We start from the raw sequence: 576,716 nt of genomic DNA on the forward strand, positions 1-576,716 counted from the left end.
AATTCAAAGCCAAAAGCATTTAATGAAACAATAACACTATTTTATCTAAGACTTTGATCAAATGTGATCAAATAAGGTCTAGGTCCTCTTAAAATCCTCAGGGAGATTTCAAGTCAACTTTCTGTCCTCTCTTTAAAAAAATATATTAGTATTTTATTTTCCCTTGTTACATGTAAAAACAATTTTAACATTACTTTTTAAAAATTAAGTTCAGCCATAGAGGTTGAAAGTAAATCAACACATTCTAAGTTCATTCTTCCCTTTTTTTTTCTGTTTTTTTTTTCTCTTGTGGGTTTTCCCTTTTGTTCTGATTTTTCTTTCCCAGCATGATTCAAAGGAAATGTACATGTAAAAAATTGAATGTACATGTATAACAAAAATAGTTTTTTACATATAAAACAAAAAAATATTATTTTTACATGCAACTGAGGAAAATAATTTTTTTAAGTTTGAATTCAAAATTCTCTCTCTTCTTCTATCCCCTCTGTCCTACTCCCCCATTGAGATTAAAAGAATGATATTTTTAAATGAAGAAACTAAAATACATTAGATTACAGAGGAAATCAATTGTATTGAAATAGCTATAGAAATATTTTTTAAAACAAATTTGTGATATATATATATATGTATATATATAATTAGCTGTAGATTTTAACAAGAACAGCAATTTTCCTCTGCTGAAGATTGAGTTTTTCTCTTCTTTTTTTTCTGATTTTCTTATGATATTTTTTCCCCTTTTTCTCAATTACATGTAAATAAAAATCTTTAACATTTGTTTTAAAAATTTTTAAGTGCCAAATTCTGTCCCTCCTCTACCCTCCCTGAGATGATAAACAATTTGATAAAAGTCATCCATGTGCAATCATGTAAAACATTTCCATATTAATAGTTGTGAGACATTTCCCCTTTTTACCCCCAAACCCAAGTAAGGCACCTCTCAGCCTCTTTATTCCATGATCCCTCCAGCTCTTTCCAGGAAGTGACTCTTAAAGGAAAGGAGATCTGATACTTGAGAGGGAGCTGAACTATTTCTTCAAGGTGTATGGAGACTATTGAGAATGCAAGGGCCTTGAACCAATCGTGTCAGGGGATGAAATAAACAAGGATCAGAAAAAGACAACCAGGAATATATTTAAAAGTCATCTGTCTTTAAAAGATAAGTCTTCCAGTATTGTGGATCAGAGAAACAGCTAGAATCGAGATCTCTCCCCTTTCCTAGGATGGTGTTGATTTGGAGAGGGCCCAGTTCCTAGGAGGTGCATCCTACCACATTAGTCAGAGACATGATAATGAAGCTATTATTCCAGTCTTCAGAAATGCTAGCTGTCTGAAGATGATATGGGAGGTGGAAAATCCAGAGATGTGACAACAGGCTTAATCTTTGCTTTCCTTCACAGGGAAGTGGGTGCCATATCTCTTTCCAACATCCCCACTGGGCTTATTTTTACTGGTAACTGTATTTGTCAAATTTTACTAATTAGTCTTCCCACGTCAGTATGATGATGTGGCAGAAAAGACCCATAGCTAAAGCCTCACGCCACTCACATGGGGGGTCCCCCGAGAAGGCAGAAGTAACTATCCTCAATTCAGGCTGAAATAAAGTGGCAGGCCATGGGGCTTAGATCCAACCTACTAAACCCAACCTCCCCTTATACTCTAATGGGGGAACTGGCCCCAATCATAATTTTTCTTTATGGAAACTAGTATACACAAGTTTCCATGGTTAAGAAGGGACAAAGGACAGTCCCTACCCAGGGCCTCTAGCTTATTTAACTAGGTTTGCAAAAGTCATTCTTCTATAAACTCCTTGAATGGAATCTGCCTACAGAAAGAATTTCTGAATTGGCTCCCTTTGGTTCATGCCCTCAGCAACCATTGTCCCAATGAATCATCTTGTTGCTGTTTATACTTCTGTTAAGTCCCAAGTTCCTTTGTGGGGAAAGCCTACCTAGCCTCCATTTCTCCTGCAGAGTAAATCATTCTCTGACTCTAGGGGGTAGTAATAGGAGAAGCTTCTTCAACAGAAGCTCTTAACTTTAATGGTTGTTCTCAATTCTCATCTTCATTCCTGCCCCCATTCTCATTCTTTATCCCAGCAGAATTAAGCATGTTTTTGTGCACAACTTAGGACAAAAACCATATTTCTCAAAAGCAGACTATCAGTTTTATTCCTTTTTATTTGTGCTTATTGCTAAATCTCTCAATTACCTTGTAGCCTTTGGTTATAGTCCTTAAAAATCAAGAGCTCAATATTTAGTTGATGAGTGCACTGGGTTAGTTTACTTTCATTTTCCTAGTTTAAGATCATTAACAGATACTACTGGGCTTATATCCCAAAGAGATCTTAAAGGAGGGAAAAGGACCCATATGTGCAAAAATGTTTGGGCTGAATGGATGCCCATCAGTTGGGGAAGGGCTGAATGGTATATGCATGTTATGGAATATTATTGTTTGATAAGACATGACCAGCAGGATGATTTCAGAGAGGCCTGTAGAGACTTATATGAACTGATGCTGAGTGAAATGAGCAGAACCAGGAGATCATTGTACACAGCAACAACAAGACTATACAATGATCAATTCTGATGGATGTGGCTCTCTTTAACAATGAGATGTTTCAAATCAGTTCCAAATGTTCAGTAATGAAGAGCCATCTACACCCAGAGAGAGGACTGTGGGAACTGAGTGTGGATCACAACATAGCATTTTCATTCTTTCTGTTGTTGTTTGCTTGCATTTTTGTTTTCCTTCTCAAGGTTTTTTTTCTTTCTAGATCTTATTTTTCTTGTGCAGCAAGATAACTGTATAAAATATATATATATATATACACACACATATATTGGATTTAACATATATTTTAACATGTATTGAACTACCTGCCATCTAGGGAAGGAGGTGGGAAGAAGGAGGTGAAAATTTGGAAGAGAAAGTTTTACAAGGGTCAATGTTGAAAAATTACCCATGCATATGTTTTGTAAATAAAAAGGTGTTGGAATCTTTACAAACTGCTAACTCATTAGAGTTGACATTTTGGGCCAGGACCTGAAATAAGGTACTAAGTAGAACTAATTGATACAATGCTTGTGTTTACACCTTTACTCGTTGGAATTCACAAGTATGGGAGATTCACAAAGTAAACTTTATAACTTTGTGAATTCACACCTCCCTTGAAGCTCTTAGGGCCAGAGAGCATGCTGGGAAATATCCCACAATTCCTCTCTCTCATATATAAGAAATAAACAGAGGCTCTGGATGGAGTTCAGCTGAATTAGATTGGAGAGGAGCACTCTGGGCCAGACACAGAGCACTCTGGGAGAGCCAGAAGCCCTCTCTCAGAGGCAAGAAAGATTCATTACTTTTACCTTGATGCTGGCTGGAGGCAGAGATAGAACCAAAGGACAAAGCTGCAAGAGCTCCTCGGAGGCAAGACAGATTCAACTTGGAGCTGAGTTGGAGGCTGAAGAAAACAGAGGCAGAAGCAAAGGACAAAGCTGCAAGAGCTGCAAGAGAGATCCATTCCATTTTCCACGTGGCTGGCTGGGCTGAAGGACAAACCTTTGCATTTGGAGACATTCGGAGGGAGCTCTTGGAACCAAGCAGAGAGATAGGCCTCTAAGCTAACCGGACTATATTGAAGGCAATAAAAGATCTGAACTTTTATCACGTGGCTGCATTTTGGGTGATTATTACTTTCAACTGAAACTAAAGCTGCCTCCAGAAAACCTCCCCCAAGAAACCTGCTCGCTCCTAGAGAGAACCATTATTATTATATTTTAAAAGAAGAAAATCACCACAAAAAGGTATAATGAAATAAAATTTTTTAAAAAAAGATCATTAACAAAAATCTTGGGATATTCTCATTTGCATTTTCTCTACCCTCCTATTAACTTTCTCTAGTATTAACTAAGCTAATCCTTCTGGGTCATGGAGGGGTTCTCTTTCTGTCTCAGTGAGAGGCCTTTCCTTAGGCCACCAAAAAGCAACACAGGTTACTATGCTGCTATGATATAGCTAGCCAACACCCATTCTCTATATCTATATCTCCCTTCCCTTATCTTAACCTTGCTTTGAGTCATGATGCCATTTTGATTCAATCCTCAATACAATTAGTACAATGTAACATGGGAATAAGAACATTTGATGAATTTAACATAGGTATAACAAAAGTTTTAATAGTCTCTCTCATATGACAAAGAATTGAACATTGAAAGGATGTCCATTAATTGGGGAAAAACTGAATAAATTGTTATGATTTGATAGAATATTATTGTGCTATAAAAAATGATCAGTGGCTAAGATGTCCACTTATCCCATAATCATAATCATTATGATTGTGATGACCGTGTATTTAAAATCAGCCGGAGTCAGGAATTCAGGTTAAGGGAAAAATCTTCAATCTTTATTCTTTTTGAGGTGAAGGGGGATTGCGATAGCGATATGGGCAGCTGCAACAGGCAGCCAGCCAGCAGAAGTGAAGGGGGATTGCAGGTGAAAGGGGGATTGGAGGTGAAGGGAGGGTCGCGATAGCAATGTGAGCAGCTGTGTCAAGAAGCCAGCCATCAGTCTCTCTGCTTCCCTTTCCGCCCCCCTGCCTCCACCCACCAAAATCATCATTTCCTATACAACACATCAGGACTTGCACAAAGAGTGGGCAGGGGCCATTCTTCAAGCTTATATATTAATAGAGTATGGTCCAATTACTATTTAGCCTCATGTGCTTGGAGCCTCAGTGCATCAACTCGAGCCTCAGCCCATTATATCTCCCTCTTTCTTTTGTTTTAGAACACAGGTGATCATGCCATCCCTGACTCCTCAGGGAGGTCAGAGCCCCCAAGGGGAGGTGATCACACCCTCCCTGACTTCTCAGGAAAGGAGGTGAAAGCACTGAAAAGGAGATAATCACACCCTCCCTGACATCTCAGGAAGGGAGATGAAAAGCACCAAAGGGAAGTGGGGGTTACTAGCGGGTCTCTGGGCTGAAGGGTCTTATTATGCACAAACCCATCAGCATGGGAGGTATTACACAAGCACATAGCAGTAACGCAGAGGCTATTAGTGATGACTCTCCCCACAGAGTGCAGGCTGGATGTGGTGCAACAAACATGAATTGTACTTGCAAGTAATGGTATAACAAACAATATAAATCAACATGGTGTTGTAAAAGATTGCCAGAAGTCCTAGAAGGAGAGTATGTAAACAGCAGTCACACATACACCTTCTTCAGCAGCCAAGAGATAGTTCAAAACCAATCTATTGTCCATTGCTTCACATATCAGGGAATCCAATGATTCCCCCAACTTTTTGAAGTCTTGCAAAAGTCTTTTTATGTGTTAGGGAATCCAATGATTCCAGCAGATTTTGAAGTCTGTAACAGTCTTATCATTTTTCAGAAAATCCAATGATTCCTGAGGGTTTTCAAGTCCGACAACAATCTTATCATGTCTCAGAGAATCCAATGATTCCTGAGGGTTTCCAAGTCCAACAACAACCTTATCATGTCTCAGAGAATCCAATGATTCCTGAGGGTTTTCAAGTCTGACAACAATCTTATCATGTCTCAGAGAATCCAATGATTCCTGAGGGTTTTCAAGTCCAACAACAATCTTATCATGTCTCAGAGAATCCAATGATTCCTGAGGGTTTCCAAGTCCGACAATAATCTTATCATGTCTCAGAGAATCCAATGATTCCTGAGGGTTTTCAAGTCCGACAACAATCTTATCATGTCTCAGAGAATCCAATGATTCCTGAGGGTTTTCAAGTCCGACAACAATCTTATCATGTCTCAGAGAATCCAATGATTCCTGAGGGTTTTGAAATCCAACAATTTTCTATGTTCATGAGTCAAATGCCATAACTGCCACGCTCTTTCAATGGTGAGCACAATCAGCAACACAACCACCCGATGTTTCTTGGGTCTTCTCCTTCATTTCAAGGGTCTGCTCCGTCTCTCTGCGATGGACAAGGCGAATACGGCTCATTGGCACCCATCTGATTCCTTCTCCTGTAAAAATACAAGCAAACCCTCTTCCCCAAGCAGTTAACTTATCTAATTTCCTTCTATTTACTACTTTCTGGATCTCTCCACATCACCTGGCAATTTTCTAAAGAGAATGGAGCTGTTTGCATTGGACACTGTCCTGTTGTGTTAAAAGGCCTGTAACCTCCCCAACTGTAATCCTGATTGCTTTTCTGTTGGTTGATGACATCAGAGTCTTGAATTTCTAAAGACTCTCTGGGTGTAACCTCAGTTGCTATTATGCCCCACCTATCTTTTGATTGATATCTTGGAGCTGGGCCCCGCCTCTCATTTCCCTGGATCAATCTACATTCAGAGGTCCAGTGAAAGCCTTGGTTACATTTTGGACATGGGGTTTTGGGTTTTATTCTCTCACCCTGTCTTCTCATTCTATCTCCATATCTACAATGAGCTCTCAAATGTCCAACTTTTCCACACTGGAAGTATCTATGAGTTTCTCTAGAATTCCTTTGCCAAGAAGGACCCTGTCTTTCCATATTCAACATAGTTTGGGTATAATAGGCATTTGTGCCCACTGTGGCACAGTGCCTTATGATCTCCTCTAAAGGAACGTCCTTGCGCAGTCCTAGTATAATTCTTCTGCAAACCTCATTAGCATTTTCCTTAGCAAGTTGCCTTATCAAAATGTCTGTTATTGCATTTTCCCCATTAATTCTTGTGATAGCTGTCTGCAAACATCCCACAAAGTCAGCAAAGGGTTCATTTGGCCCTTGTGTTATTTTTGTGAAGGCCCCACCCTTGTCATCTTTATTGTGGAGAGAAGCCCACACTTTGATAGCATTAGCAGCAATTTGCTCATATGCTGCTAAAGAATAATTACTCTGTACTGCGATGTCTGTTAGTAAATCGTAGGTGATTGCAGCATGAATTCCACTTTGACTATTTTGTTGGGCTTGTATCCTACAGAGCTCACTATATTCAGAAAGCCACAAATAGTTTTGTTCAGGTTCTAGGCATATTCTTGCTATCGATTTCCAGTCATTAGGGGTCAAGACTTCAAAAGCCAAATTCTATAATAACATCTTAACATAAGCTGATGTAGCCCCATAAAGAGTGCAAGCTTTTTTCAGGTCTTTGAGGATTTCTATATCAAAAGAAGCGTATTTTCTACTTCCTTGACCTGAAGAATTAAACTGTTGACTTACAGGAAAAATGTGATGTTGAAATTCCGATACATTTCTCCCTTCCACCTTGGCCTTAATTAGTCCCTTTTGCAATCTAGTCATAGGAGTGGCTGAATGCTGGGGGGGAGGTGCTGGTGCTGTCACTACTCCCCTCCCCCCACTATCCCGCCTCCATCCCGGAGGGTGGAGTTGATGGAGGAGAGTCAATTACCTGCTCCTTAGGTGGGGCTGAAGCTGCCTCAGATTCACCACATCCTTGAGCCTCACTTAAGTCTCCATGCCCTGTGGGGATATGGCCATTACTCTGTTGTCTTCCTCCTTTATCTCAGGCTTCCCCATTTGGCTATTCCTATTCTTTCTTCTATAACTTACACGACTTCTTAAGGCCAACTGTATTATATTGTATAAATAGAATACCTTTATGGAAATTGAATGAGGACCGTTTTCATTGTAATATGTGGAGAACGTTGACCAATCAATGCCCAGTTATCTGGAGAGATTTGCTCTTCCTCTAAGAACCAAGAGGAGGTGCGTTTTAATGTACCCAGAAGTCTAGCTGCCTGTTCCCAAGTTACAAGTAGCCCTTGATCTTCTATCAGCTTAAGCAGACTTTCTATAGCGGCACTCCTGGGTGGGGCTGGGGTGGGGGGTGGGGGATGGAGAATCTGTAGCTAGCATCTGTCCCATTTCAGCCAAAAAAGGGTTATTAATTTAGTCTTTAAGAAAATAAGTTCCCTGTTTGTCTATTACAATATTCGCCTAAGTTCCTGGTCACTAGAAACTTCTTCAGTGAAAGTAGGGTCCTTGGTTCCCAAGCCTGGGCGCCAAATGTGATGATGGCATATTTAAAATCAGCCGGAGTCAGGAATTCAGGTTAAGAGAAAAATCTTCAATCTTTATTCTTTTTGAGGTGAAGGGGGATTGCGATAGCGATATGGGTAGCTGTGACAGGAAGCCAGCTAGCAGAGGTGAAGGGGGATTGCAGGTGAAAGGGGGATCGGAGGTGAAGGGGGGTCACAATACCAATGCGAGCAGCTGTGTCAAGAAGCCAGCCAGCAGTCTCTCTTTCCATTTCCCTTTCCGCCCCCTTGCCTCCACCCACCAAAATTGCCACATCAGGACTTGCACAAAGAGTGGGTGGGGGCCATTCTTTCTCCAAGCATATATATTAATAGCGTATAGTCCAATTACTATTTAGCCTCATGTGCTTGGGACCTCAGTGCATCAACTCGAGCCTCAGCCCATTATTGAAGATAATGATAAATGTTGGAGGGGATGTGGGAAAACTGGGACTATAATGCATTGTTAGTGGAGTTGTGAAATGATTCAACCATTCTTGACAGCAATTTGGAACTGTGCCCAAAAGGCTATATAAATGTTCATACTCTTTGATACAGAGGTCTCACTAATGGGTCTATATCCCAAAGAGATCACAAAAAAGAGAAAAGGAGCCACATGTGCAAAAATGTAACAACTCTTTTTTTTAGTAGCAAGGAATTGGAAATTTAAATAGATGCCCATCAGTTATAGAATGGCTGAATAAGTTATGACATGAAGATAATGGAATATTATTGTTCTATAAGAAATGATAAGCAGGCTGATTTCAGAAAAGCCTGAAAAGACTTACATAAACTGATACCCAGTGAAGTAACAGAAAGAAAAAAGTAACTATATATAGTAACAACAAGACTATGTGATGATGGACTCCTTTCAATAATGAGGTGATTCAAGGTAATTCCAGTGTCTTGGGATGGAAAATGCCATCTGCATCCAGAGAGAGAACTATGAAGACTGAATGAATGTGGATTGAAGCATAACATTTTCACCTTTTTTATTTGCTTGTTTTTTCTTTCTCTTGCTTTTTTCCCTTTTAGTCTGTTTTTTCTTGCACAATCTGACAGATATAGAAATATGTTTAAAAAGACTGCACATATTTAACATGTCAGACTGATTTCTATCTTGAAGAGGAGAGGGGTAAGGGAGGGAGGGAGAAAATTTTGTAACACAAAGTCTTTCAAAAATAATATTGAAAATTATCTTTACATGTATTTGGAAAAATTGAGGGAAAAAATGATCAGGATGCTCTCAAAAAAAAATCTGGAAAGACTTACATATACAAAGTGAAACAAGCAGAACCAGAACATTGTACACAGAAACAGCAATATTGTATGATAACCAACTATAAATAACTTAGCTATTCTCAGCAAAATAATGACCTAAGACAGTATTGAAGAATTGATGATGAAAAAGGCTGTTCATCTCCAGAGAAAGAATTGATGAAGTATGAATGCAGATTGAAGCATATTTTTTCTTTACTCTTCTCATTTTTCTTGTTTTTTTGTGTGCATTTTCTTTCACATGACTTTACATAGAGATATCTTATTTATGACTGTACATGTATAACCTATATAAAATTACTTGCCTTCTCAATGGAGGATGTTGGGGAAAAGAAAGAGAATTTGGGACTCAAAATTAAAAAAAAAAAAGTTAAAATTGCTTTTACACCCAACTAAAAGAAAATAAAATATTAATAAAAAAAGTGGGGAAAAAAAGATGAAACTCCCACAGAGACTGTAGATAATAGGCAAAAGAGAGATACTGGTATTGAGTAGTATAAGTCTAGCAATGAATTCAGAAGACTCTAGAAATAAAATCATGAGCTGATTAGGAAAGCAAACTATGAAAGGACTATAGTGCAATCATTTTTCCTTTCATTTTTCAGTTTTGGAAGCATCCATTTGCTTCAATGGCCTTAAAAGTGAGCCATACCCTAAAAAGGTATGGGAAATGAGTTCCTTGGAAGGCAAAAGTCATTTTCCCAAAATAGGGTGGGCTGTCAAGTCACAGGAAGGGAAAGGGAAAAAGATATATGCTGGTTTCATTTTGATAGCTAATTTTACCTAGCTCCCCAATGCCACCTGCAGCCTATGCCTTGAATTTGCTATATTGCTATAGCTGGCATTTTCAGAATTATATCAAATAATAGCCTTATATATAATGGGATTACAAAAATTATCCTTCCTTTACCACAGATATAGTTACTGCCTCTATGTTTCCTCACTATAAACAGTGCTAAAATAATGCTAATTCTTGGTTTTAGATAAATATGATTAATTATATAAGAAAAGATCTGTTACTTCCTATGATTTTCAGGGTTTTTAAATGCTGTTGATAAGTTCATTTACTTTAGCAGTATACTTTCCAAGGATGTACATTAGATGATGAGATAGACAAATGCATTGCCAGAGCTAGCTCAGTGTTTGGGAAGTAATGAAGGAAAGTGTGGGAGAGGAGAGGTATTAGGCTGATCACCAAACTAAAAGTCTGCAGATCCACTGTGCTGATCTCACTGTTGTATACCTGGACAGTGTACCACCACCACGTCAAGAAATTGAATCGCTTTCATTTGAATTGTCTTAGGAAAATTCTGAAGATCGCCGGGCAGGATAAGGTACCATACACGGAGGGTCTTTCTCATGCATTCAAACTCTCCTCCAGAGCACAAATCTGAGAAGCTGGCTGTGTTTGAATGCCAAGTGTACATTTGCCTAAAAAGCTGTTTTGTAGAGAATTGACACAAGGCAAGCGCTCACAGGGAGATCAGAAGAAGAGATTCAAGGATGCTCTCAAAGTCTCTCTGAAGAACATTGTGAGACATGGGAAATAGTGGCACAGGACCACCCAACAGGGTGTGCCTGCATCAAAGAGGGAGCTTTGCTCTATGAGCAAAGCATAATTACAGTAGCCCAAAAGAAATGTGAGAGGCCCAAATTTAGAGGCATCTCCACTCTAAATGTTCATATGGACTATTTATGCCTGATCTGTGTTAGAGACTTCCAAGTTCATAGTAGTCTGATCAGCCACAGTTGGACAATATACCTTGACCCCAGCATTTGTCATTTTGATCCTCTTCACACATGAAAAAACAACCAACAACCAAAGGAGTGACTTGTTGAATGATTTTTGGTAACATCTTTTGATAAATTCTTATAATTTTTATGATTTTGTTATTATTAAAGTCTATTATTCCTATACATTTTCTAAGGTTGAGCGATCCCTTGATTTGTAGCATAAATCAAACCTGATTATAGTGAATAATCTTTTTAATGTGTTGTGAGTTGTTTTCACTAATATTTTATTGAATATTTTTGCCATAATATTCATTAGTTATGTTGTTTTCATTCTCTTTTTCTCTTTCCCTAATTTGGATATCAGGACCATATTTGTTTCATAGAAAGCATTTGATTAAATGTATTCTGTTTTTATTTTTGAAAATAATTTATATATAGGAACTAGGGCTGCTAGATAATACAGTGGATAGAGCATTGGGCCTGGAGTCAGGAAGACACACCTTCATGAGTTCAAATCTGCCTTCAGACAGTTATTAGCTGTATGACCCTAAGGAAGTTACTTAACTTCATTTGACTCAGTCCCCTCATCTGTAAAATGAGCTGGAAAAGGAAATGGCAAACCCGTTTAAAGTGTCTTTGCCAAGAAAACCTCAAATGGGGACATGGAGTATCAGAAATGAATGAAAAACAACTAAACAATGATGTTAAAACTGAGGCCCATAAACATTATGTGATTTATCCAATGTCACTCAGCTGGTAAATAGCAAAGCTGAGACTTTTGAATACTCTTTATTGTATCAATTTGTTTCTCTTAAAAAAAAAAAAAACTCCCATAATAGAAAAGACAGTTCATAAGACACTGGTTTCCCAAAAGAAGAAACCAACTCCAAATCTAAATCTATTTTTATTTGAAGTTTGTTTGAGTACAAGTCATCATCACTGTCATCATCATCTCATCATCATCAATATGCAGAATTATAAAAGAATTGTACCAGAGAAGTATAAAAATATGCAGTTTGCTTTAGGTAATGAACTTGTGAATCACCAAGCTTTAAAAATACACAAAAGATTTGCACAACATTGGCCTTTGACATTGATAATGGTTCTTATAAAAATATAAAGCTAAAACAGGAAGTTTTACTCCAGAGAAAGTACTGTAATAAACAATGAACACATAAAATTTCCTCAATTAACCGTCCATTTAGCAAATAAGACAGAGTGGCACAGAATGTAATTTTTTAAAACAAACAAACAAACAAATCACATAAGACTTCAAAATTTTACCTGACCAAGTAATCTGCCTTTCTATAAAAACAATTACGACTCATTCACTGCACCAAAAGACACAATAGCATTTTTTCCTTTTCCAGTTTAAAAACAGTTAGCAGTGTAACAGCACAAATTTGCCTATGGCCCTCACACTTTAACCAGTTACAGTTTCAGGGTAAAAATTAAATAAATACACATAAAATAAATAGATAATTGCAAAAGAATACCACACAAGTTCTATATCAGAACATGTTAATGCTTCTCAGGTATGAAGGGATTTTTTTTCAGTCACAGCTTTGAGGACATTGAACAGGAATACTGCAGAGAAATTCACTACAGAGCAGGCACCAAGCTTGAGCTGTCCCCAGGTTCCCTGCTATACAAAGCATGAAGTTTTATTGCTTATGTCAGGAAAAAAAATAAACCAACAAAAAAGTTTGCCATTAATTCTAAGGCCAGGCTTAAGAAGATCTATACCAAAAATGATCAGATAGGGCTATAGTTAACATGAGAATTTGCCCTGTTCTAATTAGAGTCCCCAAGATGCACTCCCTTCCTTCTTTCTGGAATTAGAATATCAGAATATAAAGGATTTTAGGGCTCATGTAGCCACATTCCCTAATTTGACAAAGGAGCTCAAATGCCTTCTTATGTTCTATTCTGGTAGGGGAAACATATCATTTCTTCTAAATAGCTTCCTTATACCTTGAGTTAAATTTTAAAGATTGAAACCAAGGTAGAAACCGTTCTGTACTTAGACCCAGAGACATTTTTTAAATTTATAAAACCAGTGGAGATTTCTGATTTCATCAGTTTCCCTCTTCTAGTGATCCTATCCCGAATCCCCAATATAAAGTCAATCAGTTCCTAACAGTGTGTTCTCAATTCTTAAACTCACTGCCTTTCAGAAACAATCTGGCCAATATTTAAAACAGGCACTTGGTAATGAGTTGTCTAGGATATGCTCAATGGACAAAGAATTTACTTGATGCTTCCTGTCTTCAAAGACACCATAAACCCTCCATTTCAATAACACTTGAATACTGGAGTCTCTTTCAATCCTCAAAGAATCTCAAAGTTAGAAGGAACCTTACAGATCATGTAATATGATCAGTACATGACCAGGAATTCCCTCTCTACCCATTCTATTTTCAGATAGTTCAAATTGTTGGGAAAATTTTTCCTTCCAGAGAGCAGAAATCTACTTCACTCTACCTTCTACTCACTGGTCCTAGTTCTGCCCTTGTCCCTCTCCAATTCCACTGTCTTGCAGGGAAGTCAGCCTAGTAGTACAAATTCAAACCTGGCTGGAAAAAGGAAGGAGATGCTGTTAACTCCTGTTGGATGACAGATTTTTAGATTCCTTACTACCTCAATCTCTTTTCTCCCTTCTTGGGACCTTCCAAAATTCTTATATATCAATCACAAACAGCAGATGAACAGGAACCCTGAAGTCCAAAAGGGGTTTCTCCAGTAGAAAAGATGAAGGCAGATATAGCCTCTTTCAAGTCTCATGACTCTTGCCCATTTTACACAGGGATCCCTGATGGACAAAGGGCCCCAGAAGCCTGGATCCTCTCAATTTCCCTTTGGTTATAAGAACTGCTTCTTCCACTTCAAAGGGTTCAGCATCCCCCTGTTCTGGCTGCAGAACAGGGCAGGCAGTCCAAGGCACTTAATATCAGAAGCACAGCTTCTCTCTCATGGCTCTCTGAGCCAAGGGGATGCCAAATGCTGGTTCACAGAGGCCATTCCTTAGTCCTCACATTGGCCCCTCTATTGCGAAAAGAGAGGACTTCCCTTTCTCAGAGACCATCATTTGTCACTGGGGAGTCCAGTTCTGTGGCCTCTTGGAAATAATAAGGCTGGAAGAGTCTTTCATGGCTACACAGTTCCATGGCTCGGTAAGTGTGGGAGAGGAGGTGGGGGAACCGTGATGTGAAATAACGGACAAAATCATCAGGGATAGAGCCCAATGTCTCCTGCACATCTTCGGGGAGTTCTCGGTAGTGGTGTTTCTGTAGAGAGAATATAGAAAAACAGAAAATTTGGCTTTGCCAATTGAGAATTCCCTTGAATTTGACCTGCCTAGCCAGAATTTTGTAATTGAAGCCCAGCTTTTTGTGAGATCAGAATCTTCTCCCCACAAAACTGAAATTATTTTAGAGGTCTTTAAAAGTTGTAACCATTAAACTTTTTACCAACTGCAAATCAGACTAGACCACTAAGTGCCTTTTATATATGAAGCACTGGAAATTAAAAAAAAATAGGCTCTATTCTCAAGAAATTTACATTTTACTGAGAGGAAACACCAGGAAAGGCAATTTTAAAATATCTCTATAATATATAGAAATATATGAAAATTAAAATAAGAAATACTTATGCACAAGTAAATATATATGTATATGTGTACTGTACACACATACACAAAGTAATATCAAGGAGGTGGAATGAAATCAGAAAAGAGAGAGTGATAGGAGGTAGAGCTTGAGCTGAGTCTTGGAAGAGAAAAAGAGATTTCAAAAGGTAGAAATGAAGATGGAGTCTCCCGGGGAAAAGGAAAAGCCTAAGCAAAGGTATAGAGGTAGAAGATGGGCTCTCTCATATGAGGAAACATCAACTAGACCAATTTAGTAGGAATATAGGGTACATGAAGTACCAACGACAAGTATCATTTGCTCTGAGGGACATTTGGAAAGGCTCTTTTTATTATATAGAGAGGAAATGTTAATGACCTTAAAAAAAATCTACCCCTTTTCTTAGATTCCTAGGCAGAAGAAAAAGAAAAAATAAGCAATTGATCCTTCTCCTGGCCTTGTTTGATTTCCCCAGGCCATTCCCAGAGGTTGTCTTGTATTGGACAAGCCAACTTTGGGGAAAACAGGAAGAGAAAGAATTGTGCTATCAATCCTCATTTAAGAATGGAGTAGAGGGCCTCAACAATCAAGACTCAACAGTATTCCAATTGACTCCAAGGTTCATCAAAAAAATAACCAAGGATGTGAAGATTACTGAGCTTTAGGAAAACATATACTTAACTAAGAAGTTTGTGTTTTCTATCTCTAGTAAGTCTTCAACATCATGGTTGCTCTTTATATATATATATATATATATATGTATATATACACATATATATATATATATATATATATATATATATATATATACTCTGAGAAAAGATCATGAACCCTTCAAGGGAAGATTTGCAACATATTGCCAAATGGACAACTGGCATCTCTGTACTTTCCCAGGAACTGTAACCTAAGCACCCAGAAACATTATTAAGTGCCCTGTCATCATAAGCATTTACTCAGCCAACTCTGTGAAGGTATTTGACCTTGGATTCAAATTTACATGTTATCAAATACATCTAGTTAGAAAAAGCCATAAAAATTTTGATAAAGGGATAGTTATTACTAAGTACACAAGCATAAGAAAAACCAACCCTATGATACCTTAGTTATGTGTTTCAGTTCTACAGGAGAAAATGCTAGTTTAGAGAAGGAAATAATTTCTCTCCTTGGCCAAGCAAATCGCAATCTGGGAAAATGAGGGACCTGTGTCTACTTTCTTCAATCTGGACATGTTTCCCCTTACAAATCCTTTACCTTATTTCTCATTGCACGAAGAAGATCTCTTACAGAACCCCCTTTATAGGTTCTGAATTTTCGAAGATCTAGAAAGAAAAAAGGACATAATGGTAAAAAAAAAAAAAGCTTACTATATAAAAAAGGATATCAAAAGCTAAGAGCTTACATAAATCTGTATTAAGGAGATATTATATTGAGGTAAAGCACTGTTCATTGTCATCACTCTTTATTATTTAATAAGACAAGAAAAAGAAACTAAAGAAATAAGCCCCAAAGAAGGGGCAAAAGTGTCTCTATTTGTAGATGTCACGATAGGTTTCTTAGAGAATATCAGAGATCAAGAGGAAAATTAATCAAAATAATTAGTCACTTCAGTAGAACAGTATAATATAAAATAAGCCTCCTCAAATGAACATTTCTGAATATTACCCACAAAAACCAACAGAAGAAAATAAAAGAAGTTTCATTCAAATTAATGATAACATGCACAAAACATCTAGGAGTCTGACTACCAAGACACTCTCAGGAATCATGACTACATTGACAAAATAACTTTACAGAAATAAAGGAAGACTTAAGTTAATGGAGGGATATTCAGTGCCATCCATGGTTGGGCTGTACCAACATAATAAAAATAATAATATTACATAATTTATTTATGTAGAATTAGTGCCACATCAATACCAAGGGCATATTTTATATTAGACAAAATAGTAAAAAAAAATAATAATAATTCATCTACAGAAACAAAAGTTTAAAAATTTAAAGGAATTTTAAAAAATTATTATTACAGCTTTTTATTTACAAAACATATGTATGGGTAATTTTTCAACATTGACCCTTGCAAAACCTTCTGTTCCAACTTTTCCTCTCCTTCCCCCATCCCGTCCTCTAGATGGCAGGTAGTCTAATACATGTTAAATATGTTAAAGTATATGTTAAATCTGATATATGTATACATATTTATATAGTTATCTTGCTGCACAAGAAAAATAGGATCTAAAAATAGGATCCCTGAATTCATTTTCATGTCATCTTTATTATATTTGCTCAATCAATCCAAGTGCACTTAATATTTTTCCAATTATTTAGATCTGACTTTATTTGTGTGGAAAGTGTTTTGTAGTTTTGCTCATATAATTCCTGACTTTCCCTTGGCAGATAGATTCCCAAATATTTTATACTATTGACAGTTATTTTAAATGGAATTTCTCTTTGTATCTCTTGCTATTGGATTTTGTTACTGATGTATAAAAATGATAATGATTTATGTGGATTTATTTTGTATCCTGTAACTTTGCTTAAAGTTGTGGATTATTTCTAATCGCTTTTTAGTTGATTATCTGAGATTCTCTAAGTATATCATCATATCATCTGCAAAGAGTGATAATTTGGTTTCCTCATTATCTATTCTAATTCCTTTAATTTCTTTTTCATCTCTTATTGCCAAAGCTAGCATTTCTAATACAATATTGAATAGTAATGGTGATAGTGGGCAACCTTGTTTCACTCCTGAGCTTATTGGGAATGGTTTCAGTTTATCCCCATTACATATGATGCTTAATGACGGTTTTAGATAGATGCTACTGACTATTTTAAGGAAGAGTTCATTGATTCCTATATTCTCTAGTGTTTTCAATAGGAATGGGTGTTACAAATGCTTTTTCTGCATCTGCTAAGATGATCATATGGTTTTTGTTAATTTGGTTATTGATATAGTCAATTATGCTAATAGTTTTCCTAATATTGAACCAGCCCTGCATTCCTGGTATAAATTCTATTTGGTCATGGTGTATTATCCTGGGGATGATTTTCTGTAATCTCTTTGTTAATATTTTATTTAAGATTTTTGCCTCAATATTCATTAGGGAAATTGGTCTATGATTTTCTCTGTTTTTGTCCTAGCTGGTTTAGGATCAGTACCATTCTGTGTCATAAAAAGAATTTGGTAGTCCTTCATTCCCTATTTTTTCAAATAGTTTATATAGTATTGGAGTCAATTGTTCGTTAAATGTTTGGTAGAATTCACATATAAATCCATCTGGTCCTGGGAATTTTTTCTTAGGGAGTTGATTAATAGCTTGTTCTATTTCTTTTTCTAAAATGGAACTATTTAAGTAATTTATTTTCTCCTCTGTTAATTTGGACAACCTATATTTTTGTAGGTATTCCTCTATTTTACTTACATTATCAAATTTATTGACATAAAGTTGGGCAAAGTAACTCCTTATAATTGCTCTAATTTCCTTTTCATTAGTGGAAAGTTCTCTCTTTTCATTTTTAAGACTAACAATTTGATTTTCCTCTTTCCTTTTTCTAATCAAATCTACCAAAGATTTATCTATTTTGTTGGTTTTTTCATAAAACCAACTCTTAGTTTTTATTAATTATTAATTCAATAGTTTTTTATTTTCAATTTTATTAATCTCTCCTTTTAATTTTTAGAATTTCAAGTTTAGTATTTGATTGGGGGTTTTTAGTTTGTTCTTTTTCTAGCTTTTTAGTTGCAAGTCCAATTCATTGATCTTCTCTTTCTCTATTTTATGCATGTAAACCTCTAGAGATATAAAATTTCCCCTTATTACCGCTTTGGTTGCATCCCACAAATTTTGGGATGTAGTCTCATTATTGTCATTCTCTTGGATGAAATTATTAATTGTGTCTATGATTTGCTTATTTTACCCATTTATTCTTTAGGATGAGATTATTTAGTTTCCAATTACTTTTTGGTTTATTTTCCCCTGGCTTTTTATTGAATGTAGTTTTTATTGTATCATGATCTGAAAGAATGCATTTACTATTTCTGCCTTTCTGCATTTGATTTTGAGGTCTTTATGTCCTAATATATGGTCAATTTTTGTATAGGTTCCATGAACTGCTGATAAGAAAGTATACTCCTGTCTCTATTCATTTTTCTCCAAAGATCTATTATACCTAACTTTTCTACTATTCTATTTACCTTTTTAATTTCTTTCTTGTTTATTTTGTGGTTTAATTTATCTAGTTTTGAGAGTGCAAGGTTGAGATCTCCCACTATTATAGTTTTGCTATCTATTCTTCTTGAAGCTCTCTTAATTTCTCCTTTAGGAATTTAGATGCTATCCCACTTGGTGCATATATGTTTAGTATTGATATTGCTTCATTATCTATGGCACCCTTTAGCAAGATATAGTTTCCTTCCTTTATCTCCTTTAATTAGATCAAAGTTTGCTTCTGTTTGATTTGAGATCAGGATGGCTACCCTTGCTTTTTTTACTTCATCTGAAGCATAATAGATTCCTCTCTGGCCATTTACCTTTACTCTGTATGTATCACCCTGCTTTAAATGTGCTTCCTGTAAACAACATATTATAGGATTCTGGCTTTTAATCTAGTCTGCTATCTGCCTCTGCTTTATGGGAGAGTTCGCCCTTTTCACATTTACAGTTAAAACTAGTAATTCTATATTTCCTACACATTAGTCACAATATTCCTTGGAGTTTTAATTTTGGGATCTCTTTCAGGAGGTGTTTGATAAATTCTCTCAATGGCTATGTCACTTTCTGATTCTATGACATCTGTGCAGTTCTCTTTGATGATTTCCTGAAAAATAGTGTCTAGGCTCTTTTTTTCCTCATGGTTTTCAGGGAGTCCAATAATCTCTAGATTATCTCTCCTAGATCTATTTTCCAGGTCTGCTGTTTTTGTAAGTAGGTATTTAACTTTTTTTCCCTATTTTTAATTTTTGTTTTGTTTTGTTTTGCTTGACTGATTCTTGATGTGTCATCAAGTCATTCATTTCCATTCATTCAGTTCTGATTTTTAATGAAATATTTTCTTCATTTACTTTTTTTTTTTTTTTTTTTTTTTTTTTTACTTCTTTTTGTATTTGTTCAATTGAGTTTTTAAGTGAGCTATTTTGTTCTATGGAATTTTTTTCCATTTCACAAAATTTTTTTTAAGGAGTTATTTTCTTTTTCCAATTCAAAAATCCTACTTTCCTGGGAGCTCTTTACTTTTTCTAAATCACACATTCTGTTTTCCTGGGAGTTCTTTACCTTTTCCAATTCATAAATTCTATTTTCCTGGGAGTTCTTTACCTTTTCCATTTCACATATTCTGTTTTTCAGGGAGTTGTTTTCTTTTTCCACTCTTACCTTTTAATGAGTTATATGACTTTTCCAAACCCTCTTGCAAAGTTTTCCTTTCCTTTCCCCATTTTAGCTCTCTTTTAAGATTCCTTTTAATTTCTTCTAGGAGAGCCCTGTGTGATGGGGATCAGATTATATTCCCCTTTGGGGCTTCATCTAGAAACAATCTTCTTTTAATCTCCTCAGGGTCTGAAATCTGTTCTTCTCTTTCACTATACTATAATTAAGATTCTCTTTGCCTTTTTACTCATTTTTTAAAAAAAAGTTGGGATCTACTTTTAGGGCAAGGAGATTCCAAGCTTCCTCTACAGACATCAGGAAGTGGCAGTGGCTACGCTGGGATCCCTCTGAGTCACTCCTGGTGCTGAGTGGGCATGGACAGGTTCCATGAGACTCTGGCACTTTGGGGTACACTTTTTACCTTTTGCATTTGTGTTGGATGTTTTATAATTTCTCTGCTGATCTACTGGCTTGTAACCAGATCAAAGTAGCTAACCTTGTGGTAGAATCCTCCCCGTAGATTTTCCACCCAAGGAGATCACCCCAACACACACCCCCGGTCTGCTCAGCAAGGGCTGGCCTCCATTCTCTGCCTCCCTGCCTGTACTTGGCCTCCTCCTGTACCTGTGTCTGATCAAAACAGACCTTTTTTGGTGATCTTTGAAATTATCTTCTGCTGGTAATTTCCCAATATTCGTGGATTCTGCCAGTCCAGCACTATTTCAGAGGCTGAATTTTGTAATTAGTGTGAGGGTAGTAGGAGAGCTCAGAAAGAAATGTGTGACCTTTCTGCCATCTTGGCTCTACTCTTCAGAAATAATTTTTTAAAAATAGCAGTGAAGGAGGCATACCATAAGTAAATATCAGACTATATGATATAGCAATTATCATTAAACTACTTGGTACTTGTTAAAAAAAGAAAAGTTAATCAATAGAACAGCCTAACTAAGCAAGAGCTAGAACCAATCAAATTTAAAGCTTAGTGTTCCGTAAACCCAAAGATTCTCTATTCAAAAAAAAGGGACACAGGAAACTGAAAAACCTGGAAATCAGTTTGGAAGAAATTAGGTCTAAACCACCATCTTATACCATATATACAATATAAGCCCTAAAACTGATTTATGGCCCTAAACATTCGATCATAAAAATTTAGAAAATGAGAGTTTGCATCATTATGATAAAATGTAAAATAGATGATTATAGAAGATAAAATGAACAGTTCTGATTATGTAATATTGAAAAGCTTTTACAAGAACAAAATGAATGGCAATAATTAAAAGAAAAACAGTTAAATGAGAAAAGCCTTTATAACAAATATCTCTCATAAAAGTTGAAATTCCAAGGTGTATTAGGAACTGATACAAATATATAAGAAGAATCATTCTCCAAGGGATTAAAGGATATAACTAACAGTCAGTTTTCAAATATTCACATGAAAGAATGTTCCAAATTACTATGCCCAAAAGATTAGAAAACTGTGCAGTACCACTAATAGGTCTATATGCTAGTAGGTCTATTTGCCAAAGAGATCATAAAAGAGGGAAAAGAACCCACATGTGTAAAAATGTTTGTAGCAGCTCTTTTTTAGTGACAAGAAATTGGAAATTGAGTTGATGCCTATCAGTTAGGAGTGGCTGAATAAGTTATGCTATATGAACACAATGGATAGAAAATTATTCTATAAGAACTGATTATCAGGCTGATTTTAGAAAAGCCTGGAAAGACTTACATGAACTGATTCTCAGTAAGTAGGAAGAAACAGAAGAACATTGTACATAGCAACAGCAAGATTATGTGATGATCAACTGTAATGGACTTAGCTCTTCTCAGTAATATAGTGATCCAGGACAATTCCAATAGACTTGTAATATAAAATGCTACCACATCCAGAGAGAACTATGGAGATTGAACGTAGATCGAAGCATACTATTTTTACCTTTTTTTTTTTTAATTTGTTTTTTCTTTCTCATGAATTTTCCCTTCTGTTATGATTTTTCTTTTACAGCATGACTAATATGAAAAAATATTTAAAATGATTGTACATGAATAACCTACATCAGATTGCTTGCTATGTTGAGCAGGAAGAAGATATTGGAGGGAGGGAAAATTGAAACTCAAAATCTTACAAAAATGAATGTTGAAAACTATCTATATGTTGAAAAAAAAGGGAAAAAGAAAAGAAAAGGTATGAGTATTAGAAACATATTAAAGCAATACAAACTTTAAAAAAGTTCCAGATTACCAATGTTTGAAGAAATCTTGTTTTTACCCACCCAGCTAATTTTAACCAATTTTTGTATGCATCTCCAGGCATATCAATGGGACAAACTAAGTAATAAAGCTGAGTTAATACAGATGGAAAGGGAGAAAGTAATCTATTTCTCTTTTTCTACTAATTAGGTTCCTACAGGTGTGTAAGTCCTAAGACTGTTCAAATGCTGCCACCTCCTGGACACCTTTCCCAGCTACTAGTGCCATCCCCTCCAAAGTTAACAATAAGGAAGGGCAGGACAGCTAAATGGCACAGTGGTCCGAGCGCCAACCCTGAAGTCAGGAGGACTCGAGTTCAAATCGGGTTTCGGACACTCAATGCTTCCTAGCCGTATGACCCTGGGCAAGTCACTTAACCCCAATTGCCTCAGCAAAAAACAATAAGGAAGGGTTTCATAGATACATAAAAATCTTGAGCAACATTTTTTTTTGTAATGTCAAAGAACTAGAAAGAAAATGGTTACTCAACCTTTGGGCAATAACTATTGGCATTTAGTCATTTTCAGTCCTGACTGACTATTTTTATCGGTTTATTATTGATGACACTAAATAGTAATTTATTTAGCCTTTTTCATTTGTGCCCTATTCCTCATGATCCCAATTGGGGTTTTGTTGGCAGAGATACTGGAGTGGTTTACCATTTTCTTTCTCTAACTCATTTTAAAGATGAGTAAACTAAGGCAAACAGGGCTAAATGACAAGTCACTTAACCATAGGGATAATAATAACCTAATAATACCTACCTCCTAGGATTGTGGTAAAGAGCAAATGAGAAAACATTTGTACAGCCTTACCTGTTTGGAGTGGAACAGTTATGTTTTCCCTCCAGTCCATTTTGACTACCATTCTCCCTCCTCTTTCTAGCTGTTTCACTATGGGACCATCTAAGGCCTCCTTCTCTATCCGGTCACTCACGTCCTGTAAGAGAATCAGAGAGACAAAACAATGAAGGGTGGGTTTTCTGATATGTGAGGCTGAAGATGGACACATTGAGTCACAAAACTGAGTGAATCAACTCTGCCCCATAATGATCCAGCACAACTCAGAAGAAGCACTGGAGTGAAGATCAGAGTTCAAATTTGTTCTGTCCATTGTTACTTGTGTAATGTTGGATAAATCAACATTTTTTGGATAAAAGTTTTTTGAATAAAAGTTTGGACTTCTGGGCCTTGATTTTCTCTACTGTAAAATAAGACTTAAACTTAATGATATCTAAGGTCTTTAGTCTATGATAGGAAGCAAAGTCTATGCATTTTGCACTGCTTTCTGCTGCTGGCTATATTCCTGCCAAGCTGTGACAAGAATATTCGAAGGTAGGAGGCTTGATGTAAATCTTGGCTTGGCTACTTACTAGTAGTCTTGGCTTCCTTATATTTAATAAGAGGGGGTTTATAACAGGAAAAGATAGGAAGAGGAATTCCAATCTAAATAATTACAGATAATTATATTAAATATTTGAGAGACTGTTTACTAAGACACCAAGGAACTATATGATTTCCTTTAAACTATGTGATACAGAGGTAGTTAGTTGGCACAGTTGATAGAGTGCCAGTCTTGGACTCAAAAGGCCCTGAGTACAAATTTGAGCTCAGACACTTAATACTTACTAGTTGCATGATGCTGGGCAAGTCACTTAACATTAATTGCCTTGCCAAAAAACAAACAAACAAACAAAAACTATCTGGTCTTGCTTAAAAAAATAAAAGAGACTGATCAACAGAAGCAAATAAACATTGTAGTATAGTATCTGATACCCCAAAGTCTCCAACTCTGGGTAAAATCTTGTTATTTGACAAAAAACCATTGGGAAAAACTGAAAGCAATGTGGCAGAAGTTAGATAAAATTCAGTATCTTATATCACATACCAAGACAAATTCTAAATGGATATATACTTTTGCTATAAAAGATGAGATCATAAACAAATTAGAGGCCCAAGGAAAAAAAAATATGTCAGATCTATGGATAGGGTAAAAAAAGGAAGGGAGAAAAAAGATTACAGAAGATAAAATGAACAATTTAAATTATATAAGATTTTAAAGTTTTTGCATACACAAAACTAATGCATTTAAAATTATAAGGGAAATAGTTGAATGAAGAAATAAAATCTTTGCATCTTTTTTTATTTTGGTTTTTTTGTTGTTGTTGTTTTTGGATAAAGGTCTCATCTACAGATTACATAAGAAGCTAATTCAAGTTTTTAAAACATAAGAGCCATTTCCCAAATTTGGTCAAAGGATATGAACAGGCAGTTTTAAAAGGGAGGAATCCAAACTATTGACAAGCAGATGAAAAATATTCAAAATCACTAATAATTAGAAAAATTCAAGTTAAAATAACTCTGTGGTTTTGAATGTTTTTATATGCTTGAAATTATTAATTGTTTCAAGTAGTTTTTGAGTTGATTCTCTAGGATTCTCTAAATATACCATCATATTTGCAAAGTAATAGTGAATTTATTATCTACTTGAAAAGAAAAGCAAGGCATATGTTATGTATAAATAACACAGATTCATTTTCACATAAAACCTACTCCTACTCTATTGTGTATATGAAAGTGCTTATTTTAGATGATATTTGTAAAACACAAAATAAAGAAAAATGAGAAAGAAAAAATAAACTTTAAAAGGACATAAAAAGTTAAAATAAAAATAAAATGAACTGGATTGGGCTAGGCAATCTATAAGATGTTTCTTCCAGATTGAAATCCTATGATTTTAAGAATTTTTTAATGTGTGCATATACCCCCAAGGAAATTATTCACATACACGTACATATAGTATGTAATTCATATTCACATACGTACATATAGTATGTAATTCATAATATAGGATTTACATAATATGTGTAAATCCTTATATGTACATATATGCATACATATACACAATATGCTATAATTGTCATATGATTATACTATAATAATATATTAATATACATTGAAAAATATACATGCATATATATGTACATGTATATATATACATACATACACACAAAAAATGATTTCACTCCTCCTATTCAATAAAGTGAATTCACTCCTACTCAATAACCCCAGTGCCTTCAGTTCTCCTGGTAGAAACATTCACAAAAGACTAGAGCTACACCATGATTCCCTTCTCTCACTGCAAAGGTTCCAAAATTTTAGTGACCTCCTATTGTCTCTGGGAGAAAATAGAAACTCATTTCCAAAATACCACCAATTATTTCATACTCCTAATCACCACCTATCCCTCTCCTGAACTTCCCTTTTTTTGCTTTGACATTAGTCCCCCTCCTCAATAAACTTCAGTGCTTTTGTGATAAAATATTATAATAACAATAATATTTATATAGTACTCTGAAGTTTACAAAGTGCTTTCCATATTTTATTTTATTTGATCCTCACGATATTCCGGTGAGATGAGTACTATTATTATTCTCATTTTGCAGATGAGCAAACTGAGGGTTAGAGAGGTCTACTGACTTGTACAGGATCATAAAACTAGAAGATGAGTTACTTGATGTCTTTGTACATGGCATGCCATCTCCAGTCTAGAATGTTCATCTTCCTCACGTCTGCCCCTTGGAAGCCCATAATTTCCTTCAAGATTCAGTTGAAGTACCATTGAGGCTTTCCTTCATCTCTCATGTTGTTTAGTGATTCCCCTCTCACCCATAAAATTATTTTTTATTTTTTCTGTCTATATCTGTATACAGGTTGCTGTCCCCTGTACAATGTAAGCTTCTTAAGGACAGGTTTCTTTGTATACAGAGGATGTACTTATCACAGATCCTAACAAAGAAAGCACTTAGTGAATTCGTGTTGAATTGAATTAAATTGTCAAATTAAGAGTTGAGGACACAAACAGAGAAAATCATTGTTCTGAGTGAAAGCTTTCAACCTTACGGTCAAAAAAGGTGTTCCAATGTTTTTAAATGGTTCAGTTTTCCTCTGGAAGATTGGAACATAATAAAAACACAGGTACAGGCACAGGTACAGGTATACAGACACACTCACAAACACCCCAACAACAACAATACCTGAAAGAATTGTAGCTGCTTTTCTAAGCCCCAGAAGAATGGGTGTTTCAGCACGTGTTTGGCTGAGGGTCGTTTCTGGGGATCCATAGCAATCATTTTTTCTATTAGTTCATGAGCAACGATGTCTTCTACATGAGAGGGAAAAAAAACCCCACAAATCAATTATCAAGTTGATTCCAGTGCCCACAGGTGCCACATGCTAAGCCAGGTAAAGACCACAATCCCAAGGCATGGGATTAAAAAAAAAAAAAAAAAACAAACTCAGCCATCAGAGAAAGGGTTACACAGTCACAAAGTTGGGACAATGTTCCCTACGTTCTGAACTAGACTGTGGACCACAATGCTCTCTTTCCTATAATTCTGCTAAGCTGCACTCAGCCCAGTGATTAACACATAATAAGTGTTTAATAAAGATTTGATGACTTGATAAGCACTGAGATGACACCAGGTTGTTAGAGTCTATTTAAGCTAGGGTCTTAAGCTGAAATTCATAGGCTTGATTTTTTTTTTTAATATTTTGATAATGATATTGCAATCTTCTTGGCTTCTTCTGTCATCCTATATATTTTGTTTTGTGCATATAATTTTTTTGGAGAAGGGGACTAAGGGCTTCAGCAGATTCCCAAAGGGGTGCAAGAAACAAAAATGGTTAAGAATCCTTGACTTAGACAATGTGGTCAAGAGCATGCAGCAAAAGATTAGTTGTTGTCCTTCATCCTTGGAGAGGATTAAAATGACATCTCTGTGTTGGGGTCAAGATACAGAGTGGCTGATAGTGGCTGATCAGAGCAATATGAACTTGAAGGCTCCTCCACAAGTCAGGCACGAATAGTCCATGTGATGAATATGTGGAGTGGAGATGGCTCTAAAAGTGCACATTTCACAACAGATGGGTCAAACGGTGACCAGAACAATTCTGAGCAGTATACCCACCCTGACTCCTTGTTGGACGGAGAGGGCATGCGGGCGGCTGAATAAACATATATTTATCCGGCTGTTCTCATAACTTACCGTACTTCTCTGGGTGCAAACAGTCAAGGCTGTAGGCACCAAGGAGAATATTGGCTTGCCGCTGCAGGGACTTGCCAAATGGGTGGTTGCCGTCAGATATCACATAGTAAAAAACACAGCCCGCAGAGAAAATGTCCACTGTATAAGTCTGAAAAAGGATAGAGAACTTATGAATTCTTCAGGTGGGACAGGGGCCTTACCAGGGCCATCTCTTCCAGAAATCCTTTCCCAAATTTCTTCATTTACAAAATTATTCTGCTTTCCACAGCCAAATGAGATAATGTATGTATATATTTATTAATTACAACCACATGTAGCATTTGTAACTTTCTGGTGCATTTATTATATGTTTATGAATTTTATATATATAATGTATATCATAATTATATGTATTGGCAGTTTAGCGCTCCAATCACTGAACCACCTCACTGCCACAATGACACTGAACCATTAAGAATTGTACTCTTGGAATCCAGATATTCAGGTCATAAATGGCAGACTGGCATCTGAACCCAGCTCTTTGGACTTCAACTCCCCAAATCATACAAGTAGAGTAACAGAGCCAGCACTCAAATCCAAGTCTTAAAACACCTAGTTCAGTGTTACATTGTATTTTCTTTAGGCTGGCAGCATATTTGAAGCAGCTAGGTGGTACTATAGTCTATACAGAACGCTGGACTTAGAGTCAGGAAGACCTGACTGTTTGTTTAATTTAGTTTCCTCAACTATAAAATAAGTATAATAATAATAGCACCTGTCTCCTAAGAATGTTGCAAAGATTAAATGAGATGATGATTGTAAAATGCATAGCACCAGTTTTTATAAATGTTAGCTACCGTTATTATATTCAAGAAATTTGCTACCTATTTAAGATACTCTAATCCAATTAGATGCCTCAAATAATAATACTCCTACTGCTAAAAGAATTTATATACTATAAAATTCAAGGCCAATTTATTTCACTAGAAACTCAGATGTAAGTCTTTATAAACATATACTTATTTGTCTTTTTGTTGCTCAGTTTTTCAATTATGTCTGACTCTCCATGACCTCATTTTAGGTTTTCTTGGCAAAAGATATTGGAATGGTTTGTCATTTTCTTTTCCAACTGATTTGACAGATGAGGAAACAGGGTGAAGTGACTTGTCTAGGATTACACAGCTAGTGTCTAAGATCAGATTTGAACTCAGGAAGGAGTCTTCTTGACTCCAGCTGGGCCCAGAGTTCTATCTACTGTACAATCCTATTTGTTTTTCAGGGGATCACAAAACTATAGAATGTCAGAGCACTTAAAAGATCATCTAATCCAACTGCCCCATTTTAAAAATGAGAAAACTAAAATCCAGAAAAGAAAGTGATTTATTCAAGATCATACATCTTGGTTGGTATTTGAATTTTGATCTTCTGATGCCAATTTAAATGTTTTTCATTAGCGACCCCAGGCTGAGCTTGATAGAGTGATTGAGAAAAGGAGGAATTCTAATTTTTGTTCCCTTCTATGACATGATTCATTAGGCCCCTATTTTATTACAATCAGTTTTAATCAGTTTCATAGGATTCCATAGGGGTAATGATTACAAGTCCTGTATCTTGGGCCCCAGAGCTGTGAATCACAGATTAAATTTACTTGCTTAATCATAGGAAGCTAACTAGAGGATCTCCACCCTTGTTTTTGCCTTGTTACAGTGACTAAGCCTAGTGTGAGGGAGTTGACTCAATGATATGGAAAGTATCCCAGATATTTTTGTTGCCCCTCCATCCCTCATCACCTCTTTATATTGCCCAATATGAGGAAGTGGCCATGAGCACTTGGCCAAAGCTATAACTTTGCCAGTGTGTGGTCTATCTATCAGCCCACTGACCTATGATCATTTTTACGTTGCCTCTTCTGTATCATCTGGATATCAAGCACTATAAAACTAAGGCCCTGGAAAAAGTGGGCATCTCCAGCTGTGAGGAAGATCTGAGCTTTAGTTCTTAATAAGGGGCTGTGGATCCTTTAATAAAGTGCTATTGGCTTGAAGTTCTTTTTCAGTTTCTTTTATTTTAAGTTGGACACTTTTGGATCCATTTCTTTCCTCTTTTACCTTTCAATATTATGAAAAAACTATGTGCAAAGCACCAAATCTACTTCCTCAAGTTATAAAAACTTCTTCCCCTTTAATTGTAAAGTACAGTGAAGCAATAATAGGCTCAAGAAATCAGTAAGTCAAATTTCTCTTAGAAGCAACCTGTTATAGGAAAAAACAATAACAGATTTTTCCAAGTCTGCCACAAGTTCCAGAGTAAGATAGTGCCCTGATCTTTTTATCCAAGCCATTGATGACATTGATCAATAGGCACACGACCAAGCAGAGATTTCTGGGACACTTCATTACACTTATGGATTAAAGTTCCTTCAATATTTACTCACATACTGTGACAAAAACAGTGCATATATGAAGAAAATATCAGAATACTGGGTCAGTTGCTTTCATGTTAACTATAAGAACCAAATATTTTAATTATATTGATATTCAAGGTATACATTATTTCCTTTGATACCTTAAATGTATTCAGTGGATTAAATGTGATTCTTGTAAAGCACCCTATAAATGTATTAAAACACTACTTAAATAATTGTCATTTCTCAAAAAACAAACAACAAAAACAAAGATCAGAAAAATCCTAATTCCACTCCCCCCCAAAAAACCTGAAAAATATATGTATGCCACAGATTGACTTATTAACTTATTGACTTATTAACAGCCAATCTGTCAACTAGTTGTAAACTCAGTTAAGTTTCTGTCTCCTATTTATCGTTCTTTTCCAAAATAATAGCATGAAACACTTTATCAAATGTTTTATTAATATTTGGGCAAAGGATAGTAGTAATAGTGTTAGTAGTAGTAATTATTATTAACTAATCAATATTATTTAGCACCTCCTAATGTGCTAGACACTATTCAAAGTACTAGATTATTATTATTTTAAACAGAATAATAATTATTATAATAGCTAGCATTTCAAGTTTCTAAAGTGCCTTACAAATATCCCTTTCTATTCTTATAACAATCTTGCAATGCAAGTACTATTATTATCCTCATTTTAAGTATGAGGAGAATGAGATAAACTGAGCTTAAGTGACTTACCTAGGGTCACACTGCCAATAAGTATCTAAAATTGATCTTGAAAGTGAGTGCAAGGGATAATGTTGTAAAAAATTACCCAGGCATATGTTCTGTTAATAAAAAGTTATTTTTTTTTAAAAAAGTGTTTTAATTACAAATAGATAAGAGTTAAATTAATATTAAAAGAAGAAAAAAAAAGATTGATCTTGAACTCAAGTCTTCCAGTTCCCTCCCTTTGAATCTAAGTCCAGCATCTATCCACCATACCAACCAGATGCAGAAAAAGAGTATGACTGGACTAAAGCTCTGTGGAGACAAAATCTGCTATTTTTACTAAATATTTTGAAGTTTCATTGGTCACTTGGAAAGCCCCAACTTCCTCAGGCAGCAGCCTCATAGAATCCAAGCTTCCTCCAAAGCCCAACTCAAGTTCCAGCTAGAAAGCCAGGTAGAAACCCGAGTTTCCAATATTTGAGAATTCTCGACTTTGTGCTTAAAGAATCTCTCCCACGGGGGGTGGGTATAGTCTAATGTAGGTCTTGCATATTTAGAAAAAGAAGATCTGCTACTCACTGGATTCTCTTTGCAATCTTCACTCAGCATCTCTGGAGCAATCCATCCCTCAGTGCCTGGTACTCCAGAGCGGCGACTGAAACTGTGCCTTCCTACTGCCAGCTTCTTGCAGAGACCAAAGTCAGAGATCATAGCTTTGATCTTGCCATGTGCATTGGGCATAGAAAGGAGGATGTTATGGGGTTTCAGGTCTCTGTGAACTAATGCAAAATTCTAGGTCAGCACAATTTTTATCAATCACAACATTTGGTACCATCCCACGGTAATATGTCATTAAATCCCCCTCTCCTGCTTTCTTCTTTGAGGAGTTATTTTAAAGTTGTTTAGAGAGAATGTCATGAGAGTTCAGAGAATTTGCTGCTCTTATTATTCCTCCATGTTAGTTCCATCCCCCTCACCAACTGTCACTTCTAGATGTCCTGGCTATTAATATTGTACGACTCTTTTGTGAGGAGTGATTCAGACTTAGGGTAAATGATTTCAAAATGAAGTTAAGAGCATAATTTATCTCCTCTTTCTGTCCCTTCTCCTAGCATCTTAAATTCTCCATGATGCTCTCCTTCTGGAATAAATTTTCACCAGTGATTTGGCAAAGAGGTCAAACTGAGTCAAACACTAGAATAACTCAGAATGGCTACCTTGACAACTGTGCCCCCAACAATATGGCATGGGGTCCATTTGGGAGGGAGTCTCACCAATGCTGAGGGAATGAAGGTAAGCAAGTCCCGATGTTGTCTGCTGCAACAAGGTGATGGGTTCTAAGCCAAGATGAGCAAAGTCCTTCTGTTCCACATACTGTAGTGATAACAATGATGATGATGATGGTGATGATAATTATTATTACAGTGTCTTGTTTGCATGATATCTTATGCATTCCACTGCAGGTTTTGATAAAGCCCATTGGGATTCAAATGGAGCTACCTGACTATACTTTTAAACCCAAATCACTGTTTCTCACTGACTGCACCAGCCCAAGACTCACTTGCTCAACTTTTGAGTTTTGATGGCTCAGAATGAGCAATTGTTTCTATTCTGCTCACAAACTTCCCTTCCCTTCCTGGACTGCTTCTTTTATGAAGGCAAATTATGAAGGCAAAATTTTTGCCTCACCTTTCACTTAGTCTTTAATTACAGAATGGGCATTGGTTCAGACAAAGACCTTAGCTTAAAAAGGTCAAGGTCTTCCACTGCATCCACGGCCATCACCAATGATCCTGACTTGACTCTGGAGGAGAAAGTGTGACTTTGCACAACTTCATCTCACTTTAATCCAACTCACTTGCAAGTCAAAACATCACCCTCCTGATGTCATTGCTCCTCTTCAAGAATAAAGGATGAACAACAATCTCAGATACAATATCCTCTTTGGTTCTCACGGCAACTTTGTGAGGTTAGGGATGACAAGAATAATAGCCCCCAAATCATTCATGAGGAAATTAAAACTAGGGATGCTTATGGGACTTTTGCTAAATGACAGAGCTTGGAGTCCAAATTAGGCCCTCTAACGCAAACCTTTTACTCCCTTTTATACAAAATACATATACTATTCCTGCTAGGAATAATGGAATGGCATCAGGACACAAGAGCTGGGCTGTTCTCCTTCCTGCTGACCTACTCAGGTTTCATTTGCCATTATGTGTACATCTGAACAGCCCTTAGGACAGAAAAAGAGTACTAAGCTCTTTTAAAAACAGTCAGTGGTTTCTATCCTGTTTCCAGCTCTCCCTCAGAAATTTGGCCATCACTTTGCCATATCCCAAGCCATGCTAAACTCTCCATTTACAAAACCAGGAAGAAGGATCTTGCTCCAGCCTTCTGTGGGCAGTAAGAGAGGAACAAGAAAAATGGCTGCTGAGGAAGAGGCCAATCAAAACAGGTGTTAACTGATGCAATACTGCAGTTCTAAGAGACTTGCCTAAAGGAGGAGAGCTTTGGGAATATGTCAGGAGAATGGTTTTGTTATTGTTTAATTTTGCTACTAAAAATTTCCATAGTAACATAACTTATAATGGAAAAGACTAGTTGAATAAATTATAGCACACTGATGGAATACTATAATACAATTAAGATTAGCAAATACTACTTAGTAGTGGTGTGATTTTGGGCAAGTTACTTAATCCTGGTTGTCTTAGTTTCCTCTTTTTGTAAAATAAGCTGCAGAAGGAAATGGCAAGCTACTCCAGTATTTCTGTCAAGAAAACCCCAACTGGGGTCACAAAGAGTAAGAAACAATTGAAAAAGACTGAACAAATTACTATTCGATGATGCCAATAATAAACCGATGAAAATGAAATTTTTTTTTTTTAAAAAATGAAAAAAAATTGGAGATACTTTTTTGTTTTTCCCATGTGGTAGGTGGAAGTGAAAATAAAGTTTTTATTCATTAAAAAAAAATTTTAAGAGATGGAAGGGGTGCTATGAATGTGAAATGTTGCATATACTTTCAGATAAGTTGTCTATATTGTTGGTTTTATTCGATTGTTTTACTTTGTCGATACAAGAGGTCCCTCATAGAACTAATGGTCAGTTAATCTGTGTTTGTAATATAAAAACAAAACTTACAACAATAAAGTTTAAAAAAAAGAAACAGCATCTGAGTGGATGGCAAAGCTGAAAATCTCCCTGGGGGAGCCTGAGTTACCTCTTGCAAAGTGGCTGCACACAGTTCAATGGCAATATATTGGAACTGGCGATCCCGTTCCGTACAGAAATAGCGAATCACATTGGGGTGCTCATCAGATTCCCGAAGCAGCTGCACCTCACGGTCTGCAAAACTGAAGCACTCTGGGAGTATCCTCTTCACTGCCACAGCTCGGTTGTCAAACATCCCCCTGGAGAGGGAAAAAAAGTACAAAGTTTTCCCCCTTGGAAAAATGGTGGGACGGTTAGGTGGATAGAGTGCTGGGCCTGAGTTCAAATGTGACCTTAGATACTAATTAGCCTTGTAATCCTATGCAAGTCACTTTATTGTTTCCCTCAGTTTCCTCATCTGTAAAATGAACTGAAGAAAGAAATGGTAAACCATTCCAGTATCTCTGTCAAGAAAACCACAACTGGAGTCACAAAGAGTAGGGCAAGACTGAATAACAAATGTGCTAGGTATTGTGCTAAACACTGGGGATTAAAATAAAAAAGGAATGCTAACTACTGGGGATTAAAAAAGAGAGAGAGAGAAAGCATTAAACACTGGAGATTTTTTAAAAAGAGAGAGTACTAAACACTGGGGATTAAAAAAGAGAGAGCGTGCTAAATACTGGGGATTGAAAAAGAGAGAGTGTGCTAAATACTGGGGATTGAAAAAGAGAGAGAGTGCTAAATACTGGGAGTTTAAAAAAGAGAGAGAGAGAGAGAGTGCTGAACACTGGGGATTAAAAAAAAGAGAGAATACTAAATACTGGGGATTAAAAAAAGAGTACTAAACACTGGGGATTAAAAAAGAGAGAGAAAGTGCTATACACTGGGAATTTAAAAAGAGAGAGAGTGTTAAGTACTGGGAATTTAAAAAGAGAGAGAGTGCTAAATACTGGAATTAAAAAGAGAGAGAGTGTTATACACTGGGGATTTAAAAAGAGAGAGAAAGTGCTATATACTGGGGATTAAAAGAAAAAAGAGATCAAGAGATAAAAGGCATTCCCTACCCTCAATAAGTTTATAATTTAATGGGAGAAATGACAAATAAACAAATAAGTACAAATAAGCTACATACAGGATAAATGTGAAATAATTAACAAAGGGACAGGGCCAGAATGAAGAAGTGTTAAGAAAGGTTTCTTGTAGAAAATGGGATTTTAGTTGAGACTTTAAAGAAACAGGAAAGTCAGTATGCAGGATTGAGGATAGAGAACGTTCTAAGTATGGGGAACAGTCAGAGAAAATGTCCAGAGCTGAGCGATCAAGTGTTTTGTTTGTGAAATAATAAGGAGGCCAATGTCACTGAATCAAAGAGTACACATAGCACAAAAAAGCATAAGAAAATCAGAAAGGTAGCCAGGTTTTGAAGGGCTTTCAAAGCCAAGCAGAAAATTTTTTATTTGATCCTGGAGGTAATTGAGAACCACTGGCATTTATTGAATAGGGGAGTGAAATGGCCAGATCTGCATTTTAGGGAGATCAATTTGACAACTGAGGGGAAGATGGCCTGGAATAGAAAGAGACCTGAGCAGGGAGATTCAGCAGAAGTCTGTTGTTAGTTCAGGCGTAACGTGACAAGGGTAGGTACCAGGAGAGTGATGGTGGTAGAGGAGAAAAGGGAGAACGTGCAAGAGATGCTACAATACTAAAATGCACAAACTTTTGGACATCCAATAGGAAGTTTTATACATCCAGTGTGAGACTGGAAGTATAGAGAGAGGCTGGATGAATAGAGAAGAGGATCACCTACAGAGAGAGAACTGAATCCATGGGAGTGGATAAGCTCACCAACTGAAATAAGATCGAGTCCCTTGGTACTCTGCCCTAGACCATGCCTGAAGTATTATGTTCATTTTGGAGTATCACAGTTTAAGAACAAGATAAGATGGTAAATGAAGAGTGTCCAGAGGAGAGCAAGTAGGATAAGTGAGAAGCTTCTGAGTCCATGTCATATGAGAACTGGCTAAAGAAATTAGGGTGTTTAGCCTAGAAAAGATCCCAGGTGGTGACAGATGAAAATCTAAAGCACTTTCAATCAGAATTGCACATGTTTAATCTATATTGGATTATCTGCTGTCCAGGGGGAAGGGAGAGAGAAAAATTTGGAACACAAGGTTTTGCAAGGGTGAAGGCTGAAAACCATCTTTGCATATATTTTTAAAAATAAAAAGCTATTATTATTTTTTTTTAAAAAAGAACTTTCAATCAAAACAGGGATTAAACTTATAGACTTACTCTGTTTGATCCCAGAAGGCAAAACCAGATACAACAGATGGAAATTATAAAGAGACCAATTTCAATTTAATATCAGGAAAACTTTTCCAGCAAATAGAGTTGTCTAAAAAATGAAATGGACTGCTTCAAGGCCCATCCTTGGAAAGACCTTCTAATAGATGCTAGATAGTCACTTGTCTAGTGGAGGATGTCTTTTCAGTGTGGATCAGACTAGGTGGACCACTGAGGTACCTTGAAATTCTTAGCTTCTGGGACTCTAATACTTGTCTTTGTGAACAGGTTTGGTTTTCTCCACATCACTTACCGATATACAATTGTGCCTTCAGCTCCATGTCCCAAGACATCCTTTGGGCAAAAGGAAATTTTCCCAACCATAACCATGCTGGTCTCTTCATCTGTGCCAAAATCATGACAAGAAAATATTATTTTAAACAAAACTAAAGAAAATCCCTCAGCTAAAATAATATTTATTCTTTAAAGGTCAAGTCTTTCTTCTAGAACAGTGCCTGGCACGAAGTACTTGTTTAACTTTTACCTCATTGCCATACTTTAAGCTATTAGCCAGTTCAGAAGTTACATGGGAAAAGAGGGACAAAAACAACTGGGTTTTCTAATTTGAGAATTAATACTTGGCACTGTGTTAATACAATTCAATAAACACTTATTAACTCTTTTACTCTATGAGACCAACTGCATAATAGTCATAATAATAAAAATCAACATCCATTCAACATGGATGAGATTGATTCTGTCTCTCACATCAACTGACTAACAATGAGATTTTGGATAAGTTAATTTTCTTCTTCTGGTCTCAATTTTCTCACATAAAATGGGAGGATTAGATTGATTAAAGATTTTTGATTGGAGGTCATGAACTCCCAAGGGAGCTATGGATATATTTCAGGGGAGTGGGGAGGAGGAGGAATCGATAAACTTGTATAAAAACATATATATCTTCATTTAAATATACCTAATTTCCATTGCTATTCTCTATGTTTTATTTTATGCATTTAAAACCATTATTCTAAGAAGAGGGTCCACAGGTTTCACCAGTTCATGACACAATAAAGGTTAAGGACTCATGAATTATGGCCCTAAATTGCTATTAGTACTTTTTTTTTTCACCAGATTTCTCATACTGTGCTCCAAGATAACCAGGTTCTAACTTCCAGCCTACTATGATTTCTAGTCCTTGGAGAACAAGATCACAGAAGATGCTAGTGCTGACTTGTTCTCAGGAAGACTCATGAACAAAACAATGGGAGAATGAATTCCCAATTTACAAAAATAAGACTGTCCTGAACAACCACTGGAGAATGACATTTTATAGTTTATTTATGTTTATGGTTTAATCTGTACTGACAGTTATAGGGGCGTTCTGTTCCCTTTTTTCCCCTAGCTGGTCCTGATCACAAAAGATGTAACTGAAAAAAGGAAACATGATTTTACCGTCCTCATCTTGTTCAGTGGTGATGCTGCCGCTGACCTTGGAAGCTGAATTGCTGGAATGTTGAGAGTGGTTGGAGCCCTTCGGGGACATGTTGGGGCTGCTGGGAGCTGAGCTCTCTGAGTGCAAACCAGCAGAAGTATCCAGGAAATCCGAGTCCTGAGCCAGGTCACCAGGAGTTTGGAAAGGAAGCTGTTGTTGTTGTAGCAGCTGGATCCTCTCTTCCAGCTGCCTCTGAAATTGCTGGTGCTGGAGCTGCTGTTGCTGGTGCATGCTCTGGGGAGAAATGAATGCACACCCCAGGGCTTAGGAAGACAGTATTATCCATTTATCTCCACCCCAGATCCTTGCCTAGAGAAATTGAGAAGGGCTACTGCATGAAAGAAGGAATAGGGATTCTCTGTGGCTATAGAAAGCACAGCTGGGGCTCATGAGCAGGAGTTAAATGGAGTCATATTCAATATAAAGGCAGGGGACGGGTAAAAGAGGCAATCCTGAAGCCAAGACTTGGGGTCAAGTCTTCCTTCTGACACATATTGGCTGAGGAGTCCTGGGTAAGACATATAATCTCTCAGAGGTCTGGGAAACTCTTTAAAATTAAGTTTTAGAGAAGGTGCCAACCTGTGTGGGTAAAGGAATTTTCCCCTCCTGGGAATTTCCTAAGCCAAGGAAATCCCAGGTCCAGGTTCTATCCCTACCCTACAAAGAAAAAAATAAACAAATAATTTGAGAAACTTCAAAATAAAACAGGTTAGCCCAGGGAGAAATGAACAACATGTCCCTGGAGATGTTCAGATGGAGGCAGGATGACTACCTCCACCAGGGATGTTGTAAGACAATAACACTGTAAAATGATCAACCATGAATAACAGTTATTTTCAGTAATATGATGATCCAAGACAATTCTAAAGGGCTGATGATGAAAAAATGTTATCCACCTACAGAGAAAGATCTAATAGAGTCTGAATGTAGATTGAAACTTTTTTAACTTGGTTTTTTGTTTGTTTCTTTTTTTTTTTTTTTTTTTTTTTTTGGTCTGTGTTTTCTTTTACAAGACTAAAATAGAAATATGTTTTGTATGACTGCCCTAGAAATAACCAATTTCAAATTGTTTGCCTTTTCAATAAGGGGAAGGGAAAAGAGGGAGAGAATTTAGAACTCAAAATTAAAAAAAAAATGTGAAAAGTTGTTTTATATGTAATTGGGGGGGAGAGGAAAATAAAACATTAAATAAATAATTTAAAAAATAAAAAATGAGAAAGATCACAAAGTTCTAAGGCAGACTCATTCATTCATTCATGAAGCAAGCAACAGTTACTGATCTGATGCTAATGGGGGCAAATCAACTGCCAGTTAGAAAAGCAGAGCAAACAGCAAGAATTGAACCCCCAAAGACAAGGCCTTACCATTGGGTACGTGATGACAAAGGCGACCCATCCAATAAGAAGGAAGGTACATAGGATGATTGTAGCCATGTCCTTCAAAATGGAGTCCACGGCCGCCTCTGTTTTTACTGGGATTCGAGCGAATTCAATATCTTGATGAGTAGCAGGAGTTGGTTCTTCTGTGTCCCGGTCAACTATTTTGATAACTTTCTATGGGAGAGAGGGTCTACTTCACTGCAAAAAATTCTTTTCCAGCACCAAAGCTTTGAGAGCTAACAACAACACACTGAGAGTTTCTGGATTTCTCTGAAACTTGACTATTTACTATCTTCACAGATTATAGAAACTTAAAACTTGCACATCACAAAATAAATGATTTCACCCCATGCTCTGGAATCTTACTAGCACTTGGGACTTTTCAGTCTCTTGGGAGGACTGAAAAGTCTCTTGGGGGAAACTAAACTTTACTACCACCCTTTATTTTTAAATTGCAAGAATTAGTTTTCCTAGCCATTGAGCAATTCCAATACTGGACTTATATGTTAGCCAACACAATGCTCACCGTCACCAGGCTCTGACCATAGCAAAATGCCCACTTCTAACTTTAATTGGCACTTTTCTGCATATAAGAATGGGCAAGACATCTTAAAATGACAAGTCTCCTGGGTAAAAATCAAATTAGCTTGGGTTCAATTCTCACCACCAATGCTTACTAGTTGTATTCCAAAGGCATATGAGTGCCTCAGTTTCTTCATATTTAAAGAATAATACCCATAGCATTTATCTCCAATATAGTGAAGAATAAATAAGATAATTTGTATAAAGTGCTTTCCAAGTCTTAAAGCACCACCTGAATATAACCTATTTAACAATGTTTTTCTGAAGCTATTTTTTCCCTGACAATGAAGAATAATTCCAGATTTTTTACTACATTACTTTAGTGGTCCAATTCTCCTTTTCAATGTATCCTGTATATAGCTATCAGGATCAGATTCCCCAAAACCTATTTTTATCACATCACTCCCCACTTCAAAAACTTTTAATGGCTTCCTATTTTCTCCTACTTCAAATCTAGTTTTTAGCAGTGAATAATCTTTCACTTATCCAACTTTATTTCTTATTATTCCACAATAAGCAGCTTTAGCTCTTTAAGAGAGCTTTAGCCAGGTGTATCTTTACACTTTTAGAAAAAGTTTAGAAACTTTTAGAAACACTTTTAGAACATACACATTCCCACCTGCATTTATTAATGTTGCTTCCCCTACTTCGAATGCTTCCTCTATCTCTTCTATGTAGCCATATCCAAGGCATCATTCAAGTCTCACCTCTTCCAGGAAGCCTTCCCTGCATGTCCCAACCTTCATCAATCTTCCTCTCCTCTGATCCTCCTTAAAGTCTGTGTATCTTTGATCTGATACCATCCATGTATGTTTTCGTGGGTCCAAAACTTGTCTCCCTCCCCAAACTCCCTCCCCTGGGGGCTCCAAGGCCAAAGGCTACATCTTAGCTTTTTTTTTTTTTTTTTTTTTTTTTGGCCTGTCTATATTTCACTACACCTCAAAGAGAAGTATATACATAATAGGTACACAGAAAATATGTGCTAACTGAATCTTTCCTTCACCAACCTCCTCAAAACTCTTCTCTGAATCAGCATGGATCACATTTTCACGATGTCTGGGCAATTTATTGGGGAATTTTTCCAAGACTGTGGTAGAAGCAGATAGTGGGATCTCATGATGTCCTAAAACATAAAACAAAAGTATTTTATAGGCAAATAATGTATTATTATAGTTTTACATGTTATTATAATTTTGACTGTTCAATCCCTCTGAGATTCTTGAACTGCACTTAGAGAACCACTGGACCAAAGAGTAGAGAATAAAGTACAAGATCCTCCTGTGTTTGTTTCTTACAAACAAATTAAGGAAGGAACAAATGAATGAATAGATAAAGCATTTGGAGAGCTGGGAAGATGTAAAGTAAGTCTGAAAACTTTCAGCTCTCTAAATTTCTTATACACATACACACACATATTGATTCCTTAGGATACATCCTCTGCTTTGGAATGTTTGATCTAGCTTGAAAGGTATAGAAGGTACTGCAGTTGTGATGATTCCCAGTGAGAAGAATGAAATTTGGGCATTTTTTATGGGACAAAGCAAGGCCTTCTCTAACATTTCAAAATGCACTTGGAAAAACGGGAAAAGAGCCATATTACCTCTATAACAATGAAGCCATGGCAACAGCCATATAATGTAATGTCTTAAGGGACTTTCGTGGCAAAGGCAAAGTTCAGAATCATTGCGGAATTTATTCATTCATTGCAAGAACATTTTGCATGTAAAACCAAAGGAAAGAAATGACCTAACCAGATATATTGAAATCAGTGTGAGAAATACAACTTCAGGTTTTGAAAATAATATCAGAAGTGGTGTCAAATATAATCTGTGCAGTTTCTTCACTTTGTTCTCTTTTAAAGTCATTCAATGCCACCGGTTTTATACAATGAAAAAAAGTGCTTTCCTATGCTATGTGACCCTGGATAAGTCACTTAACCCTATGTGCCTTAGTTTCCTCATCTGCAAGCCGGGAGAAGGAAATGGCAAGCCACTTCAGTGTCTTTGCTAAGAAAATCTCACATGGGGTAATGAAGGGTCAGACACAATTAAAAAATGACTGAACAGCAACAATGTCAAAGATAACTTTGTTTGACAATTCAATAAGTATAATTATCAAGAGGCACAAATAATATCTTTTTCTCTGATCTGAAGGCCCTTTATTCCAATTCTCTCTCCCCTCCCCCTTTTCTAATTGCCATTTGAGGAAGAAACTACAATTTAGTTCAAGTTCTGTATATTAGATCTGAAGGTGAGTGAAAGATCTTCTGTTAAGTTGGCTAGAGTTCAGCTTCTGATTAATCCTTTAATTTATGATATGTTTGTAAAAGACTAGAATCCCTAGTAAATCCCTATTGCTATAAATCACAAATGGGTGGGGTTGTTCTCTCCCAAAAGTAGGAGGAGTAAAACAATAAAAGGTTAATCCTAGAAGGGTACCTAGGTGGTGCGGTGACTAGAGCCAGGTGTATCTTTTAGAAAAAGTTTAGAAACTTTTAGAAACACTATCCATATAGCATCCAATAAATAGAAGTCAGAAAGACTGACTTCAAATCTGGCATCAAACACTCACTAGTTGTGAGACCTGGGCAAGTCATTTCACCCCATGTGCCTTAGTTGCCTCAGCTGTAAAATGAGCTAGAGAAGGAAATGGCAAACCACTATCTGTATGATCCTGGGCAAGTCCTTTTACCCTATTTGCCTCAGTTTCCCCATCTGTAAAATGAGATGGAGAAGCAAATGGCAAACCCATTCCAATATCTTTGCCAAGAAAACTCTAAATGGGATCATGAAGAGTCGGACATAAGCGATCACCAAAATTCTGGAAAGGGATCAAAGGCTTCACCAAACTGCCACAGAAAGAGATCCATGATCCTCAATTACCTACAGTTGAGGTCTGAATGGCCAGTAACCACTCTACAATTCTGCTTTTGTCCACCAGGGGTCAATATGTTACTACCTAAATAAAGCAGTGATCTTCAAAGTTGAAGGAAGGGGAAGACAGAAAATGGGAAAACAGATTTCATCTCACCTCCCTTCCCACAGTCAGTCATAGGGCCTCTCTCCCAAACAAGCCCATCTATCCTGCACTTTGATTACCCAATACTTCTCATTTATCATCCCAATATGTTCCCAACCTCGGACATTTATCACCCAAACAGCCGCACCAGGTGCCATTTGGAGATTCCTCTCCTCTCCCCCATCACCCTGTGCCAGGCACTCCCTGGGCAGGTAAGGGCAACGACCAATGAGTAAAAGCCCCCTTCCCATGTCCATTTTGGGTTGAGTTACACAAGATGAACAGGCACAGATGTGTTACAATCTACATGGCAGATCTCCTTACCATATTTTTGCTCCCCAAATCCATCCCCTTTCAAAACATCTCCCCATCCTTCCAGAATTCTGGCTCCATCCCAGTTTCCTCCCTTTAACTCTCCCTACATAGCTCAGCAGTTGCCATTTTTAAAAACCTCTCTCTTACTCACACAGCTACAAGCCTGGTTGCTTGGACTATTGCAATGCAATGGCTGTCCTCCCATGACTAGGAAACGCTTCCCTCTCTCATCTGCCTCTTGATTGCCCTACAATCCTTCAAGACAACTTTAACCTACCTTTGGCAGGAGGATTTCTCCATCTGTGCTCCTTTCTCCAATGCCTTTCCTCCAAGAGTCCCTTCCTTTTACACTATCTTGTTTGTAGTTTAGATTACTTAGATGTTGTCTCTCATACTATAATGTATGTTCTATAAGGTTGTTCCATAAGGCTGCGTTTTTACCTCTTTTTATTCCTTCTCTCCAGTTCAGTTGTTATTGTTGTTCAGCTGTGTCTCCCTCTTTGTGATCCTAGAACCGTACTACTACCCATGGGATTTTCTTAGCAAAAATATTCAAGTGGTTTGCCATTTTCTTCTTAAGGCTTTAAGGCAGAGATTAAATGATTTATGCAGGGTCACACAGCTAATAAATATTTGAAGCCACATTTGAACACATTTGAGTCTTCCTGACTCCAGGTCTGATGCTCTACCTACGGAGCCACCTAGCTGCTTCCAGTACCTAGCATACAATAAATTCTGAATATTAAATACTTGTTGACTTACTAATTAGCCCTTCTGCTCCAAGTCCCTTCCAACTTCAATCCATCTTCCATACACCTATCAAATTTTTCTTAAGTGTAGATTTAACCATGTCACATAATTTCTCTTGCCTACTCCCCTGAAATAAAATTCAGAGCTCCCTAATATTTTGGTATCAAATGGACCTTTCTCTATTCAACACTTAAAGCTCTTTGCCATCAGAAATCCAACATACTTTCCCAGTCTTTTTATATAGAGTATCCCCAAAACTCTTAGTGCAGTTTTTAGCTTATTAAAACTTAAACTACTCTAGGACTTTTGGGACACCTGTATTTTACTTCCTTTCCAGTATGTTCTATGACAAGGCCAACCTGACCTTCTGCTGATGCACAAATTCATAAAAAAACATAATTACATTTCCAGGCATCACCAGGGATTTAATATATAACATTTATTAAGCAGAATAATGTAAAGAGGAAGCAGTGGATTGATATTGAAAGATTTCTGAGTTGATGATGATTTTTGCTCTTTTTTTTTCTCCATTGTATATAGTAAATAGCTAACCACATGAAAAATGTGTTTTGGTGAAAAGCTGCTGTGTTTACTGACCTTTAGGATCAATCAGTTGGCATAAACTATTTGACTATTACATTGACCAATTGTATGATTATTATACTAGCTATCTTTCAATAAAAAATTGCCTTACAAAAAAGACATCTACCTATTTAGTTAATTACATTGATCAAATTAACTGAATAATCAGTTGCTGAAGAGAAATTATTATTTATAAGTCTGTTCTATTCTTCAACACAAATACTTTTTTCCAAAAACAGTGAAATGCATTCAAGAACAAAAAGATTTTTTGGGGCTGTTGATAAATGAAATTTTAAATAATTAAAAATATTTTTTCTAGGGGCAGCTAGGTGGATAGAGCAACAGTCCTGAAGTCAGAAGGACCTGAGTTCAAATCTGACTTCAGACACTTAATACTTACTAGCTGTGTGACCCTGGGCAAGTCACTAAACTACAATTGCCTCAGGAAAAAAAAAATTTCTAGAGTAAAATATTCTCATTTTAACATATGATTTATAATGTATCTGATGATTAATATATAAATTTATCTAAATATTTATAAATATGTATTTAGAGATAGATGGCTAGATATGTCTAGATGATAGACAAATAGATGTTGGAAAGATAGAGACTGATATAAATAGAGATGAAAGACAGACAATAGAAAAGCAAAAAGAAAAAAGATGTGAATAGATTTAGATAGCTAGATATTTATAGATGATAGGCAATAGATAAAAAGATATAAAAGGAAAAAAGTTGGAAAGATAGGTATAGATGTTAGAGACAGGTAGATATGAATAGAGATGGATGTAGATGGTAGACAATAGATAAAAAGATAAAGAAAAAAAGAAAGCTGGAAAGATAAATAGATGGATATATATAAATGATAGGCTATAGAGGCAGGTAGAGAGATAGGTATGAATAGAGATGGATATAGATGATAGACAATAAACAAAGAATAGATTGAAAAACAGACAAACAGATAGATATGGATGATAGATAACAGAGAAAAAGATAAATTATAAAAATTAAGTTGGATAGGTAGAGGGAGATGGATGGATATAAATGATGGATAGAAGGATAGATATAGACAAGTATATAAATATAGAATTGATACACAATAGATAGATAGATTGATAGATACAGATGAGAAACAAGGTAAAAAGGTAAAGAAAAACCAAGAAAGTTGGATAGATAGGCAATAGAAAGGGAGGTACGTAGATAGATACGGATAGAGATGTCTATAGATGACAAACAATAGAAAGATTAAGAGAGAGAATGAAAGATAGATAGCTAGAGATGCTAGACAGGCAGACAAACAGAAAGACAGACAGACTGAAAGATGGGGAAGTGCTCCATTGCTTTTGACTGATGAAATGTGCAATATAAACAATTCTGAAAACTACTGAACTAAGGTATCACTTCTACTTACCAATGAGAAGCCAATAATTGGTCCAATAATTGAGTTTGTTCTTTCCTTTGATTCCAAAATCAATGTTCAGGTCTACGCTGGGGGTAATCACACATTCTTCATTACTTTTGATCGTGACACCATCTGTCTGGGGGCCTTCCAGTTGGGGAAAGGCACTGCCTCGAGGCTGTGAAGAAGGGAGAGGAGCAGGAGGTGAGGCTAAGGGAACAACTGCACAGAACACACAAAGAGCCCACAAGGCATGGGAGTTAAGCATTGAACCCCCAGAAGTTCTGAGGGAAATGAAAAGGTCTACAGTGGTGGGCAAAGCACTTATCCCAGGCCTTGGTTTTCTCATCTGTACAGCATTTCCACTAACCATCTTCAAAGTCAATTGCTATTATTGCCTTTTTCAACATCTGCCATGTTTGGCATGTATAAAGTACAGAGTTTCAGAGACCTAGAACTGGAACAGACCTTAGTGGCCACCTTGTTCAATGCCTCCATTTTACAAATGGAGACACCAAGGCCCAGGGAACATAAATGCCTTCTCCAAGTTCACAAAGGCAATAAGCATCAGACATGATGCTTCTCTAACTCTACTCTCTCCCATTATGGCTTGTAAAACATCCAAGAGATCTCCTTTTTGTTTGCTCTTCACAACAACCCTAGGAAGTAATGTCTGTAGGTTTTATTATTCTCATTTTATAGATGGGGAATTAAGTCTCAGAGAGGTAAAGTGATTTTTGGCTTTTGATCACATAGCAAATAAGTGTCAAAGGTGGGATTCAAACCCAGGATTTTTCTGATGTTAGGTAGTAGAAACACTACCCCATTCATTTCCTTACATATAACACACTACATATTTGTTGTTGTAGTTGAGTTGCTTTAGTTATATCTAACTCTCTATGACCCCATTTGAGTTTTCTTGGCAGAGATACTAAAGTGGTTTGCCGTTTTCTTCTTGCAGCCCATTTTACAGAACAGGAAACTGAGGGAAATGGATTAAGTGACTTGCCCAGGGTTATGCAGCTAGTAAATATCTAAGACTGGATTTGAACTCAGGGAAATAAGTCTTTCTGGCTTCAGGCCCAGTGCATTACATAAACACATGTAAAGCAAGTACTCTATCAACATGCACTGACATGACTTAAACACTAAGGTCAAGAGCTCCAGGACTCAGGATGAAAAAACTCTTCCTTCAGTAGGGTGGTTTATTTGCACAAGAACAAGCATGCCAAATGAGATAATATTTATGAAGTGCTTAGCATAATGAATGGCATGTAGTAGGTGCTTAATAAATGCCTGCTTTCCCCAGCTCCTCTTCCCCCCACTCTTCATCAGGCAGAGAAAAGTAGGTCAGCCTAGATGTCAAACCTCTTGGGGGAAAAAAAATCCGGAAGTGGTGTCATACACACCGGCAATTAGGAAGTATATTTAATAGAGTAGTAGACTCATACTCAGGAAGACCTGAGTTCAAATCTTGCTTCAGCAACATATTAGCTGTATGACCCTGGGCCAGCCACTTAACTTGGCTTCAGTTTTCACATCTATAAAATGAGGGTGGGGAGTGGGATTTGGATTTGGAGACCTTCACAATCCCTTCTGGTTCTAAATCTATCATCCTATCCCTGCAGAAATAGTAACAGTAGTGGTAATGGCAGACTTTATACCATGTCTAATTGTGATTTTGCATACTTTATCTCATGTTTCAGGTGTGCATCCCCTAGCTAAACCGCACTGAACTTTTCCAACGTTCCACATCTTGCTAGTGAAAGTAGAAATTCATAAGGGACAGCTAGTGGCTCAGTGGTTAGAACAGCACTCTGGAGGCAGGAGAACATGAGTCCAAAAGAGACCTCAGATTCTTACTAGCTAAGTAATAATTATGACAATTTGATATCACTAAACTAAATGCGTTGAACTCCAGCCTAGTCGGTGATTTGGGGGCTCTGGTTAGCTGAAAGTTTTCAATCACTGATTATTAATCTTCAGAGAATTATAGTCCAATGAAACAGACAAGGCTAAAGCTACGCTGGATACATTTAATCTTTCACTGGCCACACACTACCCTAGTGGGATGACGCCCAGTTTCTGTCCTTGATGCTCCTGCCTGGCTCTGGGCTCTTGAGCAAATCACTGTCATTCTGGGCTTTGTTTCTTCCTCTAGAAAAAAAAAGATAGGCGATGTTCTAAAGATAAAATTCGTGCTTCTTCCTGGAGGTAGGCCAGATAATCTCTGAGATCAGTGAGTCTCTTCTCAATCTTCCTTCAAGCTTGGACATGATTCTCTTTTATTTACAAGGCACATCAGCATCCTGTATTGACCCAGAGCACCGCTGTTAGAAAATGATATATGCTGTGCAATGCTAATGATAAAGTGAAAGAATTGAGGCTGAACATATGACATACCCTGAGTTCATATCTTGCCTAAGACGCTTCCTAGCTGCATGATCTTGGGCAAGGCACTTAATGGCTTGCCTCAGTTTCTTTCTCTGTAAAATAAGCTGGAAAAGGAAATGGCAAAATGTTCTAGTTCTCTGCCAAGAAAATCCCAAGTAGGGTCACAACACTGCTGAAGCTGACTGAAGAATAAACCTCTAGGGCTGTTGTAAGGATCAAGTGAGGTAGTTGTGTACATTAACCACACTACGTAAATGTTGGCCATAATTATGATGCCTTTGAGTAGCTGCTATACTTTGAGCCTGCTGAGATAGGGAGACCCAGTCTCAAAAAAAAAAAAAAAAAAGAGTCAGTTTAGAGTTAAATGAGTTAGACTCACTCACCACAATGGCGACTCCTTCATGGACCATTGATGGAGAGGCGTACAGGCTGGTGGAATATCTCCCAACATAGAGGGTGGGCCTAGGAGAAAAGAAGGGGCAGAGGATAGAACATAGGAATACAAGGCAGATCTAAGTCACAGGCCTCCAGGCTCCCGGAAGCCCATGATACTTTTAAATGGGGCCTGACCCATATTAAAATTTAGAGTTCCTATTCCATAAATGTGTTGATGTGCTAATAAAAAAGGCAGCCAGGTGGTGCCGTGGTGCACAGAGTGTCAGACTTTTAGTCAGGGAAACTCACCTTCCCGTGTTCAATGGACTCAGACAATTCCTAGTTGTGAGACCCTGGACAAGTCACTTCACCCTATTTACCTCAGTTTCCTCATCTGTAAAATGAGCTGGAGAAGGAAATGGCAAACCACTCCGTATTTTTGCCAAGAAAACCCCAAAAGGGACCAGACATGACTGAAAAATGCCTAAACAATAACACTAATTTTAAAATAGATATGGGCAGCTAAGTGGTGCAGTGGAGAGAGCAACGGACCTGAAGTCAGGAGGATCTGTGTGGCCTAAGACACTTAACACTTCCTAGCTGTGTGACCCTGGCAAGTCAGCCCCAATTGTCTTCATACACACACACACACACACACACACACACACACACACACACACACGCATATATATACATATGCATATAATCACATATATTTGCATTTAAATATATAAACATGATTGGTACACACACATATATGCATTGCATATCTGCACATTCATATGTGTGCAATCCACACCTAGACACATGTATCTGTGCACACGTATATACATGCATTGCATGTGCATATAGATACAAACATGCATGTGTATTGCAGTACATATAGGTATATGCATGCATGTGTGTTGTGCAATGGAGATATATGCAAGCATGTGTATTGCAATGCATGCAGCTAAATGCATACATGTGTGTTGCAGTGCATAGAAATACAAACATGCATGTGTGTGTGCCATACATCGTATGTGTATATACAGACATATGCAGCTGTGTGCATGTGTGTGTACAGATGTGTGTGTGTGCATGCACATGCATAAACATGCAGTTTTGTAATCAATTCATGGCCTTCAGGAATCCTTTTGTACTTTGTTTCTCCTTTTCTATTTGAGTTTTGACACCAGCAATTTAAATGATTCATTTGCGAGTTAAAAAATGAAAGCTAAAAGCTTTGTTGGAAGAAAAATGTATTTAAAAATGTAATTTCCTCCAAAACACACAGCACAAACACAATCGGGTTTGATATTTATTACACTTTCTTAATTTGGGGAGGGAAGCCTTGCCCAGGATCACATAGCTAGTGAGTGTCTGAGGTTGGATTTGAACTCAGATCTTCCTGACTCCAAAGCCAATACTCTATCCACCGAGCCACCTAGCTGCCTTAAATGGTAGATATTATTATTAATAATAAACATAGTACAAACCTAATGGGATATAAGATAATAAAGCATTATAAAGTATTTTATATAGCACTTGATTAAGTGCTAAGGTCATCATTATCATCATCATCATCATCATCATCATCTTCTTCTTCTTCTTCTTCTTCATCATCATCATCATTTCCCAGCAGAGGAAATCTGAACCTAAACCCCACACCTCCTGCCCTGACTCACGTCAATTTGCTCTTGGTCTCGGTCTCCTTTGGGAAGGGGTACTTCCACTTGGTGATACGCCCCACCTCTCCAGACATGAAGGTCAGATAGCGCAGCGTCTCCACCCCGACGTTGGTGTGCATCACCTTCTGCAGGCCCTCCCGATGCCAGATGTAGAAGGCCACCACCGGCGAGGCGTAATTCTGAATCCACAGGACATCTCCAGATTCACTGTCCACGGTCACCACCAGCCCGTCCCCGTTGGACACAAAGTGGGACATCTCTGAAGCAAGTGGAAACACACACAAGCCGTGTGACCCTAGGAAAGTCTTTCAACAACTCTCAACCTCAGTTTCCTCAACTAAAAAGTAGAACTAGCAATAGCATCTACCCCATAGGTTTATTGTAAAGATCAAAGAGGATAATATTTACAAAGCCCTTAGCATTTAGTGCCTGGCAAAAAGTAGGAGATTTATAAATGCTTACTCCTACTGCCTCTGTGACTTTAGGTAAGCTGCTTAATTTCTTTGATTATCAGGTTTTTTTTCTCTCTATAATGGAAAAATTGGACTACTTGGTCAATAAGATCCCTTCTTTTCTAATCTATGAGGTACCATATTATAATGTTTAAATTTTTTTTTTAATCCACTCTAATGTGGACATTTTCCTATCTCTCCAGAAAATTGCTGATTGGCATGAGCCCCACCAAGTCATTTGGAAAGCTGCCTGGTTCTCAAGAAAAAAACACCAAATAAATAAAATTTGAGAAATGTCTACAAATATGGAACCGATGAGGTTCCTTCTCAAAAGCCAATTTTTCAGGCTAAGTTCTTAATTGTTTTATTCAACATGTAAAGGTAGATGTCAAGGAAGTAGGCAACAGGGATGGGGAAGTCTGATTGATCTTTGATTTTTGCAATCTTTTAAAATTTTCCAAGCAAACTGAAAGGCATATAGGACCCATGGTAAAACACTCTGCCTGCAAATAGTCCAGAAGGAGTAGCATTTAAACAAGTAGACATCCCAGGAAGGAGTGAAGGGAGGCAAGTCTTTCTTGGGCCAAAAAACAGAAACTTTAGGTTTTGTCCAAGTTATAAGCTAAGAAAACAATAGTGATTCTCATTTCTGATTCAACTTAGAAATATAAGTACTACTCTGCATAACAACCCTAAATCACTGCCTCCACCTTTCCCTTTTTTCCCCCCACAAAATTGCCTGGCACTTTTTTTAATCAAAGTACTTACAAGGTGGGTAGGAGGCACAAGACAATTGGGGTTAATTGATTTGCCCAGAGTCACACATCTAGTAAGTGTCAAATGTCTTGAGTTCACATTTGAATTCAGGTTTTCCTGACCAGTGCTCTATCCATTGCACTACCTAGCAATCCCTGAAAGCATCATCTTTTAAAATTAAGTGACAATGTAGCTCCCAGGGATCCTTATGTATGATTTAATGGCCACCATTTCTATTAGTTTAGCACTACTTCACTACACAAGATTTGGGAATTTGGGCAAGAAAGGGGCTGTGGAGGAAATCCCATTTTTCTGTATTTGGAAGCTATCTTTCTTTCCTGGATCAAAAAAGAAAACCCAATACCCTAAGTTCTACTTCTGGAATATCCTTACCCCATACTGCTTGGACTGCAGCTGTTATTCTCAGCTCTCCCTCCCCAATCCCTGCCCAAACCAGAGTATAGGAAAGCTAGACTCTGATAAGCAAGTTCTCATCTTATCTCACCTACAACCATCTCTCCCAGGCCATGTCTCAGCCAACTACACACCTTGATCCCCACCCTGGAAAACTAAGCTTGCTCATAACTAAGCCTCCAAGTCATTTTCCCAATCATTTTCATACCCCAATACTGCCAGCCACCCCAACCCAGTCCCAGATTCCAGTTTCCCTTTATGTGTTGTTTTTCCTTCCTCTTATACCCACTAGAAAGTAAGCTTCTTGAGGGCAGGGATTGTATTGTTTGCTAGTATGTATATGTACACTGCCTACCACATTAGTGCCTAGCACATCATAAGCAATTGATAAATTAATTTTATTTCTCTCCTTCCCTCCCTCTCCCTCCTTCCTCCTTCTCCCTCTTTTGTCTCCCCTTCTCTCTCTCTCTCTCTCTCTTTTTCTTTCTCTCTCTCTCTCTCTCCCTCTCCCTCTCTCTTTCCCCCCCTTTGTCTTTCTCCTCTTTTTCTCTCTCTCATAGGACCCTCCAACACTTACTGTACTCCATGTCTTCTTCTGGTACATTAGCTGCATAATCAAAATAGGTAGCATTCCACCGAAGCTCTCGGTTCTTCGTATCATACATGGTGATGGTGTACTCTGGGGAAATAAATATTCATCAGAACTGGAAGAACAATAAGCAAACTAGCTACAAAATTATAAATGAAAACAGTATTAAGAGGCATAAGAATCCAATAACGAAACTTGGTTGTAGAAGACCAAATGATGAACCATGTCCCCCTCCTCAAACTTGCTGTCAGCACAACTACTTTGTCACAACTACTGACTTATTTAACTATTCTTCCTAGTTAGAAGTTCAGGGATCAGGAGAAGGGAAGGAATGGATTACCAAGTGTCACTGCCATATTTGAAATAAAATATGTAAATAAAACTTTTTTTTAAATAAAAGAGACAGTCATAAGTCTTTATCCTACATTTAGAAAGCATCTCAGAAGAACTGTGATTCTTTTAATGTGAATATTCTTTCAATCATCAAAGATCAAAACCCCTCCCTCCATACACATTAGTCAGTATATTGAGATATGCCCAACTTTCTGGTGATATATGAATCTATCAGAACTTAGCTAGGTTAGTCCTTAAATCACAATTGAATAATCTAGTAGGTCTATACTTTCCAGCTTAATAAGACCTACTAAGGTTTATATTCCACCAGCATGACCTTGGAGAGCCCAGTTACTTCGATCCTACAAGAAAGCATTGGAGAAAAATCTAGTTGCTAATCACTCCCAACAATATTTTTTAAAATAATGTGTAATTTATATTTATTGAAAGAAACAAATCAGTTAGTGTTATTACAATTATTGTGATAATTAGATCATGTTATGCCTAAGAAAAATATGATGAGCTCTAAGATCCATGTAGTGTTCATCTATCTCAATGGTTTTAGGGAATGTAAATTGAATAAAAAGTTATATAAACAATTACAATTGCTCTGAGCTCTCAGTTAGGAAAATTCCTAACATTTCAGCTCTTTAATTTATATTTCTAATTATCTCCAGCCAACCCATGACCTATTTGTGGTGGCAATACTCAGGTTTCCAGAAATGTTAGGATAATTTAAAAAAAAATATGATAATGTAGTTTCATCACTTATACAGGCATTGAAAAGGGAAGTTGGATAAAGAGAGGACCTTTTTATTGGAAGTTTGCATAGCTGTCGAGTAAGTGGGTACAACTGGTGGAGTCAGTCTGAGTCTTGTGCTCTGAAGTACCAGAAGAGTCAATGGCCCCCTTCAAAATCTTCTCTGCTACAATTCAGTATTATCTTTCCTTTCTCCTTTGGATAGCTATCCCCGGGCTACTGGTCCTCCTTCTTCTTTTTTTTTTTCTTAATATTTTATTTTGTGACCAGCAGGATGAATACAGAGAGGCTTGGCGAGACTTACATGAACTGACGCTAAATGAAATGAGCAGAACTAGGAGATCATTATACACTTCAACAATAATACTATATGATGATCAATTCTGATGGACATGGCTCTCTTCAACAATGAAAGGATCCAAATCAGTTCCAATTGATCAGTAATGAACAGAACTAGCCACACCCAGAGAAAGAACATTGGGAAATGAGTATGGATCACAACATAGCATTTCCATTCTTTCTGTTATTGTTTGCTTGCATTTTTTTTTCTTCTCAGATTATTTTTACCTTCTTTCTAAATCCAATTTTTCTTGTGCAGCAAGATAACTGTATAAATATGTATAAATATATTGTATTTAACATATACTTTAAAATATTTAACATGTATGAGACTACCTGCCATCTAGGAGAGGGGGTGGAGGGAAGGAAGGGAAACATTGAACCAGAAATTTTTGCAAGGCTCAATGTTGAAAAATTACTCATGCATATATTTTGTATATAAAAAGTTATAATAAAAAAATAATAATAATATTTTAATTTTGTAAAAGGCTGGTGATTCTTCTGCTGAGCTTCTAAGCTGTCTTCAGCTGGAAAATGTTCTATTCTGTCTTTTTGCATGTTCTGACAGTCTAAAATTTGGTTAGTCAGTATTTAAAAGAATTTGTAGCAACTTGGGGGAGAAGTTGGGCAAATTCCTACTTTTACTCCACCATTTTGACTCCAACTCCCCCAAGGACTAATGATAATGATCTATATGATTCCTCTTCCTTCCTCCTCTTTTTATGCTCTGAATAGTTGAGAAAGGGACCTGTATATCAGTGAGCTCTTACTAAGCTCTCAGGGGCAACTGTGAACTCAATTAAATCCCTCCCGGCCCATAATTATTTTTTGTAGGAACCCTGAAGTAGGAATAGGCAAGTTCCTAGAAATGATTCCTAGGTGGATTAGATATGGAGATATACATTCTTTCCAGACCTTCCAAATCTTTATCTGATTACCTCCTTTTTATTATTATTATTATTAAAGCTTTTTTATTTTCAAAACATATGCATGGATAATTTTTCAACATTGACATAGCCTTGTGTTCCAAATTTTCCTCTCCTTCCTCCCCTAGATGGCAAGCAATCCTATATATGTTATATATATTAAAATATGTTAAATCAAATACATGTAAACCTATTTATACAATTATCTTACTGAACAAGAAAAATGAGATCAAAAAGGAAAGAAAATGAATAAGAAAACAAAATGCAAGCAAACAACAACAAAAAGAGTGAGAATGTTATGTTGTGATCCACATTCATTTCCTACAGTCCTCCCTCTGGACGTAGATGGCTGTCTTCATCACAAGATCATTGAAACTGGCCTCAATCATCTCATTGTTGGAAAAAGTCACATCCATCAGAATCAATTGTTGTATGATATTGTTGTTGCTGTGTATAATGATCTCCTTCTTCTGCTCATTTCACTTAGCATCAGTTCATGTAACTCTCTCCAGGCCTCTCTATATTCATCCTGCTGGTCGTTTCTTATAAAACAATAATATTCCATAACATTCATATACCATATTCACCCATTCCCAAACTGATGGGCAATAGAAACTTTCATTCTCCAACTGATAAATGGACAAAGGATATGAAGAATTTTCTGATGAAAAAATTAAAACCATTTCTAGTCATATGAAAAGTTGTTCTAAATCACTATTGATCAGAGAAATGCAAATTAAGACAATTCTGAGATACCACTACACACCTGTCAAATTGGCTAAGATGACAGGAAAAGATAATGATGAATGTTGGAAAGAATGTGGGAAGACTGGGACACTGACACATTGTCGGTGGAACTGTGAACAGAGCCAACCAATCTGGAGAGCAATTTGGAACTATGCTCATAAAGTTATCAAACTGTGCGTACCCTTTGATCCAGCAGTGTTACTTCTGGGCGTATACCCCAAAGAGATCTTAAAGAAGGGAAAGGGACCCACATGCACAAAAATGTGTATGGCAATCCTTTCTGTAGGAGCACCTCCTTTTTAATATAACCCACAGGAACTGACCAAGACTCTCTAATTATGGCTTCAATTGATTCTGAATGAGATACACAGATCCTGTTCATATTCAGTTCTAATAGACTGATTAAATCAAGGAGTATTCTTATATAACAAAATGGGGTGGGATAATCAATGGAACCCCACTCTTACAGTCTCATTTCACAGTTTTATCTATGGACAAAGATGTATATCTCTATGACTAATCCAGCTAGGGATCATTTCTAGGAACTTGCTTATTCCTACTCCAGGGTACCTCCAAAAATGATTATGGGCCAGGAGAGATTTAATTGAGTTCAGAATTGTCCCTGGGAGCTTAGTAAGAGCTCACTGATTGATATATAGCTCCCTTTCTCAACTATTCAGCGTACATGAAACTCTACTCCCAAGAGTCAAGGCATTGCCCCAGTAGGTTTAGCTAGAGAAATGTAGAGGAACAATGGAGAATGGGAATAAGAAGAATATAAATAGCTCTCCACAGAGAAAATAACAAAAGCCATGACTTAAGATCAACTTTTTTAGGGAAAAGGATGAGGTTGTAAGTGTGATTTTTATCAGTATGGGGTAAGGATGGAAGTACAGAGATGCAGACCATCAGCTTCCCTGGAATTTAAAGTCACTGAGAGTGGTGCAGGATGCTGAGAAGTTAAATGACTTTCACATATAGTACCTCAATCCAGATCTCTTCGGACTTCAAGCCTGGTCATCTTTCCTCTACATTCCACGACTGACTCTCAAGATCAATTACTGGCAAAGCAGTATTTATTATTATTATTACCTGTGCGTCCAAGATACAGAAGAGAGGTGGATGGACAGAGGCTTTCTGCAAATGCTGAAGACAAAGTCTGCTGCTTCTCTCCAGTCATAAGGTCAACAACGTACCAAATGTCCTGCTTCTTACCTGAAAAGACACAAAGCCTTCTTAATTTAAAAAGTGATCAGCTAGATAGCATAGTGGATAGAGCACTCTCTGACCTCAGACACTTAACACTTACTAGGCAAATCACTCAGCTCTAATTGCCTTGTAAAGAATAAATTTAAAAAATTAAAGTGATCAGAGATAGAGACCTGCAGTCCAAAGAAATCACCACCCTGTACCCTAGTCATACATCCCCGGTCAGAGGACATAAGTCTCCATAACACCCAGAAGCCATATTTCTTGTGGGAGACTCTCGGCTAATTCCCAATCATCACCACTTCACGATATGTGAACTAGTCACAAGAGGAGAGCTCAGTGGAGTAGGTAGACTTCTGAGGGGAGCTATCACTGTTTCCTCTTGGCTGCACTCCACTGAGCCCAACATCATGCCCCAGGAACCTCCTCATCCTCATATATCACTTTATTCTTAGACCTTTACTACCCTCCACTCAGGGTTCTTTCCTCTGAAAGCAGGATGGAGGATTCCTTCCAAAAACTCCATTTAAGGAGGCTTCCCAGGTCAGCAATCTCTTCATTCTCAACCTGGTCATAATTCTTCCCTACCATTCCACTCTTACCTCCCTGCCCCTGCCACATACCTTCCCTTTCCTCATTCTGCACCTTTTTGTACATAGTCTTCCCCATTAGAGAGTAACCTCCTTGAGGGCACGGATTATATCTAGTGTTTCTTTGGATTCTCAGTGCCTAACAGTGCCAGGCACACAGCAGGTGTTTAAAAATGTTTTGTGACTGGAAAATTTGAGTTTGACAACTTGGGTCTACAATGGGTGACTTTTTTCCGATCTAAGATACAAAAAAAAAAAAAAAAAGGAACATGTAGTACCCCAACTTTTCAATCATTCACCTTCCCACCATCCCAATGAATATTTAGTTATTACATAATGAAGGAGTAGCTAGAGAGTCAGTCATGGCTAGTGAGGTGAAGTCCCATCTTGTTTGACTGTAGGTTAGTCACAACCTCTCAGTGGCTTTATAGTATAAACTGTAGATGAGATATTGGTCTGTATTAGTGCAGAGGGCTTCTACACTGGGACCTTTTTATACTAGATATCTGCCTCCATCCCTTCCTCCCCAAGAGACAATATACTTTCTACAACCAGAACAGGTATTTATCTGATTACTACTATATGTGTATGTATGTAATATATATGTGAATATACATATATGTGGATACATATACTCATACATTTCTTCCTCCTTTTTTCACTCTAGTGTATATAGATATAGATATAGATACACATATATAGATATATATACATACATACTTATACATATATATTTGTAATCTTTATGTATATTATATATATTCTAACATATATTATGTATGGGTATGCATATGTATATGTATATAGGTGTATAGTATATATTTATACACACATGTGGATGAATATATACACCCATATCCATCTCTTTCTGTTTCTCCTCTCTCTTAGCACATATATATATATTCATACATACATACATTTGTACATATACACACACATACACACAAACTTTATATTCCAACATATACATACATATAGACAAATGGAACTGGTCTTTGTGGTAATTAATATGCACACAAGTATACATAAAAAATGGAAATGGTATCTGTGATAACTACTATACATACATGTTTCTCTATATATATATACACATGTATACTAACTGATGTATTTCTTATGACTACTCTCTCTCTCTCTCTCTCTCTCTCTATATATATATATATATATATACACATATATATTTATTTCTCTCTCCACATATACACATTACATACAACTGCTATCTATGAAGGCTACACACACACAATAATATTGTCACATAGATTGTGCAAGCTTTTCTCTTAGATCTTACTCCATGGAGACTGTACTAGCATTTCCTTAAAAAATAATAGACTCCTGGACATTTAATTGTCCCGGAGGACTCAGACTTGAACCACTGATGTAATTTCCTGGTGGTCTCCACACAGAAGCCAATGAACAAGATGCTGGGAGCTTTTCCACAGATATCATCACTAGCTCATACAGAAGTAAAGAAGCTGTCCCCAACTGAGTCACTAATAGCAGTAATAACAGACAGCATTTACATAGTGCCTTAAGGTTTTCAAAGAACTTTACAATTACCTGCCCCATTTTATCCTCACAATACATGTGGGAAGCAGGTGCTATTATTATTCCCAGTTTACAGATGAGGACACTGAGGCAGGCAGGGATTAAGTGAGGTTCCAGGTCACATAGCTGTGGCTGGACCTGAAATCAGATTTTTCTGATTTTTGGTTCAGCATTTTCCCCACCTAGCTGCCTCTAACAAATGCTGTATCCTTGTTGAGTATCCTTTCCCAGATATGGCTAAGTTAGCTTCCTTTGGTTAATTAGTAGATGGTTGATGGATATCTCTTTTTTCAGTCGTTTTTCAGTTGTGTCTAACTCTTCATGACCCCATTTGGGGTTTTCTTGGCACAGACAATGAAGTGGTTTGCCATTTCCTACTTCAGCTCATTTTACAAATGAGAAAACTGAGGTAAACCGGGCAAAGTGATTTCACACAGCTAGTAAGTTTTTGAGGCTGGATTTCATTGGAAAATGAGTCTTCCTGATTCCAAACCTATACTCTACTCTAAACCTGAACCCAGACCACTGGGCTAGCCTGAGTCAAGCTTCATCTACACAGCACAATATCTGTGATTGGATAAGCATGACTCATCACCATTCCTAGGAAAAACATCTTAGTTAAATAAATTAAATAAATTAATTCTGTAGAAAAGACTGCATAGATGCCCAATCCTTACTCCAGAGGATTAATTAAGTAGAAATTTCTCTCAGTAGAAAAGTGGTAGACCTCAGACTTGGAATGGCCTATATGTTTTTAACAACTGACCAATATGTTAGCTTATTTTCCTTATGCCATAAGGGAGGAGTCTGTGGGTAGAGAAGGAAAAGTTTGGCAAGTTTAACAAAAGCATCACTAAAAATTAAATTTAAAAGAGGAAAAACTCTTTGGATACTTGTTACATGTCTTAATCTTTCTGTTTATTTGCCTGATTCCCTCATCACAGAGCAAAGCAGAGCCTGTGTCACTTGCTTCCTGTGTAATTTAGCCAGTGTGTTGGTTATTTCATGAGGTTCTTGGAATTAGAACACCCAGATACACTGTGAGGATTTATAAGTGCATGAATCATTTGACCTATTAAAAAACATAGCTGGCTTTCATAAACATTCTGTACTTTTTGTTTAGTAGTTTTAGTGCTGTCCTTCGTAACCCCATCTGGGGTTTTCTTGGCAAAGATACTGGAGTAGTTTGCCATTTCCTTCTCTAGCTCATTTACAGATGAGGAAACTGAGGTAAACAAGGTGAAGTAACTTGCTCAGGATCACACATCTTGTGTCAGAGGCCAGATTTGAACTCAGATCTTACTGACTTCCTGCTCTATCCACTGTGCCCTATCCTATTTTTATTATGTTAATAATAAGCTTGACATCTCTCCATAGATCACATTTCTCTTTCTTGGAATTAAAATCTGAAGAGAAACAAAAAAGGAGGAGGAGGAGAAGGAAGACAAAAAAAAAAAAAAAAGGAAGAAGAAGAGGAAGAAAAGCAGGAGAAGGAAGAGGAGGAAAAAGGAGGAGGAGGAGGAGATCAGAAGAAGAAAGAGAGAGGAGAAAGGAGAGAGGAGAAGGAAGAGAAAGGTGAGAGAAGGAGAAAGAGGAGAAAGAAGAGAAAGGAGAGAGAGAAAGAGAAGGAGGAGGAAGAGAAAGGAAGAGGAGAAGAAGGTGGAGAAGAACAAGAAGAACAAGAACAAGAGGTAGGAAAACAACAACAATAAAGAGAATCTGCCAAATAACAGGAATTGTGGACTCTTTATACCTGATATCATTGTGATAGATCTAAAATGTTTCAGGTTTCCTAGACCTAGTCTTTTTCTGACATGAGATTTCTTCTCTAGAAATACCCCATTTTCTGACTGGTAGGTCTGGGGGCATATTTGGATGGTGCTGCAGAGAATAAAGTTCAAATTGGGCCCAGAGTTCAAATTAAATCTCAGACATTAGCTATGTGACCTTGGGCAAACCCTGTTTGCCTTAGTTTCTTTATAAGATAAGCTGGAGAAGGAAATGGCAGACCATTTCAATATCTCTGCCAAGAAAACCCCAAATAGAGTCACAAGAGTCAAACGCCCTGAAAAAGACTGAACAAAATGATCTCTTATAGGGAAACAGTCCAGGTGTCCCATACCAAAGACTGGAAAAGGTCAAGAATCTGATAAGACTTAGGAGCCAGGGAAGATAGAACTTCTCCCTTAGATCATCAGTCACCTTCCTTCTCCTGTCAGATCTGAAGGTCACTGCACCCAAGGCTGGGATCCTGTGTATCAACTACTCCAGGCTTTTACACTTGCTCTATCCCAGTGCCTGTAGATGCTTTCTCCTCACCTCTCTCTATCCTTCAGTTCCTCTGGCTTCTTTCAAGACTCAGCTCAACAGGCTGATTTCAGAAAAGTCTGGAGAGACTTACATGAACTAATGCTGAGTGAAGTGAGCAGAACCAGGAGAACATTGTACACAGTAACAACATTAAATGATGATCAACTATGATGGAGTTGGCTCTTCTCACAATGAGGTAGTTTAAGACAATTCCAATAGCCTTGGGATGGAAAATGCCATTATGCATCCAGGAAGAGAACTATGGGGACTGAATATGGATCAAAACATGGTATTTTCACTTTTTTTTTCCTCATGGTTTTTGCCCTTTTTAGTCTGATTTTTCTTGCACAACATGACTAATATGGAAATATGTTTAAAAGAATTGCACATATTTAGCTTCTATCAGATTACTTTGCTGTATTGAGGAGGGAAGAGGGAGAACACAAAGTCATATAAATATGAATACTGAAAACTATCTTTACACGTATTTGGAACAATAAAGCATTGAAAAAATTTTTTAAAGAAATCAAAACAATTTTTGATATGAAAAATGCTATAAATCATTATTGATTAGAGAAATGCCATATGACCCTGGGCAAGTCAACTATTTGATCCCAATTGTCTCAAAAAAAAACCCACTCCAAAATAAAAGAAAAAAACCTATGATTTCAGACCCAATCAGTCAGACCCTGCCTAACTCTGCTGATTCTGAGCATCACTGAGATAGAAGGGCTGGTGACATGGAATCATTATCTCCATTTCATCTTGACCAGGGAAATCAGATAGTCATTTCATAAAAAAAAAATTTCAATGAAAAAAAAAAGACCCCTCAAATTTCACCCTCTGTGAAATCCACTCCCCCATCTCCAGTCCCATCCCCTCTGAGTTTACTTTCCACCTACTATTTGTAACTGATTATTTACATCTTGTTTCTCCTGTTGGAGTGTGAGTTCCTTAAAGGCAGGGAATGTTTTGTACTTTCTTTGTATCTCCCACTTAGGACAATATCTAGCCCCTAGTAAATGTTTAATTAATGTTTATTGAACAACTGACGGTACTGTATCCCTCCAGAGATGTGTCTGCATCTTTGTCTTTGGAGTAATAATGATACTGATGCATTCTTAGCTTCTCACTCATCCATTCCACCTCCAGGGGCCTGGAGCTTAACCCCTTGCCAAGTTGCATCCATGCGTGATAAAAGCTTTTAGAGTTATCGGTTGGGTTGCTCTTCTGTGACAAGCTCCAGGTTCCCTCAAAGCCTTGGCAATGGACTGGGACAAAGGTCTTTGCCGTTGGCTGCTCCAAGGAAAGTTGCAATTATTTGTATTTCTTCAATAGATGAACCAGGCAACCATCAAACTCTCAAATAACCAATGAATGACCTAATTTAAGGAAGCACTTACACTAAAGAAAATGACAGGGAAGTATTCTAAGAGCCATGTGAGAAATGAATTGCTGAGACTTTAGTAATCTTGAGGGGTACTGTGGATAAAGCACTGACCTTAGAGTTAAGAGAGTTTGAGTTCAAATCTGCTATAGCTAGATGAACCTAGGCAAATCATTTGATGCCATTTGCCTCACAACACCAAAAGAAAAACAATCCTATGATCTCAGACCCAATCAGTCAGACCCTGCCTAAATCTGCTGATTCTGAGGATAACTGAGATAGAAGAATTGGTGACATGGAATCATTATCTCCACCCCCTCTAAAATTATGGAAATCAGATAGTAATTTCATCATAAAACTGTTTCTTTTCCATTAGGTCTGCATTTAACATCTGCAAACTCTTTTTACAAACACCTGTTCTTGTTTTATTTTTGGAATCCTCGGTATTCTTGAAACACAAACAAAATAGGTTTTTTCTGTCATAAAAGGGACGTACCAGTCTAGAAAGTCATTCCCAGAGATATGGAAGCAAGGGCAAGCAATGTTACCTACCACTGAAAGTCTTGACCACATCGTTCATCTCAGACACAGAACTAGATAATTCCAAAAGCACCATAATGAGGATAAAGTAAGGAATACTTTTGGTCACTCATCAACAACAAAAAATCCTAATTTTGCAAGAGTAGCAGGAATCATTTAACATTACTACCATTTCCAGCTAAATGCAGTTTTCCTCTATGTGACATAGTAAAGAAGACATTGGATTTGAAGTCAGGAAGACCTGAATTCAAATCTGCCTTAGATACTTACTAATGTACACTTACTGGACAAGTTACTTAACTACAGTTTCCTCAAGTGTAAAATGAAGATAATAGCAATCATCCCTCAGGATTGTTGTGAGGATAAAATGAGATAACATTTGAAAAGTGTTTTGAAAACTTAAAGTATTTCATAAATACTAACTATTGTTATTTTATTATTTTTTAAATTGTCATCTTAATAGCAAGATAAAAGAAGATGATCTGATGTTCTGAAAAAGCTAAATTTTCTAAGAACTGAAATTCAGGCAAGCTAAATGCTAGTGAAGTGTTAAGTGCTGTGTTGTTGTTTGCTATCTATTTATCTAATGTGTATATATTTATATGTGTATGCACACATATGTATGCATGTGTGTGTGTGTAGGGGGGGAGGTTTCTCCTCTCTGATAATAGGAAATACTAAGACAATCCTTTAACAAACAGAATCTAGTTTCCTTTTCTTGGCTCAGATTATTGTGCCCACTTTAAATTTCAGACAATTTCTTCCTAGAATGACATAATCTTTAAATCACTCCAGGAAGGCCAAGAGAGCAGCTAAAAGCTTTCTTTCACTGGAGAAATGGAGGGCTATTAAATACCATATATGCTGTCAGACACAATCATTATCTTCAAGTGGTTTTCTTGAATTGCATTTTTTTTAACCTTAAAAGAAAAGGCTTACTAGATACAAAAGGGGAGAACTAATACACATACATATATATATCATATATATGTGTATATATATGCATATATGTGTGTTTTTATTAATTATATAAAAATTAATTTTATAATAATTATATATGAAATTAATTTAGGAATAAATATATAGATTATGTATATATCAATTTATATAACACTTATATGCCAATTTCTGAATGTATGTAAACATTTATTTTAACCCTAATTATATTTAATCACATAAATTAAATTATGTATCTGAGCATATTGATAATATAAAGTATATATAATATACTCTGTAAATATATACTCATATATTTATATTAATTTCTAAGTATATGCATATTCATTTACAAATTAATATATACATGTAAATATTTATTCAGAAATTAATATTTATTGTGTGCAACCATGTTGATGGACAATATCTCCCATTTCTTTCCCTACCCCCCTCCTATATAAGGAACCTAGATTTCTCAACTGATCTCATCAATTTAGATCTAGAAAGAATCTTAGCAACCAGTTCTCTCATTTTACTGATGAGGAAACAGACTTAGGTTAAATGATTTGCTAGCAAACATATCAGGCAGGAGTTGAATTCTGACCGTGATTTTAAGTGCAGCATTCTATTTGCTAGTGCCACCTGGCTAATTTAACTGAGCCAATGGCTTCAACAGCATTGTCTCCCACAATTCAAGGCAAGAAAACCAGTTCCAAAAAAAGGAAAATGAAACACCTTTATTTTTGATAACTAATTATCTGTTTATTTAAGTTAATTTTTGATAGAAACTTCTTACCCATATAGAGAATCCCATCTGAACTTCGACATGGGGATGCCTGCACCAATTCTGGGATGGTAAAGGGAAGTTTCTAGAAAGATGAAGACATATATAAAGAAAAACAAGTTAACTTTAAAAGCTGAGAAATTTTCACAATCTTAATAGGCAGTCTGTTTCAGTTATGCAATTTTGCTAAAAAGAGAAAAGTTTTGTTGACTACTTCCTCAACTCAAATTGAAATCCTGAAATGAAAAATGGTTAGCAGCTGGAGGCAAAAAGAAGTAAGGTGGAGGGGTCCACCTCCATTCTCACTTCTGCTACACACATAAAGCAGTCACCAGGTGGCCTGTACCCTGTAAGAACCAGCTTCCTTTACCTAGGCAGGGGTTCTTTTTATTTTAAAATTGTTATTTTCAGTTCCAAATTCTTTCCTCCACCTTACTTCTGTTTGCCTCCAAGTTTTTGATTAAAAAAAAAAGAAGAAGCAGCAGCTAATGGTGGGAACCAAGAAAAGAAGCTCATAAAAAGTCAAAAGTTTCAAAACTATGTTTCAACATAAAACTGCTTTTTTTCCATTAAATCCACAGCTAACATCTGCATACTCCTTTTGCAAGCACCTGTTTCTCTTTTTATTTTTGGAATCCCCAGTATTCTTGAAACACAAACAAAACAGACTCTTTCTGTCAAGAATTGAAAAGTTCCCCTTAGTTCCAGATTTCAATGGATATTTTCACCACTGAAAGAGCTTTTTCTTTTAATGTTTTACTGATCATTCTTTTCTTCCTTAAAACAAACAAATACTCATTTCCCACAGACTAACCTCCCCCCTGCCACACACACACACACACACACACACACACACACACTAAATCCTAATGGAGTGACCCATTCTGATACATGTGTTCAGACTTTTTTCAGTTATGTCTGATTTTTCATGATTCCACTTGGGGTTTTATTGGCAAATATACTGGAGTAGTTTGCTATTTCCTTCTCAGACTCATTTTACAATGAAAAAACTGAGGCAAATAGGGTTAAGTGACTTGCCCAGGGTGTCACAGGTAGTAAATATCTGAGGCCAGATTTGAACTGGCCTCCGTCCTGTACCATCTAACTGCCATACTATGATAAATAAGTATAGTCAAATGAAGCAAATCAGTCCTTAGACCAGGTGTGAAAATGCAGGCTCTTACTGTAGTCCAATACTTCTTATACAGACAGGCAGGATAATTTTTTTGTTTACAGACTGGTTTTTAAATTTTATTTTGTAAAATTGTGAACTTAATCTTCAATAAACACAAACAATTCAAGTAAAAGAATAGGAAAGAGGATTTTATAAGAAATTGTAAACTTCTATTAGTTGTGTTTTGTTTTTTTTTTAAAGAAATAGATATTATTTAAGAAGGTAGTAAAATTTCTATATCCCTTTTCTGAGCTTTTTTTTTCTCAGCATATTAAAAAATATTTTATTGATGATCGTTTTGCCATGTCATATCACTGACCACTAATCTATCTTCCCTTCATGGCCCAAGTAGATCTTTTTTGCAGCAAATATATATAGTTAAACAAATTATGTCTATACATTGCCCATGTCTGAGAATGAATATGATCAGTTTGTAGCTATAGTCCATCACCAATTTTTTGATAGTTGTTACTATGGGCAGACTTCTGAGATCTTTCAGAATTATTTCTGCTAACATTATTATTGTAGTCACTAGGCAAATTGTTCTTTGAATATTTGGTACAATTCACTTGTAAATATATCTGGAGCTATGTTTTTTCTTCCTTTAAGAGTTTTTTCTAGCTTGTTCGATTTATTTTTCTGAGATTAAGTTATTTAATTTCTCTGAGGCTTATTTCATTTTACCTAAATATGTTTTTGTAATTATTATGTATTTCCTTTAAATGTCAGTTCTACTGCCTATAATGAAGCAAAATAGTTTTCTAACATTTTATCTGTTGGGATTTCATTCTTGTTGTTGGGGATTTTATTTTTTTTCTCCTTTTAAAAAAATCAAATTAAGCCAATGACAAAGACATTTTTTTTTTGACAAAGACATGGTTTGAAAAACCCAAAGTCTTCAGCTTCTGGGATAAGAATGCGATATTTGACAAAAATTGCTGGAAATATTGGAAAATAGGGTGGCAGAAAGTAGGCACTGACCAATATCTAACATCCTATACCAAATTAGGAGAACAGGGTTTAGCCTACCTCTCAAAACTGTGAAAAAGGAAGGAATTTATGGCCAGAGAACTAGAGAATATTATGCAATGCAAAATGGATAATATTGATTACATTAAATTAAAAGGATTTTGCACAAACAAAAATAATGCAGATAATATTAGAAAGGAAGCAGAAAGCTTAGGGGAAATTTTTACATTCAATATTTCTGATAAAGACTCATTCTAAAATATAGAGAGAATGTCTATTCATAGAAATACATTTTATTTACATTAAATCTTTACATCTAAAAATCTTTAAATCTTTTTCTGGATGTAGATTGCATTTTCTGTCCAAAGTCTACTAAGCTTGCTTAGGATCACTGAACTGGTAAGAAGAACTAAGCCTTTCATAGTTGATCATTGCATATTCTTGCAATTATTGTATACAATGTATTCCTGGTTCTGCTTGTTTCATTCAGCATCAGTTCATGTAAATCTTTCCAGGTCTTTCTATAATCCATTTGTTCATCATTTTTTATAGCATGATAATATTCAATTACCTTCATGTGTCACAGCTTGTTCAGCCATTTCCCAATTGATGGGCATTCACTCCTTTTCCAATTCTTTACTATCACAAAAAGAGCTGCTACAAACATTTTTGTACATGTGAGTCCTTTTCCCTCCTTTATGATTTCCTTGGGATACAGACCTAGTAATGGTGCTGCCGGGTCAAAGTCTTTAGGATATTATTTAAATCTTCATTTAAATATATATCCTTTTTTTCCTACCTACCCTTACTGATAATATTTGTATTGCATTTGGTTAGCAATGAATATGGTCTTATTTCAGCTTTTCTCTATTTCTTTATGCCCTAGAACATGGTTAATTTTTATGATGGTGCCAATCAAATTGACAAAATATGTAGACTCTATATTTCCTGTTCAGTAGTCACCAGAGGTCTATCACATCTAATTTTTCTAAAAATCTACTCAGATCTTCAACTTTTTTTTCTGGTTTCTTATGTTTTTGCTATGCATTGCTATCTGTAGTTCAATTATTTTTGCCTGCATACACACACACACACAAAATTGATCTCATTTCATTATTTAGGATGCTGTTAAATGCAATGGAACTTCCTTGTTTATTTCTCTTTAGTCATGTATATCTTTGCCATAGACTTTTCTTACATTATGATTGATACCCCTACTACTTTAAATTTATCTAAGGTATAAACAATTATACTCTAGTCCTTTGCTTTAACTCTGTTGAATCTTCATGTTTCATATATTTTTGAACCTTTCTTAAACCTTGGTTGGTTGTTGTCATTTATTCTTAAAGAGGACCAAAATGGCATCACTATGTTAAAGTCAAGTTGTATTGTAATTGACTGTGACTGATTGGACCAATATGAGTTCAGAATGCTCTGCCACAGGTCAGACACAAATAATCCATATAGACATTTGTGGTGGACTCTCTAACTTTGTGCATCTCACATTTCTTCTAAGCTACTTCAATCTGTTTTGCTCAGAGCACAGCACCTTTTCTGATGAGGGCACGCCATTCTGGATGGTTCAGTGCAATCAATTCTAAAGTTCTTAAGAGACCTTGAGGGTGTTCTTGTATTGCTTTTTCTGACCACAGAGTACTTGCCCTGTCTCATTTCTCCATAAAACAGTCTTTTTGGCAAGTGTACATTTGGCATTTGAACAATGTGACCAGCCCAACAGAATTGTGCTCTCCATAGCAGAGTTGGAATACTTGGCAGTTTAGTTTGAAAAAGGATCTTATTGTCCAGTATCTTATCCTGCCAGATGATCTTCAGAATCTTTCTAAGACAATTGTGTATTTCCCTCTATCATATGTTACTATGATATTATCTACCTTTGCTCTCACCCTATTAATTTTACAAAAGATAGGAAGGTGACAAAAGTGGATTCATCACTAATAATTAAAAATTATAATATTCTTATCCTATTCCCCTGCCCTTGCTGTTTTTATGCAGTCTGGACTTAAACTGTTAAGTCTTTAAGACTGCTATGTTAGAAGTCTTCTAACTTCTATCTTTATAATCTGTCCACCATAATTAAAATGCTTTCCTTCTAACTTCCCTCCCCAAATCTACTGTCTCTCTTGATCCTTCTTCCCTATTTCTCTATTGATTTTAATGTATTTCTACAATAATATGTATGTCTGTGTATTATGTCTATGTGTTCATACTTCATATTTCTTTCTTTCCATTCAGATAATTGTAAAGTTAATGAGATACCACATTTCCCCAACTCTACTATGTACAAGACATTGTACTAAGCACTGGGGACATAAAGGCAATATCCTTCATATCCTTCCCCCTCTAGCACTCACTGATGAACAATGCTATTCTAAGTACTGATGATACACTTTTATATTCAAAAGCAATCATTTTTGCAGAATTTCTGCAGGCAACAAGTGTGGGAAGTGAGCAAATCCAAGGGGGATGCCAGTTCCACAAGTGTGGCAGATCCTTGATTCTTTCATCATTTTCTGTCACTAGCATCCTGTCAACTGTAAAGCCACATGGAGATATCTGGCCAATCTGAAGGTCTGGAGATTCCAGGCATGAAGTCAACGACACTTACCGTCAGACCTTCATTGTTTTTACCACCAAGTGTATACAAGCTTCCATCATTGGGGTCTGGAAGGAATGCAGGCCTGGGAGGAGCGGGAGCAAAAAAACAAAATCATTGATAGCTGTGTACATACATACTGACAGTCATTTAAAGGTAAGGGCACATGCATGGTGATAGATGCTAAAATCAAGGAGCTCACAGAAAGCTAACTATGTACAATCAAAATATATACATGAAAAACTGAAGATAATCAGAGGCAATATAGCAGAATGAAGAGGGAAGCAGAAAGGTACAAATATGACTATATCTGTTTTAAAGAAGGAAACAATGTCTTTCCATTAAATTTATTTAAAACTGATATTGAAATCTGTCTCTAGTGTATGACTACATTTTTTTGAAACTTAAATAATATTTACTTTTATGAATTTGGATGCTAAGGCATTTAGGACATATATATTTATTATGATCTTGCTTTTGTCTATGGTTCCTTTCAGCATAATATAGTTTCCCTGTTTTTTGAATATTTGTTTTTGCTTTGTTTGATAGCATCATGGCAACTCCTGTGTTTTTGGATTTATTTGATGTATAAATTTTCCCCCATCCTCTTGGTTTTATTTTATGCACATCTTTTTTTAAAAATGTCTTTCTTATGGGCAGCAGATTGGAGGGTTTTGATTTTTTTTTTATCCAATCTGCTTCTCATTTTGTTTTATTACACTGGTTAACTGATTCACATTTAGAATTATAAGAATTAGGTTTATATTTCTTTTAAGGTTATAGTTTTTCCAAAATACACAGTATTCTATTCCTTTAGAAAAAATGATAAGGAAACAAGTTCATAATGGTTACGTAACCTGGCCAGTCACATAGCTAGTTAGTTTGGGATTTAGGACTTGAACTCAAAGACGGTTGAACCTAGAACCTTTGACAAAAAGCCCAGTGCTTTCCCCACCATTCAGTCAATAAATATTTACTTATTAAGTACCTATCATGTACAGGCACTAAGTGCTAGGGATATATAAAGGAGGTCCCAGCAATTGTAGACCCCTGCAAACCTTAAGAGTCTATGAATAAGGTCAAGGAAAAACCATTAAAAAGTTTCCAACTTGCCTTTCATATTCAACTTCCACATTATTTTTAAAAATCCAGTTATCCTACATACATACGTACATAAACTCAATAGATCACATCAGCCTTTTTTTCTCTGAGTGTTTTTCTTTTTCTTTTTTTAACTAATAGCAAGATCCTGAATGTGTAATGTTCAGATACTGAAACAGAAAGGAAGATGTGTGCCTAAGAAAAACAAAACAGATGGAAACGGATTGCCAAAGCAGGCATCTAGGGAATTCCTATGAGCTAATCAACAATTCTAAATAGCTTGTGGATCATATGGAAGTCATAGAGAATCCCCTTGTAGTGATTTTTTTTTTTCTTTTCAGTTTTCAAGTTCCCTTTTTACTTGAAGTGATAGTTTTCATCTAACTTGCAAAGATTTTACAGCTCATATAGGGATGAGGTAGGATGGCATACTGAATAGAGAGCTAGTCTTGATTTATTTGGCTTCAAGTCCTGACTATTACACATGTTGGTTGTGTAAATCATTGTAGGCTAATTTTGAACTCGGGTCTTTCTTAATTCCAAGCTCAGCCCTCTAACCACTATACCAACTATTTATCTTATTCAGTCTTTCACTGTTTTAGGCTTCAATGTAATAATTATAAGTTGCAGAAGAAATAACAACAGGAATTTCCTCATCCAATAATTTTCATTACTGAAGAAATCCCTGGTCCAATCTTTATCTCTAACCCTACATACTTGAAAAAGGTCATTTTCATCTCAGATCACAGTGACACACCCAATGTTGGCTGGGGAATTAGTCTTTTTGTAGGCTTGGGAGTTTCTCAATTCAAACTGTTTCCCTTTGTTAGTAGAAGGGGAGGAATATAAAAAGTGGGGGTAGGAGGCAACAAATTCAGACAAACCACACACACAAAAAAAGCTGAAGTGAATCAGGAAACTTACTCTTCAACGTGGGTAGGAACCTGTAGGACTGGATCTGTACAAAGAAAATAGGAAGTCATTAGGAGAGAGTGAGTAAAATACATCAGGATTCCTCAAAGGAGAATTAAGCAGCTCATTTCTATGCCACTTTAAATTTTATGAAATGCCTTTCTTACAGCCATCTGTGACTATATTACCTAAATCTCATTCCCCTAAGTAAAGAGGAAGAAAGAAAAACTTAAAGATGTGCCCAGGGTAAGCATCAAAGCTAGAATTCAAACTTAGTCTGGTATGCTTTCTACTAAACCACACTGCTCCCCATCAACAGCTACTACTGCTTCTAACTGAATAACCTGAAGGATCAAATAAGATCACAGATATAAAAGTACTTTTGGGAGAAAAAGATAAATATATCATCAAAATGAAAGGTCAAAATTAAGAGTTGGGATGGAGCAAAATGTCAGAAGCACTGTGCTAAGATCAAATAACTCATTACCAGTGAAAGTGAGAAACAATTTGGGGATGAAGATATTTACAAAAAGATCCAAAAAAGTGGCCACCCAGACCCTAAAGTGGACACAATCATTAATGGAAAAAGGTTATGCCCCAATGCATTTGAGCAGATGATGTGGGCTTTCAAAAACTAAATTCTAGTGATTTGTGACACATTTTTAGGGGAAATTAGAGAAATGCATGTTAAAACAATTCTGAAGTTTGATCTCACACCCATGAGACTGGCAAAGATGATGAAAAGGAAAATGACAAATGCTGGAGTGGCTGTGGGAAAACAGGTACATTAATGCAAAGTTAGTGTAACTAAGAACTAGTCTAGCCATTCTGGAAAACAATTTGGATTGATGCCCAGAAAGCTATTAAACTGTACATACCCTCTGACCCAGTGATATAGGAAATAGGATGCAAAGAAAGAGGAAAAGAGACTCATATGTACAGCAGTTTTCTCTGCAGTGGCAAAAAAAAAAAAAAAAAAAATTGGAAAACTGTGGGGAGGGGCACCTACCAAATAGTATATGAATGTAATAGAATATTATTGTGCTATAAAAATTGATAAAGGCAATAGTTTCCAAAAAATTTCAAGAAGACTCATATGGAATAATAACAGAATGAAGTAAGCACAACCAGGAGAACACTTTATATAATAACAATATTGTGGGTTTTCTTTTTTTTTTTTTATAAAGACAACTTTAAGAAACTTAAGAATTCTGATTAACACTATGATCAACCTTAATTCCAGAGGGCTTATGATGAAACAAGCTACCCACCTCCAAATGAAGAGATAACAGACTCAGAATATACAGTGAGACATAGGTAGACAGATTGATAGAAATAGGTAGATAAATAGATTGATAGAAATAAAGATATAGATAGATAGATACACACATATATACAGACATATATATTATATATGTGGGATATGGCCAACATATTTTCCTGAACTATACATGTTTATAACAGTAGTTTTGTTTTATTTACTTTATTAACTAGGGAGAAGTGGGAGAAATGTGAAAGGTAGAAAAAGTAGATTTTTATTGATTAAAAAAATTTTAATTTTAAAAATTATGATTATTAGGAGAGTAGGGACTAAACAATGGAATCCAAATGGTGCAGTGGACAAAGCTTTGAGCCTGGAATTAGGAGGACCTGAGTTCAAATCCAGTCTTTGACACTTCCTAATTGTGGAGCGATTTTGGGCAAGTTATCCTGTAAGCCTCAGTTTCCTCATGTGTAAAATGAACTGGAGAATGAAATAGCAAACCACTCTAGTATCTTTACCAAGAAAACCTCAAATGGGGTCATTGAAGAATCAGATATGACTAAAATAATTGAACAACAACGGGGACTGAAAATGTGATTTCTATGGCATAGGGAACTTCCAGGTGAGAAGATTTCCTCTACCAATATAGGCTGGGCACCTTCTTTATAATTTATAGTCTTAGAAAGTTGCTTAACATGTTTAACCTATATTGGATAACTTGCTGTTGAAGAGAAGGGAGAGAGAGAAAAATTTGGAACACAAGGTTTTACAAAGGTGAATATTGAAAACTATCTTTGCATGTATTTTGAAAAATAAAAAGCTATTATTAGTAAAGAAAAATGTGGAGATATATATAGAATTGCACTTGTTTGACATATATTGGATTGCTTTCTGTCTGGCGGAGGGAAGGAGAGGGAGAAAATTTTGGAACACAAGGTTTTCCAGGGGTAAATGTTGAAAACTATCTTTGCATGTATTTTAAAAATTAAAAAGCTATCATTTTTAAAAAATAAAATAAAATAGTTGCCTGAGCTTAAATGACTCGCCCAGGGTGACACAGCCAGCATGTGTCAGAGGCAGGATTGGAAGGTAAGTTTTCCTACCTTCGAGGTCAGGTCTCTGTCTTAAACACTGTACTCCCTCTCTCATTTATAAACCCAGAAATTCTCAAATGAGAAAGCAAAAACCTATGGATTTCTCCTTACTTGAATCCTTCTGAAAACTACTTATCAGTACAGGGGCATTATCAAGAAAGGGCTTGGTCATCACCCCTTTGGGTAGAGTCTAGGACAGATTCATGTTATTTATAATATCTAAAATCCTTTCTAGCTCTCACTTCTCAGCTACCAACTCCCAACCATGCTCTTCTCATGATCCTCATCCTCCAAGAGAAATCTGGATTCCTCCAGAAGGAAGGCCCCTCCAGTGGAGGCTCCCCCCCAGCTTAATAAATGCTTTGCTTGGTCTCTACACCCTGCGTCACTAGCTGCCCACAGCTTAATCAATGATTTTTTCTGGCTAATTACCTAAAAGCCTATGGCTTCATCAATGCGTGTTGGGGGGTGGGGGCAGCCGAAAGCCCATGGTGGTTGCTTTCACCCAGGATTCTCCTTCAGTGAAATCTCTATCCCTCCTTCTGGTACTGACTTTGCTTCCAGAAGCCCAGCTCCCATGGCACACAATCGTCACAACAACAGATGCCCACCACACCATCTGTACTTCCAACCAGGCCTCAGGCAGCAAAACAAACAATTCACTAAATGATGAAAGGCATGTTAAAAAAAAAAAAAAAACACCAGGCAATTATTAGCTCACGGTCTAAGTAATCTGTTTATCTTTTCCATCAATAACCTCTTGTACACTCACCAAGACTGACTGATGCAAGAGGAAGAAAACCCAGGCATACGCAGTCACCCTACTGAAGCTGGCCAGAGGGAAACAGCAGCTTTCAAGGCAGCCCCGAAACCCACAAGATCATAAAACTAATTAGCTTCTCTTTCAAAGGACACATGGCAATCAAAAGGGCATCTAAATGCATCACCAATAAACAGACGGAGTGCACACAAAGAAATTCAGTACGCCTATGAGCTCACCCGGAGCAAGGAGATGGAGTCACAGGCATTCTGGATGAATGACCACAAGTCTGCTCTGCAGGAGACTGGTGCTTATAGGGAAAGTCTCCCCCTTATCTAGAGATTATATACTGAGCATCTAAGATAGAAGCCCAAGATCTAAAACTATGTACTGCAGAAAGCCCTAACAGAGATATGACATGATAGTAATAATAACAACTACCACAACAAGAATACATTTCCATAGCACTTGAAGATTTTCAAAATATTTCATATACATTATCTCATTTAAACCTCAAAACAGCCCTGTGCAGAGGATAGTATGATCAATTAAAGAATTAAGAGATGGATGGACCTCAGTTTATCTAGTACAATTGCTCATTTACAACTAAAGAAGTTGAAAGTGAGAGGGGTTAAATACTTTGCCCCAAATGGCACAAAAATGAAGAGCAAAATTAAGAATGGACTCCCTCCACTCCTCAAAAGTCCTTGAATTGCACATTCTGAAGTCTTCATGATATCATTTTTGAAAACTGCTGCCATTATAGGAAGGAAGCAAGGAAGGAAGGAAAGAAGAAGGAAGGAAGAAAATTATTGGGTACCAAACTATGTGATTAAAAAAAAAAAAAAAAACCTGAGCGAGTCTTTATGGTAAACGAACTTATATGGGAAAGCTTCCTAGGGGAAGATGGTAGAATATCTAAAAGCTGAGAGCCAGAATGTAATTGGTTTAGTTTGGGAAGCCAAAAAGACCACAACTGGAACCATGGTGAAGTTGATTGATATGTCCTTTCTAGGAGCAATGGCAATATTGGTTTCATTATCATTCCAGCACTGGAAGAAGGTAAGGCGTGGGAAGGAGGGGAAGACATACTATGTATGATGGCAAAGTAGATGAAAAGATTTGCTGATACCAAAGGACAAAGAGAAAATACTGAATGGCAAGAAAATAACCACATATTCATGAACCAGGACAGTGCAGGTCCCAGACTAGGAGTTTCTAGTTAAATTCCTAATAAAGGGTTAAGCTCTCCAGGACAGCAGAGTGGCAAATTGCCAGGATAGAATATACTGGAGGAACTAACCATTCTAGGGATCATTGCTCCAATGTTTAAAAGCCATGATTTTCTGGCTTAAGAACTAGTCTATCCAGTCACCTAAGAATCTCTTTAACATAAGAGATGGGTGATCCAAAGAAAAGAATAGTGAATTTAGAGTCACAGGACTTAGGCTGAAATCTATTCTGTGCTATGATCCAAACCATGCTTCTTATATATCAAGTTCTTGGAGAGGTATCATTGCATAATAGATAGAACACTGAACTTGGAGGCAAGAAGACAGATTCAAGTCCCACTTCACACATTTATTAACTGTATGACCCTGAGCATGTTACTTACCCTATAGGTAACTCAATTTCTTAATAAATAAAAAGAGGAAGTTAGACTCTATGACCAACCAAAAGCCCCCTCCAGTTCTAAATGTATCATCCATCCACCATCCACTCTGTGTCTCTGCTGTTCTCCCTATCTTACTCAGAGCAGCACCTCGGGATTGGACCACCAGAAAAAAAGTATCCAGTCCTCCTTGGGAGAATTATGCACTCAGCTCTGGAGTGCAAAATTACTAGCCCACTATATCTAGTCCCAGATGAGGCAATTCTTTATATCCCATTGAGCTGCCTACCTTCACCATCTTGACATGTTTCCTGTTATTCCGTCTCTTCCCTTTCCGATTCTTGCCTTTAGACTCAGTAATAAAACCAACTATCACATGTATATGTACATATATATATATATATATATATATATATATATATACACACACATGAACATATGTGTGAGAGTTAACCATATATATGTCATGTATTATGTGCTTATATATGTAAATGTAAGGTTTTTTAAATTTTTTATTACTTGTGCCTGGCATATGCTATAAGTGCTAGGTGATTGGTTATGACCATTGTTCTTGAAAAGGGCATGAGAATCAACTACATAATGGATCCTCTCATTGTCTCTGAGACTCCTAAAACAATCCCTTCCTGACCATTAGTCCTATATTTGTGTTGTCTCCTCTCGTTAGGGGTACAAGCTTCCTGAAGTCAGGTCAACAGTTTAACTAGCCATTAAAAAAAAAATAATAATTTAACTTCATTGTAAGCAATTCTTCCAAACCTTTTTATCCCTCCACAAGCTTCCTATGGCTTGAGATTTATCTGAGGTTGATCAATGATAAATGAAATCATGGGACCTGGTAAGAGAACCTTGCTTCATATTTTATTGAAAACATTGACACTTCTCAAAGAGAGCTCCATCTTCTCTTACCTCATCTCACACCATGCAGAGGCATTCTGACACTATCTTCTCCACTCATTTCACATGAAGGTAATGGTCTTTCTCCTTAGTAAGGCAAATCATTTTACAAGGACAAGTGATCCCATTCTATTCTGTCTTCTCCATCATTCCTATTCTCTCACCAACATACACTCTCCCTGTCCACAAGTTGCTTCTCTGCTACCTACAAATATACTCATGTCTCCATCACCCCCCAAAAACCCTCACTTGATCTAACCATCCACGCTAACTATAATCCCATATCCCTTCTGTCCTTTGTACCTAAATTCTTTGAGAAGGCCGTCTACAATAGTTGCCTTCATTTCTCTTGTTATTCTCTTCTTAACTCAGACGTGGGGCTTCCACCAAAACTGCTCTCTCCAAAATTATCAATGATATCTTCATTGAATGAATTGAATCTTGACTATTCATTCATCCACTAGTAAAATGAGGAGGCTGAACTCTAATAGATTATCTTTAAGGCTCTTTCTAGCTTTAAATTCTATGATCTTCTATCCTCTCCATCTATAAATAAAGAGCCAGGGATGAAACAGATCAATGAAGATAAGGAATTCTAGGGACATTTGGAAAAATGTCTATCAACTAATTCAATTATTCACCTTAGAAATAACAGAATAATTTCACACATGTGCATTGTATACAATATGGATCTATATGTATGTGTGTGCAAGTATGTACATATTATATATGTATGCTGACAAATGTGCATGCATATGCATTGAGTATATATGATTGTATATGTGTGTTAAACATTTATGCTTATTTGTGTCTAATGTAAGTCATCTCTACGGAAGGGGGGAAGGAGGAGGAAAAAAAAGAAATTTACATGATAGCAGTTGCATGTCTTGCATACAATTTGCAGAAAAGTAAGTTGTACATGGCAGATCTGCATTTTTGTGGGCAATCATCTTTATTTTTTGTACTGTGTTATGGAAATGCTTTTGTTTTGTTCCCTAAATTGAAAATAAGATAATTTTAAAAATATAAATAAATGAATCGATTACAGGACTCAGAAAAAGGAGAACAATATGCACTATAACCACAAAACATAAAAGTGAACAATACTAAGAACACCACAATTCAGAATAATGCCATAACCCGCATGATTCCAGAATATTGATGATGATGAAACACACTTCTGTCTTCTTGATTGAGATGTAGTCTACGGCAAGCATGTGTGGAATGACATATTTTCCATCAGGTAGAATTGATCTTTGGTTTGTTTTACTTACATGTTTTTCATTGTGACAAGGGTGGGTTTTATGATGAGGGAGGGTTACTCAGAAATGACAGTGATGTTTTTATTTTTTGGTGAGGGAGGAGGAGAAGGAAACATAAATAAGATTTTTTTTAAAGCACTGGCCTTGCAGCCCTGTTTATAGTGGCTAGAAGCTGGAAAATGAATGGATGCCCATCAATTGGAGAATGGTTGAGTAAATTGTGGTATGTGAACGTTATGGAATATTATTGTTCTGTAAGAAATGACCAGCAGGATGAATACAGAGAGGCTTGGAGAGACCTACATGGACTGATGCTGAGTGAAATGAGCAGAACCAGGAGATCATTATATACTTCAACAACGATACTGTTTGAGGATGTATTCTGATGGAAGTGGATCTCTTCGTTAAAGAGAGCTAATTCAGTTTCAATTGATCAAGGATGGACAGAAGCAGCTACACCCAAAGAAAGAACACTGGGAAATGAATATAAACTGCTTGCATTTTTGTTTTTCTTCCGGGTTATTTATACCTTCTGAATCCAATTCTCCCTGTGCAACAAGAGAACTGTTCAGTTCTGCACACACATATTGTATCTAGGATATACTGTAACCTATTCAACATGTAAAGGACTGCTTGTCATCTGGGGGAGGGGGTGAAGGGAGGGAGGGGAAAAATCGGAACAGAAGTGAATGCAAGAGATAATGCTGTAAAAAATTACCCTGGCATGGGTTCTGTCAATAAAAAGTTATTTTAAAATATTTTAAAAAATAAAATAAAATAAATAAAGCACTGGCCTTGAAGAACTAGCCTTGGAATTGGAAGATGCAAGTTTAAATTCTAATTTAATCATACCCAATCCAGAGTTAGTAGCTTTACCTCTGAACCTAACTTTTCACATCTATAAAATGGGAATAATACCAAATACTATTGGCTTCCAGGATTATTAGGAGTACAGTGTATAAAGAGCTATTATAACATGAGATATTAATAATAACATAGTTAAGTCCTTCTTCAATGCCTCATTGTGTGGCACAGGTAACCCTAAAATCTCGAAAGCTAATTGAGAGAAGCACAAGGTATAAAGACGAATTTCCATCACAGATTGATGATGTGTGTCATCTGAGGACCAACTGAAGCAACTTCCAAGCGGAAGTTATTAGCAGGAAGGCTAGGTCATTCACAATGAAAGCTTACCAAATTATGAAAGGAATTACAATCTGCATTGATTGTGGGAGGACTCATCTTTGAATTACTGAAATCAATTTTATTAATGTGCAAGTAAAGAAGAGGTTCGAGGTTCCATTCATCCCTGTTCAGCAGTTCTTTGATAAGTAATAATTCATACTCCTAATAGCACTTTAAGATTTACAAAGCACTTCTCTGACAAGATATAACAGCAATATCTTAACTGATTTTATCTACACAATAAAAAGCAAGGCACTGCATTTTTCAAAACTTTGAGGCACAAAGGAAAAGGGGAATAAGCATTTTTATATAACACTATGTGCCAGATAGAACTAAGTGTTTTCTAAATATTTGATCCTTCCAACAACCCTGAGAGGTATTAATAATAATAGCTAACATTTATAGATTGTTTGTTATATGGCAGATATTGAACTAAGTGTTTTACAAATATTTGGTCCTCACAACAATCCCAGGAGATAGGAGCTATTATTTTCATTTTCATTCATTTAGATGAGAAAACTGAGGCAAACAGAGCTTAAATGATTTGCCCAGGATCACAAAGCTAGCCAGTTTAGGGCAGCTAAGTGGTACGGTAGATGGTAGAATCTGAAAGACCTGTATGCAAATTTGGCCTGAAATACTTACTAGCTTTGTGACCCTGGCCAAGTTACCCTAATTGCCTCAGTTTACTCATCTGTAAAATTACATGGAGAAGGAAATGGCAAACCACTTCAGTTCCTTTGCCAAGAAAACCCCAAAAGGGGTCACAAGGAGTTGGACATGCTTGGAAAAATGACTAAAACTAAAAAAGGCACATTTGAACTCAGGTCTTTCCAACTCTAAGCCCCATGCTCTATCGACTATCTCAAAGGAACTTAAGGTAAAACACACTACAATATGAATCCTTTTGCCTTCCATTATTACTAGCATCATCTGCCTTCTTAAAGACAGGTTTATCATAAGAGACAGAAAGAACAACAATAACATGAAATGACCAATCTGTCCTAGAAACAGATTAAACACACTTCCCTCTCCTTCCTAGGGAGTTAGTGGGCTATGGATATGGACTGTGGTAGAAGCTAGGCTCAAAGGAAATTGGGGGAGGAGAATGGGGAAGAATAGACTGAGAAATGACTTTTATAAAAAACAAATAAATCAATAACATTAAAAAAAAAAGACTTGCATGGTTGGAAAAGTATGATTTGTGAGAATTAATCAGCTAAAAATAGGAAAATATCTATGGAGAAACAGACTAAAATTTCAATATATCAATGCTTGAGCTTCTCCTTTTGAGTTGGCTTTGAGCAGATTCTGTTACATAGGAACAATGAAAATGCCTTTGATTACAGAAGCTGTAAGGACAGTGTGCTCATGGGGGTGGTCAAGGAACCTTATAAAATCACTGCCAGCCACAGTTGATCATGAGCATTTCCAGGACACACTGTTCCTGAAACAGTATCTCAATGAGCACTTTATTAAAAAAAAAAAAAACAAAAAAAACAAAAAAAAAAAAAACTCGATGCATTTTTATTGCCTTCTCTTGTTTTGTAAAAAACATGACCACATAACAGAACACCCTCAAATAAGCAATAAAGGCACTGAGGAACTATACTGCAACATATTTAACATATATAGGACTGCTTGCCATCTTGGGGGGGGGGGGTAGAGAGAGGGAGGGGAAAAAACGAAACATAAGCGAGTGCAAGGGATAATGTTGTAAAAAAATTATCCTGGCATGGATTCTGTCAATACAAAGTTATTATTAAATAAAATAAAATTTAAATTTAAAAAAAAAAAGAATAATCTCTATCATTCCCCTTCGCAATGTCCCATTCCAGATCTGATATCTCCCCCCTTCCCCACTATGCCCTATAGAAATCTTGTTCTATAATTAACATACTGTCATTTTAGACCTCTTCTTTTTATGCTTCTTCTAACTCCAGATTCTAAAAACGCATTCCAAGCCCTACTTTGTACCATCTTCTGACTCATTGGTCCCAGAAGGGGAGCTCAACTTTCAGACACTCCCTTACTGCTATCATTCAGCAGCTTCTCATTTACTGAGGCTCATTCCCCAATCATCTTAAGAGCTGCCTTGCCATCAGGACCCTTTCAATTCTGAAAGCCAGTTCTGAGTCCTACTCTCCAGTTTAGGGAATACTTCACCTGGCCATATCTAACCTGGCTCCAGTTATGCTTCATTTCTCCCTTAGCTATCTTCTTGTCTTGTCACTACACACATATACTCCTTTGGCCCCTGCCCCCTTAAGTTTTCCAGCTTGGGAACCATGATCAAAACACAATTGCCATGGCTACTAAAAAAGATGCATCAATCTAATCCCTTATTGTCCTTATCACTCTCTAAACTAAACCATACTGCTCTCCTATTTTTTCACCTCTATTAGAATATAAATTCCTTGAGTTCAGGAATTGATTTCGTTGTAATTGCTGCTATTGGAGATTTTATTTTATTTTATTTTTTGCTTTATTTTTGGATTTTTATTCCCAGTATTTGGTATTTATTTCCATTGGTCAGCATATTTTAGGTGCTTAATAAATGTTCATTCATTAATTCCAAATTTATCACCGGGTCCAGATCTTAGTGGCTGTTATCTACCAACCCCCAGATTTCTTTAACCTCTTTATCCAATGAATTTAGTGCTTGATTTATAGTATTACTCTCCATCAGTCATTGTTATCAGACCAGGGTACTTCAACATACATAGATATATCTTGCAGTTCCCTGAACATCTTAAGTCCTCAATCAAACTTTCCAAACTACATCTCACACACATACAATTGTTATCCTGGATTTTCATGACTAAGAATTCTTTGACAAAGACATGACATGACAAAGAAAATCCTTTGCTCAAAACCTCTTATAATTTCATTTTTCCCTTTCTCTTTTTCCTCCCAAATCTATTCTTTCTCCTCTGCTTGATTTGCAACTCAAATGAAGAGGTAGTCCCATCAAGATCAACCCTTTCACACCCACCCTTAATTTCATCCCCTTCTATCTCCTCCATCAAACTTCCCCTGTTATTATCTACTTTCTCTATTCTTCAATCTCTCCTTACCTACCAATTTCTAAGAAACAGATCCCAAATTTTCCAATCTTAAAAAAAAAAAATTCATACACTAAATACCACCACACCTGACAACACTTGTCCTAAATCTGACCTCCCCACCTAACTAAATTCTTAAAAAACAAAACAAAACAAAACAAAAAAACCTCCTCTGGATGAGGAGCCATTGAGAAATGGCTGAATAAATTGTGGCATGTAATTTTATGATGGAATATTATTGTTCTAAAAAAAAATGATGAGCAGAATGCTCTCAGAAAAATCCTCCATGAGCTCAAACAAAGTGAAATGTACTGTATACAAAGTAATGGCAATGTTTGGGATGACCAACTGTGAATAACTTTGGTATTTTCAACAATACAATGATCCAAGACTATTCTGAAGGATTTATGAAAAAATGCTATCCATACACAGAGAAAGAACTGATTGTATCTGAATATAAACTGAAGCATACTTTTTTAAACTTTTTTTTTCTTGTGGGTTTTTTTGGGAGGAGGTGGAGATCTATGTTTTCTTTCACAATATGACTTATGGAGATGTTTTGCATAACTTGTGTCTTCTCAGTGGGGGAGGGGGAGAAAAAAGAGAATCTAGAACTCAAAAATTTTAAAAACAAATGTAAAAAATCATTTTACATATAACTAGGGAAAATTATACATATATACACCCACATACACAGAGAGAGATTAAAGAAGCCTCCTCTACTTTATCTCCTCCCAATTCTCAATAAATTGGCTTCAGACCTTATCACTCAACTAAAGATGACTCTCTTCAAAGTTACCCATGCACACTTTCTCTCTCTCTCTCTCTCTCTCTCTCTTTTTTCCATTTTTTTCTAAGGAAAAGTAATCAAATCAGGTGACTTGTCCAGGATCATACAGTTAGTAAATATCTGAAACCGAATTTGAACTCAGATCTAAACTTCAGGCACAGTGTTCTATCCACTGCACCACGTAGCTATGCCATTGAATCCCCTACCCCATGATCTCTTAATTGTTTTACCCTTTCTAAATTCTCTGTAACAATTCAACTACTTCTGGATACTATTCCTCTTTCTGAGTTTTTATGATAACTTTTTCTTTCAATTTTCCTTCCATTTGTCTTATCATTCTTTCTCATTCTCCTTTGCATTTCCTCATCATCCAAATCATAGTATACTGCTAGGTAGCCCAGTAGAATGCTGGCATGAAACTGGGAAGACTCATCATGTACTAGTTTGGCCAAGCCACTTCAGCCTGCTTGCCACAATTTCCTCACCTGTAAAATGAGCCGGAAAAAGAAATGTCAGGTCATTTCAGTATCTTTGCTAAGAAAACCCTAGATGGAATCACAGGTTGGACACAACTGAAAAAACCAAACAATATCCAGGTCATGGCCACCAACTGTGCATATACTCCGAGACTCTTGTATTCTATCCCCTTGAGCTCACATATTGTCTCATCTACCTCCATAACTTTTCTCATGTAGACCCCTCCTCTTAACTCATACAACCACTGCCTTAGGTTTAAGCCCTTGTTACCTTTCACATGGATTACTTTAAGACCTATTTAGGCTCTCTGCTCCAAGTCTCTACCACCAATGCAATCCACTCTCTATACAGCTGTTAAAGTGATTTTTTTTTTAGCAAATGTATCTGATCATATCCACTACTTTCTTGGTAAACTCTGGTGGCTCTCTAATGATCCCTGGCTTCAGATAAATAATCTGTTTATCACTTATAGTTCTGCATAGGCTGGTCCATTCCTATGTTTCCAATCTTCTTACACATTAGTCCCTTACACAAATTCTGAGATCCAGCCATACTGGCCTTTCTATTCTTCATATCTTCTCCATCACCAGCCTTTACTTTTGCACTGGTTCTTCCTTAAGCTTGGAATGCAATTCCTCCTCATCTTTCCTCAAAGAATTCCTGATTTCCTTCAAGATTCAAGACAGGTGCCACCTTCTCCCTAAAGCCATTCTGGATCTGTGTCCTCCCCATCTCCAACTCCTCCTAAGCTTCTAAGGCACTTGGAAAGTCTCCCTGTATTCATTATGGATATATTATTTATATATTTACATGTAAGTGTGTTATTGCCTCAAATAAGAAAGGTGAGTTCTGAAGGACTGGATAGCAAGTGGTTGGGGGAATTGAGGAAACCACACAGACTCTTGTGACTTAGTTCTGGAGCTAGCTTAGTTCCCTTCCTATGCAATTATGGGCCTAGTCCAACTTCTGTCTTGTGAGAATATTTTATTCAATTCTGGGAATTGTGAGAAAACCTTATTGCATTGTTTAAACTTAGTCCTGCGTGGCTTGCAGGACTAACTTAACTAAAGAGACCCAGGTTGTGCTGACCAGAAACCCAATCAGGTCCAAAGATTGATGCAGAGTTCTCTTACAATTATGCATCTCAAACATCTCATACATCTTATCTGAAAACTAGCCTTGTATTATTCAGTCAGTGATTGTTTCCTTGTCCCTTTGATCAAACAAAGAAACTTGAGGGGAGTGGGACACCTCTTTTTCTGATTTCAAGGAATTGCACCTGTTCATTCACCTCTTTGCAACTTAGGAAGTCCTTACTTTTCCTCCAATTAGAAACCTGATTACTCAATTTTATATTCTGGTTGTTTTCTTTTAATTAAGTGGTCTTATTTGATTAATTGGGCAGCCAGGTATTGCAGTGGATCCATTAAACATACTAATCACAGAGTCATAAAGACTCATCTTCCTAAATTCACATCTGGTCTTGGACACAAGCTTGTTGCCCTGGGTAAGTCATTTTACCCTCTTTGCCTCAGTTTACCTATTTGTAAAATGAGCTGGAAAAGGAAACAGCAAACCACTCTAGCATCTATGCCAAGAAAACCCCACAATGAGTCACAAAGAGTGGTCATAACTGAAATGACTCCACAAAAACATTTGATTAATTGTTTCTAATGCATAAAAATCTATCTCTTCCTGTATTTGGAATCTAGTGCCAAAGGTGAGGGGACTGGAACTTATTTGTCACACAGTTGCCATGTAATGCTTAATAAATCCATATGCTCAGAAGCTCAAACCTTTGTTTCCTCAGTCAATTCATCTTTCACCTCCACAATTCCTTTAAGACAGGGAAAATATTGAGCATCTCAAATATTACTTCCTAGTCTTTCCTAATCATAATTCGCATACCCTCTTTAAAAAATACCTTTGCATGTGCTTTCTATTTTTTTATTTTTGCATATGGATTCTCCTTAGACCTCTCTACATTAGCTGCCAGGCTGTCTGGTCCTCATACCAAGCTATGAAGAATTTGGCATGAAAAGGTTATTCATGCCTAGAACTGACAACAACAATACAGCTAGCATTTATAAGCACCTACTGTGTACCAGGTACTATGCTTAGTGCCTTACAATTATAATCTCATTTTATTCTCCCAACAACTTTGTGAGTTAGGTACTATTGTTATTACCAGTTTACAGATGAGCAAAATGAGTTTAAGTGACTTGCTAAGGGTCACAAAGTGTGTACTTCTAAGGTATTTGGGACTAAATTTAAACTCTGCCTCTATCCACTAGACCACTTAGCTACAAGTCATTTCACTTTTCCTCATCAGTAAAATAAAGAAGCTGGACTCCATGGCCACAGAGATCCCTTCCAGTTCTAAATCTATGACATAAAAGTTCCTCAAATTGTGGAAATTTGAGTTCCTAGTTCCTCAGAACTAGGACAGGGTGTGTCCAACTTAACTTCAAATATAACTCTGAAAAACATAAAATACCAATGTGATAAAATCAATTATATGGAAACACTAATGTAATTAGTCTCAAACATGAGCCAAATTATGTTGTATGACTTTTTAATCCATTTTACCCTATAGAGAAGACCCAGAAACAAGAAAACAAATGTTGAAAATGATAACCATAGAGGGGAATGGAATTCTATCACTACATTCACTTTACTAGAAAGGAATACTTGCAAACCTAATTGATCCAAGTATGTGACTTTGTTTCCTTCAGATGCAATGGGAGACCTTAGCCTTTTTAAGCTAAGGTTTTCAAAAGGTCTCAGTTTGACTGAGGCAACCTCAGTGATTAAAGCTAAGTAAGAATTGAGGCAAGGAATGGCTTCTTTTTAACCAGTCAAAAATAAATAAATAAATAAATGAAAGTTCGATATTGGAGAGGAAAACTCTCAGGATTTCTGGCCAAAACAGAAACAAATGCTATTTATATTCACTCTAAGTCAATCACTGCATTTAGGGCTATCTTTAGTTGTCCTGATCTCTATCTTGTTCCGAGATCCAGATGGCTCTAGAGGGGAAAATAAGGGAGATAATCTTGCACAGCCCTCTCTCAATTAAATCCAATTCACTTGCATATCACAGCATTGACTCTCTGATGTCATGGTCTCTTGGTGAAAGGATAAACAACCTCTGTGAGCAGAGTTCTTTCTTTTTCTTTCTTTCTTTCTTCCTTCTTTCCTTTCTTTCCTTTTTTCTTTCTTTCCTTCTTTCCTTTCTTCCTTCCTTTATATCATATGCTTACCTGTGGGCGCTCTGCTCAAAGGAATATAATTTTTTTTTGATAGCTGAAATCTCCCAAGGTATCTTGGGGTTTATTAGTTACATTTCTTTCTTAAGGACTATTCCCTAAACCCAAATTGCTGTGGCTCTCATTGATTAACCAACAATAGGTCCCAGGTCAAATCCCTAATAAAAATTAACTGAATAAATGAAAAAGCAGACCCAAGAGCCAAACCCAGGTCTTCTAATTTTACTGGGAACTGGGGTGGAGATAGGGACTTGAGAAGGCGAAGAAATTTCACAGAGAGTTACTTCAAGCTCCATGGATTATCAAACAAATATAACAAGCAAAGTCACCTAAATACAAGAAGCACTTTCTGGATATACTTCAACAATCATGTTTAGAGCATTTCATGGAAGTGGTAGTTCACACACTCCCCTCTAATGAAACATGTCACAATCCCTTTAATCTGTAACTTAGTAGTTGCAGAAATTAGCAATGGAGAGGAGGAAAAAGAATGAGGGAGAGAGTTTGGAATGCAAATTTTTTTTCTAATGTTAAAAATTGTTTTTACATATAACTGAAGAAAAATAAAATATTAAATTATTTTTTAAAAAACTTAATAGTACAACAAGAATAGTTGGGGCTCAAAAAATATTAGCCAATCTAGTAACAAGCCTTTCTGAAATTTATAAAGACTGGTCTTCCCATCTCTAGGCCACACTCCAAACCAGACCAATTTGACAACAGGTCCCAAGGCTTGTGTTTCCTTGGTTTTCCATTTGAGAAGCCAAGGGCACTTTTATATCACCATAAGGCATCATATTTGTGGAGAGATCAAGAATCACAGTTTTTGCCAATCTAATGAGAGCTCCTTGAATGCAGGGACTATGTCTTTATTTCTAAGCACAATGTCTGGCACAGAGTAGGTATTTAATAAATATTTGTTGTATTTTATTCAATTAAATCCAATTGTCACCATGGAACAAGTTGGGCCTAGATAATCTCTAATGCTTCTTCCTTCACTGAAATTCTAGGATTATAAATATCTATTATGTATCATACCGAAAGCTGTACCAAAAAAAGAAACAGCAGCTACCACTTTTGCCTTCAAAGAGAACATAATCATGATTGGGAGTCAACAACTGCATGTGCTATTGCTTACTGGCCCTGAAACTTTGAGTCACTCCTTCTTAGGCAGCCTGTTTTCTCATCCACTCCTTTATCATGGATTCGCCTAATTTAGTAAAGACATAAAGAGATCAGATCTAGGCTAGATCCTAAGATTAAGCAATTTACCAGTTTCTTCTCTTCATCTTTTCTCTCCTTCTTTCCCTCCTTTCCTCCCTCCCTCCCTTCTTTCCTTCTTCCCTTCATTTCTTCCCTCCCTTTTTCTTTTCCCTACTTCCCTCCCTTCTTTCCTTTCTTCCTCCCTTGATCTTTCCTTTCTTCCCTCTTTCCTTCCTTCTTACCTTTCTCTGTATCTCAACATAATTAGTTTTCTTTGAAATACCATGTATTTTATTTTTTTTTTTAATTTCAAACCATTAGTCTGAGTAGAAGTCCACAGGCTAGATTATGAACTAGAGGGCAAGAACTGTTGTTATCTTTCTCTGCATCCTCAGCACTTAGCACAGAATAAATTTTTATTGACTAATTAGACTGCTAAACGGGTCCAGCACACACAAAAAAGGTTCAGAATCCCTTCTATAGAGAATTTTTCACATATTCAAGAATTAGCAAATCAAGCCTCCTCTCACAAATCACATGCCATAAAACCTCTGTTCTTCAACAGCAACAAAGAGAAAGAAGCAAGTTATTTCTCTGGTGTATGAACCAGGAATTAAAAGATAAATGTGAGAAAGGGAGAACTCAGAAAATTTCTCCAATGAGAAAAAAGACAAGAAACTATTTTAAGAATAATAATAAATCACATTAATATAACCCTTTGCAAAACACTATAGATATTATCTCACTTGATCTTCATAATAATCCTAGGAGGTAGATGCTATTATTATCTCCATTTTACAGATGAGGAGACTCAAGGTCTTACCCAGGATCACCCAAGTAGTAGATGTTCATGATGAAATTTGAACTCAAGTCTTCCTACTTTTAAGTCTAGCATTCTTAACCATTGTATCACCTCCCTCACCCTCCCTCCTTTCAGCTGGACTCATGCAGCTGGAACAAGAAAGATTCTTGTTCCCCATAGCATTCCTCCAAAACTATATGCCATTGGGAAGAAAACTGAATGCACGAAAGGCATTCAAAACACAGATTAGGAAATAGAATCACATTTACTATGAAAAGAGGAAGAACTGAACACACTGACAAATTGGAATGTGTTCAAAGAAGGTAACCAGAATGTAGGGGGAAGAGGAACATGAATTCATATGAGGAACAACTGAAGAAATTGAAGATTTTTAGTTGTTTTGCTTGGTTCCAAAAACCAGAATTAGGAGCAATAAGCAAAAACTGCTGAGAGTTAGGATTCCAATCTGCACAAGGGAAAAAAGCATCCTGAATTAGAATAGTCCAGAAAGATTGGCTTAGGAAGTTGTTAATCAAGACTGGGGGGCCAAATATTGGAAGACAAATGCATTGTTGGTAGAGTTATGAATTGATCTAATCATGCTGGAGAACAATTTGGAATTATGCTCAAAGGGCTATAAACTGTGCATCTTTGATCTAGCAGTTTATTACTGGGTCTGTATCTCAAAAAAGAAGGAAAAGGACCCACATGTGCAAAATATTTGTAGCAGCCCTTTTTTGTAGGAGCAAGGAACTGGAAATTGAGTGGATGCCCATCAGTTGGGGAATGGATGAATAAATTGGGGTATATGAATGTATTTCATTACATTAGTATTTCATTATACTAATTTATAAGAAACAATGAGCAGGAAGATTTCAGAAAAACCTAAAGAGATTTACATGTACTGATACTGAGTGGAATAAGTAGAACTAGGAAAACATTGTACATAGTAACAGCATCACTGTGCACATGATTAACTTTGATAGATTTTGCTCTTCTCAGCAATATAATGATCTAAAACAATTCTTTTCTTTTTTTTTTTTTTTTGGGGGGGGGAGGGAACATGAGGCAATTGGGATTAAATGACTTGCCTAGAGTTACATAACTAGGAAGTATTAAGTGTCTAAGGTCACATTTGAACTTAGGTTCTCCTGACTCCAGAGCTGGTGTTCCATCCATTGCACCACTTAGCCATCTCTCTAAGACAATTTTAATAGACTCATAATTAAAATGTTATCCATATCCAGAGAAAGAACTGTGGAGACTAAATGCAGATTGAAGCCTACTATTTTCATCTTTTCTGTTATTTTTTTCTTTTACTTTTTACTTTTTTGATTCTTCTTTCACAACATGACTAAAGTGGAAATATGTTTAACATGATTGTACATGTGTGACCTATGTAAGATTAATTGCCATCTTGGGGATGAGTGAGGGAAGGGAGGGAGGAAAAAATGGAAATCAAAAACTTATAAAAATAAAAATCATACAACTCTGAGATACCATTACACACCTGTCAGATTGGCTAAGATGACAGGAAAAAATAATGATGAATGTTGGAGGGGATGCAGGAAAACTGGGACACTGATGCACTGTTGGTGGAGTTGTGAATGAATCCAACCATTCTGGAGAGCAATCTGGAATTATCCCCAAAAAGTTATCAAACTGTGCATACCCTTTGATCCAGCAGTGCTTCTACTGGGCTTATATCCCAAAGACATACTAAAGAAGGGAAAGGGACCTGTATGTGCCAAAATGTTTGTGGCAGCCCTGTTTGTAGTAGCTAGAAGCTGGAAAATGAATGGATTCCCATCAATTGGAGAATGGCTGAATAAATTGTGGTATATGAATGTTATGGAATATTATTGTTCTGTAAGAAATGACCAGCAGGATGAATACAGAGAGGCTTGGAGAGATTTACATGAACTGATGCTAAGTGAAATGAGCAGAACCAGGAGATCATTGTATACCTCAACAACGATACTGTATGAGGATGTATTCTGACGGAAGTGGATTTCTTCGATAAAGAGAAGATCTAATTCAGTTTCAATTGATCAAGGATGGACAGAAGCAGCTACACCCAAACAAAGAACACTGGGAAATGAATATAAACTGCTTGCATTTTTGTTTTTCTTCCGGGTTATTTATACCTTCTGAATCCAACTCTTCCTGTGCAACAAGAGAACTGTTCGGTTCTGCACACATATATTGTATCTGGGATATACTGTAACTTATTTAACATGAATAGGACTGTTTGCCATCTGGGGGAGAGGGTGGAGGGAAGAAGGGGAAAAATCGGAATAGAAGTGAGTGCAAGGGATAATGCTGTAAAAAATTACCCAGGCATGGGTTCTGTCAATAAAAAGTTATTTAAAAATAAAAAAATAAAAAAAACTACCCATGCATATGAACTGTCAATAAAAATTTTAATTATTAAAAAATAATAATAATAAAAGTCATAAACTAATTAATAAATATTTTTAAAAGAAAATGGAAGAAATAACAATAAAAAAGAATGGAAATCTTCAAAATGAAGCTGAATGCCATTTGCTGGGGATAGTGGTGGGGAGAATCACACTTTTGATAAGGGTTGAGTGAGATGATCTCTCCAAGGGTCCCTTCTAAATCTGTGATTCTACAACTATAGGATTTTGAGAATTCATCCTGAGAAGATAGATCAAAGTTCCTCTCTTCTTTAGAACATCATGACTCAAATCCCCACTTTCAATAATCTGCCTCTTATGGTGGCAAGGCTCACATAATACCTTACATTCCCAATTCAATCCAAGAAGCATTTATAGGATGTCCATTTTGAGGCATTATCATACAAAAACCAAAAAAAGAAGTAAAAAAAATCCTAATCTCCACTGTCCAAAGACAATATATTCTATTCTAATATTTTCTACACACACACACAGGAGAGTGCAGGACCTGGAGTCAGGAAAACCTGAATTCAAATCTGGCCTCAGAAACTTAATAGCACTTTGACCCTGAACAAGTCACTGTACCCTTAGTTTCCTCATCTGTAAAATAAACTGGAGAAGGAGATGACAAGCTACTTCAGTATTTCTGCCGAGAAAACTCCAAATTGAGCCAGGAAGAGTTGGACATTACTGAAATAACTGAATAATAACCAAAAAAAATTTGCTCAGTTACATAATAACAGCCCCACCAAACATATATATCGCTTTAAAGTTTGCAAAATGATTTATACATATTACCTAATTTGATCCCCTCTACAACTCAATGAAGTAAGTGCTATTATTATTTATTATTCCTACTTTACAAATGGGAAAACTGAGGCTCAGAGACTATATATAGCTTCCTTATGATTATATAGGTATATGTCAAAGGCAGAATTTGAAACCAGGTCCTCCTGACTTCAGGTCCAGTATCCTATGCTGCATAATCAGTTATTACTCAGAAAAGACATAGTTATATTTAAGAATTCAGCAGCCCTCTTTGTAGTGGCAAGAAACTGGAAACTGAGTGGATGCCCATCAATTGGGGAATGGCTGAATAAGTTATGGTATATGGATGTTGTGGAATATTATTGTTCTGTAAGAAATGACCAGCAGGATGAATACAGAGAGGCTTGGAGAGTCTTACATGAACTGATGCTAAGTGAAATGAGCAGAACCAAGAAATCATTATACACAGCAACAAGAAGACCATACGACAATTAATTCTAATGAATGTGGCTCTCCTCAACAATGAATGATTCAGACCAGTTCCAATGATCTTATGATGGAGAGAGCCATCTGCACCCAGAGAGAGGACTGTGGAAACTGAATATGGACCACAACAAAGCATTTTCACTTTTGTTGTTGTTTGCTTGCTTTGTTTTCTTTCTCATTTTTTTCCTTTTTAATTTGATTTTTCTTGTGAAGCACGATAATTATAGAAATATGTATAGAAGAATTGCATGTGTTTAACATAAAAAATTTGAAAAAAAAAATCACCTTTAGTTTCCAAAAACAAGTAAGCCAATACTCCATGTCGGAGGGAGCGCCTTGCCACTGTTGTTTAAAGTGACCTCTAACTGTGAGAAAGGAAATGCATCTGATTGATAGATAAAAAGTATGTGCTAAAGAAACTTCTCTGTGGCTTTCTTTGTATATCCAGTGCTTGGTACAGTGTCTGCTACCATAGTAAGAACTTAATAAATGCTTATGGACTACTTGACTTGAGGGAAAAAAATGTCAATTTGGAGACTTAAGAATAAAACCCACTATCAGTTTTATAGATCTTGGAAATTATTAAACTGACTCTATACTCTGACTACTCTTGAGTATGTGCCAGTGAGTTGAAGCAAATGTTGTTGTTTAGTTGTGTCCAACTCTCTGTCACCCTATTTGAGGTTTTCTTGACAGAGACACTGGAGTGTTTTGCCTTTTCCTTCTCCAGCTCATTTTATAGATGAGGAAACTAAGGCAAACAGGGCTAAGTGACTTGCCCAGGATCACATAGCTAATGTCTGAGGCCAGATTTAAACTGTCTTCCTAACTTCAGATCAAGAGCTCTATCCATTGCACCATGTACCTGCCCTGAATTGGAGCAATAGTGCTCCCCTTGGTCTTCAGTCTCAGAGAACACTGGAGCACAACCACCTACATTCATTTTCAAGACCAAGACCTTCAGAAGAGATGTTTTTGAAAAAAAACAGTTTCATTACCTTAACATGTAATTCTCATGCACTTAACCTCATTAAAATTTGAGTCTTGTTTCTGTTATTAACCCAGTGGCACTGAAAAAAGTAGAAGCATCTAAAGGAACTGGAATTGTTTGGAAGGGTCTGCTTGTCCCCACTAGTCAGAATCAGGTGAAAGGTGTGGAGGTACATCCAATTTCAGCTCTGTATAACAATAATTTCTTCAGAGCTAAGTGAGAAATGCTATATATTACATATATATACACACAAATGTATAACATACATATATTTTACATACCTAACACATTTTAGTTGACATGGGAACCACCAAACAGACATCTCAGTCCAAAATTGCTTGCTTTGGGGCAGCTAGATGACACACTGGATAGAAAACTGGCCTTAGAGTCAGGGGGACTCAATCCAGACTCAAATACTTACCAGCTGTATGACCCTAAACAAGTCACTTAATCATGACTGCTTTGTCAAAAATAAAATTTCCCCTGATTTTGAAAGTAAATTTTATGAGATTTATGCTTTTCATTGCTAGGAAAAACCACATCAAGTAGGTTCAAAACAGAGAGAAATACCAATCAGCATAATTACATCCGGGATGAAACCTAGTTACGTGATTATAACAAACTTGCTGCTATACAATTTGCCTACTCAGCTTTTTCTCCTAAAAACAATGAGATCTGGAAGAAGTAAAATCTTCACTCACATCATTGAGCCTTAATTAGATTTCTCAAATTCTTCCTTTAAGAGGCAGGTTCTGGAATCTTGAAGAAAGAATTAATTACTATATTGAGTTGAATATATTAAATAAGGGAACAACACAGAGCTCAAGGTATGTGGGTGAAAATTAGTATACACTCCATTGGGAAGATCAGTTTCAAGCAGTTTTTTAAACTGTAGCTTCTTGTTATATGTATGGATAGAGAATGTTCAGAGAAATGTCAGTGTTAAAGATATTCTCTTCCTCGAAATATTAATATAGAATTGTGGATGTATTTTTAAAAAAAAAACCCTCAAAACTCATGATAATTTTTTGGTATAAAAAATTGGGTTTGTTCTTCTCTGACTGGGTCTCAAATTTCCCCCTACTTTCTGAAAGAACCAGCATATTCCATCAGCATATTTCATAGTGTTTTCTGGTCAAATAAATTTCAGGGACACTGACACAACGGGAAAGCTGTAGAGGAAAGAAAAGCAATAGGACCACACAGAAGTATGTGTTTTTTTCTTAGTGTCTATTCTTCCAGGCTTAATCCAAAGTGTTCTATATATAAAGGATGAAAATAAATTGGAAAAAGTGAGAACCCTGAAAAGGAAAAAAATCTATAGAAACAGTGTAGTGTAGTAGATATAAAACTGGCTAATGAATGAAGAAGACCTGAATTAAAGATTCCCTTCTGGGGAGGAATTTATGACCAAACAAGAAATTGAGACCATTTTGAAATGCAAAATGGATAATTTTGATCCATTAAATTAAAAAGATTTTGTACAAACAAAAGCAATGCAACCAAGATTAGAAGAAAGCAGAAAGCTGAGAGCCAATTTTTACAGCCAGGGTTTCTAATAAAGGCTTTATTTCTAAAATATATAGAGAAATTACTCAAATTCATAAGAATGCAACCAACCAACCAAAAACATCAACTAATAAATGGTCAAAGGATATGAAAAGGAAGTATTCAGATAAGAAATTAATATAGAAATCTATAATCATATGGGAAAAATGCTCTAAATCACTATTGATTAAAGAAATGCACATTAAAACAACTCTGAGGTACCACCTCAAATTTATCAGGTTGGCTAATAAGACAGAAAAGGAAAATGATAATTGTTGGTGTGTGTAGAGGGCTGGTACTCTGGAAAGATATATGAATCAAGGACAGCAGGGTACTTATAGTTAAGCACCTACTCAGGGTGAGATAATGGTTCTCTAAACATATACTTAATGTGTCAAAAGGCTATAAAACTGTACATACCCTTTAATCCAGACATTAGATGTCTATCCCAAAGAGATCATGAAAAAGGACCAACATGTACAAAAATATTTATAGCAACCCTTTGTATAGTGGCAAAGAATTGAAAATTGAGTGGATACCCATCAATTGGGAAATGGCTGAACAAACTGTGGTATATGAATTTAATGAAATACTATTATTCTTTTTTTCTTTCTTTCTTTCTTTCTTTCTTTTATTTATTTATTTATTTTTTGGCTGAGGCAATTGGAGTTAAGTGACTTGCCCAGAGTCATTCAGCTAGGAAGTGTTAAGTGTCTGAGGCCAGATTTGAACTCAGGTCCTCCTGACTTCAGGGCTGATGTTCTATCCACTGCGCTACCTAGGTGCCCCAGAATACTACTGTTCTAAAAGAAATGATGAGCAGGCTTATTTCAGAAAAACCTAGAAAGACTCATATGAACTGATACTGAGAGAGAATTGAGCAGAACCAAAAGAACATTATATTTAGTAACAGCAATATTATATGATAATCAACTATGACAGATATAGCTCTTCTCAGCAATACGGTGATCCAAGATAATTCCAAAAGATTTGTGATGGAAAATGCTATCTACATCTATAGAAAGAACAATAGAATTTGAATGCAAATTGAAGCATACTATTTCCACTTTTTAAAATTTATTTTTTGTCTTTTCTTTGTCATAGTTTTTTCCTTTTGTTCTGATTCTTCTTTCACAGCGTAACCAATATGGAAATGTGTTTAACATGATTATACATTTATAGCCTATATCTAATTGTTTACTGTCTTGGGGAGAGGGGAGGGAAGGGAGGAAGAAAAAAGATTGGAAACTCAATCTTACAAAAATGGAGACTGAAAATGATCTTTACATGTACGAAAATATTAGCAAGTATCAAAAATAAAAATAAAAAAGATTCCATTACTGAACCTCTTAATGTTTCAATTTGCTAAAACCTTACATTTTAGAGAAAGTGCTGGTAGAAAGAAATTCTTCACAGGAAGCTGCAAAAATCACAGGTCTGGTTCAACTTAAAAAAAAAAAAATGCCCATATGTCACCCTTCTGAGCATAAAGATTTTCAACTTCTTCCAGAGAAAGGCTTAAAGAAATCTCACTTTTAGTTGAACTATTGTCAGTTTTATATGTCAAAAGCAGAGTTAAACATAATTCAGACCTTAGTGGTTGCTCAGATCACTATAGCAATTAGATCTGTGACCAGCCTTCCCCTGGGCTCTCATCCTTGAGAAAATTAGTAATTTGGATTCCTGAGACCACCAATGTCACAAAAGCAAGAGGTCAGGCAAGTTCCTCCATCATCAAATATGTGGATGGCAACTGAGTTGATCACTGATGTGTTCAGGGTACATGCAGTAATTTTTTTTGAATCTGTAAATGTTTTTTTCTGAGAATGCTAATAAGGACATTTTAATCATGAAAGAACAGTTTCTGTGCCCATGAAGGTAATTAGTCAGAGGGAAAGCCAGGGGAGAGAGGGGTAGGAACAAAAAAAAACTAGGTATGATAGACCATAGCCTTAGGCCAACTCAGAATTCACACTGAATAGGGAGATTCTGAAAGCCCCAAACCTAAGCCTGGCCTGACTTTTCTTAGAACAATTCCATAAGTCTGGTATAATTCTCCCATTTTTCCAAAATATCTCTAAATGTCACCACAGTTATGTTAATAGGTTTAAAAGATGGAAAATTAATGAAAGCTAAGTTACACACAGCAAATTAAGTATTTTATTTTTGATCATTCAGTGAATTGCTTCCCCTTTATCTTTTTTTTTTTTCACTAAAAGTAATAGTTATTTGGGAGGAGGCATATTTAGAAATGAAGGTCATGTAAAAATAGACGAGATCAAAAATTTTAAAAGAAAAAAAAACAATTTGGAATAATGCATATGTCCAAAAAGGTCCAAAAAAGAAAGGTCCTATATGACATTTATAGTAACATCCTTTGTGGTGGCAAAAAAATTTCTGGAAGAGAGAGAACTGTGGAAAGTGAATGCAGATTGAAGTATACCATTTCTTCTTTTCTTTTTCTTTACTTTGGTTTTTCTTTTTTGTTCTGATTTTTCTCTCCCAACATGACCCATATGTATATAAATGTATATGTGTAATCTATTCACTGAGTTGATAAGATTCTGTTACTACTAACCCATGAGTGAAGGCACGAATTTAAATCCATCCTCACATACTTCCTAGCTGTGTGATCCTGAGCAAGTCACTTACCCCTGTATGCCTCAGTTTCCTCATCCTTAAAATAACTTGGAGAAGGAAATGGCAATGCAGTCCAGTATATTTGCTAAGAAAACCCCAAAAGAGGTCACAAAGAATTAGACAGAACTGAAATGATTAAACAACAAAAACAGTGCACCGGGTATTGTGCTGAGCTTTTTAAATATCTCATTTTGACTTCACAGCAACCTTGAGAGAGAGATGCTCTTATGATCCCCAATTTTACAATTGAGGAAACATAAGACAGGTTAAAAGACTTGCTAAGGGTCACATAGCTAGTAAGAGTCTGCAAAATAATAATATTGTATGAGACAAAAACAAAACAAAACAAAACAGCAATAAAACATATTTTAAAGAATTAAAAGCACTTTCACAAAATCTAGCCAGACAAATCTATTACTTTAAAAAGCTACAATAATAGTTATACAAACATGAAGATTAGATAAATACAACTAGAACTACATTCTGAATATACATACAATCTTTCATGCACCAAATATAGGAATTAAACTAATACTGATCCAGGAGCTGATCTAGCTCCTCACTACCATCCCTTTCTCTTTCATGAAACATCTTTATTAAATGGTTCATCATTGTTAACTTTTTCCCAAGTGTCAAGCCAAATGCCCATATCATTGCAGGGTTAGCTCTAAATTACCTTCTTTTAAAGTCCATTTGGTTGAACCTGTCCTCTTGCTCACAGCATGCAGACTCCCATCCAGAGTTGAAACAAACAACAGAGTCTCAGGAAGGGTCACAGTGCTGGTACTTCCAAAACTCTGAAATGTCAGAGAGAAAACATTTCATAAGCCCTTTCCTTCATTTTGGCACATCATAAAGTCACATTCCAATGCTAAAGCTAAAAGATAACCAATTTAATAATAACCAAACTCTTTCCTACAGCACTTAGCACAATACCTGGCACATAGCTGCTTAATAAATGGACTTTTAAAAAAAAAGGGATCTTTCAAATACTCTACGTAGATGTGAAATTAGAAACATAAAGTAACACCATTGGAAGGAAGAAACTCAGAAAAGTTCTCAGTTTCTTTATATCTCTTCCTCTCTTTATGGGTTACCCTTTTAGCTAAAAAGGGATCATCCAATAATGGATACATAATTCAAAAATCTATTCATTTAAGAAGTATTTTATAAGATACTTTGCTAAGCTATGAATCACAGCCTTAAAAACCAGGAAGGGAATTGTAAGAGAAGAAAATAAGTATTTATTTACATCTGTTGTTGTTGTTCGTCTTTTATTCTTGAAGAGGGCCAAGACAGCAGATAGCTAAAGCCATACCGCGCAAGTGAAGTGCTTGCCTTAGTCCCAGCCTTAGTGAGGGAAGGCTGTGTAAGGTCACCAGCCTCACTTTCTCCTCCAGAGCCATGCAGGTCCAATGGCAAGTTATAGATAGAAGATGATTGAAGATGGCCTTGGAAGCAGTGAGAGACTTTGGCCTTTTAAAGCTGAAATCTTTAATAGGTCTCAGTTTGACTGAGTCAACCCCATTAAATGATTAAGGGTAGGGAGAATTGAGGCAAAGAATGGACTCTTTCACCAGGATAAAAAAAAAAAAAAAAAAAAGGAAGGAAGGAAGGAAGGAAGGAAGGAAGGAAGGGAAGGGAAGGGAAGGGAAGGAGGGAGGGAGGAAGGAAAGGAGAAAGGAAGGAAGGAAGGAAGGAAGGAAGGAAGGAAGGAAGGAAGGAAGGAAGGAAGGAAGGAAGAAAGGAAGGAAGGAAGGAAGGAAGGAAGGAAGAAAGGAAGGAAGGAAGGAAGGAAGGAAGGAAGGAAGGAAGAAAGGAAGGAAGGAAAATTGTTCAGTTGGGCTCCCAATGGGGCAACTCAAGTCTCACAAATATTGTCGTTCATCTTTTGTTCTCCAGGAGAATCATGACATCAGGAAGGTGATGCCATGACACTTAGCACCTACTATTTTCTAAGCCCCATGCTTAATGCTTTCTAAATATTATTTCATTTAATCTTCACAAAAATCCTCTAACATAGGTGCTGTTATTATTCCCAATTTACAGTTGAGAAAATTGAGGCAAACATAATTTAACTGATTCATCCAAGATTATATGGCTAGTAAGTGTCTAAAGCTGGATTGCCTCCAGGTCCATTGCTCTGTCCAGTGCACCGTCCAGCTGCCTCATAGAACCCTTCATAGAAATATGGCTTTAAATGAATGAAATCAAATACATAATATTACCAAAGAAATCAGTTATGTCTAAATAACAATCAGTTGCTACAGTGTAGCAGCACATAGTAGAGATGGTAGGATGAAAATTTTTATTTCAAAATAAAATGATGACAATTTTTTAAATTTTTAGCAGCACATTTGCAAAGGACCTATGAAAGATGCTATCTACTTCCAAAGAAAAAAGTGATAAATAGAAGTATGCATAGTATGTTTTTACACACACACATACACACACACACACACACACACACACGGATCAGTTGCTGGCCTTCTCTAGGATAGGGAGAGGAGGGAGAGTGACTGTTTGCACCTTGAAATTTTAAAGTTAAACTTTAAAAAGTACATTTACATAAACAGATAAAATTATGGCAAATCATAGTAAAATTGTAAAAAAAAATTAATTATTTTAAAAATTCTTGTGAAAATTGGAACAATTGGTATATCTGATCCTTCTAATACCATTTCTTTTGTCTTCTTTCTTCTTCCTTCCCGCTTCCCTTCCTTTCTACCTCTTTTCCTCCCTCCCTCTGTGTCTTTCCCTCTCTTTGTCTATCTCTGTTTCTGTCTTTTCCCTTCTACCTTAAGATGCGCTGCCCAAAGGAATATAATTTTTTGGGTTTTTTTGATTGCTGAAATCTCAGAAGATATTTGGCACATAAGAGATTAGACTAGGGTTGGGGTTAGGGAACAATGCAATATAGAAAAATCCCTCCTTATTTCAATAGCCGGACCCAGGTTTTCCTTCTCTATGGAGACTAAACTGATACTCTCCCTATCCCCTAAACTTGATAGTTTTAAGTGATCTCTCCAGCCGGGAATATCTTATATAGTTCTTTGTTTTACAGTGAACAGTTACTATATGTCTTATTTCATCATTAGCCTGTAAGATCTGTGTCTGATTTTATCTTTGCATCTCCCCCAGGGCTTGGCACAAGGCCAAACACAGAAAAAGCTTTAATGTGCATTTAATTTTCATCTGGACTAGAGAATAAATAAGCCTTCAATGTCAATCTACAAGAATTTAATTAATTAGATCCTAATAAATGCAAGTGTAATCTCATCACAAGTCAAAACTAAAAAGGTCTATCATTTAAAAATGGCATTTACATCATGCTACTGTTGGTAAGGAAACAAGAAACTCCTGCTTAGACTGAGGGATTCTGAAACCACAGGTTGATCAATTATCTATGGTTGGCTGATGAGATGAAAGGAAACACTCATCCCCTTAGCCAACGTGTTTTTCTCAACTGTCAAAAAAAAAAAAAAGAAAATTAAAAGAAAGAAAAAAAAATAGCTGTTTCAATAGATAAATGGAGATTAAGCAACTCAGAGCAAGCAGAGATGATGATTCAACATGATGTTTTTGGTGACATTAGAAACCACATCACAACTGGCAGCTTCTCTTATCCTTTTAATCTTTTCTAATGTTCCGGAACCTGGGAAGGTACAAGGAATTATGAGGTGAAACTAGATGGTTAGTAAGCCATTTTCTGTCCTTATCATAAAAAAAAAAAGATTAAATGACCATTAGGAAGGCTAGCACAGTTAAGAACAGAATATAAACTCTTGGAGAAAAAAACATGAACCTGCTTGACCTTTTAGTATGGATCAACATAATTGACTTGGAGTGATGTAGATTTAAGCAATGAATATGAAGTCCTAAGACCCAGGTACACATGTGGATCTTTACTACTACTACTACTACTACTACAATATGTTCTGGGACTTCTCTGGGTGCCAGTGCTCTCGTCTAGAAAATGAGGAGTTTAAAGAAAACATTGCACTCAGCAACAAGATTATGTGATGATCAACTATGATGGACTTGGATCTTTTCAACAATACAATGATTCAAGGCAATTCCAAAAGACTTGGGATAGAAAGCACCATCTGTATCCAGAGAGAGAACTATGAAGACTGAACATGGATCAAAGCATAGTATTTTCACTTTTTTTTGTTGTTACTGTTGTTTGTTTTGTTTGTATGCTTGGTTTTTTTTTTTATCATTTTTTTTCCTGTTGATCTGGTTTTTCTTGTGCAGCATGACAAATATGGAAGTATGTTTAAAAGAATTGCACATATTTAACTTATGCAAGGGGAAGGGGGGAGGGAAGGAAAGGAGAAAAATTTTGGAACACAAAATTTTACAAAAATGAACGCTGAAAACTATCTTCACATATATTTGGGGGGAAAATTATTGAAAAAAGAAAGAAAGAGAAAATGAGGGGACTAATGTCTAAACCTAGATATCAGTTAGACTGTTAGTTTTTGGTTAGGTCATGGTTTTTGACTTATGACTCATTTTTCATATAATGGGTTATGTTACTTTACCATAAAATATGACTTTGGTCTTTGATATTGGTAGACATATTGCTTTCCCACTGACACTGGCATAGCAATAAACATTTATAAAATACCTACTAAGTGAGAGATGCTTGACATAAATGTAAATGTAAGATGCAAATAAAGAGAGAGAACTTTTTGACTAAATCTTTTGGTAGCTGGAAGTTTGGATTCTGATTCATACTCTTCAAAAGGCAGGGCATGTGAAGGGTTGCCAATGTCTCCAGGTTGGGTAATCCAGAAGATAGCTATAGTATCACTATGACAAATGTAGGAAGCAAAGTAGGGGAAAGGTAGAGCCAGGGAATCAGGTTTAGCCTCACATTTCCCCGAGAGAAAAAACTTAAGAGTCTTCATGGAAGTAAGAACATCACCACATTAAGCATTCTCTTCTGCCAAATGAATGTGGTAGAGTGGAAAAGGAGCATATGGAGATAGGGGACCTGTGTTCACTTACTATCTACTATTACTACTTCTAGGTCTTAATCACTCAATGTCCTCATCTGGAAAATGAGTTTGGCCTAAATGGCCTTCAAATATAATTCCAGTGTTAAATCTATGAGCCTATGGATGGAAACCTGCTCAAAAGCCCTAATGCAAAACCCATCTCATGGAGGTATAGATGATGGTCCCTAGAGTCAAGCTCAGACATGAGGGAGATGTTTGATTCCATAAGACACTAGGGCTACAGGGACAGGTAAATGACCTCCACAATATCAAAAATGAAGAAAGTTCTATAAATTTTAACAAATTCTGAAAAGCTAACAGGCAAGAAGATGTAGTAGAAAAAATACAAAATTTAAAATCAAGGGACTCAATCCCAGTATAAGATTGATTACTTACTAGCTATGAGATCCCAGAGCAATTATTTTAATCTTTGTGAACCTAAGTTTTTCTCATCTGTCAAATGGGTATATTACTACTTGCTCTGGGATGCCAAAGACAGATCTTTGTTGATTTTAAAAGTTACATAAAAGAGAGCCATTAATTGCCACCACCATTTTTGTACAAAGATCTCTCACATCCTATTGACTTCGAATCCAGGACTGGTTTCTAGAGGATTCCCTCTGGCTAGAGTCTAGTGCTTAATTTAGTAGCACATAGTAGGTCCTAAATGTTAATTGACTGATTGACTTCTAGGAGCTTTACCACCTTATTTCAATTTCCCTTTAAATTTAGATTTCATTAAATAATCTTTGGTGCAACTGCAAACTACTCCCCTCCACCACTACCTAGCTATCACCCTCAGTAGAATGAAATTTGTTTGAGGACAGGGAGCACTTAGTTTTATCTTTGTTTCCCTAGCAACTAGCATAATTCCTGGTATATAGTAGGAGCAATATATGCTCGTTGGATTACAATCACTTAGACTGATGATTAAATGACAAGGCATAGGAAGGTTACCTATTCTTTAATATTCTTGATCTCATCATCATACTGGTTTACTTTTGCTTGCTGAATTCCAGGTAAGGAAAAAGAAAAATCCACGATGCTGTAATCTAAGAATGTTGACTAAAAGGAGTTCATTAGTAATTCAATGAGAAGAGACTTTAATTCAAATCTAGCCTCTGACACTTAACTAGCTGTGTGAGCCTGGACAAATCACTTGACCTCTCTAGCCTCAGTTTCCTCCTCTGTAAATGGGGATAATAACATATATTTTCCAGGGCTATTGTAAAGATAAAATGAAACAATATTTGTAAACTGCACTGCAAACCTTAAAGTGATATATAAATAACAGCCATTATTATTATTATTTCACATTCTCTGTTTTAAAAAAAAACATAAAACAAAACTGGCATCTTAAAACATGATGGCAACTAATAAATCAGGAAGGCCAGCTAGGTGATACAGTGGATAAAGTGTAGCACTTAAGAGTCTAGAAGAATCTTGCTGAGTTCAAATTTAGCCTCAAACACTTAGTAGCTGCATGACCCTGAGCAAATAACTTAACCTTGTTTGCCTCAGTTTCCTCATCTGTAAAATAAGCTGGAGAGGGAAATGACAAACCACCCTAATATCGTTGCTAAGAAAACCCCAAATGAGATCATAAGGACTGAGACATGACTGAATAACAACAAAAACAAAATGAATTAGAACCTAATAAACAAGGAAATGTATAAAGCCTCAAACTAGTGACTGTGGTCTATAGTTTTAAAAAAAAAATTTAGAAAATACACTTCCCCCATGTCACTAGAAAGGTCTCAAGACTGCAGGTGCTGAATATTTCATACTTTGAGGTACACAGTTTTTATGTGAGTTGTTTTTGCTTATTTGTTACAATAGAGAGTTCTATAGAGTAGAAGGGAATGGAATTATCTGAAAAATAGCTGTCATGTGTAAAAAAAAAAAAAAGGGGGGGGGGGGGCATGACTAAAACTTTTTTTTTTAAAAGAAAGGATCCTGGACTGGAAAGTAGACCAGGACAAGTTCAATTATTCTATTTCCCCTCTCTGAGCCTGAGTTTCTTTTTCTTCTTTTTTTCTTTTTTCTTTTTTTTAAATTTCCTGGTAAAATACAGGGGAGAACTTAGATGCCTTCTAAGATTCCTTTTCAGTTCTAAAATAAAATCCTGATTCTGAGACTTTCTAATGCTCTTAGTAGCACAGTGTCACTGGTTGGTTTAGTTAGCTGGTTGTTTTCCTTCATTCAGGAAGAAGCCCAAAATGATGTCACTATAGTGAAATGTGTGGCTTATACATAATAACCTGGCTAAAGCACATCAACATGATTAAAAGAAAGGAGAGAGCAGAGATAAATTAAGAATGAGCAAGTTGCTGTCTCATTTCTAGTTATCTTCAAATCCTTGGATAAATAAAAATGGTAAAAATTTCTTCTAGGAGTCAAACCCATTCTTCAGGACTTTCACAGAAGCCCTGCCTTTTCCATAGAAATAAAATTCTTAATTTTAGCCCCAAATTCTGGGAAATAGCAGCTATAGTGATTGCTTAATACAAACAGATCAATCAAAAGCCAACAGAACTGGCCCAGATGTTTTGGGTTTTGGTCAGTGTTAAGTTCACCAGTGAGATCAATATTCCTTTATATTTCTTATTACCCACAACAAACAGAGAGGAGAGTTTGGTCAATAGTGCCATGTGCAACAGAAAATCAAAGGAAGAGCATTTGCCCATCAAAGAGGCTTCTGGGAGCTTTGCAGAGAGCAGTTTCATTTAAGTAATGAGGACAAAAACCAGTCAGCAAGGGATTAGAGACCTGAGAAGTAAGGATAGGAAGAGCAGACAATTTTTTCCAGGAGTTTGGTTATTGAAAGGGAGGAGAGAATTGAGGCAATAATCCGGGGGGAGGGTACTAACCTCTGTATGCTTTTTAGATTGGTTTGTTTGGGATATTTAGAGGAAACGTGGGAATGTTCATAGGAAGCAAGAAAGGAGAAACCAGTTAGAGAATGAAAATTAGGAACAGAGAAGAGCAATGATTTCAGGGATGATGTGGTGAATAAATCAGGAGGAAGGGATCAAGATGACATGTAGAGGAACTGGTCTTGAAAAAGAGAAGGGTCATCTCTTCGTTAGAGAGTGGAACAAAAGAGGAGATAATGGATATGATGATGGTGTTGGGTCGAGTTTTTAAAAATAAAAAGGGGAAGAAGAGAAATATCATAGCTAGTGGTCTTATTTTCTCAATAAGTCTGAGATGAGGTTCTTCCCTTTTTTAAGGGAAGAGAGCTGTAGGAGATTTGAGAAGAGATTTAAAAATGTTCTCTGTGAGGAGTATAGTATGATAGAAAATAATTAAGAAGGAGTAAAGGAGTGGCAATAAAGACCAGCGTTAGATTAGATTACTTAAAATCTATACTGATCCCATGGACCAATGTTGTGTGATTTCCTCTTGGGTGGTTCAGCAGCATGTGAAAAAGAACAGCTGCCTTGTGTGACCCTGGGAAAGCCACTTCTAAAATATCAATTTCTTAATTTGCAAAATGGTGAAGCAGGGGTAGAAGGGGTGAGGGGATTGGGAGCTGAAATAATTTCAAGCTCAAAATTCCATGATCCTATGACCTTGCTCATTCTTCTCTGGATACACTTCAGTTTACCAAAGCTCCTTCTAAAATTTATTGCCTAACATTTATGTATTTTTTGATCCACTTGGTTTACTGCACCGAAATGAACACAATATTCTAGATTAGATTCAACCTTCCTTGTTCATAATGTCACCATCCTGTTAAGGTGACCTAAATCTCCATTAGTATTTGTGGCTGCCAGAAACATGACAGGATGAGGGTCATATATATTCCAATTTTAAAAATAAAAAGGAGTTTTAAAAATATCTTTTTCTTGTTGTTGTTTTTTAATCCCTTAATTTGTTTCTCTGACTCCCAACTGGCATACCCATCCAAAGTTTTGGTCCTTCTCTCATCATGGGGATCTAGGTGGTATAATGGTGCTAGGTCAGAAAGTCAGAAAAATCTGAATTCAAATTCAGATTCAGATACTTAGAAGCTGGTAACCCCAAGCAAGTACTTAATCTGGTTGCCACAATTTCCTTATTTATAAAATGGTAACAATATAAGCACCTATCTCCCAGAATTATGAGGCTCAAATGAGATAAAAGTTGTAAGGTGTTTAAACACACATAGTAAGTACTATATAATTTTTTTTAAAAACCATTTAGTTTCAGAATCAACACAACATCAAGTCAGAAAACCACCATATGTTTCCTTCTCATTAACAGAACTACTGCCTGTCTTTGCAGGAAAATCAACAAAGATATCAGCTGACTGTGAAGTTTGCTCTGGACCTAAGCCACCAGTTGCAAAGAGGAAAAGGGCAAGCTTTAACTGGTTTCCAAACTAGGGAAAGTTTGATTTGCACCTTTGTTTTTGTCTGGTAAAAGTTACAAGACTAGAAGTTCAGACAGCTCATTTTTCATTTGTTAATGAAGTTGATAACAATTTCAAGCAGTAAAGTCAAATTTAAATAGAAACTGGATTCCTGCCACCTATTGACTTAGATAACCACAAATGAAAATTACCTATACTCTATTGCATTTTAATTTATTTTGTTAAACACCTCCAATTATAATTTTAATCAGGTTCTAGGCCTTTTGCTGGAAGCTTGTGGCCAGTGGGTTGAAAGTTTGCCACTTCTGGGAAGCAACTGTTTTCATAATATTTGGTCTCTTTACATGAAAAACTATTGAGGACCTAAAAGAACTTTTCTTTATGTAGATCATATCCACTTATAGTTAACTATGTTAGATATTAAAAATGATAAAACAAATTTTAAATACTAATCTATTGCAAATACCAAAAAGCCCATTATATGTTAAGTACCCAAGTAAGATTTTTTTAAAAAATAACTGACAATGGCAATGTTTTACATTTTGTTGTAAATCTCTTTAATGTCTTAGTTAACATTAGACAGCTCAATTCATTTGTCTGCTTCTGCATTCAATTCTGCTTAACATTTTGTTAGACTAACGTAGATATGTAATTGGAAAGGAGAAATATTTGAAAATAGCAAGTAACTTTAGTCTTACTATAAAAAAATCAAGTGAGAAAGAAAGGGTACTTTATCATTACCAGATCTCAAACTATACCAAGAAATACAAATCATCAAAAACTATTTGTTATCAGTTAAAAAAAGACTAGAAAAGTTGATCAACACAACAGATTAGGTGCACGATGCTTTTAAAGTAATCAAACACACCAGCATAATAGAATGGGATATACCTAAAATTTCTAACTAAGAATTCACTATTTGACAAAAACTGGTAGGAAAAACTAAAAGCAAAATGACATTAATTAGGCTGACCTCATCATCTAACATCTTATATCCTAATAAACTATAAATGGTTATTATATATTGTAGATATAAACAGTTACATCATAAACAAATTCAAGGATCAAGAAAGGAGTTAACTTTCACAGCTATGGAGAGGAAATTTTTGCTCAAATAAGGATTAGAAAGGAACATAGGAGATAAAGTAGGTGATTTTGATACATAAAATTAAACAGGCCTGTTACAAACAAGACCAAAGCAAGTTCAGAAGAAAAGTAGTGAACTAAGAGAGAGGGGGAATATTTGCAGTAAATTTCTCTGGTAAGGAGGATAGGGAATTGATACAAATATAAGTAAGAGTCATACATTGTCAAAGAATGTGAAAAAGAAGAAATGCACGCTATTAGCAACACTAAAGAAGAAAACACGGAACCATTAAAATGGAAACTCAAATACCACTGAATTTATATTTTATATCCATCCATCATTTTGGCAAAGATAATCAAAAAAAGAAAATGGACATTGTTGGTAGAGTTGTGAGAGAACAGGCACACTAATATATCACTGGTGGAGCTATGAGTTTATCTAACTATTTTAAAAAGCAATTTGCACAGGGGCAGCTAGGTGATGCAATGCATAGAGCACCAGCCCTGAAGTCAGGAAGACCTGAGTTCAAATTTGACCTCAGACACTTAATATTTCCCAGCTGTGTGACTCTGGGCAAGTCACTTAACCTCAGTTACAAAAACAAAAGCAATTTGCACCTTAAATGACTTTGACTCAACAAATCACTGGTGGGCATACTCTAACATGATTGTGGATAGGGAAAAAAGGATCTAGATGCACAAAAATGTTAGTAAAAACTTTTTTTATTGTACGCAAAGTAGATGTTCATCAACAGGGGAATGACTAAACAAATTATGGCATTGGAATGTAATAAAATATTGCTATGGTCTAGGAAAAATATTAAGAGCAAACATTTACAAATCATCTTAATATATGAAGAGCTTTATATATTATGTCACATATTCCTCATTTAAATGACAAAAAGAACCTAGTCACACCTAAAAGAACACTAGGTGAACTACAAACAGAATGAAGTGAGCAGAATTAGGAGAATCGTTTATATGATGACTACAATACTATAAAGGAAAACAACTGTGAAAGCTTAAGAACTGGTCCAATGTAAAAACTTATCAGGCATACAGAAGGCAAATGAAGAATAACTTTTCATCTCCTGGTAAAGAGATGATAAAGTTAAAGTATAGTAAAGTAAAGTAAAATATAGATTCAGACACTGAGAATGTATGCATTTATTTTTGTTTGTTTAGGAAAGGGGGAAGAAAGATGGAAGATAATGATAGTAATACCATATGAAGTAAAGAAAGGAAGAAAGGAAGGAAGGAAGGAAGGAAGGAAGGAAGGAAGGAAGGAAGGAAGGAAGGAAGGAAGGAAGGAAGGAAGGAAGGAAGGAAGGAAGGAAGGAAGGAAGGAAGGAAGGAAGGAAGGAAGAAAGAGAGAAAGAAAGAGAAAGAGGGAGGGAGGAAAGGAGGGAGAAAGAGAGAGAGAGAGAGAGAGAAAGGAACATCCAAATGGAATTAAAGGGAACAGTAAGTTCAGAAGTAATAGACCAACAGAGCAATAGAAAAACTAAAATGGCAAAGCTAAAATAGACCTTAAAAAAAAAAAAAAAACAAGCTCAGTGCAGTAGAGATTCATGGTTTCAATGCAATCCTCTTTTGCTATTTTTAAATGGGAAACATTTGTGCTTATTGATACACATCAAGTTCATAATAAAAAGAAAAAAATATAAATGAAAATCCTTTATTTGCTGAAAGATCCTATCACAAAAAGTTTTGAGGATTAAGAAAGAAGCTTATAATGGCCAGCTTTCCCTATTTCCATCGAACTGGTTCTTTGAGTACCTTGGGCTAAGTGTATAAATTTCTCCCGAAGGCAATTGCTTATTGCTTATTCTGTTTGTCCCCATTTTCCTTGTGTCACCAATACAGTTACTAGGAAATAATTGCCTGCATTAAAGATCTCTCAACAAAAATTGTAGGGCTCAGTAGGTTTCAAATCTGGTTAAGAGGATGGATGATTTCTCTTTTCTGGTTTTGATTCTTGATTTGCAAAATGAGATTGGAATGGATGATCTCTAGCGTCCCTTCAGCTCTGAATTCTATAATGCCTATATATTATATAATATATATGAATTATTCTATGAATCATGCAGTATTTATTGAACTATATGAAAGATAGGGTTTGATAATTTCTCTCTTCAAAATGGCAGAGGACTATGGGTGTGGATGACATGAGGCTGCATAAATTTTGTCAAAAGGAGTTATTCAATTTTTTGTTTGCTGGTTTTTTGTTGGGGTTTTTTTTTTATGACAAGGCAATGTTCAGTGGGGGTGGGGAATATGATACATTGATGTGTCCAGAAATAACTATGATGTTTAAAAAACAAAATCAATTGTATCAATCCAACTCCTTTTTATAGAAAACTAGTACTAGACTTAGTAAGAGAAAACATTTATCCTGTTTAAATTCTCAGGGTATCGGTGCCTTATTAAGTTAGACAAGTTAAACATCTGATCCAACTAGCTCTCTAAAGATGGTACACTCTGTGAAATATTATCCCTAGTTAAAAAAAAAAGCCAAATGTTCCAGTTTACACCAAAGTATCTACAAATACAGCCAGGTTCACATTAATCACTGTACTCATTTGCAATATGTCACCAAGCCTTATTCTGTAGGTTAAACAAACACTATGAGATAAAACTTAAACTGAGACACCTGTACTGACTTTTTTTCCAGTGCTCACCTGTTTCAAGTATAATGATACAGTTATCTTCCCTATCAACAGGGAAGAGAAAGGGACAAGCATTTATGAAGTATCTATTGTATACCAAGCATTATGTTAGAGTGCTATGCATATATTTTTTAAAAATAATTTATTTATTTATTAAGTTTATATTTATTTTTAGTAATTATTTTTAAAATAGCAACTTGAAGGTCTTGTCTCTCCTGAAGCCATATCACCTTCATCCGATGTCACACCCATTCCATCTCCTCTCATCACTATATTCCATCCTCATTTCTTCTGCTCTGAAGTCTCTCAGGAGGATTATACCTAACCTCAACCTGGATACAGCATCAGCATCTGGGCAGGTGCCCCTAGGAATTATCTACCTGCATCATACTTACACCCTCCCTTCCTCCATCATCTTGCGGCTGCAATCTCAGCTGGTTCTATTCCTTCTGGAACACCCTGTGCCATCCCAGTGGATGATGAGACCCACTCCCACCCTTTCCATTTTCAGTGGAACAAAGTGAGCTGCATAGAATGAGCAGACAAGGATGGGATACAATCTGCATCACAGATCTCATTTTAGTATATTTCCCCCAATACACGCCTTTTTTTTTGAACTTCCAAAACACCATTATCCTCCCAGACATCAAGCTTCACAATCTTGGCAACATCTTCAACTCCTTACTTTCTCTCCCTCTGAATATCAAAGCCATTACTAATCTTATTTCTATCTTCCATGATATTCTTTGCACTACCTGTTCCCATCTCTCTTCTCAGAAGTTCAGATCTTCATCACGTCTTGTCTGGGATACTATAATAGTTTCCAAACTAGTTTCTCTGATTCACATCTCTCCCCACTCCAATCAATCCCAACTGCCAAAGTGATTTTTCTAAAGCTCTAGTCTAACCATACTACTTCCCAACTTAAATAAACTCCACTGTGCTCTTATTGCCTCGAGTTGAAATATTATTCCATCTTTATCTCATTCTTTAAATTTTTTTTTATTATCATCTGAAAGAATCACAGAATTACAAAATTCTAGTTGAAAAGGACTTTAGTGACCATCTAGTCCAACCCTCAAAAAACTACTCTTTGAGTGAGAGCACTCAGGTAAACTATGAATCTACTTGGGGTTGATCAAGACTCCAGTCCTATTGTGTTTTGACCCTTTTATTCTAGAGACATTATCCATTATAATATGGAGACAACATGGCAAAATGGATAGAGAATACCAATGGACATTTGTGTAAAATGGAGGCATTTTTTAAAAAATGTCTTGGACAGAAATATGAACTACAATTTGAGATTTCAGAAAACTGAAAAGACATAGGAAAATAGACCTAAACATTTTAGAGCTGGAAGAGAGTTCAAAGATCACCCAGTCCAGTCCTTCACTTCACAAATGTAAAAACCAAGACTCATACAGGTTCAATGACTTGTACAACATTACAGAAAGTGAACATCAGAGGTAAGACCTGAACACAAGTCTTCTGATTTGAGAGCCAGTGTTACACTTTCTACTTTAATCAAAAATTTAAAGCAAAAACAAGCAAGGGGAAAAAAAAAACACAATGCATGCTGAGCTCTCCAAGGCATGACAGTAAGTGTTTGATGGTGAAGATGGCATCACCAGCTGCCAATTTCTTTAATGAAAGCAGGTCAGCCTTTTGATGCCGCTGCCAAGCTGACGCACATTACCAAACAGCACGGAACAATTGTCTCTGAACTGCAAGGTCCATTTCAATGACAAACTGCAGCTTGACTAGGGTTTAATGCAGTAGGATGATGAACTGCTTCTTGAAGGAAGACCAGTCTGCTTACAACCAGGAGAGATGATCAATTCTGAATATCGACTGTTTTCAATAATAGATTTCTCCTCCAACTTTAAAAGAAAAATCTTCCAAATTTAAAAAATAAAGTTGTTTTTTTTTAATCCACAGAAGAAAACATATGGAAGTTCAGAAAGGGACACAGACAAGACAAGGAGGGTAGCTTTCTGATTGCTGTAAAAAATTAATTAAATGCTTAAGAAAACAAACTATTTAATAGCAGTGTACAGTTTCATCTATAAATCCCTTTTCTGTTCTCTGAATGTTTATTTTAAAGTTACTAACAAAAAAGAAAATGTGTGTATATATGCACATATATACATGTAAATATAAATTATCATATATGTGAAGTATATGATATGTACATATAAACACACATACATATATATTTTGGGGCAATTAGGTAGCACAATGGATAAAGTGTTGGGTCTGGAGTTGGGAAGACTCATCTTCCTGAGTTTAAATCCAGCCTCCGACATTTATAGTTGTATGATACTAAGCAAGTCACTTTACTCTGCCTCAGTTTCCTTATCTGTAAAATGATTTGAAAAAAATAAATTACAAACTACTCTAGCATCTCTGCCAAGAAAACCCCAAATAGGCTCACAAAGAGTTGGATGTGACTGAAATGAATAAACAACAACAAAACTAGATAATTTTATATAACTGAGTTATTGCAGCTTGGCAAGAATGTATTTTGATTTCCTGTTCTCTTTTGAAAGGCAAAATTTTAAAAATTTCTACTTTAGTCATTACATAGCCAAGGCAGGCCTGCATATGAGCCAGAAGTTTCTCAGAAAGGTAAATTAAGGCAACAAAGCCTACAGGGTTGATGAACCTGAACTTTGACAAAGAAGACTAGAGAAAGAAGAAGTAGGCAAAAAAAAAAAAAAAAGTACTGGGCAGCAATGCTGGGTTGCCCAGTTTTATCAAGTTTAGAACAGGAAACAGAAATAGGAAAGAATGACCAATATGGAGGAGCCAAACCTCTGGAATCTAAGAAGGGGCCCCTGTATCCCAGACACCAAAAACAGCACAATGCCTTCTGGGGGAAAGGGAGGAAGAATGAGGTTGATTACAGGCAGCAGGTTACCATTATAGAATAAGTGCTGCCCAGGTTACCAAGGACAACCAGGATGATGAACAGTTTGAATTTATGACATATGAATGCAGCCTAGAGAGGGGGTCGGGAAAGGAGAGGTTCAGAAAGAGAAATAGAAAAAGGGCAAAAGAAGAAGAAAAAACTGTTTTCATAGGCTGAAATCTTTGAGGGGCTATCTCTGGGAATAAGGGTTAGATTTTTGTGCTTGATCTCAGAAAGCAAAATGAGGAACATTATGTAGAAATTAACAAAAGGCAAGTTTAGCTTTGATGCTTGGGGAAAACTTTCTAACAATCAGAGTTGTCCCAAAGTGGAAATAACTGTCTTGGGAGGCAGTGGAGTCCTTCACATTGAAAGTCTTCAGGCAAAAGATGGATGAATACTTGTTGAGTAAATTGTAGGGGAAATTCTTTTTCAGTTATGGTTTGAACTACACAACTACAGAAGTCCCTTCCAACTCTGAAAAAAAATCTAAAATTCCAGTTCTCTGAGTCAGCACCACTTATGGCCATACCTTTTTTTAGGCTGTTAAGTGGCATAGTAGATTGAATGCTAGCTTTAGAGTCAGGAAAATCAGAGTTCAAATCTGTCTTCAAATATTTATTAGCTCTGTGTCCCTGGGCAAGTCACTTAACCTTACCTGTCTCAGTTTCCTCATCTGTAAAAAAGGAGATAATAATAGCACTTCCCTCCCAGAACTGTTGTGAGCATCAGATAAAATTTATAAAGCACTTTATAAACTTTAAAGCACTATACAAATGCTAGGTGTTACTGTTAAGAATAATAACTATATCAAAGGATATGAATAGACAATTCTCAGATGAAGAAATTGAAACTATTTCTAGACATATGAAAAGATGCTCCAAGTCATTATTAATCAGAGAAATGCAAATTAAGATAACTCTGATATACCACTACACACCTGTTAGATTGGCTAGAATGATAGGTAAAGATAATGCAGAATGTTGGAGGGGATGTGGGAAAACAGGGAACTGATACATTGTTGGCAGAATTGTGAATACATCCAGCCATTCTGGAGAGCAATTTGGAACTATGCTCAAAAAGCCATCAAACTGTGCATATCCTTTGATCCAGCAGTGTTTCTCCTGGGCTTATACCCCAGAGAGATTTTAAAGAAGGGAAGGAACCTGTATGTGCAAGAATGTTTTGTGGCAGAATATTATTGTTCTGTAAGAAATGACCAAGAGGATGATTTCAGAAAGGCCTGGAGAGACTTAGATGAACTGATGCTGAGTGAAATGAGCAAGACCAGGAGATCATTATATACTTCAACAACAATACTATATGATGATCAATTCTGATGGACTTGGCCCTCTTCAGCAATGAGATGAACCAAATCAGTTCCAATGGAGCAATAATGAATTGAACCAGCTACACCCAGGGAAAGAACTCTGGGAGATGACTAAGAACCATTACATAGAATTGCCAATACCTCTATTTTTGTCCGCCTACATTTTTGATTTCCTTCATAGGTTAATTGTACACTGTTTCAGAGTCTGATTCTTTTTTGTACAGCAAAATAACTTTGGACATGTATACTTACATTGTATTTAATTTATACTTTAACATATTTAACATGTATTGATCAACCTGCCATTTGGGGGAGAGGGTGGGGAGAAGGAGGGGAAAAATCGGAACAAAAGGTTTGGCAACTGTCAATGCTGTAAAATTACCCATGCATATAACTTGTAAATAAAAAGCTATTTAAAAAAAAGAATAATAACTATAATACATTCTGAAAGCAAATGCAAAGGAACATATTTTTGTTACTGACATAGCTGTATGACTTCCTTAATGTGGGTGCTCCCTCCAGAAATTAAGATAGCAACCCCTCCACATCTAACTATTCGAAGCTTGTTGGTATCTTCCTGTAAATACTCCACATGGGCTCCGCCCAACACCCTGAGGTCTTCCTCTGGGTTTCATGACATCATGGAAAGAACCATGGAGATAACCAAGATTACACAGGATATCCATCAGGGAGGGTATCTTCCTCTTGCTAACCCATTTTTCTGATCATAAGCCTCTCTGAAGACATCCTTCGTGACATTTCCCCTAAAACTATGCTAAAGACAGTGAACCAGGTATACCAATATAAGACAGAGTCTCTGCCCTTAGATGTCTTTGAGAGGTCACACTAGACAGAGCACTGGATTTGGAATCAGGAATACTGGGGTTCAAATCCCACTTCAGACACACTTATTAGATGACCTAGGAGGTGAAGAGGAGGGGGAAAGAATAAGCACTCATAAATATGTGCTATGTTAAATGCTTTATAAAAATTATATTATGATGAGCAGGCTGACTTCAGAAAAGTCTGGAAAGACATGTACTTATGTTAAGTGAAGTAGGCAGAACCAAAACAATATTGTACACAATAACAATAAGATTATGTGATGATCTAAAAAAGAGAAAGGGACCCACATGTGCAAAAATGTTTGTGACAGCCTTCTTTGTAGTGGCAAGAAATTGGAAAGCGAATGGATGCCCATCAGTTGGAGAATGGCTGAATAAGTTATGGTATATGAATGTTATGGAATATTATTGTTCTGTAAGAAACAATCAGCGGGATGATTTTAGAGAGACCTGGGGAGACTTACATGAACTTATGCTGAGTGAAATGAGCAGAACCAGGAGAACATTGTACATGGCAACAAGGTTATGTGATGAACAATTGTGATGGACTTGACTTTTTGCAACAATGAGATGATTCACGGCAGTTTCAATAGACTTGTGATGGAGAGAGTCATCTACATCCAGAGAGAGGACTGTGGGGACTGAACGTGGATCACAACATAGTATTTTCACTTTTTTGTTGTTGTTATTGTTTGCTTGATTTCTTTTTCTCGGTTTTTTTTTTACCTTTAATCTGATTTTTCTTATGCAAAATCACAAATATGGAAATATGTTTACAAGAATTGTACATGTTTAACTTATATTTTGATTGCTTGCTGTCTTAGAGGGAGGAAAGGGGAAAAGAGGTATAAAAATTTGGAACACAAGGTTTTGCAAAGGGGAATGCTAAAAACTATCTTAGCATATACTTGAAAAAACAAAATTCTATAATGAAAAAAAATTTAGTGTCTTAAAAAGAATAATTAATAAAAATGGAACACAACACCACAATAAAAAGAACTCACAAGCTTAACTGCCCCCATAGAATGAGACTCTAGGCAAATCAGTTAACCTTTCCCAGTTTCAGTTTCCTTACCAATAAAATGGGGACAATAATAGTACCTATCTCCCAAGATTATTATGAGGATCAAATGGGATAATATATGTACATAGATAGACACACACACACACACACACACAGAGCACTAAAGTCAGAGAATATGAATACTGCTTTCTAGATTGCTCTAGCCAACTCAGTTTTCTCCCTCACTCTCCACTATTTGATTTTTTATGCCACATTTTTTCATAAAATTCTTTGTTCACAATTATGATGTAACCTATTTACACCCACTCTACATTGCCCTTTGCCTAACCTGAAATGTTGATTGCAAAGAGAGTTCGGTATTCCATGATTCATAGTCATATAGTTTCCTCAGAAAAAATATTCATATTAAAAAAATTATTTTCATTTCAGGGAAAAGTATAAGATGATTACAGTGTTACACAATTTTCCAAATGCAATCCAGCCTATCCACTTCCTCCTGTTAAATCCATTTGAATTGTCAGAGGGTTACTTTCTAAAACTAGACAAAATAATTAAATTTACCTAGAGGTACAATTGATAAAGAACCTCAAGGGAAATAATAAAAAATAAGTGAGAAGGAAGGGTATCTAATAGTACCAGATCTCAAACTATACTACAAAGTAAAACTAATAAACACTATTAATTCTAGTTTTTTTTTTTTTAAGTGAAAAATTTGATCAATGGAACAGATCTAAGTACCGAAGGCCCAGAAGCAATTCAACATGGTAGTATCATATTTGATAAATTCAATAATACCAACTACTGGACTAAAGAGATATTATCCATTAAAAACTGTTGGGAAAATCTAAAAGCAGCAAAGGGGGAAGTTTAGCTGTAAACTACAATTACCACAATAAGTTCCAAATGAAAATGTGACTCAAGCAGAAAAAGATCATTCCATAACCAAAATAGAAGAGAAAGGAAGAAAAAAGGAAGGTTTCACAGGCATGGATAGAGAGAGGGTTATTAATCAAATGATGAATAGAGACGATCGCAGTTGATAAAAAGGACAATTTTGATTGACCAAAATAAAAAATTGGGCAGCTGGATGGCATAGTGGATAAAATGCCAGGTTTGGAGACAAAAGACTCATCTTCCTGAATTTAAATATGGCTGCAAATATTTACTAGTTGTGTGGCCCTACACAAGTCATTTTACCTTGTTTACTTCGATTTCCACATTTGTAAAATGAATTGGAGAAGGAAATGACAAACCACTCCAGCATCTTGCCAAGACAATGCCAAATGGGATCATGAAGAGTACAGCACAACTGAACAACAAAAAAATTGAGAAGCATTTGCCCAAATAAATTCAATTAAAATTAGAAGGAAAATAACTAAGGAAAAAAAAAAAAACAAAACTCTGTTCATTGATAAATTTAGGGAATTGATATAAATATTTAAGAACAAAAGTCATTTCCCAATAGGTAAATGGTCAAGGGATATTAAATCAGTTCTCTAAAGAAGAAATGAAAACTGTCAATAACCACATAAAAAATGCTCCAAATCAATAATAATAAAAGAAATGAAAACTAAAATAACTGAAGCCCTTCTTCATGCCTACTAGATCGAGAAAGATTTTTTTTTTAAAAGAGAATGACAATTATTGCAGAAGCTAGATTAGGACCAGCACATTAGCACATTGTTGGTAGAGCTGGAAGTGGCCCAAACATTTGAGAAAACAATTTGGAACTCTACCAAAAAGTCATTAAACTTACAAACCTTTTAACTCAGTAATAGCATTACTAGGCATAAACCCCCCACAGAGATTAAAGACAGAAGAGAAACAACCTATATGTACAAAAATGTTTACAACATTATATTTTATTAGGAGAGATCTAGATACAAATTGGGTGCCCATAAATTTGGTATTGAATGAATAAACAGTAGGTAAGTCTAATGGAATATCATCGTGTTATAAGAAATAATAAGGATTAACACTGGGCTGCTAGGTGGGTACAGAAGATAGAATGTCAAGCCTGGAGTGAAAAAGACTGATATTACCGAGTTCAAATTCAGCCTCAGACACGTAATAGCTATGGGAGCCTGGGCAAGTCACTTTACCCTTATTGTCTTAGTTTCCTCATCTATAAAATGAGCTGGAGAAGAAAATGGGAAACCACTTCAGTATCTTGAGAAAACCTCAAATGGGGATCATGCAGAGTTGGACATAATTGAAAGGATTAAACAACAACAAAAAAAGTAATAATGATGGACTTAAAGAAATTTGGAAAGGCTTCATTCAGAGTCAAATGAGGAGAGCCAAAAGAAATGGCAATACTATTATAAATGAAAACACCTTTAAAAGACTAATATTTCTGAAAAAGGTAGTGAACAGTAACAAATTCCAAAGACAACGGATGAATTATGTTCCTCTTATCTCCATAGAGAGGTGATAAGTATAAAATGAGACACTTTTTCAGACAAGACTAAACAATTTGTGAATTGGTTTAGCCTGCCTATACTTGTTATGGTAAGGACTTTTGGGGGGGGGCGGGTGGCAAAAATTGTGAGGAACATAACTGATAGTGATACAAAAAATAATAATAATAAACAGAATATCAATGAAGCATTTTCAAAATACAGAGAAGAGAGATGGAAAGTCAGGAGATCCAAGCAAGGGAATATTAGTACTACCATATTAAATAAAATATATATTCTTTATATATGTATATAGTAATGACTTTTTATTTTTCAAAATACATGCAAAGACAGTTTCAACATTCACCATTACAAAATCGTGTGTTCCAAATTTTTCTCCCTCTAGGGTTCCCCCCTTCCACCTCCCCAAGACTGCAAGCAATCCAACATAGATTAATACATGCAATTCTTCTAAGCATATTTCCATATTTGTCATGCTGCACAAGAAAAATCAAATCAAAAGGGGGGAAAACCACTAGAAAGAGAAAAAACAAGCAAGCAAGCAAACAACAAAAGGTGAAAATACTCTGTTTTGATCCACATTCATTTTCCATCGTTCTCTCTTTGGATGTAGATGGCATTTTCCATCCCAAATCTTAGAATTGTCTTGAATCACTGCATTGCCTTAAAGAGCCAAGTCCATCACAGTTGATAATGACACAATCTTGTGGTTATTGTTTATGATGTTCTGGTTCTGTTCACTTCACTCGGCATCAGTTCTAGTTAAGTCTTTCCAAGTTTTTCTGAAATCAGCTTGCTCATCAGTTCTCATGGAACAATAATATTCCATTATTTTCATATATAATTTATTCAGCCATTCCCCAAATTAATAGGCATCCACTCAGTTTCTAGTTTCTTGCCACTACAAAAAGGACTGCCACAAACATTTTTGCACAGGTGGGTCCTTTTCTCTTTCTTATGATCTCTTTGGGATACAGACCCAATATTGTCACTGATGGGCCAAAGGATACACACAGTTTGATAGCCCTTTGGGCAGAGTTCCAAATTGCTCTCTAGAATGTTTGGATCAGTTTACAACTCTACCAACAACATATGTATTTCAGTTTTCTCACATCCCCCAACATTTATCATTATCTTTTCCTGTCATCTTAGCCAAGCTGACAGGTGTGAAGTGGTACCTCAGAGTTGTCTTAATTTGCATTTCTCTAATCAACAGTGATTCAGAGAATTTTTTTCATATGACTAGAAATGGTTTTTATTTCTTCATCGGAAAACTGTCTGTTCATCTTCTTTGACCATTTATCAATTGAGGAATAGTTTGTATATAATATATACTCAAAAATCCCTCTGTAGTTCATAGCACTTTCATAAAAAAGCTTCTTTTTCTGTTTTTTTTTTTTTATGTTCATATGTTTTGTCAAGTAAATTATAGGAAAAAAAATTAATGGAACTTTTAGTTCACCAGCTTTGTTAGTCGAGGAACAATTTAAGGCAATGCACTTCATGAAGTATTTCATATGTGGTGCAGTGAATAGAGTGCCAGGCTGAGAGTCAGAATATTCAGCTTCCTGAGTTTAAATCCAGATTCAATCACAAGCTGTATGATCCTGGTCAACTCACTTTAACCTACTTACTTCAGTTTCCTCATCTGTAAAATGGAACTGAAAAAGGAAATGGCAAACCACTTCAGTTTCTTTGCCATGAAAACCCCAAATGGGGTCAGAAAGACTGAGATACAATTGAACAACATTTTATGATACTGAAGTGTTATTATACTCAATCCTTTTAAAAATAATATTTTTTCTCTTCTAAATTCTGGATTTAACAAATGCTAAAGAAAATAAGCTTTCCATATATGTTATGGATCAGAAGAAGAGGATCATACACAAAATTACAAATCTCTCTTTTGCACAGCAAATTAATCTCATTCATAATATGAACTTCTATACCTAGAAAAGCAGCCGGCTCTCTCTCGGGGCTTGGTTTGCCCAACCAGACATAGGGTGACAATACAAAATGATGTGACTGCTTTTAAAACACAAAATCACAGACCAGAAACTATACAGCAGAATGAACCTTCATCTTCTTCACAGGAGTTGCCTTTAAGAGAATATGAAATTTTCCATCGATGACAGTGTTAATTCCCACTCAAAACATGTTTAGGGCTCCTCCTTTGAAAATGCCTCTAAAGCAATTAAATTAAAACAAAAACAAGGTAGTTTGTATGCTGGAAAGAAAGGAAAAGAAAACCTGATGGAAAGGAAACAAAGCCTAGGCTCTCACCTAGGAACCAAAAAGATGAAATTAAGTTTTCATTTTGAAAGGATTGTTGGAAAATCCATATGAACCACATGATTTAATGTCAAGAACATGAATTTCTGCTCAAGAGCATGGATCTTTAGTGGATGAGAAACATTCTATTCTTTTCTATTCTTTCTGTCACAAATCTCTCCTTACTCCAGTCCTTCTCCTGTTCAAATGCCAAAATGGTTTTCATAAAGTGCAAGTTATATTTGTCCTGTCACTTTCTGACTCTATATACCTCAATGGTTTCCCTATCACCTCTAGGATCAAACATAAAATCCTCTGTTAGGTGTTCAAATTCTTTTAGAATCTTCAACTGCCCTACTGCTCTACTTCCTATCCCTTCTCCCCCATGCCTATAAAGCTCTCCCTTCTCAACTCTATTCATTCCCTATCTCCCATACCTTCCTTCAGGTTCCAGCTCAAATCTTATGTTCTCTGCAATAATTTTGGCAATCTTCTTAGTGTAGGGAGACTGGCCCATGAGCAGAACACCTCTGATACTGCTTCCCAAATGGAAGAGGTTGGGGAGCTGAAATTTTTCATTCAACTTCTTTTTTAGACATTTTTTCAATAGTATTTTATTTTCCAAATACATATAAAGATAGTTTTCAACATTCATTTTTGTAAGACTTTGTGTTCCAAATTCTTCTTCCTCCCTTCTTTACCTCCTCCCTCCCCAAGACAGCAAGTGATCTGATGGAGGTTAAATATGTGCAATTCTTTTAAACATATTTCCATATTTGTCATGTTGTACAAGAAAATCAGACCAAAAGGGAAACACCAGAATAAAAACAAACCACCCAAATCTCATCTTCTACAATAAGCCTTTCCCAATCTGCCTTAATTCAAGTACTTTCCCTCTATTGATTAGAGGGAAATCTACCCCTACATACAACTAGTATATATACATATATAATTATATATGTTATATATATATAACATACTACTAGTAAATACACATATATATGTACATATATAATACACACATATATATACATAAATAGTACATATTGCTAGGTTACAGACCTACAGAGTCATTTGTGCATAATAAAAGCTAAGGCCATTTAATGAAAGTCAAGAATAGAATCTGTAAATCCTCTCTCATGTCCATACATAATTATTTTCATGCTTTCTTCCCCACTGGACTGTGAGTTCCTTGCAGTAGGGGACTGAACTATCTTCTGCCTTTCTTTGTATTCCCACTGATTAGCACAGTGGTTGGCACATAGCAGGCAAATAATAAATGTTTATGGACTGACTGACAGACTTTCTACAAAGTGGCATTTTGCCCAAAATGGATATTTAAATGTTAATCATAACTTGTTGATGAGGCAATAGCTCTGGAAGAAGACAGGAAAAAATGAGGGGAAAAATCAATTTCTGGGAAAGGTGATCTGCTGCCAGCAAATTAATCATTCATAGCCTATGATTCACTGGCTCTGTTTCTTAAGTAAGCACCATACTTTAATAAAAGCTGAGGCCATTTAATAAAAGTCAGGCAATAGAATTTGTAAACCCTTTCCCATATTATTCTTCTCGATTTAAAACCTTGGTTGTAACAAGCAGCACAATGTATGAATGTAAAATCATTTCAACTCCTAAAATCAAAAATACACATAGTTCTCCCTCCCTCCTCCCCCAAATAAATATGCAATACTGAAAGCATGCTTCTCCACCATAGAAAAAAGACTTGAAAATATTCAGTTCCACAAAGGAGCCTAGATCTAGAACTAATGAGACTTTAGAGGCCAGTGAGTCATCATATTACAAATGAGAAAAATAAAATAGCCAATAAAGAATTATTAACATGCCAGGTAGGGTGCTAAGTGTTGGGAATACAAAGAAAAGCAAAAGACAGTCCCTATATATTGGGTAAGCTGAAATAAGGGGAATGGGAAAAGTTTATTGTGGAAAGCAGGGTTTATACTGGGAAGCCAGGAGAGCCAGGAGCTGGAGATGAAGAGGGAGAGCATTCCAAGCATAGGGATAGGAGGTAGGATGAAGGAATCAAATGAAAATGCCAGAAGAACCAGGAGAAATGCCCAGGTAGGAGATGGAGTGTCTTGTGAAAGAACAGAGAGGACAGTGTCACTGGATCAGAGTTCCAGAAGTCTGGAAAGATGACAGATGGGGAGTGGGGGATGAGAGGGAGGGTTTATAAAAGGTTTTTAAGACCACACATAGGGTTTTATATTTGATCCTGCAGGCAAGTTGATTCACTGGAGTGGATAGTTAGACCTGCACTAAAGGAAAATCACTTTGGCAGCTGGAGGGGGTAAAGCAGAAGATCAATCAGAAAGTTACTGTGGTAGTCCAGGCGAAGAGAATTTAAGTGCCTTGCTTGTAATCACACAAGTTAGTGAGCATTTGAGTTATATTCCCTGGCTCACACAGGTACTGCCATTTAAGGATGCACTTTCCATTCTGCTTCCCTTTCTTTAAGGACAGACAACTTAAAACCTCAGATAATAGCCTTTGAGTTTGTTGTTGTTTGTCCTTTGTTCTCAAAAAGGACCTGGACATCAGGGAGGTGATACTATGACAAGCAAGAGAATTGAATTTAAATGAGAAAGAGCTGTGCAAGGTCATCAGCTTCACTTTTCCCTTCAGAGCAGTCTGGGTCCAGTGGCAAGATAAATATCAAGAAGATTGGAGATGGCCCTGGATGCAATGGGAGACCTTGGTCTTTTTTTAAGCTAAGGTTTTCAATAGATCTCAGTTAGAGGCAACACACACTCAGTGATTAAGGTTAGGTAGCAATTGAGGAAAAAAATCTCCTCTTTCAACTAGTCCAGAAAAAATCTAAATAAATAAGTGAATCTGGGAGGGGAAGACTCTCAGGGTTTCTGGCCAAAACAGAAACAAATTTCCATTCAATCAGAGTCGATCAGGACTCAAACAATGACCAAATGAGACTTAATCTAGGATTTATTGGTGGCCAATGAGAATCAGATTGGTTTTGGTTTAAGGTATAATCTTTAAGAAAGAAGGCTATCCCTTAAGAAAGAAGATATCTCAAGATGTCTTGAGAGGGTTCAGAGGTGCAAAAGAGGAAAAAAAATGCCTTTAAGAGCATCTGTGGGCAAGGATATAATACCCTATGTGGATAGAGGGAGGAAAAGAGGGAAGGAAGGAGGGAGAGGGAAAAAGAGAAGAAAAAATGAGAGGGAGAGAAGAAAGAAGAAAGTAAGGGAGGGAGGGAGAGAAGGAAGGCAGGAAGGGAGTCTTCCAAATAATCAATTCCAATTGAGCATGATTGTTCTTGGATGAAGCAAGAATTAATAAGGTCCAATCAGAATTGCTCTTGGGGATCTTTTGGTTGTGATGTGTATTTTTCTTCCCCCTGAAAAAGTCCAGCACTTTTTCTCCTCCGTAACTGAAGGGAAGCTTATTCTTTGGTATAGGTTTTACCTGACATTCTAGGGAAAAAAGGATTGGTGGGACAGGCTCAGATTTAAAAAAAAAAAAAGTATTAAAAGTAGAATTACATATTCTACTTTAAAGGATAATAAAATAAATGAAATTAGAAAAATACTTATTCTTTTTCTTTGTATGTCTGGAAGAGTATCTGCTGCCTCGGTGGCTTGAATAGACAGATTCATCAGAGGATCAATGTTGATAACTGTGTAGACAACCCACCATCTAGGATCACATTTCTGCAGCCACAGTAAATGTCATACCCACAAGCCTTGACATTATCCCATTAATGACGCACTCCCGTTTCTGACTTTGGTAAATGCCACAAAATCTCACACTGGGATAACAGATGCAGATAATTAGAATCAGAATAAATCAAAAGCAAGGCCAAGAGATGCATTCTTTGTGTCCCCTCACATACATCCGGTAGACAATTAATGTGATCCTAAATCAGTTTTATCATCTAGGCTGGGATGAACAAAAATATCTGAAGGAGAAAAAAAAAAGTCTTTTTACTCTGAATTATAAACCTTTTACTTAATGGATAGCATGAGGCAATTTCAACCTAACCCCTGAAAGGCTACTTCCCCAGTGCCATCTCCCACCTTTCTGATCTAAGCCTTATACATCCTTCAAAGCCCAATTCAAATGCTCTCTTTTCTATGAAGGCCTTTTTAAAACCCAGAAACAGAAGGCATCTATCAATCAGAAATTGAGAGTTGGAAGGGACCTTAAAGACTATCAGAAACAGGTAACTTTGGCAAAAGTAAAAGGAAGCAAATATTCTGCCAAGATTTAATTCTTTATGTAAAAATAAAGAAGCACATCCATCTTATTAGTATACAAATTTGCCTTCATTTTTAATAAATGGTAAAATTATATGTATACCAAAGAATTGTTTAAAAATAAATTTCTTTATGAATTATTTTCAGCAAATGTTTGATTTGTATACCTATTTTATGTATCTGTAAATAAGGGATAGTGTAAAAATTTCTCAGGCAAAAAAAGGTCATGAGTGGAAAAAATTTAAGAAGCTCTGCTCTAAGAAACAAACCTTTCCTTCCTTGTTTCCTTCCTTCCTTTTTTCCCCCTATTCCAAACTGGGCCAGTTTGTCTCTTTTTAGGAAATTCTAATGGCCCTTGATCCCACAGGTTGGACTTAATATGGGCACCTGAGTGATTTTGACTCTAATTCTGATCAAAACTCCCAAACTCACGAAATCCACCAGCCTTAGTTTCCCCCAATATTAGGAATTATGGGCATGACCAGCTGGGTACCTCCTTTTCTAAAATTCTATGACTCTTAAAAAAGGGTGCATAACCTTTCACCCAGGGATACCACTACCAGGATAATAAAAAAATATATTTAAAAAAGAAGAAAAAAATTCCACATACCTAAAAACATGTACAACCATTCTTTTTTGCTATGGCAAAAACCCAGAAACTAAGAGAATACCCACCTATGGTGCAATGGTTCAACAAATTGAGAGTATACTAATGTAATGGAATATTATCATGCCATAAGAAATGAAGAAATGGATAGTGTCAGAGGAAAAGATCTCCATGAAATGATGAAGAGTGAAATGGGCAGAACCAAAAGAACAATTTATATAATAACAACATTTTAAAGAAAAACAACTTGAAAGAACTAGGAACTCTGATCAATGCCATGACAAATCACTATTTCAGAAGACTGAAGATGAACACACTACTCAACTCCTGGAGAGATGACAGACACAAACTATAGGAGAGACACATTTTCGGACATGGCCACTGAAGGAATTTGCTTTGCCTAATTATGCATATCTGTTATAAGTTTTCTTTTTCATTTCTGTTATTATTCATGAAGGGGTGGGGAGGCAGGGAGTAGAAAACAAATGTTTATTGATTTAAAAAATGTACAAAGAATATTTTTTCTAAAAGGATTCTCTGAATTCTGAGAAGCTCTATTTCCAACATTCTAGCTTAATTCTTTACTTCAATTGATCTGTGATCCATTCAATTATCTCACTCAATGCAGTGAATCAAATATGAAATCAAAAAAGTATATAAAGGGGCAGCTAGGTGGCACAGTGGATAGAGCACCAGCCCTGAAGTCAGGAAGATCTGAGTACAAATGTGACTTCAGACACTTAATACTTCCTAGCTGTGTGACTCTGGGCAAGTCACTTAACCCCAATTGCCTCAGCAAAAAAAAAAAAAAAAAAAAAAAAAAAAAAAAATATATATATATATATATATATATATATATATATATATATATAAAGGGCTGTGCAAACCTTGAAATAGGATATCAATGTCTAAATTAGTTGGGTACTTCCAAGTTATATCTTCTTCCATGAATCCTGCACAGGAAATACACCCTGTGTTATAGAGGCCTTCCCCTACATGCAGCATTTTTTTTTTTTTTTTGATAATAAGAAAATATCTCTGGTAATCTGATGAAGTTTATGGACCCCTTCTCTTCGGTTCTTTCTTCTCCCCATCTCACCTAGGCTTAATCCCAATAACAACAGTAACAATAAAATAGAGCCCTTATCAGAAGAATGTTTTTAGATGCATTTTTTAAATTTACCTATGATTACAAAGGAAATCAACTATTATTTTTCAATCAAACATGATAGTTTACCTTTTCTAATTGTATATTTCCTCAATGATATCCCATATCTTACTTCCTGAGCACAGAATATCATTAGAAATATGTGACAAGAGTCCTTTCATCCACTATGAACATCTTGTTTGTCCTTTGGGTCACCCACCCATTTATTTTTCTGTAGTGCTCTAAGATTTGCAAGCTTACAGCATCATGATGGAGAATAGCTTAGGATCATTAAAAGCAAATGTATTCTTCTCTTTCCTTGTCTATTCTGGATGCACCTGGAATGGCTGAGCCAGATATGTGTAGTTCAGTCATGTTCAACTCTTCATGACCTTATTTGGGATTTTCTTGGCAAAGATAGTGGAATGATTTGTCATTTCCTTCTCCAGCTCATTTACAGATAAGGAAACTGAGTAAATAGGGTTAAGTGATTTGTTCAGATTGACAGAGCTACTAATGATTGAGGCTGAATCTTCCTGATTACAAGCCTAGTATTCTATCTATTGTGCCATCTAGCTGTCTCTCCCAATGTACTAAGTGCACTGCTCAGTTAATTCCATCAGGGCAATGGACATTGTTAATCCATTTAGTTTTTTCCCCTGTATGGAATAGTAAACTGTTTTCCTGAACAGTCCTGAATTCCTTTAAGTGGGTCCTATTATATTCTTGAGTTTTGGTGAAATCAGCACATCATCAATTTCAAATAAAATCCTATGGATTATTTCTCCTTCTTTAGTAGTTCTTAATCCTAGGGGACATGAACTTATCTATTTTTCCTTAATACATGTTTTGATAACTTTTATTTCTACATGTTGGGTTTTTTTTTTTGCAACCATATGTATTTTAGTTGATGCATTTTAAAACCAAGAAAAACTCTCTAGCCTTCCCTACACCAATGTTCCTTAAACATTTTCCAGTCATGAATCCTTTTTGCCAAGAAATTTTTACATGACCCCAGCTATACAGGTATATAAAACAGGTATACAAATCAAACATTTACTGATAATAAAATCTGGGGACCCCCACATTCAGTTATGAGACCCCATTTGGGATTGTGACCCATACTGTAAGAAGTTGGGCACTAGATCAAAGGGATCCGTGACACATAAAAGATCTATAAGGAATCCTTTTAACTACTTGGACTTAGAGCAAGTACACATTTCCTTGTCTTAGGCTTCCCTTGATATTAATCATCATGGAGATGTGGAATAGGGTTGAGAAATTCACACATGTCAATGCTTCCATATATGCAGGCACCTGATAAACGCCTTCCCTTTTGAATTGTGGAGATTATTTACCAAGGCCTAGGCATTAGTTCTGGCTAAATTTTTCAAGGAATCTTATATAATCTTAATATATACAAAAGAACTTGTTTTAAATTAGGGAATAGTCTATGGTGGCTTTGTCAAGTTTACATTTTTTTCCTTTCTTTTGTAATATATAAACACAAACCACAGCAGGTTCTTATTTTCTCTTCATTGTTTAGTCAATTGGGAAACAAAACAAACAAACAAACAAAAAAGAAATATATCTTCAAGGTAAAAAAAAAAGTCTGCAAAGACAGTGTCTCTAATAATGGCTTTCCAAGATAGTTGAGTGACTTTCTGAAAAATAATGTTCAAGAAGAAACACACACCTGTTATGAGTAGGCCACAAGTTTCAATTAGAGGAATATATGTCACTTTTTTGCATATTTATTCCCCCAATCAACAAAAAAGCATTTGGTAAGCTTTTCCTATGTAGTATAGTATAGTATAGAGTCAAAACCAATATAATTTTTTAAAATTAATAGCTCCCTTAAAGTCCACACTGTTGTTTTTTCACTTTGTTTATACACTATTCTGCAGCTTTTAGCCTTAGAGGTTCTTAATCTGAGGCTCAGAGATACTTGCCCAGAGTTACAGTCTGTACCTGTCTGAATCAAAATCAGAAGTTAGTTCTTCCTGACTATGGTTCAGCTCTCTATCAGCTATCAAAGTTTCTTACACTCAGTCTATTTTTTTTTAAAAAACTGATGATTATATTTCAATATAGTTGGTTTCCTTTGTAATCCTAAGTATTTATATGACATTACTCTGAGAAGGACTCCATAGGCTTTCATCAGAACACCCGATGAATGCATGACATCAAAAAGGTTAACAACCTTTACTCTACACCCATTTCCTTTCATGTTCTGTTTCTGAGAATAAGTAATCAAATAACTATCCATCTTTTTAAATACTAGTTATTTTTTCTTTTTTCTCTTTTTTAAAGCCAAAATTGTTTATATAAATATATAATAATTAACTGTTTTATTGAAACACTATTGCTTTTTGCTCTTTTCTCTTTTATAGAGACAAAATTGTTATAAATATGATTAACTTTATTTTATTGGAATACTATTTTTCTCCTTTTTAGAGCCATAATTGTATATTATGAATACATAATGATTAACTTTGTTTCAATAAAAAACTATTTTTTCTTCTTTTCTTGTTTATAACAAATACATATTGATGAGCTTTGTTTTATTGAAACACGAGTTATTTTTCAAAATTCACCACCAAATTCATCATTATTGTCCCATTTCCAAAATCTTGTTTACCCAGGAGCATAAGCCATATTGTGTTTGCTCATAGAGTATTGCTTCAAAGTTCATTCTGAAGAATTCCTGTTCCACACATGTCAATGCCCCCATATGGGCAGACACCTACCAAGTACCCTGCTTTTTGAACTGTAGAGATCACTTAACAAAGCCTACGCACCTGTGCTAAAGGCACACATCTGCCATAGAATATCCAAAACTTGTACAATGCTATTTAAGATAATTAAAAAATCCAAATTCTTCCAACCAGAAGATAAACACTTACTATAATTACCCAACAAAGTGTAGTTTAGAACATATATTTAGAATGGCTCCATAACCCAGAGGTTAGAGCACCAAACCAGGAACTGGTAAGTACTCACTGGGGACATTTGTGATAACTAGGTGAATAGAATACGTGAGCTGGAATAGGGAAGACCTGAAATCAAATACAGCTTCAGTCACTTCCTAAGTGTCTAACCCTGTCTGCTTCAATTTCTTCTGGAATATAGAGATAATAATAATACTTACTTAATATGATAATTATGAGAATTAAATGAGATAATATTTGGAAAGTGCTTTGTATATCTATTGACTTCCCTATATCCAGAGTCCAGTGACTGAACAATCAGATGCAAATAGTTTTCAAACAACTATAGGGATGTTTTTAAAAGGAGAAAACAAACCAATAAGATACTTAAAGTTCTAAAATGGTTTTACTGGTGCCTCCTTGGTGTCTTACAAGGATCACCAACCCATACATTGAACTATTTGAAGTCTTAACTTCTAAAAGGCACCCAAATCCTATAATACCAAGAGACCTCCAGTAAAAGAACATAAATTTAGGCCTAATATAATTCTGGAACTTATTAGTATACTGATATACTTCTGGAACCTAGAAACCATTTCCCTGTGAAAATGCTTATCTACCTATTTGTGAAGATTCATCAAAGTTTTGGAGGAGTTTTTGATTGTTTTTTTTTTTCCCTTCCTATTTCTTTCTTTTTTTTGTTAAAGTTTTTTATTTTCAAAACATATGCATGAATAATATTTCAACACTGATTCTTGTAAAACCTTGTGTTCTAAATTTCCCCCCCTTCCTTCCACCCTCTTTCCTTGATGGCAAGTAATCCAATATATGTTGAACATGTTAAATCTTTGCTTTTTAAAAAAAAGTTTGATGATAATGTGGGCATTTCCACAAATGAGAATGAATGGGCTTAAAGACTTGCTAATCTTCCTATTCTCACTAAGAACAAAGTTGTCAGCTTCTCTAGGGGCAGTTTGTTCAGAAGATCTAAGAAGCTCAAGAAGAAATGGAGATACCAGCTAAAGCAACAGAAAGTTGTCCTGTTTCTAGTCTAAGACAAGACTGTCTTTTGAAGGGTCCTCATTGCACAATACTTTGGACATGATACAAATGGAGATGCTTAGGATAGCTGGGGGGTGCTGTGAATAGAGTAGAGGAGGACCTGAGTTCAAATGAGACCTCAGACATTTATAAGCTGTGTGAGCCTGATTGCAGTAAAAAACAAAACAAAACAAAAAATAAAAAAACAGACACTTACAACAGCTCCAGATCATTCTTCCTCCTTTTTCAAGTTCAATACCTATTTTATCAAATTTAAATGTCTTTTTATTCCTCCTATCGTCAATCCTTGACTTTATACCAGGAACTTCACTATAACCTCCCATGACATCCCCCTTCACGCCACCTCAGTCATACACTAGAAGGGCCAGTCAGTCAATAACCATTTATTAAATAATTAATATATGATAGGCATGATGCTAAGCACTGAGAATGCAAAGAAAGGCAAAAACACAGATTCTGCCTTCAAGGAGCTCACACTATCCTCCAACTCACCGTTTTAAACATATTCCACACCTCCATGATCAGGAATGCAGAAATTTTTTTATTTAATCTTTTCTTGCTGTTGTTGACGTGTTTCAATCAGGTCAAACTCATGATAATCCCCATTTGCGGTTTTCTTGACAAAGATCCAAGAAAGGTTTGCCATTTTCTCTCCAACTCATTTTACAGATGAGGAAACTGAGGCAAGCAGGGTCAAGTGACACATCTAGAAAATGTCTGAGTCTGGATTTCAACTCAGTTTTCCTGATTCCAAGCCCAGTGCTCTATCTACTGAGCCACATTTTCCTAAGTCTCACTTCTAAACCTGTTTTATCTTCTTTCCTGTCTTCCTACTCCATAGTATTCTCCCAGACCATCACTCCCTCTCCATTCTTGATATCTATAATTAAACAATTCCATGTTATACTATCCTGTATTCTAGAAACCTTCCCCCCCCATCTTGTCCTATCACTCCTCATGCCTTGCCAACCCCCTCCCCAACCCCCAGATTATTCCCCTTTGACTTATATACTTCACTACAGTGAAGAAAATCATGTAATCAAGTTCATTGGGTACATTACACATTGATATCATCTAATTTCACCAGCGTTCACCTGACAAAGCAGTCTTTTCACTCCTTCCTAAATTAATTCTCTAATCTAACAAAAGGTGTTCTAGACCTTCTCTTCTCAAGCCTCCCACATTTCTCTCTCCATTCTCCCAGCAAAAGCCCGGATTCCATGCTTTACTAAGAAATAGGAGGTAATTTATTTTGAATTCCTTCTCCCCAAATGGATATCTCAAAATCTTTTGACAACATCCCACATTCTCTCCTTTCTCTGTTACTGAAGAAAAGATGGCCCTTCTCCTGGCCAAGGCCAACCTCTTTACTTATAATCAAAGATTTAGAGTTGAATTTTAAGATATAAAGAAATTTGAATTAGATTGGTCCACTTTCTTGGTTTGATAGATAAGAACTTTAGGCACAGGGATTAGGTAACTTGCCTGTGGCTACAGATACAGGATTAGAACCCAGATGTTTAACTCCAAATCAATGATCTTTTCCCATTACACCAAGTTATATTGCTACCCTATCCCATATTCCCTACTATCTCCACGAGCAGCTTGCCTCTATGATCATCCCTTTGGTCTCCTACTGATCCCTGCCCTGCTGCCTATACTGAAGTTTCCTCCATCTTTAAAAATCCCCTCTTGACCTTATCATATTTTCCAGATATATGCCTATATTTCTCTTCCCTGGAGGGCCATCTCCAGTCACCTTGATTTATATTTTGCCACTGGACTCAGATAGCTCTGGAGAGGAAAGTGAGGCAGGTGACCTTGCACAGTCCTCCCTCACTTCAATCCAATTCACTTGCATGTCATAGCATCCCCTCCCTGATGGAATGATCCTCTAGGAGAAGGAAGGACAAACAACAACCTACAGCCAAACACCTATCAAAAAAAAATTTCCTCTCCTCCTACTCTCTCAACAACATTATTCAACTGAAAATATTCTTCCTCAAACTATTAATGATCTCAAATGATAAATTCAGTCGCTTTTCCTCAATCCAGTACAAATCCATGTTTTATTGACCTCTCAGAAGCATTTGGCAGTGAAGACCACCCTCCTCCTGGGTCTCCTGGGTATGATCTACTCTCTCCGTTGTCATGACAATGCTCTCTGATTTCCCTCCTACCAGCCTAATGGCTCCTTCTCTATTTTGCTAGATCATTTTCTATATCACACACCCCAAAGCCTTATCTGTTTCCATGATCAATTATGACACTCAGATCTATATATGCGATCCTAATCTCTGTTTCTGTCTTTCTCTTTGTGTGTCTGTTTCTGCCCCTATCTCTTTACCTTGAGCTCCAATCCCAACATCAATTGGCTAGGGGACATTTGCAACTGGATATCTTAATTTAAGGCGGCTTAAACAGAACATATAATCCAAACCCCTTTATCTTTCATCTTTCATCTCAATGCATCCAGCTAGGCGTCAAGTAAAGAGAATAGGGGGTCTGGAGTCAGGAAGACCTAAATTCAAATACAGCCTCAGGTGGTGGGTACATCTTGGGCAAGATACTTAGCCTTTTATTGCCCAAGTTTCTTCAACTGTAAAATAGGAATAATAACAGTACAGACCTCCCAGGGTTGTAGTAAGAATCAAAGGAAAGCTCTCCTTTCCTTCCTCTTCCCATTTCCTACTTTTGTAGAAAGTAGCACTAGTATTCCATTCTACAGGTTTCCAAACTAGGAATAACCTATTAAAAATTCTTCATTCTTCCTCAACCCACATATCCAAACAGCTGACAAGTCTTGTGCATTGTCCCTCCACAATTTCTTACCCATCCCCCTTCTCTCCAGGCACAAAGCCACCACTCCTCATTTAAACCCTTATCACTTCTCACCTGGAGCCTCCACTTTGGTTTCCCTATCTCCAGTCTCTTCCTTCTCAAATCCAACGAAACTACTCTTCCTGTTCTTCCCACATGACACAACATCTAACTCCTAGGTTTATACAGGCCATCCCTCCTTATCTATGCCCATTAGTGCCTGGTCTGGAATCAGGAAGACTTATTTTTCTCACTATGAATCTTTCTTCAGACACTAAATAGCTGTATGACCCTTAGCAAGTCACTTAACTCTGTATGACTCAGTTTCCTCATTTATAAAATGATCTGGAGAAGGAAATGGCAAGACACTCCTACTAGAGTGACTTCTTTGCCAAGAAAACCCCCAAAAGGGGTCATAAAAGCTGTGTGATCTGTGAAGTGTCTGAGATTAGATTTGAACTAGTCTTTCTGACTCCAGGTCCAGCACTATCCACTGAGACATTGACTGCCATACATACGTGCTATATAGTTTTTGACTTAATAATTCCAATTAGTAATTTCAACCCCCCCAAAAAAAATTTATCTCGTATGCTTATGTATGTATTCATACTTTTCTCATAGAATGTAAGTTCCTTGAGGTCAGGGGATGAATCATATCTCTTTGTATACAAAGTATCTGTCACTTAGGATCAAAGATGTTATGCTGGAATGGGCTTCAGAAGCCATCTAGTCCAACCTACTTTTCTTACAGATGAGGAACTGAGGTCTTGGAAAGCTAAGTCACTTACTTAAGGTTTATACAGCTAGTATATGTCAAAGGTAGGATTTAAATCCAAGTGCTCATACTCCAGAGCCAGAACTTTCCCCCTCTATCACACTGCTCCAGAAAGCACCTAGTAGGTATTTAATAAACAGCTTGTTGACTGATAGTAAGCTCTGACAAAAGACTTATAGAATTGGACTCATTACCTGGGGGGGTGGAGTCAGTCACCTGTTTAAACAAATGAACCAGTCCATTTGGTCTCCCATCACTATATTCCCCCACACACAGCCCGAAAAAAATAAAGGGCAAAATGATCCTAGGGCTAGCTAAGTAAGCAGCTTATGGGAACAACACAGTATCCTTCAAATTGCCTACTAGGAGTAAGGTTCCTCTGGGAACTCTCTTTCTACAAAACAGAGGGGAACTTTTTCCAGACGATTTCCAAATAGCCAACGGCCCAGCAAAGTGGTGTTCCCGGCTCCACAACTTCCTCCTTCTCTCTCCTAGAAGCCTCAGTCAGATCGGGCGTTTCCCAGAAGCAGAGGACCCCGAAAAGGAGTGGGTGGCGAGCACCTGGGCTTGGACTCTGGCCTCGATAGAGGAAAGGGGGTGGGGGTGGCAAACCTAAGGGGCAGTGACCTGACCAAAAGGTTCCCCAAAGCTGTTCCAAGTCATTCCTTCCTCGTGCCTTCCTGGCATTCCCAGATCTCTGTGCACAACCCCCGTTCTCAGATCTCCAGAGCGCACAGCCCCTGCTTTCAGCTCTCCAAGACGCACAGCCCCTGCTCTCCACTCCCCAAGGTTTGCCACCTCCGGCTCTCAGTAGTCCGGGGCGCACAGTTCCCAGATCCACGTTTCTCAGGGCGCATAGCTCCTATTCTCTGCTCTCCAGAGCGCACGGACCCCTCTTTTAACTATCCTGGGCAACTTCCCAGCCTGGGCCCTAGTCTGGATTCGATCGTGGAGTGGGGTGGAAGGGACCCTCCTGTCAATCACCCGATCGTTCGTAAGTTCACTCACCCCGGGACCCGGCAGGGGTAAGAGCAGCAGCGCCAGCAGCTGCAGGAGCCGGCGCAGCGGGACCGGCATGGATGCGGGCTCGCTTCTTGCTCCGAGAGGGCAGTGCAGACGGGTGTGCTGGAGTGGCTGGAACGACGGCAGCACGGCAGCTTCTCCGGTTCAGAGGACACGGGGCTGGCTCACCGGTGGCGACTCCTCCATTCTCGGCCCAATGTGCGCTGTGTCCGGGGCGCTTCTTCCTGTCTGGGCGGAGCTGAGCAGCTACCACGGGCTCCTGCTCCTCCTCCCACTCCCTTTCCCTCCCTCCTGCTTATTCCTGGTGCTAAGCATTAAAGCCCCGGGCCCTGGGGTGAACTGGACAGTCCCCGATTGCGTGTTGCCGCACTGTCAGGCCTCAGTTACAGTTTTGGAAAAAGGTCGGAACTAAGACCCTCCTTTCCCCATTGCCACGTATACAGAGCCAGATCTTGGCTTGAGCGGCCCCTTGGGGCCGCTGAGTTCAAGGGCGAATCTTACTTCCCCCTAGATCGCACATCCAGGGGGCCTCCAAGGGTTGAATCCATTCTCCACCAGACCTAGGTCTGGAGCGTATTCCACCCCAAACCCAGGATTGATCCAAGAGACTTGAGTTCAAATTAGCTGTGTGTCGGAAACTTCTTCAGGCTCGAGTTTTCTGAGAAGCAAAATGAGGGAATTTGGACAGGAAGATTTCTCCAATCCCTTTTAGTTCTTATATTCTAGATTTGCTTCTCTTTTGTCTTCCTTTCTTTTTCTCTTCCTTTTTTCTTTTTTCTCCGTTCCCTCTAATCTCTTCTTTCCTCAATATCCCATTGGTCTAAATCTCAAGATTCCATTGTTGCCCTTCAACTAATTCTGTAATATTCCACCCAATCTATGCTCCCATCAACCAACAACACATTCTGCCTCTACTTAATACTTCCCCCCTGAGTCTGACTTGAATACGCCTTAGCTTAAGCAGTGGATGGTACCCACAGTTCTACACAGCAATCTTTCCTATTTCCTTGCTTCTGCACATAAACTGATAAAGGGTATAATGAGGGATTTATTTATTGGAAGAGAGTCAAATTTAAACTGGAACTGGAATTGCCCTTCTCCCCATCCCTATATCCTTAACTCCCCCTGAAACTAAGATCTGAAGTATGGAAGATGGAAGGAACCTCAGGGCCCATTTTAGTACAACTTCAGAGGAAAGAACTGGAGAGGAGGAAGATAAAATAGGGAGATTAAGAGCCTCAATCTGGACTCTTAGTCCTGTGCTAGCCAGAAAGCGTCTTTGGTTGGATTTTAACCTGGAGCTTTCTGACTCCGAGTCTGGAACTCCTTCCACTATGTCTCAGTGCCTGATCACTTGAATAAATGAAATGAATGAATGACCAAGTCACCTTTAATGCCTATTGTGTTCCAAATGATGTACTAGATAACAACAATGCAAATAATTACTATCTTTAAGGGGCTTATATTTGTAACAAAACAACTTATGCAAGAAATCAGTGGCCAGGGAAGACAGTTTGGTTGTGGGGAGCAATAGAATATTATATAAAGCCAGAGGACAATCTATTGTCATGCCTTCCTTGTGAGACTATAAAGCAATGGTAGAATCGAATTAATTATTATTCCTAGACCAAAGCTATTGTGGGAGGAGAGGGGGAAGAGGGAAGGAAGGAGGAATATACTTATGATAGCAGAACAAATGTCAAAAGGTCAGGGATAGATTGATGGGAAGCATAGTCTGGAGCAGGCTAAATATAATGGGTTAGAGGAGTATGTATTCACTTATCAATTAGAATGGCTCAGAACTTTGTAGAGGTTAAATCCGGATGGTTTAACTAAGGATAGGGAGAAAGGGGAAGGAAAGAGAAGAGAGTATCATGGATTGTGGAGATCAACAGCAAAGCAGACTATAAGATGTCATTTCTTGGCAATCACTAAATGATTGCTCTAATTCTACATCTATAGACTTTCTTTCTTTCTATATCTATAAACACTTTCCTTTTGAAATCAACTACATTATAATATAATAGCTAGTACACACACACACACACACACACACACACACACACCTTTAAGGTTTTACAAAGCACTTTACAAATTTTGTATTAATTCATCCTCACAACAACCTTAGGAGAAAATTACCCTGGCATGGATTCTGTCAATATAAAGTAATTATTAAATAAAAATTTAAAAAAAAAAAACAACAACCTAAGGAGGTAGGTACTTAGGTAAGGTAGGAGGAATTATTATTCCCATTTTACAGATAAGGAAACTGAAGCAGACAAAGGTTAAGTGACTTGCCTAGAGTTACACAAATAATAAATATCTGAGGCCAAATTAGAACTCTGATCTTCCTGACTTCAGGTCTAGCATTCTCTCCACTCTATCCATCTAACTGCCCACATCTACATTAGGGAGCTAACTACAACAAGTTGCAATGTAGTCTGTAAAATATTTTAAACCAGAAGAAGGCTTCCAATACCAATTCTTTTCTATGGAGAACTTATGGACAAGAATCAGAAAGGATAGCAGTCAAAGATGGCTTGCATGCCATACATACACAAAATCTGCTAGCAAAAGAGGTTTCCCCATTGGAAGACATTTTTCTTTTAAGGTTCCTTGGAGTCCCTGTTTTCCAAATCAATCATTTTTCTAGATCCCCTCCTCAGACTAACCAATTCAATTCAAGAAACATGAATTACTAACAGGGGCCCTATTATCATGAATTGTAGACAGAGTCAAACTTTTAATCAGCAACTGAACTAACTGTGACCTTGAGCTTATCACATAATTTCCTTAGCTATATAATGGGGGGGGGGGGGGAGGAGTTGAGTGATCTCAAAGTTCTCTTCTATCTTCAAATTCCATGGTCATTCAGTAGAGATTATAAACAGGCAAGAAATAATAATACAAACTAACGATATATATTGTGTGATATTTGCACAGGTGGTAATTCTAAAGATGTCACACTAAAGTCTGAAACTGGCTTTGTAGATTTTCCTTGCAGGATTTATTGAAGAACTGGCTATCACCAAATTATTGCAGACAACAGAATAAAATAACAATTTGTAGCTCTAGGAAGGAATTCTACATTTGTAATCAGGGAATTTTGGTTCAAATCCTGACTCTCCTATTCATTATCTGTATAGCATTGTACTGATCACTTCTCTTTGGCTCACAGTTCCCTCATCTGTAAAATGAAAGGATTGCACTAAGATGATTTCTGACATCCTTTCCAGGATATCTAACTCTAAATCTATGGTCCTTCCATCTTCTTTGTAAGCCTTCAGGAAGATGGGAGGTGAGGGGCCAGAGATACATTGTAAACTATAGGTGTGCTGAAGGAAAGAATGTTAAGATTCTTAGTCTTTACTCCTTACATCCAGTGGCATTGCAACAATGATTTAAAAATGAGAACAGTAAATGCTAAAGGAAAAAGAAAGGCACACATACATTTATAGATTGATCCAACCATTCTGAAAGACAATTTAGTATTGTGTTAAGAAAGTTCATACCATTTGACCTAGAAATAACATTGTTAAGTATATGCCTTCAGAGGTTAGAGGCAGAAAGAAAGTTCACATGTACACCAAAATATTCCTAGTAGTACTTCTTGTGGTAGTAAAGAAAGTAGGTGTCCATCAATTGAGGACAATATAAACAAATTATGGTAAGTGAATATAATGGAATATCACTGAGGTATAAGAAATGATGAAAATGAAGAATTCAGAAAAACATGAGAAATCTTATATGCACTAATGCAGAGTAAATAGAACTAGGAAAAAATATACAAACAATGACAATAATGAATGAAAAAAAAACATAAAAATCCAACAACTAAATGATGTATAATTATAAGGACTAAGCTGTCCCTAATAAAGAGATGAAAAAAATGTATCTCCTTCCCATTTCAGAATAATAGGAGTTCCGGAGTGTAAAACATTGCACATATTGGTTGATATAATGTGTCATTTAGTTTAACTTAACTTTATTTTTTTCTTTTCCTTATTTATTCTCTGTTTCAAAGGATATTTTTCCAAGAGGGAAAAACAGAGAGGTTATATATATATATATAACTTTGCTTTTTTCTGGTTACACATGTTTTTAAATGCACATTTCTTTATGAATCATTCTGAGAAAGAAAAGTCAGAACAAAAGGGGAAAAAAATACAGGAGAAGAAAAAGAAAACAGGAAAAAAAAAAGAAGTGAACATAGCATGTGTTGATTTACATTCAATCTTCACTGTTTTCTTTCAGGATGAAGATGGCATGTTCTATCCAAAGTTTATTGAGATTGCCTTATCACTGAATCACTGAGAAGAACTAAGTCTTTCTAGTTGATCATTGCACATTTTTGTTGTATACAGTGTATTTCTGGTTCTGCTTGTCTCACTCAGCATCAGTTCATGTAAATCTTTTTAGGTCTTTCTAAAATTAACCTGATTATCATCTTTCATAGAAAAATAATATTTCATTATCTTCATATACCACAACTTATTCAACCATTCCCCAACTGATCTACTCATGTTCCACCTACTCTTCATCTACTCTTTGCCACCACAAAAAGAGCTGCTACAAACATTTTTGCACATGTGAGTCCTTTTTCCTCTTTTATGATTTCCTTCGAATCCCAGTATTGGCACTGCTAAGTCAGAGGATGTGCACAATTTTATAGCCCTTTGGGCATAGCTCCAAATTGCTCTCCAGAATGGTTGGAACAGTTCACAATTCCACCAAAAATATATTAGTGTCCCAGTTTTCCACATCCCCTCCAACATTTATCATTATCTTTTCCTGTCATTTTAGTCAATCTGAGAGATGTGAGGTAGTACCTCAGAGTTGTTTTAATATGCATTTCTCTAATCAAGAGTGATTTAAAGCATTTTTTTCATATGATTATAGATGGCTTTAATTTTGTCCTCTGAAAAGTGTCTGTTTATATCCTTTGATCACTTATCAATTGGGGAATGACTTGTATTCATATAAATTTGACACAGTTCTTTATATATTTTAGAAATGAGACCTTTACTAGGAACATTGTCTATAAAATTTTCCTCCCAGTTTTATACTTCCCTTTTAATCTTTTTTCTGTTGGTTTTGTTTGTGCAAAAACTTTTAATCAAAGTTGTCCATTTTTCATTTCTTTTTTTTTTTAATTTTATAATAACTTTATATTGACAGAATCCATGCCAGGGTAATTTTTCACAACATTATCCCTTGCACTCGCTTCTGTTTCAGTTTTTCCCCTCCCTCCCACCATCCCCTCCCCTAGATGGCAAGCAGTCCTATATATGTTAGATATGTTGCAGTATATCCTAGATACAATATATGTTTGCAGAACCGAACAGTTCTCTTGTTGCACAGGGAGAATTGGATTCAAAAGGTAAAAATAACTCGGGAAGAAAATCAAAAATGCAAATAGTTCATATTTGTTTCCCAGTGTTCTTTCTTTGGGTGTAGCTGCTTCTGTCCATCATTTATCCATTGAAACTCAGTTAGGTCTCTTTGTCAAAGAAATCCACTTCCATCAGAATACATCCTCATACAATATCGTTGTCGAAGTGTATAATGATCTCCTGGTTCTGCTCATTTCACTTAACATCAGTTCATATAAGTCTCTCCAAGCTTCTCTGTATTCATCCTGCTGGTCATTCCTTACAGAACAATAATATTCCATAACATTCATATACCACAATTTACTCAACCATTCTCCAATTGATGGGCATCCATTCATTTTCCAGTTTCTAGCCACTACAAATAGGGCTGCTACAAACATTTTGGCACATACAGGTCCCTTTCCCTTCTTTAGTATTTCTTTGGGATATAAGCCCAATAGAAACACTGCTGGATCAAAGGATATGCACATTTTGATAACTTTTTGGGCATAATTCCAGATTGCTCTCCAGAATGGTTGGGTTCGTTCACAACTCCACCAACAATGCATCAGTGTCCCAATTTTCCTGCATCCCTTCCAACATTCATTATTTTTTCCTGTTATCTTAGCCAATCTGACAGGTGTGTAGTGGTATCTCAGAGTTGTCTTAATTTGCATTTCTCTGATCAATAGTGATTTGGAACACTCTTTCATATGAGTGGTAATAGTTTCAATTTCATCATCTGAAAATTGTCTGCTCGTATCCTTTGACCATTTATCAATTGGAAAATGGCTTGATTTCTTATAAATTAGAGTCAGTTCTCTATATATTTTGGAAATGAGGCCTTTATCAGAACCTTTAACTGTAAAGATATTTTCCCAGTTTGTTGCTTCCCTTCTAATCTTGTTTGCATTAGTTCTGTTTGTACAAAGGCTTTTTAATTTGATATAATCAAAATTTTCTATTTTGTGACATTTTTCATTTCTTAATGTTCTCTAGTTCTTCTTTGGTCATATGTTGGGAGGAATATATTTGAAAATGGAGTGGTTTGTTATTTCCTTCTTCAACTCATTTTACATATGAGAAAATTGAGGCAAGCAAGATTAAGTGACTTCCTCTATGCATCTGAGGCCAGATTTGAACTCAGGAAGATGTTTCCAAGTCTGGTGTTCTATCTACTGTGTCACCTAACTGCTATTTGGAAATGAAAATGATATAAAAACAAAAGATTATTAATTCTAATTTTTAAATTCTTAAGAAAAAAAGTATTATTTGCAAATTAGTTAAAAAAAATAAAAACTGGTATTTATACCCATTATTTATTCATGTGGTTCCATGAGATTCCCAGGTTACTACGGCAATAAGGAGGTGGAATTGGGAAAGACAACCAAAAAATGCGGAGACTTTGTCCAATTTAATTTAGGTGTGTCTATAAAGGGCAGAGGTATCCAAATTAAATTATAATCTATATAGAGCTTCTGATTACTATCCTCACTGCCTCCAGGGTTGCTGATAAACCCAAAACAACAATTAAGAGTAAAATAAATCTAAGCAAACATGAGGTTTGTGGTTACATTCATTTTAATAAGAGTTTGCAAGCAAATACATATGTAAATGGAGATCATGGCACAGTGCAGCACTGCTTTTTAGATGATTTTAAGTGAATAGGCCCCATGTGCTAACACGGAATGCCATCATTCCTGAGCAATCCAGTCATATATATCTAGAGAAGCCTGAAGCAAACAAGCTGTGAGTTAATTTTTTAATTATTACCTTGTCCAGCTTGCAAGCTGAGAACAAGACCCCATGAGGTCAGTATATGGTACTCAAATACCAAATATATCTGAATGATATAGACCTTTTAAGATATCCTTCTCTCCCTCTGTCCCACTGTTTCATCACATTTTTCCTTTGCTTTGGGTTTTTGTTATTGTTTTTTCTTCCTTCTTAAAAAATTGTTTGAAAGAACTTTCTCCTTAGGAACTCTAGTACCTCTTTTCAGATTAAAATGTCACTGTGACCTGACCATAAGTACCACAGATGAAACACAAAAAGGAGTGTAGCCTCAGCTAAAATCATAAATCATATTTAAATATCTTGGAAATAAATGCTGCATAATAGAGTTGGACTAGCACTATTTATCCAGATGGGCAGGATTTCTACACCAATCAGTTGGTAGAATGGGACAGGACAATGAGCAGAGCTGTTCAACCACTCATATTTCCATGCCCTCTCCTCCATCTCTGAACTTCTGATTAAGTCCTCAGCTGCTTTCCTGGCCATTTCTTATGCAAATAAGTTAGTCAAAGCTTCATCTCCTTTCCAACTCTATTCAAAATTTTATCAATAATTAAATATGAAATGAGCCACTAAAAAATGAGAAACTGCAATCTGAATGGGATAGTATACATCTTTTCATCAGAATTTCTCATCTATCCGACAAAACTGTTTTTATACATGAGCTTCACCTTCCTAGGTAAACTGATGGCTTTTGCAGATAATGGTTTTGTTGTTCTTCAGTCCTTTCAGTTGTTTTACTCTTCGTAACCCCATTTGTGTTTTCTTGGCAGACTTATTGAAAATAATTTGGAATGGTTGGCCATTTCCTTTTCCAACCCATTTCATAGATGAGGAAATTGAGACATCACACAGCTGATAAGTGTGGGAATGGTTAAAAAAAAAAAAAAGTCAAATGAAAGACACTCACCCAATAAGTATAACCACATTAGAAGGGGTTGGACCAACTCTTTGAGAATGTCATGAAAGATTTGTGCATCCCATGCCTTGAAGTTCCTGAAAGAGAATCACCACAATAAAGATGTATATGGGTACATGGAAAAGGTGCTATTTTTTTTATTTATGGCTCTGATTTCAAGTTTACTGTTAGATATTTGACTTAAAGCAGATATGCTGTTGTTTGCCTTTTGTTTTCAAAGAAAACCAATGACATCATGGGGGGGAGATGTTTTGTTTTGCAAATGAATGGGATTTAATGAAGGCAGAGTTGCACAAAATAGTCAGCCTCTCTCTTCTAGAGCAATAAAAGTCCAGGCTGACTGGAGATGGCTTGGGACGCAGTAGATGACCTGGGTATCTTCTAGCACAGAGCCTGCCTCAGCCACCTTCATCCTTCATGTTCATTGACAGTTTGAGGCCTTTCAGTTATCCTCAATCTGGTTTAGCGTGTCTGCTGAGGCACTAGCAATCAAGACAGACTACTGTAGGTAATGCCTGACTCAGGTCAATATGGTAGTTCAGATCTGAATTAGAAAGAAACAAGATGCTTATAAATTATCTAACTCTTAGCAAAAAAGGCTTATCAGAGCACGGAAAGGATACTTTGCAAGGATATAGCACTGGTTCAGTTGGAATGAGGTCCTCTTATTTCCATATATAAATGCATCTGATCAATAAGATATAATGTTGTTTTCTGTCTTTCATATTCAAAAAGGACCAATGACATCAGGGTCAGGGTACAGTATATTCCATACTGATCAGATCAGTATGAACTTGGAAGACTCTACTACAGGTCAGACACAAATAATCCATGTGAGCACTGGGAATGGAGATGTATCAGATTTACTCATCTCATGTCTCTTTTGAGTTATTACAATTCCACTTTGCGCATACAGCATAGAACCTTCTTTGATGTGAGCACTCCATGTCGGTTGATCCTGTGCCTGAGACATGAGAATACTACGTCTCACAAGTGATTCCAAAGTTCTTCAGGGACACACTGAGAATGTCTTTTAAAATATATCTTTATTTTATTCTGAAATTTAAGAAATAAAACAAGCATTTCCATAATATAGTAGAATTTTAAAAGATGATTACATATGAAATTGCAAATCTATTATGAATAATTTGCTATTCCTTTTAAATATGTAATACAGTTATCGTGTAACTTTTTTTTTTGTATCTTCCTTCCCCATCCTAGAGATGGCTACCATTAGACAGACAGACTCACACACACATGCATAAGCACACACATACACATACACACATTTATATAGTACCGTATGTAAACTCATTCTATACATATTTCTATTTATCAGTTCTTTTTCTAGAAGCAGAGAGTATCTTTCTTCATAGATCATTTGTAGCTAATGTGGGTATTTATAAAAGATAAAATAAAAGGAAAAGATAAAAAAAAGTGGTTGCCATTCCTTCTTCAGCTCATTTGACATTTGAGGAAACTGAGACAACCAGAGTGAGGTGACTTGCTCAGGGTTACAAAGTTAGTATCTGAGGGCAGAATCAAACTCTAAAAGATGAGTCTTCTTGCTCCCAGGACCACTGCTCTATTTACTGTGCTCAAAGGACTGGGACCTAAATCTTAATAATCTTAACCATGTGGGAGATGCCAAATCTTCACAGTTCACATTAGTTCTCCTAATGTAAAATTATGTCACTGAACAGGAGAAGCACATCATGGTGATCGCAGAGATGATAACACTTAGGACACAGTCACTCTGGTCCAGGATCATCTGTAGAAAGGTAGCTAAATTATTATGACCCCCAGCTTGTTCTTCTGCCAGGCTTTCCCGATACTGTCATCTTGGAAGTAAGCGTTCCTCAGTTCACCATCCAGAACATCCCCTTCCCTTTGAAACCCCAGATCAGGTAATACAAGATTTCTGCCTCTTTAGAAGCCTCTGCTAATGGTCTACCCCCTTCTTTTGCGGGATTAGAACTCTCTTATATCTTCATTTAAGAATGGTCTAAACCCACATTTACCATAACTCATGCAAAGCCATTTTCACTTCCTCTGTGTCATTAGAAAAAAGAGCAACTCACAACGATGTCATGCCTTGATTCTCTTTGCCTTTCTTAGGAAGGAGTTGTATGAATCATCTTAGTGGAGAAAGTAGGTCTGCTAGTTAAGGAGGCTATGAATTGTTTCTCGAGGGTTTATGGAGTACTTTGAGGGGGACATAAATATTGTCACTTCAAGCCAGGGAAGGAACAGAATGGCTGGAGAAATTCAACCAGAACTATGTCCAAAATCAATCTGTCTTTATCATGTCTTCCTGGCAGCTGGATCTGAGAAGCTGCTGGACCAGAGAGCCTTATCCTTCCTTGATTCATTGTAGACATGGCTTCTGGGAGGTGATACACTCAACCTTGGTTGTCAGGGGAATAATGACAAAGCTATTTTTTAGCAGGAGGGCAAATCCCTTTCCCAAAGATAAAGGGAAGAAGCCATTTTCCCAGTTGGGAGTAAGTCAAGGGCTAAATGTTATTTAAATTGGCATGAGGGGTCCTATCAGGCAGAAGTAGTCATCTCATATTTAGATAGGAAGATCATGTGGTTTCACGTCAGTACTACATGACATTGCAGCACCTATGTCCAGATTGGCAACAGACACTTCCCAAACCCTTCCAGGTTTCAGAGTTTTTAAAAATTTCTTTCAACAGAGAGCATAAAATGCTCTGATATTTGCATATACTTTACAAACAACTATGTGTGGTGGGAGGCATCCCCCTAAAGACTTCCCCCCCAAAAAAGTCCATATAATTATCCAATCCTGTTCTCTCTAGGCTTCAGACCACTAAGCCACTAAGCCACCACCAGGTAGGAGAGTAGATAAAGATTTTACTTTTCAAGGCTCTCTCATAGACCCCCTAAGTGGCTTACAGCTCACCCCAATGAGAAGACTTGTCATGACTATCATTCTTGAAGTATTCCAAATTCCTGGACTAAACACCACTAAAATCCAATTGTTTGCCTTTCTGGAAGCAGGCAAAAATGTTATTGAATCAGACAGAAGAGGAATCAGATCCTCACAGGCAGAGTTCATGGAACTAGCAGAAAAAAGGCCACAATTTCCATTTGCCTCAGTTTTCTCAATTGCAAAATGCTCACACTAATGTAATTTTCCTCACAGAATTATTATGAGAATCATATGATCTAATATTTGTTTAAAAAGCACTTAGCACTATGCTTGGAACATACTAGATATTTTATAAATACTTATTTTCTTTTTTCCATTCTTTTGGAGCCAGGTTAGTATCTCAGTGGGTAGAGCACTGTACTTCACATAAGAAAGACCTGATTTCAAATTTGACTTCATATACTTTTCATTTATGTGACCCTTTAATCCACTGGAGAAGGAAATGGCAAACCACTCCAGTGTTTTCACCAATAAAACTCCCTTAGACAATATGGCTCACTAGGTCATAGAGTCAGACAAAATTGAGCAACAATAAGAATCCTTCCCCTAATGTCTGAATTTAGAGAACACAATCCTACCCAGATTTCTGCACGCTACATTCCACGCCTTTTGATAAAATTCCAAGAGGTGAGTGACAGGGGTTAATACAATTATTCATATCTATCTTAAGCCCCCAAATAGTGCCTTTTCTATAAAAAAACAAAAACAAAAAACTAGGCATGAGCCTTTAGTCAAATAACAATAAAGAACTTTGTCAGCATCTTTCGCTCTTCTTCTCAAACTACATAAGTTAGCCGAACTTGCCCCTGATACCGAGTTCAAATCTGGCCTCAAGCATGTTGCTAGGTGGGCAAGTCATTTAACCAAATTTGTCTTAGTTTCTCATCTGTAAAATGAAATGGACAAGAATTTTTGCCAAGAAAACCCCAAATGAGATCAAGAAGAATTAGGCACAACTGAAAACAACTTAACAACAGCCTATTAATAAAGAAGAGAGCCTTGTCTGGGACCTTGAGGCCAGAAATGACGTTTTATTTATTTTATAATTTTTTCCACTGCCCATTACACAAAATATATGTTTAAATGTTTAAAAGAAAAAGATATATTTTAGGAAGTATTTTTAAATAACATTTACTAAAGGTAGAGTGTTTTATCACTAATAGAATGGAGGCCTCCCTCTTTCTGACAATATGATATCTATTTCAAGTTCAGCAAACTTATGTAGTTTAGGAAGAAGAGAGAAAGAGGCTGACAAAGTTCTTTATTGCATGAAATTAATTTTATCTTAGCAAATCTCACCCTCTAGTGGGAGCTATCATGCCACTTGCTTTGAAAAACAAAACAAAACAACCTTTGACTTTGCAGCTAACCTTCGAAATCTAATTAATTAAGAGGCTAAAAGAGACTTAGAGATCATCAAGACTAATCTTCGATTAGTTTCTTGGGAGAGATTTCCATTGAAGTGTAATTAGAGATTGGTGTTCTTGAAGAGGAAGACTTCAAATTGGAAGGAAAAGTGATGAATGAGTTCTTCCTTTCAGAAGCACTAAGAAATACATATGAATAGAGCTCCATCATAATAAAATGGATTACACTTTTTTCAGTAATATTACCACTGGTCATTTCAGAAGTAGTTCACTGACAACTAGGGCAGTGTGGGTATGTAAAAAAAAAAAAAAGCAGGAATCGAATTTTTAATAACAAATCTGATTCTTCACACTGAATCCTATGTAATTAATTATGAAGACCAATCTTGTTCTGAAAACAAAATGAGAAAATGTACCTTTTCTTTCAGTGGAGAAGTGGGGAATAAAGAGGGTAACATATACTGCCAAAAGTGATCATTGAGTCATACTTGAGTCAGCTGGGTTTTTCTTTTTCTTTTTTACAGTGGGAAGGGAGAAGGGAAAGGAATGGTTAGTTGTCCTTCATGCTCTAAGAAGACCAAAATGACATCCTATGTTGGAATTAAGGCACACTATGTCCAACTGTGGCTGATCAGATCAATAGGAGCTCAGGAAACTGTACCACAGGTTGAGCATAAATAGACCATATGACCATCTAGTGTGGAGATGGCTCAAAATTTACTCATCTCATGTATGTTTTTAGTAATTCTACTTTGCTCAAAGAGAACATAGCATTCTTTGATGTACCTTACTGGGTAGTCCTGTACCAATGTCTCCCATGTCTCACAATCTATCTCAAAGTGAGACCTTTTTCTGACCCCTAGGTGATCACCTATTTGCTATTTGTGAGTTCTCTAAAATAGTCTTTTAGCCAAATGTACATTTGGCATTCAAACAATTTGATCAGTCCATTAAGGTCCGCTTTGCAGTAATGTTCAAATGCTTGGTAATTTAGCTTGAGAAAGCTTGAGAAAAGGCCTCAGTGTTGAGTACTTAATCTTACAAAGTGATTTTCAGAGTCGTTCTAAGACAATTCAAATGGAAGAGATTCGGTTTCAGTGCTGGTAGACCACCCGGGTTTCACAGACATATAACAATCGAGTCACCACAACAGCACTGTAGACCTGTAGTATGGAATGGAAAGTCTTCCATACTTTCCTTCAGAACCTTAGAAATACTGAGTGACCAGCTCTGGCAATGTGTGTGTCAATCTCATCATATTGCCAAAATAAGTGAGCTTATCCGCAGCATCCAAAATTTCACCATTTGCTGTAATTGATGGTTCCTCATATACATGGTTTGGTGCTGGCAGGTGGAGAAGCTCTGTCTTTTGGGTGCTAATTGTTAGGCCAAATTTTGCACAAACATCAGAGAATCCATCTACACTTTGTTGCATCTCAACCCCAGAAGCTGCCCTGAGTGTACAATCATCTGCGAACAGAAAGTCAAGCACCAACTCTCCCCTGTTCTCCATTTTTACAACGGGAAAGGGAAAAGAAAAGAATAGCATTTATAAATAGTACCTACTATGTGCCAGACATCTTTACAAATAATCATCTTTTTTGATCTCACCACCATCCCTAGAGCCCGTTGCTATTTTTGTCCCCCATTTACAGCTGGGAAAAAGGAGGCAAAAGACAAACAGAGGTTATGTGACTCACTCAGGATCACATCGTGATCATCACATAAGTGTCTGAGTCCACAGTTTAACTCACAACTTCCTGATTCCAGGCCCAGCTCTTTCTCCAGTGTGTCAGCTCCTACATTAGGGGTGTAGGAGGAGAGAGTGGGGGAGGAAGGGAGGAAGCGAGGGAGGGAAGGAAGTAAAGAGAGAGAGAGAGAGACAGAGAGAGAGAAGAGAGAGAGAGAGAGAGAGAGAGAGAGAGAGAGAGAGAGAGAGACAAAGAGACAGAGAGACAGAGAGAGACAGAGAGAGAGAAAGAGAGAGAGAGAGAGAGAGAGAGAGACAAAGAGACAGAGAGAGAGACAGAGAGAGACAGAGAGACAAAGAGACAATGAGAGACACAGACAGACAGAGACAGACAGAGACAGAGAGACAGAGAGAGATAGAGATAGAGAGAATAAGAGAGAGAGACATACAGAGAGACAGAGAGACATACAGAGAGACAGAGAGACAAAGAGACAGAGAGAGACAGAGACAGAGAGAGAGAGAGAGACAGAGAGACAAAGAGACAATGAGAGACACAGACAGAGACAGACAGAGACAGAGAGAATGAGAGAGAGAGAGAGAGAGAGAGAGAGAGAAGGAAGGAGTAAGGGAGGGAGGGAGAGAGAGAGAGAGAGAAGTTGGGAAATTATCATTACATAAAAACAAAAGACATTAATACAATGTAGTATGCTTTTTTCCCCTGAAGCGATTGGGGTTAAGTGACTTGCCCAGGATCACACAGCTAAGAAGTATTAAGTATCTGAGATCATTTCTGAACTCAGGTCCTCCTGACTTCAGGGCTAATGCTCTATCCACTGCTTCGTCTAACTGCCTCTACTATGCTTTTTTTTTTTTTTTAACCATAATTCTTTTCTAGTGTTCAAGGGAAATAAAACTATAAAAACACTTAAACCATTTTATCAGTATATGAATTGACATTTCTGTTCCAAAATGATTGGATTTTAAAATTCAGTAGGATTCTATTTATTATATACTCTAATGCTCCTTTGTATTGTTAATAATGGATTTTTCTCATTATAATATAGGGAGACTATATTGTAGTAGTCTGCCTTGTTTCATGACAGCAGCATTAAAACGCGCCACTACCATAAGCTAATTTGATTTTTGGAAGTGTAGAAAAAGAAGATATTCTCATGTAACTGGAGAGTTAGGTTTTCATGCTTTAAGGCCTGGCACTCTCTATCCACTGCTACGTGTCCTAAATGGCATAGAGTAAATTCTCACTGCCTGAGCTGAAATTTGGCCATAGACACTTATCAACTGTATAGTCCTGGGAAAGTCACTTAATTCTCTCTGCCTCGATTTCCTCATCTGTAAAATGAGCCTGGAAAAAGGAATGGCAAATCACTCCAGCATCTTTGCCAAGAAAACCCCAAATGGTTGTAAAGAGTTGAATGTGATCAAAACAACTGAACAACAAGTATATCATATACTCTGCTAAGTATTGGGGACCTAAAGAAGGCAGCAAGAGTTCCTGTACTCAAGAAGTATATATTCTAAAGGAAAGGAGAACATGTAAAAAATAAGATCATATAAAACATATATGGGGTAGATGAAAGGTAATCTTAGAGGGATTTGGGTGGATACTTGAAGGAAAACAAGAATGAAAGTGAAAAGGAAGAGCATCCAGGTGCAGACATTAGGCAGCACAAAGGCATGGATACAGACAGGAGAGTGTTCTGTTTGAAGACCTATGAATACGTCAACCATAGAATATATGGAGGAGAATAAAGTGTAAGAAGACTGGAAAGGTAAGATGAGGCCAGATTATGAACCTTTAAGTATATAACAGGGAAGTTTATATTTCATTCTGAAGATAATAGAGATCTGCTGGAGCTCATTAAGCAGAGAATTGATATAGTCACTCATGCTTTAAAGAAATCACTTTATGGAACAGCTAGGTGATGCAGTAGGTAGAGTGCTGGGTCTGCAGTCAGGAAGTTTCATCTTTAAAATTCAAATATAGCCTCATGCACTTACTAGCTATGTGACACTGGGAAAGTCACTTACCGCTGTTTGCCTCAGTTTCCTCATCTGTAAAATGACTCTGAGAAAGAAATGGCAAACCACTATGCCAAAAAAAAAAAAAACAACCTAAGTGGGATCATGAAGAGTCAGAAAACAACTGAACAAAAAAATCAATTGATTTTTTTAAACCCATTTTATTCATGCAAAATTTATGTCTGTTGTATTTCCCCTTACAAGATAAAGCTCTCCAAAAACTCAAGAACAAAAGCAGATATAGTAAACAAATTCTTCATGACCACAATTCATTAAATGTTATAATCAAAAAAGGGCACTTAAAGAAAAGATTCAAGCAGGTGCATATTAAATAATGTCAGACTAAAAAATAAATGATAACAATAGATAATTTATCAAAGAAAAGGTCAATAATGAAATAATGTACCTAAACTTTTGATGTGCAGCCAAAGCAGGTTTTTGGAGAAAATTTATATCTCTAAACATTTTGCCCAACAATATAGGGGGAAACTTCCTGTTAATGTGGCTGCATAAATGGAGGCAGGCTACCATACCCATTCCCACACAAATTTCAAATTTATAACAGATTGAATAGTGATCAAGCAGTAGAATGACAGAAAAGCCTGAAAAGACTTACATGAACTGATGCTGAGTGAAGTGAGCAAGAACCAAGAGAACATTGCACATGATAACAACAAGATTATGTGATGAGCAACTGTGATGGATTTGGCTCTTCTCAACAATTTGGTGATTCATGTCTATTCCAATAGACTTGGGATGGAAAATACCAACTGCATCCAAAAATAGAACTATGGAGATTGAATATAGGTTGAAAGCACAGTATTTTCACTTTTTGTTTGTTTATTTTTTTTTCTGTTGTTTTTCCCTTTTGGTGTGAGTTTTCTTTTATAATCTGGCAAATATGAAAATATATTTAAAAGAATTGCACATATTTAACCTATATCAAAATTCTTCCTGTCTTGGGGAGGAGGAAGCAAGGGAGAGAAGAAAAATCTGAACACCAAGTCTTACAAAAATGAATGTTGAAAACTATCTTTACATGTATTTGGAAAATAAATAAATTTTTAAGAAACCAGTTGAATGAAAAACTTCAGCTCTCCAACCTCCTCTATTTGGGGAGCAGTATCACAGGTGTTCTGCTTATGGGACAATCCTCCTACCCTACAAACATTCCCCAAATTATTGCAAATTCAGTGGAAGGAAAATATTGGAACAGAAAAAGCTGTAAGCAAAATAAACTTCTTGATGCTGAAGGGAAGATTAGATAGGAAAAAGAAAAGAATGAACCTCTAAGGGGATGCCTATCAGTTGAGAAATGATTGAACTAAATGTGGTATATGAACGTAATGGAATATTATTGCTCTCTAAGAAATGACAAAAGATAATTTCAGGGGATTCTGGGTAGCATTATCTGATGATACATAGTGAAGTGAGCAGAATTAGGAGAAAATTTTTACAAGGAGAAGGGGGAGGGGAAGAGAACCTCTAAGCCCAGTTTTCTATCCATTGTACCACCTAGCTTCCTCTATACTAATTGTTAAACAATAACAAAAACCCAACTTTGAAAGACTTAAAAATTCTGACCAATGTAGGTCCAGAGGAGCTATAATAAAACATGCTATCTGCCAAATGACAGAAATATGGTTAATTCAAGATAGAGAGATAAACATTTTTGGACAGGGTCAATGTAAGAATTTGTTTTGCTTGACCATGTTTATTTATTCAAGGATTTTTTCTTTCTTTCTTTCTTTTTTTTTTTTTGATTTTCTAGTGGAGGAGGCAGTAGAGTAAATGTTAACAATCTTGATAAAAATCAAAAAGGGCTATTTAAACACTTTTTTAAGGGCCTGGAAGAGAACAAAAGGAATTTCATAGGGAAGCACAGATAAAAAGGATAGTTTTTGAAAGTAATGTGTAGAATTTTCTATTTAGATTTATAGATCATCACATACATTTTTATATATGATACACACATATACATATGTATGATATTATATATACATATACAGGTATATATACACACATAATCACACATAAACAAGATGAAGACATTCATAATTTCACATACAATTCTTTTGTGTTCTATTATTTGTAGGGTTTTTGTTTTGTTTTTGAGAGGATTAAGTTCAAAATAAAAAAGAATGACAAAAAAGAGGAAAAAAACAGGTTAATAATTTGATTATACAATTAAAAAACAAATAAACAAAAAAAGCAACACTGGGAAGCCTCCTAGCTTTGCTCTCATACTTCTTTCCTGCTCCTCCTCCCCCTCAGGGTTGAGCAACAAATAGGTTTGGCCTGGCTTGGCTTACATTCTCTACCATTTTAGTCTTTCTCTCTTTTTATTAGAAAAATTTCCACATAGGGATGTCCTCAGAATTGATTCAACCAACAAAATATTATCTGCAAACAAGACCATCTGGAGTACTTTGCCAGTAAAATGATTTTTAATCTAGGGTTCCTTGACCAAGGAGTCCATGGATAGATTTCATATATATGGATAGATTTCATATATCAGATATATGGATAAATTTTAACATAATTGGTTTGCCTTGTAATCATATATTTTTATTTTATGTATTTAAAAATAAGATACTGAGAAAAAATCCCTAAGTTTCACTGGCATGCCAAAGGGGTCCGAAAAGAGGAAGGATGAGAAATAGAATGTCCTGTGTGATGGACAGCAAATAAGCTAGTTTGAACAGACCATAGAATCCATTGGAATATATGTATGTGTATGTATATACATATATAATATGTCAGTGTGTATTTGAACAAATATATACATACATATATTACCGAAAGGAAATCTGACATTAAAATGTGAAAGTCTTTAAAAGTCAAACAGAGCAGTTCATATTTGATCCCAGAGGTCCCTGAGTTTTATTGAGCAGGGGAATAACATTTTTAAACAAGTGTTTTAGAAAATCACTGGTAATTATGTAATGTATTGGAGAAGACAGAAACTTGAGATAGGAAGATATATTGGGAAGCTCTTAAAATGATCTAGGTAACAAGTGATGAGGGGCTGAGCTAATGTGATTATGGGGTAAACAGAGATAAGAAAACAGATATGATAAATGTGGGTGTAGAATCCATTCTTGGCAACTGATTAGATATTTGGGAGGTGGAGAGCAAAGAATACAGGTTAACTCTAAAGTTAGGAACCTGGGTGATTAAAAGGATAATGGTGTACTTAACAAAACTAAGGAAGGATATTAGGAAGAGTTGTGGTTTTTTTAAATAGTATTTTTTCCCCCAAATACATGCAAAGATAGTTTTCAACAATCACCTTTGAAAAACCTAGTATTCTAAAATTTCTTCCCTCTCTTCCCCCTCTCTCCTCCCTAAGAAGCAAGTAATTAGATTTAGGTTAAACAAGTGCAATTCTTCTAAACATATTTCATCATGCTATGCAAAAAAAAAAAAAAATCAGATCAAAAAGGAAAAAAAATATGAGAAAGAAAAAAAAAAACAAGCAAGCAACAAAAAAATGGCAAAAATACTATGTTTTGATCCTCATTCAGACTCCATAGTTCTTTCTCTGGATGTGGATAGCACCTTCCATCACAAGTCTTTTGGAATTGCCTTGAATCACCTCATTGTTGAAAAGAGCCAAGTCCATCTCAATGGATCACATAATCTTGTTGCTGTGTATAGTCTCCCCTGATTCTACTCATTTCATCAGTTCATGTAAGTCTCTCCCAGCCTTTCTGAATCATCCTGCTGGTCATTTCCTATAGAACAATAATATTCCATAATATCTATATACTGTAACTTATTCAACCATTCTCCAATTGATGGGTGTCCACTGTTTCCAGTTCCTTGCCACTACAAAAAGGGCTGCCACAGACAGTTTTGCACATGTGCACTGTTTAGAAAAAGCTTTTGAAAGAAAGACAGTGAGTTGTTTTTGACATGTAGATTTTTGAGATGCTTAACATCCAGTTACAAATATCTCATATAGCTAGTTAGTGATTTAGGACTGAAACTCAGAAGACAGAATAGAATTGGTTACACAGATATGGGAACTGGCTGCATAGAGATGAAAAATGAACCCATGGAAGCTGATGAGATCATCACCAAATGGGAGAATGTAGATACAGAAGATGACCCAGGACAGAGCTTTGAGGTACAAACCTACAATTAGTGTACATAATGTGGACAGAGATGTGGGGAAGGAGATTGAGGAGCAATTGGAAGGTTATGAAAAATTCAGAGAAGATTGTATTAGGAAGAAGAAGGCATTCATTAGTGTGAAAGGCTGTAGAGGCAAAGGGTGGAAATAGAGTAAAGGTAAAAAAGACAGAGCCTCAGGTCTCTCTGAAACCTCTCATGCTCTCCCTACCATTTTCTGGAACTTCCATATTTCTTGCATAGCAGTTGTGAATATGGCTCTCTCTCTCTCTCTCTTTCTCTCTCTGTCTCTCTCTCTCTCTCTCTCTCTCTCTGTATCCCTCTATGTTTCTCTCTTTCTCTTCTCTCTCTTGGTATCTCTGTCTCTTTGTCTCTGTCTGTGTCTCTGTCTCTCTTTCTCTCTCTCTCTCTCTCTCTCTGTCTCTCTGTCTCTCTCTCTCTCTCTCTCTCTCTCTCTGTGTCTCTCTCTGTCTCTCTCTCTCTCTTTCTCTTCTCTCTCTTGGTATCTCTGTCTCTTTGTCTCTGTCTGTGTCTCTGTCTCTCTCTCTCCTCTGTCTTTCTCTGTCTCTCTCTCTCAGTATCTCTGTCTCTCTGTCTCTCTCTCTTTCTCTCTCTCTCTCTCTCTCTCTCTCTCTTCTGTCTCTCTCTTTCTCTTCTCTCTCTTGGTATCTCTCTCTCTCTCTCTCTGTGTCTCTCTCTGTCTCTCTGTCTCTCCTCTGTCTCTCTCTTTCTCTTCTCTCTCTTGGTATCTCTGTCTCTCTGTCTCTCTCTTTGTCTCTCTCTGTCTCTTTATCTGTCTCTGTCTCTCTGTCTCTGTCTCTCTCTCCTCTGTCTCTCTCTTTCTCTTCTCTCTCTTGGTATCTCTGTCTCTCTTTCTGTGTCTCTCTCTGTCTCTCTCTCCCTCTCTCTCTTTGTCTCTCTCTGTCTCTCTGTCTCTCCTCTGTCTCTCTCTTTCTCTTCTCTCTCTTGGTATCTCTGTCTCTCTGTCTCTCTCTCTCTCTTTGTCTCTCTCTGTCTCTCTATCTGTCTCTGTCTCTGTCTCTCTGTCTCTGTCTCTCTCTTTCTCTTCTCTCTCTTGGTATCTCTGTCTCTCCCTCTCTTTGTCTCTCTCTTCCTCTCTCTCTCTGTCTCTCTCTGTCTCTGTCTCTCTCTCTTCTGTCTCTCTCTTCTCTCTCTTGGTATCTCTGTCTCTCTGTCTCTCTCTCTCTCTTTGTCTCTCTCTGTCTCTCTATCTGTCTCTGTCTCTATCTCTCTGTCTCTGTCTCTCTCTCCTCTGTCTCTCTCTTTCTCTTCTCTCTCTTGGTATCTGTCTCTCTCTCTCTCTCTCTCTCTCTCTCTCTTTGTCTCTCTCTGTCTCTGTCTCTCTCTCTTCTGTCTCTTTCTCTTCTCTCTCTTGGTATCTCTGTCTCTCTCTGTCTCTCTCTCCCTCTCTCTCTCTCTCTCTCTTTGTCTCTCTCTGTCTCTGTCTCTCTCTCTCTCTCTCTCTCTCTCTCTCTCTCTCTCTGTCTCTCTCTGTCTCTCTCTCCCTCTCTCTCTCTCTTTGTCTCTCTCTGTCTCTGTCTCTGTCTCTCTCTTTCTCTTCTCTCTCTTGGTATCTCTGTCTCTGTCTCTCTCATTTTCTACACCCCTAATGTAGGAGCTGCTGACACACTGGAGAAAGAGCTGGGCCTGGAGTCAGGAGTCAGGAGTTAGGAGTTAAAATTGTGCACTCAGATGAAGGATTAACCATCCTTATTCTGTTCCAAGCTAATGTTTATTTCTATGCTATGATGTATAATGACAATGTAAGAGACTGCAAAATTTCTGATCTTAGGAAGGAATGTCACAGGGCTTTGGAGAAGCTGTCACAAGCAGACAAAAACTTCCAGTGGCCCCCATTTCTGTCCCTGGAGAATGACTGGGACCCTCGACTATTAACCTGGACCTGTAATGCCAGAGAAACTGAGGCAGGAGAGAGAGAGAGTTTTTAATATTTTATTAATGGGAGAGTAAGATTGATGGACAGGACTCTCGTCTCAAATTATCCAGTCCCGATTGCGAGAATCTCTAACCTTTATATACCTTTTGGAGACGAAGAAGAGGGAAAGAGTGGGAAAGCCCAGCTGGAAAAGGCTATGAATCAAAAAAGAACCCAGAGATAGGATGTCTGAATACCCAGAGATAAAGATGTTAGTGAAATATCTTGGAATATTTTAGAGGGATGTTCTCAAGGACAGAAGATAATCGGGAAGTCTACTCTCTTGTTTATCTTGCTTGGGCTAACAATTTATAACCTTAGACTAACTGGTCCTTAGCCTTCATGGACCAGAGGGAGATTTACAGCTTAGGGGAGTAATCAGGGAGACTGAGACAAGGGAAACTTGTACAAGGAAACTGAGTCAGGACAGTTAAAGAGAACTGTGGCATAACAGACCCTACCCTTTCAAGAAGGAGAGAAGAAACCTCAAAAAATGAGCAAGACCTGTAAGCGTGGAGCTGCAACAAACACGGAAGACAGGCACACTGGGAGTCCAGAAAGAACCAACGCTCCGAGGGGGCACAGTGGACAGAATGCTAGGTCTGGAATCAAGACACTTACTAGCTGTGTGATCTCAGGCAAAACAAAATAACTTCTTGTTCTTAGCCTTAGTTTACTCCTTTGTAAAATGGGGAAAATAACTGTACCCACCTTACTTAAACATAGAATAATTCATGGGAAGCACTTTGCAAATTTTAAACGGGTTATATAAATGCTATTATTACTACTACTACATTGAGCATTCTGTTCAATGCATCATGCATTGTCTGTCTTGTCTTATTAGTATTAGCAGCAGCAGCAGCACTACTAGTAGTCCTATTACTACCACTGCCACCACTAGTAGTCCTACATTACTAGTAGTTCTACTACCACTACTGCTGCTGCAGCTGCAGCTACTGTTAGTAAGACAAGACAAAGACACCTAGGAAGGGCATTGTATAGAGTGCTCAACCTGAAATCAGGAAGACCCGAGTCCAAATCTATTGTGTCACTTGTTAATTGCAGCTCTGGGAAACTTACTTAGTTACTCAGACTCAATTTCCTTATTTGTAAAAAGGGAATAATAACAGCACCTACTTCCGGTGCTGAGAAGACAGAATGAGATGTTTGTCAGGAAATCTGTAAATCTTAAAATGCGCTACATAAATGTTGGCTGTTAAAAAAACAGAATAAAAAAAAACAACAAGAATTGGCACGGGTGAAGGCAAGGACAGAGTAGTACATTCTAACCCCGGGCCATAGTCGCTGCAAAGGCTCGGAAAAACTGGCCAATGGTTAAATCTTCGGTGTGAGCATTTATTTACACCTTGGAAATCGGCAAATGCTAATCTGGGTTTGAACCATAGTTTTGTTGATTGGCTAAGTTTAAGAAAAGTTTAATGCAAATGATACTTAAAAGTGTGCTGCGAATGCGTACATTTCTCTCTCTCGGAAAGGCTGTAGTTAAACATTAACTAGCGCACCCAAGAAACGCAATTTGGCTAATCGCGCAAAGGTGAAGTAAAACTTATTTAAAAGAGGGCGCCAAATCTTGCGGAAAGCAGGAACCCCTCTCGCCCTCTCCTAATCTCTTTCTCGTCTCTATGGTTGATGTAGAACAGTCCTACGGGACTGGACGTCTTTACAAGATTGGCCAATCCAAAGACAACTCTAGAATCACATGGTTAATATCTGATCAATTATTGGTTGCTTTCGGTAAAGCCCACCCCCTTCTGCTCTCGCCTCCGGTTTTAATTCGCGGCCCGGGCGAGCGTTCAGTCCTTTCGACTCGGCGCTGGTCTCGGGGTAAGTGGCGTTTGTGATGAGGAGGGGGATGGGGGAAACTGGCGGCCGTGATGACAACTATGAAAGCGTGTTAGACTACTGACTACCGTGAAGTGAATCGGAGTCTGAGCCAAGGCCCCGCCGAGCGGTGTGGGTCGGGATTCTACCATTTCCAGGATCCTTCATCACTTTTACTCTTGTCCCCGCAGATCCCGTGTGTCCTGCCGACAAGACGGCACCGTTCTGCGCACGCGCGCCTCCACATCCTCCGTCAGTCCTCCCCCTTGTGTAAAAGCTCCCAATAAAAAATTCCCAAAGTCTCAGCTTCGTGTCGCGCGTGTTGTCTCTGACGTCGGTCGCACTTGCCTTTGAACCCGTGGAACGCCTTGCTGTGGTATCCCGGGCCAAGCAGCAGTGCAAGAGCATCCCAGCTTGTTTATAACTGGTTCCGCTTAGTCCAAATTTGAGCGGTTCTTTTAAGGACAAGCGACACGCGGCGCGCCTCCACTTGGAGATGGAGAGGTTTGCTAAGGACCGGGCCTGTAGAACCGCTAAACACGTGGCTGTCGGTAGCAATCCCCCCTCTTACCCCCAGATACAGCCTACCAGCAATCAATGCGCCCTGGCAGGCATTGGTGAGTACCTTAGAGGCAGTGAAACCATCTTACTCTATGCCGGAGCTTGCGTTTTGCAGAAAGTTACTCAACGGATATATTATACTGGCAATAAAATGCTCTTAAAAAGCATTAGTTGGGTTATTTGGGCAAAGGTAGCCACCGAGTGGGATGAGAAAAATATTCAATGATTGTGACGCCGAAGTTTTGGAGAAAACCTAGAAAGTGTTTATTGAATTGAAATTGGGGTAGAGAATGTCTTGGGAAACTTCAGAAAAGAGGTGGAATACCCAGGTCAAGTAGGGAAAGGGCAGGGAAACAAGACAATAGCAATGTAATTTTTTCTGCTTGGAGGAGCAGGAATGGGCAATTTAAATTACAATTTTAATAGGTAGATATTTTTAACTTTGAAAGTTCCCCTCATAAGAGCATTGGGAATGTTAGAGAAGGGTAGTTCTTGGTAGTTGGAAAAACCCATAGATTTGAGGCAATGCACTCACTGTAGGGTGGAGGATCCTTGGTTTTTAACCGGGACCAGAGCTTCCACATTGCACATTGTATCTCTGCTTTTAAAAAATTCCCAATTTCAGCATAAGATGCATGCACTCATCAGCTTGGTTATTTAAAACTTTTCACAATCCAGTTTCAGTGTATCTTTCTGCATTTTATATCACTGTTATGAATTTTGCCTTCCTCCACACTTCCTAAAAATTTGTTGTGGGTAGTACTAATCTCCCACCCCTGGGATGTACCTTAACTGCTGTTTTTGGAACCATTTTCAAGGCTGATTTTTGGCCCCTCCTGCACTGGCTATTTTCCCTGTTTCACCACTATCCCCTTCCTTCCCCTTTTATTCTCTTACTGCTATATTTCTTGTTTACATGTAAACTTCCCACCTTGCTGGAATAAATCTTGTAAAGTTTGATTATAACCAGTAATAGTAAGTAAGGAGGTAAAGGTCAGTGTGACTTAATAACAAGTAAAAATGCTTGGAGTCTGGAGAGTGTCTAACAGTCCTTGTCAATCTTTTTTTTTTTTTTTTTTTTTTTGCTGAGGCAATTAGGGTTAAGTGACTTGCCCAGGGTTATGCAGCTAGGAAATGTTTTTTTGAACTCCGGGTGCTACTGTACTACCTAGCTGCCTCAACCCCCAAACTTTAGCTTTTAGCTTTTTATTTTTGAAATACATTGAGATTTTTAAACATTCATCCTTGCAAAACCCTGTGTTCCTAATTTTCCTCCCATCCCCTCCCCTAGACAGTAATCCAATATATGTTAAACATGTGCAATTCTTGTATACATAGTTCCACATGCTGCGCAAAGGAAAATTGAATCAAAAAGGGAAAAAAAGCAAAGTTGAAAATTCTATGTTGTGATCCACATTCAGTTCCCAAAGCTCTCTCTCTGGAGACTGATGGCTCTCCCAAGTGTGTTGTAATTGGCCTGAATCACCTCTTGAAAAGAGCCACGTCCATGACAGTTGATCTGCACACAATCTTGATGTCTACAATATTCTGTTTCTACTCACTTCACTCAGCATGAGTTCATGGAAATCTCTCCAGGGTTCTCTGAAATTGTCCTGCTGATCATTAATTATAGAAGAATAATATTCCATTACATTCATGTACCATAACTTACTCAACCATTCTCCAACTGATGGGCATCCATTCAGTTTCCAGTTTCTAGCCACTACAAAAAAGGTTGCCATAAACATTTTGGCACATACAGGTCCTTTTCCCTTTAAAATCTCTGGGATATAAGCCCAGTAGAAACACTGCTGGATCAAAGGGTATGCACAGTTTGATAACTTTTTGAGCATAGTTCCAAATTACTCTCCAGAAAGGTTGGATCCGTTCACAACTCCACCAGCAGTGTAGTAGTGTCCCAGTTTTCTCACATCCCCTGCCATCTTAACCACTCTGAGAAGTGTGTAGTGATACTTCAGTTGTATTAATTTGCATTTCTCTAGTGTGATTTAGGACATTTTTTCATATGGACTAGAAATTGCTTTAATTATTTCGTTTGAAAATTGTTCCTGTCCTTTGACCGTTTATCAATTGGAAAATGGCCAAGCTCACTTTCCAAGGAAGGAGATAACCTAGTGCTTCCTTCTGTGCCAGGCATGTAGTAGGTGTTTTAGAGCAAGTGACATTGAGGAAAGCTGGTTAGGGGAAAAGTAGGGGAAAAAAGCTGTTGAAGTGCCTCAGGTAAAAAGCCATAGATTGGAATAAGAGATCCCACCCTCTTGTAGATTAGTTTCTGTCCCTTTTAACCATTCAGTCTCCTGTTCTTAGTGTCAGAAGATCACAGGTACTTCTCTACATTCACTTGACATTGATTTCCAGGTGTATATTTGCAGACTTATTCTTAATTCTTGAGTTCTAGTCCCACATCAGGTAGGAATAGCTCACAGAACATTAGAAAGGTCAGAACCCACACTGGCATGGGGTAGCTCAAATTCATCATGTTCGAAACAACTTACAGATCCTTGTTACGTCTGTCCCAATCTCAGATCTGTTTTTGACTCCTGGCATTTAACCCACATCTCACCTGTGGCCAAATAACATTTATTTTCATGACCTCTCATATCTGTCATCATTAGTCACCTCAACGGTTGCAATATTGTTACCTAATTATTTTTTTTTTTTGCCCCTTATCTTCAGATTTGTTTTGACTTAGATGCCAGTGATTTTCCTCAAGTGCAAGACCAACCATGTCACTCTATTGCTCAATCAACTCAAGTATTTTCCTGTTACCTCTAGAATCAAATATAAATAAATAAATGTAAATATAAACTGACTTACAAGTCAGTGTGGCCCCTTTATGTGTATTTGTTTTTTTTCTAAAAGAATGTACTGCCTGCTTTGTGGGAATATAAAAGAAAGGCAAAAAGTACCCTGCTCTCCAAGAATTCAGGGGAACGTGTCATGCAAATATCTATAAGTAAAATACATGTGGGATAAATTGGAGAAAATCTCAGTGATTGCATACTGAAGGGCACATACCCACCCTGGACTTACTCCTGGGAAAAGTGAATCGTGAAGACCTGGGTTCAAATCCCATTTTACCCTGCCCCCTTCCCTCTCCCCCAAGTCTTCAATTCTGATTCTGACCATCAGTTAACCATTGTTCTTTCATCTGTAAAATCGGTCTGAAAGGGAAGATGGACTTGATAATCTGTTGGGTTCTTTACAACTCTAAGTCTTGTGACGCCAAATATGCTTTGTATTGGCTGTCCCTCATCCTTGTAAAGCTCTCTGGGAATCCCTGGCTTCAAGATTCATCTTAATTATCACTTAGCTTTTCTCAATCCCTTTAGCTCCTGGTGTTTTTTCTATCTGTATGACTCTCCCATTAGAATGTGACTTCCTTGAGGGTAGGGACTTTTTGTTTTAGACACTTGTACTTTGAAGGGAGCTGCTTTTTAAGAAAAAATTTTTTTTGATTTGTTCAGTCATGTCCAACTCTTTATGACCCTATTTGAGGTTTTCCTGACAAAGATATTGGAGTGGTTTGCCATTTCCTTCTCCTTATCTTACAGATTAAGAAACTGATGCAGGTGAGGTCAAGTGACTTTCCTGGAGTCATATAACTAGGATCAGAAGCCAGATTTGAACTGGGGAAGATGAATCTTGCAGATTCCAAGCCAATGCTCTATCGACCGGATCACCTAGCTGCCCTAATTTAAATAAAGTAGACATATTAAACATACACTGGATAAATAACAAGCTTTAAAAAAATGTTTCATTGATGCTCTTTGGCATTGCAGTCACTACTTCTCTCTCCCTTTTCACCCTCCCCAAAAGAAAAAACTCAAAATTCTTCCCTTATAGTCATTCAAGCAAACCAAATCCACACAGTGAGTTTATCTGAGAGTGCCAGTCATGTTCTACACTTCTAGTCTCTTCTCTGCCAATAGGTAAGATACACAACTCTAATCATGGTTGTGTTGATCATAGTTAAGTTTTTCAGTTTTTTCCTTCATAAGCATTTAGTCACTGTATAACCTATTCTGATCCTGCTACTTGGTTCATATCATATGTCCATTCCCGTTGCCATTTCTTCTAGCAACATAATTACATTCATATGCCATGATTTGTTCGCCCATTTTCTAATTTATAGGCATCTACTCGTTTCCAATTTTTTTTTGCTAAAACATAAAAACTAGAAGTTTTGTCCATACGAGTCCTTTCCCTCTTCATTTGGTGTTAGAGCCACCTGCTAGTGGCTGCCAGGGATCTAATTCTGATCAGCACAACAGATCCCTTCATGTGAGAAGATGATAATGATACAAGGAGACTGAGGGTGCATTCTCTGACCTCTCTCCTCTTGCCCCCAATTTATTTCATTCCCAATCCACAAGCAACATCTGTGTCAGTAAAGGCTGATTTGCAATTCTTTCAAGTGTGTTGATTCACAGCTGTGGGGGAACTGAGCACCCCTTAATGGGACAGTTCCCTTTAACCCTTTACAGATTTTCTGGGTTTCACATTTAGATGTGGTCCTTAACAATTTGGTGTCTGGATATTTGCCTAGTAGTGCTATCTCTGTCAAAGGAACAATTTAGGGATCTTTGGAGCATAATTCCAATCTGTTGCCTTTTTTCTCCCACTATTACTGATTGAAAGCCACAGGTTGTTGGTAGCTTGCCTTTCTTGCATTCTCATATCCTTTAACTATCTACGGAGAATGGCACTTTTTGTATATTAACTCCTTAATATTTAAGGTTTCAGACTATTAGTAATAGTAAAGTTTTCTTTTTCTCCCAGTTAATTTTACTTTCTAACTGCATTGATGTTTTTGAAGAAACTTCAATTCTATATAATCAAAATTAGTGATTTTATGTCTTAATCCTTAGTTTCCATTTGATTAATAATTCCCCTAACAGTTGTGAGAAATATGCTATTCCTGAGAAGTTAAGGGGATAAGGAACCCCTTTGAGCAGGGTTTCCTAACCAGGGATTATGAACTTTTAAACAATGTTTTGGTAACTTTTAACATAATTTCTTTTGTACACCTATGTATTTTAATTTATGTACTTAAAGACATTCTCTGAGGAGTCCATAGGCTCCTCCAGACTGCCAGATGGATTCTTGATACACAAAAAAGGTCAAGAACCTCTGAGCTAGAGGTTCTAAAGGTCAAGAGTTGAGCGCAAATATCAGGACATGAGTTCTGGTTCTATGTCATCAACGGCTGAATTCGGAGTTTCCAACAGGATGCCACCTCTGCGGAGATTGTCTCCATAATCTTACTTTTCCTGCCTACTCACATGTCTACCACCTTAATTCAGTTCCTTTTCCTTTTTCTTAGGTTACTGAAATAGTTCCATATTTGATCTCCTTGCCCCAAATCTTTTCTCAATCTTTTACTACCAATGTAATGTTGTTTCTAGGATGCTAGAAAATGAAATGGAAAAGTCCTCTATTTGTTATTTAAATTAATTCCATCACCTGCTTATATTTCTAGGCTGATGACATTATTTCCTTAATGTACTTTATATTCGAATCTAACTGGCTTACTTCCTGCAGTTCATTCACAATGATTCCATCTCCATTTTTTTGTACAGTGGATCCTGACCCCAATTCCTTTGTCAGTCCTTAAATGCCCTCCTCCTTCAAAGCTCAGGTCAAGCACCCCTCTCCACATGAAGCTGTTCCTAATACCCAAACTGTAGCTGTCAATGCCTCCCTTCAGAAATTACCTTGTATTTAATTTGCATAAATTTTACATTTACTTATGAGTGCATTTCCCTTGATAGGATTCGAGCTCTATCAAGACTTGCATTTTGGTCTGTATTTGCAGCATTTGGCAGAGTGCCTAGCACAAAATAGGTAATTGATAAATATGAATTGATCAGAGTTCTTTCCATGATTTCTATGGGCTTCTTACAAATCTGTCCATGTCATCAAGGCATTTGAGGAGGGAATCTTCAACTAGACATAATTGACTATTACTCTATACTCATTGACTGTTGTGTTCAAAGACAGCAGGATTGTAGAACAGAGCCTGTAGAGTCTTTTTCAGAGCCCTGAGACAACCATTAAGAAAGCTTGTATTACGACAGTTCAGATGTCCTATAGGGTTTTCACATTCAGAGGCTGGGGACCAAGAGTGAGAAGATTCTCAGGTGTTAGGGAAAGATGCTGGAGTGACTTCCTTTGAGTAGAGATGTTCATTGCCCAGGGGATTGGAGGTGATGATTTTCCAAAAAGCTCAGAAAAATATGCCATGGTTTTTCCTTTCAGTGAAGAGATGATGATGCTTAGGCTGGGTTATGATAGCTGATAAACTATTTAGAGATGGTAGGATTGTCTGACATACTCAGACACCTTTGAATTCTAAGGATGAGGAGGATCTTGCTCCAAATCTTTCACTTTACTAATGATGAAACAGGCTGAGGAATTATTGTCCAAGGCTACACAATTAGTGTGGAGCCTGAGTCAGATCTCCTTTCTCAGTTCAGTGGTTTTTCTGTATTTTCAAATTCTTTACTGGGGAACTCTTAAGAGATCAGTAACAGTATATTTAGTTTGATCTCTTATAATTAGACTTAGGCTCACTTTTGATTTTGAAGCCCAGAGTAGAGCATGTTGTGTTTTATATATGATTTGAGTAAATTTGTCTGTAACTGGCCTCCATACTAAATTTTTAAATGAAAGAACAGTAACTTCTACACACATTAGCAACAGAATGGGGGTCAACTCTTAAGAGTGTCTGCTGCTTAACAAAGTTGTTTTGAAAGTCCCCTTTAGTCACTAGTAATTTTCATGTTACACTTACTATCTATTTTTTTAACAAACGCCAGCAAATATGTATTTACACATCAACTTTGTGCAGAGCACTGAGCTTGGCACTTCAGGTACAAAGTTTATATAAGAAAAGTCAAATACTATGAAAAGACAGTAGGGAATACATTTTTAAAGAATAAAAGTATCTAGAAATAAATGTTACAAAATAATTGTAAGTGGTATTTTAGAATCCTAATAACTGTGCAATCCTGGATAAGTCACTTCACCTCAATTTGCCTTCAGTTTCCTCATCAGCAAAATGGGGACAGTAACAGCACCTAGTCCCATTAGTGCTGTGTGTTTCAAAGGAGAGTATTTGCAAAGTGCTTGGCAAATCTGTAAAAGTTAGCTATTACTATGCTATGGCATGAGATTCAATTCATCAGGCGTTAAGCAACTACTATGTGCAAGATACCATACTAGGGATTGGGAAGACAACAACAGAATTGTAAATAGTTTCCCACAAACATTTTGCTATGGCTTAGTAGTTTTTAATACAGTCGAGCACATTAATTAAAGACAAGCAACAGGAAGTTGGATTTGCAGGCTATGTTCCAGGCAATCTTAGAATCTATACTCTGGTTATTAGCTAAACTGGGTCAAGGAAAAATCAGTGAGCTGCTCAGGTATTAGACATGAGATATTTATTCTGTGAGACAATGCAAGTGATTGTAATTCCCCACATACTTCTGATTAAGTGCAATAAGAGACAGTCGTGTGTAATCGCTACACAATAATGCACCTCGTCCTTTTATTTTTAGTTATTGCACAAAAATCAAATCATAAAGACCAGTGAACAAGACATGCGGACTTTATGAAAGGCGGCTAAGCCTACATAATGAGAAATTAAGAACTGGACACAAACTGGAATGGTCAAGGAATAGGAATTTAGTCAGATAGAATGCAATTAAAAGTAACCAAAATAAGTGTTCAAATATAATCTTCTTCAATATATTAAATGCTCTCTTTAAATCACATTCAAGCAAGGTGCATATTTTTTGTTGTTGTTTTGTTTTTTTCCTTTTTGAACCCTCAACTATTGGCTTAGTTGTGTTAAGTAAATTATCCAAAGTTACACAAGGTAATTTGGGTTTGGGTCAAATGCTATTTTGAACACTATGTAAAAAATAAGGTTGATTTTTCAGAAACTAAATTAAAATTCGGACACAAATACACAAAAATAAAATTTGGCAACATTAAGGAGATGTCACAAATGCTTATTCTCAGCTATGTAGTGTTCAAATATGCAAACTTTTGGTTTTAAATCTCACAAGATAAGACTTCAGGAGCAGTTCTCTTTCCATTTTGGCCATTATTTAGAAAAGAAACTGTTCCTAAAACCAGTTTACAAGGGACTTTAGTAAGCATTTTAATTCCTATATAAAACTTCCAGGTATAACACAGTAAACATTGGGTGGGAAGCCTGTAAAGTACAAAGGTCACCCCACCCCCCCATGGTATCAAGATTCTCTTTCTACAAGCAGAAAAATCAGATCTTTCTGGTATTGGGTGCAGTGTTAAACATTTTCGTGTGTGCTCATGTTTCAAAAAACATTCAGAGAAGTTACAAAGCACTGTGATTGTACCTCACTGGTAAAAGGCTTGGTATGGTTTGATCTCATGGCTTTGCCTGTTTCACAGAAGCCCAACATCCCCGCCCGGGCTGAGAGTGTGTTAGTGTGTGTATATATTTTATGGCTACTTGCTTCCAAAGATGCGCAATTTAATGTGGAAAAAAAGTTACCAGGCCCATCTCCTTACTGCCAATGAAATGAGTCACAGAGCAGCCCTCATCCCACGTGGTGCTTTCCCAATGAACTACTGCGAGCGGGGTTTGCGACCACTCCACAAACCCCAAACAGTCCTTCTGTATTGAGGCTGCCTGAGGACAGCACCAGGGGAGCTGAGAAGAAGAGAGTGTCTTCCCTTCCACAGGTTCATCCCTTTTTTGCTTGCTGTTTGTCCCTTGGTTGCCAAGGCATTTTTTGCAGTCCAGGGAGGCAACAGTTCCAATTCTATCTTTTGCATGCTTAAAACTTGTGGATGGGCCAGGACAGTTCTATCATCCTCGGCCCAAGGCAAAACTTTCACAGCTGACCCAGGGAGAGACGCCTCACAGTGGAATGGGAACAGGCAGGCAGAGACATGGCAGAAGCAGGCCTTTGGGGGGGATCTCTGGCACAAGTGAAGGGCACAACTACAACACAGCTCAAAGAACCAAACCCCTTGATGATTATTCTCATAATACTGTAAACCACAGGTCTTGACACGTCACAGCTGATCAGCAGCGGCTTCCACGGGTGGATCTTGGAGCAGACAGGAAGCTGATCGGGGATCCATGGCCGAGTGCATTATTGGGATATAAACATCATCCATGTTTGGCATAACAAAAAATTTCTGGGAAAAGCACAAGAGAAAACATGTTACAGATTTAGTAATGAGGAGTCTACCAAAAAAGTTCCTTTTGTTTTCTCTAGCAAGTGAATCATCCTACCCCATGCTACTTTCAACAGACTCATGTCACAGACTTTGTCTGTATATTCTCATTGATGAAGTAAATAAAGTAAAAGAAAGTAGAGGTTCAGATTTGTTCTAAAATCTGTTCTAAAGGGCTATCAAATTACTAAGGAGTTAACATAGTAGAATTTTTAATTGAATTCTAAAGTTACAAACTCTATTTACATCTATTTCTCTTTTTCCTTTCACAGCCGATTTTCCAGAAAAAAGGTCATTGTATATTTCCTCAACTCTCAGTCACTTCTCAACACTTCTTGTAATCTGATTTCCAACTTTATCACTGTCTAAAACTGCCAAGTCACCATGGATTTCATGGTCATTTTTAGTATTTATCTTGGTTTCTGTGACACTGCTCTCACCTGGTTCCCTTTCTCCTACAACTGATCTTTCCTGATTCTTTTGCTGGATCATCATTCAAACCCCACCCTCCAAGTACTCGCTCTTTCTGTGAACTCATTTGCTGTCAATAGCTCAAACTGAAGTTCTACAGATAATGCTTAATCTACATATCTATTTTTAGATTGTCTCCTAATCTCTAGACCCACATCAATATAGCTCTACCAAGATGACAAAGTGACATTTCAAACTCAGTAGTAGACCTGGCAGACAAGCCCAGATCATGGAGTCCAAACTGTCATTTTACTGCTTTTGCAGACTTACTTCACAACCTTTAAATTCTAGCCAAACTGGCTTTCTGGCTATGCCCTTCATTTTACTTTCCATGTCTATGCTTCACACAGGATATATTCTTGGAGCCTGGAATGAACTCCTGTCTCACTTGTGCCTTAGAATCCTCAGCCCTTCTACTTTCTCAGACTGAACAGCTTTCTCAACCATCCACTCCCAGGTCTGGATGTACTATTCTTTTTCTGTGGACATTAATAACTAATCACTACTTGTGAATTAAATGATATGTTCTGTATAACCTATATCAGGTTGCTTGCTGTCTTGGGAAGGGGGGAGGTAAGAAAGGGAGAGAGAAAAAAAATTTGGAACGCAAAATCTTTTAAAAATTAATGTAGAAAATTATCTTTACATGTAATTGGAAAAAATAAAAAAACATACTAAAAATAAATAAATGAATGATGTGATGTTTCCCTCATGGAAAAAACTTAGTTCTTTGAAATCAGGGACTTCTTTGTCTATTTTAGCATCCTCAATGTTTTGCTTCCAGTAGGTGTTTAATAAATGTTTTTATTAAATAGAATCAATGTAGCCTCTAGTGCAGAGAAGCATTTGCCATCAAATGAAATGGGAAAAAGATACTTCCGAAGTGTCCCACTTTTTAAATTCCTCAAATTCAAGGAGCCTTCATTCCATCTGCTACAATATGTGGCTCTATTTGTCACAAGTGTCATGAGTGGTTTCGACTATTGGATAGGAGATTTGCTTAGTTGAATTCAAAGATCTTTAATAAATGAAATGCTATCATTTTATAAGACTGAAATGCTCATTAGCAGCTGGGGGCTAGGACACTTCTGGAAGTGTGGAAGACCCAGTTAACCCCCATACTTCACTCTCCAGGGCTTATGAGCCAAGAAACAATGAAACAAACTTAGGGCAGATTGAGTTAACTTTATGCCCAGGTGGATTGATCTGGGTTCCAACTATGCTTCTAAGAGATAAGGAAAATATAAAGAAAGGGTTGGCATTTTGGCAGAGAGCACCCCGAGACCCAGGGAACTTCTTTGCTGACTGTACTGACCAATAACATTTACTGTTTATATCCCTAAGAATTGAAAAAGTTCATAATGACTCAAAGGCTTGATGATAATAACAAACATACCTGAAACTCTTGTTCCAGTTTCTTCTCTATCCAATCAGTTACATGAACTATAGTCACTTCTCTCTCACCAAGTTTTGGCCGAGCCTTCAGCTCCACATGTGGTGGCTTCCGGAAGCCATACCTTTAAATAAAATACAAATACAAAAGTACAATTTCTTCATATGCAAAAGTTCTCCAATGTAGGCAATCACAAAATATATTATGCATGAAAAAAAGATGGCATTTTAAATATCATTTAAAACATGACCTTACACCAAGATAATATTGATTCAACTGCTGTCAGAAACAAAAGAGAAGTACAGGAAGCCCTTTCCAATTCCCTTTTGGTCCTTTAAGTACCATTATGCTAAATACAATGTCAAATGAATGAAAGCCCATTTCAAGTTTGCCACCAATTTCCTCAGAATATACCTACAGAGAACAGTGATAGCATATGGCAAATAAAAGGCTATCATTCTTGTTTTGAAGTTCTGTGGTGGATATTTACAAGGCCAGTCAGAGTGAGAGTGCCCTGATCACCGATAGGTTCTAGAATGACTTAACAGCACTGCTTCCTGAGAGCCTTTGTTGGCTCTGACACTGAAAAAAGCTGCATTTGCAACTTTGAAAAGACCTACTGGGTCAGCATTTTTAAAAAAGTGTTTGCAAAAATGTCTTTTATTTATATATTCCAGACATTTTTATTATTTCCCACCTCTCCTGTGATAGACAAAAACAAGTAAAAATATTCAATACAGTAATTATATCTAATGCTTAAAAATTTTGCATAGTCTCCCATTTCTCTGCTGAGAGGGAAGACATAAATTTCCTAATTTGGTTTTTCAACTGCTCCGTCTGATTTAGTGATATTTTCATTGTGTAGTACTGTATTCTGTTGCCTTGGTTCTGTTTATTTTGTTCTGCATCAATTCAAGTACATCTTTTCACACATTTTTCTGAATTTCTCATATTCATCATTTCTCACTGCACAATAAAATTTCATCACATTCATGTACCAAACATTTTCCAGACATTCATCAACTGATGGGTACTCACTTTGTTTCTAGTTATTTGCGACTGCTAATGCTGGTATGAGTATTTGGGTCTTAGACTTTTTGCCTCATATTCTTCCCATTTAGATCCATCTGCCACACAGCTGCCAGAATGACATTCCTAAAGTACAGGTTTGAATCATACTGTTCCCCTATGCTGCAGTGGCTCCTGGAGCTTCTTTACAGGATGAAAGATAAACTCCAATCTCCTCTTTTTGACATTTAAAGCCCTTCACCATCTGGCTCCAGGGTATCTTTATAGTCTGATCATACATTACTCCCACTAACTCATTCCACATTCCCACCAAATTGGCTCACTTTCAGCACTTTACACATAACATTCCAGCTCTCATCTCCAGGCTTTTCTGCATACTGCCCCCTACATTTAGAATGTTCTCTCTCCTCCTCTCTGCCTCTTGGGACCCTGGGACCCCTTTAAGGCCCGGCAAAAGAATTACCTCCTTCAAGAGGTCCTCCTGATTGTGAGTTTCCTTCTCCTACACTTCTGGCTTATTTATTTTGGGTATAGTTTATATTTATTTATTTGTGACCTGGTTGTAACCCAGTAGAATGTAAAGTCCTGGAAGGCAGGAGTCATCTCAGCTTTGCATTTATATCCTGAATACTTAGCACATGGTAGGTGCTTAATAAATGCTTGATTAACTAATATATACTTTATCATCTTTGACTTCCTTGGAGTTTGCCTAGTAGTTGGATTGCTGGAATAAAAGGCATGGACAATTTAAAAACAACTGACTCCCAGAGTCTTTACCAGCTTAAGTCCCCTTTCCAGGCAGTCAATCCAAGCCTTGATTTAATGACCATTCTGCTTATCTAATTAAACACAGAGACACACAGACACACACATACACAAACACAACCAAAACCCCGTAACCTAAAAGGGTCAGACAATTTCACACTTATTAGCATTACTTCAAGAGTGCTTGTCCTCCCACACCTCTTTTCCTCTTCATCCCCTCCTTCTCATCTCACATCATTCAGACTTCCCTCACCATCTCCTCCTTTACTCCTTTCTCACTGCCAGAGCCAGACTCCACATTTAATCCTATCCTTCCTGTTTTCTCTAGCAGATAGTATCTATAATCTTTTCCATTCACTAGCTTCTCTTCAAATTCTTCTGGTCTCCTGGCTTTTTCCCTGGTGCTTATAAACGCATCTATGTTTCCCCCATCTTTAAAAAAACCACCCATTAGATCTTGTTATTTCACAGCATGGCTTTGATTAAGGAGTCTGTGGTGGGAAAGGAAAAGAGCAAAAATAATATATATAATTTTTTTTTAAGAATAATTTTTTTTGTTATCAAATTGTGCATACCCTTTGACCCAGCAGTGTTTCTATTGGGCTTATATCCCAAAGAAATACTAAAGAAGGGAAAGGGATCTGTATGTGCCAAAATGTTTGTGGCAGCCCTATTTGTAGTGGCTAGAAACTGGAAAATGAATGGATGCCCATCAATTGGAGAATGGCTGGGTAAATTGTGGTATATGAATGTTATGGAATATTATTGTTCTGTAAGAAATGACCAGCAGGATGAGTACAGAGAGGACTGGCGAGACTTACATGAACTGATGCTAAGTGAAATGAGCAGAACTAGGAGATCATTATACACTTCAACAACGATATTGTATGAGGACATATTTTGATGGAAGTGGATTTCTTTGACAAAGAGACCTGAGTTTCAATTGATAAATGACGGACAGAAGCAGCTACACCCAAAGAAAGAACACTGGGAAACGAATGTGAACTATCTGCATTTTTGTTTTTCTTCCCGGATTATTTATACCTTCTGAATCCAATTCTCCCTGTGCAACAAGAGAACTGTTCGGTTCTGCAAACATATATTGTATCTAGGATATACTGCAACATATCCAACATATATAGGACTGCTTGCCATCTAGGGGAGGGGGTGGAGGGAGGGAGGGGAAAAATCAGAACAGAAATGAGTGCAAGGGATAATGTTGTAAAAAAATTACCCTGGCATGGATTCTGTCAATATAAAGTAATTATTAAATAAAAATTAAAAAAAAAAAAAAGAATAATTTTTTTTAAAGTTAGATTATTTTCTTTCTCATACAGCTTACAAGTTAATTCTGGCTGAGAACATAATTAGTATCCAGAACCTCTAAATAAAAAACTTCCCTCCCATAATGGTGTGTGTTTGGAACTCCTGGTAATTCTTGATTCAACCTGTTCTAGGAATATGATGTCTTATTGAGAGGTGAGTCCTGGCATAAGAGACAAAGATGTGGCAGGATTCCCTATCACAACACAGCTCAAGACTCTGGCATGGCCTGGGGTGGGGAAAATGAGAAGCAGACCACCATGCATGTGGCCTCTCAGTCACTGAAAATGAGATTTTTCTAATGCATAAAGACTAATTCAATATAATTTAATCTTTTGCAAAAGAATATGAAACCGGGGCAGCACAGTGGATAGAGCATTAGCTCTGAAGTCAGGAGGACCTGAATGTGACCTCAGACACTTAACACATTCTACCTGTGTAACCCTGGGCAAGTCACTTAACCCCAATTGCCTCAGGAAAAAAAAAAGTGAGACCAAAACCTAGTTAATAAACATGAAACTAAACCATGGGGAGTTGATGAAAAAACATTTAGCGTTCCCAAGGTTAGGACCATGCTGCTTTCAATAATCTAACAATTAAGTACAGTTTTGAAGTCTTGTTCTACATACCATATTCGGTCAGTTGGAGGAGGAGGAATGTTAACTGCCAACGTTCCTTTACACTCTTGTATTTCAACAGTTAGAAGCAGTGGAGTATTTGAGACTTCCTCAATCTTCTTTTTAATAAACTCTGTCTCAGTTGCTTTTTGGAAGTATTTTGACTTGGTTATTTTGTCCACAAATCTCATAATCTTACTTGTCCGGTATCCTCCAACATACCTTCAGATTTAGAATAGGAAAAATAGAGTTACTATAATAAGCTCTGCTCTTTCAGAAATTATCTAGTTCTAGTGGCATATGAATAAAAACTTTTATTTATACTGTCCACGTTCTTGGAGAAAGCCATCTACAAGGGTGCTCTCCTTCTTTTGTTAGGGGAGCCAGCAAGAAGCAGCTTTTAGCTTTGGGACTCAAGATTTTAAGCAACGACATATTGGTTATTAAAGCCCAACGTTATCAATTCAATGAAGTCAGAAAATAAACTGAAACATCTAAGATGGAGAAAAGGAAGAAGGAAAAATATTCTGAACCACACCCTTCAGTTCCTGGAGTGAACTGCTTGTCTCCACCAACCACTTCTGAAGCATCATCTTCTTCAGAGGAGCCAGCACTGGAGGACTCCTCGTCACTGTCAGCAAGGCAATATGCCCTCGGCCTGAAACTGAACAAGAAAGTATCACCACCAAATTTCTATGGATTGACAAAATTTTTTTAAAAAGTTGTATCACAAACACAAGAAACCAGGATGGACTAATAAGATTAACACATTTTAATATTCTTTTCTGCCTACCCCAAATAAAGAGGCTAATCCTAGAGTCCATGAGTAATTATAATTAGTCATATAAGAGACAAGCTGGTCCAAACACAGGCTGTACTTTTCCCCTCAAAATTTGTTTTTGTAGAACTTGTGTGCAATCAGTGATCGTGCTTAGTTACCACAGACATCATGACTTAGATCTCAATGGTTTTCATACCAGGAAGGGACAGAAACAGTAGCTATAGCTTTATTTGTTGAGGATGTACATAAAGCATGTCCCTGCTGCTATGGCAATCTAAGGGAGGCAGGTACTGCCCTCCTGCAGGCTTTGAGCAACTGCCTCTATCCAATCCCTGAATTCTTTAGAGAAAGACAGTCACTGCCAAGGTATCATCTCTTCCTTCTAAGGTCACACCCTGGGATTAGAAAAGGCCCAGTAGGGATGGATAATAGGAAAGGATTCTCAGAAAGCATCTTCATCAAAAGCACTTTGGCTAGCAAAAATTTGCTATTGGATTTTCCTTCTTTCCACCCATGAGACAGATGATCCCAGTTTTGAGGGCTATTTTAGCCTGAAATGGAGCAGAAACAGGGGCAGGAGAGGGAAATAGGAATTGTTGAATCCCAGGATAGCATTAAGGCTTTAAAAATGTGCTACATAGAGGGCTTGCATTATTAAGGAACAGAACTGGTAATTGGAGGGAAGGAGAGGAAAATGGACAAGTGAGGTAGGTAGTCCATTTGTATTAAAAGTACTTAAAATCCTGAAGATCAGGATTTACATCCCAGATAAAGAGGCTGGGTCTATGAAAGAAAGGGGGTAAAAATAGTTATTTTTCACTGCCTATCTTTTCTCCTTCAAAAATATCTTGTTTTAATGGTACAGCTTATATTTGGACCAATAAAATAAATATATTTAAAGAGATAGTAATTTGAGACCAGAAGACTTCTTTGGCATGCATCAACAAATAGGATAGTTCAACACATTCTCTGCATATAAAAGCACTGTGTAAATGTCAGTTATTATTCAATGGAATGTAATGATGGTTATCACAAGTGCAGGCCACATTGAGCTTGTGGGTTAGGATGGAAGGATGGTAATGATTTTAAGGGTGATATGACACTTTGTCCCAAAGAGGAAAATCCCTTACCAATAACAACAGGGATCTCCTTTGGTTTTTGCTTAATTTTGAATCCCTAGATCTCTGAAGCTGCTCTGTCTAGGTTTTCACAAAAATCAGCTTTGACTCCAAAGACCTCTTCATAGCAGAAACCCATGCTGCCACTTGGAATTTTTCTCCCTTATGCTTTCCTAGCCACTGTCTACACTCTTCAGGGCCACAGATAAGGCCAATGGCTAACTACACCAGGCTCAAGGATCTTTAACTAATAGAGATACTTAAGAGCTATTTCAGAGAAGTGAAATTCTTTTTTGCTAGTTGGCCAAAAAACACTCATCAATCAGCTACTACGTGCCAAGCATTGTACTAAGCTCTAGAAATAAAAATAAATAAATACATAAATAAAGGAGAATCCCTGTCCTTGAGAAGCTCGTAATGTAATGGGGTAGACAATATGCAAACAACTGTACAAATTATATACAGGGTGAATACAAGAAAGAGTGACAGAGGGAGGACAGTAGAGGGAAATATAATGAATTCTATTTGGAACATATTGAATTTAAGTTGTCTATAGTCCATCTTATTTAGGCAGCTGGAGATCTGAGACTCATCAGCAAAGAAATGGGAGCTAAAATCATCAAGTAAAATAATATAGAAGAAAAAAAAAGAGGCCCAGGGCAGAAGCTGAAGAACATCCAAGATTAACAGAACAATCATGGTTGGTAGGCATGACCTGGATAAAGATCCAGCAAAGGTGACTGAAAAGAAGTCAAAGAAAGAATCAAAAAGAATCAAAAGTCAAAGGAGAATCAGAAGAGAAGAGTGTTCTCAAAACAGGGAGAAGGGAATATAAAGGAGAAGAAAGTAATTGGCAGCATCAAAGGCTTTCAGAGAGCTGAAGAACAATAAGGATTGAAAAAAGGACATTAGATTTGGCAAGTAAGAAAGAGATTAGGTAATAACCTTAGAGAGAGCCATTTTTGTTGAATGATGAGGTTGAAAGCCATGCTGTAGGAAGCCAAGAAAAGTCAGAAGAGAAGTGGAGGCACCTATTGTCCATGGTCTTCTCAAGGCAAGAGAAGTGGGATGGATAAATGGAGGCAGGGAGATTGAGGACAACATGGGCATGTTTGCAGGCAGCAGAGAAGCAGCCAGTAGACCAAGAGAGACTGAAGATAAATAAGGGGTGTGGAGACACTAGAGGGGTCAACTGTTTTTGGAAGTAAGTGGGAGGGGAGATGTTTTGTTTAGGGCTAAGTCACACAAATTGCAGAGCTACTTTCCTCTTAGGTTTTTCCTGAGTCACATTTTTAAAAGCCAGAGTCAGATGTGGGTGCTTTGCACTTTTCTTTTTTCCAAAATATTTGGTCTAAAAATGAAAACTAAGGGGTACTCAGGGCTTTGCGCACTTTGTTCCTTACTGGGTCCCATTAATACCTTTTGTACTAACAATCTATACATGTTATTTTATAGAAGACCAATACATTCCTGCATAATGGATGACAAAATCTTGTCTAAGATGCATTTCAGAAGGGCTGTTTCAATGCTAACATTGCTGGGAAAATATCAGACTTATGAAGCTCATTTTTTTGTTAAGAGCAAGATGACCCAGCAAGGTCAAGTCAGTTGTGTTTCTAACTTGATTCTAAGCAGTCACAGTTCTTACATTGCCTCAGGTCTGCTTCTCTGGCTTTGGAAGCCCTCTGGTGGCTGCCAGGACCGACATTAGAGCAGTAGAGGGCAAAGGGGACACTGCTACATTGCCCCAGCCCAGTACAAGTGTGATACTAGGGCTGGCCTGGCACCCTCCTCCTCTGAAACAGGAGCCCATCTGTAAGGGTACCTTCAGGCTCCCTGTGCAACACACTATGCTGACTCTTCTCTGCAGCAGCCTTTGAAAGGTGAGAGCCAGCTTGTTTCAGCAGATCCCCTTTTTTGTTTAATGTTAAAGGAAAACCCCCTAGCCTGAAACCAACACACTTGTGTATCTACTGGTTAGGTCTTCTAGGAAGATTTTTTTCCTAGGAAATGTTTATAATACTCCAAGGTTACAAAGCTGGAATTGTTCACCATTGGAAAGAGGCATTTCTACTGATATTAAGGAAACTTTAAAAAAATGTACAATTTGGACAGCAACATTAAATTTCCAAGCCACCCCCAATGAAGTTCTTGGGATAGGGGATACAACCCTATTAGGAATGTGTCTAATATTCAGTTAGCAAGAGTGACTTTGCTAGCTAGTTCTCAATCTTAATGGTAAGGGTGGCATAATCTCAGTGATTCCGGAGTCTCCAGGGTCCGTTTTATTGAACCAATCACATTCCTTTTTATCCATAGCTCTCCAAAAAACTGGACTGATGAACTTGGAGTATACAGAAATCTGCTGATCCTCCAACCTGATTATTGCATCTGCTCCCACATCCATCACTTGGAAGCCTCCAGGTCTCACAGGGGAAAATATTAAATGCTGAGAACTACAGAGAGGTCTCAGGTTACTGAATTAATCCCTCCAGCAGAACAGAGGGGCAGGAAAACTGAAAACAGTTATTTGGATGAAATTGTAGCAATCAAATAATAATCAAATAACCACAGATAATTTGGAAAATTCTTTTGGCAAAGAAAGTATTCCCTTTTACAATGACTGAGTTGATGGTAGTAGCAGGGCAAGGAAGGAGGTAGCATTCTCATCAGCCAAAAAGCTTGTCTACATAATGGAGTCCCTCAGGAACCACAAAATAATGGCCTATGGCTTTGTGACTTTATAATGAAGGGAACATCCAACCCATGGGAACTTCAAGGGAAATAGGTGTAAGCTATTCACATGCACTTACTATAAGACACTAACAGCTTCTCAAGGAGGAGAATTTAAAATAATGGCTGAAGATTTTGAAAGTTATTATCAAAGATTGGGGAATAGACAAGGAGAGAAGTTGCTTGCTAACCCACCAAAGTGGTGACTTGGAAGGAATGATTAAATCTGAGCATCTATTTTGTTCATTTAAAAACAAAACCCAAAAAGAAAACCTGGGGAAAAGTGTAACCTGTATTGTTAACACTTTTTAGCTATCTTTTCCTTGCATAGGACTTTCTTTAGGTTATCACAGTGTAACCCTGAACCTCAGAATAATTAACTTAATAGTCTTTGTAGGTAGAAAGCCTACAAAAGAAGAATCTCTGCTCCCCTCCCTTGCCAACAGGGTGCAATGCAAGAATATAGTGGGGTAAGGAGATATAGTAGATTTGGGCAACAATGTCTTGAAAGGTGGAAGCCCGCAAGATTTTGCTCAGGGAAAAAAGAATTTAAATGTGTAATCATGTACAAAATTCAATTGTACACCCACATTCTAAATTCTTCATAGGATGATCAATGGAAACAATAGTTCAGAAACTATTTAATGGCCAGACCTTGTATCTGTATCCCCCTTTCAGTTCTAAGAGAGAATCTACTATTCTTACTGCAATGAGTTCCATTTTCAGGTACTTTACTGCCAAGGAGCTAAGCAAAGTTGGAGCAAATCTCAAGAACATAAGGTTAGGAAAGTATAAGGACAGGAGAAAACAAAAAAAAAGCTGCAAATCTGAAGTGTATGTATACTTTAAGAGGGAGAGGGCATATCTGGGATAAAATTAAGACAGTACATTTTTCTGTACTAATGGCAGGTCAAGATGGTGAGAGGGTTGCACAAAAGTATACGTGAATTCTTTCTGACCATAAGAAATTCTTGGCCAGGCAGGAAGGGCACGACCACTTGGCACTTTTGAAAAAGGACTAAAAAAAAAAAAGAGGGCAGTAAAGGGTTAGCCTGTTCACACTAACTGAAAGCGCCTGGGTGAGTGAAATGCTGGAAAACTGGAAAGCTTCCTAGGAAGCCACTAATGGCCCTGAAAGGAAGTACTTGGAGCAAAAGGCAGTCAGTCAATTATGTTCAGACTCTGCTCTTGAGGCAATTTAATTGCCAATCTCACCATCCAGCATTCAATGGCACTAATGGTTTATTTGAATTTATTTAATTTATGCTCCTCTTTCCAGTGGGCCACAGCAGGACAACACTTTCCAGGTTTCTAAATCTGCCTCTGGCAATTCATGTTCTGGGGCTTTCCTCTCTGACAAAAGCATTAGAGGATATTATTTCACTTTATTTTTCACATTAAGCAATAGTAAGATCAGCATAAAAATTAAGTGTGTCTTGTCTAAAAAGGATAGGATAGCAAGAAAATAACAGTGCACTGGAAATCAGGAGGATCTGGATTCAAATGATACCTCTTATGCCCAATATACTTTGTATTCATCTTGACTATACATAGGTGTTTTCATGTTATCTCCTCCATTAAACTGTGAGCTCCTTGAGATCAGGGGCTGTTTTGATCTTTCTTTGTATCCCTAGTACAATGAATTGTTTCACAAATCTTAAATTTATAAGTAATATGTCAAGTTTTTTTGTTATTTCTCGGCATGCCCTCCCAAAGGATTGCCATGCTAGACATGGTGTTATGTACACACACATACAAATACATGTGTGCATACACTTAAGAAGCCTTGACCTCTACAAGGGCACCATTTGGTGACCAATGTTATCATTGTGAACAGCTTGTGATCTAATATATTTCCTTTTGTGAACTGAGAGAATAGCATAAAATTTTCGTTACAAAGGAAAATCTAGTGTGAAAACATTTCAGTGATCCACACATGTTAGGGTCACATATCACTTGTGACTAAATTCCTCAGAGTTCACAATAGCCTTCACAGAGTAATAAGCATTTTTCAGAGTGTTTTTTTGGACACTGATAAATGCTTCTGCCTTCTCCATACTTCTAAGTCATCAATTTAGGGCCAAAGAAAAGCTTATTGCCAAGGGATCTGATGATGGATAATAATTCAGCACGCATGAAGAACTTCACTTTAGAAAAAAGTAGCCCTGGAAGGGTGGAGCCAAGATGGTGAAGCGTAGACAAGTCTTTATCTGAGCTCCTCCTAGTGTCCCTCAGATCAATATCAGACAGAACCCTCAAACATATGGAATGCAACAAATTTCTAGACGACACTTTGGAAGAACTTCAGAAAAGGTCTGATCGGGAAGGGGAAGAAGCTGCTGAGCATAGACACAGGGCAAGGAGCCCAGGGCAGGGAGCTTTGTGGAATCCTGCATTGGGGAATCTGCTGGGAGGTTCTTAGGCTACTCTGTCCTGGTTACAAGCCAGTGGATCAGCAGACTAGCTGTGAGACACCCAAAGCAATATAAAAGTCAAATATTGAACCTCTGAACCCCCCAAAACCGTGGGACCTAGCCACAACTACCTAGCACCAGAAGTCAGTTAGCAGCACTGGTCCCAGGGCAACCTAAAGCAGATAAGGTCCCTTTGCCTTAAGAGCAGCCTTAACCTTAAAAAAAAAAAAAAAAGATCAAAAAAGCAAAAAGAACTTTGACACAGATAGCGTTTATGGAGAAAAAGAAAAGACCTCAAACCCTGAGGATCCTAAAGGCAAATCATCTCCAGATAAAGCCCCAAAGGCTTATATGAGTTGGTCCCCATTTAACAAGGCTCTCTTGGAAGAATTCAAAAAGGATCTTAAAAGAGAGTTAGAAGAAAATAGGGAAAGGAAATGAGAATTTAGTAAGAGTTTGGAAAAGACATAACAGAAATTATCTGAAGAAAACTCCCTAAGAAATAGATGTGATGAGATGGAAAAAGCATATAATTCTTTACAAAATAGGTATAAAAAAGAAACCAACTTGTTGAAAAACAGAATTTGTGAAATGGAAAAAAAAAAAGCAATGAACGAAACACCTCATTTAAAAGTTCAACTGGCCAAATTCAAAAAGAGATAAAGAAAAAAGTAGCCCTATTCTTCCCAAATTGCTAAAAGGATCAAGATAGAATCATGAAGCTTGTGTTTTCTTTGCACTAGGAACTTTTAGGGATGAGAAATTGAAACCTTAAATTAATATGATTTTTATTTTATTAACGGTATTATAAAACCCTTTTTGTTCTAATTAAAATCATTATTAAAATACTGTTAGTGAAAGCAATAATCTTCATTATTTTTTTCTCCTTTTCTTTCTTTCTTTTTGGGGGGGAGGGGGGTGAGGCAATTGGGGTAAAGTGACATGCCTAGGGTCACACAGCTAGCAAGTGTTAAGTGTCTGAGGCCAAATTTGAACTCAGGTTTAACTGACTCCAGTGCCAGTTCTCTACCCATTGCTACAGACTTCTTTTTTTTTTTAAACTTGACTTTTAAATATTTTGTGTTTATTTTAAAGTCTGACTTTATTTTGATACTTGACTTATGGCTATCAAGCTAATTAAGATTTACATATTATAATTCTATGAACCCAATAAATACCATTTCTAAAACCAATAGGATGACTGGGTAGTGAAAAGGTTGAATTTTACCTTTTTATCGCATTATATTAAACTTGTAAATCAAAAAATTGCTGATGCAATTCTTCCCTATTTATTTTGAATGTATATGTTATTTCCTTCCATTAGAATGGGAGCTCCTTGAGAGTGGGCAATGTGGTTTTGCTCTTGTCTTTGTATCTATAGGACCCAGATTTAGGTATTTAACAACAATCTTCTGAATTGGATTATGGAGATTTATACATCTCCTTTACCTTACCAAATTCATATACTGAAATGCAAATGTCTATGAACATTAACTTATAATCCATTTCCCATCTGTATGAAAAGGACAGTCTACTTCTGAAAAATCATGTTAACATGGCCCAGAAAACATGCCTTATGTGAAACTTCCTAATACAATTTCTACTCTCTAATTTTTTTTATATATATTTCAGTCCATTCATGTTAAAAAGCACTAGTTTAGGAGTCAGAAAACTTGGGTTCAAATACTCAACCTAATGTCTTCACGACCTTAAATAAGTCACAATTTATTTGAAATTGGTTTCTTCATTGGCAAAATGAGGTTGTCTCTCCCAACACCAGATCATAGAGCTCTGCCTTTGCAGCACCTTTACTCTCAAGTGAAGCATTCTAAGTCTTAGAAGGGACAGAGTGAAGAAATGAAAAAAAAAAGTAGTCAGGTTGGGGAGGAAGGTGGAGGAAGAGAACTCAAAGTGACTAGGGAAAAGAGGACCAAGAAAAATAAGGACATCACTCACTACAACTCACATCTAGAAATGTTTAACCTTCTTTTTACTAGCTCAGATTCAGAGACTCGGGACTTTTCAACCTTGCCCACCATGTAATTTTTTTGTCTCTTCCGTAACCTTTTTCGGCTCCCTTTTAAGAGTGGTCTTTCTCTATTAGAACATAAGCTTTTTTTTTTTTTTTAAAATAACTTTTTATTGATAGAACACATGCCAGGGTAATTTTTTACAGCATTATCCCTTGCATTCACTTCTAGAACATAAGCTTTTTCCCCTTCCTTTGTGAGGCCATTTGGGTTAAGTGACTTGCCCAAGGTCACACACATAGTTAGGAAGTGTTAAGTGTTTGAGGTCAGATTTGAACTCCGATCCTCCTAACTCCAGGACTCGTGTTCTATCCACTGTGCCATCTAGTTACCCAAAGAACATAAACTTTTTGAGGGTAGGGAAGTATTTTTTTTTCCTGGGATGTGTATACACAGCAGTTTAGTACAGTGTTTACCACATAATAAATTTGCTAAATACTTTATCTTATCTAATTTAATCTTTAATTTCAGCAGCTCCTTCTATCAAATGAGCAAATCAACCTACCTAAACTTCTAGACAAAAGGGCCAACCTTTTGCCAACTTCCTTGACAGGAACTAAACAAATAGAGAACATAATCCTGCCTAATGTATTCCCTGTGAACTTACCTCCCCCCTCCCCCCCAATCTGAGATGCTATGATGGAAATGTGGAATGGGCATAACAGTGAAGAGTGATAAGAATGAAATTCAAGGCAGGAGCTGGTTTGGGAGTGAATAATGAGGGTAGGGACAGGGCTGACTCATCTGAACCAACCAACATATAACTATCTGACGTGGATCAAATGAGGGTAAATTGAGATATTAATTTTTTAAATTAAAAAAAAAATAGAAGTTTGAGTTATTTTTTTTCCTACACCCTCATGGATTGTCTTGCACAGTTCACTTTCAAGACCACTGCTTTAGATCACTCTGTTAGAAACACAGAATTGCCCGAGATTTCCAATGATAATGTAATTCTACTTGTAAAAATGCAAAAGAAATCCTAGGCAAAGTCCAATACATTTGGCCATTTTTAAGAAATTAGGGAGATACTGATCCCTGTTCAGATGTAATGCAATGATAGTAGAAGGACTAGGGATAGGATAGGGACTAGAGTTAGGATTTCATTGATATAGGCAGCTCACATGAGGGCACTCTCTCCCTATATCAATGCACTTTGGCACCTTCTCAGCAATTTACTATCTTAGAGCAATATCCAAAGCACTGAAAGATTAAGTGAAATCTTCAGGCTCACAAAACCAGTAAAAGTCAGAGGTGCTAGAAAAAATTTCCAAATATCCCCCCAATCTAAGTGCTCTGAAGCTTCTGGTTTGATGTCTTTATTTCTAAGAAGGTGATGGGGGGGAAGGAAGGGGGAGAGAAACCTCTTTAAGATGGGTTCAGACTGACAAGACTCAGCACTCACAGGGAATGAAATGCTACATTGATAAATACCACTCACCAGGAAATACAAATCCACAGATTGCCGAATCCAAACACATTATATAACACAACAGCAGAAAGGAATGAAGGGAAAATAGCACAGATAGAAGTTAGATGAGAAACAGTAGGTGCAATGCTGTAGCTGTTACACTAGAAATAGGGTTTAAATAACCTACTTGCACCACAATCACTGAAGTAAAATAAGCACATTCTCAATTGCATGATCTCCCCTGCCTTCCCCCACTCCCCTGACCCAAGTTTATCTGTTGGAATATTTCTGAAGAATAGCATTTATACTGGGTTCATAAGTAAACAAAACCCAATAACCTTGAGTTTTAGCCTTAAGCATGCTTAACCAGCATAAAAGGAAGCTCAAGGGACTAAAAAAGATGTGGAGCTAAGGATTCCGACTCCAGGTTTTGAAGTTTTTGAAGTTATTCAGACCCAGGGTCAATTCTTTTAAGGTCAAAGCTTGATTGGATTAGGGCCCAGTCCAGTTCCAGGGCGTAACTCATATAGATCAGCCTACAGATCATACCCCTTTTAGAAATGAAAATATGTAGTTCTTTGAGGCCTTTATCAATGCAAGTGCCTAAAGTAGCAAATCTGTGGTTGATTTCACTGTGTACATAAGCTTTCCTAAAACAGGCATGTTCTCAGAACAAAAGAAGTCATAAACAAATAATCCCTCCTTTTGGCAAAGAGGTAGTGAACTAGAGATGCCAAATGATGTCTGTAGTCTGATATAATCCATGGGTTACTCTGTTTGGTTTAACTTCTTTGTTAGAAGGGAAGGTTTTACAAGAGAGGAGAAGAGTCTTTGGGGAATGAGAACAATGTAAAAAAGCATTAATAAAACTTAAAAGAAAAATAGGCAATAATGACAGAAACAAATTCAAATATCTCAAAGCAATTCTTAACACAATGTTACCTAAAATATTTCTAATAATGAATGAAACTGCTTAATACATAAACTTATAAAGGTAAAGTAACATTTGTGTGAAATGTTAACTGTTTAGAGTTTTCATTAAAAATCAACCAAACCTCACTGACTTGGACCTCCAATTTGCAAACATTCAATCACAGGTAAATGATAAACTGCCATCGAAAAACAATGCAATCTTTAATTCAAGAGGGTCAAGACAGAAAGAAAGATCTTGTGTAAGTCAAAATATTCATTGTAGCACTTTCTGTGATAGCAAAGAAAAAGAAACAAAGTAAATGCCCATTGATTACTGAGTGGCTAAACACATTGTGTTAAATGTAACAGAATATTATAGCATCATGAGAAATGAAGAAAATGAAGAATTCTGAATCATGAGAAGACTTACAGGAACTGATGCAGAAGGAAATAAGCTGAACCAGGAAAATGATGTACACAATGATAATAATGTAAATGGAGAGGCCAATGAAATGAAAAAGAATGCTATACAATTATAATGACCAAATTGGATCCAGGAAAAGAGTTGAGAAAATCCAACTCCCTCTTTGTATTAGAGGATTTGTGTGTAGGCTTCTTTAAATATGAAATATTGCACATTCTGCCAAATACAGAAATATGTCTGACAAAAGAATTATCTTGATATGATAAAAAATAGGGGTGCAAACCCCCTTATTTCTAGGACAAAAGGACTTGAACCTATACCAAAGAACTCAGTTCATTAATATGTTGGTTGGTTTTATACAACTGTTCTTTCTTATTATTTTTAAATCTTTGTTTCAAGGGAAGATTCACCGGGTATGATGAACAGGAATGTGATATAAAAATAAAAAGGGATTGATTTTCTGAAAGGCAATCAACCATATCAAGTCTCTTGCTTGCTACTTAGTGAGAATTCATAGAACTATAAAATGAAATAGGTTCATTAGAATTCATAAAATAGAATGACCATCCAAAACCCTCCATCTAAACAATGAATTAAATGTCAATACATAATATGCTTTAAAAATGGAACTAAATTATTCAAACAATCAAACTAAATGGTGGATATTTCTTATTAAATTCAAATCATCCCTTACCCTTCTTTGCCAATTTCTCCAACTCTGAAGGCTTCAACAAGAGGCTCTTTACCCAGTTTGGTCAAATTCATTTTGGTCTCTAGTGTCATCAGAAAGGGCCCATTGTAAGACATTTCCAAATCAATCCAGAGCCCTAAAGTGTTAATATAAAATATGAAAGTTATTTTCTGAAGTCTGTGGCATTCAAAATGACAATCGATATAAACTCTCCACATTTAAAAAGCACTAGTATTATAAGTATCAGATTAATAAATTGATAATTTGCTTATCTTGTCAACATGCTAAACAGAAGCTTTGATTTTAGAACCGAATTCAACCAATTATATTTAAAGTTTAGTTTTGACAATATAAACAATGGATTCACTCATAAAGTATTATCAATTAAAAAGAATTTCTGGGCCACACACTGTGTTTGGTATTAGCATTACAAATATAAAATGGGACTCTATCTGCCTTCAAGGAACTTGTTCTATTAGAATGAGACAACTTGGTCTCATTAAACAAATGCAGGACTTATAGAGAAAATACATAGTAAATATAGAGAGGAGTTTGATAAGAGCCTTCTTATTGGGGGTTAAACATTAAATGTTAGTCCTATCTGCCACAGATAAACAAGAGTTGATGGGTTAATGGTACATATTGACATTATTATTAACATAATAAAATATGACATTTTTATTCTGCTCTGAAATTTGCAAAGTCATTTACACAATTACCTAACTTGATTCCCACAATAATCCTGAGAGGTAGGTATTATTAGGTATCATTATGTCTGTTTTATAGATAAGAAAACTGAGGCTCTATTCAAAAGGTCAAATGACTTGCTCATGGTTACATAGCTATTAAATGTTGGAGGCTAGATTTCAACTCAGGCCTTTTTGATTCCAAGGTTAATAAATATTTTATCTATACTACTACAATATCTTACTTCGGTGAAATTATCTCAAAATGTGGGGGACAGAACTAGCCTATGATAGATATTCAATTCTTTTAAGACTTTTCCCAGGTATGGTTTATAGTGTAGAAACTGCATTCTATCCAGCAGTATAGCCAAATCTCTGCCCCAAAGTCTTTTTAAATAAAGAAGATAAAATAATTCCTAGTTAAGAATGTTGCAGGATAGACACTACGAATAGCTAGGTTTTGTTTTGTTTTTTTTGGTTGTTTGTTTTAAAAACAAGATATGCACAAAATCCCTGCCATGGGCCCTAAAAGAAATGGGTTCTGAGAGGTCAACTGTTTATTACAGTTAATTCTACTTAAGTTCCAAGATGGAGAAGTGAAGCATGGATATTAAAAACTTTCCCCAAATAACAGAGTAATAGAAGAGAACTCAACATAGAGAAGATGGTAGGAGATTCTACCATCACTCTCTTCTTTCCTCTCTTACTTCCCCATGAAGTCTACAGGAAATTTTGATGTTACAGTATAAAGGAGATGGCTCTACTGACATTGATGAAGAAAAGAGATTTTTTTTTTAAGCTAGAAAAAGATCACTGAGTTAATTTCCTTCACAGCTTGCAGAAAAGAAACAGGCCCAAAGGAGGTATATGATTCTTCACCTAAGACTGCAGAAAGTTAGTGACAGAATGAAGATTAGAATCCCAGCTTCTTGACCCCTCAGTTCACTGACTAAAGTTCTTTAAAAAAGAGGGGGTGGGTAAGAAAAGCCATGAATAAGACTAAATATCACTAGGATTCTTAAGATTTGAGAATCACAATTTTTTTCTGAACAATGAAATTAGAAGGAAAGAGTCAATCTTTCTCTCTTAGTTTCTTTAGAAAAAGTCCACGGTAATGGACACGATAATAACCCTAAGACACTAAACTCTTCAAAAATGGTTGTAAATAAGGTTCTGCCACTTAAACTGCACCACTGGCAATGAATATAATTCAAATGGAGAGCATCTCATGAGTTCACAGAATATTAGACCTGGAAAGTGAGATCATCTACTTCTCATGTTCTTTCACAGAGGTAAGAATCTACCTACCAGTTAAGGAGGTCTACATATACCTAGTGTTACTCCTGGCTCTATAATTAACCTGACATTAGTTGTTAACATTTTATCAACATTCTTTTGACACAGGACATTTAAACAGAAGTAGGAGATGAACTTCAGTTGGTTGTTATTTGTTCTTGAAGAGAACCAAAATAACATCATTAGAGTCAAGTTAGATCAACCACTGTGGTTGATCAGAACAACATGAGTTTGGAATGCTCTGATCAGACATAAATAGGTCTTATTATAAAGGCTGAGTGAGCTCATGTGCTGCATGGAGACCCGTGGAAGTCACAGAAAGGCCCTGAGCTCCCCTAGAGGAATGAGGTAAATAATGTAATATCACCAGCTGAATGCTGGAAGGGATCTTTAAGACCTTTTAGTCTGATGCTTGAAATTTTAAAGATGAGGAAACTGAGAAACAGAGAAGTCACCTTAGCAGTGAATCATAGAGACAGAATCTGAATCCAGGTCTCTTATTCTTCTCAGCATATCACAAATGCTTCTCTGGACAAGATAGACACGGGATGCTTTACTGGGAAGGACACCCACATTGATAAAATCACAGATCCATTGAAATATGAAAGAAATAAGTGAGTGGATGAAGGCTTAAGAATCTTTAATAAAAGATATTGCCTTGGTTTTTCTACATGTAAAAGGGGACCACTGGGATCATTTCTAGCTCTAAATCTATGGATCCTATATTACTGAGTCACAGCAAGTCATTCTAATGACTATAATAACTTTCTTCGTTTCCCATGAAGGCTATCTATTTTCACACCAGGTACAAATAAAGACCAAATTTCTTCACTGACATAATACAGTAGGTGAAAAGCACCCTGAAAATGTGATCACATGTGACTTTGACAGCTGAGCTCTACTGGTTATGTAACTAGTGACTCAGCACAAGCTGAATCTGAATGATTTCACAACAAAATTAACAATGACAAGAAAGGCTGCTTTTCTATCAGGGATAAATGGAACAAGAATGTGAATTAAAAATGCGGACATAAGAACATTTCATGAGTAGAATCTTTCTAACCCACACGGAATCAAGTGTTACTAAACATATGTAATTACTAATTTTTTAAAAACTCTTACAAGTGTAAAGGATTTTTATACAACATTTAACTAAAAACCACCAAGCTGCAGCTGTCTCCAATCAAGTAATATAAAAAAATTAGAATAAGAGAATCAATTGTTTTTCCATTTTCAGTATGAATGACTTAGTCAATCTTGCACTATCATTGTTGTAGTCTCTTCAGGAATCGCCACTGTATGTTAAAACAAAAGTATTATCTAAATAAGGCAGCAAATGCCATGTTGGCAGTAAGGAGCACAGACCTTGAAGAGCTAGGAGTTCAAATCTTGCCTCAGGCACTCAACTAGCTCTCAGTCTTTGAGTAAGCATATTGTTTGCCTCGGTTTCCTCATCTGTGCCTTGTCTAAAAGGAAATGGCAAACTGCAACATATGCTGCGAAATTCATTAAGAGCACATATTTAGAGTTAGCAGAGGCTTTAGGGATGATCTTATCCACCCCCTACATGTGTAAGAATTAAGAAAATTGAGGACTTATCTAGCATTGTTCAGAGAATAAGTAGAAGATATGGCATTTAAACTCTGGGTCCTCTAACTGCAAATCAAGAGCTCAGAGGACTTTGGTCATTTTTAGCTTCATTTCTCTGAACTATTCAGTTAGCACAAACTAAATTCAGTACCAAGTCACAAGAACAAAAGGAAAAAAAAAACCAAGAGGAAAATGGATGTAGTGTTGTTCATTTAGAACATTTATGTCACAAGATTGGTTGGAACAAGGTAAGTTAATTCTTATTAGTGAAGTCTATGCAAATGAGTGCAAAGCTATTTTTCCAGAGGCTTCAGGGAACTTCAGCTCCTTGAAATGGCATTCCCCTGTTCCTTGCCTAGCCCCCAAACTATAATTCCTCCAGGTCTAATGGTGTCTCTTATGGTTCCCTTGCCATTGGGGTGATCTAGCCTGGTGAATCAAGTTCTAAGACACATTCTTGCTATTGCCAATCCCCAAAGTAAATCCCGCACGGGCCTTCCTAAGTCTCTGTCTCCTACTATTTCCCTTCTCCCTTCTCTACTATTATTAAGACATCACAGATTAAGAGCTGAAAGGGAACTTAAAAGCCCAACCTTCTTTTCTAGTTAAGATTCAGAATTTAGATGACCTGCTTAAAGTCATCAAAGAAAGTAACTTGACTTAGGTCTTCTGCCCTTACATCCAAGCCCCTTTCCATTACACTATAGAACCAACTTCTCCTCATCTTAGACTTGTTTTCTCTTATTTACCTTTCATTTGACTTAAACCTAACTTCCTTCTTAAAAGACCAAGATCACTTGGCACAATTTCCAAGGGTGACTGACTGCTTTCTTTCCACATGGCATGAGGAGCCACTGCAACTTTCTGACTCTCACATTGCCTCAACTGCTTATACTCTCAGTCTTGTCCAGATCTTTGTTGCTGTCATACTTCAAGGCAATTTCAAGATCCTCCCTGTGTCAATTTTCTTTTTCATTCCAATCCCTGTTTTTCTCTTCCAACATCGTGGCTTCCCCCAGAATTTCAGTTCCTAAAATCTGTCTCTCATCAGCCATGCACAAGAACTTTGGATGCGCCTATTTCCCCCATCAAATTAAATATATACACCAGGAATCAGAGAGGATACTTCTACCTTTGGTCAAACATTCCAATGTAAACTAAAACCAAATTTAATCTTCTAATCTTTCCAGAGCAATTTATCTAATAAAAAAAGAAATACCAATAAGCAAGCAAATACAGAAATAAACTGGATCTAAAGTCTTATCTATCCAAAGTAATAACTCCCTTAGAGTCAAGGTTTACTTACACTTTTCTTTCTATTTATGGAAATAAACACATATACTTATATAAAGTGAAAAAACTCCTATAATAATGTAGTCTGCAGACTACATTGTATTAATTTATCAATATCTAATCCAATTCAACAATTTAATCTGAAATCATAAATTGTGGAAGGGTTTTTTTTTTTTTTTTTTTTTAATGCAACACAGAAGACTTAGATATATAAAGAGAACATTCACTAACTGGAAGTTAGTTCCAATAGTTCTCTAAAGAAGAATTAATTTCTTCAAAGATTCATATCAAGAAATAACGTAAAGTCTGCAAATTATATATGGTGACTATCATTCATTTCCAATAGGACAATTTTTACATGCTATATATTCAATAAGAATTCAGAGGGGAAGCAAAGTGGCTTGTAGAGTGCTTGTTCGTCTTGGTATCAGGAAAACCTGAATTCAAATATTGCCTCAGACATAATTATGCATGTGACAGTGGTGAAATCAATTAGTTCTTCTGGACCTCAGCTTCTTCAAGTGTAAAATAGGGATGTTATTTACTTCACAGGCATGTTGTGAGGATCAAATGACTTAAAGTGCTTTGCAAACTTTAAAGCACTGTACAAATGCTGGTTATTACAGGATCTTTCCAAAGAATTGTTAGCCCCCTTCTCTGGTCCTGTCTCCACTAGAAAATGCTACTAATTAAAAAAATGCACACAGTTTTAGAAGACCTCTAAGGATTTGTAAAATACTGCATTTTTAAAGAATACCCACTTTAAAAATCATTAGCTACTTTAAAAGGGTGTCCCTCTGCTGGTCACAAACTCAGAAGGTTGATGATTAATTAATAATTTGGCTCTAGCTAAAACAGAGAAGGCAATCTTTGAAGGATTAGATCATATCAGAGAAAGGGAAGAAAACTAGTTTATTTTTCTTTCTATTTATGGAAATAAACACATATACTTATATAAAGTGAAAAACTCCTATAATAATGTAGTCTGCAGACTACATTGTATTAATTTATCAATATCTAATCCAATTCAACAATTTAATCTGAAATCATAAATTGTGGAAGGGTTTTTTTTTTTTTTTTTTTTTAATGCAACACAGAAGACTTAGATATATAAAGAGAACATTCACTAACTGGAAGTTAGTTCCAATAGTTCTCTAAAGAAGAATTAATTTCTTCAAAGATTCATATCAAGAAATAACGTAAAGTCTGCAAATTATATATGGTGACTATCATTCATTTCCAATAGGACAATTTTTACATGCTATATATTCAATAAGAATTCAGAGGGGAAGCAAAGTGGCTTGTAGAGTGCTTGTTCGTCTTGGTATCAGGAAAACCTGAATTCAAATATTGCCTCAGACATAATTATGCATGTGACAGTGGTGAAATCAATTAGTTCTTCTGGACCTCAGCTTCTTCAAGTGTAAAATAGGGATGTTATTTACTTCACAGGCATGTTGTGAGGATCAAATGACTTAAAGTGCTTTGCAAACTTTAAAGCACTGTACAAATGCTGGTTATTACAGGATCTTTCCAAAGAATTGTTAGCCCCCTTCTCTGGTCCTGTCTCCACTAGAAAATGCTACTAATTAAAAAAATGCACACAGTTTTAGAAGACCTCTAAGGATTTGTAAAATACTGCATTTTTAAAGAATACCCACTTTAAAAATCATTAGCTACTTTAAAAGGGTGTCCCTCTGCTGGTCACAAACTCAGAAGGTTGATGATTAATTAATAATTTGGCTCTAGCTAAAACAGAGAAGGCAATCTTTGAAGGATTAGATCATATCAGAGAAAGGGAAGAAAACTAGTTTATTTTTCTTTCTATTTATGGAAATAAACATATACACCTATATAAAGTGAAAAACTCCTATAATAATGTAATCTGCATTACAGTACAAATATACCAGAAACAACTTGTATTAATTTATCAATATCTAATCCAATTCAACAATTTAATCTGAAATCATAAATTGTGGAAGTTTTTTTTTTTTTTAATGCAACACAGAAGATTTAGATATATAAAGAGAATATTCACTAAAAAAAAAAAATCACTTCTGAAAAATTTGAAGCATATGTTTAATGAGTATTTTCCCATGCTTTTTGCGTTATTTTAGCCCCAAGATCAAAGCACTGGTTCACTAACAGATGTGTATCTTTTCTTAATCATTCAGAGTTTGCCTCAATTCTGGAAGCCTTGGGCTCCCACCTGACTGATACATATTGGCTGTGGAGCTCTGGGCAAATCATGTAATCCTTTTCAGGACAGCTAACCCTTCAAAAGAACAGGTGGTAGGTGGAAGGAATTTTCTCACTTGGAATCCCCAGGTTGGGTGATGACTGGAAAAGCATTCATTATGTATGTGAATCTCTTAATTCATTTGGATCCATGATTGTTTAACCCAGTGAGAATAGACAGATCTCCTAAATGACAGAACTGATAGTTATCTGTAGACTGGTTCCAAACAACCAGATTCTTAGCCCATTGAAAGTTAAGTGTGATACCCCAGATAGTCTCCAAGTTTTGGGGGGGTATTTCAAAATAAACATTTTTAGGATAATAAGCATTATATAGCATTAAGTCCCATGTAATACATGTTTTAATATGTTTATCTGAATTTTGAGAAATAACAATATAAATAAATACTACAAATTAATTAGCTATGTTGATTTTTTTTTAAATGATGCAAAAATTGTGAACTCAGATGGTGGAAGATAACAATTTCCTTGAATATATATATAATGCCACTGTTGCTTAAAAGGCTACTTTTGGATAAACTGAACATGCTTCTTTTCTAGATTCACTTTTTACTCATATGCATAAACATGTTTTTGGTATAATACAGCTTCTCAACATCTTTGGGGAGAAAAATCACAAAAATAAAATGAAATGACATTTTAAGGAATTGCATATATTATTTTAAAATGTTAGATAGCTCACAAATGAAATAATAACCATGCCAAAACACATCTAGCTCCTAATGTAACTTTGGAGGCATTATAAATAAAGAGCCTCAAGCAGGGGGGAAAAAAACAAACATTCTATATGGATTAAGTTTTACTGTACTAGATTCAGCTAAATTCTGAAAAATGTTCACATGGCTGTCCCAAAATATAAATACTGTTTTTTAATATTATGCAAAAAAAATTTAAACAATAGCGAGTTCCCTGATTCCAGTGGTAATCTAAGCAACTTGTTCCCAGTTACACAACTTGAATATGTCAGAGGCCAGATGTGGACACAGGGGTTCCTGACTCCGGGACTGGTCACCTTTCCATTATGCTATGCTACCTCCCATTATTAAACCATCATTATTATCAAAAATACCTTTTATTACCATCTGGCTCCCACCCCCTCTTTCTTTCCCCAAGAATGATGGAAATAGCATAACTGCTATATTCTATAAATCAGATACCTGAAGATCTTTCTCTAACTTAAGAGGGTTTGGATGTTTTTAAAGGTGAATTTTGTCTTAATATCAAAAATAATCAACTAGTTAAGAACATACCTACATGTTTCTTTCAAAAACTGAAATCCTACTACCTTAAAATGCAATCTGACGTTCATGCAGAAATCCTGCAGCCAGCACAGACAACCCTCACCTCTTACATTAAACGAAAATTACCTTGGTGATCAATGTATGGTTTGAAGGCCTGAAGGATTTTTGGCACAGCTACTCCCATGTCAAGTTCCGTCAGTGTTAGCTCATTCATAAAGTATGGGAGCTAGGAAGGAAGTGGACAAAGGAAGGAGACAAATTAGAAAACTTAACCATTATTTTCCTATATTTTGCTAAGATAAGGAGGAATCAAGCTCCCCATGAACTTATAGGTTAGGAATGGTAGGAGTGAAGAAGATTCAGGGGACATTTGCCCACGAGACAAATTTTCAATGACAGGGTTGTTATCTAATATCACTATCATGGCTACTATAATTTCTCAAGGCTTCCATTTCCTTGTCCAATGGGATGGACAACTCTTTAAAACTAGAGTCATCAAGTGGCACAATGGATATTGTTAACAAAGTGTAATTTCTGCCTTAGCCATGTGACTCTGAGTCCCTATTTGTCTCAGCTTGCTCATCTGTAAAATGGGGATAATGATAGCACCTTCTTCCCAGGGCTGTTGTGAGAATTAATGAGATAATATATGTAAAGTGCTTTGTAGATCTTAAAAAACTGTATAAATGCTAATATTGCTACCATGGCTACTACTCTGAGTTACAGAAGTTCCAATCTACATTAGTAGAAAGCATTACTTTTGCCACTGAAAAAACCAGGTCTCAGGTATAGTCCTCCCTCCTTTCTTCCCCTTTAAGTACTGCTGCTTTTTCCAGCTCTTGTGGCTGACTAGTACAGTCTCTGAGAATCCTGGGTATCCTCCCATGTCATGAGGAGGCAGAAGAGGAGAATCTCAACATTAGCTCTCTCTCCCCCTCCCCCCAAAAAAGGAATTATGTAAGCTAAATTAACCTGTGGTAAACACAGAATTTTTCCAAAGCCAAACATGTGTTAGATTCTCTATGTTATTACTCCCCTCAACTAGAGAGGATAATTAAGCGCTGTCTGCCCATAGGGGAAAAAAACTGTTAAAAAGATAAGAGAATCACTCCTTGGAAGGAGGAGTAAGATTAAAAGTACAGAACAGATATTCCTTCCACAAGTATTTATCATCCTTTATCACTGTCAGAGCTGGAAAAGACCCCAGAGATCATCTAATACAAACCTCTCATTTTACAGACACAGATAAAATGAAACCAGAGAAGGGACTTAAAATAATAGTTGTCATTGATAACAGTACTTGAAACTTTGTAAAACACTTTCTATATATTGTCCCATCTGACCTTCAGAGCCACCACATGATGCAGACACAGTATGTATCATCATCTTTTTATAGATAAGGAAAGGAAGCTTTAAAGAGGTTCAATGACTTTCCAGGGGACACAAAGTAAAGGTATCTTGAAGTGGGATTTGAACTTGAGTTTTTTCCAGAATTCAAGTTCAGTAAATGCCTTTCACCACATCTTGCTGCCTTTGAAGAACAGGAACTGACCTGTCCTTCACTTTGCTAGTGGCAGAGGTAATACTGAAATAGGATGGATCCTTTTTTCATCCTAAGACACTGTATCAATAGTGATGATTAGGTTCCTCACTGTACAGGAGAGTGAGGTAGAGCTGAAACTGGACTACATGCTCTCCTTCTTGCAAGACTCTGATCATAATTACCTTTAACCTACAGTATGGGACTAGCATTATTAACTTTTTGGCTTTGGTCATTTAGGAGATTATAGTACAAAAGTTTTGTATTGGGAGGATGGAAATCTTCGCAAAATGAAATTGAACTATAGAGAATATTATTCTGCATGAAAATAATACCTTTATTTTACTGAGTTTCATTTGGATTTTCTTTGACACTAAGTGAGACCAATATTTCTCTCCTAGAAAGTCCCAAAATATTCTTCCGAGCAAGGCGTTGACCCAGGCTTCCTGTTCTTCTTCTTCTTGAGGCTGGGTCTCTGGTGTCAACTGGCAAAAGATTACAAGGTCAAAACCAGTTAGATGTCTATTGTAGAATAGAACATAAGCTTCCACTCTATAGGCAGTCAACTACTTTCAGAGATCATAATATGAGCCCATTTTTATTATGAATGGCAAGTACAATATCATATAGGGAAAATAGAAATACCTCTCTCTCTCTCTCTCTCTCTCTCTCTCTCTCTCTCTCTCTCTCTCTATATATATATATATATATATATATATATATATATATTCCTATACCATCCTACTAATCAGTCATTGATGAAAGATTATAGCAGTTTCTTCTTATGGTCTGTTTTTTCCCCCTCTAGATCTGCTTTTAAAATGGCTATATATTTTGTACTAATATTTCAATACTTTGATATACTCGCTAGCATAGGCATTTCTCTCTCCATCAGTATAGCACATTACATCCATGGATTCTCATTATGTGGCTCTTGTCCACACTTTCCCATAATGTCTCTATAGAGAATCTGTTCAATACATTGGGAACTTTTCTTTAGGTCTTTCAACATTCTGTGGGTAGCAATACAGTACTGGGAACAGCTGTTATCTCTTGCTTTTATTAGTTAACTAAACCACTTCCTTTGAAGTTTCCTATTATTTTGTACTTAAGAGTTTCTAGACCAATTGCCCAGAATTTAAAAAAAAAAAAAAAAATCAGAAATCTTAACCTCTTTTTCTTTTGCTCTAAGCTGCTCAGGAATAAGAATGAATTTCTTACTTTTATGATTCTCTGAATAGCTAATTCTTGTATTCTGGCATACTCTTTATAAAACAAGTTTCCTCAGCATCTCTGAAAATTCCATCTTTTCTAGGAAAAAGAAGCGTCCCTGAATTTTAAAAAGGGCCACATGTATCTCTTCTTGTCTATGGAACTTCCATACCCATTATCTCCCAGGAACCTTGTTTCTCACAAAACTAAACACCAACTTAATCCTAGTTCATGTGAAGTGAGAAATAATTAGATTTATATCTGATTACCCTTCTCTGCCCAATGAAGTTAAATAAGAGCTTCTGCCTAAGCTAATAAAATGGTGGGCTTCCTAGGGTGGAGTACATTTTCAGGGATGCACAGACCATAGGTCTTGGGTATAGCAGGTTAAAGAGATCCATAATGAATGAATCTGCTGGTTGTGCCTGCCCTCCTGTTAGTTGCAAGCTATTATATACAGGCCTATAATAAGTATATACATTATGACTTCATCATCAGAAGGTAGATCCGCTCTATGTCCTGTGCATTCCAGGTGAGAACTCAGACCAGTGGTAACTGTTTTATAAGGTTCAAGGTCTTCTCTGTCAGAACTTAATACATTGCTCTGCACAATTATTTAAATATTAGCTACTGCTTTGTAGAGTGAGATCACTTAACAGTTTGTTAGGTGGCTCAAGAGCTGGAAAATCTGGATCATCTTTCTTCTTGTATTCTTTCAGATTTTAGCAGACTGCTTGATTTTTTTGCATGTTTGGTCCAATTTATGTTTGCTGATGTGTCATTTTAGTCAAATCAGACTCCTCATGACGCCATTTAGAGTTTTCTTGGCAAAGATACTGGAGTGGCTTGCCATTTCCTTCTCCAACTCATTTTACAGATGAGGAAACTGAAGCACATAGTGAAGTGACTTATTCAGGGTCATACAGTTAGTGTTTGGAGTCAATTTTGAATTCAGGCTTTTCTAACTCTAGAATCAATGCTCTCTCCACTGTGTTACCTAGTTGCTATTATGTTTACTTTCATACATTCATATGTCATGTAATCCTCTAAATAAATTCAACTTAGAGATCTTATTAAGATCAAAGAAACTAAAACTAGAAGAGAAGTTCCTTCACAGATAGTGAAACTGCAGCCCAGAGAAAGCAAGTCCCTTGCTAAAGCTAACAAGTAGCAGTTAGGTTCAGTACTAAGTCCTTCTGATTCCCAATACACTTAGTTTTCATTCTTCTCGAAGTAGTGGTCTAACTACACTCTTGTCTGTTTTCAGAACAAAAGGCAGACTACATCAATCAATGGACACCAAATGATTAAATCCTTCAGTTAATACTGCCATGCTCCTTCTCCCCATTTAAAGAAGGGGATTTTTTTTAATGGAATAACCTCCCATCACTCACAACTCACTGACTCCCACAGGTCAACAGATCCCTTCCCCATCTTTTTTTTTTTTGTCCCAGTCATTTCCACCCCAAAATATGATGATGACAAATGAAGAAGAAGAAGGTCTCAACATTTATGTCAAAGATGATGATATATTCACAAGCCCAGCAATGTTTTTAATGTGATTAACTTTTTTAAAACATTAAAAAATTATTGTAAATACAAAAAAAAAAGATGATGATATATTCACAAGCCCAGCAATATTTTTAATGTGATTAACTTTTTTAAAACATTAAATAATTATTGTAAATACAAAGTTATTTGTATTTATAAATAAAAATACTATTCTCAGAATTTTTATTAGACTGCATACATTTTAAAATATTTTAGGGACTAGTGGGGCATTTAATCTATTTTTTATCATAAAAGCAAAAACTGGTGATAGTGAGAAAAACAAGGCATCCCTTATCAGATACAAATTTGGAATCAGGTACAAGAAACAGTACCACTGTTTATCCTTTATGACAAGGACATCTACAGAGTATGCAAAGCATACAGGTATGAATATAAAACAACATCTAACTATCTTGTTTACAAGCTAAAAAATTTCTAAGTCATAAACTGGGAATGACATCAGAATGACTTTTTTAAAAGAACTGTTTTTAAAAACTCACTATTTCTATGTCTTATGCTTTACTAATAAAAATCACTTTTGTACCACTAAGCTGAATTTAACTCACTTTATTTATTTGTTTGTTTGTTTATTTGATGCAGCAATTGGGACTTTGATGCAGCTAGGAAGTGTTAAGTGTCTGAGGCCAAATTTGAACTCAAGTCCTCCTGACTTCAGGGTTAGTGCTCTATCGAATGTGCCATCTAGCTGCCCCTTTAAATCACTTTAAAGGCCATTTGAAGAGGGTTTTTTTTTTTTTTTGGGGGGGGGGGAGAAATATAATGTATATGCAACGAACAAGAAATCTTTTTTCTCATTTATTTATCCAGTTCTTTTTTTTTTAATTTTATAATAACTTTTTATTGACAGAACCCATGCCAGGGTCATTTTTTTTTTTTTTTTTACAACAGTATCCCTTGTACTCGCTTCTGTTCCGATTTTCCCCCTCTCTCCCTCCACCCCCTCCCCTAGATGGCAAGCAGTCCTATATATGTTAAATATGTTGCAATATATCCTAGATACAATATATGTTTGCAGAACCAAACAGTTCTCTTGTTGCACAGAGAGAATTGGATTCAGAAGGTAAAAATAACCCGGGAAGAAAAACAAAAATGAAATTAGTTTACATTCATTTGCCAGTGTTCTTTCTTTGGGTGTAGTTGCGTCTGTCAATCATTTATCAATTGAAACTGAGTTAGGTCTCTTTGTCAAAGAAATCCACTTCCATCAGAATACATCCTCATATAGTATCATTGTTGAAGTGTATTTATCCAGTTCTTTTAAATCTCTTGGTTCCTGTGGGCAGGACTGAAATGACATTTTGATGCAGCTTTTTCTGGCTTTTGCTACACTACAGCTGATACAGAGTTAGGAAACACTGTGCAGATCAGTCATGCTTATATTTTTGCATTATGATCAAGCAAGCAATTACCATTTAATTTAACTCCTACTTATAAGACACTATGCTAGATACAGCATCTCTAAGTGTTAGTGATACAGATATAAGAATGAATTAGTCTCTGCCCTAAAGAAATTTACATTCTAAAAAGGGAAACAACATGGATATGTACCTATATAGATAGAGTACGTACAATATCCCTTCAAAGTACAAACAAGATTACTGTAGAGGAGAAGATGCTGACTTCTGGGGGACATAGGAAAAGTATCTTAAAAAAGATGATGCTTGAGCTAAGTTTTGAAGGAAGGTAGAGAAGTAACTGACATTAAAAAACACAATACCATAGGATGGAAATTAAGTAAATGTTCATCAGTTGGAGAATGGTTGATTGAGTTGTGGTATTTGAATGTAATGGAATAATATTGTTCTATTAAAAAAAATGATGAGCAGGCTGATTTCAGGAAAAATTAATATAAAATCATGCTGAATGAAGTGAGCACAACCAGAAAAACATTGTATATAGAAACAGCAATTTTGTGTGATGATCATCTATGACAGACTTAGCTTTTCTTAGAAATAATGATCCAAAATAATTTCAATAGTCTTTGGACAGAAAATGCCAGCCATATTCAGAGAGAGAACTATGGAGATGGAATGCTAAATGTGGATCAAAGCATAGTATTTTCACCTTTGTTTTTTTTTTTTTCCCTTGTGTTTTTTTCCCCCTTTTGATCTGATTTTTCTTGTACAACATGACAAATAAGGAATTATGTTTAAAAGGATAGTACATATTTAAATATAAGGAGAAAAATTTAGAATATAAAGTTTTACAAAAATATATTTTGAAAACTATCTTTACATGTATTTGGAAAAATAAAATTTTATTTAAAAAAAAAAAAAAAAGAAAATGTCATCCATATCCAGATTGAAATGTACTATTTTCACCTTTTTTTTGTTTTTTTCTTTCTCATGGTATTTTTCCCTTTTGATTTTTCTTTCACAGGATGACTAATATGGAAATATGTTTAAAATGATTACACATGTATACCAAGCACTTGATAAAGCTATAAGCAGCAACAGGCATTTGGCCTTCTTTCCTCTCTCTCTTTCCTTCCCCATGTGCTTTTATCATCTCTATAACAGGCTTTCTTAACCAACAAGATGAAAAGGGACACTTATGTGTTCTTAGAGGAAGCTAGGAGGCATAGAGGATTTGCCTCTCTACTTCAGTTTCTTCAACCGCAAAATAGGTATCATAATAGCTGCTATTTTACAGCATTGTTTTAAGCATCAATTGAGATCACATCTGCTGGCATAGACTCAGGATATCCTTGTACCACACCCTTTTTCTTTTTTTCCTCAGTGATCTTTTCATTAATTCAAGCAGGTTCTCAAATCTCACCTTCAAGAATCTCCTTAACTCTCATATTAGGATTGTTATTCTCCCGCAAATTAGTTTTGCCAAAGTATAGATACTTCCCAAATTCCTCTTTCCTCTAATGCAATGTACTTTCCCCTATTCATGCACAAACCAGACCCTGTACTTAGACATCTGTTCAGTCTTTGCTTATTTTTCCAGAGTCCCTTTATCAACTATAAGTCACTAGCACTTCTTTTTCATCTTATCCTTTCCAGATACATGTCTTTTTTTTTTTTTAAAACTCAGATAAAGCATCACCTTCTCTGTGAAGCCTGCTCTGATTTCTCCAATTCAAAATGTTCTTTTCTTTCCCAAGGATTAATGGAGTCCTGTCTCAATTTCCCTCTTACAGCCATCACTCATGATCACCTCTTCTATTTATGGATACCTAATGTATCACTCCAGGAGAATTCTCTTTGAGGACAGTGGCTGATTATTTCTATTAGTGCCCATAATACAACAACAAAGGTCTGTGTCTGCATTAATATTGTCTCCAATTATTAATCCTTGAAGAAAAGAAGCTCCCTAAAGTATTCATGGCACAGAGTGTAACAGTCACATAAGCACAAGGCCTCTAAATACAAAGAATTCACAGGATTACAGATTCAGACTGAAAGGGACTTTAGAATTACATAATACAACCCTTTCATTTTACAGAGAAGGAAACAGGTAAAAAGAAATTACATGACAGTACTGTGTGAACTTAGCTCCTCTTTAAATTCATTATTGTGTCCAATGAGCCATGCTATGCTATCTGATGTAACAGGCTGAAAGAATCAAACCATTTTCTTGAACTAAAGTATGAAAGCTGAAGTAATTTGTAAATCAGAAACAAAATATTAGAGCTGGAAGGGACATCTGAGATCATCTAATCTAATTCTTTTCAATTTATAGAAGGCAGCTGAGGCCCAAAGCAAGGAAGTAACCAAGCTGGTTAGAGCTTGGCCAGACAAATCTAAGTTTTATTCTGCCTTTGTGCTCCATCCATCATCCCTCTGACAAGAAGTGGGAGGCATGCTTCATCATCAGTCTCACAGAATTGTGGTTAGGCACTGTATTTGATGAATTAAGTCATTCAAAACTGTTTCCTTTACAGTATTGTTGTCATTGTATAAATAGTTCTAATTTAGTTCATGTGATCCAAGCAAGTCATGCCAGGTTTTTAAAAATCTATCTTTTTCATCATTTCTCATGGTACATAATATTCCATTATGTTTGTATACCATACTTCATTCAACTACTCTTCAATGGATGTTCATTTTATTTCCAGTTCTTCCCTATAATAAAAAAAGTGTTGTTCTAAATATTTTATGAGTCTCTCTCCTATTTAATCTCTTTGGAAATATATGTCTAGTAATTGGGATCTGGATCAAAGGATATGTAATATTGAGTTCCTTTCAAGATATGTAGTTGCAGACTTTCCTAGAATGGTTTGAACCAATTCATACCTCTATGAATTGGTCTTAAATATTTTTATTAATTCCTTAAATAGCTTATATATCAGATATTTATCAGATAAAATTGTTGCAAAGATTATTTCTCAGTTAACTTATTCACTCTAGCTATATTTCTTATATGCAAGAACTTTTCAATTTTATGTATCAAATTTCCTGTTCATTTACTGAGATCATCTCAGTATTTTGGTCAAAGATTCCTCTTCTCCTTATAGTTGTAAATTCTCCTTGCTACCTACATCTTTTTAAAGAATATGATCTTTTCTATCAAGATCATGTACTTATTTGGAGATTATTGTGCTATGTGATGTGAAATGCTGGTCTAAGCCTCATTTTAACCAGACTGCTTTCTAGTTTTTCCAATTTTTATTTTTTAAATAGCATTTATCCTAGTAGTTGGTGTTCTTGGATTTATCAAACACTATGTTACAATTCGGTTTGCTTCTGGATCATGTATATTCCATTGATTAACTCTTCTATTTTGTAACCATTACCATTTGCAAAATGGAAGGAGGTATTTTTTCATAATTCTTTCAAGCTAAGCTTGGTCCTTAAAATCTCATAGCATTCAGTTATTGGTTTGTTTTTTTCCCCTTCTTTACATTGCTGGTATGTACATATGTGTATTTTGTACATATTCATTTATAATTGTACACACAACAATCATGCACAGATATATCATACAGAAAAATTTTAAATATAACATACATATATTTTTTCCCCTGGTTCTTATTACTTTTTTTTACATCATTCATATAAATCTCCCCATACTTTTCAGTATCTCTTATAACACAGCCTTTTATGTTAATGGATCACAATTTGTTTATCAATTCCCTAATCAACAAGTACCTACTTTGTTTCTAGCTTATTTTTTTTTAGTTCTAAATAAAGAGCTGCTATAAAAGTATTGTTGTATAGGAATCTTTTTTTTTCTCCCTATTTTTTTGGTCAATCACTTTATGAGATATATGGTTATGAGAAGAATCTTTAGGTCAAAGGACATAGGCATTTTAGTCATTTTCTTGGCATAATTTCAAGCTGCTTTCCAGACTGCTCAGACTTTTTTGCTTATGTTAGGGTGTCTAACTTTTCCCAACCTTTCTAATATTGATTGTTCCAATCTTTTGTAACTTTGATACTCAGTATGACCTGTTTTAATTTTAATTTAAAATGCTGCCTTAATTTTCATTTTATTATTAATAACTTGAATAATTCATTCATGTAGTTGTTAGTAGTCCAATTATTGTGAGAATTGTTTACTTATATCCTTTGTCCATTTGAGGAATAGCTTTTGGTTTTATATGTGTGCTAGATGTGTACATATACAAATATAGATACATATATGCATATATATATATGGGGAAAGAAAGCAGGAGATTCTTGAGAGGATTGTGGAAAGAAGGGAGATAGAAAGAAAGAAAGGAGGAGAGAGAAAAGGAAAAGGACCATGGGGGAAGAGGGAGGGAGAGAGAGAAAGAGAAAGAAAGATCTTTAAATATGAGACTTTTATTAGTGATATTTGGTACAAAGATTTTTCTTAATTGACAGATTCTCCTTATTCCAGGGGCATTAATTTTGCTCATGCAAAAGTTTTTCATGTCATATAATTAAATTTGTCCTTCATGGCACAATGAATAGAAGCAGGACTTACTTAGTCAGGAAGACCCGAGTTCAAATCCTACATCACATACTTAGCTATATGATCCTGGGCAAGTCAACTTCTCTGTGTCTCAGTTTTCTCATCTGTAAAATGAGTATAATAGCAGCACCTATCTTTCAAGTTTGTAAGGACTGAATGAAACAATACATGTAAAGTACTTTAAAAATCTTAAAGCACCATACAAATGTTATTATTATTTTAAGAATTCATTTCCTAGTCATAGCTGGGAAGGATATTAGATTTGGTTCTTTAAAAGATTTTTATGTATGAAATTGAATATTCTGGTCATGGATCTATTTTTGAGCTGACTGTGAGGCATAAGATGGTAGTAGAAATAGGGATTCTTAATCTCCAAATTTGAGAATATGAAAATGAAGATGTAATTTTTTTCCCATTCGATTTGAGACTCCCTTGTTTATATTGTTCCACTGACCTATTTAACAATTTTTTTGAAACCAGTACTAGTTTTCATAACTACTGCTTTTCAATATAGTTAGAGGTTTGAAAGTATGATTTTCCCTTTTATTTGTACTTTTAAAATTATTTATCTTTTTCTTCTAGATCTTTTTATTCCTCAAAAATTTTACTATTTTGTCCAGTTCTTTTAAATAGCTTTATAATAGGTATGGCACTAAATGTGTAAACTACATTAGGAAATATTGTCATTTTTATTACACTGACAATTCCCCAACAATGAGCAATTAATCTCTCGCCAATTATTTAAATCTCGTGTTTATTTTTACAAACAGTACTTTGTAGCTGTATTCATATAATTCCTATGTGTGTCTGGCTAGCTCTACTCCCAAATAGTTTATACATTTGATTTCTCTTCCTTGATTATAAGTATTTTTGATTTTTTGGAATATATTGAGATTTTTTTTCCCCCTATAAAGATATCTGCTAAATCTTAGGTATTCTTAACTGTGGCTTCTTGACACTGAACTATTTTTTTCTGGGTTGTTCATAGAATCTCTTCTTTTATTTGGGAGCTCTGGATTTTCCCCATGACACATTTCATTGTTTTCAGTTTTATCTAGGAGGTGATTAGCAGATTCTATTTGCACACTGCCCTCTGTAAACAGTTTTCATTTGTGATATCTTTAAATAGGGTACACAGGATTTGTGGGTAGTCGTAGTTTCATTCCTTTGAATTTGTTTTGACATTTTTTGTCATCTCTGGAAATTCTGTTTATTCCATTCTTTTTCAGGGAGTCTACTACTTGGGTAAGGAGCCTTCTGTTCTAGGCTGTTCTCTTCACAATTTTTTCTCTTCTAGAACTCTTAAATTGTGACTCATTTTTAGATTCTTCGTTTGTTTTTTCTGGCCACTCTTGGAGTCCTTGTGATCAAATCAATTATTTTCTTTGAGGCTTGATTTGTACTTGTCACAGTTTTCTAATGTGTTTGGACTTTTGGGATTCTCTTAATTCAAAGTATATATTCACTATGTTTGATGCTTTTTTCTATGATCAAATAGTTTCTGTTTTGGATCTTGGGTGCTGGCGCGAGACTTTTTTTCCTCGTAAAACTGAATGATAATTTGTGGATCCATCCTTAAAAAATTCTTGCTGATTTTACCATGGTCAGTCAAATCAAGTGAGTCAGGGGTCCACTGGGGCCACTTTTGTCTGAGTAAAATAGGTGGCATATTAAAAAGTTTAAAAAACCAACAGTCTAAATGAAGAGCATGAACAAAGGTTATTGCTGGATGCCTGCCACTTAAATGACCTTTAACTCTATCAATTCTAAATAAATTTTAAAAAATTGTTTTTCTAGGAACAGAAATATTAATGCCATACAACTTTAAAATTGCAATTAAAGCATGTAGAACTTGAGGATAAAATAGGGTTCTAGAACCATGTGAATGACAACTTTGATTTGTTTTGGCCCTGAAAAGTTTTGGGTAGCCCTGGATGTAGCTAAGTATACTGGAGACTATAATTGCCCCCAAGGTATCTTATGCTCACATTCATATTCATCTTTACTTATCCCACTTAAACATCTCTCCCTCCCTGTTCCTTAATTAAAAAGAGCAAAAGGAAGAAGCATGGACAGTACCTTTTTGACAGCTGTAGGACTGCTTTCTGCACTCTGTACTGGGCTCCTCTGGGGACTTGGTGGTTCTCTTGGGACACACCTAGCCATATATACCTCATAGTGTAGAAGCATCTTCTGTCGCACACTGCCTGCTAAATCCTTCTGCTTAGTTTGAGACATAAACTCTTCCACGCTGCCTTTGCTGCTGCTGCGACTGTGGGTTAAGTTGCTAGACTGGCTATTGTGCCGGCTGTGTGTAGGCAAGAATCCTGAAAAGCAAAAAATAAATAAAATAAATAAAAATTGAGGCTGTCACAATAAATAGAGTTTATTCATAAAGAAATTTTTGGTGTACGATTAAAATTATTTGTGAGGTTATATAAGCCTTTTGTAATAGAATATACTAGTTTAAATAGGAAACTTGTTTGGAAAAGACAGCTTCAGTTTCTTGACCTCCATGTGATATTCGGCACTGTTGACCACTGTCCCCTTTTCTCTCCTCTGTGTTTTCAAAATCTTTGTTCTCCTTCAACCTGTTTGACAGTTCTTTGGTTTACTTACTAAATCCATCATTTATATCATGCCCATTGTAGGTATATCTAAAGCTCTATCCTGAACTTCCTTCTCATTTGTCTCCATACTCTGTCACTTGATCAAGTTCCATGAACTTAATAATGAACTCTAAAAAGAGGACTCAAAGGTCTAGACATTTGTGCTTATTCTCTTCTATTCTGAGCAACACATTGCACATTTTGAATTGAAAATCCTATAGGTGCATGGGCACACACATACATTTTCTATATTCATTTAAAAAAACCCTAACAAACAAACATTATATATTCTTCCCCAATGTATCATAAACTCCTTGAGGGCAAGACTATCTTTTTTTCCCTATTTGAATCTACAGTTTATCACAATGCTTGGTATATAACAGACACTTAATAAATGTGTATTGTGTTGTATTTCTGTCTTAGAATCTCAACATGATGGCTAGCACATAGTAGGCTCTTAATAAATGCTTGCCAACTGACTTAATTGATTGACATTGTCAACAGGAAACATTCTAGAATATGGATTGGTATGTAGAAGCAGTTTTAAAATAACATACATAGTAAAGAAATGTAAGAAGTAAAGCCTAATACACCACAGAAGTAGTACACACCAGAGGCAAATGTAAAGTAATAAAGAATCTAACATCTGCAAATATGGAGTTCATAGTGAATTCAATAAAGAAAGGAAATTATTTTGGGAAGGCTCATATCATACCTAAGATCTATCATACTGCTAATAGCTTCACTAGTAGCAAAGTAAAACATCTGTTAATATTAAGATTCATTTAGAGCTTACAGAATTTTGCACTGGATAATTTTTAAGAACAAAAAGCTATAATTACAATTTTTGTTGCTTATATCTCATTCATCTCATTTTACTGTTGAGTTTTAAAGAAATTTTAGGATGATATTCATTTTAATACTAAATGAAAATATATGAGTCAATAGAAAATAAGCATTTTGTGTCGAGGTTAATAAAAATCCAAAAGTATATTATTATTCTCATGTAATTCTGGGCAAAATAAAATAAGATTTCTGAAATCCTAAAGGAGATTTTTGATGTAGCCTGAATCAGCATTTACATACCAGGAGATGGCCAACTAAGTGAGTGCTGATTCTCTGACATCGAGCACTTTTCATGCTCGTGGAATCTTTTCCTGAAGTGGAAAGGAAGGGAACCAGGTGACAAAAGCACTTAACATTGGAATTACAAAACTAGAGAAAGTTTTGGCTCTAGTACTTAAAAAAAAAAAAAAGCATTATTCAGAATATTTATTAATAAGTCAACAAGCTCTTACTAAGTGCCCACTCTGAGCTAAGTAATATACTATGTGCTACAGATACAAAGCAAGGGAAAAGACAGTTCAAGTTCTCAAGTGATTCACAGTAGAGATAATATGCAAACCAGTATGTACTAACTTAATATAGACAGGAGAAACAAAGACAGAGGAATCTGAAAGGGAGGGCATTAAAAATTAAGGAGGATGGGACAAATTTTGGACAACAGATCTTCAGTGAGATTTGAAGGAAGCTGAAAAGAAAGACAACCATCTCTCAGGTATGGAGGGACAGTGAGTGAAAGTGCCCTAAGTTGGGAGATGGATTATCATAGGACCATGAAGTGACATTGGGAAAAAGATAGGAGAGAAGTGGAAAGGTAGAAAGTGAATATGAAGGGCTTTAAGAACCAAACAGAGAATTTTATATTTGCATGGAGGCATTAAGGAGCAATTAGATTTTGTTGAATAAGAAGTGATGACATTGTCAGAACAGCATTTCAGGACGATCAATTGGGCAGCTGAATAAGGGAGAAATGGAGTAATAATTTAAAAATAAACACACATGAACATGTGATTTTACAAGGAACAGAGAGGATTGTTTATGAAACAGTTAATTATGTAAGGCGACTTTAAAAAAGTAGGCTAGATTTAATATTTACTGAAAGAATATCAAGATTGACATTAATCTCTCCCAACAATATTCATACTTGTTGACAGCTTAAAAACCACGTGATTCTTTGTGTCCTCTGTCCTCTTTCTAATTGTACTGCTGCTATCAGTCAGTGCAAAAGCACAAAGAGCCTAAGGATGATTTTAAAAACATATTTGATGAGTTGCCATGGCTAAAAAATTTCATCACCAGGTGGTCAGCCTACAACTAATCTGCCTTTCCACACTTAGCCAGAGTAATCTTCATAAAAGTTTCTTCCTCTCCTCTGTTACTAGTTCCCCTATATATTTTGTATTTTCCCATTAGAATGTAAGCTCTTGCAAGGCAGCGATTGCCTTGCTTGCTTGTATTTGTACCCCCAGGGCTTAGCCTAGAATATGGCATGCTGTAATTTTTGTTTTATTATTCATTCCCTCGTTCTGAAAGCTTTTCTAGCATGGTAGAAACTGCCAGGGCTTGTGCTCAGGTGACATTACTTCTGATGACCTATGGTTACCTCCACTTCACGATGAGGCATTGAAAAAATTTTGTGGAACTCAATCTTGACATTCTTACTAAAACAAAAACAGAAGGAAGTTGCAGTTAAATGCAAGGATTAGAGAAGTAATGGAAGGAACTTTATCACATAATTAGCAACGAAAAGAGATACTTGGTCACCAATTTTCTCAAAACTGATGTTAAATATTTGAAAAAAGACCATCAAGAAAATAATAACAGACATTAGCTATTGTAACTAACAAATAATGAAAATATTTACTTAACATTTTAAGGTTTGCAAATATCTCATTTTATGCTCACGATAATCCTGAGATAGGGGTGCCATTATTATTCCTATTTTACAGATGAGGAAAATGAGGCAGTCAGAGGTTAATCACATGGTTAATTATCTAAGTCTGGATTTGAACTCAGGTCTTCTTGACTCTATGTCAGGCTTTTTATCCATTTTGCCACTTGGCTGACTCAACAACTTGGCTGAATTGATAGAGAAATTGAACAAGGGACTCTATAACATACTCTAAATCAAATCCACATTCATTCTGACACTTAAACACTTCAAAAAAAAAGATGAAGCTGGGGTGGTAAAATATACAGGAAAATAAAAAGATTATACATTATACAGAAGCTACAGGACTCTGCATCATGAATTTTCTTTTAAAAAGAAAAATTAGCAGGTGCTGGACATGGTGAGTACCAAATAACCCCACAAAGAATGAAATATTTTATTTGAACAGACAGGAAAAACCTTGTTACTGAAGTGGGAGTTATTCCTAGTTAGCTGTTTATTGTCAGTCAGACCATTGCCTCATCAGGACTAAGAACACTTTGTAAAAACAAAGAAGAAAAATAATGAGAAAAAGAATAGAAAGGCAATGAAATAACTACATTCAGAAATTTAATCAATGTAAATTATTTGCTAAAGAGAGACAGAGAGATAGAGAGAAAGAGAGAGGGCTGCCACGAGCAACACTGGGTAGGAATATAAATTGGTTTGTAAAATTTTGTGGAAAAGGATAATTGACAATTATGGACAGTATCATCTCAAAACAAGAGTGAAATAGTAGAGAGTAAAATCAGTTGAAAGAAGACACAGGGGATTTACTATGTTGGCAGAGACCCATAATCCATCTGAAGTCAACATCTCCCTTCCCATCTTTACACAGTGGAACAACCCCAGTTCCTGAGTGTATTACTATCTATGTCAGTCAGGCAAGAATGCAGATGAGCAATGCCTGCTGGGAATTATATTGCTTAGAGTATAAGACCCAAGCCAGCAGTACCATGTCAAGTGACAGAATCTTGGGGTAGGGGTAACTTCTTCAAAACCTTCTTTAATAAGACAGGATCTGGCAAGCATGCACACAAAGTAGTCTTTATAGACCTGGAGCTGGCTAAGATAGATGACATTTAAATCAGCATCTATAAAAAGCTACTCCTGAGCAGCTGATCTCTGGCAAGAAGGATGCTACTAATAACTACGCCTGGGCAACTATGTTGGAAAGGAGATAATTGATCTTGTATTGGAGCACATTGGCCCACTGTTGGGCCAATGCAGAGTTTCAGGGATTCTTGACAATTCATAGCTTTGGAAGCAGCACCTGCTCAGGTTGTACCTCCCTGTAGATAATGCAGAGGTTTTCTCTTGACTATGGCGAGAAGTCCAAGCCATCTACCCGAGCCCTATAGGTATCCACAGTTGTAAAAGAGGCCTACAATTTTATCTTAACCATTCATACTGCAATTGGGCATAGGGCACTTGTTAGGCCTTCATGGTGGATAATGAAGCAATCTATGATACTGCTGCCAGAACCTGGGTACTGAACTCCCCACATACACCAACCTTAAATAGTTCATTGACAAGATCATCCACAATCACTGTACTTTGATGGTACTCTCAATATGGACTTTCCAGAGTTCTAGATCAATCTAATACCTTATCCCCAATCCACTTCCTACTTATTATTTATTCTTTTTCTATTGTTCCAGCTAAGAGGGCCTATCATCAACAGCTCTTTGTAGCAAAGATCTCTAGTGCCTGCTTTAAGACCTCTAACTTACTACATCATTTCAAGTACATAATCTGTTGCATGATGTACTAACTTCTATCATTACCACAAGACTAAGAAAACCATTCAGTTCATGGAACTCATTAGCTTCAAGGTTAGTTCCAGTTGCCTGTCCCAACTGTTTTTTCCAGTGAAGATCTGGCTAAAGGTAATATGCATGCTAATTAACACAATGGCCAAAGCATAAACCTGTCTAGATCACAAGTATGACCTTATATATGCCAAAAGGGTATTTCTACAATGGTATGTAGATGAAGGCACAAACACAAACTACTTCACATCCAGGAAGATTTGTCTATCCTGGAGAAGAATTGTGAGGAAGCAGGTATAGATTTTATACAGAATAAAAATAAAAATGAGGAATTCTAGAAAGGACTCAGAAATTAAGCTCAACTGGCCTATTCATCTTTCACTTTTCTTACCACCTTAAAATAAAATCTTTTCTTCTTTGCAAAACAAAACAAAAAAAGCACAGCAATACATCCAACTAAGCAGTCTTCTCAAGGGCATCTCATGAATGAAAACAGAAGGAAATATACAAACAAAAAATAGAAAAGACCTATATATAACATTCTAATTAACTTAAATTCTCCTCCAAATATAGTGGAACTACCATAGAGACTACCATCACAACCTCTGAGGTGCTTGTAAAAGGATGAAGAATGGCACTGATGAGAGCAAATCCAAGAAAAAGCTGCTAAATGGACCAAGTAAAAGAGATCTGTGATGGAGGCAACCTGAATATAAGGGCATTGAGGGACTGATATAGAGTATTCCAAATGTCTTAGAACAGTTTTAAGATTTAATAGGACTTACAGCTTAAGACTCCTTTGAGACTTTTGGAACACCATTTAGAAGGTATCTGAAAGAAGGAAAGATACCAAAGGTGTGAGGGAAAATCTTGGACTTGTTAATGACAACCAAGAGAACATCAGTATTCCCCTCACTTATAAGTCCAATCTTCCATCTATACAAAATTTTTAAAAATGGAGGCTTTCACAAATGATAATCAATAAAAGACCACATCTTTAACACTTCACAATTAACTGAAAGATAAAAAGAATATAAGAATCCATTATACTTGCTGCCAGTGATTCTTTAACAAAACAATTTATTTGCTAAGAGTTGAAAAAGGAGGATGGGTTGGAGTATTTTCAGGAAATTACAAAGGTCTTTTTCTATCTCTAAGCTGCCTGTGAAAGCAAAGTCTTATCTTTTCAATATTAACATGCTGCTGAGTGGCAACAAGACTTATAAAACACCACTGACACTAAGGAACTAAACTCACCCAGAGGCAATGGAGAGGTATACAGAGCAGCTACAACATACAACTAAAGAAAAGCTCTAAAGATTCAGCAAGGAGCTATATGACAGGAAGAAAAGACAAATTGGTCATGTGGCAACTACGAAGGACGACAGATAAGAGCAGCAGTGCACTCCAAATGGTACTATCATGATCTTGAAAGAACTCACAGGCCCATATTGTTTCAAACAGATTCTGGCCATACTTCACTTCTCTGTTCCCAACTCTTGGCCCTCTTCTCACCAGTATGACAGAAATCTTGCTGCCCAGAAAGTCCCTTTTACCTCCCCCTCCAGTTTGGAATCATAATCAAAAAAATTCTGTCTGGAAGGGATTTGGAGTCTACTCCTTTAGTCCCATTCACCTTATTATATTCTGTACCAAAGTTCTACCCCCTCCACCTTATGTATATGATCATTTCTTTTTCCTCTTGGTCTGGCCTCTTTGAGGCAGAGAGGAGAGAAAAAATGGGGAAAAAATATAAAGAGAAAGTTTCTCTTTAAGATTCAAAGTATTTTTTTTTTTTAATGGTGCTCAATTTCACTAAAATTTGATGGATTCTGGTGTAAATTTTAATGGAAATAAGATTAAGCTATGTCACACAATTAAATTTTGTGGTGAAATTTCTCTTGATGTTCTTCCCAAAAAATTATTGTCAGGAATTGAGATTTGGCAGCTAGAACATATTTTCTTGTGTCTACTTTATTATTTGTTTTTCAGTCACAGGAATGGAAATTGTTGGGTACAAGAATTCTCTCAAGCATCATACTTAACCTCCCACCTCAAAATTGATAAATTTGCTTTTTTCCCCTCAGGGCTGAGCTCTCAGAATGAAGAGGTATTTGATAATCAAAAAAGTCCAATTCCTATCTCCCAAATTATAACTCAAGGGAAACAGTTGGTGGGACCCTCCAGACATCAATGAAAGCTTATGGGGATTTTCCCTTTCTTCACCAATTAAAAGTGTATGTAAAGTATCTCATCTCCAACATATCTTCTATTTCATTAACCAGAGGTGGCTGGACCTTATAGGCTTTGGAGGATGCTAGACATTTTGTTACTATAATGGCAATAGTGACCAAGTAGATATGTAATAACGGCTGCTAGATGTAGATGTCATCTCTCTTCTTGTCAATGCTATTTTATCTTGTCCTAAAACATAGGGAAACTATGTCAAGAAGGACAGGAATCCTGAAACTGGCACAATGTGTGTTGATTTTCATGCTTTGTGTTAATTTCATTTTGCTTCACTTGAAAGGTTTATGCTGTTGTAATGATTACACAGAGGCTTGTTCAATCTATTGCCTTGAAGGACTCATTGCCCTGGCTCAAAGGAGCTACTGTAGCACTGAGAGTTGTGAGTTTGGTTGGGTCAGGGTCAGTGGACTTGGTAATCTTGAGGCCAGTGGGCTTAGCAACCTTGTAAGCTTTGTAAGCTTGGAATTACTGAGGTTGATGGCCCTGATGACAGACTCTTTGACCTCCTCAGGAATGAGAAACCTTGGGAATCAATAGATATATCCTTCCGTTAAGTGATTCTGGCAGCCTTGGAGTCAAACCTGAGGATGTAGAAACAATGGCATTGAGGGTCTTGTGAGTCTCTACTTGGGCATTGATGACACCTTCTTCAGCTCCTTCTGATTATGCTTCTTAGTGGTGACATGGGCCTGAGAAACTTGGGGTCCATATCTTTAAAATACTCTGAAAGTACTCTCAATCTTTTGATCTGGGTTTCTTAATACCATGTCTGTGCCATTTTCAGGACTGGTTGTGGGGTAGTGTGAGTCTCAGATTGACTCTACACTACAGCCTAAACAGACTGCTGGTCATTTTGAGGACTGGACGAGACTAAAAGCAAGAAAGAAACAATTCTAATTCTACTGAGTGAGAGAGGATGACTTGAAATTATCAGTAAATGATAACTTTGCATCAATATGTTAGATTCCAGATTGACAAACGATCCTAGTATAATTACTTTAGTGAACTTAGGAGCTCATCATTCATTTATTCCATCTGGTGAGGTAGTCTGCAGTCTCTTTCTTTACTTCGTCCTCCAAGCTCCCTTTTCAAATTTATGCATTTCCATACAGGTCTTTTTTTTTTTTTTTTAATTATAAATTTGAAAAACATGAATAATTCAATATATAAATAACAAAAAAAGAGGATTATATAACTATGAATCTCTATTACATGTGGCTTGTTTTTATGGCATATATCAATATATATCCCTTGCCTTCTGAATTTCTTTCTGCTGTCTTCTCTGCATTTTAAAACTTTCATTGGCATTCCTTGTTTTTTTTAAATCACAGTAATTACTCACCCATTCCTCCAGAAAACCTTCTCTCAAATAAAAGCCTTCTCTTCTAAGCACAGTCAAGCAATATAAATTCAAACATGGGGTGTATCTAAAAATATATGTTTTATTCTGAACCTCTACTCTACCTCCCTACCAAGAGCAGGAAGAATGCTTTATTTTTGCTCTTTTGCAGTAGTGATCATTGCATTGATCAAGGTCCTTAAAACTTTTTTTTTTTTTTTTTTTTTGAGGCACTTGGAATTAAGTGACTTGCCCATGATCACATAGCTATTAAGTGCATGTATCTGAGGCTGAATTTGAATTTAGATCCTCCTAATTTCAAGGCCATTCTCTATCCATTTCACCCCCTATCTGTCCCTTACTAAGTCTTTCAAAGAGGTTTTCCTATATGTTATTGTGGTTACTGTTTAATATGTTTTAATTCTGTTCACAATACTCTGTTTATTCAAATCTTCCCAGATTTCTTTGAATTCAGGTTTATATTACTCCACTGCCCATTCTACTTTTGAAAAAAGTCTATCTTTGCATTGCTGTGGTCTAAGCAAGAATTTCTTTCCAAGTCTCTTTGGCCCCTGAGCTTAGATTACCTACCTGTTTTGCATTAAAATCTCAGGTTCACTCTACAGATAAAATCTGAGGCTATAAAATATCATTCAAATTCTTTTTCCAATTACTCCTTCTTGTGCATTACTAGTTATTCCCTATCAGAATTATAAACCTTTAAAACCCTTTCCTTTCTCTTATTCCCCGTGGTACTTTGTCTGGACTTTTATATTTATCTCTTTCTCTGAGTCTTCTTTTAGCTGTAAAAGCCTATGATCCTATGATCATAGTTATTTGTGTACTTGTCCTAACCATTAATTAGGATCTGAGTTCCTTGAAAGTAATGTTGGTATGGTATCTATCTTTATATTTTCAGCACTTACATCAGTGCCTAATACATAAATAGGTGCTTCATAAACATTTGCTGAATTGATTTTTTTTGGTGTGTTGAACTAATTTCCTCTAAAGTAGCCACACTAAAGTTCACATGGGATTTCTTTCCTTTCTCTTCCACTTTCACTCTCAAGCCATATTGATGAATCCTATAGACAAACATATTCTTCCTCTGGGTTTCATGATGCAAACTATCACTAACTAAAAACCCAGCAAACATCATGTTATCTTAGGCTGTGATCCAGAACAATGAACCTTATTCTTTGATACCACGGCTCACTTCCCATAATCTCTGTTTACTTTTGAGGTCCTCATCATGTAGCCCTGCTATGTGAACTAAGCACTGACTTGAAAGGAAGCCCCAAAATCTGGCTCACCCTGGCTGTGTAAGACTGAGCAAATCATTTTTCATCTCAGTCCGCTGGCAATTCTTAAGACTAGAAGTTGCAAAGAAAGCATAAGTTTGCTTTTGAGGATAGCATTTCTTTCTGATAGAATACTGGAACTTGAGCCAGGAAGACCTAAGTGCAAATCTAATCTCAGATACTTACTAGCTGTGTGATAAATCACTTACATGCCTTGGTTTCCTCAGCTGTAAAAGAGGAATAAAAACAGCACTCACACCTCTCAGACTTATTGGTCAAATGAGGTAATATTTGTAAAGGCACTTGGCATAGTAACAAACAAAGGAGGTACTATGTAAAAGCTTTTACCCCCTTCCATTTCCTTTTCTTTCTTCATCTAGAAATTCTCTATATTTTAAAAAAAATTTTTCCTTAATAGTATTTTATTTTTCCAAATACATGTAAAGATAGCTCTCAATACTGATTTTTGTAAGACTTTATGTTCCAATTTTTTCTCTCTCTTTTCCTTCTTTTTTTCTTAAGATAGCAAGCAATCTGATATGTTATACACGTACAATCCTTTTAAACATATTTCCATATTTGTCATGTTGTGCAAGAAAAATCAGACCAGGAGAGAAAAAAATCACGAGAAAGGAAAGCAAGCAAGCAAACACACAAAGAAAGGTGAAAATATTATGCTTCGGTTCACATTTAGTCTTCACAGTTCTCTCTCTGGATGTGGATGGCATTTTCCATCCCAAGTCTACTGGAATTTTTTTAGATCACTGTATTACTGAGAAGAGCTAAGTTTATCATAGCTGATCATCACATAAACTTGTTGTTACTGTGTACAATGTTCTCTTGGTTCTGCTCACTTCATTCCCTATCAGTTTATGTAAGTCTTTCCAAGTTTTTGTGAAATCAGTCTGTTCATTATTTTTTAATGGAACAATATTATTTCTTTACATTCATATACCCTAACTTATTCAGCCATTCACCAATTGATGGGCATCGACTCAATTTCCAATTCCTTGCTACCACAAAAACTGCTGCTACATTTTTGCACACATGGATCCTTTTCCTTCTTTTATGATCTCTTTTATCACACAGTAAGTAGTGGCACTGCTGGATCAAAGTGAATGCACAGTTTTATAGCCCTTTTGGCATAGTTCCAAATAAATGGCTCTCCAGAATGGTTGGATCAATTCACAACTCTACCAACAATGCATAAGTGTGAGAATTTCCTATATCAATGAAATCACATATCTAATTCCTACCCATAACTACCATATAAAAAACCTAATTATTATCTGTGTCCCCACATCCTTCAGTTTCTACCGAAGACTTTATAGTCACAATGGAGTCTTTCTAGTTTTCCCCTAGAAGTATCATTCAAATCTAATACATCACAAGAAGTAGGTAGCTGGACAGTTTGATTAGTGTCCTTGGGCTAGGGAGTCAATAACTTCAATTGGCTGTATCTCTTCTTCCTGGGGCTATCTAAAGGAATCTTCTTATACCCATTGGTGCCAGGGAAGTTTCCCCTCATTCTGGGCAGTATGGAATAATGCTTCTTTCTCAGAAAGGCCATCCAGAGTCATAAGCTACAGAGTATTATACCATATGGTATCTAGTATTACTATTATATGTACATTATATATTATTATAGAGCTTAGGAGTTCAACATTTTTCCATCCTTTCCCTGTTCTCTTCTTTATAATATTCTCCTATTATCTCTCAAGGCTTATTTTCATTTTCCTTTGAGATATTTTCATTTTTCTTATGAAGGATTTCTTCCATCCTCAACAATAACTCTTTACTTGCTAATTAAGGACAGAGACATTTTTCAAGTCCTTTCATCTTCTCTTTTGTCAGGGAAAACAGCATGCATTTTTCTGTCTCTTTCTGTCTTTGTCTCTGTCTCTGAAAACTTTTGCTACTAAATAGCACTTCAAACACGGTTTTTGAGGTACATGTAAGTTACTTTAAGGGTGTTATCAATTGCATTCTCTAGGTATTCCCTCCCAACTACTACTCCTAATTCTACCTTTCCCACTCATGTTCATACATGAAGGTCTGTTTCAAAACCCTCATGTTCATCCATCATTTCCTTTACCTGGGAGGTCTTCTCCTGTTCTCTCTTCTTCTACAAATTCTTATTCAACAATCTTCTCAACAATTCTGACACTGATCTTTCCCTTCTCTCCCTTATAGTCTGTACCATCCATTTTGTAACTTAAACTGACTGCTATATTGTAAATTATTTCAGGTGCATATTTTATCTCTCCAAATAAGCTCCTCAAGACACAGTTGTGTGTGTGTGGTGAGACATAACTCACCTATCTCAGCCATACAATAGACAAAAATATTTGTTAAACTAAACCTAATAAATAAAAAAGGGAAAGGGAATAATCATTAACATAGCATCAACTATGTGTCAGCACTGTGTGCTAAGCACTTTTTACAGATGAGGCAACTGAAACAAATATGGTTAAGTCACTTGCCCAGATCACACAGCTAGTAAAAAATGTCTGAGGCTGGATTTACATTCAGGCTGTTCTGATTCCTGGTCCTGTCAGCTTCAGCTAAAAAAGGATAAGGAAGAACAATACTCAAGCAAGGTTTCTAGTTTCAGGACTCTACCTCAGTTTTCCCATTGATCTGAAGAGTTACAACAATTTCAAAATATTTTTAAAGTTCAAGTAAAACACTAGCATATCAATACAAGTTCAATTAGTTCTATCAGTGTTTAAATAAATTTTAGAACAGAAAAACTAAAATTAAGTTCAATAGTGCAAAGCAACATTTTGCTTCTTCATCTATGCACAACTATGTGAGCCTGGGCAAGTCATGGCACCCTGTTTGCTTCAGTTTCATCTGTAAAATGAGCTGGAGAAAGAAATACCGCCCCTCTTCAGTATCTTTGCCAAGAAACCCCCAAAACAGGTCATACAAAGTTGGACACAACTGAAACAACTAAACAAACAACAAAATATGCAGAGTACTGTGCCAAATGCTGGGAGAGATACAAAGAGGCTCCTAACCTAAAGATTATGATCTATTATAGTAGAAAACTAGAGAAAATATAAACACGCTTAACTAAAATAGAAATTAATAAGTAACACTTAAGAAGGAACAAAATATTATAAAGAAAGATTTTATACACTATGAGTTTAAGTTTAATTATTCTGAGTTTTGGGAGATTATTCAAAAGAATACACTACCAGCAACATTTCTTTGTTTTCTCTTGATGGGAGAGGGAGAAGTAGGAAGCTATCTTGTGGACTAAGTCATTATAAAGTTATATGGACCAAAAAACCCAAAATTCAAGCAAGAGGCTTCTGTACTGCCTGAGAGGAAGCCTGGGACTGTTAAAAAGGAATGAAATCAAGTCTGGGTGGGCCAATGTGTTGTTGTTTTAGCCAGAAGACATCATTCTTATATAGGACTCATGAAGAAGGCAGTTGACCTAGAAGAAATCAAGATGGTCCTTAAAGAATACTATGGAATAATAATGATGTACATAATTATATTATAAAAGTTATTAAAGATGAAATGTATAACAATATTACATATCCACGTTCTAAATGTTGTAACTTACAACTATATCATATAATTATAGTTATGATCACATATTATTTGACTATAATAATGTATAGAATAACTTAGATGTTAGGTACCACATAAGCTGGTACAAGTAAACTTTTAAAATATTCATATGCTTTCTTCTGGTATATTATTTCTGAATTCATCCTCTTTCCTAAGTAAAACATAATAAATTTACGTGTGTGTGTGTGTATGTGTGTGTGTGTGTGTGTGTGTATCTGCATATGACAAGAGAAAGAGTGGACAAATGCTAGATCAGGGCATCTAATTACAGGGGCAATGGTTCTAAGAGGAGATGGTAATTAGGGAGAGAGAACAGAGCAGATTTCTTCCCTTAAGAACCAAGAAAAGTCCAGGAATCTTAATGTCTCAACCTAGAGTTCATTATAAGAAAAGTTTAGAAAATAATGAAACATTATTGTTATGAAACTCCCTGAGGTTTGTTGTGTCAGCTTCAAGGGGTAAAACTGAAAACAAGGATTCCAATACCAGTTCACTGAGGCCTGTGTATATGATTTAGGACTAGACATCTTACAAACTCTGAAGTGGAAAGGAGAATTATTGTTGGGAGAGTGAGGAAAGGCTGGGGAACTAGGATTGCTTTATCATTTAAACCCCCATTACAAAATTCTGATAAGAAAATGGGAAATAAAGAAATTGAAGTATTAGATACAGACAACTTTTTTTAAATCTTAGATTATAAAGATGAAAAAGGAGTTGTGGTGACAATCCTGATACAGTGCTTTAAAGTTTTTAAAGCATTTTATACAGACTATCTCCTATCTCAGCAAGAATAGGGATATTTGTTTCTTGGTAAAAAGGGAAAAGGAGAATGGATAATATTTGAGACATTCTGAGGAATGGAGGAGGGAAGTTGGAACACTTCAATCTTTTCAGTGATGTGGGAGGCAAGGACATATGCTGCAAGTGAGGCTGGGGGCTTTAAGAGAGAAGAAAAAGTCTGGAACAATCACTGTAGGGAGTAGGAGATTTAATAAATGTGAGGGCCCTGCTGAGGATAAAGTATGAAATAGACCATGTGATGAACAGGTATACATCTTAGGTGTTAAACTGAAATGAGATCAATCATGAAGTAATTTCTCAACTCATTAAGAATTGTCCTTTTTTCTTAAATTGTTACACAAACAAAATACAATTAGCAGCCAAAAAACCACCAATCCTCCTCCCTCACCCCCCCCCCCAAAAAAAAAAAACCCAACAACAACAAAGCACAGGTGGGTTTATTTTATTAGTACCTGGTGGGTTAGCAGAGACACTAAATGGTTTCTTGATTTCAGACTTCAACTTGGATGCCAAGAGAAATCTCCTAAACCATTCTTCTTTTTCTCGGCCGGTCCTCCCAAAGAGATAGAGAATCTGATCCTTCTGGCCAGTGGATTTTGTTCCATCTGAAGGATGGGCTGACTTCTTATGATCTTCACTACCTGAGTCTTTCTCACATGATGTCTTTTCTTCTGAAACATCTTTATCAAGCTGAGCCTTGGACATAAAGTCATCTTGTTTAGCAAGTTCAATACAAATAGGGTATTTTTTATTCCAAATGCGTTTTCGAGCCAAACTCTTAGGAACAAGATAAATCTAAAGAAAAGAAGGAAATGGTGATTTATATAGCAAGGTAAAGTCTGCACAATGCATTAATATCTTTAGAAAAATAAGTAAAAAAGAGGGAACAATTAATAACATATCTCCTTAAGGTATACTTGATCTCAGACAAAAGACCAAGCACATTCCACATTCCATTGCAAAGCCTGGATATGTGTAAACTGAAAAGGCTTAATATTAGTCTTCAAACAACACAAATAGCAAGGGGTCATTTTTTTTTGTTTGTTTGTTTGTTTTTTGATAGTTTTCAGATTGTTTTCTTACCAAAAATCACTGGGAAAAGCCACTAAGTTTCCCATATCATAACTTGGATTTTACCATCATCACTGTGTGTGACATCTATGCCAAATTATGCATTAAAAACAAACAAAAATGTGCCATCACCATTTTAGAACTCTAAACAGAAAATTACTAATTTAAAGAGGACAACTCCCAAGACAAGTTTTAGATAAATTTTTGTCATCTCAGAAAACTATAGCTCAATAAGAGCAGTTCCCATGATTAAATGCAGAACCCAGTCTTTGGGGAATGATGCTCACAGAAAAAAAGATGCACACATTTTACAAAAATGAAAAGGAAATGCTTCTAAGACATATAGTAAAATAAATATAAATAATCATAGAACATATCTATCACATTCATAATGGCTGAGATTTTCTCTTTCTCCATCACACACACACACACACACACACACACACACACACACACACATTTTCTTTTGTTCTCCCTAAAGAGTAATATTTTTGAAAGTGTCAAAAGTAAATTAAATTATAACAACACTAAAAAAATTTTTTTAGATATATCACAGGGACAATATCATAAAGCAACACTAATATCAGTGCACAATGTCATTATTATTCTCAGTTCAAAAATTCCTAGAGCTCACCTTACTGTCTGAAAGATTGTAGATTTTCTGGCTGATATAGGTGACTTCAGGTTTGGCTTCATTGTAGCTAGCCCTTCTGGATATATTTTTGTTGGGCTTTGAAAGCCTCAAGGTTTCCCCTTCAAGTCGAACAAAGACTGAATGTGTCAAAGTTGCATGGTACGTCTCTGGGTCATAGTTGTAGATCTCATTCATCCATCCCTGGTAGACAATAGAGTTCCATTAATAACATTGACACAACTGGATATCTGATCAAAATATTAAAAAGCAGAAAATGCTTATGGTATGATAGTTCATTCTCCCAAAGTGAAACATCTGATTCTTTATCCTTAAGAAAAATCAAAATAAGACAATTTAGAAAACACTGAATAATAAGTGACGGGTTCAAATCCCTTCCCCCTCCCCAAAACCCCCAACTCATTAGCGTGACAGAATCATGTAATATCAGAACACAGATATTATGAGTTAGAAAAACTTTACAGACTACCTAGTCCTACCCAATTTGTTTATTTATTTGTTCTGCAAATGAAGAAACCAGACAGCCTCAATTTTCACATAACATTTTAAAGCTTGGGAGTTTAGACAAATCGCATCACTTCATAAAGGAAAAAACTGACCACCTCTCCATTTACACAGGGCTCAAACCTAGTTCAGGCCCTTGTCACCTCTTCTCTGAACTTTAGAAAAGCTTTGTAATTAGTTACTCTGCCTCAAGCCTATCCTCACTCCAACCCACCCTCCAGTCAGTTGCCAAAGTGATTCCTAACCATGTTCCTCTTTTCTCTACCCCCAATACATGCTTTCTAATTTCAGTGGTACCCTATTATCTCTAGGATCAAACATATAGGCCTCTGTCATTATAAGTCTGGCTGCTTCCTATCTTTCCAGTCTTTTTATTTTTCATTCCCCTACATACATTCTAGGAACAATATCTCTGTGCCTTTGTCCAGGCTGTTTTTATGCCCAGCATGCTCTCCTTCTTCACCTCTGCTTCTACTTGTCCTGGCTTCAAGACCCAGTTTTTTTAAAAATTTCAAATAAATTTTATTTTAAAATAAAATTTATTTTATTTTTTCAATTACATGTAAAAATAGTTTTCAACAAGCACTTTTTTTTTTGGCTGAAGTAATTGGGATTAAGTGACTTGCCCAGGGTCACACAGCTAGGAAGGATTAAGTGTCTGAGATTAGATTTTTATTTTTTTAAGATTTTGAGTTCCAAATTTTTTTTTTCCTCTTTTCCTCTAATCTCTCCTCTCTCCAAAAGAGCAAGCAATTGATACAGGATATACATGTACAATCATTTTTAAATATATTTCCATATTAGTAAGACAGTTTAAAACCCTTCTGCTTATTAAGCCGTAATCACCAATTGGGCATTGTCTTAGTCAAATGGACTGTTAAAGATTTTAGGAAAAATGCCAAGACTTTTTTACTTACTACATCTAAGGCCATCTACACTTTCTATATCTTGGCATTGAACCCAAGTGACTCTGAAGGAGAAAGTGAGACAGGTGCTCTTGCACAGCCCTCACTTATTTAAATCCAATTCATCTGTTGTCACATCTTCGAAAATGAAGGACAAACAACAAATCCACTTTTCTTAGAAGTCTTAGCTGGTCACTCCAACTGCTCCCATATCGTCTTCTATCTTCTACTCTCAATATATTTTGTAAGGACCTAGTTACTTATATAATCTTCTCCCCCATTACACTCTTTGAGTACAGATCATGTGTTATTTTCTCTTTTCCTTTCTTTGTACCCCAACACTTAGCACATCACCTGGAACAAGACAAGCATTTAATAAATGCTTATTGATTGACTAAAACCGAAGTTTAGAATGACCATGGGCAAGTCACTTAAGCTCTTTGAGTTTTCTCAACTCTATAAATCAGGGATAAGGATACCTACTATAGGTGTCTTGAGGAAAGTACATTGTAAACCTTAAGGTTATTACCAGAAAAGGAAGTGAATATTATCATCATCTTAATAAGTGAGTCAGCTATCTTAAGGGTTCCAAGTTTTGAAAGCTCAGCTGTGTGGCCTTGGGCACATCCTGTGTGCCCATTCTGGGCCATTGCTGTCTCATCTGTGGCATGAAGGTGTTAGAAGATTATTTCTAAGGTGACTTCCAAAATCTGTTAATAAACAAAGCTGATGAGATCACTGAATTATTTAGTATATTTTCATACTGAATATTTGGGAATAACAGATTTCATTAATTAAGCACAAGTTTGAAGAAGATATCTTTTTGGTAAGTAGCTCAGGAAATAGGGACTTTCATGAAAGTTTTGTTAATCTACTAATTACTAATTAGCATTACTAATAATGCTAACTACTAATGCTAATAACTAAAGCAATCTTTCCACACTCAGAATTTTCTAAAGGGGAAACAACTCAATGATAGGAGTATTCATCCAAACCAATATTGTACTTTTTATCTGTTAAAATAAATTCTTTGCTTATCTCCAAGTAAATTATGAATTGGTGGAAGATATATAAAACTATCACCACAGCCTCAGATTTTACAAAATTACAGATACAATTTTCAGTGACTTTTCAGCATTCTATGTCATATACTAGATGAACTCATTATTTATTACTATGTACTCCTCGAAACGGCACCATGAAACAAATGTTATTGGCCCAAAGGGGCAAGGTTGTAGTTAAAAGTTACATTTCATACCAAAGACTCAGTATTAGATGAATCATGGATCTGACCACTAACATGTTACTAAAAAAGATTCAATGGTAAAACTCTAATATCTTTTGAAATGAGGCAATTACTTTCCAAGTCCTAAAAATGGACATAAACCAGAAAAAAGGAAAATAACAGTTTCTGAAAAGGCTATGTGAAAACAGGTAGTGTTGATGAAGCCAGGAATTGGTAGAGACATTCTGGAAAACGATTTGGAACTATATTTAAAAAGTTTGTTTTTGTTCAGTTGTTTGTAGTAGTGTCCAACTCTTTGTGACCCTATTTGGGGTTTTCTTTTTAGAAATACTAGAATGATTTGCTCTTTCCTTCTCTAGCTCATTTTACAGATGAGAAAACTGAGGCAAACAGGGTGAAATGATTTGCATAGGATCACATAGCTAGAAAATGTCTGAGGCCAGATTTAAACTTGAGAAGAGACTCTAAGCCTGGCATTCTATCCATTTTAACACCAAGCTTCCCATCCCCATCCAAAAAGTAAACTCTAAATACCCTCTGATATAAAAATAGTTCTACTAAGTGCTACATTCCCCCTCTACTCTGCAAAGAGATCAAAGAAAAAGCAAAAGAACTCATAAAAATATTTATAATTGTTCTTTTTGTAATAGCAAAAAACTCAGCTAAGGGAGTGATTATCAATTGGGATGGAATGGCTGACTAAATTACAGCATATGAATGTAATGGAATACTACCAACCTATAAGAAATGAAGAAAGCAATAAATTCAGAGAAATCTAAGAAGATTTAAATGGGCCAATTCAAAAACAGCTAAATTGATAAATAAAAGTGGAAGCTATTTGAGGAGAGTTTTCTGTTTTTCTGTTTAGTTGGTATTACATGTATTGGTTTTCTAAGATTGCTTTTGTTTTGTTTCATGCCCAACTCTTTGATGTAGTCTTTCTTTCTTTGAAGGTCTTTATACATATACATTTTCCACTATAGGCTGCTTTGGCTGAACCCCAAAACTCTAAGTATAATGTAAATAATATTATTTATTGTCATATTCTTTAGGATTATATTTTTTAGTCTCAATTTGCATTTGAATTTTTTCTTTCAAATGCCCTTTCTTGATTATAATTTATGTTGTTTTGTGACCATTAAAGATGTGTTTATATATGAGGTTTGTTATGCCTTATACTATCAGTTTTTAATAAAGGTGCTACACAAAGCTCAGAAAAAAGTATGTCCCTTTTAACTCCTATTTACCAATTGCCAAAAATTTCTCATTAACTTTTCTAATTTTTTTGTTAGATTTTTCTAGGCACATTGCCTTCAACTTCTCTCTATAGTTTGATTAGCTTTTCCTTTAAGTATTTAGTTGTTTTGCATTCAATTCACACACAATTGATATTATTTCATCATCTCTGAAGTCTTTAAGCATAAGGTAATTTCCCTACTCACCTCTTAACCATTTTTTTTTTTTTTTGCTGAAGCCTTTCTTGAAATTATGATTACCAAACTGCTTACTTGAACTATTCTGAGGCATAATAAAATCTGCTTCAACTTCTCAACTAAATTCTGTATTGAACCTTTATAGTTCAGGTGTGTTTACTGAAAATAACATACTTCATTCTTTTTTCTAATTCATTTTGAAAAATTTCTTCCTTTTATGGGTGAACTCATCTCAGTTACATTCATGGCTATGATTACTAATTGTATTTTCCCCTTTATCATATATGCTCATAATTTTACAAAAATCAATTCAGCTGTAATAGAAGGGGAAAATAGTACATGGGGAAAATACCTTTGCAGCAAATTCCTATGATAAAGTTTTGATATCCACAAAATATAGAGAAGTGATAAAAGTATATAAGAAAAACAGCCTTTCTTTAAGGGATAATCTGAAGATACACCTAAGCAGCTATCAATAAGAATATGAAAAAGTGTTCCAAGTTGTTGATAAAAGTAATAAAAATAAAACAATTCTGAAATTCTATTAAAAAAAATGAGAAATGACAATTGCTAGAAAGGCTATGAGAAGATAAGCAAACCACTGCAATGATTGTAGACCTTGAATTGATTTAACTATTTTGAAAATTAATTTGGATTTTTCCTCAAAGTTACTAAATGGTGCATAATATGATGTAGCAATATTACTAATTACTAATACCATACCTTAAAAAGGCCAGAGAAACTGGAAAAGAACACATCTATACAAAAAATGTTAATAGTAGTACTATATCAGCAAAGGATTGTAAACTAATTACGTCTTCATTACCTGGGGAATGGGTAAACAAAATAGAATAATTGTGAAAATAGAATATTATTGTGCTATAAAAAATGAAGAAAAGGACAGAAAAATCTGAATTTACATAGAATAAAGTGGAACGAGTAAAGCAATTTCTATAGTGACTTTAAGGAAAATAATTTGGGAGGGAATAGACTAGAGACACAGTATAAGACATTCATTTTAAGATATGATCAATAATCTTTTTTGCATGTTATTTTGTCTCTATAAAGGGGAGAATTGGTATGTAATGGTAGAGATGTTAAAAAGAAAGAAGAAAAAAATCATAAATCAAATATTAAAAAATATAGAAAAGAGAGTAGAAAGGAAGTTTAAAAGGGGATACAGATAAAAAGGGCAATTTTGTTATTTTTATGTTAAATTCACTTAACTAAAAAATCTAACTGTATATAATAGAAACGAGGAGTTTCATATACAATCCTCTTTTTTTCTTTGTATTTTGACATTTTTATATTGGATGTATTTGTCAAAAGTAATATTTAGTTTCTCACTCATCTCTGAGTAAAACATCTCTGAGATACAAAATATCCAGAGTACTAACATGAATATATACCACTAAATGCTATTCCCCATGAATAAGTGATCAAAGGATCTGAACAAACAATTCTTAAAAGAATTTCAAACTATGAAGAACCACATAAAAATTGCTTTAAATTACAGTAAATTAAGAAATATAAATGAAAACAATGTTAAGGTTTCACTTCAAGTCTAGCATACTGTAAATCTATCTAGCACATCTAGCAGTATGGTGGAAAGGGTTATGTGAACTGATACAAAGTTAAACAGAACCAGGAAAAACTATATATAGTAAGACTACCAAAAACATTAATGGAAAGAACAACAAAATCATAATATGCATGAATACTATGCAATCATACTGACTAAGTCTGGCCTCTCTCTTCTTCCTCTTTGCAAAGGTGAATATCACTTATACTGTTGAAATTTGAGTGATGTGTTGGTTATTTTTGATAAATTGCTTTTCTTTTTCTTCTTTCCTTTACATTTGTTATAGAAGATGGTGTCATGAGAGAAGGAGGGGAGGAACATACTAGAAAACGAATATGCTACAAAAATAAAAGATACAAGTGAAAAGACTTTTTAAAAAACCATCTTTAACTTGAAGGAACAAATTAAGTGTGCTTAATTTTTTGAAAATATCTACCAGATATGAATGTTATGGAATATTATTGTTCTGTAAGGAATGACCAGAGAGGCTTGGAGAGACCTACATGAACTGATGCTAAGTGAAATGAGTAGAACCAGGAGATCATTATACACTTCGACAACCATACTGTATGAGGATGTATTCTGATGGAAGTGGATTTCTTTGACAAAGAGACCTAACTGAGTTTCAATGGATAAATGATGGACAGAAGCAGCTACACCCAAAGAAAGAACACTGGGAAATGAATATGAACTATTTGCATTTTTGATTTTCTTCCCGAGTTATTTTTACCTTCTGAATTCAATTCTCCCTGTGCAACAAGAGAACTGTTCGGTTCTGCAAACATATATTGTATCTAGGATATACTGCAACATAACATATATAGGACTGCTTGCCATCTAGGGGAGAGCGGGAAAAAAATCGAAACAGAAGCGAGTGCAAGGGATAATGTTGTAAAAAATTACCCTGGCATGGATTCTGTCAATATAAAGTTATTATTAAATAAAATAAAATTTAAAAAAAAAAAGAAAAAGAAAATATCTACCAGGCAGCAAACTATATAAACAGCCATCATAGAAAGCATCAGCATATTTGGGACATATTTTTTTTTTAATATAAAAGAAAAATGCGCAATATCTTTAAGTATGACATTAAAGCACTTTTCTAAGAAATAACCAGCATATATCAAGACAATGTTGACATGTGCAATCTTTTGGGGTAAAGGTTTGTGGAGCTTTCTTGTTTGTCTTGGTAGCACTTGCCAAATAAGTAAATACTTCATGGTGCAATATTTGCATTTTCCTCAATACTTTAAAGCTTGAAAACGTTTTTACAGTGTAATATAGATCTCTTTTTATTTCTTCTTTCAAATATATTTTTTATTCATCAATTGCCAACTAAATGCCACTCACAAGGAGGGTAAGCCAGCCTAGCTCAGAGCCAAAAAGCACTCTGAGTAACAGGAAGTCAAACCTTCCTCATTACCTTGACCACCATTTTCCCTCAGAGCCTAATGGAGACCAAGATCTTGAAGCCAAGAGCCTTGGGAATAGAAGTGTCCTCAAGCTAGCTCAATTCCCACAGCCATCAGTAAAAGGTGAGATAATTGTGGAGAACTGCCACCAATAAAGGGATAAGTGGAGAAGCCTTGAGGGCAGAGCAATCTGCAGATAACTGGTTCTACTTTCTGCTCAACCTTCACAACCACGGTCTACAAAGGCAACTTTCTTGGACAAGAATTGAGTCATGACCACAACTGCCAATCAAGTGCCATTCAGGGAAGATAAGCCAGTCTTGCCAAAACAGCAAGAAATCCTGAGGGAAAGACAGGAGGCAGCATTTGCCAAAGAGGTCAAACCAGACCCTGATGGAGAAATCCCAGAATCCTGAACTCAAGAATCTTTGAAACAAGACTTGAAATAGCAATGCTTCCATTACATTAACCCAATGTCAAATGGTACAACATTAGAAATTGATGTGATTTTACCATTGGAAATAGCACTATAGAAAAGTCTTACCACCTTCTTTGCCACTGTACCCTAAGATGGGATCTTTTCATCTGACTTATAGCTGAAATCTTCCATATGTATTTTCCTTCCCTATTAGAATGTGAGTTCCTTAGGGCAGCACTGTTTTACTTTTTTTGTGTATCCTCAGCACTTAGCACAGTGCCTTGTACATAGTAAGTTCTTAGTAAATGCTTTGCTCATTTACTCTTCCTGTGGTGTATTTCATAAATGTGTAGATTTGACTAAATCTGTAAATAGTGAACCTGAAAAGAGAATCTCTCAAATACTAACAGATCTGTGATCTCCTCCATAAGTAAGTTCTTTCCAATGATGAATCAGTACACAAGCATTTATTAAGTGTTTACCATGGTACCAGGCATTATGCTAGGTGCTAGATATAAGGACGCTAAGGAAACAATTCTTCAAGTAGTCTGCATTTGGTCAAGGGAAATATGACCTATTTCAATAAATGATTGCAGACATATTTAACCTATATTGGATTGCTTGCTGTCTTGGGGAAGAGGAGGAAGAGAAGAGAAAGGAAAAAATTTGGAACACAGGGTTTTGCAAAGGTGAATATTGAAAACTATCTTTGCATGTATTTTGGAAAAATAAAATACTATTAAAAATAAATTTTAAAAACAAAAAATAAATGAATGAAGAATAGATGCAGGGCAGTTTTAAGAGGAAGACCATGAGGAAATGGGAGGAAATCAATTAAGGTTACATAGGTACATAATGTATTCAAATTAGGGATTCTAAGAGGCAGAAGTGACTTGGGGGGGGGGAGCGAGGGAGGGGAGGGGGGATGTCACCAGTTTCACAGAACTATCCAATGCAAGAAGGGAAGGAATAGACAATAAAACAGGAAAGGTACATTGGGGAAGGGCTGTGATGGCCTTTAAAAGATAAACAAAAGAGTTCTCATTGATTCTAGGAATAAAAGGGAAACCCTGCAGGGGTCCTCAAACTACAGCCTGGCCCGTGGGCCAGATGCGGCAGCTGAGAATATTTAACCCTATCACCCAGGGTTATGAAGTTTCTTTATTTAAAGGCCCACAAAACAAAGTTTTTGCTTTTACTATAGTCCGGCCCTCCAACAGTCTGAGGGACAGTAAACTGGCTCCCTATTTAAAAAGTGTGAGGACCCCTGCCTAGAGCTTAACAAATAGGCAAGTGGCATGGTTAAATTGGCTGTTATGTGGAGGCTGGAATGGAGAGAAGAAAAGCAGAAAGAGAGGCAGGTTCTTATAATAGTCCAGGTAACAGGTGATGAGGAACTGAGTTAGGATAGTGTGTAAGGACAGAAAAAGGGCATATATGAGAGATAGAGAGGCAGAAACAATTGACTAGATTTAGGGGATAAGAGTAAGGAGCTGAGAATGATTGACACTAAGGCAATTTTGTTTGGTGGTATCCTTGATAGTAACAGGAGAATCAAGAGAATTTTCTCAATGGCATCTGTAGAATTATCATTAGGGCAGCTAGGTGATGCAGAAGACAGAAGGCTGGGCATGGAATCGAGAAGATTAATCTTCCCGAATTCAAATCTGATTTAAGACACTTATTAGCTGTGTGACTTAGGGCAAGCCTTACTTGGCTCTATTTGCCTCAGTTTCCTTATCTGTAAAATGAGCCTGGAGAAGAAAAAGGCAAACCATTCTAGGATCTCTGCCAAGAAAACCCCAAGTAGGGTCATGAAGAGTCAGACACAATTCAAAAATGACTAACAACAACAACAAAAGAGCTACTATGGAAGCTATGTCATGGCTAGATTATAATTGCTTTGAATGCTGTTGCCTGGATCAAAAGAACAGAGGCTGAGAATCTATATAATATGGGAATGAGGGGGAAGGGAAGGCTATTGGACAACCAGCTTCCTGACAGTATCAAAGAGAAGGAGGAGGAGATCCATTTCTCAACTTTCCAATTTTGTCCCATGATTTATACCACAATCACTTGGGGCTGTACAGCTTGGAGATCACTTACCTAGAGTATCAGGAATACATAAAGATAAAGGGGGGAAGGGAAAGAGGGAAATGTATACCAGGAAGGGACAGCCAGAATTAGTGGCAAAGGTAGAGGGAAAAATAATTAGGAAAGAAAAGTACAATAAAACTTTGAACCCATGGAGCTGAGCCAATCTAGTTCTGGTTTCCACTAACATGTATGCCTCCTATTGGGGTTCAGTAAGTCAGTAATCATAGTAAGAGAAAAAGAGAAAGAAGAGATGTGAAGGAAAGGTTCCTTGGATTGACTACAAAATGGTGAGCTACTTGAAAGACATAATCAGCTTTAACTACTAAGCAAATTCAACTGAGAAGGGGCAAAGTGCAGTCTAATCCCAAGGTAGTAAGTCACATTAAGAGAGGTGTCATGTCTTCCTTCATCCTTATAGGATCTGGAATGGGGGAAAGTGGAAACCTAGAGAGGGGTGCCATTAAGATGGAAAGTTCAGGACAACCACCACCAGTGGTTACTGGGTTGGGCTGAGTTGTGAGGATGACACTTGCCAGTATCCTCATTCCTTTTGTACACTGTACATTGGTGTGCTAGATTCCATTCTCCTGGTAACCTAGGAAACTAACTGTAGAAAAGTGAGACCTGGGGCTAGTTCCTTCATTTTTTATAGGCTCTACTACCAGAAAAGGAAATTTCTCTTCAAAAACTTAATTAACTGATTTAATCCTATGTGAGCTTAGGCAGGGGAAGTCAGTTTCCTAGGAGCTTGATAACTGTAGACTAAGCTGAAGACTGAGATTCTACACTAGGAAATAAGAGAAAAAACATGAAATTCAGTGTGGTAGAAGTGACCCGGAGGACTCCTTAGCTGCCTTCTCCATGTTTTCCTAATACTTCTCCCGCCAAAAAAAAAAAAAAAAAAAAAAAAAAAAAAAAATCCTGAAATACATCCCTATAATTTTTAGTTACTTAATTAGGGTTTTTTTCTGCTCTTTGGCTGCAAAATTATATAACATATGGATAGTAAGGAGACAGTCCTAGCCTCTTAAAAAACAAATGCACTCCATCTCATGCTAAGCCATCAAAGAGGTCTGATCTCTCTGTCTCTGAAGCAATTAAAGGAAGATGGTGAACCAGTGCTGCCAGACAATGGCCAGAGTCAGCAAGCCCACAGCTGTCTAGTTCTGCAGACTGATCTTGTGATCTTCATTTGTAAAAAGGTCACTGGTTTCTTTTCAGTTCCCTGCTGATTTTGAAGTATGTAGTCTGCCTATATAGATAGCACCACAAACTGTAAAGGATCTTGATTAAATAAAGAGAAAGATGATGAGCCACAGCTTGCATTTCACAGAGGAAAATCCGAAGGGGCTACTCCTTTGCTGGAACTTTCTGCTGCAATGCTAATGGCCCAAAATCCTTATTGATAACAGGAACATCAATCAAGATATTGATAATGACTTCAAAGCAATATTTATTTTCTCAATTTTAAGTGACTTAGAAATTTAGGCATATACAGAGGCCTGGGAATAGGCAATGAATTTTTAGATTCCTCACTCTCTAGAAGGAAATAAACATAGGAACTCCGCTGACCTTGGGCCTAAGATTGCAGTATCCCATCTTATACTTGAAGTGCAGTAACATCTTGAGATTACCATTGCCCAAACTCCCATACGAGACATTTTAACAATTTATGAGGCTCACTTTAAAAAATTTATTAACATAGAGGAATACCCATGAGTTAAACAAACTAGCTGATTATGATTACAGATCACAGAATCAAAAAGGGACCTAAAAGATCAGAAATAATTAGCCTTCCTTTAGCCTCAGCAGAAGCACACAGAGTTCTGAGAATGTCTGGAAGTCTCATGATGAACACCCAGGTACTCAGAACAAGTAATCTTATTAAAAACATAGTCTGAAACAATGCTATAGGACAGTTCAGTGTCACTTCTACCAAATAACACTGACCCTTTATTTCTAGCAAAGATTATTGTTGTGCAAGTGAAGGTATGGCTATATAACCTGTTCTAGTTGGACATGGATAAATGCAATATTATCACCGTTATACCTAAATTCTAAAAGCAAAGCGTCCATGACTTTGTCACTAACAAAATATGAATGAAAATGCATTTCTGAAGCACTTAGTATAAGCCAAAAACTGTGTTAAAAGACATTCCTCAATAGATTAGCATACAGTCAAAAGATATGAGCAAATAGTTACCAAATATTTACAACGTAAAATTGTCCACATGCAAGAATGCTATAAATCATTAGTAGTAAGAGAAATACAAATCAAAATACCTCTGGCATTTCACCTCATACCCAGAAAAATGGCAAAGATGATAAAAGACGGTAAAAATCAATGTTGCAGGGTTGTAGAAAAACAGGAGCATGAATGCACTGGGGGTGAGGTGTATGTGTGGAGGTATGAATTATTGTAATCATTCTAGAATGCAATGTGGAATTATGTATATAATGTGGCTGAAATGCCCTTTACCCCTTGACTTAGAAATTCCATTGCTAGAAGGTTATTGATAAAAATTTTTATAGAAGCATTTCGTGGTAGCAAAGAACTACAAAGAAAGTAGATGTCTATTGATCAGGAAATGGCTAAGAAAATTTCACTACATGAATGTAGTAGAATATTACTGTCTTATAAGAAATGACTAATATGATGAACACAGAGAAGCATAGAAAAGTTTGTAAGAACTTATATAAAGTGAAGTCAAGCCAAAAAACCAATATGCATAATGGAAATAAAAACAACAAAAAAGGAAATTAAATGTTATGTATTCATAACAATCAAGATTGCCTTGGGAAAAGAGATGAAAAAAAAGTGTACTTCACGTCTTCACTGAATGCCTGGGGAAGACCATGAGTGTGGAATATAGTATATACTATAAGACAGGGTCAATGTGTTGATAGGTAATCTGCTTTTTAAAATCTTTGTCATGATAATTCTATCGAATTCTACTTATTCAATACCATACCAATCAAACTACTAAAAAAAATTATTTTCTAGTGCTAGACAAAATAACAACAAAATTCATCTGGAAAAAGAAAAGGTCAAGAATATCAAGGTAACTAATGAAAAAAAATGCAAAGTATGGTGATCTAGTAGTACTAAAACTAAAACTCTATTAAAAAGCAGCAGTCATCAAAAACCATCTGGTACTAGCTAATAGCATGGTGGATCACTGGAATAGGATACTCAAGACACAATAGTGATTAACTATAGTAATTTAGTGTTTGATAAACCCAAAGATTCCAGTTTATGGAATAAGAACTCACTATTTGGCAAAAATTGCGGGGAACACTGGAAAGTAGTATGTCAGAAACTCAGCATCTCACACCCCATTCCAATATAAGGTCAAAAGGGGTATGTGAGGTAAGCATAAAGGGTGACAGTATAAACAAATCAGGAGAACAAAGTATAGTTTACCTATTAGATTTTTGGAAAAGCAAGGAATTTATGACCAAACAAGAAATAGAAAACAGTATGAAATACAAAATGGATAATTCTGATTACATTAAATTAAAAAGATTTTTCATAAACAAAACCAATACAGCCAAGATTAGGAGGAAAGCAGAAAGCTCTAAAACAATTTTAAAACCAGTGTTTCTGATAAAAGCCTTATTTTTCAAATATATACCAGAACTGACTCAAATTTATAAGAATACAGGTCATTCCCCAATTGATAAATGGTTAAAGGATAAATGGTCAAATGGATATTTTTTAGATGAAGAAATTAAAGTCATCTATAATCATATGAAAAAATGTTTTAAATCACTATTGATTAGAGAAATGCAAATTAAAACAACTCTGAGGGAGCATCTCATATCTATTAGACTGGCTAAGATTAGACAGGAAAAGATTATGATAACTGTTGGAGGGGATGTGGGAAAACTGCGACACTAATGCATTGTTGGTGGAGTTGTGAACTGATCTAACTATTCTGGAGAGCAATTAAGAACTATGCCCAACTTATACCCCAAAGAGATACTAAAGAAAGGAAAGGGACCTGTATGTGCCAAAATGTTTGCGGCAGCCCTGTTTGTAGTGGCTAGAAGCTGGAAAATGAAAGGATGTCCATCAACTGGAGAATGGTTGAATAAATTGTGGTATATGAATGTTATGGAATATTATTGTTCTGTAAGGAATGACCAGCAGGATGAAAACAGAGAGGACTGGCGAGACTTACATGAACTGATGCTGAGTGAAATGAGCAGAACCAGGAGATCAGTATATACCTCAACAACGATACTGTTTGAGGATGTATTCTGATGGAAGTGGATCTCTTCAATAAAGAGAGCCAATTCAGTTTCAATTGATCAAGGACAGAAGCAGCTACACCCAAAGAAAGAACACTGGGAAATGAATATAAACTGCTTGCATTTTTGTTTTTCTTTCCGGGTTATTTATACCTTCTGAATCCAATTCTCCCTGTGCAACAAGAAAACTGTTTGGTTCTGCACACATATATTGTATCTAGGATATACTGTAACCCATTCAACATGTAAAGGACTGCTTGCCAACTGGGGGAAGGGGTGGAGGGAGGGAGGGGAAAAATCGGAACAGAAGTGAATGCAAGGGATAATGCTGTAAAAAATTACCCTGGCATGCGTTCTATCAATAAAAAGTTATCAAAAATAAATAAATAAATGAATGAATTTTAAAAAAAAAATAAGAACTATGCCCAAAGGGCTATCAAACTGTGCATACCCTTTGATCCAGCAGTGCCACTACTGGATCTGTATCCTAAAGAAATCATAAAAGAGGGAAACGAAGTTATATTTGCAAAAATGTTTGTAGCAGCTCTTTTTGTGGTGGCAAAGAATTAATTAAAAAATGAGTAGATGCCCTAAAATTGGGAATGGCTGAACAAGTGGCTGAACAAGTTATAATATATGAAAAGTATTGAGGGGCAGTTAGGTGGTACAGTGGATAGAGCACCAGCCCTGAAGTCAGGAGGACCTGAGTTCAAATCTGACTTTAGATACTTAACACTGCCTAGCTGTGTGACCCTGGGCAAGTCACTTAACCCCAATTGCCTTAGCAAAAAAAAAAAAAAAAAAAAAAAAAGTATTGAAATGTTATTGTTCTATAAAAAATGATGATCAGGCTGATTATAGAAAAGCCTAGAAAGATTAGATTTACATGAACTGATGCTGGGTGAAGCAAGCCCAACCAGGAAAACATTGTACACAGAAAAAAGACACTGTGATGATCAACTATGATAGACTTGGTTCTTCTCAGCAACTCAGTGATCCAAGGGAATCCCAATAAACTTTGGATGGAAAATGCCATTAGCATCCAGAGAAAGAACTATGTAGATCATGTGGAAAAACATATTTTCCCCTTTTTTTCTTCTTTTTTTTTTTCTCCTGGTTTTTCCCATTGTTCTGATTTTTCTCTCAACATGACTCTTATAGAAATATATAAAAAATGAATGTATGTGTATCGTGTAAAATATTAAAGTGCCATGTACATGGTAAAAAATGTAATCAAATCAAATAAAAAAATCTTTGTCATGAGATAGCTAATTATAAGGAATAAACATGCTTCCAGGAGTACTAGAATAGTTAGGACTCTCTCCCTGACAAGATTTGTAAAATTACCCTGAGGCTCCCTGGAATCAGATTATATTACCACTTGTGAAGTATCAGTGCTGACCCCAATATTAAAAGAGTTAGGAAGCTGTCCAAGTTTGGAGGTGTGAGTCCTAGCCCAATAATAAAGTAGTCAATAAATTTCCCTACCATTTTTCTCTTGTTTTGACCTATTACTATATACTCCCTTTTGGATTGTCCCCTCAACAAGCCAATTAAAGGAGCTTATTGCTTTCAGCATTGACTAGTTCATCTAGCTTATTTGTGATATCCCTTTCAGTCCTACCAATGGATCTTGGTAATGAATTTAGACACAGCAAGGGCAAGTAATTGAACTTTAACAGAAATAAATGGTACAGTTCTGTAAGAATACCACTGAGTTTTATAAATGAGCAAAGGCATATAATGAATACTAAAAACATCAAAAGGGGTTGCTGTGTTATAGCTTTTTATGCTATATAAGTGGTAAGAAGATAAAAGAGGAGTCAGGACTACTTCTTGATATGGCTGGTAATAATACACAAAAAAGAAAAGGTAAAATGATTCAATTCTTAAATTGCTTCCTAGAGTAAAGAGAATAATCTTTGGATTAAAATACAGAGAAAAGAACTACTTAATTTATGAGACCTGAGATAAATATTGAGGTTGTAAGAAAACACCTGCCCAGATGCCTTAAATAAACCTACTTACACTAGGTCTAGGCAAACCACATCCTGAAATACTAAAAGAATTTAAAGGTTAAAAAAAAATGAATTTAAAGGTAGTATTGCTGAGATGCAGGGATCTTTTAAAAATCATGGTAAATAGCAGAGGACTTAGAAATGAACATATGGGTCCTGATTTTAAAAAAGGGGGGAGAAGGTATATTTTTAAAGTTATGGGCGGGCCAGTGAACTTGATTCTGAGTTTTAGTAAAATACTAGAACATATTACTAAGGTAGGTATCACTTTATGCCTGAATCAACTCATCAAGAACAAATCATGCCAAACTAATCTCACTTCATGATAAGACTGTTAAACTGGCAAATTGCAAAACATTCTAGATAATTTGGCTGGATTGTAGCAAAGCATTTGATAATCTCATGCCTTTGAAGCTGGGTAGGAGAGCTGTGATCTGACAATATCAAAATTAGGTGTATTCATCACTGGTGATTCAGGGATCAATCAAAATCTGGAGGAATGTTTCTAGGGGAAGGCCACAGAGCTCTGTCCATGGCCTTGTATTAGCAACATTTTCATTAGTGACTATGCTAAAAGTATACAGTATATCGTATGCTTATCAAATCTGTGAATAACTTAAAGCTTTGAGGAATATATAATATGATGTCTATGAGAATCAGGATCCCAAAATTTCAACATGGTAAAATGCTAAATCAAATAAGACAGAATTTAACAGGAACAAACATAAAACCTTAGAAATATATTTTTGAAAATTAATTGTATAAGTTCAGGATTGCTAGACAATAATTTAAAAAATTTCTTGGTAATTGCAAAAGTGAATAGAAACACGAGGTCCAGATTGATAGGGATTAAAGTCCAACAATATTTCACCCTAATTGTACTACATTTAGAAACCAATGCAACACTCAATTTTAGGGAGGATACTTGCCAACTGAGAATGCCCCCCACGCAGGGAAAGCAATGAGATCACAAGATGTGACAGAATTGTAGCTTTAAACAGAATCCACTCTCTTTTGTTTTTTGGAAGATATTCCAGAGATCATCTTGTCCTATCCTCTCATTTTACAGAGTAGTAAAGTGGTTAAGTGACTTATCTAATGCCAACCAGCTAATAAGTAGCAGAACTAAATTGTGAATGAATCCAGCTTCTTTGACTCCAAAGCCTCCTCACTCTCCACCAAATTCCTACTATGAGGCCCCCAAGAAGCTCCTGTAAGGAAATTAGAACTTTAATCCTCAAGTGAAGAGTTGAGATGAGGACCATATAGTTACCTTCAAGTTTTTAAAAGTCTGTCACATGGAGGAAAAATAAGGTTAGTTTTTCTTGGTCCCAGGAGCAATAAATACAAGTTTCAGAGGCAGATTTAGGCTTGACATAAGAAAAACCTTTCTAACAATAAGAGATGTTCAAAAGTTGCTGGGAGTAATGCTTTCATGATCAACAAACCATGTCATCACAGTTCTGTCTATGTTAGAAATGAGGAGTATTAGAAATGGCATGAGAAAGAAATAGAGAAAACAGCCAAGGGGAAACAAGAACATAAAAAGGATATCCATGCTGAAGGAGACAAAACTGTAATGGTGTTGAGAAACAGATTTTCATCAAGGTATCTCAAGAAGGGAAAAAAATCAAATATTGGGGGAAAATCTTATATGGGAACAAGGGGAAGAAGGACTAAGAGAACATCAGTAATTTCTGGGTGTCCCATCTATAAGAAATTTTCAAGAGAGTCACACATACATGAATTCACAGAATTGTTGAGGAAATGATTAATGAGGAAAAAATAAGCATTTGTAAGTGACAGTCAATAATGGATTAAATGCAATTGTGTTGACTGCTAAACTGAAAAAAATTTTGATTCAGGAAAGCAAAATGCTACCTGTCACAGCTCTTTTTCAACAAGTTCTCTCTCACCCATACAAAAATGTCTCTAAAGATTTTTTGAGAGAGAACAGAAATAATCCTGTTCAATGACAGACTGATCATAAACATTAGGCAAAATATGAACAGAGATGTTTACTCTCCAAAGGTATCTAGCATGATTCTATTATATCACACACACACACACACACACACACACGAAATGCAAGTGCCAAAGTATTGCCATGCTGAGCTATATCTGTAGGTAGGATTGTGATTAACAATCAAGAGGTACAGTGGGAATAGGATCACTGGACCTAATGTCAGAAAAATCTGAGTGCAAAGTCCACCTCAGACACTAGACAAGTAATCCTGGGAAAGTCACTTAATCTCTCTCTTTCTCATTTTCCTCATCTTTAACATGCATTTAAAAACAGCATCTACCTCATCATGGGGTTTGAAGAGATAATATATGTAAAATGTTTTATTGGTCTTAAAGTGCTACATAAATGCTAACTATTATTATATTACTATTTTCTTAGTCCCCAGTTATCTTGATCTATCTGCTAGTAGTTTTTGACATACAAAACCTGGGTCCTCTCTCCTCTGTTTTCATAATATTTCTCTCTCCTAGTCCTCTTAACAATCTGACCCTTCCTTTTCAGTCTCCTTTGCTGTTTCATCATCCATATTGCACCTCCTGAGAGTGCTGCCCAATATTCTGTCTTACGCATTCTCTCTCTTTCTGGGGAATAGTTTCATCAATTCTCATTAATGTCCAGGGGTTTAGCAGTACATACAAATATGTATACCTAAGTCTCCAGTTTCAATCTCTTGCTTGAGCTTCAATCCAGGATCACCAATTATAGATCAGCATGTCATACTGACGGTCCTAAAAACCATATTATACCAGGGGTGAGGAATATTCAGCCTGTGAGCCATATAAGACCTACAAAATCATTTGCTAAGGCAACTGCAGGCAATATAATGAACTGAAAATTAGATACAACAACCTTCCATTGCTTGAGTTCTATTAAGTTGATAATTTGTATGGCTCTCATCTGATGTTCTAAATATCCAAATGGTCCTTGGCAGAAAAAAGTTCTCCACCCCTACTATACATTCAACATGTCCAAAACATAATTCGTTGTCTTTGCCTCCAGACCCTCCTTTCTTCTTAACTTTTCTCTGTCCTTTGAAGGCATCACTATCTTTCCAGCTTCTCAGATGTGTAACCTCATACTGTCCTTGATTCCTCACTCTTCCCAATCCCAATTTCCAATCCCAACTACTAATTCTTGCTACTTCCACCTCTATATTTACCCTGCCATCTCTCTCATAATATGTTCTCCTTGCTCACACAGTTTTCACCTTTATTTGAGTCATAATTACTTCTCACCTAATATTTACAATGTCCTCCTAATTGGTCTCCTCTTTGCCTCAAGTCTCTCTCCACTCCAATCAATTCATTTTCTACTTGGCAGCAAAAGTGATTTTCTTTAAATGTAGGAGATATGACCATCTCATTTGTCAAGTCAATCAAGTCCCTTTTAGTTAAAATATATACTCCTCTGTTTAGCTTTTAAAGCCCTTCACAATCTATCTTTCCAATCTCATTGGACCTTACCCCATGCCCAATTTACAATTGAGTCAAACTGGCCTTCTTGTTCCTCACATAAGACATTCGATCTTTTGTCTGCAAGTCTTTACACCAATGGTCTCACATGCCTAGAAGGAACTCCCTTATCATCTCTGACTCAAAAAAATACTAGTTCAAGAACCATTTTCTACATGAAGTTTTTTTAAATATCCCCAACTCTTGCCCTTGGTATCCTGCCTCTCCCAAACTAACTAGAACTATTCTGTACCTTTTTGTTTTTTTGTAATTTATTCTGTACGCGTTTGCCTCTTCTATTAGACTATAAGCTCAACACAAAAAGAGTTTCATTATTTTTGTTTGTATAGCATGATGCTTAATGTTTGTTAAGTGATTGATTGATAAGCATGAATGAATTGACAGTTTTCTCCATCAACATACCAATAGTCCAAATACTATTATGTGGATATGCACTAAATTTAAGGTTAAAAAAAAGGGATCTCAGTACATGAAAAAACTGAGAAACAATGGAGTAGATGATCTATGAGATCCCTTCCAACATCACCCTATGATCCCAATATTCCCTTGTTAATCTGCATATAATCTGTTTGGGGAGACCAAAATGAAACATGGGCTAGATTCTTTCAAACACTAAAAACTCAAATGCAAATCTTAGCTAAATGTGTTGCTTCTAGAAGAAACTGAGAAAAAATAACCTGGCATTACAGAAGCCACTGCTAAATAATGAGTATGCCCATGTGACAGCATTTCAAGCTGAAACATTCTCAGTTCTTTGTACGATGGTATCTCACCTTCAAAGAAACTAGAGAATTGCCTTTGTCTATTCCTCTTATCTAGCCCTCTCTACAAATTTTGAACGTGTCTATCACTCCTCTTTTGAGAACACAGTCTTTCTTTGGCTCCCTGAAAATGTCCTCATAATTTTCTTCCTATTTGTCTGTTTTCTCCTTCTTTACATGCTATCTTCTCCATTAGAATATGAGCACTTGAGGGTAAGATGCTGGTCTTTGCCTTTGTATACCAATACTTAGCACAATGCCAGGCACATACAGAGAAAGCACTTAATGCTAGTTAAATGACTGTTCCCTGCCACTAGGGTTTTGTCCTGAGTCCTTTTTTCTCTCTCTACATTCTCTCTCTTAGTGATTATTCTCTGGTCCTGCTGGGTCTATCATTCTCTATGAAAATGATTCTCTAAATATCCAGTACTCTCTCTAAATATACAGTAATCTCTCTACTGAATAATCTCTCTCCATATAATCAACTTGTCTGCTCCCTAATATCAATAATGCATCTATAACTCAACATTTACAAAATAGATCTTCTTACTATTCCAAAATGCTTCTTTTTTACTGATGGAATTATCATCCACCTGGTGACCATCAAGGTTTGCAAACTTGGCATCAACTATTTGACTCTTCCCTTTCCTTCACATTCATAACTAATCAAATGCCAAGCCTTATGGATTCTACCTTCACAGCATACATCCCCTTCTCTTCATTCACACAGCCTCTAAACCTGTTAAATTCATCAACTTTCACCTGGACTACTGATACAGTATCACATTTGGATTCCCTGTTTGTAGTCTCTGCCCTTTGCAATTTATACTCTGTATAACTTCCGAGTAAGTATCTCTCTCTGCCACCCCCCCACTTTTGGAAGACAATTGAGGTTGTGATTTACTCAGGGCCACAGGGCTAGTAAATGTCTTGAGGTTGGATTTGAACTCAGGTCCTTTCTGACTCCACAGTTGGTGCTCTATCTATTGTGCTATCTAGCTGCTAACATAAGTAAGTAATCTTTTTTTTTTTAATTAAAGCTTTTTATTTTCAAAATATATACATGGAACTACCCAGCTAAGCCGAGTATTTTTTGCCATGGAAGAAGATGGACATTTAATGAAACAGAGGAATTCCATCTGTTTCTAAAGAAAAAACCAGATTTAAACAAAAAATTTGATCTCCAACAACAGGAATCAAGAGAAGTAGAAAAAGGTAAAAGGAACTCTTGAAAACTGTATTTCTGTTGTGGATATACATAAAAACCATGTGTATAATTTGATTTTACCAATATAACATAAAAAAAGGGAAGTAGAAATGGAAAGGGGATAGTGTCAGAAAAAGGGAAGAGGGGAGATAAAAAGAGGGAAACAACATGCAACAATGAGGCAAAGGAAACCTATCATATATGAGGGAACTTAGAGGGGGGGGGAACATTGTGTGTATCCTGCTCTCATTAGAGTTGGCTCAAAGAGGAAACAATTGACATATTTGTTTTACAGAGATTCTTCTCTCACTTCATTAAGAAGTGGGAGAGGAAAAGGGAGAAGGAAAAAGAGTAATAAGGGAAGGGTACAAGAAAGGGGAAGGAATTCAAAGGGAGGAGGGAGGGATACTAAAGAGGGAGAGCTGCGTGACGTTAGTGGGACCAATAAGTTTAATACTAGGGAAGAAGGGAAGGAGGGCAAGAAAAAGAAAAGTATAATCTGGGGATATTAGGATGGCAGGAAATACAGAATTGGTTATTTTAACCATAAATGTGAATGGGATGAACTCTCCCACAAAGAGGAGGTGGATAGCAGACTGGATCAAAAGTCAGAACCCTACAATCTGTTGTTTACAGGAAACACATTTAAAACAGGGAGATACATACAGAGTAAAAGTAAAAGGCTGGAGCAGAATCTATTATGCTTCAGGTGAAGTCAAAAAAGTAGGGGTAGCCGTCCTTATCTCAGATCAAGCAAAAGCAAAGATTGATCTAATTAAAAGAGATAAGGAAGGAAACTGTATCTTACTAAAGGGTACTATAGACAATGAAGCAATATCAGTATTAAACATATATGCACCAAGTGGTATAACATCTAACTTCCTTAAAGAGAAGTTAAGAGAGTTGCAAGAAAAAATAGAGAGCCAAACTATAATAGTGGGAGATCTCAATCTTGCACTCTCAGATTCAGATAAATCAAATCACAAAACAAATAAGAAAGAAATTAAAGAGGCAAATAGAATATTAGAAAAATTAGGTATGATAGATCTCTGGAGAAAACTGAATGGTGACAGAAAGGAATATACTTTCTTCTTAGCAGTTCATGGAATCTACACAAAAATTGACCATATATTAGAACATAAAGACCTCAAAATTAAATGCAGGAAGGCAGAAATAGTAAATGCTTTCTTTTCAGATCACAATGCAATAAAAACTACATTCATAAACTGCTTGCATTTTTGTTTTTCTTCCCAGGTTATTTATACCTTCTGAATTCAATTCTCCCTGTGCAACAAGAAAACTGTTCGGTTCTGCACACATATATTGTATCTAGGATATACTGTAACCCATTCAACATGTAAAGGACTGCTTGCCATCTGGGGGAAGGGGTGGAGGGATGGAGGGGAAAAATCAGAACAGAAGTGAAAGCAAGGGATAATGCTGTAAAAAATTACCCTGGCATGCGTTCTATCAATAAAAAGTTATTAAAAAAAAAAAAAAGAATAAACAAAAAAAAAACTACATTCAACAAAAAGTTAGGTGTAAATAGACCAAAAAGTAATTGGAAACTAAATAATCTCATCTTAAAGAATGATTGGGTAAAACAGTAAATTATATACACAATCAATAATTTCACTCAAGATAAAGACGATGGTGAGACATCATATCAAAATTTATGGGATGCAGCCAAAGAAGTAATAAGGGGAAATTTTATATCCTTACAGGCTTACTTGAATAAAATAGAAAAAGAGAAGATCAATGAATTAGGCCTGCAACTTAAAAAGCTAGAAAAAGACCAAATTAAAAACCCCCAATCAATTACTAAACTTGAAATTCTAAAATTAAAAGGAGAAATTAATAATATAGAAAGTAAAAAAAAAACTATTGAACTAATAAATAAAACTAAGAGTTGGTTTTATGAAAAAACCAATAAAATTGATAAACCTTTGGTAAATCTGATTAGAAAAAGGAGAGAGGGAAATCAAATTAGTAGTCTTTTTTTTTTTTTAATTTTAATATCTTTTTATTGATAGAACGCATGCCAGGGTAATTTTTTACAGCATTATCCCTTGCATTCATTTCTGTTCCGATTTTTCCCCTCCCTCCCTCCACCCCTTCCCCCAGATGGCAAGCAGTCCTTTACATGTTGAATGGGTTACAGTATATCCTAGATACAATATATGTGTGCAGAACCAAACAGTTCTCTTGTTGCACATGGAGAATTGAATTCAGAAGGTATAAATAACCCGGGAAGAAAAACAAAAATGCAAGCAGTTTATATTCATTTCCCAGTGTTCTTTCTCTGGGTGTAGCTGCTTCTGTCCATCTTTGATCAATTAAGGCTCTCTTTATCGAAGAGATCCACTTCCATCAGAATACATCCTCAAACAGTCAAATTAGTAGTCTTAAAAATAAAAAGGGAGAACTTTCCACTGATGAAGAGGAAATTAAAGAAATAATAAGGGGTTACTTTGCCCAACTTCATGCCAATAAATTTGACAACCTAAGTGAAATGGATGACTACCTCCAAAAATATAGGCTTCCAAGATTATCAGAAGAGGAAGTAAATTGCTTAAATAGTCCCATTTCAGAAAAAGAACTAGAACAAGCTATTAATCAACTCCCTAAAAAAAAATCCCCTGGACCAGATGGATTTACATATTAATTCTACCAAACATTCAAAGAACAATTAGCCCCAATGCTTTATAAACTATTTGAAAAAATAGGGAATGAAGGAGTCCTACCAAATTCCTTTTATGACACAGACATGGTACTGATACCTAAACCAGGTAGGTTGAAAACAGAGAAAGAAAATTATAGACCAATCTCCCTAATGAAATCTTAAATAAGATATTAGCAAAAAGACTACAGAAAATCATCCCCAGAATAATACACCACGATCAAGTAGGATTTATACCAGGAATGCAGGGCTGGTTCAATATTAGGAAAACTATCAGTATAATTAACCATATTAATAATCAAATTAGCAAAAACCATATGATCATCTCAATAGATGCAGAAAAAGCATTTGATAAAATCCAACATCCATTCCTATTAAAAACTCTTGAGAGTATAGGAATAAATGGACTTTTCCTTAAAATAATCAGGAGCATCTATTTAAAACCAGCAGTAAGCATCATATGTAACGGGGACAAACTGCAACCATTCCCAATAAGATCAGGAGTGAAACAAGGTTGCCCACTATCATCGTTACTATTTAATATGGTATTAGAAATGCTAGCTTTGGCAATAAGAGTTGAGAAAGAGATTGAAGGAATAAGAATAGACAATGAGGAAACCAAATTATCACTCTTTGCTGATGATATGATAGTATACTTAGAGAACCCCAGAGACTCTACTAAAAAGTTATTAGAAACAATCCACACCTTCAGCAAAATTGCAGGATACAAAATAAAACCACATAAGTCATCAGCATTCTTATATATCACTAACAAAACCCAACAGTTAGAGTTACAAAAAGAAATTCCATTTAAAGTAACTACTGATTGTATAAAATATTTAGGAATATATCTGCCAAGGGAAAATCAGAAACTTTATGAGCAAAACTACAATATACTTTCCACACAAATTAAGTCTGATCTAACCAACTGGAAAAATATTAAATGCTCTTGGACTGGGAGAGCAAATATAATAAAGATGACAATACTACCTAAATTAACCTATTTATTTAGCGCTATACCAATCAGACTCCCAAAAAACTACTTTGATGAACTAGAAAAAATAACAACAAAGTTCATATGGAAAAACAAAAGGTCAAGAATTTCAAGGGAATTAATGAAAAAAAAAATCAAATGAAGGTGGCCTAGATGTACCAGATCTAAAATTATATTATAAAGCGGCAGTTACTAAAACCATCTGGTATTGGCTAAGAAATAGACTAGTTGATCAATGGAATAGGTTAGGTTCAAAGGACAAAACAGCCAATAACTTTAATAACATAGTGCTTGACAAACCCAAAGACCCCAGTTTTTGGGATAAGAATACATTATTTGACAAAAATTGCTGGGAAAATTGGAAATTAGTATGGCAGAAACTAGGCATTGAACCACACTTAACACTATACACCAAGATAAGGTCAAAATGGATTCATGAACTAGGCATAAAGAATGAGATTATAAATAAATTGAAAGAGCATAGGATAGTTTACCTCTCAGACCTGTGGAAGAGGGAGGAATTTATGACCAAAGAAGAACTAGAGATCTCTATTGACCACAAAATAGAAAATTTTGATTATATCAAATTGAAAAGTTTTTGTACAAACAAAACAAATGCAGACAAGATTAGAAGGAAAACAATAAACTGGGAAAATATTTTTACAATCAAAGGTTCTGATAAAGGCCCCATTTCCAAAATATATAGAGAATTGACTCTAATTTATAAGAAATCAAACCATTCTCCAATTGATAAATGGTCAAAGGATATGAACAGACAATTCTCAGATGAAGAAATTGAAACTATTTATAGACATATGAAAATATGCTCCAAATCATTATTAATCAGAGAAATGCAAATTTAGACAACTCTGAGATATCACTACACACCTGTCAGATTGGCTAGAGTGACAGGGAAAAATAATGTGGAATGTTGGAGGGGATGTGGGAAAACAGGGACACTGATACATTGTTGGTGGAATTGTGAACACATCCAGCCATTCTGGAGAGCAATTTGGAACTATGCTCAAAAAGTTATCAAACTGTGCATGCCCTTTGATCCAGCAGTGTTTCTACTGGGCTTATACCCCAAAACATACTAAAGAAGGGAAAGGGACCTGTATGTGCCAAAATGTTTGTAGCAGCCCTATTTGTAGTGGCTAGAAACTGGAAAATGAATGGATGCCCATCAATTGGAGAATGGCTGGGTAAATTGTGGTATATGAATGTTATGGAATATTATTGTTCTCTAAGAAATGACCAGCAGGATGAATACAGAGAGGACTGGCGAGACTTACATGAACTGATGCTAAGTGAAATGAGCAGAACCAGGAGATCATTATACACTTTGACAACGATATTGTATGAGGACATATTTTGATGGAAGTGGATTTCTTTGACAAAGAGACCTAACTGAGTTTCAATTGATAAATGACGGACAAAAGCAGCTACACCCAAAGAAAGAATACTGGGAAACGAATGTGAACTATCTGCAATTTTGTTTTTCTTCCCGGGTTATTTATACCTTCTGAATCCAATTCTCCCTATGCAACAAGAGAACTGTTCGATTCTGCAAACATATATTGTATCTAGGATATACTGCAACATATCCAACATATAAAGGACTGCTTGCCATCTAGGGGAGGGGGTGGAGGGAGGGAGGGGAAAAAAAATTGGAACAGAAATGAGTGCAAAGGATAATGTTGTAAAAAAAAAAAATTACCCTGGCATGGATTCTGTCAATATAAAGTAATTATTAAATAAAAATTAAAAAAAAAAAAAAAAAAAAGGAATGACCAGCAGGATGAATACAGAGAAGACTGGCGAGACTTACATGAACTGATGCTAAGTGAAATAAGCAGAACCAGGAGATCATTATATACTTCAACAATGATACTGTTTGAGGATATATTCTGATGGAAATGGATCTCTTCAATAAAGAGAGCTAATTCAGTTTCAATTGATCAAGGACAGAAGCAGCTACACCCAAAGAAAGAACACTGGGAAATGAATATAAACTGCTTGCATTTTTGTTTTTCTTTCCGAGTTATTTATACCTTCTGAATCCAATTCTCCCTATACAACAAGAAAACTGTTCGGTTCTGCACACATATATTGTATCTAGGATATACTGTAACCTATTCAACATGTAAAGGACTGCTTGCCATCTGGGGGAGGGGGTGGAGGGAGAGAGGGAAAAAATCGCAACAGAAGTGAGCGCAAGGGATAATGCTGTAAAAACTTACCCTGGCATGGGTTCTATCAATAAAATGTTATTTAAAAAAAAATTAACAAGATAAATAAAAATACAAGACACACACACACACAAGATATATATATATACATACACATACATATACATACATACAAGATAATTATCGACATTCACCCCTACAAAACCAGGTGTTCAAATTTTTTCCCTCTCCCCTCCCCACCTCTTCCCCAGTCAGCAAGTGATACAATATATGTTAAATATGCAATTCCTTTATACATATCTCCACAAATATTATGCTGCATAAGAAAAATCAGATCAAAAAGGAAAAAAAAACAAGAAAACATAATGCAAACAAACAACAAAAAAAAAGAGTGAAAATACTATATTGTGGTCCACATTCAGTTCCCACTGTCCTCTCAATGGGTGCAGATTATAAGAAGGTATTCTAGGGGCCGCTACTTGGTATAGTGCACAAAACACCAGCCCTGAAGTTAGGAAGACCTGAATTCAAATCTGGATTCAGACATTTAACACTTTCTGGCTGTGTGATCCTGGCAAGTCACTTAATCCCAATTGCTTCAGGGGAAAAAAATTAAATATTCATAAAGCTTACATTTATTCATAATCTGGCTCCAGACAGCTTTATTATATATTATTGCCTTTTCCAGAGGAGTACACTGCTCCCAATCACCTCATATCTCTAGCTTCCTTTTAAGCACAGTTCAGGTGCTCTGCACTACAATATAACTTTCCTAATTCCTATAAGATGAATTTCCTAATTTCAACTATTAGCACTTTCCAATCCTTCAAGATATATATTTTGTCTTTAATTATCTCGTGTCATCTCCCTGATGTCATGGTTTTCTTCAAGATCAAAGGACAAACAACAACAATAGGTCAAAGAGGAGAAGAGACTAGAAAAAAGAGAAGAGGGAGGATGGCTCTAAATCAAGTGTCCTGGGAAATACAACAATAGGGTAAGTAAAATTTTGTATATATGGAGTATATACAAAACTATGATCAAAAGAAAATGTAAATTAGTGGAAGACCAGGACATTGTTTTTGTTTTTTTTCCCCAGTGACTAGTATATAGTAGATATTTTATAAATACATAAAAAATATAAATATTTTATAAATATAAATAAATCATTGTCCCAATGATTTTGTTGAATGTCAGAACTCAGAGGAACAAATAAGGTCACTCCTTAACTAAGCCCCAAAGTAGCAAAATAAACTGCCCAAAGCTACAGAGTCACCCAAAATAAGAGGGTACTTACTGTGTGCTTCTTGGTTTCTGGTTATACTCTAGATAGATGAGGGACTATTATGTTACACACTTACAATATAAATTCCATTAAGGGATAGATACTAATTGCTTCAAATAGTTTTGTTTATTTTTTGTTTTTAATCCATACCTAGTAACTTCAAGTATAAAAAACAGCAACATTCAAAAATATCAGTATGAAGATTTTATAATTGTAGTCAACTCTTTCTTTTCTCTGGCATTGCCATGGGAGTAGTCTGAGTGAGATAGATGGACAAAAAAACATTAAGTGGCATTAGTAATCTAAATAGACATTCATTTGAAAGCCACCAATAATTCATTGTGGGTAGGTTAGCCAAGAGGTTTAAAAATATAGTTTCTGGAAATATTTTATCAGCATTTTTCTTGCCCATTCGTTTCAAGCTTCCTAAAAGATTTCAACAACAGACTATACAATTATCCTTTCTATATTGTTGGAGTTGGGTGAACAACCTGGAAAATCTACATAAAATGTTCTGGTCCTCTTTGTGCCAGAGAAGAATTCTGAATTATTTTCTTTTTCTTTTATGAAGTATTTACAGTATCTTATTGTAAAATTGAGTTAAATATTTGGTTAGAGGCTCTGTGTCACCTGTTGGCCTTGGCATATTGAATGTGACTTTTATAAAATTCCTAAAATATTCCCATTTAATTTCTTAGGCAATCCCTATATTCTCCCACCTCAATATATCAAAATCCCAATAGGGAAAAGTTGAGATGTGGAATCAGATTCAAGAAGTTGGACTCTAGCAACTTAAAAGATCACTAAGGTTTAGAAATGCTCCAAATCTCCTGCAAACTATTAATTTCTAAAAACATTAAATGTAAGAAACTGGTTTTTATGATTAATCTATGCTGTTATGTAAAATGATTATAGCTCTGGATCAAACTTAAGCAATAATTATCAGCATTATAATTTCCCAAACACTGTCAGAATATATAAGCTTCTTGAGGTCAAGGTTTTTTTAAATCTTCCTTTCTCCAGTCTCTAACACAGTACCTAGAACATAAAACATACTTAATATGTGTTAACTGAATTCTCATTGTAAAGTCAAAATATAAGGACTAGAAATATTTGAAATTTGCAACTTGAATTCTAAGCTATTGGTCTATACCCATCTCATCCCCCTTCCCAGCTCTTTTTTAATCCTTGGGTATAGGTCTTTTCTAAGCAAAAAGCAAATCATTAGGGTCACAAAGGACTATCCTTTGCTTGCTAAAAGTATATGTTAACACAATTTCTCCCATCTATTGATATGTTTGGCCTAAAGACTAAAAATTTATTAAATTAATGAGTATTTTTTAAATTTTAATTATGGGAGGTCAATGTTTTTCTTCCAAAAAAGTTCTATTCTGAAGCTCACTGAAGCATGAGGATTCCTGGGTTCTTGCAAAGTATGCTAGCAAGGCAAAAGCTTTAGTAAGTATCAAGTTGGAAAGGCTCCTGCAATAAGCCTTGTTAAACTTTGGTTTTTTTATTGATGAGGCAATTGAAGTTAAGTGACTTGCCCAGGGTCACATAGCTAGTAATTGTTAAGTGTCTCAAAAGGATGGATTTGAACTCAGGCTTGCCTGATTTCAAGGCTGATCTCTATCCACTGTGCCATGTAGCTGCCCTCCTCCCCCTTTTTTTTTGCTTTGTTAACTTGGAAAAGGCTCAGGAAGAACTTGGCTGGACTGTGATGAATTCTTTAGCCACACCTGCTCTGGTGGCTCATGCACCAGGACACAGTAGACATGTGATCCGCTTTGGTGGAGGTGCACCACTGGGACAAACTCATGAATTCTGAAAATAGGGATGTAATCATTCTGAGCTTTATGGCTCAATAAGAGATGTCAACAGAGGAAAATGTCAAGACTGGATCATTTGAGTAAAGTGACAGGCATGAGGAAATTCATACTTTTCACAACTTAATAGGCACTAATGGTTTTAATAAAAGCAGAACTTTTAAGTACTTAAATAGATATGTGATCTCATTGAAGTGGCTATACTTTCCAATTGTAATCCACTCAAACCTGCCATCCCGTGTGACTCTTGCCCACAGAAGGTTTACTCAACATCCCTTACTTCTTTTCTCCTAATATCACAAGGACACCAGTTGAGTACTTAAGCTATCCATCTGTTATCTCTCCCCCTTTCTATCTTTTCTTATCATGCATTTCCCTAATAACATCTTTTACTCCTTTTCTACTTTCAAATTGCTCATTGGTTAGCCTATTAATAATACCCACCTTCTCCTTTTCCATTGCCCTGACTTTTTTTTTTTTTTTTTAAGTAAGACTGAATCAATTGGAGAATGGTTGAACAAGTTATGGTATATGAATGTTATGGAATATTGTTCTTTTATAAGAAATGATCAGCAGGATGATTTCAGAGGTCAGGGGAGACTTAGATGAATTGATGCTAAGTGAAATGAGTAGAACCAGATCATTGTATATAGCACAGTAAGATTATATGATGAGAGCACTACTGATGGACATGGTTCTCATCAGTAATGATATGATTCAGACCAATTCCAATGGTGTCCTGATGAAGAGAGCTATCTGCACTCAGAAAGAGGACAGTGAGAACTGAATGTAGACCTCAATATAGTATTTTCACTGTTTTTGTTGTTGTTTGCTCACATTTTGTTTTTGTTCTCATTTTCTTTCCCTTTTGGATATGATTTTTCTTGTGCAGCACGATATTTGTAGAAATGTGTATAGAGGATTTTTGCCCACCTGCATTTTTGATTTCCTTCACAAGCTAATTACACACTATTTCAAAGTCCGATTCTTTTTGTACAGCAAAATAACTGTTAGTACATGTATGCTTATATTGTATTTAATTTATACTTTAACATACTTGTATTGGTCAACCTGCCATGGGGGGGAGGGGATGGGGGAAAGAGGGGAAAAACTGGGGCAAAAGATTTGGTAATTGTCAATGCTGTAAAATTACCGATGCATATAACTGGTAAATAAAAAGCTATAATAAAAAAAAGAAAAGAAAAGAAAAAAGAAAACTGGGGGAAAAAAAAGACAAAAATTTTTTTTAAAATTAAAAAAAAAGAAATATGTATAGATGAATTGCACATGTTTAACATATTGGATATGACTGGAGAGGAGTGGGAAGGGAGGGGAAAAAATTGGAGCATAGAGTTTTATAGGGTGAATGTCAAAAATTATCTATGTATATATTTTGAAAACAAAAAGCTATAATTAAAAATAGATATATAAAAAATAAAAATAAGGCTGAGTTTCTCTCTCATCCAGACTAAAAGTACAAGAACTATTTTTATACCTAATCCCACTCTGGCACAGGAACTCCGATTTAGTCAGTCTGGTGGACCTCAGACACCAAGAATTCACCTCATGAATGTCAGCGTAGATACCCAATGCCCTAGCTTGATGCTACTCAGAACTCCTAAATTCATGAGATCCACTGACCTCAGACTCCCTGATATTAAGGATTATAGGCATGTGCCACTATACATGGCTGATAGTAAATTTTCAGTCATTGTGATTGCTTTTTCTGCCTCAAAGATAGAAAGAACCACTAGTATAAAATATAGGTGTTAAAAAGGTGGCTATTTCTAGAAAAAGCTTGAGATAACTTGAAATAACTTTAGAGGAGTTTTGTAGAATACCTTTCTTAAAAAGCTACCCTTGAGATGGGTTGGTGGGAGTGATTTAATGAGAGATGGCTGTGGTATAAAAAGCAAAAGATATCAATAAGGTCTAAAAAAGAAAAAGACTTGGCCTTGAAAGCAGAAGTGAATCTGGAATACTAATTCAAAAATGTACTTACAATTTTTTCCTACTGAGAACATTACCCAATACCTTTAGAATTTACAAAATGAAGCTGTGAAACAAGTTTCCTGTCATGAGAATGCATTTTAAAAAGGTCAACATTTAGGGAAGGGGAGGATTATAATTTGGGGTCTTTAAAACAGAAAATGCTTAGTGAGTGTGACACTGAAATCAACTGGAACAAATAACTTGGAGAAAGGCTACAAATTCATTCAATGATAACTCAGATGAGTGAATCTAGGGAACTGACAATTAGTTGTCCCAACAATATATCAATGACCCTATATAGATCATCTCTCACATCTAAAAGTTATTCTGCTTGAAAGCTAGGAAACAATTTTTACGGCCAGTGTTTCTGATAAAAGCCCCGTTTCCCAAATATATAGAGAACTGACTCAAATTTATAAGAATACAAGTCATTCCCCAATTGATAAATAGTCAAAGCGATATGAACAATTTTCAGATGGTGAAATTAAAGCCATCTATAGTCATATGAAAGAATACGCTAAATCACTATTGATTAGAAAAATGCAAATTAAAACAACTCTGAGGGAGCACCTCACATCTATCAGATAGTCTAAAATGACAGGAAAAGATAATGATAAATGTTTTTGGAGGGGATGTGGGAAAACTGGAACACAAATACATTATTGGTGGGATTGTGAACTGATCCAACCAATTTGGACCCATGTCCAAGGACTATCAAACTGTGCATAACCTTTGATCCAGTAATGTCTGCATCCCAAAGAGATCATAAAAGAGTTTGTAGCAACTCTTTTTGTAGAGGCAAAGATTTAGAAATTGAGTAAATATCCATCAATTGGAGAATGGCTGAATAAGTTATAGTATATGAATGTAAAGGAATATTACTGTTCTTTAAAAAATGATAAGCAGGTTGATTTCAGAAAAGCCTGGAAAGATTTACATGAACTGATGCTGAGTGAAGTGAGCAAAACCAGGAGAACATTGTACACAGTAACAGTGATATTACGTGATGATCAATTGTGATGGATTTGGATCTTCTCAATAATGTGGTAATTCAAAGCAATTCCAACAGAATTGAGATGGAAAATACCATCTGCACCTAGAAGGAGAACTATGGAGAATGAATATGGATCGAAATATAGTATTTTCACTTTTTTTTTCTTTCATATTTTTTCCCCTTTTGGTCCAATTTTTCTTAATAACATGACAAATATGAAAGTATGTTTAAAAGAACTGCATATATTTAACCAGTATCAGATTGCCTGCTGTCTTGGGGAGGGGGAAGGGAGAGAAGAAAGAGAGAAAAAGTTTGGAATACAAAGTCTTACAAAAATGAATGGTGAAAAAAAAATTTTTTTTAAATCAATGGTAAAAATTATCTTTACTTGTATTTGGAAAAATAAAATACTATTAAGAAGAAAAAAACAAACAAAATCTGTCTATCCTACTCAATAAGTTTAAGCATTTGGGCAAATTGAGAAACATAAGGTATTTCATATTTTAGAATTTGACACAAAACGATCACACACATACATCTTTCTCTCCCTTTTCCAAGCTCTCTCCAAAATGTTGAGAACATTAAAAGTAATTTTTTTACTCAAAACTATCTTTCAATCTAGCAATCCTACCACGTCAAGGAGATAAAAGAAAGAAAAGTCTACAAAGAACTAAAGTAGGTGTCCATTACTTGGGAAATGCTTATGAAAATGAGGAATTCAGAGCTACATGGAAAGACCTGAATAGTGATGCAATACAAAGCAAGCAAATCTAAAGTAAATATAGAATGATTCTGATAATAAATAAAAACACTAAAACAATGCCAAACTCAGTGATTTTTTTAGAACTAATCTTGACCCCTGAGATGAGATGATAAAACAAACCATATTTTAGGAGATATGAGGGACAATAGCATAGAACGACACATATATTTGTCAGATGTGGTTTCCTATGTATGATCCAGAATGTTTGGTTGGTTTTGCTTAACATTTTTTCTTTGCAATAAAGATTGAGCCCACTGGATAAAGAGAGACCATATAGAAACAACTTAGAATATAAAAACAAAAGGCATTAATTTTTTTTTTTATTACGTAGGGGGAAAAAATGAACATATTGACTCTGGCTTTTTAAACATTATACCAAAACAACATAAACTGTCTTAGCCAGTTAGTAACTGCCATGTTTGAGCTCAGTGATTGGACTGTATTCCCATTAGAAGGGTATACTCTATCTGAGATAGTCTTTATTAAATAAATTACTGGGTGATGATTGCAACTATCTACCAAGCTAGAAAAGAGGGAGTAAGTTGAGGGAGTGCTCATTCTGAGCAACCCAGGTATCTTCTATCTCCAGGGGTCCTCAAACTACGGCCCAGGGCCAGATGCAGCAGCTGAGGATGTTTATCCGTCTCACCCAGGGCTATGAAGTTTCTTTATTTAAAGGCCCACAAAATAAAGGTTTTGTTTTTATTATAGTCCAGCCCTCCAACAGTCTGAGGGATAGTGAATTGGCCCCCTATTTTAAAAGTTTGAGGACCCCTGATCTAAACTATCAGGCAGCCTGCATGCAATGAAAACCTAATCTCTCATTTAGTCTTTCTAATAACCATTTTGAATAAAAGCTATTAAAAATATTTGGTTATACCAGAATCTGTCCAATAAAAACAAAATATGTTTTCTACACCTTATATTGGGAACTACATAACAATAAAAATTAATGACCAGCAATAAATTCAATTTTTAAAAATTTTCTTAGATTGAAAAAGTTATAAAGTTAAAAAATGCTCTAAAGCTAAAGGGTATCACAAAAGAGAGTCAGTGATACTTACCCAAACTAGTACTGAAACAAAGTAATCTTTTATGAAAATCTTAATCATTCAGATCACAAGGTTCAGAAATTTAGAGCTAGAAGAGACCATTAGATTTAGTCCAATCCCTTCACTTTAGAAAATGGAGACCCATTTTCCCCAAGTTAAATGGCTTGTGTGAAGTTATGCCAATGATATATGACATATAACAGTCATCCTTCCATTTCAAGGCTGAATTGACCCTTCATAGACACATTTAATGACAAAGTCTTCTAGTGAAAACGCAAAAGTTACTTAAGAATAAAAAAGCGTTAACTCAGCTTTTAGTAGCAGAGGTTTCTTCTGAGTGAGGAAATTAAACTGTACTCTCCCCCTCTACCAACTAAAACTTATTTGAAATTGAGAATCCAGCTTTTTATTTTCTTTAGTTGCCCAACAAGGTAAGGCTACCGGCTTTACAATCCATTATGGTTTCTGGTGCTAATCAGGCTGTATTCCCCCAAATCTCCCATAGTATGCATTTATAAGAAATATTTCAGTGGACTTGTGTTTCAATGTAGGTAATCCCTCAACCACTGTTAATTATTACTCTTTCACACTTTCTTATCCTGTATAATTCCTGTCCATTTTTCTTTTATTTCAGTTGTATCTGACTTTTTGTGATCTTATTTGGGATTTTTCTTTGCAAAAATATTGAAGTGATTTTCCATTTCCTTCTCCAGGTCATTTTGAGATCAGGAAACTGAGGCAAACAGGGTGAAACAACTTGCCCAGGATCACACAACTAGTGTGAGACCAGATTTAAACTCGGAAAGACAACTTCTTGACTCCAGGCCCAGTGCTCTATCCATTGTACCACTTAGCTATCTTTCTATAAAAGCTTCCCAAAAAAGGATACATCCAACAGGCTGTTGACGTTCCTCTAGTTATCTTAATGTTTTGTGGACACAAGAGAAGAACATTTGGGCTGCCCATCTGTTATCCTTCACACTCTCTACATGCCCAGCACCCCCTTCCTTTTTAGTCACACATGTCCTTAATAATGCCTTTTATCCATCATTTCTGTTGCATAACTAGCATCCTTGGAAATATGCTGCAGCTTCCTAACATTCATGGCATAAAATTCATAGACCATGCACTGGTTTTACATAGCCAAATTTGGGGGTTTATATTTAATACTCCTATATATATGTATACACACATATCCAGAGAACATAAACTGTTTTAAACAGTTAAATTCCTGACTGAAGAAATTATCCACATATAGATAGGAAAAACAATGCCCAGATAGCTTTGATTAACCTAATGAATTAGGACATTTCAATTTGCTTTGGCAAATGAAATAGTTTCTAATAGAGATATAAAAATAATTCACTATTCTAGTAATGCATAGTATTTACAAGCTAAAAACACCTATATGTGAGTTATAAAGAACACATATTAAAACAACAAACAAGGATATATCTCTTCTAAAGAAAATATGTGGCTAAAGTAAAACTTAGACTAGCAATTATTCAGTTGTCTAAATGGGGGCTTCTAATGTAGATGGAAAGCTTTTAGGAGGAATTGTGAATTTTGCTTTTAAATATTCATATAATTATATTTCAATAAATGATTTTCTTTATATTTCTTTATGCTTTATTTTATGCATTTAGAAACATTATTTTGAACTTCAAGCTGCCCAAAGGATTTTCTTAACATTAAAAAAGAGTTAAAAATCTTTACTCGAAATTGAATTAACTCTCTAAAATTAATGACCAATGACATAGAAAAACTATTTGGGCTTTTCAGTCTAGAAAGAAACTAAAAGGTGAAATGTTCATAAATGAAGGATAAGAGATAAGTGATCACAGACTTGCTATTAAATATCAAAGAGGAATCTAAGTTTAAAAGAAACAATGCTATATGTCTTAAAACTACTATCCCATAAAATGAAGGTAGTGAACTTCTGAAATTTTTTATTCTAAGAAGACTAAATACTTAGGGTGAAGAAGTGTTTAGATGAATTAATGAGTGACAGAGCCATAATGGGTCATTGATCAAAATGGAGCATACATTAACTATAGATACAGATCCTTTATTAGGGACAGAATATTGGCACTGAAGAGGTAGCCAGACAAGCATTGTGTAATATTTTAAACTAAACCTGTTATATTTTTTAAAACCTGTTATATTTATTGAGGGGCATCATGACATATACTGTACTGACAAAACAGCTATGCTTGGAGTATGATATTGACACTACTTATGTAGTAAGTAAATCAGCCTCTGGAGGGCCCTTCTTCTACTACTGAATGAGAAGGTTGCCCTAAATGATCTCTAAGATCCCTTTCAGTAATAAATAGCTTAATAAAAGAGTTAGGAAGACATAGGCTGAAGTCCTGCCTCTGATATAAACCAACTATGTGACTATTAGCAAGTATGTGTAAACTTCCAGTGGCTTGTAAAAGGAGGTGATAATTTCATTGGTGGACGTATTATTGTTTGTCCTTTGTTTTTTGAAAAGGATCAATGACACCACAGGATAATGTCTTGACTCCTACATGAATTGGATTTAATTGAAAAAGTTGCACAAAGATCTCTCTCTCTTCCAGAATGTCTGAAATTCAGTGGCAAGACAAAAGACAGGAAGACTGGCAATAGCTCAGGATGTAGCAGATGACCTTGGGCCTCTTATATGTCTGACCAGGCTCTAAGGACTCCACAGAGTTGCTTCAGTTCCCTTCATGGCCATGTGAACAAACTTTTCTCATCTGTTCATTGGGGGAAAAAGGAGAAGTCTTCACATGCTTGGTTAGACATCTACTAACTCACCAATGAATCTGAGGTCTGTCAGTTATCCTCAACCTGGTTAACCCATCTGCTGAGATGGTTTACCTAGGCGGCTACTGCTGAACATGTTGCAGCTTTTTGGAATTACAGATGAGAGTTGAATGCCAGGTGGAACAAAGGTGAGCAGCTCAGTAAGCTCTCACATCAGAGTAGTAACCTTCCTGAATAACTCATATACCCCTCATTAGTGGAGGTAGTTCTATACTAAGATCCCCTTATACATATGAAAAAAAAAAGGGTCTGCATTTTCCCATCCCCCAATATTAACCAAGACATTTTATTTTCAAAGATGTGTATATTCTTTATCAGAACCAATAAGCCTTCCACATTGTCATGAGGAAAAAAAATTTCATAAATCTTCTAAACTTCTTCATTTTTAATTAAAATTGTTGGTCCTTGGACAGCATATACATTTCATTACCCAGTGTGTATTTAAAAGTCTTTACAATTTGAATAAATCTACTGGAACTCATGGTCCATAGGCTATGGGTTTCTTTCAGAAACCCACTGTCACCTTCTTTATTATCACTGAGCATTTGAGTAAGAACTGGATTCTTACATTAGAGAATGATACAAAGATATAGAAAATGGGATATACCATATATTCCAAACAAATCTTGGAAACCTATGAATGCAAGAAAGTTCTTGAGTTAACTGCTAATTTGACATTATAGACTGATCAAAATAATTTTCTAAGATAACTATGTTTGTTCCTGCTGGCCAACTGCCATCAATGGGTAGATAAACCCAAGAGCTCTGGAAATAATAACCTTAGATTATTTTTAGTCCAGTTCCTGAAACCATCATCTAGAAAAGCAATCATTGAGGACAATACCTAGCTAATCCCATCAAGTATCAACAGCTTATTACCTACAGAGCAAAAAAGAAGCCTTCAAGGTGCTCAAAAGTATAATGGGGGAGAAACATATACATAACTATGTACAAACAAAATGTAGATAGGATAAGGAGAAGTAAGTAACGTCAAAGGGAAGGCACGAACATCAACCAGAATCAGAAAAGGTTTCCTGTAGAAGATGGGATGTTAGTTAAAATTTAAAGAAAGCCAGAGAAATCAGGAGGTAGAGATGAAAAGAGAGTTCCAAGCACGGGGATTGCCAATAAAAATGCACAGAATCAGAGATCGGCTTAGATCTCCTATATGAATTACCTGCAGGGATCTTCTGCAATTTTCTACTTATACTGCCAATGCTTTGTACATAATAAGTGCTTAATAAATTCAATTACTCATTCAGATGCAGTTCTGGTAAAGGGAAAAGACCACCAAGCTAAGAGTAGACAACTAAGGGCTTGAGTTGTGGTTCAATCATTAACCTATGTCATCTTTGACAAGTCATTTCTAGGAGATAGTTTCTTCATCTGTAAAATGAAATATAAAATGTAAAATTAAGACTAAAATCTCTTCTAGCTTTAAACTTCTCTGATTCTGAAATAAATTCATTCAGAACAGCAGAAATAATATAGCTCTGCTGTGAATAATTTTTCTTTTACTCTGCTAAAATTAGAACTTACTTGTTCAGGTTGGCATAAATTCAGGTAGTAGCAAGGTGGTAATTATGACTTGATCAAAAGCACTTAGCAACAACTAGCAGAATGAGTCACTTTTGTTATATTTCACATAATAATGTAGTGCCTAAGCTTGTCATTTTCCTTAGGAATTGCACCAACTTCTTAAAAAAAAAAGGGCAACAAATCTTAGAAATATCTTATTATTCTGTCTTTTTCAATATTCTACAACTGAGGAGGAAAATCCTACAGTGCAGAGGCTTTGTAGGAAATAATTATAGTCATAGGAGATGGGGGTGAAAAGGAGCTGAGGAAAGTAACTTTTTGATTTGACATTAGACTCCTCCTTAACCTTCCTCCCATTCAATACCCCATAATTTTATCAATGATACACTCAGATGCCCTTGACCCAATCTTTAGGAACTAGAAACCCCTAATAAGCTTATAGAGTTTAGCTTGTATGCATTGTATTGAGAAGTGTTCTAAAGGGACTTGGAAGTCTCTGATAATCTAAATATTTCATAATTGAATTAGCATAACTGAGAAGTTAGGGCAATATATATTAATAAAATATGTGGGGTATGAAAGTTGGGAAGAGCATCTGGAGAATTAAGAGGGAACAAGAACTTAAGTCTTATAAGTATTGTTGATGTGAAAGGTAGTTATTAACTATAGCTTCCCTACAAATCATGCTCTCCCACCCAAAAAAGTGGTCCTAAATTACACATCCACAAATACAAGTCTTGAAATAGGAGGCAGAATAGGACTTCTAATCAATCCATTCATTTCCTTGCCTTTAGGCTAGAACTGACTGGCCTTTTCACCATAGCTAGATTCATATCATCTTCTAAATCACTCAGAATCAAAATACATGGTATTATTTTTTACTTTCCCTCCTCTCATTCTCACCCTCAATCCACATTTCTTTTTCTCTCTTTACATATTTCCTCTTTATTCCAACTGACAATTGCTAGGTATTGCTCTGAGAGGGGCTTAGAATAAAGGATACAGAGACAAAATGAATGATATGATTTTTGTTCTCAAGGAGCTTACATTATATGAAGGGATGCACAAAACATGCACTTGAATAAGTATAAGGAAAATAAAAACAAAATAATGGGGAAGGGGGGAAATCAGAAAAAGTTTTTTGAAGAAGCAGAGGGAAATGAGATATTGCAAAAATAGGAAAGGAGGCACTAATGCCAACTAGTGGAAGGGACACAGAAAGGGAGAAATGGGATTGGCATGAAAGGAACAGAATGACCAGTTTGGCTAAATCACAGAATGTGGGATGGGAAGTAATATATAATAAGACTGAAAAAGCAAGCTGGAGGTAAGTTGTGAAGGACTTTAAAAGCTAAAAAAAAGTGCTTATATTTGATTCTAGAAGCGACAGGGAATCACTAGAATCTATTGGATATAGTATAGATCAGACTAGGCCTTCAGAAAAAAATCACTTGGGCAACTATAGGAAGGCTGAATAGGTAAAAGGAGAATACTGAGAGAAGAATTAGGAAGTTATTGTAATATTCTAGACAAGTGAGAAAGAGGGCTTGAAAGCTGTGTGAATAAAGAGAAAGGGTTGGATTGAAGAGATATTGTGAAGTTAGAATAGACTAGATTTAGCAACTAAGGATATATGGGGTAGAGAGAATGAAAAGTCAAGGATAATGCCGAAGAAGGATGATGGTACCTTCAATAGAAATAAGGAAGCTCAGAAGGAAGATGGATTTGAAGGGAGAAGGAGGAAGGATAGTGAGTTCTATTTTGAAATGCTGAATTTAAAGAATTGCTTTAGGGACACCAGTCTGGAGTATCCAACAGATAGCACACATGAAGCTCAGAAACAAAGAGAGGTTTGAAAGTCTTCTGCATAGACTAAACCACTGGAGCTGATGTCACCAAGTGAGTATAGTTAGGATACAGCCACAGTTAATGAAGATTTTTTTCAGGATAAGAAAGACTTGAGCATGTTTGTAAGCAAAAGAAAAAGAACTAAAAGATAGGGGGGAAGTTTATAGAGAGCAAAGGGTCACTTTTTCATTGAAATAAAGCAAGAGAATGGGGAAGGAGATGATATCAAGAAGATTAAATTCAGACCAGAGGATATGTAGAGGAGAAGGTGCAGAAGGGCATGATAGCACTATTATCTTGTTTGATATCCTGTGGACTCTACACATAAATTGATAAAAGGATGGCAGTGGTAACCGAATAAACATACTGGAATATGAGCTCTCCTGTAGGTTCACTACCAGAATCTTTGAAATAACCTTAAGTACCCCATTCTGTTCCCATGTGGTTTTGTTGACTTTTCCTAGGTCTTTAAATTGTAAAAGTTTTTCATTCCCATTTACAGAGGCTTGATGTGTTTGGCAATTCTATTAGATATAGGATCTGTATCTTTATTAAGAAAAAGAAAACTCCCTTAACTAATGCAGGTTAGCTCCTTCTTTTCAACTTCAAATCTTAGATAGTTACCTGAGGCAGTAAAAAAATTAAATGACATTCCCAGAGTCACAAAGTCCTGTGGGACTCCTATTGTCATCATCAAAAGAAGAAAATGAAAAGAATATTGATCTGTGGCATAAGGTTGAAAAATGAAAAACTGTTCACCAAAAACTAAGAGCATTAAAATATTCATTCTCTTCCTGTGACTTAGGCAGGTTTTTAATCTAGGTAGAAACAGTATCACTCAGAGTGTGACAAATAACTTGTTCATGATCATAGTGAGTTAGTTACTGGAAAGCCTTTCATATTACTGTGATTGATGAGGGTTCAAAAAAGTTTTACTAGTGATCCTGCTGTGCAATCAATTGCAGGGGCAGGAGTGATCCTGCTGTACAAACAATTGCAGGGGCAGGAGTCCTTCCAGAAGATCTGATACATAGGCTTTCCTGATCCCCTTCCAGGCAGTAATGACCTTTTCCCTCATTAGATCTCTCCTAACACATTTTTGGCATCTCTTAAGCACTTGCTTTGTATCACAGCTATTTGTGTAAGTATCATATTTCCCAGCATAAGCTATGTGAGGTTAGAGACTCTTTTTAATCTCTTCTGTTGGATGATCATCTATCTCATCCATCCACCCCACCTTTGAGTATCCCCCATGTCCTGTCCATGACTTCTCTCTCAGTGACTTTATTAGATCCCACAGATATATCTTTTTTTTTTTTTTTTTTTTGCATATGACTCCCAGATCCTAGAGACACAGCATGGTGTAATGGAAAACGAAGACCTGAGTTTGAATTTTGTCCCAGACACTTATTAGCCATGGGTCCTGGGCAAGTAAGTTAACCACTCTGGGCCTCAGTTTATTCATCTATATGAGTAAGTTGAACTCAATGGCCTTTGAAAACTCTGCCAGCTCTAAATCTACAATCCAAAGATCTATACACCTAGTGCTACTCTCCCAAGTGCCAACTGAAACAACACAATAAGCCCACTGGATGTTTCCAAATGGATGTCCCATCAGCATCAAACCCAACATGTCTCAACAGAATTCATTCTCTTTCCCTTCAAACCCATCCCTGCTTCAAAATTCTCTTTCTATCAAGGGTATCACCATGCTTCCCATTATGAATTCAGATTTGTAGCCTCAGAGTGATCTTTCATTCTCCACCTTCTTTCCTCCTTCATATTCAATCCACAGCTACCTTGGTGATTCTATTTCCACAATGTCTCTCAAATCTATCCTTTCTCCATTCCAGTCAGCACCCTAAAGTCACATCTGGACTCTTATAAGAATTCCCTAATTAGCCTCCCTCCCCTTAAGTCTCTCCTCCCTCCAATCTATCTTCCATATTGTGCCAAAATGATTTTCTTTTTTTCTCATTAAAATTTTCCTTATCATTATTATGGACTGATTATGGACTGACAATTGTGGAACATAAGCATTTTCCTATACAAAGAAGAACAGAAAGATACCACCTAGTAAAAAATTATTTTTTTAAAATTTTAGTTGTATCATAGCTTTGCTTGATTATGTCCCCTTCTGCTCTCCTGTTTTATTTAATTTTTACTCACCGACTTTCTTTTCTTTATCTTCATCACTAATCTCTACTTTCTCCCAGGTCCCACTCCCTACCAAAAGAGTTGTCTTGTAACAAATAAGCAGAGTCATGCAAAAAGAAATCCACACATTATCCATAAGTCTTAGTCTTATTCTACAGTTCAAATTTATCAGCTCTCTGCCAAGAGCTGGAAAGCTGATTCAGATTTTTGGAATTTAAACCAATATTAGTTCTTAATCTTTCACAGTTCTCCTTTACAATGTTGTATTCACTGTATAAATTGTTCTCCTGGATCTGCTCACTTTATTCTATATCAGTTCGTACAATTCCTCCCAGATTTCTCTGAATCCATTCCTTTTATCAAAGTAATTTTTCTAAAGCAAAGGTCAGACCATGGTACTCCCCTAATTTAGTAGAATTAAATAAACTCCTCTATTTGGCATCTCAAGTCCTTTATAATCTGTCCCTTACCTATCATTCCAGCTGTAGTATGTGTTAAATCTCTTGATGTACTATAGAGTTCAGCCAAAATGGCTACTTTGCTTTTCCTCACATGTAACACTCCATCTCCCACTTCTGATTCTTTTCACTGGCTTAGGATGCTCTCTCTCACACCTTACCATAAGAATCTCTGGTTTCTTTCTATAATCAACTTGAGCACAACCTCTCTTTAACTGCTGCATATGTATATACATTTTTTGTATTGTTATTAACTATATGTTATCTCCTCTGAGAAAACATAAAGCTTCTTGAGGGCAGGAACTATTCATTTTTCATTTTTGTAATTCTGGAACTTGTTATATCTAATACAAAGAAAGTACTTAATAAATTCTTGTTGACTGTATCTTAATTATTAACCTTTGTATTTCCATCAGGGCTTGTGCACCCAGTAGGAACATGAATTTTTTCTGACTGAATTAGGCAGCACAGGATAATAAAAAAAAGCAAGAGATGCGTTCACAGGTTCCAGTATTTGAACTACATACTACATACATTTGAACATACATACTACAGCTGGAATGACTGGCTCTGAGTGACATGGAGCAAATCATTAAATCCCTATAGTCTCTTTTTCCTTATCTGTAAATGAGGAAATTGAACTAGATAACCTCTGCAGGAGTCCTCAAACTTTTTAAATAGAGGGCCAGTTCACAGTCCCTCAGGCTGTTGGAGGGCCGGACTACAGTAAAAACAAAAACTTTGTTTTGTGGGCCTTTAAATAAAGAAACTTCATAGCTCTGGGTGAGGGGATTAAACATCGTCAGCTGTTGCATCTGGCCCACGGGCCTTAGTTTGAGGACCCCTGCTCTAGAGTCTCTTCCAGTTCATGACCTATAATCTTATGAATTGCTTCACACCAGCCCAAAGTTATGGTTTAAAAAGAGTAATATTCTAAACATATTAGTATTTCTTGAGGGCAAAATTGTGTATGCTATGACTTCTGCACATGTAGGAAGTTTACACGGAAGACCTGCCTATAGGCTGTTGGATCTTCGAGAAAGACTTATGCTACTAAGTTGGGCAAGATCACTAATAAAACTTCCTTAAATCTTCAAGTTTCAAAGCTACAAAGATGCCCACGTAATGTCAGTGACAATGTATAACTATGAGCCAGACCATTCAGATTCTCAGGACTATACTGTGTCCACCTAAAAAAAAATTTTTTTCGGGTCAACTTGTCTGTCTCAAGGATGAGGATAAGTAAGATAATAATCAGAGTGTCTTTTAAAGCCCTTAAGTTAGAGGGACAATATTGTTTCACTTCTCCACAAAGTTCTCTTTTTGCATTCTTATTTAGGTAATAATAACTAAAGAAATAATCATATAGCGCAAAAGCTGACATTTTAAGATAGAGCGCAGTTTACAAAAGTCTTGTAACATGTTAGAGTTAACAGACTTGTCTTCTTATCTCCAGAGCTCATTGGAACACTACCACTTTAAATGATGCTCACCTGTCTCAAGGATGCTGGAATCACAACCACTTGCTTCTTAAGTAAAAGATCAGTTAAGAATTCTCACCTTCAGAATTTCCGGTTCTTTGATATCCAGAGATTCTGTATTCCAGTGTTTTAGGCTTGTATGTAGCCTGTGATATTTATGAGCACTTGATGGTATAAAAAACCAAATCACACAGACCGCAATCATAAATCCAAGGCCAAATCCCAAGCAGAGTCCACTCACATAATTGGGGAGAGGGAGTATAAGGTACGCATAGACTAACAAAGTAAGGAAGTATAATGTCTTCATTGGTAGCTTAGGCTGCTGTACATACAAATTCATTTCATGTTCACTGTCAAGTACGGTATTATTTTCCTCAAGCATCCCTGGCTTGAGAGAAATGTCCAAGGGCTTCTCAATTTTACTTTCTTCCTCTGCATCCAGGTCAAAGTCCTCAGTATATAACTCACAAAACTCTTCATCTTCTTTGCTCACTAAGGCAGACAAAGAACATTTTTCAAGTACTGAGGAGGCAATCTTTGCACTTGCATCCTTGACACTGCTGACTTGAGAGCCCTGCAATTCCACTTCCCTTACTAATTCTTCAGAGGGTTTAGGATTTTCACTCTTACTGACATTAGAATCACTTCCATCACAATCACCCTCCCAGTCACATTCCTCTTCTTTGATGCTATAGTTGTTATTGCTTTCCAAGTGGCCATTCAAACTGGAAAGATTGGAGAGCTCTGAAGCACTTGAAGATAAGGCTTTGGGCCTGTGGCTACTACTTTCCTCCCCAATAATTTTGCTAAGGAGCTGAAAAGGCTCATAGATGACTTCAGAAAGGCGCCGTTTAGTATCTTCAATTTTAGCTTCCATTTCGGGCACTTTAAAAAAGGATCTAGTATCCGAGGGAGAAGTCAGTGGGGAAGAAGGAGCCGTCTTAGAATCTCCCCCTGTATTTCGAGGCTGAGTAAACTGCTTGAAGAGGTGTAAATTCAGTTTGGAGTCAGGCGGCTTATGGGATAAAGTGTCCAGCTCCTGCTTGGAAGTATCAGTGGACAAAGACTTGACTAGAGTTTTCATCAAGTGCCGGTGCCTGGGGGGCTGTGGGGATTCTTTTGGCTCCACCTCTGTTGAGAGGGACTTGACAAGGCTCATGAAGGGTTTTGCACTAGAAAGGGTAGAGGAAGAGGCACTGGATGACAAAATGGGAGACTTGGAAGGAGAGGACAATGGAGAAGAGGAACTGGTTTTCTGCTCTGAAAGAGATGATACACTGGGTGAGCTCACTATTGGACCTGATGTTGAAGATGCTGGGGACACAGAAGATTCCAATGATTTTACAACATTCTCAGTGACAGGCAAAATGGGAGATGGGGAAGACATAGACTGTACAATTGCCATGACAGGTGAGGTAGCAGGGCCAGCAAAGTCATGGTGCCCACGTTCAAAGAACAAATCTTCCTTGGCTTCAAGAGCAGTTACAATACTTTGGTCATCAAACTCTTCATCAGGAGATTCTCTGAACTCCTCCTCTTCCTCTTTCTCCTCCTTCCCAGATGCTGAGAAGTGAATGGTGATGGTATCTCGTGAAAGTGACCTTTGGACCTGTACTTTGGGGGTTGATGATGGTTTTGGCATATCATTAGTTTTCTCTGCATGGCTACTATTCAGACTTGTCATTGCCGTCTGTGCTGACCGCCCTCACACAGCTTCAAGCTCTGTGAAGAGAACATTAGGAGAAACAGAAATCAAAAGGCAAATTTCTCATAAAAAGACACTGACATTTACAGATACAAACCACTCCAAAAGCTTGTTTTAAAATAGTAATTATACTTTTACTTTGACAAGTATTCACTGTTTCTAGACTCCATGAACTTTAACTAAATGATTTGTTTAGTGAAAATTAAATCATTAAGTATTTTCTTATCAATCAAGCCAAACACTATTATCAATTTCATAACATTAAGTATTTTCTTATCAATCAAGCCAAACACCATTATCAATTTCATTATCTTCATCACTGCCATGACAGCTGAGTTGTGTTTTTTTTTCCCTTTTTTCTATGACTTGTTTATATTAATCATTCCATTTTTCAGGGTTTAGTATACTACAAATTAGACATCACTATTAACAATACAGAAATCCAACAGGACCAAATGAGGTCAAGAAGAATCTTGAAATGACATAGTTCCACCAGTGGTTTTCTATCTAAAGAAACTATCCAGGTTCAGGAAGGCTGTTACCTCAAGTGAACTTTTCAAAGTGATATTTATAATCATTTGTCTTTCATTTCTAAATGCGTATAAAAATCTTGTCATAAAACAAGAATCAGCAAGAAAATTTCTAAGTATGCAAAGATCTCAGATAAAAAAACAGGTCTAATTATTTTTTTTAACATGTTAGTTAAGCCAAAATGCTTCAGCAAGTATAAATAACACATGGATCCATGTCCTAAAGAGAACTAAGACAAAGTCAAATGACTGCAAATGAGTTTAAAATATGATAAGTGAATGAATACAGAAATTAGAGTACCACAGCTATACTCAAACACCTGATTAGTATCTTAGTTATCAAAAGGTGCTCACCAGTACCATACGTGAGATAAGAGGAAGTAGCTTCAGTGTTAAATGGTAAGAGAAATGTAGCTGGGATCATAGGACTTGGATTTGAATTCTCATTCTTTTACTTACTTGTGTGACCTTAGGCAAATGACTTCACCTGTTTGCGACTATTTCTTCACCTGTAAATGAAAGGGTTGGATTAGAAGGTCCCTAAGGCCCCTTACAATGTCAAATCCTATGACAAATTTAAGACAAAGCACCTATCTTCTAGGACTTACAATGTTGTTATGGACATACAACATACACATCCAAAATTACAAACAAACCTAAATAGCAATACAAGAAATATTCTGAGATATTATGTAACATCTTATTCAACTTAATAATTAACAATTTAAAAAATTAAATGCTAAATGAATTGTCTACATAAGAAGCACTCAAGGAACACAGATATCAGAGTGGGTTGAGATGTGCAGAGAAAGCCCTGTGAAGATTAGCTAATGGTCTATCTATTTTACTTTCTGGGTTTTTTGTTTTTTGAAACCAACTGCTTAGGTTTATTAGGTCAATTTTTATTTTTGTTTTCAATTTTGTTAATTTCCTTTGATTTTAAGGATTTCTATTTTAATGCTTCAGTTTTTATACATAAGAAGCACCCAAAGTACACAGCTATCAGAGTGGGTTGAGATGTGCAGAGAAAATCCTATGAAGATTAGCTAATGGTTTGCCTATTTTACTTTCTGGGTTTTTTGTTTTTTGAAACCAACTGCTTAGGTTTATATATTAGGTCAATTTTTATTTTTGTTTTCAATTTTGTTAATTTCCTTTGATTTTAAGGATTTCTATTTTAATGCTTCAGTTTTTAAAAAATTTATCACTTTTCTGCAATAGTTTTTTGCTTTTACTTTTTATTTTCATGATCTATGATTTGTTCTATAATGCTGTGATATCTTTCTTTCCAATGTTTTTTTTTTCTTTAAGTTATACAACCTGTGCATGGTTTATATAAAATACATAACTAAGTAATTTCTATATATCTAGAGGGGTCACTGGTATACTTATCTTTTGATAACAAATATATGAAGTCTTCCTTTAAGAAAGATTGGATCAATCATATCTGAAAATAGACTGATAAAATGTTTCTCCAGTAATTCAATCACAACTGTGAAATGTTCAAGCCAATAATTGCAGATATTATCTGGCATCACATCCTATCAGTCTTATAATTATTTATTTATTGTGCTGCTTCAATAGGATTCTCCAGGAGGCTATAATATAAATAAAGAACAATTATCCAAATAAATATCATCTGTTCAGCATTCTCATTATACTTAGGTCTATTTGATACTTTCGCAACATAAGAACAAGCCATGAATGGGGACCTAAGGTAAAAACTGTGATAATCAATAAAAAGCAGTATAAATGTTATGGTATTCTTTAGAGGTTTGCAGATTATTATCAAATCAATGAGTTCATCTTTACACTCCTGAAATTTTTATTACATCCTTTTTGCTCTTCATATTGTTTTTTGTCAGGTCTATAGTTTTTTGGTTGTTTTTTTTTTTTTTAAGTGTGCTTTGTATAAAATAAACGTGTAATTGATCTCTATCCACAAGAGTCATTGGTATTCTCTTTTGGTAATGGCTTCTGTTAAGAAAGATGGGCTCTCCCTAAACACACCAAAATATTTATAACAGGACTTTTATATCCTAGCAAAAAAAAAAAAAATTAAAACAAAGTAGATGTTCATGAATTGGAGAATGGCTAGCAAAAAATCACAATATTACTGTGCTATAAGAAATACATGTATGTATTTAGCTTGATATAGAAATGTTCATCCTATAGGGAAGTAGAAAGAGAAAAGGGAAAAGAAAGGGGGAGGCTAATGGAAGGGAGAGCAGAAGTAGAAGGAATAAGGAATAAGAAAGGGGAAGTTGATAAAAAGGAGGGCAAATTGAGGGAGGTAGGAGTCAGAAGCAAAACACTGATAAAGAGGGAAAGGTTGTAAAGAGAGAAAAAGGTATAAAAGAGGAAAAAATAGGATGGTAGGAAGTACAGTTAATAATCTTAACTGTGAATTTAAATGGAATAAACATTCCCATAAAGCAGAAGCAGATAGTACAGTTGATTAAAAGTCAGAATCCTACAATATGTTGTTTACAAGAAATATATATGTGTGATGACTATAGATAAGCATGGAAAGATCTACATGAACTGATTTTAATTTATGACTGAAGTATGCAGGGCAAAGAAAACAATATATACAATAACTTCAATAATGTAAATAGACAATACAAGCACCCACCAAAAAATGAAAAGTGACTAACAAAATTACACAGATCAAGTATGACATAAACCACCCCATCCTGAAGATGAGAGTCCACAGATTCAACACATCGCACAGATTTTTAGACTTTTTCAAAGTATTGATCAGATGTGCTCATTTTTCCCCTCTTTAAAAATATTGTTTGTTACATGAGATGACTCTCTCAGAGGGGTGGGTAAGGGACAGTGGGGATAACTATGACAATATAAGAAACAGAAGACTTCAGTAAACACACATAACATTTTAAAATATGATATCATTGATAGAACATGCCTAAACCAACTATAGTACACAAATGTAATGGATTATTGTCTTGAAAGAAATGATGAAGCATGGAAAGAGTCATCTGAACTGTGTTAGAATTCTTACAAGGTGCTAAATCAGTGGAATTGATAGAGACAATGGTTGTTTAGCAGGGTGCTTAACAGTTCTCTAGATGTACTTACTACAGTTCCACAAGATTCACATCTTTAAGAGAGCATATATAAGCTAGGAGCCTCAACCAGGATTGACTCCGGGAGATTCAGAAGCCAGGAGATTCACAAGTCAGAGAACACAAACCCACATTTGGAGGCAGAGACAGATTCATTCCATCTTCCACCTTTGTGCTGGCTGGAGGCTGAAGCTGACAGAGGCAAAGGATTAGTGGGAGGAGCTCTTGGAACCAATGAGAGAGATAGGCCTCTAAGAAAGGTAACAGAGCTCCAGGAAGGAGACAAGACTTAAAAGGAAACAATAAAGGATTTGGACTTTAATTCCTGGCTGCATTTGGGGTGATTATTACTCAGAACTGAAACGAAGGCTGCTCCCAGAAACCCTCCAAGAAACCTGCTCCCAGAGAATATTGTATTTTAGAGAAGAACCTTACAGAACTGAACTGATGTAGAAGTTCAAGAGTGAAGAAAACAATATACACAATGACAATAACCACAACAACAACAACAACAACAAAAAAAAGGCAAAAGCTGCAAAATTACAAAAAAAACTAGCAGTTCCAAAAGAGATAGGAGAAGAAATTCTCACCTCATTTCTTTCCAAAGATAGGAGGTCCACATTCATGATACCTTATACATGTTTTCAGATTTTTTAAAAAAATACACTGACCAGTTTTATTGATTTTTTTCTTTTCTTTTTTTTAAAAAAATATTTTTAGCTGGAAAAATTCTCCAGGAGGGGAAAAGATTCTAAAGAAAATTGTGGTAATCGATAAAATATATTTTAAAAGGCAAGATGGGATCAGTATTTGACTGAAGTATGGTAAAATGCTTTGCTAGTATAGTTCACGACAGTGAAACATTTGTGCCAATAATTATGAATGTTAATTGCACCTGTTGCCTTCCCATTTTACAAGTATTTGATATTATCATTATTATGGCTTAGACCATGATACATAGTAAACATTTCTGCAGAGATGTTAAAGTGGATCTCAGAAAAACAAAGGTTTGTATGAAGTTTACTTCAACTTCTGAAAAGCATAACTACAAAAAACAAGCTCCCACTGGTACTGCATATGCCTTTGTGCCTGGGAAAATTGAGCCTAGCCCCACTGGCTGCATCTAGCTAAGATTCTCTAAGAAACTATGAGATTATCTAATGTCTTCCTTTGGAACTAAGGATCTAAGTGCATATTTATTTGGATGACAAAAACAAGCACACCTATGCCAAAAGAGTATGGGGAGCAAATCACAACATTACTTTAACTTTATCCCACAAAACCCTAAAATTAAATCAATGTAGATGTTAGTATAAGAACTACCTGTGATAAGAGAAAGAAGAATAGTTACATATGGTTGGGTTGCCAAAAAAACAAAAACAAAAAAACACCTAGCTAGGAGATCATCTAAAAACTATAGTTGCTCTTACGATCAAAAGGAGGATGTCAAGCCAATATTGTATGCCCAAAGTATCAGGTATATCTCTTCATATCAGGTTATCACAGGACCCCTAAAATGTCCTGCCCTCAGGAAACTTAGATTCTACTGAGAAAAAATAAGATGTACAAAGAAACTTAAATACAAAATAGATAAATTATGAGGAAACAAACTGACAGTTAACTGACAGCATATGCTACTTATTTCAAAGTAATACAATAATGACTTATTTTGCAACTCTAGAATAAAAGCAATCAACTTTTCATCCGGAAAAGGGCACACCAAAGTTTTTTAAACTATTATAGTTTTGCTGTCTAATTCTTCTGTTTTTTCCTGTGATTCTGTTAATTTTTCTTTTAAGTACTTATGTGTTATACCATTCATTACACATTAAGTACTGATATTATTTCACTTTTTTTCTGGATGTCTTTAATTACAGTACAATTTTCTAACTTATCATTTTTAACCATGTATATTTTTACTGCTGTCTTGTCTGATCATGATTGTCAGACCTACTTTTTGGAATTTTCCTAAGGCATAAAAATTTTGCTCAGGCACCTCATTTTAACTCTGTATGAATCTTGATCATTCAAAGAACCTCTCTTATAAACCAAATTCTTGGATTCTACAATCTAATTTATTCTGTTACCTCTATCTGTTTTGTTTAATGGATGAGTTTGTTCCATTTACATTCTTGGTTATGACCATTTATTTCCTTCTATCATGTCCTCTTATGCTTGCTTTCTCCTCCCAAACTCTTCTTCAGAAAGAAAGTGGGGAGAAAGAAAGAAGAGAAAGTAAGAAAATCCAGTATCCATCAGTAATATATGAGAGAGGTGATCTGCTCCCACTTGTAGCTTCATTTAGTCCTTCCTCCATTTTTGATCCCCCAATTTGTACTTCACTCTCCAAACATGAAGTTTGTTTTGCTTGTGATGATCCTCTCCCTGATTCTGCTTTCCTTCTTAAACTCCTCTCTCCCCACATGTTAGCTGAACTTAATGTATTTAGGATGACAGGATCATAGGTTTAAAAATAGAAGGAACTTTTAGAGTACATTTAGTCCAACACCTTCATTTTACAAATGAGCAAATAAAGGCAAAGAGGTTAAATGGCTTGCCCACCTAATAAATATTTGGGGTAAGATTTGAAATTAGATTTCCCTAACTCCATGTCTAGTCAGTCCTCTATCCTCAACTCCACCATACTTATCTTCTTACACCAAATTACGTATATGATAGTTTTCAACCCTCCTTTATCTGATTAAGGAAATGGATTTGTGAGATTCTTGCTTCTCCAAACCTTTCCTCCATGATTGTATGTTCTATCACATCCCATTTTTGGCAAACATCAAGTTTCTCGTGTCCTTTTTAATTTCTTTCCTTACTGTATTCCTTTATTTCACTCTCTTTTTCCTCCTTTTCTTAAAATTAAAAAAATAAATAAACACACTCAATAGAAAGTTTATCTTTCTTTGATCTTTCTGGGATATTTGAAGAAAATGGGACTCTTCACTGTCTGGCATGTTACCATTTAAATATTATTTAGCAAATTCCAAATGATCTAGTTTATTTTCTAGATTTCTCTTGTCTCCTATGTTTACATTTCAAAGACTTTACCTAACTCTCCTCTTTTCATCAGGAATGTTTAAAAATCTTCTATGTTAGTAAAGTTCCATTTTCTCTCCTAAGAATTATGTTAAGTTTTGCTATGTGGCATTATTTTGTGTTCTAAGTTTCTATTTTTTTTTTTTTTTTTTTTTTGCTTTTAGATGTACTGTATTTCAACATTTTCTCTTATTTAAAGAAGTTGCAAAATAGTCACTTGGAGGGAAGATTTATAAAAATTCTATTATAGTTTCCACAGATCTTTTTAAATAAACAAACAAATATTAATACTACAATTACAAAGTCCTTTTGTTTCTAGAATTTCTTAGGATACTTCTTTATACTACATTCAGTATTCCTTAATGGGGAAAAATGTTCAATAAAAACAACATTTAAAAAGATAACATAAGAAAATCAGCCCTGGTTTTTTAGGTGAATTTATTTTTTTCTTTTAAGCCAAGGGATTGAGTTCACACATTAATTTGGTACTTCTGCCCCCATTATTGTCACAAAATTCTAACCCTAAAAAAAAAAAAAAAAAAGACAAGTGAAATAATAACCTCTCTTTCATTCTATTTTTTTTTTTTTAAGATGAAAACACTTATATAACCACAAGATTCAGAACTGTGGAGTGACTATTGTACCTACCACTTTTCATTTGACTTTTTTGCCTGACTGCCTATACACTGATTGGAAGGAGCTTCTCCCGCCACAACCATTGATGACAAAAGCTTGTTCAGAAGAGAAGGCCTGATTTTGACTGGTTGAATGAGTTCTTGGATGCTTGCTCCTTTGTATGTGAACTTTTGCATTCTGTTTGTAATTTGACTTGGAAACACTGGATTTTAAGTATGACATTCATGGCTGTTTTCAATTTGGGGTTCAACCAAGGACTAGTTTTGTCCTCTCCTGTGGTCTGGACATTTGGGTACTGAAGATGACACTGTGGGATAAGTCCCAGGAGTCTTGCAGGGACCCCCAAGCATGTGCTTCAGGTTGTTAAGCTGTCCTTATCTACTTATGTTCCTCTGAGTGCTCCAAGACATGCTCCTCTGTCTCTTTAGCTAATGGGCTGACTCTTCTGCTACCCTCTAACAGATATTAATCCCTCCAATTACTAAAGGATGATTTCTGTCTACCCTGATTCTGCTTTGTCCTCACTCCTCATATGGTTTGTGAGACCAGGGTAGAAGTTAATCCTGCTGGCACATCTCAGCTCAGAAAACCCACAGGCTTCTGACCCCATAAGAATGGATGTGGTGCAATCCAAACACCCACAGGCTTCTGGCCTTTGACCATGATTAAAGCTAGCTTCTGCCTTCCATGTAGTACTCTAGGTTCTAGGTGTCATTCTGTACCTCACTGCAGTTTCTCTCTTCTGTGGTCATCATTGCCCTCCCAGCCACCCTTTCAGACAAAGAGGGAGGAGAGTCGGGCTCCCTTACAATCTTTCAGGCTGCCATCTTAACTCAAAGATTTGAGCTTCCTGTTGCTCAATTGTCACTTTATTACTTCAATATGGTGCTCAACACATATGGTATAATCTTCACAGGCATTTGCCACATTTTCAGAAAGTTTGCTTCTGTATCTAAATTTGATTCTCCAACCAACACTTTTCCAGTTCATTCGAACAAATAAAATCTATGACCTCAACATTACCAGAAGTTCCGGGTGACTAGATGAATACTTTGTAAAACTGTATCACTGTCTGTTATTTTCTTAGAAATTTTATTACCTGTTTATTACAGTTATTATTAATTAAAATTCCCGTTTTCCAATTTATTTCTTCCCTATAAGTAGCACTGTGTATTGGATAAAATCCTGATCTTGGATTCAGAAAGACCAGGGGACTCATATTGTACCTCATGAATTTAAAAGCTGAATAATCCTGCAGGTATGTCATTTAAGCTTGTCAACCTCAGTTTCTTAGAAAAAGAAGCACTTACCTCACAAGGCTCTTTTGAAATTCAAGTGAGAAAATGATATAAAATACTTTATAAACTTTTAAATGACATGTAAATATCAGTTGTTGTTCCTATTTTTTTTTTTTAACCAGATCTGAGATTTCATTGGTATAAGGAAAGTCCTATGAGGAAGCTCCCTTACCCAAAACAGATTAGTACCTATTGTTTTCTTGACAGTGGTAGCAAGTTACAAGAGTTAATGAGGGATTAAGTAGCTTGCAATCAAGATCTCCCGGACCCTAAAACTGACTCTATCTCTAATACTGTATTGTCTTTAATAATAATGATCACTCCTAAAAGTTTCAGAGTCCAGTTCCAGAGACTATTAAAACAAGCTAGATGGTTTAAAGAGCTGCTATCACCGGCAATCACTACCAATTGCCTTCTCCCTTCATCTAGGCCATTGGACTACTTTCCTCAAGGGGCATGATTGAAGATAGAGGAGTCAACAACTCATTCCTTCTGATGTGTTAGAAAAAAACACCAGGCCTTACCATCTACTCTGCCTCTGAATCCCAAGATCCATCTGCCCTGTCCCTACATAGGGACAGAATTCTGGTCACACACCTTATTTCTGTCAGCTTAACTACCTTTCATTTCAAGAGCCTTTCCACCTACCCTGTGACTGCATTTTCTTTACAGTTTTGTTTCCCACAATTAAAGTATAAGTTTCTCATTAATAGGGACTGCCTCGATCCTATTTATATCCCCCTAGTAAACACTTAGTAAATGTTTTTTCATTGTCAGACTCACTGTTCTAAAGTCATACTTTCATTCCAAATTTATTCTCATCAAAAATATCTTTTCTAGCATAAAAAAATTATCTAATAAATGGCATATAAAAACATATCTTTTAGGATTTCTAAGGAAAGGAATGAAGAGACTCTGAAATTCTGGGGGCTTGGTTTGGCTTTTTAAAGGTTATTTTTGCTTATTACCCTGACTCTGACAAATTCTCCTGCATAATCCTTTTTAAAACCAAAGAAAGATATCATTTCATTTATATACCTGAATCCGTTCAAATTTATAAAAGGACAATCTGTGTTACTTTTTTTCCAAGGACTGATGAACATATGGAAAAAATAATTACAATCTGCCCCCCCCCTTCCATGGCAATTGAGGTTAAGTGACTTGCCCAGGGTCACATAGCTAGAAAGTGTTAAGTGTCTGAGACCAGATTTGAACTCAGGTCCTCCTGACTTCAGGGCTGGTGCTCTATCCACTGCACCACCTAGCTGTCTCATAATTACAATCTTTTAAGATTTTTTTTTTAAAAGGATGAAAAATATTTTTTTAATTTTCAGCTATATTTTTCAAGTTAAACTTATTAACTGTACTTCCTTTCAATTGAAATGTGAAGGGCTATACAAGAGCAGAAGGTTATCTTTACTGTCTAGTACAGTCAATACTTAAAGCACAATAGAGTTATGGGATGACACAAGTGGGTATATCCCATGATGATTGTGATATAAAAAATATTAAAATAAAACATTTAGAAATTCATCTCATAATAAAAACAGCAAAATAGTGTTTAGATAAATCATTTTTAAAAGAGATACCTGTATCAAAATTGAAATCTTAAGTGAAATGTAGTTCAAAGTACTAATTAAAGTTTTTTAAAGTCACATGTTGATTAGAGACCATTCATCAGCTATATCCCTGCTACTTAGTAGGCTAAGACTAATGGACACTTTGAGTTGCATTAGAGCTATTATCAATTAGGTATCCCCATGAAGTCTGGCACCAACATGATAACACCCTCCCATCCTTAGTACCTGGGAGCCATTAAGTTGTGTAGGGAAGGGCTGAAATGGCCCATGAGCCTTGGAAAATAAAAATACCCAGTCAGAAAACGAAAAGGAAAATATTAATTAATGAAATTCCTACTGAGGGCAGATTACCATACTGATAATGTAAGTGGCAAAGTTTATTAACCTTGTTACCCAAATGCAATGCCATTTAGCACAGAGTCAAAGAAGAGCCCATAGTCTTTCAAAGGCTGACAGAAACAGCACAGAGCATTTAGTTTTTAAAATGAAATTAAATGATTGTGAAAAGTAGCAGTTTTAAATGTTCAATTCGTCTGTTCCTTGAAGGCAAGATCTATTTTGTTTGTCTTTATAGTCACAGCACATAACATAGTACCTAGGATGTAGCAGACCCTCAGTGAATTCTTATTTACAATCTGCTTGGCTTTCATCTGTGAATTTTCCCCCCAAAAGTCATTTCTCAATGATCTGTTCTTACAGAAGAGTAAAAAAGCAATTACAAGTGGGACTTCTGGAATATACTATATTTTTTTATAGCAGATTACTTAAGCTAATGTGAAGATCCGTTTATATTCCTTTGGCATATACCAAATGCCTTACAAGGGAAACAATTCAACAACAAATCAAAACTTAACAGGATTTTTAAAAACTGCTATAATACATCCATATGTACATATCCAGGAGCTGACTATATAACGTATGCTGTACTTAATATCCATAGGGCTGATGGTTCATTAATTTTAGATGAATTTCACAGTAAGTTTTCAGTAATTACCAGCAGATTGCATTACTAGCTCATGAGATCCCTGTACCAATTAAAAGATCCAATTACTTAAGCAAAGCCTCTAGGATCACATGTCTCCTATAGAGCTATGCCTATGCAGCCAACCTGCCTAAAAGGTTTTATACTGAAGTCCACAGAGTTTTCCACTTTAACTACCCTCTAAGCTACACCATGCTTACTGTCCCATAAAAATAAAGCAAAGCATCCTCTAAGCTTGATACAAAATCTGAGAAGCAAAAGCCCCAGATGCCAAGGCTTGTATTTTTAATAAATAATTTAAGATCTCTAAATAACAAACCAATTAAGTTGCATAAACATTTGTTCATTAAAGGTAATTTTCTAAAGTTGTGAAGAGTTGTCAGTATTATGCCTTCCCTAGATCTACTTCAAGGGGAAAGGAGAGGAGATAATAATTAATAGTAATACTTTTAATAGTACCCAAGATCTGGGGAAAAAAAATAGATGAGTATCAACAGAGAGATGGCTAAACAAACTGTGGTACATAAATATAATGGAATGTTATTGTGCTGTAAAAAAACAATATAAAATGATGAATGCAAAAGAAGCATAGGAAATCTTTTATAAACTAATGCAAAATAAAGAAAGCAGAGCCAGGAAAAAATATATATAATGACTATACACATGTAAGTGGGAACAACAACAACAAACAAAAAAACCTAAAATTGAATGTTGTGAAATTTTAAATGATTAAGCTTGGTCCCAGAGAAGAGAAATGAGAATCTTCTTTGCAGAGGTTGGAGTCTAGAGATGTGGACCAGTGTGTAAATATAATGTTGGACTTGTGTTTTGGTTAGTTTTCCTGAATTGTTTTTATTTTTCCCTTTTGTTATTCTTTGTTATATGGGATGGCTCTGTGGGAGAGGAAGAAAGTAGGGGTAAAGACAAAAGATATCAATAATTTAAGAAAAACAAAAACTTTTTAATATTATTATTATTATATAATTATTGTGTACCCCATTCCAAACTTTATGTATCTTGACATCTTTTTTTGGCTACAGACTAGAGCTAACGCTATAATTAGAAAGTTTTATACCTGGGAAAATTCATTTGATCGAGGATTAAAGGGTGGGGGTATGTAGCGGCATCAAGGACAGTCTAAACATTGATATGATCAGGCTGAGAGAAGGGGAGATTCATGCTCCAGAATATACAGCTCCCGGGCCTTCAAAGAGTTGTAGAAGGAAAATAGGTGCCAAGAGAATGGTGTTTCAGCAATAGGATCTATAGTGTTTTCATTATGTGATGGCTTGATGAGAGTATGAGAGGAAAAGGCATGCCTTACATGCCTTAGCTTTTCCCTAGTTACTGTGCTGTAGGAAACAATGAAAAGTGAAGAATATAAGAGAAGCATAGGAAATCTTTTATAAACTAATGCAAAGAAATGTGTGTCTCCAGATGTAAACCCTGGAGCAAAGCGCTATCTGCCCTGAGCTAGGTATATCTCAGAAGAGGGTTTTTTATATAAAAGATGTTTCCTTATTAAATCAAGTGAATGAAGATTGTTTCCTGCCCAAACTATGACATATAATTTGATAGTGAGTCCACTGAATTAGTCCCTCACACATGTACACTGGACAGATACCATAGATAGAGAGTGAGCTGAACCCAGAATTAAATAGGAAGAAGAAAATGGGATGAACTGTATTTGAAAAGTCATTAAATGTTCACGACGATTTCTGCTAATATAAAAACCCATCTTTTAAACACCAGTATTGTCAAATCACCCTATTATGTTAAACTGATACTATCATGGCATTTGCAATCTTTATATAACAAAATTCTCAAAATTTTAATTGTGTTTTAAGTTTTACAAACCATTTTCCTCATCACTCCTAAGTGGTGAAAAATTTATTATTCTTATTTTATGGATAAGAAACTGACATCCTCAAATCTGAAGCAATTTGCCCAGGATCACATAACTAATACTACTAGAGCCATTTCTTGACTCCAGGTCTCTTGGTCTTTCTACTCTATGATCAGGATTATTCAAGGGGCAAATGAAAGGGGGACAGTAAGTAATTTAAAGTGATTATCATCCAAGACTTGCCCAAGAAAATGGGAAGTAAAAGTCATCCTCAAGGATGTGTAGAGCCAGGAAACAAAGTAAGTCAATTACATAGCAATGGGTGATGGGCAATGATATATGGAAGACAGAGGTTGTGGCACTGATGTCCACAAAGCATCAGAACCAGAGGAAGATCTCCACAACAAAAGGCTAGAGTCCTCATGGAGAATTTACAGAAAAATGTGGATGACACTGACATAGGGTGAGAAAAAAGGGATGTATGAAGTACTATCTATGTTGATGAAGTAGTGTATACTATTTATATTGCCCATGGTCACATAGTTAAGTGTCAAAAACAGGATTGGAACCTAGATTTTCTTGACTCTAAGTTTTTCAGTCTATCGACCAAAACTTTGCTTCAAAAATTTAAATTCTTATTAGGTAAATGGATCATTAAAACAACGACCCCCATCAATCCAACTCTCAACTCCTGGGAAAGCAGACATATAAGTGAACAACAGCACAATAACATAGACTATAAGGATGGGGTACAGAGAACTATGAACAGGGAGAAATGAAAGGAAAAATGAGTTAAACAAAAGACCTAGAAAATAATAGTTTCAAAGTTGATATCTAGGAAGGCATTATGTGATACAGAGAGGGAAAAATTAGATCAGAGGTGAGAGGGATTTTTACAAAGAAATAAAAAACAGGCCTGGACTACATGATACCTGGTACCATAAAGGGTCTTTTTCTAAGAGACAGAAGAGAGAGAGAATGCATATGAGCATGCTCACCCATGTGTTAACCTGGGGCTGAAACAAAGTAGAACTAAGAAGGGAGGTCAAACACACTGAGCTGGACAAAGATACCAAAGTATGTTGTATATGCAATACTAGATAACCTAGACATAGTTCATAGCAGCAAATCTTCACACTAAAATAAAACAATTTTTGTTTATACTCTACAGAACAGTTAGATGACTGTGAAGATGTAAGTGACTCACTGAGGAAAAGGCACAGTAGAGGCAAAACTGTTATCTTGTGATTAAAGCCTACCCTCATTGGTTCCTAGCTGGCAACTTCCCCGAGCTATGTTTTCCCCTCAATTCTTCAGACTGGTGAAAACTCACTGCACAGTTTTGCTTGTGGCCTGGGGAGGAGGAAGGAAAGTGAGGGAGAGAGAAACATAAGAAACATAAAGTCTTACAAAGACGAATGCTGAAAATTATCTTTACATGTATTTGGAAAAAATAAAGAGAGAAGAAAATAAAATATTAGTAAACTAATTTCTACAGATAACAAATGAATGGAATTTTCAAAATTAAACTGTTGGACTAGTGGATGAGGGAGGAGTAAATCTGCAAAAAGGAAGCAAAAATAAAAGATCAATAAAAATAAGAAAAAACTAAGCTATCAGATAACAAAGCATATTAAAATAATAAATGATACTTATAAACATAACTCTCCACTTGCCCTACCAAGGCATGGGATGACTCTCCTGGGTTCTAAAAGACTGGGTCCACAAAACCCAAGCTCTGGCAGGTTCTTCTATCCCTCCATCCCCCAAAGAAGTATAGTCATGGCAACAGTCTGCTTTTCAAGGACAGTCTTCCCTAGATACAAAGGAGCTCATTACCCAAAAGCTGGTCATTTGGAAATCGATTCTTTGGCCATAGCAATCTATGAAACAAAGAAAAAGATAAAATGGCTCCCAGTTCTATGGTTATGTGGCCAAGTGATGGTGACTAAGTACGGAAAAGGGGATCACAATACAAAGAATCATAAAGGTTTAGATTTTTTGAGACTTTTAGAGATTTTTGTTTAATGACCAATGAGTGGACATACTAGAAAAGAACTGAATTCAGAACATAAAAGGAAGTCGATGTGTGACCAGAAGAAAAGATGAGGCAAGAAGAGGGAATGACCAATGAGCAGCCTACATATGCTAGCGGTAACCATGCCATGTCAAGAGAATGCAAGGAAGCCCCAGTACACTGGATAGACCCTTGTGGTGAACTTACGGAAACACATGAACAAGAGTTGCACAGGATGGGCAGGCAGAGATGGGCTGCAATCTGCATTGTTGGAAGAAATACCCACATCGATGAGATCACTGATCCAATGGAATACTGAAGTATTATGAAGATAAGTCTTTTTTCATAGTTCCTGATCAGAGAAAGAATAGCCTAATTTAACATTTTACATTTGGAAGCCTGTTATTTAATGCTATGCAAGGATTATTAAACTATATAAGGCTCCTCGTAAAATAAAAAATCTATTAAGTATAATATGAACTAAATTGTACAGCCTTTTTCAAAAACATTATCTAAAAGATTTCTGAGGTGGAAGAAAATATAACTTAAAAGATCCACAATAAAAATGACTGGTTCAGATCTGCTTTTCTGTATCAAAGGATCTAGAGTATTATGCAGATTTAAACCACAGCCATTCTTTCTTCTCTATAAGTAGAAAAAGCTAAGGGTTTATAAATCATTTGGATAATTTATTGGATAAAAATTCACTTTAGACATAATGTTATAGAAGCCTATTATTGTGCTTCAAGGAATCTTGTTTATAATAACCACAATGGCTAGACCTGAAGTATATGTATATACCTACATACATACACATCCCAGTTCCAATTTTTAATCACCTGTAATATAGAATAAACCAAGTGTGATAGTTATAGTAGCTATAATCCCAGCTACTAGGGAGACTAGGATTATCATCTCTTAAATTCAGAAGTTCTTAATCATAGTAAAATAAACTATCTGGATTAAGCTAAGCATCAATACAATGAGTTTCCCAAAAGCAGATGCTTATAAGGAAAGAAGACCTGAATGAGGTTGGAAATGAGGAAGGTCCAAGTTTTCAGGCTGATTAGAGTACAGGCAGTAGGACATAGGACAGCTGAGAAAACAAAACAAAACAAAACAAACAACTGCTCCTCTTTCCACTCTTCCTTCTTTTCTTCCCTTCCCCCCTTTTCCTCCCCCCAAACTCTGGTATTTCAATAGGCAAGTCTAATTTGCTTTATCTGGGTATTGAAAGGGCACCTGGGTGGTACAGTGGATAAACTGCTGGGCCCAAAGATAGAACAATTCATCTTTATGAGTTCAAATCTATCTTGAGACACTTATTATCTGTGTTAACTTGATAAGTCCTATGTTTGCCTCAGTTTTCCTCATCTGTCAAATAAGCTGGAGACAAAAATGACAAACCACTCTGGTATCTTTGCCAAGAAAACCCTAAATGGAGTCATAAAAAGTCAGATATGACCAAACAACAAAATGTATTCAAAACTTAAGATGATTCCCAATATAGAACTAAGATATATACATATATTTTAAAGCAGAAATTCTCAAATGTTTTGACCTCTGCAAAAAAAGAAAAAGAAAAAGAAAAAGGCATCTTAATCTCCTCCTTGAAAGGTTCAGTTCCATCAGGTACTAACAAATCCATGAAACTTTCCTTCCTGCATCTCCCCAGCAGGAAGCAATCTCTTATTTCACTTTTCCACCTTTCCTGTGAATTCATCATGCCCTGTTTTGTATTATAGTTATTTGAGCTGAGAGGCAGTTTGGAACAGTAATAGAATACTAGACTTGGAGATCAAATTCCACCTAAGAAACTTCCTGGCAGTATGACACCATATGAGCAAGTTAGCTTACCTTTCTTACTATTTTATCACATATGCAAAGAAGATACTACTACCCATTTCACAAAATAGCTGGTGATTAAGTTGGCTAATGCACTATTAATATGAGATTTTGTCTAATGACCAATGAGAGGATATACTACAGGAGAATTGAATCCTACTGATCATTATCACTATTAAAACAAATTCAGAAGATAAAAGGAAGTTGATGTGTGACCAGAAAAAAAGACAAGGCAAGAACAAGGAATGACCAATAAATAGCCTACATATGCCAGTGGTAATCATACTATGTCAAAGCCTTTTTCAAAAAGTTATCTAAAAGAGATTTTTGAGGTGGAGGAAAATGTAACTTAAAAGACCCACAATAAAGGTGACTACTTTAGATTTGCCCCTCTGTACCAAAGGATCTAGGATATTATACAGATTGTAAATATAAAGTCAGTCAGATCAACAATTATTAAGTTCTATGTGCCAGGCATTATGGTAGAGATAGAAAGACAAAAAGCTTTTTTCAATAAATATTGAAAATATTTAACCTCATTCACTAGATCAGGATTTTTTAATCTTTTTTGTGTCATGGACCTCTTTGACAGCCTAAGAAACCTAGCCTTCTCAAAATAATGGCAGTAAGTGCATAAAATGAAATGCATAAGGTTGTGAAGTATTAAAAAACATATTTTTACATATGAATATACAGCACAAAAATTATACTGAAATAGTTATCAAAATATTTTTAATAAACAAATTCATGGAACCTAAGTTAACAACCCTTGTCCTGGTTTGGAGGCTCTTGAGAAGTGATTGCATTCTCTATGCATAATCAACAACACCTCTGACACACAATAAATGTATGCTCCACTTATTTTTCCCCTTTTTCTGATAAGTGCAACCTTTTTTAGGTCTTGAAACATTCTTCTGATTGTGCTTCTCACAATGACCTTTCAGTAAATCATGTGATCTCCTGAGGTCTATTTTTGACCGTTGACCTAGTCTATTTGAGACTTTTTCATTAATTTCCTGAGCAGTAGAGTTGCTGATCAGAAAGCAGTGATTATGATTTTTTTTTCCCTCTAAGCTTGTTGTTCTTTCCTAAGAACTTTAAGCTGGCAACAAAACCAACACATTCCAAACTGCTAGGCTTGTAGGAAAACAAGTTATTTGAATAAAAGCCTTGAACAATCATTTTTAAATAAGTAAAGGTTTAAGCTTTAATAAACACTCCCTGGTAAATTTTCCACATCACAGAATGGCTTGTTTTGAGAATTACCCAAAAATTTCCAGACGTTGTTCCAAAGAACATTTAAAAACTTTAAAGATTTAAAAATCTTAAGAAATGAGAACATTTTCCTAAGATATGAAAAATTTAGTTCTGACATATAGGACTCAACTTTTTAGGCATTAACAAATTTCCCTGTTATTTTTAAAACCACTAATTTGTACAAACTATAACCTCTGCTTAAGCTCCTTCTATCAGAAACATACATATAAAAATATCATTACCTGAGATTATTTATTTTATTGATTCAGTGCAGGGTATTGGCAAGAATGTTGGACTTAAATTCAGGAATACTTGATTTCAAATTCCACCTCAGAGCTATGTAACTGGAGAAATCAATTAAACCTTTCATACCCTGTTTCCTCATGGCTAAGATGAGGATGATAATAGCATCTAAGTCACAGTGTTGTTGTGATGATTCACCAATCAAAAATAATCAATAGTTTATTATGTGGCAAGTATTAAGCTAGGCACGCAGGTTGCAAAGACAAAAATGAAACAGTTCCTGACTTTAAAGAGTTAAATTCTAAATCAGAGAAACCACATATATAAGTAGATCAAAACATATCAATGTAAAAATAAGTAGATATAAAATACATACAAAATAAAGATTTAAATTCTAAATCAGGGAAACTACAAAGTAAAAACAAGATTATGGGGTGGGTGTGGAGAAAGAAAAGAGCAGGTAGCACTCCCCAGCATTCTCCAAGTCAGGAAAGATTTCAAGAAGATGACTTGAGCTGAACTTTAAAGGAGTCAAATATTTACAAGAGAGGAGGGGGACAAAATGAAGAGCAGAGTGGATTCAAGACAGGAGTACAGCCTGAAAAGTCACAGAGACAAAAGATGGAAGCTCATGTGGGGTTTCAATGCTAAGCAGAGGACTTTCTATTACCCTAGAAGGCCCTTATTGAAGAAGGGAGAGATGATCAAACCCATGTTTTAGACAGATGTATAGAAGATAGAGAGAAAAAGAAGCTGGGAGATCAACTAGAAGACTGCTAAAGAAGTCTTTGTCAGAAGTAATGAAGGCCTAGACATGTGAGAAGATGGACACAACAAATGATACAGGTAAAAATGGTAAAACTTGATAGTTGATTGGATATGACGGAGAGTGTTCAAGGGAATGAGAATTTCAGGCATGAGTGATGCAAAGGTGGGTGACCTTGACAGAAATAGAAATGCTAGGAAAAGGCATGGAGAACACTAATAAATTCTGTTTTGGAAATGTCCTCTGAGCTGCCCATAGCACAATTGGAAATAACCAATAGAGAGCTGGTGATAAGGAATTGGAGCTTGAGAAGGGAATTAGGGCTAGACAGATATAGAAATGGGAGTCATCTACATGGAGATGATAATTGAACTATGAATGTCAATGAGAGTAATAATATAGAAAGAAAAGGAAATCTAGGACAGAATCAAAACAAATATGAATGCTTATAAAGTACTTTTAATCCTTAAAAGAGTTTTACACACATACATATGTAAACACGTATGCAGAGAAAGCTGAACAGGATCTTTGAGATCATCTGGTCCTTTTACAAAGGAAATCAAGGCCCAGAGGTAAACTGAAGTAATTTGTCCAAAGTCATACATACAGCAATAGTCAGAATTTGAACCTCTATCCCCCAACTACAAATTCATAATTCTTTCCCACTACATTTCCTTTCTTTTTGTAAGACTTTGGTATATTAAGTATCAAAAACCATGAAATAAAGCTTGCTTCTGCAGTGCAATAGGCAATACAACATATTTCTTAATCCTATTGAAGACTCAAAACTTTATATACATAAAAAGCTCAGAAATATGAAATTAGTTTGGTTTTCAATTCAATAACAGTGTTTAAGCTCATTATACAGAACGAGGCACAAGAATCTAAAAATAAAATAGTCCCTGCCCCAGTAAGGTAGAGAAGAACATAACATGTACATAGACTAACAGCTGGGAATGAGAAAAATCAGGAAGAGTTTGTCTAGAGGAGGCCCTTGAGGCGAGCTCTGGAAGAACCTAAGACTTCTAAGAGAAATAGTCAAACAAAACTGGGAACTAACTGAGAAAAATGAAGAAAAGTGACTTTCCTCCCAGATGTCATTTATAACCTGCCTCTTCTACTACACTGACCTCTACTGTCAAACTTGTTTGGGCAAGAATGTCACAAAGGTCAGGTCCCTTTAGTTTTCATTTGTAACTTTGATAGCACATACGTCATATGAATCCAGTGGGAAATCAAATATGAGATGACACAACATTTAAATAGATTTCTCTGTTATTTAACTTTTTGTACTTTTTATACTTCAAAGAGACCTGGGCTCTCAGCCACATAGTATTTACCTATATCAATGCAGACCACAGCCCATCTACACCTTCTCATCCTGGGTGAGATTCTTAGCTACTTTCTCATGTAAATATTCCATAGGAAAACACTCGGGTAAACTGGGAGGTAAACTAATTTTCTAACAACACTGTGCTCACCAATGGACTACTCAGGCTGTTATTCTTTACTCATCTTCTCATACATCTTTTTGGTTATATTTCATCCTGTCACTTCTGTATAATTTTTCATTGGTAAATAAGCTATGGATGTCTCTAACTCAAAAGGAGCCTCTTCAGTGCCTTCTCATATGAAATGTTTATTGAGAACCTGCTATTTGCAAAGTAGATTGCTAGGTGCCCAACAAATTCAAAGAATATAAGACATTGGCCTTTGTCTTCAAGGGTCTTATATAACCTTATCAGAAGAAACTGAACATGTGCACATAAGGATCAGAAAATATATGTTAGGAATACTAAGTATTAAATGAGTAGTATAATTGGTATGATGATGACCCAAAAACTTTTAAGGATCATCCAAGTGCTCTAAGAAGAACCTAGGCAAGTCAGACCTTGGGAGAAGTACATTCTCTCCCTAACCACTGGTTTCTCTCCATTGCCTACAGATTTGCCTAGATCTCACCTATCCTGAGAAAAAACCAAAACCAAAACCAAACCTCCTAAGATGGTCCCTTCAAGTTATAGTTATATATATATATATGCCTCTCTTGCTATCTATTTTGCTTCCTCTTCTCTCATTCCTCAACTCTTTGAAATTTGGTCTCTAACTTCATCACTCAACTATAATTGTTCTCCCCAAAGTTACCAATGATTTTTCAATTATAAAATGATGGCTTTTTTCTCACTATTATTCCTCACCTCTCTGCAGCCTTTGATACTGTTGATTGCCCTCCACTATGGACTACCCTCCCCCTTTCCTGGATGCTCTTTTCTATCTATTTTCATAATATTCCTCTCTTCTGGTTCTCTTCCTACCTTCTTAATCATTTGTTCTTGATCACCTTTGCTATTTCATCTTCCTAATCATACTCTCTGTGAGTATTTCACAAGAATTTCTCTTTAATTCTCTCAATACACTAACTTGGTTGCTTCATCAATTGCTATGGATTCAATTATCACCTTTATGTAGGTAACTCCCAAATTAGCAGGGACCATCTTTTGTCTCTTTCTGTATTTCCAGTGCATCGTATAGCTCCTGGCACAGTAGTGCTTAGTGAATGCTTGAATGATTGTCTCTCAGCACATCTAGAATTGCTTGCTGGATTTTCAAACTGGATGTCCCATGAACATAACAAACTTAGTATGTCCAAAAGAGAACTATCTTTTCTTTTAAAACAACCTTCCTTCTCTATTTCTGCCAAGGGTGTCACCCCATCCTTTCAGCCACCTAGGTTCACAATTTGGGATCATCCTAAATTCCTTATTTTCCTTCACTGCACATATTCAATAAGTTGTTAAATCATATCATTTCTCATTTCCGCAATTTCTCTTTAACCTGTCCCCTCTAGTCATACAAACCATCACCCTAGTTTAGTCTCTTTTGACCTCTTACCTAAATTGAAACAGATCCTTAATTGAACTCTCTGCCTCAAGTCTCTTTCCTCTGCAATCCATTGTCTATCCAAAGGCCAAAATGATTTTTTTCTAAACAAAAAGTCTGACCATGTCATCTTTCTTCTCAAACTCCAGTGGTTTCACATTGCATTTTACTCCTCTGTTTAGCTTTTAAAGCCCCATACAGCTTAGTCCCAATCTACCTTCTACATACTTTAAAAACTAACCTCTTTCCTATGCTCTGTGTTCAACAAATCAACTAAGAAGAGCCTACTATACATGTATCAGTAATATATAGAAATGCTGTTGATTTGTGCAGTTTTATTTTATATCCTGCCCAACTTTGCTAAAGCTGGTAATTGTTTCAAGTAGGTTTTTGGATGATTTTCTAGGATTCTCTAAGTATATAATCATATCATTTGCAAAGAGTGATAGTTTTATTTCTCAATTGCCTAATCTAATTCCTTTAATTTCTTTTTCTTTTCTTATTGCTAAATTCAACATTTCTAGTATAATGTTGAATAAAAGTGGTGATAATGGGCATCCTTGTTTCACCCCTGATCTTATTGGGAATGCATTCAGCTTGTCACCATTATAAATAACACTTGTTGGTTTTAGATAAATACCACTTATTATTTTAAGGAAAGCTTCCTTTATCTTTATGCTCTCTAGTGTTTTTAATAAGAATGAGTGTGATATTTTGTCAAAAGCTTTTTTTTGGTATCTATTGGGATTATCATATGATTTCTGTTGGTTTTGTTATTGATATGGTCGATTATAGTAATAGTTTTCCTGATATTGAACCAGCCCTGCATTGTTGGTATAAATCCCACTTGGTTATAATGTATTGTCCTGTTGATAAATTGCTGTAATTTCTTTGATAATCTTACACACACACACACACACACACACACACACACACACACACATAGCTTTTTATTTATAAAATATATGCATGGGTAATTTTTCAGCATTTACAATTGCAAAACCTTTTGTTCCAATTTTTTCCCTTCTTCCCCCCCACCCCCTCCCCCAGATGACAGGTAGACCAATACATGTTAAATATGTTAAAATACATGTTAAATACAATATATGTATACATGTTCATAGTTATTTTGCTGCACAAGAAGAATCAGACTTTGAAATAGTGTACAATTAACCTGTGAAGGAAATCAAAAATGCAGGTGGACAAAAATAGAGGGATTGGGAATTCTTTGTAGTTAGTGGTTCACACTCATTTCCCCGAGTTCTTTCCCTGGGTGTAGCTGGTTCAATTCATTACTGTTCTATTGGAACTGATTTGTTTCATTTGATAATCTGTTATTAAAAATTTTTGCATTAATATTCATGAAGGAAATTGGTCTGTAATTTTCTTTCTCTGTTTTGGCTTTTCCTGGGTTAGGTTTCAGCACCATATGTTGTAACACAGAAAGAGTTTGGCAGGACTCCTTTACCTATTTTTCTAAATAGTTTATGTAGTACTATGTATCAGGTATTATGTTAAGCATTGGAGACATAAAGATAAAAGCAAAACAGTTCTTGCCCCCAAGTAGCTTACATTCTAACAAAGGAGACAACAAACTTATATAAATATATACAAGATACATTCAAAGTACATATAATGTAATCTTATGAGGAAAGACTCTAGCTGGTGAAGTGAGGGCAAGGCCTCTCAAAGAAGCTAGCATTTGAGCTGAGTCTTGAAGGAAACCAAGAATTCTAAGGGGTTGAGAAGAAATGGAAGAGTATTTGGCCAGGGGCAGCCAATGCAAAGCTATAGAGTTGCCTGTGAGGAATAGAGATAGGCCAGTACCACAAGCTTGTTGAGTATGTAGAAGGGAGTCATATATGAGAAGTTTAGGAAGGAAAAGGCAAGGTCATGGAGAACTTTAAATGTAAAGTTTATCTTTGGTCCTATGTGTAATGAAGAATCTCTGAAGGTTATTAAATGTTTGGGAGTGGGAAAGTGAATGGGTTGGAGGTTCATGAGAAAAGGTGTTTGGCAGCTTTTAGGAGGTTAAATGGGAGAGAGGAAGGGAGAAGAGTGAAAAGACTATTATTAGAATAGTCTAGACTAGAAGAGAGGCTGAAGTAAGGTGGTGGCTGTTAGGAATGGCCAGAACAAGACAAATATAAAACATGCTATGGAAACAGAAACAAAATATTACTAGAAATGTGGATGAGAGTAAAGACTATAGTTTTTACTATATCACTCAGGCAAGAGATTCTGGGTACACAAATTAGCAGAAGTGATATGGATGAAAATCCAACAAAGAAGATTGAGAAATGAAACAGATATGAACAAATAGATAGGAGGAAAATGAAAAGAATGTCATGAAAACCCAGACAGGAAAGAAAATCTAGTTAAAGAGAGTGGTCAACAATGTCAAATGCTGTAGAAAAAATTTGAAGGATAAGAACTAAAAAAAAGGTTATCATATTGGGCAATGAAGAAGTTACTGGTAACTTTGAAAAGAATAGCTTCGGTTGAGTAATGAAGGTGGAAGACAGACTGCACTGGGTTTCTCTAAGAGGGGAGAAAGTGGAAGGAGTTTACATAGGTTTGTTGAATTTAGTTGAAAAGTTATAGGCCATAGAATAGGAAAGCTAACATAAATGTTAACATCTAAAAAAGGTTCTTTCAAGATAGAAGAGGAAGGAGGACAGAAGAAAAGCAAAAAGAATGAGGGAGAGAGGAAGAAAAAGGCAGAAAGAGATAGAAAGATGGAATTAGAGGTGATCAACCAAAGAATATAAGAGGAAATAGGATTAAGGAAGGGTTTATGTCATGAAGCAATCCTTGGCAAGTAGAAGGCCCACCTCTTAATCAAAACCTGGGATAAGGAGGGGAAACTAGAGGTTAATGGATAGAGAGTGAGTAGTGTCAGAGGGATGTGAGATGACATGAAACTAAAGACAAATGTCTTGATTTTCTGTGTAAAGTATGAAGAGAAGTCCTCAGATAAGAGAGTGGGAAAAGAATGCTGTGGGAGGTTGAGGAAAGAAAATTTGTAACAGCAACTATGGTAAGCTAGAGAATCAATTAAGGAGGAATAGCAGGATTACCTTGCTATAGTGAGGACCTAGGTGAGATTAGAAAACAAAAATATATAGTGGACTGGATCAGCATAATTACATAACCTCATTTCTATTTAGCAGCACATTAGTACAGGAGCATGAGATAAATGGTGGGAGTAATCTAGGACTGGGTTTGGGAAGGCATAAGGGATGATAGAAAAAAGGAGTAAAGAACTAGAGACTGGTGGAGAAAGAAAAGTGACCTCCAAAATTCTGAGATCAGATCACCCCTACTAGCAAACTAGTCTAAGCACTAACCCAAATATGTATATATTTACTTATATAATACATACATATATTACTGTACTAATAATTATGTATAATATGAAATAAAAATAAAAGTTTTTAAAACTTTATTAGTGGTATCATAAAACTTCTTTATTCTTGAAAGCAATATGATTTTGAATGCTTCATTTTTTTTTTTAAATCACTTTGCATGTCCTAGGAAATATGACTTGGAAATGAAAATTATGATAATTATCAGTAATAAGTTATTTGGTTAACTTTGTGTAACTAGCCAAGTAGGTAAATTTCATTTAAGAGTTTTTGGGTTTTTTTGGCTGTTGAATGATACACAATAGGTCATGAAGACAATGAACATAATATCATAATTTGTAGCCAGGAGTCAAAGGCAAAAGTGAAGTATCAGGTTTTAATTCTGCAGAAAATTTTTAGTGTAAGCCTGTTCCTCTTTCAACATACAGTCCTGCTTAATGAACATTCTCTTTTAATTCCCTATTCACATTTGGATATTAGTTGTCTTTTTATGAGTGAGGAACTAGCAGGAAGGCAAGTTTAGTTAGAGAAGCAAACAAGTAAAAGTAAAAGTAATGTATTAAGTCTGGGAAGGTTGAGTGGAAAGGTAAAAGGTGTAAATGGCAAACAGAAGAGTCTGTATAGATCCTAGAGTGAATAGGGACTTACTAATCTTTACTGAATAGGAGAGTCAGAGTTGCTCTGGGAAAATCACTTTGGATGGTGGGTAGAGGATGGATTGAGACAGAGAGATCAGGCAAAAATGAGAACCCAAACTGTGTACAAGTAGAAAGAAAAGAATAGAAAATCTAGTACAGTGGAAACATTAAGATATGGAAACTGCTTGGATAAACAGGCAGGGATTGTCAATAAAAAGTTGGAAGATAACACCAAGTTTATGAACCCGGGGAACTAGAAGAATGATGATGTCCTGGGTTCAGAAGAGAAATGGTAAGTCTGATGCAATGAAATTGGGAACCTATCCATACTGACTCACTTTCTCCTACCCAAAATGAGAGGAGACAGGGAGGGAAGGCTTACTAATCATTGTGCCCCAGAGCATAGAGCCTGCCTTCCATAAGGGTGAAGTACCTGCTGTAGCCAAACAGAAAGTAGGTATGCTGGGGAGTGAAGGGATGTGAGGAACACCATAAAGTTATTGTTTAAGAGTGCCCAGGCTGGAGTTAAAACTGTCTATGGCTCAGAGTGAGTGCTTTTTGACTTTACCACATCTCTCCACTTGAATGTCACTGTAATGCTTAAAACTAATTGAATTCTGAGTTCTCTTCATTCTCAAATCCCAAATCACCACCATTCCCCAATTTTCCTATCATGGTTGATGTCGGTTTTTCTAGTCTTGAAGCTCTCAACAGTGGAGAAAATAACCCCTCCATTTCTGTTTCACAGCTACTTGACTTAGTCCAAACTACCAGTGGAAGTCTTAAAAACTATAGTCTGTAAACTTTAAAAAATACATATATCGACAAATTTATTTCAGTAAAAATGGTCTCCTTTGTAATCTTATATGTTTAAAAAAAGTTGTCCTGAGATAGGATCCATTAATGTCCCTAGGCATCCTGTCCAAAGAGTTCTATGGCTCAAAAAGAGGGTAAGCATCCCTAGACTAGAACCTTCTTCACTCTTAAATGATTGTAGCCCCAATCTTTTCCCCATAACAGTCTACCAAATATATAACAGCCAAAATAAAATGTCTACTATCACAATTTTACTCTCCTATTCAAGAAAAAAATGATTCCTCAAGGGAATCTAATTGGTGTTGTGGATAGAACACAAGCCCTGAAGTCAGGAGGACCCGAGTTAAAATTCAAACTCAAACACTTAACACTTCCTGACAGTGTGACCCTGGGCAAGTTAGTTAACCCCAATTGCCTCAGCAAAAAAAATAAAAAAAATAAAAATAAAAATCATTGGTTCTAGAGCAGCAGATTCATCCCAGACAGAAAAGGAAATATACTGTATAGTTCACATGAGAAGCTGCTCTTTTATTTACTCTCCTGAAGAATTGAATAAACGAACCACTGTTCAGCAGGTGACTGAAGGTATAAAATAAGACATACTATGAGACAGTCAAAGCATTAATAAGTTTTGCTAAAGTCTATCTTTTCCTCTCTTTCAATCTTTGTTACAAAGGATATTTTGCTAGTTAGAGGATGGAGAGAAATATATTCTGAAGTGAAAGTAATGTGAAAACAAGAGATATCAGTAAAAATAAGAACATTTTTTAAAATATAAAATGTTTAAAAATTGTAGTCTCATCCATCTCTAATTTAGTTCCTAAAGAGGAATAAGTATTATTATTACAGAAGCAGCATCTCATAATATTCTATTCCCTAATAGCTGTGGTTTAGTGGCCAACCTAAATTCTCCACTTTAGCACTGAAGGTTCTTCTCAATTTCATTTCCTTTCATTTCAGCCAAGCTATAAATTATCCCTTCCACATTGAGAGGGTTAGGGAGATTTGGAAAATATGAATAAAATTTTTTAGTCTTTCTTTTTTATCAGAGAAGAAGTTTGTATCTTTATGGGGTATTTATAATATTAAAAGATAAAGTATATTGATATTATACAATACTACTAGACATATATTTTATCCATTTCTGAGTACGTAAACTTTTTCCATGTCATCTGCTGGCCATCACATGGTTACCTGACGTTTCCACAAGACTCCCCAAACATTCTCCTTTATTTTCCTATGCTGACCCAAGATATATCAAAACTGTGTTCGGGAGAGTAGAAATGTAAAAGAGATATTGAATGGACTTTCCCTTTCACTCTCTTAAGATGTTCTCAGTTTCTCTAATGCTTGAGTTGCATTTCATTTGTAGTCTAAGTATATCCTCTTATTTGATGTTATATTAAATTATTGACAGAGGCAAAAGCTGGACAGAGGGGGAAGGGAACCTGTGTCACTAGAGCTAGATTCTCACCCCAGCTTTGACATGAGAAGACTTGGGGGATCAGGGATGAGATAATATATGTAAACCACTATACAAATATCAACTGTTATCGACACTGAGAAAATGCAGGTTTGATAAATTCTAAGGTCTTCAAAGGCAGCAGACCGTGGTGCAATCTCATTTATCCTTTCTACACTGAATTCTGCCTAGAAAGCATACAATAAATTTGAATGACTGAACAGACTATAACTTTAAAAGCATAATGACTTTCCAGGGTAAAGGTCACTTTGCATAAGTACTATATATAACTGGCTTAACAAGGAATATTAAAAATGTCAGATTCAAGATTATAACTCCCAATACCAATCCTGTAATAATCCAGAATATATTTAATCCACATGTTCTTTCCCTCAATAGCTCTATATGAGCTTTCACTGTCCGGTGATAAAATTTTAAACACTGACATAGGATTCGAAGTGAAAAAATTAAAGAACTGTAAGACAGACATTGTCCATACTTAGTCACCTTCAACAAACATTGAATAAAATCAGTTTTAATTACAATATCTATCTAGGTTCATAAAATCTTCTACTACCTTGTCTATGAATCACGAAAAGTATGAATTAAATAATTTATCGTACCAGGTTATTTTCCCTTGTAAGACAGGATTATGTCTCTGTGAAATCGTCACTCACCATGTTCAGTTGGACATTAAATTTTAAGGGCACACACAGAAGCAGAAACTTGCTCTAACAATTCAACATTTAATAAGTGCTAAATGCACACTGTGATAGACACATGTAAAAATGAAATAGGTAAAAATAAAACATCCTTAAGGGCCTTTACATTTCAGTGAAGACTTACTTGTATTACCCTCCCAATCTGAAAATAAGCACCAACTTTGCCTCCTACAACAAAATCCTCAGTCAGATTTAAACTAAGCTGGTAAAACCCAGGAACTTTACAAGGTCATTATAAATTAGCCAAAAAACATGGTAGCCACTACGGCTAGAGTGTAAAGTGATAAGAGATCTGCTGTATAACTGGCCCTGGTCAGATGTCAGCTGGTACACCATTTCCCATTCTTGGCACCCCATGTGGAGCGTATTAAGGCCTTTTCCAGCTCATCTCATCAAAACTTCTTTTTTTTTTTTTTTTTTTTTTTTTTTTAGAACTATATCAATCTCTGCTTCTGTAGAAGAAATGTGGATCCAAGTGGTGAGAAGACTTAAAAATCATGTCAGACAAAGCAAGATTAAGGAATTAGAGGATATTTAATCTGAAAAATTAAAGATTTAGGAACGTGGAAGGGTTGTCATGTGGAATAGGCATTGCATTTGTTTTGCTTTGGTCTCATAAACAGAATTGTGAACAATGGGTGGAAGTTACAGTGAGGCAGATCTTTTGTTAAGAAACAAAATTGTTTTTTATTAAAGATAATGGATTCTCTGAAAGTCTTCAAATACTAATTATTTTTTAAGAGGGGGGAGAAAAGGGAAGGAGAGAATCTGAAACTCAAAATTTTTTTTAAAAATGAATATAATTTTTTTTTACATTTAATTGGAAAAAAGTAAAATACCATATGAAAGTCCTCAGAGTCGTATAAATATTTGCCAGGAAAAAATTCTTACTTAGGTATGATTCAGAGGTGTAATGGGAAAATATTTAACAAAATAAATAAAAATCAACAAAACATTGTTAATGTATAATCTTCTACATGTGGTCCTAGGGATCTTTATGTACTATTTAGAGATCCTTGTTTCTACTTGAGTTTGAAACCACTGGCCTAATTAAGGTGTCTTTCAAAACTGAAATTCTATGTATTTTAACAATATAGCAGCTGTGTGGCATAGCAGATGGAATTAGCCTGGGGGCCAGAAAGACCTGGGTTGAAGAGACATGCTGTCTCTGTGATTCTGGGACGGAAGTTCTGCCTCAGTTTCCTCATCTATAAAATAGGGCTAATAATAGTACTTACCTCCCAGCGTTCTTGTGAAGATCAACTAAGATAATATTTGTAAGGCAGCTACATATAATAAGTGCCATAGAAATGTTAGCTATTATTATTATTAATATAGTCCTACCAGGCACAGCTGTTTCAGTATGATTTTCTTTGTAGTGTTTGATACATTTTGAGGATAATAATAAGGAAGGCATCCCAAATGGAATATTTTGTTCCATCTTCTTACTTAAATTCAACTAAGTAAATTATACTTGACATATTAATAATCTGCATTTTCTTTCAAGCGTTGAGCTTAGTTTCATAATTATACATGGAATGGTTAAAAATCTTTGATTAAAGAGAGAAACATCACTCATCCTGTGTCATGCTACTACTCTTAATATAGCCTTAACTATAATAATAAAATTATTACTTTGAGCTCAAGGACTTAAAATGTTCCATTTCAAGAACAAAATGTACAAACAGACTTTAGGGACATTGCCTCAAACTCCATTAGGCACACACAAAAAAAGGATTTCTAATAAAAGAGAAAAGTAGGTAAGTGTATATCCATTCCAAATAGTAAGTGGGCACTGGAACTCATTATAACATGGTTCTCAATTAAGATTCTAAGATTTCTTGCAAGAGTACTTCAGGTTATGACTTTTAATGCTGCTCCATCCAGGAGTGTTCCTGATTAATTTCCATGAGCAAATGTATCTAGATATGATGTAGGGATCAACCTAGTTTCTATAGTCTGCAACCATAGAAGTGATATAAAACTAAGGGTTGGAACAATGGGTTTTCCAATTAAGGGGGCTAAAATCTATCAGTAGAATTCTACTGATCATACTGCGCCAAACACTTGGCCTATTTGCTATTTTTCAAATTCAACATTCCATTTCCTACTAGGTGACACAGTGGATAGAGCACTGGCCTACAGTCAGGAACAGATGAACTCAAATCTGTTCTTAGATATACTTACCAGGTGTTTAACACTGAACAAGTCACTTAATTGTTGTTTACCTCAGTTTCTTCATCTGTAAAACGAGGATAAAAATAGCACCCACTATCTAGATTATTTTGAAAATTAAATGAGATAATTGTAAAGCACTCAGAACAGTGCCTCACACATATATACATGTCAATGATTGTTATTGATAAACCTTTACACAGGCTGTCCCTCAAGCCTCTACTTCTTAGAATCCCTAGCCTACTTCAATATGCAGTTCAGGTGCCACCTACTCCATGAAACCTTTCCTGATGCAGACCTCTCCAATTGTCTCTGCCTCCACAAATAATCTTGTAAAGTCATCCCTTGACATTTGAAGGTTTCATTTTAGAGGTTCTGGTTATTTGAGAGTTAGCCATCAATAATTATGTGGCTAATTTTGGAGATTTATGACTTATTGTGAAAAACTGCAGATGACATATGTATGTAAAGAAAACTAAAGAAAAAAAATTTAGTAAGGCAAAAATACATAAATACTGTATATTATTAATATATTTTATCACTACCATAACATGCATATGCAATTTTATTACAAATAGCTGAATTTTGTTAAAAGTTTCAGTGCACTAAAGAAGTATGGGCTACACACTCTTTGAGAATGTCTCTTTGCACCTCTATCATCCAGACTCAGTCACGTGATTTTTCCCCCCATGGTGATCACTGTATCTTGCGTTTTTTGGTAGAAAGAAATCCATGAAACAGTTGCTATAGCATCACCAACTGCTGCAAAGTCTCTGCATGGTATGTGAGATACTAATCTCTTTCACGTAGAAACTGTAACTTTTTAGGTGCAGTGTGTTGTTTTATTTCTTTTGTATGTTAAATAAATATGATCAGATTTATTAAGAATAAAGGTTTTGAATGAGGCCTAGGATTATTTGTGATTTTTTACATTCATGGGGGTTCTGTATCCCTCAATTCCATGAATGGTAAGAGACAATTGCATATATTTATATATATGCCTATCCCTTCTGCAGAATCTAAGTTTCTTGAGGATTGTGTCCTTAACCTCTAGCACAGTGCTTTTGCACATTTATTTTGTTTTGCACCTGAGATTTCATTATTATTGGGAAGTATCAGCAGTTGTTCTACATATTATTGTCACAGAATTGTCTGGGATGTTCAAATGTTGGGCCAAATTACACAAGATCATGAAGCAAGTTTGTGACAAAGGCAGAATATTCCCAAATCCAGGGTTTCTAACACCTTCCTAACACTGCCTGGCACATAGTAGGTAATTAATCAATATTGAATTGAACTTAAAATTTTCTTGGGCTGCTTCTGAGAGCATCAGCCAGTGGCAGTTAATCAGAAATATTTATTAAGTGGTGACAATACAAAGAAAGACAAAAGCCAATTCCTGCTTTTAAAGAGCTACCATATGATGGGAGAAACAACGAGAAAACAATTATATATTAACAAGATATAGATGAGTTAAACTGAGTAGAGTAGTGCTACAAGTAAGCACCAGAAAGTTGTGGAAAACCAGGGGCAGGCATAGAACTGACTAGGAAATAGATGATTAGAAGATACTTGCTGGATTAAGGAATACATATACATTTTAGGAACTAAGTCCTTGAAACCTATTATTTAGTTATTTTAGTCATGTCTAACTCTCCATGACCCCATTTGGGATTTTCTAGACCAAGAAACTAGAGTGGTTTGCCATTTCCTTCTCCAGCTCACTTAAGAGATAAGGGTTACGTAGTTGATCAGTGTCTGAGGTCAGATTTGAACTCAGAAGTAGAGTCTTCCTGATTCCAAGTTCAGCATTCTATCCATTGCGCCATCTACTTTACACCAAAAATGGAATTACCATTCAATAAATACAGCTGGATAAACTGGATGGATTTAGAAGAAGAAAAAAAAAAAAGGTTTAGAGCTACACTTCAATGGATCAATGGTCAAAGGGCACAAAGAAACTTAAAAACTACATGAAAAGATAGAAAAATAAAATGGTGATAACCTAAAATGTGCCTTCAGGATGGCAAATATAAAAAATATGAGATGCATTGTGGGCAGGGCAATGAGAAAAAAGACATAGTAATACATCACGAATAAGACTATAAACTGGTATAAATATTTTGGAGAAAATATGGCAACAGGAATGAAAGCCCTAAATGAGGGTAGATCAGTTCCTCTCAAAGCCTTCCTTTAAATAGAGGACTTAGATCAGAACTTTCCAGGGAAGTCTATTTTCTATCAACAACTCTGCTTGCTTTGACTCTAGGGAACCCAACATGAACTGATCACCTGAAATCTCATCACCATGTTGATTAATTTAAGTTTTTGATACTTAAAACTTTTAGTTCCCTCAACTTCCTCTCTCCTCTGATTGGAAGTCTACAGGTTAGAGACTAAACTCTTTCCAAAGCCTTCCTGCTGTAAAGCATTCAGATGAGAGCTTTATAGGTAACTCTCCAAAATATTTCACATCAGCAGCTCTGTTTGGGACTCAGGAAACATTTTAATCCCCTCCCAATCATCTTTTCCAGTTTCCCCTTTGTGTGATGAAATGAGATTATAAATTATATTTAGCACAATACCTCTTATATGTTGTGACTTGCCCAAGATAACCTAGCTAATAAGTGTCTGTGATTGAATTCCTGATTCCTCCAGCATTCTTATCACTAAACCACGATCTATTGTTTTATACACTGCTGTGCTTCAGTGACCTACTAGAAAAGGGCATCTTTCATAAGCCCTGAGTTCAAACTCAGCCACAAACACTTATCAGATATGTGGATCCTAGGCAAATCACTCAACATTGTTTACCTCAGTTTCCTCATATGTAAAATGAGCTGGAAAAGGAAATGGCAAACCATTTCCGTATCTTTATCAAGAAAAACCTCAGATGGTATCACAAAGAATCAAATACAATGAAAAACAACTGAATAACGATTTCCTGATTCCAAACCTAGCGCTCTATCTACTCTGCTACCTACCTACCTTCTTCTGGGTATGTAATATATGCTTAATAAATGTTTTGTGGGGGCAGCTAGTTGGTGCAGTAGATAAGAGCACCATTCAGGTGGAGCTGAGTTCAAATCTGATCTCATACATTTAACACTTTCTAGCTCTGGGACCCTGGGCAAGTCACTTAACTCCAATTGCCTCAGCAAAAAAATAAATGTTTTATGGAATTGAATTAGTCCATTGCTAAAATTCTATTCAAAAACATTGCAAAAAGAAAAAAAAAACTATACGTACAAAAATATTCATTCATAGTTGTTCCATTTTTAAATGCTCTCCCAAAGGAAATAATTTTTGTGTTCAACAATTAAAGAATGGCTGAATTATGACATATTAATTAATAAAATACTATAATGCCATGAGAGGATACATATGAAACATGCAAGAAAATAGGGAAAAGTATTTATAGGAGGTGATTGAGAGTAAAGTCAGCAACACTAGAATTATATTCACACTGAAAATAGCTCTATGTGAATACTGTATACATTTTTTTTTTAAATTGGGTTCAAATGTGAGAGAACTTCAGAATAAAAATATTGTCTCTGCTTGTTAATGTAAGTTCAGATGTGTGTTACAAGATTTTGTTCTTTATTTGCTATGTATGTTTGACTGTTTTCACTGATGGTTATCTATTAGATTTATATTAAAATAATTTAAATGATCAGAAAAGTCATGAGCGAAATAGACAGAAGTCTTGCAGTATTAACAGAAGTAAAACAAATAACTGAAAAATACATAATATAACAATTCAATGAAATATGATTTACACATTCTCTGGGGTTTTGCAAATTCATTCACAAAAATGCCTATTTTATACACATTCATAATACAACCTTGAACAGTTTCAAATTTCACATTTAACTGTGTAATAATAATAGCCATTTAGCTTCTTTTTATAATATGAGACAGTAAAGTGAAGAAGGTTTTGGAAAGGGAATTAGAAAGACCTACAAATTCTACCTTTGATACTTATGTGGAACTGAATGAATCATTTAACCACTACTCTAAGTTTTTAGAACCCAACATACTTACCTTACAATGAACTTCAAATATTATAATTATCTATAAAGTATTTTGCAAAATGGAAAGCATCATATATCTGTTATTATTTTCAAATAGATCTGTGATCTAATCAATTTGAAAGTTCCCTCCAACAAAGACAATTTATTCACCCCTGCTCCATCTCCAATTCCAGTCCCTAAATCTGATACAGTAAACATCCCAGAGACCTTCATCAATTTGTCCTGAGTTTCTAAGTCTGCTGGTACCCAAGTTAATCCTGGTATGCTCTTATCACTTCTAATATCAGATAATTTCTTGCTTAGCTTTTAGTTCTGTTCTTTCATGTTCCTCATTAGTTAAATGTAGTCCTTTCACATATACTACTATTACCCTGTGATGTTCATTTTTAATTCTTTGGAGATTATTTATTTCATGTCCTCATACCACACAACACCAGCATAATATATGCAGGTATTATATAATATATATGATGTGTGTGTACATATATATATAACATATAATATGGTAATATTAAGAAGAAGTTTGGAGTCAAAAGAGGTTTGCAATTTCAGAAAGGCAATTTAGCCTGCCTTGCTTTTCTTGTTCAACTCTAACCCAAATTAATTGACCAAGATGCTTTTTCTCTAGTATTATCCTCAATAAGAAGGCCAACTGTTTGTGCAGAGATGATTCTCAAAATCTTGTATAAATGGGAAAGTAAGCATACAAGTCAGGAACTACTGAAATTCTGTGTTTCACTTTTTTTTTTTCCCCAGCAGCAATAAGGTCTAAGATTTTAACCACTCATGTCTTTGGTACTCACCCCTCCTTCAAATATTTTGAGTTCTTTATGCCCTCAAATTGTGTCACTTCTGGTATAGAATTCCTCTACATAATTTGGCCAATCAAGCTGCTTTTCCCATCTTTGCTCTCTATAGTGCCATTTCTAGTTTCCCATAATCTTATCTAGTACTGTGATGTTAAGGTCCAGGTATACTAATTCCATTGTCCTAACACATCCAGCCATTCTGGAGAGCAATTTGGAACTATGCTCAAAAAGTTATCAAAGTGTGCATACCCTTTGATCCAGCAGTGTTTCTACTGGGCTTATACCCCAAAGACATACTAAAGAAGGGAAAGGGACCTGTATGTGCCAAAATATTTGTGGCAGCCCTCTTTGTAGTAGCTAGAAGCTGGAAAATGAAAGGATGCCCATCAATTGGAGAATGGTTGAGTAAATTGGGGTATTATGAACGTTATGGAATATGTTCTGTAAGGAATGACCAGCAGCATGAATACAGAGAGGACTGGCGAGACTTACATGAACTGATGCTAAGTGAAATGAGCAGAACCAGGAGATCATTATATACCTCAACAATGATACTGTTTGAGGATGTATTCTGATAGAAATGGATCTCTTTGATAAAGAGAGCTAATTCAGTTCAATTGATCAAGGATGGACAGAAGCAGCTACACCCAAAGAAAGAACACTGGGAAATGAATATAAGCTGCTTGCATTTTTGTTTTTCTTCCCGGGTTATTTATACCTTCTGAATCCAATTCTCCCTGTACAACAAGAAAACTGTTCAGTTCTACACACATATATTGTATCTAGGATATACTGTAACCTATTCAACATGTAAAGGACTGCTTGTCATCTGGGGGGAGGGGGTGAAGGGAGGGAGGGGAAAAACCCGAACAGAAGTGAGTGCAAGGGATAATGCTATAAAAAATTACCCTGGCATGGGTTCTATCAATAAAAAGTTATTTAAAAATAAATAAATAAATAAAAACTAATTCCATTGTCCTTTATGAAGGGTGGGGGGAAGAAGCTTGTCATAACAATTTTTACAAGTCTCTTCCATGTTTTCTTTTATTTGCTGTCTTTTTTTCATTTTTGTCCTTTAATGACCTTGAGATGACATTGCTTAGTCAAATGCCTTGCCAAGCTCTCTTTAAACTGGTTTAAAAGCACTTGTCTCTGCTTTATGAGTTGATACTGTTCACAGTGTTGTCTAGATATCCTTCACTGTAAGAATTATGAATTAGTTTATATTCTAAGTTGGCTTCTTCACTCTGTGTTTAGCAAATTAAGTTAGACATCTGTTGATTACGATATTCTCTGGACTCTTTTGGTCTTCTTGGTTTTTTATTAATTTATATTGGTTAAATTTCCGTACAAAATTACTATAACTGGCATCAATGTCATTTCTGTTGTTTATTTCCCATTTTTGATTGTTCAAAACTGAGTTTAGTTATACACCATCTTATTCCTATTTCTTTTTGCTAACTCTAATTTTAATTCTAACAAGTCCATGGTCTGATTATATAGACATCTTTTTCAGGGATAACACCCCAAATCAATAACAAGCCAATTCCTATCTACTATAATATACTCTATTTCATTTTTTGTAATTTTTTTTTGAAATTTGCCATGTCCAACATGTACCAATTAACTTCTCATTGAAAAGATGTATGATATAAAGGTGTGAGATTTCTGTTCAACTTTATAAGCTTCTTTCTTTCTTCCTGAACCATGCCTTCCTATACATTTCTTCACATCATCTCCTTACCTCTTTTACTGAAGTCACCAAGTATCAGAAAATAGTATATGTACAATTAATTTGGAAAGGTTTTATCAAGTTTTTAATACAACATATTGGATTCACAGCAATTCCCTGTTACCCACAATCTTTAACTGACCAATTTACTGGTGATATTCTTCTCCATCTTCTCCACTATTAGTGAAGTTGGTTCTCAGGGAAAATTTAAAAAAAAAAAAAAAAGAAAGAAAGAAAGAAAAAAAGAAAAAAATTTCAGTCTGTTGCTATACTCAAAACTTCTCCAGAATGATCTGTTGTTGTTGTTCAATCATGTTAATTAATCTCTTCTTGACCCCATTTATTGTTTTCAAATATACCAAAGTATTTGCCATTTCCTTCTCTAGCTCATTTTACAGATGAGGAAACTGAGGCAAGTAGGATGAAGTGACTTGCCTAGTGTCACAAAAGTAATGTCTGAGGCTGGATTTGAACTCACTTCCCTCATGACTATACCTGGCATTCTACCCACTGAGACAACCAGCTGCCTCTTCCTGAATGATAGCATAGCTTTTGAAAACTCAAAGCTCCCTCTGTGCTAAAATGAGTGCTAAAATTAGAATGGATCTCAGTAGAAGTATTATTTAAGTTAACTTGTTACTAGAGACTAACAAGAGTTGAAACATTGAAGCTAGATAACGTCTAAGTTCCCTTTCAAGTACTGTATAGTACTAGCAGGTGTATTCATTTTCTTGGCTAATTCTTTTTATATATTAATTGCTCAACAATTCCTGATGGTAAAACTTGTTTACATGTAGGGTGAGGTATGTGTATGTGGGGGGAGGGGGAGGTAAGATGGGAAAGGGAGGTGCAGTCCAGAATCAAAGAATTTTCAAGCTGAAATAATGGAGTTGGAAAACTTCTCTATCCACCACAAATTTTTTGTAATTTAACCCGTTTTACAGGAACTAATTCTACAGCTGTTTCAGTTGTTTCACACATTTGCTAAGTATCCCAATTTACAGTCAGATGTATAAACTGAGGGTTGTAACATAGAATTTTAAAATGAAGGAGGCAGGCATAATAACTTCTCAGTTTTCTCCCAGCTTCTAAATTATGAGTCTTTTGTCTTTTAACCATTGCACTATTTTAAAAAGTATAGAATAGAAATTCCTTGGACCTTCAATACTCATACAGAGACACTCAAGAGAAAAGCTGGCAATAATAAGTGAGCACTAAAGAGAGTTAAGATAATAAAGGAAATGAACGAGGATCCTCACTGACCAGGAAAACTGAAAGGTAAAGAACAAAAAGCTTGAGATATCAGGAAGAAACATTATTCACACTTATGTACCTTTTTGTGGTTGTCTATGGCTGCCGGATTTCAGGTCACCTAAAGCCAAAAGAAAAAATGTACTGAAGTCTTCCTCTGTCCCCCATCTTTGGAAGGCAAGCATTGTCAACCAGGTCCAACGGTACCATCTCTTTCTTCCCACTAAATAGTCCCTAATTTAGTCACTACCCTGGACTCTACTCCTGCAAAGAAGTTTCTCTGGGTAAAGAAGGGGAAGAGCAAGAGCTGGGGCAGAGAAAGAGTTTTCCGGGACAATAAAGATGGCTCTCTGACTCATTTTTATTCTAGGGGAAAAGAAGGAGTACCCAGACCCAATGGTTAGATCAATGGGATTTATTTAACTAGCAAAAAAAAATTCAAACTACTTAAACAGAAATTAGAAAAGTAATATTATCAAATAGGATAACTAAGGAATCAATTTATGCCCTATGGGGCAGAAAAGGGGAAAACATTTTTCAGAAGTCCGGTACCTATTGTCTCAAATGGACATTCAACAACTACCTTCTCATTCTAATCTTTCAAAAGAGAAATAAGCCCAGTAGGAAAAGTTCCCACAATCAGTTCCAAGGGCTACATTGCCTCAACATGCATACAGTAGTCCCAAAGTGATCTATTCAAGTTGGGCCATTGCTGCCTAGGCCACTGTATTTCTCTGGCAAAACCAAAACAAACCAAAACAAAAAAACTCTAAAACAAAAAACCCTCCTGAGCCCAGTTTTCCCCAGTGTGGAAAAAAACAGCTGTCTGTCCAGGATATTTCCTAGATATTCATACTGAGAGCGGTCTCAAAATCTAGCTACATACAAGTAAAAGGATGGGAATACTGAATTTTATAATCAACAACTGGAATAGGACCTGATAAAAGACTTGAGATACAGCTTAAAGTCCCAAGGAAACTGGCAAGGAGGAAAGACTTGACTTTTAGTTTCTTTCTTAGGCAGCTAGACGGCAAGGAAGAAACAAGGCTCAACCTGGAGTCCGGGAAAATCTGAATTAAAATCTAGCCTTAAACACTTAAATAAACATTGGGATAAATCACCTAACTGCTGTCTGTCTCAGTATCCCCATCTGTAAAGTGGTAGTAATATTGGCACCTACCCCCAGGGTTATCGTGGGGATCAACTGAGGTAATATTTGTAAATCCACTTTTCAAACCTTAAAGTGCTACAGAATTGCTAGCTATTTTTATTACTATTATTACTCTATTACATAAAGTAAATGGAATGGAAATGTTTTCTGCCTAGTTTTACCAAAGAAATCTATATTAAGGAATCTCCATTTGAACTTGAGACAATCTCTATGTGACATGAATCTGCTTCTGTGTGAAAGGTAGGCAGATATTATTTTTCAAACAGAAGCAGACACACACAAATTTTCAGTTTGTGTTTTCTTCATTTTCCTTGTTTCCATGGCACTTCCTTTTCAATACAAAACAAACCACTGTACCACCCAGTGAACTTTATCTTTCTTTCTGGAAGTGAGGCATTCTGTACCAGCATTAATGTTCTATTAAGAGATTTACTGTATTTATCAGCATTAATGTTCTCCTAAGAGTATAAAGTCAAACAGAGTACAAGGAATTCTTTCCCAAGAATCCATCCCAATGTGTCTTCTATTCAGAGAGTACTACTCTTCTGGTAACTCCAAAGCAGATAATGGCTTAAATAAGATTAAGCTATTCCACTTAGCCCCACACATATTTATCACCATTTAATTAACTCTTTCTGCGAAACATATTGCCATCATTACTTAATTTGCATCAGTTTGTTAATCTCCACTCAGAAGAATATCACCTATTCCTGGATATAAATGTTGCTAAATTTAGCTTTCTAAGAGTCAATATAGTATTGAAATGAAAGGAAAGTATGGTGGAAGAACTACTGCATTAGGAGCCAAGAATACCTGAAGCTACTAGATTTTCTATGTGACTTTGGGAAAATCACTCCATCTCCCAGAAAGGATAAATAGTAAGAAAAAAAATACAAATTTGGCCTCAGACACTTATTAGTCATTCTGGACAAGTCACTTAATCTCTCAGTCTCAGTTTCCCTGTCTGTAAAATGGAAATAGTAACAGCACCTACCTCACAAAGCTATAGTCATAAAAAAATGCTCTAAATAAATATTGAATGGAGAAATGCACATTAAAATAACTTTGAGATACCATCTCATACCTATTAGATGGACTAAGATGACAAAAAAGGAAATGTTAGATATTGGAAGGGATGTGGGAAAACTGGGATACTCCACTGTTGATGGAGTTGTAAACTGATCCAACCATTCTGTAGGGCAATGTGAAACTGTGCCCAAAGGACTATAAAACTGCATACTTTTTGATCCTCTAGGTATCCCAAAGACATCTGAAAAAGAAAGGAAAAAACCAATTTGTACAAAAATTCTGTACAAAAATATTTTCAGTAGCTCTCTTTGTGGTGACTAAGAATTGGAATCAAAGGGATATCCATCAATTAGAGAATGGCTATACAAACTAGAGTATCAGATTGTTTATTCTTTTTTTTTTTTCTTTTTTGGCTGAGGAAATTGGGGTTAAGTAATTTGCCCAGAGTCACACAACTAATTAGTATTAAGTGTCTGAGGCCACATTTGAACTCAGGTCTTCTTGCCGTCAGGACTGGTGCTCTATCCACTGTACCAACTAGCTGCCCCATGGAATATCAGATTGTGATAGTAAGAAATGATAAGCAGATGATTTCAGAAAAACCCGGAAAGACTTGTATGAACTAATGCATAGTGAAGTGAACGGAATCAGAACAATGTACAATGACAATATCTTTAGATGAAGAATTATGAATGACACTATTCTCAGCTATACAATAATTCAAGACAATCTCAAAGAACTAATGATGAAGCATACTCTCCATTTCCAGAGAAAAAAACTGATACCTTGATTGAATACAAACTGCCGCAAGCTAGTTTTAATTTTCTTTCTTTTGAGTTTTCCTGTACAATTTGAAATGTTTTACATAACTGCACTTGTATAATTTATATGTGATTACTTATGCCTCAAGGAAGGGGAGGGGGGGAGGGTTAGAATTTGGAACTCAAAACTTTAAATAAAAAATTTAAAACACACAAAAAAGTAAATCGCACATTCTATGGAAATTTGAGAAATTAACTTCTGAAGACCCTGGGTAATAACAATGAAATAAGCAAAAGGCTGTTGATCGCTAAGAGTCATCTGATGGACAGAAACAGCTGTTCTAACAGAGTAGGCACCCAAGTACACAATCACTATGTTGTTCAAGTACAAAAACTGCTTAGCTCTAATCTTCTCAAAGCTCCCCCCCCCCTTTTTGCTTAAATGATTTGCAAAATGTCATCCCAAACACCAGATTCTCCCCACACACACTCATCATCCTCTTCAATGACACCAATTTCACTCAACATATAATGCTTCCTTTCTAATTTAACCAATGTCTTTTTCTCAAATATTTTTCTTCAAAGCCTCCTGGCACAATACATTAATAATACAGTAAACTCATTTTCTGTGCATTCTAATTCTTGTAGCCATTTAGAAAAATCCACTCATACTTTTCGTCCAGATTTGAACTATATTCTAGCAAAATATAAGCCTTTACAGAACCTAGTGATAAATGTGATTCCATGGCTTGGGAGGAGGAAGAGAATTTGCCCTTACTATCCATGACAGGTTACTATGGCAACTGATGACTTTGAGTAACCAACCTGTTTATGTACCAAATTTTAAAAAAAATTATTTTTTGCAAAAGAAATATGTAGACTATATGAGACGACTATTGTGTACTTTCTCGAATTCTATAATCAATCTACATTTAGCAAAGTTCATTAAGGCTAAGTTAGAATTCATCTATCTCTCTGGTTCTAAAACTGTCTTTTAATCTTTACAAGCAGCCAAGTAAGTCTCAAACAATATGTCACGCTACAACAAATGGACTACCAGAGGGCCTTGTCCAGATATCACTTGTTAATTTCCAAGTTTTCCGTTTGTTTTGCAATTGGTCATCGTCTTTTTATTGACATACGATGGCTAAAATATGTTTTAAACGCTACAAGCCTTTTCCTCCCACGAACCCTCTCTACCAGAAAAGCAAAGGGACAAGCACGGGATAAATACAGACATAAAAGTAACACCTTTTCTGCAGTCCCTCCCAGGAAGCTTAAGCCAATTTTTAAACTGGCACTTGAGGCCCATTCATAAAACTCAAAATGTTTTTTAGTAGTTTTATTTTCCGTATCCCCACACCCGGCGTCAGGCCAGCCCCGCAGAGAGGCAGGCTGGAGTGCTGGAGGGCAGGAATGGACAGCTAGGAGGACCCCGCGTGCAGCAGGGGTCACCGCCAGACCCGATCGGCCGGCCCGGAGGAAGGGAGAAGGGGAGGTGTCTCTCGGCGGCGGCTGCTGCTGCTGCAGGGGGCGGAGGAACGCGAAGCAAAACGAGTCCGGACACAGGGCTCGCACGGGGCCCCCTACAGCCCCGGGTTGCAGCTCCACCGGCCACGCCGCAGGAACGGTCAACCGCCAAGAGTCAGGCGGCGCCGTCCAGCCCGCACCTGAGGCGCAGAGGAGACTTGAACTTGGCCGGCCCCGGCCTGCCGCCCCTCGGGGCCTCTGCCAGGGGAGAAGGGAGCGCAGCCTCGGTGGCTGCGGCTCCTCCTCTGCCCTCCCCCGGGGCCCCACCAGCGGGGGAAGCTCACCTGCTCCCGGGCCCGGCTCCAACCTGGCTCCAGAGTGCGCGCGCCCGCCTGCCAGCCTGCCCACCCGCCCCGCCGCCGTGGCGCGCGGGCTGCCCAGCTGTGCGGGGATCGGCAGGGGGAGGGCGGCGCTGGCTACAGAACGGCCTCCCTCCCGCTCCAGCTGCTCACAGCTGGCGCAGCGGGACGTCCCGCCCCCCGACCCCCTTCACCCGCCGCTGTCGCTCGCCGGGTCCCTGTGCCCGCCCTTCTCCAACCTCCGCCGTGCGCCAACCAACTTCTCTCTCACCTAGGCTCCGCGTTCCTTCTCTCATCGCCCACCTCAGGTACTTGTGCAGCGGCTGCAGCCTCAGGGACTGGCCTCCGACTCCGGCGCCTAGACCGTCTGCGGTCCCGCCTCCCGCCCCCGGCCTCGGGCCAGCCCCAGCCCCGCCCCTCTCCTCCCAGTTCGGCCCCTCCCAGCTCTGACTGATAGTCCCGCCTCTCTCTTCTCCGCCCATCCTTCATTCTAGGCCTAGCAAGATTCTAGCCCCGCCCTTCCCCTTTAAAGTCCCCCCTCCCATCATCTTTTTCTCCAGGCCCCGCCCCATTACCAAGACTGAAGACCAACCAGAATCCAACATCGGAGGGGAGGGCAGGAGCCTCAGACCTGAGGAATCAAACCCAATCCAGATCGAAGAAGAAAAAGGAAGCTAGTTCTGTCTGTTAAAGAGACCAAGCCTCTTTAGAACGTGGGTTGAAGTTGCTGCTACCCGCCTCTCACCTTCTGTCTGTGCCCTAGCATCCCTACTTTAGGGACGTCTTGCGGGAGTTCTTCCTTCACTGCCTCCCTAGTTGAGTAAAAGAAATTTTAGAGTGGAAAGGCGTTCAAGGCCCTCACGCCTCCAGGGATCAGAACTGGACTTGCATTCCTACCTGCCTCCTGCGCCTGCAGCAGCAGCCACACACCTGATGTTGCTGTAATTAACAGGCTCCGAACTCCTAAAGGGACTTCAGTAGCCAATCTGTGACAAAACCACTACATCCGCAACAATGGAATACTCGAAGATCTCCATTAAGAATCTCTCCAGACAGCGCATTCCACTTTGGGACAGTTCTAAATGTCAAGAGCTGAAATCCCCCTCTCTGCAGTTATTGCTCTTTGTTCAGCGCTGTCGAGATCTAACAGAATAAGTCTAATCTGTCTTCTCATACATGGCAACCTTCTAGTGCTTAAAGTCAGCCATCACATCCCATTAGTTTCTCCAATCCTTCTCTTATCCACCCTAAAAAACACCCCTGGTTCCACCTGCCCTTCTAATGTTCTCCCAAATTTTTGAATCAGCCGCCCCTATCAGTAAAAATATTTTTGAGCACTTACCCCCAATATATGTGTATTTGTTAATATGTTGGATACATGTACTTTGTATATCACAATGAAATGAAAATGAAATTGAGTGTTTTTAAATTTTTATTTATTGATTGTATGAAAACCTTTTTGCTCTGAGAACAATATGATTGTATGTTTCTTTTTTATTATTTTTATTTTTATCTTTGAAAAATCTCTGGGAGGGATAGGATAGAATTGAATATAATGGCTTGATAGTAATTATTCACTTAAGTTGATTAATATAGCTACCCAAATAGGTGAATTTCATTTTTGTTTAAATAGTGTTATGTTGAAAAACACATAGTACAACAGTCCATAACAATCTACCTATGAATGTAATAGTTTTTCAGCATGAGTCATGTTTCTCTCTCTATAATAATCAACATATTCAATGGGGAAAAAAAGTGGTTAAAGTTCCACTTAATGGATATCATCACACCCCAATTTCCCTTTTATGTTTGGATATTTTACTTGTGGTTTTTGTATGTATGAGGAACAACAGGAAGGCAAGTTTGGATGCAATGATACAGAAAGAGAAGTATTATATAATATTAGAATTTATAAGTGCTTTAAGGTTTGCAAAGTGCTTTACAAACATTATCTCATTCTCTCCTCCCAGCAACCCTGGTGCCATCATAATCTCTATTTTACAGATGAAGAAACTAAAGCGTGGTAACCTGCTCAGCATTAAATGGTGTGTCTAAGGCTAGATTTGCTCTCAGTTTTTTTCTCACTCCAGGTCAATCCTTTGTGCCATCTAGCTATTTCAAAAAGAGAATTTAAAAAATAGATTAGGACTGGGTTTTTAAGGATTTTAAATGTGAAACAGTTTGTATTTGATCCTTGAGTTAATAGAGAACCAGTGAAGTTTATGAGTAGGCAGTGACATGGTCTAATCTCTATTTTTTTTAGGAAAATCACTTACATAGATAAAATTATTACTATTATACAATGTACAATTATATATTGGAGTGGGGACCAGCTCATAACAGGGAAATTAGGTAAGAAATTATTTCTATAGTCCAAGTGAGAGACAATGCTTGAAATAGGGCAGTGGCTATGGAAATTAAGAGAAGGGACCAGAGAGAAGTTGGGGAAATAGAAACAAGATTTAGTAACTGCTTGAATATTTAGTTTTAGCAAAAGTAAGGTTGTGTACCTGGATCATTGGAAGCTTGGCGGTACCCTCTACTTCTGTTTCTACAGCTAAATTTGAGAAAGAGATGGGTGTGCTATCAGATTGGTTAATATGAAAAGGAAGGAAGGAAGGAAGGAAGGAAGGAAGGAAGGAAGGAAGGAAGGAAGGAAGGAAGGAAGGAAGGAAGGAAGAAGGAAGAGAAGGAAGGAAGGAAGGGGAAGGAAGAGAAGGAAGGAAGGAAAAAGAAAGGAAGGAAGGAAGGAAGGAAGAGAAGGAGAGAAGGAAGGAAAGGGAGAGAAGGAGAAAGGAAAGAAGGAGGGAGGGAGGGAGGAAGGAAGGAGAGAGAGAGGGAGGGAGGAAGGGAGGAAAGAAGGAGGGAGGGAGGAAGGGAAGAAGGGAGGAGGGAGGGAGGGAGGAAAGAAAGAAAAGGAAGGAAGGAAGAAAAAGAAAGGAGGGAAGGAAGAAAAAGGAAGGAAGGAAAAAAGGAAGAAAGAAAGAGAAAGGAAGGAAGGAAGGAAGGAAGGAAGGAAGGAAGGAAGGAAGGAAGGAAGGAAGGAAGGAAGGAAGGAAGGAAGGAAGGAAGGAAGGAAGGAAGGAAGAAAGAGGTAGGTTTGAGGGAGAATGAAAGTAATGAGCCTACAATGGTAACTGAAAGACATCCTTGCTTGCTATCTTGTGCAACTCCTTTAGTCCTACCCAAGCTGATAGTGTGGGGGCAGAGCTCTTACCAATCTCTGTTATTTAAGACTGAGGAAAGGTGCCTCACAATATCCTATATTGTGATATAATCAAACTTAGAAAACTTATGTAAATCAACAATTAGAATAGGAGTTCTTGATATTTTTATGTCATAGTCACTTTCCATAGACTGGTAAAGCCTATGAAGCTCTTCCTAGAATCATGTTTCTAAGGGCATGAAATAAAAGTACATAATATTACAAAGAAAAGAAATATATATTAAAATATAATAATAGCAAAGAGAATACCATGGTGGCATAGTAGATAGAATACTGGTCAGGAGTCAGGAAGACCTAAGTTCAAATAAAGCCCTCGACTCTTGCCAGCTGTGGATCCTGGGCAAGTCACCTATCCCTGTTTACTTAAGTTTTCTCATCTGTAAAATGAGCTGCAGAAGAAAATGGCAAACCAGTTCAGTATTTTTGCCATGAAAACTCTAAATGGGCGAGGAAGAATTTGACAAGACTGAACAACAAATAGCAAAGAACAAATTCAGAGACCCAAGGGTTTTTAATAACTATTGACATCCAGTAAGTATCCACAGTTCCTCTCCAAGCTATAAATAAAAGCTCTCTGACCTCAGTCTGGTTATTCCCTCCAACAATGCAAATTGCAACACATAGTCTTAGCCCATCCTTTCTGACTTACCCACTTCCTTCTAAAGTTTTTCTCAGGGACTCCATCCTTTTGCTCTTACAGTACAACCACCACAACTTTTTGACAACACCCAGGGCATCCTTTTCTACAGTCCCATAGGGATTTTCCCATTTCAATTCCATGTTCCACAGCTACATCTATATCTAAACAACGCCAAATCTATCTAAAACAACACCAAAAACTTAATATTCAAAATATGGTATTTTGTAATTAATTGATAAAGACAAAATTTAGCAACCAAAACTAAAAGAATACATTCCAGAAAGAAAAACATTTTAGGAAGTTGTGTATGAAGAACTCAGTACAGAGGAAGTATCTGAAAGGAAGAGAGGATAGGAAAAAGCATTTATTAAGCACTCACTGAGTTCCATGTGTAGTGCTAAGGATTTTATAAATGTTATCATCCTAGATCTTAAGAACAATTTCTGGAGGTAGAGGAAAAGAAGTGCTATTATTATTCCTAGTTGAGGAAACTGAGGCATGACAGAGGTAAAGTGACTTTTCCCCCTCTTTTCTTCATCTGGCATCAAATTCCAACTGCCGTCTAATAATCCTCAAGTCATCCACTTGCCTGATTGTTTTCTCATAGCTTTATAAATTAAGACTTAAATCTTTCCTTTAGTCCCAATGTAACTTCCCAGTCAATTCAAATCCAATCAATAAACATTATGTGCTTTATATGTACCAGGCAATGTGCTGAGTGCTGGGGATACAAAAAGGGCCAAAAGTCAGTCCCTGCCTTCAAAGATATTACAATCTAATTGGAAAGGGGAAGGAGAAAGGAGGAAAATAAAATGCAAACAAATATATACAAAGCAAGCTACCTACAAGATAAATAGGAAATCATTACCAGAGAGAAGACACTGAAACTAAGAGAAATAGGGGGAAGTCTTTCTGAAGAAAGTGAGATGTTACTTGGAACTCAAACCACTCCATTATCTTTGTCATTGAAATCCCAAATGGGGTCACAGAGAGTCAGGGATGATTCAAATGACTCAGCAACAACAACAATAACAACAAAAGGAAGTCAGGGCAATAGATCAGTAGTCAGAGAGCATTCCAGGCCTGGAGGACAACCAAATCCCAGTTTCTCTCTTCTCCACCCAGCTCAGGATTTCTAACCTTTTAGGGATTCTGAATGGAAAACATGTATACTTAGCATTTTTATTAAACATTATTAATATTTTTAATTAAATGAAAATAAAGTCATACAGAATCACAGAATCTCAGAAGCCATCTACTTCACTTTAATGCCTTCAGAAGTTTTTTTAAAACAGGAACTCACCCAGGGGGAAGCTCATAGAATTCATCAGACAGCCAAAGGGTGTCTTTGATGGGGTTGGGGTAGGGACCAAAAAAAAAAAAAATAAGTTAAGAAATTACTGACAAACATACCTGATAAGTGGCCTGCAAGCCTCAGTTTGAAGACCTCCAGTGAGGGAAAACCTATTTATTACCTATTACCTACATTATCTCCCAAGGTAGCTCATTCCATTTTTAGATAACTCTCATTAGAGAGCTGGGAGGGGAGAGATATTGTTTGTTTGTTTTTTCTGCGTTATCTTTTTTTGGCTTCCTGATGCCTTTTTGAGCCCAAGCAGAATTGTTTTAATCACATCTTCCTTATGATAGCTCTTCAAATACTTTAGGAAGTGTAACATTACCTCTAAAACTTTTCCTCTCCAAGCTAAACAAACCTACTTTCTTCTACTGATACTGACATAGAACAACTTTAAAGCCTGATCCTTAATGCTCTTCCCTGGACATTCTTCCAGTTTATTGATGTCCTTTCTAAAATGGAGTGCTCAGAACTATCACAATACTCCCAAAGTTGTCTGACTAGGACAGAATAGAATAGAATGACCTTTGGATATTGGGTTTCCTGGCCATTATGCCTCTCCATGTAGTCAAAGATCATACTAGTTTTTATGACTACAGTGTCACTCTACTGACTCATCAAGCTTGTGATGCCTCATCATGCCATTAAAGTGAGTGGGAAGGGGACTATGAGTTTCTATGACCCAAAACATCCATGACCTAGTGATCAACTTTTCTGGTGATTCTTCTTCAGATGACAGACATACATACCCCAAATCCTTTTAGCTTGGAATTGTTCCAGTGGAATTGCCTTCAAGAATCCAGGGTTACTCAGCTTCATGCTATGGTGAAGCATCAAAATAAAACTTAGATGGAAGTCAATATTATTTAAATTAAAACAATTTAATAATTATTATAAGCATTATTAGGAGTGCCCATATTGATAAGATCACAGATCTTAGAAATCTTAGAATAACAATAACATCTTAAAGATCTCTAGGTTTAAGTTTGACAATATACTTTCCTCAAAACAACAGTGTAAGGAAAGTGGTTCACCTAGCCTTACCACTATTTTACAACTGACAAAACTAAGGCTCTGAGAACCTTGCCTATGTTCATAGAAGCAATAAATGTTAGAGGTAGTGTTTGAACATAGAGCTCCTGACCTTTGGTTCAATGTTCTTTCCACTATTCAATTCAATTCAATAAACATTTGTGTAAGCCTCTATATTGGGCACTAAGGGTACAATGACAAATTTTTGATACAGTCCCTATCCTCAAGAGCCTTGTATATAACACAGAGAAAGAAGCATAATACAAGGTCAGTAGAAGAGAGGCGGTTAGACAGCACTAGCAATTGATAGAAGTTGATACTTTCTTATACCCAGTCCCAGATATAATGAGTACTGAGTACAGACACAATAAGGTAGCATAGTGAATAGAGAGAGCCCTGGACCTGAAGTCAGGAAGGCATGCATTCAAATCTACTCTCAGACATTTATGAACTCTGTGACACTGGGCAAGTCACTTAATCTCTGCCTAAGTTTTTTCATCTACTATCCTTGACCTATCAGGGTTGTTACATACATATCTGTATGTTTCATTTGATCCTCACAAGATAGAGCTTTGCAAACCTTAGAATCCTATAGAAATGCTAGCTAGAGTATTGCTATAGAACTGGGGAATGTGCTGTGGTGTCATCTCTAAAAAATTAAGACTCAGGCCTTCCCCAAATCAAGTAAAGCCATTTGATGAGGTTTATACCCTCAGTGGGCTAGACTCTTTGAAGGAGATAGCAGTCCACCAAAGCAAGGGAAAGGTTTCATAGAAAAGAAAGCAAGAAAAAAAAACAGAAAAATTGGGAAAAGCAGGAAAATTGGATAATCTCAGATGAGACTTAGATTGAATTTGTTTCAAATAAGGTACGTATGGAAAAAGCCCTTTTTTCTAGTGAGAAGAGAGGGACAGATAGACAGAAAGAGAAAGAAGAGGATTATTGGGACTGAGGCAGCAGCTAGGATTCTATCAGTATTAGATAACTATCTGAAAGTTTTCTAATTATAGGAGTACTAGTCCAAGTCACCATCTAATTCAATCGTTACTCTGATTTATGTGAAAAACAGAAAAATCTCAGACATTTACTAGCAGTACAAAACCATGGGCAGAAATATATGAATCTAATAACTAATCCTATATTTGAGATATTTATTGTGTGCTATTATCACAATATTATCACACAAAAGATTATCAAACTAGAAGCTTAGTTGCATCATTTTTTAGAAGAGTAAATGCAGTACTTTTGAGGAAAGAGGGACTGGAGAAAGAAAGAATCATTAATATTTCAACAGATATGTTTGGGGCTGAGGATTGAAGAGGACATTTCAGAAATAGTGGCTGTTGCCCATACAAAAGTATACCCTATGACTTCTTCTCTTCCTTTTGTATCCATTACTTTCTTCTTTAATTTTTTTGGGGAGGTGAGACAATTGGGGTAAAATGACTTACCCAGGGTCTTTCAGCTACTGTTAAGTATCTAAATCTAGATTTGAACTCAGATCCTCCCGACTCCAGGGCTGGTACTCTATCCACTGTACCATCTAGCTTCTTCTTCTTCAAAAGAAATGTTTTTAATTGATAGCTTTTGATTTTTTTAATCAGTTTTATTTCTAGATATATCCCTCCATTCTCCCCTATGGTCATCTTTAGTAACAATGAGTAAAAGAAAAATTTTAAAAAATTAACTAAAACTAACCAGCACATCAACATAGATGGATAGAATCTGCTATGGTCCCAGGGAAGGTGATATTTTCTTAACTTCTGGAGGCTAATATTAGTCACTAAAATTACATAGCATTCACTTTCACTTTTTTGTTTTCTACTCTCATTGATATTTTATTGATTGTGTTTACCTCATTCTATATCAGTTCATTTAGATCTTCTACTGCTGTTTTTATGGCACAGTAATATCCTATTATATTTACATGCCAAATTTTTATTATATATCCTTCTATCAATAGGCATCAACTTTGTTTCCATTTCTTTGATACCATACCAAAAAAAATGTTGTTATGGATATTTTGTATTATTATCTTTCTGCTTTTGATCTTCTTTGGCTTGTACATAATTGTGGAATCCTGGGTCAAAAGATGTATATTCATATATACAAACAAATAAGCATACATATATACATATAGATTGTGTACGTATATATCTTAACACATTTTTAGCATAATTTTAAATTACTTTCCAGAATGATTAGACCATTTCATAGTTCCATCTGCAGTATAAATAGTGTGCCTTCCAACCCTAATTACTTACAAAGAAAGCAACTACAGAACTAAGTACTGTTCAAAATTTTATACTCATATGCTGGTCCCAGGGAGCACTTTTTATGATACCAAAGCATGGAAACAAAGTGGGTGTCCATCGATCCATCATTTGGGGAATAGTGAAAGGAAACAAACATTTATTAAGCATCTACTTTATACATTTATCATTGTGCTAAGGGCTTTACGTTGCTATTGTCTGAAGCAGACAGAGGTTAAATGACACAGCCAGGCAATGTCTGAGACTAGATTTAAACTTAGGTCTCCAGGTCCAACACTCTTATCTGCTGTACCACTAGCTGTCTCTAATAATCAAATAAGTTGTGGTATATAGCACCTGTTGTATCCATCTCTCATACGTGAATAGATTCTTCAGATTAGCTATCCCAAGATCCAGTTGTCCTATGGGTTAATAGTCAATCTAAACAAAAGCCCAAGAATCCCTACCAATGTGTTTATTTTTCTCTTGTCAGCCAGAGGACACAATTCAAGCACAAGCATTTAGGGTAATAGGATAGTAAGGATATTTGAAGTATTTGAAGTAGAACATTCTTCCATACCATAAGGCAAAATTTCCAATAAATAATTATACTATCAGTATGTAGTGAGAATTCATAAGGATCGCACAAATAGGGAAGACATATAAGGAGACTACTCACCTTTGATTCATTAAGGTGTCATGCTACTGTGACACCTCTTCTAAGCCTGCTCAGTATGATGTTTTTTTTCCTGTATTCATTGACAAGGTGGATGTTCATTGCTTTTCTGGGCCTTCAATCTACTTAGGAATAGTGACTAGAATCTGCTCTAATAATTCTAGACTGACAGCTTTTGGGACATAGCCATTGGACACAGGTAATAAAAGCTAGGCAAAGTATCTCAGGTAATGATTAGGTCTTTCATTTAGATTTATGCCTAGGTCAGAGATTAAAGTTTTCTGTTATGATAATTACTTTCCTTAGGGTCTCTTTTCTTATTTATAGTACAGATTGTTTTAGCTGGAAATGAGTTTTAGCCAAAGACAAAAGGCAGTCTAAAAAAGAATTATCCATTTTCTCTACTCTTGTCTATAATCCTATTCATGTTTTGTATATTTTTAAGGAGCAAAGCCTGAATCTTCCCTGATACATTTTGGGCAGCAAAAAATATCAGTTTCCCTACAGTGATATGGGAATATAACTGAAGTATGTTGTTTAAGATAACAAATATAAGGAATTGATCAAAGTATAAAAAGAACCACACAAACTGATTTAGAAAAAAGTAAATAGAATAAAGATGATTTTTTTTCCTTCAGAAATTCGGTATTTTTTGGTGCACCAAAAGATACCGAATTCATGAAGGAAAAAAAATCAATATTTCTTAAGTGCCCACTACATGATATGTATTTTGCAAAGCATTTGACAAATATTATCTCTTTTGATTCTCACAACAACTCTGGGAGGTAGGTGCTATTATTATTCCTTTTTTATAGTTGAGAAAACTGAGGCAATCAGAGGTTAAGAGATCTGCCCAAGATCATGAAGCTAATACATGTCTGAAGCTGAATTTGAACTCGTCTTCCTGATTCGTGGCACAGGGCTCCATCTACTTATTACCTATCTGCCTTATGATTATAATCATATTGTAATATAATCCTAATTAAATGTAAAAATTCATGATTAATTGTAATTAGTCAATATTGTCTCCAGAAAACAGGTAGTGAAATATGCCTCCCCTCAGTAGAGTGGTGAGGGAGTACAAACACAAAATATTATGTATGCTTGCTGTCAGGCAAGGCCAATGGGGCCACCAGTTTTGCTTAATTGTTGGTATTTTCCAGTCCAAGGCTGGCGGGATGAGGGAGGTAGTGAGAGACTGGGAAAGGGAGTATGCATGAAAAAGCTTTGACTATGATATAAACGCAAAGGATATTAATAAAACTTTCCCTCCCCCAATTAAGAATCTTGGGAATAATTAATAAAAGGAGGAAACCAGGTCTTTGTTTCCTCTCTGCAGCCTCCTTAATTTGTTACTGGTGCAAAGGGATTCCTATTCTATAACAGATAAGTGTCTTGGCAGGAAATATTCCTGTGAATAGAAATATTAGGACCCTTTGGCTCTGGTGGGTGGGTAGATTTTTTTTTTTGAGTTTTTTTAAATACTCTGAATAATTTTCTGTGTTAATGGAGAGAAGCTACTGGTGTTGTCAATGACTTATTTTTGCTACTTAGGAGTTGAAGTGGGAAGTTATTAAATATAAATGTTTCCACCAACCTCTTTGGTAACTAACATTTCATTGGCTTCCAGTTGATTTTGTTCTGGCTCTGAGTGGAATTTTCTAGAGAGACTGTGTTCAGAGACATTTTGCTACACTACTCATCTACTTGACTTTCAGCTTTGCCTTTAGACAACATACCCTTCCTCTCTCTATCTAGAGTCTGAAAGGAAGAGAGGATGAGAGGAAAGGAAGGAAAGAAGGAAAGAAAAAAGGAAGGAAGGAAGAAAGGAAGGAAGTTAAAGAAGGAAGAAAGGAAAGAAGGAAGGAAGGAAGGAAGGAAGGAAGGAAGGAAGGAAGATGTTGTTTTCTTCTTTAAAATATAATGTTTTCTGTGAGTAGGTTTCTTGGGGGGCTTCTGGAGGCAGCCTTAGTTTCAATTCAGAGTAATCACCCCAAATGCAGCCAGATATTAAAGTCCAAATCCTTTATTGTCTCCTTCCTTGGGCCCAGTTAGCTTTCTTAGAGGTCTATCTCTTTCCTTGGTTCCAAGAGCTCCTGCCGCTAATCCTTTGCCTCTACCAGCTTCAGCCTCCAGCCAGCACAAAAGTGGAAGATGGAATGAATCTGTCTCCACCTCTGAGAGTGGGCTTGTCTCTTAGTACATTTATCCTTTAATGGGCTCCTCCTTATATATGCTCTCTTAAAGATATGAATCTTGTGGAACTCCAATAAGTACTAAGTATATTAGTGAACTAGAGAACTGTTAAGTACCATACTAGATTAGATAATTATTGTCTCTATTAATTCCACTGACTTAGCACCTTGTAAAAATTCTAATAGGAAGGAAGGAAAGAAAGAAAGAGAGAGGAAGAGGGGGAAGAGGAAGAGAGAGAGAGGAGGGAGAAGGGAGAGAGGGAGGGAGGAAAAAAGAAAGAGAAAGAAAGAAAGAAAGAAAAAGGGAGGGAGGGAGGGAGGAAGGAAGGAAGAAAAAGGGAGGGAGGTGGGAGGGAGGGAAGGAAGGAGGGAAGGAGAGAGGGATGAAAAAAGGAAAAGAAAGACAATAAAAGGGACAATTTATTAGATATTTCTTTCTCCAATCTTACATGTCCAAAACTCTTTTGGATATCTTGAATTTGATGTCTACTTGAAATCTTAAAAGGAAAGTCTTCATCTCTCCTCTTCTCTTTCCTCCTCCTACCCCCAAACCCTGCTCACCTCTTACTTTCCCTATTATTGTAGAAGGAAACACCAACCTCAAGCTGGTCCCTCAAGCTCAAAACCTATCTCACTCCCTATATCCAATCTGTTGCCAAGTCCTCTTGATTTCATCTTTTCAGCATCTTTCAAATATGCTTCATTTTGGCTGGACTCTTTGAGATGATAGTCTCCTCCAGCCCTGGGACTAACATCGATCCATTGGTCCCAGTCCATCTCTCCATTTAATAAACTATTAAATCGGTCTCTAAAAAAAAAAAATATATATGCTTCATTTTCTCCTTTGAGATTGATACCACTCTGACATAAGTTCTCATTATCTTACATCTAGATTATTGTAATAGGCTTTGGTGGATCTTCCTCCTGGTCTCCTACTACTTCAATTTATCCCCTATATTTAACCACTAAGGTGATTTTCTTAAAGAGGAGTTTACTCAGTAAACTTCAGTGACTACCTTAATTACTTCCAGGATCAAATATAAAATGTTCTGTTTGGCATTCAAAGCCCTTCATAACTTCATCCCCTACTACCTTTCCAATCTTCTTATATCTTTCTTCCCTGCACATATTCTTTGATCCAGTGACACAGGCTTTCTGGTTTTTCACAAATAAGACACCATATCTTTTCAATTCTGGGCATTCTTTCCAGTTGTTTCCATGCCTGGAATAATGTTCCTGTGCTCTGACTACTGACCTCCCTGGCTTCATTTAAGTCCCACCTAAACCACTCTCTCCTCCTCCTCCCACCCCCTCCATCATCTACAGGAAGTTTTTTTGCAAACCCTCACAATTCTAGTATTTTCCTTCTTAATTACTTCCTGCATATCATTCAATAGATATATTGGAATAATTTATGGATTTGGAGCCAGAGAATCCAGGTTTGAATCCCAGCTCAGACACTTATTATCCCTGTAATCTTGATTTAAGTTATTAAATGTTTTTGACTTGCATTCCCTTCCTCGGTTTCCAGATAGGTTTGATTGCTGCCAAATTCTCATCCAATTATTAATCTATGATTCTACACTTGGGCACAGAGCTATCCACTCAAGTCAATTATCACCCCCTGGTGCTTACCACTTATTTTGTGTGTTATGACTGAAGTCCCAGTGAGGCACAAGTCAGAATAGAAGTATGGGATAATTTTGGGGTGGGAGGAAGATCAAACATGTTTTAAATATAGGTGAAGTAGTCAAGTCATAATTATTCCCTAATAGTATTGGTTAATAATCCAATGAGAAGATAACACGTACACACTATGTACTGTACATATGTACAGACAGGATATATACTGGATAGATGGAAGGTAGTAGTCTCAGAAGGACAGCATTAGCACTAAGGGGTATGGGAAAGAATTCTTACAGAAAGTGGGATTTTAGCCAAAACTTGAAGGAAGTCAAGGAAGTTAGGGGACAGAGATGAGGGAGAGCTCTCCAGATATAGAAGACAGCCTTTAATAATTGCTTAAGCAGAAGGGGATAACGGTCACTTTTCCTTATATAAGAATTTGTTGTTGTTAAGTCATTTTCTAGTCCTGTATAATTCTTCTTGACTCCATTTGATTTTTGATTTTCTTTTGGTAAAGATTCTGGAGTGGTTTGCTATTCCCTTCTCCAGAACACTTTACAGATAAGGAACTAAGGCAAAAAGGGTTAAGTGACTTGTCCAGGACCACACAGCTAACATGTGTCTGAGGTTAAATTGGAAACTCAGAAAGATGAGTCTTTCTAATCCCAGGAATCCATCCACTTGTATAAGCTATCCTTATAAAAGAATATCAATTCCCAAGTTGGGAAATGATTTTTCTTCATCTTAAAATTCATTTATCCCAACATTACAACTGTGTAAATGAACTCACAGAACTGGGGTACTCATCCCTTTCTATTGTATACTTAGCCATAGAGTTTGGACCATGTTCAGCCCAATGGAACTGTCTTTTCATTCTCCGTTCTCTCCTTCTCCTCCTTCAAGGGACTTAACAATTTTAAAGTATATTAGATTATAATTCACAGATATTTAGGGTTCCCCTAAAATAGATTTGATATAGAATTTGAATTAGGTACAGTCTAGGTAATTTATTCCATCACAACAGAAGAAGGGCTAAATAGTAATAACTAATATTAGGGCAGCCCTAATTAGGGGATAGAGCACTGAGTTTGGAATTAGGAAGACTCACTCTCATGAGTTCCAGTACAGTCTCAGACACTTATTAGACCTTAGAAAAGTCATTTAGCCCTGTTTGCCTTAGTTTTTCATCTATAAAATGAGCTGGAGAAGGAAAGGTAACCATCTTTACCAAGAAAACCCCAAATGGGATTGATTAGGGTCCAATATAATTAAAAACAATAACAGCATTTATAAAATGCTTACTACATACCAGGTACTATGCAACATTGGAAAGTAGGTGTTATTATCCCCATTTTACAGATGAGGAGACTAAGGCAAACAGAGTTAAATAACTAAGCAAAAAAAAATTCACAAGTTCTCATGAACACAAAAGGATTCAGTAACAACATAAGTACCAGTGTTGGGAGGCTAATATTCAAATCTTGCCAGAAGTAGTTTTGCAAAATTACTAATCAGACATTTTACATTTCCTATTGGCTCTTCACTATCACTCTACTTCAAACCCAAACTTTTTTTGAACTTCATAATCTGTTGTGTCCTGCTTTCCAGAGCCCCCATGCTGCGGTGATTAAAACATACCATCTTAATGAAAAAGTGATGAGGCAGGACTCCTAGGGATAGTGGGAAAATGGAGTCCATTTATTCCAAGGACGTTTCCCTTTTTATACCCTCATACCCTTATGTAACCAAAACAATATTGTTCATGCACTAAGTATATACTGTGCACTTGGGACCACATAAACAACTTGCTATTGTATGTAGTTTGCCACCTGGTATCACTCTTTGCCACCTGGTATCACTGCTTCAATTACAACACAGGTTGTCACCGCCCCCTGACTTCTCAGGAAGGCCGAGAGACTTTAGGGGAGATGGGGAGCCGAACCAGACATTGTTAGCAGGATCCCTCTGGGCTGAAGGGTCTTATACCTCACCCAAAGTTTCCCCACTGTCTGTGACCCTCTATAATAATCAGCTATTGCCAAAACCAACTGATGTCACCATTGCAGTGGACACTATAGGAAAGAGCCAGTATCTATAAAAATATTGATAGCAGTATTCTCATAGTAGCAAAGAACTGGGAACTATATGGGTACTGCTCATTTGTGGAAGCATTCAACAAATATGCCAAGATAATAGAATATAATGATGTAGAATATTATTAACCAATATAATGAAACCCTATTGTGCTGTAAGAAATGACAAAAGGGATTTAAATGAGCTGATGCAGAGTGAAGCAAGACCAGGACAACCCTTTATATAATGACTGTGACATAGTAAAGGAAAATAGTTGAAAAGTTTAAGGTCTATATAATGACTAATCACAACTCCAAAAAACGGATGATGAGTGATGCTTCCTTCCTTTTGACAGAGAGATGGTGGACCAAAAGAACAAGATGAAACAAATTTTCAGATCCAAATTTGGATTTGTTTTGTTTGTTTTTAAAGGGAACTTTTATGTGTATGGATGATGCTATGGGAGGAAGAATATAATCACAGTGACACAAAAAGAGAAAAAGAAAATAAAGAAAGGGATGTCAATGATACATTAAAAAAATATACAGAAGAGAATAGAAAGAAATTTTAAAAGGAGCACAAATAAGCAAGACATTGTTGTAGTTTCTAAGTTTATAAATTTAATATAAGCCAGATGGCACAGTGGATGGGATATGGGGTCTTGGAGTCAAGAATATTTGATATCAAATCTGATTGATCAAATGTGTGATCTTGAACAAGTTAACCTCTAGTCGCCTCAATTCTTCATCTGTAAAATGGAGATATGCTAGAGAAAGAAATGGCAAATCATTCCAGTATCTTTAACAAGAACATTCCTGGACTTTTACATAGTCAAACACAAATTGTATGGATGATGGTATGATAGGAAGAATATAATATATAGTTATACTGTCAATCAGTCAACAAGCAACTTTGTTCTGAGCTCTTTTTATGATGGATAAGAATTGGAAATTGAGAGAATGCCCCCAAATCAACTGGGGAATAACTGAACAAGTTATGATATATGATTATGATGGAATATTACAATGCTATAAAAATGATGAGCAGTATGATTTCAGAAAAACCTGGAAAGACTTACATAAACTGATAAAGAATGAAGTGAGCAGAAGCAAGAGAACATTGTACGCAGTAATAATATACAATAAACAACTGTGAATAACAGCTATTCTCAGTAATACAGTGATCCAAGGCAATCCCAAAGGACTTATGAAAAATGTCATTGATCTCCGGAGAAAGAACTAATATACTATTTTTCACTTTCTTTTTTTTAAAGTTCAAGTTTTCTTCCACAAAATGTCTAATATGAAAAATATGTTTTACATGATTCCACATGTTTAACTTATATAAGATTACTTATTGTTTCAGAGAAGAAGAAGAAGAAAGAGGAGAAGGGAGGGAGGGAGGGAGAGGAAGATAGAATTGGAAACTCAGAATTAAAAAAAATTAATGTTAAAAATGTTTTTTACATATAATTGAGAGAAAATAAAATATGGTTTGTTTTTTTTAAGAGCTTTGTGCTGGGGATACAAAGGTAAATGCATGGTCCTTTCCCTCAAGAAGCTCACAGTCTAATGGGAGAGACAACATTAAAAACAACTAGGTACATACAAGATAAATACAGAATAACTGGAAAATAATTTCAAAGGGAAGATCTGGCATTAAGGGAACCTAGGAAAGACTTCTTACAGAAAACAGCATTTAAACTAAAGACTTGAAAGAAACTAGGAAGGCCAAGAGGCATAGATAAAAAGGAAAAAGCAGGGCCAACCAGTGAAAAGAAACAGAGTTAGAGATGGAATATCTTGCGTGAGGAACAGGAAGGAGACCAGTGTTATTGGATTGTAGAGTTTGGAGGGGAGTAAAATATGAGAAGACTAGAAGAGTAAAGACAGATTATGAAGGGATTAAAAAAAACCAGGAAATTATATTTGATATTTAAGATAATAAGGAGCCACTATGGCTTGTTGAGTAAAGGGGTGACATGATAAGGTCTGTGCTTTAGGGAGATCACTTTGACAATAAAATGTAGCATAGACTATAGTGGAGAAAGACTTGGGAAAGTGGGACTATCGCAGTAAGTCCAGGTATGAGGTAGTGAGGGCCTGCACCATGGTAGTAGTAGTTTCAAAGGAGAGAAGGGAATATGTAGAAGAATTATTGCAAAGATAGAATGGACGGGATTTGGCAACAGATTTTTTTTTTTCTTGAGGCAATTGGGGTTAAATGATTTATTAAAGGTCAAACAGCTAGGAAGTATTAAGTGTCTGAAACCAAATTGAACTCAGATTCTCCTGACTTCAGGGCTGGTGCTCTACCCACTGTGCCATCAAGCTGCTTTGGGAATAGATTTTAAATGAGGGCTAAGGTGAGATAGACTGAGGAATTGAGGCTAAAATCTAGATTGCTAGACTGAGCGATGAAAAGAATGGTAATGCCCTCTAGGGAAGTTTGAAATAAAATAAAGGTTGGGGAATATTATGAATAATCCTCCTCTCCCTCCTTTTATAGAGAAATATTAAAGTTAAATGTTATCCACATTAAAGGAGAGATGCCTCCTCCCCCCATTCTCGCATCTTCTTTATAAGTATTCTAGACTACATTTTAAAGCATTGTTCTTTCTTTTTTCCCTACTCTTACAATCTTAAGTTAATGTGCATTGTGGATGATTTGAAATTCTGCATAATGTGAATAGGATAAGGCATTTGAAAGCTCCTTTTTATGGGCCAGTTATTATACAAATTTTAGCTTTAAATAACATTTTCAGTGTTCAGGAGCTTTGCTTACAATTTGAGGGGGTTGGCATATCTGCAATGGTGCACACTACAGGAAGAGCAGCAGAGTAATAGTTGAGTTACTGCTTTAAATTTACTGTAATAGTGATAATATATAAATTGTTGCTGGGGGAGAGGGGGGAATGTTATCCAAGACCAGAGAAAGAACCGATGGGGTCTGAATACAGATTGAAGTATACCTTCAAAATTTTTCTTTGATTTTTCTTGTCATTTTTTTTTGTCTGTGTTTTCTTTCACAACATGGATATTATGGAAATATGTCATGCTTAACTGTACATGTATAATCTATGTCAAATTGCTTGCTATCTCAAAGAGAGGAAAGGGGAGGGAGAGAGGAAGGAAGGAAAAAAGAGAATTTGAAACTCAAAATTTTAAAAAATAAATGTTAAAAATTGTCTTTACATATAATTGAAAAAATAAAAATTAAAAAAGAAAAATTCATGTTTATTTCTGTTTTAAAATAAAATATAGAACAGTAGCTAAATTAGATGAAATCTGATCATATCGCCTAGTCTAATAATATTTAAAGGAACAATATTTAACTCTAACTTGTTATCTCTTCTCTGAGAGCAGAGTGGTGATCTTAAGTCTTAACTTCCTGGCAGGGATAAAAATCTCTTTTGGAAGAGGGTGAGAGGAGAAGAGGTAAAAGATGTCTATTTTGTTTCTCCCTTCAACACATGGAGTCTCACTATATTTGGGGCCTCCCACCCTTACACTGGTAAATATTTAATAATTGACTTTCTAAATAACATATTTTAAAATTTAATTGACATTATTAACATTTTCTCCATCACTTTATTAAGTCTAGGCAATTGACTAAACAATAAATCAAATCTTTATTTTGTAGTATTTGAAGATTTCCTAAGTAAAAATTTAACAATTTCCTTTTGAGAATTAATTCTAGCTGACTCCAACATACTTCCTGCAAGTTATTCTCCAGATGGTCTATATGCTCCATGAGAACAAGTGCCTGCCTTACTTAAACTTTGTGCTTTACCTAGCATAGTTATCTGTAGCTTGTGTTGTTGTTCAGTCATTTTTCAGTTGCATCTGCTTCTTTATGACCCCATTGGAGATTTTCTTAGCAAAGATACTGAAGTAGTTTGTCATTTCTTTTTCCGGCTCATTTTGCGGATAAGGCAACTAAGACAAACAGGGTTACCTAGGACCATATGGCTAGTAAGTGTCTAGGGCCAACTTTGAACTCAAGAAGATGAGTCTTCTTGATTCCAGACCTGGCACTTTAACCACTGAGCCATCTAGCTGTACTCAGTAGATATTTATAAATACTTGCTATATTGTATAACTTGGAAGAGAAGAAACTATGCTTCAGAAGCCTAAGGCAGTTGGAATTCTCATTTTCTGCCCCGTCAACCCATTGTATAATTTTGGAAAAACACTCTTCTTCCTGTTACTCTTCTGCCTCCGTGGCAGCCTAGGAAGGCGCTTTTCTGACATGGCCCTTGTGTACACACCCCAATTAAAGCTGGCAGAGGTCTCTGAAAAGCCAATTATTAAAATTATAGTAATGCCCTCAGCAAGGGCATATCCAATAGAATCTGGGCACACCTAGGTGGAACCTAACTAATAGCTATACAATCTGTCACAGCAGGAAATGGGAAGAAGGCCAGAAGTTTATTCATTTACACATTAAAGAAATATGCATTTTATGTGCAAAGAATAGTAATTAATCAGCCTTTATTGATTTGACTGCTCAGACTATTTTTTAAAAAGGCTATATGACCCTTTTAACTAAGTATTGTTAGTTTGATACTATTACTCTTTAGGGAGATTCAGTTTAGCTAAGAACTGAGGCAGGGGAGGGGGGAGGAATCTCTCTTTAGAAGCAACACAGTAACCAATTAGTATTTGTTGAGTACTTACTATGTACTTAGTATATCATTAGACTAGTGCTATTGGTCTCTCTGCCTCAACTTCTTCCTTCACCAATCTGTCCCTGATTGTCATTGGGAACAATGCTGTCAAACTGATCAGGTCACACCATGTTGCCATGTACCTCTAGGATAAAAAGCCAAAAGCTACTATTTGGCTTTAACCCCATCTGGCTCCAACCTAACTTTCCAAGCTGCTTACATATATTACTTTCCCTCATCTTCTCTCAATACTCCAGTTAATCTGGCTTACTTGTTCCCAATGACAACCATGCAGCTCTCATCTCTACCTCTCCACAGGTAGTGTGGAAAGGTAGTGTGTTTTCCTACCTAGTGTGCTTTCAAGATTTCAGCCCAGGGAACAGCCATGTAAGGCAGTAGATAGCACACCAACCTTGGAGTCAGGAGGATCTGAGTTTAAATGTGACCTCAGACACTTTATCAACTGTGTGATCTCAGCCAAAGCCCTTAAACCTGCTTGCCTTAAAAAAAAAAAAAATGCAGGGAGCAGTCAAATGGATAGGGCACCAGCCCTGAGGTCAGGAGAAGCAGAATTCAAATCCAGTCTCAGGCACTTGACACTTACTAGCTGTGTGATCCTGGGCAAGTCACTTAACCCCAATTGCCTTCTCCCAAAAAAAAGACAGTAGTTGTCTCTGTTATTTCTAGATGACTAAGTATATAATTATTAAATTTCTTGTATCAAGTGATCCAGGTGATGCATCTCCCAATGACCACTTTTTTGTCATCTCTTTCTTGCTCTTTAATGGCCAGAGCGTGACTGTATTTTTTTAACCTTTTAGGGATCAATGGCATTAGTCACACCAGACTCAATTTTAAAGTATCCTTTAATCCTATAGCTGGACTAACAAACCCCTCATTAGATTGTGCTTTGAGGATCACAAAATATTTTTTCCAAAGAAAGAAAAAGGAAGGAGATATTTGCAAGGGAGATATTTCCCAGTATTATCTCCATTTTACAAATATTAAGGCCCATCACATTAGATGATTAGACACATCAATCACTAATCCATATGATCCTATGACTAAGAATCAGAATACCTGTGTTTGAGTCTCAGCTCTGTAATTTAAGTGATTTGTCTGGAATCATAAAACTATTAAGTGTAAGAATTGGGATTTGAAGTTTGTTCTCTTTTGACTCAAGTCCAGGACTCTTTGCCCTAAACCATTAAGCTTCTCATTTTTCTAAAAATGAAGCCTGGGCAGGAAAAGCCCCAGTGCAAGGCTACATCTGTCTCACTTTATCCAAATTTTTTCCCCCTCTGTAGTAATCACAAATACCGAAGCTTCAAACAGCAAAGAACTATTGCTTTTTTGTTCACAGAGCTGGGCACACAATGCTTTTAGAGTCCCAAGAAAAGGCTGGACGAAAGCAGGAAGTCTTCTTCCTGACATCTTCCTCTCTTTTCCTCAGCCTTGGTACTACCACTTTGGCAAATGATTACCATCTTTCCCTCTATTCAGAGCCTGTGCAGTCTCTAGTGCTAGAAAGCAGAAGTCTGCTAATACTTACATTCCAGTTTATTGCAATCTCCCATGAATAAGAGAAACACTATAATGTCATTTGTTGGCTGTCCCCTATACCCACTCAAGAGAGAGATCTTTATCACCCCTATCTGAAAAGATAGGAGGAAATGGAATCCTAGGGAAGTCACATGTCTGCACCAAGACCGCAATGCAAATTCTTATCATCTATGAGATCAGAACTGTCTCTTAATTCTCTCTGCCATGACTTCTCCTTCCCATTTCTATTCTGAAAGCCCAAAATATGTTTGGCTTAAATAATCTTTCGGAGTCTCAGCAAATGCTTTCTTTCTTTGTTACATTAATTTTTCCCCAGTTATATATAAAATAATTTAAAATGTACATTTTTTAAAAACATAATTCTATGTGAATCATGTTGGAAGAGAAAAATCAGAAAAGGGAAAAACTGTGAGAAAAAATAGAAGAAATAAAAAGTGAACATAACATATATTGATTTATATTCAATCTCCATAGTTTTCTCTCTGGATGTAGATGGCTTTTTTCATCCAGAGTTTATTGGGATTGCCTTGGATCACAGAAATGCTGAGAAAAACCAAGTCTAACACAGTTGATCATCACACAATCTTGCTGTTGTTGTGTATAATGTTTTCCTGGTTCTACTTGTTTTACTTAGCATCAGTTCATGTAAATCTTTCCAGGTCTTTCTAAAATCCCAATTTTATATAAAAATTATTTTTATTAAAAAAATTCATTTTTATAGAATTCCATTATTTTCATATATTATAACTTATTTAGTCAAACCCCAATTCTTTGCCACTACAAAAAGAGCTGCCACAAACATTTTTATCCACATGTGGGTGCCCCTCTTTTATGATTTCTTTGGGATACAGATCCAACAGGGACACTTCAGCATTTACTTTCTTTATCAGCTAGGTGATTAAATGAATATACTAACTCCAAATTTCATTCACCCTCAAGGCAGCATGATATAAGGCCACAAAATGAAGCAGTTGGACTAGGCAACCTCTAAAGACACCTCAATCACTAATCCCTGTGATCCTATGACTGAGAATCAGAATACCTGTGTTTGAGTCTCAGCTCTATAACTAAGTAGCTATGGAAAAGAGGATTAGCAGAAGAACCTCTTATCAACCTGAAAAGATCATAGGACAAAGAACTTTGTCTAAAGGCTTCTTGAGGACATCTTTCTTACAGAGAGGTATGAATACTGGCACCTTAATGAATAGGCACAAGAAACTCTTCTTTTTTTTTTAAATAATAGCTTTTTATTTAAAAGAAATGCAAAGATAGTTTTCAACATTCACCCTTGCAAAACTTCATGTTCCAAATTTTTCTCCCTTACTTCTCCCATTACACTCCCCTAGATAGCAAGCAATCCAATATAGGTTAAATATGTGCAATTCTTCTATACATATTTCCATATTTATCATGATACACAAGAAAAATCAGATCAAAAAAAGAAAAAAATGAGGGGAAAAAAGCAGTTCATAGAATCTTACTAGAGAAGCACATCACAAGTAGTACATTTTCCCAGATGGCCCGTATTTCTAGACCTTGAGTTCCTAGTGCTTTCTGCCTTTCTATTTCTGAAAATGCAAGTACTTTTTTTTTTTTTTTAGAATAGTATTTTATTTTTTCCAAATACATGCAAACATAGTTTACAACATTTACTTTTGCAAAACCTTGTGTTCCAAATTCCATATTCATCATACTGTGCAGGAAAAATCAGATCAAAAGGGGAAAAAAATCATGAAAAAAAAAAAGAAGAAAAAAAGCAAACAACAACCAAAAAAAGTGCAAATACTATTCTTTGATACACATTTAATCTCCATAGTTCTCTTTCTGGATGTGAATGGCACTTTTTTTTTTCAAATACATGCAAAGATAGTTTTCAACATTTACCTTTGCAAAACCTTGTTTCCAAAATTTTCTCCTGTCTTCTCTCCCACCCCTTCTCACAGACAGCAAGCAATCCAACATAGATTAAATGTGCAATTCTTCTAAACATATTTCCATATTTGTCATGTTGCACAAAAAAGATCAAAATGTGAAAGAAAAAATGAGAAAAAAAGCAAGCAAGCAAACAAATAACAACAAAGTGAAAATACCATGATTTAATTCACATTCTAATCTCCATAGTTCTCTTTGGATGCCAATGGCTCTTTCCATCACAAGTTTTTGAAATTGCCTTGAATCATCTCTTTATTGAAAAGAACCAACTAACATCATTACAGTTGATCATCATATAATCTTCCTGTTGCTGTACAATTTTCTTTTGATTCTACTCAATTTACTTAGCATCAATTCATGCAAATCTTTCCAGGCTTTTCTGAAATCAGCCTGCTCATCATTTCTTATAGAACAATAATATTCCATTACATTCATATACCAAAACTTATTCAACTATTCCCCAATTGATGGGCACTCAGTTTCTAATTCCTTGCCACTATAAAAAGGACTGCTACAAATGTTTTTGCACATGTGGGTCCTTTTCTCTTTTTTAATGATCTTTTTGGGATATAGACACAGTAGTGATATTGCTGGATCAAAGAGTCTGCACAGTTTGATAGCCCTATGGGCATAGTTCCAAATTGCTCTCTAGAATGGTTGGATAAGTTCACAACTCCACCAACAATGCATTAGTGTCCCAATTTTCCCACATCTCCTCTACCATGTATCATTATTTTTTCTGTCATCTTAGCCAATCTGAGAGATATGAAGTGGTACCTCACTTTGCATTTCTCTAATCAATAGTGATTTAAAGCATTTTTTCATAGGACTAGAAGTAACTTGAATTTAAGCCATCTATAGTCATAAGAAAAAATTACCTAAATCACTAATAATAAGTGAAATGCTAATTAAAACAACTCTGAAGTACCTCCTCACATCTCTCAGGAAAAGATCGTGATAAATGTTGGAGGGAATGTGCGAAAACTGGGACACTAATGCAGTATTGATGAAGTTGTAAGATGATCCAGCCATTCTGGAGAGCAATTTGGAACTATGTCCAAAGAGCTATAAAATTGTGCATACCCTTTGATCCAGCAGTGCCATTACTGGGTCTGTATCCCAAGGAAATCATAAAGAAGAGAAAAGGACCCACATGATCAAAAACATTTGTAGCAGTTCTTTTTGTGGTAGCAAAGAATTGGAAAATGAGTAGCTGCCCATCAATTGGGGAATGGTTGAATAAGTTTAGTATATGAAAGTAATGAAATATTATAGTTCTATAAAAAATGATGAACAAGCTGATTTTAGAAAGGCCTGGAAAGATTTACACAAACTGATGCTCAGTGAAAAAAGCAGAACTAGTAATATATTGTACACAGTCACAGCTAGAATGTGTGATGATCAACTATGATTATCCAAGGCAATTCTAATAAATTTTGGATAGAAAATGCCATCTGCATCCAGAAAGAGAACTATGGATATTGAATGTAAATCAAAGCATGCTATATTCACTTTTTCTTCTTTTTTTCTGTTTTTTTTCTCATGGTTTTCCATTTTGTTTTTTTTTCTCCCAACATGATTCATAAAGAAATGTGTATTTTAAAAATTAATGTATATGTATAACCAGAAAAAATACAATTTAGGGGAAAAAAGTGTTTTGTAATTGTAATTGTCTTGGCAGATAGAGTTGCAAATATTTTATATTATCTATAATTAATTAATTAATTTGCCATAGTTAACTAATATTTTATTATTTCTTTTTAATAAAACTTCTTTTAAAGCAACAAGTAGATTCAAACAATTGAAGGGAACATGTTATAATAACATGAATGTACAACTGATACCTAGACCTGAAATCATGAATTTATGCCTTCCCACAAATGAATTTACTGTATAGAAACAGACTGACTAAAGGTCTATCAGAATAATCAGATTAGAGTAAAATGAATAATATGTGACTGCCAAAATCCTATTTAGACTTATTTTAAATGGTGTTGCTGGACTTTGTTGGCAACCTATAGAAATATCAATGACTTATGTGGATTTATTTTATATACTGAAACTTTGTTAAAGTTATTGTTTCTAGTAGTTTTTTAGTTGATTCTCTAGTATTCTCTAAGTACACTATCATGTTATCTGCAAAGAGTAATAATTTTCTTTCCTCATCAACTATTCTAATTCCTTCAATTTATTTTTCTTCTCTTATTGGTAAAGCTAATATTTCTAGTACAATATTGAATAGTAGTGTTAATAATGGGCAACCTTGTTTTACCCCTACTCTTATTGGGAATGCTTTTAGTTTAGTGGATAACACTTTCTACCACAAATTTATTGGAATTGCCTTGAATCATCTCATTAATGGTTGAAAAGAGTCAAGTCCATCACAGTTGATATTACTATGTACAACTGAATATGCAAGTTCTAAGGATGGACTCTTTCTATTTAAGCAGTGCCTGTAGAAGAACATAGAGATATGTGTGTATTTTCTTTTTTTTTTTTAAGAAAGTTACTATTTTATTTTATTTTTTATGAGTTAATTAATTTATTGATATTACTCCTTGAAAAAAATTAATCCTTTATAGCACACAAATTACAAGATTTCACTACAGTAAACTGTAAGATCCTTGAGGGCAAGGTTACTTTCATACTTACCTTTGTGTTCTTTGGAACCAGGACAATACCTTAGACAGAAGAATGATTGGTAAAATGTTGAAATTGTAAAGGTTGTTTGGTTTCTTAAGTCTTCAGACTATTTGATTTGAAGGGAAATTTTTCACACCATTTTTCTTTTTTTCTAAAAATATGGTAGAGGTATATGTTAAATCCAATATATGCATATATATTTATAGAATTATCTTGAAACACACACAAAAAAATCAAATCAAAAAGGAAAAAAATGAGCAAAAAATTAAAATGCAAGCAAATAACAACAAAAAGCATGAAAATGCTATGTTGTGATCCACACTTAGTTCCCATAGTCCTCTCTCTGGGTGTAGGTGGCTTTCTCACTCACAAGATCATTGGAACTGGTCTAAATCATCTCATTGTTGAAGAGAGCCATGCGTCTGTTTTCTTGACTTGAAAAGGGAAACATGAGAATTGGACTTTCTCAGATTTGAAGGTTACATGAAGTTCACTAATGCAGCTCATATGCATTGACGTGGAACCATGTCAAAGGATATGAATAGACAATTTTCAGATGAAGAAATTAAAGTTATTTCTAGTCATATGAAAAGGTGTTCTAAATGACTATTGATCAGAGAAATGCAAATTAAGACAACTCTGAGGTACCACTACACACCTCTCAAATTGACTAAGATGACAAGAAAAGATAATGACTAATATTGCAGGGGGATGTGGGAAAACTGAGACACTAATACATTGTTGGGTGAGTTGTGAACTGATCCCACCATTCTAGAGAACAATTTGGAATTAGGCCCAAAGGATTATCAAACTGTGCATACCCTTTATCTAGAAGTGTTTCTACTGGGCTTATATCCCAAGGAGATCTTAAAGGGGAGAAAGGGACCCACATGTGTAAAAATGTTTGTGGCAGCCCTTTTTGTAGTGGCAAGAAACTGGAAACTGGGTAGATGCCCATCAGTTGGAGAATGGCTGAATAAGTTATGGTATATGAATGTTATAGAATATTATTGTTCTATAAGAAATGATGAGCAGGCTGATTTTAAAGAGGCCTGGAGAGACTTACATGAACTGATGCAAAGTGAAATGAACAGAACCAGGAGATCATTATACATGACAACAACAAGATTATGATGATTAATTCTGATGGACATGACTTTTCAACAATGAGATGATTCAGGCTAATTCCAATGATCTTGTGATGAAGAGAGCCATCTATATCCAGAGAAAGGACTGTAGGAAATGAATGTGGATCACAATGTAGCATTATTACTCTTTTTGTTGTTGTTTGCTTGCATTTTATTTTCTTTTTCATTTTTTCCTGTTTGATTTGATTTTTCTTGTGCAGCAAGATAATTGTATAAATATGTATGCACATATTGGATTCAACATATATATTTATCATGTTTAACATATATTAGATTACTTGCCATTTAAGGAGGGAGTGAGGGGAAGGAGGGAAAATTGGAACAAAAGGTTTTGCAAAGGTTAATGTTGAAAAATTATTCATGTATATGCTTTGAAAATAAAAAGCTTTAATAATAATAATTTAAAAAAAAAGATTTGGAACCATGATATGAGGTGGGGGACTGAGAGGGTGGAAAGAGGAGCATCTAGGCCCTGAGAACTCTTCCCATTTTTGCCCTGAGGTAACTAGTCCTAGGTCAAGGTCAGTGCCTATTCAGAAACCTCCAAAATATATTTACCTTGGCAGGGAGAGGAGGTGTGCATGTGTGTGTGTGTGTGTGTGTGTGTGTGTGTGTGTGTGTGTGTGTGAAAGAGAGAGAGAGAGAGAGAGAGAAGAGGCGGGCAGTGTCTAATGGTTTGTTTGAGTATTCTATATGCTTTTGTATGTGTTCATGGGCTTGTATGAGCCTTTGGTAGTGGAACTAGAGTGAAATAAAGACTGTCTCTTAACTGATACCTATACTATAATTTGAGTGCCTGTGTAAGAATTGAGAGCCCTGTTGCCTCTACTTATGAAAACCTAGGCACAAATTATACCATTAGAATATTTAGAGATTCTTTTGGAAAACTCCAAGTTGGAACAACAAACCAAGGAGAAAAACTGATCCTCGTGGTTTGGCTCACCCTAGGATTAGAAGAATTTAGCTGCCTTTCAGTATTCTTTTTAGCTAATAAAATTGTCATCATTTGTACTATTACTCTCCTGGATCTGGTTAGTTAGTCATTAAACAAAGAGGCTGCTAAGTGGTAGAGTGAAGAGAGTGTCTTGGGAGTCTAGAATACCTGCGTTCAAAACCAGCTTCAGGCATTATCTAATATAGGAGACAACATGAAAGTAATTCTGTACAAATAGTATAGAGGATAAATTGGAAATAATCAACAAAGGAAAGGCACTAGAATTTTGGGGGCTTCCTAAAGAAAGTGGGTGCTAACTGAAGCTCTGAAACATTCAGTTCATGGAGGTCTTTTCATGCATTAGTGACTTTCTCATATTCTTCTTACTGCTGAATAACATTCCAGGATACCTTTGATGGGCTACAGGTTACATTTGGAAACTTGGACAATTCAATTCAATCCAATCTAATGAGTAGTTAAGTTCCTCACCATTTACAACTCCTCAACAAGAATTTATTTTGGGTCAGATCCTATATAAGTGCTGGGGATATAAAGAAAACCAAAAATAGTCTCTGCCCTCAAAGAACTCACCATCTTAATGGGAGAGATAACATGAAACACTGTGTACAAACAAAATATATATAGGATAAATCAGGAATTGCCAACAGAGGGAAGTCACTAGCAAAAAGAGGGATCAGGAAAGGCTTTGTGCAGAAGGTGGGGTTTTAGTTGAGATTTGAAGAAAGTCAGGGAAATCTGCAGGTGGAAATGAGGTGGAAAGCATTGGGTGACAGTTAATGAAAATGCATGGATTTGGGAAATGAAATATCTTGTTTGATAACCAGTAGGAAGGTTAGTGTTTTGCACCATGCACAAGAAACCATGCTAGATATCAACAATACAAAGACAAAAAAAAATGATATCTTCAATCAAAAAACTCACATTCTGTCACATTGTGACAGAAAACTCATAATCAAGAATCAGTAAGTATTTATACAGCACTTTCATGCTGGGTATAATAATACAAAGGCAAAAAAAAATGTTTCTGCACTCAAGGAGATTACATTTTAACATCACTTACCTGTATAAATAGATACAAAATAAATACATGGAACTTCTGGGGTAAAGAATGGAGACATTCTTAATTTGAGATGACTTTTGAGGGAGGCTAGGAATTCTAAAAAGAGAAGAGAGAAGAGTAAATTCTAGGCATGGAGATAGGACATAAATTGTCTTACAGGAACACCAGGAAGCTAATTTGGCCACTTTGTAGTAAGCATGAAAGGGAATAATTAGTAATAGTTACTACTATATAGCTATGGAAAGAAAGGCTGAAATCTGATGTCTTTCTGTCTCAGTTTCTCTCTGTGTATGTATTTGTGACTCTGTTATTGTCTTTTTCTCTCTCTCTCTTCCCTCACTTTAGCTATAGGTTTGAGCTGACTCTCATATTTTCAAGCTCTAAAACCAGAACTTGATGTGTTTTCAAAAGATACTAACCAGTCAAATGGAATTTCTTTCTCTGGTCCTTTTTGGTCTGGATGGCATTGGAAAAGAAGACTATGGGCTCCGGTTGAGGGAGGGGCCTCATGCACTTTCTCCCCTGGAAATAACACTAAGTCAAAATTGAATGGATCTGCCATTGCTTTTGCCTCTAAAACATCTTTTCTTCCCAGCTTTTACATGAACGAGATTAGAGGCAGCAATTGTATGTACTTTGAAAGGACAGAAGGACAAGCTGCCAGAGGTTTAAAAGCTATTAGTCCATGCCAGGTTTTGCCATAAGTCAGATGGTTAGGGTTAGGGAGCAAAGTCCTGATCAACATAGAAGCAGGAGAGATGTGAACTCATCAATCCTTTGGCAAACTCACATTTGGAAGTGAAATCAGAGGGTTGAACCCATTATGTAGAAACTGGGTTCAAATGATTTCTCAAAACTGAAGATGAGCAAATATGTATTGTATCTAGGATATACTGCAACATATTTAACATATATAGGACTGCTTGCTATCTTGGGAGGGGGTGGAGGGAGGGAGGGGAAAAAATGAAACATAAGCGAGTGCAAGGGATAATGTTGTTAAAAATTACCCTGGCATGGATTCTGTCAATACAAAGTTATTATTAAATAAAATAAAATTTAAATTAAAAAAATTAAAAACAAAACAAAACAAAACAAAACAAAACAAAAAAACTGAAGATGACACATTCTACCCACCTCTAGCCAAAGAGGTGATGGGCTTACATTCAGAATGAATTTATATACAGGATGAGACATATTTTTACTAATGTGAAATTTTGATTTATTGCATTGTGAATTTCCAGATTTAAGAAAGTGATGAAGATAATATTACAAAGGCAGATTAAACTAAAAGTGTGCCATGCATACATCTGTCTTCCAGAGAATCTTAAATGTTAAACATTTACCAATACATTCCTTTTCTAGAGCCAATCAATTTACTATTTTATCAGTTAATGAAAACATTTTACATAATGTTTGCTTATCCTCCAAATTGGCAGGCTGAAGCTTTCCATTACACATGATCATGTCTTTTTTTTTTTTTTGTCTTTTTAAAAATTCACTCATTCATCATTCATTTATTTTTAATACACATTGCTTTATAAGTTATGTTGAGAGATAAAAATCAGAACAAAAGGGAAAAACCACGGAAGAGGGAAAAAACAGAAAAAAGAAGTGAACATAGCATCTGTTGATTTGCCTTCAATCTCCATAGTTCTTTTTCTGGATGCAGATGGCCTTTTTTTTTTTTTTTCCAGTCTATTGAGATTGCTTTGGGTTATTGAGCCACTGAGAAAAACAAAGTCTTTCATAACTGATCATAGCATTCTTGCTGTTATTGTGTACAATGTATTTATGGTTCTGCTTGTTTCACTCAGTATCAGCTCTTGCAAATATTTTCAGATCTTTCTATAAGGAGCTTGTTCGTCATTTTTTTATAGAACAATAATATTCCATTATCTTCATATGCCACAACTTATTCAGTCATTCTCCAATTTGATGGGCATCCACTCATTTTCTAATTCTTTGTTACTACAAAAAGAGCCTCTACAAACATTTTTGCACATATGGGTCCTTTTCTCTCCTTTATGATTTCTTTGAGATACAGACCCCAGTAATGGCACTGCTGGACCAAAGGGTATACATAGTTTTATAGCCCTTGGGCATAGTTCCAAATTGCTCTTCAGAATGGTTGGATCATTAGTGTCCCAGTTTTCTCACATCCCCTCCAATACTCATCACTTGTTTGTTTTTTTTCCCTGAAAGGTATGAGTGGTGCCTCATTGGGAATTTTTTTTTTTGCATTTTAAAAATTTTATTTTTATTTAATTTGCATTTCTCCATTAATAGTGATTTAGAGCATTTTTTTTCCTTATGATTATAGATGGCTTTAATTTCTTCATCTGAAAATTGTCTGTTCATATCCTTTGACAATTTATCAATTGAGAAATAACTTGTATTCTTCTAAATTTGACACAGTTTTTTATATTTTTAGAAATGAGAACTTTAACAGAAATAGTGGCTGTAAAAATTTTCCCCAGCTTTGTATTTCCTTTTTAATCTTGTTTCCATTGGCTTTGTTTGTGCAAACTTTGTAATTTAATGTAATCAAAATTGTCCATTTTGTCTTTCATAATGTTCTTTAGTCTTTCTTTGATCACAAATTCCTTCCTTCTCCAAAGATCTGATAGGCAAATTATACCTTGCTCTCCTAATTTACTTATGGTATCACCCTTTATGCCCAAATCATGTACCCATTGTGATCTTATTTTGGCATGGGGTGTCAGATGTAGGTCTATGCCAAGTTTCTGACATAGTATTTTCCAGTTTTCCCAGCAATTTTTGTGAAATAGTTTCCCAGAAACTGGAGTTTGGAAGTTTATCAAATACCAGATTACTATAGTCATTGATTATTGTGTCATATGTATGTAACCTATTCCACTGATTTACCACTTTATTTCTTAGCCTGTACCAAATAGTTTTGATGATTGCTGTTTTATAATGTAGTTTTAGGTCTGGTACTGCTAATTCACCATTTTTGTATTTTTTTTTTTATTAATTCCCTTAATATTCTTGACCTTTTGTTCTTTCATATGATTTTTGTTATCATTTTTTCTAGCTTTATAAAATAATTTTTGGCAATATGATTGGTGTGGAACTGACCAATTAGACCAATTTAGGTGGAATTGTCATTTTCATTATGTTAGCTCGACCTACCCATGAGCAACTGATATTTTTTCAAATTGTTTAGATTTGATTTTATTTGTGTGGGAAGTGTTTTGTAATTTTGTTCATATAGTTCCTGGGTTTGTCTTGGCAGGTAAACACCCAAATATTTTATTTTGTCTACAGTTATTTTAAATGGAATTTCTCTTTCTATCTCTTGCTGCTGAGGTTTGTTAGTAATATATAGAAATGCTGATGATTTGTGTGGGTTTATTTTATTCTTGCAATTTTGCTAAAACTGTTAATTATTTTGAATGGGTTTTTGGATGATTTTCTAAGATTCTCTAAGTATATCATCATATCTTTCCAGAAGGTTGCTGCCTAATGTAATGGTGTAATGTTGCCTTTAATTCTTTCCACTAGGGGAAATTGAGGCAAATGGATTGATTGATCTCAGGAGTTTTGAGGTGTGTTAACCAAATTTACTCTATTGGTCTCTAAACTGTGAATAGCTGGAGCCACACAAAGCAGGCCTAGAGACAGGTTTTTGGAGATCAAGTAGTGGTTTAATTAATCACTTTTAGAGTGAGGAATGCATTTTGCTTTCCTGGGAAGAAGACCCTGTTTGTTGCAGTAAAGACAGAAATTTTATACACAGATCATAAGTGGGAAAGGAAGGAGGAGGTGGTGTGTTAAGGACCACGCCTAAGTGAAGGAGCAGGTCAATTCCCCAAGAACCTCCACAGCTGTGGATCATAACATCTGAAGGAGTTACAAAGCAGCCTTTAGTGACATAGGTGTTTCTCTTGGACTAGGAATGAAATAAATTGGAGGCACAGGGAAGAGGAGAGAGGAGAGACCACACAATTGCCTCTCAGTGGAGAGGTCAGAGAATGCAATTGCCTCTCAGTCTCCTTGTATCATCATCATCCTCTCATATGAAGAGATCCATTCTACAGGTCTGAATTAGACTTCCAACAGCCACTGGCAGGTGGCTCCCATATTGCAACAGAGATGTATTACAATACAATCATTTTCAGGATCTGAGTGGTTTCCCTTGACAAGCCCATAAGTACAGGACTATATGAGTATTCTATAGTGCTGTGAGAGCAGTTTTTAAGTGATTGTTTCAAATGCTGGAGGGATCATTACTTGGTGGGGAGTGGGGAGGGAGAGAGAGGCGGGACCAGAGTTCTGTGATATATATACAAGAGAGAGTTGTCAAAAATTGATTCATCAGGGGCAGCTAGAAAGCATAGTGGATAGAGCACCAGCCCCGGAGTCAGAAGGACCTGAGTTCAAATGTGACCTCAAATACTTAACACTTTTTAGCTGTGTGACTCGGGACAAGTCAATTAACTCCAATTCCTCCCTCCTTCCCCCCCCTCCAAGTTAATTGATCATTTCAAGCTGCATTGTAAGATTCTAACTTGTTAAGGGCCAGATCAATTCTCCAAGAGCCTCCACAGCTGTGGATCCTAACAACTGAAGGAGTTGCAAGGCAGCCTTTGCTGACACAGGTGTTGTAGACTGGAAATGAGATAAATTGGAGGCAGAGGGAAGATAAGAGAGGTCGGAAGAGGCAATGGCCTCTCAGTCAGAGAGGTCAGAGAACAGCAACTGCCTTTCAGTCTCCTTGTATCATCTTCTCACAAGAGGAGATCCATTCTGGGTTGGATCTCCAGCAGCCACTGTCAGGTGGTTCCTGTGAATTTCAACAGCTTTTCTGTGTATTCCAACACTAACTCCCAAGTCAGGGTCTGCTGAGAAAATGGTAGTTCTGAAAAAATCCTAGATTATGCATATTCTACATACATATATATGTATATGTATATACATTATTATAAAATCTTCACAAGTACAATAAGGCTAAAACCCAGTAAATCTGGCGCCAGTATGGTAGACCTCTCAGAACAAGGAAAATGAGAAAGTAGGAAGAAGATTAGAAGCAGGAAAAGGAGGAGTAGGAAAAGAAGACTCTCCAGTAAAATAATGATGATGATGATGGTGATGACAGTGATGATGATGGTGATGATAACTAGCATTTGTACAGTGTTTTCTGAATGCTGTGCACTGTGCTTAGCTCTTTGCAATTATTATCTCATGGGTACTATTATAATAAATTAGTTAAATGGCTTGTCCAGGGTCACACAGTAAGCCAGATTTAATGGAGGTTTTTCTTATTCCAGGGGCTCTTCTACAGTTGCCTCCTAGAACAAGAAACAAGAACAACAGCAACTAAGGCTATAAAGTCCTGAGTGGACCACTCTTGGCTTAGTGAAATAATTCTGACACAGACTTGACAGTTTAGACTCAGCCTTCCCATTCCTTCAGCCATTACTAGAGATGGAAACAAGGGACAACCAAGACTTCCTTCCTTTATCCCTGTAACCCAAGTCTTTCAGAGGTGAATACAGGTTCACCTGGATGGACAGGGCATAGGTCCTATATTCTTTAGAGTATGCTTACAGTAGGCACAGGGGATTGCCATTTACCACTATCCCCATTACATTGGCATAGGATAGGCAAACAGCAAGGTGACAGGGATTGTAGCCCTGAAGTAGTTGTTGTAGAACTGACTAAAGCCAGTTTGTTAGCTCAGGTTCAAAATAAGAATGAAATGGAAGCACTCACAGATCACTTTGCAATTAACTAAAGGAGGATTACTTAGACATAGCATGGAAAAAACATTCCAAGTGACCAGCAATGATGTAGTTGCTTATAAGCAAAACTATCAGGACAAAGAACTTAAAATATAAAGGGGATAAAAATTAGTCAAAAATAATGGGTTGTTAATATTCTTTAAGAAGCAATGAATGTCAAGAACATGTACAGGAAGACATAAGAAATGACTCAAAGAAAGATAAGTGTAATGGGCTGAGGCTTGAGTTGATGCACTGAGGTCCCAAGCACATGAGGCTAAATAGTAATTGGACCATACTCTATTAATAGATAAGCTTGGAGAAAGAATGGCCCCCAACCACTCTTTGTGCAAGTCCTGATGTGTTGTATAGGAAATGACGATTTTGGTGGGTGGAGGCAGGGGAGTGGAAAGGGAAGGGGAGGAGAGACTTTTGGGACTGCCATTGCCACGGTTGGCTCCACAGTTGCCTCGGCTCGCGTCGCTCTCTCTTAGCTGGTTTGTTTCTTTTCTTCTTTTTGCTTTTGCTGCTTTCGACAACTTTTTCTGTTTGCTAAGTGTCTGAGGCTGGATTTGAACTCAGGTCCTCTTGACTTCAAGGCTAGTGCTCTATCCACTGAGCCATCTGATTGCCATGGTTGGCTCGGCTCGTGTAGTTCTCTCTTAGCTGGCTTCCTGTCGCAACTGCCTATATTTGCTATCGCAATCTTTTTTGCCTATATTTGCTATTGCAATCTTTATTCACCTCTTCACTTCAATAAATATTGAAGATTTTTCCCTTAACCTGAATTCCTGACTCTGGCTGATTTTAAATACGCGGTCATTACAGATAAGTATAACCAGTAAAATAATATATAGTACAACTGTACATGGAAAGAAAAATGAAAAAAAAAAATCCAAACTCTCAAAAATAAAGTTGTAGAATTATAATTACCAAAGAAGAGAGATAAGATTGGAAAAAATAGGGGGAATCAAAGGTATGGAACACTACATAATACTAAAGCTTGGTCTCAGTGGGGGAAGTGCAGGAGCCCAGCCACCACACTGGTGTGAGATGAAGTGAATCTGGTTGTGCCTCCGATAGACGGCTTCTCCTGAACTGACTTGATGCTCCCCTCTCAAGTCTTTTCAGCTGAACCCCCAACTAAGCCTCTGTCAGCTTTATATATGATCTCCTATGAGAGAGTGGGATTATGGATTTCTCCCAGAGTGCTCTCTGGCCCTAAGAGTTTCGAGGGAGGTTTGAATTCACAAAGTTACACAGTTAACTTTGTGAATCTCCCATACTTGTGAATTCCAATGAGTACTTAAATACTTCTTGCTTATATGAGCTCTCTAAAGGTGTGAACACAAGCATTGTATCAATTCCATTGAGTTAACATTAGGATTCTAACATCTCCGTTGAGTTATCACCTTGTTTCAAGTTGAGTTAACACTAGGATTCCAACAAAGATTTTCAGGGAGATGAAAGGATAAGAGACATAAACGTAATCTAGAAAAAAAGATAAAATAAAAACTTTAAGTGGAAAAATAGAAATAAAAAGAAATGAAGGAAAACATGTCTAAGCAATATAAATTTAAATCTAATTAGGTTATTCAATAAAATGAAAGTGGCTAAGAAAAAAAAATTATTTTTATTTACAAGAAACACACTTAAAAAAAAAGCACATGGACAAGAATGGAATTTATTATGTATCTATCAGCTAATTCTCCCAAAGCATGAGTTGCTATCAGTGATAACACAGATAAAAATAAAAAATTGAGATATTAAAAAAAATGATTAGGTGAATTATGTTAGGCTTACTGGTGCCATAACCAGGAAAATGATTTCAGAATAAAACATGTATTTGCCAAATGTCACAGCTTCTAAATCCATAAAGAAACAGTTAATTGAATGACAAAAAAGACATTGATAACTAACTACACAGTAATACATGCTATATTTAAGTAGTCTTTCTTTAGCTAATTACAAAGTGATTTGTGAGTGCTTCATTTCATTCTTATTTTGAACCTGAACTAACAAACTGGCTTTAGTGAGTTCTACAACTACTTTGGTGCTACAGTCCCTGTCATTTTGCTCTGTTTGCCTGTCTTATTCCAATGTAATGAAGATGGTGGTAAATATCAGTCCCCCTTTGTCTGCTCTAAGCATACTTTATGGAATGTTGGACCTATGCCTTGTCCATACCCAAATGAATATGTGCTAACCTAATATTTCTTTCATAATCCTGCATAAATGTAAAAGAAAAAAAGGAAAACATAGAACTTTTTACACTTGTCAAATACAAAATTACTATAGTCCTTTGCTACTGTGAATCATATGTCTACTCTGTTCCCCTCATCTATCATTCCATTTCTTAGACAGTAAAGATAGTTTTGATAATTATTGCCTTATAATGTAGTTTAAGATCTGGTTCTACCAATTGACCTTTTGTTCTTCCAAATTAATTTTTTTCCTAACTCAGTAAAATTTTTTGGTAATTTAATTGGGAAGATAGTGAACAAATAGATAATTGGTAAAGTTATCATTTTTGTTATATTAACCCTGCATATCCATAAACAATCAATATCTCTCCAATTAATTAAATCTGATTTTATTTGTATAAATTTTTAAAAAATCATTTTGTTCATATAATTCCTGTGTTTGTTCTGGCAGGTTTATTCATAAGTTTTTTTATAATATCTAGAGTATTTCAAATGGGATGTCTCTTACTATATCTTCTTGTAAGGTTTTGGTGGTGGTATACAGAAATACTGATGATTTATATGGATTTACTTTATATTTTGTCACTTTGCTAGAGTTATTGATTGTTTCAACAAATTTTGTTGAGTTTTTAGGCTTTTCAAAGTATAAAATCATATCATCTGCAAGAAGATATAGTTTTTAATACCTCATTGACCATTGTGATTTCTTCTGTTTTTTTTTTTTTTTGTTTTGTTTTGTTTTGTTTTGTTTTTTTGTTTTTTTTATTGCTAGGATTTCCAATAAAATATTAAATAATATTAGTGAGAACAGGCTTCTTTATTTCACACCTGATCTTATCCCCATTACAAATTTTGTTGATGCTTTTAGGTAAATTTGCCTTATCAACTTAAAGAAAAATCCACTTATATCTATATTTTCAAATGCTTTTAGTAGAAATGAATGTTGTAGTTTCTCAAAAACTTTTTTTCTACATCTATTGATATAATAATATAATTTTTGTAGCTTTTATCATTTATATAATCAGTTACACTAACAGTTTTTCTTATGTCAAATTATCCCTGCATTCTTGGCATGAATCCCACTTGTCACAATGTACCATCTTTATAATATTTTGCTATAATCTCCTAGTTAGAATTTTATTTAGGATTTTTGCTTCCATATTCATTACTAAAATTGGTCTCTAATTTTCTTTCTGTTTTTTACTCTTCCTGGTTTAGGTATCAATATCATATTTGATTCATAAAAGGAGTATGTTAGAACTCTTCTTTGCCTGTTATTCCAAATAATTTATTTAATGTTGGAATTACTTCATCTTTAAATGTTTGTTAGAGTTTACTTGTAAATCCATCTAATCCTGTTGCTTTTTTCTTAGGAAACTCATTAGGAAGATCTGTTCAATTTCTTTTTCTAAATTAAGAGTATTTAGATATTCCATTTTCTCTTCTGCTAATCACGGCAATTTATTTTTTATAAGCGTTCTTCCATTTCAATTAAATTATTGTATTTATTGGCATAAAAGTCAGCAAAATTATTCCTTAAAATTGCTTTGATTTCATCTTCATTAGTGGTATATTTACCCTTTTCATTTTTAATACTAGTGATTTGTTTTTTCTCTTTTTTAAAAAATTATATTAACCAATAGTTTATTGTATTTTTTTTAATAAAACCAACTCCTAGTTCAATTTATTAATTCAATGATTTTCTTGTACTTAATTTTATTAATATCTCACCTTTAATTTCCAGGATTTCCAATTTATTATTTAATTGGGGATTTTTAATTTGTTCTTTTTCTAGTTGTTTTTTTTTAAATTTGCAAAATCAATTCATTGGTCTGCTCACTGTTTTTACTGATATAAGCATTTAGAGATATAAATTTTCCTCTGATCACTACTTTTGTTCCCATAGGTTTGATATCTTATTGTCATTATCTTTAAAGAAATTATTGTTTATTGATTTATCCTTTAACCCATTCATTCTAATATAAGGTTGTTTAATCTCCAGTTAGTTTTCATTCTGTTTCTATGGATCTTTATTCAATATAGTTTTAGTAAGAATCCCAGAATTTAAGGGAAATTTTGACATATTAACAACTAGGAAAAATATAAAGTAAACATTAAAGACCAATTATAAGGGACTCAGTAAGGCCATACTACTTTGTATATGTGAAAATATTAGCAATACTTATGATTATCATCATTATTTGGGCAGTTTTAAAGAAAGGCTTGGGCTAAGCTGAGGAAGATGGGATGGATCTAAAAAAAAATGAAACTGTATAGGGAGAGATAAAAAGGAGTAATTATCTCATACAGATGAGACAAAAAGAAAAAAACTGATATAGAAGCTAGTAACAAGGAGGGTAGGGAGTACTAGAAGCTTATTCTCTTTGGGAATGTGTTAAAGAGGGAAATACACATATATATGTATGTATGCATGCATATATGAAAGTATTCTAAATCCTGAAAGAAATAAAAAGGCAAGGGGCTATGGTTGGGGAAGAAGATAAAGAAGGAAATATTAGAGAGGTGGATAGGATAAGGAATAGGAAGACAATATAGTGAGTAGAAGTAAAGCAGACGAGTGAAAAGAGATAGGGTAAATAGGGTGAGAAGGATTGTGAGGAAAAATCAGAAGGAGGAAAATATATAACAAGTAATAGTAACTTAGAATGCATAATTTGCCCATAAAAATGGAAATGGATAGCATATTAAAAATTGAATTCAACAATATATTGCTTTCAGGAAATATAAAAATGAAAGCTACACACAAAGATAAAATAAAGGGCAGGAATAGAATTTAGCATGTAAAAAAAGTCAGGATAGTAATCATGATTTCAGATAAAGTTAAAATTAAAATATATTTAATCAAAAGTGAAACAGAGAAACTATACTATGTCAGCAATATTTTCAATGTTGTTTTAGACCATTTAAAATATCTAGATAGTATAAATACCTGAGTGTATAGCTGCCAAAACAGACATAAGCATAAAACATAAAACAAATAAGTTTGAATCTAAATAATTGAAGTAATATTTATTGTTTATTGGGGGGGAGTAAAGCCAATATAAATTTTTAATGACAATTTATCTAATTTATTTATTTGATGTTATATCAATTAAATTATTAAAAATTAATTTACTGAATTAGAAAAAATGATAAAAGTCCAATTGAAAAAATAAAAGGTCAGGAACTTTAAAGAAGATAGTTAAAAACAAAGAATTAAAGGAAATAGATTCAGCAGTATCAAATCTTAAACTATTATAAAGGAAAGCAGTATGGAAGCATAAAAAGGATAACTGATTGTTTTAAATTAAAATCTTCTTGTGTAAATAAAGTCTATGTAGTCAAGAATAGGAGGAATACAGAATATGGAGGGGAAGCTTTCATAGACAATCTCTCAGATAAGATATGATTTGGTTAGAATACTACTGTGATACAGGAAATGATGAGCTGGTTGATTTAGAAAAAAACATGGAAAGACTTGAACCTATGTAGGAAGATGCTATTCATCTTCAGAGAAACAGATGACAGGCAGAAATAAGCATAGTATGGTATTACATATGTGTGTATAAGCGTATATTTGTATATATGTGTGTTTTTATAGATATCATTGTATGTGTATGTAAATGTCTGTGTGTATGTTTGCATGTGTATTTATCTCTATATCTCTATATCTCCATGCTTAACTGTAGCCTTCTTTAGGAGCAGAGGAAAAAGAAAGTAAAACATGCATAGCAAAGAACAAAAGAAAACTCACAAGGAAACAAAGAAAAATGGGCAGCTTTGAAAACAATATGTAGTATTTATTAAATGGATTTTTGTGAAATGGAAATTTATTGTTTTATATCAAATCTTCTTTTATGGCCTGTGGACATGGCAATGGTTTTTTTTTTTTTTGTTGTTGTTGTTGTTCTTTTCTCATTTTGTGTTCATATTTTTAAAAAATATATTAAAATAAAATTTTTACTGCATTTAATATTTCTATTTTTCTGCTTTTAATTATGTAATTTTATGCCTTAACATATGGTCAATCTTTGTAAAGGTATCTTATATAACTGCAAAGAATATATATTCCTTTTCATTCCCATTCAGTTCTCTCCAGATAGCTATTATATCTAGCTAATGTAAAATTTTATTCACTTCCTTTGATTTTTGTCTTATTCATTTTTTGGTTAGATTTATCTAGTTTGGAGAGGAGAAGATTAAAATCCCTCACTATTATAGTATTACTATCGATTTCTAACTGTAATTTATTAAATTACTCTTTTAAAAATTTAGATGAAATATATTTGGTGCATATAAGTTTAGTATTGATATTGTTATATTGTCTATGGTACCTTTTTCATGATGTAGTTTCTTTATCTCTTTTAACGAAATCTATTTTAGCTTTAACTTCACATGACATCATGATTGCTACTTCTGCTTTTTTTTACATCAACTGATGCATAATAAATTCTATTCCAGTCCTTTATTTTAACTGTATGCATTTCTCATTTTAAAACATGCTTCTTGTAAACAACATTTCCTCTATCTTATTCCATTTTAGTCTTCTGGTTGAATTCATTCCATGAACATTCAAAGTTATTACTATTTGTGTAGTTCCCTCCATCCTATTTTTCCTCATTATTGTCCTTATCCTCTCTTTTTACCCTACTCCTTCTCACTTATTTAATTTACTGTGAATCACTACCTCCCCATCATCACCTTTTACAGGATCCTCTTCCTTATCCTTTCTCTTTATCCTCCCATTCCTTATTTCTATCCACCCTTCTAAGAATCTCTCCCTTATCCTGTTACCTGCCCTCTTATTTCTTTATAAATTTAGAAGACTTTTATACCTTCTGCATGTATATGTTGTTCCCTCTTTATTTAAGATCTCATAAAAATAAAATTTCAGCATGACCAGCCCTTCAACCCTACCTGTTTTCTTTGCAGCTGTTTTTCCATTCACACTTTATTTGTATGAAATAATTATTCCTTTTAAAAAATCTTTTCCTACTTAATTTTGTTTTTTAGAATCACCCCATCATATTCAGCTCAGCTCCAATCTTTCTTCCAAAAATACACAAGTAATAATGACTCTCTTAAGAATACTGACAACTTTTGCACATATAAATAAATAATTTTTTCTTATTGTTTTAACTGCTCTTTAATGTTTACCCTATATTTCTCCCGGATCTTATAACTCAAAATTTTCCATTAAGTCCTGGTATTTTTGTCACAAATACCTGACAGTCTTTCAGTTTGTTAAATATCCTTTTTTTTTTTTTCATTAAAGATTATACTCAGCTTTTCTGGGTAAGCTAATTTGGTTCACAATCCCGGTTTTCTGGCACTTAAAAATATAATGTCCCAATATCTGTGGTCTTTTTGTGTGAAAACTACTAGATCTTGTATAATCTTGATTGTAGCTCCACTGTATCTATTTTTTTTCTTGTTGCTTGTAATATTTTCTCCTTAATGAGTGTGCTGAAACATGGCTATGGTATTCCTATAAGTTTTCTCTTTCAGGTAGTGACTGGTGATTTTTTCTATTTCTATGTAGTTGTTCTAAAACCTCAAGACAATTTTCCTTAATAATTTCTTGTAATCTTGTATCAAGATTTTTTTTTTGATTGCAATTTTCAGATAGTCCAACAATTCTCATGTTTTCTCTCCTCAATCTATTCTCCAGATCAGTTGTTTTTCTTTTTTTTCTTTTTTCTTTTCTTTTCTTTTTTTTTTTTAAGAGACCAATTCAATAGTTTATTAAATGGAGAGAGATACTAGGACCAGATGGATCTTGGTCCCAGAGCTGGATGAGACTATCATCTCAAGGAATCCTATAATGGGCTGAGGCTTGAGTTGATGCACTGAGGTCCTAAGCAGGTGAGGCTAAATAGTAATTGGACCATACTCTATTAATATATATGCTTGGAGAAAGAATGGCCCCACCCACTCTTTGCAAGTCCTGATGTGTTGTATAGGAAATGACGTTTTTGGTGGGTGGAGGCAGGGGAGTGGAAAGGGAAGTGGAAGGAGAGACTGCTGGCTGACATCTTGACACAGCTGCTTGCATTGCTATCACGATGGCCCTTCATCTCCAATCTCTCTCTGCTATCTGGCTTCCTGTCGCAGCTGCCCATATTGCTATCGCAATCCTTCTTGCTCATATTGCTATCACAATCCCTCCTCACCTCTACTGAGAATAAAGATTGAAGATTTTTCCCTTAACTTGAATTCCTGACTCCGGTTGATATTAAATACGCGGTCATCACAGAATCCAGCGATCAGTTGTTTTTCTAATGAGATGTTTAATTTTCTCTTTTATTTTTTCATTCTTTTGATTTTGTTTAATTATCTCTTGGTATCTTATAATAATACTGATATGATATTATATCATTTTCTTCTCCTTGCCCAATTCTAGTTTTCAAGGAGTTATTGTTCCTTAAATTCTTGGATCTCTTTTTCCAATTGGTTGACTCTCTTTTCATAATTTTCTTGATTTTCTTGGATTGTTTTTATTTTTTTCCTAATTTTTCCTTGATCTCTAGCAGATCATTACCTTTAGGAATACCTTTATCCTCCACTCACAAGAGATCAGCAACCTGCCATCTGAAGATACATGATCCTTCAGAGCAAGCCCATAATTTGAGGATGAACTATTTGTTTTTTGAAGTCCTTTTTAAGTTCTTCCAAGAACTCTTTTTTGTTTTCTAAACATCTTCTGAGAAAAAAGTGACTTTTTTTTTTTTTTACTTTGTTGTCTCCAAATTTTCCTTATGCCTATAGAAACTACTTTGTTAACTTTTTTTTATTCTTTGTTAACTCATTTTTATTTTAGTTTTAGCATTTACTATACTAATCGGTTTATAGTCCTGAGGTGAGAGTAATGGTGTCTTGAGCTTCAGGTCTTTCTTACTATTATTTTATGAATTTATGAAGGAAGTCTGGAGATCCAACTTCTGGTACTTCTTTCTACCACTAAGCCATAGCTAGAGCCCCTCACTCCCCTGCTACACTGTCCTGCAAATAATGCTCTTGCCCCCTGTCTTGGAACTAAAACTTGGATTCCACTTTCTTAAAAGCACCCACAGTCAACAGACTCCCCATTGAAAGGTCCTTCAATCTTCCCCTGCTCTGGTCTTCCACTACCACAGATTAAGAACATCTAAGATGGTTATCAAACTGTGCATACCCTTTGATCCAGCAGTGCTACTACTGGGCTTATACCCCAAAGAGATACTAAAGAAGGGAAAGGGATCTGTATGTGCCAAAATGTTTGTGGTAGCCCTGTTTGTAGTGGCTAAAAATTGGAAATTGAATGGATGCCCATCAATTGGAGAATGGCTGGGTAAATTGTGATATATGAATGTTATGGAATATTATTGTTCTGTAAGAAATGACCAGCAGGATGAATACAGAGAGGCTTGGTGAGACTTACATGAACTGATGCTGAGTGAAATGAGCAGAACCAGGAGATAATTATATACTTCAACAATGATATTGTATGAGGATGTATTCTGATGGAAGTGGATTCCTTTGACAGAGAGACCTAACTGAATTTCAATTGATAAATGATGGACAGAAGCAGCTAAACTCAAAGAAAGAACACTGGGAAACGAATGTGAACTATTTGCATTTTTGTTTTTCTTCCCGGGTTATTTTTACCTTCTGAATCCATTTCTCCCTGTGCAACAAGAGAACTGTTCGGTTCTGCAAACATATACTGTATCTAGGATATACTACAACATATCTAACATATATAGGACTGCTTGCCATCTAGGGGAGGGGGTGGAGGGAGGGAGGGGAAAAATAGGAACAGAAACGAGTGCAAGGGATAATGTTGTAAAAAAAATTACCCTGGCGTGGATTCTGACAATATAAAGTTATTATTAAATAAAATAAAATAAAATATTAAAAAAAAAAAAAAGATATTCACCCAGCAAAAGAAAAAAAAAAAAAAAAGAACATCTAAAATGAAGCCTATGGATCAGGATTGAAATCTTCAGTTTGTTTTGATTCACTGACTAAGAATAGTATAAAGACTCATTATTATCTTTTCCTTGCCCTGGATGAGTCCTGTAAAATGTAGTATGTGAGCAAGCATGGACATGAATTCAAACAATAATAATAATATTATTAACAATAATAATGATGATGATAGCTGGCATTTATATAGTGTTTACTATATAAATATCTAATATATTTATTATATTATTATTATTATATTATATATATATACTAAATATATATATTTACACTAGATAAATATCTAATGTAATTTATAAATATATAAATTTATAAATAATTTATAAATATCTAATTGATCCTCACAACACCTGTGTTTGAGTTGCGGTTCTGGAATTTGAGAAACCATTTGAATGAAGCCTTTACTGCAATTCTTACCTGATAAGGCTGGGAAAGAGTCTAGGAAGGAAATGGGAGGCATGTGTAGGCAGACCATATGTTCCTGAACTTGCCATTTGGGAAAACTTTAACCAAATGGTGATTTTTGCATGGTCCTCTTTCCTCTCTTGCTGCCTAGGAGAAGGCAACTGTTAAGCCCTAAATCTGCCTGGTCTTTAAATTTTGTATTTATTTCTACAACAAGAACAACAACAATTAGAACTTATATAGCATCTACTATGTGCCAGACACTGTGCTAAGCAGTTTGCAAATTTTAATTAAATTAAAATTTCTCATTTTATCCTCACAATAACACTGGAAGATAGATAGACGCCATTATTATTCTCATTTTATACTTGAGGAAACTGAGGCAAGCAGAGGTTAAGCAATTTGCTCCAAGTCACATAGCTAATATCTGAGCCTACATTTGAAATAAAATCAGATCTCTATCTAAGGTGCCACCTAGAGGCCTTTTAGTGAAACAAATAGAAAAGTATGATTAACATGGTAACCTCTGATTTTGTATATGTTTTATTCTGAGAATGGGATGTGAGAGTGAGAAAGGGGTATGGTAGCCAACATATCATCTGGAGAGAGACAGAAACAGAAAAAGAGACACACAGAAAAAAAAAAAAAAAAACAGAGACAGAGATAGATAGAAAGGCAGAGAGAGAGAAACAGACAGAGAGAGGGAAAGAAAAGGAGAAAAAAGGAAGGAAGGAAGGAAGGAAGGAAGGAAGGAAGGAAGGAAGGAAGGAAGAAATAAAGGAAGAAAGAAAGAAAGAAAGAAAGAAAGAAAGAAAGAAAGAAAGAAAGAAAGAAAGAAAGAAAGAAAGAAGAAAGGAAGGAAGAAGGAAGGAAGGAAGGAAGGAAGGAAGGAAGGAAGGAAGAAAGAAAGGAAGGAAGGAAGGAAGAAAGAAAGAAAGAAAGGAAGGAAGAAAGAAAGGAAAAAAGAGAGGGAGGGATAGGGAGGAAATGAAGAAGGAAGGAAGGAAGGATGAAAGGAAGGAAGAAAGAAAGAAAGGAAGGAAGGAAGGAAGGAAGGAAGGAAGGAAGGAAGAAAGAAAGAAAGAAAGAAAGAAGAAAGGAAGGAAGGAAGGAAGGAAGGAAGGAAGGAAGGAAGGAAGGAAGAAAGAAAGGAAGGAAGGAAGGAAGAAAGAAAGAAAGAAAGGAAGGAAGAAAGAAAGAAAGAAAGGAAGGAAGGAAGGATGAAAGGAAGGAAGGAAGGAAGGAAGGATGAAAGGAAGGAAGGAAGGAAGGAAGGAAGGAAGGAAGGAAGGAAGAAAGAAAGAAAGAAAGAAAGAAAGAAAGGAAGGAAGGAAGGAAGGAAGGAAGAAAGGAAGGAAGGAAGGAAGGAAGGAAGAAAGAAAGGAAAAAAGAGAGGGAGGGATAGGGAGGAAATGAAGAAGGAAGGAAAGAGGGAAGGAAGAAAGAAAGAAGGAAGGAAGGAAGGAAAGAAGGAAGGGAGGGAGGGAAGAAGGGAGGGAGGAAGGGAGGCAAGAAGGAAGGAAGGAAAAAAGGGAGGGAAGTAGGGAGGGAGGAAGGGAGGGAGGAAAAGGTAAATAAAATAGATCTGCTTTCTGAAATTGTCAGGATCGTACCAAGCTGGAAATTCTGGAGGAAAATTAAAAAAGAATCTTACTGATTTATATTCTATTACTTCCTAAAGTGAAAGTTAAGAGCATGAATCCAGTTTTTTCCCCATATAAAAAGTGAGTTAATCAAAGGATATGAACAGACAATTTTCAGAGGATGAAATTGAAACTATTACCACTCGTATGAAAGAGTGTTCCAAATCATTATTGATCAGAGAAATGCAAATTAAGACAACTCTGAGATACCACTACACACCTGTCAGATTGGCTAAGATGACAGGAAAAAATAATGATGAATGTTGAAGGGGATGTGGGAAAACTGGGACACTAATGCATTGCTGGTGGAGTTGTGAACGAATCCAACCATTCTGGAGAGCAATCTGGAATTATGCCCAAAAAATTATCAAATTGTGTATACCCTTTGATCCAGCAGTGTTTCTATTGGGCTTATATCCCAAAGAAATACTAAAGAAGGGAAAGGGACCTGTATGTGCCAAAATGTTTGTAGCAGCCCTATTTGTAGTGGCTAGAAACTGGAAAATGAATGGATGCCCATCAATTGGAGAATGGCTGGGTAAATTGTGGTATATGAATGTTATGGAATATTATTGTTCTGTAAGGAATGACCAGCAGGATGAATACAGAGAGGACTGGCGAGACTTACATGAACTGATGCTAAGTGAAATGAGCAGAACCAGGAGATCATTATACACTTCGACAACGATATTGTATGAGGACATATTTTGATGGAAGTGGATTTCTTTGACAAAGAGACCTAACTAAGTTTCAATTGATAAATGACAGACATAAGCAGCTACACCCAAAGAACGAACACTGGGAAACGAATGTGAACTATCTGCATTTTAGTTTTTCTTCCCGGGTTATTTATACCTTCTGAATCCAATTCTCCCTATGCAACAAGAGAACTGTTCGGTTCTGCAAACATATATTGTATCTAGGATACACTGCAACATATCCAACATATAAAGGACTGCTTGCCATCTAGGGGAGGGGATAGAGGGAGGGAGGGGGAAAAAAAATCGGAAAAGAAACGAGTGCAAGGAATAATGTTGTCAATATAAAGTAATCATTAAATAAAAAATAAAAATTTAAAAAATAAAAAAATAAAATAAAATAAAATAAAAAAAGTGAGTTAAATAGTAAGTCTCTGTTGAGGGCACAGCTGAGCTGCAGCAGACCACAATGACCTTCCCCTTTGTTCTATTCCAAGAATGCTCAAAGAGACTCCTCCTTGGGTGGTGATGAGCAAGAAAACTACCCCAGATTGCTGGAGGAGAGTGGCTGGAAAGACTGAAGATGCTCACATCCCAAAGACGGAGACAAGAGGAGAGGAAGTAAGAATTTTAGACCTTTTTCTGTTGTAGCCCAACAGAATTTTCTCTTCTTATGCAAACAACATAATACAGACTCTGTATACAAATACTCCTTCTCTGCACCCTTACCACCTCTCTATCAGAATCTTATGATCTCTTGCATGGACTATTGAAATGGTCTTTCAATTGGTCTTCCTACTCCATTCTCCAAACCATCCTCTACATAACTGCCAAAGTATATTCCGGAAGCACAGCTTCTTATCACATCAGGCTTCCAATCAAAAAGCTCCAGTTATACCTCTAGTGTAAAATACAAATTCCTCTGTCATTTAAAGTCCTTCACAATCTGACTCTAGCCTATTTGTCTGGATGATTAGCACAATGCCTGACACATAGTAGGTGCTTAATTAAAAAAATCTATTGACTGACCAACTGATTGCTTACATAAAATTTCCCTTCCCACACTTTACATTCTAGCCAAAATAAACCATTTGCTGTTCCTTGCACACAAAGTTTCATTTCCTCTCTCTGTACCTTTGGGTAGTCTGTTCCTAATTGTTCCTCGATGCAGTTTTTTCTCTTTCTCAATAATATTTTATTTTTCCAAATACATATGAAGATAGTTTTCAATATTCATTTTTGTAGGATTTTGAGTTCCACATTTTCTCCCTTGCTCCCTTACTTCATCTCTCCTCAAGACAGCAAAGCATTATAAATTATATATATAATAATTTTTTAATAAAGTTTTTTCTTTTCTTTCTTTTTTTCCCCGAGGCAATTGGGGTTATGTGACTTGCCCAAGATCACACAGCTAGGAAGTATTAAATGTCTGAGGCCAGATTTGAACTCAGGTCTTCCTGACTTCAGGACTGGTGCTCTATCAATTGTGCCACCTAGCTGCCCCAAAGCTTTTTATTTTCAAAACATATGCATAGATAGTTTTCAACATTCAGCCTTACAAAACGTTGTCTAATTTTTTTTTCTCCCTCCCTTCCCTCCACATCCTCCCCCAGATGGCAAGTAATTCAATATATGTTAAATATGGGCAATTCTTCTCTCTCTCTCTCTATATATATATATTTCCACAATTGTTATGCTGCACAAGAAAAATCAGATCAGAAAGGAAAATAAATGAGAAAGAAAATAAAATGCAAGCAAATAACAACAAAAAAAGTGAAAATATTATTTTATGATATACATACTGTCGCCATAATCCTCTCTTTGGCTCTTTCTAGCACAAGACCATTGGAACTGGCCTGAATCATCTTGTTGTGGAAAAGAGCCATGTCCATCAGAAATGAACACAGTATAATTTTGTTGTTGCTATTATGTACAATACTTTTAAATATATTTTCATATTTGTTGTGTTGTGCAAGAAAAATCAGATCAAAAGGGGAAAAAAAAACTATAAGAAACAAAAAGTGAATATACTATGCTTGGATCCACATTCAGTTTCTAATTCTCTCTCAGATTGCATTTCCCACCCCAAATCTCTTGGAATTGTCTTGTATCACCTCATTGTTGGAAAACAGCCAAGTCCATTACAATTGATCATCCACATTTCTTGCTGTTACTATGTACAATGTTTTTTTTTTTTTTTGGTTCCGCTTATTTCACTCAGCATCAGTTCATGTAATACAGTTTATTATTAACTCCTATTTCCCTTCAATATTCAGTTCAAGAGCTCCCTCCTTCAAGAGGGTTTTTTTTTTCTTATTTCCTCCAGGTTTTGCTTCCCTCTTACCTACAAAATCACTTTATATTTATTTTGAATATGAACAGAGGCTAGCCTGGTCTGGGTAGTCTTAGGTAAATTGCTAGGAATAGAAACCCCCACCTACTAGATATACAGATCATTCTTGCTTTAGATAAATTTGCATTATGCAAATTTGATTTTACATAAAGAATTCTGAAAGAAATCCATATTCCTCAAAAACACCCATGTTAACTTTACTGTACAATAATGTGCTTTTGCTCTTGCCTCTCCTACTCCTCTGCTTGGCATTCCATGCTCTCTTATCCCTACTTCCACCAAAACAATCAAAAAAACTCAAAATAAAAAATCCTTTAAATGAGAGTAGGAGAATATACTGAGAGACCTCTTGCAACACTTGACCAAGGTTTGGCTTAAGACCTTTGCTTTACTCAGTCCATCCATCTAGTGTCTGGCCCTGGTAGATTTTGTCTTCCCTCTGTACCAAAGTACTCATGTCTATCCTTGGCCCAGCCCCATCTTCTCCTGTCTGTGTACAGCCCTGACCCAGCTGCCTCCAACTTCTTCCTCTTGGTTCTATCCAAGTCTCATGGAATCGGTGCCAGTCTCTAGGTTCCTCTTCCTGCTCTCACTTCTCCATTATGGCCCCCACATGCTTTTGAAATTTGTATTGACCTCCTCCCTCCGAGGACAGAATCCTTCCTGCCTGCCTCTCTCCCTCTCTTTCACATGTCCACAATGAAATTTGCATTACTTAAAAATGCTACTGTGGAGGGCTGCAAAACAGTCCACTTATGTTAAATGAGAATTTTCTGTACAGTAAATGGCAATACTTAACAAGTATTTACTCATCTAAGAACAAGGTAATCTGCTTCTGTAGAAATCAGCGTTTTTGAGAGCAGGGAATTCCTCACATTTACATTTCTATATCCGGTACCTAAAACAATATTTGGTCAAAGTAGGCAGTCAGGACAGTGGAGTGTGCTCATTTCTGTCACCCACTGCCTCTATGATCATGGGCAAATCTGTGATTTGAGTCTCAACTAGGTGGCACAGTGGCTAGAGTATCCAACCTGGAGTCAAGAAAACTCATATTCTAAATTGGGAAAACATTTTTACAATCAAAGGTTCCGATAAAGGCCTCATTTTCAAAATATATAGAGAATTGACTTTAATTTATAAGAAATAAAACCATTCTCCAATTGATAAATGGTCAAAGGATATAAACAGACAATTCTCAGACAAAGAAATTGAAACTATTTATAGACATATGAAAATATGTTCCAAATCATTATTAATCAGAGAAATGCAAATTAAGACAACACTGAGATACCACTACACACCTGTCAGATTGGCTAGAATGACAGGGAAAGATAATGGGGAATGTTGGAGGGGATGTGGGAAAACAGGGACACTGATACATTGTTGGTGGAATTGTGAACACATCCAGCCATTCTGGAGAGCAATTTGAAACTATGCTCAAAAAGTTATCAAACTATGCATACCCTTTGATCCAGCAGTGTTTCTACTGGGCTTATACTCCAAAGAGATACTAAAGAAGGGAAAGGGACCTGTATGTGCCAAAATGTTTGTGGCAGCCCTGTTTGTAGTGGCTAGAAGCTGGAAAATGAATGGATGCCCATCAATTGGAGAATGGTTGAGTAAATTGTGGTATATGAACGTTATGGAATATTATTGTTCTGTAAGGAATGACCAGCAGGATGAATACAGAGAGGACTGGCGAGACTTACATGAACTGATGCTAAGTGAAATGAGCAGAACCAGGAGATCATTATATACCTCAACAATGATACTGTTTGAGGATGTATTCTGATGGAAGTGGATCTCTTCGATAAACAGAGCTAATTCAGTTTCAATTGATCAAAGATGGGCAGAAGCAGCTAAACCCAAAGAAAGAATGCTGGGAGATGAATATAAACTGCTTGCATTATTGTTTTTCTTCCCGGGCTATTTTATACCTTCTGAATTCAATTCTCCCTGTGCAACAAGAAAACTGTTCGGTTCTGCACACATATCTTGTATCCAGGATATACTGTAACCTATTCAACATGTAAAGGACTGCTTGCCATCTGGGGGAGGGGGTGGAGGGAGGGAGGGGAAAAATTGGAACAGAAGTGAATGCAAGGGATAATGTTGTAAAAAATTACCCTGATTACCATGAGTTCTATCAATAAAAAGTTATTTTAAAAAAAAAAGAAAAGAAAACTCATATTCTGAATTCAAATCTGGCCCCAGATATTGCCAGCTGTGTGACCTTGGTCAAGTCACTTAAGCCTATTTGCCTCAGTTTCCTCATTTGTAAAATGAGCTTGAAAAGGAAATAGCAAACTATTCTGATTTCTCTGCCAAGAAAACCCCAAATGAGGTCGCAGAGCTGAACTCAACTGAACCACAACAACCTAATCTTTATGTATGGATTAGTGGTCCCTGTTTCTATCTGAGTTTGACATCACTGGACTAGAGGAACTCAGGTTTCCTGCCAGTTCAATATCTATTATCTTATGATTTCAGGTGCTTAATAACTTCTGATTGTTTGTTTGCTCAGTTCAGGCAATTAGATAAAATGACTGCTGTAGCATGCAAAGTGTCCTTTTCTCATATGTGGGGCCTCTAAAACAGTTACTCCAGATTTAAGGTACTCTGTGAGTTCATATCCACTCAAATGAGTGTGTATAAGCCCCCAATGACAATAATTGCTAGCATTATATAGTGCTTTAAAGATTTGCAAAGCATTTTATAAATATTAACTTATTCCTTAGAACAATCCAATAAGGTAGGTGCTATTATCACCCCCATTACATAGATAAAGACACTGAGGCCTAGAGAGTTTGAATGACCCTCCTAGAGACCTAGAGCTAGCATCAGAGGTAAAATTTGAACTTAGATCTTACTGACTCCATCCACTGTGCCATCTAGCTTAATGTTTCCTTCCTTCCTTCCTTCTCTCCTTTCTTTCCTTCCTTCCTTCCTTCTTTCTTTCTTTCCTTTTCCTTCCTTCTTTCCCTTTTCCCTCCTTCCTTCCCTCCCTTCCTTCCTCCTTCCCTTCCTCTCTCCCTGTTTTCTTCTCTGCTATTATGTCTGATCAAAGATCAAAATTAAAGGATTAAATAAAGCTTAGTGATAGATGCTATGAGACACTCCAAAGATCCTCTCTAACTTTGCTTGCAAATTAATATGAGTCAGAATGAAAGGCAAACAGGGGCAATTAGATGAAACAAGGCACAGAGAACTGGCCCTGGAATCAGGAAGACTCATCCTTCTGAGTTCAACTCTGGCCTCAAACATTTCCTAGCTGTATGACCCTGAACAAATTATTTAACCCTGTTTGCTTCAATTTCCTCATCTGTAAAATGGACTGAAGATGGAAATGGCAAATCATTCCAGAGTCCTTGCCAAGGAAACCCCAGATGGAGTCACAAAGAGTCAGACATGTCTGAAACAATTGACAACAATGTCATTGTTCTCTATCTATGTTTCTGTTTTTATTATGCATATCTATTAGCAGCAAACACTGATTGCTTTGGTGCTATATTTTGACCATTAAAAATCCTTAGTCTCCCTACAGAGATAAGATCTCTTCTAGCCCTAAAACTATTCTTATGAACTGTAAGGGCCTCTTGTGAGGCCCAGAAAAGAATTTACCCAGTATCACATGGGATAAAACTGAGATTAAAGTCCAAAGTCTCTGATTCTTACCATTGCATGACTGCACATTCCTTCTTCCAACTCATCGTGGATAAAGTTGAAATAAGAGTCACAGGACACCTTGCTTTAATAAATCAAAAGTTCTTTCAAGTTGAGGTCAAACATTAATAAGGTCATATTTATTTTTAGGGTGGAAAGTATTCCCTTTCTCCCTTCCTCCCTCCCTCCCTTTCTCTCTTTCTTCCTCCCTCCCTTTTTCCCTCCCTCCCTTCCTCCCTCTCTCCCTTCCTTCCTTCCTTCCTTCCTTCCTTCCTTCTTTCCCTTCCTTCCTTCCTTCCTTCCTTCCTTCCTTCCTTCCTTCCTTCCTTCCTTCTTTCTTGCCTCCTTCCCTCTCTCCCTCCCTCCCTCTCTCCCTCTCTCTCACCCTCCCTCCCTTCTTTCCTTCTTTCCTTCTTCCTCCTTCCTTCTCTCCCTCTTTCAATCTCTCTCTCTCCCTCCCTCCCTCCCTCCCTTCCTTCCTTTCTTCCTTCCTTCCTTCCTTCCTCAGTCTTACCCCTTTATTGAACATAGGAACTATATAGTTGAAAGAGAAGTAGCTTGCCCAAAGTCACAAAAAAGTCAGGTCCAAATTCAACATTCTTTTCTCTGTATTGTGCTGCCTCCTCTCTATTTTTCCTCTACATTCCTCAGTGTCTAGCATGGTCCTTGATCCACGGGAGGCACTCAACTCTTTGCTGAATTAATGAGTTTTAAGACTCATCTTGTGATGAATTGACAAAGGTGAGGTATGTTGTTAAATATTTAACAATTGGCTCTCTGAAGGGGAAATGTATAAATGACATACTTTTAAGTTTCATCTATATTATTAACATTTTCCCCATCACTTTCTTAAATCTGGACATTAAACCATACATTAAATCAAGTCTCAATTTGTAGTGTTTGCCGATTTCACACTGAAAACTTAACTATTGGCCTCCACAATACAGTTGGAGCTGATCCCACCACATTCTTGGAAGAAGCTATACTGTGGAGGGAAGATAGAGTTCAGGAAGGAAGTTATACCACTAACTTGGACAACTTGAAAATTGGTATGCATGGAAAGCAGAGAAAGACAAGAAATATATCTCAAGTAAGAGTTTCTGGTTGGTTACCCTAACAATTAGGAACAAAAAAAATTCAGAGTGAATACTTCAAAGGAACAAGAGAATTTCACCAAGAATATTAAATTAGGGGATTTTCCTGCTAATAGACTCTGAAATCAGAGGAATATTTGGACATTCGCTGGTTCAATAGATCAGTAAGACTGATCTTCCTGAATTCGGATATGGCCTCAGGCTCTTAGAAGCTGTCCCTGAGCAAGTCACTTAACCCTGTTTGCCTCAGTTTCCTCATTTGTAAAATGAGCTGAAGAAGGAAATGGCAAATCACTCCAGTATCTTTGTTGAGAAAACCTAAGATGAGAATTGGACATAATTGAAAAAACAAAACAAAACTGAACAACAATAACAAACAAGAGAAAATTAACTGATTATACATAGTTTGTTTTTCTTATAAGATTGTGCTGAAGGACATCATCCTATCCTGGCTTTCAAAGGGACCTGAAGTCATATAGTACAACTTTCTATTTAATACAGAAATCTATAATAAATCCTGTCCTAGATGACAGGGTAATGACAGAGTAATGTGGTATGTAGTCAAGTTGGATTCCTGGATTTAATGTCATTTTAATATTACAAACTGTGTGACTATGATCAAATTAAGTAAATAATCTCCCTAAGCTTTAGTTTCTTCATGTGTAAAATGGAAACATTAATATCTGTAGTACCTACATCATAGGACTATTGTGGAACACAAATAAAATGATATATGTAATGTGTTTTGCAAAACTTAAAGCACTATATAGCTATCAGATGTCATCACTACTCCCCAAATAGATAATTTTTGGGGGACAGATCTAATTTTCAGGAACATTGAGTTGAAATCTACCTCTTTGTAACTTCTACTGGGAGTCTGAAGCTATATTGTGATACATTTAACTTCTGATCCATGTGATGAATATGAAGACAGTTATTCTGTGATCCCCAGGTCTTCATTTTCCTAGTTCTTTCAACCTGTTCCTCATATAACATGCTTTTCAGATCTTTGATTCAGTTCTAGGTAATCTTCAGTTTGTAAATGTCCCTCTTAAAAAGGAAAGTCCAGATGGAATTTGACCAATGGAAGGAAGAAAATAAGAATTTTAATAAGTGCCTGCTATGTTCTCAGCACTGTGCTAAGAGTTTTTTAAACATTATCTTGTTTCATCCTCATGACAACCCTGAGGTAAGTGCTATTAAAATCACCAGTTTTACAGTTGAAGAAATATAGCTTAAGTGATTTACCTAGGATTACATATCTAGTAAATGTCTGAATCTTGATTTTAGCTCAAGCCTTCTAGATTCCAGCTCTGATGTTCTATCTATTGTATCACCTATCTCTCTCAAAAAAAGTTTTGGATAAAGCCTTCATTTCTTCTTTTTTTGCTGAGGCAATTGGGATCAAGTGACTTGCCCAGGATCACACAGCTAGGAAGTGTTAAGTATCTGAGATCAGATTTGAATTCAGATCTTCCTGACTTCAGGGCTGGTGCTGTATCCACTGTGCTACCTAGCTGCCCCTAAAGCCTTCATTTCTTTTTTTTTTTAATAACTTTTTATTGATAGAACCCATGCCAGGGTAATTTTTTTATAGCATTATCCCTTGCACTCACTTCTGTTCTGATTTTTCCCCTCCCTCCCTTCAGTCCCTCCCCCAGATGGCCAGCAGTCCTTTACATATTGAATAGGTTACAGTATATCCTAGATACAATATATATGTGCAGAACCGAACAGTTTTCTTGTTGCACAGGGAGAATTGGATTCAGAAGGTATAAATAACCCGGGAAGAAAAATAAAAATGCAAGCAGTTTATATTCATTTCCCAGTATTCTTTCTTTGGGTGTAGCTGCTTCTGTCCATCCTTGATCAATTGAAACTGAATTAGTAAAGCCTTCATTTCTTTAAAATATATATACATATATGTGGCACAGAGTCAAATTTATAAGAAGAACTATACTCCAATTAAATGATCAAAGGATATGAAGAGTCAGTTTTCAGAAGAAGAAATCTAAGCTATCAAAGTTATCAATATTAAAATAGTGGGACTAAGGCCTCATTTCTAAAATATATAGAGAATTGACTCAATTTTTTAAGAATTCAAACCATTTTCCAATTGATAAATGGTCAAAGGATATGAACAGACAATTTTCAGATGAAGTAATTGAAATCATTTCTAGTCATATGAAAAGGTGCTCTAAATCACTATTGATCAGAAATTCAAACTAAGACAACTCTGAGGTACCACTTTATACCTCTCAAATAGGCTAAGATGACAAGAAAAAATAATAATAAATGTTGGAGGGTATGTGGAAAAATTGGGACACTAATATATTGTTGCTGAAGTTGTAAAGTGATCCAATTGTTCTGGAGAGCAATTTGGAACTAAGTCCAAAGGACTATCAAATTTGATCTAGCAGTGTCTCTATTGGTTCTATATCCCAAAAAGATCATTAAAAATTGGAAAAGGACCTTTGTGTGCAAAAATGTTTGTAGCAGCACTTTTTGTATTGGCAAGAAAGTGGAAACTGAGTGGATGCCCAGCAGTTGGAAAATGGCAGAATAAGTTATGGGATGTGGATGTTATGGAATATTATTGTTCTATAAAAAATAACCAGCAGGATGACTTCAGAGAGGCCTGGAGAGACTTATATGAACTGATGCTAAGTGAAGTTGATGAGGTTAGTGGCAATTAGAAAGTTATTAAAATTTCCTTTTGGTCAGCGCAGGATTTTCATGAAAGAATTCATGAAGCCCTGAATTATTAATTGGCAAAAATGAAAATTTACTGTTGGACAGGAAGCCAGTTTTTATAAGAGACTGACTTCTATAGTAGCAAAGTCCTATTAGGGAAATGGAAACTGACACTGAGAAGAGAATGACTTCTCAGTGGGCAGAGGGTCCTCGCAGGCAGCTACACCAAGGAGAAAGAGAAGTTCCTTGGCATGGCATGTTCCTGCTTTGGGCCTCTGCAAGGAATGAGTTTAGAAAATGCCCTTTAGAATAACCAGCAGGATGAATACAGAGAAGACTGGCGAGACCTACATAAACTGATGCTAAATGAAATGAGCAGAACCAGGAGATCATTATATACCTCAACAATGATACTGTTTGAGGATGTATTCTGATGGAAGTGGATTTCTTTGACAAAGAGACCTAACTCCGTTTCAATTGATAAATGATGGACAGAAGCAGCTACACCCAAAGAAAGAATACTGAGAAATGAATGTAAACTATTTGCATTTTTGTTTTTCTTCTTTTCTGTTATTTCTACCTTCTGAATCCAATTCTCCCTGTGCAACAAGAAAACTGTTCGGTTCTACACACATATATTATATCTAGGATACACTGTAACCTATTCAACATGTAAAGGACTGCTTGCCATATGGGGGAGGGGGTGGAGGGAGGGAGGGGAAAAATCGGAACAGAAGTGAGTGCAAGGAATAATGCTGTAAAAAAATTACCCTGGTATAGGTTCTGTCAATAAAAAGTTATTAAAAAAAAAAAAAGAAAAGAAAATGCCCTTTAAAAGGAGTCTTGAGGTTTCAGGAAGCCAAGGTTCCCAGTCCTAGATGCTTATCAATATCCAGCCCAGATCTCCTATTGGAATTAACAACAGTTTAAAGGGATGATTTTTGACCAGGATTTCTAATTGAATCAAAGACTCTGGTATCCCTGAAAAATAACTTATCTGGGGGATATGCCTTCCCCAGGAAGGGCTAAGACTCCAAAAGAGCTCACAGATCAAAAGGGAACACAGTTTCAGAGTGATAATCTTAAAGGGAACACAGCTTCAGTAAAGGGAACAGTTTCCCTCCCCCTTCAAAGTGAGTAGAACCAGGAGATCACTGTACATGGCAACAGCAAGATTATACAATGATCAATTCTGATGGACATGGCTATTTCAACAATAAGATGATTCAGACCAGTTCCAATGGTGTTGTGATGGAGAGAGCCATCTAAACCCAGAAAGAGGCCTGTGGGGCTTGGGTGTGGATCACAACATAGCATTTTCACTTTTTTTGTTGTTGTTTGCTTGCATTTTGTCTTCTTTCTCATTTTTTCCCTTTTTTGATCTGATTTTTCTTGGGCACCATGATAATTGTGGAAATATTTATGGAAAAATTGCACATGTTTAACATACATTGGATTATTTGCCTCTAGGGGAGGGAAAAAATTTTGGAACACAAGGTTTTGCAAGGGTGAATGTTGAAAATTATCTATGCATATATTTTGAAAATAAAATCTCTAGCAATAAAAAGAAAAGAACACACACATACATAAAAATAGTGGGAATTATCATCATTTTCCTGAATGGGTTCTTCATTGGATCACTACTTCTTAAGAATATCCTAGAGTTCAATTCAATTCAACAAGCATTTATAAATTATCTCTTATGAGCAAATTCCTATGCTAGGGACTAAGTATACAAATACAAAATCTGAAATGATCCTTGACTTTTAGGAGCATATAGGGAAACAATAATCACTTTTAAGTACTTACTATATATCAGGGAAGCATCCAGGTGGCTCAATGGTAGAGCCTTGGGCCTGGAGTCAGAAAGAATTGAATTCAAATTGAACCTAAGACACTAGCTGGGTGACTCTGGGCAAGTCACTTAACACATTCTGTTTGCTTTACTCCATTGGAGAGAGAAATGGCAGTCTCTCCAGTATCTTTGCCAAGAAAACATCTTGAATAGTAAGATCCATGGGTTCATGAAGAATAGGACATAATTGAATGACTGAACAACAGTCACAATATGCCAGTGATTATGCTAAGTGATGGGGTTATAAAGACAAGCCAAGAGAAAGATAGTTCCTGCCCTCAATAAGCTTACATTTTGATTGGAAAAATAGCACGTAAGAGAAAGCTAAAAAAGGGGATAAAGGGTGAGAAGGTCGCCACATAGATGCTTGGTGGTAAACTCCAGAGACTCAAGAGTGCATCTTAGAGGCCATTCTTGAAAATAGAAGCCCTGAAAAGAATTTACCAATGGGAGATGAGCTGGCCTGATAAAAGAATGTTCCAGGGTGAGAAAGCCCCAGGGGCAGTTCCAGAATGAGAAGGCAGCTGAGTCATGCTGGCACTGCCATCATGAAAGCTCCAGAGTTTATGTTCTCCTTGGATTTTGGTTCAGGTATTACACTGGATTACATGGTGTTTGAAGTTCTTTTGAACTCTGAATAGTGAGGTGTGGACTAGAGGATAGTTAAATGTATTTGGAACCAATTGAAGAGGCAAACACAAAGTGAAATTGTTAATGGCTTAATGTCAGCTTGGCAGGAAGTCTCTAGTGGAGTGCCCCAGAGAAAAGCTTAGCCTTGATTTGCTTATCAATGACTTTCATAAAGGTATAAGTGGTAAGATCATCAAATTTACAGATGATTCAAAGCAGGGAGGGATAGCTAAGACTCTGGATGACAGAGTGAGGAGCCAAAAAGTTTTGGATAAAGGCCTCATTTTTAAAAATAAAAATGAAAAAATAGAGAGCACAGAATCAAATTTCTAAGAATAAGAGCTATACCCCAAATAAATGAACAAAAAATATGAAGAGTAAATTTTCAGAGGAAGAAATCCAAGCTATCAATAGCTATAAAGAGCATTATAAAAAATGCTCTAAATAATTAAAAATTCAAATTAAAACAACTTTGAGTTACTATCTCATACTCATTGGATTGGCTAAATTGACAAAAAAGGAAAATGATGAATGCAACAATGAATGGGGAAATAGGTACATTAGTGCATGGTTGGTGAAGTTAAGAACCATTTTGGAAAGCAATATGTAACTATGCCCAAAAAATTATTATGAAATGGACAAAGGACTGGCCTCCCCTTCCCTCCCTCAGTCTTAGGTTAAAGGCCTGGGGCTCGCAGAGAAAGGTCTGCTCAGCTAGATGAAAGGAGGTGTTTTACACTTCAAAGTGCCTGCTCAACATTGAGGGGTATCTGTTCGATAACCCTGACCTATAAACTGTGTTAACCGTCTGCCATTGTATCTTTTATCCTGGAAAGTTGAGTCACTGTTTAATGTCAAAATATGCCAGCAAGGATGAACAGGAATACTTATAAGGCTGCCCCTACTTCAGTTGGGCACGGAACCATGCCAGAATCCTACTGGAGGTCCATCCCGGCCATGACCATTAAGGTCAGTTAGAAATAAAATTATTTCTAAATTATGAATTACTATGGCGGTCTTGAATTTTATTGCCTGGGCTATTTCAATTAAAGTGCATGCATATCCTTTTACTCAGCAATACTACTATTAGGTCTATAGCCTAAGAAAGAGGGAAAGGATCCATATATAGAAAAAATATATATTTATAGCAGCTCTTTTTGTTGTGGCAAAGAAGTAGAAACTGAAGGTATATCCATAAACTGAGGAATAGTTGAAGCAATGGCACATTAGTATGATGAAATGTATTGTGCTATAAGAAATGAAGATCATTTCAGAAAAACCTAAGAAGGCTTGTATGACATGATACAAAGTGAAGTGAATAGATCCAAGAGAATAATTTATATAGGAACAGCATTTTGTAAGCATAATTGTGAAAAAGTTATTCTGAAGAACAAAATGAACTCCCATAATTCCAAAGGAATAATGACAAAACATGCTATTTACTTCCTTTTTTAAAAAAATAGCTTTTTATTTACAAGGTATATGCATGGGTAATTTTACAGCATTGACAATTGCCAAACCTTTTGTTCCAATTTTTCCCCTCTTTCCCCCCACCCCTTTCCCTAGATGGCAGGATGACCAATAGATGTTAAATATATTAAAGTATAAATTAGATACACGATAAGTATATGTTGGAATCCTTACAAAGTGTAAAGTCATTAGAGTTGATAGAGATGATAATTATCTAATTTAGCATGGTTCAGTATGATTGATCTGATCTTACAAGGAGATGTTATCGGACAGAAGAAACAAAGTACTAAGTAATACTGATAGAAACAATGCTTGTGTTCACACCTTTAGCCAGCTCATATAAGCAAGAAGCTCTTAGGGCTAGAGAGCACTCTGGGAGGAAACCCATAATTCCACCCTCAGATCCTATAATCCCACTCTCTCAGAGGAGATCATAAATAAGAAGCAGACAGAGGCTCAGTCAGGAGTTCAGATGAAAAGATTGAGAGGGGAGCATCAAGTGAGTTCAACTGAAAAGATTGAGAAGGGAGCGTCAGTTCAGTTGAGGAGAAGCACTCTCTTGGAAGCAAGAGAGATTCATTCCATCTTCCACCTTTGTGCTGGCTGTAGGCTGAAGAAAGCAGAGGCAGAAACAAAGGACAAAGCTGCAAGAGCTCTTGGAACCAAGCAGAAAGATAAGCCTCTAAGAAAAACTAATTAGGCTATTTTGGAAGGAGAAAAATAAACGTTTGCATTTTATCAGCTGGCTGCATTTTGGAGTGATTATTACTTTTAACTGAAACTAAGGCTGCCTTCAGAAAACCTCCCTGAGAAACCTGATCCCAGAGAGGACCATTATATTATAAAAGAAGAAAAACATCACAAGTATACATGACCAAACTGTTATTTTGCTGTACAAAAAGAATCAGATTCTGAAATATTGTACAATTAGCCTGTGAAGGAAATCCCAAATGCAGGCAGGCAAAAATATAGGGATTGGGAACTCAATGTAATGGTTCTTAGTCATCTCCCAGAGTTCTTTCCCTGGGTGTAGCTGGTTCAGTTCATTACTGCTCCATTGGAAATGATTTGGTTCATCTCATTGCTGAAGATGGCTACGTCCATCAGAACTGATCATATAGTGTTGTCTATTTACTTCCAAATAAGAACTGCTATAAATTGAAGCATTTTTTTCCTCTTTTTTTTCTTTCTTTAAGTGGGCAAGTGGTGGTAACATAGTTAATATAGAAATTTATTTGGCATGACTATACATATTTGTGATGAGTTTTGTTTTTCTTATCTTCTCATTGGATAGAAAAGGGAGAGAGGGAGAGAGAGAATTCAAAACTGAATAGAAAGTAACATTGAATAAAAAATTACTAAGATCTTGACAGGCTATGGCATTGGGCTGATACTAATAAGATGAAATTTAATAGAGATATAAAGTTTTAAATTTGGATATGAAAAAAATTCACTTTTATTATTACAAATTGAAGAAGTAATGATTAGATAGTAGTTTTCCTACAAGATGGATTTAAGTGGATTCTAACCTTGAAATGAGTGAGCAGTGTGATTTGGCAGTCAAAAATGATAATGTAATCTTGAGTTCTATTAAGAGGAATAACTTCTAAAGATAAGGGGGCAGTGGTTTTTCTGTATCCTGTCAAACCGCATCTAAACTATTTTGAGTAGATCTGAGTGTTCCAGAAAAACACTAGTCAACTTGAAGAAGGGACCCTGAAACTCTAAAAATCCCTGCAGGAGAAAATCTCCTTCAACTCTGCCTTAGTAAGGGACCCTGCCCAAGGGAAAAAAGACAATTTCATTCTGTTATCTAGGTGGGGTTGGTTAGAATTCCAATCCTCTTGAATTAAAGAAATTAATTGAATTCTATTCAAACTCTATCTCAAGCTGAAACACAGCTAGGAGATGAGCCAACTTGGGATTCCACCCACTAACCCCCTTCAGCTTGTAGCCAAAGTTCCTATTATAAAAGAGCCAAACATTCTAAACATGTCATGCTATGCAAATGATGTGGGAAAAATTCCTTTCTAGATTCCCATCCTCTCCTAGTTAATAATGTAAATTGCCCTTTAACTCACAAATCCTGGTGCCTTTGAATTCCAATAGAAGATCCGGACCTGTCCCAGCCCCACCCGGATCTGAGTCAACTTTGGGGCTACACCTAAAAGCCCCTTGAGCTAAGTCTCCTATTATAAAAAGGCCAAGCTGGGAACCCCTCTTTGCAGAGATTCCAAACATGGCTACCATGTGAGGACCCTCTGTCCACTGGACCCTCTGTCCAGTGCCCTCCTTATCTCTACCTTCGCCTATACTTTAACTTTGCTTATCCAATAATAAACCTCTTTTATCAATCTAGCTCTCCGGGCTAATAAATGCTTTTATTGGGAACTCGCGCCGCTACTAGACCCCCTTGCGCCGAATCTGTACCCCAAACCTGCCACTAGACCTTAACTAAACCCTAATTTCATTTAGGTACCCCAAATCTAGACCTCAACACCAAGGGAGCCTCTGCCCACTGGAATAATATTATTTTCCAGCGCTACCCTCTCTTTATCCTCATCTATTTCCCTAACGAGACTTTATGCCTCTCTGTCAGGATTTCTAACCTTACTTCCCAATCCCTATAATAAACCTTTTATCAATCTAAAAAAAAAAAAAAAAAGCCTTTCTTGTTTCCTTTTCTCTAGCTTGCAGAATTCCCTTGTGGAGATTTCCTGTGGTCTCTCTCTCTCTCTCTGTGGACTTGTTTTCTATTCTGTAGCTAGTCTCTGACAAATTCTCCCTTGCTCATGGACCATTTTGTTGCTCTCCTCTAGAGAAAGACGAGGGGTTATAGAATTGGGACACTGTCTAGAATCAGGGGAGGAGCTATTGAATAGAGAACCCTAAAGCTTTTTTTTTTCCCCTAAAAAATCAAGGATTTCAGTCTTTCTAGTGACAGCTGATTTCCCATCTGGTGACCGTTCAGGAGGGTTTTTCTGGTAAGCCACCACCCCACCCTTTCTATAGCTAGGAGGGACAGCTTCACTTCCCCGGGGCATGGTGGAAGCTGTCTGAAACTTCTATGTGCTAGCAGAGTTTTTGCCTGGGGACGCTCATGGCATAAAACTCCTGTGAATTGATGAAAATTCAAGTTTCTGTCATATCTTTCTCTGAGGGACACCTATAGAGAATGAAAAAACTATAGAATTGGGAAAAGTTGGGGCCTGTTCCTACCTTTAGGCTGTCACTTAATGCAGAGACACTTGGCTTGAAAAATACCTCAACCTCAAAACTTGAATATTGATCAGATTAGCTGAATTGGGATCCTATCTTCCTCCACCCACCAACATCTCAGTAAAGTACCTTCTTTTTTTCTTTCAGATCCTGGGACTGATTCTGACTTCTGCCCTTAGGCAGAAGCAGCTGGTCGAGATACATGCGGTGAAAATGTCTCTTTCCTCCTAGCCAAGGAGAAACCTGGCTACTATGGGGACCCACCCCCCAACCCTTTTTTTTTAAGGGTGTGAACGAGATAAGGTGAGATCTTTCAAGACAGTTGTGAAAATCCAGTAAGGCTTCATCTATTTCAAAGTTTGAGTAGGCCTGAAGGACTTTAAGCATTAAGTCAAGGGCATACTTAAAGTCTCCTCCCTGCTATCTTCTTCTTCTTCTTTTTTTTTTTTAATAACTTTTTATTAATAGAACCCATGCCAGGGTAATTTTTTACAACATTATCCCTTGCACTCACTTCTGTTCCGATTTTTCCCCTCCCTCCCTCCACCCCCTCCCCCAGATGACAAGCAGTTCTTCACATGTTGAATAGGTTACAGTATATCCTAGATATAATATATGTATGCAGAACTAAACAGTTTTCTTGCTGCACAGGGAGAACTGGATTCAGAAGGTATAAATAACCCGGGAAGAAAAACAAAAATGCAAACAGTTTACAATTCATTTCACAGTATTCTTTCTTTGGGTGTAGCTGCTTCGGTCTATCATTGGTCAATTGAAACTGAATTAGTTCTCTTTATCCCTGCTATCTTCTTAAGGATATACTTAATCTCCTCCCTGTTATCTCCCTAAGGGCATACTTAAGTCCCCTTCTTGTGATCCTCCCTATTTCAACCAAATATGGGCAACTATGTACTTATTGGTCAAGTTCAATTTCTTGGGTAGTTCCCACGTTTAGAATGGAAGATCCTCAGCCAATAAGGATGAGGGTCAGTGGTGGGAGGGAAAATTGCGTTAGGGATTAAAAGCGTTGACCCTGCACCCTACGGTGCTTCCTCCCTTCTATTGTCTGCTCTGTGTGTTGGACACTCCATTCTCCCAAGAACGTATAATAAACTTTGCTTTGCTTCTAGAGATCTCTCCAGTCTTTTTTTTTTTATTAAATGGTTTCTGACCCACGCAGGTGCAAGGCCAATATACTAAGGCCAAAACTGGGGGAGCCTATTCTGAGCCCTTGATGTTTCTCCCACTCTGCTGTCACAAACAGCTGTTGAGTTTTTTTTTTTTTTTTTTTTTTAACTTTCTCTCACCTGAACTAAAACCTAAGACTCTCAGCTTTTCTCAGGGCAACTTCTGCCTCCTGGGAAAGACACTCAGATCAGAGGTGATTTTTTAATGCAAATCCTTCCCAGACTTAGGCCGGAATGTGGGAAACTGTCCAAGGAGACCCCAGTGCCCTTGTGCCACAATTCTCTTTTAATGTCCTGACCCAGTTTCCCTAATTGTCCTACTCAGTTACTCTGCCTCAGGTTATAACCATTCCCTCTTAATGTTTGATAGGATAAAGGTCTTATATCTTAGACCTTAGGTTATATTTATTCCCTCTTAATGTATAATGGGATAAAGGTCTTTATCCATTTTAGACATCATTAGAATATCAGGAGCCTCTCCAGTACCTTCCATTATGTCATCCTAGGTTCTTCCCCCCATTAGGTCAGCCCCATCCAGGTACCTCCCCTATTAAGTCATCGTAACCCTATAAATTCTTGTATACATTCTTGTAACCCTATAAAAGAATCTTGTATCCAATATTCAGGGTTGGATTCTTTGAGATGATAGTCAGCCCTGGGACCAAACATGGATCCATTTGGTCCCAGTAAATCTCTCCATTAAATAAATTATTAAATTGTTCTTTAATCTCTATCTTGCTCAGTTTCTCGGGCATTACAATCCTTGTTCTGAGTTCAAGCAGGAGGAACAGTAGAGGAACTTGCCTTTTCACCACAATAGCAAACACCATAGGGGTTAAACTGCTCTCTTTCACCCCCTCCCCCTCTCCCCCCCTCCCCCAGCGTCCTGCTCTTTGGTAGGAATTTGGGATTTGGCCCTGTTCCCCCACTATCCACCAGGATAGCCCGAACACCCTGGGGGCAGTAAACTGGGTAGGTAGGACTGCTACTTTGCTCTCCCTCTGGCCCTCTGGTCTCTTCCACCCTTCCCCCATAAAGAGAGGGGAAGGCTCAGGATCTTTGCCTAAGCCATCTTGGTGATTTTATGGTGAAATTTAGGAACCAACTTTCTCTTCTCAAACCCTGAAAAGGGTTTTTTTTTTAAAAGCACAAACCTTTAGCACAGACAGTTAAGAGATTTGGAAAAGCTTAAACTGCATCCTTATCTTAATCTGCAACCCTGACAAGCAGAGACATGCCAATCCCCTAGACCCTGCCTCACAAAAAGATCAGTGGCTGTTTTTAATTGAAAAACTCTCTTACCTGAAGAGGTCTAAAAATTAACCCTGGGATAGCCATTAACCCCAGGGATTCAGAGCATTAAAAAAAAAAAAGCCAATGGACATCAGTAGCTTATTGGACACCTAAGAGATATCAAGGTCTCCTACCTGGCCTGACTCTCTGAGTCCATCATACCCTTAATCCCTGCCACCCTGACCCACCCCAGGAGAAGTTAGCGCTCCTGGAAATTGGGGTGAAAAGGCTAAACTCTAGACTACTTAACACCTTTTACTATAGATAAGAACTTTTTGCTCCTAACATTTTTTCCTTATACTTTTCTTTGATATTCGGTATTGTTAGATGGGCCATGAGCATTCATACAGGCAGCCCACAGACAGGACCTGATGCATTTCCTGCAAAAGTCCCCATTCCCGCATGTCACCATCTCAACGCTGGAGGATACCCCAGTTTTAATCTGCTCCTGAGATCTGTTTTCTCCAGGCTTCAAGCTTTGGCTTTTCAACTACCCTTAAGCCGGGAGAACATGGGATGACTGACTGGGACAAACACCCCTTAGATGCCCTGCTGCTGTTTTCAGACCCCACACCTCATGCTTCACTTCCTGGCATGAACCCCCCAAAATCTCTACGGCCCTTGCCAATTCGAAGCAGTTACATGAAGAAGAGACCTTTGCCCCTTTATCCCAAATGCATCTGGAGGTGACTGCTTGAGGGGGGAATGAAGAAGGGACTCCGAAACTCTAAAAGGAGAAAATCTCCTTCACCTCTGTCTCAGTGAGGGACCCTGCCCAAGGGAAAAAAGATGGTTTCATTCTGTTATCTAGGTGGGATTGGTTAGAATTTCAATCCTATTGAATTAAAGAAATTCAATGAATTCTATTCAAATTCCAGTTCAAGCTGAAACCCAGCTAGGAAATAAGCCAACTTGGGACTCCACCCACTAGCCCCCTTCAGCTTGTAGCCAAAGCTCCTATTATAAAAGAGCCAACTAATTCCTCTTTTTGCAGAGATTCCAAACATGCCATGCTATGCCCAGGAAACCTCTGCCCACTGGAATATTATTTTCCAGTGCTACCCTCTCTTTATTTTCACCTATTTCCCTAATGAGACTTTATGTTTCTCTGTCAGGATTTCTAACCTTACTTCCCGATCCTTATCATAAACCTTTTATCAACCTAGGTTTTCGGGTCTGTAAATTCCTTTACAGAAAACCTTTGCGCAGCCAGAAGGGAGTCCCCAAAACTTCCTATCCTTGTGCTGACTTCCAAGAGGTTTGCAGGGTAGCCAAACCTCTCTCTTTGGTTCCCTGAACCCTGAACTTGCCACTAGACCTTATCATTTAACTCCCTGACCATCAGAAACCCTAATCTCATTTTGGTTTCCTACTAAAGGGAAACCCAAAATCTAAACCTCATCAAACTGGAATGCTCAGTAAAGAGCAATCAAGAGTGCAGTCCCTTAAAGATAAGTCAAAGGATCTGCATATGTTCAACCAGGAGATGAGCAGATCCAGGGGTGTGTGACAAGTATATTCAAATATTTGGAAGGTTATCATATGGAAGAACCAAAATTATAGAACCTTAGAATTGGAAGGGACCACAGCAATCATCTCATCCCACTCATACCCCAAAAGAATCCCCACTACAGAATACGCAACAAGTGATCATCCATGCTCTGTTTGAAGTCCTGCAGTGAAGTAAAGGCACCCATCTCTAGAGAAAGCCAATTTTTCTTTCAGAAAGCCCTAATTGTTGGTTTTTTTAAAAAAATTATTATTATAGCTTTTTATTTACAAGATATGTGCATGGGTAATTTTTCAGCATTGACAATTGCAAAACCTTTTGTTCCAATTTTTCCCCTCCTTCCCCTCACCCTCTCCCCGAGATGGCAAGTAGACCAATACATGTTAAATATGTTAAATTAATACAATAAATACAATATAAGTTAAATACAATAAGTATAAGTTAAATACAATATAAATACAAAATATACAATACATGTCCATACAGTTATTTGCTGTACAAAAAGAATCAGACTTTGAAATAGCAGGCGAACAAAAATAGAGGGATTGAGAATTCAATGTCGTGGTTCATAGTCATCTCCCAGCGTTCTTTCACTGGGTGTAGCTGGTTCAATTCATTACTGCTCTATTGGAACTGATTTGGTTCATCTCATTGTTGAAAAGGGACACGTCCATCAGAATTGATCATCATATAGTATTGTTGTTAAAGTATATAATGATCTCCTGGTCCTGCTCATTTCCCTCAGCATCAGTTCATGTAAGTCTCTCCAGGCCTTTCTGAAATCATCCTGCTGGTCATTTCTTACAGAACAATAATATTCCATAGCATTCATATACCACAACTTATTCAGCCATTCTCCAACTGATGGGCATCCATTCAATTTCCAGTTTCTAGCCACTACAAAGAGGGAAAAGCCCTAGTTGTTAAGAAAATTGTCCTGAAACTATGACCAAAGGGCTATCAAACTATGCATTCCCTTTGATCCCGCAATGTTTCTACTGGGCTTATATCCCAAAGAGATTATAAAGAAAAGAAAGGGACTCACATGTGCAAGAATGTTTGTGGCAGCCCTTTTTGTAGTGGCTAGAAACTGAAAACTGAATGGATGCACATCAATTGGAGAATGGCTGAAGAAGTTAAGACATATTAATTTTATTGTTCTTTAAAAAATGATCAGCAGGATGATTTTAGAGAGGCTTGGATAGACTTACATGAACTAATGCTAAGTGAAATGAGCAGAACCAGGAGATCATTGTACAATACACGGCAACAAGAAGATTGTATGAAGATCAATTCTGATGGATGTGGCTCTTTTCAACAATTAGATAATTGAGGCCTGTTCCAATGGTCTTGTGATGAAGAGAAACAACTATATCCAGAGTAAGGACTGTGGGAAATGAATGTGGATCTCTACAAAGCATTTTCACTCTTTTTATTGTTGTTCGCTTGTGTTTTGTTTTCTTTCTCTTTTTTTTCTTTTTGATCTGACTTTTCTTGTACAGCACGATAATTGTAGAAATATGTATAGAAGAATTGCACATGTTTAGCATAAATTGGATTACTTGTCATCTAGGGGAGGGAGTGGAGGGAAGGAAGAGAAATTTAGAACACAAAGTTTGCAAGGATCAATGTTGAAAATTTATTCATACATATTTTGAAAATAAAAAGCTTTAATTTAAAAAAAATTTTAAAAAGGAAAATTGTCTTGACTTTAGTCTAAATTTTCCTCCTTTCAACTTCCACCCAATGATCTAATTCTAATTCTGCCCTCTGGAGCTAAACAAAAACTAATTCTTTAACAAAAGGATTCTTCCATTAATTTCTCAGAAGCTCAATGTCATCTAAAAAGAGGAAATCTCAATACTTGAATTACCAGTTTTGCAGGATTGTTGCAAGGAAAGAGCTCTGTAAACCTTAAAATCTTTAGAAATGTAGGGTTAATTTTTTTTTTTTCCCTCTCAAAAATCCCCACCTTGTTGGAAATAGGCTGGTTACTGAGTCTTAAACTACCAAGAGCTTAAGCGCCACCTAGAGTCTATTCAAATTTCTTTTCCACAAAGTCACTATAAGATTTCTGTCAAATTTTGCATTCATCACTATGAAGATAATACTAGATTGGGACAAGGCTCTGCTTAGCACAGAATGACAAGTCTGACAGTTAAAAATTGAGTTTTTCTAGCAGGAGGTATTTTAGGGTCATTGAGAGTTTTGCAGTTTTCCAGATACATTTCAGTTGAATGGGGATCACAAAATCCTAGATAAAATATAGTGCTAGAAAAGACTTTAGCAGTCAGTCCAACACCTAAATTTTACAAATGAAAATATTAGGCACAGAGAAATTAAGATACTTACTCGAGGTTGTAATAGTAGAGAAAGTGTCAGAGTGGAGATTTTAATATATATCCTGAAAGCTGCTAAGTGGTCCAGTGGATAGAGTACTGGACCTAAAGTCATGAAGCCCTGAGTTTAAATCTGAGCCCAGATACTTACTAGGCTATGTGACTCTGGGCAAATTATTTAACTTCTGTCTCAAGTTTCTTCAAGTGTAAAATGGAGATAATAATAGTACGCACTTCCCAGAGTTACCTTAAGGAAAAAATGAAATCATTTTTGAAAAATGTCTGGCACATAGTAGGCACAATATAAAATATTACTTCCTTTCTACCTTTGACTCCAAAGCCATTATTCTTTCTATTGTCCCATGCTATGTAAGATAGAAGAACAAGATAGAAGTAGTGATTATGGACTGTTTCAATGAGATGTCTAAGTTCCTGGCACATGGTAGATACTTAATAAATGTTTATTGACTTGTGGATTGGACCATAGAACCATTTTCTTCTTTACATTAGTAGAGGAGAGCAGGATCTATCAGTTGAAAGAGGATATATTATATTATTTGATCACTAGATGGCATTCTATCTATCAGAGGATTATTCATTGGTTCATTCTTTTCAAAGCTTGTCAGTCAGTTATTAGCTGACCTCTACAAGTGAGTTTTCCCTTATTAGTCAGGCAATAGACACAATTAGTTCAAAGCAAAGATTTTTTTTTTTTAAGCAAAGATGTTTATTAAAGTATCATAGTAAGAACAGTGGTTCTAAAACATTTTCCCCATAATCCTGAATAGTTCCACTGTCCAACAAATAACCCATAGTAGGCATGGGAAGAGTGGACACAGAGTACAATAGCAGTGAGGTACAGATGACCAAGGCAACTGACCCTTTCCAGTATTAAAGGGCTTTGATGTTTCTCTTTTTTCATGGAATCTTATCCACCATTTGAAATTCAATTGCAAAGGCTAAGTTCCTTCTTGAATCCATAGTTGGCTCTCTTCCCTGTTGCCATACTCCAAAAATCATTTTCTCTCTTGTTACTCCTTATATACGTCTATATCTATGCCTATTGTTCCCATATTATAGTAATCCCTCAACTGTGTCTTGAACTCTCTACAACTAACTCTCACGTTCCTAGATAATGTATCTTCTTAGTGAGTAGCCCCATTGCTAGATACCATCCCTGAAGGTACAGAGGACAGAAACATTTTTTCTCCTCTAGCACCCTACTGCCACCTTTTTTTGAGCACAGGGATCATAGTCTACAAGGCAGATAAAATGTGTTTTTTTTTTTAAAAATAACAATTTCTATAAAGAGATAATAAGATGTGTGAATGAGCCTCTATTTGATTGAATTAAAGGGGCAGAGACATTATTGACCAAGAAATAACTGATCACTGTCCTGATGGCTCCTTAAAATGGTAATATTCACCAGATATGAATCAGTTGAATTTGATCACTTTGTTTTTAGTATTTTACTCATTTGCAAAAATCCAACATTAATATGACTCCTAGAATGAGTGTCCCTAGAGGCTCTGTTCTGGACTTTCTTTTCTGCTTTTGTGTTATTTCCCTTGGTGATCTCATCACCTCTCATAAATTAAATTATTATATCTATGCAGATGATTTCCAGATCTATATACCCAATCATAACTTTTCTCCTGAGCATCAGTCTCTTATAATTACCATTGCCTTTTTGGATTCCTCTAACTGGATAGTTAGCTAATTAGTTAATTCGTTATGCTAATGACATTAGTTTTCTCCATCTGGGTTCCAGTATTCTGTCAATAACGTCAATAGAAACTTTTTAATGAAACTCAGAGCAATGTTACAATGTAACTATGTTCTGTCTGATATTTTTTCCTATTAAAACTTTCAATGTCAACTTGCTAGAAAGAGGGCCTGTTGTCTATTCAGAGGAGGGATTCTTAGTGTTTTTGTGTGTATCATGGATCCTTTGATAGAAAAGCCTAAGAAACCCTTCTTAAAATAATAAATTTTTTTAGTCAATAACTATAGCAACCTAGTGTTTGACAAACTCAAAGTCCCCAATTTTTGGGATAAGAACTCACTATTTGACAAAAACTGCTGGGAAAATTGGAAGAAATTAGGACTTGACCTACACCAAAAACCACATACCAAGACAAGAGCTAAATGGGTTCATGATTTAGACATAAAAAGTGATATTATAAGCAAATTAGAAGAACATAGAATAGTTTATCTCTTAGATCTATGGAGAAGGAAGGAATTTGTGTCCAAAGAACTAGAAGAATTTACACCAGATAGATAATTTTGATTATATTAAGTTAAAAAGTTTTTGTACAAACAAAACTAACACAGACAAGATGAGAAGGGAAGCAATTAATTGGGAAATCATTTTTACATTTAAGGGTCCTAATTTCTAAAATATATAGAGAATTGATTCAAATTTATAAGAATGCGAGCCTTTCTCCAATCAATAAATGGTCAAAGAATATAAACAGACAATTTTCAAATGAAGAAATTAAAACCATTTCTAATCATATGAAAAGGTGCTCTTAATCACTATTGATCAGAGAAATGCAAATTAAGACTACTCTGAGATACCATTACACATCTTTCAGATTGGCTAAGATGACAAGAAAAGATAATGATAAATGTTGGAAGGGATGTGGGAAAACTGGGACACTGATGCATTGTTGGTGGAAATGTGAACGGATCCAGCCATTCTGGAGAGCAATTTGGAATTATGCCCAAAAAGTTATCAAACTGTGCATACCCTTTGATCCAACAGTGTTACTACTGTGCTAGTATCCCAAAGAGATCTTAAAGGAGGGAAAGGGACTCACATGTGGAAAAATGTTTGTGGCAGCCCTCTTGGTAGAGGCCAGAAACTGGAAACTTGAGTGGCTGCCCATCAAAATGGCTGAATAAGTTATGGCATAAAAATGATATGGAATATTATTGTTCTGTAAGAAATGACCAACAGTATGATTTCAGAGAGGCCTGGAGAGACTTGCATGAACTGATGCTAAATGAAATGAGCAGAACCAGGAGATCATTATACACAGCAACAGCAAGACTGTATGATGATCAATTCTGATGGACATGGCTCTTTCCAATAATGAAATGACGGATTCCAGTTGCAATGATTTTGTGATGAAGAGAGCCATCTACATTCAGAGAGAGAACTGTGGAAATTGAGTGTGGATCATAATATAACATTTTCGCTCTTTCGATTGTTATTCACTTGCATTTTGTTTTCTTATTCATTTACTTTCCTTTTTGAGCTGAATTTTCTTGTGCAGTAAGAGAATTGTATACATGTTTACACATATTGGATTTAACATATATTTTTAACATGTATAACATATATTGGATTGCTTGCCATCTAGAGGAGGCAGTGGGGGAAAGGAGGGAAAAATCTGAAACATAAGGCTATGCAAGGATCAATGTTGACAAATTATTTGTGTATATGTTTTGAAAAATAAAAACTTTAAAAATTAAAAAAATAAAAATTGTAAAATTCATAATTGAAAGAAATTCTAAATTTCTAAGTTGGTGAAAATAAAGATTTATTCCCCCATAAGCCCACCCCATGCAAGTTTTCTATAACTTTATCCACAGACTCCTCAGAGGTAGAAGGACCTTGGATTAAGAACTCCTGATTTAGATCAATAGAAGACAAATTGCTGCAATCTGATCTTTATTTGAACAGTATATTTTATCTAAGAAAGGTATCTGATTTTTAATTAGGGTAGTGATAATAATAACTATAATCTTTCTCTGACTAGATTCTCAGTTTTCTAACTATGTAACAACAATATCAAGAGGAATATTCCAATGAAATCTAGGTCAATGAAAGTATAGAATTATGTTTTTACATAAGTATCTCTTTTCATTAATAGTGTGATATATTTGCTAGAATATGGGTCAGTTGTTTCTATTTAAAGAAATAGGAAACAAATTGCTATATTCTAATTATTATTTGGACAGCATATTTATCCATCACCTAGCACAGTGCTTGGTACCTAGTTAGCATATAATAACTGTTGGCTTGACATGTTGACTTGAATTCTAAGGAAGATACTTAATTTCTTCTTAGTAAATTTATGTAATTAATCATACTATTGGTTTTCTCCTATGAGCTTTTGCATCAGTCCAATAAGAACTCTCTAATGAAATCTTGGATGGTGTCACATAGAGAATAACTGTACTATTTAAGCATTTTATTCCCATTAGATATATGACAACCTATTTGTTAGAAATAGATCCTTTTTTTTCCTCTTTAGAGCAATAAGAAATAAATTGTCACTATTTGTTTCTTATTTGTACAATACTGTTTCAGTTCTAATTTATTAATTTGTATGTTAATATTAATATTGATTTTCTCCAGATAGATTCAAAATATTCTAGTTATTTGTTTCAACACACCATCAACAGAGATATTCCAATGAAACCTAGACCTCATATGAAGTATAACTGTATTCTACTTAAGTGTTTCTTTTTCATTAAAAATGTGACAGTTCATTTGCTAGAAATAAATCCCTTTAAAAATATAGAACGATTAGAAATGATTTGCAGGAACTTAGTTGTGTCTCCAGAAAATGAAGGTACGCAGATTCTAATTAGTTAATTCCACCTTATATATTATGATTGGCAAGGATGACAAATAATGAAAATGATAATATTTGATAGGGCAAAAGAAAGTAAGGCATACTCATATACTGTTGGTGGGTTGGTTTATTTCTTCTGAAGAATAATTTGGAACTAATACCTCAAACTAATAACCATTAAGCTTGGATCAATAATTCAAAGAGATCAAAGAGAGAAGAAAAGAAAACCAAATACCTTACAATTCTTACAGCAGCACTTGTAGCAAAGAACTAGAAATAAAATGAATATTCATTATTTGAGGGGAGTTGATCTAACATATAATATATGAATGTAATAAAATAAAAAAGATGGATTTTGGAGAAACTAGTGAAGATTTAGATGACTTGATGCAGAGTAAAATGAACAGAACAAGAAGAAATATTTATATAGTTACCCTGACATTGTAATGGAAAACAGCTTTGAAAGACTTAAAATCTTGGCTCAATGAAATAACTAACTAAACTCCAAATAATCAATGATTACTCATGTTATCATGTTCCCTCTCGTTTTCTTGATAGAGAGGTGATAGACTTTAGGCATCAAATGAAACATGCATTTTTGGTCATGGCCATTATATTTGTTGAAAATTTTATTTTGTTTGAATATTTTTGTCACAAAAGAAGATTCTAGGGGTAGTGATAATGATACAGAAAAAGTGAAGACAAGGCAGAAAAAGAATGTTAAAATATTTAAAATAGATAAGATAAGAGGAGAAGGACCCAGTCAAACAGGATATTGGTATTATTATACTAAATTTAACGTTATTAAATTTATATTAAATATTGTATATTTGATAGGTTAATTATATAAGCATACATGTATATATGATATATAAATAAGTATATTAAAAGCAATAAAATTGTATCTACTATGTACATAGTAGATTAAGAATTTCCTATTTTTTTTTGTGTGTGGAAATGTTTGTGTTTATTGATGATTTTCTGGTTCACAAGAAAAAATTTTTTTAAATATTTAAGTGTAACCTCTGATTTATGACCCTTACATTTATATTTTCCATTGCATTTCTGGATATGCTACTGTTATATGTATGGGCTCTGGGTTTTCATTATGGATCATCCCTGAGAACTTATATAGTTCAGCCTAGCCACTTCCCTCTCTAATCCTTGGTTAATACCTCCATCCAATGGAGGCACAACAAAATAAGAGGGTAGAGAAGAATACTAATTATGTAGAATGTAGAATCCCAATGTTGCCACCATTTTCTTTCTATAGAAAGAAATGTTTTCAAGAAAATACATATTGCTTTCACCCTTGGCCCTTTCACTTTGTCAGTCCATAAATGAAGGATTAAATGAATGAATGAAAATTTATTTATTAAATATGTATTATGTACAAAGCACTAAGGATATAAATAGAAAAGCAAGAGAATTCTGATAATCAAAGAGCTCAGATTCTAATAATGAAAGACAACACATATAGGAGATAGCATCTGCAAGTCAGATGGAAAGATCTTATGGTCCTTCTGGTTTAGCAGCAAAGCACATGATAATCATCTCTTTAATATTATTTATATTGATAAAATCAAGTCCTTTTCTGACACTGAACTATTTGATAACACCAAGGACTTTGATAATGAGAGTTTTCTTTTCTAGTTCTTAGGTAGGTGTGGTCCCTGAGGATGCTGGGGCTACGGCATCTGAAGAAGTAGTTGCCAGGTCACATCTCCACAAGGGTTCATTCCCCAGATAATGGCTATAGTTGTTGTGTTATAAACAGGGTCAATGGTCTTGATGTGAAAACTCTTGATTTCAAGGTCTTTATAGCTATTTCCATTGAAGCCTGAGGGGAGATGGTAGCAATAATTTGACTTGCCTGGCCCATGTTACTTCCTATCTCTCCCTCAGGGTGTCTCAGCTAGACTGGTTTGGTTGACTTTGAATAGTAGTTGGTTGGCAGTTGGTGGAGATGGAGGCCTCCTTCACAAGGATTACTCCTGTGGATAATAGGGGTTAGGACCAAGATGGAAGCTGGGCCTATAGTCTGGAGGTGCAGTGCTATTCCCAAGACTTTTGGGTGAACGTGACCAACAATGGCAGTTGGTTAAGCATTAGTGTTACTGATAACTAGAATGGTAAGTCAATTATTCACTGACATTACCTTGGATTAACAACTGTGGCGGCCAAGCTTAAAGCAAGGTCAGTTTTCTGAGGAACATTTTTATTCTTAGGGCTCTTGGGTTTGGAGTCCTGGACTGTCTCCATCAGAGTCTGAGGGCAGGCAATGCTGAAAGGTTATTCTGGGGTGAATGCTGCATATAAATCCCCTGAGGTCTGAAAGAGCCATAAATAAAAGCTCCTCTTTCTTGTGACTTAAGAATAAACAAGAAGGTAGTGGTAGTAACAATGGTTTGATTCACCTGGTATCAACCAAAATTCTATCTATTCCTCAGCAGTTCTTAGAAAAAATGAACCCAAATTCATCAAATATATGTCACTTGAATTTTCTTCTCACAGTTTGAATTACCTAACATCTTTTCCTTTTGTCCTCCTCCTTGTATAAATGAAAAATAAAGGAAAGAAAAAAATGTATTTATTGCCAACCTTTCCATGAATTCCTACTCTGATGCCTCATCATGACATGGAGATGACCCTATATCCTTGAACACAGTAACTGGCTTGGCACAGTAATTGGCACATTGTAAAAGCTTAATAAAAGTCTGTTGATTAACTTAAATTCTAACAAATTCTACTATTTTTGGAAAAATTTTCCAATATGACCTTAGTAACAGACATAGTCAGTTGTCTGAGGACCTAGTTAACTACATATCACCATCTCACCAGTAGGCTGGCCACCTGATGGTGATTTTTTCTTCCTACTATGGTAGCCCATTCAACAACACAAAAAAATACACAATGCCCCTCAATCTTATGTTTTTCTTTCATAGTGATGATGGTAACAGAGAAATAGAAAAGAGAGTAGAGTGTGTTTTCAGGGGTACCTGAAATAAAATTGAAACAGTTGCCAAAGTCAAAAAACTATTTTACTTTCAGGGAAGTAGCACTGAAAAAACAACAACAACAACAACAGTAAAATTAAAAGAAATGCTTATTCTATTCTGATTAATTATGAGATAATTTTACCCAGTGAAATGTTTTGAAATAAAGCATTTTATTAATAGGATTCTCAAAGGAATGTGTGAGAGTTAAAACATCTTCATCACTAAGTCTTCTGCTTTGAAATTAGGTACAGACCAACATCTCACACCATATATAAAAATAAATATTATAATATTTAGACATGAAAGGTGATATCACAAGCAAATTAAGGGAGCATAAAATATCTTATTTGTCAGCTCTATAGATGAGAAAAGGATTTGTGACAAAAGAAGAGATAGAGAGCATTACAGAAAGCAAAATAGATAATTCTTATTACATTAAATTTTAAAAGTTTTACACAAACAAATCTAATGCAGCTAAGATTAGAAGGAAAGCAAAAACTGGGGGTGGAGGAAGGGGAGGAATATATAAGGTTTGCTGCTAAAGTGCACATTTCTCAAATTTTTAGAGAATTGAGTCAAGTATAAAGGAATATGAGTCATTCCCCAACTGACAAATGGTCAAAGGAGATGAACAGGCATTTTTCAGAAAAAGAAATCAAAGCTATCTACAAACATATGAAAAAAATGTTCTAAATAACTATTGATTAGAGAAATGCAAGTTAAAACATCTCTGAAGTATCACCTCATACCTATCAGAATGGGTAATATGATAGAGAAGGGTAATGACAAATGTTGGAGGAGAGCACTAAAAACATTGTTGGAGGAGTTGTGTACTGACCTATCTATTCTGGAGAGCAATTTGAAGCTATGCACAAAAGGATTATAAAACTGTGCTTATCTTTTGATCCAGTAATACCATTACTGGTCTATGTCCCAAAGAGATTTTTAAAAAAGGAAAAGGGTCTATTTATTAAAAAAAACAATTTTTATAGCAGCTCTTTTTCTGATGTCAAAGAATTGGAAACTGAAGGATGCCCATCAATCAATTAAAGAAAAACTGAACAAGTTATAGTATATGATTGTGATGGAACACTATTGTGGTATAAGAAAACCTGGGAAGGCTTATATGAACTGGTGCAAGTGAAATGAGCAAAATCAGGAGAACAAAGTAGATGCATAGTAAAGGCAATACTGTACAATGATCAACTGTGAATGACTCAGCTATTAGCAACACAATGATCCAAGACAATTCCAAAGGACTTATGATGAAAAATGCTATCTACTTCCAGAGAAAGAACTAATGGCATTTGAATACAAATCAAAGCACACTTTTCAAAAAGTTTTCTTTATTTTTCTTGATTTATTTATTTAATTAATTTAATTTTTGATCTAGGCTTTCTTTCACAATGTAACCAATATGGAAATATGTTTTGCATGACTGTACCAAACTAAAATGTCCATATCCTTTGACGCAGAGACTCAAATACTAGGCTTATACCTCAAAGGGGTTTTTAATAAGGAAAAACATCTCCATGTACCCCAAAATATTTAGAGCAGCAATTCTTTGTGATTATTGTTTGTCCTTCATTTTCATTTTCTTTTTTTTAATTTTAATAGCTTTTTATTTACAAGTTACATGCATGGGTAATTTTACAGCATTGACAATTGCCAAACCTTTTGTTCCAATTTTTCCCCTCCTTCCCCCCACCCCCTTCTCTAGATGGCAGGATGACCAAAACATGTTAAATATATTAGAGTATAAATTAAATATAAAATAAGTATATATGTCCAAACCATTATTTTGCTGTACAAAAGAATCGGACTCCGAAATATTGTACAATTAGCCTGTGAAGGAAATCAGAAATGCAGGTGGGCAAAAATATAGGAATTGGGAATTTGATGTAATGATTCTTAGTCATCTCCCAGAGTTCTTTTGCTGGATGTAGCTGCTTCAGTTCATTACTGTTCCATTAGAACTTTGTCCTTCATTTTCAAAGAGAACTAATGACATCTTGATTCATGTGTGATTGGATTTAAGTAAGACAGAATTGTACAAAGTCATAAGCCTCACTCTCTCTTCCAGAGTCATTGAAGTCCAGTGGTAAGACAAAAATCAAGATGACTGGTAATGGCCCAGGATATAATAAATGACCTTGACACTTGCTTCTAACCCTTCATAGCTACTGGAACAAATTGTTCTCATCCATCTATACCACAGAGAGGAGTGTTTACATGGTTGGGTGGACCATGGGTGGACCTAACTCACTGACAAGTCTGTGACCCATTAATCACTCCAACTTGATTTATCCTATCTTGGAAGACAGTTTATTGAAGTGTGACTGCTGCTACAGTTTCTTGGAGTCACTGATGAGAGCTGAGTGCTAGGTGGATAGCAAAGGGAGATGAGCAGCTCTGAAAAAAGGACTACAGAGGTGTGGCAATAAAGAATTGGAAGCAAAGTCCATATATTGAGGAGTGGCTAAATAAATTGTGATGCATGAATGTAATAGGATATTGTTGTACTGTAAGAAGAATGAATGTGATGAATATAGAGAAGCATAGAAAGATTTATATGAACCAATACAGATTAAGTGTAAGGAGAACCCAAATAAGTGATGTACACAATGATTAAAACAATGTAAATGGGAAGAAAAACAATAAAATAAACAAAAATGAATGTTGCAAAATTGCAAAGAAAAAATACAGCTCGAAAGAAGAGATATGAGAAGATAGGTTATCTCATTTCTTGGAAGAGGTGGGAGGTTCACAGATGTGGAACTTGGCATATATTTTCAGATTTTTGTTGTTATATTATCAGCATTGCTTATTATTTTTGTCTCTTCTTTTTTCTTTAAAAATATTTTTGTATGGAAATATGTTTAGAAGAATTGCACATGTTTAACTTATATAATTGCTTCCGTCTAGTGGAGGGGGGAGGGGAAAAGAAGAGAGAAAAGTTTGGAATACAAGGTTTTACAAAGGTGAGTGTTAAAAACTATCTTTGAGTGTATTTGGAAAAATTAAAAGCTATTTTAAAAAGAAATTAAACAGAACAAATATTCTTTTTTATATGGGATGGCTGAATGGGAGTGGGAAGGAAAAAATTTTGGTGATGTAAAAAAAGATATCAATAAAATATGCTTTTTAAGAGAAACCTATAGAATATCTTTTTTCTTCTTTTTCCTTAAAATAAACAATAGAGACCTAGGTGACATATGGTGCAGACAATTAAAAACAGGATACAGGTGATGTATTATAGAAAATTCATGATAATAAAAATGATAATAAAAGACATCTGTTCAAAGAGGATACACATATTAGGAAGTTATTTATAGATAAATGATGTTATTCTTTCTGCTTTCATAGCAAACATGGTCTTATAAATTGCTTAAAACCAAGATGGAGTTAAGATTCAAAGGTTTTCATTTTAACTTTAACAGTTTTAAGAACCACACTGTTTTTAGACCATCAATACATTTTAATTTGACTCTCAGTTGTCTAAATGTGAAATCTTTGTCCAAGGACCAATTGGACATATTGCTGAATCATGTTCATCTGAACTTTCTTGCTACAAATGAAATCAGAAGAAAAAAAACAGTTGCAACTAAATGGAAGGATATTTTATAGATAGATATTTCTTGAAAAAGCAAAGAAAAGAGTTTGAGTATTGTTCACTCAAAGGTAACAAGCAACATTATTTCCTGAAGTATTTAGTCATCAGGCATTATAGTATCATTGATAATATTTAAAGATATGGTATCCTAATGTGGCAAGGAAATTCTTGGGGTGATTGTTGATCACAGGTTCTCTGAGGTCTGACAGAGAGCTTTAAAGGAATTTCCTACTCTTTGTTTTGAAAATTACCTGGAGTATAATCCAATGGCCTCATTCTACCCCCACTCACCTCTTCTGTCTCCAATATTCCTGTCCCCTCCTCATTTATCTCAGTCACATCTGTTAAAGTTTCTTTTGACTGATCCTCCTACTTCATGACTGATGCTTCTTCAAAGCTGTGCTTTATATTCTAGTCTTCTGCCTTCCTCCCATCATTCAAAATGCTTTTGAAAGGACTCCTTATTTAGGAAGCATTCCAAATTATTCATATGAAGTAACATGTTAGAAAGAGGAACTTTCTGAAAGAAGTTGTCTCAGTTGTCTTTAGTTTTAGTGCCTTCCCTCTGATACTAAAGGAGGGGTATATCATTTATATATCATTTAGGGGTAGCTAGGTGGGATCATGAATAGAGTGCCAGCCCTGGAGATAGGAAAAGTTGAATTCAAATTCAGCCTCACACACTTACCAGTTGTGTGATCCAGGGTAAATCACTTAACCCTGTTTGCCTCAGTTTCCTCACCTGTAAAATGAGCTGGAGAAGGAAATGGCAAACTACCAAGATATCTTTGCCAAGAAAACCATAAAATAGGTCATGGAAAGTGAGACATGACTGATACAAATCAATAACATATATTATTTGCTTTTACCTAGCACAGTGCTTGGCACATTGTAGTAAGTTATTGATCAACTGACCACCTTAATTGTTTGCATATTGTCTCCCATTAGACTGTGAGCTCCTTGAGGACAGGAAATGATTTTGTTGACTTTCTTAATAATAGTTGTAATAAAGTTAATAGCACCTAGGATGGATGAGATTCCTGCTAGATGAAGTGAAAAAATAGCCAGATCTACGGAGGCTCTTGCGTGAGCAAGATTGCCTGCTAGAGGTGGGTAGACAGTTCATCCTGTTCCAGCGCCTGCCTCAGAACTTAGTATAATGGCTGACACATTGAAGGTGTTTAATAAAAGCTATTTGACTGACCATGGTATAGGGTAGAGATTATTAGACTTAGAAATAAGATACCTTATTTCTAAAAGTTCGGGTTCAACTTTTGGCTTAATTGCCTGTATAATTTAATAAAATTACTGTAATCTCTTTGTGCCTCAATTTTCTCATTCGTACAAAGGATATTATAGTATCTCCTGTCTTATATTATTCTGAGGAAAATGCTACTTAAGTGTGAGGTATTTCTATGTGTGTAAGTGGCTCAATGATATGGGTGTAGCAGTAGAAAAGCTGGAGAAAGGTCAGTCGCTCTACTCCACCCTCTCCAGTGTTACTAAATACCAATTCAAAGAAAGAGAGCACAAGTAGTTACCATGCATTCACATATCAACCTTTGATCTGTTTTCCTTCAAACACAACCAGATCCCTGTTCCTCCCACTTTTGAAAACTGACTGCTTCCTCAGCCTCAGTCTTCTTTTACCTTCATTTCAAAAACTATTTCTCTTGCTTCTCCCCTTTGCCCCTCTTACTTGAGCTGCCTCCACTTGGAACTACCCTAATCTTTGAAATATATGAGGTGAATTGTACAGAGCATTCTCAATAATTCCCTGTCTACTTCCTAGAGATCACATGGAAGATCTGTGGGTGGCTCAGAGTCTCCTAATTGAGTTTGGTAATTCAGAAGACTTTTGGGGAGACAGGTAGATGGTTTAGTAGAGTGCTGGACCTGGAGTCAGGAACCCTGGGTTTAAATCCTGTCTCACTCATCTAATAGCTGTGTGACTGTTCTCTCGACTTCACTTTTTCTCACTTATAAAATGGGGATAATAATGTAATGCCGAAGAAACTGAGCAAGACAAGAGATTAGAGACCAATTCAATAGTTTATTAAATGGAGAGAAATACTGGGACCAATGGATCCATGTTGATCCCGGGGCTAGAGGAGAGTATCATCTCAAAGTGTCTAGCCGCGAACATCGGGACAGCAAGCCTTTTATAGAATAACAAGAACAATGACATGATGGAGGTAACTAGGTGGGGATAATGTAATGGAGGGAGGTTACTGATATTCTAATGACATCTAAAATGGATAAACCTTTATCTTGTCAAACATTAAGAAGGAATGTCTATAAAACCTTTATCTCAAACATTAAGAGGGAAAGGTTATAACCTAAGGCAGAATAACTAAATAGGACAATTGGAGAAACTGGGACACAACATTAAAGGGGAACTTTAGCAAAACAATAGTAGCCTCTATCTCACAGATAAGGTTGTGAGAATTAAATAAAAATATCTAATGATATATATATGTATATACTAATGATATATATGCATACATATATATGCATACATATGTACATATATAAAAATCTAGTGATTAATATATATCACTATATGTATACAAATATATGTATGCTGTATATAAAGGTATATGTATATATGTATAGATATAGAAAATTTTCTTTTCTATCATAGATGCATCTATCTATACATAAATTATATATTATATGTATATTTTACTCAGTAAATTTTAATGTGTTTTATAAACACTAGCTATCATCATCATCATCATTATAAGAGGAGAGAACTTCTGACTGAGATCTTTTGGTTTCAGCTCTCCAGATAAAAAGATTTGCTTTCAGCAAAAGTGAAAAGGCTTCTCCTCTACCCTAATATACTGGTGAATATAGAGCATGGACTCAACTTGGCAGGTTTATATCACAGCTGGTTAATCAACTTTTCTTTTCTGTTTCCTTTCTTTGACCAAGTGACCTAATGAGTTTCAAATGGCTTGGCCATCTATAGTTGCAATGATGACACCATCTTCTGGCAGAGGGATAGCAGGAGTACATACTGGCCTGGAAGGGGAAGCTTTTAAAACAGAGAGAGACCATTTCAGTTCTGGAAGTTGATAGGACATTGCCAAGTGAGGTGAAATGGTGAAATGGATAAATAACAATAGCCTTTCAATTGTTCTATGCCATTAAGGAGGCCTAAATCCCACAAGAAATCTCCAATGTCAGTTTTATCAGTAGACTTCAGATGCTTTGAAGTCTGATCAGCCAGCATTAGCAGTTCCCAGGCTTTTCTAGACCTTAGATAACTGTATCTCAGGCGTTTAGTCAAATTTGACCAGAAGGAGTTTTGCCTATTCAATGTTTAAGCTCAACCAAATGAGTTTGCAAAATCCTACAATTCTGCTTTTCTACTTCTCCTCTTTTGTCCCAATAAATACTTTAAGCTTCCTAATCAGGACAAAATTTGGGGGATAGGAGTGGTTTGAAGAGGAGGACATTGGAAAATCTCCACTTGAATCCAAAGGCTTCCAGTTTCTTGCATATTGATCTCTTTGTTTTATTTCCTCCAGGGATTTTAATTGAAATTGTGCCCAAGTTGTGTTTTTCTCTGAGGTTTTGCTTGTAGATAGATATTTTGGAGTTATTTTCTTCTGGGTTTGTGTCTTCATAATAATTCTTTGTGGTGGGATTCTTTTTTTTGTTGTTGTTTGTTTGGTCATTTTTTCCAGTTTATTTTCCAACTTAGGATTTTATGTTAGTGCCAGCATTTGCCTTCTGTAGTGAACGAGATAAGGTGAGATCTTTAAAGACAGTTGTGAAAATCGAGTAAGGCTTCTTCTATTTCAAAGTTTGAGTAGGCCTGAAGGACTTTAAGTCAAGGACATACTTAAACTGTCTCTTCCCTATTATCCCCCTAAGGGCATACTTAAGTCCCCTTCTTGTTATCCTCCCTATTTCAGCCAAATATGGGCAACTATGTACTTATTGGTCAAGTTCAATTTCTTGGGTAGTTCCAGCATTTAGAATGTAAAATCCTCAGCCAATAAGGATGAGGGTCAGTGGTGGGAGGGGGAAATTTGCATTAGGGATTAAAAGCATAGACCCTACCCCCTATGGTGCTTCCTCCCTTCGATTGTCTGCTCCATGGGTGGGACGCCCAATTCTCGCGAGAACGTATAATAAACTTTGCTTTGCTTCTAGAGATCTATCCAGTCTTTTTTTATTAATGGTTTCTGACCCACACAGTAGGAAATATTTAGGCAGGTCCTGCCACTGCTTTCTTGGGAGAATTGAGTTTTCTGTTATTTTAAGATCTACATAATTTTAAGCTTTTTTTTTTTTCTACTCCCAAAGGAAATTGATCCAGAGCAAAGTCTGATCACCACTCTTTCAGCCATCTCAGCTCTGCAAGTTTCAGACATGGGACTGGGTTTGAGCAACATTCCTGGTTGGAAGTTTCAGTAGACTGCTGCTAGACTCAGATACTATCAATCAGCTGAACAGCTCTGCTGGTTCAGCAAGACACAACTTCAGACTTTCCTTTAGTCTCAGGTTTCTGACCAGGCTGTTCACCTACACAAGCTTCAGATTGAGCTGGAGACTGTATCTGAGATTTCACTTCTCAGGGTTAGAGCCACACAACTGCTATTTACTTCTGAAGCATTAAAAGATCCTGAAAACTCAGAACACAGTGTACAGGTTTCCTTCAAGTATTGCCCCAAATCAGTGATCAGAACTAGACCATGAGTCACAGTGCTGATGATTGGTATCTGACACTTCATCCTTCATAAGATAAGGGTCTACTTTGGCTTTGGGATCTTATCTTTCTCTAATGAACAGCCTCAGTCCTCTCTTTTAGTTCCTGTGCATTGGAATGCTCTGTACATTATGTCTCTGGTGAGATCTCATCCCCAAGGTCCACAGCCTTCTCAGTCCTCTCATGCTTACTTGGGCTGAAAAAATGACTTGTAAATTTCTTTTTTAGATTTTTCAATTAAGAAAATTAGGAGATGATGTCACCATCAGGACTACAGGCTGTCAGATCATTTGAAACTCACCAGGTCACTTGATCAAGGAAAGTAAACACAAAAGAAAAGCAAAATTCATCAACCAACCCTAATATAAGTCTGCCTAATTGAGGCCATGCTCTATACAGGGAGCAGCAAGTTCACCAATATATTGGGGTAGAGGAGGACCCTTTATCTTCCACTGAAAACATCTTTTCATCTGAAGAGCTGGAACCAAAAGATTCCCCAAACCTCTCTTTTCTTATAATGATTATGGTGACCATCACCAGTGTTTATAAAGAACTGACAGGGCATTTTGTCAACTGAGAAGATCAGGGATAAGAAGCTACCTAAGATGAGTCTTAAAAAAAAGGAGAGAATTTTGAAATTGGAAATAAGAAAAGAGTGTATTCCAGGTGGGGCAGCCTGAAGTCAGGAAATCTGGCCTCAGACATTTACTAGCTATGGACTCTGGACTCTGGACAAGTAACTTCACCCTGGTTACCTCAGTTTCCTTATCTGTCTCGCCCATCTTGACTCTACCCCAGGGTGGCAAAGAGAAGGATAGTTACTTCATTAGAGACTCTAGTCTTTGGAATGATGTCAAGATGATTTGAATTTAGAGTAGGGGAGAAAAGATAGCTCAAGGGGAATGGCTTTATTTTCTCAGTAAAACATCAAATAAAGTCTTCAGTTTGGGAGGGTGGAAAGATTGGGAAGCTTGAGGAGAAAAGAGAATATTTGTAATAGCTACTATGGGACATGTAATACACAATCAGGGAAGAATAAAAACTTTGCTTCTCTGCAGAGAGAGTTCAGGTCTTTTTTATTTTCAAAAATATATCAAAAAATATGCATAGATAGTTTTCAACATTCATTTTTTAAAATAACTTTTTATTGACAGAACCCATGCCAGGGTAATTTTTTACAGCATTATCCCTTGTACTCACTTCTGTTCCGATTTTTCCCCTCCCTCGCTCCACCCCCTCCTCCAGATGGCAAGCAGTCCTTAACATGTTAAATAGACTATAGTATAGCTTAGATACAATATACGTGTGCAGAACCAAATAGTTCTCTTTCAACATTCACCTTGACAAAACCTTGTGTTCCACATTTCTCCTTCCACATTGTTCTCCTTCCCTTCCCTTCCTCTCATTCTTCTCATTCCCTCTCCTAGACAACAATTCTTCTAAACATATTTCCACAATTATCATGCCAAACAAGAAAAATCAGATCAAAAAGGGAAAAAATGAGGAAGAAAACAAAATGCAAGCAAACAACACAAAAAAGTGAAAATGTTATAATCCAAGTTATATCACTTTCTGTAGCATCTTTCAATAGCCAATGAGTTGTTATTGTTGTTCTTTCTTCATCTCCTTTTTTAAAGTATTATCATTATTATTATTTTTCAAGGCAATTAGGGTTAAGTGACTTGCCATGGGTCACACAACAAGTAAGTGTTAAGTATCCGAGGCCAGACTTGAACTCAGATCCTCCTGACTTCAGGGCCAGTACTCTATCCACCATGCCTTATAGTGGCCTCCTATTCTTTATTTTTGAAAAGGACCAATAACTTTATGAGTTATGTATTGACTTGCAAATGAAATGATTTAAGATGGAATTGAGCAAAATTTTCAGCCTCTTTCTTCTAGAGAGTCATTAATGTCCAATGGCAAGACAAAAATCAAGACCATTGAGATGAACAGAAGCAGGAAAGATGGATGGTAGGTAGATTTGGAGTTTAGAAAGGCATGAATGGCAATAAGAGAGGGGAACAAAGGATACAAGAACATAAGACTAATGCTGAGCTCGTTATTTATAGGGTCAATTTTTGAAAGGGATGAACATGAAACTAAAGGACTGGACACCATTTTATTTCAGATGATTTGCTTTGTTAGCTGTTTTCTTAACTCAATATGCTGTCCCTGGCTTCTGAGCATGTGATTAGGCTGTTCCTCATGCCTGGAATGCTTGCTGTTCATTCATATCTGACTCTTTATGACCTCATTTGGGGTCTTCTTAGCAAGGACTTTGGAATGGTTTGCCATTTCCTTCTTCAACTCATTTTACAGATGAGGAAACTGAGGCATAACTTGCCCAGGGTCATACAGCTATCTATGGATAGATTAGAACTCACGAAGATGAGTCTTCCTAATTACAAGCTGTATACACTGTACCACATAGCTGCCCTCTACTTTATTCTGAAATCTTTTATTTTTTTTTAAATGATAGCTTTTTATTTTCAAAATACATGCAAGTATAATTTCCAGTATTCACCTTTGCAAAACTTTGTGTTCCAATTTTTCTCCCTTCCTTTCCCTCACCCTCTCCCCTAGAGAGAAAGTAATCCAATATAGTTTAAATAACTATATTGCAATTCTTCCAAACATATCTCCACATTTATTGTGCTACACAAGAAAAATCAGATTATAAAAGAAAAAACATGAAAAAGAAAAAAAAGCAAGCAAACAATAATAAAAAGGTGAAAATACTATGCTGTGATCCACATTCAGTCCCCATAGTTCTCTCTCTGGATGCAGATGGCTCTCTCTATCACATCTATCGGAATTGCCTTGAATCATTTCATAGTTGAAAAGAGCCAAGTCTATCATAGTTGATCATCACATAATCTTGTTGCTGTGTACAGTGTTCTCTTGATTCTACTCACTTCTCTTAGCATCAGTTTATGTAAGTCTCTTCAGGCCTCTCTGAAATCATCCTGCTGATCCTTTCTCTTTATAGAACAATAATATTCCATCACATTCATATACCATAACTTATTCACCCATTCTCCAACTGACGGGCATCCTCTCAGTGAACTCTCTTATTCTTATACAAGTGTCTCGTAGCAACGGCTTGACCAAATCAAGACTCTGTATAGGCCCTGCCCAAACTCAGTTCTGAGTGATTGATGGCTGAGGTTTCATGATGGAGATAGGCCCTATGCAAGGCCCTAGAAGAGGCAAAGAATTCTTTTTACATAGGAAAGAGGAAGAGAGTGGAGTAATGTTCCAAGAAGAGCGAAAGAAATAACACATGCTAATGTCTTCCAAAAGCATGGCACCCATGGTTAACCATGGAAATCTTTATAAGTTCAAGGTCCAAGATCAGAAAGACACTCAGTGTACACTCTGAACTGTGCCTTCAACTCAATCAGTGGATTTTCTGCATAGTTGGTTTCCATGTTTTACTTTCCTTACAAAAGTGGAATATGTAACCATTCTTACCACATGAAAAAAAAATCCACAGCATTTTATAGAGCATCAAAGAGCCTCCGGTGAGCAGTAGTGAGCATTGTCACTGTTGTTAAAAACCTGGGCAGAAGTTTCAGGTGAAGAGTAGTGTTCACTTCTGAGCTCTAATAAATCCTAAAAATCAAACCCAGCACAAATAGGCATATAGACAGAAGATCTACAAAGTAACATTTGAAAATGAAATAAGAAATGCATATAAGAGAATAATAAATGCCAGCTTGATGTTATTGTTGTTTAGTCATTTAAGTTGTGTCCAACTCTTTGTGACTCATTTGGAATTTTCTTGGGAAATCCTAGAGGGGATTGCCATTTACTTCTCCAATTCATTTTACAAACGAGGAAACTGAGGCAAATAAGGTAAAGTGACTTGCCCAGGGTCACACACCTGTAGTAGTTTGTCATTTCATTCTCCAGCTCTTTGTGTCATTTCATTCTCCAGCTTTTTGTACTGATGAGAAAACTGAGGCAAAGAGGCTGAAGCAATTTGCCCAAGGTCACACAGAGAGTAACTGTGAAAGTATTTGAAAGCAGATTTGAACTCAAGATGAGTCATCATGATTTCAAATCCAGTGCTCTATTGACCTAATTAACAGAAGGCTCAATAGTTGGAAGTAAATGTGGTGGTGGTTGTTTGCCTTTTGTTCTTGAAAAGGACCAGTGACATCACAAGGGTGAAGTCTTGACTTGTGCTGAATTGGATTTAAGTGAGGCAGGGCTGCTCAAAGTCATCAGCCTCTAAAGAATAAGTGATTCTTTAATGAATCTAGTCTATATGATTCTAGGTAGCCCCAACATCTCTTGGTTGCTCTATGATAGAAAGAGCAAGAACCACCTACCAAGATTCAGTCTTATAATAAGGGCATAAATGAGGAAGAAAATTATATATACTTGAATGTTTTGCAATCTTATATGAAACTTTTCCTGATTCTGCAGCTGTTAGTGAGTCTATCCCAGCTACTAGTACCTTCCCCCAACCTAATTCCCACTTCAAAATTACCTTATATGTGATTCAGGCTAGTCCCAGTGGTCTTGTGATGAAGAGAGCCATGTGCACTCAGAGAGGACTATGGGAATTGAGTATGAATCACACCATAATATTTTTACTTTTTTTGTTGCAGTTTATTTGCATTTTGTTTTCTCTCTCATTTTTTTTCCCTTTTTGATCTGATTTTTCTTGTTCAGTAAGATGATTGTATAAACATGTCTAGAAGAATTGCACATGTTTAATATATATTGGATTATTTGCTATCTAGGGGAGAGGGTGAAGGGGAAAAAGAGGGAGAAAAAACTTGGAACGCAAAGTTTTGCAAAGGTGAATGTTGAAAATTATTTATGCAAATGTTTTGAAAATAAAAAACTTTAATAAAAATTATTTATTTTTCATATTTTTACGTACAATGAAATCCAATAAGCATTTATTAAGTGTCTACTATGTGCTAGGCACAGGGAATAAAAGGACAAAATAAAATAGTCTCTGCCTCAAGGAGCTTATATTTTATGTAGGGGAAGGAATAACATATATACATATAAGTAAATACCGATCACATACAAAGCACAGGACACAGGTATCATATGACGGACAGTTTCTTAACAATAGAACAAGTGTTCCAGAGGGCACAATAAAGGATAGGAAAGAATGGGAGAGGGGAAAGGAAATGGGTCTGATGTGGATGGGTATAAGGATAGAGAGAATGATGATCAAAGAAGCAAATTTGGTCTTAGCCAACCTACAACTCAAATGTCTGGGAATAATGAGTAGCATCATAGGGTAACACACACACACACACACACACACACACACACACACACATATTACTACTACTACTACTACTACTACTACTACTACTACTATTACAAGAGTTATTCCACTAAAAGAAACCGATCTTAATGGCAGCTAAAGAGAGAGAAGTTCCCTTCCCACTCAATTGGGAAATAAGCAATGATGAGAAGTGGAGAGAAAGGAGAGGTTAAGAAGAAGGGAATGTTGTTGTTCAGTCCTATCTGACTTTCTGTGATCCTATTCAGGGTTTTTTTTTTTGGCAAAGATACTGGAGTGGTTTGCCAGTCTCCAGCTCATTTTACAGAGAAGGAAACTGAGGCAAAGAGGGTTAAGTGATTTTGCCCAGGATCACACAGCTAATAAGTATCTGAGGTTAGATATGAACTCACAGAGATAAGTCTTGCTGACTAAGCCCAGCATTCTGCCCACTGTGCCACGTAGGGAGGGAATGGCTTTTAAGAAAACACAGCTCCTGATCTAGAAGGTAGGGATTATAAGAGGTTGGTGGAGGAAGTAAAGAACTAGAACCTAATAAGTGCTCATTAGTTGGAGAATGACCTGGAAGTCTGTGACATGACCAGTGTAATGGATCCTGATTGTCTCAAGGCAATCCTGGAAACTACCACCTACCCACTATGGTAAAACATGGCCATAATGGTGCTCTCCATAGCCATGGAAAGCAATTTCAGTTGAATCCAATGATCATTAAATAATAAAAATAATAGTCAACATTCATGCAACACTTCAAGATTTCTAAAAGGCCATTACAAATATTGTCTCATTTTGTCCTCACAACAACCCTGGGAAAGTAGGTGCTATTGTTATCCTGATTTTAACCAATAGATGTCTGAGATTGGCTTTGACCCAAAATCTTATATTATAAAAAATGAAAAAACATGATGATTTCAGAGAATCTTGGTTAGTATAAACTGATCCAGATTGAGGTAAACTGAATCAGGAGAATACTTTAAAAAAAAAAAAAAACTGTTAATAAATCATAAAGGAATTTATTTTAAAACAATTATTTCATATATTTATAATTTTACCATTTATTAAAGACAAAAGCAAATTTGCATACTAATGAGATAGATGTGCTTGTTTTTATCAAGAATTAAATCTTGGCAGAATACCTGATAGCTTTTACTGTTGCCAAAATTTATAAGCCCCACATTCAGTTATGTGACCCTATATAGGGTGCAACTCACAGTTTAAGAAGCTTTGTCCTTCATATATATATATATATATATATATATATATACATATACATATATATACATACATATATATTGTATTTAACATATACTTTAACATATTTAACATGTATTGGTCTACCTGCCATCTGGGGGAGGAGGTAGGGGGAAGGAGGGGAAAAGTTGGAACAAAAGGTTTTGCAAGGGTCAATGCTGAAAAATTACCCATGCATATATCTTGTAAATAAAAAGCTATTAAAAAAAAAAAAAGGAAAATTAAGCTGAAAAAAAAATAAAAGAAGCTTTGTCCTTGAAGTAGGACAGATATGGTTTCAAATCCCATTCAGGAGAAACTTTATATGACATCAGCAACATTTAAAAAATCTTTTTCTGATTATACATGTACATTATATATGTGTGTGTGTGTGTGTGTGTGTGTGTGTGTGTGTGTGTGTATCCTTATGAATCATATTGGGAGAGAAAAATCAGAACAAAAGGGGAAAATTACAAGAGGGGAAAAAAAAAGAAGGAAAAAAAGATTTACATTCAGTGTTCATAATTCTCTCTTTGGATGAAGATGGCATTTACTATTCAAAGTTTATCAGGACTTTCTTAGATTACTGAACTGCTGTGAAGAATCAAGTTTTTCATACGATGTGTGATGGCACATTCTTGATGTTACTGTGTACAATGCATTCCTGCTTCTACTTGTTTTGTTCAGCATCAGTTTGTGTAAACCTTTCCAGGACTTTCTAAAATTATCTTGTTCATCATTTTTTATAGAACAATAATATGCCATTATTTTCATACACCATCCAGCCATTCCCCAACTGATGGACATTTTCTCTTTTTCCAATTCTTTGCCACCACAAAAAAGAGCTGCTTCAAACATTTTTGCACGTGTGGGTTCTTTCCCCTCCTTTATTATTTCTTTGGGATACAGACTCCATAATGGCATTGCTGGATCAAAGGGTATGCCCAGTTTTATAGCCCTTTGGTTATAGTTCCAAATTGTTCTCCAGAATGGTTGGATCATTTCACAACTCCACCAACAATGCATTAGTGTCCCAGTTTTCACAATTCCCTCTAACATTTATCTTCATCTTTTCCTGTAGTCTTGGCCAATCTGATATGTGTGAGATGATACTTCAGAATTGTTTTAATTTGTATTTCTCTAATCAATAGTGATTTAGAGCACTTTTTCATTTGATTATAGATAGCTTTAATTTCTTCATCTGAAAATTGTTCATATCCTTTGACCATTTATCAGTTGGAGAATGATTTGTATTCTTATAAATTTGACACAATTCTTTATATGTTTTAGAAATGAATCTGTGGAAAATTTCCCCCAGATTTGTGCTTTTCTTTTAATCTAAATCTTTGTGTTGGTTTTGTTTGTGAAAACCCTTTTTAATTTAATGTAATCAAAGTTATTCATTTTGCATTTCATAATGTTCTCTAGTTCTTCTTTGGCCATAAATTCCTCCTTTTTCCAAAGATCTGATAGGTAAATTATCCCTTGCTCTCCTGATTTGCTTGTAATATCACCTCTTACACCCAAATCATGTACCCATTTTGACATTATTTTGGTATGGATGTATGATTTCAATCAATGCTGGATTTCTGACATATTATTTTCTAGTTTTCCCAGCAATTTTTGAAATAATGACTTCTTTTCCCAGAAGCTAGAGTTTTGTGGTTTACCAAACACTAGATTTCTACAGTCATTGATTATTGTGTCATGTATATCTAATCTATTCTACTGATCCACTATTCTATTTCTTAACCAGTACCATCTGTTTTTGATGCTTTATAATATACTTTTAGGTCTGGTACTGCTAGGCTACTTTGTTTTGTTTTGTTTTTATATTAATTCCCTTGATATTGTTTTCCAGATGAATTTTGTTGTGCTTTTTTTCCTAACCGTTTAAAGGACATTTTGAAAAACAATTTTGAAATGCTTCAGAGCACTGATCATTACAGTGATTAGCCATGTCTCCTGAGGATCTATAATGAAGTATGTTTCCCATCTCCTGATAGAATAGGTAAGGAACTCAGGGTATAAAAAGAAGTACATATTTTGGAAATGGCTACCATATGGATTTATTTTGTTTAACTATGCTTATTTGTTACAAGGCTTTTGTTTTTGTTGCTTCCTTTCTTTGTCTCAATTTTTATTTAAGGGAAGAGGTAGACACCATAATTATGCCCCCTTCCCCAAAAAAGGCTCATTGAAATGTATTTTTTAAATGCACTGAAGGGAACTGAAGAAATTTCAAAAGTAAGCACAGAAAAACTGGACAATTTTGAGAGTAATGTGTGGAGTTAGTTATTTTTATTTTTTATATTCAATAGTATTTTATTTTTCCAATTACATATAAAAATAGTTTTCATCATTCATTTTTGTAAGATTTTGAGTTCCAAGTTTTTTCTCCCTCCCCCCACCCTTATACCTGCCCTTCCCAAGACAGCAAGTAATCTGATATGTTATACATATACAATAATTTTAAACATAATTTCACATTAGTCATTTTGTGAAAAAAAATCAAAACAAAAGGGAAAAAACACAAGAAAGAAAAAGCAAATAAAAAAAAGGTGAAAAATAGTATACTTTGATCCACATTCAATCTCCATAATCCTCTCTCTGAATGCAGAAGGCATTTTCCATTACAAGTCTATTAGAATTGCCTTGAATCACCTCATGGTTGAGAAGAGTCAAGTCTTTCACAGTTGATTACACAGTAATCTTGGTGTTACTACATACAATGTACTCATGGTTCTGCTCAGTTCATTCAGCATCAGTTCATGCAAGTTTCCCCAAGCTTTTCTGAAATTAACCTGTTCAAAATTGGTTATTTTAAAAAGCAATTTAGTATATACTTTTATAAAATGGAGATTGATGGTTTCATATAAACTTTCTTTTTATGTTCTGCCATATATATGGAAATGCTTTTGTGTGATGGTTTAAAATTTATTTTTATCTTTAAAAATTTGGGGTTTTTAAATTTAATTTTATTTTCTGAATCTTTGTGGCTCCAGTTGGAGTTTTCTTGCGGAGATAGTGGAATGTTTGCCGTTTCCTTCTCCAATGGATTAAGACAAACAGATGTTACTTGATTTGCCCAGAATGATACAGGTCACATTTGAACTTAGGTCTCCTTGACTCCAGGACCAAAGAGCTCCCTAGCTGCCAACAGAAGTCGTTAACAGATGAAAGGCACTAGAATTGTTGTTGTTGTTTGTTGTATTTTTGGTGTGTGAGACAATTAGAGTTAAATGACTTGTCCAGGGTCACACAGCTAGGAAGCCTTTAGTATCTAAGGCTAGCTTTGAACTCAGGTCCTCCTGACTTTAGGGACACTGCTCTATCCACTGCGCCATATAGCTGCCCGTGGAAGGCACTAGAATTAAGAGGGGTTGGGGAGGGCTTCCAGCAAAAGCTCTTAAAAGAAGCTAGGGAGATCAGTAGACAAAGCAAAGGAAGGGAAGTGTTTCAGTCATGGGGAACAGCCAAAGAAAATGCCAAGAATGGAGAAATGGAGTGTCTTGTTTCTGGAACAGTCAGGAGGTCAGTGTTACTGGATAGAAGTATCTGGCAGGGAATGAAGTGTAAGAAGATTGGAAAGGTAGGAAGGGAATAAGTTATGAAGGGCTCTGAATGCCAAATAGAGCATTTTTATTTGATCCACAGACAATAATAGGAAGCCACTGGAGTTTACTGAGTAAGGGGGTCAGAATTTGATGTAGTTAGATGAGCTGTTAACCTAGACCAGATAACAAGATGTATGAGTAAAAAATGAGCAGAAATTCAGAGTCAGAGATCACAAGATTTTTGCTGGTATATGCACCTAGGGGCAGGGTCATAGGGTATGACTAGCATAATCTTGGAGTTGAGTAATAATTGTCAAGGGCAGAGCCATAACTCAGTAGGTGGGGCCAATAGGGATTTTTGTCCTAGGACTCAAGATTTAGAAAGTAATGATAGTACTGCAGTACTTCAGCAATTCCTCTGGAAGCATAGAAATAACAAAGCTTAGCTCCCAGTTGGCAAAACTAATCACTTAAAATAGAAACTTATCAGGTGGCAAGCTGGGGCGAATTCTTTCCCTGTCTCACCCTGTTCCCTCTTTAACGGATGGAGTGCTTTTAAGTGTGGTTTTAATTCCTGCTCTGGGGGGAATTACAAATCTGGTTGAGAAAAGAAATTAAAATCTAATATTGGAAGTCCTTTCAAATGCCCCCTCCTTTCACCTAAACTGTTATTAGTGAAGATAGAGATGAGACATAATTTTCCTATATATTGAGAGAAAAATCCAGGAATGTGGCCACCCAGCTGCATGAATTTGCTTATTCCCCTCTTCCTTAAAAAGAAACCATTCAGTGTCTACAAAAAAAAAGAGAAAACAAAAAGAGGAAAAGGACTCTTATATACAAACATACTTATAGGAACTCTTTTTTGGTATCAAAGAACTGAAAAATAAAGAGATGCCTATAAATTCAGGAACTGGCTTTTTTCCTTTTCAGTCTTTTGCTTTCTCTTCTCCTCTGAAAGAACACAATAAATGTGGTATTCATAAATAGCTATTTATTATGCCAAAAACATGATCTGTTCTCATGAACAGAGAGCAGCACCCATGACTGCACAGGCAAATAGATACGACTGAACAATCCTGTTCACTGCACCCCTGCTACTCAGAGATGACAGCTACAGCCCAGTCGACCAATGTGAGGTCATGTCAGTGGATACTGGGTTGGATATGGTGGGCCTTCCTGTGTACCTTATATATGGCAGTCTTCTTGCTTCTCTTCTCCCTTTCTTCCTGTATCAGGGGACCTAAATATCTCCCTTCCAGGTAAGAGTCAAATTTTTTTCTTCTTTCTAAAGATATAAGCAAAGTTGTGTGGCTTCCAAAAATCAGGATCAGCAAATATCTGGGGATCTCCCTTGGGTTATATGAGCATCTAAGCAGTCATGGATACCATAGATTTTCCTGGAGAGGCCTGAAAAAGCAGTGAGAAAAAGGCCCAAGAAACTAGGGACAAAAATAAAGACAATAGTCCCTGCCTTTGAGTTACTCATGCTCTACTGGGAGCCTAGAGAGATTTTAGGAAACAAAGGGCACAGATAAAAACTTTTCTTCTGAATGTATGGGAAAGAATTCCAAGGTAAATCTGCCTATGCAGTACCTGGAAGATATCCACATTGATCTCCTAGAGAAACTGAATGAATAATAAATAAAACAATAATAATAAAGAGGAAAGACCAATTGAGACAAACCATGCTATCTGAAACCTCAGTAGGTCAACAACTATGTAGAAAATGGATGAGAGTTTGGATTAGAATGCTAAATCCTTTGACAAAATATACTGTCATGATAGAATTTAATAAAAGTAAATTGAGGCACAGAATTCCAAGTTTTAACAGTTTATTAGCAGAGTGTTAATAAAGTAGATCAATGGCTATCTCAGGCCAGTGACGCAGAGGAGAAAGTATAGCCTTTTTTTTCATTAGCATAGAACAAAGAACAGAGCCGGGTAGGTGAGGAAAATGATTCAGTTGATTTCAGAACTGACAGCATCATAGGGTTGGAAATGAGAGGCTAGCAACTCCCTTCTTCCTGCCTGTGACTAAGAAATGTTTGTTTTTTTGAGTTCACCTGCAAGATTAGAGATAATGGACCAGATTTATTTATTTAACAAATCAGACATTGAGTGATAGATTGATGGTGTAAAGATAACAGGTATCAGATTTCCTGGCACCAATCTCTGAAATAACAGGAGAACTGAACTTGTAAACTTATTTAGACAAAGAAGTATGGCTTCAGCAATCATAAAAATGGGGTAAAAATACAGAATAGGATCAATTACAGATATTTTTAATAATATTTTATTTTCCCCAATTGTATATAAAAACAATTTTTAACATTTAAAAAATTTTTGCATTCCAAATCCTCTTTTCTTCCTTAATCCCCAGTAAGCAATTTGAAGTAATGCATAATACACATGTGCAATTATGCAAGATGTATTTCTATATTAATCATGTTGTAAAAGAAAATAGAAGCCAAACACACACACACACACACACACACACACACACACACACACACAATAAAGAGAGTGAAAAATAGTCTGCTTCAATCTGTATTCAGACTCCATTAGTTCTCTCTCTGGAGATGGATAGCATTTTTCAGCATAAGACCTTTAGAATTATCTTGGATAGCTAACACAGAACAGAACCAGTTATGTAATAATGCAAAATCAATTATAAAATGATACCAAATCAATTTAATTTCATCAATACCTTTGACAATGTGTATGGTAACTCTCTTATTGTGCCAGGTTTGAAATTTGACTCAGGCACAAGAATAAGGACAATTTATATTTCTTCCTACCTGCTTTAACCTAGAATCTTGATATTGCTTGTACCAAAGATCATGTTTTCTATCAACATGTTAAAGTGGACCCTAAAGAGAGGCTGTCAGCATTCCCAATGAAGGTCAAGTTCTTTGAGCCAGGAGAAGGAAGGAAAAGGAAGGCAAGGAAAGGCAAGGGAAGAAAAAAGGGAAGAGGAAAGGGAAGGGAAGGGAAAGGAAGAAGAAAAAATTATTAAACACCTATTATGTGCCAAACACCATGCCACAAATATATCATTTAATCCTCACAACAACCCTTGGTGGCATTATTATGCCTATTTTGCTGTTGAGGAAACTGAAATAGATAGAAATCAATTGATTTATTTAGGGTCACATTGTTGGTATCTGAGGCTGAATTTGAATTCAAGCCTTCCATCTTCCTGACTAGGCTCAGAGATCAATCCATTGTACTACCCTGGTGGGAATGGCCCAGTCAGGACAAGGGGAGAATTACAGGTTGAGATCCTGTCTTTTTCAGGAGGTCTTTCTGCATTCCTCCAGCTCCCCTATTACTTTCCATGTATCTCATTTGTACCTAGTTATTTCCTAGTTGTTCCTCTATTAGAATGTATTCTCTGAAATCAGGAACTATGGCCAAGCCATACACATTTTCTTTGTATTTCCGATGTTTAGCATGGTACCTGACACACCTAAGTGTTTAATAAATGCTTGTTTGACTGACTCACTAGTGAGGATGAGGGGATACCCAGAACAGAAGTCCAGGAGAAGACATTGACAATTACAACACCCCTGCCAACCAGCAAGAATGCTCAGATCACCAGCCTAGCTGCCTCCTTTCAGAGTCCCAACTCCATGAGCAAGAAGAGGCTTAGAGTGGAATACTTCCAGGTAGAACCCCGATGGAAATTTGAGGATGAATATAGATTGGAAGAAGGAAGCCTACAAACAGTGAGTCTCCCCAACAGCTTCTGAAATCCTTACATACTTGTTTATGTTTTTATTTTTCTCACTCCAGTCCAGGATTTCTTTCTTAGCTTTTTTGGTCTGCCATTGTTTGAGTGTATCTCTAGTGATCCTTCTGCCTTTATCTGTCTTTCCCTTGTGATGATATAGCTACATATAAAAAATATTTAAATAATATTTTATTTGTTCCTCAGTTACATGTAAAAACAATTAACTTTTTTTTAAATTGAGTTCCAAATTCTCTCCCTCTCTCCTTTCCCTTAGTTCCTTTACTCATTGAGAAAACAAGCAATTTGATATTGATTAAACATGTGCAATTACACAAAACATATGTCTATGGAGAACATCCTTTTATCAGGATTCTAAGCATAACATTGGTGTGTGTAGTGGTGGACAGACTTTTCTATTATTCATCATTATAGCTCTTGAGTTCCTACTTCTCTTTTGCTTGAAATCAGTCACCATAACACCATTAACGTCAACTTAAATTTATTAAATAAGGCAAATGAAATAATAACCATAAAATTTATTCAGTAGAAAAGAAAGACAGGAATAATTATTAATATTTACTCAATATAAGGTAATAGTAATTAGCATAACATTTAATCAATAGAAAATAGCAGGAATGAGCAAAAAAAAAATTTTCCCCAAAACCTGGATCACACTCTCTCATTAGTGTACATGATAAATATGTAGGAGAGTAGACACACATTTACATAAACTTAGCAGGGATGAGTATGAGAGGGGCAGCCTCTCATATACTTGGGGAAACTCATGAGTCTGAATAGCAAGCCTTGATTTCCTTAGTTTTTTTAAAGAGAAAATATCATTTGCTGGACAAAAATTTATTTTCTGCTTCCTTCTCTTATGATCGTCATAGCTTTCCTACCAGTAAAACTGCTTCCTTAATAACCCCAGGCTTTTGACGCAGTTACAAACTCTTTTAGAACACAATCACCTTTGGCAGGGTGCTGAAAAAGTATTTCCGAGACAAGAAGTTCCCTTAAACTAAATAATTGCTGAACTCCTCAGATCTGTCTTTGGCAGATGTGTTTCTTTCCCCCTTTGTTTCTCCCTCTCAAAGCAGAGGGGAGTAGAAAGCAACACAAGCCCCCCAAGCCGTCAACCCCCACCCCCTTTTTTTTTTGGCTGTGGAGGGCTTTGGGGAGCAAAAAGCCCAGATACTTTTTCACAGAGCAACATTGTTGTTGTTGCTACTGCAGTGGTTGCTGTAATTTGTTGAAGACCTTGAAAGGGCATTGCTTCAGGCAAACTGAGGTCTCTTCCAGTAAATCTTTTAACAGCTGCAGTATCAATCAGATATTAATTAAATTGCTTTCTACTGACCTCTCATTTGAGAGGGAGAACCAAGGGGTGGGGGGAAACTATCTACTATAGGCAGATCTAAGAAATTAGCAGTTCTTTAAGGAAACTGCTCCTTTCTGAAATACTTTTTTTAGCCCTTATTTCTTGCTGTATTCTGTCTTCTGCAAGTATCTTCTGTCATTGCCTTCTATGCCTTCTGCAAATTATTTTTGCTATACTCAGTCTATTTGTCCTCCTCTCCTCTTCTTTCTTTTCTGCTCTGCCTCTCCTCCTCCTCTTCTCTCTCTGTCTCTTTCTGTGTCTTTTTAACTCTCTCTTTCTGTTTCTTTTTCTCTGTGCGTCTCTTTGTCTCTGTCTCTTTCTGTGTATCTCTCTGTATGTGTGTGTGTATCTCTATCTCTTTCTCTCCCTTTTCCTAATCAATGCCTTTTTACAAGCAACAACCCACCTTTAACTTATAATAAGATATTTAACAATCCTTGAGCGACCCTTACATAATCATTCCATAGTCTCCAGTGATTTGATTTATAATCCCTCATTTTAATATTGTAAAAGTTAATTTAAATTTTTATTCTGAACAAACAACACCAAATAGAATGATCATTTACAGACATTTTGTAAAATAGGGGGAAAATTAGCTATTGTTGGCATTTATATAACATCCAAAAATTTGCAAAGGACTTTACCTAGGTTATCTCATTTGATCCTCACAACAACCCTGAGATATAGGTGTTATTATTATCCCCATTTTATAAATTAGGAAATTGAAGCTGAGGAATATACTTGTTAAATGATCAGTAAGTGTCTGAGGCAGGATTTGAACTCATATCTTCCTTTCTCTAATGCATATCCTATCTACTCATGTTGATCTGATCAGCCAGACACACTATATACCTTGACCCCAATATAGTGATGTCATTTTGATCCTCTGTGAGAATGAAGTACAACAACCAACTACTTAGCTGATGACTATTTAAATTGCAATTTTTCATGATGCACAGCTTGCTTTCCATTTGAAGTTTATAAAATCAACCTGTAACTTTTAGAACTAACTAGTCTAATTTAACCATTAAAAGTCACATGCAAATGAGCTATTGGCCACAATGCCCTACAATCATCCTTCATTGGGCCATTCTTCTGTCTTCAAACAAGTCCTCAAAAGTACATTTACCTGAGAGAGAGTTCTCTTTCAAGTTGTCTTTCTTTTTTTTTTTTTTTTTTTGACTGAGGCAGTTGGGGTTAAGTGACTTACCCAGAGTCATACAGCTAGAAAATATTAAGTGTCTGAAGACAGATTTGCACTCAGGTCCTCCTGACTTCAGGGCTGGTACTCTATCCACTGCGCCACCTAGCTGCCCCTTTTTCAAGTCTTTAAACAGTCTGGGTCTTATTGGGGTTCAAGGGAGACCCCAAAAAGGTTGGGGTTATAGACTAGTGGCATGAGGTATCTCAGAAGAATTTGCAGGCTCAGATCCATCTCCAAATCATGGATCAAGGTTTATTGTAATTATAACACCAATTGAAAATGAGCTAAATTCCAAAAGAATTTAGCAAAGAACCAAGAGCAAGAAGATAAATTTATAGGAAAAAGAGATATGGTGCTTCATGTCACTGATAGTATAATTTTGTGGTTAGAAGTATAATTGAGGAGTGGTCTTAGAGGTGAAATTGAGAAATGGGCTGGTATGCACCTCATTATTATCTCAGAAATATTACTGACCAACAGATAAACTGATAGCCTGCAAGGTTTGTGGAACTACAGCATTCCCAAGGCCAGATGGCTTTAGGATTAAGGTCAGGAAGCCTTAGGGTTATTGCTTCATCCTCCCTAGGAGCTACATCGGATCAGGTCTCTTTTCAACATTTTAACTTGAAAGGCTACTTCTTCACAAGTTGGTTTTTATCAGTCTTTTTTACACACATATTCTTTTTCCTCTTCCTTTCAGCAACTAAAATGTCCATACAAGAAAGAAGCAGTGTCTTATCCATAGATAAAGGGATCCTAATCTTTTTTGTGTGTGTGTCCTGGATCCTTTTAATAGTCTGAAGACTAGGAACCTCTTTTCAGTATTCATCTTTGCAAAACAGTGTTCCAATTTATTCTCCTTTTCTTCCCCTCTCCCTCCTTCTCCTAGACACCAAGCAATCTTGGTATACATAGGTTATAGGTTATTATTGGTATATTGGTATATATAGATCTAGGTTAAGCATATACAATTCTTATAAACATATTTCTATATTTGTCATACTATGCAAGAAAAATTGGATCAATTTGGAAAAGAAAAACAAGCAAACAAATAAACAACAAAAACAAAAAGGTGAAAATACTATGCTTTGATCCACATTTAGTCTCCATAATTTTCTCTCTGGATGTGGATGGCACTTTCCATTATATCTATTTTGGAATTGTCTTGAATCACCTCATTGTTGAGAAGAGCCAAATCCATCATGGTTGATCATCACATAATCTTGTTGGTGCTGTGTACAATGTTCTCTTAGGAACCTTTTCTTGGAAAAATGGTTTTAAATCCATAAAATAAAATGCCAACAATAGTGAAATAGTTATCTATACATGTATTGATATATTTTTCTATAATCTCCTCCTATTCTCTCTGTGTGTATGTATTATGTATTTGTTCCAAACTCCAGATTAATTTCCTGAATGAAGGACATGGTCAAATTTAAACCTTGCCCATCCCAAGGAAGGCCCAGAGCTTCAACAAATTGGGTTGCATATGTGGCACCTGGCTTGGGCTTTTGGTTATAAGAAAAAGTCTTTTTGTGATCAGTGGGAAATACTTCAATCTTGTCCCCAAGCGTCACCTACTGAATACTCAACCTTTATCTCACAAAATTATAACCCTAAAGCACAAGTTATACTCTTCACTCCATTCCCACATACTGAGTCTTAGCACTCTGATTCTGTTGATATCTATGACCACACTCATGCATTTTTATTCATGCATAGAGTTGATTGCTGCCCTTATTTCTTGAAAAGGACCAAAGGTGACATTACTATGTTAGAGTCAAGTTACAGTGTGTCTGACTGTGGCTGACCAGATCAATACAAACTCAGAATGTTCTGCCACAGGTCCATATAAACATTTGAGGTGGATTCTCTAACTGCACACCTCGAGTTTCTTCTGAGCTAATTCAGTTCTGCTTTGTTCATAAAGCACAGTACCTTTTCTGATGAGGGCACGCCATGCTGAGTGGTCTTGTGCCAGTATCTCCCAAGTTGTACAATCAATTCTAAAATTCTTAAGAGAGACCTTGGGAGTGTTTTTGTATTGATTTTTTTGACCACCAGGTGAGTGCCTCCTCTGTGTGAATCTCCATAAAATAGTCATTTTGGCAAGCATACATTTGGCATTCCAATATTGTGGCCACATAAAACCCAATGATCCATGCTGATTTATTTCCATGTGTACTCACTTTTAGGAATATACTAACCTATCTCTATCTCAAAGCTGCCTCTTCTCTAACGATTGGCCAGCAGGATTTTTGGTGGATTCAATTCATTCACTCATTCTCTGAGCATTTATAAAGTGCTTATAGTATGGAAGATATTTTGTTAGATACCGGAAACACAAGAACAAAGACAAATTAATTCTGTCCCTAAGGGACATTTTATTGGTAGAGAACAACAGATACACAGATAAGTACATTTTATATGGGTAGATAGATTATATAACATATACACACAAACATACACATACACACACATATAAAACACACATATACATATGACATGTGGGATACTAACTACTTGGGGGAAAGAGGGAATCATAGGTACTTTACTGTAGAAGGTGACACGAGCTGATTCTTGAAAAAAAAAAAAACCTAGGGATTCTAAAAGATAGAGAAGAAGTAGTGATTTATAGGCACAAAGATGGAAAATCAACTATCTCATTTGTAGAATGATAGATCAATTTGGTTGGAATACTGAGATTATGGAAGGGGAGACAGATGATATAAACCTGGTAGGTTAAAGTGTGATTGAATTTAGATTCTTTCCTGGACCTATACAAATTGCAAAAGGAAGATAAACCCTTGACTCTGAGAATAAAATAGAAACTGAGCCCCTGGCAGAGCAGGGAATAGGAACCAATTCCTTTCTCCAGTCCAAGAGCCCCTCTCCCTGCCTTCCCTCCCCACTCCACCCCCACCCGCCTGGGTGGGGTGATATTCTGACCCTATCTGCTTCCTTATGCCTTTTCATGCCCAACTCAATCCTGCTGCTACAGAATTGTCCTGATTCTGTGAAGGTCAAAGCTGTTCAGTCCTCTTGGCTTCGGGAACTCTTTCTACCCAACCTCACGCTCTTCCTGGATTGGGAACATTTCAACCTCAGTGAGTGGGATCGGCTGGAACATTTTAAGCCTCCTTTTGGCTTCATGGGCCTTAATTACTCCAGTGAGTTCTTAAAAGGAGGGAATGGGGGGAAATAGTAGGTCTGGGGAAAAGAAAAGCTATGACAAGGAAGGGGAAGTAATTGTATTGGTAAGGGACTGGCAAATGACAATAGGTGTGTCCTTTCCCTGGTGCCTTTACCAGAGATTTGTGAAACAGCCTCCTGGGTCCCATCAAGGGCCCAGAGTAGAAGCTCTTACTCTTCTAGTCATTCAGGAAATCCTGGAGAAGTTCCCACCTGTCTCTCAGCAGCAGATTCTTTTGGCGGCCCACCCCCAACCCGGGGGCTCCCATTGTGTTAGCTGTGCTGTGGTGGGGAATGGAGGCATCCTGAAAAGGTCTCGCATGGGCCAGGAGATAGACAGCCATGACTATGTATTCAGGTGAGAAGACATCTTATTCTCTCTAGAAACTACTCATTGTAATCCTGAATCTCCAAGCACCACTTCTCCATCCATCCTGAAAACTTTTGGGGAGAAAATTCTAAGCAATGGCATATTCTCCCAGGGCACACAGCAATGCCCTATTTCTGAAACAGTAGATTCTTAAAAGGTAGAGACTCTGAGATTCCATCAAAACTCCAAATGGATAATGATGATGATGATGGAGACAATTAGGGGCATAGCACCTGAGATTTAGAAGGGGTCTCAGAGTTCACTTCATTCAACTTCCTCATTTTACAGAGACCACCTGATTTTTTTCTGCTCCTCTCTTTACCTCCAAATGTGTTCTCAGTTTGAAATGGTCTCTCTGCTCTAGGGTGAATGGGGCTTTGATCAATGGCTATGAGCAGGATGTAGGTACCCGGACTTCCTTCTATGGTTTCACCTTCTATAGTCTGGCCACATCACTCAAGTTGTTGAGGAATCAGGGTTTTCACCAAATGCCAATGGAAAAGGTGAGCCAGGTGAAAAAAAAGACAAGGTCTCCAAGGGGCAGGGGGAAAGAAGTCAGATCTGGTCCTGGTGTCTCAGATACTGATGCTTCATGAGAGTCTGCTACTGATCCAGAGCCCCAGACATCTGATGGAAAAGATGCTGAGATCATAAATTTATTTTTAAATACTATTTTATTTTTCCAAATACATGCAAAGATAGTTTTCAACAATTCACCTTTGCAAAACCTTGGGTTCCAAAGTTTTCTCCCTCTCCTCTCCTTTTCCCCTTCCCCAAGACAAAAAGCAATCCAATATAGGTTAAACATGTGCAATTCTTCTAAATATATTTCCATATTTGTCTTGCTGCTTAAGAAAAATCAGATCAAAAAGAGGAAAAAACACAAGCAAACAAACAACAACAATACTATGCTTTGAGCCACATTCAGTCTCCATAATTCTCTCTCTGGATGCAGATGGCTCTTTTCATCACAAGTCTATTGGAATTGCCTAGGGTCACCTCATTGTTGAAAAGAGCCAAATCCATCACAGTTGAAGATCATAGATTTAGATTATCAAAAGTGACCACAGAAATGATCTAGAACCACCACTCATGTGACAGATGAAGAAATTGAAACCTGGGGAAGTTAGAGATATACCCCAATATTACATGAATAATAAGTAGTAGAACAATATTTGAACCAAGGTCTTATAATTCAAATTTGTTACTCTTCCTACTATGCTATATGAAATAAGGCAGAAAAACAAACCAGAACTGGGGAAGGTGGGTAGTTATTCATTAGAATGTAAGCACTTTAATAGCAGGGACTAGTTTAACTTTCTTTTGTGTCCCCCAAACTTAGCACAGTGTCTGGTATAGAGTAAACACCACAAATTTTTGTTGACTGACTGATGGAATGCCTTGGGATCTAGTCTCCAAGGATGAAACTCCCCATTTATAGCCTGTATCCCTAGGACATCCACTACTTGCACTTCCTTGAAGGGCATAAGGATTTTGAATGGCTGAAGCACATGCTACGTGACCAGATAATGGAAAAAGCTGTCATGGAAAGACCTTTACGGTAAGAACCTTGCCTCCTCCTCTTTTTCCATGGAGTTACAGTAGTGATACTCTGAGAAATGTTTAACAATTGGCTCTCTAGATAAACATGAAAGCAGAACAGTTTTAAATTTAATCTGAGAGGGAAAGAGAAATTTTGGAATTCAAATTTTTAAAAAAAGAATGCTTAAAACTGATTTTACATTTAATTGGGAAAAAAATAAAATACTATTTAAAACAAACAACAAAGCAATAAAAAAACAAAAATAAATATCTCAAAACAAAAAATAGATTTAATCTGCATTGTAAACATTTTTTCATTACTTCCAGACAATAAGCAAAGCAATCAATCAAACCCTGATTTGTACCCCTTTGCTGATTTCTAAAGTGTAAATGCTCACACCGAAAATGTAGCAATCAGTGTTTATTAGCTTTGAAGAACTGACTTGCAAACACTCTCTGTGCTTGTTTGTGAGTTTGTTTGGGAGAAGTTTGGGAGAAAGTTTTGGTTGGAAGAACTAGCCCACATTACCTCACTTTACCCAGCTAGATGACACTCCGTTCACCTCAGGTTCTTCATCTATAAAATCAGAATAACAATATTACTTACTGCCCAGGGGTCTTATGAAAACTGAAAAAAAAATACAATTTAAGACTTTGGGGACATCATATTTCTAAGACTTTAAAACATTACCTAAATATTAGTTATGATTATCAGATTTACAATCTGGAAGTGGCATGAGCTCTCCCATTTCTTCTAGGGAACCTCATTGAACTATAAGAAAGTAAAATGCAAGCACCTTCTTGTCACTTTTTAGATTTCCGTTTTTCATATGTAAAATGAGGGAACTGGCTTAGATGACACCTAGCATCCCTTCTTACTATGTCTGTGATCTTGTGAATCTTAGCTTCTCAGTGATCAGTCCCTATTTCCAGCCCCGAGTGGCCTGATGCTGATCACAGATTCAACTCCCAGGATGCTTTTTCTTCTAATAAAGCCTTTTTCTTTGGACAGGTATCTACTGATACACCCAGACTTGCTTCGATATGTGAAGAACAGGTGAGAAAAAAAGGCAACTGGAGGACATGGTTCCTTCCCTTCAGAAATCAGGCTGTCCCTGACAGTGTTGGGGCTGACTTTGTTCACAGATTTTTGCGGTCAGATATCCTAGATACTATCAACTGGACTTTGTACCGCCCCTCTAATGGTGCCTTTCTGCTATTCACTGCAATCCAACTGTGTGATCAGGTAAAGCTAAGATTTGGGGTGGTGGAAGGTAGATCCCTTCAAGCCTTCCCAGCTGAGAACAACTGTTTGCTTACACCTAAGGGGAGGGGTGTGTGAAAGTGAACAGGGGTAATGGTCCCAGGGCAGGGAGAATTGAAAGAAGGGATCAAGGCAAAGGCCATCCATGACATAAAAATAAAACCCAAGGAATCATAATCTGGACTCCCTTTCTTTCCTCAAAATCCTCTTCACAGGTGAGTGCCTATGGTTTCATCATCAATGATTTTCATCAATTTGCTGACCACTACTATGACCCAGAGTGGAAAAAAATGTTCTTATACCTCAACCATGACTTCATCCTAGAGATGAGATTGTGGAAACAACTACACAATGAAGGTATCATCCAGCTATACCAAGGTCCCAAAGCCATTACACAACAGAACTAGGAGGTGCTCAGAAGTGGCAGGTCTGCTTTGTCACAGTGTCGGTAGGAGAGAAGGCATATTGTGAAAGAAGAACAAGGGGAAAAGTTCCAAGCCTTGGAAATTATTTTAACTGTCCTCCTCCCTAACCAAGTAGTAAAGGCTCATTTCAGCCCAAGACCATGAGGATTGAACTTTATGCATCTTTTGAGAAGAAAATAGGAAAGTCTGATGGGTTCCTGGATTTGACCCAGATGGAGTTATAAATAAAGAGTTAATGCTAAGATTTACTGCCAGAAAGTCCACCTACTCTTTTCTTGCCTGTACATACCCTCTCCCCTCCCCCCCCCCCATACATTTCATTTCCTTTCCAAAGCCTAAATCACAATGACACAGATAATCACACTCCCAGGGGCAATCTGAAGTGCTTAGAAGTGTAGGATCGTTGGATCCTAGAGTCATAACCATGGAAAACTCTAGGACTGGAACAAAACATGTGACTGTCAATAACATTCTACCTCAGCTCGGAGAGGAAAGTGAGGCGGGTGAACTTGAACAGCCCTCCTTCATTTAAATCCAATTTACTTAGACGTCATGGTATCAACTCCTCAAGTTCACGGTCTTCTTCGAGAAGGACAAACAACAGAACATTTCTACATCCAACGATAAAATGCCTCAGGTCCCAGGACCACGGCCAGCGGGAAGAGGGGGTGGGGACCGAGGGCTGGAGATTTATGTGGTGCAATACCAGGATGAGGCACGAGGGGACAGCATCTCTTGGTCTGAAAGCCCATCCGAGTACATCAAACAATGTCCAAGAACCCCTCTCTCAACAATTTCCAACTTCCCACAAGTAGAGCAGAATAAACTATGTGCAGAAGAGCGCCTCGGAATCCCCCTAGTTCTGAGATTTTGGGAAGAGGGGTAAAGAGAGACTGCTTAGGGAGGACAGAGCGGAGAGAGAGGCAGGGATTTCCTGGGAACTCTGCTGGAGAAGGGCATGCTTAAGGGGCACATCCGCGGGGAGGGAGTCGAACTGGGTTACAGTTTCCTCCGACTTGGACCCCTGGTTTCGTAAATCAGAAGTGCCTATTTCCCGTTTACCCCACTCCAGTCGCGGTCCCAGTAGCTCCCTCCTTTTCCTCCTCTCTCCTCCGGCGGACTCACAACCTCAGAGAAAGGATGGAGACCCAGGGGGTTAGGGTGCATGGGGAGGGGCGGAAGGTGAACGCCTTCAACTTGAACTGCTCCCTTTCCCGAAAAAGTCTGTTGAGCAGTCAGTCCAACCCCCTGAAGTGAAGGAACAGAAAAATGGGGAGAGGAAGGGAAGACTAGGGAGCAGTCCAGCAGAGGGCGGGGAGTGAAGGTCAGCACGGGAACTCCTCTCCCTCCCTGCCCACCTTGTGCTGGCTACTCCCTGAAACCAATCCCAGGAGAACTCTCCAACGCAAGAAGGCAGCCCCACGGAGCTCCCCCGGCCTGGCGGGATGCGGACTCCAAACGGGATGATCATCTGGCTGTTGCTACTGTTCTCGGCCGCCTCTTCGGGGCTGCTGTTTGCCTTTTACTATTCAGCCAAGCATTTGACCAACAGCCCCGCGCAAGGAACCAGGTAAGGAGATCCAGAAAGGGAATCGCTGAACCCGGGAGTACAAAACTGCGATCTGGCTCTTCTTCCCAGCATCCTTCCACCGGGCAACAGCCTTCCTTCCTCTGGAGACCCCTTAGAACTCAGTCTCTTCTGTTTTCCCTGCTCCAGTGTAAGTGGTGCCCATTCATCAAATTCTTCCCCAAATTCCATCTTTTCAACGTAGCTCCCCGGAACAACTTGTAGGATGAAAATCTGACTTGCGGAGGGTCGACTACAGAGGTCAATGTGGGAGTGGGGGGCAGCCTGTGCCCATGGGGATGTCAGAAGGTGAGAAATCAGAGCTGCTCTGACCTGCTCAAGAAGAGGCTGAAAAACAGTGTTTTTGAGTGCTTCCTGATCCCTGCTTTTTTCTATCCCCCTCTCTCCCTCCCCCCATCTCAATCTCCAAAATTCATGGGACTTTGCAGGACATTGTGACCCAAAGCTCTGGACATATGCCATCCCGAAAGAACACAACCTTCACCTCACTTTGCCTCACTTCCTAGGGAGCAATAAATATCTCTATCCTAGAAGCTAAGAAAGAGGAAAGAAATTTAGACTGGAGGTGAGGATCCTTGCTTCCTTCAGTCTTCAAGATTTCAAGCCCCTATAGGGCCAGGGCCCACTTCTTTGTAATCCATTCAGCATATAGGCTAGTGTATAGGTCTCTATGGGTGCTTAACCAATATTTATTGAATATCAGAATCTCCGGACTCTCTTAATCAGGGAGGCAGGAACTGCAAGCTCAGCCTTCACAAAGTTTGATATGGGAAAGTACCCCTTGGTACTTACTGATTAGAGATATTGCTTTGAGGATTGCAAGAAAAAAAAATTAGATTTGAATCACAGAATCACACAGAGCTGAAAAGGACCTCAACAGCACTGACTTGTATATGGATAAGGGTTCACCCAATCTCTGCTTGAAGACTTGATAGGACAGAGGAACTCACCATTTCCAAATGCAGCCATTTCCACTTCAGTTCAATTTTTGTTATTGTTATTATTATTGCCTCCTGTTTTTTCTTGATTCTGTCTTTTGGGGCTAAAGAAAATAAATCAAACTGCCCAAACATTGGAAAATCTCGGCCACAACCCTTACAATTTTATAGTAATTTTGAAACAAAGGCAAATTCCACAGTGACATAAAACTAGACTCGCAAAGAAAAGTTTTAGTGTTTTAAAATGTTAATTTTGGGAAGTATACTCTTAAGAATGTTATCTTCCTAGAATACCAAGTTCTAGTCCAAGGGTGTAATACTAAACTTAGTACCAGCTCCTTTGATTAACAAAAGTTCCGTGGCTACCTCCTTTAGTTGACAAAAATGCTTTCCCTCTAATCTTGGTTTCTGGGGATCCCAGTCCCTTCCCTGAACTTAATTAACTTATAAAAAGTAAGTTGGTTAGAGCTTTCATTCAATTGAGATTTAGGATTTTACATTAGAACCCTGAAGTATTTTTTTAAAAATATATTTTTAAAAGGCATATATATATTTCACACTCATAATTGAGTTTTTCCCTGATATGAACTTATCTCAGCCAGCCTGCTTTAAGTAAAACCACTCTATATCTGAAGATACAAAGAAAGGAACTAGATGCTTGTATACCTCTGGTTTCTAAAGTCTGATTTTTTTCTGTCTTCAGCATCCCCATAATTTCTTTCCAGAAATTCCCCATGTATCCATTCTTGCTTCATCCTTATTGCATTCATTTCTAAGACTTTATTCATATGCTATTGCTGATTGATTAGTTCTTTCACTTCCTTCCCCTATTAGTTCTAGTGGCAGGAGGGCATGGGTCCCAGTCTATGGGTCTAGACTCAGTATTATTTTAGCTTGTTCTTTGCCTTCACCATTGCTCGTATTGTTCACAAACAGGTAATTATAGAGCAGAAGTTCTTAATCTTTTGTGGTTCATGAACCTTTCTGTCCCCTTGGCAGTCTGGTGAAACTTAATACTACTGTAGTTTGTTGCCTACATTCATAATTGAAGAAAATGCTAAATTTCAGTTAGAGGTCTGTGAAAATAAAGATGTGGGCTTTTTTCCTCATTTAAATTCATGAAACCCCTCCTGAAATTTGTCCAGGGAAGAATTGCTTTATACAGAAATAATCCCTGCTCTTAGGGAATCTATCAGACTAAAGAAAGAAGTGCAGATACATGCAAATTAATAAGAACAGATGATAACAGTCTACAAAACACATATATGCTGAAATACTCCCCTTCCTCCCCCTCTAATATTAGGAATCTTTTTTTTTTTCTCAGTATCCTAGTCTGAAGCCTAAAAAAAAAATTAATATTTCTAAAAGAGGAATGATGAGGGGAAGATGTTAGTAAGCTCACATACATTTTTGAGTCAATATAATACAGAGTAGAATGTCATACAGGCAAACGGAAGATCCAGGCAAAGTTTTCAAGGTAAATTTGAGAAGGGAAAAAATAATTTTCACTGAGAGAACCAGGGAAGGCTTCATGGAGTAAATGATACGTCAGTGGAGCCTTGAAGGAAAGAAAAGCTTTTAACCTTGCAGAGATGAAGGACTACAGACCAGGCACGAAGAGTGCATTGATGGGACATAGCCAGCTAAGATGAGGTAATAAGTAGTAGTACAGTTTGACAGGTCTCTAAAACAAAGGAAGAGGACCCAATGTAGTAGGTTGGAGCAATCTTAGAATCAAGGAAAAGTTTCAGAGGGGAAGTGTATTTTGAGCCAAAGGGGTAAGAGATTGATTGATTGGAACAGAGGGAAGAAACTGTTCCAGAGAAAGGATATTACATGTTAATACAAGTGGAAGTCTTAGAGCCTTTGAATGTGGGGTGTGATGAGCAGGCTTATCTCTTTGCAGTAGGAATTACAGAGAGGAATAAGAAATGTGAGAAATAAGATGACAGAAGTGACAATTTGCCATGAGACCTGGAGGCCAAGTTGGCTGCTCCTAGTGCCAGGCACAGGGTGAGGTCCAAGTAAAGGGAAGTGGACTGACTTCTCCCTGGCAGCAGGAGCTTCCCATAGGGGTTAAGGTTTCCAAAGGCATTTGTCCTGGGATTTGCATTTGCTTGGAAGCTGAGTTGGCAATGAATCCCAAAGCGAGTGTTGAAAGTCTTTGGGAGCAAGTTCTGCATTACCTGAGTTAAAGTGAAATGCAAGCTGACAAAACTTAAAGAGTTAGAAATGCCTCCCTTTGTCCCCCTCTTCCTCCCCCCCCTCCTCCCTTTTAACTGATCCTTTCTTCTCCTTGGAGTCTTATCTCCAGGTCTGTTAAAATATTCTTCCTTATTCCTTCCCAGAGGGCACTGCCTTTGTTCTTAAGGAGAGGGATCTGGTTTCCGATGGACAGATTCCCTGGCTTATTGCTCCACTGGTCTCAACCTGCTCCAGCTCCTGGAGGCAAACTCCAACAAAGCAGTCTTTGTTTCCCTGACAATAACCCTTTCATGCAGGCAGCTGTTTCAGTAAAACATTTTGGAGCATTCACCTACAATAAATGCATACTTAGTTACCAATATATTATATTCATGTGCTACTGTAATCATATATTCTGCACATTATAAGACATACCCACAAAATAACTTGAAAGGATGAGATACAGATGAAATAAATAATAATTTAAAATTTTTTTACTTTATTAGTGGAATAAAATGCTTCTTTGCTCTCATGAAAATAAAAAATAATAATAATTTTTGGTGAGAGCAATGTGATATGCTTCATCACATAAAAAATTGTCTTAACACTTTGTGACACAGGAGTCAAATGTCTGATTCTAAGTTCACTGTTTCAATAATTGTAATGATCGTAATGACTGAAAAAGATACACACATCCAAATGGAAGAAATGCATTATTTGCTACTAAATCATGATTTGAATTTTTTAACTCCATTCATCAATTATGCAAAGATTTATTTTGAAATTCTAATTAACTTTCATCTTTCCTGATTTCAATGTTGTCTTTTGTAAAAGAGTTGAAGTGTTACATTTTGCATTATTAACAAAACTGCTCAACATCATAGAAACTTTCTCTTTAGAAAGTTTTTAAATAAGTAAAAGTTTTTTAAGCGTATAAATATAAGAGTTTTTATTGGTGACATATTTACATTGCTTTCAGCAACAAAATCCTAGTTTTTAAATGTTTTCTTAATTATAATGACTTCATAGTCTCATTAGATAATATCTCAAAACAATATACACACTTACAGCAAGATTTATGGTTAATAATAGTAGATAAAAAATTATAGTTCAAATATTTTTAAAAAATTAACAAGCATATCTCTTCTCTCCCCAATTAAACAACAAAAAAGAAAAAAAAATTAAACCTAAAATTCAATATGTCGTGTCAAGCAAAGCAAAATTCCTAACTTGGCTGTATCCAATAATGTATATCATTGTGTCTCTTGAGTCTTCACCTCTCTGTCATGAAGTAGAAAGCATATTTGATCATTGGTTCTCTGTAGTTGTGGTTGTTTATTATATTGATTGATGTTCTAAATTCTTTCCAAGTTATTTTTCTTTTTTAAAATTAAATTAAATTAATTTGGGCGACATTTTAAGTTTTGAATTGTCTCCTTCCCTCCTCACCCCTTACCAGAGAAGGCCACCGTTTGACATATATATGTAAAACTATACTGAGCATACCTCTTTTTATCAGTTCTTTCTCATAGAAGGATAGCATCTTCCTTTGTAGTTGATTTGTGGATTTATAATATGCAAAATAACTTGGTTGTTCAGAGCTATTCTTTGAATAATATTCCTGTTAGAATATACTATGTTCTCTTGGTTCTACTTATTTTACTCATCATTATTATTTCTTGAAAATATTTCCATGTTGATGCTGAGTGAAATGAGCAGAACCAGGAGATCAATATACACTTCAATAACAATACTATATGATGCTCAATTCTAATGGATGTGGCTCTCTTCAACAAAAGATGAACCAAATCAGTTCCAATTGTTCAATAATGAATGAGATGAACCAAATCAGTTCCAATTGTTCAATAATGAAGAGAACCAACTATATCCAGCGAAAGAACTATGGGAAATGAATGTGCACCACAACAACATTTCCACTCCTTCTGTTTTTGTCTGCTTGCATTTTTGTTTTCCTTCTCAGGTTATTTTTACCTGAGAAGTCCGATTTTTCTTGTGCAGCAAAATAATTGTATATATATGTATATAATATTGTGTTTAACATATACTTTAACATATTTAACATGTATTGGTCTACTTGCCATCAAGGAGGAGGTGGGAGGAAGGAGGGGAAAAGTTGGAACAGAAGGTTTTGCAAGGGTCAATGCTGAAAAATTACCTATGCATATATTTTATAAATAAAAAGCTATAATAAAAAATAAATTTCCATGTTTTTCTAAAATCCACTAGTTCATCATTTCACATAGCACAAGAATATTTCACTTGTTTTTCTTTATAATGTTATCATTTCCTATATTCTCCTGATTGTATTCATTCCATCTTGACTCACTTCTCATGGAGACTATCCATTTTGCCATTTCTTATGATGCAACAATATTGCATTACATTCATGACCCATAATCTATTTACCCAGTCTCTAAAAGGTGGTTATAACCCAAGGGTCTAGTTTTTTGCTACAATTAAGAGCTGCTCAAAACTTTTTACTACACATAGACCTTTTCTTTTTCTGATCTCTTTGGCAGCCTCTATGCTTTATAGTAATGCAACTGAGTCAAAATCTATGCACATTTTACATACTTCAAATAATCTTGATCATTTTGAATTATTTACCTTCTTGTCAGAATGGATTAGATTGTAATTGTGGCTTTTTTTATCCTCATGATATGGTTGATGAAGAGCTTATATTGGGAATAGAAGCGTCAACTCTTCCATGTTCTTAAAGTCATGATTTCTTTGCAAGAATCATTTAAAATCATTTCTCCATTTTGTGCAATTGGTTTAATTGAAACTAGGCAATATAATCTTTAAATCTACTTACCTGGACAAATGTGAAGTCTAATATGCTATAATATGGTAAAAACCAATGAATAATTAAGGGTCTAAGAGTTAACCCTAACTATGTTGTGGAACTTCTACCATTCCCTCAGATACTTGAAATACCACACATGACACAGGACCAACTTGGGTATAGAGCAAGGGAGGGTACTGGCTTTGATTCATATATTAAATATGTATTAGTAAAGCTAGCACTTCCAGGTCATGGGACTAATAAGATTTCATACCAGATGCTTTCCTTAGCCCCCATTAATTTAAAAAAAGACTCCCCCAAACCCAAGAATTATGCAACTAATATAGAATAATTATAGTTTTTGTTCATTGTTTATTTTAAAAGAGGATCAATGACATCACAGGGTGATGTTTTTACTTGTATGTGAATTGGGCTTAAGTGAGGTAGAGTTACACAAAATCAACAGTCTCACTCTCTCTTCCTGAGTCATAGAAGTTCAATGGTAAGGCAAAAGGTCAAGATGACTGGCAATGGTCCAGGATACAGTGGATGACTTTAGCATCTTTGATGACTGACAAAGCTCAAAGAACTCCATAGTGTCTGCTTCAGCTGCCTTCATGGTCATTGGAACAAATTGTTCTCATCCACTCATTCCACCAAGGAAAGTTTTCATATGTTTGAGGTAGAAACCTTTTTAACTTATCAGTGGGCTTAAAACCTCTTGGTTATCTTCAGGCTGGATTAGTCCATCTGTGGACACAGTTATACCAGGGTGCAGCCATAATGCTTGCTTTTTGGATAATGGTGAGACAATATACCAAAATTTCTGTGATGTGGCTAAAGGCAGTCCTCATAGGAAAATTTACATCCCTAAAACATAACTACCAAAATAGAAAAAGAAAGGATCAAAAATTGAATATGTATTTTCAAAAATTAGAAAGCCAAAAAAGAAAACTAAAATAATTACAAAAGAGGAAATCTTGAAAATTAAAGGAAAAATAGATTAATTGGCTATTGAAAAGACTATCTAGAACTCTTGGATGAGAAATGCCTTGTACCAATGCATGTCAGCATCTTCTTTGCAACCTATACTCTTAGAAAAGTACCGAGAACACTGAAAAATTGCGTAGGGACAGGACTTGAAAGCAAGTCTTCCTGACTCTGAGGCCTGCTCTTAATCTATTAGGTTAACACTGAATCTCAGAACTGATAAATTGATAGAACTAATAAGCAAAATTAAAAGCTGATTCTTTGGAGAAAAAAATTAGAAAATTAGTCAATCTAGGTAATGATTAAAATGAGGCAAGGAAATTGAATTAACAATTTTTTTTTAAAAAAGGAACAAGGTGATATCACAACAAATAGAAATAAAAAGAATTACCATAATTTACTTTAACAGTTTTATACCAATAAAATTAAAATTCAAAAATAAAGGATCATCTATAAAAATATAAATTGAGAGTACACCAAATAGAAAATTTAGCTGTAAGGAGTTATGGGGTGGGGAGGCATGAACCCTGGTTTAAATGGTTTTGTGGGAAAATTCTATCAAGTTTTTAAGGGACAATTAATACCTAAAGTACAAAAAAATTCTTTAAGAAAATATTCTATCAAATTGATTTTATGAGCCAAATACAGACCTACTTAAGTTGGAGGGTAATGAAAAGAAAGAGAATTCTAGATCAATAACTTTAATGTATATCCATTTAAAAAATTCAATAAAATCCTAACAATGCATGGAAGAAAGTAAAGTGTAAGAAGGGAAATGGTAGAAAAAGAAAAAGAAGTCTTTGTATCAAATATCTTTGATAGAGATCAGATAACTGAGATATACATTCAACTAACAGAGATAAACAGAGATTATCCCAATAAATGACCAAAGAATAATTTAAAAGTTCTCAAAAAAATCATGATTTATTAACAACTATATAAATAATTGCTCCATCACACTAATAATTATAGATGTGCAAGTCAAAACAACTTTAGGTTTCATTATTCAATCAATCAATAAACATTTATTAAACCCTAACTGTATGCCAGGTACTATACTAAATCTTATCTAGCAAATGGCAAAGATGACAAAAGATGGGAATAATCAATATAGGCGGAGTTATAGAGCAATATTGGAAGCAATTTATAGAGCAAATTGGAAGATAAAATGTGTAATGTCAGTTTCCAAACATTTGTCTAATCACTTACATTTTTCACTCTATTTTTTTCTCCACTCCCATACCAGTACCTTGTTAAATCTATGAATTGGTTCAACAATTTTGAAAGCAATATGAATGAGAATCCAATGCTACACAGTGGTGTTGAATTAGATAAATGCCAATAAGAAAAGCTTCAATACATAAAAATATGCATAATAGCATTTTGTGTGGCAAAGCACTAGAAACCAAGCAGATGTCCATCAATTAGAAAATGGCTACATAAAGTATGGTACTCATGAATATAATGAAGTGTAAATGTACTGAAAGAAATGATAAACATAATGAGCACTGAGAAACATGGGGAGACATGTGAACTAATGCAAAATAAGTAGAACCAGGAAATAGAAAAAGCAAAATAAATGTAATGATGTTAAGTTATAATGACCACAAAATAAAAGGGAAACAAGCATTTATTAAGTATCTGCTACATGCCAGATATTGTGCTAAGCACTTTACAAATATTACCTCATTTGGTCCTGACAGTATCCCTGGGAAGTAGCTACTATAATAATGATGCCCATTTTACAGTAGAGGAAATTGAGGCAAATTGTAGCTAAGTGTTTTGTCCAAGGTTACACAGCTAGAAAGTGTCTGAGGAAAGCCCAGATCTCTACCAACTGTACTGCCTCACTGCCCCTGTGCAATATGAGAAGGTACTTTCCCCTGCTTCTTTGCAGAGGTAGGAGATCATAGGTTTGGAATGTCAGTTTATATATATATATATATATATATATATATATTAGCTAGTTTTACTGAACCTTTTTTTTTTTATTCTTTATTATGAGATGGTTTTTCTGAGGAGTGGGGAGGAGGATACAGTGAAAGATCATATAATTGTATACTTAAACATATTTAACATGCATTGGACTAACTGCCATCTAGAGGAAGGGGTGGGGGAAAGGAGGGGAAAAGTTGGAACAGAAGGTTTTGCAAGGGTCAGTGCTGAAAAATTACCCATGCATATGTCTTGTAAATAAAAAGCTATAATTTAAAAAAAAGAAAAAAGAAAAATCATGTAATTGGACAGATATTTGGAAACTGACATTCTACGTCTTACTTTCTAATTTGTCCTATTAACCGGCGTTGTTCTCCCTCAGACAGGAAGGTCTTTTGCATCAAAGTTGTGATTATTATTCTTTTCTGTGTAACATGTCTATATGTAAGATTCAAACAATTTTTCTAAAAAATTTTGAATTATTTGTATTTATAGATTAATAGCTCCTAACAAAGTTAAAGATGAAAGAAAATAAAATGTAGGTGATGCAAAAGGTATCAGCAATCATTTTAAAATATAGCATTTCCCAAAAGTCTTAGTGCATATTTGAGCTTTAATATGGACTAAGACATCTCGGATCCCCTAAAAATAAATAAGCCTTATTTTCTTTCTCTATTTTACTCCAAAATAATTGAATCAAAGGTACATCTTATCTTCTCTAAAGGATTGCCCTCTTGCCACTTTTACTTATCTTAAATCTCTCCCTATTTATCTCTCCAATGTGCAATCTCTCCCTGTTCCATGCTGCTGACAAGCATGTCTTCTCCTATCATAAAAAAGTTACTTGATCCATCCATCCATTGCCATTAGCTATAGTACCATATCTCTCCTACCTTTTGTCGCTAAATTCCTTGGGAAGACTATCTACAATAAATTCCTCCAGTTCTCCTCTCATTCTTTTCTAAATCCTCTACAATCTGGCTTTTGATTTTATTGTTCAATTGAAACTACTCTCTCCAGAAGCGTTCTCAATGATCTCTGAATTGCCAAATCTAATTCTCAATCCTCATCTTTCTTGACTTTTCTGCAACTTTCAGCACTGTCAATCATCCTCTTCTTCTTGTTACTCTCGTTTCTCTAGATTTTTGTAACACTGATCTCTCCTGGTTCTCTTCCTTCTGTTCATTCTTTCTGTCTTCTTTTCTGTATTTTCATCCATGTCTCTTTAATGAGAGTGATCCACAATGCTCTGCCTTGTGTTTTCTTTTATTCTCCCTTTATACTATTGTTTGGTGGTTTCCTCAGCTCCCATGGATTTAATTATGATCTTTATGCAGATGATTCACAAATCTATTTATCCAGCTCTAATCTCTTCTGTGACCTCCAGGATTATATCTCTAACTGATTATTGCACATCTCAAACTGGATGTTGCAAAGATATCTTAAAGCCAATATGTCCCAGACTGAACTCATCTTTCTTCCCAAATCCTCTCTTCTAAACTTATTACTACTGAGGACACCACTATTCTTCCAATCACCCAGACTCTCAATTAAGATGTCATCCTCAATTCCTCACTCACTCACCATCCCCTCCATCTAATCTGTTGCCAAGTACTGTCAATCCTACCTTCATTAACATCTCTCATTTATGCCTCATTCTCTCCTTTCATATAACCATTACCTTACACCTGGACTATTAAATTAACTTTATAGTTGTTCATCCAGACTCAAGTCTCTCCCCATTTCCATCTATCTTTCAAACAGTTGGCAAAGTGATTTTCCTAAAAATAAAGCACAAATCTGATTATGTCATCTCTCTAACCTCCAATAGCTCCCTAATACTCCTGGAATCAAATATGAATGCCTTTTTTTTTTTTTTAAAGCATTTAAAGCTCTTCACAACTCGGCCCCTTCCTACTTCCAACTCTTCTTCTATAATACTCCTGTCTAATTTTTTTATTTTATTTTATAGTTCATTTGATGCTTCTCTCTTCCCCATGCTTTTGCCCAGCCTTTCCTCCAATGCTTTTCCTCTTCACTTATCTTAGAATCACTGGCTTCCTTCAACATTCAGCCCACATGCCACCTTCGGTAAGAATGCCCTCAACTGCTAGAGACTTTTCTTCTGACATTGCCTTGCTTATATCCTATATATCTTGCATGCACACACACACACACACACACACACACACACACACAAGTGTGTGTGTGTGTGTGTGTGTGTGTGTGTGTGTGTGTATTTACATATGTATATATTCTCCCTTTTAGAATTCAGTTTTCCTGAGAGCAGAATTTTTTTTTTTTTGATTTTTCTTTGTATAATTATTGCTTGACACAAGGAAAGGCACATATTGGTTGATTTTTAGATAAATGATAAATAGAAGTTGTATTATTTTCTTTTCATAACCCAATAGATCATCTCATATGCTCCATTTTAGGAACCATTGCTTTAAAGACTAAGTGTATTGAATTTTACTTATATATGTATTGAAGTGGGGCAGAGAGAGGGTGTATACATGTTTGAACTGGGAAAGTAAAGCAGATGACTTCTAGTTATTTACCTAATTACAATAGTCAGTGTCTTTGAGTTCTGGTTCTTTACTTTGCACCATTTCTCATATGTCCTCTCATATTTCTTTGTATTTTTAATATTTGTCATCCCCTGGTACAATAATATTCTATGACACTATAATCCATAGTTTGCTCAGCCATTAACCAATGTTGGATATGGACCATGTCCAGTTTTTTGCTATTACAAATAAAGGTGCTAGGAAAATTTATATAGATATCATGGGAAATTAATAAAGAACTCTCTGACAAGTTGAGCTTCCCCACCCCCAATCCGCCTGATGAAATTATAGGGTGTGGACTTTTGTCATGTTGAATAAAAAAATATTAGCACTAATATACTCTACATCTTAGGCACAAGTCTACCAGAAACAATTTTATCTGATTTAACATGACCTTAAATCCAATCTAAACTTCTAGTTTAGAAAAAGAAATGTCTAAATTGAATAATCCACTCATGTCTTCAGAATTTCTTTCCCTGAGAGGATTTGAGGTATCATTTATAAAGATCTTGAACAAGGAAAAGGTCATAAAATGTCAAAATATAATTTGGGGTTAATATACCAATAATATATTTAGAACAATAGTAACTTAACTAAAAATATTGAAACTAATGAATTCCTTCCTAAACTATTGCCCTCAAAGATTGAAAGGGCTTCCTGTGATAGGGCAACTAGATGGCAAAGTGGATAAAGCACAGATCCTGGAGTCAGGAATACTTGTGGTCAAATCCAGGCTCAGACCCTAGTTGTGTGAACCTGGGCAAATCACTTAACCTTGATTGCCTCAGTTTCCTTATCTGTAAAATGAACTGGAAAATGTAATGGCAAACTGCTCCAAGATCTTCACCACAAAAACTCCAAATGGGAGCAAAGAGTGAGACATGATTAAACAACAACAACCTATAGAAAATATCTTCATCTTTAAATGGAAAAAAAGAAAATGTACTTCAGTTGGATATTAGCACCAATTTTCAGAAGGCAAAGATCTAAGGAAGACCAGAAATAAATTTAGTTATTACCATTAAACCAAACAAAAGAAAGATGTTAGTTATTATTCTACTTTTTACGCATTTTTCTAAAAGTAATGTCTGGAAAAGGCTTTTAGACTAAGGAAAATAGTATTTATTAACATTTCCAGTTGAACTAAAAATGAGGGTTTTTTTTTTAATGTGCTATAGCCAAAAATGGGCATTTCCTGTGGAGCTAGATATCAGTTATGGCTCAGAACTAGGACATGCACTTTGGGATGACTCCTAATTAGTATCTATGTGGCTCCATGCCTTGAGAATGAATCAAATGAACCAACCCACTACAAGAAGAGTTCCAGGCTATAAGAGGATCTGTTTAGAAACAGCTAGACTCCTTTTGGAACATGCTCAGTGCTGACTCCCCGTTGGGTCCCCAGAAAGGAAGGAGGAGAAGAAGATTTCTCTCCCCTTTCATGCAGGGGCAATGCTGCTATTAACATATAACGATTATCTTGAACCAGGCTCCATGGGAAATGCATCTTTCTGACAAAAGCCCATGCCCTCTAATTTCATCAAGTAAACTGGGGAGCTTAAATGAACAGGAGTTTTCTGATCAACCACTTGGCAATGTACAGATAGGCCTTTTTCTTTTATCAATAACATCCTTAGGCTATAGTCCTAGGAATGAGATCATGGGGTCACAGGTTATGAACAATTCTCCAACTTTTATTATATAATTTCATGTTACTTTTCAAAAATACTCTATCATTTCAAAGCCCTACCATAAGGAACTATTTACAAAATATTGCATATTGTCTCCTTTATCATCATTAAAGTAACAAGAGACAGGAGGAGGAATAATGACTTCCATTGAGTCTGGGTACCTCAATAAGGGTAATATCGCAAATATAAATAATAATGTATTTATTATACATAGCACAACTATAATACCCTTCTAGTGGTCCTCTGTCAATTTACTGCTGGCAGTTGGTTGGACCCCTAGAAGGTGAATGATTATTTTCAAAGTTTCAAAGTAAAAGGCTCTTCCTATTGTTCTAGTTTTTGTGCTTCTACCAATATGTTTTCCTTTAACAATCAACCAGCAAATTCAATTAATCAGTAGCAAAGAGTTTTACAAAGATGGTATAGTTAGAATAGTTGGTAAGATACATTCTTCCTCTCCCACAAATATGCACAGCATCCATGAAAACAGTAGCATCTAGAGTTATTCAAAGGGATAACATTGCTGGAAGTCCTTTTATCCCAAACACAGCTTATTTTGGGTCAGTGTCTCCAGCAGTACTTTCTTGCAGGAAGGAGTCACATTCTCTGAAGCTGCTGCCCACCCTTGAGCCTGAGTATGCATTTCTACTCCCAGTGCAGACACTTCCACTACCATTTGCAACTGTCATTCTGGAAACACTGAAACTTGCACTTGTAGGACTCCCCACACAGACCTTTTGGAACTCACAACATCACTCAACTACTCCTAATTCAGGATACTTGTTTGTTCATCTAAGATCAGGAAATAATAAAGACAGAGACAAATGTTCTCATAACCACCATCTCCAGCAGAGAGTATGGAATCAATTGTCCTTCTCCTCCCAGATCTTCAGAGGCAGCTCAGACAGAAGGCTAGTTTGCTCCTTTTATATATCTAATGAACCCTATACCACTAAGCAATTGGAGGCCTCTTCATTATCATTTAGTGTAAGCCTCTCTCATGCATGGTCAGAAACAGATTCCCTTCAAGTTTTCACTGGATAGACTGGATAGACTGGATAGAACTATACCGAGAATATCTTTGTATGCCCTGAGAAATCTCTATAGACCCTATAGACCATTTCACCCAGATTGCACAGGCATAAAAAGTAAAAGAATATCCATTATCTGTCCCTAATGACTCTTGAGACTCAAAGACTTGAAGGTCTTCCACAAAGATGGCACAGTTTGAAAGAAAACCAAATTTCTCAAAAATACTTTCAAAAGGTAAAAAAGAGAATGAACCAAAAAACAAACAAACAAACAACAACAACAACAACCAAAAAACCCCTCCATTACTGGAAATTCGAGGAGAAAATTTAAATCTACAAAAAATATTTTTATAATAAGCAAAACAAAGAAGCGCTCCAGCACAATTGAAGAATAATATATCACATAGTAAATGAATAAAAGGGAAAAAAAATCAGAAGAAATGAAAACTGAAAGAGAATGACTTAAGGGAAAAAAAAAATGTTTTAAAGCTGTGTCCAAAAAATCCTTGTCCAAACCTACACCCTGAGTTAATCACCTTTGTCCCTTTCAGGGGGTGAATTATGTATTTCATAACAGGTCCTCTGGAATGTGATTATTCATTACATCTTCAACATAAATTAGAGAAGAACTGAAAAAAAGTGAAACAATATCCTCTACTCATAGTTAGATTGAGCTAATATATTGTTGGAATGGATCAGGTTTGCTCCTTTTCTGAAAACTCACCTGCCATCAGCCCCTTTTGAATCAGCTTATAGGTACAATACAATACTAATCAAAATAATTTTCTAAAATTAGGTAAGACAAAAAAAATTATATATTAAAAAACAGATTTATGAATAGCAAGAGGAACACTTCCTGATCAATTCCCACTGTGCTGCCTGCAATCTAATCTGGCCATCATCCTCATTTCTCCCACACACACCTCCCATCCCTGCTAAATCCTGAATTCTTGTATTCTGTTACTTAACTGAGATTTCTTCTTTTCTCCTGCACTTAGCGCAGTGTCTAAAGCATAGTAGGTACTTGATAAATGCTTATTGACTGACTTTTGCCAGGAACTAGTCCTCCATGCCATTTCCCAGCCATCCCTTGTTGAGAAAATCAAATTATTCTGATTCATTTTGTAACCAATTCTATTCTATATCACCATCAACATTTTGTATAACTATCCCAAGGCATATTCCTTTATCATTAAGTTCAGAAGTTTAGAAGTTCAACTATGACATAGAAAAAGTTTGAGAAACATAATTTCTCGGTAATTAATTATTTTATTAATTATGCTAGTGAATGATTAATAAAAGGGATCAGTGACACATTTGAATGCCTAAGACCCTTCCTGGAACCCACTCAATGATTATATGTCTTTAGAAGAGTCCCTGAGAGTGACAATCAACTCTGATTGGTTAACAATTAATGAGAAAAAATGAATATTTTTGCACATGCAGATCCTTTTCCCTTCTTTAGTATCTCTTTGGGATATAAGCCCAGGAGTGACACTGCTGGATCAAAGGGTAAGTGCAGTTTGATAACTTTTTGAGTAAAGTTCCAAACTCCTCTCCAGGATGTTTGGATCTGTTCACAACTCCACCAACAATGCATTAGTGTCCCAGTTTTCCCACATCCTCTCCAACATTCATCATTATCTTTTCCTGTCATCTTAGTCAATCTGACAGGTGTGTAGTGGTATCTCAGAGCTGTCTTAATTTGTATTTCTCTGAACAAAAATGATTTGGAACACCTTTTCATATGAGTAGAAATAGTTTCAATTTCATTATCCAAAAATTGTCTGTTTATATCTTTTTGATCATTTATCTATCAATTGGAGAATGGCTTGATGTAAATCTCTTTTAACTGAGAGAAATCCATTATCTCTATATCAACAGCTATCCTTGACCAATGAGAGGAAATCTGTTCTCTTTCTAACATAAAAACATAAACAATTTGTCCTTGTTGAGACCTTTGAAATTAATCTTTCATAGTGGGGTTCTTCTTTGCTGGCTCATAGTTGTCCTTGCCAATTAAAGAAAATAGGTTATTATTCTTTTTTTAAAAATATATTTATTCAAAATTAAATACAAAATAAGAAAAAACAAAAGAGAAAAAAAAAGACAGAAGATGAAAATAAAAACAAAACAAAACATTGTGATGCACCTAGAACATCAAGGATTCAAAATATGTAACAATAAATTTCCATTTCAAGAAATCATATAATAATAGAGATTATATTATAATAACAAGAGATTATATCATGATTGTCCATATTTTCTTTGCTTCCTTGTAGATTATTACTTTGTTCTCTGATGTGCACTTTTTACTTTATTCTTTTCTTCTCTTTCATTCCCTTACCTCCCCAAGCAAGTTACAATTAAGCATGAAAATATATGTCTATATTCACACCCTCCCACATATATATTTTTCTATACATACATACATCAACATACATATTTATACTTACGTAGACATGCATCTAAAACAATTTTAATATGGCTGATATATAATGTAGATTTCTCTCTTGATTGAATATTTAAATTTGATTTTGTCTGAGATCAATGATTACTAGCCCTACTTTTTATTCTCTAATAAATTCTACTCTAAATGCTTGTTGTATTTTTCTCTTCTTTCCTATTCTTTCTAACTCTTCTACTTCTACTCTTTAACTTGCCTTGCTATTACTTGACCTTTCTTATCCATGGATCCCTCCCTTATGTTCTCCCACCCTTTTTTCCCCTTTTTATCCCATTCCCATTAACCTATACACTTTATCCCCCTGCTATAAATCTAAACACCTTCTGTACCCCACTTTATCCTAAACCACCGTTTCCCTCCTTCTTTATCCCTTTCCCATTAATCTACACACCTTGTTTCACTGCCATAAACTTTGTATACCCTTTTATACCCCATCTTATCTTTTATTCCTTTCCAGGTAATCTACACACCTTGTTCCCTTGCATAACTCTACATATCCTTGTAAACCCCATCTTGTTCTATTCCCTCCCTGCCTTTTTGGCGGGTTTTGGAGGGTGTTATACCCTTCATGGTATACATACAAAATACATGACATACATATATACATACATACATATGTGTGTATGTGTGTGTATAGTGTTCCTTATTTAGCCTATTCCTGATGTGATGAGGTTTTAGGAACTACTAGCCCTTCTCTCGCCTCTAATGCCTCTGTGTACCTCATTTGTATAGCATAATTACTACTTTTGCCTTTTCCCAGTTTTGTTTTTTAGAATCAGATTGATGGGGAACCCTGAAACTGTCCTCTTTGACTTTTGGGGTGAGCCCTGAAACTCTCCTGACAGGAACCCACCTTTTTGTTGGTTAAGTGGTTTTATTAAGATTGGCCCAGGACCACTCCCTACTTAGCTCAAACTTAAGTGGTCTCATTTAGCTGAAGATCTAGATGTCTATCGACCTCTATTGAGCTGAAAATTGGCTCCCAGTAAGTGGTCTCATTCAACTGGAAATCTAGGCCTGGGGCCAGTGACAACATTCAAGAAATCTCATTCAATTAAAACTTCAGATCTCTTTTAAAGGGCAACTTGGGTCTCATTTCTTTGCAGAGGTCCAAAGCAGACCATGCCTTGTCAAGGAACCCCTCTCTCTCCTTGGCATAACTGCCTGCCAGGGCCCTGCCCATTGAGAAAACACTCAGTGTTAACACCCTTCTTTATCTCTCTCTTTCTCTCTCTGCCAGGATTTCTCTGCTAGACCTTTACTTTTCTGTCAGGACCTTGACACTAAGGAAATCAGCCTCCTAGCAAAAGCTGACTTCTCAGTGCCAATAAACTTCTTTTTGCCAGTCTAACTTTTCAGGTTCCTGAATTCTTTCACAAAGGACCTGTGTCGACCAGAAGGGCAACTCTCTGCCCTGCGCCAAACCTCATCAAGATCATAACTTAGAAAGATTGTGCCAATCTTTCTTTTGAGCTAACCAATTACTGATGTCAATCTGAAACATATGGTTTATCTTTCCATGTTAAAAAACATAAACAATTTGTCCTTGTTGAGACGTTTGAAATTAATCTTTGATGGTGGGGTTCTTCTTTGCTGGCTCATTTTTAAAATTAAGAAGTATTAGTGTAAGCACCTCTAATTCTAGTTCCTCTGACTAGGAAGCCCAAACCAAACCCAAAGTTTCACCTTCCAGCAAGTGCCTGCAGCCAGCAGCATCCCCCCTGCCTCTGCACTCTTGGGTGTGCTGGTTCCTTCTCACCCAGGGCTAAGTCTCAGCTGCATAGCTAGTCCTGACATTCCTAATCAGCCAAGGTTCCCTCAGTCTTCCTGGACTCAAATCCTGACTCCACAAACAATCCAGGAGGTGAATGTTTCTGTGCTTCCTGCTGAAGCTCCAGCCACACCTAGCTCTCTGTAGGGCTCCCCATTTGGTATTTCTGTGAAACTAGCCCAGAGCCCAGTGCATGTTTGCACTTTACAGGATTAATCCTGGCCCCATATTTTCAGTCAGATCTTCTCTGGTTGTATCTAGAAGACCCCGTTCTACTCCAAGTCTTCTTGACTTTTCATGAGTTTCTGTTTGCCCTGACTTGCAAATTTGTTCTATTTGTGGGGGAAATCGGGAGAGCTTGAAATTTACCAACACACTCCACCATCTTCCCAGAATCCTCCCCGTGTTGTTGTTTTAATAAGATGTTTCACATTCTGTTCTATTTTTTATTCTTTATATATTTTTTTAAGTCTCTGGATCTCCTTTTCTAGTTAGTTCACTTTCTTTACATAATCTTCTGGGTATTTTCAGATGGTTCTTATTTTAGTTTAGTTTAGTTTTTCCTCAGTGATTCTCATTCAATTTTTAAAATCTTTTTTGAATTCTTCTATAAATTCTTTTTGGGCTGGTAGCTATTATGTTGGAGAGTAACCTTTACCCAAATTAAAATCAGAGATTCTCAAAGTAAAAAGCATAAAAGGATTTATTATGATCTCAAAAGAAAAGAGCAATTGACAAAGTGTCAGGATAAGTGTAAAGTACAAACTTCAAAGCACAAGGTTATATAGATCCTAAAGCAGAAGTCTCCACCTTGCTTCTGACATTTTCTTCCATTGATTAGAGGGGTCTAATTTACCCAGACTAAATATCTAGCCAGAAACAAAGAATATTAGTCAATAACACACTCTTTACTGTATTAGTACTTAATGCTAATGAAAAGATCAGGTATTTGAGGGGTTGTCAAATACTAAATTTCTATAGGCTGTGCTTATTGTATCCTATGTATCTAATCTATTCCATTGTTCCACCATCCTGTTTCTTAGCTGTTACCAAATGGTTTTGATTATTGTTAAAACTATAATATAGTTTTAAGTTTGAATGCTAAGCTACCATCTTTTATATTTTTTTTCATTAATTCCCTTGATATTCTTGACCTTTTGTTCTTCCAGAAGAATTTTGTTATTATATTTCCTAGTTCTACAAAATAATGATTTATATATTTTAACATATTTAATGTGTATTGGACTACCTGCCATCTAGGAGAGGGGATTGGGGAAAGGAGGGGATAATTTGGAAGAGAAGCCTTTGCAAAGGTCAATATTGAAAAATTACCCATTTATATGTTTTGTAAATAAAAAGATTTAATAAAAAATAATAATAGTTTCAGTGGGGGAAAAAAAAGCAGATCTCAACCCTTAAAAAAATGAACAAAAAAAAAAAGAAGAAAAAATAATAATGTTTTGACAGTTTGGTTGGTATGTCAACAAGTTGATTGGTATAATATATCATATTGGTATAATATAATATAACTTAGCTCATTCTAGAGATGAACAATTTATATTTTTCCAATTGTTTAGATTTTATTTTATTGTGTGGGAAGCATTTTGTAATTGTACTCATATAGTTCTTGAGTTTTTCTTGACAGGTAGACCTCCTAATATTTTATTTTGTCTCCAGTAATTTTAAATGGAAATTCTCTTTTTATCTCTTGATGGCCTTTGTCAGTAATATATAAGAATGCTGACGGTTTGTGTGGGCTTATTTCATATCCTGCAACTTTGTTAAAGCTGTGAATTGTTTCCAGTAGATTTTTGGATGATTTTCTAGAATTATCTAAGTATATCATCATATCATCTGCAAAGAGTGGTAGTTTTATTTCCTCATTGTCTATTCTAATTCCTTTATTTTCTTTTTCTTTTCTTATTGCTAAAGCCAATATTTCTAGTACAATGTTGAATAATAGTGGTAATAATGGGTATCCTTGTTTCACTCTGATCTTATTAGGAATTAGTCCAAGGGGTGGAGGGAGGGAGGGAGGGGAAAAATCAGAACAGAAGTGAATGCAAGGGATAATGCTGTAAAAAATTACCCTGGCATGCGTTCTATCAATAAAAAGTTATTTTAAAAAATTTTTTTAAAAAAAAATAAATAAATAGATAAATAAATATCAAAGATTTTCCCCTTAACCTAAAAAAAAAAAAAAAAAAAAAAAAAGGAATTAGTCCAGATTTTCACCACTACAAATAATGCTTGTTGTTAGTTTTAATTATTTTAAGGAAAGCTCTCTTTATCCCTATGCTCTACGATGTTTTTAAAAGGAATGGGTGCTGTATTTCGTCAAAAGCTTTTCTGCATCTATTGAGATTATCAAATGATTTCTGTTGGCTTTATTATTGATATAATCGATTATGGTAATAGTTTTCCTGATAATTAAACCAGCCCTGCATTCCTGCTATAAATATCTGTTGGTCGTAGTGTATTATCCTGCTGATAAGTTGCTGTAATCTCTTTGCTAATGTTTTCTTTAAAATTTTTGCATCAGTATTTATTAGGGAGATTGGTTTGTAATTTTCTTTCTCTGTTTTGGTTCTTCCTGGTTTAGATATCAGTACCATATTTGTGTTATAGAAGGAATTTGGCAGTATTTCTTTACCTATTTTTCCAAATAATTTACTGGAAAATTTTCTTTAAATGTTTGGAAGAATTTATTTGTGAATCCATCTGGTCCTGAAGATTTTTTCTCAGGGAGTTCATTGATGATTTGTTCAATTTCTTTTTCTAAAATGGGGCTATTTAAGTATTTTATTTCTTTTTCTGTTAACCTGGGCATATTTTACATATATAATTTTATTTTATTTTTATTTAGAAAATATATGCATGGGTAATTTTTCAACATTGACCCTTGCAAAGCCTTCTGTTCCAAATTATCCCCTTCTTTTTCCTCCCCCTCCCCTAGATGTCAGGTAGTCCAATACATGTTAAATATGTTAAAAATGTATGTTAAATCCAATATATGTATGCATATTTATACAGTTAGCAGATTATATTTTTGTAAATATTCAACCATTTTGGTTATATTGTCAGACTTGTTGCCATAGATCTGGGAAAAATATCTCCTAATTGTTTCTTTAATTTCTTTTTCATTGGTGATAAGTTCCCCCTTTCATTTTTGATGTTGGTGATTTGGTTTTTTCCTTTCCTTTTTCTGATCAAATTAACCAAAGATTTATCTATTTTGTTAGTTTTGTTATAAAACCAACTCTTAGTTTTGTTTATTAGTTTAATAGTTTTCTCACTTTCTCTTTTATTAATCTCTCCTTTGAGTTTCAAGATTTCTAATCTGGTATTGAATTGGGTTTTTTTAATTTGTTCTTTTTCTAACTATTTTAGTTGCCTGTCTAATTCATTGATCTCCTCTTTCTTTATTTTATTTATGTAGTTATTTAAAAATATAAAATTTCCTTTAAAAACTGCTTTGATTGCATCCCATAAGTCAGGTATGTTGTTTCATTATTGTCATTTTCTTGGATGAAATTATTTGTTTCAGTGATTTGTTATTTAACCCATTCATTCTTTAGAATTAGATCATTTAATTCCCCATTGGTTTTTAGTCTATCTTTCCCTGGCCCTTTATTGAATTTAATTTTTATTGTATTGTGGTCTGAAAAGGAAGCATTTACTATTTCTGCCTTTTTGCATTTGATTGTAAGGTTTTTATTCCCTAATATATGGCCAATTTTTGTGTAGGTGCCATGTACTGCCAAGAAAAAGATGTATTCCCTTCTGTCCTTATTCAATTTTCTCTAAAGGTCTATCATATTTAGGTTTTCTAGGATCCTATTAATCTCCCTAGTTTTTTTCTTATTTATTCTGTGGTTAGATTTGTCTGATTCTGAGAGGGGAAAGTTCAGGTCCCCTTCTAGAATAGTTTTGCCATCTATTTCTTCCTGTAACTAGCTTAAAATCTTCTCTAGGAATTTGCCTGCTTTATAACTTGGTGCATACACATTTAGTATCATTACAACTTCATTATTTATGGTATCCTTTATCAAGATATACTTTCCCTCCTTATGTCTTAATAAGATCTATTTTTACTTTTGTTTTATCTTTGTATATTCATTCATTCTAGACATGAACAATTTATATTTTTCTACTCCTGCTTTTTTTTTTTTTTTAACTTCAGCTGAAGCATAGTAAATTCTGTTCTAGCCTTTTACCTTTACTTTGTATTGTCTTTCTGTGTCAAGTGTGTTTCTCGTAAACAACATATTATAGGATTTTGGTATTTGCTTCCATTTTATGGTAGTGTTCATACCATTCACATGAACAGTTATGATTATCTGTTCTGTATTTCCCTTCATCCTATTTTTACTCCTTTATATACTTTTGTTCTCTCTTTCTACCCTGTCCTTAGTCATGGTTTTTTTACCCACTCCACCTACTACCTTATTTTCTATCAATTCTTCCTCCCTTTTCATATCTTTTCTGCTAGTATTTCTTCTCTCCCTTCTATTCTGTCCCTCCCTTTTCTTTTCTTCTTCCTCTTCCTACATCTTTATAGAGTTAGCCATAGCTAATTGAATGATTAAGTCATTTCCTCTTAAAGTTAAAACTGATGAGATCAAGCTTCAGACAATGCTCTTTCCCTAGATTGTAATAGGTCTTTTGCACCTGTTCATGTGAACTAATTGTCCCATTAAACTTCCCCTTTCCTCTTTTTCCAGCACAGACTGTTTTCTACCCCTGTCTTTTTTTTTTTTTTTATGTCATCACATCAGAATCTATTCACAATCACACCCTCAGTCCATGTGATGCCCCCTTTGGTCTGCCTCAGCATTATATACAGTTTGCAAGAGTTATAGATATCATTTTCCCATCTAAGGATATAAACAGTTTAACCTTTACATATGTATTTCACACACACACACACACACACACACACACACACACACACACACACCGTTTACCTTTCTATGATTCTTGAGTCCTGCTTGTGGATTAAATTTCCTGTTTAGTTCTGATTTTTCAATAGAAATGATTGAAAGTTTCTCCCTTCATTGAAGATTCATCTTTTCCCTTGAAAGATGATGCTGAGTTTCACTAGGTAGTTAATTATTGGTTGTAACCCTGGGTCCTTTGCCTTCTGCAATATGGTATTACAAGCTCTTGGGCAATCCTGATTGTTGCTCCTTGATATTTGAATTGTTTTTATCTGGTGGCTTGCAGTATTTTTTCTTTGAGATTATAGTTTTGGAGTTTTGAAACAATGTTCCTTGAGGTTTTCCTTGTGGATCTCTTTGCAGAGGTGATCAATGGATTCTTTCAATGAGTATTTCCCCCTTCTATTTCTAGAATATGGGGACTGTTTTCTTTAATGAAGGAATTCTTGTAGAATGCTATGCAGGCTCTTTTTCTGGTCTTGCCTTCAGGTAAGCCAATAATTTTTAAATTGTCTTTTCTGGATCTATTTTCCATCTCCTGAAATAGATAGGCTGTTTTGCCAATGAGGTATTTCACATTTTCTACCATTTTTTCATTCTTTTTAGTTTATTTGTTTGATTCTTACTGTCTCACAAAATCATTAGCTTCCATTTGCCCATTTAGTTTTTATTGTGTAATTTTCTTTAGGTACCTTTTATATTTTTTCCCCATTTGGTTTATTCTACTTTTTTAAGGAGTTGTTTTCTTTAGACAATATTTTCTCTTCCTTTTTCAAACTGTTGACTTTCTCATGCATACCTCTCATTTCTTTTCTCATTTTTTCTCTTATCTGTCTTATTTGCTTTTTGAAGTCTTTTATGAGAATTTCCAAGAAACCTCTTTGGTCTTGAGACTAATTTATCTCACTTTTTGAGATTTCTTCTGTGGACATTCTGTCTCAAGTGAGTTTGTGTTTTGATCTGCCCTGTCACTATAGTAGCTTTCTATGGCCAAGGTCCTTTTTTGTTTCTTGCTTATCTTCCTTCCTTTTGTTTTAGTATTTCCTCTTTTTTACTTTTAAGGTGGAATTTTGCTCCTGAGGTAAAGGAGGCATTGTCCCAAGCTCTGAGCCTTGGCTTTGGGATCTCTTCTGTTTAGAAGGGGTAGCTTTGCCTGTTCTTTTCAAGAAACAGCCTGGTTTTCCAGAGTTTGCCTTCTGAGCTGGGACTAGAAGCTGCCCTTCCTGCCCCACCCCCCATTTACTCCTCTACTGAGCCAGGACTGAGGGTCCTAGTTGCTGAATTTGCTGTGATTAAGACCCTCTTACCAGCTTTCCCAGTGATAATCTGATTTGAGCTGAATATCCTTTTCATCCCAATGAGACTGATCTTTCTTGAAGTTTTTTCAATATTGAACTGGAAAGTAGTTTCATTCTATCAGATTCATGTGGTTTTTCAAGGGAAACTGGGAGAGCTCGAGCATCTACCACCTTGGCTCTACCCCAGAATTCCCCCAAGTTGTTCAATCTTTACTATCCTGAACAATGATGTCTGAAGCTGTATCACACAGAGGAGGCAGACAGGTAGTAGTAATACAACTCCACTTAAAGCTATCATCAGCAGGAACCAAAGAACCCATTTCTACTACCTACCTTCAGACCAAGACCACCAAGAGTTATTAAATGGTGAAGACCAGATCTGGAATGGGACATGTACCAATTTTCTGATGTCTTAGGAAATTTCCTTCACTATCTGTCCATTATCATTAATTTTCACACAGCAAGTGGATAGATTTAATTTCCCACAAACTCCATCTTTTTCAGTCCACAGGTAGTCTAAAACCAATCTGTGTACTGCTTCTCTAGTTTGAGTGGCCTGGTCTGCTAACAAATCCAGTACCTTTGTCATTTGGTTAATAATTATTTCAACCATGGCCTGGAGTCTAATGAGTCTATTCAGCATATAAATTGGAGTTCTGTACCCCCAATTCCCATCTGGAGCCATCTATCATCCCAACCATTAGTGTCCCCAGTAATTAGAATAGGTAATCCTTCAGGAATAAAGATGTTTATCACAAAAGTCAGCAACAACAGAAATGCTAAAAGAAACAGACAGACATATATATGCATCTAGCCAAGATAGATGATTACAACAAATACTCACCTACTTATTTAAGATATAATCACCACATATTTTAAAATAAGAAACTGCAAGATCTTACATCCTTGAATTGTGCTCATAGCTTCTACTGACTACTGCTATATTAACTATACAAATTTGCTGTAAGAGGAAAAAACAGGCACTTGATTATAATAATAAAAAAAAAACTGGTCCTTCAGGCTTCAGCCTGAGAACACTTATAGGACATGATAAAACATCTTTAGTTTAATTTGACTTTAGGTAATTGTTTGCAATAACAATTCCATTTTATAGCCAGACTCAGGAATAATCAGGTGGGTTTTTATTCAAAGGAATATTACTGGGAAACTGAGTCAAAAGGATCCCATCTTAAGTGGAGGTCAAAGTTTTCCTCCCAATTCTTGCCCAGATACTAACTTCTACCTGTAACAGTTCAGAATCATATTCCTTTATCTTATTGCATATTCCCTTCAGATGGTGATTTTGATTATCCATCAGGCAATTATACCTGAATTCAAAACTCCAAATAATATCAGCTATAGTCCCAAGAGATTTTATTTCAAATAGCAAGTCTCATTAATCAAAGTTTCAGGTGAATTTAGCTCTCAACAATCACATACCCTAAATAAATATTGACTATAATCTTACTTTGATAACAGTAAGATATTCATCCTAGAAAGTTCACAGCTTATTTTCATGTCTAAATAGATGGTTTTAAATTCAAATTACATAAATCATTTTACTTTAAGGTGCTCAATAACCAATCTATATCAAAACATTCAGGTATTAACCATGTTCAAAGGGATAAAGACATAGACCACTGTGTAAATATTCTTCTCTAAAATATAAAACATCTTGTTTCAAATTCTGGCCCATAACACCACTGTTCTAAGAATCCCCCTAAATAACAGGAACAGCTTTAAAATGCCTCAATATAATCAATTAAAACTCACATAGAACATACTGTTCTAATTTCACATTAAAGAACCCTCTTAACATTAACATTAGTAATTTAATTTCTTCATCTTAAAAATGTTAATTCAATTTCCTCCAATAAAGGAATCCCTATAAACTTTTCTGAATATATAAATAACAACTATAACGCCAATATTGTTAAAATTTCTCTAAGCACAATTAATTTCCCCTTCCACCAAAACATTCCTAATTGCCCTGGTGCAAAAATAATTTTAAAGGTTATAAAATATCCTTAACAATCCATTCTTGAGGTTCCTTTACATTTCCCTCATCTTGGTGTTCTCAGCCTCCAGACTGCAGTCTAAGTCATCTGTAACTTCTTATAAGACCGTCCCACTCTGCTTCTTCCAGGACTCAGAAAGCACCCTTATTTCTGGAATTGCAGACTCTAAAAGTGTTGTCTGGACCAGCAATCCTTGCTTCCTAAGGCCTGAAAGGAATGAGGACACTGCCAGTATGTAATTCGTTAAATACTTATCTTTATGTCAAAAGAAGGTTTTTCCCTTTCTCCTCCCAAATAAAATAAACCAACTTCATATGGAAAAAGTCCCACATTACTTCTGGGTACAATTCTAATTCTTTAAAAAAGCAATAAGCAAACATGTGGTCCAAGACAATTTAGTCTCTAATGTTAATTTAGCAAAACATTTCTTAAGAATCTAATTTATTCTTTCCACTTTCCCTATTGAGGACAGATGCCCAGATATATAGAATTGCTACTCAATTTGCAATCCCTCCCCATTATTTCTTATAAAACCTTAGAAGTAAAGTATGTTTCATTATCAGAATCATTAGTCTACCAATTCATACTTATTTTTGTTCCACTTTGTTCCAATGTTATTCCACTAACACCACTTAAGTTAGCAGAACTCAGATCAGATTCCACAAGCCTCTCCAAGGGAGAGAAGCATGAAAAATCCCAGAAAAGGCAGATTTTTTTTTCTTTTACAATTTTTCTGTAAGCCTCAGGTTCAAGACCTCAGAAGGGGCTTTTAATTATATAAATTAGACCTACTTAAAAATAAAGTAGACTAGCTCAAGTTAGCTGATAAGAGTCAGTGCCAAACAAGTTAATACTTAGTTTTAAAAACTATCTGCAAAAATGTTTTAGCAGTTCTCCAGACCCAAAAGGGTTTTACATCTACAGTAATATGTCAGATTTTTAATTTATTTTTTCTTCTTTTTGATGTGGCAGTAAAAAACTTTCATTATCTCAAAACTAGTCCTTCTTCTCTTACTTTAGCTAAAAGCTATTTGCTTAAGTCCAAGCCATAGGAGCCAATAGACTGGATATTGAAGACTCCTTTGAATTTACACCCCAGCCCTCAGGGGAATGAACAGTTCCTCCACAGGGCACCTCCCCAAATAAAACAACACTATTTAATCCTTATAAATTTTGATACTTCATTCCAATTCTTCTTAAAGGGCTATCTTCCCAGGAAACTAGCTAGGTTTTTAGAGCTAGCTACCTTAGATTGTTCCTTTCCCATGGTTCACAGAATCTTGTCTTCTTTGATGGAGGACTCACCTGATCTTGCCAAAGGGAAATCCTTATGGATTCTAATCATTTAGAGTTTCCCAATAGCAAAGGGAAATAGGAGCCTTTTATAGACTTTCATCGCTTAAAGTTTCCCAATCCCAAATTTAGTCACCCAGGGGACTCACCAGTTCTTGTCAAAGAAAAAATACTCTAATGGACTCAAACTGTTTAGAGTCTCTTACCCCTCATCAGTTTCTTGTCCTACCTGAGTGGTGTACAAATTACCTGACTGATTCCAAACTTTTCTAATCTGTATTAATCTCCAGAGTTGAATTAATCCTCTATCTTTGCTAGCCACTTCCATCTTTGCTTTCTCCAAGTGTCTCTCTTTGGGAATTTACCCAATGGGAGTAGGAGTTACCAAACTGAGCCCAAGGATCACTGGAAAACTCTCTGGAGGACTTTTGCCCTAGATTCTGGTTAGGAGAGACCATTCATGAATAGGAAATATCTTGGAACAAGCCCCCAAAACTGTGTGGAATAGCAATTCTTACCCAAACTAAAATCAAAGACTCTCAAGGTAAAAAGCAAAGAAAGTTTTCATTATAATCTCACAAGAAAGGACAACTCTCAATAGACAAGGTATCAGTAGAGAAGTGTGTAGCACAAACTGCAAACACAGAATTATATAAACCTTAACCCAGAAGTCTCCATCCACTCTTCTGATCTTTTCTTCCCTTGACCAGGGAGTTTTAATTTACCCAGAGACTAAATATCCCAGAGACAAAGAATATTCGTCAATAATACATTCTTTTGTTTTGTTTTGTTTTTTATTATTATAGCTTTTTATTTACAAGATATATGCATACATATATACAAGATATATGTAATTTTTCAGCATTAACAGTTGCAAATCTTTTTGTTCCAACTTTTCCCTCCTTACCCCCACCCCTTCCTCCAGATGGTAGGTTGACCAATACATGTTAAATATATTAAAGTGTAAGTTAAATACAATATATGTATACATGTCCAAATAGTTATTTTACTGTATAAAAAGAGTAGGACTTTGACATAGTGTACAATTAGCCTGTGAAGGAAATAAAAAATGCAGGTGGACAAAAATAGAGGGATTGAGAATTCTATGTAGTGGTTCATAGTCATCTCCCAGAGTTGTTTCCCTGGGTGTAGCTGGTTCAGTTCATTACTGCTCTATTGGCATTGATTTGGTTCATCTCATTGTTGAAGAGGGCCATGTCCATCAGAATTGATCATCATATACTATTGTTGTTGAAGTATATAATGATCTCCTGATCCTACTCATTTCACTCAGCATCAGTTCATGTAAGTCTCTCCAGGCTGAGAAATCCTGCTGGTCATTTCTTACAGAACAATAATATCCATAATATTCATATACCACAATTTATTCAGCCATTCTCCAATTGATGGGCATCCACTCACTTTCCAGTTTCTGGCCACTACAAAGAGGGCTGCCACAAACATTCTTGCACATACAGGTCCCTTTCCCTTCTTTAAAATCTCTTTGGGATATAAGCCCAGTAGTATTACTGCTGGGTCAAAGGGTATGCACAGTTTGATAGCTTTCTGAGCATAGTTCCAAATTGCTCTCCAGAATGGCTGGATGTATTCACAATTCCACCAACAATGTATCAGTGTCCCAGTTTTCCCACATCCCCTCCAGCATTCTGCACAATAATATACTCTTTACTATATTAGTGCTGTATTATATTAATGCTAATGAAAAAAGGGGGGAGAGTGAAATAGAAGAGCAATGTTTGTTTATTTAAGGTAATCTAATACCTGCAGTTTTTAGCCATAGTTCAACTTGTTATTGCAAAGTCTCAAGTCACAAATAGGGTATTGGTAGAAGCCACATTCTTATGAGAGGTGCTCACTCAGTTTATTCCACTCAATATTTAATGCTATCTTTGGGGTATAAGAGGCTTTTTAAATTTAACTTTCCTCTTCTGAAGATAAATTCTAGTTTATTCCCATAGTAAATTTCTATGGTTGGATTCTTTCTTCTTTTGTCTGTTCATATTTTTAAAATGAGAACTAACCACTAGGGCAAGCAGCTCTAATCCTTGGGTAAGGGAGAATGTTGCCTCTAGCTTCAAGTCAGCTCTCTCCTCTGATGTGGAACTCCAAACCAAGAGCTCCGCCTTCTAGCAAGTGCCTGCAGCCAACAGTGTTCCTGCCCCACTGCTTCTGCACTCACCAGATGTCCTGGTTCCTTTTCAAACAGGGCCAAGTCTTTGCAACACAATTCAGCCTGGCATTACTAATGAGCCAAGTCTTTCCAGACTTAGACCCTTGACTCCCTTGAGGTAAAAGTACCTGAGGCTACCTCAGAATCCAACTAACTCCAGAGCTCCCTACTTGCTGTTTCTACAAAGATGATCTGGAGGTGTTCCAGTCTGGTGTGGGGAGGGGAGGGTCTGCAGATCTTCTTGAATTTTACCAAGTCTTATTTGTTCTGCCCCAAATCTTATTTGTTTTTCATTGTTCTAAGTTCACCCTGTGGCACAATTTTATTCTGTTTGTGGGAGAAAACTGAAGAGGTTGAATTTTTCTGTTCTACTCCACCAGATTCCCAGAATCCTGCCCTATACTATAAATTATTCTTGTAATATGCAGGTGAGCTCAATCAATCAGTAATTTTCTCCAGGATGGGAGCTGCAGGATGGGGGGAGAAAAGTTGCTTACCCTGTATTCCCAATGTCAATCTAATCATATTATCCTCTACACCTGGTTGGTTAGTTGTTGTCCTTTGTTTTTGAAGAGGACCAAAATGACATCATTATGTTAAAGCAGAGTTACAGTGTGCCTGATAGTGGCTGACCAGACCAATATGAACTCAGAATGCTCTGCCACAGGTTGGATACAAATAGTCCTATGAACATTTGGGGTAGAGTCTCTAACTTTGTGCATCTTATGTTTGGGTTAATTCAATTCTGCTTTACTCATAGAGCACATCACCTTCTCTGATAAGGGTACGCCATCCTGGGCAGTCCTATGCCAGTGTCTTCCATGTCATACAATTGATTCTAGAGTGCTTAAAACAGATCTTGAGATCTTTAAACAAGATTCCTTGTATCACATTTTCTGACCATCTTGTGAGTGCTTGCCCTCTATAAAATCATAAAATCCTAAAAGATCAGGAGGATCTGAATTCAGATCTGGCTTCAGTAATTTACTTGCTGTGTGACCCTGAGCAATATGTATACATGTATATATTGTATATTATACATGTACATATATACATGTGTGTATATACTTAAAACATATGCTTCAATTTGTACTCAACTACATCCCTCACACCTGTAATGCTTTTGACTTGGTACCCAATCATATTGTTTTCCCTATGTTGCTCCCTTATAACTTTTGCATGTTCTTCCTTTTGTTCATTAAAATTCCTATCAGCTCTCTTAGCTAATTGGGGAGGCTGAGACCCTGTTTATTAGTAAATTCATGCTTTGCGAATAAATTGATCATGCTTGGAGCTTTATACTTCATCTTACCTTAATTTCATCTATGACATTGTTCTATATTTCTTGCAAAGAAAATTTTAATTGTTAAAAAATCACAGCATACATTATAGAATGATTAGAACAGAATTCAGTAACAGCTTATAACTACTGCCTCATTCTGCTAGGAGGTAAATAGGTAAACTTCATTATGATATAAGACAATTTTATAGTACTGCTAATTATCCATTTTACATTTCACCTCCAAAGGACACTATCTGATCAACTATGCTGTTGAAATGGATTGGGTTTGATCCCTCACTGTCACAGAAATCTCCACTTTTGTTCTGGTGGACATTACTGTTGCTATTGTTAGGCTGAGGGATGCTACAATCCTTCAGAGTTTTCAAACTCACAAAGTTGCCTTCTTTAGATACTTGTATCTCTGGATACTTGTTCAATTGAGATAAAGAAAGAACAACTACAAAAAGGTAGAAGTGGCTATGTACTCAGCACTGCCTGGAGACAAATTGGAGGAATCAGCCCTTTCCCCCACCCATTTCTTGGGAGACAACTTGAAGTAGTCCCCTTGTGTTGAAGTAAAAAAGATGTGGGGGAGTAAGTCAGTTCTTTTATGTGTGTGATGGAGGATTGTTCTATTTAAGCCTCAGCCCTTGGAGCAAGCACAATACATCCTGCCTAGTTTTGATACACATGAAGGCTTGTTGAGCCTGCTTCTTGGCATGAACAATGGAGACTTAGCAGGGTCAATAATAGAGTCGGCCAACAGCCACAGCAGCTAAATCCAGTAAACATCTAGCTCTGAGAAGTAACCTGCTTGATTCAGCCCAGCAATTATTGGATCCTATGTAATACAAACAAGGGAGAGACTTGTCCATCAGTTATGTCATGTTCCCATTTTGTAAGGACTTTGCAGAGAGAGAAGGAGATTTCTAAAGTCAAGGATTATCATCTCTCCACCCCAGTTGTTGATGAAATGTTTTGTTATCAACTATTCTCTTCAATGACAGAGTGGACACAAAGGAGAAAATATGCCCTGGTTTGAGGGATGTTTTAGCAAATTGTTTTATTAAAGGAAGTATTTATTTGAACCCTTAAGCTCTGAGTGATCCATTATACCAATAGTAGATACAGATCATGACATAAACATATAAAGTATCATATGAGAATAATTATAGATTAATAAACTAATAAAAATAACATCATATGGGAATAATTATAATAGGTAAATCAACTTAAAATTATTATATTAAGATAATAATAATAAATAAGGAATAAAAAATGATAAACTCTAAACTGGTTTGAGAAGAACCTAAGCCAAAGTATAGGGTAAATACTTCTGCCCTTTAGAAGACTTTCTGAAGTATTGCAGCCACAGCACCAAAGTCTCTTACATCTGTAAACCACTCAATTCATTTCAAATGCATACTCCTCTGCCTGGCATTTAAAGTCCTTACAATCTGGAATTTAGCCTATAATGCCAGACTAATCACATGACACCGCCTCATACTTCTACAGTCTAGCCAAAGTGGCCCACTTACATGAAATTTCAACTTTTGCTTTTGTGTCTTTGAACAAATTATTCCTCAAACCTAGAATTCTTTTCCTCCTCACCCTTGCCTTGTAGAATCTCTTTGTTATTCAGTTACATGTATGATTCTTTTTAACCCTATTTGGGATTTTCTTGGCAAAGATAGTAGAGTTATTTACCATTTCCTTCTCCAACTCATTTTATAGATTAGAATACTGAGGAAATCAGGATTAAGTGACTTGTCTAGAATCACACAGCGAATAAGTACCTGGATTTGGATTTGAACTCAGGTCATTGAACATGTAGGAGGTACCTTATGCCACTGAAATCATACTGTCCACTATGTCCCATATATTCCAATTGGCTACTGAGCCAGAAGTCAGTAAAAATATGTACAGCCCTCTCTCTGAGCTTACTGTCCCCAATTTCTATTCATCTTAGCACTTCTTCCTTTATAGCCTTTGGAATAACCTTGAAGGATTGGGGGTTTCTAATTTTATAATTCATACTTCATCATCTTGTGTGCCCTCAAATATCAATTAGCCACTAAACATTTCTCCAGTGCTAATTAATAAGTTGCTCAATTAGTTTTTTTAAAAAACAAATACAAACTCCCAGGTGAAATCAACACATAAGATGATAAAAAGCAGTCCACAGGAAGGCATAAAGACAGGTAAAATCTACTGGAAAAGAGATCAAGAAACAGAAAACCTGTCTTTATATGCTCCTTGTCTAGAGGGCCCATAGTTGGATCCCAGATCAATCTACTTGGGATAAGGTTAATTCAAGTATCCTCAGGTTTGCTCTGTAGATTCTGGGCTGTCTTGCTGGCTGGACTATGCTATTCTGATCCTTTCAATTGACTAAGGCTCATATTGCTTCTGGTCCCTCCAGTTACTGAAACTAAAAATAAACTGAAGTTTACCCTTCATCCCTTCACCTGCAGTGCTTGCAGCCCACAAGCTGAGACCTACCCACAGCTGGGTGGGCCTTTTGCTATTGTCGGTCTGGCCATCTGCAAAACAGAGTATCACTCTCTTTCTCCTCTCTCTCTTGCTGTTTTATCATGAGTTGCTGCATAGGCAAAGTGGGCCCCATCTAGTTGAATGACCCAAAGCAGATAGATCCTAGACAGTTGCATGGACTAACAGTAGGAGTAGTCCTTAGTTGCTATTTTAATCAGCTGTGCTGTAGAATGAGTAAGAGGGAGTTGTAGGGTGAAGGGAGGGACCTGGCTGCTCAGGTTATTGGTAAGGTTAGGGATGAGAATGGACTATTGTAGATGAGAACAAGTAGAAATGGGATAGCTTGAACGCTTCCCTATCATCATCCAGCATGGTTGTGAAATAAGGCTCTGTGGAAAGTCCTAGGCTACTTTGAGTTAACTCTGCCTTCAGATGGTTTGATCTGAGGCCTGCTGTAAATTTTTTGAACAAGAGATATGCAAAGACAGGTTTAAGTTTTGGCAGGGACTTTCTCAGACGTTAGGGAACTTATTGTCAACTGTTATTTATTGTTTTAAAAAATCTCTTTGCCAATGGCTTTTATCTGCTTTTACCTTCCTGTGAACTGTTTTTATTACTCTGGAGATTGCTTTTCTTTGGGATTAAAAAATATGTATTTAATAAAGGAATATTCATCTGAACCCTCAGGCTCTGAGTAATCTATTGTACTAGATATAGAATCATGACCAGGACACTTTGTATTTTATATCTATTCCAATAAGATTATTATTTTCTTTCTTAATTTGTGTGATCCAAAGTGAAGACATACACATTATAAATTTAAATACATTTGCTTCATGAAATTAGAATGACTAAATATACTATTAAGATTCCAGGTAGCTACATTCTGATCAATTAAAAGGTCAGTTATCCCCTCTGCTGAATTCAAAACTTCACTTTTGCCAAATTGACTAATTTATTCAGGAGATTCTAGAGTTCTGGAACCTGAACTCTTCACTTCCACATTTGAAATCCTTAGCACCTATAATTATCTGAAGCTAAATATTTTTGAAAAAGAAGCTCTTCTTTTATTCTTCAAAACATCTCAAGGAGAAAATAAAGGAATGGTTTCACTAACATCTACTCTAGTTCCCTCTCTTCCCTCCAGCTTAGGATCTTATGAACTCATAGTATAAGACTACTGCCCATGTTGCATATTAAGTAGAGTTTCTCATTTAGGCATCTGGGGCACTATCCTTACAGCTGCTATCTCTAACCAGTGGAAGAGTGGAAGAAGAGAGGAAAAGTAAGAAGTTCTCCTACTAATAAAAAAAAAAATCATATCAAAGAATGTGAAGAAACAATTTTCAGATGAGATTAAAAGGCATGTATAGTCAAATGAAAAAATGTTCTAAATCACTATTGGTTGGAGAAATGCAAGTTAAAACAACTCTGAGGTACTACACTCACACATATTAGATTGGCTAAGATGACAGGAAAAGATAATGATAAATTTTGGAAGGGATGGGGAGAAACTGGGACACTAAGGGATAATTGATGGAATTTTGAAGTGATCCAACCATTCTGGGGAGCGATTTGGAACTGTGCTCAAAGGAATATCAAACTTTTCATACCATTTGATCCAGCAGTGCCACTACTGGGTCTATATCCCAAGGAAATCATAAAAGATGGATAAGGATCTACATATGCAAAAATATTTGTAGAAGTTATTTTTGTCATGGCAAAGAATTGGAAAATTAGTAGATACCTATCAATTGGGGAATGGCTGAATAAGTTATGGTATATGAATGTAATAGAATATTATTGTTATATAAAAAATAATAAACAGGCTGGTTTTAGAAAGGACTAGAAAGATTTACATGAACTGATGCTGAGCAAAACAAGCAGAACCAGGAAAACATCATACACAGCAATAGCAAGATTATATGATGATAAACTATGATAGACTTGGTTCTTCTCCGAGGTTCAATGTTCCAACGCAATCTCAATAAACTTTGGATGGAAAATGCATCCTCATCTAAAGAGAGAACTATTCTATGTTCACTTTTTTCCTTCTGTTTTTTTTTCTTCATGAATTTTTCCTTTTGTTCTGATTTTTCTCTTGACTATGTTAAAAAAAATTAATACCTCAACCTGTACTCTGAGTTCATTACTTCTCTATCTCTATCTATGGGTAGCATATTTCATCATGGGGTCTGTGAGCTTATGGCTCAACATTATTCCAATCAGTGTTCCTAAGAACTTCAAAGTTGTTTGTCTTTAAAATATTGTGGCTTCTTCTCATTTCACTTTGCATCAGTTCATACAAGTCTTTCTACATTTCTCTGAAATATCTCATAATTTTTTAAGCACAATAGTATTCCATCAATCAATAAACATATCTTAGTGGTCTACATGTGCCAGGCATTGTGCTAAAATTCTAGAGATACAAAGAAGAGCAAAAGATAATCTCTATTTTCAAGTAGGTCACACTTGAATCGGAGAAAAAACATTAAACAATTATGTACAATTCAAGATATTTGTTTATTTGATAAATTGGAGATAATCGAAAAATAAAAGGCACTAGAATGAAGAGGATATCAGAAAAAGCTTCCTATGGAAAGTGGGATAAGAAGATGGAGAGGAGAAAAGCTAACTCTAGGTGCTAAGAACAACAAGTGAAAATGTTCAGAGTCTGAAAATGTAGTTTTCTGTCAAAGACACAAAAAGGAGTCCAGTGTCATTGAATCACAGAGTATTTGGTGGAGGAGAAGTAGAAAGTAAAATATAAGAATACTAGAAAAGTAGTAAGGGGACTGGTAATGAAGAATATTGAATGGCATATGGGGAATCTTATATTTGATTGAGATGGAAATAAGGAGTCACTGAACTTTATTGAATATGGAGATCATAGGTGGCACCAAGAAGGCAGAGTAAAAGTGAGGCTCACTGAACTCTTCTTCAGCTCCATTCATATTCCTGTAAATAATGACTCTAAACAAATTTAAAGCATCAGAACACACAAAAAGATGAAGTGGAATAATTTTCCAGCTGAAGACAACTTAGAAAGTCAACAGGAAAGGTCTGTGGCACCAAGAGGGGAATCCAGTTTAAAGCCCTAGTCCCATCCCAGGGGCCTTCACAGCATGAATCAGCTACAGTATTGAAAGTTTCCAGACCTTTCAGCCCATTGACACCAAAAACAACTTGGAAGGTCAGCAGGAAAGGTCTGTCAGTAGGGTGAGAGGGCTTTGGGAAACCAGCAAACCAAGACTAGGTATGGGTAGCAGTGATAGCAGCAGCTTCCAGAGATCTCAGCCCATAGAAAATCTCTTTACCAGTACTGAGGAAGAACTTTGTTGCTTTATCACATGTTGTGATATGAGAGCCACTTGCCAGTGGCTGCTGAAGGTCTAACTCAGACCTGTAGAATAGAACTCTTCATGTAAGAGAATAATGATGATACAAGGAGACTGAGAGGCAGTTGCATTGTCTGATCTCTCTCCTCTTCCCTCTTGCCTCCAGTTTATTTCATTCCCCCAATCCGCAAGGAACATCTGCAAAGGCTGCTTTGCAACTCCTTCAAGTGTTATGATTCACAGCTGTGGAGGACTCTCAGAGATTTGACCTGCCCCTTCATTTAGGCATGGTCCTTAACAATCACACTAAAACTTACAGACATGGTAAAGTGGGGACACTTTTAACAATAATAGGGCAGAAAAGAGGGCTTGTGGTCAGGTTCCTAGGAGGATCTCTAACTGTAGAAAACCATGAACTTTGTGTCAATACATCCTTCACCCTGAAAACAGATCCCTAACTTAACAAAGAATTAAAAGGAGAGAAATAGGCTGGGAAAATGAGCAGACAATCAAAAAAGATTCTGACTATAAAAAGTTACTAGGGTGACAAGGAAAATCAAAATTCATACACAGAAGATAATGAAGTCAAAGCTTCCAAGAAAAATAAGAATTGGTTTCAAACCATGGAAGAGCCCAAAAGAGATTCTGAAAATCAAATAAGAGAAACAGAGGAAAAATTGAGAAGAGAATTGAGAGTGGTGTAAAAGAAAATACAAAAAGTTAATAACAAGAATGCCTTAAAATGCAAAATTGACCAAATGGGAAAGAAGGTACAAAAACTCCATGAGGAAAATAATTCTTTGAAAAGTTGAATTGAGCAAATGGAAGCTAGTGATTTTATGAGAAATCAAGAAACACTAAAATAAATCCCCAAAAATGAAACAATAAGAAAAAAAAGTGAAATATCTCATTGGAAAAACAACTGAGGCTGGAAAATAGATCCAGAAGAAATAATTCAAAAACTATTGGTCTACCTGAAAACTATGATTAAAAAAAAAAAAAAGAGCCTAGACATCATCTTTCAAGGAATTATCAAGGAAAACTGTCCTGATATTCTAGAATCAGAGAGTAAAATAGAAATTGAAAGAACTGTCCTGATATTCTAGAATCAGAGAGTAAAATAGAAATTGAAAGAATTGAAAGAATTACGGATCAACTCCTGAAAGACTTCCCAAAATGAAAACTCCCAGGAATACCATAGCTTATTTACAGAACTCCCAGGGCAAGGAGAAAATATTACAAGCATCCAGAAACAATTCAAGCATAGTGGAGTCAGAGAAGGCTATCTGAGGGCTTGGAATATGGTATTCTGAAGAGGAATGGAGCTAGGATTATAACTTAGAATCACCTACCTGAATATAAACTGAGTATAATCCTTCAGGGAAAAAGATGGATCTTCAATGAAATAGAAGACTTTCAAGCATTTGTGATGAAAAGACCAGAACTGAATATAAATTTTTATTTTTCAAATATAGGACTCAGGAGAAGAATAAGGAGGTAATCAGGAAAAAGATATCATAAGGAACTTTATAATATTTATATGTTTACATTCCAACATGGAAGGATAATATTTACCCTCAAGAGAACTTTCTCATTATAGCAGTTAGAAAGAATATATATAGACAGAGGGTACAGGTGTATGAAGGGATGATATAAAAATAAAATAAAAATTAAGAGGTGAAAGAGGAATGTACTGGGAGAATGGGAAAGGGAGAGATAGAATGGTGTAAATTATCTTCCATAAAAGAGACAAGAAAAAACTTTTAAAGTGGAGGGGAAGATGGGAAAGGGAGGGGAAGTAAGTGAATGTTATTCTCATCAAAATTGGTTCAAAAAAGAAATAGCATACTCAATATGGGTATAGAAAGCTATCTTATCCTGCAGGAAAGTAGAACGGGAAGGAAATATGGGAAGAGGTGATAAAAGAGAAGGCATATTGGGGAAACAGGTGATCAGTAGTAAAACACTTTTGAGGAGGGTCAAGATAAAAGGAAAGAGAAAATAAAATAAATTGGGTGGGGGAGGAAAACAATTAGCAATAGTAATTGGGAAAAGAATTTTGAAGCAAGTTTCTCTGATGAAGGCCTCATTTCTCAAATGTATAATAGAGTCAAATTTATAAAATAAAAAAAGTTCATTCCCCAATTGAAAGGGCAGAGGATTTGTGAGGAAAGATGAGTTTAGTTTTGAACATGTTGAGTTTAAACTATCTATAGGACATTCAGTTTAAGATATGTAGTAGGCATTTGGAGATGGTTAGGATTAAGATTAGGATTAGATAAGTACATCTGAGAGCCATCCTACCATAAACTTAGCAATTGCACAAAATCAATAGTTAAAATTAGAAGGGACATTAAGTGGTACAGTGGATAGAGCTCTAGCCCTGAAGTCAGGAAGACCTGAGTCCAAATCTGGTCTCAGACTCTTAACATTTACTAGCTGGGTGGCCCTAGGCAAGTCACTTAACCCAACTGCCAAAAAACAAAACAAAACAAATTAGCAATTGATAGACAGTCTTGCATTTTCCTTCTTTGCCTCCTTAAAAAGAATTACTATAAATATTTTTTGTTCAAATAGGCTCTTTTTCTTTTCTTTTTTTTTTTTTTTTGATCTCTTTGGGGATACTAACTTAGTAGCAGTAAAAGATCAGAATTTGTACAGTTTAATAGAGTTTGGAAATAGTTCCAAATTGCTTTGTAGAATGACTAGTTCATTTCATCATCAACTTATAAACCAATCCACTGATGAGCTGTTTATTGAAACTCTTCTAACATATCATTTCCTATTTTTCTCAGTTTTGACAATCTAGTACACATGAAGTGGTACCTCAGAGTTTAATTTGCTTTGTTCTAGTTATTAGGGACAGAGCATTTTTTCATGTAGTTATTGATAGCATAGATTTCTTCATCTAAAAAGTGTCTATTCATATTTTTTGACTATTTATCAACTGGATTTGAAACAACACCCTAAATCTTAGAAATAAGACCTTTATCAGAAAAACTTGCTAGATATATTGCCCCTCTCTACCTCACCTCATTTGCTTGCTTCCAATTTTATTTAGTTTTTTGTTTTGTTTTGTTTTGTTTTTTGGCAGTTGGGTTAAGTGACTTGCCTAGGGCCACACAGCTAGTAAATGTTAAGAGTCTGAGGCCAGATTTGGACTCAGGTCTTCCTGACTTCAGGGCTAGAGCTCTATCCACTGTACCACTTAATGTCCCTTCTAATTTTAACTATTGATTTTGTGCAAAAATTTATTAATTGTATGTATTGAAAATTGTCCACTTTGTCTCTCTATCTCTTGTTTGGTCATAAAATCTTCTCCATTGATAAATCTGATAGGCATTTCTTTTCTGCTTCTCTAATTTGTTTCTGATGCTACCCAATGCCAAATTAAATATTCATTTAGATGTCTTAGAAAACATAAGATGTTAGCCTGTGTCTAGTTTCTGCCACACTACATTCTAATTTTCCCTACAGCTTTTGTTGAATAATGAGTTCTTTTTTTTAATTATAACTTTTTATTTTCAAAATATATACATGGATAATTTTTACTATTCATTTCTACAAAACCCTGTTCTAATTTTTTCTCTCTCTTTCCCCCCCCCCCCTTCCCCAGTCAGCAAGTGATCCAATATAATGTTAAACATGTGCAATTCCTCTATATATATTTCCACAAATATCATGCTGCACAAGAAAAATCAGATCCAAAAGGGAAAAAAATGAGAAAGAAAACAAAATGCAAGCAAACCAATAAGAATAAGAGTAAAAAATACTATATTATGGTCTACACTAAGTTCCCACTGTCCTTTCTCTGAGGGCAGATGGCTTTCTTCAACACAAGACCATTGGAACTGGTCTGAATCGCCTCATTGTTGGCAAGGGCCATATCCATCAGAATTCATCATCATTGTACAATCTTGCTATTGCCATATATAGTGATCTCCTGCTTCTGCTCATTTCATTTCATGTAAATCTCTCCAGGCCTCTCTGAAATCATCCTGTTGATCATTTCTAACAGAAAAATAATAATCCATAGCATTCACATACCATAACTTGTTTAGCCATTCTTTAATTGATGGGCATCCATGGGTTTCCTGTTTCTTGCTAATTCGAAAAGGGCTGCCACAAACATTTTTGCACATTTATGGTCCCTTTCCCTCCTTTATGATCTCTTTAAGATACAAGCCCAGTAGAAACACTGCTGTATCAAAGGGTATGCACATTTTGATAATCCTTTGGGCATAGTTCCAAATTGCTCTCCAGAATGGTTGAATCAGTTCACAACTCTACCAACAATGTATCAGTGTCTTAGTTTTCCCACATGCGTTCCAAAATTCATCATCTTTTTCTGTCATTTTAGCCAATCTGACAGGTGTGACCTATTTGGCCATTTTTAATATATTGGCTCAGGTTATTGCTGAACAATTGATATTTCTCCAATTATTTAGATATCTTTATTTATTTAAAGAGAATTTTGTAATTATGGTTTAATAGTTCCTTGGCAGGAAGGACAGTGGTCTTTTATTGTGTATCTTGGCAGGAAAACTCTCAAATATTAATAAAATTTCTCTTTCTATCTCTTCTTCTGGATTTTGTTAGTGCCAGCATATGGAAATGTCAATAATTTATTAGGTTTATTTTATTATCTGCCACTTTGCTGAAATTTTTGATGGCCTCAATTAGTTTTTTAGTTAATTGTCTAGGGTTCTTTAAGTAAATCATCATAGCATCTTTAAAAAGTGATGATTTTTCCTCACTGTCTATGCTTATGTCCTCAGGGCTTTTTTTAAAGTCTTATTACTATCACTAGCATAGCTAGCACTGTATGAAATAGCAGTGATGCTAATGGACATCCTTACTTTACCCCAGTGTTATTTGAAAGACTTTTTGCTTATCTCCATGATAAATAATGCTGGCTCTTGGTTTTATATAGATAACACTTATCATTTTAAGGAAAAATCCATTCATTCCTATGCTTTTTTTTTTCTTGAGGCAATTGAGGTTAAGTGACTTGCCCAGACTCACACATTAGGAAATATTAAGTGTCTGAGACCAGATTTGAACTCAGGTACTTCTGACTTCAGGACTGATGCTCTATCTACTGCACCACCTAGCTGCTCCTATTCCTGTGCTCTTAATTTTTTTTTTAAACAGAGATGGATATTGTATCTTATCAAAAGCTTTTCCTCCATTTATCGATATAATCATTTGTGTTTATAATTTTCCTCATAGTGAATCAGTTCTGTATTCCAGTGAAAGTTATAGTTAAGAGTATATAATCTTTGTTATATTTTGCTGTATTATGTTAATATTTTATTTAAAATTTTTACATATCATTAGGGATATTGGTCTCTAGCTTGCTTTCTCTGTCTTGACTCTCCTTGATTTAAGTATCAACATATTTTTGTCATAAAATTTGGCAAGATCACTTTTTTATCTATTTTTTCAAACAGTTAGAATTAATTGTTCTCTAAATGTTGATGGAACTTACTTGTAAATCCATCTGGTCCTATAGTTTTGTTTGTTTATTTGTTTGTTTGTTTTTTAAGTGGGAATGTGAATTTATTTCTGACTTGCTCAATTTCTTTTCCTAAAATAAAATTTAAATCCTCCATTTCCTATTCTGCTAATCTGGGCAATTTATATTTGCATAACTATTCATCTCTTTCGCTTAGATTTTCAGTTTTATTGGTAAATAGTTAGGTGAAATAGTTCCTAATAATTTTTTTGTTTCTTCTTCATTGGTTATGAATTCACCATTTTCATACAGCTAATTTGGTTTTCTTTTTCTTTTAAATCAGAGTAATGGTTTATCTATTTTATTTTTTCAAATAGCTCCTAATTTTGTTTTAATTCAATGGGATTCTTTGCTTTCATTTTAAAAATTTCTTCTTTGATTATCAGGCTTCATATTTTGATGTTTAAGAATTTTTGGTTTTCTAGGGATATTTTAGTTGCATTTGTTTTTTAAAATCCCCTGAATGTCTCTCTCTCTCTCTGTAGTGTCACAGTTTTCCCACCCTCTCCAACATTCGTCATTATCTTTTCCTGTCATTTTAATCAATCTGAGAGGTGTGTAGTGGTACCTCAGAGTTGTCTTAATTTGCATTTCTCTGATTTCTCTCTCTCTCTTTCTCACTGTCTCTCTCTCTGTGTCTTTCTGTCTCTCTCTCTCTCTGTGTATGTCTCTGTGTCTTTCTCTCTGTCTCTCTCTCTCTCTATGTCTCTCTCTGTGTGTTCTCTCTCTCTCTCTCTCTCTCTCTCTCTCTCTCTTTCTCTCTCTCTCTCTCTCTTTCTCTTTCTCTCTCTCTTTCTCTGTCCTGTCTATTTCTTGCTGTCTATCTGTCTTCTAACTTTGACTGGTTTCTTACACTTCTTTGGAACAAAAGGGATGTCTCAACTGAGTTTTTGGTCTATTGGGGCCTTCTGTTTTCTTAGAGTATTAATTGTTATGCTATTCTAGGGTTAAAGGACTATCTCAGGCTTGCTCCCATAATAAAGCAAAATCTTTCCACTGCTTTCCTTGTCTTAACTTTTAAGTTCCTGACCCAGGTTTGAATCTGAGCAATATGCCTGTGGGCTTTGTTCCTGGGTGGGAGTTACAGTAGACTGCTGCTAGACTCAGCAACTATCAGTCAGTAGGAAATAAGTTTAGAAAGTTTTTGAACAAACAAAATTAATGCAGACAAGATCAGAAGGGAAGCAATCAATTGGGAAATCATTTTTATATTTAAGGTTTCTGATAAAGGCCTCATTTCTAAAATATATAGAGAATTGACTCAAATTTATAAGCCATTTCTAGTCATATGAAAATGTGCTCTAAGTCAGGGATACCTGAATTGACTCTTCAATAGGAAATGATATGGAAGTCTCCTACCTTTTATCTCCAAGAAAATAGTCCAAGTTGGTTTTCTAATTCTTTTTCAAATTATGAACTCTAAGTATTAAAAGTTCTCCACTGTCAATTTATGTTTTTTTTTTTGTTTTTTTTTAACCTCATTCACATTTATGTCCTCTTATCTTATGGAACCTTTCTCCCTATTGCCTCCCCTAGATCAGTTATATTTTATAATTATAAATTATTTTACCTAATCAATAATCAAAGTCCAATACTATTTTTAAAGCATGATAATGTTATGTTATAATCAACATTCAGTTCCCACAGTCCTCTCTCTGTGTGTAGATAGCTCTTTTCGTCAAAAGATCATTGGAAATGGCATCAGTCATCTCATTGTTGGAAAGAATCACGTTCATCAAAATTGATCACATTCATCGGTCGTATAATATTGATGTTGCTATGTACAATGATCTTCTGGTTCTTCTCATTTCACTTAACATCAGTTCACGTAAGTGTCTCCAGGCCTCTCTAAAGTCATCTTACAGAACAATATTTCATAACATTCATATGCCATAATTTATTCAGCCATTCTCCAATTGATGGACATCCATTCACTTTCCAGTTTCTTGACACTACAAAAAGGGCTGCCACAAACATTTTTGAACATGTGGGTCCCTTTCCCTCCTTTAAGATCTCTTTGGAATTTAGGCCCAATTGGAAACACTGCTGGATGAAAGAGTATTCACAGTTTGATAGCTCTTCGGGCATAGTTCCAAATTGCTCTCCAGAATGGTTGGATCTGTTCACAGTTCTACCAATAATGTATCAGTGTCCCAGTTTTCCCACATCCCCTCCAACATTTGTCATTATCTTTTCCTGTCACCAATCTGAGAGGTGTGTAGGGGTACCTCAGAGTTGTCTTAATTTACATTTCTCTGATCAATAATGACATAGAACACATTTTCATATGACTAGAAATGGTTTTAATTTCTTCATCTGAAAGTTGTCTGTTCATATCCTTTGACCATTTATCAATTGGAGAATGGCTTGAATTCTTATAACTTTGAATCAATTCTCTATATATTTTAGAAATGAAGCCTTTATCGGAGTCCTTACATGTAAAAATGATTTCCCAATTAATTGCTTCCCTTCTGATCTTGTTTGCATTAGTTTTGTTTGTACAAAAACTTTTTAACTTAACATAAACAAAATTATCAATCTGGTATAAATTCATCCAATTCTTTGGATATAAATTCCTTCCTTCTCCACAGACCAAAGAGGTAAACTAGACTATGTTCTTCTAATTTGCTTGTAATATCACTCCTTATGTGTAAATCATGGACCCATTTGAACTTATCTTGGTATATGGTGGTAGGTGTGGGTCTATGCCTACTTTCTGCCACATTAGTTTCTAATTTTCCCAGCAGTTTTTATCAAATAGTGAATTCTTATCCCAAAAGCTGGGGTCTTTGGGTTTGTCAAACACTAGATTGCTATAGTTATTGACTATTTTGTTCTGTGAGCCTAACCTATTCCACTGATCAACTTCTCTATTTCTTAGCCAGTATCAAATGGTTTTAGTTTTAGCTTTGGCACAGCTAGGCCACCTTTATTAGCATTTTTTTTTCATTAATTCCTTTGAAATTCTTGACCTTTTGTTCTTCCAGATGAACTTTGTTATTATATTTTCTAGGTCTGTAAAATAATTTCTTGGGAATTTGTTTGGTATGGTACTAAATAAGTAGGTAAATTTAGGTAGTATTGTCTTCTTTATTATATTCACTCAGCCTACAGATGAGCACTTGATATTTTTCCAACTGATTAGATCTGCAAGCCCAATACTATTAACCACTCTATTATCTAGCTACTTACTAGAGATCCCAATTATTCATGATGAAGAAAGGGTTTTTATTTAACCAAGCTTCTCTGGACTCCAAAATAAGGAAATTCTGAGAAAAGGATGATAACATTATCATCATCCCTAAAGCCTTTAGCTTAAGTATCTCTCATTGCTTTTTTCCGACTCCTTCTTCTTCCTCTATAATCTGTTCTTTGGTGAGCTCATCACTTCCCCTGAATTTAGTTATAATTTGTTTACAAATTATTCCCAAATCTTTTTAACGAGCCCTAATTTTAAGCTACAGTTTCAAATAACCAATTGCATGTTGAATTGATTTCTATTTGACCCTCCATCTATCTGCATCTGATAATCTGGATAACAGACATGTTTATTGGATCTAGTTTCTCCTGTCTAGAATATGAGGCCTATGTCTTTTGGGTCATCATTTGGGTCTTTTAGTCTCAAAGCAGTTAACTAAATGTCTCCATCTACAGGGAACCTCTTTTGAACTTTTTTTTTTTTTTGGCATACATCTCCCTGTTTTATGCCTTGCCTGATGTTGACTTTCCAAGAATCATTAAAGTTGTAGAATTTCTTCTGTAAAGGAAACCTGTATAATCAGTTTTATAAGGTTGAGTGAATGAGCTGTCAGAGGTTTAGGAACTGGAATTAATGCCAAAGTTTGCTGGCAGTCAAGTCTGGTGAGAAGAAATCTGTGTGACTCAGTTTGAACTGATAGCTTTAGAATCCGAAACCTTCAGGGTCACCCCTAGAATCCGGAGAGATGCAGCTCATTCTAGACGTATCTCTGAGTAGTGAGGATTCTAATGCTATTGGCTCAACCCCCATTACCTGTATATTGTTCCTGATGTTGAACTACATTTAATATTTCCCTTATATCATTGATTAGTCCCCAATATAATTTTTTCAACATAAAACATTTCCATTTTAGTTGCATTACTTTTAAAAAAGCAAAATAAAAGTGAGAAAATTATCATTCAATTTGCACTCAAGAATTCATCACTTTTCTCTCTGTAGGTAGAGAGCACTTTTTCATCATGAGTCCTTTGGAATTGTCTTGAATCATTGTATTGATTAGGATAGCCAAGTCTTTTACAGTTGATCATCATTATAACATTGCTGTTACTGTGCACAATGTTTTTCTAGTTATTTTCACTTCATGTTTGTTTGAATCATATATATATCTTGCTCTGGTTTCTTTTTCTGAAACCCCTCACCTTGTCATAGTAGCATTTCATCACATTATATGCTACAATTTGTTCAGTCATTCCCCAATTGATGAGCAACCCCCCAACTTCCATTTCTTTGCCAACACACAAAAAAAGCTGCTATAAATATTTTTGAACATATACATTCTTTTCCTTTTTCTTTTATCTCTTTGGTATACGGACATAGTAGTGATATTGTTAGGCCATAGGATATACACAATTTTTTTACTGGGCGTAACTCCAGATTGTTCTCCAGATCATGTTCTCTACTATTCACAGTACTCATTGATTCCAGAAGGCATGCTGAGTGGAAAAAATATACACAAAAAATTTTTCCCAAAAAGAGTATGTCTCTGGTCTGCAGTCAAACCATCCCTCCCTACTCAATTCTTGAAAGGGACAAGTGGGGCATCCAGCTGCAGAGAAATAAGCCAGCTCAGCCCACTCCAACCCAGCTGGATTCCTCCTTCTTGACCCAACTCACTTTTTGAGAGGAACTTTGACTTTTATGTCTTCCCCCCTATCCTACACTATCCAAGCTTCCTTGAGAGATGGGGAGTCTGTGTGTCCAAACAAAAGCTATGATCCCTCACCTTCCTCTGCCCAGGGATCTGAGGGCTCAGCTGCCTGGGTCCTTTGCTCCCGGTGGCCCCCTGCATCTGGGCTCCTATCACTGTTACTCACCAAGCACCAGTGCTCCTGCTATTTCATCTCCTACTGAAAACACTAGCTGTCTGTGCCCCTTTGGGAGCCAAGAGACTATATGCTGCTCTGCAACCTGCCCACTAACTAGCACAACCTCATATCATAGGCTCCAACTTGATAATCCTGTGCACTGTTGCCTTCACTGGGGAGAATATTCTTATAGCCTAGGGCAGTATCCCTGGCCAACCTCACATTCCTATTGCTCAGCCAACCACATGTGAGGAGTGCCAAGAAACCATCAAGTGCTGAAGCATTTTTTTCTTGTGGAAATGCATTGAATACTAAATTTGATGAATTTCACATATATATTTACTGTTTTTATAGTACCTTCTTGAAGTGCCATAGGATAAATGAAGTTCCTAACCTACTTCAATATCAATAGTTGCAGTATATACAGGTGTAGTTCAATTTCCTGGAATGTATAGTGCTGAAACACTGGTGATTTGGCAATGTCAGTCCCAGCTCAGCCTTCTACTTTAAACTTTAGCTATTGACCAGGCTTCATTGTGAAATAAATTTCTATTATTGTTATCACTGTTGTTGCTGCTTTTCTTTCTTTCTTTCTTTCTTTCTTTTTAATTAGCTTATTCCATTCACATTCACAGTCATGATCGCTGATTGTGCATTCCCCCCTTCCCATTTTCCTCTTTCCTTCTCTCTCTTTTATTATTCTGTTTCTCCTCAGAAGTCTGTTTTGCTTCCTGCCACAGCCTCCCTCATCTTTCCTTTCCCTTATCATTCACCCTACTACATCTCTGATCACTTTTTCTTCCTATCTCCCTATTGGATATAGATTTCTATACATAACTGAGTGTGTATATAAATTCTTCTTTGAACCAATTCCAGTGAGCATGAGGCTTAAGCATTTCCCCCCTCCTTTTCTCTCTACTATGAAAGTCGATCCTTGTACATTTTTTTGGTGAGAAAAAATTCCCCACTTTTCCTCTCCCTCTCCTAGTGCATCCCTTTTTCTCACCTCTATTTTTTTTTTAGCTTATTCCATCACTGATTTACATCTGTGCCCTCTATATATGTAGACTGTAACTGCCCTAATAATGATAGAATTCTTAGTTTTACATGTATTATCATTCCAAAAAAGAAATATAAACATTTCAATTCTTACTGAACCCTTTATGATTATTCTTTCCTGTTCACTTTTTTATGCTTCTCTTGAGTCTTATGTTTAAATGTTAAATTTTCTATCCAACTGTGGTCTTTTTCATCAGGAATGCTTGGAAGTTCTCTATTTCATTGAATATTCATTTCCCTTCTAAACGATTATACTCAATTTTATTGGGTGGTTGATTTTTTTGTTGTAGTACTAGATCTTTTAGCATAAAGTTCCAAGTCAAGAAATGGGCTGAAAAATAACCAAACAACACAAGAAGAACTTGATCATAAAAAGGAACTACAGTGGAAATTTATGAAAAAAAGAATTAATAACTAGATCCAGAGTATTATATTCTAAGCCCTCCCTTCATTTTATATGAAAATTGCTAAAGTTTGTGTGATCCTGACTATGGCTCCATGACATCTGAATTGTTTTTTTCTGACAGACTGCAATATTTTCTCTATGACCTGGGAACTCTAAATTTTAATTATAATATTTCTGAGAGTTTTCATTTTGGAATCTCTTTTAGGAGGTGATTAGTGGATTCTTCCAATTTCTATTTTGTCCTTGGGAGCTAAAAGTTTTCCTTTATAATTTCTTGAAAGACAATGTCTAAGCCCTTTTTATAAATGGCTTTCTTTTGTGACCAGCACAACACAAATTGTCTAATAGAGGTTGAAAATAAGGAAATGGGGTTGCTAATAATTCAAAAGAGCCTTTTATTGATAGAAATCATGTTGCTCATATATCTTAAAATCATGTTACTATGAAAAGCATTGTTCTATAACCAATCTGGGTTTCTGTTTTCTATGATCTAACTCTTTGAAGCATGTTGTTAATTTCTAGGAATTCAATCTTATGTAAAGTTCACAATGCCCCAATATTGTGCCAAGGCTTTATGTTTTCTCATGATTTCAAGCTTAAATGCACCCTTCATTAATCTTTGGAGATGGGAAACATCCCAGTTACCAAAGTTTCTAGCTTCCTGGGAGTTCTCTACGGCTTTCAATGAGTTCAATACTTTTAAAATTATCTCTCATTGATCTATTTTCCAGGTCAGCTGTTTTTCCAATAAGATATTACACATTTTTTCTATTCCTTTTACTTTATTGTTTCTTGATGCTTCATGAATCTTAGTTTCCACTTGCCCTATTCTAATTTCTATGGAATTCTTTTCTTCATTCAGCTTTTGTTTCTTTTTTCCCTTTTTACTAATTCTGCTTTTTAGGGAGTTCTTTTCTTCAATGAATTTTTGTATCTCTTTCTCCACTTCACCTTTTTTGCTTTTTGAGTATTTTCTTCAGTGAATTTTGGTACCTCTTTTCCCAAGCTATTAATTCTTTTTTCATAAATTTCTTGCATAACTCTCATTTATTTTTCCAATTTTTCCTCTACCATCATCTCTTTCTTTAATGACTCCAGGAATTCTTATTGGGCTTATAGCCATTGAACAGTTTTCTTTATTGATTTTTTAATAGCTGTTTTCATATTATTGCCTTCTTCTGAGTTTGTGTTTTGGTCTTCCTCGCCACTATAGTGTCTTCTTATGATCAAGTTCTTGTAGCGTTTGCTTGTTTTTCAAACTATTTCTTGACTTTGAACTTTATACTAAAGTTGAGCTCTGCTCATTTTGGATTTGGGAGGCAGTGTCTCAAAATTCAGACATTTTTGTGTTGCTGTTTTTAGAGCTAGTTCTGCAATTCCTCTGGTATGATCCAGAGGGGGCTGTGGTCACTTCTCTCTTGGTCTGCACTTTGGAGGTCCTTGCTCCCCTGTACTAGTACTAGTGCTTCTTTCTGCCTTGGAACTGCAATCAAGTCTCTACCTTCCTTGTTGCTAATGAGAAGAACTCTTTGCCCTGGAATTGTGACCCAGACCTGCTTATAGGCAATAAAATTGCAAATCAGTTCTGCCGTACCCAGTATAAGCAACAGATCCCCTGAACTCTTATGATCTCTGAACCCCTTATCATCTCTGTGATGAGAGCTCCTGAGGCTGCTACCATTGCTGCCAGTGTCATAGCCTCCAGCCCCATGACTGATACTGCCACTGTGTGCACTCTGGTCTTGTCACAACCCCAGAACTCTCCTATCAACCTCCCAAATTTTCTTAATCTGGAAAAATGTTTCACTCTGACCTTTCATTGGCTTTGCCTGTCTAAAATTTGATTTGATTTGTTATTTTAAAGTTCTTTGGAAGGGAATATTGGAAAAGTTCAGGGGTGTTGCTGCCTGTATTTCACCAACTTGGCTTAATCCTCCCCCTACTATAATTTAACTAAGTAATATCAATTAGCTTTTACAAAGAGACATTTACTGAGAAGACACAGCAAGAACAGAAGTTACAAAGTATTTCCATTCCACTATCTAAGAGCATATTTTCTGCTATCTCAGTATCTGGGAAGAATGGGCTCAGATAAAATCATTTCTATTAAAACTTTTGCCGCATACTAAGTTCACTAACAAATTTCGATGGACATCCCTCTTGGCTTGATCAACTGCTAATGCTGTGTCAAACACCAGGCTACCCAAAAATTCTGACATAATTGCTAGTCTTGCAATAGTTATTTCCTTCTCACTCAAACACAGCCATAGAGAATAAAGAGGGTTCTTTGACCTACTAGTCTCCTTTTCAATGAACGGTTAGTTCCCTTTAATCAATAGGCTTACAGTTTTAACAGACTGGAAAAAGTTATAGAATACCTGCATATATTCTGAATTATGGCAGTAAAGGAGTTAAGTCCAGGACTTTCATTTGTCTTGTTCTTCATTGCATTTTATTATCATTATTCTCTTAGTTTTGCTCATTTCACTGTGCATCAATTCATGCAAGTCTTCTCAATTTTCTGTGAAACTGTCCTTTTTTTTTTTTATCATTTCTTAGGACAAGTAGATAGAGTAAAGGATCTAAAATCAGGAAAACTCATTTTCCTAAGTTCAAATCTGGCCTCAGACACTTACTAGCTGTGTGACCCTGGCCAAATCACTTAATCCTGTTTGTCTCAGTTTCCTCATCCATAAAATGAGCTGGAGAAGGAATGGCAAAGCACTCCATATCTTTGTTAAGAAAATTCCAAATGGGCTCACAAAGAGGTAGATGCTATTATGATCCCAATTTTACATAAGAAGAAACTGAGTCAGACAGAGGTTAAGTCACTTGGCCAGGGTCACACAGATACTAAGTGTCTGAAGGTGGATTGAACACAGGTCTTCCTAACTTCAGGTGAAGTGCTCTATTCACTTCACAACTTAGCTGATCTTTATGCCAAAATTTTTTCAACCATTCTTCAATTGATGGTCACTCCCTTAGTTTCTAGTTCTTTGCCATCACAAAAAGAGTTGCTATAAATATTTTTGTACAAATAGGTTCTTTTCCTCTTTTTTTGCTATGAAATACAAACCTGCATCAAAGGGTATGAGTTTAATGACTTTGGGGGCATAGTTCCAAATTGTTCTCTAGAATGTTTTGACATTCATGGTTCTATCAACAATACACCTGTGTAGCCAATAGAAACATGTATAATTTATATCATGTTGTTTGCCTTCTCAATGGATAGAGGTGGAGCAGGAGAAAGGGTGATAATTTGGAGCTCAAAATTCAAAAATTTATATTAAAAATAATAAATTGGGGCAGGAAAAAGCCATACATTTATGTGATTCTTTTTATGTAGTCCCTCTAATAACTGTCATCTTCCTTTTTTTGTTGTTGTCAATTTTGCTACTCTGATGGGGAAAAAAAGCTTTAATTCTCATTTCTCTGATTATTAGTAATTTGGAGCATTTTTTCTATGCTGTTGTTATTCTATGCCTGTTGAATATTGACTATTTTTCTACTGAAGAAAATTTCTTGTTCTTAGAAATTTTCTTATATTTCTAGGATATTACCCTCATCAGAGAAACCTTATTATAGAATTTCCTTCCTAGTCTCCTGTTTCCCTTATAATATTAATTGCATTTAGTTTTGTTTGTGCAAACTTCTTAGTTTTATGTCATCAAAATTGTCTGTTTTATCTTCTCTGATTTTCTTTATTCCTTATTTGATCAGGGATTCTTCCCTTATTCAATGATCCAAAAAGTATTACTTCCTTGCTCCTCTAATTTGTGAAGTTATTCTGGATGCCTTAGTCATGTAATCTTTTTTCTAAAGCTTTTAAAATTATATTTGTAAGATATCTTGCAAATATATTCCTAACAGCCTTGGTTAGGTATACTTCAGTTCTGTCTGGGAATCTGTCATTTCTACATTTGACAGATTTCTGGCCAGATATAGAGTAAATCTAATTGGTGGAGGAATTACCTACATGGACAAGGTTCACAGATCCATCAAAGTATTATTTTTAACTGAATTTTAAATATTTTGGTTTCCGTGGTTTTATGTATATAAAAGAATATTGTTCAATGCCCATGTGCAATTTGTTTCTTTAACCGGATTTGTTCAGAGCATTATTAGGTTTACGATAATTTCGTGTTCTGTCCTTTTTTGATCATGTCCAACTCTTCATGACCCTATTTGGAATTTTCTTGGCAAAGATACTGGAGTGGTTTGTGTGCTGTTTCCTTCTTCAGTTCATTTTACAGATGAGGAAACTGAGGCAACCAGGTTTACGTGATTTGCCTAAGGTCACACAGCTGGTAAGTGTCTGAAGCTCAATTTGAATTCAGGAAGATGAGTCTTCCAACTCTGGGCCTAGTGTTCTATCCATTGTGCTATCTACTTGTCCTTTACATATCTGAAGCATATTTAAACATAAACACCAAAAAATACATATTTTAAACATAAAGTATCAGAGGTTGCTTTTCTCCAATAATAATAGCAGCTTGCATTTAGATAGTGTTTTAAGTTTGGCAAAACATCTTATGTGGTACTTCATTTTATCTTTACAGCAACCCTGAGAGGAAGATACTATGACCATCCCCATTTAGAGAAGAAAAAGTTCAAACAGGCAAAGATTAAATGACTTGTTTAATGTCTGAGCCAGCATTATAACCTCAGGTCTTTCTGACTCTATCCTGGTCCAGCTTTCTCTCTGTAATACTATCTCACAGAAAGACAGGAATATAGATCATTTATCTGTTTTTGCTTTCTTCCCCACAGGAACAACACATCTGTATTTTATTCTATCAAAACTGAACTACCTGAGCTTTTGACTAGAAAGGTATGATGATCAGCCCCTCTGCAGAAGTGTAATAATCTCAGGTCAGGAGAAAAACAGGGTGGGGGGGGGAGGTGAGGGGAAACAAGATTAGAACATGTTCCTTATGAGACATTCCCAATTGAATGGACACGTTTTGTAGACATACCAACTTTAGTACCTAGAATAATGCTAAAAAAAAAATTAGTGAGCACACAAATAAACACTCTAATGCTGGGATTGATGCAGAGATTATACTGTGTTTAGTCACCTACTCTCTGTCCCAAGTTAGGCAACCGTGTGGACCTAAAAGTCTCTTGTTTCTAAGCACCCTTCTAGATATTGAGGAAAAGATAATGGGGTCTTAGACAGGGCAAGAACTAAAATGTTTACAATGCAGTGCATATAAATATGTCAAGGAAACAATATTATCTGAAAATATAATGATATGAAAGTACAATAAGTCTGGGAGGTAAGTTATAAGAAGAAAGGGTACTTTTTTCAACATTAAATAAATAAATAAATTTATGATATTATAATTTGCCACATCAATAAACATTTACTAAGTACCTACTGTGTGTAAAGTACTGTTTGAGAGGAAGTTGGGGGGGGGGAGAAGGAGAGTGGTATAAAGGTTAAGAAACACAATTATTGCTCTCATGAAGTTTATAGTTTAATTGGGAATACAGTTTACACACAGATAGTATAATAGGAAATAATGTCAAATAAATATATAAAAGAGGTGCAAAGTGCTGTTTGAGCTGGAGGCTCCAGGAAGGCAATACTAACTTAGAGAGATCAGGCAAAGCTTTGTGGAGAAATTTTTTTTAATTGAACCTTGAAGAATGGGATTTAAAAAAAACTAGGGAAGGGAATAGCCCTGGCCTAAGAAATAATGGGAGAAAAGGTCAGGAGGATGGACCTCTCGAGAGCAAGGATGGTTACTCATTTGTTTTTTGCATCCTCCTTATCTAGATCAGTATTTTTGCACTTAGTAGATACTTAGTGAATGCTTGTTAAATAAGCTGGGAAAGTGAAAGCTAGACCATTTCTCAATACATCACGGTAACTTTAAAAGATTTAAAAGAGTTTAAAAGATTATAGAGACGGTCTTCTATTTTATAGAGGAGATCCAGACTTGTCCAACATGACATGATGAGTTAAGAGTAAGTTCAGGTGTCCCAGCTTCCAGTTTTTCTACCATGCCAAATTGAATTTCCTAGAAGAAGGGGGTATTGCCATTCCTAATGATTCACAAATCCTAGGATGTCCAGATAAGCTTGAATTGTCTCTTGAACCACGTGGCTAGTGCCTTGAGTGGAGAGAATACTGTTCTGCCCTATCCCCCATCCCCTAGACAGGGTCTCTTGGTTCCCACCTGATTGTCCCATTTTAGTACTGGCTCATACTGAGCTGTATCACCTCTCCCCCACAGCATGAACCCTGCAATCGCTCACTGGTCCTTGCCACTCAACAACACTACCTTTTCAAGGATAAGTTTAACTTCACTGTCCCAGTGCTGCTACATGGCAAGCTCTTCACCCAAGAGCTCTGGGAACGATTGAATCAGCAGAGTGCTCCCTATGGCTGGCAAGGGATTTCCTACCAAGGTAATCTTTTGCTGCTGTCCCTGGCCCTGTGCTTTTTCCACTTGCTGCCCCCCTCTCCTCATCCCTAGTTCCTTTAGGTAAGATGGAATTCCTTTCATCCTTCCAGTTCCTTCCAACCCAGAAGCTGAGACACATCCTGAGGGAGCCACAGGACTCATTGATTACTGTCCCAAAATTCAGACACTTCCCTTCACTGATCCATTCACCCCCAGGTTCTATAAGGAACTCTTGTTAGAGACAGGGTTCTCCCATCTCTCTGTTTTAGGGAGCCTGGAAGCTTTTACCTAATGAGAAATTTGGGCTTCTATGGTACAACATCTTATCTTTTCCTACTCAAAATGTTCTGATGTCCAGATATAGATTGAGAACATTCCAGTGACCTCAAACAGCCTTGCCTATTATTGTTCCTGTCATAATTGTCATAATTCCTAGCCTAGGATTCTATTTGAGAGAGCCTACCCCAATCCGCCTTTCTCTCCCTCTCCATTGTGTGTAATTACTGTGGAAGGGAAGTGACCAGAGATGTTGGGGTCTGGCTGGGAGAACTTTGTAAGGTCAAATACAACACATTTCTATCCTGGGCTCCGGATCACAGCTGTTCTCCTCCTCCTCTTGGAAAGTCCATAAAATGCAGGTTTCCCAAAGACAACTGAGAAGACAAGATACACCCTTTAGGTGTATCTACTGAGCTGAGATGCGGAATACAAGCAGTAACAATGAAGCGGAAGGATCTTCATTATTGTGTTCCCTTAAGAATATTTTTGGGGGCAAACAAGTTATTCTTCAGTATATGCTCATGACTTATGTCTTCTTAAGGATCCCTTAGAATCTGGCTCTTCTGGATTTTTTAAAGGTTCAAGGGTGACGAGGAATCAAGGTATAAATTACATTAATATCTTCCCTTTCAAATCTGAAACTGCCCTCTCCCCCCAGCTCTGCACTTTCTCACTAAGCCAACCTTCTTTCTTCTTTGTCTTGGCCAATGGTCTATCCGTTCTATATTTTTTCTGGTTTTTCTTTGGGGAAAGGGCTGAGGGAAACAAGTGTGAATTTGACCATCGATTTGTTTTTTCTCTAGTTATCCCCACGTGCCAAGCATAGCTCTTGGAACTCAGAAGTTTAATAAAGGCTTTTTCATTTAAAAGAAAAAGGGGGGACGTCACTGAGGGAGTCAAGAGCTTGTGACATGCCTTCCTGTTACCCACTCCTTAGCTCTAACCTGGCTTCCATCCCACAGCTATAGTTTCCACCTTGAGTCTCCTGAATACCTCGATCAGTGCTCAGCTGTTTGATCACTCCACGAGACAACACACGGGCTGCATTCGATGTGCTGTTGTGGGCAATGGGGGTATCCTCAATGGGTCCCGCCAAGGGGCACAGATTGATTCCCATGATTTCGTCTTCAGGTATGAGAGCCTGGAAGCCCAGGTGGGAGCGAAGGCTCATGAGAAGTGTGTATGTTGGGAGGGGTAGGATATTAGAAAGAATGTAGTGGAGAACAGCTAAAAAAGAGAGGGAAAAAAGAGTATTCGGTCATAGGAGGAAAAGCTTAAAGGCAGAGTAAATACTATGAACTGAGCACCTCCCTGATATCTACAGAATCTTCTTTGGCAAGAAGAAAAAAAATAATTCCTGACTGTAAGAATCTCCCAATCTAATAAAACAGAGCATGCATATGGAAAAACTTAATATATCAGTATGTGAATTAATATGGTAGAAAAAAATGGACATAAGTGCCCAAAGAACATGGATGAAACTAGCAATCAGAGGATTAGGACAACTTAGATAAATTAAAAATGAGTAAATAATCTGTGTTAGGGACTAATGGAAAATGAAGTTGCTATAATGGGGACTCCTTTTCCTCTCAGGCTCAATGGGGCTGTGATCAAAGGCTATGAGGAAGATGTGGGCACCAAGACTTCATTCTATGGTTTCACTGTGAACACAATGAAGAACTCCCTGAAAGCCTACAAGAATCTGGGTTTCACTTCAGTGCCCAAACACCATGTGAGTACTCCCCATGGGACTAGAGACTCTGATGTGTACAACACCAATCCTTGGAGTTTGGTCAACAGGTTTTACCTGTATAACTAGAACCCCTTGGGAAAATAAAGGGCATTAACCCTCATAGTCTTTGGACCCCAATTCTGGGCTTCACAGGAGATTCCTGACCTATGGCATCAAGTAAGGGTTTTATCCTGCAGATTAATTTCAGGAGTTCCACAGATGGAATGGATAAAAAAAAAAATTACATCTTTATTTTTACTAAACTTTGGCTTCTTTTATAATATTATATATTTGTTTTATGCATTTTAAATATTATTCCAAGAAGGGATGAAGTTAGTTGGTACTTCAGAGGGTCCGTGAATTTGGATGAGAAAAAATTAGATTTGACCAGACTGCCAAAAGGGTACATGACACATAGAATTTAAGAAGCCTTGCCAAGGAGACTAGAAACTCGAGAGGGAGATTCCCTCTTCCTCAGGCAGACTTTATCCCTCAGAAGTGGGAGGTGGAGGTCACATGGAGTGGGGAGGGAAGGTGCAGTACATACTGGGACACTAGAATCTGTCAGTAATTAATTTTGGCACTAAGAGACTAAAGTGGAGAGCCCTCATTTGCATGGCAGGTTAACCAGACAAGTGTGTCTTGTGGCCAAGTCTCACGACTAGCTCCTCAGTCTGGAGCCTTTTTCTGGGCACTGGGGATCATCAAGGATTTAAGAAACGCCTGGCGTTCCATCTCCACGGGAGGGGAGTTGGGAGGTTTGAAGGTCATTCTCCAGTAGTCCAGCCCAGATTTGGAGAGGGAGTCTCAAGGCTAGATATACAACCCACATTTCTGGCTCCGGTATCTCTGTCACCTTGGCAGGACCTGCACTATATCTTCATTCCTTCAAACATCCGGGACTACCTGATGCTAAAGTCAGCCATTCTGGGTGTACCTGTCCCTGAGGGCCGTGACAAAGGAGATAAGTAAGTAGGGTTCAAGTAAGTCAGACAGGGGCAGTATAATGTTCTAGGGTGGGGGGTACAGAAAAAGGAAGGGACAGGAAGCGGAGTAGTTACATAACATAACATGCCTAACATCCTAACACCGAGGGTGTCCATTGGTGGGATAAATGACAAGGGAAGGCCGCCATCAAAATTTCTCTACACAGGGTTGACAAATTTCCAAAGTAGGGTTTTAAGACCTTATGTCCTTCATTCACACAACATCCTACTCTTTGGAAAAGTGCAGGTAACACTGCTGCCAGGCAAATATCCCACTGTTTATACAGATCATCAATAACCCTTTTTAATGGTGAGCCTGTAAAAATAATCAAGAACTTGTTCAACATGACAAATATGAAAATGTTTAGAAGAATTGTACATATTTAACCAATATTGCATTACTTACTGTCGGGGAGGGGGGGGAGAGAGGGAAGGTTTTGCCAAGGTGAATGTTGAAAATTAATTTTGCATGTATTTGGAAAAATAAAAAGCTATTAAGATAAAAATAAAATGTAAAAAAAAAAAAAAAAAAGGGAGCGGGGGGGGGGGGGGGGGAGGGGGAAGGAGAAGGGAGCAAGTGATCATACCAGATTTTGAAAGTTACATAGTGAATAAAATTAAGGAAGCTAAGACTCAGTTAAAAAAAAAAATCAGGAACCACGGGGGTGATAGATGGCAGCGTTCAATTCTGAATGGACCAATTATTCTTTGTTTTAAGGATCTCTCAGATACTAATCCAGCTGCCCAAAGCTAGGGTCTAGAAAAGGCCTTTCAGTAATGGGTGTTCATGCCTTGATAAGGGAGTTGTTTTCAATAGCTAAAAGGCCTATGCATCTCCCCCTAATAAACAGGGGAGCAGATTCCTTACTGCTAGGCCTACAGTGAAATGCAGGCAGGACCAAGGAAATTTTGTTTTCCCGTGTCTTCATCTGAACCTCTCTACCTTCCTCGCTTCTTTCCTAGACCAAGCAGCTTCTTTGCTCCAAACTGAGCCTTCTCCAGTGAAATCCCATATTCCTGAACTGATTTCCTTGTCCTTCAGGGTTCTCTCTAATAACAATCTAACTTCACTTAGCATTAATGCAAAAAGAAAAGAAGAAAAACCTAAACCCTGGCCATTTTATACTCAAGTCCCCTACAAAAATAAGATTTTGAAGTTGACCATCCTTTTAACTCATCCCAAGCATGCACAGTGGCCCTGGACTTTGTAAGCACTCAATAATTGCTAACTGATGATGGTGATAGTGATAACAATGACTTTTATGACCCGGGAGGGCTTTGAGCTCCTAAGAGAGGTTCACTCAGAGGCTAAGTTTTATTAAGATAGATAGAAGCCTCCCCAACACCAATGAACTCCCCCTCCCAATCCCCCATTCCTTCCCCTACCCAATCCCCTTCCCAATCCCGTTCGGGTCATCTTCTCCAAAACCCGCCTCATGCAACGCCTAGAGGATCCTCTAACCAACATCCTCCCCGAACACCAAACCAAACTCCTCCCATATCCCCCACTTCTCCCTCTTCTCGAATTCCAACTCCTGCTGGAATTACTTCTCCCTCTCAACCTTCACGGGTTCCTTCTCAAACTCTCTCGCAACCTTTAACGCCATCTCCCTTCCAGGCCCAAAGATCTCCTTCCCGGGCTCTTTCTCAAACACCCACTCCACCTCCCTCTAAATCCCCTTCCCAATCATCCCAGATATCGGCAAATTTTGCTCCTCCTCCTCTGGTATGGCCTACTCGGACTCAATCTCCCCTTGTCCCTTCCCAAATTGCCCCCTTTGTTTCTCAGCTCCTTACCTCAAATCCTTATTTTCAGCCACCTACAATCCCCATCCCCTTTACTCCTGGCTTCTCCTGTCCTGCTCCTCCTGATAAATCCAAGCCTCCTGATTCGCTTTATTATCCAGTTTTCCCGGCTCCTCCTCGCCTGCCTCCTCTTAAGCTCACTTACCCTCCGTCTAATGGGCTGCTCACACCCCCTAGTTCTCTAACTCACCAGCCTTCTCTGGACTGTTTCACTTTAACAAAGCCCTATGAAGCTCCTACCATAATACCGGCAACTTTCTATACCCCCTTCTCCCGACACCATCCTCATCCCCGAGCCCATCGTCGCCGACGTCATCACTCCCTTGCCCCTTTACCGTCTACGCTTCCATTTTCTGATATCAGCTATAATCGAACTGTACATTTCTATCGTGAAAACGCCTAGGCCGCAGACCTATTTTGGACCAGATGCCTCTGTGAGTAAATTCAAGCTGCTCCATCCAGAGTTCATCAGCTACCTGAAAGACAGGTATGGAGGGTGGCCAAGGCCCTCACCCTTCCCAATGCTCACATCCACTCCCTGATCTTTGCCTCCTGCTCCTAACGCTTTCCTTCCTCCGGGGGTGGTCACTCCTTGGTCTAGAAACTAGCCATCTTCCTGCCCCTGCCTCTCTGTACTTCCAGTGTCTGATTCCTCTCCTGTACTAGCCAACACTGGCTCACTAAACACAGGTCTCAGCGTCCATAAAGTTTGGGGCTTAAGGGAATATTGTCATCTATTCCTTTCATAGATACTAAGAGCTACAGCGGGAAGAGACCTCATAGGCCATCTAGACCAAGCCTCTCATTTTATAAGTGAGGAAACTGAGGGCCAGGTCACACAGGTTAGTAAAGGATCAGGAGAGAGGTTTGAATCTTTCCTGTCCAGAGCTAAGGCCCTTTCCACTATACCATGAATTGTCTGTTCCATTGTGATTTGGGGACAAAGGACAATTTTAGGCCTGGGCTCAAATTCCTCAATAATTCACTATGGGACTCCCTCAAAGGTAGAGTAATACATTGTTGGTGGAGTTGTGAACTGATCCAACTATTCTGGAGAGCAGTTTGGAACTATGCCCAAAGAGTTATCAAACTGTGCATACCCTTAGATCCCACAGTTTTTCTACTGGGCTTGTATCCCAAAGAGCTCTTAAAGGAGGGAGAGGGACCCACATGAGCAAAAGTGTTTGTGGCAGCCCTCTTTGTAGTGGCAAGGAACTAGAAACTGGATATCTATTAGTTGGGGAATAGCTGAATAAGTTATGGCACATGAATGTAATGGAATATTATTATTCTATAAGAAATGATCAGCACAATGATTTCACAGAGGCCTGGAGAGACTTACATGAAGTGATGCTAAGTGAAGTGAGTAGAACCAGAACATTGTACACGCCAACAAGAAGATCATATGATCAATTGTGATGGACGTGGCTCTTTTCAACAATGAGGTGATTCAGGCCAGTTCCAAATAGTCTTGTGATGGAGAGAGCCATCTGCAGCCAGAGAAAGGACTGTGGGAACTGAATGTGGATCACAACATAGTATTTTCACTTTTTTTGTTGTTTGCTTGCATTTTTTTTTCTTTCTCATTTTTTTTCTTTTTGATCTGATTTTTCTTGTGTAGCATGATAATTGTGGAAATGTTTAGAATTACTCATGTTTAACTTATATTGGCTTACTTGCTATCTAAAGAGGTGGGAGAAGGGAGAAAAATTTGGAGCACAAAGTTTTCCAAGGTGAATGTTGAAAACTATCTTTGCATATATTTTGAATAAAAAGCTATTTTTTTAATTTAAATTTTTTTTAAAAAAAGGTAATGACCAAATAGGGGAGAGGACAGCAGAAAGTGATTGGGGTGGACTCCATTATACAGCAGCAGCTTCTAATTATTATCAACAATAATGGGATATACAAGCCCAAGAGATGGGTTAGTTATGTGGTATATGGCTAATAAGCTACTAATACCAAAGACATTAGGAAAACTTCCTAATTCATTTATGCTAGTTGTCACAAAAGCTGCCATACCATGCATGGCCAGAGTTTTTTTTAACTGCCATAGGTCTCAGATTTGCATGGGTTGAATTTTTTTATGTGAAAAGTCATAACCTCTCTTTTTACCTCCAGGTTTTTGAAATCAGAACTCATCTATAAAAAATATGGGTACCTGTACATGCCTAGTACTGGGGCCCTCATCTTGCTGACAGCTTTGCATACTTGTGACCAGGTAAGGTTGCTCCTTTCCTCCTAGTAAAGTCCAGTTATATCTAGACCAGAGCCATCAATAAACCTGATTATTCCATGTTGGAGATGTTTACAAGAATCATAGGCCTGGAATCGGTTGCCTGAGCAACTTCTAAAGAAGTTACCCATGGTAACCTTTCCAAGAAACTAGCTAGAGAGCAGCTAGATGAAACACAGGATAGATCACTGTCCTAGAGTCAGAAGAAGGTTCTAAGTCCAAATCTGGTCTCAGACACTTAACACTAATTCTGTGTGACTATGAGCAACTCACTTAAAACTCCAATGGCCACACTAAGAACCAACTCAATATTGCTAGACAAAACCCTATTCATTCTGTGCTAAACTTCAAGGGACTTAAATTATTTTAACCTTTTCCCATATACATCTTTTCTAACTTGGTTCCCTTATCTCAGGAAATGTGCAGCTACAGATGATCAATAATCATCTTCAAATTCTTTTTTGCCCCCAAAGAGGAATGAAGTTATCTTGCCAATTTATGGAGGTCAACCTCAACTGCTACTGCGTATTTCTTAGTAGATACACCTAATAGGATCACTCCAATTTGCATCCTATTCTCACATCTTTGTCACCTGTTCATTTGCATATTAAATTGATATTTATTGCATGACATAGTACTTACAGGGTGATGTTACTTAGGTTCAAATTTTCCTCTTCCACTACTTGTTACAATAAGGAAATCACAATCCCCATGGTTTTATTACTATTGGCAGGTTGTCCCCACTATAATTCAAACTTGACATCCCACCTCTTCTGATCTACTAAACCCTTTCCCAATAATCGTCTTATCTCCTCAAAATTCCAACTTCCTCTCATTTTCTTAACCCCTATAAATCTGGCTTCTGACCTCATCTTTGAAATTATTTTCCAAAATAATTTGATAACTACCAAATCTAAAGGCTTCTTCCTTACCTTTGCTACCCCTGACCTAAACCTTCCCATATACTTTAGTTTCTCAGCCACATTGCTCTCCTGGTTAAGACTGCCTACTCTTCACTAACCTTGGTTTGAAATGACCCTCTTTTTCTCTCAAACTCCCAAAGAACTCTTCTCTGGAATTGCCTATTGGACGTTTCAAACCCACGTCCCACAAACATCTCAAACTCAAGGTCTAAAACAGAATTCTGTCCCTTTTCCGAACTTCCCTATTACTATTTCAGGTATCACACTTTCATTCATATTCTCAAACTAATACTTGGCTGTTCTTAATCCATCCCACATCTAATCAATTGCAATCTTGTTCATCTCAGCACACAGATCTCCCCAGGAACCTTTTTCTGCTCTAAAATGTCTTTGGGCCTCTCCGACACATTTATCCCTTCTCCAAAGCTCCCCTTTTCAACCAACACCAATATTTTCTTTTCTCCCCATTCTCCAGCCATTCCCTATTGGATATATGATCAAATGCAGTATTAGCCACTTAGGCTAGGCTATTGTGAACCTGACTCATTTTGCTTTTGTACTTACTGACCTCCAATCCTGGAATTAACTTCCTCACTGCTGTCTTTCCTATATTCTGGTTTCCTTTAGCTCAACTCAAGCACCTAAATGAATCCCTTTCCAATTGCCTACAATCCTGCCTTGCCATTCCAGCTAAAAGTATCTTCATCCAAAAACTATCTTACTTTTGAAGTTGGGGTTAAGTGACTTACCCAGGGTCACACAGCTTAAGGAAGTGTTAAGTGTCTGAAACCACATTTGAATGTAGGTCTTCCTGACTTCAGGGCTGGTACTCTATCCACTGTGCCATCCAGCTGCCCCATCTTAATGTATATTCTATGCCTACCCCAAAGTACATGTTGATTCCCTTGGAACATTAAGATCTTTGATTGCGGCATTTCACAACTTAGTTTAAGTGATTGTAGTGTGGTTACATACTAGGTATTATCCCTCCCCTCGTCCCCCCACACACACCCACAAGCTGTTAGGCAAGGAAGAAGGGAGGCCCAGGTAACAGACAAGATCAATTAATAAATGAAATTATTTTTTGAGCCAGGGACTATAGCTTCCTTTTTTCACAGGATTATACATTTAGTGGGAATAAATGCTTTGAATTAATTTAACTTTTCTTTTGCAGGTCAGTGCCTATGGGTTTATGACAAGCAATTATCAACAATTTTCTGATCATTATTATGAAAGAAAAAAGCGGCCTGTGGTGTTTTATGTTAATCATGATCTGCACTTAGAAAGCAATCTGTGGAAGAATTTGCACGAGGCAGGCATTATGCATCTATATCAGCGTGAATCCAAAGCCAAGCCAAGTCAAGCAGTAACAAACAAGACCAGCATTTCCTTACAGTCACTTAAGAATTAACAGATGGTTTGCAGGAGCATTATCTTGAAATTGAAAAATGCCCTTCTCTAAAATGGAAATGAAAAATATACAACATGCAGCCACAGTTAGCCAACTGCCATGCCTTGCTGCTGATTTTCCTGCATTTTAAAGCAGGTAGCAGGTGCTATATTCATTTGGAAATGAGAAAATGACATATCACACCCCTCTTTCCCTCACAGTAATACAAAAACCATAAAAAAAAAAAATTTTAAAATACAAAATCTCAAGAACAATTCAAGAATCATTCAATAAGATAACAGCAGGTCTCTGAGAATAACATCAATTCCTGCAAGATTAATTTCTGTCCAATAGGGAGGGGAGGGGAGGCACTCCCACCTGAAGAATGGGTGGATAATTGTAATTTGAAACATTTTCCCACTATAATTACATAAATATTAAATAATCTTTTTCTTTTGTCTTTTTTGCTATGGTATAAGAAGACAGAGAAGCTGATGGAAAGGGGGAATGAGGGTGGTGGAAGTTAGAAATGTGAAAATCACAACCAGCATCTAAGAGTCCTTTCAAGTTTCTCATTTTTAGATTTTTAGGGTGGCTAATTATAAGGATAACTATTTGCCTGCCAACCCTGTTGCATAAAGCAAAAACTATTCTAACTATTGGCAGTCAGAACTGAGTGTCTTCCAATAACTGGCATCTAAGAAGCACATTCAGAAAGTCTATGTTGAATGGGAAAGTTCTCGTACTAACCTAAATGGTTACAAATCTTACTGAGCCTTCTTAATAATGCTAGTATTTCCCACTTTGCTGTTAGTAATGTGTTGGTGAAAAAGATTTAGGAACTTAGGATACTTATAATGAAACAGGTTTTCAAGTAATTTTATTTTTTCAAGTACATAAACATATAGTGGGCAAGCAAAAAAAATATAAAAATATAGTAAACCTGTGGGCCACACACAGCTTCAACAGTAGATAATACCTGTCAAAGGAAAAAAAATGAAATGTCAAGTCAATTAAATGGTTAACATATTTCTACATGTTATATGTTCTATATGTCAAAGGTTCTTAACCCAAGCTAGGTGTTGCATATTTGCTCCATATAGAATCTATGAGAGTATATAAATGAGGGGTGTAAGGAAGACATATTTTGTATGGGCAGAATCTTTCAAGTAGATTACATACTACTTTAGTACTCACTCACAAGACCAAGACTTGAGCTCTGGCACAACTACTTAATAGTTACATAATCTTGCAACTATAATCAAAGTAGGTAACTTTATCATGAGACAAGCTTAGAGTAGCAGGCTCAAGTGTTGAGTTTAATTTCAGTATCTTTCACCATATTGTATTATGGTGAAAGACTTGTACTATCCACCTCACAAGGTCACAAATAGTATTTTATAAATTGACACTATATAAATTAGAAATGTGAGAATAATTCCAGAACATCTTATAATGTATCTTAAAAAAATTAAGAACTGTTAAGTCAGTCTTAAAATCATCCTATTACGATGAAAAATATCCTATTTAGGATATTCTTTTTTAATCATCAACCTGCTATTTCACTGTTTTGTAAGTTAATGGGGTCAACTCTCATGTCCAAACTATAATCAAAGTGGCTATGGCAAAAATATGACATTAACTATAAAATGCCCATACCTTCTTTTCTTTCAGTGGACTCTTAACAAAGTTCAAGAAAAGACATTAAAGGTAGAAAATCCAGGGAGCTAACAAGCACCACCCGTACAAGTTGCTTGCTGTACTTCGGTTCTAAAGCTACCTGGAAGACTGCCACATGCCAGAGGTCCTATTCAAAAAGGATACAGAGCTAAATAGCTAAGCAACTGAAATTGAGTATTGCGCCACCCTACTGTTCAGTTCAAGGGAACTTGAGTTAAGGGAAGTGGACAAAAGAGGATCAGGGCACTGTCTTCTTTAAACTGGCATAAAACTCGACATTTAGGTCTTCCCTAGTAAAAAGGCATTCTTACTACATTATTTGACCAAGATCTTTTTCTTACTCTTGACTATGGTATTAAAGCAGAAAATGCCAGACAGTAACATTTAGGTTTTAAGGAAAATGACATATAGGTATTCTATAGAAAATAGACCCAAAATTTATTATGAAGGGTGGAATGAGATATAGGATTAAGAGAAAAATCAGGTTAGAAGGCAGCAGTGTTTACCAAGACTGAGAAAGGGGCTCGAGACATCTAACCCCAAAGTTCTAGTTTTAAGATCTCAGAACTTCTTTAAAACAATCTAAAGATTGTATAACCCACTTCTGCTTTAGGTATAAAGCAAGACAAAATTGGTGAATCTTACCTAATGCAAAATTTACTGAAAGGGCTGATAACTGCTTAGAAGTTAGGGTTAGAGGTACAAGAGATAACCTCAGATAAAACATTAATGCATTGTAGAAGTAGTGATTCTGGGAGAGCAATTTGGAACTATATCCAAAGGACATTAAAGCTATGCGTACCCTACTGATTCTAAGATGTACATTTGAAATGGATTTCCTGATTGAGGGTAGAATTTGGTTATAGGTCATTAAACAACAATGGCAATGCAAAATGTACATTATGAACAAAGAATCAAAGCAGTACAATTTTATTCTGATTAATCCAGAATCTTTACAAAAAAGTAAACTTCACAGTTTACATGTAAACAGACATAAGGCAGCATTAAGTTACTAAGCCTCAGAAGTGATTTGCTTTCCCTTCAGTTAAGTTTTCAGACAGGGATAACAAAACATCATTGGCTTTTGGAGCTTTCTGGGAACAAAACATTGAATAACTCATATTTCAACTTACCTTAAGGTAAAAACAGATCATAACCATGTCCAGTGTACAACATAAATCCACTAAGGCCTTAGTGATAATCTGTAGAGCACCAAGCTTCATATTTTTCAACATTGTTTATCTGCTTTAGAATGGAGAACAACTTTTTTACTCCTAGCATAAATATGCTTTTACCATCTATGTTGTTGTAAAATCTTCCATCTAGGAATAAAATGGATCCTCAAACCATAAGCTTCTGTTCCTCATCTGTTAAAGCAGATGAGGAACAGAAGCTTATAGTATAGGGTATAGGCTACAAAAAAATCAGCACAATAAAACATTTATCTAAGTTAACCTTTAAATTGATAAATCCCATTCTTTTAAATATAGCATTTTAAAAACAAGCCAAGCTTCGGGAAATTCTCATTCTACATTTTTCTTTTTCAGACTGGGATAACTTCATAACATCATCAGCTCAGCTGTCATCAACTCAACAACCTTTACTTCAGGGCTCTTAATCTTCAGCCTGTGAACTTGTTTTTATTTTGAAAATCTGATCACTTTCAATTGGCACCCTTTGCAATCCTATGTATTTTATGTCTTTTAAAACATTTTTTTGAAGACACCATAAGCCTCAGACTGTTAAAAAGCGACCATAATACAAACAGGGCTAAAAACCTCTCCCCTTATATAAAAGCAGTTTTAATATAACCAGTCAAAAATCCTTTTTTTAAAAAATAGGCATCAATCTAGTGTGTTTCAGGAATAGATATTACACTTTTCCCTCTGGAAACTATTGTAGTGAGTCTTAAGACTAGCATTAACAGCTAGTTTCTATTTATATTTAAACAGTTCTCTAAGAATATAAAGGAAAGAGGCCTGACTGCCAGACCCCGCTCCCAAAGGCAAATGAACTGTTTTGCAAACACCCCCAAAATTAGCATAAGTTAAGTACAATTGTTCAGAAAACATTAAGTAATTAAATTATTTTATGTTTAGAGGTTATAGTCTATATGAAAAGGGAAAAAAAAATATGGTGATTCCTGTTGCCTAACTGCAAAAGGGAGGAAAACTATATGAGAGAAGGGTACAGAGCTGAAGGAAGGGAATTGGGACCAGAGGACTGTAAGATTAGTCGCACCTTAAATTAGGGAAGAGACAGGAATGCCACTGAAAAGCATTTTCATGGAGTAGGTGTGTTTGCAGTGGGAGAGGGGACTTCCCAAAAGACATATGGTCTAGGAGTTTGTCTTTTCTAATAATTATGTCCTTATAGGCAATTTTCCACCCCAGGAGACCCATGAGTGCTGGGCATAATAGTTATTTCACTTTTTCTGCACAGCATGGAGTCTTTTATAGAAAATAGACCCCAAATTTTGTACAGGTCATAAAATCACAAGTAGAATGGACTCTTAGCAAACATCTAGCCAAGACCCTTACAATTTTACAGGGCAAGAGATTGTGACTTACCTGACATAACTACTTAATGAGAAAATAAGACTAGAAAACCTAGGGCTACTAAACTCATCATCCAATACTTTACACTGACCTCATTGTCCTTAGTTATTGGCTCCCAAACAAATGGGGCAATAATAAAATCAGTACTTAAAAGAAACCCATGTCATACTTTAAGACAATTTAAAATACTTACTCTTTGAATACAGAAGTTGGAAGATTTGTACTCTTAACATTTCCAGAAGTTTTTTTTTTTTTTAAGGGTCCAAAAATAGCACCTGGCAGACCAAAAGATATGTATATAAGAATCTTCATACAACTTCAAGGGGTATTTACTCTTGAATTAAGTTTGCAGAGTTGGGCCTCAGTGAAACAAAATCCACACAAAAGATTCAGACAGGGATAACTTTAAAATCATCATTAGCTCAACTCTCACAAAACTTCTAAAACACAGGCCAAACCAAGCCAGATTTTCCAAATGTTCTTTTACCATCAGGTGGCTTTGTAATAGAAAGCACAGTCCTAAGAAAGTTCTTGGTGTTTTCAATGGCAAGGATCATTGAATAAAAAAATTAAAACAAATTCAGGTCATGTAGTTCAACTTCATTGTACAGATAAGGAAACTGAGGAACAGAAGTTAAGGGAAGTGCCAGACTATTAATGCAGGTACTTTGCCTTTAAATATATCCCTCCACTTCACTTGCTGCCACACCGAACCTTCTAATACTTTTGTGAACGTGGTTTTTCCTTTTGAATATAAGATGAAGAAGACTTCTGATTAAATTAGCAAATAGATTTGTTGAGGATTTATTGAAGGGTCAAAATCTGTGAGCAAAGTGCCCTAAAGTGTATTTTGTCTCCCCACCTCCTACAAAGAGAGACATTAGGTATCTCTGGTTAGTTGAATGAATGAACTCGTGGTTCTGAGGCAGGTAAGTGAAATGGTCAGAACTGGACTTGAAATGTCCAAGTTTTACCTTTACACCCACGTGAAAACCTCTGGACTTAAGTTTCCTCATCTCTAAAATCTAAGGATTGCTGTGCTCATTGATCTCTAAAACACTTTCCAGTTGTAAACATATTCTACGACACCCATTCATTCTTACATGGACTCAATCACGTCATCATCACTTAAGAGAACACAGCTTTTCTGTTCTTCCATTTCTCAGTTTCTACATCCAATCCCTTCTGGCATCAACGCAGCCTCCACTTTTTCCAAAGCGAATGAAATGCCTGTGGATGACAAACAGGTTACCGATAAGAGGCTGGGGGAGTTTTGGGGGTGCAGATGGGGGGAAAAGGGAAGGGAAAGTAAGTTCTAGCTCAGGGGTCCTGAAACTTTTTAAATAGGGGGCCAGTTCATTGTCCCTCAGACTGTTGGAGGGCTGGACTATAGTAAAAACAAAAACTTTGTTTTGTGGGCCTTTAAATAAACTTCATAGCCCTGGGTGAGGGGGATAAACGTCCTCAGCTGCCGCATCTGGCCCGCGGGCCGCAGTTTGAGGACCTCTTTCTCTAGCTTGTCAGCCTCGTACTGCAAACTTAGATGCAGGAACCGTTGTCACGTAATCACCGGATCACCCGAAGCAGAGTCCGGGTTACCCTGGGAGGATCTAAGGGGATGCTGGTCTTCAAGCGCCGCCCAAAAGCCAGACACAACGCTAAACGCAATGATATAAGAAAAGGCAAGGATAGTCTTTGACCTAAATAACGGTATTTGCAAGCTAATAAGATAGACAATTCGCAAATATCCTTGGACGTGCCCCAGCAAAATCACTTTAGTGGGGAGATGGGATATCGTCTGCGAGGGTAGAGGGATCACGGAGGGCCTAGGCAGCCACGTGCTTAATGAGGCCTCCCCGAGTCATTCCCGCCCTTCTTGCAGGCGCCTGACCTCTATCATTCTCTCATCGCGCCCGTCATACCCACCATGACCCGCCGCCTGGGCCTCCGCATTGGAGTAGGCCAAGAAGAAGCGACCATATCTACGCCGTCCTCACCAGCAAAGGGCCGGAAACCAAAAGACTCGCGCTTCCCGTGATCTCGCAAGTCTTGGCTACCAGTCTCGAAGGAAATGTCGCGAGACTGGCAAAGGACTTTGGGAAATGTAGTCAGGAACGACCCGTAACGTGACAAACGGGGCTACTCTTTTCTAGGCCTCTTCAGAGGAAAAGCTATAAAAATACGTACATTGAAGTATCCGCTTTTTTTTTCTTCCTTTTGAGGCTGCTGTAAAAACATACCTTCTTCCAAACCCATTCCTCTTGTGCGATCGTTATCCATCTTTTTATTTTTTTTTAATTTTTATTTTTATTTTTATTATTTTTTTTTAATTTTTTATTTAATAATTACTTTATATTGACACTCGTTTCTGTTCCGATTTTTTTTTTCCCCTCCCTCCCTCCACCCCCTCCCCTAGATGGCAAGCAGTCCTTTATATGTTGGTTATCCATCTTTTTAGCATATGTCATGGATACGGTGCTGGACTGGAGTCAGGAAGGCCCGAGTTCCAATGCAGCCTCAGACACTAGTAGCTGAGTAACCCTGGCCAAGAACGCGTACCCCTCGGCCTCGGTTTCCCCATCGGTGAAACAGAGATAACAGCACTTTCCTTCCAGGATCTGGGGAAAATAAAATCAGACAAAGCGCTTTGCAAACTTTCAAGGACTAGAGAATGTCAGCCGTTATTGTTTTATCAATAACAATGGCTAATATTGTTATTAATAACAGCTAGTTTGTATGTAGTGTTTTAAGGTTTGCAGAGTGCTTTTTGAACATCATTTCATTTTATCTTCACAACAACCCTAGAACTGAGATCAACCCCTCACCCAGGGCTATGAAGTTTCTTTATTTAAAGGCCCAAAAAACAAAGTTTTTGTTTTTACCATAGTCCGGCCCTCCAGCAGTCCGAGGGACAGTGAACTGGCCCCCTAGTTAAAAAGTTTGAGGACCCCTGAGCTAGAACTTACTTTCCCTTCCCTTTTCCCCCCATCTGCACCCCCAAACAACAAATTGTTATCTCCATTTTAAATTTTTAAAAATTTATTTATTTTTAGCATTCTTTTAAAAATGTTTAACTTCCAGATTCTTTCCCTCCCTCCCTCTCACCCCTTTCCCAGCCACTGAGACTATAGAGTATAATATCAATTATATACATGTGAAATCATGCAAAATCTTTTCATATTAGCCCTATCACTAATAATAATAAAGTGAGAAAATTCTATTTTACACTCGGAGTTTATCCTTTCTCTCTCCTGGTGGAGAATCATAAGAATTTTAGAATTGATCATTATATTGATCAGAGTAACAACATCTTTCACAACATTGTTGTTGCTGGGTACAGTGATCCCCCAGTTCTCTCACTTTTTTGCATCAGTTCATGTAGGTCTCGCTACATTTTTCCCCCTGAAACCACCCCCTTCTCATCATTTTTTATAGTACTTCTAGTCATGTGCCACATGTTGAGCTATTCCCAATTGAAAGGCATCCCCTAAATTTCCATTAAGTTAGCCTCTGCTCATCTGAGGGTTGGAAACACTATCCCGCGCTCCAGACTTTTTTGTGCTGCTGTTTTCAGAGCTAGTTCTGGGGGTCTGCAAGTTTGGGGGCTTTCACGGTCGTGTGATCCTGAGAGAGATGTGGTCAGTACCCTCCAAGTCTAAGCTCTGATGTTTACCTATTCCCCTGCAGACACAAGTCCTTGGAACTGAGATCAGGTTTCCTTTTCTCCTGCAGCCTTAAGCTGCACTCCTCTTGGAACTGAGACCAGGATCCATCCTTCCTTGTAATTGGTCACAAGAGCTCTGTCGTGAAACTATGACTAATTCAGAATTACTTATGGACAATAGAGTTTCCAATTAACACCAAATGCACCCAGTATCACAAAGAGTTCTCTGATGTTATTTTGACCTGGCTCCTTTTCTTTTCTATGGGCTAAAAGCTCCAAAAGTGCTGCTGTTCATTCACATACATTTAGTGCAGCCTCTGAATTTGAGATGCAACTAAGTATGGATCAATTCTCTGCTACTTGTGCTAATTTTGGCCTAACAAATAATGCCAAGAAAACACGGGTGCTCCATCAGCCTGCACCTCGCCATCCATATATGAAATCGTCAGTTAGAGAAAACAGAGAAGTATTGAATGCTGTGGATAAATTCACTTACCTTGATAGTGTATTTTCCAGGGATGTACACATTAATGATGAGGTTGATACATGCATTGCCGGATCCAGTTCAGAGTCTGGGAAGTTCTGAGAAAAATGTGGGAGAGATGGGGTATTAGACTGACCACCAAACTAAAGGTTTACAGAGCCATTGGGCTCAGTTCATTATTGTATGCCTGTGAAACCGCAACAGTATACCAATATCATGCCAGGAAACTGAACTGCCTCCATGAGAATTGTCTTAGGAAGATTCTGAAGATTGCCTGAGATCCTTTCTTGAATTAAACTGCTAAACATTTAAACTCTATTTCAGAGAGCACAACGCCCTTGGGCTGGCCACATTGTTCTAATACTTAATGTATATGTTCTAATACTTAATGTATATTTGCCCAAAAGACTATTTCATGGAGAACTCACACAGGGCAAGTGCTCATAAGTTGCTCAGAAAAAGCAATACAAGGTCACTCTCAAGAACTTAAGAATCAATTGCATAACATGGGAGACACTGGCACAGGACCATCCAACATAACGTGCCTTCATCAGAGAAGATGCTGTGCTTTATCAGAAAAACAATTCAATTGGTTCACAAGAAATACAAGATGTGCAAAGTCCGAGAATCCACCCCAAGTGTTCATAAGGACTATGTAGCTGACCTGTAGCAGAGCATTCCAAGTTGGTATTGGTCTGATAGTCATAGTCAGACATACTAACTTGACTCTAACATAGTGATGCCGTTTTGGTACACTTAGAGAAGGAAGAAGAAAAATAACAATCCAACATCTGCTCCTTGTTTGCTGGGGTGCTCCACTCTCATCCCGGTGATACAAACCTTTCTTATCAATCTTCTAAATTGTTTTATTCTGGAAAATTCTTTCACCCCATCCTTTTGTGGGTTCTGCTGTTCCAGGTGTTATTTTTGAGGTGTTATTTCAAAAGTGTTTGGAAGAGAATTTGGGAAAACCTGGTTCAGTCTTGGTCTATACTCCACGATTTTGGCTGTGCAGCTAAGAGATTCTTTTTAATTCTTGAAGAAAATAGCCAAGAAAGGAATACAATAAATGTCATTGAAGATTAAGTGATTTTTGTAAAATGACTATTCTAAAATATTAACCCTAAACTGTATTTAACCTTAAAATATATGACCTCTTTCAAGATTTCTATAAAGTTATCTTACTCTATCTTGAAAGAGAGAAATGAAAGGCGATGGTAATACCATTCCATTTTTGGAAATTTCTCTTTCTAGGAGTGCTTGGGTTTAATATAATTCATTCTTTCAATAAATATCTTTAAGAGCTTACTATGTGCCAACACTGTGTTGAGTTCTGGAGATAACAAAACAAAACAAAAAAGACAAAAGATACCTGCCCTTAAACATCTTGCAATCTAATCTAAATAAAAATTGTTTCTGCAATTAAACTAAAATATAGGGTAGATTATTTATATTTTTCCTCAATGATAGTCCATCCAAAAGGATATCAGCAGGGGAGGTGCAACTAAGTGGCACAGTGGATAGAGCGCCAGCCCTGAAGTCAGGAGGACCTGAGTTCAAATCTGATCTCAGACACTTAACACTTCCTAGCTATGTGACCCTGGGCAAGTCACTTAATCCGAATTGCTTCAGGAGGAAAAAAAGGATACTGGGGACATTCTAGGTATTTTAACAGTAAGTTGATACCAATGCTACATAACAAAATATCAATCTAGTATGTCCTACTTTTATTACAGTATCTTAACTGGTTCATTTTTTCTGGTCATTTATCTTTTTAAACATATTTTGTTTTTTAGTTCATTTACTTATTTATTATTTTTATTATTTATTTGAATATCTTGCTTCTTCTTCATGATTCATCACTCATAATATGATGAAATATATTTATGCCTGCCATATGTTTCTCCACGGCTTTTTTGCAACACATATACACAATTCATTGGAAATTTTAGTATTTCAAGATTTGTGTCCATAGAATATCAATGAAAAAATAGTTTTGTTTTTTTTAATGGGGTTTTGTTGTAGGCAGAAGTTTGAAATTATTGAAATCACTGTTCAATTTCTTATGTGTACGTTGTTATCTTCCTCCTATTCAGTTCTGAGTCTGCCATTTGCAGTATCTGTCCTGATGGATCAGTTCAATGGGTTTTCTATCCAACTGCATATTATAATTTAGACCAGGGGTTCTCAGTCAGTAGGCTTTTTATCCAACTGCATTTTAGTCTAGACTCATAGTTCTCAAAGAGTGATTTAGGAATACATCTCAAAACAGTTTTAGTTCAAAATTACTGTCATAGCCATCTGGGGGAGGGGGTAGAGGGAGGGAGGGATAAAGTCGGAACAGAAGTGAGTGCAAGGGATAATGTTGTAAAGAAATTTTTTTCAAAATTAAAAAAAAGTGAAAAAAAACAAACTTGTCATAATAATACAAAGACATTCAAATGTTTAATACAGCAACTATCATTAAACATAACCTTACACATAATCTCTGGTCGCGGTCCTCAATAACTTTTAAGAGTATAAAGGGATCTTGAGACCCAAAAGTTAGAGAATGTCTTTATCTAGAAAATAGACATTTGTTGTCCATTTGTTATTCCTGTGTAAATTGTTACAAATTCTTTTGTGTGACTGTGGATCTCATTTACAAAATTCTGAAACACTATATCAACCACAATAAGGAGCATCTGGAGGACCTTATCATTTGTATAGAATCTCTGTTCATTTTAGACACCATGCAGAATATCGTTCATTATTAGTGACAAAAACCCAAGGGAGTAAATAGGTCTCTCTATTTTATGCCTGATTTGACATTAATAAACAGAGGTTTACTAATAAGTTCTGTTTCAGCTCTTTTTAACTCTTTCTAATATGAATCCTTATGTTTCATGTGTTATTTATAAATAATAATCATTTGGTTATAGTTCCAATCCATTCTGTCAGTGTCTCTCATTTTATCAGTTGGTTGATTACATTCACATTCACAGCTAGGATCAATCAGCATTTTCCCCTCTATCATATCCTATTGTTTTGTTTTTTCTTTTAACTCTCCACCCCCTCCTTTAGGATGAAAAAGAAAGTAGGGGAACAAAGATATAGTATCAATACTAGTAACTTACAATTGGAATGTCTGATCCTAGTCTGTCTTTTTTGTTTTTACTCAATAGAGAGACCCAGATCACTGGGTCTTACCTTTCTTTTCTATCCTTTTAATTTCTCCTTGCTACTTGAAGCATTTTTTTCTTTGACCTAAAAGCACTGTAAGTTGTGAGATCTCTTTAAGGTTAGGAGTAATTTACTTGTGAATTCTTTCTATTTTTATTTTGTCTTCTAGTTCTAATAGTAAGAGAGAACTTTCTTTTATGATTTTTTGAAATATGGTAACTATAGGGGGTTTTTTTGGTCATAGTTTTCAGGAAGTCAAATGATTCTTAAATTATTTCTTATTTTTCTTTTCTTAGGTCAATTTTCTCTTCTTTTTTTTTTTTTAAACCTTTTTCTTTTTAGAGTCTTGTCATGAGTTTTTATCTTTGTTCTGAATTCTTTGAAATCTATTCTCCTTGTAGCATTTAAAAAGACTTAAGAGATATAATGGGAGAGTAGCATTTTATTAATAACACCAGTATTTTAAGAAATATTAAAAAGATTTAAGAATAATCATTTGGCCATCTCCCTCTTAGATCAAAAACCAATAGTGGTTCACAGCTTATATGTTCTTTTGAAGAAGAGAATTGAAAAGGATGGCAATCAACTCTTATTTGTTGATAATTAAATTAACATTATAATGAGGAGCTAGACCTAAACTTTGATTATGTCACACACACTCCACCTTGGATAATCTTTCAAAGACTTTATGCCCCACCCATGCCTGAGCAGAACACAAATGAATGCCCTATCTGTGGGATCTAGATAGGGGGAAAGGTCAACTTACAGAGACTGAAGTTTTGAAATGAAGATTTTTAAAAGGGAGAAATTTGAATCTCCTCAAATCATTGGTTATTAATAATAATTTATCTCATCCTAAATCTAGAACATAACTCAAGTTGTTTCTAATGCATTTAGGATTATAAACCCAAAACTGAAAAGAATAAGAGGTCATATAATCCAGTCCCATTGATGAAGTCTAGTTTGGGGGGTTCCCGGTTAGGGGATAAAAATATGATGAGGTTTGGGTTTTGGGGTTCCCTTTTGTAGGAAGCCAAATTGTAAGGTTCTAGACTTAGGGAACCAAAATGAGATTGGGGTTTCTGGTGGTCAGGATCTTAAATAAGATCTAGTGGCAGGTTTGGGGTTCAGGGAACCAAATGGAGAGGTTTGGCTCCCCTGTATCCTCTTAGGATTCGGCACAAGGATAGGGAGTTTTGGGGAACCCCCTTCTGGCAGCACAGAGGTTCTCTGTAAAGGAATTTACAGACCCAAAACCTAGATTGACAAAAGAGGTTTATTATAGGCATTGGGAAGTAAGGTTAGAACTCCTGACAGAGAGACATAAAGTCTGGTTAAGGAAATAGGTGAGGATAAAGAGAGAGTAACACTGGAAGAGAATACTATTCCAGTGGGCAGAGGTTTCCTTGGCATAGCATGGCATGTTTATGTTGTGCCACAGTTCCCTTTTAATGTCCTGACCCAGTTTCTCTAATTGTCTTATTTAGTTATTCTGCCTCAGGTTATAACCTTTCCCTCTTAATGTTTGATGAGATAAAGGTTTTATATCTTTAGGCTATAATCATTCCTTCTTAATGTTTGACAGGATAACCGTCTATCCATTTTAGACATCATTAGAATATCAGGAGCCTCTCCAGTACCTCCCTCCATTATGTCATCCTAGGCAACTCCCCCCATTAGGTTATCCCCATTCAGGTACCTCCCCCATCATGTCATTGTTCTTGTTAGCCTATAAAAGAGTCTTGCTGTCCTACATTCAGGGCTGGATTCTTTGAGATGATAGTCGTGTTCAGCCCTGGGACCAAATATGGATCATTTGGTCCCAGTAAATCTTTCCATTTAATAAACTATTAAATTGTTCTCTAATCTCTGTCTTGCTCAGTTTCTCCGGCATTACATTTAGAACCTCTGCAAAAAGAGGATTTTAGATTGGCTCTTTTATAATAGGAGCTTTGGCTAACAGCTAAAGGGGGCTAGTGGGTGAAGTCCCAAGTTGGCTTATCTACTAGCTGGGTTTCAGCTTGAGCTGTAATTTGAATAGAATTGAATAGAAGATAACAGAATGAAACTGTTTGTCTTGTTTCCCTCTGGCCAGGTCCTTCACTGAGGCAGAGTTGAAAGAGATTTTCTCCTTCAAGGAGTTTTAGAGTTTCAGGGTCCCTTCTTCACCATCATTTCACAGATGTGGAGACTTAAAAGAGACCAAATTAAGAGATTTGTTTAAGATTATGTAGATTGGAAGAGGCAGATTTGAATCTAAATCCCCTGCCTCCAGTTTCAGTGATCTTATCCTCTTTACTATACCATCTCCCAGTTCAGAGTATTTTCTCCCTATCACCACACTTTTAGACTGCTCTTGTTCCCTAGGTTCCTGTGATATCCACTTTACTACTCAGTTCCTCTTTATTGCTCAGAATCAGATGCAGAATAGACGTGCCCTTTGTTTCACAGAAACTATCCCATGCTTATATCTGCTTTTAAAATTGGCTTGCTTCTGGGAGTAGCTTGGACAGTAAAATTTGGCCTTTTCCTGTTATTGCTCCTGCCTATGGTCCATGAAGCTACCAAGGACCTATGGTCTTTTTTGGGGGGTCTTATTTACTCCCAGCAGCAGGAGCATTGACCTTCAGGACACCAGTGACTGATAGCAGGGTAAGCTTCTAAGTCAGATAGGATGGCCACTGATGGCAGAATTGGCTCAAGCCTGACCATTTTACCAGAAGACTTGTAAATGGTGTTGGCTGGACCATGATAAACTAAGGTTAAATATAAAATGCCCAATTAACAATCCTACAATATGCTTTGTATTCTGATGAGGCTTAAGCATCAGTTTCCAAGTAGATTGTAACAGTGTAGTAGATCTGAGTTATAGTATCTTTTTAAAAGTTTTGGTGTTTGAGGGATTTTTTTTGGAGGGGATAGGGGGCTGGCATCAAATACACCACTTGTGAGTATCCTAGGTTTGTTATTTCTTGTTATATGTAGGAATAAATTACATGTCCCATTGTTGAGGTGTGAGGATACCCTAACAGCAATGGGGTCCCCAGGCCAGTGTTGCAGGTTTTGAGAAAGAATTTGCAGTCCCAGTCTGCAAGTGGTTTTTGACAAAATGGGTTTATTTCACTGAGAAACTCTTTTTCTCAGTGGGATGCTTCCTGATTAGGAAGATAGCAAAATTTGAGGTACAGAGTCTTATTTTTTTATTTAGCTTTCTATGTTTTGGGGCTAAGGAGTGATTAGGGGCTAATTTTCAAATCAATAAGGGTGGTGATTGTTTCCCAGACCAAAGTGATTCTCAGATCAATTGGAGGTGGGAGTTTCCCATGGGAACCAGATAGGAGGATGGGGAAGGGTTGAGATTCAGGTGGAGATTGTTTTTAGGAATTTCCCCAGGCCAGTTGGCCCATCCTCCACAAAGATAAGGGGGACACCATTCTATCACATCACTATAACTGATTTATGTTCTCTATTGAATACCTTTCTCTACTCCCCTTTTGTGCTAAGTGGGATCCAGAGGAAGTAGAGTTTTTAGAAAACTGACTCCTGCCATAGTTTGGAACTACAATTCCAGGAAAACCCCTTTTGCTTGTACCCTTGCTTAATCTTGAACAAACTGCTTTGTGAGCTATAGTCCCACTGTTCTTGTACCCTGAGGATAGAGTGGATTCATGTGACAGACTGTGAGACTTGATACTAAGTCAGGGATAGCTGGGGCCCAAGATGTATCAAAGTTTTTTTAGGGTATAAAAACCTTGTTCTGTTGCCTGTACTTTACCTCCCTTCCCTAAGATATTGGTGAAGGCGACAAGTGCCCCTTTCCTGAAGGAATTTGATGTAATATGATTTTGTGGTCCCACTATTTTAGGGGGGCTTCTGTTCTAACAATAAGTCAATAATCCTAAATCTTCTTCTGATTTTGGAGTCTGCCTCAGGGGACTTCCCATACTCCCAATCTAAGAAGAACAATCTGTCTGATTCTGACTAGACCACTCCTTAATTGATTGCTGACTGTTAGATAGCTTCTGGCCTTAGAATAGTCCCATGTACCATACTCCTGAGACAATAGTGATAATCTTTTCTAAATTCCGGAGACCACACCTGAGCCGTAGAATTAGCATGTCACTGACTGAAAACTGGATAAATGTATCTCTTTGCTTCTGTTTCTCTGCTGTAATTGTGTTAAAATTACAATAAACTTTTCCCCTGGACTTGGAATGAGTTCAAACTTGAAAATTCTTTTGAGACACCTCGTGACACCAGTCTATGACCCCAAACTTTTGAGGTCTCCTTCCCAACCTCAACAAATTGAATAAACTGCATTGTGCTCTGGCTCTGAGGAATGTTTATTTGAATTGTTTTGGGGTAGTGGTCACTGTCCCACACAGTTTTCTGGGGGCTGGTCCCAGATTTGTGCTCTCTTACTGGTCATTCTCTCTCTCATCACTTCCAAAGGCAGGTGCTTCTCAGGGGAAAGCAGCCCTAAAAGTCTTTGGAATTGACGGGGGAGATCCTGCTGTGGGAAAGTAGGAGCCTAAAGCAGATTCACCAGAGCAGGAACTAGAAGCTCCAACAAACTTAGAGAGGAAAACAGTCATGCAAAATACTCCCATACAGTCCACAGGTAAAAGCTGATGGGGACCCCTAAGCAAAAGGGACAGCACCAAGTAAGCACCTCCAGGTGACTGAGGAAAGGGGACGATCCCTCTGTAATTGGCCTGTACCAAATTCAGTACTGGAGTATGAAACTGTAATGCTAGAGAAACTGGTAGAGAGATATACTGGGATCAATTGGATCCATGATTTGATCCCAGGGCTGATCAAAACTATTGTCTCCAAGAATTCAGCAGTGAATGTCAGATACAAGATTCTTTTATAGGATAACAAGAACAATGACATAATGGGGGAGATACCTGTATGGGAATGACCTAATGGGGGAGGCACCTAGGATGACATAATGGGAGGTACTGGAGAAGCTCCTGATATTCTGATGATGTCTAAAATGGATTAAGACCTTTATCCCATCAAACCATAAGAGGGAATGATTATAGCCTAAGGTCTAAGATATAAGACCTTTATCCTAACATTAAGAGGGAATGGTTATAACCTGAGGCAGAGTAACTGAATAGGACAATTAGGGAAACTGGGTCAGGACATTAAAAGGGAACTGTGGCACAACAAAACAAATTGAAAAATAAAAAGAAAATGATAAAATATTGTTGCTCCATTTGGAGAGGATGCAATCTAAGCCCAAGTACAAATCTTCCAAGGATTGTGTATATCAAAAGTTAAATTCATATGTAAATGCTAAAGAGTCTTTCAATCCAGAAGAAAAGCAGTACTTTAGAAATTTAAAAAGCAATTTATGTCTGTGTGTGAGTGTGAGTCTGTGTTTTGTCTTCTATGTTTTTTTCAGATGAATGACAAAGTAAAAGAAATAGTCATTTTGGGATATATGGAATTAACTGAATGAAGACACTCATGAGAATATGGCCTTAAACTATTTGTTTTAATTGTGACTTGACACTTTATAATAATAGAGCTATAACTAAAAAAGTTGCAGGTATTTGTCTCCTCCTGTTTCCCACCACCTCTTAATTAGCAATTAAGTACTTCTTTTAAAGGTGATGATAGCTTTGAATTCTCTTGTCCAAAGATAGCTCTACATCTCCTCTGCCAACGGCTACCACTGAACCCAACACCAGATTGCCTCATTTCTGCACCCGTCCCCCTCCCCACCCCAGTGTTTTGTACCAATTGACTCTGGTCAAGGAATCCTCCAGAAATGGAAAACATATGGTGCTGTCCTGGTCCTGATTGAAGCCCATTCTGTATTTCTCTACAGAAATTTAAATTAAGAGATTATTATTATTGTCATGTACTCTTTTGTTTCTGGGATAGATTTCCCTGTTTGAGTGTAAACCTGGACTCCCCCAAACAATGGGAAAAAAGGCCAGCCTGAGATGGGAGTGGGGGCTTTGGGGACTTCTGTGTCCAGGCTATTTGATCTTGTGTTTTACAGTTTTTACTTTGCTCCTTTTACTGACAAACACTTTGTCAGATGAGAGATGCCCTTTCTCACAAGATTGTAATAAACTCTTGAGAGTCTCTGATTGTTTTTGTGGTCAGTACTGTTCCACAAAAGGATCTAAAAGCACTTATTTTGTGCATAGTGATGCAAAGCAACCTGAATTTTTCTAAAGCTTTCAAACTTCTTTCCCTAGAAAGGATAGGGAATGACCAGGGCAGCTACATGTAGATTTATATCCAGTCCAGCCTCTCCAAAGAATTGTGAACTCCCCCAAAACCCCATGCTTTGCAATCAGCCTCAGTTTCTCTCTAGATGAGTTGTAGAGAGAGAGTTTCCCTAACTCTCAGTCACAACTTTCCAGGGGACTCTGGATTCTGTAAAAGGCTGCGGTCTATCTCCACATAGTCTGAGGACAGCAGTCCACACTAGGAATAAAATTTGGGGGAGAGGAGCCATTGACATTTTTCTCCCAGAGGCTTGTGTCTCTATCTCAGGTCTCAAATAATTTACTGACATTTCAGAGATTTCAGGCCATCTAGGAGAATAGTGTTTTTGAGGGGGAAGAATATTGTCATATTGCTACTAGAAGTTTAAATTTGTATTTGATTTTGATGTAAACTGAGATCTTTCCATTTCTTGGAAATGATGTAAATTGTGCTCTCTTTAACCTTTGGGGGAGGGGGAGAAGATGTAAACTGAGTCCCCTTTGGGGAGACTCTCAAACCCTGGGAAAAGCACATCTTTCCCAGACAACACCCTTCCTTGTTAAATGGTCCCAGACAAGCCTTTCCCAAATTAAATGGTCTCATTCAATTGGAGATCTCGGCCTGAGGCACAGTCAACAGTCCTCTATTGAGTGGCTCAAACTGCTTCCCAGCCTCCAGGTCAAGATGTACTCGATATAATCAAGGGTCTGTTAACCCACCTTTGCTAAATTCCTAATCAGGAGTTTTGACGGCTAAGAAAGCTTCCTTCTTAGTGAAAATAAAAATTCTCTTTTTGCCACAAAGACTTGGGGTTGCAAAAAAACCCCTGCTACACCCACTAGAGGGGATCTCTCACCCTCTCTTCTCACACCTCATCAATTTGATTATGGTTATTAAACAAAGTCTTCTGGTAACTTACCTAAAGAGGTCACATGTTTTATCTCCTAATTAGATAAAACATGTTTTCTAAATTGTATATGGGGTAATTTGTAAAAATTATGAGCTATGCTTTAAAATTTAATTAGCTCTGCTGGACATATGTATAAATTTTATGAAATTTGATCCAAAGCTATTTAGATATTACCTATATTGTGAATCTTAAAGTTTTTTTTAAAGGGTGGTTTTAAAAGTAAAGGACAAGAAAGATTAATTGGCAAAAGCAATTGATAGTTTAAATGGAACATCCAGTTAGAATTTCACAAACTAAAGTATTTTTTAAATATTTTTTTTTCTCAATCAGTGTGGATGTCAAAATTGGAAACTTGATTGCAAATTACATGAGATTCCTATCCATTCTTATGATAGGCTTGGTTATATCTAGCTATCACTTATGAAAATTGTGAAGTTGCTAATTAAGTTGTTTGAGGTTGTTGTCATAATACTGAAACTTAAAATTGTTAACAATTACTGATGTGAAAAAGTTGTTGGAGAGACAAACAGATGCTGGAGAGCACAGAGAAGAGCAGGATGTTTTGGCTAGCACTAAAAGATGTGGTTCCAGGCCCCCAAAATGGAGAAATAAAATAAATACCAGGAATAGTAAATATGAAACAGAGTGGGAGAGCATAGAAAGGGGTTTTAATAATTAATGATGGAAAGGGCAAGTTCCTTAGTAGAATTTTCCATTTGCCAGGAGAAAGGAAACACCCCATGAGGTTGGGGCATGTCCTTAGCTGACAGGTTAAATCCAGAAAGGGACTTAGCACCCTAAAAATGTTAGCTATAAGGAGAAGTGGGGTCAGAAAGCATAGTGGAATTAGGAAAGATACGACATGACATGGGGGAAGAGTAAAGGGAAAGATCTGTTGGTTTGGGAAGGTAAAGACTTAACCCATCCTTCTCCCACTGGACGTGACTGCTTCTTAGAAGTAAGAAAACAAACCCACTCACTGGAGTTCTCTCCCAAATTTCTGCCAGCCCCCTTGCTGGTTAAATGAAATTATTTTAACATTAATCATTTCTATTGTTTAAACTCGCAGGGGTCCTCAAACTTTTTAAATAAGGGGTCAGTTCACTGTCCCTCAGACTGTTAGAGGGCCAGACTATAATAAAAACAAAAACTTTGTTTAGTGGGCCTTTAAATAAAGAAACTTCATAGCCCTGGGTGAGGGGGATAATCGTCCTCAGCTGGTGCATCTGGCCCATGGGCCATAGTTTGAGGACCCCTGCAAAACTTTAAAGGAATAGCTTACATTTACATGATGTTAATAACTTTTTGTTTTTCAAGTCTGTGGTTGTTTTAAGGCAAAATAATTTGTGATGCTATATCATGGGTTCTACCACTTAGCAATGCAAGGAACTTCTAAGAGAAGTTTTGTTAAATTTCTGGTTAACTGCAAATTCTGTGAAAGTGGTTATTTCAAAACCAATTCAGCAAATTATCCAATATTTATTAAGTGCATCATGGTCTCATTGTTTACTCAACCCACTGGATCTTTAATCAGCTCAAGCCCCTTCATATAGAACCTTGTAGGATGATCCAGGTCAAGCTCAGTGTCCATGTTCAGCAGGAAGTAGTTTCAGAAGATGAGATCATTGTCCCATATCCTAAAGGACATTGAGCCCCATTTGTTTGGGAAGGAAATGGAATTGGTCAGTGAATGGACCCCAAACTACCAAACTGGGTGGGTTCCCTGTTACCTCCTTTTTTTTTTTTTTTTGCTTAGGCAATTGAGCTAGGACATGTGATGTGTCTGAGGTCAAATTTGAACTCAGGTCCTCCTGACTTCAGGGCTGGTGCTCTATCCACTGCACCCCCTAGCTGCCCCTGAGTGGGTTCCCTGTAAGGAGTACATCAATCCTGTGAAAGGAATTAGGTTATGTAAGATTAATGCTATTCCCTTGCTGCAATACTTTTGGGAGCTTAATATGGGAACATTGGGTTAAGATTTGGGTTAATGTCATTGGGAAAGGATATTACATAAACAATTCAGTTTGATGCTTGTCAAATTATAGAACTGAAGAGGCTTAACTAGCCTTGAAGGTAGGTACAATTGTGTACTAATAAAGAATTTTTTTTTTTTTTTTTTTTTTATGGTTTTGCCTGTCCAGTTTGAAATAATGTATAGTTTGCTACAAAGGCCAAGCATTTATTTTTTTTCTTATTTATTTTATTTTTAATTTATGGAATAAAACAAATGATTCTGTAATGTATTATAATAAAAAGATAATTGCACATGAAACTGCAAATCTATTAAGTACAACTTCCTATTCCTTTTAAATATATGATAAAATGATCGTGTAATTTGCTTTTTATTTTCCTTTTTTTCCTTTCTTCCCCTATTCCTCCTTCCACTAAGAAATAGCTCCCATTAGACACAATGAGGTATATATGTGTAAAATTATTCTATGCATATCCCTTTTTTTAATTATATATTTTATTTTATTTTATAATAACTTTATATTGACAGAATCCATGCCAGGGTAATTTTTTTTTACAACATTATCCCTTGCACTCGCTTATGTTCTGATTTTTCCCCTCCTTCCCTCCACCCCCTCCCCTAGATGTCAAGCAGTCCTATATATGTTAGATGTGTTGCAGTATATCCTAGATACAATATATGTTTGCAGAACCAAACAGTTCTCTTGTTGCACAGGGAGAATTAGATTCAGAAGGTAAAAATAACCCGGGAAGAAAAACAAAAATGCAAATAGTTCATATTCATTTCCCAGTGTTCTTTCTTTGGGTGTAGCTGCTTTATCATTGATCAATTGAAACTGAGTTAGATCTTCTCTTTGTCAAAAAAAATCCACTTCCATCAGAATACATCCTCATACAGTATCGTTGTTGAGGTATATAATGATCTCCTGGTTCTGCTCATTTCACTCAGCATCAGTTCATGTAAGTCTCGCCAGTCCTCTCTGTATTCATCCTGCTGGTCATTTCTTACAGAACAATAATATTCCATAACATTCATATACCATAATTTACCCAGCCATTCTCCAATTGATGGGCATCCATTCAATTTCCATTTTCTAGCCACTACAAACAGGGCTGCCACAAACATTTTGGCACATACAGGTCCCTTTCCTTTCTTTAGTATTTCTTTGGGATATAAGCCCAGAAGTAATACTGCTGGATCAAAGGATATGCACTTTTGGGGCATAATTCCAGATTGCTCTCCAGAATGGTTTGATTCATTCACAACTCCACTAACAATTATGCATATTCTTTTAATCATTTCTTCCTCTGGACCAAGATCATATGTTCTTTATAGTTAATTTGGGCATTTATATTAATCAAAATGACTTAATTGCTCAAAGTCATTCTTTTTATTTTTGGCTTTTTAAAAAATTAAAGCTTTTTATTTTCTAACCATATGCATAGGTAATTTTCAACATTCAACTTTGTAAAACCTTGTGTTCCAATTTTTTTTCCTTGCTTTCCCCCCAATCCCTTCCCTAGATGACAAGTAATCCAATATGTTAACCATACACAATTCTATATATATTTCCACAATTATCATGCTGCATAAGAAAAATCAGATCAAAAAGGAAAAAAAAAAAAAAAAAGAAAACAAAATGCAAGCAAACAACAAAACAAAAGAGTGAAAATACTATATTATGATCCACACTCAATCCCCAGAGAAGATTGGATGCAGATGGCTCTCTTTATCACAAGACCATTGGAGATGGTCTGAATCAGCTTGCTGTTTTAGAGTCATGTCTGTCAGAACTGATTATCGTATAATCTTGCTGTTGAAGGGCTAGCCATTTAGAAAATGTAGATCAAAGAATAAGTTAGTTATACATGTAATAGGTAATGTAATCTCTTGGATAAACTTGGAAGTTAAAGTTTAAGGCAGTAAAGTACTTACATTGGTAAAGTACTCTGTAAGTCTGAACAAAAAGCAATTGTTATGTCTGTGCTTCAGGTTGCCCCATGTCCAAATAGTACCATTCCCTCTGAGTTTGGAAAAACACGAGAGTGAATTCCTCCTGTTCCTAAAATAACATTCCTGGAGAATTGCAATGCTTTATTCTACTTTCCCTTTTGTGAGGGAATAAATTAGACTATACTAAACCCTTAGCTCTGGAGATCAATCAGCTTGCCTCTCATGGCAGGGTGAAAGATTCTAAAATCTAGGGATTGTAGAAGTCTGGACTGTAACTGAGGTTAGCTCTGGCAATTTCTCAGATGAGCCTACCCCAAGCAAACTTTGGGTGGTATTGTGGAGGCAGCACTCTCAAATCTGCTCTACCCAGGAACTGAATAGGCACCTGTGCACCAACCCAATTGGCTATTCCTTTTACCTTGGCAATCACTGAAGTAAGAAAGACTGAATCAGAAAGAAATTTTTTTAAAAATTTAAAAATTAATTTATTATTTATTTATATTAATCATTTAGCTTTTTAAAATTATGAGTTCTGATTTCTCATCCTTCAATTTTTTTCACCACCTACTGAGAAGGAAACAATATATCAATGATGCATGCTAGATCACACAAAACATATGTCTATATTGGCCATATTGAAAAAGGTCAAGAAAAAAAAATTTAATGAAAAAATTATACTTCATTTTGCATTCAGAATTCAAAAGTTTTCTCTCTTGAAATGAAGAGCATTTTTTATCATGAGTCCAGTGGAATTGTCTTGGATCATTTATTAATCAGAATCATTGTCTTTCACAACTGATTATTATTACAATATTGCTATATTATGTTCTCCTGGCTCTGCTCATTTCTCTTTGCATCAGTTCATATGAACCTTCCCAGGTTTTTCTGAAACCACCTTGCTCATCATTTCTTTATTATTATTATTATTAAAGTTTTTTATTTTTCAAAACATATGCATAGATAATTCTTCAACAGGAAGAATTAAATCAAGAATAGTAAATGATGAATTCAAGGCTAGAAATCTAGTTCTGAATTTGAATTATTCCTACTCTGGTAAGTAAATATTATTAGATAAGTTACATCAAAGAAGCAGTAAAGGGCATCATTCCCTTTAGCAGAATAGTTAGGTGCCACTAGCAGAATGGCATGGGAAAATAGAATAATTCTAGAAAAGTTAATGGCAGGGAAAGGAGGAACATGTGTTACAATTGGAAGTAGTTTCACTCCAAGTATATCCCTATCAGAAGAATTAGCAGAGAATTTAGGGATTAATTATCCTGCCTGTGTAAGGAGATCTATGTAGAGGTTAATAGACTTTTATTAAAAGGGATATAAAAAAATTAGCTAAACCTTCAAAAAAGATGTGGAAACCAAATAACTAAAAAGAAAAAAGTGGGGTTGTGAGAAATGGATGGGCACTTGTTTTCTACAGTTATGAAAATTAAATGGAGAAATTAAACTTAGAAAACTGAAATTCATAAGAACTTCAAGGAATAATCAAGGGTGAAATTTATTTTCTCCAATAGAATGTAAGCTCCTTGGGAGCAGGGACTGGCTATTTAATGAGAAATGGAGATTCATGTCCTGTAACTTCTGTAATATATAATTAATGGGGAACCCAGGGATGGGAACCAATAAATCAAGAAGATAAGAGAAGTCCCAAAGGTGCTAGAGATATAGAAGTTGAAAAATTGTATCAGATTGGTATGAAAAGTTCTCAAATGGACACAAAAAGAGGAGGGATTAAGTGGGATGGAGAGGACATGACTCTTCTCAGAAAACTGATCCCTGCCATAGTTTAGGGTTATAGTTCCTGGAAAATCCACCTTGCTTGTACCCTTGCTTAATCTTGCACAAACTGCTTTGTAATCTACAATCCTTCTGTTCTTATACCCTAAAGGTGGAATGAATTCCCATGACAAAGACTGTGAGCCTTGATACTAAGTCAGCAATAGCTGGGGCTCAAGAGGTAGTAAAGTTGTTTTAGGAAATAAAAACCCTACTCTGTTGCCTGTACTTTGCCTCCCTTCACTAAATTATTGGTGAAGGCTACGGATGCCCTTTTCCTGCAGGAACTAAATAAACTTCTTTCTGCTCTGGTTCTGAGAAACGTCTATTTGAATTATTTGCAATTAGTGGTCACTGTCCCACACAGTGGGGAGAAGCCAAGGGTGGGCTGCTTAATGAGCCAAAGGTTTTGAGAAATGGGAACCAAACCCATCTCATTAGATAAAGGCTCCCTCCAGGACTGAACGGGTCTAACCACATGCCTGGATGATGAACAATGTATGAACTCAGCCTCAGCCCCTGTGATCCTGCTTCTTCAAAGCTTGATAGGGAAGGACAAAAACAAAGGCATTAATATGAAAGACATAGTATTGTTTAGACAGGAATTATTGCTTGGACGGGAGAAAAAAAGTGGACAGCCATTAAGAAAGAATAAAACTTGGGGTCAGCTAGATGGTGCAGTGAACAGAGCACTGGTCCTAAAGTCAGGAGAATCTAAGTTCAAATCTAATGTCAGACATTTAATCAACTGTGGGACTCTGGGTAAGTCACTTTACCCCAATTGTCTCAGAAAAAAAAAAGAACAAAACTTGTAGCCAATGACACCAAATTATTCAGAATACTGCTGATCAATTATTGATTCCCTCATTCCCAACTTCACCCCACCCCTTGATCTAAACAGGAAATAAAGGGAAGAGAACATAAAAAGAAAATTTAGGTTTTTACTTTAAGTATAAGGAAGAATTTATTTATCCTTATTGTTACCCTTTTACAGGATATGAAAAAAATCTCTAATCAAGTTTGATGAAATTAAAACGGTTTGCCATTACCCACTAGCAGACCAGTTAATGAGGGAGAAGAGGAGGGGAGAGGAAGCCTTTAAGAAGCTAATCAGTGGCTAACATGACAGGAAAAGATAATGATGAATGTTGGAGGGGATGTGGGAAAACTAGGACACTAATACAATGTTGGTGGAATTGTGAATGGATCCAGCCATTCTGGAGAGCAATCTGGAACTATGCTCAAAAAGTTATCAAACTGTGCATCCCCTTTGATCCAGCAGTGTTATTCCTGGGCTTGTATCCCAAAGAGATACTAAAGAAGGGAAAGGGACCTGTATATGCAAGAATGTTTTTGGCAGCCCTCTTTGTAGTGGCCAGAAACTGGAAACTGAGTGGATGCTCATCAGTTGGAGAATGGCTGAATAAATTGTGGTATATGGATGTTATGGAATATTATTGTTCTATAAGAAATGATCGGCAGGATGAATACAGAGAGGCTTGAAAAGACCTACATTAACTGATGTTGAGTGAAATGAGCAGAACCAGGAGGTCATTATACACTTCAACAACAATACTATATGATGATCAATTCTGAAGGACGTGATCCTCTTCAACAATGAGATGATTCAGACCATTTCTAATGATCTTGTGATGAGAAAAGCCACCTACACCCAGAAAGAGGACTGTGGGAACTGAGTGTGGATCACAACATAACATTCTCACTCAGTTATATTGAAATAAAGCTTGATCAAAAACAATTAAAAATTTTTTTGATTAAAGCCTTTTATTTTCAAAACATATGCATAGATAATTTTCAACATTCACCTTTGAAAAACCTTGTGTTCCAAATTTTTTCCTCCTTGCTTTCCCTGTACTCCTTTTCTCCCTTCCCCCTTCCCTAGATTACAAGTAATCCAATATGTTAACCATGTGCTATTCTTCTATACATATTTCCATAATTATCATGCTACACAAGAAAAATCAGATCAAAAAGGAAAAAACTGAAAAAGAAAACAAAATTCAAGCAAACAATAATAAAAAATATTATGCTGTGGCCCAGACTCAATTCCTACAGTCCTCTCTCTGGGTGCAAATGGCTCTTTTCCTCACAAGACCATTGGAACGGGCCTGAATCATCTCTCTGTTGAAAAAAGCCACATCTGTCAGAATTGATCATCATACAAAAACTAATTTTTCTAAATTTCACAGGACCCCAAATAAAGAATTCCTACTTTAAACTACCAAGGGTCACACTTATAAAATTCTCCCTCCTAGAATTTGTCTCCAGAAATTGACAAATTAGTTTTTTAAAAGCTACCCAGCATGTTCTAATTCCATCAAGCTTCATTGAAGACCTCTGCACCTTTCTATAAAGAAGATAGCAAAAAATGTAAATTTTTCTTATTTAAAAACCTCAACATTCCTTTTTTCCTATCTACCTCCTTGCTTTCTATGGTTTCATCATCTAAGAAGAGTTGGGGTACAGGGTAGAAGGAGATGGAAGTCAATTGATAGGGAATATCTTGATCAGCTTCTAATCATACTTTCAGACCTTTGAAACTAAACTGCAGGCAACATTTACTAAAAGGAATTTTATTATAAAACATGCCGCATTGGATGTTCCGCTAATAAGAATAGCTGTATTAAACTTGTATTCAAAAGGAGGCCATGCATTCACTGAAATGTGGAAAATTATATGCTAGCTCATCAGAACCTCTTTTCTATTTGTAATCTTCCCCAATAAGCATATTTTTCTGTCTCACTGATTTCAGAGGGCATTTTTTGCCAAAATAACAGCATCCTCAGAGCCAAAGAATTGTACTGTTGATCTATTATCCCTTCTATATAGAAAAGTAAGCAGAAAGTAAAAAGTAAAGCAGATTGAAACAAATGTTGAAATTTACATTTGTATAGCAAACAACAAAGTCCTTTTAAGACTTTTAAAAACCCAACAACTCCTCCCTTTTCCCTCCCCATGCTTGTGCCACTTTTCCACCATCTTTGCTTCTGTTATCTACAGCCTCCTAGGTAATTTTTCCAAATTTTTCATTCACTTTAGTACTTGATATATGGTCTTCCCTTTCACTCTCTCTCCAAACCAGTACTTACATGGAGCCATGATCTTATTGGTTCAGAAATTTTCCATCCAGTGATGAAGATCACAATATACATCTTTCCATAAGTTGGCCAGAGAGAGAGTCTTTCCAACATTCTAGGGGCCTAGATTTCTCCTGATATCACAAGAGTATATACTTGATGGGTACTCTCAGAAGGTCTTTGAACCAGTTGTTCAATGTTATTGTATCTTCCAAGGAATCTTGAGTGATGTTAATGGTTGGATGGAAGATCCTTTGTTGTAAAAGAATGGGTAAGACAGGGCTTTATTCTACCAAATCAAATGGTTTTTCATAGCCAGCAACTAATTAGCATATTGGGATCTTTTATTTTCTATATGTCATAATTAATTGTCAAATAGTAAAGATGTGGATCATTGTTGAATATCTCTTGTAGCTACTATTAATATTATTATTTTCTTAATTATTTTATATAATTGTGTAATTATATAATATTTTATAGGATTGATAGTTATTTTAATGCTCATAATTCTTACATACTTTAATACTTATAATTTATTAATACAATCAATTTGTGTGTAGATAACTCATAGAATTTATATAAATGGGAAAGTAGACACATATAGATTGGTAACTGTTATTGCCTTCATAGTTTTTTTTTGGTATTAAGAAGATTGAAGAGTTTTTTTCAGTACTCTTCCTCTCTTCAAATTCCACGTTCTTTTTTCTAATTCTTCTTTTAGCACATCTGGGACTGTGATGTTAAGATATTTTGCCATATTTTCATTGAACTATTTCTCCCTTCACTGTCGTTCTTTTAGTTCAAGTTCAGTGTTGGTCTGAAATGAGATACTTGTGAATTGCTGAACATTTAACAAAAAAGGCAGTTTATTTACCCTTAAAACAGCCAAGTAATTTGCAAGGATATACAGCCAATATATAGCATCTCTGGATGTCATGTCCCCCTGCCCTCCTTCCTCCATCTGAACAGTCAAGTTATGATATAGAGATTCTTTTGGTCTCTGCACCCCCCAAGTCTAAGAGGCACCTAAACCACATGGATTGGGCTTTTTATTGGCCTGAGACCAGCAAGCTGTGTCAGAGAAATTGGGATCAATCACCTTTCCTGGGGGGAAAGAAGCTTCACCAGAGAAAGGGAAACTGGAGCTGAAGGCAGCTGTGTGAGAGTTATTTGTGGAAAGAACACTGTGTCAAAGTAAGGGCAGCTGTTGTCTTAGCACACTTGTTTATCAAGCTTTGACCCCATGGTTTGCCACTTTAATTTTGTACCAGGCTATCAAACACAAAGAAATGATAATTTCAGAGGAACCAGGAAGACTTGTAAAAATTGATGAAAGAAATGATTATTTCTCTATTTAATTTAAATAGAATTTAATAAGCTAATTATTGAATCAGGGCCAAGGATTTTCCCCCCTTTTTACTTCCTTATCTGAAATCAATCAGCATGAGAAATCTTGAGCATAAGCTATGGATTCCTGATCATTGCCTTTACTCAGACAGGCCTGGGAAAATGTGGAGTCACATTTTGTCATACCTGTGATGTGGAAACTGAGGTCTCTTTGACCAAGATTTAAGTGAGCCAAGACCTTTATAGTAATAGAGCCCACCTCTCATTATAATATTTATTATCTCACTAATTGTTAACTAATCAGAATTAATTGCCACCCTTCCAAATACCTATTCTTCCAAGAGCATATTTATAAAATGTGAGCTCATCACCATAAGGCATCTTTGACATTTGAGAGTATCATTGACCTCTTTTTTTTTAATAAACATGCTAACATTATTGGTAAAATGACTATCCAGAAATTATTTCTCTAGAACTTTTAAAATGACACAATACAGAATAAAGTGAACAGCTAGGACAGTTAAATGGCCTATTGCATAGAACACTAGGTCTAGATTTAGAAAGTCCTGAGTTCAAATTTGACCTCAGACACTTATTTGTTGTGTGATCCTGGGCAAGTCACTTAATCCTGTTTGCCTTAATCCATAGGAGAAGAAAATGGCAAACCACTTAGTAACTTTTTTTCAAGAAAACCCCAAATGTCATGAATTGTCAAGACACCACTCTGATGATTAAATAACAACAAAGTAAGCAGAACCAGAAGGACAAATTATACAATAACAAATTGTAAAAATGAGTGACTTTGTAAGTCTTAAGAACTCTGATTAATGCAATGACCAATCATGATTCCAGAGGACCCGTAATGAATGCCACCCATTTCCTGATGGAGAGATAATAGAAGCAAGAGGCAGAATGAGATACACATTTTGGATTTCTTGACTATGAATATTTGTCAAAAAGGATTTTGTTTTTCTTTTTTTTCCTTCTCAGTGGGGAGAGGAACTGCAAAGGGAAAAAATGAATGTTGATTAATTTTTAAAAAATGTAATTGAAAATGGGAAAAAAAATTGCATTGCTACCCCACTAAACCTTTTGCCATCCCTGACCTATAAATCTTCATTTACTCTCATCATTCAGTTTTTTTTATTTGTATTTCAGGGAGGCTATCACTATAGAAATTTTCAAGATCCATTCATTCATCCTCTACAAATTTTGTTTCCTGCAACCTTAGGCGGGAACTTATTGCTACTTAATATTACTTCAATTACTGATTCCTTTTTTCAGTTCCACAGTGACTATTTCACAAACGTTTAATAATAACTAATAATAATAGATAGCATTTATATAATGTTTTAAGGTTTGCAAAGTACTTTACAAATATTATTCTATAAGATATTCACAACTACCCTAAAGGAGTAGATACTATTATTATCTTCATTTTATAGTTGAGGAAACTAAGGAAGACAGAGGTTAAATGAGACTAAGTAAGATTAGATCACATACCTACTAAGAATATATGAGACTGGATTTGAATTCAGAGCTTTCCAACTCTATCTGCTTCGTTACTTACTAAGCTGTCTTTCCTTCTCACTTATTAATATTAATGTACTACTTCTCCACACACACACACACAAATACGCATGCACACATATACCATATCCCTTCATATCTATAGCAGAAGATCTGACCTTATACTTCCCTGAAAGTTAAAGTAATCCAGGAGATATTTCTCAAATCTTATCAACATTCTCTTTCTTCTTCCCTTTGGTCAGAAAATTAGAAATATTTTACCCTTTTATCTGCCTCCTTGACTCCATACTATCTGATCTTTTCCAAAAATTTGCTTCAACAATTATCTTCTCTGTCAAACATCTTCAATCTCTCCTTTGCCACTGGGTTATTGTCATTTATTAAAAAGCATTTTTCCTGGCATGGATTCTGTCAATACAAAGTTATTATTAAATAAAATAAAATTTAAAAAAAAAGCATTTTCAGTCTCCCCAAATCTTAAAGGAGACTTCCCTTGACCATTCTACTCAGCAGGTTTGTTGTAGAAAGATTAATTTCTTGACAACAACAATTCTTGAAACCTCCTATTGCATAGTGCACTTGAAATCCACTTTGGTGCAAGGAGTCTTTATACTGTTGAAATAATAATAGCTATATTTGTATGGCACTTTAAAGTTTACAAAGCACTTTACATATATTATTTCATTTTATTCTCCCAACATCCCTGTGAGTTAAATATTATTATTCTCTATTTGATTGATGAGGAAACAGAGAGAGATTGTTACTTTCACAGGGTCATTCAGCTAATAAATGTCTAAGGAAGGATTTGAATTTACATCTTCCTGATTCTGCTATAACATTCCATTTCTATTTAATTATTTAAAGTAAAGTTCAAACTCTGCTGTCTGTCATTCAAGACCCTCTATCATTTGGTGCCATCAGCTTTTCTTAACTCATATTCCTTCCCTCAATGAATTGTATGCTGCACCCAAATTGAACCATTTTCTATCCCCTAAATATAGTGTATATAGCCTCGACTCTGGGTATTATCTGTGCTTGGAATGCTTCCAGTACCCCTTTTTTACCTATTGAATTTCTAATGTTACATTTGAAAATTAAGGTAAACTGAGACAAAGGTCCAAGCATTATCAATTTGTTAGTTAGGCTGGCAGTAACCAATAAATTGGAGGAATGACTTCTCTCAATTACCAAAGACAGTGCTTATTAGTCTTCATATAGTTTTGGGAAGTACAAGAGAATGAAGAACAGAATTGGTAATAGAGGAAGAAGATGTAAATGAATTCAGGGCAGATAGCAAGCAACATGATTGGTGGCTAGCAACAATGTGAGGCTAGTAACTATCCTCTCTGTCTTTGAGAAATGTTAATTTTTTATGAGACATCTGCATCTTGTAATCTTTGCTGGGGATGAAAACTACCAGATTTGCTATCTTCTTGAAAGAGATTTTTTTTTCTTTAAAGTTCCTTTAATTGAACAAGAACAGGCGAGGACACATGAGGTATCTTTTGGATACCTTAACTTGTGGGGCTTGAAAATAACAGAAGTCCAAGGGCTACTAGTGTGAGAAATAACAACTTTTCTTTTAACATCTTTAAACTAACTCAGAGGGAAAGATCAATTCCTGAGATCAACTCGAGAATATAGAATGGTAGTTTTAGGCAGTTGTAAACTCAATTATGAAAATCAATAAAACATAAAATAAATTATATTATAGCATCATTACAGTAGAAACTTAAGAAAATATTTTTATCTTTTCACTAACCATTAATTCAAATGTCATTTTCTCCAAGAAGCCTTCCATGAATGTTGAACAAGAATAACTTTTGAACTCCCTTTGTTTTATAACCTTCTAATCCATTTATCACATAATATCATAAATTGTGGTTGTCTTCATTTTTTTTTAGCCTTTATAAGACTATGGACTCCTTGAAGACTTTAGCGTCTAATCTTTCTATCTCTGTGCAGAAATAAATAAAACCTATTGTTGCATTTAGGCTTTATTGTATTATATTACTAATGAGATTTGGGATTCTAGGAGTATAGCAGTAACTTCCCAATCCTTTGAACATGTAGAATCTGTTCTGCCCTGGTGCTATCCTAATAGATGCTTGGAGAGCCTGTTTCTAGATATGCATAATAAAGGATCCAACCCTCCACTTCAAAGCATGTGCTAGGTACATAACTTTTTCCTTTGTGCTTGCTACATTTTTTGAAAACTTTTACTTGGCTCCTGAGCTGGAATTGAGTGTGTATATAAAAAGCAATATCCAGCCAAATTGTTCTTTCATACAAGTGAGTATCAAAACTATAGTTTTTCCAGTAGCAATGTCTGGCTGTGAGAGATGAATTATAAGAAAAGCAGAGCAAAGCAGAATTGATACTTTCATCTTGTGGTACAGGAGAAGTCTTTTGAGAGTCCCTTGGACAGCAAGAAGGTCAAACAGTCAATATTTAAATAAATTAATTCAGGTCATTCACTGGAAGGTCAAATACTGAAGCTAAAGCTTGAATACTTTGGCCACACAATAAGAATACAGGACTCATTGTGAAAAAGCCCCTGAAATTGGGAAAGATTGAAGGCAAAAAAGAAGAGAATAGCAGAGGATGAAATAGAAAGAAAGTAGAAGAAGAAGAAGAAGAACAACAACAACAACAACAAGAATGAGAACAAGAACAAGAAAGAGAAGAAGGAGAAGAAAAAACAAGAAGAAGAAAAGTGGAAAAGTGTCACAGAAACAATGAAAGTGAACTTGGACTTCAAGAGGTGGTAGAGAATAGAAGGATTTGGTGTATTATAGTCCATGAGATCATGAAGAGTCAGACAAAACTGGACTAGTGAGTGACAGCAACAACAGACGAATAGGGTAAGAACACTTAGCCTAGGTGGAGAGACGAGGTCCCAATGTGGCCTTGAACAGGTGACATCTTGCTTTCTTTGCATTTTTGTGTTTATTCTTTCTATTCTTGGGTAAATATAAGAGATGGAACAGACTAGCTTTGGCCTTGGGAGACTAAAAGGTCAGAAATGCCATCAGAGATTCAGAAACCAGAGTCCAAACCAGAGTCTGCTAGCAGCAGAGTCTCTGCTGGTGAGACAGCACAACCTTGAGGAACAGACTGATTGACCATCCCCAACAAGATTAACTTGCCTTGCAAGCAGTCGAGTGGACAGAGTCAAAAATAGAAAGAATAAATACAACTTGAGGGCAGGCACTATGTTTTGGCTCTTTTTGTATCCCCAATGCTTAGCACAGTGTATGGCACATAGTAGGCATTTAATAAATGCTGATTGATTGATAGCACAATTAGAAGTGAATATGATAGGATGAATATTTGTAGGATCAACTTTATCAAGAGTAATCACTCTTCATAAGGAGCAAGGTAGGAAAGAGAAAATGTGCCTTAGAGTTTTTTTTTGGTTGTTGATTTTGGGGATTTCTTTTAGGGGAGTGAGAATGTACTTTTACAGCTGTTCTTGCGTTACCTTCCCAGTAAATATCCCTTTAAAAACTGCTAGTTAAATAAATTTATAGATTGAAATTATAAATTAAGAAATCTAATAACAAAAAGATATGAATTGCTTATCAATCATATCAAGGAGATATAATCATGTTAAATAATACTGAGGCAGCAATTACTGATGAGTTCTATTGGGGTGGGAAGGGGAAACACAACGAATGAGGACTCAGCCTGAAATATTAGAGAACTCTGATGCCCCTCAGGAGTACTCCTAAGACTCTGGGAAAGAGATGTAGCCAACCATACTCTGGGTTTAGACTGTGTATAAATTAGTAAAATAAGAACATTATTACAAGAATATAGACTTAAAGATAGTAGATATCTTCGATCGCCAACTTTATCTCCCTCATTTTATAGTTGGAGAAACTGAATCCCAGAGAAGGACTTGTCCAACACTCCTGTAGAAAAACTGGGATTTGAAACTGTGTTATAATGCCAAATCCATCTAGCATTCTTTCCACTGGACCACATTGCTTTTTCTAGAGGTATTTTACTTTGAAATTTCAGGAATGAGTTCATCTGGCATGAGAGATACTTGGGTAATGAACCCTTCTTGCAGCCCCTGAAATATCAATAAAGCTAACTCTGTGTCTTATATATCCTTGATATTCTCCAAAGTGTCTAGCATGACACTGGACACAGAAAGATTGTGAGATATGGATGGATGGATAGAAAGAGAGATAGATGGATGGATGGATGAATGTATGGATATATATAGTCAACAGTATTTAATTGAATATTCCCAGAATAGACCCACCAGTTTCCCCATTACTCTAACCAAGTAACTGTAAACATCTTAGCATCAAAAGGGACTACTTTAGAAATCCTCACATGCAAACTTCTCATCTTATATATAAAGGAAATTATGTTTCTCATTCCAGAAATGCCACTATATAGATCATATAGTGCATAGTTCTGTGCAGCTGTAATTCTGTGCTCTTATATCTAATATTCTCATATCTCTGTCCTGTCTCCCCTAATCAGCTGTAAGCATCTCAATAGCAAGGATAAACAGACACATCCTGTCTAATATCATTAATTGGTTCCCGGAAAACATGACTGTAGGTGAAACAAAATTATAGGGAACAATCAGTTTTATGGGTTATGAATGAGCAGTTAGCCAAGATGTAACAGGAGAGGGTTGATGAATTCATGGTAGGGTTTGACTATAAGGTATTCTTCATGCTAATTGGAAGCAATTTGGGAAGAGGTATACAGGCAACTCCTCTGTAACTTATGGTCTTGGAAAACTGCCTGACTCACTTCAAATTTAAGTGACTTGCAATTATAGTTTGTATCAGAGAGAGGGCTTGACTGAATCAAGTCTTTCTGAATCTAGGGTCACCCTTTTAGCCAGTATACAGAAGGAGCCAGATTTTCTACAACCATTCCAGTTTCAGATATTCTGGCTTCTTGTTCTTTTAAACCATTAAATGCCCCAGAAACATTAATTTTTTTTCAGTAAACAGTTACCAAAGAAATCAAGTCAACAAGTATTACAATATAGATACATGTTCCAGATTTTTAAAAATTGAAATTCATTTACATTAAAATGTGATTTAAATTAAATTAAAACATGAGCTTTGTCTATGGTTAGGCATGTAGTATAGATACATATGGCATTTGGCATAGTGCGGACAACAGAGGAAATCTTCCAGCACCATATTTCTTGTCTTAAAATACCCCTTTGCTCTTCCTTTTCCCACTTCTGGCAGCAGGACAAAATTGATCTGGCTGCTAAGGGTATGCTAAAACAATGAATACTTTCAGGCACTAATATAAGTAGATATTTTGTTTGTGGTTCAAAGTTATATTTCTTTTCTTGTCACTTTATTATTTTAAATTTTTTAAAATGTTTGTTATATCATTTAGTTTTATATTTTCCTAAGACTTGCTGTGTAAATAAATCCATGAATTAAAAAGCAAATAAGTTTTTGTCAAACCTCACATCTCAATTTGGAGCTAGGAAAATATGAGCCCCATATGAATATTTGCTGTGACCTATATCTATGTGTATATGGATCTATCAAATGCTGGAATTCTACTATGCCCTCAAATTTATTTTTTTCTTCTTCCCTTCCTCCTTTCCCTCCCTCCCTCCCCCCTCTCTCTTTCGTTCTCTATCTTTCTCTCTCTTTCTTTTTTTCTTTCTTTTTCTTTCTTCTTCCCTCCTTCCATCCCTTCATCCCTTTCTCCCTCCCTGCTCCCTCCTTCTCTCCTTCTCTCTCTCTCTCTCTCTCTCTCTCTCTCTCTCTCTCTCTCTCTCTCTCTCTCTCTCTCTCTCTCTCTCTCTCTCTCTCTCTCTCTCTCCTTTCTTTCTTTCTTTCTCCTTACACTTCCACTAGAGGGCAGATATTTCCCACAGATAGAATCTGCAATATTCACAATGAGTTCCAGTTTCTGGCAGCAGAACACTTAGTATTTCCCTTCCCTTATTAGCACTCCCTCCCAAGTTTATCCTTCTATTAGCTCACCCTCTCCCTACCACTCACCATCTAATAAGACCCTCTTCTTTCTCTTTTCCTACCCCTTCATCTCAGGCCTGCCCTCTCTCATATCTTCTTAGAGTCCCACATCTATCTTTTGGGAATGGGGGTTACAGAGAAGGCTATCAGTGTTTTGTTTTTTTGGTTTTTTTTTTTTTTGTTTGTTTTTAATGAATTGTCTCCTGCCAGTTCTTCCTTCTTTCCAACTGAGGGAGAATCGCCAGGGATCAGAAAAGACATCTCTTAGGCAGACAGGACTCATGCTCTTTCATTTGGCAAGAAGAGAGTGGCACTTTATATTTGGAGTCAGCTGCATTCTTGAATAATGAATTCCTGAAAAGCAGGGTGGATAACCTTGGCTAAGCACCCCTGGCAACTGGCAGGAGACTGAATCCTTGATTGGGATGATCTTGCTCATAGAATAATTCTTGTGTTATTGTCACCTTGAAGGGGATTAGTCCAGATCTAAAGTTGCTCACATCCCCAAACCCACAGATTAGAGATCCAATCCTGCTCCCCAACCACCAGCTATTAGGGATAGGCAGCTGCTTCCTCCAGATCTTTACCAAGGGTACAATTTTCCTGGCTTTCCCATTGTATCTCCTTTTCATTTCAAGGCTCATTGAGAAATGTTTTTTCCTCCTCTTCTTAATCTCCCCTTAGGGATTATTTTAGGGTATCCCAATGATGCTTCTTACAGCACCAACAGAGCATTATTAAAGCTCTTTTCATACCCAGACTAAGTCTGGGTACCTGGATACTTGCATATTCCACATATATCAAAGGCATTACAAAATACCTTTCTCTCATATATGGAATAAATCCTATTGCTTACTGAGACCTGTATGCAGGGCTGATCAGACCATTGAATTGATAATATTTCCAATAAGGTTTCTAGGATGGCTACAGAAAATATATACAGGCATACATTGATTTCTATCAAGGACTTATCTATAAGCATGCATATATATGTGTGTGTGTTGGCACTGCATATATGTATGGGTGTATGCACCTCAAAATGGGAAGTGTTTTCTCCAATAAACCATCGTACTCAGAGTGAGGCTGTTGCTGCTTCGTACAGCAGTTTCCTTCATGCCTCCTCAAACACACACACACACACACACACACACACTTAGCTCTGGTTCTCAGCAACAGAAGCAACTGAGGACAACACCTTCCTTGCTCCTAGCTGATGCCCCCTGCCTCCCTGCAGCTCAGATCAGCCTTTTCGCTGTCACTCAGGCTCCTACCAGTAGAGAGATTAGTATTCAGATGGAGGATAAAAAACATATCAGGTCAGCTACCTCCTGTCTGCTTTCTGAGCCAGGATGCAGGGGGGGTGGAGGTGGAATTCAGTGATATGAGGACAGGACACATGGAGAGAATTTGATTTCTTGGCTTGGGGAGGACTCGTGATGCCCTCCTTGCTCAAGGTCCCTGGGAGGATGTGGATCAGTTTACTGGCCATAAGGATGGTGACAAAGAATAGAGTTTTATCAGCAGGGAAGTTGTGGGGGAGCAGCAGGAGCTTCCAACTTCTTTTTCTTTTCCCATCTTTACCATTTCATTGCTCTTGTCTCTATATGTGTCTATATGCCTGACAACCCTCAGCCTCAGCTATTCCTTGTCATTCTGTCTTGGAATTGTAAGGTAAAAATAATTTGGTCATATTTTTTACATGAAGAGGTTAGGAAATGGAAAGAACCACACCACACAGTGGGCAGGAGCAGGATCACCCAATAACACCCAGAGGAGAGGTTAGCAAGCCAGGTAGTCTTCCCAGTTCTGTCTATATTGCTGTCCTCAGCTCCCATTGAAGGGGGATCTTTTCAAAACTTCTCATTTCTTTAGGTCTTTTTCTTCCGCTGGGAAGGAAAATGTCTATAGGGACACTCGCAACAAGTCAAGATGGGTTTCTTATCTCCCAATCCCAAGCATCTTATTAAAGGTCATATGTATATAAAAGGGATGGGTTGTTTTGCATAACTTCACGTTTCTTTTCAATGAGGGAAATGGTAGAGAAGGGGGAAGGAAGAGAATTTGGAATAATTAAAAAACAAATGTTAAAAAATTTTTTTCATGCAACAGGAAAAATAAAATAAAATACAATACAGAAGAGGAATGGGTGGCAAATAATGGGAAGATATGTGTGTGTGTGACACACACACACACACACATTCTATATAGATACAAGGAGTAGGGATAGAGGGAGAGAGATAAACAGAGAGAGCAAGGGAGGGAGGGAGAGCACATATACTTTTCCAAAGTGGTCAAGGGTGGGAGTTAGGATGGAGTATAGAGGAAACCTAGAGGGCCCCAGGCACAGTTTTTCTGGAGAAGCCCTCCTGGCTGAAGGAGACCCAGCTTTCTGCAGCAGAAGAGGCAATTGTGCAGATTGTGTTGAGAACCTGAGGTGGGAGAGGCCCCAGGAATAACACGCAAGCGTGGGATGGGTGTAGGGGGAAGGTGTAAACACAATCTGCTCCCACCACAGCCAGCCTGCTTGCTGAGGGAAAACTCTCATCCTGCCCAGTACACATGTCCTCCCAGCTGCCTAGGGGCTAGGCAGTCTCCTAAATCCAGGCAACCAATTTCATCACCCTCCCCTTCCCTAGGAGTCTTCTCAGTGGTGGAGCAGGGAAGACCACTCCCCTAGAATTTGACCTTATAGTGATGTCCCATTGGGAAGCCATCCTTGTAGATCCATCCATTTTTGGGTCCTGACCCAGCTACCTCCCAGGAGGGAATGAGCAGTGGAGACTATAATGAAATGACAGGAACATGGTGAAGAAATCAAGCAAGAGGAGATCATAGGATCCCAAGACCCAGCCAAGGAATGCTATCCTTCTGCCATAATTCTGTCATTAATGAGGGAGCTGCCTGCCACCCAGGAAGATGACTAGATGACAGACAGAAGCAGGCAGCCATAAACAAGTCCTGAACTGAAATTTTAAAAAAAGCTTTTCTTTTCAGCACCTTAGAACTGATTTTCCAAATGCTATTATTGCTTTATTTCTCTTTTAGTGTGAGGAGCCTTTCCCTAGGGATCTGCTTCTTTCTCCATCCCTCCGAAGCAGACTTCCTCTCTATCTCTGCTCTGCCCTCCATCTGCTCTCCTCTTCTCTCCTGAGCCAAAGGGTTCTGCCTCAAGAAATTCTCCTGTTACTACCTCCATTTTTATGAACCACAAGGATGGCTGCAATGGGGAGAAGCCAAATGCAAAGATCCATACACTCCCAATTCAGGCAGTGGCAAGGATTGGGGAAGGAGGGAGGTTTAGGGACAGGAATATATGCCAGCATTCTTTTGAAGATTAATGGTCACGAGACAATCAGGAGCAGCCGCCAGGATGGCTCATGTCTGAATTTCCAAGCAGAAACAGAAATGTGTTTTTACCTCTGCACAGGGTCATGAAGGATTATACAGAGAAAAAAATGACAAAGCAGCTGAGGGGGTGGGCAAGGGGAAGAAAAAGCTGAAGTTACTGAGCAGTGAGAAAATTGTCACCCAAAGTATCCTCTCTCCCTTCCCATACCAGCTATTCGGTCAATTAGAAGATATATGTATCAAAAACAAAACAAAACAACAACAAAAAAAAAAATGACCACTTTTTGTCTTATATCCCAGATACATACTCACATATATACACACCTTCCAGCATAAATACAGACCTATATGCTTCACAGCACATATTATATTCCCAATATACATATACCTTTCATTTCCACTTCCCCAAAACACACACACACACACACATACACACACACACACACACACACACACACACACACCTTTCAGCAATCACACTCCTAGACAGAATACATTCAAAAGAGGTATTTGTTAGCTGTCCTCATTCAGTTTCAGGCAGACATGTCACAGATGCTACTGACATTTTTTTTTCACAGATCATCTCAGCAAAACAGCCAGAGACACAATGAGCTCTGAGGACTAGAGAGAGAAAGATGTTGTCTGAAGTGAGTGACAACCATGTTAAATTGTAATCAACACTCCTTTTGACAGAAAAATGAGATTTAATATTGTTCTCAAGTAGACAAATAACCCAAGTAGACTCAGCCAAAATTTTCAGTCATCCCTCACTCAGTAGACAGTTCTCATGTTAAAGATCTCAAGGATATTTGGAAGTTCTGGGATCTCATCCCACCCACCCCCACTTCTGAATTTGACAACAGCCCAAAGAACTTTGGATTGATTTAGCCTTAAAGTCTCTTCCCACCGGCCTTGTTGAATTGTGGACAGTTTCTGAGAAAAGGGGATAGGTTCTAGAAACTTGGGATTTTTAGCAGTTTCATCAATCCAACACCTGCCTTCATGAAAAATAGTCCATCTAAGGGGGAAAAAAATAACAGAAAGTATGCATCCAGTGGTGCTCATTTTCATGGCTGATTATTCTTCCAACATATATCAGGATCCTCAAGAAGAGGGAGGACCAGGGCTTGAGCTGAAATGGAAGACCAAAATGTAAATGTTTCCAAACTTATGATAGTGCTGCATTTCTGAATATATTCCTCAACCCTGTTCCCCTCTTCATTCTAACAAATTCCATTCCATATCCCCTCAAAGCTGAGGTCCCTTGTGTCAAGATTTAGAGTCACAGTTGGATGAATTATTTACGTCTTTGAAGCAGAGATCTCCAGATGTCTTCTTGAAGAGGCATAATACTTTTCTGTTTAGCCCTAAAGGGCAAAACTAGAATTAATTGGTAAAGAGGTGCAGAAAAGAATATTTAGCTTCCCTATAAGAACAAACTTCCCAGTTATTAGAATTATTTAAAAGGGACTCCAAAAAATATAGCTAAGTAGTAAATTCTCCCTAACTAAAGGTCTATAAATGAAGTTTGGATGATAATTAGTCAAGAATACTCTGAGATGAATTCTTGTTTAGTTCTGTATTTGGACTACATGGTTTCTGAGATCCTATCCAATCTGAGATTCTGGAATTTAAAACTATTTTAAATAAACAACTGTCATCTGAAACCAAATCCTTGTTCCTGTTTATATATGCTCCCTATGATAACTATGTCTTTTTAACAGAATAATTTTCCGATACCTTCCACCAACAAATCCCTTCTAGTAATAAAGAAAAATTTGAACAAGCAGAGTTCTGACATCACCTCTGATAGCATAGGAGATATTCTGTATCTTTAGTTTCTCATCTCACTGAGAGAAGAGGAATATTTCCTCCTCTTTTCTCTGGGACTAGGATTAGCTACTGCAATTGACCCAAATTTGAATTTGATAGTGTTTTAGTGCTGTTTTCATTTATTCATTCTTTTTTTTTCATTTTTTTGTTCTCCAACCTGCCTGACTAGTAGAATCCTGTGCAGATAGTTTGTTGAATCAATGAATGATTTGGTCCTCCCTTGAAATCTTGTAATTTTGAACTATTTGACACTTTGAATCACTTTGGTGCTTTCTGACTGAAAGATTGAACCACTGGAAGGAAAATGATGAGCTGAGAAGTAGGAAAACAGGAGGCAAATAAAAGCGGGGTTAGGAGAACAGATTTTCACAGCTTGCTGTGTTCATATAGTATAGATTTAGAATTGGAAGGCGCCTTCAAGGTCATGTTGTCCAACTCTCTCATTTGACAGATGAGGAAAGTGATCTGCCAGTAGTCACACAAACAATAAGTGATAGAGCCAGCACTGAAAACTAAATTCTCTGACTTTAAAGCAAGAACTCTCCACAAAATTTTCCCTTTTCCATGCCTGATGGATATATTACAGGCACATCCATGTGCCAATCTATTCATCAGTCTGACTCTGGAAAGAGAAGTGGGTTATCCACAAAGCAGTTTTGATTGTTCAGTCATGTCTAACTCTTACTAACCCCTGAGCAAGATCTTTTTTTTTTAATTTTATTTTATTTAATAATAACTTTGTATTGACAGAATCCATGCCAGGATAATTTTTTTACAACATTATCCCTTGCACTCGCTTATGTTTCGTTTTTTCCCCTCCCTCCCTCCACTCCCCCACCCCAAGATGGCAAGCAGTCCTATATATGTTAAATATGTTTGAGCAAGATCTTTTTACAGATGAGAAATGGAGACAAACGGGATAAAGTGACTTGCCCAAGGTCACACAGTTATTAAGTGTCAGAGGCCAGAATTGGATTCCCAAAAAAATGTCTTCCTGACTCCAGGCCTAGCACTCGATTCATGCACCACCTAACTGCCCTATAAAAGCAGTAGCTACTACCTAAGCCCTTATTCAGAGAGGGAATATTCAGACAGCAATAAGGTATGTTGTCCTTAGGGACCATAGGATAACCCATTCTTGTGCCTGGCATATAATATATGCTCAATAACTGCTGGTAACTGACTTGATCATTAGGGAAAGGAAGAATAGTGGATCAGGCCTTTACAAATTTTCTCCCTAACTGACCTGGTATTATAATCATGATGGTCCAGGCTTGAATCTTGGTACTGCCAATTACTACCCATTTGTCCTTGGCAAATGACTTAAATCTCTCTAGGTCTCAGTTTCCTAATATGTAAAATGACAGAGAGCTACAAGCTGAAGGAATATGACATCATCAGTACTTAGAGGGGAGGTTAGAGTAAGAAAAGAAGGCACGAAAAGCTTTGGTCTCAGCTATTCTATATTATCACAATAGGCTTTGGACACAAGGGTTATTTCAGAAGAGACAAGTCAGAGATAACATGATCTATGAATTCTTTCTAGTTTTAAACCTGCGATTCTGTGATTGTATGGTCTACTTTAGGAAGATCTTCCCAATATCTATATGCAAGGAGCATATACAGAGAATGGCCTTACACATAGTGAGTGAAGAGTGAATTAACCAAAAGGCATTTATTAAGTGCTTATTATGTACAATAGCACCTTGCTTTAATCATCGAGCAATATATGTGGATTAATTGATAATCATCCACATGCATAGGAGCATTTTGACCAGAAGAACTATTTCACCATGCTTTGGAGGACAAGAATAAGATCAAGGATAGAGAGGTCACCAAGTTTTCAGACATATTCAGTCCTCAGTAGGATAAGTGGCCCCAGCCTACGGAAGAGTTAATATCTGATAGCCACAGGGGTGGTGTTCTACCCACAGGGACTGTCCAGCCAATGGGACTAAGTACTGATGATGTCATATTCCTTCAGCTCCTTCTATTGGGGACATAGCATCGAATCCTACTGGAGAGTTCAGGCAAGAGAGAGCTACAAGCTGCTAGGACTGAGGGGGGAGGTTAGAGGGGAAAAGAGAGGCACGAAAAGCTTTAGTCTCAGCTATTCTACATTATCACAGTAGGCTTTGGACACAAGGATTATCCCAGAAGTGACAAATCAAGCATGATGGAAGATCTTTGGGCAGCCTCTTTCCAAAACAGGAAGGGAGTGGAGGGAGGAGGTGCACTGGGGCAAAGGGAAAGAAGGAGAAAAATGAAAAGCTGCTAGAATCCAAATTTGAGCAAAACAGCCAGGATAGACATTTGGATATATGTGAAACTAGAGGAAATATGTAGATTCTCTCCTTTTCCATAAATAAAGAAAACTTCCTTCACAGCCGACTTCTTCTTGAACCACCTTACAAAGTCTTCCCATGTCACCACTTGAATCTCACCTGCCAGAGCTCCCTTGTCCTTTGTCTAAGCTGCTGACAGCTGTCTCCTCTGGTCCATCTTCCTTTCTGGGGTTAGCACAGGGAGAGGGGGAATTGAAAGGTCACAAGAAGTAATAGTGGCAAATTGGAGAGTGGTATATCAGATTCCTTCTTCCACCTCCTCCCTTCCACAAACCTATTCCTAAGGTATGGAATAAGACTGTGAGAACTATGGTCCAAGGTCTCCAAATTATCCCAGAAAGAATTCTCATTATCCTGACATATACATTTATAGGAATTTAAATGAGGACCACAGTTCCTTCCACAGGGAAAGAGGGAGAAAGGTATTCTCCAAATACTCTGAGGCTCCCTCCCAGGTTTCTAGCTAGCTCCCCACCTAACTTCAAGTCCCACCCAAATCCAGCCTTTACCCATTGCTTACGGATGGACCTGATTGCCGAAGTGCCTCCGCCAGAGCATGACCAAAGTGCTGAGCAAAAGGAACGTGGTACACATGCCTCCGCTGCCCCCATTCCCAGTCCAAAATAAGGGTGGGAAGGGGCCCCACAGTGATGGAGCCAGGACAGGCCGTGTTTTCTCCTACTAATTCAGTAATGCTCTGTCCTGAGACTCCCTTGATTGTTCCCAGGGCTGGATTAGGAGGATAAGGCTGATTAGCTGTGTCAGCAAAATCGACCTTGGTCAGGCTGATTAATCTGGTTGAGCTCTTTAGGGTAGAGGAGTGGAGCACGCAATGGCAATCCTTCAGGGGGGACAATAAATATCAGATTCATTAGCTGGTCTCACTCAACTGACCTAAGACTCAGAGAAAGAGATAGAGGGAGAAATGGAAAGAAGAGGAGGAGAGGAATCAACTCATCTCATCCTTTTTTCCCCCTCAACAGAAGTTCCTTCAATACAAGGTACATTCCCTGCAGAAGCAGAAGGCAAGGTAGAGAGCTCCATAGCCCAGGACTCGGAGGAAATGATAACTGGAATTCTGGGAAAAGAATGCCAACCTTAGAGTATATTGGAACTGGAAAGGACTTTGGAACCCATCTGCTCCAACCTTTTCCTTTTAACAAATAAGAATGCTGAGAGAAATTATGTGACTTACATAAAAGCAGCATATCCAGGATGTATAACTAGATTGCTTTGAGTCCAAGCCTAGGATTTATTTCTACTATATCTAGGATTTATTTCCACTATATCAAACTACTTCTGTAAAGACCCAAGATTCACTTATTCTTTGACTCAAATTATCTCTGTTTTCAGTTCCTTTGGGGAGAAGGAAGGAGTTCATTGGAACAGGGAATTTTTTTGAGATTGCAATTTGCCAACAGTTAAGTACTCTGAAATCTCATCTGATTCTGTGGAAGGAGTAGAAGGTCATTGAAGCAAGAAGAAAAATGATGGTCACGTATAATCTTTGCATGCTTTGCACAGCATTATTTACCAAAGGTGCTTAATATATTGGAGAATGACAGAGGCACAGAAGCAAAGACAGAGAGCTGTCTGAATCAAAGAGCTAGGTTGGAAAGAGATTTTTAAGAGGACTGGAGGTAGCCAGAAAGAAGTGAGAACTGTTATATAGTCCCATCCCAGTCATTAAATATTGCTGCTATTTCTCCACTTAGGAACTTGAGAGTGATTTGAAGGAAGGTCCTGTATTTGGAGTTTAAGCTAAGCTCTATTGAGAGTGATTTGAAGGAAGGTCCTGTATTTGGAGTTTGAGCTAAGGTCTACCAAGGGGAGGTTCACATATCAAAAGACTGGAGATTCAGAGAGAGCCATATAGATCTAATTAAGTAGTATAGGCCTAAAACTATGTCCTGCAATCTCTCTTTTGTTTGATCCTCTGAATGATTTAGAGTTGGAAGCCCAAGCTCTTCTATAAATCCTCCCCACTCAAAAAAGTTAGCAGCAGAAGCAGAGAGGGGTTTTGCAATTAGACACTGAGTGGAAGAGGCCCAGATAGTTGGAAATAGTTCATGTCAGAGAACTAGACCTCTTCCCTCAAAGATCCTTCAGAGATAGTTGGAAGACATGAGTTCCCTCCTTATTCTATCCTCAGCTCCTCCTTATTTTCCTAAACTAGACATAATCTTTCCTTCCCAAAAGACTCTTTGCCCTCTTGCATATTTATAGTGTTCAAGTTTCAAATTATTTGTATTCTATCATCTTAGTAGACTACAAGCTCCACAAGGACAGGAATTGTCTTTTGCCTCTTTTTGTATCCCTAGAGTACCCTTAGTAGCACACTTGATAAGTTTACTGAATTGAATTGAAGAGAAAAACTTTCTTTCCCCACACTCACATAGATGGTAATTAAGACATATTTGCTGAATTGAATTGGATTGGCTTGGGGAAAGGATCAATCTCCTGGAAGGGCCATGGAGTCCTGATCTTGACCCTTTGATCCACTTGCGAATATCTGTCAGTCTCCTACCACTCCCCAACCATGAAGATCGCCTTCTGCTATTGCTCTCTCTCAACTTCCACAGGACTTTCCTCTGCCCCGAACCCTAGTCCCACAAATGGGCCTCCAGAGAGGGCCTCATTCTTAGTGTTTTTCCACATTTCTGCTTTTTCCTTGTCTCCCCTAACCCAGCCTCCTAAAGAAACCCAGCAGGAGCTTATCAGCATCATTCTGTATATGCGTTGGCTGAGGACTGTGGAGAGGTGGGAGGTTAAGGCAGGAGAAGGAGAGTGTCCTCTGCTGTTGCGAGCCGAACCTTCTATTCGCCTGAGTCTGGCCCCAGATCCGACGGTCACAACTGAGTTACTCCCCGCACCCAAAGGGCAGTGAAAAAACAGAAAATCCCTGAGTCATAAAAGCTGCTCAGCTGTCGGAGGGGAGGGGCGGAGCGGGGGAAGAGTTTTGGCTGCCCGCTGGTAAGAAATTGGGGAGGAAGGAGAGGGAACCCATCTAGCAGCGCAAACCCGTTGCAGTAGCGCGTCCCGGCGCCGGTGCTGGCGCAGAAGGAGCTTTCAGTTCTCCAGACCCTGGGCCGAGGTAGGAGTCGGAAAATGCCAGTGGTGGATGTTGGACTTTGAGTCAGTTCACCCGCGGTGCGAGGGACGCGCGCATGGACGCGCGAGGGCGTGCGCGCACACGAGTACACACACACACACACACACACACACACACACACACACACACACACACACCCCGATTCCGCCACGCAGCGAGATACACGCGCACAGACACAGATTGGGAAACACCGAGACATGCGCGCGCTTGCACACACATGCATTGCCACTGACAAGCCACGCAGAGTGCCATCCATCCTAAGTCTCCCAGACACACCAACGCACACCTACCAAACACACGCACACTCTGGGCCGAGGAGAGGGCTTAGAGGGCGGGAGTCAGATCTCCCACTCCTCAGCTCCAATCTCAGCCCGTACACTTCTCCCGTTGGTGGTGCTGGAAAATTTATCCCCCTCCGGCAGACCACATCCCCGCCCCCGAAGTCCCCCCACCCACCCCATCTCCCGCCCCCTGCTCCATATACATATACACGCACGCAGAGGGAGGGAGGGAGGGAGGAGAGAGAGAAGAGAGAGAAGAGAGATTGAGAGAGAGAGAGAGAGAGAGAGAGAGAGACACGGAGGAAGAGAAAGACACTGTCTCTGCCACAGGCAAAGCGCACGCACCAAGGTACCCCGGTACCCTGGGGTCTCGGCATCTATCTGACTCTGCAGAGGTGCCACTGCTGCTTTCCTCAGCCCCACTGCTCATGGAGAAAGTGCCGGGCGAGATGGAGATTGAGCGGAGAGAGCGGAGCGAGGAGCTGTCCGAGACCGAGAGGAAGGCGGTTCAGGATACGTGGGCCCGGCTATATGCCAACTGCGAGGACGTAGGGGTGGCCATCCTGGTGAGGTGAGTGTCATTCCCGGTCCTTGACCCAACCCGGATAACGCCCCGGTCACTACTCCCTGACTCCAACCTGGAGCTCTAAGAGAAGGCATTTGGTGAGGAGCTAACTGGGGTCAGTCTCTGGCTCTAAACATCCCAATGCAGTTTGAGGGAGGGGGCCGTGGCCTCCAGTAGGCTTCTAGGTGGACAGGACTAAGCACCAGAGGTGATTTCCCTAGGATTGGGGGGCAGCAAGGAAAGAAAGGCACAAGAATGCTTGTGCCAGCTAGGCATGCCATCTCTGCTGTTTCAGGACTCTCCATCCAGACCTTAGCAAATGAATCTCCATCGCAAAACAGTGCCCCCCCCCCATCCCCTCTTACCTTCTTCCTTTTCTAAACATCACAAAGATTTGACAAGCCCTAATTTTGCTCCACCTCATATGAGGACAAAGGCTATATTCTCCCCATTCTGGAAATGGGAAAACTGAGAATCATGGAAGGAAAGGAATGGAAAAGGAGTTTGCATCTCCTGTCTGATCAAAAACCACTTGATCGAGATGAAAAAAGAATAAGAGAGTAAATCAGAGGGCATATCCAATTCTGATTCAGGCCTAGTGACCCTGATTTCCTTCCTATATTCTCATATATCCCTGCTCTTCTCCCTCTTCCCCTCTCTTCTCCCTCTCTTCCCCTCCTCAGGCCTCTTAATCTCAGTTCTAAGATCCTTATACCAAATGAACAGAACCAAGAACTGAAAAATATGACCCTTCTGATGGATCTGCCTTCATTCCCAAGACAAAAACTCCCAAACACAAGAAATCACCTTCTCTCCAAGGATATAATCCCAGATAGGTTTTACAGAGTAAGGAAGGAGCTTCAGGAAGAAATTCCTTATCTTCTTTCTCCTTTCTATTGTCTTCTTCTAGAGAAAGAAAGAAAGAGAGAAAGAAAGGGAGAGAAAGAAAGTAAGGGAGGAGGAAAGAAGGAAGGAAGGAAGGAAGGAAGGAAGGAAGGAAGGAAGGAAGGAAGGAAGGAAGGAAGGAAGGAAGGAAGGAAGGAAGGAAGGAAGGAAGGAAAAGAGAAAGAAAAAAAGCTACTGTCCAGAAGGACCCCACCCTTCACTCTTTGAGCTGGGGTCTCTTATCTAGTTATACAACTCACACACCTACTCGAGTACAGTCTTCTACTCAGACATAGATATAATAATGCCCTTACTCATCTAGGGTCTCCTAGACTCACACATGAAGTGACAGACACTACCACATGTTAAGATCACAACCCTTTCTCACATACAGGAGTTACCTCATACAGACTCAGCTACTAAACAAGATGCCAACTTAAACTTCTAGGTAAAAAGAAAAAAGAACTCTACTGATAAAATTAGAGGCGGTCTCTTGAGGAAGGGAAAAAAAAAAAAAAAACTGTGGAGGGAGTTCTAAGTCCAGCCCAGAAACCACAGAGGAACAATTTCAGGTACAGTGGACCTACAGACTTTCACAGAAACAGATATGCTTATGTCTGAACCCATCAAATAGATTATTAATCTATAGGATACATTCACAATGCCACAGATTGTGATTTAAAACCTTGTTCTTAACTACATATGCATATACTTGCACCTGAGCCCACAATTTAGCAAAAGATAACTGAAACTAATGGGAGAGCAAGAGTTTGGGGGATCATACTTCCCCTGAAGGAAGAGATTGAATCACCCACGGATTTGAGGAGAGAAAGCAATAAAGAGGAAAAAAGAATGAAGTTAAATGCCTAGGCATTTCAAGACTCAAAAAAACAGAAAAAAAGAAACAAAAAAATCCCAATTCTTCTAATTCCATCCCTATTATGGTACTTAACCACTACTTAAGGGTCATTATTGACCTTAGATAATGAAGGCAATGATTGGGCAATTGGGTAGTTTAGTGTCTAGAGTCTGAACCTGGAACTAAGCAAATCTAAATTATATTTGGCCTCAGGGACCTGCTGGCTAAGTGATCCTGGGCAAGTTATTTAACCTCTTTTGGCCTCAATTTCCACTACTGCAAATAGGAATAATGATAGCACTCATCTCCCAAGGTCATTTTAAGAATCAAATGAGATACTATTATTTCAAAAAAATTTAGCCCAGTGCTCGACACTTAATAGGTGCTTAATAAATGCACATTTCATTTCTTCCTTTCCTTCTTCCCACAAAAGTATTTCTTAGACGGTTGTTCTATGGAATTCATTTCAATTGGATGGGTCTCAGTACTGGTCTGGGTACATGGGACAGTGGCCTGGATGGATGCTCATAGCTCTACAGTGAGAATCCTTAAGTCATTTTGATGTCAGCCACATCCTTGATATGGGGCTCCATTGCAGAGAAAGGCCCTTTTGCTCCAAGGAGTGGGAGAGAACAGAACATAAAAAGTAACATACAGATAATAGTTAATACCTAAATAGTGGCAAATTATCCCAGTTTAAAACTCATAACCACCCTGTTCAGTAAATGCTATTATTACCCCCATTTAAGATGAGGAGTGACCAAGGGTTACATGACTACTAAGCATCCTAGTCAGGATTTGAACTCAAGACTACCTGACTCCAGATCCAGAATTCTAGCCACCACACTATCTAGCTGGTTACAGATGGTGGCTACTCCTCAGGGTAAAACCTTAGGAAGTTCAAAATTATAGAAAGCTTTGCCAAGGGGAAACCAAGCAGTCCCAGAATCAGGGAGGAATTAAATGAGCTACAAATTTCTTCAACCCAGTCTTCTATTTCATTGCCTCATTTTCCCTGTTTCCCAATCAGCTACCTTATTTCTTGGCTTCGCAGTCTCTGATCCCTTTGTCTGAATTGGATATGTCAAAAGTTGAGTCATTTGGAACATGACTACTAACTAGGGACAAGATTTATGTCACATCTCTTAAAACCCTCTAGCTAAGGTCACCCTGTACCTCTATCTTTCTACCTCTCTCAGGTATACCCCCTAAAAAGTTGGAGTCACAAATGTAACTCATTGGAGCTTTGGGAGCTACTGCTTCTCAGCTGGAGAAAATGCAAAGACAGAAGTCCCGTCTGCTCTCCACACTCACCACCTTCTGCCGTTTTCCCAGTCAGTGACTCCTGAGTGAAAAAAGGGCATTAACCCTTCCCTGAACTCTCAGCTTTCACTACAATCTGTTAGGGGATAGGGTGAAATAGAGAAAACAAGAGTTCTCTATCCTCACAACTAAGGTGGTTATGGGTAAAGAATCATACATTAGGACTGTTTCTTTTCCCCTACCCCCCAAGTTAGGGTTCTACACACTCTATAAGCAAAGCAGTGAGGGAACACCCAGTACTATTCAGAGGCTCCCCTCTGGGTTGTAACTCTGACACCTTCCCCCTCACATTCAGAGAAACCTATTTTGGGCTCTCTTGGGAGGCCCAGCTGTCTCAGGGAGATGATAGCTCCAATGGACCTATTTGTGCTAGCTTTTTTTCCTCACAAAAGTGAGGGGACAAGAGTAACTGGGGAAGGGGTATTGAGAACTGGGATGAAAATATGTCTGGCTAGCCCAGTCTCCATTAACTATATAAAAGCAGGCAGATCCCTAGGACACTGTTACACCAGGGCTTTGGTAGTTATGATCCAATAATAATAATAAATTATGATACATATTTTCTTTTTTAAAAAATGAGATCCTATCCTTATCTCAAATGAAGATACTGCTAATACATTCCAGGCATTCTTATATCTATCCTCTTATTTGTCCTTATTACATACCTTTGGTGTAGGGAATATTATCCTTCATTTTTAATGTACAAAAAGCAATTTTTATCCACAGTCAGCAGCAAAGATGGACTCTTCTAAATCCTAAGTCACTGCCCAGACTCTGCCCCCTCCTCCCCCTACTTTTGGGCTCAAAGCTTTGGCTTTTTCTGCTTTCCTTAGTCCTAACTCATATTTGGTACTCACTCTTTGCTACCTTCTATTATTATTATTATGAGTGTGTTCTTTCCAATTAGCTTGAGAATTCTTTGAAAAGTGATTCATTATTTGTTGATAATATTAATTCGAGTTATTTAGTAGAAATTTTGTGTCTTTTATATTTAGTTATCTGTTTTCATGTTGCTATCTATTCCAATGCCCCTTCTCCACCAAGACATGTACAAAGAGAGAGAGAGAGAGAGAGAGAGAGAGAGAGAGAGAGAGAGAGAGAGAGAGATCCTAGATATAAATTCATTTCTCCAAAGCAGATCTACAAGGCAATAAGAAAAAGCTTTATATGCATCCCTAGTTTTATTCCCTACTAACAATGAGAAAGGTTAAAATATAGTATCACAATTAACTAAAGCCTAAATTAACAATATTAAAGTTTCTAGAGGCTTAATTTAATAAATACTTTAATCTTTTGCCTCTATATGGATTGCAATTCACTTATGCCTTCTCCCTCTATTCATGGGATCACATAATTTTCAACAAATATTCATCAAGGATTTATATTAGGAATTCAGTTATTTATTAAGCACCTATTATGTGCCAGGTACCTTACTATGCCTTGGAGACCAAAAAAATGAAACAAAATAGTCCAGGCCCTCAAAAAAACTTGTTTTTTTACTGAAGGGAGGAAGTGGGAGGGAAGTAACATGAAAATAAGTTAGATACAAAAGATTAAAGAGTTGATACAAAGTAATTTCTATAAATAACTGGAATTTGTATCATCGTAACAAACATTTACAATTGTCCTTTAGATAAGGCTCTCTGTACTATGTACCAAGAAACCTGTTCTTAAAGAACTTACAATCTAATTAGATAGAAAGGATACATTCATAGTAAGAAATAAAACAAGGTAGCAAATGGAACAGATAGATAACTACTGCAGTAATCTAGGGGAAGGATTTTTATGGGCAGGTTGCATTTGGAGAAAATTTTATGTAAGAGGGCATTGAAGGGCAAAACAAGGAGAGAGGAGAAAAGGCATTTCAAGCAAAGGGAAATTCAAAGAGGCAGGCATGTGATGTATCCAGTTTGGGGAATAAAAGCAAACCAATTTGATTTGAGTGGAAAGCCTTGTGGAAAGGATTAATGGGAGAGATTGTAGGGTAAATAGAGGCAAGATTGTAGAATGCCTTGAATATCAAGCTAATATATTTATACAATATGCCATAGGCAGTAATGGAATGTCATTTAAGAATTTTTTAGAACTAGGTATGGTGCATAGAAAGAAGGTATTTTAGGAAAATTAAAAGATGTAGGATATATTGAAAAGGGCTGAGACTGGGAGCAGGGAGATACCTGCCACTAAATATCCAATTTAGTGATAATATATAATAACACATTAAAGATAATGAAAATAAACCAACTAATCAACTGATAACTATTATGGACTTGATAGGGGTTATGAAGAATGGATCAGATAGAAAAGGACAGCCATTGGGCATGTGACGTTAGAGAATTAACTTGAAGCACAAAAGGAAGGATAGATGAATATGAAACTGACTTCGCTAATGTATTTCAACAGGACACTCTTCTAGGCACTGGGTTAGAGTAAAAAGTTCAGATAAGAACTAAGATTCTTGTCATTATGGAATTTGCAATTTTATTAGAAGAGGATAACATTCTCTACATAAAATAGAAAAGATTATGGGGGACCTTGATGAAGGTGTTCTTCTCTTGAAGAATTCAAATAATTTTCTCCTATGAGAAAATGAGAAGGCAATCAATCAATCAGTAAGCACTTTGTACCAGGTACTGTGCTAGGTGCTGGGGTTGCAAATGCCAAGAGTGAAAGAATTTCTTCTTGCTATCAGCAGACAGGAAGGAATGTCCTTCAGTATAACTGGAAAGGGAAGGAGAGGAGACACTGAAGTGGGGGAATGAAACAGGGATGAGACAGGGCTTTTGGGACAGCCATCTCTCGTTTTCCTTTTTGCTGTTATTGCCATTTTTAATTTCCCACAAAATCCTGTTAATAAAAAATTTTGGGAAAGGAAGGAAGGAAGAAAAAAAGAAAGAAAAGAAGGAAGGAAGGAAAAAGAAAGAAAGAAAAGAAGGAAGGAAGGAAAAAGAAAGAAAGAAGGAAGGAAGGAAAGAAGAAAGAAAGAAAGAAAGAAAAGAAGGAAGGAAGGAAGGAAGGAAAAAGAAAGAAAGAAAAAAGGAAGGAAGGAAAGAAGGAAGAAAGAAGGAAGGAAGGAAGAAAGGAAGGAAGAAAAAAAGAAAGAAAGAAAAAAGGAAGGAAGGAAAGAAGGAAGAAAGAAGGAAGGAAGGAAGGAAGGAAGGAAGAAAGAAAGAAAGAAAGAAAGAAAGAAAGAAAGAAAGAAAGAAAGAAAGAAAGAAAGGAAAAGAAAAGAAAAGAAAAGAAAAGAAAAGAAAAGAAAAGAAAAGAAGAAAGAAAGAAAGAAACTGAAGGGAGGGAGGGGAGAGGAGAGGAGAGGAGAGGAAGGAATGTCCTTTACCTTTTCCTCTTCCCTTCTTAAGGTGCCAATTAAAAGAGCTACTGAAGTAGGGCCTTGGGGCAAATGGAATGATGACTGAACTGAACCCACTCTCTCACTCCCTCTGACTCTTGCTCCTTTCTCCTTTCTCCTCTCTAGGTTCTTTGTGAATTTTCCCTCTGCCAAACAGTATTTCAGTCAGTTCAAGCACCTAGAAGAGCCACTGGAGATGGAGCGAAGCCCACAGTTGCGCAAACATGCCTGTCGGATCATGGGTGCCCTCAACACTGTGGTGGAAAATCTGCATGATCCTGACAAAGTATCCTCTGTGTTGGCCCTGGTGGGTAAAGCCCATGCTCTGAAGCACAAGGTGGAACCTGTCTACTTCAAGGTATGCCCCAATCTTCAGATAAACACAGGGAAGCTATTGCTACCCAAAGCTCCTAGAGTCACCTGGAGCCAATAGGCTGTGCCCAGAGTCTCACAAACCAGAGCTGCCTAGCAGTCTCACTGCGTCTATGAAAAGAGTCTCTGAGGGAGTAAGGGGAGCAGTTATGATCACTCTGGACTTTTCATTCCTGTCCTGTCCATAGCTATGCTATTCACTGAGTTGATAAGATTCTGTGACTACTAATCCAAGGGTGGAGGCAGTTCACTGAAGATTAAGAGAAATGGTCCAAGCCAGCTGTGGATCAGAAAAGGTCACTGGGAAAAACAAAGTGTACTGGGATTGAAGGCCAGGACTTTTTCATCCCATTCCCATGGGGTGGAAGACTCACTGTCTTCCCAGAATCCTGTAATCATAGACAACTAGAGCTGGGAAAGACCTTGGAGACCTACCTATTCCAAGTTCCTCATTTTTTAATTGGGAGAACTGAAATTACTTTTCTAGAGTTATACAGTCATCAAGAGTTGGAATTCAAGTGAAGGTCTTCTGACTCAAAGACCATACTTTTCTGTGTACCACTCTGCTTCCTGTACCACTTTAAGTTTCCTTCAGCGTGATTCCTGATTGTATTAAACCTGGAACTCTTAAGGAATTTTGTTAGCTTAGATATGTTCATTGTGGGATAGAAGAGCCTACTATATACTGAAGGGGATGAAGGGCAGCATAGAGTAGAGAGACAATTGTTCACTTCCACCCTTCTTTCCTCAATCCCCAGATCCTCTCTGGAGTCATTCTGGAGGTGATTGCTGAGGAGTGTGCTAATGACTTCCCATCTGAGGCGCAAAGAGCTTGGTCCAAGTTGCGAACGGTCATCTACAGCCACGTGACTGCTGCCTACAAGGAAGTGGGCTGGGTGCAGCAGCTCCCCACCTCCAACATGTGAGCATACCGGCAAGAGTATGGGCAAAGAAACCACCACCATAACACCCCCTTCCCAAAACACACACACACACACACATACACACACACACACACACACACTTGTTGTCTTTTATTGCCTCTAGATCTCTCCAGGTTCCAGATTTTCCTTAGTTATGGCAGAAAGACATGGAGAAAGTTAAAGAGCTATTTTCAGGGCAGTTGGGCTGGGAATTTGATTGGGTTAGTAGCAGGAAAGGGAGACCTGGGATCTTGTTTTTCCTTATTTTGTAAACCTAATTCAACTAGTCCTGTTTCCCAGGCTTTTCCCCCTCCACTGAGCCTCCAATGAAGCCTAGTACAGTGCCCCTCAGAGAGATCTCTGGGCTAGAAACTTCTTTCCCTGAGGAGTATAGAACCTTCCTGAGGCTATGGACAGCCAAAGGACAGAGACGCCTCTTTGAATCCCAACAGGAATGTAGCTCATCAGAACTGGAGCCAGTTCAGACCAAGCCAGCAAAGGCTGCTTCCTCCCCAGACACAAATCACATGGGGATGTGTGTTTTTTTTTAATCCAGTACTCCCAACTTCTGCTTTGACATGGGCTGAAGCCAGTAAAAATCATGTGGAGACCACACAGGCACACTTACAAGCCTACATATATATATACACAGATATTTTTTCCCCAACTTACACACACACACACACACACACACACACACACACACACACACACAATTTGCCCCCATGCACTAGATGACAGGTGACAGAGAAGGTTAAAGTCCCTATGTTTGAAGTAGGTAATTGGTTTACTGTGAGAATTTCTGTGGCTAGTTCAAGAAGGATAACAGGCTCCTTTCCAAAACTGGCCATAATTACTCTAAGGAAGAGACTGAAGAGGGGAGAAAAGAAGGGGAAGCAAGGAATTGACCAGTGAAGAGGGCTTAGAGACAAACAGAAATCAGAACAACCTGACCAGCACAGGCCCAGTGAGAAGGCTGACCCTGGGAGCTGAGGGGACAAGGGAAAAAATGAACAAGAGAAAGTAGAGGCAGGGAAAGAGCTAGCATGAGGTCAGGGAACAATTCAAGATCCACATTTTGAGGAAACATTCCCAGGAGTTTCCCATGAAAAACACAGCTTCTCTACCTCCCTCCCCGCCCCCTTCCTGCTTTCCACCATTGTGGAGAGCATGCTAGACTCCTACTCCATAAGTTGCCTCCCTGATGTTGCTGTTGGGGAGGTCCCTGGAGTCCAAAAACAGAGTCTAAGCCTTCTGACCCTCATCTTCCAGCCTTCCTGTCTCTGACTGAATGAGAGGCTGCAGTGAATTTTTCTTTCTACTCCCCCTTCCCCCACCACTCTTTTTCCTGACATCATTTCTGGAGTGAAACCTGGACTCAGCCATAGCAAAGCCGACTGCAGATTGCAGATGTGCACATCTGGCCCTTGTGCCTGTCCATCAGCCTCTGGGGAGGAATGGGAAAACAAGGATATTTTTACCTACTTAGGGAAAATAGGAACTGCCCTGACACAAGGATAGTTGTAGTAACCTGAGGAAAAGGAAAAGGTTGGGGACCCCCTCCCCCCCAAAAAAAGGTCATTTGGAGCAGATGGGAGCTTGTCCTCCAGTTGACTCTATACTCATGCAGGATCTCCAGGCAGCAGTTTGTTTACAGCTAGGATATGAGACTTCCTGCTTCCAGAAAAAAAAAAAAAAAAAAAAAAGGATTTTTACAGGAGCCTGGAGAGAGCTTTTGGATTCCATAACCAGAGCTGGCTAAACAGGCTGTTGTGCAGTACTAGTGAATCAGAAACATATGGAGGACATTTTCCTAACACCCTGCATCCTCCCCTCCCTTCACCCTAGCCATCCCAAGGGACTCCTGTTTTGCCAAATCCCAAACAATCTGAGAAATATTTTGGAGAGCTAAAATCCTCCTTCTCTACTTCTAAACAAGAGAAAGGAAATAGGTGAGAATTGTCTACAGGACCTTTTCTTTCCCATTGCTGCTTTCCATCCTAGCCATCCCAAGGTTCCCTCTCCTGGCTCAAACCTGAATGCATCAGCTACTTAGATCAAAGAATATCAGAGAGCTAGACAGTCCTTTCAAGTCTTCACATGCTTTTTGTCCTTAAACGGGAGATCTGGGCTGGGAGTGTCAAAGGTTAACTCCTAGGTCATGACCTCCTAGATCTACCTTGTCATGCATCCCCTTGATCCTCGAAGGTTGGGTGTATATGTTGACAGGAGAGGTCCCCAAACTCCTGTTGAGACCTAAGGTTGGTCTGAAATTCTTAAAATGTTGGGATGGAGCCAGGGAACTAATGGACAGACATTAGAGCAGATAGAAAGTATTTTTCCCATTTTCTGTCAGAAAGGAAGCAGTACTAAGTTAGACAACCAACTTTCTTGGCTGGTCTGCCGTCATGGTAATCAATCAATCACTAAACATTTTTATGGGTCACACACTATGCTAAGCTCTTAAGATACAGAGGCTTCTCTGATACCTACCCTCAAGGAACCTGAGACATTCCAACAAATGCATACAAAGCAAGTCACACTCAAGTTAAATAGGAAATAATTAATAGTAGAAAGGCAATAGAATTAAGATGTTTGGAGAAGATGTCCTATAGAAGATGAGATTGTAATTGAGGCTTAAAAGAAAGTCAGAGATATAAGTAAAGAGCAGCTGAGGAAAAGAGAGAATATTATAAGCACGAGAGGCTATCTGAGAGAATGACTGGGGCCAAGCAATGAAGTGTCTTGTTTGTACAACAGTCAATCAGTATATTAAGTGTTTAATTATGTGGATGAGAGGCAGCTAGGTGGCACAGTGGAGAGATCATTGACTCTGGATTTAGGAGGACCTGAGTCTGGCCTTAGACACTTACCAATTGTGTGACCCTGAGCAAGTCCCTTAAACCTGATTGCCTCAAAAAGAAGAATAAGAATAAGAAGAAGAAGAAGAAGAAGAAGAAGAAGAAGGAGAAGAAAATGAATTCATTAATAGAGGGATAGCAAATAAATAAATATGTAAGTGAGAGATATGTGAATATATTGATATTGTGTGGGTATTGGGCCTGTAGATATTATGTGCCCATAAACTCATATACATAGGGAGAGTATGTATGTATGTGTATATAAAGTAGTTCTTTATAAAGGGAATGTGTGTCTGCAGAGGTCTCCTTTCCAAAACTGTAAGGTTAAATCCCATGTACATCTATAACCTTGTCTTCTCTCTCTCTCTCTCTCTCTCTCTCTCTCTCTCTCTCTCTCTCTCTCTCTCTCTCTTTCTCTCTCTCTCTCTCTCTCTCTCTCTCTCTCTCTCTCTCTCTCTCTCTCTCTCTTATCTTATCCACAGCCCAGAAGCCACGCTGCCCTCTTCTAGGTCATAATGTCCCACTCCCTCCTCTCCCACTCCCTAGCAGTACCTTGAACAGAAGGCCAAGCTCCAAGGACCAACTTGTTCCTTCGTACCTTGGTGCTGAGGAAGCTGGAAGAATGGAATCATCTCCAGAGAGTAAGGCTACCACTCTGGCTATTCCGAGAGCTGCTGGCAGGTGACCCTAGCCATCTGGATGCTGAGTGCAGCTCTGGGGTCCACCTGGTGGGAATTGTTGGGGAGAGTTGTAGGGGACCTCCCTACAGAGCTGGGCCCACTATTTGTAGCTTTTCTATCCTCTGTTAGAGAGAGACCAGGCTGAGGGACTGGTGGACAGGCAGGGCAAGGTTTGTAATAATTCCTATCCAGGAATAAACCAGCCACTGTTTCTATCTGCCTGACCAGCATGCAGGTCTCAATGTGACATATCTATAGTATCATACACGCACATCTATCACATATAAAAATATATTATATATACAGTATATATATACATTATATATATATTTATATATATATAACCTGTACCTGCAGCTGCAGGCCCTTGGGCCTAGGGGCACATACTAAAGCCTCTGTTTCTTCTTTTTTTTCTGTCCATATATGTCTCCTGAGGAGAGAGGTTCATGGCCAGGCTCAGGGGAAGAAGATAGCTAAGGAGAAATATTCCATGGAAGTAGAGGATCTAAGTTAGCATAGAAGAGCATAGAGGGCTCATTATCCTTGAGCAGGTGAGTTGAATTCAAGGTCATTTCAAAGATGGAAGAAGTGAGGTTAAAAGTAGCCCCATCTTCAGGATAAGGGCAAGGAGATCTGACATTTGCCCTGAGTTTGATCCCCAACCTTTTCCTTTGAACTTTTATGCATAAACAAAACTCTTCAATACGGACTTGGCAACTCTTTGACTTTCCTTTCTAGTCAAGCTGAGTCAATGGTTTTGCTTATAATCAGCACTGAGAAGCTCAGGACAGATGGTATCAGAAATACAGGACTACCTAGTTGTGCTAGATTGCCCTAAGGGTACAGTGAGCTCCAGGAATTTAGTTACCCAAGTTCTTGAAAGGTCAGATGATGGGATTTGGGGAAGATCCCAAATATCTAGCCCAGCCTACCTCCCATCTCCAACAAAATGAAATGACAGTGAAGGTACATTTGAAGGTTATCCCAAATGGGCTAGTTATCACTATGAAAACAGACCAGCAGCCTCAATACCTGGCTTTCAAATGAAAGTAGGACATGGAACCATCTGAGATCCATGGGGTTTCCTTCCGTTTATATTCTTAGATTTTTCCTTTAGATCTGAAGTTCAGCCAAGGAGGAGAGAGGAAGCCTGAGTGACGCCCTCTCCCCATATACCCGTTGTGATGAGATAATCCAATGTTCCTTTCCAGTACAAGGTTCTATGACTCTGTCTGTCTTCCTAGGCTAGTGTTGCCTTGGGATCCCTGTGTTTCACTCTTGGTAATTTGTATCTTCCATATCAACCCCAAAGGAAACCTTGCTACTGTAGCTGCTATACCTGTGTCCCAGACTCCTGTGATCATTTCTGTAAACTGCCTGTCTTTTTGTAGGTTTCTGATGTTTGTAACCAGACCCAACTGTATCATTAAACAGAGATGTTCTTGCTCATCCTGTGCATGTCTCATGGTCATTTTTTTCCAGCTTCTACTGGATTCTGGCCTTCTCCCCTATCAACTCCACACCCCACTTCCAATTCCAGAATATTGCATCACTCCTCAGCTCCAGACAGTCTTGGATTCCTTTTCTCATTTCCCAGGCAGAAGTCATAAATTTCATATCACACCCATACACATATGTACTGCAGCATACTATATCACCAAGCATGCACGCATCATTGAGCAAGGGTTCTTAATTTGTTTTATATATGTACATTGGACCTATTCGGCAAAACCTGTGGACTTTTTCTCAGAATATAATTTTTAAAAATAATTGAATAATAATACGTTTCAATTAGAAATTAATGAAAAATCAGTGTGTGATTTTTTTTCCCATCCAAATACACAAATTAAATGAAATCTGACCAAGGAGGCCCAAAGGTTCCCTACACTCTAGGATAAGAACTTAGTCCAAAATCAGAGCAACTTGATGAAAAAGGATATGGGCTTTTGTAGTCAATCATGTATTCCTATAGAATTCAACAAGTATTTGTTAAGTGTCTTCTATATGCTATAGTAGGAAATGGAATTGCAAAGACAAAAAATACAGTCCCTAAATTCAAGGAGCTTCCATTCTACTGGGGAGGATGCTAGGAAAGGATATAATGTCCTTAGGTAAATTGATACTGTGTAATTCAAGGAAAGACAGAGCACTAATTACTGGGGTATGGAATAAGGTTAAAGAAGACTTCATAGAAGGTGGTACCAGATTCAAGTCTTCAAGGAAAATAGGAACATAGAGCCTGGCTTGTACAAATGGAAAGGGGGCTTCAGAGAACAACTAGTAGTTCAGCTGGGTTGGAATGTTTGGAGTCTAAAAGAGAGTGTTAACTTCTGAGTTTGCATCAATCACTTGATGCAATTGGAATAATTCAGTCTCATTTCAAAGAAGGAAGAAAGGCAGGATACCATACAACAAAAAACACTTAATATACACTTATTTTCCCTCTTAGGAGAAATGCCTAGCCTCTTCCCTAAAGAAACTTACAGATATATAGAGGAAGAGATTCTTATTTGTATTTGGTTTCCTGATTGCTGGGGAGAATTGGTGTTTGACACCCTAAACCATAGTACATCATTTACCAGCAAGAGGAAAATAGAGACAAAGGAAGCAAATTAATCCCAAATCCCTCAATGTTGTTCTGGATCACATGTCCTTTGATCACATGTCCTTTGATCTTTGGTTTTCCAAACTCCATAATAAAAACCTCTCATGAATCACAAGTGTAACTCCAAAATGAAAAAAATAAGCAAAGGGTCAGTTTCCAAAACTTTTCAACTAATGCAGACATATCAGGGCACTTACTTGTGTTTTAGTCTAATTTCTCCATGAACAAAGAATTATGAACTTTTATTAGGGTATTATTCTAGAGCAGGGACTCTTAATCTGAAGTCTATAGGCCCCAATGGGTCCATGGATAAATTTCACAAGAACTATGAACTTGGATGGGGGAAAAAACCTACACCTTTATTTTCACTTGTCTCTAATTGAAATTTAGCATTTCTTTCAATTTACAAACATCCTAAGAAGGGGTCCATAATCTTCATAAGACTACCAGAAGGATCCATCACACACACACACACACACACACACACACACACATATACTTTAAGAATTCCTGTTTTACTGGGAAAACATCTTCACAGTTAAAGGTTCTGATAAAGGCCTCATTTCCAAAATATATAGAGAATTGACTCTAATTTATACGAAATCGAGCCATTCTCCAATTGATAAATGGTCAAAGGATATGAACAGACAATTTTCAGATGATGAAATTGAAACTATTACCACTCATATGAAAGAATGTTCCAAATCATTATTGATCAAAGAAATACAAATTAAGACAACTCTGAGATACCACTACACACCTGTCAGATTGCTAAGATGACAGGAAAAAATAATGATGAATGTTGGAGGGGATGTGGGAAAACTGGGACACTGATACATTGTTGGTGGAGTTGTGAATGAATCCAACCATTCTGGAGAGCAATCTGGAATTATGCCCAAAAAGTTTTCAAACTGTGCATACCCTTTGATCCAGCAGTGTTACTTCTGGGCTTATATCCTGTTTGTAGTGGCTAGAAACTGGAAATTCAATGGGTGCCCATCAATTGGAGAATGGCTGAATAAATTGTGGTATATGAACTGATGCTAAGTGAAATGAGAAGAACCAGGAGATCATTATATACTTCAACAACGATACTGTTTGAGGATGTATTCTGATGGAAGTAGATTTCTTTGACAAAGAGACCTAACTCAGTTTCAATTGATCAATGATGGACAGAAGCAGCTACACCCAAAGAAGGAACACTGGGAAATGAATGCAAACTATTTGCATTTCTGTTTTTCTTCCCGGGTTATTTATACCTTCTGAATCCAATTCTCCCTGTGCAACAAGAGAACTGTTTGGTTCTGCACACATATATTGTACCTAGGGTATACAGCAACATATTTAACATATATAGGACTGCTTGCCATCTAGGGGAGGGGTTGGAGGGAGAGAGGGGAAAAATAGGAACAGAAGTGAGTGCAAGAGATAATGTTTTAAAAAATTACCCTGGCATGGGTTCTGTCAAAAAAGTTATTATAAAATAAATTAATTAATTTTAAAAAAAAGAGTTCCTGTTTTAGAGAGATAGTATTCACTCCCTGAAAAACCTGAATTGTCTTGAAGGCAGAGCAGTGGAATTCTGCCAAACTGAGAGCTTTTGAACCTAGAATCACTCTGAAATAAAGCAGAGGGGGAGAACAATCTGCCTGTGGGAGAGAGGAGTGCAGACAAAGAAACAGAAGTAACAGCACCATGGTGATCAGGTCCCTGCAGGTATCTTGAAGTATCTGCTTCAGAATCAAGGATTAAGTGAAAAAGGCTAGCTTTAGGACATAGCTTCCAATCAATGGAGCAAAGACTTTGATTGAAGCTGCCTATTGCCCCCACCACTTTAAGAATTAAAGAAAATTCCAAAAGAGTTTATTCTTTAAATGACCTCCCTGCTTCCCAATGCCTTTTTGCTAATGGAAATTTCTGTATGTTTTTTTTTTCTTGCTATTTCTTTTAAGTTTTCTTTATCTTGATTTTGTTGGTTTTTTATTTTATAAAAATCCATAGCTGATCATGAATGCTCTCTCTATATATGTCTGCATAATCTGTGCCAAGCAAGGGAAAAATGGAGGACTCAAGGTGACTAGTTAGGATCCACAGAAAAATAGGTCAAGAGATCTTGTCCTGGCAACTAAGAATCAATTCCAATCTGGGGTCTCCAGATCTAAATGCATGAGAAAATTTTATTAATAGTCTTTGATAAGCTTCTAAAAAGAATTTAAACTGGAATTGGGGCTTTCCTTGTGCCCCTTGGCTAAAAGGTGAGCCATTGGTATAACCAGATATGGCTACTCAGAGAGTAGATGCATTAGACAAATCTCCCAGTCTCTGCCAAATTCCTACAGAAGGAAAGAGTTGTTTTTGTGGGGGGATTTGTGTGTTCAACTTAGATTTTGCTCCACGGTGACATCTGCTGGTTACATTAGTCTTGAATGAACTGCCTACTTTATTCTCCACTCAGTTTTTCTTTCAATCTAGTCCTAGAGTCAGAGTAGGATTGCTTAGGCTGAAAAATATACCAATTCTCAGTCTCTAATTGATAGATTTGGTTTTGCAAAGTTCAGGTTGTCTCAGATCTTCTGGAACTCACTTTCTTAGCCCTTAGCTCTGGGTTCAGAAACCCCTAAGCTTTAAAGATATCTTCTTGTCTGGCCTCCCTAATGAAGCTTCTTTCTTTTCATTAGCCATGACCTCTGAAGAAACCACATCTCTATCTCTGCTCCTCCCCCAATGGCTCCATGAATTTGTAAACCATTTCCGTTTCTGGCCTACTCCCACATTCTCCCACTGGACCTTAAGTTGATTGCCATGCCAAGGTCATTTCTTTTTTTCTGGAGATGTTGGAACTATTAGTTTCCTTGAGCAGAGCAGTTCTCTGCAACTACCCAAAATAAAATTTCCTCTTACTAAGAGATAGCTTGGTTTCATAGTGGATAGAGCCAGGTCAGGAGGCAGAAATACTCATCTTACTGAGTTTAAATTTGTCCTGGGTGAGATCCTACCTCAATTTCTTCATTTGTTAAATGAGCTGAAGAAGGAGATGGTAAACCATCTCTGTAACCTTGCCAAGAAAACCCCAAATGGGATCACAAAGAGTAGGATACAACTGAAAATGACTGAACAATATACTACAGATACGCTTCTCCCACCTATCTCTTCATCCTTAGTAGAAAACATTTTTCAGAGGAAAATTCCTCTGTCTGTCCAAATTAATTCCTGTTTGTCCAAAAACAGGAAGGTTTTAAGGTTAGCCTTAACGCTCTAAGTATGAAAACTTACACCCAGGGCAAAATCGGACAGGCTGTGGGGAAAGTGTTGTGGTACAGAAAATAGTTCGCAGCAACTGCAGTCTCCCTGAGACATAGTTGTCTATCCCTCAGAGAATCTGTTTCACTCCCGCAACAAAGCACAAAGTTCCTCTGCCCCAAACTTCTAGAAAGAAGTAGAGGAGCATGTCAGAAGAATACTGGCAGTAGGGATCAGATGAGAAATCATGAGTGGTAAAGCAGTTTCCTATGGGGCAGGCTAGTATAGAGGAACATTAGCATGGGGATGGTGAGCTAGAAGACTGCAACAGGGGAGAATATGTACCTTCTCCCTTCTAGTTGTAAGCATTGGAAACAAATCCTCAGTTTCTCTACCCTGGTTGTCATCTAAATTAGCATGCATCATACTAACCCAATCCCCAGCCTGGGACATAGAATGAGATATAATTTCTCTGGTTTAGAGACTTAATAATTTAGTTGACAAAATTCAGGTTTAAAAAAAAAAAAGAAAGATGTAAGAACACTTGGAAACGTTCTACTTTGTTACAGGTGTGCTTCAGAGTGAATGTAAATAGCAATTGTTTCTGTTTTGGCCAAAAACTGAAGGTCTTCCCTCCCAGATTAATTTGTTAACTAGGTAAAAGAGGCCATTTTTTGCTTCATTTCTTACCTAGCCTTAATCACTGATTAAGCATTGCCTCAGTCAAACTGAGAACTATTAGCTCTATTAACTGACAGCTATTAGAGTGTAACATGAAAGAGAGATACATTTGGAAATGGTGATGCAAAAACAAATGTTATCAATAACAACTAAAAAGAATATTTGAAAATAAAATGTAAATAAAACCAAATCAACAAATGAATAGACAGATATAGGTGGAGCTTCAATCACAATAAGGTGAAGTTTATAAGGGAAGCCTTTTTGAAACAAAGAAGAGAGGAGTCAAAATGATAGCATAAAGGCAGGGACTCAAACCCTTCCCCCAAATCCTTCCAAATATTTTAAAATGACTAAGTAAATTCTAAAGTGGTATAACCCATAAAAAGTTGGAGTAAAACAAATTTCCAGCACAATGCCATTTAGAAGATTGGCAGAAAATGTCTTTTGCATCAAAATGAGAGAGAAATACAGTCTAATACGGGCAGCACTAATGCAGACCAGGACCCAAGAAAATATGAGTAGGCCTGAAGGTTACTGAATCAGTGGCAGCAGTGGCAGTTTCCAGACTTGTCAGCCCACAGATAACAAGAGAATCAGACCACAAATCAGAAAGAAATTTACAGGGGTCCTTTTGCTGGAACCAGTGGTAGGACTCATGCATTGTCTATACTTAGGTCTGGGACACAGTTCTGGGTCTTAGTGCAAGGTCACAGTGTAAGGAGGAGCACAAGCACAGCAGAGCTTGAGGTTGTAGGGAAGCAAGGATTCTAGTCATAATTCCAGAGTTGAAAAGAGTGCTTGTGATTACTCACAGACCAGTGCACAGCATAGGGGAGTATTAAAAAATACCTCCCTCTAGATCATACCACCTTGATGGAAAAAAAAAAAAAAAACCCTATAGGAGACCAGAAAACCTCTGAAAACAGCTGCACAAAAAACCTGAACCTTGGAATGGTATCCCCTTCACTCGGAAAGTTGAGTCATACTTTAGCATAAAGTTTAAAAATCAAGAAATAAACTGGAAAAATGAGCAAACAATAGAAAAAAATTCTCACCATGGAAAATTATTTATCATAATAAAGAAGATCAAAATAAACACTAAGAAGAAGACAACAAAGTCAAAACTTCTGAAGAAAAGTATGAATTGAACTCAAGCCATGAGTTTAAAAAAGATTTTCCACATCAAGTAAGAGAAATAGAGGAAAAATTTGGAAGAGAAATGAGAGAGATACAAGAAAATAATGGGGGGAAAAGTCAGCTTTCCTAATGAAAAGATCATTTATGATATTTATGATATTAACAGATGAATGCTGATTAGGAAAATTGACTTTTTTTAAAAAATAACTTTTTATTGATAGAACGCATGCTAGGGTAATTTTTTACAGCATTATCCCTTGCATTCACTTCTGTTCCGATTTTTCCCCTCCCTCCTTCCACCCACTCCCCCAGATAGCAAGCAGTCCTTTACATGTTGAATAGGTTACAGTATATCCTAGATACAATATATGTGTGCAGAACCAAACAGTTTTCTTGTTGCACAGGGAGAATTGAATTCAGAAGGTATAAATAACCCGGGAAGAAAAACAAAAATGCAAGCAGTTTATATTCATTTCCCAGTGTTCTTTCTTTGGGTGTAGCTACTTCTGTCCATCTTTGATCAATTAAAGCTCTCTTTATCGAAGAGATCCACTTCCATCAGAATACATCCTCAAACAGTATCGTTATTGAGGTATATAACGATCTCCTGGTTCTGCTCATTTCACTTAGCATCAGATCATGTAAGTCTCGCCAGTCCTCTCTGTATTCATCCTGCTGGTCATTCCTTACAGAACAATAATATTCCATTACATTCATATAACCACAATTTACTCAACCATTCTCCAATTGATGGGCATCCATTCATTTTCCAGCTTCTAGCCACTACAAACAGGGCTGCCACAAACATTTTGGCACATGCAGGTCCCTTTCCTTTCTTTAGTATCTCTTTGGGGTTTAAGCCCAGTAGAAACACTGCTGGGTCAAAGGGTATGCACAGTTTGATAATTTGGAAAATTGACTTTCAAATTTAAGATGCATGAAAAGCAGCATGAAAAGGTTGAACAGGAATGAAAAATAATAAAGGATTTGATATAAACTATATTACTACAAGGAAAGGTGATATTTATAATTCCTAAAACTTTCCCATTATTAGGGCAATTAGACGGGGTATCATAGCACACAGAGGTGTGAGTTCAATGTGATGATATGATTATCTAAAAAAAATAAAAGGGATAAGAATGAAGAATGCATGGGGAGAGTGGGAAAGAGAAATAAAATGGGATAAATTATCTGACATAATAAAGGCTTGAAAGAGGTTTTACAGTGGAGGGGAAAATGGGGGAGGAGGAAGGGGAAAATAGAATTGTCTCAAAGAGAATATTATACACACTCAGTTTTGTATTAAAAAATCTGTTATTATACAGGAAAGTAGGAAGAGAAGGAAATAAGAGAAAAGATTGGGGGGAGTTGATAGAAGGGAATGCAGCTTGCGGGGATAGAAGTCAGAAGAAAAACACTTTTGAGAATGGACTGGATAAAAGATGAGAGAGAGTAAGATAAACAGGAAAGAAATAGGGTAGAGGGGAAAATATTGTTCATAATCATTACTATGAAAAAAATGTACAGTGAGTTTTTCTAATAAAGAGTTCATTTCTAAACATAGAAAAGAATCAAATTTATAGAAATAAAAGTCATTCCTCAACTGATAATCAAGAGCTATAAACAGACAGTTCTTAGACAAAGTAATCAAAGCTATCTATAATCATATTGTTGAAGTTCAAAAAGGGACCCTAAAAGGTTGGGTTTACAGACTAGTGGCATGAGGTGTCTCAAAAATATTTGCAGACTTGAACCATCTCCAAGTCAAGGGGCAAAGTTTATTATAATTGTAATGTCAATTGAAGTAGACTAAGTTCCAAAAAGATTTTCACAAAGAACCAAAAGCAAGAAGATAAATTTATAGGACAAGACAAGAGATCTAATTCTTCATGTCACTAATGTGCTAATTTTATGACTTAGAGGTAGAATTGAGGAGTAATCTGATATGTACCTCAATATTGAATTTTATGGTTCATAGATGGGATTGAGGAGTAGTCTGATATACACCTCACTATTTGTCTCAGAAACCCTGTAATCACTAACCAACATATTGTTATCTGGCAGTCAGCAATATTTCTAGGACTATTAATATAGTATCCCTAAAGTCAGGAGACTTTTAGGGTCATTGAAAAACAAATTGTTAGAACAATAGCACTCCTAAGATCTGGGAGCCTCAGGATTACTGCTATATTTCCCCTAGAAGCTGTACCCTATTAATATGAAAAAAAAAATTAAAAAAAGCTCTACATTGGTCACACTTATCAGATTGGCTAATATGACAGAAAAGGAAACTGATAAATTGAGACACTGATACACAGTTGGTGAAGTTGCATGCTGATTTAACCATTCTGTAGAGCAGTTAAAAGCTATAAACAAAGAGCTATAAAACCATGCAACTCTTTGAGCAATCAGCCATCTAGAGCCATCTCTAGTAGTACTTATCTATATCTGGACACTGGATCCAGATGGCTCTGGAGGGGAAAGTGAGTCAGGTGACTTTGCACAGCCCTCTCTCCCTTAAATCCAATTCTCTTGCATGTCATAGCATCATGATGATTCTCTTTGAGAATGAAGGACAAATAACAAACAACAGCCTCTGTGAGTAAAACTGGCCTAGAATTGGTCAGTTGGAAGATTCCTTCCTTTACTTCTTTCTTCCCTCCTTTCCTCTGTGAAAAGTATGAGAGAAGTTGGGTTTCCACAGATATTGTTGGAACAGGATAAGGGGAGGGAAAAGTAAAATATCTTGTTGATATGTCTCCAGTCATTTGTGAGTTGAAGAACTGATTAGACAGCTGAGTGCCTAATAAAGGGAGTTTAGGGTTAAATCAACCCAAACCAGCTATGGTCAGTGACAAGGCCTAAGACTTTTTGAGGGAATTGTAATCCAACCTAATTGCTATTCAGTTAGTAAATCTGACCAATTATAACCAATCCTGATTGGAAATCTGACCAATCTAAACTTTGAAGGGAGGAGTAAAGAACAGAGCCACCAGTATAAAGTTTGCTCCCTCAAAGTATTCAGTGTGGCTCATCTATGAATACACCAGCTTCTCATGAGAATCACTGAATAAAGGATTCTTCTCTCATCCTAAAGAGCTCTGGTTATAACACTTCTCCTGGACCAGCTTGCAACTGGGAAAGCAGTGGGTAGCGGCAGCTCATTCCAGGCTTACTCCCCAATCCTGCTGAGCTCCATGGAGTTCTTTGATAGCACCTTCTTCCTTAATTCCTTCCTCCTTCCCTCCTTTCTTTCTTCTTCCCTCCTTCCTTCCTTTCCTTTCCTCCCTCTATCCACATAAGGTATCATACTTTTACCTACAGATGCTGTTTTTGCACCTCTGAATCCTTCCAATATATCTTGGAGTTTATCAACTTGATTTCTTTCTTAAGGATCAAGCCTTAAACCAAAACCAATCTGATTCTAATTGGCTACCAATAAGTCCTAGGCCAAACCTTATTTGGTTATTATTTAGGTCCTTGTTGACTCAGATTGAATATAAATAGCAATCATTTCTGCTGTGGCCAGAAACCCTGGGTATCTTCCCCATCCAGATTCATTCATTCATTCATTCATTCATTCATTTAATCTTTTTTTGACTAGGTGAAAGAGGAGATTCTTTGTCTCAATTGCTACCTAGCCTTAATCACTAAATGTGTGTGGCCTTAGTCAAACTGAGACCTGTTGAAGACCTTAGCTTAAAATGGTCAAGGTCTCCCATTTCATTCAGAGCCATCTAATAGTCTTTTTTTTTTCCTGAGACAATTGGGATTAAGTGACTTGCCCAGAGTCACACAGCTAGGAAGTGTTAAGTGTCTGAGGTCAGATTTGAACTCAGGTCCTCCTGACTTCTGGGCTAGTGTTCTATCCACTGCACTACCTAGCTGCCCTCCAATAGTCTTAATCTATATCTGGCTACTGGACCCAGAAGACTCTGGAGGAGACGGTGAGACAGATAACCTTGCACAGTCCTACTTCACTTAAATCCAATTCACTTGCATGTCATGGTATCACCTCCCTGATGTCATGGTCTTCTTTGAGAAAGGACAAACAAAGATGGAATACTATTGTGCTGTAAGAAGGGATGAGCTGAATAAACTCAAAAAAACCTGGAAAGACTTACATGAACTGATGCAAAGTGAAGTAAGCAGAATGAGAACCTTGTACCCAATAACAGCAATATTGTACGATGATAGATTATAAATAATTTAACTACTCTTAGCCATACAATGATCCAAGACAATTCTTTAGGACTTATCATGAAAGATACTGATTATCTTCAGAGAAAGAATTGGTAGAACCTAAATACAGATCAAAGATACTTTTTCTTTACTTTCATAATTTTTCTTTTTTTTTTCCCCTCTGTGCTTTCCCCCCTGTAGAATGGCTTACATGAAAATGAGTTTTTCATGATTACATATGGATAGTCTATATCAAACTTGCTTTCTCAATGGGAGAAGGGGAAGAATAGAGAGAATTTGAATTTCAAACTTTGAAAAAAATTTTTTACATGTAATTGGGAAGAAATAAAATATCATATAAGATTTTTAAAAAGAATACTATCAAATGGTGTTTAGCTTATCTATCAATCAACAGATAACAGTCAATAAACATTTACTAAGCATCTACTATGTACTAGGCAAGGGGCCAAACATTGGGGATATAAAGAAAGATAAAAGCCCTTCTCTCCAGGAGATCACAATCTAATGAGGAAGACAATAAGAAAAGATCAGAGGTGTTTAAAAAATGGGGTGGGGGTTCAGGATAGTCTGAAAAAAGAGGCACCTACGTGGTTCTTTGTGCTCCTGGGCAATTCATTTAACCTCTGAATTAATTCAGTGGTGAAGAAAATAGCAAACCACTTCAGTATCTTTGAGAGGGAGAGGGCTGGGTTTGAGGGATGTGGGGTATAGCAGACAGCTAGATGGTACAATGGAAGGAGCACCAGGCCTGGAGTCAGGAAGATCTGAGTTCAATTCTAGCCCCAGACACTAGCTACGAGACACTTGTCAAGTCATTTAACCCCTTTTTACCCCAGTTCCTCATCTGTAAAATCACTCCAGTATCTTTACCAAGAAAATCCCATGGACATCATTCATGGGGTCATGTAGAGCCAGAAATAATTGAAAGATGAAAGACAATAAACTATAATAACCTAGAGGAACCTTGGATGTAGAGGGATTATTCTGGACAAAACCAAAGCTGAGTGTGACTGTTTCCCTCTCCTAAGAATAGTTAGGGAGCAGAACAGAAAGAGATAGACTTGATGTAGACTTGATTGGACATTAGAAGGATTTCAAAGATTTGTAAAGAAGGCCTCTACATGAAGGGAATTGAGGAGGAAGTTCCCGAATGGTGAGAAAAGATCTATGCCTATTTTTATTCTAAAGAATATAAGAACCTCTGAATCTAGCCCAAACTAGGATAATTCTAGGGAATTATTGATTGTCCTTCTTTCTTAAAGTAGGCCAAAATGTCATTGCTATGTTGGGGTTAAGTACAGTGATTCCTCTTATGAAAGAATCCCTCTTTCCCCTTCTCCTTAGTAGTAGAGTTGTAAAATAATATATGCAACAATAAAAGCTTATTTTTCAAAACATAAAATATAAAGAAATAAGCAATCCACTCTAGCCCTGGATTAGAAATTAGAGAGGTGAGAACAGGCTATGTGGGGCTGAGGTAGCAAAGGGGACAATAAATCAACAACCATTTATTAAGCTCTTTCTGTATGCCAATATTAGAAACACACTCCTGACTCTGAAAATCAGATATCAAGGAAAATGTATTGAAGAAGAATCTTAAGGAATTGTTTTAGCATTTCTGGCCAGAAGTGGGCTCCTCTCCTTTTCAGGAAGAGAGAGCCCTGAGCATATTATTAGTTTGGTGCAGTCCTTCCCTTCAGAGATTGGATTGGTCTGTTCTCTTTCAGGTTACAATCTTTCTGATACACCCACTACATGTTTTCCCCTAAATATGTATAAGCATGTTTCCCCTCCTTCAATATATCCCATGTTCAAAAATGGTGGAAAACTCCTCCTATGAGATGTGTTGTTTAATATTCAATTAGCCTATTAAGCAGGCTGTGATTTAGTCAAGTCAGGTCATTGACCCCAACTAGTTTGGACTGGATGGTTTTCTCAAAATCACAAGATTCTTTCTGATTGGCTGAATCTGCTTGTGGCTTCCTAGCTTCCCAATTCCTTATTTGCTCAACGCTTCTACTGATCATTTAATTGTTAACCTTTTACATTCTGAAAACCTTTTAGTCAATGGTACCCACCATCCTATACTACCTTGAAGCTTGCAACACTCTGTGGAAACCCAACTTTTCAGTATTCCTCACACCAAATACAGTAATCCCTGTAAATTAAACTTCCTAAATTTTCCTTCTTAGGGTAGGAGTGGGGGAACTGTTATCCAGGCAAGCCCCACAGTCCCCTGAAAAGGTTGATACCCTTTAACCCTTTAAATTCACCAAGTCTGTCTTCATTTCTTCCAATTTTCCTTTCCCCTTCCCTCCCTCCTCCCCCCACCCCATTTAAAGAAAGACTGAAGGCATAAGCTTCCTGGGGCCAAAATCCTGAAGGGGATTGGCTGCCATCAAACAGTCACACATATAAACCTAACACTTAACATGCTGCACAAGCTGAAGGAATAGATAACACATATTTGCCAAAGAAAATGCAAATTAACTCAAAAAAGTTGATTTTTAAAACTTTTCTGAATTTGACAAACACCAGTAAACATGAGTGTACCCCAGCAAAAGAACTCTGGAAGATGACTAAGAACCATTACATTGAATTCCCAATCCCTATATTTTTGCCTACCTGCATTTTTTAATTCCTTCACAGGCAACTGTACAATATTTCAGAGTCTGATTCTTTTTGTACAGCAAAATAATGGTTCGGACATGTATACTTATTTTGTATTTAATTTATACTCTAATATATTTAACATGTATTGGTCATCCTGCCATCTAGGGGAGGGGGTAAGGAGAAGGAGGGGAAAAATTGGAACAAAAGGTTTGGCAATTGACAATGCAGTAAAATTACCCATGCATATAACTTGTAAATAAAAAGCTATTAAATTTTTTTTTAAATGAGTGTACTCATAATGAAAAAATAAAAAATTATTATTGTACTATACAATGAATCTCCACCATGTACAGTTGACCCTTTTTCATTTAATGCACACCATACATTTATATTATAATAAATATATGTAATACAGTATAATAAATGATGAATATAATTATTAAAAACATATACAATAAATTTAATATGATATAACACATACTTTTCTTTAATATGTATAATAATAAATTCAGTATATTAGTTCTAAAACCATCTCATTTGTCTATTTCCTTTTTTTTTTTATTTTGAGGCAACCAGGGATAAGTGACTTGCCCAGAATCATACAGTCAGTAAGTGTCTAAGACAAGTTTTGAACTCAGGTCCTCCTGACTCTGGGTACTTTATTCATTGCAATCCAAGTGCCCCCCACTTCTCTATTTTTTGTTGACTTTTTTCTGTTCTCTTCTATACACTTTTAAAAATTCCTTGTTCATATGCAGAGTGATAATTTGGTTTCTTCATTACCAACTCTAATTCCTTTAATTTCTTTTTCATCTTTTATTGCCGAAGCTAGCATTTCTAATACAATATAGAATAGTAATGGTGATAGTGAGAAACCTTGTTTCACTCCTGATTTTATTGGGAATGGTTCCAGTTTATCACCATTACATATGAGAAGCATATGTTTTAAAACATTAAAAAAAATTTTTTTTGAGGGTTTGGTTGTGGGGTTTTTGTTTGTTTGTTTTGATCTATGTTTTCTTTCACAACCTGACAATTATGGAAATGTTTTGCATGACTACATATATATAACCTTAAAAAAAAAAGATGCTTGGGGATTCCAGTTTTGAAAGGAGTCAAACATGCTTCTGCACAGAAAAGGGGGATGGGTGCAGTGTGTCATTGTTCCCTTATATTTTCACAGTGGATAGAAGAGAACTTAGTATTTGCCTAAACTAACCGTGTCCAGGATCAGATGGAAAAGGATGCAAGTGGATCTGAACCATCACTGCCTTTGAATCTGACCAGGCTCTTCCAAGTGTTCTTGGGATTAGAGATAAAAATGAGAGAGGAAAGGAAAGTTTATTTCTCTTTTTAGCAGCTCTAGTTGAGCATCATCTTTGCAGAGCAGCCTCACAGTGACCCCTGCTGACCGACACAGGAAACCTTATCAGAGCAAAATTCATTCCCTTGCTCCACATTTTTGGCTACTGTTGCCAGGTAGGAAAAAGATGGTTATAATTCCAGAGATTGGGAAAGCTTCTAAAAAGGTTGAGATCATAGAAGATGAAGAAAAGGTAGAAATATGATAGGGTGCAGCTTCTAGGGGTGATGTGGGAGTAGTCCTAAAGTCACCTGGCTTTGTGAGTGTTGTAGTTCCACAAACAATGTTGGCTGTCGGATAACTATCTGCTGGTTAGTAATAACAAAGTTTCTGAGACAATAATGAGGTACATAGTAGACCACTACTCAACTCCACCTCCAAGCCATAAAATTCAATAATGAAGTGCAGACCAAATCACTCTTCAGCTCTATCTCTAAGACCACTCCTCAGTTCTACCTCTAAGCCATAAAATCAGCATATTAATGACATCTCTTTTTTTTCTATAAATTCTTAGTTCTTCCTTAAATTCTTTTAGGACTTAGCTACTTCAATTGGTGCTATAATTATAATAAACTTTGCCCCTTGACTTGGAGATGAGTTTGAACCTGCAAATTCTTTTGAGACACCTCGAAACATTGGTCTGAAAACCCAAATATTGGGGATCTTCTTCAAACCTCAACAATCCACATCCTAAAGGAGAGAGATCTTGTTTCTTCTTCTTCCCTCTTCTTTTCCCTCCTTCATAATTATTTATTAAACATTTATTGAGGCTTCCTACTTGTGTGACCTTGGGAAAGTGATGTGACTTCCCTGGGAATTAGTTTTCTTATTTATAAAATGATGAGATCCTGAATGGTGTTTTAGACCAAGAGAAATTAAAGCATTGATTCCTGAGGCAAGCAGGCAGAAGGCTCTGATAGAGATCAATTTAAGCTCCATGGTCCCATCCTTTGGAGAGATGATCCAAATCCAAGTCATGCCAAACTCCTGACACCCTTTATAGAAATCTCAGTGATGTCCTTGAGGTTAAATTTTCCTTATAAAACCTACTTGTGGGCCATCCCATTGCTGCTACTTTCCTTTTTGGCCAATCCGCCACAGCATTCTGCCTCATGATGTCTTTCTCTTTACACCTCACCCCCATGCTACATGGTATCTCCCCTAACTCCACTAAGTCCCAGTCCCATATCTCCTCCTTACAGCTAATTCTTTTAGGGTGTGAAATCTCTTTCAGGATTTAGCCTGCCAGCTAAGAGCATGCCCCAACTTAATGGGGTGCTCTTGTTGATCTTCAAAAGAAGACCTCAATAGGTTGAGGTCACAGAATGGTGTCCTGAGGTGTCTCAAAAAAAATTTATAGGCTTGAACCCATTTCCAAGTCAAGGGGCAAAGTTTATTATTAACACCAATTGAAGTGAGCTAAATTCTATATGGAATTAACTGAGTGAAGATACTCTCATGGTAATATAGCCTTAAACTATATCTTAATTGTGACTTTATAATAATAAATAGAGCTATAGCTAAAAGTTGCAGGTGTTTGTACCCTCCTGTTTCTCACCACCTCTTATTAATTAGCATTTAAGTACCTCTTTTAAAGACAATTTATTATTTTTTTCTGGGTTAAATTCCCTCAATTAGAATGTAAACCCATACTCCCCCAACAATGGAAGAAAAGGCCAGTTTGGGATGGTGGCTTCTGCATTCAGGATATTTAATCTTGTGTTTTTCAATTTATGCTTTGCACTTCTTTACTGACAAACACCTAGTCAGATGGGAGATGCCTTGTCTCACAAGATTGTGATAAACCCCTTTTTGCTTTTTTCTTACTCTGAGAGTCTGATTGTTTTTGTGGTCAATACTGTCCCACTCAGTTCCAAAAAGATTTAGCAAAGAACCAGGAGCAAGGAGACAAATTTATCCAGTTCTTCAAATCACTGATATGCTAATTTTACTGATCTAGAGGTAGAACTATGGACTGGTTTGTCTATTCACTATTGTCTTGGGAATGGGGTTTTCACTGATTTTCTAGCAGATTTTCTATGAGACCGTCAGCAATATTTGTAGGACTACCCTAAGGCCAGAAGACTTTAGAATCATTGACATATAGATTGTAAGAACAAAAGCACTCTAAAGTCAGGGGACCTCATCACTGCTGTTTCCCCTAGAACTTTACTTCCTTCATTCCCTTTCTAATGGTTAATTATGAGTTCTGATGCTGTTAATGGCAGTGCAGAGTTGTGAGAGTCTCCTTTTGGTTGGAGGCGCAGGACCAATGTGAAAGAATTCACAAACCCGAAATATTAATGACAAAAAGGAAGTTTTACCGGCACTGAGAAGTCAGCTTTGCTAGTGAGGCAGACTTTCTCAGTGGCAAAGTCCTGGTAGGGAAATAGAGTTCCTAACAGAGAAATACTGGCAAAGAACTAAAAAGGGTTATTACTGAGAAGAGAATGTCTTCACAGCAGGCAAGAGTCCTGGTAAGCAGCTGTGCCAAGAGAAGAGAGAAATTCTTTGGCAAAACATACTACTTTGGACTTTTTTGCAAAAATATGGAGTTTAGAATTGTCCTTTATAGAAGTCTGAGGCTAAGGTTCCCAGTTAAAAAGAAAGCCAATGACCTAGATATGTGGAGTTTCAAGCCACTCAATATCAAATCCAGATCTCCCAATTGAATGAAAATCATTTTGAAGGCTTCCTGAATGGGGATCCAGCTTCCCAAAAGATCAATTTGGGTGGTCCTGTGGGAGAGGTTTGCCTTAGAAAGGCCCAGTTTGCAAAATATCCCTTCTCATAGATTCTCTGGAGTCTGGAAATCCAGGAATCAAAGGGGACACAATTTCAGAGTGATTATTTTACAGATTAAAGGGGATACACTTTCACCCCTGTCAGTTCCACTGAAAAACTTGTCTTTCATATGTTCTACCAATGATGTGCCTGCCATTATTTGGTGACAAGCCCTACACCATAGATCACATCAAGAGGGCTGGCTCAAATGGTCTCTGAGAGAATAAAGTGAACAAAAGCATAGCATTGGGGTTTTTTGTTTTCTTTTTTTTCTTTTTCTTTTTCTTTCTTTCTTCTTCCTTCCTTCCTTCTTTCTTTCATTCTTTCCTTTTTTCCTTCCTCCCTTCCTCCTTCCTTACCTCTCTTTCTTTTGATGGGGGTGAACCCTGAAACTGTCCAAACTCTCCTCTGAAAGAAGCCCACCCTTCAGGGCAGTTAAGAGGTCTCATTCAGTTATGGTTGCACCCTCTATTGAGTTGAAGATTAATCAGAAACCACTCTCAAGATAAATAAATCCCAAGATAAATCTCTTTTCAATTAGAGATCTAAACCTGTGGCATTATCAACAATTGAGTGAATCTCTTTCAATTTTGATTGGAAGCCCAAGCTTCAGATGGCTAATAAAAGACAACTCTGAACCCCAAATATTTATAGAAGTCCTAAACAGGATTATATTTGCCAAGGAAGCTGTCTTGGCAAGCTGCTCTGCCAGGACTTTTGCCCACTAGTGAAGATATTCTCTTCTCAATGTCAATCTTTGCTATCTTCCTAACAGAACCTTTGTGCCCACTAAGGAGCTGACTTCTCTGTGCTAATAAATCCCTTTTTGCCACACAGATTTTGGGTTTGTGAATTTTTTTTGAATAGGACCTGTGCCTCAGACCAGAGAAGATTTCCCACCCCAATTCTTGCACCTCCTCACAACTACCACTAACTTCATCTCTTCCTTCCTTCCTTCCTTCCTTCCTTCCTTCCTTCCTTCCTTCCTTCCTTCCTTCCTTCCTTCCTTCCTTCCTTCCTTCCTTCCTTCCTTTTTTCTTTCTTTCTTTCTTTCTTTCTTTCTTTCTTTCTTTCTTTCTTTCTTCCTTCCTTCCTTCTTTCTTTCTTTCTTCCTTCCTTCCTTCCTTCCTTTCTCTTTCTTCCTTCCTTCCTTCCTTCCTTCCTTCCTTCCTTCCTTCCTTCCTTCCTTCCTTCCTTCCTTCCTTTCTCTTTCTATTTTCCTTTCTCTTCCTTCTTTCCTTCCTTCCTTCCTTCCTTCTTTCTTTCCTTCCTTCCTTCCTTCCTTCCTTTCTTCCTTCCTTCCTTCCTTCCTTCCTTTCCTGGATAATCCTATCTCAGCCTGGCTAGAAGTGCAGTCCTTTTTTAAAAAAAAATGAGGATGCTGAAGGGAAAGAGTGGGCTGACATTGATATAATTTCTTAGGAAAGAATTGTTTTCAGGCTGGGTTCTGCAATTGAAGTTAAGGATACTTGGGAATGCCATTTCTAAAAGGAGGCAGATAAACAACTTTAACCTGCTCTATTTTTCTTACCAGATTAATTCTTCTCATTCTAATAAGCCTTTAAGATCTCTGCTCCTAGGGGCTCATCATGAAGCTGGTTGTGGTCCCTTTAAGAAACTGTATTTGTGATTCCTTTCAGATTGATCTGTGATTCCTTTCATATTCCCAGCGCCTTCTGACTGATGCATTATCAGTCCAGGATGCCAGGACCTTTGATTCACAAATCCTGGTCAAAAGCACCCCTTTGAATTCCAGTAGGAGATCTGGGCTTGTCCCAGCCCCCATTGGATCTGAGCCAACTTGGGCTCTCCCAGCCCCCATTCTGATGATCTGCTTGGGTTTCCCAACCCCCGTCAAGACAAGCAATATAATGAGCTTCCATCAACTAAGGTCTTTGCAGATAAACCTTGGCAATTCCCTTTATTGCTAGGACCTTCTGCCCACTGAGCACTGCATTCTCAGTGCAAAACTCCATTTTCCATAGATCTGTCTACTGGAATACTTTTTCCAGTGCCATTCTCTCTTTACCATCACCTATTTCCCTAACCAGAGTTTAACCTTACTTCCAATCCCCATAATAAACTTCTTTTTATCAATATAGATTTTCAGGTCTGTAAATTCCTTTACAGAGAACCTATGCACAACCAGAAAGGAGTCCCCCAAACTCCCTACCCTTGTGTTGAATCCCAAGGGGTTGCAGGGGAGCTCCATTTGATTCCCTGAACCCCAAACTTGCCACTAGACCTTGTTTACCTCCCTGACCACCAGAAACCCTAATTCATTTGGGTTCCCCAAATCTAAACCTCATCAATCATATTTGTGGCAGATTCAGCTTAATGACCTTCCAGCCATTCAGAACTCCCCAGCTCAAGCATTCTACCAGCTTCAGTTTCCTCCAGTGGCAGAAATTACAATGGAACACCACTATGCCTAGGCTTAAAAGCATAGTTTAGAAAGAAGTGGATACCTATGTTCCCCTTGATGGTTGTTCTATTTCCTAATTCCAAATGGGGTGTTCTCTGGCATTGGGGCTACCAATATATTTGTCTCTAGATGTACAAATCTCACTTATCTCCTTTACATAGTATAAGAGGCAAAATATCTTACCAAGATCTTTCCTGAGTGTATTAATGCAGGAAAGATTTATTTTACATTTTTGAAAAAATGGGTGCCTAGGTTAGTAGATACACCTTTGAAACTCCAAAGTCAGGATTTTATTTCCTATCTTGAAGCACAAGTTTCTCCCCTGATTCCCATTAATTGGATATTACAGACCACCCTCATTACATAGCTAGTCCCTGCCCCAAAGGAGCTTCCATTCTAGAAGGGGGAAGGTAACAGAAAAGGGCTTAAGGCAAAGAATAATAAAAGACTCTTTTCAAAACTCAGATCAACACCCCTGATTATAAAAGTCAGTGCCTATCCCCAAGGAGCTTAAATTCTTTTGGGGGAAGACAAACTTTATCCTTGATTATTCCTTGATGTCCTTGTGAATTTCAGTTTTCTAATTTAAGTTTCATTTCTGCAATTTAATTTTCATAACTATGAAAACCAAATGCTCATCCATTTCTCACAATTTCTACCTTTTTTCTTTTTTTAAATAATTTGGTTTCCACATCCTTAAACCCTTCAAATATAGCTGGTTTTTTTCATGTTACTTCATAAAAGTCTATTAATCTCTACACAGATCTCCTTACACAGGATGGATAATTAATGCCTGAATTCTCTGCTAATTTTTCTGATAGGATTGTACTGGGAGTGAAACTATCTCCAATTATAACATGTTTCCTTATTTTTATCAATAACCTTTCTAGAATCATTCTATTTTCCATGCTATTCTATTAGTGACATCTAATTACTTGGTTATTGCCTTCACTGCCTCTCTGGTGTAACTTATCCAATAATATTTACTTACCCAGAATAGGAATGACTCAAATCTAGAGCTGCATTCCTAGTCTTGAATTCATCAGTTACTGTTTTTGACTTAATTCTTCCTGATTCAAGCTTACTTTCTTCATCAAATGCCAAGGTAAAAGGAATAGCTAATTGAGTTAGTGTACAGGTGCCCACTCAGTTCCCAGGCGAAGCAGACTTAAGATTGCTGCCTCCACAACACTACCAAGGTTTGCTTGGAGTATGCTCAACTATGAATAATTGCCAGAGCTGCCCTCAATTACATTCCAGATTCAGCTACATACTAGTACAATCCTTAGATTTGGGAATCTTTCATCTTGCCATGAGAGGCAAGCTGATTGATCTGCACAGTTAAAGAGCTAATATAAAGCATGCAATTCTCCCCAAGAATATTATTTTGGGAACAGGAGGAATTGACTAATGTTTTTCCATACCCAAAGGAATGGTACAATCTGAGCATGGCACAATCCATAGCACAAACATAGAAACTGCTTTTTGTCCAGGCTCTTTATTTCACCAATTCTACCCAGACATTGGTATCTATTACTTGCCTTAAATCCTTAATTTGATTCCAAATCTTCCTAGGAAATCTATACTTATTACTAATTAAATCTTTGATTTGCATTTTCTAAATATCCAGCCCTTATAGTAAACCAAACATTATTCCAAGTCGGATAGTCAATTACATAAAATCCTCTTTTTCTTTATTAGGACACAAATACTTATTGTCTCAAGCCTCTACAATTCTGTATTTTGACAAATATCAAACTGAATTGTTTGTGGGCTATCTTTCTCAGTAATATTAACCCAAATCTTAACCCAATTTCCCCCTTCCTGAGTCCCAAATATTATTACATTACATTACAGTACAGTACCATTAATGCTCTATAACCTGCCCCCTTCACAGGATCGATGAATTCCTTACAGGAAACCCACTCAGACTCTGGGTAGTCTGGGGCTCATTCACCAATTTCCAGTTCCTTCTCAAATAAAGGGGCCCAAAGTCCTTTGGGGTAAGGGGCAATGATCATATCTTCTGAAACTACTTCTTGCTGAGAATAGGTGTTGAGCTGGGTAATCCTATAGAGCCCCATTTGGAGGGGTTTGAGCTGATTGAAGATCCAGTGGATTGAGTCAGATCCCTGAACGTTGGTCAATACAGCTGTCTAATGCTGTGAAGGTGAATTTCTCAAAGCCTAGTGGAAAACAAACATAAGAAAACTGGGGGAGTAAGTACAAAGAGTGGAAGCCTCATCCTTGGGAGGTGTGCTTAAAGCTTTCCTGAAGATTTCATAAATAGCTAGTTAGGCATCATCTTTTTAAAGAGGGAATACATTTTATAACCTAAAAGCAATTTTGAGAAAGGGAGAATCCCATCAGAATAACCAAAGTATTCACAAAATCCTTCCTTCACAAGTCTTTTCATATAAATTATTCAAAAGAAAACATATTTGTGTCATAGGACATACTATACAAACAAATGTTATTCCCACATTAGTTACAAATTTAAATAAAATTGACTTTTTTAATTGTAGAGGGTCACAGACAGTGGGGACACTCTAGATAAGGTATAAGATCCTTCAGCCCAGAGAAAACCTGCTAACAATATCTGGTTCAGCTCCCCTTTTTCCTTAAGGGCTCTTGGCCTTTCTAAGAAGTCAGGGGGTGGTGACAACCTGTGTTGTGATTGAAGCTGAATGATAGTAGGTGGCATAGAGTGGCAAATATTGGGTTTCCACAGAGTGTTGCAAGCTTCTAGGTAGTATGGGATAGTGGGTACCACAAGACCAAGACTGAACATTTCAGAATGTGAAAGGTTAAGGAAGATTCCACAGAACAATTAAGTGATCAATAGAAACCTTGAACAAATAAGGAATTGGAGGACCAGGAAGGCACAGGTAGATCTAGCCAATCAGAAAGAATCTTGTGGTTTTGAGAAAACCACAAACAAAGATTATTGCTGATGTCTTTTAAGAGCTCAAAGCATATGAGCCCTTTGGTCTCAGAGGCAAGATGAATGAGACAGGAGATTCATAGGGTATGAAAAGAACTCCAGTTAATTATGCCATATAGCCTTATTGATATACATTTTTGCAGGCATTATCAGCACACAAACAGTAAGAAATCCCCAATCACGATTCAGAGAAGCAGCTCCCAAGCTTTGCGTATGCATGGCATCTACCAATGGGAGGAGAGCCAATCCAGCAATTTAGCAACTCACTCACAGGTGAGAGGCCCTGTCAACGTGTTCCTGCTCATGAGCAATTAGCTGTGACCCTCAGTTTACTAGTTCCCATGATCACAAATCAATGCTCCTTACTTAACAAGGGCATTTCTGCAACATGGCAGAAAACTTATTGTTCATCAAAGGTCAAGGTGGCCTCAGTACTCCCTCTCAGAAGAATCTCATAAGTTAGCAAAAGATAATAGCAGATCCAGCCCAAACTAGTTGAGATCAATGACCTGACTTGATCACTACTGTGCATGCTTAATAAACTAATTGAATATTAAACAGCACATCCTGTAGGAAGGGTTTTTCATCATTTTTGAACATGGGATATATGATGGGGATGGGAGAAGAACATGTTTTATACATATTAAGAGGAAACACGTAGTGGGGTATCAGAAAGATTGTAACCTGGAAGAAATGGATCAATCCATTCTCTGAACAGGAGGGGCTGCACCACATTAACAAGTATAAATGTTCTCCCACTTCTATGCTCAGTGTTCCCTCTTCCCAAAGAGGAGCAGGGCCCATTTCTGGCCAGAAATGTTAAGATGATTCCTTAGGATTCTTCTTTAATAAATTTTCCTCAATATCTGATTTTCACTGTTGAGTGTATGTCCAGAAATTTTGGCGGCCAAAATGGGGATTGAT

At 36.6% G+C, this 576,716-nt stretch overlaps 5 protein-coding genes, 3 long non-coding RNA genes, 3 other non-coding genes and 1 pseudogene across 23 annotated transcripts; 7 read left to right on the plus strand and 5 right to left on the minus strand.

Annotated features, from left to right (window-relative positions):
- Window positions 1–11,900: 11,900 nt before the first annotated feature.
- Window positions 11,901–136,571, minus strand: ERN1 (endoplasmic reticulum to nucleus signaling 1). Its single transcript, XM_051994980.1, has 22 exons — window positions 136,254–136,571; window positions 98,421–98,541; window positions 71,206–71,239; window positions 69,193–69,265; window positions 64,436–64,508; window positions 56,212–56,334; window positions 52,003–52,104; window positions 49,801–50,062; window positions 48,142–48,220; window positions 45,377–45,542; window positions 40,308–40,423; window positions 38,704–38,892; window positions 37,300–37,573; window positions 36,155–36,245; window positions 33,626–33,815; window positions 31,680–31,779; window positions 30,985–31,184; window positions 27,302–27,449; window positions 26,291–26,418; window positions 23,070–23,193; window positions 15,893–15,960; window positions 11,901–14,302 (listed from the first exon to the last, which is right to left on the minus strand). The coding sequence occupies exons 1-22, from the start codon at window positions 136,320–136,322 to the stop codon at window positions 14,090–14,092; spliced, it is 2,943 nt and encodes a 980-aa protein (XP_051850940.1). The 5' UTR covers window positions 136,323–136,571; the 3' UTR covers window positions 11,901–14,089.
- Window positions 136,572–160,240: 23,669 nt separating this feature from the next.
- LOC127560439 (uncharacterized) lies at window positions 160,241–163,767 on the plus strand. Of its 2 annotated transcripts, XR_007953333.1 has the most exons (3): window positions 160,241–160,351; window positions 160,540–160,965; window positions 163,607–163,767. It is a non-coding gene; the product is annotated as an uncharacterized LOC127560439 (long non-coding RNA). The 2 variants fall into 2 exon arrangements; XR_007953334.1 differs by lacking the exon at window positions 160,241–160,351 and having other exon boundaries at window positions 160,358–160,965.
- Window positions 160,396–160,461, plus strand: LOC127563630 (small nucleolar RNA SNORD104). The gene has a single exon (XR_007954071.1). It is a non-coding gene; the product is annotated as a small nucleolar RNA SNORD104 (small nucleolar RNA).
- Window positions 160,689–160,825, plus strand: LOC127563670 (small nucleolar RNA SNORA76). Its single transcript, XR_007954108.1, has one exon. It is a non-coding gene; the product is annotated as a small nucleolar RNA SNORA76 (small nucleolar RNA).
- Window positions 163,768–168,361: 4,594 nt separating the features above from the next.
- On the minus strand, window positions 168,362–317,376 carry TEX2 (testis expressed 2). 8 transcript variants are annotated; one of them, XM_051994976.1, is made up of 13 exons: window positions 316,214–317,375; window positions 273,121–273,170; window positions 270,506–272,148; window positions 224,999–225,199; window positions 223,746–224,088; window positions 208,940–209,187; window positions 198,523–198,672; window positions 196,774–196,873; window positions 188,286–188,418; window positions 176,307–176,432; window positions 175,781–175,990; window positions 172,038–172,158; window positions 168,362–170,131 (listed from the first exon to the last, which is right to left on the minus strand). In XM_051994976.1, exons 3-13 carry the CDS (start codon window positions 272,108–272,110, stop codon window positions 170,006–170,008), a joined length of 3,363 nt encoding a protein of 1,120 aa, XP_051850936.1. In that variant the 5' UTR covers window positions 272,111–272,148; window positions 273,121–273,170; window positions 316,214–317,375; the 3' UTR covers window positions 168,362–170,005. The 8 variants fall into 8 exon arrangements, with proteins under 8 accessions (XP_051850936.1, XP_051850934.1, XP_051850937.1 ...); XM_051994974.1 differs by lacking the exon at window positions 316,214–317,375 and adding an exon at window positions 315,928–316,196; XM_051994977.1 differs by lacking the exon at window positions 316,214–317,375 and adding an exon at window positions 287,362–287,490.
- Window positions 209,989–214,048, plus strand: LOC127559211 (tubulin alpha-3 chain-like; annotated as a pseudogene).
- A 96,681-nt stretch (window positions 317,377–414,057) lies between the features above and the next one.
- Window positions 414,058–426,309, plus strand: ST6GALNAC1 (ST6 N-acetylgalactosaminide alpha-2,6-sialyltransferase 1). Its single transcript, XM_051996637.1, has 10 exons — window positions 414,058–414,212; window positions 416,462–416,681; window positions 422,270–422,438; window positions 422,644–422,818; window positions 423,195–423,333; window positions 424,285–424,391; window positions 424,758–424,779; window positions 425,278–425,429; window positions 425,519–425,618; window positions 425,852–426,309. Exons 1-10 carry the CDS (start codon window positions 414,058–414,060, stop codon window positions 426,041–426,043), a joined length of 1,431 nt encoding a protein of 476 aa, XP_051852597.1. The 3' UTR covers window positions 426,044–426,309.
- Window positions 426,310–426,563: 254 nt separating this feature from the next.
- On the plus strand, window positions 426,564–496,108 carry ST6GALNAC2 (ST6 N-acetylgalactosaminide alpha-2,6-sialyltransferase 2). Of its 3 annotated transcripts, none has more exons than XM_051995006.1 (9): window positions 426,564–427,631; window positions 481,703–481,763; window positions 483,175–483,349; window positions 484,587–484,755; window positions 485,218–485,356; window positions 486,221–486,324; window positions 488,552–488,635; window positions 490,270–490,369; window positions 495,925–496,108. In XM_051995006.1, exons 1-9 carry the CDS (start codon window positions 427,507–427,509, stop codon window positions 495,940–495,942), a joined length of 975 nt encoding a protein of 324 aa, XP_051850966.1. In that variant the 5' UTR covers window positions 426,564–427,506; the 3' UTR covers window positions 495,943–496,108. The 3 variants fall into 3 exon arrangements, with proteins under 3 accessions (XP_051850966.1, XP_051850965.1, XP_051850963.1); XM_051995003.1 differs by lacking the exon at window positions 495,925–496,108 and adding an exon at window positions 492,482–493,142 and having other exon boundaries at window positions 427,228–427,631; XM_051995005.1 differs by lacking the exons at window positions 488,552–488,635; window positions 495,925–496,108 and adding an exon at window positions 492,482–493,142 and having other exon boundaries at window positions 427,226–427,631.
- Window positions 493,550–498,974, minus strand: LOC127560438 (uncharacterized). Of its 2 annotated transcripts, none has more exons than XR_007953332.1 (5): window positions 498,862–498,974; window positions 498,039–498,165; window positions 497,129–497,210; window positions 495,511–495,619; window positions 493,550–493,676 (listed from the first exon to the last, which is right to left on the minus strand). It is a non-coding gene; the product is annotated as an uncharacterized LOC127560438 (long non-coding RNA). The 2 variants fall into 2 exon arrangements; XR_007953331.1 differs by having other exon boundaries at window positions 495,511–495,622; window positions 498,862–498,973.
- LOC127563613 (small nucleolar RNA R38) lies at window positions 497,290–497,361 on the minus strand. Its single transcript, XR_007954055.1, has one exon. It is a non-coding gene; the product is annotated as a small nucleolar RNA R38 (small nucleolar RNA).
- Window positions 498,975–533,093: 34,119 nt separating the features above from the next.
- Window positions 533,094–540,422, minus strand: LOC127560440 (uncharacterized). Its single transcript, XR_007953335.1, has 2 exons — window positions 540,326–540,422; window positions 533,094–533,541 (listed from the first exon to the last, which is right to left on the minus strand). It is a non-coding gene; the product is annotated as an uncharacterized LOC127560440 (long non-coding RNA).
- On the plus strand, window positions 540,221–553,246 carry CYGB (cytoglobin). Of its 2 annotated transcripts, none has more exons than XM_051995016.1 (4): window positions 540,221–540,551; window positions 547,088–547,319; window positions 548,092–548,255; window positions 551,605–553,246. In XM_051995016.1, exons 1-4 carry the CDS (start codon window positions 540,409–540,411, stop codon window positions 551,624–551,626), a joined length of 561 nt encoding a protein of 186 aa, XP_051850976.1. In that variant the 5' UTR covers window positions 540,221–540,408; the 3' UTR covers window positions 551,627–553,246. The 2 variants fall into 2 exon arrangements, with proteins under 2 accessions (XP_051850976.1, XP_051850975.1); XM_051995015.1 differs by having other exon boundaries at window positions 540,225–540,551; window positions 551,600–553,246.
- Window positions 553,247–576,716: the final 23,470 nt, after the last annotated feature.

This window comes from Antechinus flavipes, chromosome 4, assembly GCF_016432865.1.
Source record: "Antechinus flavipes isolate AdamAnt ecotype Samford, QLD, Australia chromosome 4, AdamAnt_v2, whole genome shotgun sequence".
Classification (NCBI taxonomy): domain Eukaryota; kingdom Metazoa; phylum Chordata; class Mammalia; order Dasyuromorphia; family Dasyuridae; genus Antechinus; species Antechinus flavipes.

What these genes read in the sequence shown, in the direction of transcription:
- ERN1 (XM_051994980.1), bottom strand. Translation starts at nt 136,322, where the DNA reads ATGCCGGTCCCGCTGCGCCGGCTCCTGCAGCTGCTGGCGCTGCTGCTC. An exon ending in AGCAGCTACAATTCTTTCAG is followed by an intron (nt 23,194 to 26,290) that starts GTATTGTTGTTG and finishes ATTCTCTTACAG; the next exon opens with GACGTGAGTGACCGGATAGA. An exon ending in AACTGTTCCACTCCAAACAG is followed by an intron (nt 15,961 to 23,069) that starts GTAAGGCTGTAC and finishes TTTTCTTTCTAG; the next exon opens with ATCTTCGAAAATTCAGAACC.
- ST6GALNAC2 (XM_051995003.1), top strand. Translation starts at nt 427,507, where the DNA reads ATGCGGACTCCAAACGGGATGATCATCTGGCTGTTGCTACTGTTCTCG. An exon ending in AGCCCCGCGCAAGGAACCAG is followed by an intron (nt 427,632 to 481,702) that starts GTAAGGAGATCC and finishes TCTTCCCCACAG; the next exon opens with GAACAACACATCTGTATTTT. An exon ending in GCAAGGGATTTCCTACCAAG is followed by an intron (nt 483,350 to 484,586) that starts GTAATCTTTTGC and finishes TCCATCCCACAG; the next exon opens with CTATAGTTTCCACCTTGAGT.
- ST6GALNAC1 (XM_051996637.1), top strand. Translation starts at nt 414,058, where the DNA reads ATGACAGCTACAGCCCAGTCGACCAATGTGAGGTCATGTCAGTGGATA. An exon ending in TAAATGCTCACACCGAAAAT is followed by an intron (nt 424,780 to 425,277) that starts GTAGCAATCAGT and finishes TGTGAATCTTAG; the next exon opens with CTTCTCAGTGATCAGTCCCT. An exon ending in CAATCCAACTGTGTGATCAG is followed by an intron (nt 425,619 to 425,851) that starts GTAAAGCTAAGA and finishes TCCTCTTCACAG; the next exon opens with GTGAGTGCCTATGGTTTCAT.
- CYGB (XM_051995015.1), top strand. Translation starts at nt 540,409, where the DNA reads ATGGAGAAAGTGCCGGGCGAGATGGAGATTGAGCGGAGAGAGCGGAGC. An exon ending in GGGGTGGCCATCCTGGTGAG is followed by an intron (nt 540,552 to 547,087) that starts GTGAGTGTCATT and finishes TCTCCTCTCTAG; the next exon opens with GTTCTTTGTGAATTTTCCCT. An exon ending in TGGAACCTGTCTACTTCAAG is followed by an intron (nt 547,320 to 548,091) that starts GTATGCCCCAAT and finishes CTCAATCCCCAG; the next exon opens with ATCCTCTCTGGAGTCATTCT.
- TEX2 (XM_051994975.1), bottom strand. Translation starts at nt 272,110, where the DNA reads ATGACAAGTCTGAATAGTAGCCATGCAGAGAAAACTAATGATATGCCA. An exon ending in GTCCTACAGCTGTCAAAAAG is followed by an intron (nt 198,673 to 208,939) that starts GTACTGTCCATG and finishes ATCTTTTGCCAG; the next exon opens with TTGACACCAGAGACCCAGCC. An exon ending in GGAGAAATTGGCAAAGAAGG is followed by an intron (nt 176,433 to 188,285) that starts GTAAGGGATGAT and finishes TTTCTTGTTCAG; the next exon opens with TTTCAGGCCGAGGGCATATT.